This window comes from Hypanus sabinus, chromosome 23, assembly GCF_030144855.1.
Source record: "Hypanus sabinus isolate sHypSab1 chromosome 23, sHypSab1.hap1, whole genome shotgun sequence".
Classification (NCBI taxonomy): domain Eukaryota; kingdom Metazoa; phylum Chordata; class Chondrichthyes; order Myliobatiformes; family Dasyatidae; genus Hypanus; species Hypanus sabinus.
In genome coordinates, this window is record NC_082728.1 from 7,336,552 (window position 1) to 7,913,267 (window position 576,716).

General features: G+C 42.1%; 4 protein-coding genes and 1 long non-coding RNA gene across 5 annotated transcripts; 4 read left to right on the top strand and 1 right to left on the bottom strand.

Moving 5' to 3' along the window:
• Positions 1-4,249: 4,249 nt before the first annotated feature.
• LOC132379924 (protein kinase C alpha type) lies at positions 4,250-354,928 on the top strand. Its single transcript, XM_059948280.1, has 17 exons — positions 4,250-4,612; positions 4,922-4,953; positions 133,041-133,123; positions 194,744-194,855; positions 199,977-200,108; positions 248,963-249,119; positions 262,337-262,471; positions 263,901-263,991; positions 278,570-278,701; positions 279,362-279,535; positions 316,748-316,839; positions 318,078-318,140; positions 321,318-321,456; positions 335,021-335,101; positions 338,387-338,494; positions 340,997-341,137; positions 352,838-354,928. Exons 1-17 carry the CDS (start codon positions 4,446-4,448, stop codon positions 353,000-353,002), a joined length of 2,004 nt encoding a protein of 667 aa, XP_059804263.1. The 5' UTR covers positions 4,250-4,445; the 3' UTR covers positions 353,003-354,928.
• LOC132379925 (uncharacterized) lies at positions 262,383-269,751 on the bottom strand. Its single transcript, XR_009507572.1, has 3 exons — positions 269,559-269,751; positions 267,453-267,589; positions 262,383-262,518 (listed from the first exon to the last, which is right to left on the bottom strand). It is a non-coding gene; the product is annotated as an uncharacterized LOC132379925 (long non-coding RNA).
• A 57,577-nt stretch (positions 354,929-412,505) lies between the features above and the next one.
• On the top strand, positions 412,506-422,009 carry LOC132380288 (voltage-dependent calcium channel gamma-5 subunit). The gene is made up of 5 exons (XM_059949043.1): positions 412,506-412,713; positions 414,240-414,326; positions 416,089-416,229; positions 418,822-418,967; positions 421,752-422,009. The coding sequence occupies exons 1-5, from the start codon at positions 412,506-412,508 to the stop codon at positions 422,007-422,009; spliced, it is 840 nt and encodes a 279-aa protein (XP_059805026.1).
• A 64,956-nt stretch (positions 422,010-486,965) lies between these two features.
• LOC132379926 (voltage-dependent calcium channel gamma-4 subunit-like) lies at positions 486,966-508,670 on the top strand. The gene is made up of 4 exons (XM_059948281.1): positions 486,966-487,188; positions 503,413-503,496; positions 505,057-505,197; positions 507,161-508,670. The coding sequence occupies exons 1-4, from the start codon at positions 486,972-486,974 to the stop codon at positions 507,703-507,705; spliced, it is 987 nt and encodes a 328-aa protein (XP_059804264.1). The 5' UTR covers positions 486,966-486,971; the 3' UTR covers positions 507,706-508,670.
• A 7,614-nt stretch (positions 508,671-516,284) lies between these two features.
• On the top strand, positions 516,285-570,930 carry LOC132380289 (voltage-dependent calcium channel gamma-1 subunit-like). The gene is made up of 4 exons (XM_059949044.1): positions 516,285-516,525; positions 560,748-560,822; positions 568,976-569,113; positions 570,704-570,930. Exons 1-4 carry the CDS (start codon positions 516,285-516,287, stop codon positions 570,928-570,930), a joined length of 681 nt encoding a protein of 226 aa, XP_059805027.1.
• Positions 570,931-576,716: the final 5,786 nt, after the last annotated feature.

Here is a 576,716-nt window from a genome sequence, read left to right on the forward strand (position 1 = left end):
GGCCACACTAAACCTCAAGTCTGACAGGGTATCTATCTGGTGCTCCTGGTGCAGGCTCCTCTACCTCGAGGAGACCCAGCAGATTAGGGGCCACTTCATCAAGCACCTTTGCTCCTTCCACCACAAAATCGGGACTTACCAGTGACCACCCATTTTAATTCCACTTCCCATTCCTATTCCAACATATCAATCCATAGTCTCCTCTACAGTTACAATGAGGCAACACTCAGGTTGGAGGAGCAACACCTCATATTCCATCTGGGTAGCCTTCAACCTGACATTAACATTGAATTTTCTAACTCAGTGATTCCCAATGGGGGCAGTTACCATTAGGGGACGTTTGGGGAAATAGAAATCGTTGGGGTTGGTAAGCGGCACCCTAACTTGAGGCACGAAACCTGACCGACCGTGTTAACTTGCTACTGTCGTCAACATTCGATAGGCATTCCCAGTTTGTGTTCATTTTTCTTTTAATTTAGCCCTGCTAATAATGGATAAATACGTATGGCACGATCTCTATAAGTCTGAAGCCAGTGAAGTCTTGAATTCTAATCCTGCTAAGAAACAGAAACTACAGGAAGTGTGTCAATACAATGTTACATACCTGGAGTGTGATTTTATTCCATTCTCATCAGATCAGCAATGCCCATGTGTCTTATTTGTAATATTGTATTGCCTAATGAAGCCGTGAAACCATCAGGACTGATGGAACACTTCTGTAAAAGACACCCTGAAAAGGCTACTTACGGTATTACTCAGTTCCAGAAGATAAAAGAAGTATTTGAAAAGCGTTGCACTCTCGAGTATTTGCCTACAAAGCTAAAAATGACCTTTAAAATGGTTTTGTTGCTTCTTATAACATTTACAAAATGATTACAAAGTGTGGAAAATCTCATACAGTTAGTGAAAAATGAATAATGCTGGCTATATCAGAAGTGCTCACCACTGTTCTCAAAATGGATACCTGTGTTTTAAAATCAATTCCTTTGAGTAATAACTTTGTAGCTCATATTGATGAAATAAGTGAAGACAGTGAGCTATGCACAGAGCTACAAAAAAACAGATTTTGAGACACAACTGGATGAATCAACTGTGTGAGGCAACAAGGCATTGCTAATGGCATATGTAGGTTTTATCAAACATAGAAATGTTTATCAAGAGATTCTCTGCTGCAAAAAGTTAAAGACAAATGGCAATGGAGAAAGTATTCTGATTAGGAGCATGATTTCTTGTGCAACAGATAGAGCACCATATATATGACAGGTCACCATGCCGGTTTAGTGGCATTTATGAAAAAAGAAATTCCAAGTCTGTTTGTAATCCATTGAGTAATTCATTGTCAACATCACACACCCAAAAACTCAGCCAACGACTTTTTTCAAGCATGATTCTTGTAATATCTGCTATCAACAAAATTAAAGTTCATCCATTGAATGCAGAATATTTCACCAGTTATGCCAAGATAATGATGAAGAGTTTGAATGCTTGCTCCTTCGCACTGAAGCACATTGGCCTTCAAAAACCTGCTGCTAAAAGGGTTTCTTTGATCCTTTTCACACAGTGGTTGAATTTTTGCTCAAAGTTGACAACAGCTTGGGAAATAAGGTTGAACTTCTATGTGAAGATTTGGCATATCTAGCTGATCTGTATCACAAAATGAACATTCTAAATATGAAACCATAGGGTGAGAATTTCAATTTAATCCAGGCAAAAAGTGCAGTGCCCACTTTTGTCGGAAGATTGGAAATATATAAGCACAACATTGGGAGAATGATGTTCTCACAGTCCCCCTGCATGGAAATATGGCACTCTCTTTCATAGATGTGATTTGCAAAAGTACTGCTTATACCTGCAGTCACTGAAGAAAGATTTTCAGAATTGATTCAAGGATTTGAACAATCTGGATATTCTGGACTGGTTAATTAACCCATTTCTTTGCAAGGTGGAAGTACAGGAAGAAAGCTTGCAAGAAGAAATTATTGAAATTCAGAATGATGAAGAAGCAAAAATGCTTTTCTAGATTGTCAGCTTTTGTGGTATGTGGGTACACAGGCATATGAAGTTTCCTGATCTTTGGAGAAGAGCCAAACTGCTCTTCATTGCATTTCCATATAGAGGCTTCATATACTCACAAAAAACAGAAGCCAGTAGGACATGTTGTATGTGTGGACTTAAGGCTTTTGTTGTTACAACTTGAACCAAGTAACTCTTGCTAAAACCATTAAGCTCAAGGATCATAATGATATTGAAACTATTGTACAGTACACAGGTCCCGTGTAGGCTAGTTTTAAAGACAAATAAAAATTCAAAGCTGAATCATTTTTCTCTTAGACACTGGAAAGTAATTTGTGTCTAAGAGAGGTGTGTGAAATATGTAAGTCCTTTGGGGGGTGTTGGGCTAAAAAAAGGTTGGGAAACACTGCTCTCTCTCCTTCCCCTTCTCCCTTTTTCTCCTAATATCCCTTCTCTTCTCATCATCTGCCCATCACTTCTCTGTGGTTCCCCTCCTCCTTTCCTTTCTCCTATGGTCCACAGTGCTCTCCTTTCTGATGTCTTCTTCAGCTTTTTCATCTTCCACCAATCATCTCCCAGCTTCTCACTTCATCTCCCTCACCCACCCACTCACTTTCCCCCTCACCTGGCCCCACCAGCTCATATACTCTTTCACCTCCCCTTCTTCTACTTCTGTCTTCTTCTTCCCTCCTTTCTAGTTATGATGAAGGATCTTGTCTCTTCGTGGATACTGCCTGACCTGCTGAGTTCCTCCAGCATTAGTTGTTGTTGCTCATAGTCTGATTGTTGCTCCAATATACTTTATCTCTTTAATGAAATTAATCATTCATTAATCTTTCATTAAAGAGCTGAAATTAATCCCTTGTCAGAACATTGATCCACAACTCTGTCTTTCCATTTGATTTTCTGCTGTGAAGGAGTAGGCAAAGTATTTGTCAATGCTTCAACCATTCCAAAGTTCAAAGTAGATTTATTATCAAAGTACATATATGTCACCACATACAATGCTAAAATTCATTTTATTCGCAGTAAATACAAAGAAACACAATAGAATGTGCAAAAGACAATGAATTGTGCAAATACAAAAAGAAATTAAAATGTACAAAATAATAATAAATACATGAACAATATATATTGAGAACATAAGTTGAAGAGTCCTTGGAAGTGAGTCTATAGGCTATGGGAACAATTCCATGTTGGGGTGAGTGAAGTTATCTCCCCTGTTTCAAGAGCCTGATGGTTGAGGGGTAATAGCTATTCCTGAACCTTGTGGTGTGAGTCCTGAGACTCTTATATCTCCTTCCTGATGTTAGCAGAGAAGAAAGGATGACCTGAGGGTTGGGCAGGGGGTGGTCCTTGTTTTCATATAATAGCACTACTTGTAGAAGTACTCAACATTGGGGAGGGCTTTTCCTGTGATGGACTGGGCTGTACCCACTACTTTGAAGCACCTTTCTGTATACATGTGCTTGATGGCAGGTAGGGGGGGCAGCTTTGACTACCTGTTGTAGAGCCTACCTGTCCACTGTTGTGCAATTTCCATACAGTGATGTAGCTTGTTAGGAAGCTCTCTACTGCACATTTGTAGAATGATGTGAGTATGGATGTGCAAAGTCCTTCAGCCTCTACAGAAATTAGAGGCATTGGTGAGCTTCCCTGATTGTGCAGAAGGTGTTCTGGGACGATGAATGATGTGTGAAATGTGCACCCACAGGAGTTTGAAACTGCTCATAAAGGGTTGTCTAAGTGGTGCGAGCTTTTCTGAAGTTGGTAACCACTTCTTTTGTTGACATTGAGGACAAGGTTATTTGCCTTGCACCAGGCTTTGAACTCTTCCTCTCTCTCTCTCTGTGTGTAGGCCTTCTCATCATCATTGGTGAGCTGGCTTCATACCGGTGTCAGTGTGTGTTCCTGAGCATTCCAGTGGCTCAGCCAGGGAGCGGGTATGATGGAAGGTGCTGTGATGAAGAATAGTGAACCAGTCAAATCGGGGCCAAGACTCTGGTGTAGTTTGTTACCTGGGTAGGGGTAATGGCCATCTGTAGCACTGACTCCACGCTAAGGCCAGGGGGCGCTGCCGAGCCGCAGCTCTTTTTCCTTCGCGCTGGGGCTGGGGGCGGCGTGGAGCTGTAACTGTTTTCCTCCGTACAGGGACCAGGGGGCGCTGCTGATGCTACAGTTGTTCTACTCTGCGCAGGGGCCAGGGGGCGATGTCGAGCCGCTCGGCGTTGGGACCCCGGTTCTGACGCTTCTCGCTGCGGTGGTTCCCGGGCGGAGCTCTCAGTCAGCGATAAAGAGCGAAGGTTCAGCTCCGTGCTCCCCTCACTTAGCCTGGCAGCGTCCGTCCTGCTACATGGGCTCCTCTGCCACACAGTAGGCGGTTGGCTGGAGGGACGTGTGTGACTATTGCGCGCTGAGCTCGAGCTGGGATTATGGCTGATTCGGAGAGCGGCGAGAGCGGTGGCAGTGAGCCGGGCAACCGGTTCGCTCGGCAGGGTGCCCTGCGACAGAAGAACGTGTGCGAGGTTAAGAACCATAAGTTCATCGCTCGCTTCTTCAAGCAACCTACATTCTGCAGCCACTGCACCGACTTCATCTGGTGAGGGCGGCCGGAGGCAGGGAGGGAGGGGACGTCCCTCGCGCCCCGAGCACTTTCCTTCTTCTCTCCAAACTTTCCCCAAACTCTGTGAACTTCGTGCAAATTTCACCCCACCCCTCACCCCCCCCCCCACCCACTGGTCTTCGGTGATAACCTCCCCCTAACTCTTCTTTAGTTATATTTTATCCACGTTGTGCTTCCTTGTTTTTAGATTACTAACCCTTTGCGAATTTTTTTTGGTAAATATTACTCTGTTTTATTTCCTCTATTCCTCCCTCCCCCCTCTCATGTTTTTGTTTTGTTTTGCAGGGGCTTTGGGAAACAAGGATTCCAGTGTCAAGGTACGTGGCTGCTGGTCTGAGGTCAGTGGGGCGCGGGAGTTCTGGCTGAACAGCCGAGGATGTTTTTGCGAAAACTTTGTAAAACGTTGGCAGGGATTGTGATCCAGAAAGCGGGAAAGTAGAGGGTGTAACTTGCGACAGAAGAAAAAGAGGGAAGTCTTGCAGCTAGTGGAGAGCAGAGCCTGCCTGCTTAATTTCCGTTTTAACCTGAAAGTGATGGGCCGTATTCCTTCTCCGCGTTGCCTTTTGGTCAGAACTAGGAAGTCCGGGCGAAATGTTTTCATTACAAAGCTTTGCTGATAATTGCATATTGATTCTTACGATAGCCTGTGTGTAGATGTGTAATAATAACAGGGCAGTTGTTCTTCCTCTGTTTGCTGTTTGTCAGTTCGATTGTGATAGTACTTTAACCAGAGCATAATAACAATTAAAAAAAACAATTGCTCTAAGATGCGTTTAAAAGAGGAAATGAATTGAGTTTGTTTTGGTTGCATTAATTCTGGAGAACCCTCAAGTAAACTTTCATTGTTAGCGGTGCGTAATTGTCATAAACCCATCCTGTGGTTATAAATCATCTGTTGATGCTATTTTTTAAAAAAAAGTTTCCCACCTCCCCTCTTGCGGCTGCTGCTCTGAAGTCTGATGCATTCCTCCCCCACACCCTGTCTGTTTCTCAGTTTCTGATTCTCCAGCTAATTCTAAAAGTGCCAAGAATCAAAAGCTGGAGTGCTTCAAGAATTTTTTTTGCACCTCTGCTGTTGAATGGGAACGGCATTCTTTCAAAGAAATGCCAGCACTTTAATTCCTCATCTAAAATTACCTTGGAAATGTCTGAATGCATTTCTAAGGTTTTTATTTTAAAGATGGAAGTTCTTGGGTGAGTGCCCTGTTTGGTTCCTTCTGCAGCATGCTATTGATGACAACACTGTTTTCCATCACTGAATCATCTGACTAGTCTTGCAGTGAAGTTTGAGAACTCCAAAAATGTGGCTTTGCTGCAGATCTTCCTACAGTTTGAGGAATGCACTTGCAGGCAGAAATGGGAATTGTAATTTCTGGAGCTTGTGACTGTCAGCCTTGTGACCCATTCACCAGCTCTTGTAATTATATAATAATGCTGTGTGTGTGTGTGTGTGTGTGTGTGCACGATTGTTGCCTCGAGTTAAAAGTTGCAATTTTCTGTTGGTTTTTGTCCCTGGCTGCAATGTTGTTCAAAATCAACATTGACAGTGGAGTGTTGAGCCTATTCAGAAAGGTGGAGCTCTCTGCTGAACTGCAGAGCGAGGAGGGACCGAACTCCTGACGCTGCCTCAGGATGCTTAATCTGCCCTCTGCCTGATGTTGTGAACAGAGTGCATGGTAGCATAACGGATTGTATAATGCTTTACTGCACTAGCAATCAGGGTTCAATTCCCGCCACTGTCCTGTAAGGAGTTTGTACATTTTCTTCTCGGCCAGCTTCCTTCCGTGTCCCAAAGACGTACAGGTTAGGGTTAGTAGGTTGTGGGTGTGCTATGTTAGTGAAGCATGGCAGCCCTAGCAGGCTGCTTCCTGCACAGTGTTTGGACTGTGTTGGTCATTGACTCAAACAACACATTTCACTGTATGTTTTGATTTACAGGTCACAGATAAAACTAATCTATTCTCTGGTGTTCACCTGTACGCAGAGCTCTGTGGCACTGATATCCATCCAGAGTAGGATGGAGTGTGTTTGCTGAGCTAGTGTTAGATGTGGAACACCTTGACTAGATGTCTCCTGCCTCGAGCAAGTGTACAGTATATATCAGTTGGGGGTATAATATTCCCTGTTGGAGATCTCTTAGGAGCGCTGCTGGTTTGGTCAGTGCTGCAGGCTGGGTGGTATCAGACTGGTTTACAAAAACATTTAAACTGGTAAAATGGGAATGTTTTAAAAAGATAGGATGGATGGAATTCCTAGCAGGAACCTTTGGGAATTCTCTACCCAAAGGGATGTGAATGCTTGGTTGTAGAATGCTTCAAAGTCTAGGGTTGGTTTGATTTTAGACAGAGAAGGGAAGGACCAGACACGGGGACAGTCTGGATGGATTACACTTGGGCTGAATGGTCTTCTGATCCTGTTTCTGGAAGTACAGTGGGTTAGAGGGAAGGTGTGTTCACACTGTTGTGAGGTAGTGTCAGCCATTGCATTTAGATGCAGATCAGCCTGGGTACAGTTTCCAAACTCTGATCCAAGTCCTGATGAAGGGTCTCTGCCTGAAATACCGATTGTTTATTCCTCTCCATAGATGCTGTCTGGCCAGCCGAATTCCTCCAGCATTTTCTGAATTTCCCCATCTGCAGAATCTCTTGTGTTTCTAATCCAAGTCTTGAGTATGTTTCCCTTGCCTGACTTCACCATCGCTGTGGGTATGACGATTTCACACCTGCAATAGCAAAGCCAAAGACTGACTGAGGGAGAGAGGACAAACACAATAATACCAAGCAAATTATCAGGGCTTGGACCATGGTTGAGACTGTGCTGACTGGCCTGGCTGATCTGAACTCTAATTTTTTTTTTATCCAATATGGACTGACTGAATCCTGAAAAGGCGATCCTGCAGTTGCTGGGAATCTTGGGCAGATTCCCAAGTGGTGGAGGAAATCAGCAGGTCTGGCAGCATCTATGGAGGAGAATAAACAGTTGATTCTTTGGGCCAAGACCTTCATCTAGCCTGAAATATTGACTGTTTATTCCCCTCCATAGATGCCAACTACTTTGCTGAGTTCCTCCAGCATTTTGTGCATGTGACCCAATTGTAATTTGAGGCTAGAGGTAAAGTTACTTGGGGCTTTGATTGAGCCTACTGTTTAAATGCAATAATAAAGATTCCTTGCCTCTTTCTGGCTATGTTGAGGGGAATATTTAAGATACGGCATCCTTGTTTATGGCAGCAGTGGCGTCTCCTGTACAGTTAGGCCTTTATTTGCTGCCTTAACCCAAGGAGGAGCTTAATCCTGTTCTGCATGATAAGACTCCCCGCCCTTCAACCAGAATTGAGCGCTGACAGTCTGACCAATAGTCTGCCTTTATCTCCTAATATCTGATTCAGAACGTTGTGCCTCTCACTGTTGTTTTTGAACACTGCCTAAAACACTCATCTGTTCTTGGGTTCTGTGCAGGAACCTTGGTTCAGAATCAGGTTTATCATCGTTGACGCATGTCAAGAAATTTGTTTTGAGACAGCTGTATAGTGCAATATATAATTAAGATTACTATAAATTGCAATAAGAAATATAAAAGTAAATAAGTAGGGCAAAAATAGCAGAATAATAAGGAAGTACTAACAGTCCATTCATAAATCTGATGAGGTGAAGCTGTTCCTAAAATGCTGAGTGTGTGTCTTAAGGTTCGTCTACATCTTCCCTGATGGTAGTAATGAGAAGAGCGCATGTCCTGGGTTGAGGGTCCTTAATTATGGATGCTGCCTTCCTGAGGCTTTGATGCTGGAGAAGTCTAGTGTCCATGATGGAGCTGGTTGAGTTTATAACCCTCTGCAGCTTTTTTCTTATCCTGCCTGTTGTTGCCTCCACAGCAGATGGTGATCTGAATGCTCTCTATGGTACATCTGCAGGAATTGTGAGAGCTATTGGTGACAGGCCAAATGTCAAACTCCTGATGAGGTGCGGTCTCTGGAATTATTTGTTCACAATTGCAGAAATGTGTTGGGCCTGGGAACGACCTTCAGAGATGTTGACACCCAGGAGCGTGAAGCAGCTCACCCTTTCAGCCGTTGATCCCTTGATGAGGACTGGTGTCTTTTTTTTTTCTCTCCCTTCCTGAGGCCCACAATCAGTTCCTTGGTTTAGACCAGGGGTTCCCAATCTGTGGTCCACTGACTCCTTTGCTTAATGGTATTGGTCCATAGAATTAAAGAAAGGTTGGGAACCAATGGTTTAGGGTGACCTTGATTAGGGACCAACTTAGACCAAATTCTGTCCTGCTGGCTACCTGATTTTGCTTCCAGTATCACACTAGATGGTTCTGAAGCACAAGTTTCTTGATTTGATGTTTTAATATTTGCAGTCACTCACCTAACACTGAGGCAGATGTGTGGTTCTGTCGTTAGCGAAGTTACTTTCTGATTTGGTGAAGTAAACTGAGGAATGTACTGTGTATATTATTTGGGATATCTCCAGTGCCCTCCTCGGGATATTTCCTGATCTTTCATGCCCATCAAGTGATAAATGGCACCTTGGATTGAGGTTTTGTCTGACAGATGGTGGCTTTTACAACATTGTCCTCTTGGATGTGTGGCAGTAGATCTGGGAAAGGTCTTGAACCCACACTTGTTGATCACAAGTCTCTGGTTTAAAAGATGACAGCACTGTGCCAGTGTGTGTGACATCACACTGATTCTCACCCCCGGTGTGGGTCTCACTGGGAGAGGAAGTGGTGGAGGCAAAATCTCCAGTAGACTTGCAATGAAGAAGTTTTGACTTGTCGCCCTTGTGGTCATCTCCCCTGCTGGGGCAGAGGCTGCTGACAGCAGCTTGCCAGTGTCCTCCATCCTGGGCCAGTCTTTCAAGCTGTCCCCAGCTGTAGCCCATCTTCTTGGTATATCCTTCCTCTTCCAGGATGAGGTCTTTGGGCCTTTCGTTGGCTTTTCTGTAGGTCTGGGTTTTTACAGGATGGGGTTGCTAGCCCCATGCCCGGCCCCCCTCCCTTCTCAGCTGGGCTTGGGACCGTCTATGGCAGAGTTTTGACTTGTGAGTGGTTGAAATTGTTCATGATCCTGACAAGCTTTCGGGTTCCCCCAGTGCTGCCTGTGAAGTTCCTTTTCTAAGGATTGTATTGGAACAGTTTGTGATGCCCGCTTGTTTTGGAGGAGCATGCCTGCAGGAGAAAGCTCTGAGCTAACTGGCCCAGTTGTGGGCTTGTACTAATTCACCCCCTGCCAGCTTCTGAGAGCCAAGTGTGGATACAGTTGCATCTGCCTTTCTGAATCATCAGGTCCTGGGCCAAAGACCTGTGATGAGGGAGAATTTCTTTAGCCAAGGGGTCGTGAATCTGTGGAATTCATTACTGCAGGAAGCTGCAGAGGCCGAGACATTGGGTATACTTAAAGTGGAGGTTGATGGGTTCTAGATTAGAAGGCAGGAGAATCAGAATTATGTTTAATATCACTGGCATATGTCATGAATTTGTTAACGTAGCAGCAGTACAGTGAAATGCATAATATAGAAGAAAAAAATAAGTAAATGAATTACATTAAGTGTGTGTAATATTTAAATTAAAAATAGTGCAAAAACAGAAATGAAAAAAGTGAGGTAGTGTTCATGGGTTCAATGTCCATTTAGGAATTGGGTGGCAGAGGGCAAGAAGCTGTTCCTGAATCACTGAGTGTGTCTCTTCAGGCTTCTGTACCTCCTACCTGATGGTAACATTGAAAAGAGGGCATGCCCTGGGTAATCAGAGTCCTTAACGGTGGACACTGCCTTTCTGAGGCATGCCCTTTGATGGATGGGATGGGCTTGAGAGGGCCCATGAATCAGCCATGATGGAATGGTGGAGCAGATTTGATGGGCCAAAATGGCCTTATTCTGTTCCCATGACTTGTGGTCTTATTAATCCAGTTGAACAATCCATTGTAACACACTTCCAAGGAGCTGTCTTTTGGGATAAAAGGTACAATTGTAGCCCCAGTTTCCCCTTAATTGGAAGTTAAACATTTACAGTGACAGTTTTAGAAAGTCTCATTGGTACTTGGGGCTAGTATTGATATTCTTCATTTAAAAACAGTAGAGAATCAATTTTTTCAGTTGTTATCACATTGCTTGTTGGTGGGGTTATAAATTGTTCCAGGCAGTACATAAGTGACTACACTTGACAACAGCTTCATTGGCTGTAAAGTGTTTGGGAATATTCCGAAGTATTGGTACGGTACAAAGGCTGTTCGAACCATTGTGGAACTGTTTGCATTAGTGCTGAACTGAGGGCAGGAGGCTCTGTTTGATGTACCTCAAGGTAGTGGTTAGCATAACGCTTTACAGCACCAGCAACCCAGGTTCACTTCCTGTTGCTGACTGTAAGGAATCTGTATTGTCTCCCTGTGATCGTCTGGGTTTCCTCTGTCTGTTGAGGTTTTCCTCGTGTTGCAAAGATGCACAGTTAGGGCTTGTGAGATGTGGGCATGGTACGTTGGTGCTGCAGCCTGGTGACACTTGCGAGCTGTCTCCAGCACATCCCTGAACTGTGGTCACTGACGCAAACAACACATCTCACTCTATCAATGTCAGAATAACAACTTTTGTCTCCTTACCCACTGAATGCTGATGGAGGTGGAAATGGATGCGTATAAAAACTGAATTTACAGGCAAACCCAGTGACATTTAAACTCCCGTGGTTTCTTATGCCTGGTCTTCTTAAAATCTGTTTCCAGTCTGCATCACTGTGTGAAGATTGTATCAGTTTTCAAAGAGAATAATTTAAAGAAATTTTCTAAAGCCATTAAACCACTCAGTCCCCATGTACAAGCAACCTTTAAATAATCAACTGTCTCACTGTGTGCCTGTACAGATTTTAGGTTTTTAATACTGAGTGAAAGGCTCCTGTGATCAAATCCTTGTTCTCCTGGGTACAGTATGATTTATAATATGTAAAAACCCTCACTGGCCTCTTCTCTTGTCCCAGCCACAATACCTTGCCCACTCTCAGCTTGGATTTTTTGAGATTTCATCAGCAAGTCATTTTGCTTCCTTTTGGCAACATGTCAACTGTTAGCAAGGTTTCAAATAACTCATCCTGATTTGAAGCCTTTCAGATTGCTCCCACTCCGTCATGTTGAATCCCCGATCAGCTCATTTGCAAGCCGATGTTCCGATGTTTCTTGAGCTTCACCCGCGGGCCTGTCTGTTACCAAAGGCACTTCCATGTGGGATGCATCTCGTGTTTTCTCCCCCCACCCCCGAGACTTTTCTGTGCAGGGATGGGTTTGGGCTGTACTGGGTCAGAATTGCAAACCTGTGTCCTGTGATACAGCAGTAGCTGTGGCTGCTAATGGGCAATGCCAGGTCTCCTGTTGAAAGGTGCAGGCTCAACATCCCATTCACTTCAGCACTGACTTCTCTGAAACCTCTGGGGCCTGAAGGTATCCAACGTGTGAGCAACAGCTCCTATTCTGTCTGGCTAGTCTCCAACCCAATGGATTGAGCATCGACTTCTTTATCTTCTGGTAATCTTTTCCGCCTTCCCTTTTTTTCTGGTTCATCTCACCCCTTCTCATCTGCTCATTATATCCCCCTGGAACACCTCCTTGCATTTCATCCACGCCCACTGTCCTATCAGATTTCCACCTATGTCTTTTGAGCTTTTAGTTTAATTCCCCCTCAATGTTCTCACCTATCACCTGCCCCTCCCCCACCACCTTCTTATTCTGACTCTCCCCACCCCCACCATTCTTCCAGTCCTGATGAAGGGTCTCTGCCCAAGTCATTGACTATTTATTTTCTCCATGGATGCTGCCTGACCTGCTGAGTTCCTCCAGCATTTTACTCTGGACTTCCAGCATCTGCAGAGTCTCTTGCATTTATGCTTTACTGTGATCTGTTCCCTGAAGCATTGCTCGCATTTGCCCATCCCACGGAATTGCACTTTCCAGAGCTATTGTTATCAGTAATCAAATTCCTGGAGAGAGAGAGACACATTCCTTTAGGAAATTTTCAGCCTCTTCAGTACCTGTAGCTAGATCCTAGGAGACGGAACTCATGTTCCAGTGTGGGTTCTGGCAAGTGACTGAAACACTGGGCTTCAGAATTCATTCATTTTGTGCCATGTTGTATGACGTGTGCAATGGTTATCTTTCCATGACCGTGATTGTTTTTGGCAAATTTTTCTACAGAGGTGGTTTGCCATTGCCTTCTTCTGGGCAGTGTCTTTACAAGACAGTGACCCCAGCTATTATCAATCCTCTTCAGAGACTGTCTGCCTTGGTGTCAGTGGTTGCATAACCAGGACTTGTGATGTGCTCCAGCTGCTCATACGACCATCCACCACCTGCTCCCATGGCTTCATGTGACCCTGATCGGGGGTCTAAGCAGGTATTACACCTTGCCTAAGGTGACCTGAAAGTCATCGGAGGGAAGGAGCATCTCTGGTAGAGATGTCTCTCACTCCCCCCCACCACCCCCCACTAGATCAGTTCAATTATTTCTAAAGGGAGAGGAGACCTGTTAATGATTGGCCATGAAATGAAACCTGACAGTCCTTTAATCAGGACACCAGTCTCCCGCAACTGAAGTACCTTCATTCAAATCAAATGCCGTGTAAATATGCTGTACTGTATCTGTTCTATGATATACTGTGTTGCTTTGTAAAATAAGAATAATTAATAATAAAAATTTGAATTACAAAAAAAATGCACAGAATATACTGTTGATGCTGTAAATCTAAACTGATGGAAGGTTAGTTTTTGCTGAGGAGAAGAGAAGACCAAGATTACATTAACTCTTACAGTTGTGGGTCTTACCAAGGGCAGGAATAATAGTTTCTGCACTAGTTTTGCCCCCTAGCGAGCTATTTGCAATGGGGTTGCCTGCATTCTATCTCTGACATTGATGCTCCTTATCCCATTATTAATTGGGTGCTGGCACCAGGTACCTTGTGGCAAAACTTTGCTTTGATGCCGACTGTTGCAACTCTTGGAATAGTAGCTGGCACAGTGCCAAGGTCCTTGGGTTTCTCTGGCTGTGTGGTGACCGAAAAGGTTTGTCAGTAACTCAAGTCTGCTCTGCCATGCAATGTGATCGCAGTGAATCTCAGTCCCAGGGCCATCCAACTGCCTTGGTTCCATGTCCTTCCTTCTTTCTTTCCCCCCCCCCCCCCCCCCAGATGACAATCCCCTCTTTTCAAACAAAGAAAGCCTTGGTGGGGGTGTGTCTTGACTCTGCGCCTCTGAAGTAGTTCCCTCAGGATAGGGGCTTCTGAGGATTTGGAGGTGGCATTTCCAACAATCCTCTCCTCGTCCTTTGGCTTTCTCATGTGGCTCCCCTCCCTCCATAACTGAATTCAGACCAATGACCTTCCACCAATAACTGAGCCCTTGCTACAACCTGAAGATCAAAGCTTGGAGTGTAAGACATGAGAGCTGCAATAGGCCTTTCAGCTTAATAAGTCTTCTCTGCCATTCTATCATGGATGATTCATTATCCCTCTCAGCCCCACTCTACATAATAGAATTCAGCAGGTCATACACAATCTGTGGAAGTAAATAAGCGGTCAGTTTTTCGGACTGACACTCTTCATTCGGACAGGAAAGGAAGGGCGAAGAAGCCAGAATAATAAGGTGGGGGCAGGGAAAGGAGGACAAGCTAGAAGGTGATAGGTAAAGGAAATGAAGTAAGAACCTGGGAGGTGATGGGTAGAAAAGGTAAAGGGCTGATGAAGGAATTTGATAGGAGAGTGCACTGTGGGAAGAAGGAGGGGCCACCCGTGGGAGGTGATAGGCAGGTGAGGAGAAATGAAGAGGTAAGAGGGGAGCCAGAATGGGGAATGGAAGGCGGGGGGGGGGAAATTACCATATGTTTCGGAAATTGGTGTTCCAAGCCATTAAGTTGGAGGCTGCCCAAACAAAAAAAAAAGAGATGTTGCTCCTCTAACCTGGGTGTAACCTCATCGTGGCCATAGAAACCCCACTCTCCTTCCTTCTCTCTGTAACCTTTGATGTCCTTACTAATCAAGAACCTATCCATCTCTAAATGTATCTAAATATACCCAATGGCTTGGCCTCCACAGCCATCCGTGGCAGTGAATTGCACAGATTCACCACTCTCTAGCTAAACATCTCTGTTCCAAAGGAGCGTCTTTTTATTCTGAGGCTATGCCCACTGGTCCGAGACTCCCCCCGCTATAGGAAACATTCTCTCCACTTGCACTCTATCTAGGCCTTTTGAGGAGATCCCTATCCACACCAGCTGAGGGCAGCTGCAACAAGTCATCTTTGAATGGACTGTCTCCTGGTTGTGGCATTTGACCAGACGAGTGTTCTGACCTTATCTGCCTTTCAGCATCAGGCACCTGTTTGCTGTTCAACCCAACCCCTTGACTTTTTTCCTGTTTGTTGCCCTAACCTATATCCATTCAGTAATCTGTTTCTCTCTGCCAAATCTCACTTCTCCAAATTAAATTGCATCTGGTTGCAGCTTATGGTTTACACTTGATTTTGTGAATCACTGTTCAGTCACATTTGCAGATGTCAAATCCCTTAGACGTGCTCCCATCATGCAGATTGGTTTAATAAATGTTACATAAAGTATCCCAGCCCCAGGTCTGGATGCAGCCCAAAGACGTGTGTTCAGGCCATACACCCGTCGTGGCTGTGGTAATACTGACTTAGTGGTCAGACCATGATTTCAGAATCATGGTCAAGTTTGTTTTCACTGACATACTCTTATCATGGAAGTAGTTGTTCTGCGGCAGCAGTACAGTGCAATACATTAAAAATTACTTTATGTTGCAATAATATGAAAAATAAGTAGTGCAAAAAGAGACCAAAATTGGTGAGATAGTATTCATGGACTGTTCAGAAATCTGGTGGCAGAGAAATAAGCTGTTTCTAAAAGTTGTGTGTGTGTCTTTGGGTTTCCATATCTCCTCTCTGATAGTAACAATGAGTAAGGAGCATGTCCAGGGCGGTGAGGGTCCTTAATCATTGATTCTGCCTTTTTGAGGCATTGCCTCAATCAGTGTTACTGGAAGAAATTATTCAGATCATTGTCCCATCATGCTCAGGTTGGTTGTCAAGTTTGTCACATTACGGCACTCCTTTTTTAGAATTATTTCTGAAATTGCAACATTATCATTGTTGGTCTTCCACTTTAACAGAGGGACTGCATTGGTCGTGGGACACTTGGCGTCTCTTATTTAATCATGCTGTCTTTATTTAAAAACAAGGTATTTATTTCATTTTTCAATCTTTTTATTGATTTTCAAATAAAGAATATACAAATCAGAGCAGGAGCTTAGCAAACAGATAACATAAAAGACATAAACAGCAATAAAAAAACCAGAAAATATAGTGTCAAAATCATATAGGTAAAATGTTACGCTGTTATATATACAATGAGCAAAAAAAAAACTACAACTCCTCATAGCAATCATAAAAAGATTGGAAATTTTATTGGGCAGTCCAATTGAGGATAAAATTTTAAAAAAGAGAGGAAAAAAGACATCTTTCCAGTCATCTCTGAACCCTCATAGATAAGGATTTTTCTGGAAAAATTAAAGAAAAATAAATAAATACATAATAAATTAAATCATGTGAAAATATTGAATAAAGGGTCACCAGGCTTTTTCAAAATTAAAGGATGTATCAAATGTCCAGCTTCTAATTTTCTCCAAGCTTAGACATTACATAATGGAGGAGAGCCAATAAAAAACAGTAGGTGGGTTAGATCCTTTCCAGTGTAACAAAATAGCTCTCCTAGCCAGTAAAGTTGAAAAGGCTATCATATGTTGAGCGGAAGCAGACACTTTGCTTGCTTCCTCTGAAGTAATCCCAAAAATTGCTGTAAATGAATTAGGTTGAACATCCACATCTATAACTTTAGATAATATTTGAAACACATCCCTCCAAAAATGGTTTAAGCTTACACATGACTGAAACATATGAGAGTAGCCACTTTTGCATTACATCTGTCACAAATAGGGCTTATATTAGGAAAAATAAGCGCCAATTTATCTTTAGACATATAGGCCCTGTGTATTATCTTAAACTGAATTAAGATGTGGCGTGCGCAGATAGATGAATTATTGACTAGATAATAAAAACAAGATATTTAAAGTGCCTTCTATCTGCTCTAACTGTCCAATGAAATATACTTGCAATAGACAGAAGATGAGGCTTGTTTTGATGTTGAATATATCCAAAGCATTGCTTCTCACTGCATCTGCACAATGATAGTATAATTGATCATTGACTTGTTAACTTGAGAATCTTCAGTATGTTATTGGGTAATTTGCTAGTTATGCTAGTCCACTTGCTGCATTGTTACAGTGGGCCTGACCCTGAAGTGGAGTGATATGTTGATCGCAGTTTGTCGCTTCTGGCACTGCTCTGTGTGCGTGTGTGTGCACACCAAGTTCTGGGGCAAGAGGATGGAAGAAAGTAGGGCAAGTGAATGTTTGGTAATGGGTTTACTATACTTTCATGTGTCAAGTTGCAGTAGAAATCTTTGTTTTGCCTGCCATCCCTACAGATCATTCCCAAAAACACAAGCACAGAGGGAAAATCAATAACAACGCAGAAGACTGTCACAAAGGTATCAGTGCAGGGAGACGAATAAGGTGCAAGCACATGCTAAGGTTGATTGTGAGATCGAGGCCATTGTTATTGTACAAGAGATCCTTTTAAGAGTTGTACAGAATTTTGATGTTCATCAGTGTTACTTGCAACAGTGAAATCTAAAGACTTGCATTGCCTTAGTGCCTTTCACATTAAAGTACTTTTGCAGCTCTTGAAGAATGGTCTTGAATGTTCAAACTGATCATGTAAATGAATAGCACGACCTAGGAGGAACTCAGCAGTCAGGCAGCATTAATGGAGGGGAATAAGCCATTCCCTCCACCAACACCACCTTCCAGCTTCTGCTCTCTTCCTTTCCAGTCCTGACTATAAAAGTTTACTCTTTTCCATGGATGCTGCCTGACTGGTTGAGTTTATCCAACTTTTTGAGTGTATTGCTGGAGGTTTCTAGCATCTGCAGTCTTTGTGTCAAGGAAATGACCATTTTCTTCATTGCAGCTTTCATTAGTTTATCAATTTGAGCGCAACCCCCACACCACCCCTCAACTGAGTAATTGGCTACACAATGCCTGAGTGTGCAGTTTGCTTCTTGAGACAGTATGTATGTTTACTTAGCTGCCTGACCTGAATTTTGGTCAAAAGTTGAAGGTTATTTGTGTGATCTGGGCTAGCTACAAGGCTTTGACCTCCTTGTATGGAGATAAGGAGGTTCCATTTAGTTAGAGGTTGATGAATCTCTGGGATTCATTGCCACAGATGGCTGTGGAGAGCAAAGTCATTGAGTATATTTAAATTGGTTGATAGGTTTTTGATTAGTAAGGATATCAAAGGTTGTAGTGACAAGGCAGGAAAATGGCGTTGAGAGGGCTAAAAAAACTCAGCCATAATGGACTGAATGGTCTAATTCTGCTCCTATGTCTTACGGTATTTGTATAGCGCTTTTCTCATGCAGTGTATTCCTCTTTATCGAATTTCATCTTTTCTGCTTCAACTTAAAATGTTTTTAATACTTTTAAAGCAGCAAGATGTCAGCGAGCTGACTTTGTTCTGCACTGGACGCAATGGGCTTGGCAAGTCGACAGTAATGTAACAAACCGAGTGAATTTGGTTGTGTAACATTGTGTTAATCCATTCTCTTTTTCTACTTCTTGCATCTTGCCATAGGCTCACTGGTGTATTAATAATGGATCAAACATAGTTAAAGCAATATGCACTTGAAAGCTGCTGCCTATCAGTGTGTTACCCTCAGTCCCTCATGTTATGTGTCTCAACTGTTATCTTTCTCTTAAACTTTTTAGACCAGATTCTTCAACAGTCTGAGACTCTCTGTCGATGCTGGGGGTGGTGTCAGAGGTCCCACTCACTTTGTTTTGTCTGATTATGCAGTGGACACTTTATTCAATACATCTTGTTAATGCAAATATCTAATCGGCCAGTCATGTGGCACCAACTCATTACATTAAAGCACGCTGACGTAGTCAAGACCAATCATCAGAATGGGAAAGAAATGTGATCTAAGAGGGCTTGACCATGGAGTGATTGTTGGTGCCAGATAGGGTGGTTTGAATATCTCAGAAACTGTTGATCTCCTGGGATTTTCACACACAACAGTCTCGAGATTACAGAGAATGGTGCAAAAATTAAAAAAAAATCCTCTGTTTTGGCAGTTCTGTGGACAAAAACACCTTGTTAATGAGAGGGCCAGAGTGGTTCAAGCTGACAGGAAGGTGACAGTAAGTCAAATAACTACACGTTACACCAGTGGTGTGTAGGAGAGCAGCTCTGAACACACCTTGAAGTAGGTGGGCTCAAGTAGCAGGAGACCACAAACATACTCGGTGGCCACTTTATCTAATAAAGTGGAAACTGAGTGCATATCCTTGTGTCTGTGTTGGAGATGATCTGATAAGTGTGATTTGTTGTTTGGGAGGGTGAATGTCATGTCCTGAGGTTCTGGGCTGTGAGAAGCTGTTACTTTGGAGTAAAGGTTCTAAGAGGAATTTGACAATGTAGTGCCTGGGAAAATTGGGAGTGTTGAACAAAGGGTAAATACCACCCAGGCCACCATAAATGCTGGGGAGTAGAATGAGTCAGGGAGGTATTGGGTATGGATAGGTGGAAGAGATGAGAGTTCCTTCAGCACTTTGTGCAAGTTGCACAAGACTTCTAACGTCTACAGAATCTGTGTTTACCGCGAAATGATGATCTGGTCGTTATCGTGGAGTTTGCTGTGTCCAACTTGGCTGTTTCATGGCCTACATCAGAGCAGTGATATCACTTCAGAGATGCCTCCAGTTGGATTTGGGAGTTCCTTCAACAACGAAAGCCATTCTGTAATTACTAATGTGAAGTGAGGGAATAGCTACACAGTGGCTGGGGTCTGGGGTGCACAGCCAGGTCTAGTGTTGGAGATGGCTTCCTTCATAGCGTTCAGAAAGTGGTGAGCAAGCATCTGGGAGGAAGTTTTCAAGGCAGTGGGGAGAAGGTAGGGTATGGAAGCCAGATGAATTGCTCTGCTGATGAGCCATTATACACTTGATGGGCCTCTGGTGCAACTGTCGATGAATTCTGTGTAACTTTCCGTTGCCTTGTGACTGCCATGCCCTTTGTTTATTCTCCTTGCCTCTTCATTTTGCCTTGTGCTGAACTCCTAGGCAGCACAGGAAGAATCCAGCTAGAGTTCCCAATGCTTTGATCACATTTTCCCTTTCACTGTGATGGGAGCTTTCTGATCTATCTTGTCCCTCCTTTGAAAGGGAGATGCGCTGTCATCTTGAAACTGCCTCTCCTTGAAGACTGCTTATTCTCCCTCCTTCAGCGACGCACCCAGGATCAGAGTCCAGTTGATTGCCTGGTTTTGCAGCTTCTAAACTAGATCCCAAGGATTTCTAAGGCATTGAACATCCCCTTCCCCTCCAACTCTTCATACCCCCAAAACTCCACTTCTCCATGACAAAAGAAACACTTGGAAAATTAGCTCCCAAAAATAAAACCATCTTGTATGCTTGTTTACTCTGTAATTATACGTTTGTGTGGCTTCTGTGTTCTGGTTCTTTGTTTCACACATGTGCTGGGATATTGAAGCAGTATTTTAATATTTCAGCTATTCTTGTCCTACGGAAGGGGAGGGGGACCTTTCTGTGCTGCATCTACCTTTCAATGATGGCAGTAATTTGCTATGGATGTTTCTTGAATGGTGAAGCTGATTTTTGATGATCTCAGCAATCTCCCACCTTTGGCGATCATGATAAGGGACTGATTTTTTGCTTTCCATTGCATCTTCAGGTTTTATTGAAATATAGCACGGAATTGGCCCTTCAAGCTACACCACCCAGCAAACCCCAAGTTAATCCAACCCTAGTTATGAGACAATTTAAATGATCAATTAATCTACAACTGGTATATCATTGGAAGTGGTAGGAAACCAGAGCATCCAGAGGAAACATGTCCCTCCAGACAGTGGCAGGTCACAGCTTTGTTTTCTTGAGCCTGTTGTGGATGTGCATACTGTTTGATCTTTTGCCTCCTTCCAGGCAAGGTTTAACTATTTATCTTGGGGTATGTTTTAAACAAAGTGATTTGAAGGGTTAATGTAGAACTGTGCCAGGCAGACAACCTTCATGGATGTATGAATACAGACATTGTCTCTCTTTTTAAATGTGTGTCTAATTTGGATGATTTTCCTTTTGTATTCTACCTCTGGCTTGAGTATTCAAGTACACAGAACATAGAATATTTCAGCATAGAACAGGTCACAATGTTGTGCCAATATTTTAACCTACTCCAAAATCAATCTGATCCTTTTCTCCTACAAAGTCCTCCATTTTTCCATCATCAGTCTGCCTATCTAAGTAGTTAGTGTTGAATTTAATGATTACAAGATCATGCGGGATCCTTCTTGGGAAATGTGATACTAGTGGTTGAGTTAAGACGACCAGCCGCTCTGACCAGATGGGTGATGTGAAACTATTTTGCATATTTTCAATTTTAAAAAAAACCTCTGATGCACTTTCAGTTGTTTTCTGCAGAAAAGATGTTCAGTGGTGTGTATAGAATGTTGCTGCTTAGATGCTATTTTAAATTAATTGAATCACTTTGATCAAGGGGCAAATTGCAGATAAGTGAAGTTAATTAGATGGATTGTGCATCTGCACTCTGTGGTTAACACTGAGCTGCCAGCTCCAGTCCCTGAGGACAGTCGTCCATTAGTTGCCCAGGGAGTGCATAGGCCCGAGGGATTGTAGGCTACAAAGGGGGGTCTTGCATTCTGTTGATCTTGTTTTCCACTTTTATCCAAGTGGAATTGCTCAAATGTGCCATTTCTCTATTTATTAGCACATTTGGAGGTGGGGCAGGGAATAAAAGTTGAGTATTCGGGGCCAAGGACTGAAGGCCTAGTGGCGGTCTGTCCAGGGGTTGGAAGCCTGTCTGTGGGTGGGACGGCTGGGAAAGGGGCCTGTTTGGTTGTTGCTGCTTGTGTTGTTCTGTCAAGCATCGTGGCCATGCTGTATTGATGCCAGAATGTGTGGTGACACTTGCAGGCTGCCCCCAGCATGTCCTGGGTATGTGGGTTGTTAACACAAATGGCGCATTTCGCAGTATACTTTGATGTAGATGTGATAAATAAATCTGGTGAATGGTGGGTCTGCAGTGGTTTGGCATTCAAAAGCTGTGTTTAATAGAGTCAGTGTTGTCACAGGTACGGTTTCCGTGTTCCCAAAGATGTCCTGAGCACTGGCACGTGGGGACACCAGTTACACATGGTTCAGAAGCTGTGTTTATTACTAGTCAGTGCTGTCTTGGGTAGAGCTGGCATATTCAGAAGATATCCTGAGCATTGGCATTGGGATACTGATTACATATTTGGTCTGATGGTGTTAGCTTGACTGTGGGTAATGGCTGCTGTAGGTAGTTATAAGACTTAGGAGCAGAATTGGGCTATTTAGCCAATTAAACTTGCTCTGTCATTCAGTCTTTGCTAATTTATTTTACCTCTTGACCTCATTCTCTTGCTTTCTCATAAGTCCCTCATCTGTCTCAAATTCGCCCTTATCTTGAGACAGTGAGCCACAGTTGCATCTGACCGCTTACTTGTGTAAAATGTGCAACACACACAAAATGCTGGAGGAACTCAGCAGGTCGGGCAGTACCTAAGGTAAGGAATGGACAGACAAAGTTTTGGGTTGAGACCCTTCTTCGGGAGTGGAAAAGAAGAGGGAAGGGTAATACGGACTCTTTCCAATGCTTTGACTTGCATTGTGTCCCTGCACCCACAGCTGCTATACTCATAGGTTCCCTGTTCAAGGTTGCCTCTTAGTTCCCAGCGGAGCTGTTCTGTAACCTTCCCCTGTCCCTCTCACACTTGTCAGCTTGGTTTTCCTGCCTTTCTGCCACTGGTGGCTGTGGCTCTGAAACCCTCTCAATCACCCTGTTCCTGGTATGAGTTCCTTAGGTGAGCACTCATTGGTGAAAACATTCGAAGTAAATTTATTATCAGTGTGTCTGGGTCAAGTTCAGTTTATTGTCATTCAACTGTACACATATACCACCAAATGAAGCAACGTTCCTCCAGACCAAGGTACACAGCACAGTACATACAACTCACACTTAAAACATGAAGTATTATTACCTCGCTTAGAATAACAAGTAATAATATGCATGTATCATACAAGTTTTTAAAAAAGAAACAACTTTGTATGTGATAAGATGATTCGTACATAGTGGCAGAGAGTTCAGTAGTCATATAGTCTGGGGGAAGAAGCTGTTTCTCGTCCTCACAGTTCTTGTCCTAATGCCTACAGTACTTGGGGGTCAAAGAGATTGTTGGAGGGATGGGAGGGATCACTGACAATGCTAAGGGCCCCCACAGATGCAGCACCTCTATAAATATCTCCAAAGGGGAGTAAGAGTGACCCTCTCGGCAGTCCTCACAATCCTTCGTAGGGACTTGTGGTCATATGCTTTGCAATTTCTGTACCAGATGGTGATGTAGCTGGTCGAGGCTCTCTTGATGGTCAAGTCAAGTTTATTGTCATTTTGACTGTAAACTGCTGGTACAGTACACAGTAAAAATGAAACAATGTTCCTCCAGGACCCTGGTGCTACATGAAACAACACAAAACTACACTAGACTATGTGAGACAGCACAAGGCTACACTAGACTGCATAAAACAACAAAAACTGCTCTAGATTACAGACCTGCACAGGATTACATAAAGTGCACAAAACAGTGCAGGGCAGTACAATAATTAATAAACAAGACAATTGGCACAGTAGAGGACAAATTACAATATAATAATAAATGATGTAGATGTCAGTCTAGACTCTGGATATTGAGGAGTCTGATGGCTTGGGGGAAGAAACTGTTGCACAGTCTGGTCGTGAGAGCCCGAATGCTTCGGAACCTTTTGCCAGATGGCAGGAGGGAGAAGAGTTTGTATGAAGGGTCTGTGGGGTCCTTCACAATACTGTTAGCTTTGCGGGTGCAGCGTGTGGTGTAAATGTCTGTAATAGCGGGAAGAGAGACCCCGATGATCTTTTCAGCTGACCTCACTATCTGTTGCAGGGACTTGAGATCCGAGATGGTGCAATTCCCGAACTGGGCAGTGATGCAGCTGCTCAGGATGCTTTTGATACATCCTCTGTAGAATGTGGTGAGGATGGGGGTTGGGTGATGGACTTTCCTCAGACTTCGCAGAAAGTAGAGATGCTGCTGGGCTTTCTTGGCTATGGAGCTGGTGTTGAGGGACCAGGTGAGATTCTCTGGCAGGTGAACACCAAGAAATTTGGTGCTCTTAATGATCTCAGTGGAGGAGCCGTCAATGTTCAGTGGAGAGTGGTCCTGTTTAAATGGGTGAGTGTGGGGGAGAGCCTCATTTTCCTCAATCTCTTCAGGAAGTGGATTTTTTGACTGAAGAGGTAGTGTTGAGGGATCATATGAATTTGTCTAATGTGCACTCCCAGAAACTTGGTGCTCCTAACTGGCTTTATGGAGGAGCTGTAAGCAGAGGTCAGCACCTTTATAAAGTCCTCAACCATTTATTTGGTCTTCTCCACGTTGAGACAAAGTTGTCGTGCTTGCACCATTCTACAAGCTGTTCTGTCTCCTCTTTATACACTGTCTTGCTTTTAATGAAGCCAACCATTATTGTGTCATCAGGGAACTTGATTCGGTTTGAGCTGAATCTAGCAGTGCAGTCGTGCGTCAGCAGCGGGCTGAGCACACAGCCCTGGGGCGTGTCAGTGCTCAGCGTGATGGAGCTTGAGATGTTTCTGCCAAGACGGATCGACTGTGTCCTTTGTTAAGCAGACCAGGGCCCAGTTACAGAGAGGTGTTGCGACCCAATGAGAACAGTTTACCCACCAGCTTATGAGAGATGACCGTATTAAATGCCAAGCTGAAGTCAATAAGCAGCATCATGTTATATAAGGTGATATTTTCCAGTTTGGACAGGGTGGAGTGGATTGCAGAGACTGTAGCATCATCAATGGACTGATCTGAGTGATAAGCGAACTGGAAAATATATGGAGATTCATTTTCTTGTGGACATTTGGAGGAAAATAAAGAAATAAATAGAATTTATGGAAGAACTATACATAAAAACTGACTATTAATATGCAAAAGACAAAATGTGCTAGACAGATAAATTTACAGCCAGACAGAGAACATGAGTTGTTGAGTCTTTGAAAGTGAGTTTGTAAGTGTGGAATGAATTTGGAGTAGAGGTGAGTGAAGTTATCCACACCGGTTCAGGTTCCGAGTGGCTGAAGGGTAATAACTGTTCCTGAGCTTTGTGATGAGGGATCTAAGACTCCTGTATTCCTGTCCAGCAGTATTAGCGAGAAGAGAGCATGGCCTGGATGGTGGTGGTCCCTGGTGGATGCTGCTTTCTGTGACAGTGCTCCATGTAAATGTGCTCAATGGTGGGGAAGGCTTTGCCTGTCATAAATTGGGCTGTATCCACCACTTTCAGTAGATTTATCTATTCTTGGATTTTGGTGTTTGCATGCCAGGCTGTGATGCAACCAGTTACTGTGTACTTGTCTCCAATGCGTTGCTCCCAGCACCGTCACTGCTGGCCTTCTAGCCTGAGAAAGCAGCCCCTGGTGTTCTTGTCTGAGTGGATTTGCTCTGGGGGAGATGGTGGGGTGCAGAGGTTGGCAGGGGGATGGTTGGAAGAAATAATTGCCCTCGGATTGCACAGCAAGGTCTCCACATATTTATTGCTGCTTGTGCATTGGACAGTTAGATGTGTCGCACAGCAGCACAAGTACGTTGGACATCTGCTGCATTGCCTGATGTGAGAAGTAACAGATGGAAAATCCACAGGCTTTAAACTCCAGAGGTGAGCTTTCATTAAAGTGCCCTGTAGTTCAGACCTCTTGATTCTGTGCTGATATTTGAGGTAGAGCTACTGTTGAAAACTGTGTGATCTTGGGTTCTTTGAAAAATCTCATCTAATGAGCACAGACCAAAATAAAGATTAATTTGCCACACTTGCATTACAGTGAAATGCTTCGTTTTGCATCAACAACCAGTCTAAGCTTGTGCTGGGGAAAGCTCGCAAGTGTTGCCATGTTTCTGGAGCCATCGTGGCCTGCTCGCAACGTAATAACCCAAACCTGCATGTCTTTGCAATGTGGATGGAAACTGGAGCACTCGGAGGAAACCCATGCAGTCACGGGGAGAGCGTCCAAACTCCTTGTGCACGGTGGCAGGGACTGAACCCGGTTTGCTAGCACTGTAATGGCATTGTACTAACTGCTACACTACTGTTCCACTTCTGCCAATAGCAATTCATGGGCTTGTGTGTATTTGGAATGGCTTGGGGCCTGTGACTGATCTCCCCCTCCTAAGACCCTTGAAGGTCATTTGGGGGATGGGTACTAGAATCCAGTATTGTCCACGTCCCCAGTCTTTGCAGTGGCAGGCCTCTGGGTGAAGGGATGATTGTCCTTTGGACATTGCTGAGGTTTGTGTTGATAAAACAGAGGACCTCCACACAGTGGGCCAGGCTGAGAATTGTACTGAGCTATGTCATGCACAAAATGCTGGAGGAACTCAGCAGATCAGGTGGCATCGAAGGAGGGGAATAAACAATTGGATGTTTTTGCCTGAGACCCTTCATCCTATGAAGTGTCTGAGCCTGAACATTTTGTGTGTGTTACTCAAGATTTCCAGCATCTGCTGTATCTCGTTTTCACAGTTGGATGTGCACAGTTACCACTGTGGTTAGTTAACACCTCTCCACATTGTGCACCTGTTAGGGCAATTACCTTCTTCCTCCATCCCCAGCCCTTGACCTATGTGCTGGGCATTGTTTGTTTGGATGCGGTTACACACGTCACTGGGTATGACGTTGCATTGAGAACTGAGCAGGATGGCTCAGTTACTGATAACAGAGGTAGAGGCACTCAGGAAGTCTCACTGCCAGAAGGGAAGACAGTTATACTATCAACACTGGCAATAAACTAAAGTAACTGGGCACAGAACAAGCGTACTCTTACGACTTTTATTTACTTGTGCACAAGAGGAATGGCATGGGCCCCTGTCATCCACACTGTTCTGAAGTCTGAGCTGAAAACTATTTTTATACAGAATTGGCTTATCAGTTATGGATATCAATGATTGTAAATCTATCTATTTGAGTTCCTTGCAAGATCAATCACCATTTACAATAGAGGTGTTAAAGTCAATCGAAACGTCAAGCAGAGAATTGATATTATGAAGTTAGTTAAGACAATAGAGCGTTAGTTGGTGGGTATGTTTCACATCCTTCTGTTCTGGTCTGTCCCTGGCACCATCTATTGTGTAAAGGGATGCTACGTTTTAGCAAGACCTTTCTGTGAAAGTCTCACTGCAGAGGTATCTCTGGCAAGTCTCACTTCAAAGATCTGGCTTGACTACAAATGCCCCTAGCTATCTTTGGTTTGCTGCAACTCCCACAACAGGTGGTGGAGCTGCTTCCCCATGTTTCACTGGCTTGGGTTGGCAGTAAAGTTTCTCCGATGTTTGCCCGGTTTTTGGATGGGCAGCGTGGGAATCACTAGCAACAGGTGAGATGTTGGAAGGAGCTCTGGACAGGGATTTCAGTTTGAGACCTTTCGTCAGTGCAGATGAAGGGTCTTGACCTGAAACACCACTGTGCGTTTCTTTCCAGATTCCAGAATCTGCAGCCTCCTGTGTCCCAGAGTGAAAATCACTGGAAGCTCTCTCCTTCTCAGTTTGTAAGTATTTTGTGTTAAGGATGCTTCCTTTTTCAGGGAAGTTGGTCAATTCCAAGCCTGATGGCACTGGTCTAGACCTTGCATCAGATTGATTTACCAGCCTGAGCTTTAGTGGGATCTGTCATTGTGTTTTTCCACCAACTTCACCCAAATTTGGACGATGGCTACCCTTCATTGCTTGCTGATGTTCTGGAGCTGTGAATTTCTGCTGACGTTAGACTCATTTAACATGGGGTGCAGGTTCCATCTAAGGCAGCACAGACAAATGCTGAGGGTTTTGGCAAGTCAGGTGGCATCTGTGGAGGTGATTAAACAGTCAACATTTCTGGTCTGATAAAGGATCTCTGCCTGAAATGTTGACTGTTTATTCTTCTTAGAAACTGACCTGCTGAGTTCTCCCAGCACTTTTTTTGTTAGTTTTTCTGTTGATTGGGAAGAGAACAAATTGCTCCTTTGCGTGTTTTGCAGGGATCCACACTGTGACATCCAGCATCAGTTATTTATTAATCTGTCTGAATATAAGCCTGACTTTCCAGATCCTTTGAGTATAGAGTTGTGCTGCCAATGATTGCACTGTGTAAATGGACAAATCTCTCCTTTGTATTATCTACTAGGACTTCTGACCCAAGTCATTCAACCTTAGCCAGACATTCCATCCTTGGTGCCATCTTGGGAGTTGAGTTGGGGTTGAGCGTGTGTCCATCTCCTTCCCTTTGCATTGTCTGACTTTGCTCTCACCTCAGTTCACCTACTGAAATTTTCACCTGTGCCATTTGAAACCTTGGCCAGACTCTCTCTCGTTCTGGAAGTGTTTGGCAGCAGTGTTGGTTGGCTGTGTACTGTCAACTTCACCAGTAACCCCTTTGCTTGCGGAACAGTGTCTGTAGATGCCTCTATCCCCCAGTACTACCTGCTGTGTATCCCTCAGTACTACCTGCTGTGTATCCCTCTCACTCTAGCCTCTTGTGAATTACTGGCCTCTTACTGCACCATTTGGGAACCATACCTCTTTCAGCCTGCACCCTAACCTCGCTCTCTCCCTGGAAAGGAAGAGAGGAGAAACCAGAACAAGAAGGTGGGAGTCAGAATGGGGGAAAAAGAGAGGAGGGTCTTTCTGGTTACCCTCTGCTCCCCTCCCCCACCTCTCCTCACCTGTTCATCACTTCCTTCTGGTTCCCCTCCTTTTCCCTTCCAGTGTCCTCTCCTATTAAATTTCTCCTTCTGCTCTTCACCTTTTCCACCTATCACTTCCATCCTTTCAATTCATCCTCCTCCCTCAACCACCCATCTGCCCCCCCCCACCTGATCTCACTTATCCCCTGCCAGCTTCTACTCCTTCCCCCATCCCCCAACACCACCTTATTCTGGCTTCTGGGCCGTTCTTTTCCAATCCTCCTGAAGGGTCTCAGCCCGAAGTGTCAACTGTTTATTCCTCTCCACAGGTGATGCCTGACCTGTTGAGGCGTAGGGGTGTGTGTGTGTGTGTGTCGGACGATTTTCAGCATCAACAGAATCTCTTTTGTTAGTATTTCTGACCTACTACCTGCCTTGGAATGCTTAATAAAGAACCCCAGGCCTTGTTCTGTGTGTTTGCTATCAACATGGCATTGATTCCAGGAAACATTCCTGGAAGTGAGGAGCAAAGGCGTGGTTCGGTGATCTCAGTGTTTTCACTCGATTATATAAAGCTCAAATCTTTGGGGGAGGGGTGACCTCATGGTAAAATGTTTCAATCCACTGTAATTCTTTCAGACCCTAACCAATCCTGGTAAATGTTGAGCTTGGGTTTTTTGCTTTTTGGGAGTTTTATTGGGAGACACTGTAAGCTTGAACTTGACAGTGCTTGAATGTGAGTGTGTGCTGAAGTATTCGAGAACCCTTCTTTCTGGCACACTGTATTAGACTGTTTCCCTGCTGGAGGGGAAGGACCACGGGAAGTGTTTTTGAAAGAAGGTTGGTGTGTAGATGCCAGAAAGTGGCATTACAGATAGACAAGGTGGTGTAAGAGGCTTTTCGCTCACTGGCCTTCATCAGTCAGGACTCTCAGTGGAGAAGCCGCGATGTTATGTTGCAGCCATGAAGACGGTGAGCTTGCATTTGGAATAGTGTGCTCAGATTTGGTCACCCTGCAGAGGCGATTTACAAGGACGTTGTTTGGACTCAAGAAACTAAGTTATAGAAGAAAGATTGAGCAGGTTCAGACTGTTTTCATTGGAGCAGAAGAGAGTGAGGGATGATTTTAAGGGGTGTAAAGTTGAGAGGAACAGATAGGGTGAATGTGCAGCCTGTTTCCCAGGGTTGAGGAATTAAGAACTAGAGGCCATAGGTTTAAGATGATAAGGAGAGGTTTAATTTGGAACATATTCAGTATTACAGTTTGTCATCTCTTTTTGCATATTGATTGTTTGTCTTTGTATAGTTTTTTTGATAAATTCTATTTTCCCTGTAAATGACTGGAAGAAAATAATTCTTAAGATAGTAGTATATGGTAACATGCCTGTTGTTCCTCTTCACACCTTGTGGTACACCGGGCGGCAACCTTACCGTTTCTTTAGCATTTTGTCGGCTTTTATGGAGTTGAGTTGCTAGCTCATCACTCAACCCAGCACAGATGGAATGCGTGTAAGGAGCCAGTGGGATTTGAACGTGGGATCACTGCCCTCAAAGTCCATTGCTGATACTGCTACACCATTGGCTGGCAAAATGCATGTACTTTGATAATAAATTTACTTTGAATTCTGAAGAATAACTTTCCACACAGTACAGGGTGTATGGAATGAGCTGTCTGAGGGAGAAGTTGATTCAGGTACGTTAACAATATTTAAAAGGTACTCAAGTACGTGGACAGGAAACATTCAAAGGAAAATAGGGCAAACATGGACAAATGGGTCTACTTTAGATGGGAATCTTGGTTTGGCATTGACCAGTTAGTCTGAAGGGCCTGTTTCTATGATAGACAACTATGAATGTCTCATCTCTTGGGGACAGAATGCTGGAGTTCTTCCTACCCCTCCGGTCACAAAGCAGTGGAGTACTAGGTTATTAATTCAATTCTCAGCCTTTTGTGTTAGCTGTTCTCTTTGCCCAGTTTTAACGTCTGCTCCCATCCTTTGATCGGTTGCTTGGAATGGAGGGCAACTTCCAGGCTGATTCTGAGGAGACTGAAGCCATATTGGAATCCCAATGAGGCAGAAGGTGTCTGCAGGGATGGGTAGATGGTGCATTTCTTCCACTGCTCATGGAGGGCCTTTTCTGTACTTCTGCTTGGACTAGTGGTTTTCTGAATGTGGCTGCTCTGTCTGCTCATGGGTCAGGGGTACATGAGTATTTGAACACTTCTCGGAATCCGCACAGTAATATCATCCTGTAAACAAACTTGGAATGCGGTGTCCATTTACAGAAATGGCTGTGGGAGGCCATGTTGATCACGTCCAATGGAGTGTAAACGGGAACTTGGTGCAGGAAGTAGATGCTGATATAGGCTTGTTCTAGCAGTGAACTTAGAGGATTTTATGTGGCCACTGGTGACATTTTCCAATGCCCTGAGATGTAGTTCAGCTGAAAGAAGCATCCTGTCAAGTGTTGCCCAGCAGAACACATGTTCTGTGCCACGTCTGAGATCAAGACTTTGACAAACTTCTATAGTGGAGAGTATATTGACTGGCTGCATCACTGCCTAGTATGGAAACAACAATGCCCTTGAACTGAAAATCCAACAAAATCTAGTGGATACGGCTCAGTCCATCATGGGTAAAGCCCTCCCCACCATTGAGAATATCTGCATGGATCATTGAAGCAGGAAAGCAGCATCCGTCATCGGGTATGCGCACCATACAGGCCTTGCTCTCTTCTGGCTACTGCCATCAGGAAAAAGGTATAGGAGCCTTGAGACTCAACACCAGATTCAGCAACAGTTACTATCCCTCAACCATTCGATGTTTGTACCAAAGGGGATAATTTCACTTGCCTAATCACTGAAATGTTCCCAAAACCTATGGACTCACTTTCAATGTCTCTTCATCTCCTGTTCTCAATATTCATTGCTTATTTATTTATCTTTATAATTTCCTTTTGTATTTGCACAATTTGTTGTCTTTTAGACACTGGTTGAACGTTCAAGTTGTTGCAGACTTTTGTTGATTCTGTTATGGTTATTATTCTGTCATGGATTTATTGAGTATGCCCACATGAAAAAATTTTTTAGGGTTGTATGTGGTGACATATTTGTATGTTGACAATAAATTGATTGGTGTTAAGATTTTTCATCAGCTACCATGGTTTCTCATGATGCATATACGTGGCAGTTCTATTTTAGTCCCGCTCGCTGGACCTGGAGCATCTAGCAATCAAATGTTGTCCATTGTATCTACTGTTGGAGTTTTCAGCCACCAGTCACCAACTGAATTTTCAGTACATTCCACCTCAGGCTCATGTCAAACAGGCTCTAGTCAGGGGTTCCCAACTGGAGGTCCCTGGACCTCTCAGTTAATGGCATAAAAAAGGTTGAGAACCACTACTCTAGACTTTTCCTTCTGGTGAACAAATTCCCCACTCCATCCCCCTCTATTCCCCACTCCATCCCCCTCTATTCCCCACTCCATCCCCCTCTATTCCCCACTCCATCCCCCTCTATTCCCCACTCCATCCCCCTCTATTCCCCACTCCATCCCCCTCTATTCCCCACTCCATCCCCCTCTATTCCCCACTCCATCCCCCTCTATTCCCCACTCCATCCCCCTCTATTCCCCACTCCATCCCCCTCTATTCCCCACTCCATCCCCCTCTATTCCCCACTCCATCCCCCTCTATTCCCCACTCCATCCCCCTCTATTCCCCACTCCATCCCCCTCTATTCCCCACTCCATCCCCCTCTATTCCCCACTCCATCCCCCTCTATTCCCCACTCCATCCCCCTCTATTCCCCACTCCATCCCCCTCTATTCCCCACTCCATCCCCCTCTATTCCCCACTCCATCCCCCTCTATTCCCCACTCCATCCCCCTCTATTCCCCACTCCATCCTTTCACACCTTCTCACCGGCCTATTATTTCCCCTGCGTCTCTCCCCTACTCCTTTGCTTTCTCCCATTGTCCCCTCTCCTCTCCTATCAGATTTGTTCTTCTCTTACCCTTGACCTTTCCCACTTTGGCTTCACCTATCACCTTCCAACTAGCCTCTTTGCCTTCTTCCCTCTCCACCACCCCCCCCCCAATCTTTTTAAGGCATCTTCTCCCTGCCTTTCCGGTCCTGAAGAAGGGTATCAGCCCGAAACATTGGCTATTTAGTCTTTTCCATGGATTCTGCTGAGGTGTGTTTTATTTGGATTTTTAGCATCTGCAGTATCTCTTGTGTTTTAACTGAATTGTTTGCTACATTCATTGGTTTGTGGGCTTGCAGCCAGGTCTCTGTCCTGCATGGTTTACACTTACACTCCCAGTGGATCAGGTGGAGCTAAAGTATAGAGCCAGAGATTGGGGTGCAATTCCCACTGCTGTCTCTAGGGAGTTGTAATTTTTTTCTCATGACCACGTGGGTTTCCTCAGGTGCTCTGGTTTTCCTCTACATTCCAAAGACGTACTGGTTAGGGTTAGTAAGTTGTGGGTATGCTTGCTGGCACCGGAAGTCTGGTGACTCTTGTAGTGTTAACCACGAGCCCGTATTCAGGCTGATGGTCATTGAGGCAAATTGTGCATTTCACTGTTTGTTTCAATGCCTGTGTGACAAATAAAACTCCTCTTCCTTTCTCTTTGCCCTTGTTAAAACAGTGGCCCACTGGGTCGTGGACTGGTACTGGGCCACAAAACATGTGCTAGCATGTTGAGAGGAAACAATGTGATTTGGCGATATGAAACAATATGAGTCAGCTGCACCTTTCGTCATTCCCTGTCACGTCCACTGTTGAACTTGAACGCACGCGAAGTCATCGGTTGCCTAAAAGCAGTGATACCTTCGCGCCAGGGATCACAGGTTGGCTTTAGGTAACCGGCCATCTCGCGCAGCTGGCCAGAAGTGCCATTACTACTGGCCTGAAGTGCAGACAGATGGACGCCGCCTCTAAACCTGCTTAGCACACGGAATGTTCGTGGGGTGCTAAAATATTCACAGACGACCTATTAGATGACCTAATTTGGGCTCAGGGTTTCATCAGTAGCAGAGCAGCTCCCACACTGCGATCTACTGAAAGTCATCCCTCGAGACAAACTTTTCTCGGCTGATAGATCCTACATACCTACAAGGAGGGCGGGCGCATGCCCTGTCGCACTCCTCCTCACTCTCTCCGGACCTTACTTTGTCCTCTCACCCCACCCATGACCAGCTGCAATTGGCCAAGGCATCAGGTGGCCGGTGGGCGGAGGCTGGAGTTCGGGCCCAGAGGCTGTCTAATGAGGCAATGAAGCCCTCAAAACTGCTTGGGCACCTTGAGTCCAAGCACCCTGCACTTAAAGGCAAACCAGTTGAATTTTTTTGAGTGAAAAAACGTGAGCAAGTGGGACAGAAGCGAGTGCTGAGAGCCATGAAAACTAAATTGCGGAATAGACTGGACATAAGGAACCCCCTTCGAGTATCGCTGTCTTCCATCACCCCGCAATGGGACCATCTTGTTGCAGGAAAACGAGCCCAGGGCTCCACTGATTCAGTAATATTGGTGCGTTGCAATGATTCTGTATGTTCATACAAGGAAAATATGTACTGTGTGTTTAATATTAAATTTGTTAGATAAACCCTTTTAGAAATGAAATTGAGTGTATTAGCCACTTATAAGTGACTTGTATTCCGGTTGTGATTAACACACCCACTCTTCCCCCCCGTCCCCCCCCACACCCACCTCTTGTCGGTCGGTCCACAAGAATACTGTCAATATTAAATCGGTCCATGGTGCAGAAAAGGTTGGTGACCCCTGTGTTAAAGGCACTGAGGGACTAGATGGTCTTGATTTCATTTGTAAGCCTAAATTTTTCAGTGTACTGTGAGAGAAGTGGGCAGGGACAGAGCAAGTTGGGGCTAAGTGGAAGAATTGGGATGTAGTGAGAGTCAGAGAGCCTGTCATCCTCGTGAACAGGATGGACTGGAGGCTATTTCTTCCGCTGTCAATGACCTTCAATATTATGCTTCAAGCCCACTGTTGGGTTTCATTGAAAAGTGTGAAACCACCCAGAATATTGGATTCCTGACAGCATGTAGATGTGTTCCAAAACCCTCCAGCTGCTAAATGAGATGCATTTGTCAGAGTGGGGGAGTGCTGTTTCCTTTTGTGGTTTCAACTCCTTCCTCCCTAACAGTCAACACCAGATCTAAATTGTTCTCCACTCTGTCTCCTCCTCCACTGAGCTTGCCTGCTCACTCTTCCTGTTGGTCTGGAATGATAACCGTGGCTCCCAGGCATTGAGCCTGTGGCCCCACCTCTTTAGTTTTACAGGGAGATGGTTACAGTCAGTAGCCAGAAGGTGAGGATCGACTGGGATGAAGGACCTGGAGGTGACTGCTTGTCCCACTGTGCAGATTGGCAACATTTCATGTATTATCTATGCCTTGATCTTATTTGCCAGCTCTTGAACCACAGCTCTAAGTATGGGCTTTTCCAAATAGTCATTCTGGTGGAAGAATAATAAGATTCTTATTTTTGCTTCTCATTGAGTGAGTGAAGCCTTCATCAGCCAAGGTCAACCATGGATGTTGCATCCAAGCTGGCTATATATGCAAGCCTGGCCAGTACAATATGGAGAGCCAGCTGTTGCCCATGTAGCAGCCTCCCACTCTCCACACATCTGATAAACCCAAAGGAACAACAGAGCAAGATACAGTTTGGCACCAGTAGTATCATAGGAGTTGTCATCAGTATTGAACTCAATGTAAGACTGCCTTGGGGACTTCAGCTCCAGAATTTTCCCTCTGGGTTTACTTCTGAAGCCTTTACCAAGAGTGGGTATAGTCCCAAGGCAGCGGAGGTATGAAATCAGAGTTTTCCTTCTCCGAGTCGAGCTGCCAACCATGGTGGATGAGCTCCATCTGCCTGAAGTGACTGTCTTTAAGGTGCCATTAGTTTGCCCCTTCTCCTGTCAGTAGAAACAGTTCTGCTGGGCTTAGTAGCAAACCCCCATGTGAAGGTCAGAAGCTGGACTTGGTTGTGTTATGAATCCCATAACTGGAGAACTTACCAGCAAAGATAGAGAGGTCCGTTGAAGTCTGATGTCACTATTTTCAAACATTTTATTCATAAAGGGACACAAAAGTAGGGTTAATATATACATTCAGATAGTGCACATTGTCAACACTCAATCTAAAGCGCGGGTATATTAATAATCATCATTAAGAAGTGAGCTCTGCTGATGTCTAGGGGTTAATAGATTGTCCGTTGGAAATATAAAAGTCACTCAGAAGGCTGCAGGCCTCAGCCCTTTGAAAATCACTGGGTTTCACGTGGGGCGACCGAGAGAGAGAGATTGGGGGAGAAGAGAAAGAACTTGCCGAGTCTTGATGAATCTTCCGTGAAATCGGGGGAGCGTTGGTTCCCTCTCCCCGATTTTAGTTAAAAGCGGTTCTCTGTGATTCCAGCCACAAATTCCAATCCCAGAATCTAACACACGTGGCTTCCTTCAGAATGGCTTCCCGCTGCTGCGGGATCACTCTCTCTTGTCTTCTTGGTGCGTCTGAAGGGACTGTTCCCCTGAGACTCTCCTTTATACTTCCTCACAGGGTCGCAGGTGTCAATCAGGTTGGGATGATGCAATCTCTCTCTCAACCATCCCACCTTGCCCGAGGGCTCTTCACGTGGTCTCCATGAGACAATAGTCGCTGGCATCTTATTCTGTATCCCGGGTGGGACGTGCAATTTTGGCACGTCTCTCTCTCTCTCACTTCCTGGGTCTACTGACCCCCCCCCCCCCCCCCCAACGGGTGCTCTTGCGATTCTCACAAAGGAGGGGGCTGGGATCATAACAGTTGTCAGAGGTTATTTGAGATGCACACCACTGGGAACACTTAATGGGTATTGGCAGCTTGTCCTTCCTACTACTCCTGGTAATAGACAATAGGTGCAGAAGTAGACCATTCGGCCCTTCGAGCCTGCACCGCCATTTTGAGATCATGGCTGATCATCTACTATCAATACCCGGTTCCTGCCTTATCCCCATATCCCTTGATTCCTTCTTGAAAGCATCCAGAGAATTGGCCTCCACTGCCTTCTGAGGCAGTGCATTCCAGACCCCCACAACTCTCTGGGAGAAGAAGTTTTTCCTTAACTCTGTCCTAAATGACCTACCCCTTATTCTCAAACCATGCCCCTGGTACTGGACTCTCCCAGCATCTGGAACATATTTCCTGCCTCTATCTTGTCTAATCCCTTAATTCTAGCGTGTACAAGCCCAGTCTCTCTAACCTCCCTGCGTAAGACAGTCCTGACATCCCAGGGATTAACCTTGTGAATCTACGCTGCACTTCCTCTACAGCCAGGATGTCCTTCCTTAACCCTGGAGACCAAAACTGTACACAATACTCCAGGTGGTGGTCTCACCAGGGCCCTGTACAAATGCAAAAGGATTTCCTTGCTCTTGTACTCAATTCCCTTTGTAATAAAGGCCAACATTCCATTTGCCTTCTTCACTGCCTGCTGCACTTGCTCATTCACCTTCAGTGACTGATGAACAAGGACTCCTAGATCTCTTTGTATTTCTCCCTTACCTAACTTTACACCATTCAGATAATAATCTGCCTTCCTGTTCTTACTCCCAAAGTGGATAACCTTACACTTATTCACATTAACCATCATCTGCCAAGTATCTGCCCACTCACCCAGCCTATCCAAGTCACCTTGAATTCTTCTAACATCCTCATCACATGTCACACTGCCACCCAGCTTAGTATCATCAGCAAACTTGCTGATGTTATTCTCAATGCCTTCATCTAAATCGTTGACGTAAATCCAAAACAGCTGTGGTCCCGATACCGAGCCCTGTGGCACCCTTAATAACAACCTTAAGGAATCACTGAGTGAAAACTTTCTTTAATTCCTCTGCCAGCCAGTGCCTTCTTGATATTGACTTTCAAAGGAAAAATGTTTACTATATGCTCAGTCTAGACACCTCTTCATTTTATACACCAATAAGCTGGTCCATGTGTATCCTTCCAAAGGGTACAGGGGCAAGAGTAGGCCACACTGCTCTGCCATTCATGGTCTAACCCAGGTCCCTCTCCTATGCCAATTTCTTATAGACCTTAATTCCCTGATCTTTGGTGGGGGGGGGGTGGAATTGCTGTTTGATCTTTAAATATGACAGTGATTTAGCCTCCACAGTCCTCCTGGGGGTATAAAATTCCAGAGATTCACCCCCTCTACAAGAAGCCCAAACTGTTTCTCTTGTGATCTATGCTTTTCTAGTCTTTGCAATCTCTTGACAAAGAGCAGATTCCTGAGTGGCTTGGACTTTTCTAGCATCTTCTGATGTAACAAGGGCTTGTTTTTGACACTGATTAAAGGAGTGTTAGGTGGATGTAGGAAGCCTTTTTGTTTCTTGGAGAGTTTTCCTTCTCTGATGCCTCAATGTATCCCCTCTCCATCACCATCTTTCCTCATTGCTTTCCTACAGTGATGTGGGCTGCTCATATTTTGTGCTTTTGAAGGTGGGCTGGGATTGGAAATGGTGCTGGCACAGGCAGGGGGAAAGCTGTGCCATCATCAACCCATCGCACCATGTCCCAGTGCAAAGAGCACAAGCTGTGGGTGGTGGGGGGGGGGGGTAACCATTCTGGAATTGCCAAAACCCTGGTATCTGATCAGCTTGCTGGAATTTAAATTCTGCTAAGTGCCTTTGAGCAATCAGGGGTAATGATCCAGAGAAAGAAGTTCGAATCCCAGTGGGGAAATACAAATTTTGTTAAATAAGCATTGAGGGGAAAGTTGACAATTTTTGCCAGCCTTAAAATTCTGGTCTGTTTCATGAATCCTGGGGAGGAGAAAATCTGCTGGTTTTGCCTGGTCCAGCCTGTATATAACCAAATCCACAGCAGCCACTCACTAATTTAGTCTCAGACTTGTGCAGTTCCTCTGACCGACTTGTGAGTATTATGGGAACCCAGATGTCAATCCCTGCTGCCTGCCCTTGGGTGTTTGCCCAACCATTTTCTAAAGAGCTTAATTGGCCCTCAGTCATTCATTAGCCACAGCTATGGGGCATTAATGTCCCAAGGCAATTCATTATTCAGTCTTAATTCATTCTTGTCTGAAGTATTGCATGGAGCATTCTAACTTGTGTTGGCCCATGGCACATATTTGAATAACATGTTTCCAGTTACATTATCCACGTCTGCTGTCACTTACAATTGAGATGTCTCTAAACCTCTGTGAATCACTCAAAAGACAGGTGAAGCATTGTTGAAACCTTTCTGCCTGAAAAATGTGGGTCAGAGGGGCTAGCTCGGATAGGCAACTTGACATTAGTTTTAGTTGTCACACATGCATCGGAAATGTACAGTGAAATGAGTTGTTTTGGGTCAACGACAAACACTGTCTGATAACGTGCTGGGGGCAGCCCTTGGGTATCACCATGCTTCTGACACCAGTGCAAAATGCCCACATTTTACTAACCTGTGGTGGTATATTTTTGGAATTGAGAGGAAGCCAGAGGAAACCCATTAGGGAAGCATGCAAGGTGGTGAGAATGGGACTGTGATCGCTTCTTAGCCCCAGCCTTATGCTAACCACTGTGCTACCGGGCTTTGTCGGTTGACAAATCAGCTGAAGGGCTGCTGTGTGACTCTGACACTGCAATGGGACTGTTAGGAGATCCCTTGGGGGCAGGAGATTTAGCTGAACTCAGTACTCTTTGTGTCAGTTTTGTGGGTTTGGATTCAATCGAGAGATGAACAAAAACACTCTAGGCCTGGGGTTCCCAACCTTTTTCATACCATGGACCCCTATCATTTTCTGAAGGGTCTGTAGACTGGCTTTCCAGTGTGGGACAATGATAGTGATGAGATGCTAACTGTATCTCACTTGCAGAGGTCACTATATTGAGAAGGGTGGGAGAACTCTCCTTTAGTTACTAGCTCAGTATTAACACCATGGGAGGGGTGGCACCATGGTTAGTGTAATGTTTTACAGTGCCAGCAACCTGGGTGCTCCCATACTCCAAAGATGTACAGGTTTTGGGTGAATAAGTTGTGGGCATAGTATGTTAGTGCCGGAACCTGCAGGCTACCTTCAGCTCTGTTCCCCACATATTGGTAACCTGCCCTTGGTTTATTGTTGTGGGAGTCCTGGACACTGGTCCCTCTTTCTGTCCTCTCCCATGCTCTGTCTCTTGCCCCCTCATCCAATCGTTGTGTGGCTGTCAAGATCGGATTGCTCCCACAATTCGGCAGAATAATTTCTACAAATCAGCTCTGCAGTGAGATTGCAGTTTGTACGGATTATTTCCATCTTGGGACCCAGGCTTATGCTTTTGAATTACTGTTATCACGAGTAGGCCTGACCTTAGCCATTTGTTTTTGGTTGTCTGTTGAGCTGAGCCTTGCTGTGGACCTGGAAGTGCAGAACTGGAGGTTGCCTGTGTGATCTCTGGGGCCCCTTGAGTGGCTGGCCATGGGGTAGTCTGCAGCCTTGTATTGCGTTCCATTATACTGCACTGGGCTCCACCCCTGATGTGGAGCATTCTCGGAGCACTCTATCTATGATTGGCTCAGATTTGGTGTGCAGCATTCTTATGGGAAGAGATTTGCTTTTTTGTAAACACTAGCTACAGACACTAGAAGTCCAAAGCAACACACACACCCAATGCTGGAGGAACTCAGCAGGTCAGGCAGTGTTTATGGAAATAAACAGATAGTTGACATTCCAGACTGAGTCAGTTCATCAGGACTGAGAATGGGAAGGAGGAAGACACTAGAATAGAAAGGTGGGGGGGTGGGGAAAGGAAGAAAACTAGCTGGAAGGTGATGGGTGAAGCCAGGTGGGTGGGGAAGGTCAAGGGCTGGAGAAGAAGGAATCTGATAGGGGAGGAGAGGGGACCATATGAGAAAGGGAAGGAGGAGGGAACCTGGGGGAAGTTATAGGCAGTTGAGAAGAGCTAAAAGGTTAGTGGGAAATTGGGGGAGGGGTGTTGCTTACTGGAAGGAGAAATTGATGTTAATGCCTTTAGGTTGGTATAAAGTGTTGCTCCTCCATTCTGAGGGTGGCCTAATCTTGACATGAGGAGATCATGGACCAACATGGTGGAACACGAATTGGTATTAAAATGTCGAGCCAGCAGGAAGTCGTACTTGCGGTGGATGGAACAGAGCTACTTTGTCTTTTGTCTCTGCTTGTGGTGAAAGATGTTCTTGCCCTTGCATCTTGTAGGAAGTCTTGTGAATTCTCTACATTTACCATTTATTCATTTCCATAGATGCCTGACCTGCTGAGTACCTCCAGCATTTTGTGTGTGTGTGTTCCTTGAGTTCTGATATTGTTGTTTGATTCAGATAACGTGGGCAAGAAAGTTTAAAGTTATCATTTGACACGTCAGAGATGAGAATTAGGAGGCCATTTGGTCCTTTGAATCTGCTGCGCTCCCTAGGTTCATGACTTTTTCCTTGTCACTGGGTCCATGTTCCTCCCTGATCTCTACTCCCGCTGAATCCCTTCATATCCCAGAATCCCTTCCAGCTCAACAGCAGCCTCCTGGATAGAATGCTTCATAGACTCAATTAGGGTAACATTCTCTCCTTATTTGCTATAGTGTGCCAGCAGAGCTGAGAGTCAAGAAGGTATCGCTGCCCAGCCACAGAGAGTCAGAAACCCTCTCCTTGCTTTCAGTAAAGGACAATATCACCACTCTGACTGTGGCCTCAGAATTGTCTGACTGGTGATGGCTGACCCCCTTTGCCTCTCTCCATTAACATCCAGTGAGATCTTATTTATATTTCCAGTGGTTTCACTGAGTAAAATTGGGATTAAGGCTTGGCAACACAACTGTTTATGCAGTTAGATTTGTTTGATTAATGTTTCTGCCATTGCATGAGACCTAAGATGGAGTCTGTGGGTGATGGTGTTGCCCTGTTCATGTTCATTTCTGTACTGTTTTATCGACCTGCCCATCTTTTTTCCACCTTCCCTCTTCAAAGTGTTTGGCAACCTGCCCCAGGTTTCCTGTTTGCTGCTGAACCGTGATGGAGGTTGGACAAGTACTGAGCTGGGATGGATGGTGGACGATGGTTGTCGAAGAAAGGAAGGCACGTGGAGCAGTGAAGAAAGGGGCATGTTTGCAGCATCTTCCACATCCCATTCAGGGTGTCCCAAATCCTTCATAGGCAACAAAGATTCAAGATTGCTTAATGTCATTTGCAGTCCACAAGCATAAACGAGAACAAAATAATTGTTATTGCAGATCAAACGCAGCACAAACAACCAATATCATGGAGAACGCAATAAATATAAATACATAAAGTAGCTTATTTAGATTGTGTCCATAAAATGACACTAGACACAGGAGTGTCTGTACATACGGTGACTAACAGGAAATGATAAAGTAGTAGTGTTTGTGAGTGTGAAGGGGTGGGTTTGTGTCTGGAGGTGTTGATCACCCTTACTACTTGGGAAAAGTAACAGTCTTTGAGTCTACTGGTCCTGGCGTGGATGCTACATAGGCTCCTCCCTGATGGGAGTGGGACAAACTGTCCATGAACAGGATGGATGGGATCCTCCATGACGTTACTGGCCCTTTTCCACTGCCTTCCAGTGGACGTGTCCTTGATGGCAGGTAGGCTCATGTCAGTGATGCATTGGGGAGTTTTGACTACCTGTTGTGCGCCTTCCTGTCCATAGCAGTGCTTTTTTTAAAATCTCTGCAGCACATGCCATACCTCACTGCTGATCTCTCTGCCTCCTGCTTATTTCGCTTAGAATCCAATGTTCACAGTCTCCTCCCTGCGCCCTGGTGTTTAAGAGCAGCCTGGAATCCTCCTGACTTTTTTTTCCTCTCTCTCCTCTGAAGCTCATTGTCCTTTTGGCATAGGAGCTTCAGGAGCAGTTATTACCCTTCAACCATTAGGGTCACCTCAACACTGAACTGATTCCACAGCCTTTGTGACTTAGTTTCACAGACTCTACAACTCGTTCTCAGTATTATTTATTTATTATATTAGAATGCTTGTTTTCTGTACATTGATTGTTTGTCCATCTTTGTGTGTAGATTTTCATTGATTCTTCTGTGTTTCTTTGTATTCATTATGAATGCCTACAAGAAAACAAATCCAAAGATAATATATAATGATATTTACATACTTTGATAATAAATTTACTTGAACTTTGGCACGGTCTAATTTGATTATTTCCTTCATGTTGGTGTCCTCAGTAGATCTTGGATCTTCTCTTTGGTGCCGAGCCAGCTTGAGCCTGCAACTAGTATTAATAGAAGCAAGTTGAATATTTATCCCTTTTGTTTTTCCTGTTATGGTCGCTGCTGATGTGTTTGTAGATGGGCCGATGAAGCTTGCAGGGTAAGTGGAGAGTGCCAGAGTACAAAGCAGCGAGAGCAGTGTGCTGCATTGTTATAATTACCTGCGATGTGAGCTATCGGTGTATGAGGTCAGGATTCAAGGTGTGTGGGTGTTCTGAAGGACCTAGTGAATCTGATCTTGTCATCGACATTCAAGCCTCACAGGGGTTTCCTGTCAGGGGAAGCCCAGGCTCAGTTCACTGAGCTGGAAGGAAACCTTGCAGCGAGAGCACCTGGTGACATACGAGCCGTGCGGGAGATATCTGCTTATGTTTGTGGAGCAGGTTGTGTGCTGACAAATTGCCATATCTTGCAGATTTTGTGGCTTCCAACCCTTTTCGCTAAATTATGTTGCAGGAAGATTTTGATTAATCTGCCCTGATCCTGTGGTTTCCCCGACGTCAGACAGAGAAGCTTAATGGAGAATACTTGTAGTAAGCCCAGCCTGGCCTGTAAATACACTGACCAGGCTGCCAACAGTGCCATTAATTGATTTTGTTTAAAATATTGTTTCACCAGCAGTGTTCAATCCTGTGCCCTTGTCCTTTCCTGCGTTTAACGTTGCCTTCCTAGAGGCACTGTAGGGCTCTTGAGGCTGCTTTGGCCAGTAGCCCTGACCTTTGTGTTGGAGATATGGTGTGGTGCCAGGTGATGGGTAGGTCAGGGTACAAGTACTGATCGTGGCCCAGGAAGGCTTGCAAGTTATCATTTCTGCAACAACAGGGAAAACATTTTTCCGTTCCTGTCCCTCTTTTGGAAGGAGGTGTATCAGTTTTCCATAAGAAATGGGAGCAAAATTAGGCCACTTGGGCTATTGAGTGTTCTCTGCCATTCCATCATGGCTAATTTATTCACCCTCTCAATCCCATTCTCCTACTTTCCATAACCTTTGACACCCTTATCAAGAACCTAGCAACCTCTGCTGTAAATATACCCAATGACTTGGCCTCCACAACTGTCTGTGGCAATGAATTCCACAGAATCACCACTCTCTGGCTAAAGAAATTCCTCCTCATCACTGTTCCAAATGGATATCTCTATTTTGAGGCTGTGCCCTTTGGTCCTAGTCTCTCTCACTATAAGAAGTTTCCTCTCCATGTCCACTCTATCTAAGCCTTTCAATATTCAGCAGGTTTCAATTAGATCCCCCCCCCCCACCCATTCTACTTAACTCCAGTGGGTACTGGCCCAGAACCATCAAATGCTCCTCATACATTAACCTTTTATTCCTGGATCATTCTCATAAACCTCCTCTGAACCCTCTTCAAAGCCAGCACCAGTCTTCCACCCACCCTTCACCTGCTCTCTATTGCTTATTGTGGCAAGGTAGTGTAATGGTTAGCAACAGTGATCACCAATCTAGGCTCATTTTCCTCCATTGTCTGTAAGGAATTTGCACGTTCTCCCCGTGACTGCGAGTGTTTCCTTCCAGCAGCCACCTGTTAGAGTTAGTGAGTTGATGACATCAGAAGTGTGCTGACACTTGTGGGCTACCTTACTAATTTGATTTGATGCAAACAATGCAATGCCCACCTCAGTATTAATGATACAGAATACCTGGGACCTCCTGACATGCCACCAGAAATGCAAACATTATTTATGGGAAGCTAGTAAAGAGTCATTGCCTAGCCAGTAGCTCCCTGATAACTGCCCATGGCCACACTGACTCTGCTCCAGGCTGAGAGTACTTGAATCAAATCAGTGCAACAATTTGTCGTGAGTAGATTGAGGGATGAGGTCGTAGAGGTGCAGTAGCGATTAGTATGACGCTTCACAGCACCAGAGATAGGGGTTCAATTCCTGCTATTGCCTGTAAGGGGGTTTGGAAGTTCTCCCCATGACTGTGTGTTTTCTCTGGGTGCTTCAGTTTCCTTCCACATTCCAAAGATGTACGGGTTAGTAGCTTAATTGGTCATTGGTGTAACTGGGTGGTGTGGATCTTGCTGGGCTGGAAAGGGCATGTTACTATGCTGTATCTCTAAATTTTTAAAATGTCTTCAAGTGCAGTGGTCCTGGGGCATGAGTGACATCTGGCCCACATTGCTGGTATACTACAATGCCTGCCTATGAAAGAGACAAATTCAGATACACCCCCTGACTGAAGCAGGGAAGATTCCTCACGAGTGCAAAGTTTTGCTTTCCCTCTGTGCACTTCATTTCCCTGTTTGGGCCATCCTGGATTGCTTTATCACCAATGCAGGCACCACGGTTGTAAGGCAGGAAACAGAATTCAAATGTGCACAGCAAGATCCCCCAAGCAACTGCCCAACCTCCCCAGAACAGATAAAATGATGAAGACAGGCCCCCTTCTAAAAGACCATAAGGCGTAGGAGCAGTTAGGCAGTTCAGCCCATCAAATCTCTGCCATTCCATCGTGACTGATTTATTATCTACCTAACCCTTCCCATAATCACATTCTCGGCACAATAGTGCCTGTGTTGCATTTTTCTGGATTTGGGCTCGCTCAACAACTGACTAGTGCTATCAGCTAGGTGAGGCCGGTGAAGTAATTCTGCTCCACCTTGCTGGCAGTAATCAGTGGGTTAAAGTACAACTGATGCCTCCAGGGATTGGGGGAATCAATATTTGCTGCCTGAGCAGCAACCTGTTCTACCAGTCTTGTTTTCTTCCTGTAATTTCAAAGTTGAAAGTAAATTTATTAACAAAGCACAGAAAATGCATATCATTTTATAAAACCCGTGATTTATTTTCCTGTGGGTGTACTCAATAAATCCATAACAGAATAACAATAATAAAATCAGTGAAAGACCACACCAACTTGGGTTTTCAACCAGTGTGCAAAAAAAACAACAAACTGCAAATACAACAAGAAAGTAGTAATAATAAATAAGCAACAAATATAGTGAACATGAGAAGAATGTTGTGGGAAAATCTCAGCGATAGGGTAAGTGAAATTCTTCCTTTTGCTTCGGGTGACTGATGGTTGAGGGATAAGAACTGTTCCTGAACCTAGTGGTCTTTGTGTAGGTGTGCTTGATGCTGGGGAGGGCTTTACCCCTGGTGGACTGGGTTTCCATACCAGGTGTCAATATACTCTTCACTACACGTCAAAGTTTGTCAAAGTTCTGGAATTCATGCCAGATCTTTGCGAACTCCGAAGGAAGTAGAGGCACTGTCATGCTTCCTTGGTAATTGCTCTTGCTGTACATGCTGAGCCCAAGACAGGTTCTGAGATAATAACAGAGGAATTTAAAGTTGCCCATCATCTCCCATCTGTTAGAAAATTGATAATATCCAGTTTCATCTTGCATGTGATATTTTCTTCCAACAGCATTTCCATTTGGCCCAGTAAGAATTCAATATGCAAGGGGATTGGGAAAATCAGGTTGTTGTCGGAGTGCAAGTGTGGGAATTTGTAGAATGCCTACGAGATGTCATTTTTAGAGTAGCTTGAGCCTGCTCAGGGAAAGGCTATCTTAGATGGGTGTTGTGTAATAACCCAGATCTTATTAGGGAGCTTAACGTAAAGGATTCCTAAGGAGGCAGTGATTATAATATGATTAAATTTGTACTGTAATTTGAGAGGGTGAAGCATAAATCACATGTATCCATATCGCAGCGGAATAAAGGGCATTACAGAGGCATGAGAGGAGCTTGCCCAGGTGAATTGGAGGGGGTTACTGGTGGGGATGATGGCAGAACAGAGGTTGCTGAAGTTTCTGGGAATAGTTCAGAAGGCACAATACAGATTGTCCCACAGATGTTTTTCTCAAATAGCACGAGTAGGCAACCGTGGCTGACAAGGGAAGTTGAGGACTGCATAAAAGTGAAGGAAAGAGTATGTAGTGTGAAGTTGGATGATTGGAATGTTTTTAAAATTCAACAAAAGGCAACTAAAAAAGCTATAAGAAAAGAAATATGAGGGCAAACTAGCCAATAACATAAAGCAGAATACCGAAAGTTATTTTTCAGTTATATAACAAATAACGGAAGGTGAGAATTGATATTGGACCATTGAAAAATGATGCTGGTGAGATAGTAATGGGGGGCAAAGAAATGGCAGATGAACTTATCGAGTACTTGGCAGCAGTTTTCACTGTGGAAGACACCAGCAGAGTGTCAGAGGTCCATGAGTGTCTGGAAGCAGGTGTGAGTTCCATTCCTATTACAAAGCGAGTAAGTAGTAGGCAAACTCAAAGTTCTTAAGGTGGATAATTCACCTGGACCAGATGCACTACATACCAGAGTCTTCAGAGAGGTTGCTGAAGAGATAACGGATGCATTGGGCATGATCTTTTAAGAATCACTTGATTCTGTCATGGTCCTGGAATACTTCATTGTCTTATGGGCATCAAAGGATATGGCGAGAAGGCAGATGTATGGGGTTGGGTAGGATCTAGGATCAGCCATGATGGAATGGTAGAGTAGACTTTATGGGCTGTATAGTCTAATTCTGCTCTTATGTCTTATGGACTGGAAAATTGCAAATGTCATTTCACCCTTTAAGAAGGGAGGAAGGCAAAAGAAAGGAAATTATAGGCAAGTTAGCCTCACCTCAGTGGTTGGAAATGTGTTGGAAATAATAATGTCTATTATTCAGGATGAGGTTTCGAGGTACTTGGAGACTAATGATAAAATAAGTCAAAGTAGCATGGCTTCTGTAAGGGGAAATTTTGCCTGACAAATCTGTTGGCATTCTTCAAGGAAGTAACAAGCAGGATGGACAATGGAGAAGCAGTGGGTATCATTTACTTAGATTTTCAGAAGTAAGATCCTATGGTGTTAAAGGAAAGATCCTGGCCTGTCAGGTGTTCCTCTGTTCATGCAGGAAGCAGTGTGTGGGTATAAAGGGGGCCTTTCCTGGTTGGCTGTCAGGGCAGTATTGGGACCGCTACTTATCACATTGTTTGCCACAAAGTCATTAATTCCACTATCTAAATCATTGATGAAGTTTGTACATGATACAAAGATGGGTGGAGAGGTAGGCAGTGCTGAGGAAGCAATGTGATTGTGGCAGGACTTGGACAAATTGGTAGACTGGGCAAAAAAAAGTGGCAGATGGAATACAGCATTGGGAACCATATGATGCATTTTGGTAAAAGGAACAATAGTACAGACTGTTATCTAAATGGGAAGAAAATTCAAAATTCAGAGATGGAAAGGGACTTGGGAGTCCTTGTGCAAGACTCCAAAGGTCAATTCACAGGTTGAGTCTGTGGTAAAGAAGGCAAATGCAATGTTGGCATTTACTTTAAGGGAAATAGAATATAAAAATGGGGCAATAATGCTGACGCTTATAAGACAGTAGCTGTATTGCACTTGGAGTATTGTCAATCTTTTTGGGCCCCTTATCTCATTAAGGATGTATTATCATTGGGGAGAGGGCCCAGAGAGGTTCACGAGGATGATTCTGGGAATGAAGGAGTTAACATGAGAAGCGTTTGGCAGCTTTGGGCCTATGTTCACTGGAACTTGGAAGAAAGTGTGGAGATCTTAATGAAATCTAAATCAGGTTTCATTGAAAGGAGTAGATAAGGTGGATGTGGAGAGGATGTTTCCTCTTCTGGAAGTATCCAGAACTCGAGAGCACAGCCTCAGAATTGAGGGGTGACCTTTTTGAATAGAGGTAAGCAGGAATTTATTTAGCCATTTAGCCAAATTTATTTATTTATTTAGAGTGGTGAATTTGTGAAATGCTCTGCCACAGACTGCAGTTGAGGCCAAGTCCGTGGGTATATTTAAAGTGGAAATAGATAGATTCCTGATTGGTTGGGGCATTAAAGGGTATGGTGAGAGGGCAGGTGTATGAGGTTGAATGGGTCCGGGGTCAGCCATGAGTAAATGGCGGAGCGGACTTGATGGGCTGATTGACCTAATTCTGCTCCTATGTCTTATGATCTTATGGAGACTGTGCCAACAGTTGGACTATTCCCCTCAATTTTACCTGATGGGGAAGCTGTCTGTTTCCCACCCGTTGACCTGGACTGTGCTACAGATGTCTGTGTAGAGCAGTTTGATCCAATTCCGGATTCCCTCCCCAAATCCCATTTTGGAGAGTACATCCACCATGTACGTGTACGATGTCCGGTTGAAGGCTTTCTCCTGGTCCAAGCTGACCAGGCAGGCGTCCACACAGGCGCCTGCACGTAGGCGATGGTGTCCCTCAGCAGCGTGAGGCTGTCTGAGATCTTCCTGCCCGGTACAGCACAGGTTTGGTCCAGGTGGATCACCTGCTCCAGTGCAGACTTGACCCTGTTGGCGAAAGCCTTGGACAGGATCTTGTAGTCCACATTCAGGAATGAGATGGGCCTCCAATTTCTAATGTCTTCCCTTCCCCCTTCTGCTTGTAGATGAGGGTGATGATGCCCTTCTGCATGGATTCTGACGTGCTGCCTGCCAGGAGTGTAGCGTTGTACACTTCCAGCAGGTCGGGGCCCATCCGGTTCCACAGAGCCGAATACAACCCGACCGGTAAAGCGTCGCTTTCGGGAGTCTTACCCGACTCAAAGGAACGGGTGGAGCCAGTCAGCTCGTCCAGGGTCAGTGGCTGCTCCAGACTCTCCCGCTTGCCATTGTCTAAGACCTGCGTGATAGACGACAGGAAGTTGCGGGAGGCTGTGGAGTATGTGGCCTTTTCTCTTTACAGACCGGCATAGAAGGACCTGCAGATCCTCAGTATGTCTGTCTGCGGGGACGCGACTGAGCCGTCCTCTTCCTTAAGGTTGTGGATCACAGAGCTCCCCCTGTGCACCTTTTGGAAGAAGAATCGTGAGCACATCTTGTCCTGCTCCACGGTTTGGACCCTTGATCGGAAGATGATCTTGGAGGACTTGGCGGCAAAGTGCTGGGCCTGCCAGCCCTTCACCTCCCGCAGATTCTCCCTGACATCCACCCCCCTCGACTTTAGAAGGAGGAGTTGCTACAACTCTGTCTGGAGTTTATGCAGTTCCCTCTGCCCCTGCCTTACTCTCTGGATGCCCTTGCGGATGAAGAACCTCTTGATGTTCTCCTTGGTATCTTCCCACCAGTGAACTGGGGAATCAAAGCAGGCTTTCAAGTTTCTCCAACCTGTGTACTCCTTCTTTAGTTCCTCGATATTCTCTGGGGTCAGCAGCTTGACGTTCAGCTTCCACATCCCCCTCCCTGCCTTCCAGTCCTCCTGCAGGTGACAGGTGGCTCGCAGGAGGCAGTGGTCAGAGAAGAACACCAGTGTGACGTTGGTGGTTCTGACCATGAGGTCCTCTGACAGGAAGAGGAAGTCAATCCGGGAACAGGCTGAGCTGTCCGATCGTGTCCAGGTATTTTGCGGCTGAGCTCCACCTGTGGGGACACCAAAGGCGTCGCGCAGCTTGGCCGTCTTTACCGTATTCATCAGGAGTCTGGAGGTACTGTCCAGGCAGGGCTGCCCTCTCTCCCGTCTTGTTCGTGTGCTGCAAAGAACCCTTTGCCGAAGCCATCAGGAGGGATGAGGGCATAAGAGGGGTGACACTGTCAGGCAGTGGAGGGACCCAAGTCAAAACTTCCCTGTACATGGACGACGTCATGGTCTTCTGCTCTGATCCGAGGTCAGTTCGCAGGCTGATCAGCATCTGCAAACAGTTCAAGCAGGCGTCAGGCCAGGGTCAACCGCACGAAGAGCAAAGCCATGCTCTTTGGCAACTGGCCCGACAGAGCCAGCATCCCCTTCAGCATCAGGGCTGATCACGTGAAGGTGTTGGGGATCTGGTTCGGAGGGGCCAAGGCGTGCAACAAGAACTGGTGGGCCAAGGCCAAACAGAAACTGGGGCTGTGGGGAGGGCGCTCCCTATCGATAGCGGGCAAGAACCTGCTCATCAGATGTGAGGCTCTCAGGGCTGCTGTACTTGGCGCAGGTGTGGCCAGTCCCCTGCTCCTTCAGCTCGGAAATCACCCGAGCCGTCTTCAGATTTGTCTGGGGATCCAAGATGGAGCAGGTCAGATGGACCACCATGTACAAGTCCCTGGACAACGGTGGCAAAAATGTCTCCAATGTCACCCTCACCCTGATGGCCAGCTTTGTGTGTGGCTGCATCAGGTTGTGTGTGGATCCCAGGTACGTGGGCACCAAGTACCACTACGTGCCCAGGTTCTACCTGTCCCCCCGGCTACAAAGGATGGGTCTGGCCCCTTCCCCGCACAACACCCGTCAGCTGCTCGTTGCCGCCATACCTGTCCTTCGTAGAGAAGTTCTTTCAGGTCAACGCCTTTGACCACAGGGCCATCAGGCAGTGGTCAGCACGTAAGGTCCTGCAGGCACTACAGGAGAAGGACGTGATGGACACAGTGGGGTGGTTCCCTGAGCAGACCGTCCAGTTCATCTGGCAAAATGCCTCATCGCCAGACCTCACCAACAGGCACCAAGACCTTGCCTGGCTGGCTGTGAAAGGGGCCCTCCAAGTCTGGGCCCTCCAAGTTTGATCCCTCCACACCCCTCTGCCCACGGGAGGACTGCAGTGAGGAGGAGTCGGTGACCCACCTCTTTGCACACTGTGGGTTCGTGGAGAAGGTGTGGAGGAGGTTGGAAGGGGCAGTGTCGAGGTTCATCCCCAGCAGCTGCATAACAGAGGACTCTCTGATCTACGGGCTGTTCCCAGGGACGCACACCAAGACCAACATCTGGTGATGCTGGCAGATCATCAACTCGGTCAAAGACACTCTTTGGTCGGCCCGAAACTTGATGGTCAACCAGCACACAGAGATGTCCGTGGGGGAATGCTGCCGACTGGCATATTCTCGGCTGCAGGAGTACGTGCTGAGGGACGCACTCAAACTTAGTGCAGCCATCGCAAGGGCCCAGTGGGGAAGGTCCACAGTCTAGGGTTCTTCTCCCGTGGGAGTTGAGGGGTAGGGGGGTTGGGGGTATACCCCATTGAATGTAAATATGAAAGAACAGAGCACCACGTGGGTGGCAAAATTTTGAATTTTGAAAATGTTAAAACAGTAATGGTAATAACTGTAAAGAATTGAAAGTCATTGGTTGTATATAATTTTATTTTTGAATAAAGTATATTTTTTTAAATTAAAAATCCCCTCAATCTTACATCTTACTGCTTCAGTTAATTTCCTGTAACCCATTCTCCCTCGCAGCTTGGAGATGTGGGAGAATGAGATGGTGTTGGGGGGTGGGGGAGGAATCCATAGAATATGTAAGCTCCAGTCTGTCAAATGTGTAAGATTTCCTTGGCTCTATTTTGAATTGGAGCTGGGAGATGACATATCATTCTTTGAATTTCTTTCTTGTTTCTTGAGTCATCATTGGCTGATTATCCACTTGTTGCTTTTTGTGCGAGTTTGCTGTGCACAGGTTGACTGCCAACTTTGCTACGTTATGCACTTAGTTGTCACTTTAATGCATACCTCCTGTACCTAATAAAGTGGCCACTGAATGTATATACATTGTCTTCTGCTGCTGTAGCCCATCCGTTTTGAGGTGTGACATGTTGTGTATTCAGGAAGACTCTTCTGGGCACCACTGTTATGTTTTGTAACTTCAGCACATCGGACTAATTGAAGGTAAAAAGAAGGGAGCCCAGGAAAACTTACTTTTTTTCCACTTTAAGCAAGGCAAACATGTTTCATGTGGAAGACTCATGGCGTATGCTGTTTACATATAACCCACAATGCACTATGTAAACAACAAATTGCATAAACAATATATTTACAATATTACCCAAATATTACAGAAATATTAAATGCACAATGCTCCTCCCTTGTTAGTTGTAAACTCCCGCTCAATAGAGATAGCATCTCAACTATAAATAGGGTATACTATATACTAAAAATATTATGCAGCCATTGACAGCATAGTAATTTTTTAACTTGTCCCATTCAGGCTTAAAGATTTAATCTCTGAAGGATTTTTTACACTTGTGGCTTTTCTGACAAGGGAGGTCTCTCTGGCAGGTGAAACTTGTGGCTGTGAAAACAATCTCAGGTTCTATGTCTTCTTCTGTGGTTGTTATAGGACTTGATAGACTGACAGCTCTGGACACCTTTCTTCTATGTTCCTCAGCATTTCTCTCTGGATCTGCTTTGCTTCTCTCCGGTCTCGGCTCCTTCTCTCTTTATCCTGTTTTTTCTTTCTCATGTTCTTCTCCTCTTTCATACTTTTCTCTTTCTCATTCATATTCTTTCTATCTGTCTTCTCTCCTTTTCAACTTGTCTGTCTTTCTCACCTTCCTTTTTCTTCTAGTTTCTTATGAGTGTGCATCTCTGAATTTGCTATTTTCTCAAATGTAGGTCTGGTTTATCCTTTTCCATAACACTTGTGTCATCAAGTACCTTTCTAATTCACTTTCAGTCGACTCTCTTGCAGTGGATGTGGCATGCAAAGGGTGAATGGATCTCCAATTAAGTTGTAGTTGTCACAGCCAATTACACCCCCACTATGCTGGTCCTCCTGTTTTTAACCACATACAAGCCCAATATGGCTTGTCAGTTGTTCTATTTCACTGTTAGGAATGTGATACCCATAGGAGTTCTCCTTTCTCCAGTATAAGTTATTAGCTGGATATCTGCGGGCTACGGTTCAGTATCTTCAAAATGCCGTTCAAACTCATTTTGAGGAATGACTTAAACAGCAGAATCAGTGTCCAATTCCATTTTAATTAATTTGCCATTTATTTCTAGTGTGAGTTCTGGCAGGGATGACAGCAAAGCAATAATGGCATGCTAGGATAAAGATGGATTTATTTCAAAAACAAAGAAATACTCAAGTGGCAAAATGTACAACCATGGCTGACATGGGAAGGCAAAGCTAATGTAAAAGCAAAAGAAAAGGCATACAACAAAGCAAAAACTATTGGGAAGACAGAGAATTGGAAAGCTTTTAAAACCTTAGAGAGCAACTGAAAAAATCATTAGGTGGGAAAAGATAAAATATGAAGGCAAGCTAGAAAACAATATCAAAGTGGATAGTAAAGCTTTTTAAGTATATTTTAAAAAGTAAGAGGTGAAAGTAGATATAGGACTGCTAGAAAATGAGGCCAGAGCAATCATAATGGGGGCTAAGGAGATGACAAATGGACGAAATGAGTATTTTGCATCAGTCTTCCCTGTGGAAAACACTAGCAGTGTGCCAGATGTTGAAGGGTGTGAATGGAATTACTATTACAAGGGAGAAGGTGCTCAAAAAGCGGAAAGACCTAATGGTACATAATTTACCCAGCCCAGATGAACTACACCCAAGGGTTCTGAAGGAAGTGATAGAGATTATGGAGGCACTAGTATAATATTTCAAAAATCATTGGACTCTGGCATGGTGCCAGAGGACTAGAAAACTGCAAATGTCACTTCACTCCTCAAGAAAGGAAGGCAACAGAAAGGAAATTATAGACTACTTAGCCTGTCCTCAGTGGTTGGGGAGTCGGTTGTTGAGGATGAGGTTATGGAGTACTTGGTGACACAGGATAAGACAGGACATGGACGGGACAAAGTCAGCATGGTTTCCTTAAGGGAAAATCTTGCCTGACAAACCCATTGGAATTCTTTGAGGAGTTTGCACATAGGATGGATAAAGAGAATGCAGTGGATGTTGTATGTTTGAATTTCCAGAAAGTCTTTGGACCTTAGTGATTAGTGGTTGCTTACTAAGTTAGAGCCCCTGGCATTACATGAAGGTTACTGGCATGATTAGAGCATTGGCTGCTTGATAGAAGGCAATGAATGGGTTTAAAAGGATCCTTTTCTGGTTGGCTGCCAGTGACTAGTGGTGTTGGGAATGCTTCATTTTATGCTGTATATCAATGATGTAGATGATGGAATAGATGGCTTTGTTGCCAAGTTTGCAGATGATACAAAGATTAGTGGAGGGGCAGGTGGGCTGCAGAAGGACTTGGATTGATTCAGAGAATGGGCAAAAAAGTGGTCATGTACTCTGGTAGAAGAAATAAATGTGCAGACTATTTTCAAAATGGGGAGAAAATCCAAAAATTTGAGATGCAAAGGGACTTGGAAGTCAGTGGTGAAGAAGGCAAATGCAATGTTAGCATTAATTTCAAGAGGTGTAGAATATAAGAGCAGAGATGTGATACTGAAGGTTTATAAGCCACTGGTCAGGCCTTACTTTGTGTATTTTGAACAGTTTTGGGCTCCTTATCTAAGTAGAGATGAGCTGGCATTGACAAGGGTTCAGAGGAGGTTGACAAGGATGATTCCAGGAATGGAAAGGTTATCATGTGAGGAATGTTTGATGGCTCTGGATCTGTACTCACTGGAATTTAGAAGGATGAGTGGGAAATGTCATTGAAACCTTTTGAATGTTGAAAGGCTGAGACAGAGTAGATGTGGAAAGGATGTTTCCCATGGTGGGCGAGTCTAGGACAAAAGGGAGACAGTCTCAGAATAGAGGGGCATCCATTTAAAATGGAGATCTGGAGAAATTTCTTTAGCCAGAGGATGGTGAAATTGGGAAATTTATTACCATGGACAGCTGTGGAGGCCAGGTCGTTGAATGTACTAAGGAAGAGCTTGATAGGTTCTTGACTGGATATGGCATGAAAGGTTACGGGTAGAAGACTGGGGAATGGGGCTGAGGAGGATCAGCCATAATTGAATGACTGAGTAGACTCGATGGGCCAAATGGCCTAATTTCTGCTCTTGTACACTAAGTCTTATGGTCTAAGCAATATTGCTCATCTCTTGGTAGTTTTCACATTGTAAATCTCAAGGCTACTCAGTCCTTTGTCACTCTCATCATTATCAGATTTTTCATCAGCAGCATGTAGATTAGTCCTCTTTTTGCAACTGCAACTTTTTAAATATTTTTCTCTTCCCTGTGCCGTCCATTTATTTTTGTCATGCTCCTTGTATGTGTTGTACTTCATTTCATTTTCTACAAGTTTTACCTTTTAATTGCATTGGTCTGGTGTATGTGAGCCTTTCCTCAACTGTCACACAATTTGTTCAGCCAGGTAGGTTTCTGTTTAGGCGTTGTAATTTTGTTCATGTTGCTTATTCCTGACTGTAACTCAATGGTCTCTGTTTCCATTAATACAGTGATTTCAACTGTTCTTTTTAAATGTGAGGTGTACTTCAGTTACAAGCTGTTTTTGAATGTTTTCTTGTAAGATTCCACAAACTAAATGATCTGTGGATTGTTAAGCCCATTACTGAATTGACAATGCTCAGACAATCTGTTCAATTCAGTCACATATGCTGAAATGGATTCCCCCTTTTTGATTCTGCTTATGAAACCTAAAGCATTCTACAAATGATAATGGCTTTGGTTCTAAATGTTCCTGCATTACTTTCACAGTAGCAGCAAAGCATATTTCAGCTGGTTTGGTTGGAGCAGTTAAACTCCTAAGCAAACTGGGTGGAAAAGCATAAAATGTACTCAGCAGAACTAGTACTTGTTTCTCATTGGCTATTACATTTGTTTTAAAATACTGCTCAATCCATTCAGTAAATATATTCCAGTTATCTTTTGTGTACTCAAACATGTCAATCTTTCCAATGTAGTCTGCCATTTGTTTTTTTATATATGATTATTGTCACTCAGTAGTCACCGTCGATAAAACCGTATTCTTCCATTATCTGTCTTTTTGAAAAAAACTTGATTATCTCTGTCTCCTTTCTGAACAGACACATGCTGCACTGCTTTATATTACTCAACTCTTTCACTGCATTTAAAAAAAAACTCCAACTTCTTGCTGCACTTCATCAGGTAGGTAGTCATCTTGGGTTTGTTTTAAAACTTCCCCATTGCTATTGTTATGATCTGTATCTCTGGAACATGAAACTAATTGAAAGCAAAAAGATGGGAGCCCAGGAAAACTAGTCTTAGTTCATTTTTCTTTTTACTTTAAACAAGGCATACACATCATATGGTAGCATCATGATGCATGCTGTTTATGTACTTTTACAGAAAACCCACAATAATCAAGTTTTTAAAAAACGAATATATTTTCAAATATATTACTGAAAAATTAAATGCACAATACACACCACTGTTGCAAAGAAGAGTTATTTGAGTTGCTGTCTAGCCAATCACTTGACTTCTCTTATTAACAAGACATTTTTGCCCACAGAGCTGCTGCTCACAGGATGTTTTTTGTTTTTCACACCATTCTCTGAAAACTCTAGATAAGTGTTGTGTGTGAAAACCCCAGGAGATCAGCAGTTTCTGAGATACTCAAACCACCCCATCTGGCACCAACAATCATTCCACAGTCAAAGTCACTAAGATCACATTTCTTTCCCCATTCTGATGTTTGGTCTGAACAACAACTGAATCTCTTAACCATGTCTGCATGATTTTGTGCATTGATTTGCTGCCACTTAATTGGCTAATTAGATATTTGCTTTAATAAACAGGTGTGCCTAATAAAGTGGCCACTGCATCTATCTTGAATTAGAGCTGGGTGATTGCTTGCTGTTCTTTGTGGAATTATTGTATTTTCACTGAATCATTATTGGCTGTTTGTCTGCCTGTAGCTATTTGTGGGAGCATGTTGTGTGTAGGTTGACTGCCAAGTTTCCTACATCACAAATATGACTGGAATTCAAAGCTGTATCTTTGCAGGTAGAATGCTTTTTATCAACATGAAAGGACTAGAATGGTGCTTTTTATCAACATGAAAGGACTAGAATACTGTAGTTTGCAGTCCCGAGCTGTCTTCCAAGAAGTTACACCAAACCGGTCAGACCTTTTCAAAGAACTATTGCAGGAGATTTTTCTGGATGATATATGTAGGATCCTGTTCACTGAAAATTGGAAAGAGCTCCATAAACTACCGTGTGGGTGTATCTGATGAAATTGTAGTTACGTGTATGCTCCTGGCCAATCCAAGACTGATTGTGCATAATGTGCTGCATTTTATGTTCTCTTAGGACTAAGAAGACCAAATTAAGGTGTTGGCCATGACGCAAGTTTCATGTTTATAATTGACAGACCCAAAGACTTGCTAATGGTAATCTGTTGGTGTTAGACTGAGCTTGAGATATGAGCTCTGTTTTGTTGTTGGATATTTAACACATTCAATTCACACTTGCTCTCATCAAAATTGCTGCTATTGCTTCATAAAATTATCATATTTACTACAGAACATTTATATCACCATTATCAGTGTAAGTATTTTGCATGTGTGTCAGAAGTTTTTCTTTGTGTACATTCCTTGAGGAAATGGTCTTTTTTTTGACTGTACTTTTTTTCCATGGATGCTGCCTGGCCTGTTGAGTTCCTCCAGCATTGTGTGTGTTGTTGTTGCTCGGCTTTCCAGCATCTGCAGATTCTCTGTTGCCTCTCCCTTTTACATACTGGTTTGAACTCTGTACAACAGCTGGAGTGCCTGACCTCATTCAGCTTTGGGCTATTGCACCAAGGTCTATTGGCATTTCCAGACCTTGAAATGTGCCTATTTGCAACATTCAGTTAGGGACTGGAAGATGACTGTTTCAGAGTCCAAAATGTGGCATTCCACCAAGTTAGAACATAGAGCGTAGAACACAGTACAGTGTAGGCTCTTCAGCCCACGATGTTGTGCTGACCTTTTAACCTGCTCTAAGATCAATATAACCTTTCTCTCCTAATAGCCCTCCCATTTTTCCCATTCATGTGCCTATCGAAGAGTTTCTCAAATGCCTGTAATATATCTGCCTCTACCTCTATATCTGGAATGCCCTGGTAGGGCATTCCAGGCACCTATCACTCTGTGTGGAAAAACTTGCTTCTGACGTTCAATAATCCAATTTTAATATCAGAGAATGTGTACAATATACAACCTGAAATTCTTGTTCTTCGCAGATATCCACAAAAACAGAAACGTACCCCAAAGAATAAGTGGCAGTGAAAAATGTTATAAGCAAAAGCACCCTCCACACACGATCAGTAGTAAAGCATCAACCCTCCTCCTCCCCCACTTAATTCAGCAAAAAGCGTTAGCACCTTCTACCCATCAAGTAAGCAAACAGCAAAGCCCCCAAGAAAGACAACAAAAACTAATTGTTCACCTGTTAATTCAACATACCACAGGCACTCTCTCCCAAATAAAGGGGCAGAGAGGGATCATAAAGCGAGAAGGGAGACTGACAAGACAAAAAATTACACTTGCTGGTTTTTGATGTTCAGGTCTGCTGTGTCACTTTTATCCCCCTCTTGTGTGTTCTCCAACTTGACAGTCGGCAACGAACTCCCCCACCAATGAGAGAGAGATGGCAATTCGCCGAGTACAGAGACCTCTGATAGCTGATTCACTGTTAACGATATTCCTTTTTTTTAAAATCCCACAACGCTTCAGTCAGTGACACTGGCATAGAATCCTGGTTTTCTATGCCGCATTCTTGGGATATTGAGAAATGGCTGGTTGGTGAGCCCTGGGAGCCGGAACCATCGCTATAACGAACCAAAGTTTGAGTGTTAGCTGTACGTAAGGGGTTTTCACAGAACCCCATCCAACATGAAAAGGGAAAAAAAAACAGACGTTAAAGGTAGAAATTAAGCTGTTTCTTTAGATGAGCTCGAAGAAGTCGCTCTCTAGCACCATCGTATCTTCATCCACTACAACCATTGCTCCTATATGTTCCTCCAGTTGTCCTTGTATTATCTGTTTCTGCCCTGGGGAAAGCTCTCTGGCTATCCATTCAGTCTGTGCCTCTTATCTTATTATGCACCTCTACCAAGTCGTGACTCGTCCTCCTTTATTCCAAAGAGAAAAGCCATAGCTTCCTCACCCAATCTTCATAAGATATGTCCTCCAGTCCAAGTAGCATCCTTGTAAATCTGCACCCCTTCTAAAGCTTTCAATCCTTCCTATAATGAAATGGCCAGAACTGAACACAATACTGCACGTGTGGTCCAAGCAGGGTTTTATGGAGCTGCAACATTACCTTGCAGTTCCTGAACTCAATCCCTCCTCCATATATTTGAAATGCCCTGGCTAAGATTTCTACCGCTACAATGCTGTGGGGTATTTTACTTGGTAACTTTATGTAAAAGCAGGGTATCCTGCTAGTAGAATGGTTTGTCTTTGGCTAAAGATAAGGGGCTATGATGTTCAACTTGTGTCAGCCAATCAGGATGGTGGAATTGAGAAGGTTCTAGAAGAGCTAGGTGGAGAGAGACTTCTGACAGACACTGGTGGGGTTTGTGGTCTTTTTGGTGGGAGATGAGGAGAAAATCGGGAGAGACAGCTGTAGGATTCCATCCAACTAGAAGGCACGATCGCAAGGAGTGATTCAAGAGATGGAGTCCAAGATGAGAAACTCTACCAGTGATTGGTGATGAGAATTCAGCGGCATGAGTAACGGCCATACCTAGATTTTGGACAATACAAGCTCCAATGATGTGCACACTTAGACTGGTTTAACTGTAATGGACCCTTTGTTTTTTTTTCTTTTTCTTTCTTTTGTTTCTCAAATGTTTGTTAAAGCTGAAATTATTAAATGTCCTTTCTTTATAATTTTATGTGGTGTACATTGGGTTATTTCTTGCCAACTGATAACTGTGTATGGGCAATATTTACACAGCGTTCGCTCAAATCGGACTTCTGTTAACTAAAGCTCCTATTTGGTTGAATCCCAAATCATACTGACCCTAGATGCATATTGTTTAAGAAAGGTGAACTCACCACAGAGTCAGAGCTGGCTAACGAGCTAGGTTTGCATACGAGCCCAGTGAGGGGCAGCTGCCATTAACTATCAAAAAGTTGATAATTTTCCAGCAGAGTTTGCTGTTTGTCCCTTTTGTTCTCAGTGAATGCACATGGCGACAGAGCCCAGCATTACACACCTATTCAGGGTGAACCTCGGCCAAGACCCAGAGCATCTCCTTCCAAACCTCCTCGGTCAATACACATCCCAGGAGGAGTTTCTCCCAGCACAATGGTGGCACTGAGGTTTGAGGAAGGATCTGATGGGCTGGCTCTCTCGGCCAAGCACGGTGTTGGAGCCTGAATATTCTCATGATAAGAGATTCTACCAGGTTACTCCACCATTCCAAGAATAATCCAGGAACATTTGACGTCCCCTTCCTGGCTGGTACCAAAAGGAGACCAAAATAAAACCCCTTAAATTTTTGTGTGTAGAAGGAAACTGTTGTGGTTACGAGCTGCTATTTCTTCAATGATTTCACTGATGCAGAAAGTGTGGGTTTGGTGACTGGATTTTGCACATTCCTTTCTATCAGGAGCTGCCTCTGTAGCAGCAAGATGTCTTTGCCAGGCTATAAATAGGTCCTACCTTGTGAATGGCTGTGCTACTGCTGAAAGCTTCAGGCAAACCAGTAATTTTTATTTCCCTTTTATCTAAGTGCAACCTTTCTGTCATTGAGTGTTACTGAGTTATTATACCAACAGCGCTGCTGAGCAGCCCAGGGCAGGAGAATTCTGCAAGAAAACACAAAAGGCAGCTACGAATTTTAGTTATTTATTTTTTTAAAAGAAATTATTGCTGTCTGAGTTGTGGTCTGTGGATCTGACTTGTTCCCCTTCTGGCCTCTCCATACCGTCAGTACCGTGTCCCTTCTCAAAGACCTGGACACAGACTCAACACTGGTATTAGCTCAGCACCACTCTCACGATTGGCAGTAAAGGAGCCCAAGGCCACTCTGTGAAAGAGAAGAGGAACTTTCATTATCACCACAGTGGTAGGCAGCTGATGCCAGCCCCTGTGTTGTCGCTGAGAGAAAGCCTCGGAAGTGATGTGGTTTGGTGTAAAAACAATAGCTTCTGCAGATGTTGGAACTCCAGAGCAACACACCACAAAACAAAGGAACTTGGCAAATTAGGCAGCATCTACGGAGAGGAATAAACATCTAATGTTTTGGGCCAAGACCTTTTATCAGGTCTGCATTTACTTTGGCTGGAAAAGGTGCAAGTGTGTGTGGCTAGAAGGCCACTGCCTGTGCTAACCAAGTGAGTTGGTGAATGCTTTACCTTGGAACGTGTGCCGTCTCTGTCAACTTCAGATGAAAATATATCTACTTGAGGTCCCCTGGGGAAGGGGAGGTGTAGTCTGTTCTATGACTCTTTGCCTTCTTGACTCCAGATGTGTCTCTGGAGAGTAGCAGGATGTGGAGGGGGAGGTTAGAGGTGATGTGATGCTTTGGAGGGGTTTAACTAACCTCCCTAGTGCAGCTTTTTACTGAGAACCATGTTTGCTGAGTCTGAGCTGCTGTTGCTGCAGAGTACTTGCTGACACAATGGAATCAGAATGTGTGTTTCCTTGACAAACAGTACACAGTAAAATCTGCTGTGACAGGCAAAACATTGCCCAGCTCTTGATGTGAAAGATTTTTTTTTCACTCCACTATAAAGTTAGTAGTGGAAAAGCTGATTGAATCGCTGAGATGTTGTGCTTGGACTGCTTCGGAGCAGAAGGTCCCCCTACATACTTCAGACTTCACTTGCATGTTTTTCCCCAAAATGGGGTTACAAAGACTCAATGGCCCAATGAGGAACCAAGCATAGTCTCGCGGCAGGATGACTTCACCAGAATAAAGTGTGTGCTTGCTCAACGCTTCAAGTTTCATGCATTGCTTGTATACTCTGCATTTCAGCCGCTGTCTGCAAGGAGTTTGTAAGTTTTCCTGTGACTGCGTGGGTTTCCTCCAGGTGCTCCGGTTTCCTCCTGCAGTCCAAAGACATACTGGTTGATAGGAAATTGGTCATTGTAAATTGTCCTGTGATTAGGCTAAGGTTAAATCGGGGACTGCTGGGAAGCATGGGTGGAAGGGCCTATTCTACACTGTATCTCAATTTTTAAAACTCTCAGCTGTCCAGGGTGTGTAATTGGAGGAAATGTGTGCAAAGCCAGCTCCAGCCAACTCTGTTCCGGTGAATTGCATTCCCACACCCTGTTAGCCTGACCTGAGAGCCCAGTTGGAGCATGCAAAGGGTAGTGTCTCTGAGGGCGTGGCACTCTTTGTTGCTTTGGAGAGGTTGGTGTGGGCACCACCGTTAGATTCACTGATGGCTGGGACAGTGGGCGAAGCAGTAACATAGTGATTCGCATAATGCTTTGCAGTGCCAGTGGTCACCGTTCAGGGTTCCATTCCCACCACTGTCTGTAAGAAGTGTGTACGTTCTCATGACCATTTCCTCCAACGCTGAAACGTTGTACAGGTAAGTCGTGGGTAGCCACGTTTGTGCCAGAAGCATGGTGACACTTGTGGACTGCCCCCAGCATGTCCGCCAGCTGAGTTTGCTGTTGACATAAGCCGACTCATTTCTCTGTATGTTTCAATGTACATATGTTTCATTCTGAGCTTGAAGGCTGTGGGTTTAATCCCCTTCCAGGGATGAGTGCAGAATTCCATATCAGCATGGATGGAGTGCTGCACAGTTGCTGTTTGGGGTGGGTGGGCCAGAGGCTCTTGTGTGCTATTTTAAGGAGCAATGGATCTCCCCACTGAGCCCTGGCCAATTCTACCTTGTAATCAACATCATCAGAAATGAAGGCTAGCTGGACATTGCTTTCTGTTTCTGGAAGCTTGCTGTGCATAATTTAGATGTGTCATGCCTTTCAGACACTATAGGCAGGGAAGGTTACTATAGGAGTTTAAATATTCCTGCTTCTCCATCACAATAATTCCATGTAGTGCAGTAAACACTGAGGTTGAGTTCCAATTTCACTGTGTTCTACCTCTAATAATCTAAAATGTACCTGTTGCTGTGATCTTAAACTGAGCTCAAAACTCTAGTGGAACTAAAGGGTGGAGAGTTTTTTTCTTTCTAAGCAGCATTTGTTTAACTTGGCTTCCAGTTACAGGCACTGTCTCTGGAGTAGGCAGATAAATAAATGGGAGAATGTCAGACTGCAGTGGGAATGCAGATTAATCACTGGTAATAAATTAAAAACTTAAGAGCTGTGAGGTGTTATTCTAAATTGTAGCCTTTCAGAACACACTATTGTGAGCAGTTTGGGGCCCCTTATGGGAGAAAGGATGTGCTGGCATCGGATAGATGTCTGGAGGAGGTTCACGAAAATGATTCCAGGAATGAAAGGGTTATTATATGACAAGTGTTTGATGGCTCTGGGCCTGTACTTGCTGTAGTTTAGAGGAATTTGTGGGGTGGGGCGGTGGTTCCCATTGTAACCTATCGACTATTGAAAAACTTGGATAGAGTGCACATGGAGAGGATGTTTTTTTTATAGTGGAGTCTAGAATCACAGGGCTCAGCTTCAGAATAGATGGACATCCCTTTTGAACAGAGATGAGAAGGAATTTTTCTTCGCCAGAGGGTGGTGAATCTGTGGAATTTGCTGCCGCAGACCGCTGTGGAGCCCAAGTCATTTGGGTATATTAAAAGCAAAGGTTGATAGGTTTTTGATTAATCAGGACAACAGAGTTTACCAGGAGAATGCGGTGAGAAGAATAATCAGTCATGATGGAATGGTGGAGCAGACTTGATGGACCGAGTGGCCTAATTCTGTTAATGGTGATGGTTTTTTGACAGGTGCAAGCAGTGTACCAGAGACAATGTATGTTATCAAAGCAATGCTTTATTCTGAGTCAGGGGGACGTGACGTTGGGCTGGGGCGAGGGATGTGTGGGATGTTGACAGAGAGCAGTGTGGGGAATGTTTATGGGACAAATCCGAGAAGGGAATCTGTCGAGTGAGTGATGTTGCCCAGCAGACCTCTGCCCATCTGCATTACTCTTATTTTACAGGCACTGTCTTGATGTGGGTGAATGTGATTAATAGGTAAATTATGTTTGGAAAACATTTATATTAGGTCATTAAACTTGCACGGAACTAAATACAGTCATAAATCAGCAGAATGAGGTGAAATTACATGTAGTTTTGTTTGCTTTTCCTTATTAATGAAAAGTTATTTTTGTAAATGTTCATCAGGAGCACAATAGTGGGCATGGTAGCTCGGTGTTGCCTGATAGAAACTCGTCGGATGTGTACTTTATTTATTTAGAAATACAATGTGGAACAGGCCCTTCCAGTCCAACTATTCAACCCTCGCCTAATCACAGGACAACTTACAATGACTAATTACTTACTAATTGTTCTCTCTTTGGACTGTGGGAGGAAACTGGAGTACCAGGAGGAAACCCATGCACTCATAGAAAGACCACAAAATGTAGGAGCAGAATTAGGCCATTTGGCCCATTGAGTCTGCTCCACCATTCCATTATGGTTGATGTAATTTCCCCCTCAACACCAATCTCCTGCCTTCTCCCTGTATCCCTTCATGTCCTGAGTATTCAAGAATCTATCAACCTTAGCCTTAAATAGACCCAATGACATGGCCTCCACAGCTGCCTGTGACAGCAAATTCCACATTTTCACCACTCTGACTGAAGAAATTCCTCATCATCCCTGTTCTAAACAGGACACCCCTCTATTCTGAGGCTGAGCCCTCTGGTCTTGGCCTCCCCCACCATACGAATGTCTTTCAGATGGCAGCAGAATTTACCTTCGAACTGTGAGCTGTGATAGATCAAACTCTACTGAAGAACCATTGCTTTGGGGAGATTTCATTTATTTATCAAATGTACATCAAAACAATGAAATGTGTTGTTTGCATCAGCGTCCAGTACGATCCAAGGATGTGCAGGAGGCTGTCCGTGCATTCTGGTGCCAACATAGCATGTGGGTAGTGTTCAGTGGAATGACATAACCACAACAACAGAACAATGACGGTGAAAACAAAGCCCCCTTTCATTCCCTTCCCCACCCTGCACACAGGCAAGCCTCCAACCCCAGTACAGGCCACCTGGGCCCTGGATTCTCGGACTGGTTGACATTCTCGGATTAGGCTCAGACTTGTGGACATTGGGCTGGACGCACTGACCCAGATCGTCAAGCCTCTACTTTGATCTGCACCCTTTGGGTTTTGATCTCCAGTATCAACTTTCTGGCCGGTACCAATCCCGGTACTCACTGACCTGGAGAGGTCACCAGCCCTTGTCCAAGGAGACCGCTGACCTTGGTCATAAACCACGAGATCAGTGGTCTTGATCATTAGTGTCTGCAGACCCAACACCTGTCTACGAGGGTCACTGGCTCCTGGCCTCTAACAAAGGTTCAAAGATTTATTTATAAAAGTATGCATGCAGTATACAACTCCTGAGACTTGTCTTCTTCAGATAACCAAAAACAAAGAAGACCACAGAAGTTTTTCAAAAAAAAGCATCAAACCCACTCCCAGCACAATAAAAAGCTAATAAATTGCACCAACAAGAATGGGCAAAAACAAGAATATAAAAATCTTAAGACTGGAAGAAGTCTGTAGTCCAGTCCACAAATGCAGAGCATTGGTAACATCTTCTGACAGCATGGAGAGAGAGTGAGATACCACTCAAGTGCAGAGGCCTACCCTCCAACAACACCAAGCGATAGGCTGCCACACAACCAATCTCTGACAGTAGAGAGATCTGTCCCAGCAGTGATCAAAAGCAGGCAGTTAGCACTGAACCCTCCCTCAACTTCCACATTCGCCTCTGTTTCAATCTTCCTTGTTGTTTAATCAGTGAAATGGAGTCGACTATTGGCTCACACCGTTTCTCTAAGCTGCTTCTCAAGGCCACTTGAGCTCGTGCTCACTTCCTGGAATCTTCTCGGAGAGAACAAAATGCTGGGTAACTCAGTCGACCTCAAATTGCAAGCTCTAACAGTTCCAGAAATGTGTTTAAGATTAAAAGCAGATGTAAAAGAAGTGAAATAATCTCTCCTCTCCCATCCCTTACCCCCTAATGTGACCCCCAGTTCCCTGCACTGCTCCCAACACCATTCCTACAAACCTAAAAGGCAATTAAGTCTGCTCCATAACCTCATCAGATATCACTACCCTGCACCCTCTCGACTGAATGATCTGCCTGGTTCCTGCTGGTGTTTGGAGCAAGGTGTTATCCATCATCAGCTGTTGTAGACTGGGGCATTGTCAGATCAGGGTGACATGCTGAAACTGCCTACAGCTGCTTCTGTTAATCTGAAAGCCATGATTTAAAGCTGTTGTGCAATCAGTGTTAAAACCACAAACTATTCACTGAAGAGTTCTATGTAACTGATGCCATGCTAAGGATAATGCAATTGGAATAACATCTCTTCTGCTCAAAATGTCGGCAAGAATGTTCTAAAGTGCTATTTGAAAATTTCTGACGTTCTGAAATTAAGACCGGATTGGGAAAGCTCAGCAAGTCAGGCAGCATTTGTGGGGAGAAAAACTGAGATAATAACCCTTCTTTACATATGAATCTGTACACTGAGCTTGATTTCCAACAGCTGGGAATCTGGATTTAAGAAAATACATCTAGAGTATATAGTAATCACTACGAAACAAACAAATTGTAAAAACATCTGGTCTAGTATGTCTAATCATTCCTGGTCTGTGGAGAAATGTTGATGCTGCCAAATTTTGCATTGGTCCTTTTGCAGTAAAAGCACAATTCTCAAAATGTAGTTCAGAAGTGAAAGGGCATTTCTTAATCTGGCTGTAGGCCCTGCTCATTGTACAAACTGCTAACAGTCAGATACCTCAGTTGTCTGACTGGGAGCAAATTGGAAACTGGACCATCTGCGGTTTCTTTTCCAAAGTGAACAGCTTGCATTTGACACAGCTTGTGAGGGTGGACAGCGGGATGTCAAAGGCCTGGAAAGGGGTTTAAAAACGGAATGCCAGAGTTTAGTACCTGGGCAGATGGAGACACAGCCGCCAGTGATGGAGTGAGGGAAGCTGAGGCTCATGTGGACTTGCACTCCTGATGCGATGCAGATTCAGTGCTTGATGTTGTTGGAAGGATGACTTAAGGCTAAACTTAACAAGTATTTTCTGTCAGTTCTCACTGTAGAAGACACTAACAAAATTCCAGAAGTTCAAGAGTGTCAGGGGCAGAAATGAGTGAGTTACCATTAGTAGGGAGAAGGTGCTTGAGAAACTGAAAGGTCTGAAGGTAGATAAGTCACCTGAACCAGATGGTGTACACCCAGGGTTCTGAAAGATGTAGCTGAAACATAGAAACATAGAAAATAGGTGCAGGAGTAGGCCATTCAGCCCTTTGAGCCTGCACCGCCATTCAGTATGATCATGGCTAATCATCTAACTCAGAACCCTGTACCTGCTTTCTCTCCATACCCCCGATCCCTTTAGCCACAAGGGCCATATCTAACTGAAGAGATTGTGGAGGCATTAGTAATGATCTTTCAGTAATCACTAGATTCTGAAATGATCCTGGAGTACCAGAAAATTGCAAATGTCACTACTCCAAGAAGGGAGAGGTGCAGGATAAAGGAAATTATAGGCCATTTAGCTGGACTTAAGTGGTTGGGAAGATGTTGGAGTTGATTATTAAGGATGAGGTGTCAGGATACTTGGAGGCACATGGTAGGATAGGCCAAAGTCAGCATGGTTTCCTTGAGGGGAAATCTTGCTTAACAAATATGTTGGAATTCTTTGAGTAAATAATAGGCAGGATAGACAAAGGGAGAGTCTGTGATGTTGTGTACTTAGATTTTCAGAAGGCCTTTGACAATGTGCCACTCATGAGGCTTCTTGACAAACTGTGAGCCCATGGTTTTACAGGAAAGATACTAGCACAGATAGAAGATTTGCTGACTGGCAAGAAGCAAAGAATGGGAATAAAGGGGGCCCGTTCAGGTTGACTGCCACAGGGATTGGTGCTGGGACTGCTTTTCACTTGTGCGATCAATGATTTGGATGATAGATTTGATAGCTTTGCAGATGATATAAAGATAGGTGGAGGACCAGGTACTGTTGAGGAAGCAGGGAGTCAGTAGAAGGACTTGGACAGATTGTGAGAATGGGCAAAGAGGTGGCAGATGGAACACAGTTCAGAGAAGTGTATGGTTATGAGTATATTTAAAATTGAGTTTGATAGGTTCTTGATTAGACAGTGTGTCAAATGTTACAGGAAGAAGGCAGGAGAATAGGGTTGAGAGGGATAATAAATCAGCCATGATGGAATGGTGGAACAGACTAGATGGGCTGAGTGGCCTATTTCTGCTCCAATGTCTCATGGTCTTTAGTCAGAACCTTGTAGTCATCTGCTGGATGACATCTTTATTTCTCAGATATTTAAGGTCATAGAGCACTACAGCATAGAAACAGGTCTGTCAGCCCAGATAGTCTGTGCCAAACTGTTATTCTGTCTAGTCCCGTGGACATGCACCCGAACCATAGCATTCCATACTCCTTGCAACTGTGTACTTGTTCAAACTTCTCTTAAAGGCTGCAATCGAACCCACATCCAGCACAACTGGCAGCTCACACAGTCCTTTGAACGAAGTTGTTCTGCTTAAATATTTCGTTATCAGTAACAACAGAGCACAAATTGTGTCTATACTAGATCTCTGTATGACCCATCAATTGGCAGTTGTCTAATCAATCGACTTCTTCCCCCACCCACCTGATTCTCCCATGCGAGGAGCAATTTAAAGAAGGTGGTTTAAAATCTAAGAAGCCTCCCAGCTTTTAGGATGTTGGATGAAACTCAGTATCCAGAGGAAATGCATGGGGCCCTAGACAGAATGCAGACTGCCCTCAGATGGGTGACGGGCTTAGAACTGTACTTCGGTTGCTTGAGCTCCAGGGTGGGTGCACTAGCAGCTCCCTGAGAGCTGACGGGTTGTAATCCCTTCCCTGGGATTTGACCCATGGAAGCTGGCCACTCAATGCTTGACTGCAGAGGTGACTCCTTGAGCTGTGAGAGGTTGTGAGTCCATGATGAATCGTGGTAGTCTTTGGGGGAAGTTTGTTGGTATTGATTTATTATTGTTACAGTGAAAAACTTGTTCTCCTCACTGTTTATGCAGATCAAATCATTACACAGTGCATTGAGATTGTATGACATCATCTTTAGGTGCCATGTCATATGACGTGGGCGATTGTGGTCTTTCCATGACAATGATTGTTCTTGGCAAATTTTTCTACAGAAGTGGTTTGCCATTGCCTGCTTCTGGGCAGTGTCTTTACAAGATAGTCATTATCAAGACTCTTCAGAGACTGTCTGCCTGGCATCAGTGATTGCATAACCAGTACTTGTGATATGTACCAACGGCTCAGATGACCAGCCGTGATCCCATGGCTTCACGTGACCTGACTGGAGGGGCTGAGCATGTGCTACAGCCTTGCCCAAGGGTGACCCGTAAGCTAGCGGAGGGAAGGAGCGCCTTGCTCCACCTTTGGTAGAGATGTATCTTCACCCTGACACCCAGCATGGAGGTTGAACAAGGTAAAATTATATCAATGCAGAATGAAGTGTGAAAACTAGTGAAAAAGTCCAGGCAACACACACAAAATGCTGGTGGAACTTAGCTGGCAGGTAGCATCTATGGAAAAGAGTTTCAGGCTGAGACCCATTAACAGGTCCAGTGCAGGTAAAATGCAAGATTTTAATATACAAGAAGTCAAGAGTCTAATAAGTGTGAAAGAAGCTGTTCTTCAAAGTGCATGTATTATTAGAGTATATATACATTATACAACCTTGAGATTCGTCTCCTTACAGGAAGCCACAAAACAACATAATATTAAAAAAAACCCTACAAATGTCCTTTGTGCAGAGGGGAAAAAAACAAAAGTTGTGCAAAGAATAAAAGCAAGCAACAGCATTCCGAGTGAAAGTGAGTCCACAGACACAAAGCCTGGAGTAGCTGGAGCAGAGCCTGTGCCTCAGCCTTGAGCCTGATGGTACGTGATTTCACGCTTTTGTATTTTTTTGCCCAATGTGAGAGGAAGGAAGAGAAAATGGTCAGTTGTGCGGGGTCTTTAATTATGTTGGCTGCTTTACCGAGGTAGTGAGAATTGTAGACAGCCCACAGAGAAGGAGGCTAGTTCCTGTGATGTGCTGAACTGTGTCTGCAACTCTGCAGTTTCTTGGGTTACGTACAGAGCAAATGCACACCAAGCCATTGTGCCTTCAGACAGATTGCTTCCCCTGGTGTATTGAGTAAAAATTGGTAATGGTCAACAGGGATGTGCTGAGTTTCTTCAGCCTGCTGAGGAAGTAGAGGAATTGGGGAGCTTTCTTGACAGTGACATGAGGGTAATTGGACCAGGACAGGCTTTTGGTGATGTTCATACCGAAAAGCTTGAAGCTCCTTAAACCCTTCAACTTCAACACAGTTGATGTCGACAGGAACGTGTGTTCTGCCCCCATTTCTGAAGACACTGACCAGCTCTTTGTTGACATTGAGGGAAAGGTTGGTACAGTGACATCATGGCACTAAGCTCTCTATCTCCTTCCTGTAGTCTAACCTGTCTGAGATGCTGCCTTATTTGCACCCATGTGACCTGAGATGCTGGAGGAACCTGGTGCAGCTGGAGAAAGCCCACACAGTCACGGGGAGAATGTACAAACTCCTTACAGACAGCAGTGGGAATCGAACCCTGATCTGTGATCACTGGTGCTGTACAGTGTGCGAACCACAATGCTGCTGTACGCTCAATGCACTGGATTTTAAATGATATAAAGGAAGCTGTGTTCAGGGCAAAGTTTGAGGCAAGCAAGCAGGGAATCTGAAATTATAGCTGCAGATATCTCAATAGGACTGGAACTAGGGGTGTAGAGAGATTTGGGATGGTAATAGGCCAGAGGAGGATTCCGATAATGAGGAATTTGAATGCAGGTGTGAGAATTTTATAGCGAGGATGTTGTTTAAATTGCTGATTTATTCATGATGATGCTACTGGGGGAAGAGGAAGGTATGAGCTGGAATGTGAGTAGTTTATTGGAGAATAATCTGTTAAGTGATTAATTAGTAACCTGTTCTTCATAAAATTACAAGGTTGCTGGAAATACTCAGCAGCTCAGGCAGCATCCGTAGAGAAAGGAATAGGATTAACATTTTGGGTCACGTACTTTTCAATTAAGCAAACTGGATTTCTTTCAGACTGGACAGTCCCATATTCCCTCCCCTCTCCTGCTTTGTGCCCGTCCTGCACTCTCCCTCAGCCATTTCTCAGACGAATGCAAGGATGGGATTACGGGTAGGCAGAATAACAGTCTGGCATGGACTAGCTGGGCCAAAGTGCTGTAGCTGTCTGACATTGCTTTTGCTGTTTGAGCAGACTGAAGCAGGGCCTTCTCACTGCGTGTTTCATTTCTTTGCTCTGATTAAGACTTGCTGGTCCCATGCTGTGTAAAGCAGAGTTCTAGCTGTCAGCTGTAATGGTTTTGATGACCCTGTTAAGACTTTCCTCAGTTACCAAGGACACACGACCTAGTGTAAATCAGAATGTGAAATTGGCCAGCGCTGTGCTGGCAAACACCAGACTGTGTTGAGGAGCAATAGAGCTGCCTGCTGCCCTGTCAGTCAGTGTGAGGGTGTGACGCAGGGAGAAGGGGGAACCAGTTCAGATCCTGGTGTGAGAGATTGCAGGGTTTGCTAAACAGTAACTGGTTCCTCAGACCACTGAAGAGGGGAGGCAAGTTTTTGGGATGACAAGTTGTTTGACTTTTTAAAATGGAGCTGGTGATGAGAGTGATTGTTGGCATAATACACCAGAGCAAGTTCACCTTGGAAGAGGGAGATGAAGTAACAATGGAGCATCTGAAGATAAAGAGGAGCTTCGTTTGTCCCATGTACATTGAAACATACAGTGAAATGTTCATTTGCATCAGTGACCAGCACATCTCAAGGATTCTCTGGGGGCAGCCCGCAAATGTCACCGTGCTTCCAGTGCCAACATAGCATGCTCACAGCTTACTAACCTTAATGCTTTGGAATGTGGGAGGAAACCGTAGCGACCGGATGAAACATGGTCACGGAGAGTGTATGAACTCCATACAGATAGTAGTGGGAATTGATCCTTAATTGCTCGTACTGTAGAGTGCTATCCTACTGTGCTACCTGAAGACATTCAGTCATTCAAACCATGGAGGCTTTGCCAGCCTTTCCCTGGTATGCTCTGTCCTTCCTCTTCCCATCCAGATTCAACAAGTATATAGTACTATATCTTCAAGTGCAATTCAGCAACACTGCTTGAACAGTGCCTTAGGCAGAGAGCCCATGTAACACATAGTGTTCCCCATTAGCTGTTCGCAGTGTCTGTGTCCAAGGGCAATATCTTGTTGATTGTTGCCCAAGCCCGGCTTTGATCCTAGTTCAGGGGTTTCCAACCCTCAGTTAATGGTAGGGCGTCCATGGCATATAAAAGGTTGTGAACAACTCCCCTTGCTGCTTTGTGCTTCCTGCTTCACGCTTCCTGCTTCACACTGCCCATGCTGATGCCCTGTGGAACATGGTGGACTCTGGGCGGTGGCCTTTCGGCAGACTCACTGAGCCCTGCTTTGACCTGAGTTGCTCTCCGCTGACGCTGTGCTGAAATCCTGCACTGCTGGAGCCGTGAGGAGCTTACAACCCATTTAATCAAATGGATAATGTGATTTCTTAATGAGTGGTATTAACTAAAGCTTGCTACATGCTGGTGGAGGCGTGATGGTGTAAATTTAAAATGCCTACTCTGCCTGCAGGTACCTTATCCCTAATCTCTCTCCACTCAGTGATATATTTGGAAATCCATTTGACAAGAGATATGTCAGCTCCGAAGTGGATTGATTTGAAGATGACATTGTTCTCAATTTTTTTGATTCCACCTTTCTTTGTTTTCAGACTTGGCCATAGAACACTACAGCACAAAAAAGGTCCTTCAGCCCACCTAGTCTGTTGAACTGTAATTCTGACTAATCCCCTCCCATCCATGTACTCATCCAAACTTCTCTTAAATGTTGCAATAGAACTTGCTTCCACTGGCAGCCCATTCCACACTTGCACCGCCTTCTGAGTAAAGAAGTTAACCCTCAGGTTCCCCTCACATATTTCACCTTTCATCCTTGAGTAGGTCTAGTCTCACCCAACCTCAATGGAAGAAACTTGCTTACATGTGTATTTATTTATTTATTATTTTATTATCTATTTTATTTATTTGTTTGTATTTATTTATTTATTTATTTATTTTCCAGAACGAGGGGTCACAGTTTAAGGATAAAGGGGAAGCCTTTTAGGACCGAGATGAGGAAAAACTTCTTCACACAGAGTGTGAGAAGAATCTGTGGAATTCTCTGCCACAGGAAACACTTGAGGCCGGTTCATTGGCTATATTTAAGAGGAAGTTCGATATGGCCCTTGTGGCTAAAGGGACCAGAGGGTATGGAGAGAAAACAGGTACAGGGTTCTGAGTTGGATGATCAGCCATGATCATACTGAATGGCGGTGCAGGCTCAAAGGGCCAAATGGCCTACTCCTGCACCTATTTTCTATGTTTCTATGTTTATATTTTACATTTACCCTATCTGTACTCAATTTTGTATACCTCTTCTCTTGATCTCTTCTGTTGATCACTCCTCGCTGATGCCAACATGAGATCTTGGACTTCCCCTCCAGTGGTGTAGGAAATATTTAAATGGATGGATAGATGGGTGTTTGGAGATGAGGGGGCTGAGGTTCTTAGTTTTAGACTGCTGCTTGTTTTGGTGGCTTCCAATCCAAGAACACCATCGTTTCCATTAATTTAGCCTCTGATCTTCCTCAGCCTCTATTACCCTTTTTGAATCCTATGTTTCTCAAGTCACCATTCTTCCTAACAAACGGTGATTGATGTTGGGCACAGACTCTGGTTGAAGGGCCTTTTGGGGCAGCGGGGTAGGGTAGCGCTTAGCATAATGCCAATACAGCAACCCAGGTTCAATTCTGCTGCTCTCTGTAAGGAGTTTGTACATATTCCCCATGACTGTATGGGTGCTTCTCTAAGCCCCATCCTCACATTCCAAAGGCATATGAGTTGGTAGGTTAATTGGTCCCATGGGCTGTAATCGGGAGGTGAAGTGCCTGTATCTCTGAATGAATAAGCTAAGCAGCAATTGCCACGGTGACAAATGCCCTTGTCAAGTAGCGTGTATCAAACTGCAGCAAATAGGTTACTGATCCATTTCACTTTCGGACTAGATTGCTGAAACGTGGTAGCAGCTCCCTTGGCGAGGATCACAGGCACTGGTGGAGTCTGATCTTGTCCTTCACTCCCTGTATTGTGATTTAGTGCCTTTGCCTCCCCAGCTGGAACTGCTGCCTTCCTCTCCGACACTCAGCAGTGACTGGCCTGGCTTTGACTGTGAATGGTAGGGGAGGAGGAATGGGGCTTGTTTCACTGTTGCTGGTTTGTCACTGAACGTGCCCTGTTATTACTGTGTTCTGTGTTGTTATGGTGAACATGCTATGGTGTTGCTGGAATGTGCAGCGACACTTGTGGGCTACCCCCAGCACATCCTTGAACGCATTGGTTATTAACGCAGACAGCACATTTCTACTGTATGTGTCGATGTACGTGTGATCAGTGAATCTGAACCCCCCCCCCCCCACAGGATGGAGGCTGTTGATTGACGGGCATCCTGGAACTGAGAGCCATGCGTTGGTCTTTTTGCTACTTTCTCCTGTTTCTCGATTTGTATCCATTTCACACTCACTACAGCTTGCATTTACTCACACCCACTGTGACTGTATCTGTTAAAAGGGATTTCAGTTAATAGTCTTGCTGGTTGAAGGATTACCGTCTGTGTTGCTATATGAAGAATCCTTTGTGGAATTATTCCTGCCAGGAAGTCTGGATGTCGTTGCTATTGGATTTGGCAGGAAATGCAAAGGAAGCAATCAAGTTTAATAACCAGGGCGTGGGATTCTTAGAGGCAGGATATTTATTATCGGCCGGTGTTGCTTCAGAGACTTTTACTGCCCATCAGCTTCACAATTACATGGCAGGAGGTAACTGTAGTAATTCAAGTGTTGTAGAATCATGTTTGTACGGAGAAACTGGACCAGTACATCCATCCCAACTTCAGAATCAGAATTGAATGGGGTTTATTGGTACTGACCCATGTTGTGAAATTACTGCCCATCTACACTAATCCTACAAGGTTCATGTTCTTCTCTGCCTGCCAGGGGTGATAGCAGAGGCAGACACACTAGGTGCATCTAACAAACTCTTGGGTCGAACATGGATAATATAAAAATGGAGGGCTTTGTAGAAGGGAAGGGTTAGGCACAACATCGTAGGCCAAAGGGCCTGTACTGTGCAGTAACATTCTATGTTTGCCAACTGTATTGAAGTGATTTTTTAATAAATTATAAATATAGTTGACACAAACCTCAATTTTTCCTACTTCCAGTAATTTCCCCTCCCCTCCCTCTTTTTCTGGCTTCCCTTTTACCCCTTCCGTTCTACTTACCTGTCATCACCACCCTCATGTGTCCCTGCTCCTTCCCTTTCTCCCATGGTCCATCGTCCTCTCCGATACTGAGGCATCCCGTCCTTGTGTCCATTCTGTGTGTGGAGATGAGACCTCAGTGTCAATTATTTGTGGCCAAGCTGGAGCAGCTTCTCCCAACAATGGCAGCATCTCTTCCTGCTGAGGCTGTTCTTGATGCTGATAACACTGTAGGTAGGGAAGGAGGCTGTTCTTCCTCCCTTGGCTTTAGTGCCATTCAAAAAGACCACATCTCACCTCTGACCTACATTGCATTATGCACTCTTTCCAAGTCAAGTCAAGTCACTTTTTGTTGTTATTTCGACCATACAGTACACAGTAAAAACGAGACGTTTTTCAGGACCATGGTACTACATGAAACAGTACAAAAACTACATTGAACTATGTAAAAACAACACAGAAAAAAACTACACTAGACTACAGACCTACCCAGGACTGCATAAAGTCCACAAAACAGTGCAGGCATTACAATAAATAATAAACAAGACAATGGGCACAGTAGAGGGTGCAGTAAGCTGGTGTCAGTCCAGGCTCTGGGTATTGAGGAGTCTGATAGCTTGGGGGAAGAAACTGTTACATAATCTGGTCGAGAGAGCCCAAATGCTTCGGTGCCTTTCCCAGATGGCAGGACGGAGAAGAGTTTGTATGAGGGGTGCGTGGGGTCCTTCATAATGCTGTTTGCTCTGTGGATGCAGCGTGTAGTACAATGTCTATAATGGTGGGAAGAGAGACCCTGATGATCTTCTCAGCTGACCTCACTATCTACTGCAGGGTCTTGCGATCTGAGATGGTGCAATTTCCGAACCAGGTAGTGATGCAGCTGCTCAGGATGCTCTCAATACAACCCCTGTAGAAAGTGATGAGGATGGGGGGGGGGGGGGTAGGAGATGGACTTTGCTCAGCCTTCGCAGAAAGTAGAGACGCTGCTGGGCTTTCTTTGCTATGGAGCTGGTGTTGAAGGACCAAGTGAGATTCTCTGCTAGGTGAACACCAAGAAATTTGGTGCTCTTAATGATCTCTACCAAGAAGCCGTCGATGTTCTGCAGGGAGTGGTTACTCCGTGCCTTCCTGAAGTCAACAACCATCTCCTTTGATTTTTTCACATCCAGAGACAGGTTGTTGGCTCTGCACCAGTCTGTTAGCTGCTGCACCACCTCTCTGTCAGCTGACTCGTCGTTCTTGCTGATGAGACCCACCACGGTCATGTCATTGGCAAACTTGATGATATGGTTCGAGCTGTGTATTGCTGCACAGTCGTGGGTCAGCAGAGTGAACAGCAGTGGACTGAGCACGCAGCCCTGGGGGGGGGCCCCATGCTCGGTGTGATGGTGTTGGAGATGCTGCCTTCGATCTTGTCTGACTGAGGTCTCCCAGTCAGGAAGTCTAGAATCCAGTTGCAGAGGAAGGTGTTCAGGCCCAGTCGGCTCAGCTTTCCACTCAGTTTCTGAGGGATGATTGTGTTGAATGTTGAACTGCAGTCTATGAACAGCATTCGAATGTACGTGTCTTTTTTGTCCGGTGGGTTAGGGCCAGGTGGAGGGTGATGGCAATGGCATTGTCTGTTGAACGGTTGGGGTGGTATGCAAACTGCAGGGGGTCCAGTGAGGGGGGCAGCAGGGTCTTGATGTGCCTCATGACGAGCCTCTCAAAACACTTCATGATGGTGGATGTGAGTGCAACAGGATGGTAGTCATTGGTAGTCAGGACACTGAAGACTTCTTCAGCATGGGGACGATGGTTCCCCCTCTTCCTTTAATATATCTACTTATAAAAATCTCTTTGGCCTATAGATTGAGTGACCATTGACCTGACATTTGCCGCTATGGTGGAGAGTTCCCAATTAGCTTGTTTTTCTCCATGTTCTGTCACAGACTGGAATGTCACTCATGTCCTCAGACGTCACAACCCATCAGCCCAAACAAAGAACCATTGAAGGAACCATGATGGCTGGTTTGTCCACATTGAGTTCCCACAAACAGCAGTATTTAACCTCCTGGTGGGTATGTTGATCTGAGAAGCAACTTTTGGTCAAGTGACGTGGGTACCCCTCTGCCTGGGGCAGGGTTTAGTGGCAATACTCCTCTGCCCGGGTCAAGGTTCAGTGGCAATACCCCTCTGTCCCGGACAGGGCTGCACAACAGAGGAAACCCCTTTGTCTCTGATGCTCATGCTGGCCTTTTTGCTCATCACTAATCCCATTTACCCACATTAAATCTTTATTCTTTTAAGCTTTGCCAATTAAATTGCCTGTCTAAATGTTTCAAACACAGCATTTTATATCTGATTTTACAACCTTTGTCAGTGTGTTCTTGATATTCACCACTTGAAATCTCCTTTAAAACTCCTTCCTTAAACTGCATGACTTGCTGTTTTTGACACACTACCACTTGGAAAAAAAATTGTGTGACTGATTTGCATAGTAAATGGTGTCTGCAAGATTTCAACATGCTTCCCCCCCCCCCCCCCCCCACCCCGCAAGACGCTGCTGAGTATCCACGTTGCCACATAGTGCAGATCCGGAATTTTGTGAATGTTTCCCTATTGCTAAGACTTCTACAGAGCAGGTTCAGCTCCGAATCCTGTGGGGCGTGGCAGACCTGGCCCAGTCCTTGCCTTGGGTGAAGCACAGAGGGGGACGGCTGTGTGAGGAAGCTCACCCTAGCTCGGGCCAACAGAGCAAGCCAGACTGTGGAGCGTGAAGCTCGTCGTGTGCGTGTCTGTGTGTATAAGTACACACCCTTGACGATCAGAGAATCCTGGACTGTTTATTGTTAGAAGCATTATCTGCCTCACCTGGCACTGGTACTTCGTGGTACTTTCCAGGATATCAGCACAGCTCCAGTCAACACCTTGGCACAGAGCAATGTGTTCCATAGGTGCCTGACCAAGATTCTTGCCCTCTCTATCCAGCCACTATGAGCAATGCTACCATAATGCCACTGTCACCTCTACATGGAACCACCCAGGGCATGCTCTCTTTTTGCTGCTGCCATCCGAAAGAAGATACAGGAGCCTCAGAACTTACACCACCAGGTTCAGGAACAGTTATTATCCCTCAATCATCAGACTCTTGAAACAGTGGGGTAACTTCACTCAACTTCACTCACCCCATCACTGAACAGTTCTCACAACCTATGGACTCTCTTTCAAGGACTCTTCATCTCATGCACTTAATATTTACAGTTTGTTTATTTTTATCTTTTGTATTTGCAGTTTGTTGTCTTTTCCACGTTGGTTGTGTGTCTGGGACCACTGGTCAGTACAAATTAGAGGGAACATTGCCAGCAAGTCTCCCTCCATCTCAGGAACTGGATTGCAGGCCCTTCATCAGCAATGGGTTTAAATCAGGGGCTCCCACCTTGAGATCCATGGTCCCCTCAGTTAATGAATGGGTTCTATGGCATAAAAAAGGTTGGGAACTCCTGGTCTGAATCTTTGAAGTCAACCCCCAAGGTTTTTCCTACATTGGAGAACTTTGGCTGCCCCTTTTTCTATTCTGTCCCCTTTTCCCTCTCTCATCTTATCTCCTTGCCTGCCCATCACCTCTGGTGCTCCTCCCCCTTTTTCTTTCTTCCTGGCCTTCTGTCCTCTACTATTAGATTCCCCCTTCTCTAGTCTGCATCTCTTTCACCAATCAACTTCTCAACTCTACTCCATCCCCTCCTCTAACACTAACTCATCTTTCTTACCAATCCTACTGAAGGGTCTCTGCCTGAAATGTCATCTGTACTCTTTTCCATAGATGCTGCCTGGCCTACTGAGCTCCTCTGGCATTTAGTGTGTGTTACCTAGATTTGTTTCCCTTGGAGCAGAGGGATAACCTTGAAAAGGCATGCAAGATTATAAAAGGCTTAAGGAGATGGTCCAAACCTCCTGTCTGTGGTAGTAGTATCATGATCGAAAGGCTTAGACCATTACAATGCAGTACAGGCCCTTCAGCTCAAAATGTTGTGCCAACCTTTTAACCTACTCTAAGGTCAATCTAACCCTTCCCTCCTACACAACACTGCATTTTTATTTCTCTATCATCCATGTGCCTGTCAAAGAGCTTATTACATGCCTCTGATGTATTTGCCCTTTTCTAGGTTTAAGATGGGGATTTGAAAAACAAATTTTTTAATATGGTGCGTGATTTCTATCTGGAGCCCTCTGAGGAGGAGATGGAATCAGATAAAGTTACCATATGCGAGATACTTAAGTGGACAAGGCAGATAAGGTTCCAATTCTGCTGTGGGCAAATGAGATTAGTGGAAAAATGTCAGTGTGGAGATCCACCTCTGTTGTGTGGTCCTGGGGGGGGGGGGGGGGGGGCTGCAGGACTCTGTCACCACTAGCAGTAAATGCTGGCCTTGCCTGCGATGGCAGCCTTCCCAGAACGACAGAGAGAAATGACTGCTGCACTTCCCAGCTGAATCTTGCTGTCAAGCCAACTTTGTTAGGTTAGTGGTTTTATTTATAGAGATGCAGATGGTATATATGGGGAATGAGTGAATTCCTTACTCTTGTAAGGCCAGAACTGGAGCATCTGAGGTTCCATCTCTCACCTCAGCTGCTTCAAGGCACTGATCAGCAGCCATCGGATTGCTCTGTGGTTTATTTCCCCCTCATTTCCTCTAACCCCACTAGGTCTTTATCTTCTGGTCGTTTGTCTCCTATTTGTCTCCACGACCCATTTGCAGGAATGAGTCTGTAGCTCCGAAGACCCATCATCTCTGAGGGGTCGGGGTTCACGGCTGTGGGAATGGGAAGTCACCGAAAGATTGCAGAGAGAGAGAGGCAGTGATCAAGAGTCCATCCCAAAGGACTGTGCAGCAGTAGGTTTGGGTTGGATGTCCAACAGTAAGTAGCTCCCCAGTTTCTGGATCACTGTTCGCAAGCTCCAACTTTCCAATAGCCACCAATAGCTAGATCGGTGCCTCCCCACGCAGCCCCAACCAGGATGGATATACAGAGAGATGACTGAGTCTAGGCTGAGCGTGTGAGTGATTTTTTTTTTTGAGCAACTCTTTAGATTCAGATGAATTTACTTATCAGGATCAGGTTTAATATCTCCTGCATACGTCGTGACATTTGTTGACTTTGCGGCAGCAATACACTGCAATACATAATAATAGAAAAACTGAATTACTATAAGTGTGTGTATATATTGTGTAAAAATAAAGAAAAGTAGTAGGGTAGTGTTAATGGGTTCAGAAATCAGGTGGCAAAGGGGAAGAAGCTATTATCTGAATCGCTGAGTGTGTGCCTTCATGCTTCTGTATCTCATAGCTGATGATAGCACTGAGAAGAGGGCATGTTCTGGATGATAGGGGTTTTTAATGATGGATGCCTTTATGAGGCATTGCTCCTTGATGTTCTGGATACTAGAGGTAGTGCTCATGATGCAGCTGACTTAAGTTTACAATTCTCTGCAGCTTGCTTCGATCCTGTGCAGTAGCTTCCCCACCCCCATACCCAATGGTAATGCAGCCAGTTAGAATGCTCTCTCCTGTGTTTCAAGTGGTTTTGGTGATGTACCAAATTTTCTCAAACTTTTAATGAAAGGCTGCTGTCATGCCTTCTTTGTAGCTGTATCGATATGTGGGACCAGGTTAGATCTTCAGAAATAGATGCCTAGGAACTTGAAATTGCTCACTCTCTCCACTTCTGATCCCTCTGAGGATTGGTTTGTGTTCCCTCGTATTACCCTTCCTGAAGTCCACAATTGGTTCTTTGGTCTTACTGATGTTGAGTGCGAGGTTGTTGCTGAGATGCCACTTAACTAGCTGATTGATCTTGCTCCTGTACGCCCTCTTGTCACCATCTGAAATTTGAGCCAACAATGATTGTGTCATCAGCAAATTTATAGATGACGTTTGAGCTGTGTGGAGTTGCTTAGTCATGGCTGTAGAGAGAGTAGAGCAGTGGGCTAAGCACACATCCCTGAGGTGCACCAGTGTTGTCAGTGATCACATACATCAAAACATATAATGAAATGTGTTATTTGCATTAACAACCAACACAGTCCGAGGATGTGCTGGGGGCAGCCCACAGGTGTCGACCCACACTCCGGTACCAACATAGTATGTCCACAACGTTCAGCAGAACAGCACACACCATGATGACAACAAACAAGCCCCTTTCTTCTTCCATGCCCACCCACACACATGGGCCCAACCTCAGGATAGGCTGCCAGAAACCTTGGCCCCATACTCTCACTCACTCTGCATCAACCCTAATCTGAGTTTGGAAGGCTGATCTTCCTGGGATTAGTTCACTGGCTAGGCATCCTGGGTGGTGAGGCTTTGCTCTAGTGTGTTTCTCCTGGCTGTGTTCAGTGCTGGTATTTGAGCTTTGGCTTTGGGAATGTTGTGTCAATGCTGTTTCATCGGTTGGCTTCTGCTTCTCAGTGTCTAGGACAACACTCCCTCTGCAGCCTAGCTGTAGTCACTTTCAGCCTGTTTCCAAGTTGTTCCTGGGATATTCTCCCTTTAGGGAATATTAATATGGAAGCTTATTAACTCAAAAGCAGATTTGCCAATTGCATAACAATCCATATACAGTCTAATCCTCTCTCCCAGAGTGTTGTTGCCAAGTCATCGGGATCAGTAAATTGAATTGCAATTAAACATGTTGGTCCTGTGCTTATGCTCCTGTCAATTGCAAATGACTGGCTCAATTGTAGTTTTAACATAATCCTTTCCAATACGGATTACATTAGTGTTCTCGTACTCTGACCCTGTGTCAGTTTGATGTGATGCAGAGTGGGTGTGATTTCAGGGATGGGTCTGTTGCTTAAGGACACTCTGGAATATTTGCACCAGAACTGGAGTGTCACAGCACAGAAACAGGCCTTTTGGCCCATTTGTTCTATGCCAAACAGTTATTCTGCTTAGTCCTTGCAAGATTTCAAGATGAGAGTTGCTGATGGTTACTACTTTAAATTAACATATTTGCCTTGAGATCTGTGTTCATAGCTACAATGATCCTCCCTGTATTTGGAGAAATGCCATTGTATTTTACACAGGAAACCAGGTTATGTCTGAAAACATGAGAGAAAGATCCCCAAAATTAGAGGAAATCTGTTTTTCGCTTGCAGAATATTAACAAAACTTGTATTTCTCCAGCTGCTTTAAACTTCCTTTCAGTATATCTTGAGTCTTGGAGTCATTGGGCACTACAGCAGAGAAATAGGCCCTTCCAGCTAATCAATTGTATTCTGCGTAGTCCAATCGATTTGCTCCGGGACCATACCCCTCCCAACCATGTACTTGTCCAAACTTCCCTCAAGTATTGCAATCAAGCCCATGTCCACCACTTCCACTGGCTCATTCCACACTTGCACCATCCTCTGAGTGAAGAAATTTCCCTTCAAGTTCCCTGTCAGTATTTTACCATTCACCTTTAACCTATGACCTTTAGTTCTTGTCTCACCCAACCTCAGTGGAAAAAGCCTGCTTGTATTCACCCTATCTGTATCCCTCAATTTTCTATATACTTGTATCAAATCACCTCTCATTCTCCTTTACTTGGGAAAATAATGTCCCAATCTATTCAACCTTTTCCTACAACTCAGATCCACAAGTCTTGGCAATAGCCTTTTAAATTTCCTCTGCAAATTTACCATTTTGATCACTGCTCCCCGGGGGGAAATTGTACAATTGCTGGTTCATTGATGAAGGGAGCTTTTCATGAGGGAATTGTCCCATGAAGAGAGATTGAGGACTCTTGCTTCTGGTTCATTGGTTCAATGTTTCTAATAATTAGAGAATGTATCACTGTACAACATGAAATTCTTGCTTTTCACAGACATCCATGAAACAAAAAAAAACCGCAATGAATGGCAGAAACATTAAAACCTCAAAGCCCCCTCTCTCCCCACTTGCTCCAGCAAAAGAACAGACCCCTCCCCTCCATGCAAGTAATAGCAAAGTCCATGATCGAGAGTCCCACAAAAAAACTACGTTACAGGCATGTTCTCATTGGTACAAGATTTTGCAAAGGATTGAAGGGTTAATGTTAAGTAATCCTTGGGAATAAGGTGGTAGATCTGGTGTGTGATGCTCTCAGCCATTTGGAACTGAAATGGAGAGAAAGCAATTTACACTGAGGGATGTGAATCTTTCTTCTCTTTTCTAGACATTGTGGATGCTCAGGTGCAGGGTTTGTTGAAGTCTGAAGTTAGAGTTCTGGGTTGTAAAGGATGTGTGGTTGGAGTCAAGCTGGATGTTGATTGGAGGAGCAGGCCTGAACTGCGTGATTCCATTGGCCCTATTTCTAAGGGCTGAGGAATGTTTGCTCTATCTTGGTAGCCAAGGTCCCAGTCTGCATTTTTCTGAACAGTGATTGGACAGATCTCATCAGAAGGATCTTTGGTTATTGGATATCACTCATAACTTTCCTAGAGGAAGTGGTGGATATGGGTTCAATTGTAACATCCAAGTGAACTTTGGAGAAATAGATGGTTGTGGGGTAGTACTCCTATCCATCATGCTCCTGAACAAAAGGGGATAACTACACTCTTTGAGATGTTCCCACAGCCAATGATCTCACTTTAAGGACACTATCTTGTTAATTCATGTTCTGGTTATTTATTGCTATTTATTTATATTTTCATTTGCACAGTGTACTGTCTTCTACACTCTGGTTGATCCTGTTACAGTTACTATTCTATGGACTTACTGCGTATGCCCCCAGGCAAATGAATCTCGGTTATATATGGTGACGTGTATGCACTCTGATAATAACATTTCCTTTGAGTTTTAAGGAGGGCTATGGTCTGGGTACGAGTTGGTGGGACAAAGCAGACTAGGTAGGTTGAAGGGTCGGTTTCTGTGCTGAGGGACTTTAATCTCTCCTCCTTCCTCCAAAAGCCAATCCAGGAGGGTGAACAGGTCATGATCCTGTGATGAGAGAGTCCAAGGTGAGTGAAGAACAGGCTCTGCTGGATTAAGGGGCCACCTGCTCTATAGGCATTATAGATCTGCAATGCTGGTGGAGCTTGAGGATCATAAGGAATGGCTCGTTATAACACCAAATACTGACAGTACTTGTGATACTTGGGCAGCATCTGTGGGGGGGGGGGGGGGGGGCGGGAATCAACATTTTTGAGCTGATGACCTCTTATCAGAACCAGAGTGAAGCTTATTTCTCAGTGCTTCAGAGGATGAATATTCAAGGCTAGAAACTTGTGGACACTTTACCAGATTAAAAATAATGCCATTGTTTGATTAACTTGCCAGTCTCCATTCGAAATGCCAGTTTCCAAATATATGCATGAGATTGCCGCAATGAAAGCCCGCAATATAATGACACTATCTTGGCTTCATTTTCTTCCCTTGACTGGCTTGTGCACGTTAATTATGTGCTGTTTATTTCAGAGACATGTCTGCGCAGTGACAGCTCAATGGTGGCCCTTCACTGGGGTTCAGCAGTGTTTACACAGCCTGGTGTCTCGAGGTGAAAGCTTGTCCAAGGATGAAACAGATTAATCATGAAAGACTTCAGAGATAAAAATAACAGTTCCTAAATCTTGTGCAAAACTCACATCTGTAGAGATTTGCAAGCTGCAGTCTCTGTCATTTGAACTGTGTATACAACAGAGCAACATGGGCAGTTTGATACTCTTCATATTACCAATTGCGGGTGTATCTATGTGTGTATATATATATATAAAATTCTACCATCTTTTCTATTATGTATTATTAAGAAAACAAAACTTGAAGCATTGAACATGGATTTAAAGGCCAGTGTGGAAGTTCTGGCTGATAATCAGTCACATCATGAAAGAAAAAAGGTCCAGTGGTGCAAAGGGAGTCGGTGAGACCTCTACAGACACAGGGAGGGATGCGCATAATCAGATGAAGCTACAAAGCTTTTTAAAGTTTATATTATATTTTAGAATGTGTATAAAGATTAGCTTTGTAACATGCACATCAAAACGTACAGTGAAATGTGTCATTCGCAACAACGGCCAACACAAGCTGAGAATGTGCTTGGGGCGGCCCACAAGTGCCACAGTGCTTCCGGTGCCAGCATGGTGTGCTCACAATTTACTGTGCTTTTGGAATGTGTGCAGAAACTGGAGCACCAGCGTGTTCGTGTGGAGAACATACAAACTCCTAACAGACGTTGGAGGAATTTGAAACCCGATTGTTGGCACTGTGAAGCATTATGCCACCTGCTACAGTACTGTGCCACCGACACTGTGCGGAATTAATCTGCCCATAGTGAGGGACTGTGCTGGCTTGATTTACTTTGAGGCATCAAGGAAGATTCTTCCGTTTGGTTGCATGGTTCACACCAGGTTGAGAATTGCTGATAGTGATGTCGATTATCAGTTTGAATTACCGTATCTGCCTTGAGATCCATATTCATAGCTTCAAGAATTCATCCTGTACTTGGTGCATTTTACACAGGACACTAGATTATGTCCAAAAATGTGAGGGAAAGATCCCAACAATTGGTGGAAATCTGTTTTCACCTGAAAACAATCAATAAAACTTGCATTTCTCCAGATGCTTTAATTTCTCTTTCAGAATATCTTGATTACAGAGTCATGTGCTCTACAGCGCAGAAACAGGCCATTTGGCCCACCTAATCTGCGCTTAGTCATTCTGGCTGACAGTTATTCTTCCATTTATTAACAAAATATGTATGCTATATACAACCTTGAGATTTGCCTCCTTACAGGCAGCCACAAAACAAAAAAACCTAATAGAACCCATTTTATAAAGAAAAACTATCAAATACCCAATATACAGGGGGAAAAAACCAGAGTGCAAACAATAAAAATAAGCAAATGACATTTATAACTGAAGTTCATGGCATTGAGTCTACAACCAATCCAGGAGCCTGTAAGTTGCAGGCCCCAGCTTCAGTTCAATGCAGAGATGAGTAAACCTTATGGATCAGCGAGCTGAACACTAGCTGGTCTCTCACCTCGGACCCTGATACCCTGTCTGTTTCAGTCTGGTGCCTGACTCAGCCAAACCTCGGATCGTTTCTCTCTCTTGGACCTGGGGCTTGTCGCTTTGACGCTGCCTCTCCTCTGCCTGCCTTGCTGTGGTTCTGCCACATTGAATTGCCTGCAACACTGATCTAGCAATGGCTAGACATTGGCTCATCCCCTGTTCTTGGGCCTGGGCCCTGTTGCCTTGATTCAGCCTGTACCTGTCATGATGCAACTGTCCTGTACCTTTGAGACCACTGTTAACACCACAAAAATGTAAGCTTATGCAGATGGTTCAACAGCTCAAAAACTCCAAAATGGAAGTTTAGGTTATTGATTGTAGTAATCGTATCTGAGAAAAAGTATGACTTGCACAGTAATTTTATAGTTTGTTTGCAGCCAGCAGGCCATTGCTGTGCTTTACCAGCCCCATCTTAAACTGGACATTTAGCTGTGGGAAACGAGCTGGTAAGTTGGTGCATGCAATCTTCCATAAGGGACAAATCTAGTTAAGTGGAGTTATTGAAGGATAACAGTCGGCCAGAAGGCCACTTTAATAGAACCTTTTGCCACAAAGGCAAAAATCTGCGTATGTTGGAAGATACACACTTAACATTTTAGGGACAGCTTCTTCCCCTCCACCATTAGATTTTTGAATGGCCCATGAACAGTACCTCATTATTTTGCTTTTTTTTTGTAACATGTAGTCATTTATAAACTACACTGTCCTGTACTGAGCTGCAAAGCAAATTTCACTACATGTCATCGATAATAAATCTGATTCGAATTGGAAATACCCAGCACCCTGTGTTAATTGATGAAAGGTCATCAACCTGTAACACAAACTCAGTTTCTCTCTCCACAGACACCGCCTGAGCTGCTGAGTACATGAAGCATTTTCTCTGCCCTTTGAGAGGGTGGTGCCTCAGACACTCCTGCACTTCCTCAGTACTGCATGCATCGGACAGGAGCATTATGTGGATTTTATAAGGGCAGTGGGAACACAGTTAATATATTCAGTTGCTTTAAGCTAATCTATTTTGTACGTATTTGCCTATTTGACAGTAAAGGGGCCCCCCGTTGTTTTGCGCTCCATGCCACTGGACCCCGATCTATGAAGGACCATGTGGTGGCCGCCCATGAATTAGCCACTGTATGTTAAACAAAGTCACGCACATATGTTCTCAGTTATTTTCCTGAGGAATTGAGGGAATCCATCCTAACATCCCAGATTACAGCTACTTGAGGGCCCACCAGTAATCAGCCCCTTATATTCAACTCGAGTGATCGCACTACCACTATTCACACCAAGATCCTTGTGAAGCTCTTTGTCTTAAAAGTTCAAAGACTGGCAGCTTCAGAGAAGTGAATGTCAGTGAGCAGGCAATTGGAAAGTGTGTGCAGTTTGGGGTCGGGTTTTGGTTGACCTTCTAGGTCATGCTCAATAAAACCCGGACACTGTCTCCATTGATTGTGTTCCTGTTTCCTCCTTTGTATCACGTGTACTTTGAAACAAGAGATAGCAAACAACTGGTGAGCTGCCAGATCCCACAAGATACCTTTTCCAGTATTACAACTGTGGCTGGACTTGAGTCCTTCAGTTGTGAAGCCCCCAAAACTTTCAGCGGTGTCGCCTGTTCCAGCCTTCGATCTTGTACCGGGAAATGCCCATTTGGTCTTTTGCTTGCACCACCTATCAGTGGGTGACAGCTCACACACTGGTCTGGGTTTTGTAGACTGTAACCAGCACAGGAGATTTTCCTGAATTTGCATAGGCTTCTATTGAAGTCTGTTGCCGTTTGTGCCTAATAAATGCTGCTGGATTTCATTGAGATGCTGATCTCTGCAGATCCTGTTTCTTTGACCTTTTAGCTCTGTCAGAGGGGCAACAGTTTATCGTCTCACCCAGACTGGAACACTGTCCCGGGACAAGGCTGCAGGCATTTCACCCAGCCTCCTGGAGAAGAAGGGAGGGATCAAGGGACAATTGGGAACCAACCTGAAGAACAGACCGTGGTTAAAATGGGTCAAGAGAGGTCGTGTCAGTGTTTGGTGGAATGACCTATGCCCCTGGCACTTTGTCTATAAAATGTAGGAGTAGAATTCTGCTCTGCTCTGCCATAATTAATAAATCATGGCTGATTTATTTTCTCACTCAACCCCATTCTCTTGCCTCCCCTCTGTAACCTTTGATGCCCTTACTAATTAAGAACCTATCGATCACCGCTTTAAAGCTACTCAAAGACTTGATCTACACAGCTGTCTTTCGCCGTGAGTTCTGGAGATTCACCCTCTGCAGAAAGAAATTTCTCCTCATTTCTGTTCTAAAGAGACATCCTTGTATTCAAAGGCCATGCCATCTGGTGCTAGACTCCCCCACTGGAAATGTCCTCCTGATGTCCACTCTATCCTGACCTTTCAATGAGATCTTCAACCCCACCACCATTCTTCTGAACTCCAGTGAGCATAGGCCCAGAGCCATCAAACATTGGCTGTTGATATTCTTTTCTGTTGGTGTATGTTTAAACAACTCTGCCTGCAAACAAGCTCTCTAGCACTCTGATTTCTGCATTATTTACCCCTCTTATTACTTTTAGGAAGACCTGTACTGACTGAGATATTCGAAGGAAGCCACGGCCTTGCATTATTCTAACAGCTTCCCACATGCATTATAGGCCCCTGGCTATTTCACTTAAGATTAACGAGGCTCTGTGTTTACTGAGTTCTGGTGTCTGTATCTGCCATATCCCTTTCAACCATCTCCTGTATCTTGCAGAAGCAGTGAGTGAATAATATTGATTTCTTCACTCCCAATGCATGAATAATTCACGTACAATCAGCTTAATGCCAGATAGGGCATAACTTGTAAATCACAAATGGAGATGAATCAGCAGAGATGAATTTGAGGTGGGAGGATGTTACTTGCTGGAGATTGCTGAGTTGTAACCATGTCTGACCTAGTGCAGGACATAGAAAACTATTGGCAGAGTAGGAGGTGGAGATGGGGCGTGGCGGTTTATGGAGGCGTCAGTAAAACCCCTTGTAGCTGGCACACACCATAGTGCTTTTGAAATCCAATGGAGTTTCTCCATGCAGGTGTGAGCTCTGCATAGGTGGGTTTATATTTACCTGAACTGTTACACTGAAGAGATTAAGCTGAAAAGCATCAGCTTTTAAGATGTGATGAGGTGGCTGGCTGAGTGATTAAGGCGATGATCTGTTAATCCACTGCTTTGCATTCTTGCCAAATGGGGTAATTTCAATTGGGATATAGGGCAGCATGGTAATGTAATGGTTAGCATAACGTTGTTGCTGTCTGTAAGGAGTTTGTACGTTCCTTCTGATACCATGTGGGCTTCCTTTGGGTGCTCTGTTTCCCTGCCACATTCCAAAGACAAGGATTAGTAGATTAATTGACCACTTGGGTCTAATTGTTCATCGTGAGCTCATTGAGACAGACAGACCTGTTACTGTGCTGTATCCATAAATTAATCAATAAGAAAAATAATAATGCAGACTTAGAAACTGGCAGACTAAACAAATGCTGAAAATATTCAGGTGGTCAAGCAGTATCTGTGAAGGGGAAAGCAGTTGATGTTGACCCTATGTTAGGACTCGATGATGCCTGACAGGAGAACTGGAAGAGCAGCAGGAATATTCACTGGGTTCAGAGTAATTAGCTGGGGTGTTGTACAAGAAAACCAGGAACAGGGTTGGAGATGCGGAGTGGGAGTGGGGTGCGGAGTAGTGGGTGAGGTTGGGACGGAGGGGAGGACTACAGCAACATTAAAGCTGCAGCAGTGGTGGCTGAATGGACACAATTGTGATTCAGGGACTTGAGCCAAACATTATTCAATGGTAGTGGGGTTAGGGTAAAGTGCTGAGTGCAGATTTGACTGGAGACTGTTCCCTACCCTGTACCATAGTGAGGCAGCAGTGTAGCCCTCCTCGATTGGCAGCTGCGTTCACTGCAGGGAGCCTGGGAACGCAGAGTAGCAGCTTGGCTCAAGTTGCCTGCCTGACGGTCCCTGGAGCCAGAGAATGGAAGCCAGAAGGGTTTTAATTTCAGCTGAGGTGATCTTCCTGCTGCCTGGAGCAGAATCTCATCTTCAGCTGACAGAAGCTTCCAAGTAGCTCCATATTCACAGGAGTTCATGTCTTCAGAATTGTTTTTTTTTTATAGCTCAGCCTTGTTATTTTTGTTTGTAAGTATGGTTTTGGGGCAGCATGGGGAGTTAGAGGACAGGTTGGGGTTTAGTGACAGGGATGAAGAGAATCGGAGGCCGGAACTGAAGAGACAGGTGCAGGAGCCGGTGGTGGCTGGATCAGAGGACTCCACCGAGCAATCCATAAGTGCGAGTCTGAGCCAGGGACTGCCAATTGGAGGTCCAGTGTCCAAGAGCCTGGGGCTTAGGACTGGAGGTGGCGTGTCCTGGGGTAGGAGGCCTGATGTGTGAGAGCTGGGAGGGAAAGGGTGTGTTATGCTGTTGTCATTGTTGTTGCTGCTTGTATTGTACTGAATACTGTGGACATGCTATGATGGCACCAGAATGCATGCTGACACTTGCAGCTGCCCCACATCCTTGGGTTGGGTTGATCGTTAACACAACCAACACATTTTGCTGTATGTTTGATGTACTTGTGATAAATAGATGAATCTCGATCTGAGTTTGGCTGGGATCAAACTGACCACATGTGTGATGCAACTGAAGACTTTGCCAACAGTAGGATATTCCTCACGTACAGCAGGGATTTGTAGGCCAGCTGCAGAGCATTTCCATTGTTTCTTGTACTCTCTATCCCAGTGGGTTTGGTAGAACATCACTGGATATGGAACCCGAGTGATAAGATAATTAGAGACTGTACATCAGGAGTTCCCAACCTGTGGTCCATGGACCCCTTGCTTAATGGTAGTGGTGCATGGCACAAAAAAGGTTTGGAATCCCGCACTATAGATGCTGGAATTTAGAACAACAACCAACCTGCTTGGAGGAACTCAGTGGGTCAGAAAGCATTTGTGGGAGGAAAGGAATTGGTCATAGAAAAGTACAGCACAGAAACGGGCCCTTTGGCCCATCTTGTCCACTTAAGCAGCCTACTCCCATCAAACTGCACTGAGACCATAGCTCTCCATAACCCTACCATCCATGTACCTATCCAAACTTTTCTTCAATGTTGAAATTGAGCTCGTATGCACCACTTATGCTGGCAGCTCGTTCCACACTTTCACAACCCTGAGTGAATGTTTCTTTTCATATTCTCAAACATTTTGCCTTTCACCCTTAACCCATGACCTGTAGTTCTAGTCCTACCCAATCTCAATGGAAAAGCCTGTTTGCATTTATACCCTTCAGAATTTTGTATACCTCTGTCAAATCTCCTCTCATTTCCTACATTCCAAGGAAGAAAGTCCTAATCTATTCAATCTTTCCTTATAATTCAGGTCCTCCCGACCTGGCAACATCCTTGAAAATTTTATCTGCACTCTTTCAACCTAATTTTCAACCAAAACTACACACATTACTCCAAATTAGGCCTCACCAATTATACAACTTCAACATAATATCCCATCTTCTGTACTCAAAACTTTGATATGAAGGCCAGTGTGCCAAAAGCTTTCCTTATGACCCTGTCAAACTGTGACACAGCTGTCAACACATTATGGACTTGTATTTCCAGATCCCTTTGTTTTACAGCACTCCTCAGTGCCCTACTGTTCACTGTGTAAGACCTATGCCAGTTGGTCCTACCAACATGCAACATCTCACACTTGACTGCATTAAATTCCACCTGCCATTTGTCAGCCCAGTTTTACAGCTGATCCAGATCCCACTGCAAGCTTTGACAGTCTTCCTCGCTGTCCACTACACCCTCAATCCTGGGTGTCATCTACAAATTTGCTGGTCTAGTTAACACATTGACATCTGTATCAACAATCTAGATGATTAACAATCGACCCAACACTGATCCCTATGGCATACCACTAGTCACAGGCCTTCAGTCAAAGAAGTAATCATCAACTACCACTCTCTGGCTTCTCCCACAAAGCCAATGTCTAATCCAATTTGCTACCTCATCTTGAATGCTGAGCGACTGAACCTTCTTGACCCATTTCCCTTGTCAAATGGTTTGCTAAGGTCCATGTAGACAGCATCCACCACCTTGCCTTCATTCACTTTCCTAATAACTTCCTTGAAAATCTGATTGGTTAGACAGGACCTACCATGCATGAAGCCATGCTGACTATCCTTAATCAGTCTGTGTCTATCCAAATACTCATATATCCTTTCCCTTATGATGCATTCCAATATCTTTCCCAGAACTGATTTCAGACTGACTGGCCTATAATTTCCTGGTTTATGTTTAGATCCTTTCTTAAACAGTGGAACAACATAGGCTATCCTCCAATCCAATGCTACCTCCCCTACAACAAAGGAGGATTTAAAAATCTGAGAGCCCCCAGTCAATTTCTGCACTTGCCTCTCACAGGGTCCAAGGGAACACCTTGTCAGGCCCTAGGGATTTATCCACTATAATCTGCTTCAAGACAGTAAGCACCTCCTTCTCTGTTATCTATGTAGGATCCTGAGTAGGCCCAAAAGTTAAATTAAGATCTCTCCCATCTGTTTCGGCTCGATGTATGAATTACCATTCTGATATTCCAGAGAACCAAATTTGTCCCTTGCTCTTAACATAAGTGTAGCATCCACTAGGTTTCTCGTTCATCTTGTCAGCTAAGGCAACTTCATGCCTTCTTTTAGCCATTCTGATTTCTTAATTGCTTTCTTGCATTTGTTGTGCTCCACAAGCACCTCATTTGTTCCTACCTGCCTAAACCTGCAATGCACCTTCCCCCCCCCCCCCCCCTTAACCAGGGTCTCAATATCTCTTGAAAACCAAGGTTCCTTTCTCCTCTTATCTTTACCTTTTATTCTGATAGGCACATACAAGCATTGAAATCTCAATTACATTTCTGAAGGCCTCCTACTTACCAAGTACAACAGCCTGTCCCAATCCACATTTGCCAGATCATTTCTGATACCTTCAAAGTTGGCCTTTCTCCAATTTTCACAACCTGTGGACCTAATCTATCTTTTTGCATATTTACTTTGAAACTAATGGCATTGTGCTCGCTAGATGCAAAGTGTTCGCCTACACAAACTTCTGTCACCTGCCGTTTCATTCCCTAATAGAGATTTAGTGTAACTCTCTCTCTCATTGGAATTTGTATGTACTGGTTGAGAAAATTTTCCTGGACACATTTGACAAACTTTATCTCATCTAGTCCTCTTACATTATAGAAGTCCCAGTCAATATGCAGAAATTTAAAATCACCTACTCTAACAACCTTGCAACAGTCTGCAACCTCTGCAGATTTGTTCTGCTAAATCCCTCAGACTGTTGGATAGTCTGTAATATAGCCCCACTGACATGGTCATACCTTTCTTACTTCTCAGTTCCAGCTGTAACACCTCACTAGAAGAGTTCTCCAGTCTGTCCAGATTGAGCACTGCTGTGACATTTTCCCTGTCTTTAATCCCTTTAATCCCTCCTGCTCTATCACCATCTCCTTTAATCCCTTCTGCTCTATCATGTCTAAAACAATGGACTCCAGAATATTAAGTTGCCAGTCCTGCGCCTCATGCAAGCAAGTCTCACTAATGGCAACAATATCATAATTCCAGGTGTTATCTATGCCCTGAGCTGATCTCTTGCACTTGCATTGAAATATTCACAACTCAGGGCATTCTGCTGCACTCTGCTCCACCTTTGATTGCTGACTTTGTAAATTTAACAACATCTTCCTCCAGAACCACGTCACTATCTGATCTGGCACTCTAGTTCCCATCTCCCTGCAACTCTAGTTTAAACCCCCATCCTGCCCCATGCAGCACTAGCAAACCTTCCTGCTGGGATATTAGTCCCCTTACAGTTCAGTACAGATCATTCCTTTTGCATAGATTATTCTGTACAGACCTTGAGCTTGTCCAACAGGTCTGAGATTCTTGCTCCCTTTGTGGATGAGAGTGGGGGCAGTAGGAAGGATGAGCAACCTCACTGTGGTTCAGTGAGCCATTCAAGAGGGAGGAGAGAAATCTAGTGGTAATTAGGGATAGCATAGACAAGGGGGTAGACAAAGTTCTCTGTTGCAGTGGTAAAGCGTCCCGAAGGCTGTGTTGCCTGCCTGGTGCCCGGGTTCAGGATATCTTATCTGACCTGCAGAGGAATTTGCAGCGGGAGGGGAAAGATCCAGTTGTCGTGGTCCATGTGGGTATCAAGGATGTAGGTAGAACAAGGAAAGAGGTTCTATCGAGGGAATTTGAGCAGCTAGGGACTAAATTAAAAAGCAGAACCAAAAAGGTGGTAAACTCTGGATTACTGCCTGAGCCATGTGCAAATTGGCACAAGATCAAGAAGATTAGAGAGTTAAATGTGTGGCTCAAGGAGTGGTGTGAATCCATGGGAAACTGGCGCCAGAATTGGGGAAGGGAGGAGCTGTACCATTGGGACAGGCTCTACCTGAGCCATAATGGGACGTGGATCCTGATGAATTGCATAGCTGGGGCAATGGAGAAGGCTTTAAACTAAATAGCTGGGGGGAGTGCGGTGGGTTCAACAGATTGGAGAGAGATGGATAAAGTAAAAGAGAGAAGTGTGGATAAAGTAAAAGAGAAGTGTGGATAAAGATAAAGTAAAATCAAAAGTTTCAAAAAAACGAGAAGTAAGGGTGGAGTACAGAAAACAAAAGTGCTTAAGGGCCAAAGATTAGTAGATTTTAGAGGCACAATGAGTGTAAAGACACTTTATCTGAATGTCTGTAGTATTCATAACAAGGTCAGTGAACTTCTGGCGCAACTCACTATAAAGGGGTATGATTTAGTAGCCATTACAGAAACATGGTTGCAGGGTGGAGAGGATTGGGAATTAAATATTCAAAGGTATCGGGTAATACGGAAGGATAGGCAGGAAGGTAAGGGAGGTGGAGTAGCACTCTAAGAATGAGATCGGGGTGATAGTGAGAAACTATCAAAGGAGCAGACTGTTGAATCCATCTGGGTAGAGATTGGAATAGTAAGGGGGGAAAAATCACTGGTGGGAGTTGTTTATTGGCTACGGAATAATAACATTACAGTGACACAGTCAATAAACTGGGAAATATCTGAGGCATGTGGCAATGGAACAGCAGTTATCGTGGGGGACTTCAACTTGACATAAATTGGGTCAATCAAGTTGGTCAAGACAGTCTTGAGGAGGACTTCATAGAATGCATACATGATAGCTTTCTTGAACAGCATGTTACTGAACCTGAAAGGGAACATGCTTTTTTGGATCTGGCCCTGTGCGATGAAAGAAATAAAATTAGCAATCTTGTAGCTAGGGAGCCTTTTGGATAGAGTGATCACAGTTTAATTGAGTTTCTCATGCAAATGGAGGATGCAGTAGTTCGATGTAAAATCAGTGTATTATGCCTAAATAATGGAGACTACAACAGGATGAGGGAGAAGTTGGATAGGGTAGACTGGGAACACAGGTAATATGGTGAGACAGTTGAGGAATAGTGGAAGACTTTCAAAGAGTTTTTTCACAGTGCTCAACAAAAGTATATTCCAGTTGACCACAAGGACAGTAAGGCTGGCGAGAACCAGCCATGAATAACTAAGGAAATAAAGGAAGGAATCAAAGTGCTTACGAAGTTGCCAAGAGTATTGGGAAAACTTAAAAAAGCAACAAAGAACCAAGCAAGCAAACAATAAAGAAAGGGAAGATAGATTGTGAAAATAAACTAGCACAAAATATAAAACCAGATGATAAAATATTTTACAATTATATAAAGTGGAAAGGGTGGCTAGAGTGAACATGGGTCCCTTGGAGGACAAGAAGGGGAAATTGATATTGGGTAATGAGGAAATGGCCGAGACTTTGAATGACTATTTTGTGTCGGTCTTCATGGTGGAGGACACATCTAAAATGCAGAAGAGAGATGTAATGGATGCGATGGGAGGTGAGGATCTTGATACAAAAGAGGTAGTACTGAGCAAACTTGTGGGCAGTTGGACACCCCAAGTATTTAAAAGGAGCTTTGAAAATGCAAGAATTTTTACTTACTCTCCTTTCCAGTACCACCCTTATGTTAAATTGTGATAGCTAGAATTCTCACTCCCAGAGGGACAAGGGTGTTAAAGTGGACCAATGGATCTCTTTGACTTAACAAGAGAACAGTACAGGTCCTTTGACCATGATGTTGTGCTGACCTTTTAGCCCAACCCTTCCCATCCACATGGCCCTCGATTTTTCTACCATCCTTGTGCCTGTCCGAGAGTCTCTTGAATGTACCTAAATAATCTGTTTCTATCACTACCTCTGCTAGGGTATTCCACATACCCACCACTCTCTGTAAGAAAAAAAACACACTTGCCTCTGATAGTCTTCCCCCGCCCCCATATTTTCCTCCAGTCAACTTAAAAGTCTGTCCCTTGTATTAGTTTATTGGGGATTATTTGAGAAGATGGTAATGATTGCCCATCTTTGCCTCATTTCCTCCACCCTGGTCCCATTCACCCAGTATGCACAGAGTTCACCCAGAGGCTTCCCCTGTCTTGTTCTGGTTCCATCTCCTCTAATAGCTTGCATTTTCATCTCCTTTACACATCGGGATCCAGCTGTCTAGTAACTGGCTGCAACATTCACACTACTCCCTTCCCCCGCCATCTCACTCCATCTGTGTCTCATTCTTTTTTCTGTCTTACTCTATCAGTCAGCTTCCTCCCTCTCCCAACTCCACCTCTCCCCCCTACCTGACTCTGTGATGTACTCTTACATTCTTTCTCCTACCACCAATCACCTCAGACTCCTATCTCATTACTCTTCACCCGCTCCCCCTTATTTATTTGGAGATAGTGTGGAGCAGGCCCTTCCAGCCCGATGAGCTGTACCACCCAGCAACCCACCTACTTATCCCGAGCCTAATCACAAGACAATTGGTGACCAGTTGACCTACTAACTGAACTTTGGACTGTGGGAGGAAGCCAGAGCACCCAGAGGAAACCCACATGGTCAGCAGGAGAATATGCAAGCTTCTTACAGACGGCACCGGAATTGAACACCTAACTCTGACTCTTTGAACAGTAATCACGTTGCGCTAAACACTACACTGTTGCAGCACCCCATACACTACTGCGGCACTCCATTTATGCTTGTTATCTCGCCTCTGCACTCTCCGTTCAACCCAAAACCTCAACAGTTCTTTCCTTCCACAGACGCTGTCTGGCTTGCAGAGTGACTTCAGCACGTGTGGATGGCAGTATGCCAGCGTAGCATTTAGCCCAACACTTTACAGCGCCAATGATCTGAGTTCAATTCCCAATGCTGCCTGTATGGAGTTCATACATTCTCTCCATGACTGCATGGGTTTCCTCCCACATTCCAAAGTTTGGGTTAGTATGTTGGTGCTGGAACATACTGGCTGTATTGATGCAAATGACACATTTTCACTGTGTGTTTTGATGTGTACGTGATAAACACAGCTAATCTCTGATCTCTTAATCTCTGATTATTTGTTGCTGCAGCTTCCACTATCTACAATCTCTGAGGTACAAATGCTGGTGAAACTGCAACTGGAATATTGTGTTCAGATTTGATCACCCTGCTGTAGGAAGCATGCAGTTAAACTGGAGAGAGTTGCTGGCACTCGAGGAACTGAGTTATAGGGAGAGGTTGAGCAGATTGGGACTGTTTTCATTTGAGCCTAGGAGAATGATGAGTCCTCTTATGAGGCATTAAAAAATTCATGAGAGGCACTCATTAAATAGTCTTTTTCCCATCATTGGGGAATTGAGAATTAGAGCACACATGTTTAAGGTGACATGGGAGAATTTTAATAGAAATGTGAAGGGTAAACTCTTCCACACCAAAGGTGGCCTGTCTATGGAACAAGCTGCCAGAGGAGGTGGCTGAGTATTTTGACAGGTAGATGGATTAGAGAAGTTTATGAATATGGGCCAAGCACAGTCAATAGAATGAGCATAGCTGGGATCTTGGCCATTTGGGTTGGGAGGTGGGGAGTGAGCTGCAATCTCACTCTTAGGGACTCCCCGGGTTGGCAATGCTAGGCTCTTCTGGGATCAGAGCAGAAAGTGGATATGTATGAGGGCATTATACGTGTATGTTATATATGTATATTGGGCCACATGTGGGTAATCGGTGATGGGCAGTCCTATGTGCACTCTGATTGTTGTCTGTGGGTATGAAACATCATAAATCTGCCCTCTAACCCAAGCGTTCATCTCTCTTTACACACCCCAGCCATGCCATCAAACAGCCCTGTTGCCTACCATTCAGGAGCATGAGAGTGAGACAACAGCAACCAGACATGACACTGTTAATGTGGTCAAGAGTTGAGGGTGTTCCACATGGTGCTCAGACACAACACTGCAGAGAATGTTGAGCTGTTTGACTCTGCTTTGCATACTTTCACTTGGAGGCTGTTCGAGCCTGGATTGCATGGAGTCTGTGAGATCCTCTACGGACTGTACCCTGTGCTACGTGGTTAACTCTCAGTTGGTTTAGTTGAACGAGATGAGGTAATTGATGTCAAATGCAGCTTGGCATTGTGTATGGTTTACTGGCCGTGGGGGAATTGTGCTGACAGGCTGTCGGCCCTTCAGTTTAGCCAGCATCCTGGCTGTCGGGGTCAGAGCAGCTTCTTATTCAGCCTCCTGCGAAGGTGAAGCCTATTGCTTGCTCCTCTGTTCCCTGTTGGTTTCTGTCCTTGCATCAAGGTTGTAGGCAGAACTCTGCTGGCAATGAGTAAAAATCAGTGCTTGTCCTTGTCAGCCTGAATATTTCTGTGGAACAGTCGGAGAGATGAATCCTCCCTGTGGATGATGCTTCTGTTTGACTGGGATGTAGAAATTGGAGAAAGTTATTTAGCACCTTTAGACTTGCTCTGCACTGGAGTGACACACAAAATGCCGGGGGGTGGGGGGATTCTCAGCAAGTGAGGCAGCATTTAAGGAGGGGAGTAAATAGTCAATGTTTCAGGCTGAGACCTTTCATCGTGACTAGAATGGAAGGGGGAAGAAGCCAGAGTAAGATGGTCACTGGAGGGGGAGCAGTACAATCTGACAGGCGGTAGGTGGGGGGGGGGGGGTAATTAAGTAATAAGCTTGAAGATGATTGGTGGAAGAGGTCAAGGGCTGAAAAAGGAGAAATCTGATAGGACAAGACAGTGGAAGAAAGGGAAGGAGGAAGACACGAGGGAGATGATGGGCAGGAGAGGAGAAGAGAAGGTGAGAAGAGAAGAGATGCAAGTTTGTACCTAGATTCTGTGGAATTACTTTGTTAGTCCAACGCTTACAAGATGTTGAAAAGGATGTGCTTGGAGTCTTGTGAATAATTTTGGTCTCCTTTTTATATGAAGGACATCATTAAACTAGAGAGAGTACAGAAGGTTTTTACAAGGATGCTGTCAGGATTCAAGGGACTGAACTCTAGGGAGAGGTTAGGCAAACTCAGACTCATTCCTTGGTATGTGGGGGCAGAGGGGTGACCTGATAGAGGGGTATAAAATCATGAGGCACATGGTTAAGATGAACACACTGTCCTTTTTTCCACCAGGGAAGGGCAACGGCAAACTAGAGGGTGTAGGTGCAAGGGAGAGGTTTAAAGGGCCTGAGTGGCAACTACTTCATCCAGAGGGTGTTGTGTATATGGAATAATCTGCCAGAAGAATATAACTGTTTGTATATTTACTTATTAAGATGGAGCGCAGAATAGGCCCTTCTGGTCCTTGAGCCCAGCAATCCCCGATTTAACCCTAGCTGAATCACAGGGCAATTTACAATGACCAATCAACCCACCAACCAGCATCTTTGGACTGTCGGGGGTGGGGGGAGCCCATGTATTCATGGGGAGAACATACAAACTCCTTAAAGGCAGCGGTGGGAATTGAACCCGGGTCGCCTGTATCGTAAAATGTTGTGCTAGCCACTGGGCTACCATGCCTTGCTGAAACAGTTACATGGGAATATTTAAAAGGTACTTGGGTTACATGGAGGGATTTGGGCCAAATGCAGGCAAACAAATGGTCAGCATGAGCAAGTTGGGCTGAATGGCCTGTTTCCATGCTGTACTGCTCTATGATTTAACCTTCTTACCTGATAAAACCTGTCTGATATTTGCCTCAACTGCTCAAGTTGGTGTGATCTTTCATTGATTCTGTGTTTATTATTCTACAGATTTACTGTGCATGCCCATAAGAAAATGGATCTCAGGGTTGTATATGGTGACATATATGTACTTTGAAATCCAGTCACTGATAGTAGTTCAAAGTAAATTTATTATTAAAGTCAAAGGAGATTTATTATCTAAGTATGTAAGTGTTACCATAAACCCTGAAATTCATTTTCTTATAGGCACTTACAGGAAAATAAAGGAATACAATAGTATTTATGAAGAACTGGACATAACAAAGACTGCCGAGCAATGTGCCAGAGAAAATTGTGCAAATAAAAAATCTATATTGCTAACATGAGTTACAGAGTCTGTAGGTTATGGAGTCACCTCAGAGTTGTGATTGAGGTTAGCTAGTTTGGTTCAGGAGCTGATGGTTCTTTCTTTATTCCTCTCCGTGCCTTGTGGCACATCAGGCAGCAACCTTGTCGTTTCTTTAGCATTTTTTTTTGTCTGTTTGCTGGGTACCTGGAGCTGATTGTTGAAGGGTAACAACCGTTCCTGAACCTGGTGGTGTGGGATTCAAGGCTCCTGTACCTCCTGCCACATGGCAGTGGTGAGAAGAGAGTATGGCCTGGGTGGTGCATTTCACTTCCATTTTGTGTTTCCTGGGGATGTGTTAGGTGTGGTTGTCCACTCCCAGGTGCCCATGAGAAGGTATTGGTGAGAATTGCAGGAGCTCTCCTGGTGTAGGGACTTGGGTAGTGCTGTGGGATTGGGGGGGGGGGGGGTGAAATTTTAGGTTTTACATCAAACAGTGCTGAAGGGTCAGGGTGCATTTGTGTTAATGCAGTGTGTGTGTGTGAGATTGGAGGGACCAGAATGGTGGGGGGTTGTCACAGACCCTTCCCCCTGATGGTGGAGATTGTCAATTTGGAAAGTGATGTGGGCCCAAGCCAAGGTGACCAACTGCAGTGGCACTGTAGCATATCGCTTTACGGTGCCAGTGTCAATGATCACCGATTGCAGTTCAATTCCTGCCAGATCCGCTGTCTATGAGGAATCTGTACGTTCTCCAGATTCTCCCCTCACTCCAAAAACATCTGGGTTAAGGGTAGTGAATTGTAGGTATGCTATGTTAGCACAGGAAGCATGGCCACACTTGTGGGCTGCCCAACACAATCCTTGCTGATTTGATTTGACACAAATGATGCATTACACTGCATGTTTTGATGCACATGAAATAAATAAAGCTAATCTTTATCTTTTGGGTCCAGATTGCAGCCATGGTATGCCACTGCAGGAATTTTTCAGGGAGTGTTTTGGGTGCCTGTAAGCCTGGTTGTTTTGTTCTGATGATCAAGTTTCTTTGTTGAAAATATTTACTTTGGCAAACGGAGATCGTGTCCTGCAGATCGTGAAAATGCTTGAGAAATTGAGTCAGGAGTTGCACACTAAATCCTCGGAATCACTTAGCCTGGAGAGTTGGGCTGTCACTTCACTGAATTTGCTCGAGGCCAAGGTTTGACCTGGCTGAGGACTGAGTGGGAAGGTGGTGATGTCAGGATTGGAGAAGCCGTGAAGTCGTTGAATGGTGGGGCATTCTAGGGCTGTCTGGTTTACTGCTGCTTCTCCTGCTCATGTTCCTGTGTAAGTTGGCCCCCTCCCCACCCAAGGCTGTTTGTATTTGACTATGATCTGCTTTCAGACCACTCTCACACCATAGTTTGGAGCTGGTCTTTGAATTATTGCACAAAATGGTTGGGACATCATTGGTGGGACACCACAACAGTGTAAGCAGTGACATTTGTGGGCTGGTTTCCAACACATCCTGAGACTGTGTTGGTCACTGATGCAAACGATGCATTTCACTGTGTGTTTCAATGTACATGTGACAAATAAATCAAATCTTTATTTTGTAGAAGTATTTATAAGTTGGGAACTGCTTTGGGGGCCTTGTGGCTTTGTTAGTCTGCTTTGCTTGGCAGGAGCTGGACCGAAGGAAGGACGCAGTAGGAAGTAAGAAGTGAGTTGGTTTTGACCTCCCTGTCACATCCACCTTTCCAAACTGAGGCAATGTTTGGCCTTGGGTCACCTAGTCAGAACACAGCTAAATCCAGACTCAAAGGGGGGAAGTGACCAGAGATTAAAACTAAATTTGCTGAAGGAACTTTGGTGGGTTAGGCAGCATTTATGGAGGGAAATGGACAGTGGACATTTTGGATTAAAACTCCTCTTCTCGGTGTGGAGTTCAATTGGAGGTGTCACAGAACTCTGGCTTGTGTTTGTTGGCTGGAGACGACGATCATTCCAAGATTCCTCAGTACCTATGACCCCATGTGATGTCCTCTCCTCTGGGCGTTAGCAAATTCTCAATTCGATGCAGTATTCTTGTATTCTAACTTTGGATGAAAAGACATTGATAAAGCAACTGAGAGACTTTCAAACAGAGTTCAGTTCAAACAGCCCATGTCACCCATCATGCCCAACCAGCTGGTCCCAATTTCCTGCATGAGACCCATATCCCTCTAAACCCCAAACGTCCAAGAGCTGCTTGAATAGTTTTCTTGTATCCTGCACACTGCTGTGTTGAACCACTTGTGATGCACTTGCTCTGTGAACAGCCTCTTATTTATATTCAGAGCTTACTGGTGTCAGGAGCAGGCAGAATGTGTTGGGTGTTCAAAGCCAGGGAGTGCTGGCAGTATTCAGAATGTTTCTTCTGCCTTCTCTGAATTTAATCTCGTCCATTATTGTTTCGTGTTTGCTTTGATCATGAAAACTGGGTTCCTTTGTTTGGACTGAATCGTTTAAACATCAGCCCTGTTTCAATTTGCAGCTTGGCAAAGATCTTGCTGAAGTCAGTTGGATCATTCGTTGTTTTCTTCCTCATCCAGCACTGCTATTGTTTAAGAAGTTTGGGGTTTAGACGGATACGGGCCTCGTGCAGGAAGTTGGGACGAGCTGGTTGGGCACTATGGTGACATGGGCAATTAGAACTGAAGGATCCTATATGACTCTGGGTCAGTCAGCTGTTTCATCAATGTCTTTTAGTCCAAGGTTAGAAGCAAGGGAGTTAATTGATTGAATCAGAATCAGGTTTATTATCACTGATGTATGACATGAAATGTGTTGTTTTATGGCAGCAGTACAATGCACTGCATATAAGTTATTATAAATTATGATTAGAATATATTTAAAAAATAAAGAGAGCAAAATAGTGAGGTAGTGTTCATGGACCGTTCAGAAATCTGATGGCAGAGGGGAAGAAGTTGTTCTGAAAACATTAAGTGTGTATCTTCAGCCTCCTGTATCACCTTATTGATGGTTGTAATGAGAAGAGCACACAACCTGGATGGTGAGGGCTTTCCTGCTGGACACTGCCTCCTTGAGGCATTGCCTTTTGAAGATGTCTTCGATACTGGCGAGGATAGTCCCCATGATGGAGCTGGCTGAGTTTACAACTTAAGTTTAACCTTCCTAAGTTCCCCCTTATATGTTCAGGGAATAAAAGTTTCCTCCCAACTTGTATTCCAATCATAAATTGCCCAGTAGTAAATTAAATCCAAGAAATTAGATGCTAGAAATCTTAAATAAAATACAGAAGATGTCAGAAACTCTGGGTGTGTTGAGGCAGCATCTGTGGAGAGAGATAGTTAATGGTCCACAGACCGTTCATTGGAATAGGAAAGAGGCACAAGTTGGTTCCAGTTTGTGGAGGAGGTGATGGGAGGGATGGATAGTTCTAAGGTGAAGTAGTGAAGGCAAATGTGTCAAGGTGTGCTCTGGGTAGTTTGAGAGTGATAATAAAATCAGTAATTTTTGTCATATGTAACAAGGTGCGATGGAAAAACTTTGTGTACCACCCATGCATCTCATTTCATCACATCGGTGGACAAGGATGATGGAAAATAGTAACAGTGCAGAATAAAGCTACACATAAAGAGCAAGTGCAGGGCATGCGGACAGCAAGCACAAAGCCAGAATGAAATAAATTGTGAGGTCAAGAGTCGATCTTGTATACTAGTTGGCACTTCTAGACTTAACACAGCAGGATAGGAGCTGTCCTTGAGCCCAGGAGAATGTGCTTTTGGGCTTTTGTCTTTTCTGCCTGAATGATGTCAGGTAATAAATTTTAAAAAAAGATGAGGTGGCCAAGAAGTTAAGGCGATGAAATGCTAATCCATTGTGCTTTACACATGGGGCTTAAATCCCATCCTTGTCATAATCTGTTGGTTTGGGTAACAGTGTTGTTAACACTTTGGGGGTAGCATGATAGTATAATGGTGAATGGTAACAACTGGGTTCAATTCCTACCACTGTCTGTAAGGAGTTTGTACATTCTCCCTGTGATCGAGTGGGTTTTCTTCACATGCTCCCGTTTTCTCCCACGAATTTCAAAGTTCAAAGTAAATTTATTATGAAAATATGTGTATGTTACATTCTTGTTACATAGCCTGCAAGTTACCCTTCGGCAAGGTGTGGTACCTGCTTTGCACCCCCCCCCCCCCCCGATCAGGGTCACATGAAGCTATGGGCACGGGTGATGGATGGTCGGATGAGCAGCTGGGACGTATCACAAGTCCTGATTATGCGACTACTGAGCCTGGCAGGCAATCTCTGAAGAGTATCAATAACTGGGGGAGGTATCACCCGTCTTCTAAGGACACTGGCAATGGCAAACCACTTCTGCAGAAAAATTTGCGAAGAACAGTCATGGTTGAGACCATTATCGCCCACGTCATAGGACACGGTACATGATAATGTACATATTACCATGTATTACCTTGAGATTCATTTCCGTGCAGATGTTTACAGGAAAATAGAAAATACATTAGAATTAATGGAAGACTATACATAAGCAAAGACTGACAATCAACCAATGTGCAAAAGACAAATTGCACAAATAAAAATTAATAAATAAATAATATTGAGAACTGGAGTTCAAGGGTCTAATGTCAGATAAATGTATACAATATACATCCTGAAATGCTTTTTCTTCGCAAACATCCACGAAAACAGAAGTGCCCCAAAGAATGAATGACAGTTAAACGTGAGAACCCCAAAGACTTCTCCATCTCCCCCACCACATGTAAGAGGCAGTGAGCAATGATCCCCTCCCCCCCCCCCCCCCCCAGCACCTGCTACTGATCATAAGTGTGAGCAAGGCGATAGCAAAGACACAGACCTTGCAACTACCCCAAAGACTATCGCATTTCATCCGGCATTTGACAAACCACAGGTTCTTTCTCTCCCTAATAAGGGAGAGGGAGGTGCTTTCTCTCCCCCCCCCCCCCACATTTTCACAGCAAGCAGGAGACATAACAACCGGTGGTTTAAGATGTTAAAAATCCATTTTGTTGCTTTTTACAAGCTCTGTGCCTGAAGATCGCAAAGATCTCAAGTTGTAGAGTCCTTGAAAGTAGTTCTATAGGTTGTGGAATCAGTTCTGTGCTCAGGTGAGTGAAATTATCCACACTGGTTTAAGAGCCTGATGGATCCAAAAACGAGCAGGTTTGTAGGTTAATTGGTCATGTGTGTAATTGGGTGGTGTGGGGTCGTTGGGCAGGAAGGACCCTGTTACTCTGCAGGATCTCTAAAGAAAAGAAGAGGACGGGGTGTAAGATGGCGTAAAGCACACTATTGTAGTTCATGCACAGCAAGTCAAAGGTCCATGGGGCATGGTATTAAAGGTTAGATTTGGAGGTGCGCTGATGGGCATGGCACTGCCTGCTGTTTTGAAGCCGTCTGCTTTAGTTGGCCAGAACCCTGTAGCATATGCTGTTCTTTTTGGGGACAGGAGGAGCAAATCTGGCTGGGAATTGGGAGCCAAGCATAGGTTGATATTGTGAGACTCGAGCTCAGACCTTCCTATATTGGGAAGGGAGAAAATGTGGAAATTCTGCTGTCCGATAGCAGATGATGATCAGGAGGCAAAAACACATTTTGCAGGGATCCAATGACTTGAAAGCAGCAGCTAGGTTACTAAAAGTATTGACAGGAGCATCGACAGTGATCATATCAGGAGAGGTTGGGGCAGGTAAACGAAACCTTGGCGGCAATGTAGGTCTGGAGGAGAAAGGGAGGGAGAGAGCAGATCTGGTATTTGGGAGTAGATTCCAGAACTTGCGGAATAAGGTCTTGCCAATTTAAAGACAGGTGAAGGATTGTAGGTTGAAAGGACAGAGGGGTAGCTCTGAGTGACCCAGTCACCTGGAAGTGTTGGTGGAGTTTGGTAAGTATAACCAGCGGATGTGGTGATCAGTGTATTGGGGGACAAGATGGGGGATAATAGTTAGTGCCTATTCCTTATTCTGCAGAATTACTTGGTCAAGGCTGAGCTCAAGCCCCTCCTACCACCATGTCTTTGGGAGTCACCATTGATGGTCAGTTTGTGGAGCCATATTTAATTATAACTCTTCCCCCCTTCCCCCCCCCCCCAGCATTGCTCCCATTCCATTTTCTTGAGGAAAGAGTGGGCTTCTGTTATCACTAAATGTGCTTACAGATTGGTGGATTTTAGAATGGAGGAGCGATGGCCCTTGATAAGATGGAGGCCACTTCTATCTAAGAAGTATCATAAGAATTGTTAAACATTGGAGCAGAATTAAGCCATTCAGTACATTGAGTTTGCTCTGTCAATCAATCCTAGCTGTTTTGTTTTCCCTCTCAACCCCATTCTCCTGCCTTCTCCCATAAGTATTAAAGCCCTTACTAATCCAGAACCTTTCTAACTCTGCTTTAACTATACCCTATGACTTGGCATCCACATGGCATCTGTGGCAATGATTCCAGATCACCAGCCTCTGGATAAAGAAATTCTTTTTTAGAAATGGTTTTAGAGAAGCAGCACAGGTAACAGGCCCTTCCAGGCTGATGAGCCAGCAGTGCCCATTTACACACGTGATCAATCAACCTATTAACCTGCAAGATTTGGATTGTGGGAGGGAACTGGAGCACCTAGAAGAAACCCACACAGCCTTGGGGAGAAGGACGAACTCCTTACAGACAATGGCAGAAATTCCTCCTCATTTCTGTTCTATTCTGACGCTGTTCTCTGGTCCTAGACTCTCCCACTGTTGGAGACATCCTCTCCACATCCATAAGATATAGGAGCAGAAGTAGGCCATTCAGCCCATCGAGTCTGCTCTGCCATTCAATCATGGGCTGATCGAATTCTTCCCGGCATCCCCACTACTCTGTCTTCTCCCCATACCCTTTGATGCCCTGGCTATTCAAGAACCTATCTATCTCTGCCTTAAATACACCCAATAACTTGGCCTCCACAGCCACTTGTTGCAACAAATTCCACAGGTTTAGCACCCTCTGACTAAAGTAATTTCTCCGCATCTCTGTTCTAAATGGATGTCCTTCAATCCTGAAGTCCTGCCCTCTTGTCCTAGACTCCCCTACCATGGGAAATAACTTTGCCATGTCTAATCTGTTTGGGCCTTTTAATATTTGGAATGTTTCTATGAGATCCCCCCCCCCCCCCACTTATTCTTCTGAACTCCAGGGAATACAGCCCAAGAGCTGCCAGACGATTATCATATGGTAGCCCTTTCATTCCCGGAATCATTCTTGTGTATCTTCTCTGAACCCTCTCCAATGTCAGTATATCCTTTGTAAAATAAGGAACCCAAAACTGCATACAGTACTCTGTGTGGTCTCACGAATTCCTTATAGAGCCTCAACATCACAGCCCTGCTTTTATTGAATGCTAATATTGCATTAGCCTTCCAAATAACCAACTCTACCTGCAAGTTAACCTCCTAAGTCCTTTGCACTTCCAGTTGCTGAAGTCTGTCAAGAAGAAAGGTCTCTGCCTGAAACGTCGACAGTTTACTCTTTTTCATGGCTGCTGCCAAGCTTGCTGAGTTCCTTCAGCAGTGTGTTGGCAATGTATTCCCACAACCTGGAATGTGCCAGTCGGCAGCAGTTGTCTGTAGACGGCTCGAGGTGCTGGGAGACCAACACATTTCGGGCAGATCAAAGGGCATCTTTTACCAAGCTGATCTTTAAGTAGCACCTGATGCCTTTCTCTTGGTGAGCAGGGAGTCCCTCATTCAGCTGTTCAGGATGAACTATGACACCCTCATCGCTGTGAAGTTGAACTATCTTGCCATCTTTTCCCAAAGGCAGCAGGAGCAGACAGGAGTCCAGGCCACAGTCCCACCCCCTTCACCAGCATCCCCTCTCCCTCAAGTTGGCAGTGGATTAGAATAAACCCTTGGGACTTCCCATCCAGCCTGAGCAGAGCTGACACAAATTCCATCGGTGTGCCTGAAAATAACTTTGATGCTAAGAGGCTTGTTGACTGTAAGCAGGATAATAAAACAGCTGTGTTTCCTTACTAAGTGGCCAATCAAGGGAAGGAATTGTATTTGTAAATGGTTTAGCTCTGTGTAACATGGTGCGACCGTGTTTGCTGAGCCTTGTTTGATCTAGAAACATGAATGTTCCCAGACATCGGCCAGCTGCTTGGCTGCACCCAGGACCTGCCCTCGCAGTACATTCAAATTCATGTACTTATCACGTATACATCAAAACTGTGAAATACATTGCTGCATTCACAACCAAGGCAACCTAAGAATGTGCTGGGGGCAGCCCTTAAGTGTTGCCACACATTCCAGCACCAGCTTAGCCTGCCCACAATATTCAGCAAAACAAGACCCTTTCCTCCCTTCCATCCACCCACTTGCCCTGATAGTCCTCCAGACTCCAGGGCTTCAGCCATCAGGCCTCAACTTGTGATCAACCTTTGGGCCTCGATCTTCAGTATCGACCACAGGATTCACCGATGATGGGGGCTCTGTACTCCTGGCCTCAAACTCAGGTCTTATCTATGACTGGACAACTAACTCCAAGCCTCAAACTTCAGGCTTGCTGATGACAGGACCTTGAACTCCAGACTCGCCAACTCGTATACATAGGAGGTCCCAGGTCCTCACACCTCCTGCCTGCACAGAACTCTAATTTCAGTACTTGCTCACCTAGGGGGCCACCAGCCCTCATTTCCTCTGATCTTTATCTACAACCCTCTCCCCAGTGACCTTTGCTGCTTGGATTTCGGTCGTTCATAAGTTGGAGAGAGTGGGTTTAAACCATCTTTACGTCTTGGAGGTTATTCTGCTATTTGAGTGCTCTCTCCAAAAGCTGCTGTCTGCCCTGATCTTGGAGCAGATATGTCATTACTTCCTGTACAGCCAGGAGCCTCTCCACTGTGAGTTTGCCTTGGGATGCAGAAGCTTGCTGGCCAAGCTGAATAATTCAATGCCTATCACTTCCCAAGGCCTGGTGTGATGAGGTGATTAGAAACTTTGGATGCTGGAGATTGTGAGGTCTCTGGTTCCTGGATGTTCACCAGCAGCTTTTCCAGTTTCAGTCCTTTCTGCTGCACCAGGCTTAAGTTGCCAAATCAGATTTATCACCGGCATACTGTTGGTGGTAAAATTTGTTATTTTGCAGCAATATTACAGTGCAATGTATTCTCACCACTGTCTGAAATGAGTTTGTACATCTTCCCTGTCACTGCATGGGTTTCCTCTGGGTGCTCCCATGTTCCAAACACAATGGGTGTAATTGGGTGATGTGGGCTTGTAGAGCTGGAACAACCTGTTACTATGCTGTATCTCTAAATAAAATAACTAACACAAAGACTTAAGTAAACAAATGAATAGTGCAGAAAAGAGCAAAATAGTGAGGTAGTGTTCCCTTCCCTTACTCAGTACAAGAGGTCCCTCACTGATGCCAGAGTCTAAGCACCAGTCCATATCATTCATTGCCACAGATGGCCATAGAAGTCAAGTAATTGCTATGTTTATAGTGGAGGTTATAGGTTCTTAATTAATAAGGGTGACAAAGGGTACGGTGTGAAAGCCAAAGAATGGGACTGAGGGGAAAGCGTGATGGTTAGAGGGTTTGGGAGTTCAATTCCAGTACTGTCTTGTACATTCCTCCCTATGAATGTGTCGGTTTCCTCTCCCATTCCAAAGACTTACCGGTTAGTGGGTTAATTGGTCAGTGTAAATTGTCCTGTGATTAGGATGGGGTTTAATAGGTGAGTTGCTGGGCAGTGCAGTTCGTTAGGACAGAAGGGCCTGTTCCACCCTATGCCTCGAAAGGTAAATGGGAAAAAATAAAATCAGTCTTGATGGAGTGAATGGTGGAGCAGGCGCAATGGGCTGAATGGTTAGGTTCTGCTCCTATGTCTTGTCAAATCCCAGCCCCCTTCCCACTTGAGGCAGCAAGTACCTGAGGTTCCCACACAGACCCAACCCTGGCAGCCGGCTACACAGTGCTGAGGCTGAGGGATGTTCTGTGGAATGAAAAGCCTCTGGAAAGCCAAGTGTGTGAGTGTGTGTCTTTTTTTATTTATAATGGTTTTTAAATTAATATTTTTTCAAATCGAATCCTGTAAATTTGATTCATTACATCTCATTGATCTTGGTGTTTGCATAAATCTTGCTCTGCGTCATTACATTAGTGTCTGGGTCTTCCACCCCTCCCCCATCACTCGAGCATGTTTACAGCCAAATTTTAAAAGTTCCCTTGCCCTGAAGGCTGTGAGTCAGGGGTCTGCGGGTGTTGAAGCTTGGCTCCGTGCGTGTTCTTGGTTGGGTGGGAGGGAGGCTGTGCCTGGTCTGCTCACAGCCTGCTCGTAATACATCATTAAAAGCCTGCTGCTAAATGCAGTCTCTGTTCCTTTGAATTGTATTCCTGTTCCATTTTGGCTTTTCCTGAAATTAATATGAAATTCAGACCAGTTAATTTATCATCTGAATAATTTAAGAGCAGGAATCTGGTTTCCTCTGCATGGACTGGGACACCAGTCTGAAGTGTTACGCTATTAATATAAAGAATGGCTTTAATATGTCCAAGCTCCATGGATTATTGGCTGTGTGTGAAATTTGCCACAGAGTAATTCTGGCAGGTTCTGCCTCCTAGGTGCATGTGCTGCTTATTGTTGGGATGAGGAAACCCTGTTTGCCACCATGGAGAGGGTTGGTATGTTCCAGGGGGCAGTGTTATTGCCTTTCTGGGCATCAGAAATGCTAATCAGTGTGGCTACATGGTTCTTTTCACGAGCAAGAGAAAATCTGCAGATGCTGGAAATCCAAACCAACACACAAAATTCTGGAGGAATGCTGTAGGCTAGGCAGTATTTATGGAAAAGAGAAGACATTAAATGTTTTGGGCTGAGATCACTTCTTCAGGACTTGTGCCCAGGATTCAAGGCAAAAGGTTCTGGTCTCACACCGTAGGTGCTATACCTTGGCAGTCATAAGTAGAATGTGCAAACTCCACACGTTCTGGAAGTTGGGTTGGGCCCCAGGGTGCAGGAACTGTGAGGCAGCACCTCTGCTCTGTGTTTCAGAGAGTGTAGCGTTGGAAACTGAGTCCTGCAGTGTGCTATCTTGGCAAGTTTCCAGAATGCTGGGTATTTAACATGTGTGGAGCTTTGCCCACTGCTGACGGTGCTGTCTGTGTAATGTTGCATGAGCTGTGAGCTGTGACCTGGCCTGTGATTGCCGACTGTCTGGCATTTGTCTTGGCCTGCAATGGGAGGCGGTGAGTGGGATTTTAACATGAAAAATCGGTCCCTGCTCCAACCTTTTGCTTCAGTGTGTGCCCCGTTAAATTCAGAAACATACTATAAGATCTAGGAGCAGAATTAGGCCATTCAGCCCATTGTGTCTGCTCTGCCATTCCATTATGGCTAATTCATTACCCCCTCAACCTAATTCTCATGGCTTCTCCCTGTAACCTCTGACACCCTGACTAATCAAGAACCTGTCAACCACTGCCTTAAATATACCCAATGACTTGGCCCACACAGAATTCTGTAGCAAAGAATTCCACAGATTCACCATCCCCTGGCTAAATAATACTTTTTTTCATCTGTTCTAAACGGACATACTTCAATTTTAAAGCTCTGCCCTCTGATCCCAGACTCTCACGCTATAGGAAATATCCTCTCCACATTCACTCAATCCAGACCTTTCAACATTTGAAATAAGGGTCTCTGGCTATAAATAGCCATCAATTTTAGTTCCCATTCAGGCAACAAGTAACAGTAAGAATCAACTGGGGAAATGAGAACCTGGTGTCCTACTGCCAGAGTCAGCCTCCGGGCAAGTATTTCTTTCCTGTGTGTGGTGGTGTGCAATCCAGGTCTCCTCTTCCACTGCCCATCACATGTGATGCTTGTTACAGTGTCTTCTCCCAGGCAGTAATATACAATATGCGTCTCTGGAGCAACATGCACAAAGCACTGGAGAAATGCAGATGGGCAGCATAAATGGAGAGGAGTAAAGAGCTGACACTTCGGGCCAAGATGCCTCATCAGGAACTCACTGTCTTAGAACGTAGAGGAATCGGGTGCAATGACCATAGATTCCTAGACTTGTATGAGCAGGAAACACTCCTTTTACCTTAGCTCTTCCTTATTTATTTGCTCCCCATTTAGGGCAGCAATGAAAATCCTCCACCTCTGTCCATACAGTCGCGCACAGATATAGAAGGATCCTACAGTGTTGTTCCCGTGACATTTTTTTTAAAACCAGTTAGGGTTGTTAGCTCTGAGCTGAACCCCCAAATCTGGAGGACTGGTGGACTACTCTAAATCTGCCCTCTACCCTTTGACCTGTTTGGTATGGATGACCCTACCAGGAGTGGTCCTCTTGGGAGGTTAGCTCTTCCATGCTGATCATTCTGCGCTCATCCCATTTATCTGCATTTGGCTTGTATCCCTCTTCCCTTTCCTTATTCTTGTCCAAACGCTGCAATTTTTATTTGTTCCTGCCTCTACCACTTCTGGCAGCTTGTTGCATATACTCACCATTCTCTTTTGTAGAGAACCTCTGCCCTCAGGTCCTCTTTAAAAAATCTTTCCTCTTCTACCTTAAATCTGCCCCACCCCCAGTTTTAGACCACCCTATCTTGAGGGGTAGGAGCAGAGTGGAGCTATATCCCTACCAAAGGAAGTGTAAGCTGCTCCTTCACTCTACTAGTCTGCACATCTGCCTTATGCGAGGTGTAGCACCTGCTTAGCCCCTTGATCAGGGTCAGGTGAAATCATGGAAATGGGTGGTGGATGGTCGTATGAGCAGCTGGTGCATATCACAAATCCTGGTTATTCAACCACTGATGCCAGGCAGACAGTCTCTGAAGAGTAGTGATAATGGCTGGGGTTACCCATCTTGTAAAGACACTGCCCAGAAGAAGGTGATGGCAAACCACTTCTGTAGAGAAACTTGTCACAAACAATGTAAGCCAGAGACAAATTGTAAAAGAGTTTGAGAACACAGATCTGGGTGTGAATTTGTACATTAGCTGAGTTAGCAGATCTGGTTGAGAAATTGGTGAATGAAAATCTTGCCAGGTCCTTGGCTGTACAGCGAAATGGCACAGTCAATGTTCACCGGCACTGGTGAGCCGCAACTTCTGTTCCTTTGCTGTTGAGACCGTTGTTCAAAATTCATTAACAAATAATCTCATGTTAGTTTTGTGTCGCTGAGATTGCAAACTCCTCAGCTGATGGAGATGGCCTTGGTGTGAGAGCTGGTATTGGAAAACTGAGCATTTTGTGGACCTTGTTAATTACAGAGTTGTGCATAATTACACAGGAGTTTCATGAGCTGGCGACATAGGAGGCACTTCCCACAAGGTGACTAGAGTGACTGATTTGGGCAAGCGCCTTGCTCAAGCTGTAATAATTCTGAAAGGCAAACACGATTATTTCTGAAAAGTTCAGACTTTACACCCAGTGACATAATGCTCAGTGCAGTGGCTTTACAATGCCAGTGATGGGGGTTCAATTCCCACCACTGTACATAGGGAGTTTGTATATTCCTGTGACTACGTGGCTTCTCCCCCCCCCCCCCCACACACATTCCAAGGACGTATCGTTAGGGTTAGTGAGTTGTGGCTGTGCTACATTGGTACTGGGAGCACAGTGGCACTTATAGGTTGCCTCCAACACATCCTCACACTGTGTTGGTCTTTGACACAATATGATGCATTTCACTGTTTTGATGTATCTGGGGAGCACATAAAGTGCAGGTGCATTCAAAAGTAATGAAATGAAAAGTTTCTAAATATCAATAAAACTATAAAGAGTAGTAAACAGTTTAAAAACAAAATCAAATTAATATTTGGTGTGATCACTGTTTGCTTTTAAAACTGCATCAATTCTCTTAGGTGCGTTGTCGTGCAGTTTCATTCGAAAATTGGCTGATATGTTGTTCCAATTATCTTGGAGAACCTGCCACAGTTTTTCTGCAGACGTTGGCTGTCTCACTTGTTTCTGTTTCTCCAGAGAATTCCAGACAAACTCAGTGTTGAGATAAAGGCTCTGTGGAGGACATACCATTTGAAACAATGTTTTAAAAAAAAAATTAAATCCAGGCTACCTAAAACTTCTGCACTGTACTGTACATGTGACAAATACAGCTAATCTCTTTAATCTCTACCCTTCTCAAAGAGCAGGTGATGTGTGAATGGTGTTCATATGTGAGGTGTTGAATGCAACTGTCTTCAAAAGGAGCCAGAGCATCAATGAGAGAACTCCCAGTCTCTGGAATCACTATGAGCTCTTTCCTTACCCTTACCCTAGACTCTATCTGGAGCTGATTGGCTGCACTGGTGTCCTCTGACCTGTACCTGGAGCTACTATAAACCTCTGAATGGTACTCTGGGAAATGTTGCCTCAAGTCCAAGTTTATTGTCATCTGTGTACATATAACTGTATACAACCAAACGAAACAGGGTTCTGCCTGTCCACAATGCACCCACAATACATATAATCATACAGAGCACATAAACCAAAATCTTACTGCAAATAAGTTGATAAAATTATTAACACTCTTCAGTGGGGTCAGTGGTCGCATAACCAGGGCCTGTGATGTTCATCAGCTGCTCATATGACCTTCCACCACCTGCTCCCATGGCTTCACATGACCATGATTGGGGGCTAAGCAGGTGTTACACCTTGCCCAAGGGTTACCTACAGGCTAGCAGAGGGAAGGAGCATCTTACACCTTTGGTAGAGATGTATCTCCACCCCACCACCCAAGGAGAATGAGTGGAGATCTTACAGAGCTAAACAAGATCAATAGCTGGACAGCTTTCATGTGGAGTGCTTTCTGACACTGCACGTGAACACCTGGTTCCCATGTAAATCTCCTAATTTAGTTTCTCCAAAATCTGACACAACTGCACTACCAAGTTCTTCATAGATTCATTAGACGAGACAGCGATCTTGGCTTCTCCAGGACTGAACTTCATAATTGAATTATTATTGACGTATCTTTCTGGGGAGATGTGTTGGGTAGAATGTTGAAACTGAATATTTGGTCATAGCAGCTAGAAGCTTTCTTCAGATACTTGAATCATTTTGTTGTTTGGGATCTCTGGTGACTGTTTTATTAATTGCAACAAATGTGTTTGTGAAGAGGAGGTGGTGATGTCAGCAAAGTGCAGAGCCTTTTCAATTGACGACTTGTGGTTAATGAAGGCAATGTTCAGAAATTTAACGAGTTGTGTATACATTCTCTAAGCCCTGCGTATTTCAGTCATGTTTTACAGAGAGGGAATCATCATTACATGTCATCATCTCTTTCACCAGTTTAAACTGATCAGCTGCTGGATTAGCTGGCTGCTTTGAAGCAGATACAGAGGCTAATTTAAAACTCAGAAATTCAGCAGGCATCTCACTTCCTAATGCTGTAATTTGTGCCTTAAAGCAGCCTAATCTTATTTCAGCCTCTGATTCATACATTAGATCCAATTAGTGGGATGTGAGATCGGCAGAGGTTTGATATCGAAGGTGCTAAGCCTCACTGTTAATCCTCCTTGCTGAGGATTTGTGGCAGGGCAGGGTGACTGCAATTAAATGGCTTCTTTTTGAGGGGTAGATGTTATTCAGAGATTAAAATTGATTGTTCATTATAAACATCACGCTGGAGATGTGTGTGAGCTCCGTTTCCTTCAAGGACTTTGGGCTAAATAGTCAAAGGTGTACAGCGTGCAGACAGCCCCTTAAACCCACCATGACCATATGGTCGATGTCACGTACCTATCAAACTAATCCCATTTTCCAGCACTCAGCCTGTAGTGGTTAAATCTGTTGTGTCTCAGGTGCTTATGTTGTGAGGGTGCACGATCAGGAAATGCTTTCTAGATTTCAAATACGTTCTCCAATCATCTCTAAAGGTCCTGCAACGTATTCTTAAACCTATGGTCATGGGCTAAAGGTGAAGATTGAAATGCTTAAGAGGAACATGAGGTAGAACTTCTTTACTCAGAAGGGTGGTGAGAGTGTGGAACGAGCTGCCAGCAGAAGTGGAGGATGTGGGTTTGATTTTAACATTTAAGAGAAATTTGGATAAGTAAATGGATGGGAGGGGTATGGAGTGCTATAGTCCAGGTGCAGGTTGATGGGTCTAGGGAGATTAATGGTTCCGCATGGACTAGATGGACTGATGGGCCTGTTTCTGTGCTGTATGTACTCTCTGTCTCGAACTTCTAATTTTAGACTGTCTCTGCACACGGGGAAGAAGTTTCTCATCATCTATCCTATTCATACTCCTCATACTTATGTGTATCTCAATTAGGTCACACCTCGCCCTCCTCTGCCAGTCCAGCTTCAATGAACTCAGCAGGTCAGGTAGTATACATCAAGGAGAATAAATAGTCAACATTTCAGTCCAGCCTAAAATGCAAGCTGTTTACTCTCTGTCTGACCTGCTGAGTTCCTCCAGAACTTTGAATTGAATTGACTTTATTTTTTACATCCTTCACATACATGAGGAGTAAAAATCTTTACATTACATCTCTGTCTAAATGTGCAAATTATAGTAATTTCTAATAAATAGTATGTACAGTAAGATGTACAACAAACCAGTCAATGTAGCTTAGAAATACAATTGTTTCAACGTGAATTGTTCAGTCTGATGGCCTGGTGGAAGAAGCTGTCCCAGAGCCTGTTGGTCCTGGCTTTGATGCTGCAGTACTGTTTCCTGGATGGTAGCAGCTGGAACAGTTCATGGTTGGGGTGATTCGGGTCCCCAATGATCCTTTGGGCCCCTTTTACGCACCTGTTGCTGTAAATGTCCTGGATGGTGGGAAGTTCACATCCACAGATGCGCTGGGCTGTCCGCTCCACTTTCTGAAGAGTCCTGCGATTGAGAGAAGTACAGATCTCATACCAGGCAGTGATAAAGCATGTCAGGATGTTCTCAATTGTGCCCCTGTAGAAAGTCCTGAGGATTTGAGGATTATGCTGAACTACTTCAATTGTCTGAGGTGAAAGAGGCGCTGTGTGTATCCTTCAACACTTCCAGCATCTGCAGAATCTTTCGTCCATTAACTCTCCTGTATTCCTCCATAGATTACATAATAAAGGAAATTTACAGTGGTTTATTAACCCACCAACCTATACTTGATTGGCATGTGGGAGGAAATCAGAGTACCTGAGTGAAATACCACACTGTCACAGGAATTAAGTGCAAACTCCACACAGACAGCACCTGACATCAGGATTGAACCTGCATCTCTAGTGCTTTGAGGCAGTGACCCTACCGGCTGCACCACTCTACCGCCACAGTCTTCATTGATGCCTCAGGCAAGGGTAATTAGTTGGGTGAGCGAGTCCGTAAAAGTATATTTGGAAGGTTAATTATGTCGGAAGTTTTAAGTGGTCTATTCCTCTGATTCAGTTCAGGAGTGTGAAATGGCTGTGCCGTGTGGGATCTTACAAATTGCCTCTTCTGAATAGAGACAAGGAGGAATTTCTTTAGCTGTAGGGTAGTGAATCTGTGGAATTCATTGCCATAGACAGTTCTGGAGGCTAGGTCATTGGGTACATTTAAAGTGGAGGTTGATAAGTTCTTGGTTGCAAGAACAGGAAAACAGATTATTATCTGAACGGTGGCCGATTAGGAAAATGGGAGATGCAACGAGACCTGGGTGTCATTGTACACCAGTCATTGAAGGTGGGCATGCAGGTACAGCAGGTGGTGAAAAAGGCAAATGGTATGTTGGCATTCATAGCAAAAGGATTTGAGTACAGGAGCAGGGAGGTTCTACTGCAGTTGTACAAGGCTTGGTGAGACCGCACTGGAATATTGTGTGCAGTTTTGGTCCCCTAATCTGAGGAAAGACATTCTTGCCATCGAGGGAGTACAGAGAAGGTTCACCACATTGATTCCTGGAATGGCAGGACTTTCATATGAAGAAAGACTGGATCGACTAGACTTATACTCACTGGAATTTAGAAGATTGAGGGGGGGAACTTATTGAAACGTATAAAATTCTAAAGGGATTGGACAGGCTAGATGCAGGAAGATTGTTTCCGATGTTGGGGAAGTCCAGACTGAGGGGTCACAGTTTAAGGATAAAGGGGAAGCCTTCTAGGACCGAGATGAGGAAAACCTTCTTCACACAGAGAGTGGTGAATCTGTGGAATTCTCTGCCACAGGAAACAGTTGAGGCCAGTTCATTGGCTATATTTAAGAGGAAGTTCAATATGGCCCTTGTGGCTAAAGGGATCAGGGGGTTTGGAGAGAAAGCAGTTACAGGGTTCTGAGTTGGATGATCAGCCATGATCATACTGAATGGTGGTGCAGGCTCGAAGGGCCAAATGGCCTACTCCTGCACCTATTTTCTCTGTTTCTATGTTGATTAGTAAGTGTGTCAAAGATTATGTGGAGAAGGCAAGAGAATGGGGTTGATAAATCAGCCATTATCAAATGGCAGAGTTGACTTAATGACCCAAATGGCCCAATTCTGCTTCGTTATCTTATGGTTGTAATTTCTGGGGGTCTGGGTTAGTAAAAATCAATTTTCCTAATGTTCTGTGATGATTGCCCACATGACAGCAGTTTCCAGGAATATTGAGCATGGTCTTGAATTAAGACTGGCCATTTCTTCTCGCATAGGGTATTGAATCTTGGCAATTCTCTGCCCCAGAGAACAGTGCAGATTGGATCAAAAGAAATTTTTATAGATGAGGTCAACAAAATTTTTGACAGATTGGGCAAATGAGGGTTGGGATCTGGCGCAGAGGAGGAACTGAGGCTTGGGGTACATCAGGCTTGAGGGGACGAGTGGCCTACTCATGCTTCAGCTTTGTGTTCTGCTGGAATGGTGTAAATTAACCCCTTGCAGGAACTGGTATTGTCCAGCATATGCTGGACCTGGCAATTGAACAGGCAGAGAGAGAGGTGGTAAATGGGTGACAAAAAAATGAAAGAAAAATAACTTAGTTTTACTCGTCACCTCAACATGAAGGCAAGCAGCATAGTTTTGTGTCAACGACCAACATAATCCAAGGATGTGCTATGGCAGCCCACAAGTTTCACCAAAATTCACAAGCTCACAACTTCCTAATCCTAACGTAGGAGGAAACCCACGCTGTCACGGGAAGAATCAACAAACTCCTTCCGACAGAATGAGAATCAGAATCAGGTTTAACATGACCAGTGCGTGACGTGAAATTTGTTGTCTTTGTGGCAGCAGTACATTACAATACGTAATAATAGAAAGAAAGGTGAATTGCAGCAATATGTACAGTATGTTAAGTAGTTAAATAAGTAGTGCAAAAAATAAAAATAACAAAGCAGTGAGACAGTGTTCATGGGTTTAATGTCCATTCAGAAATCAGATGGCAGAGGTTAAGAAGCTGTTTCTGAATCACTGAGTGTGAGCCTTCAGGCTTCTATACCTCCTTCCTGAGGGTAACAATGAGAGCAAGGCATGACCTGGATGACAGGGGTCCTTAATGATGGACACTGCCTTTTTCAGGCATCGCTCCTTGAAGATGTCCTAAATGCCACAGAGGCTAGTGCCCAAGATGGAGCTGATTAAGATTACAGCTCTCCGCAGTTTACTGCGGTCCTGTGTATATACCATCTGGGTATTCTCCAATCCCTTGGTATGAACATCGAATTCTCCAACTTCCGGTAATTCCCTCCCTCTCCCTTCCCCCATCCCACTTTCACTCTGTCTCCTCTTCTAGCTGCCTATCACCTCCCTCATGACTCTGCCTTCTTCTACTACCCATAGTGCTTTTCCCTTAGAATCCTTCTTCACCTCTCCTGCCTATCCCCTCCCTGCTTCCCTTCCCCCACCCCTTGATTTTTCCTCTGATTGGTTTTTCACCCTCCCTGCACCTTCTTTATGGGGTGTCTGCAGTCCTGACAAAGGGTCTTGGCCCGAAACGTTAATTGCTCATTTCAACGGATGCTGCCCGACCTGCTGAGCTCATCCAGCTTGTTTGTACGTGCGATCATGTGCAATACTCCCTCACCCCCCACACCAGACTGTGATGCAGCCAGTTAAAATGTAGAAATTTGTGAAACATCAGTCGCTGGCACGGTAAAATGTCATGCTAACCACTGTGCTGTCATGTGACCCAGAAAAGGTTTTAGGGAGTTTCATACAGTAAAATTAATTTTCAATTGGGTAATGTTGAACAAACGTGTTTGAGTTTCTAGGAGTAGGCCTCATCTGGGCTTGGTTCAGCCTTCCAGGGAGTAGGCTGGCAATGAGGAAGAGCCTCTGTTACTGTAGGACCCTCCCACCTCTGTGGGGTTAGACTGGAGGCGTCTCTGCTGGCCAAGTTCTGGGCCCAGATTTTGAAAGCCATTGCATAAAAACCTATCAGTCAGGGACTGACAGAATGATGAGTTTGATTGGGATGTTTAATCCTTCAGTTTGTGAATATCTGTGCGCTTCAAGCTCTTTCTTTTTCCTCTCCCTAACATGCAAATTAAATCCACAATGCCTGCAGGGCAGCAGGTTTTGTGATTTGTCTCTGGCATTTAGTTGTTATTACAAAGATTATATCTTATCTTTTTGGGTTTTGAAACCTAGGCAAGATCATTCAGCAGTGAGTGACAATGATAGAAGGCGTAATAATATGTTTATTGTAATTAAATTTACAGCAGTTCCTTGTGCAGTGAAAATTAATTCTTTTCTCTACAAGCCAGAGTCTTTTCCTTGAGGTGAGGTGAGGTGGTTTAGGACCAACCACAACTGCCTGCATTTATATAAAACTGTTTGGCCGAACGTGTTGAGGTAGTTTATGTGTCTGTTATGAAACAGAAGTTGGCTTGGTCACAGGGGTCATAAATGTGAGATTCTGCAGATGCTGGAAATCCAGAACAATGCTGGAGGAACTCAGCAGGTTAGACAGCTTGTATTGGCAGGGAATAAACATTTGATGTTTGGAGCCGAGACTCTTGGTCCTCATAAAGGTTCTCAGCCTGAAGTGTCAACTGCTTATTCATCTCCATAGATGCTGATGTTGCCTCACATGCTGAGTTCCTCCAGCATTTTGTATGTGTTGCTCTTGGTCATGGGGGATCACATGAGCAAAAGCTTGGTCATCCTGTGAGGGTTTAAAGAGGGAATGTCACAGCTCGGAGCCCAGACATGGAAACTGGCGATGGAGAGGATAAAGACAGTAACTCCACCTCTGCTGGATGGCTGGGGCTTGGGAGGGTGCAGGCAAGGCTGAATGGTGGAAATCTGACATAAAATCCGAATGCTGAAACTGAGACCCACAGCAAGTAGTGCAGCAGCTTTGAAGAGGAGCAAAAGATGAGCCTTACTTGTCACATGTCCATTGAGCATACAGTGGCTTGCATCAACTGTTAACACAATCGAAACATTGTGCTGGGGCAGCCCGCAAGTGCCATCTCACTTTCGTTGCCACCGTAACATTCGTGCAATGTGCTAACCCATACGTTTTTGGAATGTGGGAATAAACTGGAGCATCCAGGGATAACCCATGCTGTCCTGGGGAGAACGTACAAACTTCTTTCAGGCAGTGGCGGGAATTGCACTCGGTTTACAGGCACTGGAAAGTGTTGCGCTAGCCGCTACGTTACCATGCCACCCCCCTGTGGTTCAAGTGAACGTTTTTTTATGCTCATTGATCTTGGCCGTGAATATTCTTGAAATGCCGGTGGGCATACCTGAGTACTTGTAGAGCAGGGCATGGCAGTTGGCTTATTATTATTGTTGCATGCGCGGAGATTTGTTAACGTGCTGCCCAGATTGATCATTGCATATATCAGTGCATTGAGGCAGTTCCAAAGGAAAACAATAACAGAACACAGAATATAGCATTACAGAGAAAGTACAATGCAGATTGTCAGATGTGGTGCGAGAACTACAGGAAAGTAGACTCTGAGATCAATTTCATTTTTATCGTATAAGATGTTCGTTCAAGATTCTTGCACCAACAAGATATGAGCTATGTAGGTGTGTGTTGTCAAGCTGCTGTTTCTTTGCCCAGTGGTGAGGGGAGTAGAGAATTAACTGGGTTGGGAGGGGTCTTTGATTATTTATTTGTTGCTTTTTTATTGAGATACAGCATGGAACAGGCCCTTTAGGCCCTTTGAACTGTGCTGCCCAGCAACCCCCGATTTAATCCTAGCCTAATCACAGGATAATTTACAATGACCAATTAACCTACCAACTGGTACGTCTTTTGGACTGTGGGAGGAAATCCACACAGTCACAGGGAGAAGGTACAAACTCATTACTGGCAGTGGTGGGATTTGAACCCATGTTGCCTGTACTGGAAAGCGTTGTGTTAACCGCCACACTGCCGTGACCACCGTTCAAATATGGAGTGCCATGGTTGTGTAGGGTTAGTGTGATGTTATATCTGCAGCAAACCAGATTCAATATCTGCCGCTGTCTGTAAGGAGTTTGTATGTTCTCCCATGACCGTGTGGGTTTCCTCCAGGTGCTCCTGTTTCCTCCTGCGTTCCAAAGACGTACTGGTTCAGAAGGGTCTCGGCCCGAAACGTCGACAGTGCTTCTCCTTATAGATGCTGCCTGGCCTGCTGTGTTCCACCAGCATTTTATGTGTGTTGTTTGAATTTCCAGCATCTGCAGATTTCCTCATGTTGGTTCAGTTAGTTAATTAGTCACGTGGGAGTATTTGGGTGGTGTGGGCTTGTTACTGTGCTGGATCTCTAAATAAAAATAGAAAATAATTTTTGGCTGCTTTCCTGAGGCAGCAGGAAATGTTGACAGTCGGTGGAGGGGACGCTAGTTTTTGTGACGGAGTGTGCTGCGTTTCTGGTGGACTAGGACAGCATTGGTTCTTTGAGTTTGTTATAGTCATTGGGAATAAGCTGCCACAATCTATTAAGTACTCCCAATGATGTTTGTCTCAACTAGCCTCTGACAATCAAGTCCAGCTCCTGGCCTTCATGTGTTGTTTAGCTACCAAGCCCAGCGGAACTATTTCTACTGACAGGAAAGGGGGCAAAGGCAGGTTACTGGTGCCTAAAAACCAGTTGCTTTGGACAGAGGGGGCTCATCAGCCATGGTTGGCAGCTCATCTGGGAGAAGGAAAACTCCGATCTCAAACCTTCACTGCCATACAGCTCTACCTACACATGGGGAAGGCTTTGGGAGTAAACCCTGAGGGAAAAATCTGGAGCTGGCATCCCTAATCCCCAAGGTTGGCTTCCCTATGTTATGTTCAATCCTGTGACCCCCTGGTGCCAGACTGTGTCAGTCTCTGATGGTCGTTTGGATTCATCAGCTGAGTGGAGGCGGGGAGCCTGCTACATGGGCAACAGTTGGCTCTCCATATTGTACTGCCCTGGCTTGCACATCACGAAGACTGCTAGGACACAACATCCATGGTTGCTCCCAACTAACGGAGGGCCTCAGGACAGCAGTGGCCACGCCAGACCCTGGGTTGCAGGAGCCCATTTTTCTGCTGCTCAACTCTTGACTCGGAAGAAATCTCCCAACATCTCTGTTCAAAATGGCTGGTCTTTTTTCAGTCTGTGCTCCTGTTTTTGGGCTGTCCTGGGAATGCCATTTTCACCCCCGCTGTTTGGAAAGCTTAAGGGTGAGAGGCGGGAGCTGGGCCGCAACTTGCTGCATCCAGTCAGTTGTAAGTGCACTGGCAAGGTGTCCCGGACATCCCTGGGCCCAGTCCTGGCTCTTGTTTCACCACAATCTTGCCCATCATAGTATTGGGGGGGGAGTGGGTGTCAGAACATAGAATAGTACAGCACATTACAGGCCCTTTGGCCCACAAAGTTGTGCCAACCCTCAAACCCTGCCTCCCATATAACTTCCTACCTTAAAGAACTCCATATACCTGTCTAGTAGTCTCTTAAACTTCACTAGTGTTAACTGCCTCCACCACTGACTCAGGCAGTGCATTCCACGCACCAACCACTCTCTGAGTAAAAAACCTTCCTCTAATATCCCCCTTGAACTTCCCACCCCTTACCTTAAAGCCATGTCCTCTTGTACTGAGCAGTGGTGCCCTGGAGAAGAGGCGCTGGCAGTCCACTTTGTCTATTCCTCTTAATATCTTGTACACCTCTATCATGTCTCCTGTCAACCTCCTCCTCTCCAAAGACTAAAACCCTAGCTCCCTTGATCTCTGATCATAATCCATACTCTCTAAACCAGACAGCATCCTGGTAAATCTCCTCTGTACCCTTTCCAATGCTTCCACATCCTTCCTATGCTGAGGCAACCAGAACTGGACACAGTACTCCAAGTGTGGCTTAACTAGAGTTTTATAGAGCTGCATCATTACATCGCATCTTTTAAACTCTATCCCTCGAACTTATGAAAGCTAACACCCCATAAGCTTTCTTAACTACCCTATCTACCTGTGAGGCAACTTTCAGGGATCTGTGGACATGTACCCCCAGATCCCTCTGCTCCTCCACACTACCAAGTATCCTGCCATTTACTTTGTACCCTGCCTTGGAGTTTGACCTTCCAAAGTGTACCACCTCACACCTTTCCAGGTTGAACTCCATCTGCCACTTCTCAGCCCACTTCTGCATCCTATCAATGTCTCTTTGCAATCTTCGACAATCCTCTACACTATCTACAACACCACCAACCTTTGTGTTGTCTGCAAACTTGCCAACCCACCCTTCTACCCCCACATCCAGGTCATTAATAAAAATCACAAAAAGGAGGGGTCCCAGAACCGATCCTTGTGGGACTCCACTAGTCACAACCCTCCACTCTGAATGTACTCCCTCCACTTCGACCCTCTGCCTTCTACAGGCAAGCCAATTCTGAATCCACCAGGCCAAACTTCCCTGGATCCTATGCCTTCTGACTTTCTGAATAAGCCCACCGTGTGGAACCTTGTCAAATGCCTTACTAAAATCCATGTAGATCACATCCACTGCCCTACCCTCATCTATATGCCTGGTCACCTCCTCAAAGAACTCTATCAAGCTTGTTAGGCACGATCTGCCCTTCACAAAGCCACGCTGACTGTCCCTGATCAGACCGTGATTCTCTAAATGCCCATAGATCCTATCTCTAAGAATCTTTTCCAACAGCTTTCTCACCACAGCCATAAGGCTCACTGGTCTATAATTACCTGGACTCTCCCTACTACCTTTTTTGAACAAGGGGACAACATTCGCCTCCCTCCAATCTTCTGGTACCATTCTCGTGGAAAACGAGGACATAAAGATCCTAACCAGAGGTTCAGTAATCTCTTCCCTTGCCTCATGGAGCAGCCTGGGGAATATTGCCTCAGGCCCCGGGGACTTATCCATCCTATTGTATTTTAACAACTCCAACACCTCCTCTCCCTTAATATCAACATGCTCCAGAACATCAACCTCACTCATATTGTCCTCACCATCATCAAGTTCCCTCTCAGTGGTGAATACCAAAGAGAAGTATTCATTGGGGACCTCACTCACTTCCGCAGCCTCCAGGCACATCTTCCCACTTTTATCTCTAATCGGTCCTACCTTCATTCCTGTCATCCTTTTGTTCTTCACATAATTGAAGAATGCCTTGGGGTTTTCCTTTACCCTACTCGCCAAGGCCTTCTCATGCCCCCTTCTTGCTCTTCTCAGCCCCTTCTTAAGCTCCTTTCTTGCTACCCTATATTCCTCAATAGACCCATCTGATCCTTGCTTCCTAAACCTCATGTATGCTGCCTTCTTCCACCTGACTAGATTTTCCACTTCACTTGTCACCCATGGTTCCTTCACCCTACCATTCTTTATCTTCTTCACCGGGACAAATTTATCCCTAACATCCTGCAAGATATCCCTAAACATCGACCACATGTCCATAGTACATTTCCCTGCAAAAACATCACCCCAATTCACACCTGCAAGTTCTAGCCTTGTAGCCTCATAATTTGCCCTTCCCCAATTAAAAATTTTCCTGGCCTCTGATTCTATCCTTTTCCATGATAATGCTAAAGGTCAGGGAGCAGTGATCACTGTCCCCAAAATCTGCCTCCCAATCTTCTGCTCTTCGGTATCTCTGCTGCTACGAGGGGGCCTATAGAATACCCCCAGGAGTAACTGCTCCCTTCCTGTTCCTGACTTCCACCCATACTGACTCAAAAGAGGATCCTGCTACATTACCCACCCTTTCTGCAGCTGTAATAGTATCCCTGACCAGTAATGCCACCCCTCCTCCCCTTGCCCCGCTCCCACTCTATCCCTTTTACAACCATATAACAATCACAGCACAGAAACAGGACATCTTGGCCCTCCTAGTCCGTGCCGAACTCTTAATCTCACCTAGTCCCACCTACCCGCACTCAGCCCATAACCCTCCACTCCTTTCCTGTCCATATACCTATCCAATTTTACCTTAAATGACACAACTGAACTCTACTACTTCTACAGGAAGCTCATTCCACACAGCTATCACACTCTGAGTAAAGAAATACCCCCTTGTGTTTCCCTTAAACTTCTGCCCCCTAACTCTCAAATCATGTCCTCTCGTTTGAATCTCCCCTACTCTCAATGGAAACAGCCTATTCATGTCAACTCTTACCTATCCCTCTCAAAATTTTAAATACCTCTATCAAATCCCCCCTCAACCTTCTACGCTCCAATGAATAGAGACCTAACTTGTTCAACCTTTCTCTGTAACTTACGTGCTGAAACCCAGGTAACATCCTAGTAAATCATCTCTGCACTCCCTCTAATTTATTGATATCTTTCCTATAATTCGGTGACCAGAACTGTACACAATATTCCAAATTTGGCCTTACCAATGCCTATGTACAATTTTAACATTACATCCTAACTTCTGTACTCAGTGTTTTGATTTATAAAGGCCAGCGTTCCAAAAGCCTTCTTCACCACCCTATCTACATGAGACTCCACCTTCAGGGAACTATGCACTGTTATTCCTAGATCTCTCTGTTCCACTGCATTCCTCAATGCCCTACCATTTACCCTGTACGTTCTATTTGGATTATTCCTGCCAAAATGTAGAACCTCACACTTCTCAGCATTAAACTCCATCTGCCAACGTTCAGCCCATTCTTCTAACCGGCATAAATCTCCCTGCAAGCTTTGAAAACCCACCTCATTATCCACAACACCTCCTACCTTAGTATCATTGGCATACTTACTAATCCAATTTACCACCCCAACATCCAGATCATTTATGTATATTACAAACAACATTGGGCCCAAAACAGATCCCTGAGGCACCCCGCTAGTCACCGGCCTCCATCCCGATAAACAATTATCCACCACTACTCTCTGGCATCTCCCATCTAGCCACTGTTGAATCCATGTTATTACTCCAGCATTAATACCTAACGACTGAACCTTCTTAACTAACCTTCCATGTGGAACTTTGTCAAAGGCTTTGTTGAAGTCCATATAGACTACATCCACTGCCTTACCCTCGTCAACATTCCTCGTAACTTCTTCAAAAAATTCAATAAGGTCATGTCAAACATGAGCTTCCACGCACAAATCCATGCTGGCTACTCCTAATCAGATCCTGTCTATCCAGATAATTATTAATACTATCTCTAAGAATACTTTCCATTAATTTACCCACCACTGATGTCAAACTGACAGGCCTATAATTGCTAGGCTTACTTCTAGAACCCTTTTTAAACAATGGAACCACATGAGCAATACGCCAATCCTCCGGCACAATCCCCGTTTCTAATGACATCTTAAAGATCTCGGTCAGAGCTCCTGCTATTTCTACACAAACTTCCCTCAAGGTCCTGGGGAATATCCTGTCAGGACCTGGAGATTTATCCACTTTTAAATTTCTTAAAAGCGCCAGTACTTCCACCTCTTTAATTGTCATAGGTTCCATAACTTTCTTACTTGTTTCCCACACCTTACACAATTCAATATCCTTCTCCTTTGTGAATACCGAAGAGAAGAAATCGTTTAAAATCTCTCCCATCTCCCTCAGCTCCACACATAGCTGACCACTCTGATTCTCTAAGGGGCCAATTTTATCTCTCACTATCCTCTTGCTTTTAATATAACTGTAGAAACCTTTCGGATTTACTTTCACCTTATTTGCCAAACCAACCTCGTATCTTCTTTTAGTTTTTCTAATGTCTTTCTTAAGATTCCTTTTACATTCTTTATATTCCTCGAGCAATTCCTTTACTCCATGCTGCCTATATCTATTGTAGACATCCCTCTTTTTCCGAACCAAATTTCTAATATCCCTTGAAAACCATGGTGCTTTCAAACCTTTAACCTTTCCTTTCAACCTAACAGGAACATAAAGATTCTGTACCCTCATAATTTCACCCTTAAATGACCTCCATTTCTCTATTACATCCTTCCCATAAAACAACTTGACCTAATCCACTCTCTCTAAATCCCTTCGCATCTCCTCAAAGTTAGCCTTTCTCCAATCAAAAATCTCAACTCTAGGTCCTGTCCTGTTCTTCTCCATAATTATATTGAAGCTAATGCTATTGTGATCACTGGACCCGAAGTGCTCCCCAACACATACATCTGTCAGCTGACCTATCGCATTCCCTAACAGGAGATCCAACACTGCCCCATCTCTAGTCGGTACTTCTATGTATTGTTGCAAAAAACTATCCTGCACACATTTCACAAACTCTAAACCATCCAGCCTTTTTACAGAATGAACTTCCCAGTCTACGTGTGGAAAATTAAAATCTCCCACAATCACCACCTTGTGTTTACTACAATATCTGCTATCTCCCTACACATTTGCTCTTCCAACTCACGCTCCCCATTAGGTGGCCTATAATACATTCCTATCAGTGTTACTACACCTTTCCCATTCCTCAATTCCACCCAAATAGTCTCCCTAGAGGAGCTCTCTAATCTATCCTTCCAAAGCACCGCCATAAGATTTTCTCGGACAAGCAATGCAACACCTCCTCCTCTGGCCCCTCCTACTCTATTACACCTGAAGCAACTAAATCCAGGAATATTTAGTTGCCAATCACACCCTTCCTGCAACCATGTTTCACTAATAGCTACAACATCATAATTCCAGGTATCAATCCACACTTTAAGCTCATCCACCTTTCTTACAATGCTCCTAGCATTAAAATAGATACATTTAAGATACTCTCCACCTCCTCCTCTCTTTTCATCCCTAACAATGCATTCAAATTTATTATCCTTTTCTTTCTTCTCCCCTACATCTTCGGGCTGAGCGCATCCCTTCTCCATCACCTGCCTTTCTCCCTCACAGACTATCTATTTACTTGCTCTACTGGTGAACTAGCCTCCTCTCCCATAGTTTCCTCAAATTAATTCCTGTTTCCCCCCCCCCCATCTTACTAGTTTAAAGTCTGTCCTGTAGCCCTAGCAAACCTCCCCGCTAGGATATTGGTCCCCCCACGATTCAAGTGTAACCCGTCCTTCTTGAACAGGTCACGCCTGCCCCAGAAGAGGTCCCAATGATCCAGAAACTTGAATCCCTGCCCCTGCTCCAATCCCACAGCCACTCATTCATCCTCCACCTAATTCCATTCCTACTCTCACTGTCGCGTGGCACAGGCAGTAACCCCGAGATTACTACCTTTGCGGTCCTTCTTCTTAACTGCCTTTTAAAGCACTGAAATCCAGGAATATTGAGAATCCATTCCTGCCCTGGTGCCAGCCAAGTCTCTGTAATGGTCACTATATCATAATTCCATGTATGTATCCAAGCTCTCAGTTCATCACTTTTGTCTCTGATGCTTCTTGCATTGAAGTACACACACTTTAGCTCTTCTACCTTACTACCTTTATACCCTTTATTCTGCTGCTCTTTCCTCAAAGCCTCTCTATATGTTAGATCTGGTTTTACTCCATGCACTTCTTTCACTGCTCTATCACTCTGGGTCCCATTTCCCTTGCAAATTAGTTTAATCCCTCCTGAACCATGCTAACAGAGTCCAGGTCTGAGCTGGTGCTAGTCTGCTGTGTTGGGACATCAGGGAGATAAAGATTAGCTTTATTTGTCACATGTACAGCAAAATATCAAAACATAACTGTGAAATATATGATTAGAATCGATGACCAGCACACTCTGAGGATTGTGCTGGGGACAGCCCAGAATTTTCACCACGTTTCTGATTGCCAATGCAGCATGCCCCCAATTCACTAACCCCAGCCACTACATCTCAGAGTGCAGGAGGAAACCAGAGCACCCGGAGGAATCCACACTGTCTTACGAAGAACGAACAAACTCCTTACAGGCAGCGGCAGGAACTGAAGCCTGATTGCTGTATGGTGTTAGGCTAACTACTGCACTACCGTGCCATTCTAGCTATGCCAACCAGCCCAGCAGATCAGCAGCGATTAATGTGAACGGGGTAATGGTGAGCAGTGGGAGTTTGATACGGTCTGCTGCTGGTGGGTTGAGCCAGAGCTGATGGTTTAACGCTGAGAAGAGGCAGTCCAGCAGAGCTGATTATCAGATGGTGGCTGTGAGCCTTTGATGCACCATCAATAACTCTCTCTGAGACGTAAAGGCGAGATACCGACTTTTATCGACTGGAAGAAGGAACAAGCAGTGGTTGACCACCATACCACATCCTGGAGACAGAGGCTGGGCTCAGACCTCAATCGCCTTTATACAGGGGTCTGTGGGAGGAGCCACAGGAGCAGTCAGCAGGGGGGTGTGTCCAGACAGGTATATGTAGTTCACCACGGCCTTTGACTGAATTGGTGGGAAACAGTGACCTGTGAATTAGACGCTGAAAATCTGAAACAAAAAGCGACAAAGCTGGAAGAGCTAAGCAGGTCGGGCAGCGTCTGTGGGAGGAAAAACAGTGAATGTTTCAGGTCATCGAGCTGCGACTTGCTTTCAGCTTGCCGCCCTCCCACATCTTAAAAACTTGGAGTTACGGTAATTAGACCCCCTTGTGTAGGTGAGAGGTTGAATGTTGGGGGTTAATGAGTTAGGGTTATTGTAGGATTTGTGTTGCTGGTTACCTGATGTTTGGTACAGACGGGATGGCCACAGAGCTTATTTTGTGATGTTTGAATCAATGTCTCTTAAAAACACTTGAGAAGGCATGATGGCAACACAGTTGATATGACGTCTACAGTAAGGTTGAAAAATGGCAAAAGGTCAGAAAAGGGTTTCTAAAAGCAGCCAACTTGACTCAACAATGTAAAATGTCCTCGCTCCCCCCCCCCCCCCCATTGTTTCCTGACTCACTGAATTTTCTCCAGAGTACTGGTAGTTGCAGGCCACGCTCCAGAGCCAGTTCAGCACTGAAGTAACTTGATCAAATCGCACAAATAATTTTAATAAAAAATAAACAAAAACACATGGAGCATGAACTGAGTTTTTTCACACAGAGTGGTGGATGCCAGAAATGCTCTGCTAGAGGTGGTGTTACAGGCCGATGCATTAGGGACGTTTAAGAAACTCTTAGCACATGGATGAAAGTCAAATGGAGGGTTATGTGGGAGGGAAGCATTAGATTGAACTTGGAGCAGGTTAAAAGGTCAGCACAAGATCAGTGTTGTGAAGGGTCTGTCTGCACTGTGCTGTACTGTTCTATGTCGTCCGGCAGAGAGCAGTTCATGATTGTTTTAACCACCATCTCTCTTTGTTTCTCTCCTGTTCAGTTTGCTGCTTCGTGGTACACAAGAGGTGTCATGAGTTTGTTACCTTCTCCTGCCCTGGAGCAGACAAAGGACCTGATACTGATGTGAGTATGAGGCTTTTATGGTCAGGACCTGATCACTCGTGATCCGTGGGTACTGTGTGGTTGGGAGTGTCCTGTTGGCTCGCACACTGGGGTTAATGTTGAAGTCTTCTCTGGCGAATGTTGGTGTGTCATGGGTTCTCCACTTGAAGTTTGCTGATGATGGGACGCCATGTATATGCCAGCCTGGAGACAGGGCTGTACTGCTGACTTACATTTATTCACAACCTTGCGGTTCCCTCCTCTTGAAGATCTGTAAGGCAGCATTCCTCAGCTTCTCGAGAGTCAAGTTTACTGCCATTTTCTCAAATGTAATGAAAAACTTTCAGCAGCATCACGGGCGCCAAACCTCTACATTGAATCGGAAACAGATTTATTATCTATTTATTTAAATGGAAACACAGCGTGGAGTAGGCCCTTCCAGCCCATCGAGCCTCGCTGCACCACAACCACTGACAAGCCCAATTTAACCCTAACCTGATCATGGGACAATGTACAGTGACCAGTTAACCTACCCAGTACATCAGTTAGGGGAGGGGTGTTTGATGGTGAGGGTCAGGGGAGGGTTGCTGATTGGGGCATGAGTTTGGGTCAGGTAAGTCAGGGTAGATGCATCGACTTCTGGGCAGCTCTGGGAAAGCAGTTTGAGTTGCTCTGCATTTATTATCTCTGATGAAGGCAAGCATTCTAATGATGATCTTTAACAACGTATAGAACGTTTTTTATGCCATAAACTTCACAGGATAGTAATCTAAGTTGCTTGTAAATCTAAATGTCTGCACCTTTGTTCTTCCTCCAACACACACCTAGCTTCCAAAACATCAGCTGCAAATACATCAGTATCCAGTTGCTGTTCATATTTGGCACAAGATTCATCTTCACTGAGCAAGTTCAGGGAGGCAGCTTGGTCAGAATGGACTGGTTGGACTGAACAGCCTGTTTCCATGCCATATAACTCTATGACTGTATTTCACCATACCCTCCCACCTAAGGGTAACTTGGCTTTGTCCAGTTTGCCTGTGTTTGGTCAGTGTCCCCCTAAACTAGGGGTTCCCAATCTGAGTCAGACAGACCCCGCAGTTAACGGTGAAACTCCATGCATAAAAAAAGTTAAGAGCTGCTGCTCTAAATCTTTCCTATCCATGTACTTGTCCAAATCTCCTTTAAACGCTGGGATTGTGGCCACCTCTACAGCTTCCCCAGTAGCTTGTTACATATAGCCCCCAACCTCCATGTGGGGGGAAACATTACCTCTGAGGTTCTTTTTAATTTTCTTCCCCTCTCACCTCTGTCCTCTAGTAGTCAATGCCCCTACCTTGGGGAAAGAGGCTGAGACCACTCATCTTATCTGGCTTGTGGAGATTTTGTATTCTGATTATAAGACAAACTCTCAGCCTCCTAGTTTACTAGCTTACTCCTAGCTTATTAAAAATAAGCCCCAGCATTTCTATACAACTCAAGCCCTCCATTCCTGGCAACTTCAGCACCGTTTCAAACTTAAAGGCATCCTTCTATAGCTGGGCAATAGAACTGCACACCAGACTCCAAGTGTAGTGTCACCAATAGCTTGTACAATTGTTACACAACACCCAATCCCTGTTTACATTTTCCTTCAGTTGGCTTCAGGAGTCCTCATAACCAGTGAGGTAAGTGGCTGTCCCAGGCCTGATCTGGTACTAGTGGGTATCTCTTGGAACAGGCCAAATAAGAGTCTTGTCCACATATCTTCAGTCTTGCCCACATATCTTCAGTCTTGCCCCCCTCTCACATCCACCCCCTCATACCCCCTCTTCCTTCTTCCTCCCCCCTCCTCCTCTCCCCCCTCCACCTCTCCCCCCTCCCCCCTCCTCCTCTCCCCCCTCCTCCTCTCCCCCCTCCACCTCTCCCCCCTCCACCTCTCCCCCCTCCCCCCTCCTCCTCTCCCCCCTCCACCTCTCCCCCCTCCCCCCTCCACCTCTCCCCCCTCCACCTCTCCCCCCTCCACCTCTCCCCCCTCCACCTCTCCCCCCTCCACCTCTCCCCCCTCCACCTCTCCCCCCTCCACCTCTCCCCCCTCCACCTCTCCCCCCTCCACCTCTCCCCCCTCCACCTCTCCCCCCTCCACCTCTCCCCCTCCACCTCTCCCCCCTCCACCTCTCCCCCTCCTCCTCTCCCCCTCCTCCTCTCCCCCCCCTCCTCTCCCTCCCCCCCTCCTCCTCTCCCCCCCTCCTCCTCTCCCCCCCTCCTCCTCTCCCCCCCCTCCTCCTCTCCCCCCCCTCCTCCTCTCCCCCCCCTCCTCCTCTCCCCCCTCCTCCTCCTCTCCCCCCCCTCCTCCTCTCCCCCCCTCCTCCTCCTCCTCCTCTCCCCCCCTCTTCTCTTCCCCCCCCCCCCGTCTCTCGTACAGGTACAGCAGACATTCCCAGTGTCTTTCCAGAGTGCTCCCAGGTCGAGGGTTGGCGTATGAGGAGACTTGATAGGCCAAGTGGCCTAATGCTTTTCCTGTGTCTTCTGGGTTATGTCATATGGTTGATGCGCAGAAGCTGCTTTGCTGTGCAAACCATAAATCAGAGAAGTGATTTGAGTTGTACAATTGCCACTGGAGGTGACCGCTGTGCCCTCATGGTTTGTCTGTCGTTGAAAGTGTGTTTCTGATGCTAAAATTTCAAATGGACGGCTGGCAATGAGATAGAATGTGCAGGGGAGTTTTGTTACTTGTAAGCCCTGGGCAATGACTGAAACTTCGAAACTTTCCACGACGCAGGATGTGTTTTCTATACTGGAGTCATTTTTAAGATTCCACATATTGTGTTAGTTCCTGTTTATCCACATCTAATCCAAAAAAAATTCCAACTTAGTAACTTGCTTCACTGATTTTAGAGGCTCTCCATGCACACCGGCAGAATTTGTACTGATTAGAATTTAGTTTTTGTTCTGTTTTGAATGTGCTGTGAGCTCTGCCTGAGCACCAGATAGAACTCCTTTCCAACTGGTTTATCCTATGCAGGGCAAATGGATTTTAATTGTGCATTTGCAAGTTTTGTAGAATAATTAAATACTGTGATTTGGTGGCTGTATATCATTTAACCCCTGAATAGATCTGATTAAATACCTGATGATACCTGACTAATTCACTAATGGAACAGAAGTATGCTCCCATCTTCCATTCTGGGCAGTAAGCGACATCAGACCAATAGCTGAGGCTGACAATTAACTCAGAGTTTAAAGTAAATTTGTTATCAAAGTACATACAATACTGTGCAAAACTCTTAGGCTGGGGTGACTAAGACTTTTGCCCAGTACTGCTGTAATTTTATGTATTGCACTGGACTGCTGCTGCAATAGAAAACAAATTTCATGACATTTGTGAGTGATGATAAACCTGATTCTGATACGGATTTCTATAATGGACTGAGAGTGGGAAGGGGGCAGGGAGAGGGGAGTCATGTTTGGGAAAAGGGGAAAGGAGTGGGGATGGAGCAGGAAGAACCAGAGAGACATTCTGATCAATAACTAGTTGTTTGGAAGCAGATGAATTCGCCTGGCAGCTCAGAGCTGGATGTAACTGCACCAGCGCCACCCCCTGCCCCGCCACCCCTTTTCTGCCATGTCCCACACCTTCCCATGGCAATCTACCCTCCCCATTCCCAACATCCTTTGCTAAAGCCAGATTTACAAACTCGCTCTCAGCTTCACATTGACAAATGCAGTACTGTGTAAAAGTCTTGGGCACCCTAACTGTATATACGTGCCTGAGACTTTTGCGCAGTACTGTAGATGTCACCATATACTACCCTGAAATTCATTTTCTTACAGACACTTACAGGAAAATAAAGAAATTAAATCTAGTTTATGAACAACTATACATAACAAAGACTGACAAACACCAAATGTGCAAAAGAGGATAAATTGTGCCAATAAAACTGAGAACGTGAGTTGTAGAGCCCTTGAAAGTGAGTCTGTAGGTTGTGTAGTCAGTGTAATGTTGAGATGAGTGAGAGTGAAGTTATCCACTCTGGTTCAGGACCCTGATGGTTGAGAGGTAATAACTATTCCTGAAGCTGGTGGTGTGCGACCTAAGGCTCCTGTATCTCCTGCCCAGTGGCAGCTGGAAGAAGTGAGCATGACCTGGATGGTGGTCTTTGACGGTGAATGTGGCAGCTCTCCTTGTAATTGCCTCCAAGAATCAGAGGTATTACAGCTGCTGAGTTTCTGCCAACAATTACACACCATTCAAACCACACAGCACTTGCCCTGTTTGTAAATGTAGCTGTTTTGCACTCTCTGCGATTGTTACAGTGTGAAGTAGGTCAGGAATTTTCACTTAAAAGCTGCCATATGATGACAAATTGTTGTTGAATACTAGCACCTGATGAGTTAGAAGCGCTCAATGGAGCGGAGGCCAAGCACCTCCAAGCAAAGCTCAATAAATAGGACTGCAGTAGCTTTGCTTGATAGAGATGTACTAGATGACAAGGACGTAGATACAACAGCCAGAGATGTTTCCCCAGGACGGGAATGGCTAATACCAGGGGCCATAACTTTAAGCTGTTTGGAAGAAAGTTTGAGGGCAGGATGTCAGAGGTAAGTTTTTTACACAGAGAGTGGTGGAGGCGAGAAACACACTGCCAGGAGTGGTGGTAGAGGCAGAGACATTAGGGACACCTGGGAGACTCTTGGGCACATGGATGTTAGGAAAATGGAGGGCCACATGGGAGGGAAGGGTTAGACTGACCTTGGCACAACATTGTGGACTGACAGGTCTGTACTTCGGAGTTCTGTTCTGTGTTCTTGTGTCTGAGCTCTGAGCTAATGGCTGACTCCTCCAATCCTACCACAGCACTTTGAAGATTTAAAGTTGGCAAGTGAAATGAATTCATGATTTAAATGCTGTTTTCATTAACGGTGACCAACTAATGCAGTGTGTTCTTGATGAAGCCCATCTGTTGCTCTAATGATAGTTGGAACACCTGCCACATTGGCTTGTGTGTGACTCTAGACTTAGAAATCTAATTGACTCTCAGCTGCTCCTAAAATCAGAGAGAATTTAGAATAACGAACAAATGTTTTCATTGTTTGCACTTTTCAGTCTTAAGCTGGACAATGGAGTAGTCATTATCTGCACCAGACTTCAAGGCGAGTGATCCCGGGTTCGAATCCGGCCAGCTCCTTACACACATCCCATTCTTGTTGGGTTGAGCGTCAAGCTAGCAACTTAGCCTCAAAAAAAAGGGCAAATGCTAAAGAAGGCAAGGTTGACACCCAATGTGCCACAATGAACAACTCTTCAGTATTGAGACAAGCAAGTAAAGGATGCAAGATTTTCGGTGTCTCTCTCCATGGCTTTGTGTCACAGACATGGAAGGTCTTTTGTATATTTTCCCATTATTGCTCAGACTGAATGCAAGTTACGGGTGCTCTCAGGACTGTCACCTGTAATGAAGCACAGATAATAACTGCCTGAGATTACAGGCTTCTCAAGGCACAATGAGTAATGATTACTGGTTTTCAGACATTCTAATGACAAAGGCCTCTTCCAAATATGGTTATCAAAGTGAACATTAAAATTCATTAGCCACACTTCCAGTTCTTGCATCTTTGTTGACAGATGAGTGACTCAATAACCAAATCCAGGTGAAGGATGTTGAGATCAATGTTTCTTTTCATTGTTTTTCCTTCAAGAGGGGGGAATGTTTAGTTAATTTTCTCTAAGCTTGCTGAGTATGCCCATAAGGAAATGAAACTCATAGCTGTATATGGTGACATATATGTACTTTGATAATAAAATTATTTTGAAATTGGAACTTTGAAATGTAACTCTTCCTAATTCATTCCTGGGATATAGGCAAATCAAGTTCAAGTTCAGTTCAGGTTTATTACCATATACACATGTATACTGCCGGTTGAAACAATGTCCCTGCAGGCCAAGGTGTACAACACAGTACATATAACTCACATACAGCATATAAAGTGAGATTACAAATAAACTTCTGTTAATCACAGTTTAGTTCAGTTCAATCTAGTGCTGTGACATTCATTGACTGCGGGTAGCAGAGCCAGTCTGCTCCGATCAAAATTGCACTAACTAGAAATAACGAAAAAAGGAGAAACCAGAAACACATCATATCATGAACTACACCAGGTCACACACTCTGTTCCAAACCTCACTGAACTCCCTCGGAGACAGCAAAATGCCAGATAACTCAATCAACCTGAAAACACACTATCAAAATGTAAATCACAGGTTCCAAACACGCAGCTAAGTAGTGGAATCATATTTGAAAGAAATAGTTTTGTGAACTGTCTGAAGAAACAGAGAGATATGGGGTCTATGTCAGTGGTTGCTGTATGTTGGTTAAGAAGGCATTTGGTTATTGGTTTTCAATACTCAGGGAACTGAGTTCAATATTGCAGCTCTATAAAACTGGTTATAGTGTTTACTTGGAGTATTGTGTTTAGTTCTGGTCACCTCATTATAGGAAGGGTGCGGAAGCTATAGAGAGGGTGCAGAGGGTGCCTGAATTAGAGAGCATGCCTTATGAGAAAGTTTAAGCAAGCTAGGGGCTTACCCTTTGAAGCGAAGGACAATGAGAGGTGACTTGATAAAGTTATATGAGATAAGAGGCATAGATTGGATGGACAGCCAGACTTTTTCCCCAGGGTGAAAATGACTGATACAAGGATTCATATCTTTAATGTGAAAAAGGATTTAGTGTTTTCTCGTTGTATATGATGAATAGACTCTTCTCAGGCTTTGAGTGATAGGTGAGTGGAACGCATGGCCAGGGTGGTAGTAGAGGCAGATTTATTAGGGATACTTAAAACACTATTAGATAGGTATATGAATGAACGAATGAAAAATGGAGGACTATCTGGAGGGAAGGGTCAGATTGTTCTTAGAGTAGCTTAGAGTGCTGTTATGTTGTGTGTTCTAACTCTAGAGTGACTTCCTGAAAATTGTCTACTCCTCCCCTTTAAGACTGCACTAACACCTACCTTTTCAAAGTAATCATTGATCTGAAACCTCATTCACACGAGGAGTTTTCAATGTGAGCTATCCACGTGTCAACTACCTCCTGTAACTTGCCACTTTCTGAACCTGCCGCTTCCTACACGCTGAGGACCAAGTCCAACACGGTTATCAAAACTGCTGACAAGAAAAGTCTTGGAGTTTAGTCAGTGTCCCTCTCTGGTACGGGAGGAGTGAGAGTTGTGCCATATGAAACTGGAAACAGTCACGTTCTGTCTGAGGCCAGGAAGCAGCAATAGGTCAGTTGTAAATGTGGCAGCAGAGGCTGTGTAGGATGGAAACTGTTAACCCTTTCCTCCATCAACTAACTTCATGAGTTACAGGGAAGGGTTGAATAGGTAAGGACTTTATTTCCTGGAGTGAAGTTGGAGGTATATAGTATTGAGTGGTATAGAGAGAGTAAATGCAAGCAGCTCTTACCACTGAGGCTGGGTGAGATTAGAACTAAAGCTCATTGGTTAAGGGTGAAAGGTGAAATATTTAAGGGGAACCTGAAGGGGAAGTGAATGGGAGAGTTTGGAACGAGATACCAGCAGAAGTGGTGGATGCAGGATGGATTGCAATATTTAAGAGAAGTTTAGATATGTACATGGATGGGAAGGGTGTAGAGGGCTATTGTTCGGGTGTGGATTAATAGGATTAGGCAGAATAAAAGTTCGACATTGAGGTGGACCAAATGACCTGTTTCTGTGCTGTGGTATTCTGACTCTCTAAAACTCGGCGTTTATTGTATCAACATTAATGTTCTGTGTAAGCTTTTAGAACTGACCCCTGGCAAATGACCTAGGCTCATTTTCCTTATGTACTAACACTCACCTTGCCCCTCGCTCTAACTCCTCCAACCTGTAACATCGAAATGGAGGATCTGCTGTTGGCCAGTGGATCGATCTCCCACCCTGCCCCTGGCACATAGAACTTACTTGCCATCCTTAGTCTATAGAATTCTACCTCGTTATACATGTGAAATCCTTCAATTTCTATTTCTTCAGAATTAGGTTCAATATCACTGGTGTATGTTATGAAATCTGTTTTATAACAGCAATACATTAAAAAAACTATAAATTAGTTAAAAAATATATATGAATAATTAAATTAAGTAGTGCAAAAAGAGGGAAAAAACTGAGGTGTTATTCGTGAGTTCAATGTTCATTTAGAAATCTGATGGCAGAGGGGAATAAGCTGTCCTGAAATGTTGAGTGTGTTCTTTTAGGTTCCTGTACCACCTCCTTGAAGGTAGCAATGAGAAGAGGGCATGTCCAAGGTGATGGGGGTCCTTAATGATGAACCCACCTTCTTGAAGCATTGCTCCTTGAAGATGCCCTGGGTACTATGGATGATAGTGCTCATGATAGAGCTGACTAAGTCTACAACTCTCTGCAGCTTACTTCGACCCTGTACAGTAGCCACTGTCATGTCTTCCTTGTAACTGTATCAATATGTTAGACCCAGGATAGATCTTTAGAGATGTTGACACCCAGAAGCTTGACGTTACTCACCATTTCAACTGCTGATCCCTTGATGAGGACAGGTGTGTGTTCCCTGGACTTCCCCTTCCTGAAATCCTCAATCAACTCCTTGGTCTTACTGACATTGAGTGCAAGTTTGTTGTTGTGACACCACTCAACTGACTGATTTATCTTGTACCTATATGCCTTCTCGTCAGATAAACAGAAGCACTCTTCCACATATCCTTGTCTCAGTCTTAGTCTGGCTGCCTCCCTGAATTGTTTTCAGGGTACATTGAAGGTACTTGTATGAAACTAGACAATTTCACGAACTCTGCTGCTGGTTCCCACCCTGCTCTTTTCACAAAAGCCATCTGACCTCTCCTTTCTCTTGCCCAATTGGACTGTTTCCATCTCATGGATCCCTTCCACCAGGAATTCTTTCCATTCCCACACTTACTTCAGATCTGTATCTGGTCCGAGAACAGGCTTTCCTGCCAGAGATTCTAAAATAAACTTCTTTTTCTTTCATCATGGTCTACCCTGTAGTGTCGCTGACAGAGCTGTCATTCATTTCCCACACTTCTGCTCTCTCCCAGAATGTGACATGGTTCACCTGCCTTTGTTCCATATTCATGTCCAACAAGTCACCATTTATAATTTTTCTTACCTTCAACAAGATGCCACCTCTGAACATGCAAGTGTTCTATAAAGAGATCAGCTTTACTTGTCACCTCTACAGTGAAATGCATCATTTGCATCAAGTTGAATTAGTGAGGATTGTGCTGGGCAGCCCACTAGTATCACTTCACTTCCAGAGCCAACGTAATGTACCCATTACTCATTAACTCTAACCCGCACATCTTTGGAATGTGAGAGGAAACCTGGGTGGTCACAGGAAGAACATATAGACTCCTTGCAGATAGTGGTGGACATTGAACCCTAATCTTACAGCTATTCCCCCAATATCTCTGTGGATCTCTCTTCCATCCCCACCAATCACTGCCCTCCTCAACTGCCTTCCTAGGTAAACACAGTAGGTGCAGCACCTGTCCTTTATTTTTAACTTGATACATTGAGCCAAGCAGATCTTCCAGATATAGCAGCACTTCATTACCGCTTAAAAATTACCAGTTTATCTGGTCCATTCTACTTTGAAGAAGCCAAACATAGATTGATAGCCTTTGTCACGTACCCCGTGACCGGGTTAAGAACCAGCAGAAATGGAAAACACTTTGGAGTCTGGTATTACCGTAAACTAATAGTGTTTATTAGTAAATTAAGCAATACAGTACAATAAAATGCAACTATATGTAACAGGTTAGCAATGATATATACAGAAGTGTGGAAATAAGAACCAAAACCAGGCTCTTTCAGAGCTAGGGGTAAATGGATACAGTCTTACAATATGATGCAGAGTTCAGGTCAAGGTAATTGTTTGAAGAGAGAGATAGAGAGAGAGAGATATTGCCGTTGATCTTCCTCTTGTGGTCATCAACTATGATCATACCACGTGTGACCATTCTTCGGTGGTGGACCTGTCACCCAGGCGAGAGTGGACACACAAACAGTTCCCCACTGGTCACACCTTTATACATGGTGAGCCACTGATCGATTTCCCTGAATTGATCCTCCAAAAACCCCACCTTCACATGGGTGCACAAAGCTCGTTCAGTGTCCCATGGTGTGTCTGTCTGTGTCTTAGCAGACCTGCTTTTTATCTCCACATGCTGGTCACTGGCTGTCCATCAACCGGCTCCTCCCTGCTGTCTCTGCAGGAATCTTAACAAGCAGGCAAAGTGTCCTTGGAGAAAAGATAAATAATCAGCAAAGGAACCATAACATTAAATATTCATTCTCTCTCTCCTCCCCCCTCCCTCATTTGTGCTGGACGCCTCCCCCTCCCTTTCTCAGTAGCAGCACAACCAGTATCCAAACTCATTCTCCTGACATTTTGAAGTGATTGCCCACAGAAAATATGAACCATAGGGGTACATAACACCTTCTACATGTCTTCTCCATTTTACTGCCAGCCTGACCAGTGACTTTTCCCTCCTATGCTGTTCCACCAAAGCCTTAAGTACAACATCTCACCTTCGACCCAGCATTCTTGCATCCCTTGGGATTTGATATTGAATTCAGTAATTTCAGATAACCAGCATTTCCTGTTTGTGCTAGAGCTGAGCAGTTCTCATGCGAGAAGTCTTTGATTTGTAACTTGAGGCCTAGATCTCAGCCTCCACAGATGCATCCTGACCTGATGAGTATTTTTGTTTCAGATATTTTGCATTTTACAGTTGTAGCACTGTGTTTGACCTTCTCTGCAACTTCCTCATTACTCTCTCCACAAAGATTAATGGTGGTGAGGAGGCATGTGCTGCACCAACATCATAATATGTACAGTATTGAGTTTAGTTGGTCTTTGTCTCATTGCTTACCTTCCCTTCTCCTTGTTCTTCCCTCACTTTCTCTGCAATGTAAGCTATACCTGTCTACTCATTGCCCCCTTTGATCAAAAGCCATTGACCTGAAGCATGAATTTGACACCTGCAGTTGTTTTAGAATATAGAACAGTACAGTACAGTATTTTCCACCGTCCCTTACTTTCTGCCAGTCACCTTAAATTAGCCCCTTTGTATTAGCCATTTCCAAACTGGGGAGAAGGTTAGCTGTGCCTTTTATCATCTTGTACACCAGATTTTCTGTTGAATTTTGGATTTCCAGCATCTATAGGTTTTCTCCCCGCAGACCTTTTTTTAGTTTGTTAGGACTGGTCTTGCAGTTAGTTTTACACATTTTTACCTGCAGTGCTTTCTCTTCACCTCCATCTCCCTTGGAGCCCTGACTCTTCATTTTGGGCTCATCTTTCTGAGATACGGCACAACAGTTGGCACTGAAGCCTTGGGGACTGTCTGTGTGGAGTTTGCATGTTCTCTCTCAGGTTTTCTGTGCTTGACTTTCTTTCCACGTGCTAGGGAATTCTGGGTTAATATACTGACTACTCCTGTTGTAGGTGAGTGACAGGAGAATGTTGGGGTAAGGGGGAAGGTGAGTGAGTGAGGATGCATTGGGAACATTGGAATTGATGCAGGATTCTTGCAAATAGGTGCTTTATGGTTGGTGTGGGATCTGAAGGGCCATTTTCCAGCTTTAACTCTCTAGTCCTTCAGTTCATATTGGCAAAGGCTTTGGAGCATTGCAAGGCTTGGACATCAGGCTTTGTCTGAGATCTCTCTGGGAGATGTGCAAACCAAAAGACATAGGAGCAGAATTAGGCCATTCAGCCCATCGAGTCTGCATCATTATTTAATCATGGCTTGTTTATTATTCCCTCATATCCTTTACCCCCTTACTGATCAATAACCCATGAACCTCTGCTTTAAATATAGCCAATTACTTGACCTCTGCAGCCACCTATGCCAAAGAATTCCAGAGATTCACCATCCGTTGGCTAAAGAAACTCCTCCTCATCTCTTTACTAAAGGGACATCTTTTTATTCTAAAGCTGTACCCTCTGGTCCTATACTCTCCTACTAATAAAAATATCTTTTCCTTGTCCATGCTCTCCAGGCCTTTCACTATTCAGTAGATCTTAATGAGACCCACCTCATCCTTCTAAACTCCAGCAAGTACAAGCCCAGAACCATCAAATGCTCCTCATACATTCACCCTTTTGTTCCCTGGATCATTCAGACCAGTGCTTTATAAATACTCAACATTACATCCTTGCTTTTATGGTCTAGCCCTTACGGAATGAGTGCCGATGTTGTATTTGCCTTCCTCACTACCAGCTCAACCTGCAAGTTAACCTTTAAGAAATCTTGCATGAGGATCCCAAGTTCCTTTGCATCTCTGATTTCTGAATTCTTTCTTGTTTATCCCTTCTAGCAAAGTGCATGGCAAGGTCCCAGTGTATCTGGGGACGAGGATTCTGATCTTTTCAGATTCTTGAGCATTGAGTCAACATTGGAAATACTTTGACGTTTATATCAACACGCAAAAGGCTCAGATTTATTTTCATAATTCATTTTGACATTACTGAGTGATTTTCAGGACTGCGGAATAAAGATAGACTTTCACTTCTACAACATCAGCGTGACCTCAATGTCTCAAACTTCAGAGCCAATGAGTTGTGAAATGTGGCCAGACTTGAAGGAGTTAAAGCAACAAATTCCCACAGAAGCAGTAAGACTGTAACCAAATAACTTGCTTTAGGTGATTTTGTTTGTGACATTTACAAGGACCGCTGTCGGAAAGTAGCATCCATCATCAGAGACTCTCACCATCCAGGTCATGCTCTCTTGTCACAGCTTCTGTCAGGAAGGAGGTGTCGGGGCCTCAGGATCCACACCACTAACTTCAGGAGCAGTTAGTACCCTTCAACCATCAAGCTCCATCAGCTGAGTGAAGTAATCCAGAGCTGGTAACTTCACTCAACTAGTACTGTGAACTGATTCCACAACCTACAGACTTGCATTCAAAGACTCTATGACACATGTTCTCTATTATTTATTTATTGGAAATTTACAGTATGTCTTTTTTTTTTGCATATTTGTTGTTTGTCAGTCTTAGTTTTTTAAAGTTGATTCTATTGTTTCTTTGTTCTACTGCAAGGAAATGAACCTCTGGGTTATATATTGTGACATATATGTACTTTGATACTAAATTTACTTTGAAAAGGTTTTAGTGAAAATCCTGATCTTTTGATAATGCAGGAGGATCTTTTCTCATTATTTTGAGATTTTCTTGGGACAGAAGAAGAGGCCACTTGGTGCTTTGAACCTTTGCCCACAGAGCAATCTCATCCACTTCCCCACCTCTTGCCCAGTAACCCTGTCTCCCATTAACATGTCCCCAATTCCCCTCCAACTTACTGAACAAGGGACAATTGACAGTGACCGACAACAATAACTATGACACAGCTGCATTACCAGGAGTCTTGCTGTGCTGCCTATTTTTGCCTACAGCAAGACATTTTGGGCTGAGACGTCGACTGTACTTCCTATAGATGCTACCTGGCCTGCAGTATTCCACTAGCATTTTGTGTGTGTTTCAAGGATGTAATGCTGAGACTTTATAAGGCATTGGTGAAATCATATTTGGAGTATTGTGAGCAACTTTGAGCCCCTCATCTAAGAAAGGATGTGGTGGAATTGGAGAAGGTCCTGAGGTTCATTTGAATGATCCCAGAAATGAAAGGGTTAACATATGTGGAGCATTTGACACTCTGGACCAGCACTCACTGAAGTTTAGAAGACTGATGGGGATTTCACTGAAACCTACTGAATACTGGAAGGCCTAGATCGAGTGGATGTGGAGAGGATGTTTCCAATAGTGGGAGAGTCTAGGAGCAGAGAACAAAACTTCAGAATACCAGGGTGTTCTTTACCAGAGATGAAGAGGAATTTCTTTCATCAGAACATGATGATTCTGTGGAATTTATTGTTACAGACAGCTGTGGAGGACAAGTTGTTGGTATATTTGAAAAAGATAGGTTCTTGATAGTAGGGGCATCAAAGGTTAAGGGGAGGAGGCAGAAGAACAGTTGAGAAGGGAAATAATTCAGCCATGATTGAATAGCAGAACAGACTCTGGACCAAGTGAACTAAACTTGCTCCTATATCTAGTGAAGAAGTGGCCAGAGAATCCAAGCGACTGGGCACACCACAGGACTGAGGGAATGCTGCACTGTCAGAGTGCCATATTTTAAGTGACTCATTAAATCAATACTTTGACTATATTTACAGGAGGGCATTGCAGATGCCCAGTACCCTGGCACATATTTGTCTCGCGGTTAGCTTCATTAATAATAATTCTACCCATGCTTCATTGTGTTGTATTTTGTGGTCTCTCCTGTGCTTATGTTGGCAGCTGTGTTTCCACAATGCCACTGTGTGTCTACTGCACTGCTGATAGAACCCTCTGGGCTTGCTCGGGTCATGAAAGATCATGGCAGGTGTTATGCTCCTGAGGAAAATCGAACATCTTGGAAGGGTAACCTTTGGAAATTTCTATTTTATTCATTTTGGGAAACTGGATGTCCATGGCACAGTTAGCATTTATTGCCCATCCATGTTTTCCTTCAAGAAGTGTTGGTGAGCTGCCTTCTTGAATCCGTAGGCCTTCTATTGAAGATGCTGTCAGCGGATGGTGCCCTAGTCATGGGAACTCAAATAAGTGATGCTGCAGATTGTAACATTGAAACAATCTCCCCTTCAGCTGTGGGAGCAATAACCCTCTCTCCCTCGTTACTGAGAAAGAGGGCCTGTTGGGATGGATAGCAGTTTTTAACCTTTAATCTTTTTGATGGACTCTAGATTAAGGTCTCTGGGGTCTTGCTATTGCTGGCTTGGGGGGGGGGTGGGGTTTGATGCTTTTGTGGAATTCTTTGCCACAGGCAGCTGTGGAGGCAAGTCTTTATGTATATTTAATGTAGAGGTAAATAGATTCTTGATTGGTCAGGGCATGAAGAGATATGGGGAGAAGGCAGGATATTAGGGCTGAGAGGAAAATTGGATCAGCCGTGATGAAACAGCGGAGTAGACTCAATCGGTCAAATGGCCAAATTCTGCTCCTATGTTTTATGGTCGTGTGTGTGTGTGTGTGTGTGTGTGCGTGCGCGCGCTTTGGAGTTCTAATGTTTTTCTGTCATTTGTACTTTTTTTTTCTCTGTTTCGTAGATGTCTGAGAAGGGTAAGGATTTCAGGTTGTATACTGCATACATTCTCTGATATTAAATTAAACCATTGAACCATGAACTGTGGCTGCAGATTCCAAGATTTTGATACAGCAGTGATTGAGAGAGTAGCAATATATACTCAAGTCAAAATTGCAGAAAAAATTTACAAAGATATTGCAGGGAAATATTGACTAGTTAGGACTTTATGCCTAGCAGTGTAGGAGGGATTTAATGAAGGGGTATAAATAGGATAAATGCAAGCAGAATTTTTCCACTGAAGTTCAGTGAAAATAGAACTAGAGGTTATATGTTAAGGGTGAAAAGTGAAATATTTAAGGGGAGCCTTCTGGGGAAAGTCTTCACTCAGAGGGTGGTGAGAGTGTGGAATGAGCTGCCAACGAAGTGGAGGATGCAGGTTCAATTCAACATTTAATTTGGATAGGTACATGGATGGGAGAGTTTGAAGTGCTATGATCCAGGTGCAGGTCAATGGGGCTAGACAGAGTAACAGTTCAGCATGGACTAGATGGGTCGAAGGGCTTGCATCTGTACTTTACTGCTCAATGACTTTGTGACTGTATATCATGTGCTTGGAGACAAAGCTTGAGGTGGTTGTGTACCCACAAGTCTGCTGTCCGTGAACTCATGTTGGCAGGTTTGGATGTTAACTGCCAGGTGTTCAGTAGATACTACGCACTGCAGCCATTGTGTTCAGGGATTGAATGTGTTGCACATTCGGTGGAAGGGCAGTCGTAGTTGTATCGAGATGCTGTAGAGTTTTTGGAGCTGTACTTGTTGAGGATAGTTTTACTGTTACTTGCTAATAATCCTTTGCTGCAGTTACTGTGCTTCTTTGTTCTTGGGAACAGGCAGTGACAGAGTAAAATTGACCTTGGTTTGGCAGCCTATGAGGAGACAGAAGTTTGCCAGCAGCAATTTCCTGTAGTTTCCAGCTTCCTCAGAGTGAGTCTAACAGCTAAATGTTTATTGGTTTTCAGAGAAGTTGACCAGAGAATTTTCGTGCTGGTGAGACAAAGACATGGCAGCAGTCTTTCCTAGCACAGTGAGGGGCTGGGGCTGCTTCTCCCTTGCTTCACAATCGGTGGAATGGGAAAGAGTGGTAGAACGTTTTTCCAGAGTTCCTTGTAGAACAGCCCAGTGTGTGCGCTGCCAAGTTTTCCTGCTGTAACACACAAAATGCTGAAGTAGCTTAGCAGATCAGGCAGTATCTATGAAATGAATAAACATCTGCCATTTTGGGCCAAGGCCCTTCATCTTGATAGGAAAGGAAGGGGGTAGAAACCTGAATAAGAAGGTGGTAGAACAGGAAGGAGTGCAAACTGGTAGGTAATAGGTGAGGACAAAGATTGGGGGAGGGGTAGGTGATGTAAGAAGGTAGGAGGTGATAGGTGGAAGAGGTAAGGGACTGAAGAAGGGAACTGATGAGAGATGAGAGTGGACCATGGGAGAAAGAAGGGGGGGGCACTAGAGGGCAGTGATGAAGAGAAGGAAAGGGGTGAGAGGTGAGCCAAAGCCAAAGGAGGAACTCAGTAGGTCAGGTTAAATGTTTTCAGGATGCCTTGTTTCTACCAACATGACTTATCCAAAGTTCAATGTAAATTTATTTATCATCAAAGTACATAATACTGTACATCACCATATCCAACCCAGAGATTCATTTTCTTGCGGACATACTTAATAAATCTATGGAATAATACCCATATTAACCAGAGTGTGGAAGACAACATACTGTGCAGTACACAAAGAAAGAAATAACAATAATAAATAAATAAACAATGAACATCAAGAACCTGAAATAAGCTCTTGAAAGTGAGTCCATTGGTTGTGGGAACATTTCAAAAATGGGGCAAGTGAATTATGGTATTATATCCATTAGAGAGACTTGGTTGCTGGAGGGGCTGGACTGGCAGCTTAATATTCCGGGGTTCTGTTGTTTTAGATGCAACAGAGCAGGAAAGATTCCAGGAGGAGGGATGGCTTTACTAATCAATGAAAATAACACTGCAGTGCTCAGTCAGGATAGACTTGTCTAGTGAAGTGTTACAGGTGGAATTGGGTAATAAGAAAGATATGACCATGTTAATGGTTACAGACCACCTAACAGTCCAAGGGATTTAGAGGAACAAATTTCTAGAGGTCTCAGACTGTTGAAAGAAGCATAAGATTGTTGAAGTTGGTGATTTTAACCATAGAACCATAGAACACTACAGCACAGTACAGGCCCTTCAGCCCTCCATGTTGTGCTGACCCATATAATCCTTTTTTTAAAAAAGTACTAAACCCACGCTACCCCATAACCCTCCATTCTTCTTTCATCCACGTGCCTGTCCAAGAGACTCTTAAATACCCTTAATGTTTTAGCCTCCACCACCATCCCTGGCACGTCATTCCAGGCACTCACAACCCTCTATGTAAAAAATAAAAATAAAAAATTAAAAAAAAAACTTACCCCTGATGTCTTCCCTAAACTTCCCTCCCTTAATTTTGTACATATGCCCTCTGGTGTTTGCTATTGGTGCCCTGGGAAACAGGTATTGACTATCCTCCCTACCTATGACTCTCATAATCTTGTAGACCTCTGTAAAGTCCCCTCTCATTCTTCTACACTCCAAAGAGAAAAGTCCCAACTCTGCTAACCTTGCTTCATATGACTTGCTCTCCAAACCAGGCAACATCCTGGTAACTCTCCTTTGCACCCTCTCCATAGCTTCCATATCCTTCCTATAATGAGATGACCGGAATTGAACACTATTCTAAGTGCTGTCTCACCAGAGATTTGTAGAGTTGCAACATGACCTCTGTACTCTTGAACTCAATCCACCTGTTAATGAAACCTAGCATCCCATAGGCCTTCTTAACTACCCTATCAATCTGTGCAGTGACCTTAAGGGATATATGGACTTGAACCCCAAGGTCCCTTTGTTCATCCACACTCTTAAGTAACTGACCATTAATCCTGTACTCAGTCTTCTGGTTTGTCCTTCCAAAATGCATCACCTCACACATGTCTGGATTGAACTCCATCTGCCATTTTTCTGCCCAAGTCTGCAGCCTGTCTATATCCTCTTGTAACCTTCGACAACCTACAGCTCCATCCACAGCTCCTCCAATCTTCATGTCATCCGCAAACTTACTCACCCATCCTTCCGCCTCTACATCCAGGTCATTTATAAAAGTCACAAATAGCAGGGGTCCCAGGACAGATCCCTGCGACACTCCACTAGTCACCAACCTCCAGGCAGAATACTTTCCTTCCACAATCTGTTTCTAATTTACTCTCACTAGTTCCTGCCTCATCCCTTCAAAGTTAGCCCTTCCCCAGTTAAGCAATTTACCATTTTGTCTGATTTTATCCCTTTCCATAGCTATGCTGAAGCTAATGGAGTTGTAGCCATTCCACATATTTACTGGGACTCCCATACTGTAAAAGGACTGGATGGGATGTTATGTTGAAGTTATACAAGACATTAGTGAGCCCTAATTCGGAGTATTATGTGCGGTTCTGGTCACCTACCTACAGGAAAGATTTAAGTAAGGTTGAAAAAGTACAGAGAAAATTTACAAGGATGTTGCTGGGTCTGGAGGACCTGAGTTATATAGAAAGATTGAACAGGTTGGGACTTTATTTCTTGGAATTGAGAGGAGATTTGATAGATATATACAAAATTATGAGGGGTATATCTAGGGTAAATGTAAACAGGCTTTTTCCACTGAGATTGCATGGGATTACCACAAGAGGTCATTGATTAAGGGTGAAAGGTGAAAAGTTTAAGGGGAATATGAGGAGAAACTTCTTCACTCAGAGTCATGTGAGTGTGGAACGAACTGTCAGCACAAGTGGTGCATATGAGCTCGATTTCAACATTTAAGTGAAGTTTGGGTAGGTACATGGAGGGTAGGGGATTGTAGGGTTGTGCAATCCTGGTGCGGGTTATTGGTAGAAGACAGACTTGATGGGCCAAAGGGCCTTTTACTTGCTGTATTTTCTATGACTGTCTGAAGTTGAGTGAAATTATCCCCTTTGGTTCAAGAGCCTGATGGTTGAGGGATAATAACTATTCCAGAACCTGGTGTGTTGAGCCCTGAGGCCCCTGTACCTTCTTCCTGATGGCAACAGTGAGAAAAGAGGATGTCCAGAGTGGTGGGGTCCCTGATGAAGAATGCTGCTTTCCTGTGAAAACATTTCACTTCGATGTGCTCGATTGTGGGGAGTGCTTTACCTGTGAATGACCGGGCTGTATCCACTGCATTTTGTAGGATTTTCCATTCAAGGGAATTAATCTTTCCATACCAGGTTGTGATACAGCCGGTCAATATACTCTCCATTACGTATCTATAGAAGTTAATCAAACTTTTGGATGTCAAGCCAAATCTCCACAAGATCCTAATGAAGTAGAGGTGCTGTCATGCTTTCTTCGTAATTGCACTGATGTTCAAGGCCCAGGACAGGTCCTCCAAAATAATAACACCAAGGAATTTAAATTTGCTGACCCTCTCCACTTCTGACCCTCCAATGAGGACTGATTCGTGGACCTCTGGTTTCCTTCTCCTGAAATCAATAATCAGCTGCTTAGTCTTGCTGGCATTGAATGAGGGGGTTTTCTCTCCACTGCTATTAAGGGAAATATGTTTAAATTATACTCAAAATAAACAGGTTATTTTCTCTGCATATCTAAGACTGTGGTTTATCCAAAAAAGTACATTGTGTTCATAACCCCAATCAAATGCTTCAGAGCTGAATTAGCACTCTCTGCATGTGAGTTTTGCTCAGATAACTTTCAAACAGAGACAAGGATCTTCCACAATCTGTTGAAGTCATAAAGTTGAAATGATGCATGTCATTTTGAAGTATGAATTTGTTGTAATAAGGTTGAAAATGTGACAGTCAGTGGTACACTGGCCTGGGCTCAACTATTCTGAGCTAAGCTGTCCATAGTTACACTGATCTCTGTGATGTTACCCTGAGTTTGTACGTTTTCCCTGTGACCATCTGGGTCTCTGGGTGCTCCGGAGAAGAGGCTAACAACCCGCCAAGATAACAACCTCTCCCTCAAAGTCCAAAAAACAAATGAGCTGATCATAGATTACAGGATGAACAGAGACAGGCTCACCCCAATCAACATCAATGGGACAGCAGCTGAGAGGGCGAGTAACTTCAAGTTCCTTGGTGTACACGTCATTGAAGATCTCACCTGGACTGTACACACTGGCTGTGTGGCAAAAGCTGCACAACAGCGTCTATTCAACCTCAGGGGAGTGAAGAAGTTCAGCATGAGCTCCCAAATCTTCCCTGACTGGCTGTTTCACCGCCTGGTACGGAAACCGCACCAACCTTGACGGCTGGGCTCTGCAGAGAGTGGTATGGACAGCCCAGCACATCTGTGGATGTGATCTTCCCTCCATTGAGGACATTTACAGCAGCAGGTGAGAAAGAAGGCCTGGAAGATCATCAGGGACACCAGTCACCCCAACCATAACCTGTTTCAGCTGTGTCCGTCTGGCAAATGGTACTGCAGCATTAAAGCCAGGACCAACAGGCTACAGGACAGATTTTTTTCTACAAGCCATTAGACTTATAAATTCACATGTCTGTACATTGTGACAGAGTCATAACACAAAGATTTTTACTCCCTCACGTTCTGGGATGGATGTAAGATTTAAATAAATTCAAATTCCATCTGCATTCCAAAGGTGTATGATTCGGCTCAGTAAATTATGGACAGCCTGTTGCCAGCAGAAGCATGGTGACACTTACGGGATGTTCCCGGCGTGATATGATGTGACACAAGCAATGCATTTCACTGTGTTTTGATGTACATACGTCTGATGAATAAAGCTTTACTTGTTTCTCTGTAATGTTACCCTGAGCCACGCTGTTCACAGTTATACTGGTAAATAAAGCACTGCTCTTTGTCACACTGCCTTGAGTTGACCTGTAGTATTTTGCCACTCTCCCTCTGTAGCCTGGCAGCGAATTTAACAACTGAATTTGATTTGTTGTCAAGTTGTCCCCAAAAATGTTCAGGGAGTGTGTTCATTGAAATGTGTTGTAGTCTCCCATTCAATGATGGGGCATGTTTTGTAGAGGGCAGGTTAGTAGAGTGGAATGCAAAATCTCCATCTCTTGGTTGAGCCCGTAACTGAAAAAGTGCTACATTATCTCTCAGATGAGCTAATCCAAGGCCCGACCAGCTTCCTCAGCTGGATGTAAATCATTCCATTCCATACTGTGCTCTGCCCAACATCCTTCGGTCAATGCATTTAAAAACAGATTGTCTCTTTATTATCACATTACGGTTTATGAGATCTTGCTGAGGACAAATTGGCTTCAAAAATCCTTCATTGGTTGCAAAATGTTTTAGATGGTCTTGAAGGGGATATAGAAAAGCATTATAGAAATACGAATCTAAAAAGTCTGTGTTTAATCTGTCATTGTTAAGGACTGATCTCACTTGCCAAGCACATGTTTAATTAATGCTTGATGTGATGTTTTCGGCAGCATGTGTGAACATTAAAAATAACATTCTGAGATGTAAGTGCTTTCCACTCTAATGTGTACATAGCTACTTGAGACTATCCAGCTCTCTGCAGGCTGAAAAAGCCCAGTCCATCACCGTCAAAGCCCTCCCCACTACTGAGCGCATTTACATGGAGTGCTGCCACAGGAAAAGCACCATTCATCATCAAAACCCCCCACCATCAAGGCCATGCTCCCTTCTCACTACTACAGGATCCTTGAGTTCCACACCACCAGGTTCAGGAATAGTTGTTACTCTACAGGCATCAGAGTAGCAACATCTAACCAATGTGGATAGCTTTACTTGCCACACTCTGAACTGATTCTATGACCTACAGACTTTTTAGGGAATCTAGGGAATATTTTAGGGAATCTTTACAATTTGTGTTCTCAATAGATTTTTTTTTTATTTGCTTAGTTTGTCTTTTGCCTGGCAGTGAATTTCACAGCTCAAAGGCACTCCTTCCCTCTGCTAGCCTGCAGGTCACCCTTGGGCAAGGTGTGATAGGAGTCACATGAAGCCATGAGAGCAGGTGGTGGATATCACATGTCCTGGTTATGTGACAACTAATGCCAGGCAGACAATCTCTGAAGAAAATTGATAGTGACTGGGGTCACCTGACTTGTAAAGACACTGCCCTGAAGAAGACAATAATGGTAAACCATTACTGTAGAAAAAAATTGCCAAGAACAATCATGGTCAAAGACCATGATCACCTATGTCATACGACATGGCACATGATAATGATGGTGATTTCTTCTGCACATTGGTTGTTTGTCCATCTTTGTTTACAAACGTTTTGTTATATATAACCATATAACAACTAACCCCGTTTCTAATGACATTTGAAATATTTCTGTCAGAGCCCTTGCTATTTCTACACTAACATCCCTCAAGGTCCCAGGGAATATCCTGTCAGGACCCGGAGATTTATCCACTTTTATATTCCTTAAAAGTGCCAGTACTTCCTCCTCTTTAATCATCATAGTTTCCATAACTTCCCTATTTGTTTCCCTTACCTTACACAATTCAATATCCTTCTTGGTAAATACAGAAGAAAATAAATTGTTCAAAATCTCCTCCATCTCTTTCAGCTCCACACATAGCTGTCCATTCTGATTCTCCAAAGGACCAATTTTATCCCTCACTATCCTTTTGCTATTAATATAACTGTATAAACCCTTTGGATTTATTTTCACCTTACTTGCCAAAGCAACCTCGTATCTTCTTTTAGCTTTTCTAATTTCTTAAGATTCTCCTTACATTCTTTATATTCCTCGAGCACCTCATTTACTCCAAGCTGCCTATATTTATTGTAGATATCTGTCTTTTTCCTAATCGTTTCCAATATCCCTTGAAAACCATGGCTCTCTCAAACTTTTAACCTTTCAACCTAACAGTAACATAAAGATTCTGTACCCTCAAAATTTCACCTTTAAATGACTGCCATTTCTCTATTACATCCTTCCCAGAAAACAAATTGTCCCAATCCACTCCTTCTAAATCCTTTCACATCGCCTGAAAGTTAGCCTTTCTCCAATCAAAAATCTCAACCCTGGGTCTAGTCCTATCCTTCTCCATAATTATATTGAAACTAATGGCATTGTGATCACTGGACCTGAAGTGCTCCCCAACACTGCCCCTTCTCTAGTTGGTATCTCTATGTATTACTGCAAAAAACTATCTTGCACACATTTTACAAACTCCAAACCATCCATCCCTTTTACAGTATGGGCTTCCCAGTCTATGTGTGGAAAATTAAAATCTCCCACAATCACAACCCTGTGCTTACTACAAATATCTGCTATCTCCTTGTAAATTTGCTGCTCCAATTCTTGCTCCCCATTAGGTGGTTTATAATACACCCCTGTAAGTGTTACTACACCTTTCCCATTCCTCAATTCCACCCAAATAGCCTCCCGAGATGAATCCTCTAATCTATCCTGCCAGAGCACCGCTGTAATATTTTCTCTGACAAGCAATGCATCACCTCCCCCTCTTGTCCCTTCGATTCTATCACACCTGAAGCAACAAGATCCAGGAATATTTAGTTGCCAATCACACACCTCCTGTAACCATGTTTCACTAATAGCTACAACATCATATTTCCAGGTATCAATCCATGCTCTAAGCTCATCCACCTTTCTTACAATGCTCCTAGCATTAAAATAAGTATATTTAAGAAATTCTGCACATCTTCCTCTGTTTATCTCTAACAGTATAAAGAACTGTACTGACTTTCTTCCTTCTCCCATACATTCTGGTTCCCTTTCTCCCCCCCCCCCCCCATATCTAAGTTAAATCTACTGGAGGCCCTCTAGCAAACCTACCTGCAAGAATATTTGTCCCCCTCCAGTTCAGATGTAAACCGTCCCGCCAGAACAGGTCCCACCTTCCCTGGAAAGCTGCCCAATTATCTATAAATCTGAAGCCCTCTGTCCTGCACCATGTGTTCAGCCATGTGTTGATATGCACTATCTTACTATTTCTAAACCCACCTGCACATGGCACTGGTAGCAGTCCTGAGATTGCTATCCTGGAGGCCCTGTCCTTTAACTTGGCACCTAGCTCCCTAAGCTCACCTTTCAGGACCTCCTCACTCTACCTACCCATGTCATTGGTCCCTACATAGACCATGACATCCGGCTACTCACCCTCCCTCTTGAGAATACTGAGAACTCGATCCAAGATATCGCAGACCCTGGCACCAGGGAGGCAACAGACCATCCGGGATTCTTGATCTCTTCCAGAGAACCTCATAACTACCTAACTATCGAATCTTCTATCACTACTGCTGCCCTCTTTTCCCTCCTTGCCTTCTGAGCTGAGGGTCTAGTCTCGGTGCCAGAGATGCAACTACTGCAACTTGTCCTTGGTAGGTCGTCCCCACCAACAGTATCCAAAACTCTATACTTATGTTTTCATAAATTCTATAGTATTTCTTTATTTTCCCATGAATGCCTGCAAGAAGATGAATCTCAAGGTAATAGATGGTATTTAATAATATATTTAATTTGAACTTTGAACTGTGGCACCAGAGGTCTTGGTGTTACTTTTATGACTGAGCACCTCAAGTGCCAGCTGTGGCTCCACAGGTCACACCGTTCCCTCTAGATGGAAAGCAATGGGTTCAAAGCTGGTTCCTGAGGCACCGGCTTGGAATCTGGAGCTGTGGCAGGGCTGCTGTGTGTAGTGGGACATTAAATTGGGACCCTCAGTCAGAATATATGAAAATACTTCCAACCGCTTCAGTGGAGAGTGGAGAGAATCCAGCTTTGCTAAGTATCCCTCTGGTAATACAACAAACAGACTACCTGGACATACAGCACAGTAGCATTATGGTTAGCCTAATGCTTTACAGCACTAGTGGTTGGTGTTCATTTCCTGCTGCTGTCTGTAAGGAGTTTGTACATTCTCTCCACAACAGTTTAGGTCTCTTATGTTTTCCTTCCACATTTCAGGTTGGTAAGTTTTAGGTACGCTTATGTGGCCACCAGAATGTGTGGCAACACTTGCAGGCTGCCCCCAGCACATGTTGTGTTGTTTGTGGTGCAAACAGCATATGTTTCAGTGTACAGGTGATGAAGCTGCTCAAGTTCATGTTTATTATCTTCTGGCTGTACATGTACACAACCAAATGAAACACTGTTCGTCTGGACCACGGTGCACCCACACAACATACAGTACATCACACAGCAATTAAATCAAAATATTACCACAAATAAGGTAATGCAGCACAAGTGAAGAGTTCAGAAAGCAGCTTGCTGTCTTAGTGATGAGACCTCAATGGTGGCAGGGTATTCATTAGTCTCACAGCCTGAGGGAAGAAGCTGTACCCAGTCTGGCAGTGATAGTCCTGATGCTCCTGTATCTCCTTCCTGATGATAGTGGTCAAAGAGATTGAGGGATGGTGGTAGGGATCCTCGACAATGCTTCACATAGTACGCTCCCAGTAAATGTCACAAATAGGAGGGAAGGAGACCCCAGTGATCCCCTCAGTGGGTTTTACTGTACTCTGTAGCATCTTTCAGTCTGATGCCTTGCAGTTTCCATACCACACAATGATGCAGCCAGACAGGATGAATTCAATGGTGTTCCTGTAGAAAGCTATTAGAATGGGGCGGGGAGCCTTCCATGCTTAATCTCCTCAAAGTGTAGACACTGCTGTGGTTTCTTGCCTAATGAGGAGGCATTGTGGGTCCAGGTTAGATTGTCAGTTATGTGTGCATCAACAAACTTAGTGCTCTTCACTGTCTCCATAGTATAGCCATTGATACGCAATGGAGAGTGATCGACCTGCACCTTCCTGAAGTCCACAATTATCAATTTTATCTTGTCCACTTTGAAACCAAAGTTGTTGTTCTCACACTGTTTGATATGCCTCTTTATCTCCTCTTTGTATGCCAAATCATCATGGTTGCCAATAAGACCAACTACTGTTGCAGCATCAGTGCACAATCGCTGTTAGACTGCACACCTTCGCACACCAACTCCTCTGCCGTAGACAGCAGCATGATTCACAGCAAGTCCAACACCTTCAGATTCTCCATCAACAAGCAACTTGCTAATGGGTAGACCTGCAGTACTTTATGTTTTTAATGTCCAGCAGAGTCTTTGGATCATTAAAAAATAGATTAAAAAATAAGACAGTAACACCTTTGGCTGACCTGTAGAAGCTACTGCATCTGAACGTGCTGCCATCTTACCAGAATCATTCTGTGTCTATTACACCACAAAATGGTGACTATATATCCTGAGCCACCTCATTGAAGGCATGCATAGATCATGACATTCACCATCACTTTAACTTTGCTGAGACCTTCTGGGTTCCTTCAGCATCTTGAATGTGTTACTTTTAGCTTGCTGATGGATTTAGATTTATTTATCACATATACATTAAACCACACAGTGAACAGTGTGATTTGCGTTAACAATGAGCACAAACTAACAACATGCTGGGGGAAGCCACATTCTGACGCCAACATATCATACCCCCCACAGTGTATTGCAGAACAATACAAGCAGGGAAACATTCCCACCCACCCAGCCATTCACACATACAGACAGGCTGCCTTCAGGCCTCCTGTTGTTGGCCCCAAGCTCACAGCCATTGTCCCTGTCCTGGTACAACCTCTGGTTGCCTGGGGATAATAGACAATAGACAATAGGTGCAGAAGTAGACCATTCGGCCCCTCCAGTCTGCACCGCCATTCTGAGATCATGGCTGATCATTCACTATCAATACCCAGTCCCTGCCTTGTCCCCATATCCCTTGATTCCCCTATCCATCAGATATCTATCCAGCTCCTTCTTGAAAGCATCCAGAGAATTGGCCTCCACCGTCTTCCGAGGCAGTGCATTCCACACCTCCACAACTCTCTGGGAGAAGAAGCTCTTCCTCAACTCTGTTTTAAATAACTGACCTCTTATTCTCAATCCATGCCCTCTGGTACTGGACTCTCCCAACATCTGGAACATATTTCCTGCCTCAATCCTATCAAATCCTTTAATTATCTTAAACGTTTCAATCAGATCCCCTCTCAATCTCCTCAATTCCAGCGTGTACAAGCCCAATCTCTCCAATCTCTCTGCGTAAGACAGCCCTGCCATCCCAGGAATCAACCTAGTGAATCTACGCTGCACTTCCTCAATTGCCAGAATGTCCTTCCTTAAACCTGGAGACCAAAACTGTACACAATATTCCAGGTGTGGTCTCACCAGGGCCCTGTACAAATGCAAAAGAACCTCCTTGCTCTTGTATTCAATTCCCCTTGTAATAAAGGCCAACATTCCATTTGCCCTCTTCACTGCCTGTTGCACTTGCTCATTCACCTTCATTGACTGGTGAACTAGGACTCCTAGGTCTCTTTGCATTTCTCCCTTACCTAACTCTACACAGTTCAGACAATACTCTGCCCTCTTGTTCCTGCTTCCAAAGTGGATAACTTCACATTTATTCACATTGAATGACATCTGCCAAGTATCTGCCCACTCACTCAGCCTATCCAAGTCTCCCTGTATTCTCCTAACGTCCTCTTCGCATGTCACACTGCCACCCAGTTTAGTATCGTCAGCAAACTTGCTGATATAGTTTTCAATGCCCTCATCTAAATCATTGACATAAATCGTAAAGAGCTGTGGTCCCAATACAGAGCCCTGTGGTACCCCACTAGTCACCTCCAGCCAGTCTGAGAAACACCCATTCACTGCTACCGTTTGCTTTCTATCTGCCAACCAGTTTTCTATCCATGTTGAAACCCTGCCCCCAATGCCATGAGCTCTGATTTTACTCACCAATCTCCTATGTGGCACCTTATCGAATGCCTTCTGAAAATCTAGGTACACAACATCTACTGGCTTGCCCTCGTCTAACATCCTTGTTACACACTCAAAAAAACTCCAACAGATTAGTCAAGCATGATTTGCCCTTGGTAAATCCATGCTGGCTCGGCCTAATCCTATTTCTGCCATCTAGATGTGCCACTATTTCGTCCTTAATAATGGACTCAAGCATCTTCCCCACGACTGACGTGTGTCGGATGGTAAATGTTGAACATGGGGCATCCATATCCTGCCCTGCGGTGGACTCTGTTCCTCGTGTTGAGACGGTGTAAACTCCTCAAAAGCTCTTCACAGATGTTAATTGCCTGAGGAATCCTGTGGCTTCTCAACAGAAAGAGAGAATTTAATTCCACCTAGAGGCATTGTGGTGTAGGAATTGGTATATCTCTGTATTGGGAGGAGAGATGCTGGTTAGGTTGGCAGGTGTTACCATTTTTAATGAAACTCCAGATCTATTCACAGAAACTGTAATTATGTGGAGTAAAATTCCACAACATGACTGTAATTTTAACTCTTTGCACAGTGTCATGAGTTGAGGGGTCTGTAAATAGGAAATGAATCACTGAAAATGACTGCACTTTCATTTAGCTGGCTTCAGCAGGCCGACTATACAGCAATTGTGCAGTTATTGTGCTAGTGATCAACCTGTTACACAGCTGTAGATCCTTTTAAAGATTTGTCGAGATAGAGCGTGGAGTTTGTCTGTCCAGCCCTTCAAGCCAGCCTGCCCAGCAATCCCCTAATTTAATCTGAGCCTAATTATGGGACAATTTACAATGACCAATTAACCTACCAACCAGTAGGTCTCTGCTCTGTGGGTAGAAACTGGAACACCCGGAGGACACCCACAGGGAGAGCGTACAGATTTCTTACAGGCAGCGGCAGGAATTGAACCTGGATCGCCTGTACTCTAAAGTGTCGTGCTAACCTCAGCGCTACCATGGCACTGTAGAGATGGATGCTACAATGAAGAATGAATTTAAGGGAGAATGTGACCAGGTGGGGAAGACAAAATAAAAGAAAGGTGATGTGCTGTCAACTGTACCATTGTGCATTGCCTGTGCTCCTGCAGTCTGGCTGTTGCATGCCTGTGTTTCTGCAGTCTGATTGTTGCATTACCTGTAACACAAGATTCAAAATTCACGTACATCAGAACAAGCAGTGAAGTGCATTGTTGGCGTTAACAACATACCCACCCAATGATGTGCTGCAGGTAGCCAATGAGGCTCGCCACACATTCCAGCGCCAGCAGGACAAAACTACCACAGTAAAACAAGCCCTATTCCTTCCTCCCACCCACACACCTACACAGTTCTCTAACACCAGGCCATCTTCAGTGGCCATTTAGCACATATACACAGCCCAGGCATATGGACTATCCGTTGAGTTCTGAGTGCCTCTGGCTCAAACTTCCTACAGCAAAGGTTGTGATGGCTGCTTCGTAGGAGGCAAGTTTCCAATGAGGAGTAGGTGACCTTTAACCATATGACATTTCCTCTTAATGTCTGTGCTTTGTGGGAGGAATTGCTTTTCGGTGACACTGGTGGCTGTGGGTTTTTTTTAGGAGCAGAGTGGAGTGGAGCTGTGTGACAGCCATGTACTGCAGGCCTGGGAGAATGGAACACTGTTTCATTTGCTCCAGGCTCTGGAGTTGCTTGCTGTTTGTCTAATTGTGCTCAAGAAAGCCATCCAGAATAATAATTTCACTTCTCCCTCACTCCCCCCGAGGGGCAGTCTGACAGAATCTCTGCACAGGCTGCTTTCTTTGGAAGAAAGGAGGCAAGAATAGTTGAAATAATTATTAAATGCATTTAAATAAATAAGCTTTGGCAAGCCCAGCTACTGTGCCCTTTAATATCAAATCCGAGTGTGGAGCACCAAGGGAAGCTGTCTGGCCCACTTCTTGAAGTGCAGTTATCAGTCCTTCTAAAGTTCAAAGTAAATTCTATTGTCAAAGTACATATATGTCACCGTATACAACTCCGAGATTCATTTTCCTGCGGGCACACTGAGCAAACCTATAGAATAGTAACTATAACAGAATCACTGAAAGTTCAGAGTGCAGAAGACAACAAATTGTGCAAATATAAATAAATAACAAGAACATGAGATAACAAGATAAAGAGAGATCATTGGTTGTGGGAGCATGTCAATAGATGGGCGAGTGAATATAGTTATCCCCTTTTTGTTCAAGAGTTTGATGGTTGAGGAGTAGTAACTGTTTAACCCACCCACCATGTAACATCGTTTCCCTCTATTCGCGCTGGAAGCGTGGTGACATTTGTGAGCTCCCCACCTTCGCTCATCCTCGGACTGTGTTGGCCATTGACTCAAGCGATGCATTTCACTGGATGTTTTGAATGTATGGTACATGTGACAAATAAAGCTAATCTTTAATTATTATTTAATTATTTAGTTAATTATTTAGTTATTTAGTTGTTTTAATTGTTTAGTTGTTGTAAGTGAGTTGTGCATATGTTGCATTATGAAGCGTTTGCTCAGACTGCTGTGTGACACATGACGAGAGGGAATTGAAGATATTTGGCAAGTGGCAGATGGAGAACAGCCATCCTCTATGGGCCGTGTTCTCAGAAACATCGGTTCAGTCAAAGTTAACCCTCGGCAGCAGGCCTGTGAGAAACTGAGGATAAAATTCTCAAATCTTCCTCTCCAAGTGGTGAACATCAAGATGTGAAAAGAACAACAAGGTCACAGCAGTGTTCAGGGAAAGACAGCCACAGCAGACTTCGAATAAATGATTCATCATCAGTCAAATCAGTCCATGGGTGGACAGATCTTGCTGTGTGATGGGACTTGTGCTGCAGATGAACTCTGGTGCGCAGGATGGCAGGCTGGCTGATTCTGGGGGGCAGGTGGGTGAGAAATCTTGGATGAAAGGATCAGCTAGGGTACAGTCTTAAGCAGGTTGAAAGCAGGTGATGTTTGAATGGGAACTGGCTGAGGGCCGAGGCTTCAGTCAGACTGGTTCAATGTGAGACAACACCATCCAGCCCATACACTCTCCTCACTACTGCCTTCGGGCAAGAGGTATAGGAGAGGTACAGGTCCAACGCCCACAGGTTCAGAAACAGTTATTACCTTACAACCGTCAGGCTCCTGAACAAACGTGGATAACTTTACTCATCTCTACACTGAACTGATTCCACAATCCACAGACTCACTTTCAAGGAATCTGCAATTCATGCTCTCAGTATTATTTACCTATTGATAGTTTTTATTTAATGTTTTTACTTGTACAATTTGTCTTCTTTTGCACATTAGTTGTTTGTCAGGTCTTTATGTATCGTTTTTCATAAATTCTATTGTATTTCTTTATTTTCCTGTAAATGCCTGCAAGAAAACAAATCTCAACGTAGTATATGGTAACAAAGTAATAGAATTTGATAATAAACTTACTTGGACGTGGACTTTTGATTTGTAGAGGGGAATCAAATGATTGGTAAGGCTGAGGGGTTGTGTTAGGGAGAAAGGTTTCCTTCTGCGCAGAGAGAGGAAATTGCAGCTTATCTGTGAGGCAGTATGATGCTGACTGACTGAGTCATAAAACAACTCACTGCCCTGATAACTGAATGTGTGCCTAATCGATATAAAATTACCTTCACCTACAGAAGCAATGAAAGCTGAAAGTTCCAGAGCTGGTATACAGAAGAAAACCCTGGAATCGGGGATGTGAAGCAGTATGGAAGGGGACAGTCTCTCACTCTCTGAAATCACGCTCCTAAACCTCACTCTGCAGTTAAATTCATATTGTTTTCCATGCAGTTAGACTTTGGTTTGCCAATTCTTTTTTATTTTATTGATGAACTAATTCAGCACTCGTGTAGCAGGACTAGAGGAAGCAGCCGCCAACTTTCACATCCAGGGATTATGAGCAAAAACTTTGCCAGATAAGTCAAAGCTGATCAAGCTGCAAAGTAAATTTAACATCAAAGGACATATATGTCATCATATACTAGCCCGAGATTTGTTTTCTTGCAGGTATTTGCAGGAAAATAAAGAATACAATTGAATTTACATAAAACTACATAAGCAAAACTCCCAAGCAACCAATGTGCAAAAGTAGACAAACGGTCCAAATAAGAAAAATTAATACTGAAAACTTGAGCTGCAAAGAGACTTGAAAGTGAGTCTATAGGTCATAAAGCCAATTCAGAGTTGTTAGTGAACCTATCCACACTGGTTCAGAAACCCGATGGTTGCAGGATAATGACTGTTCTTGAATCTAGTGGTGTGGCTTCTGTGCCGAGGGTAGTAAAGAGAAGACAGCATAGTCTGATAGTGGAGGTGTTTGATGATGGATGTGACAGCACTCCTTGTAAATGTGCTCTTTGGTGGGGAGGGCTGAGCTGTATCCACCACTTTCTGTAGACTTGACCATTCCTGGGCATTGGTGTTTCCATGCCAGGATGTGATGCAACCAGTCAGGACACTCTCCATTGTGCACCCTCAGAAGTTTGTCGTGACAACTGAATCTGCACTAGCTTTTAACAAACTAGAAGTGCTGTTGTGACATTATTGTGATTGCAATTATGTTCTAGTACTGGGACAGATCCTCTGATTTGATAATGCCAAGAGATTTAAAACTACTAACCCACTCCACCTCTGATTCCCTAATAGACTCATGGACATCACAACATCATCTACCTCAGTGCCATTTTCCAGTGTTATCCTCACAAAGTATTTACATGGTGCCTTCAATATGGAGAAACATCATAGAGGGACTAATGGGAGGATAGTAAGCCAGTCCTCATCGGTGGATCAGAGGTGGAGAGGGTCAGCATCTTGAAATTCCTTGGTGTTATCATTTTTGAGAATCTGTTCTGGGCCCAGCACATACGTGCCTTTATGCAGAAAACTTGACAGCACCTTTACTTCCTTAGAAGTTTGTGAAGGTTCAGCATGACATCTACAACTTTGACAAACTTATATAGATTGGTGGTGGAAAGTATATTGACTGGTTGTACCATGGCCTGGTACGGAAACAGCAATGCCCTTGAACAGAAAAGCCTACAAAAGTAGTGGTTATGACCCACAGGTAAAGCCTCCCCACCACTGAGCACATCTACACGGAGTACTACCACAAGAAAACAGCATACATCATCAGGACATGCTCTCTTCTTGCTTCTGTCATCAGGAAGGAAGTACAGGAGCTTCAGGAATAGTTATTACCCCTTAACCATCAGGCTCTTGAACCAAAGGGAATAACTTCACTCACCCCATCTCTGAACTGTTCCCACACCCTGTGCACTCACTTTCCAGGACTCTTCATTTCATGTTCTCAACATTTATTACTTTTTTTTCTTTTGTATTTGCACAGTTTGGTGTCTTGCACATTGGTTGTTTGTCCATCCTGTAGGGTGTGGCCCTTCATTGATACAACTGTGTTTCTTGGAATTTACTGTGTATGCACTCAAGAAAATGAATCTCAGGGTGATGTATCAAAGAGGTAGGCTCTATGCTGTGTTGTGAAGAGTGAATTGGAGGGAGCTGCAGAGTTTTGAGCTCGCAGTTCACAGCTCAATGCATGGATTTCCAACAGGCTTCAGCTATTGGCTTGATCTTAATAATGTGTGTTTCCCATAGGCCCGACAACAGCCACTGACATAAGGGAGTCAACCACTGAAGGATGGTTTCTTGGTTTCAATTAGAGGCCCTGGAGAAGATGGGAGACACTGGGGGGTAAGAATAGACTGGTTACAGACTGTGACTATGTTGAGTTACTGCAACTTAATGAGTCTTTAGCTGAGCACAGAACAATTTAAGCACATCATCTGTTAAAGCCCTCAGGAGAGAGCAGCAGATGGGCACCGTCAACAATGTGCACCCTTGCCCTCACTGCCATTCTCTCTGTGTTATAGCCACACCACTGATGTGTTGAGAGAAGCTTTAACAACAGAGTGGAGCCTGGCCAAACCCCTGAGACCTTGAGGTGCTCAACACACAGGACTAAGGATGGTCCACGTTGAGAGCTACCATAGACCAGTCCACTGCCAATGTTAGTGTGGAAGAGGCGTTTGGTGAGCAGGTGGCCAATATGGAGTATAGGTTTCAGCATAGACCATTTGGGTTGAGTACCTTGTCCCTGCATTGCAAAATTGACTTGAGCTACACTGATCACAGCTCAGCAGAAGGTGGTGCAAGTGAGGTGCTGCAACTAATCACACTGAACTTGGCAGTGCTCAGCCCCAGGGCAATGCTTCCAGCTGCTGATGGATTTTGGTGAGTTTCGTCCAGCTACCCGTCTGATCCTTGTCTCTTGCTTTTAAGATTTTTACATTCTTAGCAAACGACAGCTGTCTGTTGATTAAAGTGGACGGCTTTCAAGCCCATGGCATGGTTTACTCAGTGTCAAGAAGCGTAGGAGGAGGAAGCTGATTTGTAGAGCTGTCCAATTAGTCCCAATTCCCAACTCCTTCACCAGATTCCTGCACTTACTTTCCCCATCAAGAGTGAATTGAGTTTCCAAGTGAAGGTCCAGACTGATCCTGGGAATGACAGGGTTAATGTATATCAAGAGCTTGATGGCTATGGGCCTGTACTCACTGGAGTTTAAAAGAATGAGGGAGGATTTCATTCAAATATTGAAAGGCCTAGACAGAGTGGATACAAGGGATGTCTCTTAATACAGAGATGAGGAGAAATTTCTTTAATCAGAGGGTGGTGAATCTGTAGAATTCATTGACACAGATGGCTGTGGAAGACATGTCATTGGGTATTTTTAAAGTGGAGGTTGACAGGTTCTTGATTAGTAACGGTGTCAAAGGTTACCGGGAGAAAGCAGGAGAATGGAGTTGAGAGGGATAGTAAATCAGCCATGAAGGAATGGCCAAGCATACTCTGTAGGCCAAATGGCCTAATTCTGCTCCTAGGTCTCATGCTCAGTTGGTCTAAATTTACTTGCCTATTCAAGTGCTCCATTCCTTCAGTTACAGCAGGTCATTTCCCTTTTTTCTTGCCCTTGGAGTCTAGTACTGGGTAATGGTGGGGGGGGGGGGGGGGTAATTAATGATCTGGTAGTTAAGAGGAAGTGATCATTATATCACAACATTTTACAGAGAAATAGTGTGTCTCTTCATTCTGGATCGAACACCTTAATTAACTCTGATTAAAGCAGAGATGGATTTGACGTAACATTTACAAGGATATTGCCAAGACGACAGGGCCTGAGCTAGCATTAGAGCTTGACCTAGCTTGATCTTTAAACTTTGGCAGGGTAGCATAGCGAATTAGCACAATGCCAATACAGCGCCAACAATCCATATTCAATTCCCACTGCTGTCTGTAAGGAGTTCGCACGTTCTGCCTTTAACCGTGTGCATTTCCTCTAGGTGCTCTGTTTCCTCTCTCATTCCAAAGATGTACAGGCTAGTAAGTTAGAACATCGTGTGTGTAGTTGAGCAGTGTGGGCTTGTTGGGCTGGCAGGGCCTGTTACAATATTGTATCTCTAAGTAAATAACATTTAAAAATAAATAACATGGGAGAATGGGGGCAAATATTTACAATTATGAGAGTCATAAATAAGGTGGTTTTTAGCAGTCTTTTGACAAGGAAGGGTGCCCAAAATTAGAGGGTACAGATTAAGGGCAAGAGGGGAATGATTTAAAAGGGAACCAAGGGGAAGGTTTTTCATGCTGAGGTTCATGAGTATATCGAACGAGCTGCCAAAGGAAGTCATTGAGGCAGGTACAACACTATCATTTAGGTAGGTTCATGAGAACTGTAGTGTTCTTGCACAGGTGTAAAAGAACTCTGAACTAAACACCAAGCATAAACCAGTCAATGGGGCGGTCCCAGTAAGATTAACCGTTTACTGATCACTCTTCCATATTAACGTATGGTGAAGACTGTTGATAAAACAATACAAATTATATACAGTATTTGTTTCCTTCTTGACATCACATTTATATCATAAATACTTGCAAAAGTAAAACTACAACAACTATATTACATTAAAGTGCAACATACAGTCAGAATCTACCTACGCCATCGACTGGCTTTATATACACTTCAACACAAACTATCTGCAACTCTTTAAATAACAAAAAACATAAACTTTATCAATCATCATTACTTTTAACAGAATCAGCATTAACATTTTAAATTCAACATATCGATTATCTCATGAACTTAACGGTGTTGCTTCACTGATGTTTCTAGTGCGTAGAAAGAAAACTTTTCTCGCGCTGATCCCGCACACACATAAGCCCCCTCCTTCCCGTTTCTCCAAACCGGTATTTTCCCACAAGACGCGGCGTAACCGGGTGTGACGTCATCGCATGCCGTGATATATCACAGACAATGAACTTACTTTAAACAACCTTAACTTTAACTAGAAAACGATAACAAACGAATTACTAAAGCGAAAATATAATAAACTAAACAAATGCCTTAAAGGCAACACAAGAACACTTTAATGGTATTGGTTCATGACATAAAAAAAGTTGGGAACCTGTGGCTTGGGATATGGGGCTAACACAGGAAATGTAACCACACACAACACGCTGGAGGAACTCAGTGGGTTGGGCAGCATCCATGGAAACGAACAGTCAACGTTTCGTCAGGACTGAAGAGGGCGGGTGCAGGAGCCCTATAAAGAAGGTGGGGGGAGGGTGAGAAGGAAAAGGCTGGTAGGTGCCAGGTGAAAAACCAATAAGGGGAAAGATCAAGGGGAAGCAGAGAGGGGATAGGCAGGATAGATGAAGAAGGAATGTAAGGGGAAATCACTATGAGTAGTAGAAGGAGATGGAATCATGAGGGAGGTGATAGGCAGCTGGAGGAGGAGGCAGAATGAAACTGGGATGGGGGAAGGGAATTACCGGAAGTTGGAGAATTCAGTGTTCATGCCAAGGGGCTGGACACTACCCAGGCGGTTATATGAGGAGTTGCTCCTCCAACCTGAGTTTGGCCTCATCATGGCAGTAGAGGAGGCCATGTATGGACATATCCGAATGGGAATGTGAAGCAAAGTTGAAGTGCGTGGCAACTGGGAGATCCTGTCAGTTGTGGAGGTGCTCGACGAAGTGGTCCCCCAATCTGCGTCGGGTCTTGCCGATGTAGAGGAGGCCACACTGAGAGCACCGGATGCAATAGACGACACCAACAGACTCACAGGTGAAATATTGCCTCACCTGGAAGGACTGTTTTGGGCCCTGAATGGTGGTAAGAGAGGAGGTATAGGGGCAGGTGTAGCACTTATGCTTGCAGGGATAAGTACCAGGTGGGTGATCCATGGGGAGGGACGTGTGGACCAGGGAGTTGCAGAGAGAACGATCCCTGCAGAAAGTCAAAAGGGGTAGAGAGGGAAAGATGTACTTAGTGGTGGGGTCCTGTTGAAGGTTACGGAAGTTGTAGAGGATAATGTGCTAGATCCGGAGACTGGTGGGTTGTTAGGTGAGGACAAGGGGAACTCTGTCCCTGTTGTGGACAGAGTTTAACCAGAATGTAACCAGCTGTTTGACCATCATGATTGGTATGTTCTGGTTAGGACAAAGACCCTTTATCTGTGCCGTGTTCTCTCTGACTCAAGATTGGAAGATTATATTAAAAGATGACGATAAATGAGCAGTTACTGATTACTTCTAGTCCTGCATGTTCCAATCTTGAACAATTTTGCCCGGAAGAGAATAAAGCCAGGGTCACTTTGTTTTCATGACTTTGTTCAGGACCAGTCTTTTAGTTCATCATTTTGACCCTAATCCCTGGACTCTCTTAATAATCAAGAATTTAATTAGCTCTGTATTGAGGATACAACTGAGCCATCACAGTCTTTGGGGAGAGGGGAAGGGATTGCAGATGCTCTCTCAATACAGAAGTGCCTTGCCACCTTTCTCCTAGTGGGCAGACCTCATTGTGGGATTCAAAGGTCAAATTTAATGTCACAGAAATGTATATGTAACGTTCTCCTTCGGGTGTAACGAAACGCCGAATTTAACGTCCGGATAAACCACAGCCAATGCAAACCAGATCGCAGTAAGATTAACCATTTACTGTTCACTCTTCACATTAACATATGGTGAAAACTGTTGATAAAACAATACAAGATTGATACAGTATTTGTTCCTTCCTTAATATCACATTTCAAGTGTAAATACTTGCAAAGGTGACTATAACTACATTACACTAAGGTGCAGTATACAGGGAGAGTTTACCTGCTCCATTGACTACTTTAAATACACTTCCATGCAAACTATCCGCGACTCTTTAACTAACGAAAGCATAAACATTATCTACCGTCGTTACCTCTAACAGGATCAGCATTAACATCTTAGTTCAATATATCGATTATCTATTAACTTACAGCGTTGCTCTCACTGTGATTTCTCATGCCTGCAAAACTGCTTGTGCTCAGGTGAGCCTCGTGGAAAGCCCCCACCCTCGTGCTAATTTCAAACCGGTGTTTTCCCACAAGACGCGGCGAAACCGGATGTGACGTCATCGCATGCCGATATATTTTACATGCAATGAATACACTTTAAACACTTCTAATTCTAACTAGAAAATACTATTGAATGAATTACTAAGCGAAAATATTATAAACTAAATAACTGTCGTAAAGACAGCACAGTATACAATACACATCCTGAAGTGCTTTTTCTTTGCAAACATCTGCGAAAACAGAGAGGTGCCCCAAAGGATGAATGACAGTTAAATGTAAGAACCCCAGAGTCCCCCACCCCCAGCTCCCCTTGTGACAGCAAACAACAATCACCCCTCCTCCCACCGAGCACTCAAGCATGAGCACAGCAATAGCAAAGAAACAGACTTGCAGTTATCCTAAAGACTTTGCTTTTCACCTGGCGTTTGACATACCACAGGTTCTCTCTGTCCCTAGTAAGAGAGAAGGAGGGGTCTCCAATTTCCCAGCGAGTGGGAAGATACACCAAACAACTCGCTGGTTTACTATGTTAAAAGTCTGATCGTGTCGCTGTTTCCGAGCTCTGTTCCCAAAGATCGAAAAGGTTTCGGGTCTCTGGGCACACAGCAGTAGATTTTCCGACTCCCCTGACGACACACGGGTCTCCTGCCATAACACCGACCTTCGATCCGCCCATCTCCAGAACCATGATATCTTAGGCTTCCAAATCTGAGCCGGACTCTCAGGTAGAACCCTTGGCATGCAGAACAACAGTCAGGCCTGTAACCCCAAGAACGGGTCTCATTCCCACAAAGAACCAAAGTCAGTGTGTAACTCCAGATCAGGGTCTTCAAAAGAACCCTGAAAAGGAAAAATAAAGATATTAAAGATGGAAATAGAGCTGTTTCCGAAGATGCAAGCAAATGAGTAGCCATTTAGCGCCTTTTTAACTTTGCTGTGCCTCCTCAAGATGATGTATAAACTGAATGAACAAACCAGAGACTTCTTCCCAGGGCAGAAGTGGCTGAAATGAGAGGGAGATAATTAAGGTGATTGGTGGTATATACACGAGGAGACGTCAGAGGTAGTTATTTTTTACACAGTGAGTGATGGGTGTGTAGAACATAGTGCCAGGGGATCTGGTAATGGCAGATACATTAGGAATGTTTAATAGATTTGTAGATGGGAGGGGTGTTAGATTGATTTTGGAGTAGATTAAAGGATCTGCACAACATCATGGGCAAAGGGCCTGTACTGCACTGTTGTGTTCTTTGTTCTATGACATTGTAGGTTCCAGCAAGAGCAAAGAGAAGACCCACCCTGTCTATCTGTCATAATTTGCGCATTTCAATTAAAAAAAAACAATATTTCTCCTGAATTCAAGAGAATTTGGCCCACGCTGTATTATCCTTGTCTGATAACAGTCATATCCCAGGGAGCAATCTGATGAAGCCTCACCTGTATTTCCATATCATGATGACGTACATCCCTCCGTAGGTGGGAGGACCAGACCTCAGTAGCTTAGGTATAATCCCACCAGGACTTTGTACAGTTAGAACTTGACATCTGTATCCTTTGTCATCTTGTACTCAGATTCCTCCTGATGTAACTTGGTGCCAGCGTTGTGCATTGATAACAAGCAGCGAGTGATGTAGGTACTGGGTAAAGCTTCTTTCTCTTCTGAGCAAAGTTAAGCAGGTTGTGAAAACCCTGACAATAATGGAAAAAAAAAGGTCTACAGCTTCTCATTAATAGGATTCAGAGTCCTGTCATGTATTATTCAGATTATTAATCTCATAACTTTTGACTGCAAGGCTTGAGTGTCAGTCTGTTTCATGGCATTGGAAGTTATGGTGGAGCAGTCGGTGATGAGTTGATCACTGAGCAGTCTTTCAGCCAGTTTTGGTAGGGCCATCCTCCCACTCAACTACCTGATGTTTCACACAGATTGTTCCTCCAAGTGCTTATCCAACTCCCTTGTGAAGCTTGCTGTCTAGTCCACTTCCGTTCCTCTTTTGAGCTGTGCGGTTTGGTTTCTCACTGCACGAAGGTACCTCTCCTCTGATTCCTTTACCAGTTATCATAAATCCATGTTGTCTGGTTACTAACCTATTTGTGGAAACAGGTTCTCCTTCGTTATCAAAGCCTTCATAATCCTAAACCTTTATTCAATTTCTTTGCAACACACACAAAATGCTGAAGGAACTCAGCAGGTCAGGCAGCATCTATAGAAATGAACAAGTAGTCAAAAGTTTCGGACTGAGCCTCTTCACGAGACTAGATGAAGGGTCCCGGTCCAAAATGTCAACTGTTTATTCATTTCCATAGATGTTGCCTGACCTGCTGAATTCTTCCAGCATTTTGTGTGTGTTGCTTTGGATTTCCAGCATCTGCAGAATCTTTGATGTTTATCATTCTCTTAGCCTTCCCTATTTAAGTGGTCTGGTTTTTCCTCAAAACTAAAATCACATCTCCCTGAGTTCATTGTAGAAATTTCTTTGCCCCCCCCCCCAAATTTTCTGAAGTGTGATTTATCTATACTGGGCAGGTTCTAAACAGTTAGTTTCTGAGGATGTTACAAGACGAAGATACATAATAACTTCAAATGTTGCGGAGAAGTAAATGACTGTAAAGTCAGCATTTCAGAGGTTACAGGGAGAAGGCAGGAGAATGGGGTTGAGAGGGATACCCAATCAGCCATGATTGAATGTCAGAGCAGACTCAGTGAGCTGGTCAGGATTATAAGCCAGAGGTCCGGAGTTGTATTGAGACTCAGGAGTTTAATTACTCCACGCTTGGGTAGGGTGTTTCATGCACCCATTCTACCTCTGTGTAAATAACTTACCTCTCACACCCCTTCCATACTTTCCTCCAAGTATGTTAAATTTATGGCCCCATGTATTAGCCATTTCTGCTCAGGGATAAAGTTTCTGATGGTCCACACGCGATGTGCCTTTTATCAACTTGTACACCTCTATCATGTCTCCTCTATTTCTCCTTCGTTCTAAAGAGAGAACCCTAGCTTGTTTAACATTTCCTCATAAGACATGCTCTCTAATCCAGACAGCATCCTGGTACATCTCCTCTGCATCCCTCCTAGAGTTTACACATCCTTCCTCTAATGAGGTGACCAGAACTGGCCCAAGTGTGGTCTGTATCTGGAGAAAAATTTGCATAATGTGTGACAGAAATGTGTTAGTGAGCACCAGAAGGGACGCCTGAATGGTGACATGTAAACGACACCTCGGCTGAAGTGGACGGGGCTTGTGCTGTCGAAGATTATCAGAGCATTCTGTCCTGCGGAAGGGTTTCAGTCCGAAACGTCGATTGTACTCTTTTCCATTGCTGCCTGACCTGCCTAGTTCCTCTAGTATTTTGTGTGTTTTGCTTGGACTTCTAGCCTCTGCAGATTTTCTCTTGATTCTGAGGCACTCTTGCTGCCGAGGGCCTGCTCTGTTTTGCCGGATCTCAGCAGGGTGTGGAACTTTCCAGTGCTGTGTCTGGGTTGTGGGTCCCGAGCCCAGGTTGTGGACTTCACTGTCGGTGAAGCAGGTGAGCAGGAGAGTGCGGGCAGGAAATTTGCAGAGGTGAACACCGGCACAGTTTGCGAGCTGTCGTTTCTGTTTGGGGAGTGGAGAGATAATTCAGGGAGAGGATTCCAGAGTGGTGAGGAGTAACGGCTGTCAGATTGCGAGCTAATACTGTCAGACACTGAAGTGACAGGCAGTGAGAAAGAGTCAGGTACGTGCACTCTTTCTGCTCTGAATTATTCAGTAGTGTTGGTTGCTGGTTCATTAGTTTTAAATAATTCACAGGCACATTACAAAAGACCAGTTGTTAAACAGTAAATTACTTTTGTACTGTTATTAAACCAAGGCAAGGGTCCAACACCTTGTCCAAACATGTTTGACTGATAATCAGCAGACCCCTAATAATAACAATCTGCAAATAATAGAACAGTACAGTGCACGAACAGGCAGCCCATGATAAACTCATCAGAATCAGTTTTATTATTGCTGACGTATCGTGAACTTGTTGTTTTTCACAGCAGTGCAGTGAAATACTTCAAATATACTAAAAATCACAATAAGGAGTAGAGCAGGCGACTGAGAATGCAACCTTGCGGAGGGACAGTGTTCAGAATAACCATGGCGGTGGTGTTGCCGTGTATCCTTACTGATTGCGGGCTGTTGGTCAGAAAGTCAATGATCCAGTTGCAGACGGAGACGTTGACTCCCAGGATCCAGATGTTTTGGCGATGTTTACTTGGAATAATAGTATTCAAGGCAGATCTGCAGTAAATAAACAATAGTCTGATGCAGTTATCTTTGCCAATAAACACAAAATGCTGGGGGAACCCCGCAGGCCAGGCAGCTTTTATGGAAAGGAATAAACAGTTGACGTTTTGGGTCAAGACCCTTCTTCAGGTCTGGAAAGGGAGGGGGAAGACACCAGAATAAAAAGGTGTGGGGAGGGGAATGGGGACTAGCAATCCAGTAGTAGTATTCAGCTACAGTCTGGATAACCACTATCTAGTTACTAAATAGTTGTTATCTTTACCATCCAGATGTTCCAGGGATGGGTTTAGGGCCAGGGAGATGGCATCCACAGTAGACTGTTTCTGCATCCCAGCTGTCGGGAAAGCTGGAGTTAGTGCGTGCCATGACCAGCCTCTCAAAGCACTTCATGATAGTGGATGTTAGAACCACTGGGCGGTAGTCATCAAGGCGCATTATCTTGTTTTTCTTGGGTACTGAGATGACTGTGGTCTTCTTGAAACATGAAAGAATTGCAGCTGAAGCAGGGAGACATTAAAAATGACTGCAAATATCCCTGCCAACTGATCTGCACAGGATCTAACAATATGGCCAGGGACACCATCCAGACCAGATGCCTTCCATGGTAAATTTAAATAAATCTGAAAGAAAAGCAATTTTGTAATGATGAACATGAAACCACCAGGTTGCCGTCATTATCCCTGTCGTTCATTAATACTCTTCACAGAAGGGAATGTAACCAGTCTGACTAAAGACTTATCAACGTGGCTGACTCTTCCCTGCCCTGTGAAATGCTGGTTTGGATGAAACTCTAGATAGGAGGGTACAAAGTACTGAAGGAACTTGGTCAATCAAGCAGCATCTGTGAATTATCCTGATGAGGAGTATTGGCATGAAATGTTGACTCTTTATTCCCTTTTCCAACTACATCCACATACCACCACTGTCAGAAACACACTGAGTCTCAGCAATTTGCAGAACGGTAAACTTTATTTTTCGAGTCTGCAGAGTCGGACCCAACCAGCTCCTGCTAGATTGAGTGCCGAATTACACTTTGCACAGTTTTTTATACCCTACATTCTTCTTTAATCTCATTACAAAATTACAAATGTGATTACCCCTTTGGCCCACTTATCAGCCTCAGCGCATTAACACCGTTATTGTTCAACCGTTAAGCATGTCTTCCCGTTACCCGTATCGCTTCTTTAATCAGCAAGCTATTGTTTCATCCTGATTTTGCAAATTGGTTTATACGTTGCCCTGCAAGTTGCTTTGCACGTTCTTTCTGTGTCAGCACATTCTAAATGGACTCCTTAAGAATCATTTCTCTCAACCACCAAATAAGAAAGAAGTAAAATGCCTATTGCCGAGTCTCTAATCCACATGTAGAGTTGTTACTGACCCACTGATAACACTTGAACTCTCTAACTTCTGGCATGAGATCACAGAAGAAAGAAAGATGACCTTATTCTGGAGTGATAGCAGGAGGTTCACAAAGAGGAGAGCAAAAATCTGTTGAGGCCGGAGTTTAATTGGAAGTGTAAAAGCTGAAATTGATAGAACTTTCTATGATCTCAGTAGAAAGAGGATCCAAAGTGCAGTCGGCTGTGATCAGTCCTCAATGGGCTGAATGGCCTACTCAGACTTAGCAAAAGAGATGGCATCAAATGAAGCTGCATGGCCCTCCTTGCCCAGGCTGACTAAATGAAGAGCAATCCAAACTAATTCCTTTTCCTGGCTTCTCAACAGTATTTCTGTCACGCTTAAAAATACACTCCATCATCCTCTTGGGCTGAATTCCATTCCCAACACCCAATCTCTTTCAGTCCGTTCTGCCAGTTTCCTCAAGTCTGTGTCCCTTACTTGAGTACTAGTTCCTTCAGAAGGTTCCTAACCTGATGGACTCCGCAAGTTCAACTCTGGCTAATCAACATCAGTTATATTTTCTGCCTTTTGGCTTCTGATGTGAAGGCCTTCATGAAATTGTTCTCATGATTACAGCTACACTTAGCTGCACTCGATACTTCAGGCCATGTGTAAGGAGGCTAGACATTGTCCACCTCTTGACTATTTAACAACAGGCGAGTCACAAGCCAATCATCTCCTCACTAAAGTTCTACACGTTCTTTGACTGTGAGGGGGTCAGGACTCTTGAGGAACTGCTTAGTTCCTGCTTAGTCTTAGTTGATGCATCTCTCCCATCAGTTTCTAGCAACACAGACAAAATACTGGAGGAACTCAGCAAGTCAGGCAACATCTATGGAGGGGAATAAAGAGTCAATGTTTCAGGCTAAGACCCTTCAGGATAGTCCATAGATGCTGCTTCACTTGCTGAGTTCCTCCAGTATTTTGTGTTTGTTCCTTACTATCTAGTGTTCTGAGGCTGAATGTGGGGCCCAACACTGACCCCAAACCACACCTGCAGGACAATTCCATTTCACTGATGAAACTTATGGAGTTTGGCAGTTTGATATGAGCTGCAGCTTAATAGTTTGAGTCTTTACAGAAATCCACAGTGTAAGCTACAGCGATGACGTTGGTTCACAACAACTTATAAACTATCTCCTGTCCATCTGTGGATTGTGTGATCATGTGAAACGATCCAGAGCATGGGAATTAGCAGTAATTCCACCAGCAGTGTTTCTTCAATGTTCGTTTACTTTTCCATGTCTCCAGATCCCGCTGTAATGGTAGATTGAATCCCAGGACTGATCACACTCCTGGAGTCTCTACACATGAAGCCACTGACCATGCAAATTTGAAGCTTAGTTCGGAATGACACATCGTACATTCATTGTCAGCTCAGGTTTTGATCAGCTCAGAAACCTTGAGGCACTGGAAAAAATAGACGATATAGGACCTCTGCTGCCCCAGCCAGTGAGGTGTGTACAAGTGAACGTGAGACAAACCCAGCCATCTAAGCTTACACGGTGAACTCAGTTTGGATCAAATCCAACAAATCCTGGAAGCCACAATGTGACAAGATTTTAAGACCGTAAGACATAGGGAATAGAATTAGCCTATTCGGATCATGGAGTCTGCTCCGCCATTTTATCATGGCTGATCCATTCACTTTCATACCCATTCTCCTGCCTTTTCACATTAACCTATCACACCCCAACTAATTAAGAGTCTGTCAACCTCCGCCTCCACATCGACCTGTAGCAAAGAATTCTACAGTTTCACTACCTTCTGGCTAAAGAAATTCCTCCTCACCTCCGTATTAAATGGATGTCCCTCTGTTCTAAGTATGTATCTTCTGGTCCTAGGAAACATCCTCTCCATATCCACTCTATTTAGGCCTTTCACCATTTGATAGGTTTCAATGAGATTCCCCTCAAATTTTTCTGAATTCTAGCGAGTAAAGGACCAGGGGCGTCAATTGCTTATCATGCGCACCTCAACCTTTCATTCCTGAAATCATTCTCGTGAACTTCCTCTGAACCCTCTCCAACATCAGCACATCTTTTCTTAAAAGAAGTTCAGGCCCAAAACTGTTCACAGTACTCCCCAGTGAGGCCTCGGCAGTACCTTACAAAGCCTCAGAATTACATCCTTGCTTTTTTATTCTAGCCCTCTCATTGTTCTAAATTTCAACAAGTACAAATGGTCTTCATGTGTTAACCCTTTCATTCCCAGAATCACTCTTGTGAAACTTCACTATATCCTCTTCAACGCCAGCACATCCTTTCTTAGATATGAAGCCCAGATCAGCTCATAGTACTCCAAATGTGGTCTGGCCAATGCTTTAAGCATGTTCTATCATGCAGATTTTTAGAACAGGAGCAGCTAGGTAGGAACTTGGAGTATGGAAAAGTGCTGTGCATAAATTGATGGAAGTTCTGCAATCTTGAGCAATAATGGAGGTGCTGAAGGACAGTTAGCTTCAGATCATTGACCCTGCTGCTTTGTGGCCAGTGGCTATTGAACAGAGGTTCCCAACCTGGGATCCACGGATTCCTTGGTTAATGGTAGGGGTCCATGGCATAAAAAACATTGGGAACTCTTGCTGTAGAAGCTGAAGCTAGTGTGATGGGGTGGGGGGGGGGGAAGCAATTTAAATGTGAAGGCATCATGACACTATTACTGCTGCAGTCTCTCACCCCACCCCCACCCCACTCTCAGACTGTCAATGAGAGCTCCCTTATACCATTTGTTAGATCTAACTCATCACACAACCTGCAAAGCTCCCTGCATAACACAAAGAGCTGCACTTTGTAAGTGCAATTCTTTGTGATCACCACACAGGGTGTCCAACTGTGAAATGACCCTCAAGGCAATCGATCCCAGTCACTTGATTGGCACGGGAGACATTTTAAGATGAGATCCAATGCAAGGAGGGCGGTCAGTTTTTGCAGTCTGCTGCATCGCATTGAACTAGTATTTGACTAATCTGTTCCTTAAACTCCATCTCTGTCATTGAAAATCTATCAATCTGTCTTGAAAGCATGTACACAGTTAGCAGTTCATAAACATTACTTTGAACATTTAAACTTGGATGCAGTGACCTCAAGGTGAAACTCAGGAGGGAGCAGCACCTATCAGATATGGTTAGTGCAGACATTAGAAGTGACTGGCCCAGGAAGCTTGTGCGAGTAATAACTGTTCTGACACTTCAGCAATCTGTGACAATGAGGTGTGAAATGTCTACTTAAACAGTGAAGAGCATTGTGTAGAACTGAAATGGATGGGACAAGAGTATGTTGGTGAAATGGTAACATTGCTGGACCAGTAAAGAAGAGAATTAGGTTAATGAATTCAAATATCACCAGTCCTTCATCACAGCTGGTTAAAAACCTGGAACTTCCTAACCTATGAGGAAAGATTGAGCAATCTAGGGCTTTTCTGTTTGGAGTGGTGACTATACAGGTGTAAAAAATAACAGGGGCAAGAGTGGATATCTAGAGACTTTTTTTCCCAGGGTGGAAATGGCTAATATGAGGGGGCATAATTTCAAGCTGATTGGAAGCAAGTATGGGGAGGGGGGGATGTCAGTGTTCGCTTTTTTTTATACAGATGGTGGGTGTGTGGAACACAACACCGGGGTAGGGGTAAAGGTAGATGCATTAGGGACATTTAAGAAGACTCTTAGATAGGCACATGGATGGAAGGAAAATAGAGAGCTGTGTGAGAAGGAAGCATTAACTTGATCTTGTGCAACACACAAAATGCTGGGAGAATTCAGCAGGCCTGGCAGCATCAATGGAAAGGCAGGCATAGCTGGGGCCTGTACGGGTTTGGAGAAAGAGGGAAGAGCTGATGAGAAATTGTTGAGGGTGAAGACCAGTTCTGTTAGACGGGGGAGGGTGGTGGTGGAGGGGAATTGGTTGGGTCTTCTGTTGAGAAAGAAGTGAAGAGATTTATGGGCTTCTTGATGAGGGACAGAAGTGTTTAGGGACTGGACTTCAGGGTGAATATATGGCAGTCAGGGGCAGGGAATTGAAAGTTGTTTAGGAGATTGAGAACATGAATTGTGTTGTGGTTATAGGTGGGAAAGAACTGAATCAAGTGGGGGGTTGAATGGAGTTGAGGTATGAGAACACTAGTTCAGTGGGGCAGGAGCAGGCAAAGACAGTGAGCCTACCCAGACAGTCAGGTTTGTGGATCTTGGGTAGGAGGTAGAAATGAGCAGTGTGGGGTCAGGGAACTAATGAGCTTGGTGGTAGGGAATTCTCCAGAGATGATGAGATTGGTGATGCCAGGGGAGACAGTGGCCTGATAGTCCAGAGTTGGGTTCTTTTCAAGGGGTAAGTAAGAAGTATCTGAGAGTTGCCACCTGGCCTCAGCAAGGTAAAGGTCAGTCTGCCAGACTACTACAGCATCCGTCTTTTCTGCCGGTTTGACAGTAAGTTTGTTGTGGTGAGAGTGGAGGGCCGTGCATTCAGAAGGGATAGGGTTTCAGCAAGAAAGAGGAGTGCTGAAGTTACATTACTTCGTCGGTTGATGTTACATTACAATTAGAGATGAGAAAATCCTGAGCAGGGAGAGATCAAGAGCGGGGCGTTCACGAAGAGGAGAAGGGTTGGAGATGGGAGAAGGTGTTTTTGGTGCAGGCTGGGGAAAGGTGAAGACATGGGAAGGGATAGAGCCAGGATCAGAGGGGGGAGCAGTTGGTGGTGACAGAGGAGGGGAGAGGCTTGGAGCATTCAGGGAAGGTAGGGCATGAAGAAGATGGAGGCTTCAAGGGCCCAAGAGGTGATGGAGGGCCTGAGAGACCCAGTCATTGGAACCAGAGTTAGGGACGGTGGGATCTGTGTTCTGGGGCCACCCGGGGTCATTGGAACCAGAGTTAGGGACGGTGGGACCTGTGTTCTGGGGCCACCCGTGGTCATTGGAACCAGAGTTAGGGACGGCGGGACCTGTGTTCTGGGGCTACCCGGGGTCATTGGAACGAGAGTTAGGGACGGCGGGACCTGTGTTCTGGGGCCACCCGGGATCATTGGAACGAGAGTTAGGGATGGTGGGACCTGTGTTCTGGGGCCACCCGGGGTCATTGGAACCAGAGTTATGGATGGTGGGATCTGAGTTCTGGGGCCACCCGGGGTCATTGGAACCAGTTAGGGACGGTGGGACCTGTGTTCTGGGGCCACCCGGGGTCATTGGAACGAGAGTTAGGGACGGTGGGATCTGTGTTCTGGGGCCACCCGGGGTCATTGGAACGAGAGTTAGGGACGGTGGGATCTGTGTTCTGGGGCCACCCGGGGTCATTGGAACGAGAGTTAGGGACGGTGGGACCTGTGTTCTGGGGCCACCCGGGGTCATTGGAACGAGAGTTAGGGACGGTGGGATCTGTAACCTGGGGCCACCCGGGATCATTGGAACCAGAGTTATGGATGGTGGGATCTGAGTTCTGGGGCCACCCGGGGTCATTGGAACCAGTTAGGGACGGTGGGACCTGTGTTCTGGGGCCACCCGGGGTCATTGGAACGAGAGTTAGGGACGGTGGGATCTGTGTTCTGGGGCCACCCGGGGTCATTGGAACGAGAGTTAGGGACGGTGGGATCTGTGTTCTGGGGCCACCCGGGGTCATTGGAACGAGAGTTAGGGACGGTGGGACCTGTGTTCTGGGGCCACCCGGGGTCATTGGAACGAGAGTTAGGGACGGTGGGATCTGTAACCTGGGGCCACCCGGGATCATTGGAACCAGAGTTAGGGACGGTGGGACCTGTGTTCTGGGGCCACCCGGGGTCATTGGAACGAGAGTTAGGGACGGTGGGATCTGTGTTCTGGGGCCACCCGGGGTCATTGGAACCAGAGTTAGGGACGGTGGGACCTGTGTTCTGGGGCCACCCGGGGTCATTGGAACCAGAGTTAGGGACGGTGGGATCTGTGTTCTGGGGCCACCCGGGGTCATTGGAACCAGAGTTAGGGACGGTGGGACCTGTGTTCTGGGGCCACCCGGGGTCATTGGAACCAGAGTTAGGGACAGCGGGACCTGTGTTCTGGGGCCACCCGTGGTCATTGTAACCAGAGTAAGGGATGGCGGGATCCGTGTTCTGGGGTCACCTGGGGTCATTGGAACCAGAGTTAGGGACGGTGGGACCTGTGTTCTGGGGCCACCCGGGGTCATTGGAACAAGAGTTAGGGATGGTGGGATCTGTGTTCTGGGGCCACCCGGGGTCATTGGAACCAGAGTTAGGGTTGGTGGGGTCTGTGTTCTGGGGCCACCCGGGGTCATTGGAACCAGAGTTAGGGACGGTGGGACCTGTGTTCTGGGGCCACCCGTGGTCATTGGAACCAGAGTTAGGGACGGTGGGACCTGTGTTCTGGGGTCACCCGGGGTCGTTGAAGTCAGAGTTGGTGACGCTGGAATCTGTGGTCTGGAGACAGGCAAACTTCCAGTCCTTCCTCAACATAAGGCAGGTAAAAATGATGGTAGAAATTGTAGAATTGGTGGAGGACGAAATTTCAGGGAAGTCAATGGCAGTTGGGGCAGAGAGAGAGGCCTGAAGCTGTGGCAGAGACTGAAACAGGTCCCTTGAGTATATCCACATAGTGGAGAGGGAGGCACATAGAATTTGGAGAGAGAAATGGTGATAGAAGCAGTCACTTGAATGCAGTATCTGTGATCCTTGTTGGGTTCATATGGGGAGGCCTGAAAATGGAGGTGAAAGCCATGTGGAACAAGCTGGAGGCAAAGACATTTTCCCAGGAAGGATATGTGGCTGTGGTAGTGAGTCTGGGTGATCACATGGGTGAAGAGTTGGAGGACTGCAGAGATTGTAGTGGAAGCATCACTGAACTATCAAAGAGAAGATTTAATTTTCTTCGGGTATACCTCGAATACACTTTGCAGTGGAGCAGCAAATCATAAACATGACATGCAGTTGCTGAATCTCTTGATCTTATCGTAGGTTAAAGGCTAGTACAAGATCATAGACCTGTTCTCTTCTGTAGTGTTCTATGTTCATTTCAAAAAGAGTACCTTCACTGAGACTCCAACTATTCAAAAACCAGCTTGCACTACTCCTCAAGCAGTTAGGAATAGGTAATAAATTCCTAAGTAATTAAGAATTTGGCAATGATCAGAACCCAAGATGTAAATGTTTAAAAACCCTCCCAGGTAGGCGGTGAACTGAAATTCAGTTAATTACGTCATCAGGAATAAAAAGATGGTGGCTGTGAACCAATCAGAGGGACACCAGGAAAAGAAACCTGATGTCATTATTCTGTCTGTAACTCCATACAGCGAGCAATGCGATGTACTGACGTTCAGTGTAAGAACATTCAATAATACATAAATTAAACACTTTCCTTCCAGCAGCCCATAATTATAAATGACTAATGTAACACTCAGATGAGTGAACACAGCAGTGAGAAATACGGTGGGCTAAATCTTGCCGGGAAAGGTGCACAGGAAGCTGTCTCCATTCACCCTGACAGGTACCAGCACCTTGAGGGAGTTCCTTGTTGGCTCATGTTTGCTGATGATTCTGTGCCAGTGCTCCATTGCTTGATGCTGCATGCAATAGAGCACAGACTTGTTGAAATTCCACAGCATTTACACTGGAGATTTTTTGTTTTTCGATCCTGCACCAAGCATGATCGTGTACAGGTTTCCAGCCATTTCAACAAATAAGAAGATGGAAAGAATCTATAACACTTTAACCATTTATTTGTTTAGGTGTTTTCGTTAAACTGGTGAGTTTTTAAATGCATTTTTGCATGGTAAAATAGCAAGGTAGTAGTTGTAGTAACTCTTTACAGCACCAGCTATCTGGGTTCATTTTCTGCCGCTGTCTGTAAGGAATGTGTATGTTCTTCCCATGACTGTGGGTTTCCTCCAGGTGCTCCAGTTTCCTCCCACATTCCAAAGATGTACAGGTTAGGGTTAGTAAGCTGTGGGCATGCTAAGTTGGTGCCGGAATCATGGTGACACCTGGACTGCCCCCAGCACATCCTTGGACTGTGTTGGTTATTAAATCAATGTTATATTTCACTGTAATGTGAGAAATAAAGCTAATCTGTTCTTTAAAATCTTCTATTTAAAATTTAGATTTTAAAGCAATTTAAGTAACTTTGATATTTAGTAGTTTGTGAATGCTTTTGAATGTAGAGAACTTTAACCAAATCGGAGCAGCTTTGTGTCCAGGAAAGGGGAGCATCATTGGCCCTATGAAGAGCAGCTTTTGTTCTGGTGCAGATGTAGATTTTGGGACTTCCTTGGGAAAGGATGAACTGATAACACCTTAAAAACTTGAGAACATCTTCAAATGATTTCTCCACTTACAGAAGTAAACTCTAGAATGACCGAGTATCTGACTCTGGCTACAGTATTGAGGTAGAATGTTGTAACCCAGGCAGCAGTACTTAATTTCTATAAAAAGAGCTGGCATGATAGCGTAGTGGCTAGCAGAACACTTTACAGTACCATTAACCTGGGTTCAATTCCCACTGCTGCCTGTAAGGAGTTCGTATGTTTTCCCCCTGACACTGTGGGTTTCCTCTGGGTGCTCTGGTTTCCTCTCACAGTCCAAAGATATCCTGCTTGGTAGGTTAATTGGTCATTGTAAATTGTCCTGTGATTAGGCTAGGATTAAATTGGGGGATTGCTGGGGAGTCCATGTTGAGGGGCTATACCTCAATCAATCAATAAATAAACCTCCCTGCTTGATGGTGCCAGAGAAACTCAGGAGCACAGAAGGACTATACCAGTTTGATAGTCAGGAAGACCATGTTAACCGTTTGTCAAACGTTCCCTTGGCTTTTCTTTGGACAGGACTTGCTCTGGGCTTGAACACCACATGTTGTTCCATGACAACCTACTGCCACTTGGTCGTATTTAGCTGTGGAGGCTTTGATCTTTTAAGTTCTTCAGCAGTGCATGTGAGGAAGATTTAAGAGAAACGTGCATCATAATGGCAAGTGCAGACAGAGAGGGAGGAAATGGCCTGCAGCTCAGGCTGTGTCAATGGAAAGAGGAAAACTGAGTCGGTATTACAGATAACCTACAGCAAAACTGGCCAGTTACTTTAGAAGCAGAAAGGAAGTTAACTAAAATTGTCCTAATTCAACTAGCCTATCTGTGGCCTGCAGTCCTATTCTAATGAGACCCAATGAAAACTTCAGGAAGAACAACTTTCCTACCGTCTGAGTATGTGCTGTAGCTTTCTCAACTCAATATCGAATTTTAAGAAACGCTATAGTTGCTGCCTGACTTGAGTTTTCCCAGCATTTTCTGATGTTGATGGATGTTCAGCTTTTGAACATCAGGGGTAGGTAATGGGATTGCCTCGTGGAGACAGTCAGAATCAGGCACCTTTGCAAATAGATGTTCTTTGCCATTTATGAGTTAATTTTTATTTAGTTAGTTACTTACTAAGAGATGCAGTGTAGTAACCAGTGAGCTCATGCTGTCCACTTATTCCTGTGTGACCAATTAATCTACTAACTTGTACATCTTTGGAATGTTGGAGGAAACCGAGGCACCCAGAGGAAATCCATGCAGTCTCGGGGAGAGCATACAAACTCTTTCCAGACAGCGGCAGAATTGACCTGGGTCACTGGTGCTGTAATAGCGTCACATGGGCCACTGTGCTAAAAATGCGCCTAATAGCTTAATGTTGCAAAAATCTTGCTGCATTTGAGTGTGCAGAGTTTCATTTGCCAGTTGGTCGTGTGTAGAACTGAACATTGTTCAGTCACCAGCAGACATCCTCGCTCCTGACTTAGTGATGGAAGGGAGATATTTAAGTGAAGCACATGACTCCGAAGAAATCCTGGTGTGATGTCCCAGGACTGACTCCAAACCTCGCTATGTTTCCCCATTCGCTTGAGGGTTGTCACATCACATCAGTCTGGTTTGATGCAGCATTCTCTCACAAAATATGAAAACTACAGCAAACTGTCAAGTCAGCAGAAAAGGTCATTGGGTACAGTCTGCTACCATTGCAGGACCTGTATTTGTCCACGACAAAGAAGCAAGCAGGAAAAATCATTGCAGACGCTACCCACCCTGCAAACCGCCTTTTACCAAAAGCTCTCTTCTGTAAAGCACTATATCTATTGAAACAAAAATCTAACGCCTCCTTAAAAATTCTTCCCCCAAGCAGTTAATCTGATAACCATTCCAGTTAGCTCCCCCACCTCATCTAATATCCCTGCCACTGCACTGCACGCTAAACACTTTAACCCACATTTATAATGCTGTTTACATTGTAGATATGTGTTGGTATTTATGTATTTATGCACATTTTATTCCATATCTGTCCTTTATATAATCCTTTATTCTCGATCATTGTTAAATGTTTTTTTGTTGCCTGTCATGCCTCAATTCTTAATACACTTATATGCATATGGTGAATAAAGTTGATCCTTGCTATCTGGGCGCTTTAAGCCATGTTCAGACAGATGTCACTCTCAGCTCATCTCCAGAGCACAGCTCTGGAACTCAAACTTGGCATTGGGAGGCAAGTCTCGGATGAAAAGTTTCCCTGAGTATTGAGAGTAGACTGAACACTGATTCAGCCATAAATAGCGGGGTTAGATTTGCTCTGCTTTTTATAAACTAGATGTGTATTGGAATTTTCCATGTTGTTCAGTGGGTATCACTCAGTGACACTACTGCAAAACCTGTCCCCAGGGCACAGTTAGTTCTGGAGCACAGAATTTCAGAACTACAGCTAGACCATGGTTGTTTTCAAACTCTCATTCAAGCTTCCCTGAATTCTGACCCAAACTATTAACAATGGTAACTTGTACATCATACTGTGAGCTATGTTCCGTCTAAGCTGTGTGCACATATGCACACACACACACATTTTTCAACCAGTGCACAAAGGTAATTAATGTGCGCACAAAAGGTTAGTTACCTAAAATAATGTAGTAATTAATAATTATACTTATTGAAAATAATCTTTTAGCTAAATGTTTCTGTTAGCTAGTTAGTCAGTTTTTCAAATACAGGTACCACAATGTACGTCACTAATTTACGTCACCTCACCTTTCCTGTTCTGGTTTGTACAGCTGCATCACAGCGGTGGCCATCTTTGGCGGACAGTGTTCATATTGTAAAGTTTACAAAGATCTATTTCAAATCCTGTAGATAGCTTACTAAATTTTTATTGAAAAAAGTATTGATTCACTATGTCGAATTCAAAAGAAGCGAAGGGCGTGAAGCGCAAAAGAACTGCAAATTTGTTTAAAGTTGAATGGCTTAACAAAATAGAAGAAACTGCTACACCAAAAGCTCATGAGGTCATGAACGTTCAGCCACGAGAAATATTTATGTATGATTTGGAAACTGGAGTTATTTGTTTGTATTGTTGTGGTGCGGAAGTTGCTGGAGAATTTGCTAGTGGAAAGAAGTGGGATGATATTTGGAAACTTTTTGAACTGTCATTTGGCAAAGAAATTGCATTTGGACAGTGTACAAAAGCTCAGGCAACAGAACCCATCATTACCCGTTACAGGAGTGCTATGCATGTTACGTTTGAGTGCGGATGAGCAAGATCGAAAACGATCAAACCCAGAGGAGATCAAAGTCATGATTTTCTAGCTGAAAATACTGTAATAGTTAGACAGTTTAATGATTTCAAATTTTCCGTGCAAGAAAAAATTAAATCCAAACTGATTTCAAACTTTGCTCAAATGGTGGCATTTGGAAAGACCAGGCCCCCAGTCCTCGGGGTTGCGTTGCCGATGGCTGTTGGTGGGGGCGTCTTGATACGCTCGGCAGAGGATGGTGCTCGGAGAAGCTGTGCCGGAGAAGATGGTCGTCGGCTCAGAGGTTTGACGGACTCGAAGTCCTTTCGACGGACTCAGGTGGCTTTCGGTGTGTGCTGCGTCTGCGAGGCTGGTTTCAGCGGAGCTTCCATTGTGTGCTGTGTCTGCGAGGCTGAATCAGGCGGCGCCTTGGAAGTCCATTGCGGGGTTACTCCCTTCTGCCACCGGCGTGAGATGGCGAGTCTGTCGGGACCCTGGGGACTTGTGGAAACTGTGGTGATTTCTTTTGAACTTACGGTCCTTTAACATCTTGGACTATTTTTACTGTGCCCACAGTCTGTTTTTTTTTATCAATTATGCTATTGTTTGCACTGTTGTAGCTATATGTTGTAATTATGCGGTTTTGTGCAGCTTTTTGTGTTAGCTTTAGTTTTTGGTCTTGTTTTTGTCTGGTGGTTTTGGAGCACCTTTCCGGGGAACGCGCTAGACAGTAGCACAATATTAATATGCAGCAGCCTCTCTGGACTCTGGATTGGGAATTGCCAAGCGTTACGTGGATTTTCTGGTGTGGTCTGTTTTGTCATGTGCTTTTGTGATATCATTCTGGGGGAACGTTGTCTCATTTTTTAACTGCATTGCATTTGTGGTTTCTAAATGACAATAAACTGAATCTGATTTGTACTTCAAAATGAACAGCTTTGTGACCTTGCACAGTTGGTAGACATTGGGGGAACCTTTCTTGCCTCTAGTGCGGACTGTGAGCAAGGTTTTAGCCTAATGAATCAACTCAAAAACAAGCTGAGAAACCATTTCGGTGAATGTCATTTGGAGATGTTAATGAGAATCAAAAGCTATCAATTGGATAGAAACACAAGGAAATCTGCAGATGCTGGAAATTCAAGCAACACACACAAAATGCTGGTGGAACACAGCAGGCAAGGCAGAATCTATAGGAAGAAGTACAGTCGATGTTTCGGGCTGAGACCCTTCGTGAGGACAAAGTTCTATTGGATGGAAGTTCTATTAATCTAGATAGAGTTTACAAAGAATGGGTAAATGCCAAAGACTAGAGAGAGAAAAAATAACTGAGTGACTTAATGTATGTCTGTTATTTTGTTGTTATTCTGTGCAGTTTTATGTCAAATATTTTGTAAACCTACATAAACTATGCCATGTGTGCATTCAGTGCGCACATACTTCTGTCACAGGAAAAAAAATTTGCACAACATAAGATTTTTGCACACACTGACTACTAAAAATTAGAGGGAACATTGACTGTGAGTGTCACAAAACATCAAAAGCTGACCTGGAACGGTGGTTGACAGGCAAAGTGATTGGTACATTGATTAGGGAGAGCCTTTAAGAGGGTCTAAAGGGAGGAGAGGTGGCAAGGTTCTGGAAGGATTTTCAGGTGCACAGCGCTAGGCAGGGCTGGTTAAATTTCAGGCCTTTTGCAACGTTCTTGGATAAAACTTGTCATTGTTTTTGCTGTTGATTGGCCATTTGTCCCACAGCTGAGTTTGTAGCTGATTGTTATACTGTCTTCCACTGGCAGGGTCTTGGTTTACAATCATGAGAAAAGATCGAGGTGTTACCATGGCAATATGTCCTCATTTAGTTTATGCTAGTTTGCTACCATCAGCAGCTCCACTGATGTGTCATGTAGTTGTTCTGATAGGTGTGTGTGTCAAGACTGTTGCCATGGCGAATATGACCAGGGCGATGGGATTGTGTAAGGCTCCTTCTCACAGGTCATCACACTATTTGACAGGTTATCGTGTGATAAATCATACCGCTGGATTGTATCACTTCTCGCTATCTCCTCTTGTATACTGCTGCAGGCAGTTCCTAGATCATCTTGCTTTGAGCAAAGAACATCCCTCATCTTGCTCTGTCCTTAAGATCAGCCGTAACTCCTGCTTTCCTGTCGCCATTTTTATCTCAACCATTTCCCATATCTAATCCTCTCACTCTCAACTGCTCTGAGAAGACTTTCCACAAGAAATGGATGTGTAGAAAAGGAAAGACCTCTTGCTGGTTTTGCAGACCACTCAGAACTTCCTGTCCAGTATCGTGATCATCTTAAGAGTAGAGCCAGACCATTTAGGTGTGGGATCAGATGAGGTAGCATAGTGGTTACACCTCAGAGTTCAGTCCCAGTATCCTCTGATGCGCCCTATGGAAAACATGGTAAAAATCTGGATCGCTCTTGCCAAATACTGAAAGATCAGAGGATTAATTTACATTTTTTTTAAAACTGCTTGATAAATTTTCTTCGGGAAAGAGTTGAGATACACACAGTAAGGAAGATTCAAACGGCTGAACAGTCTGTCTAGAACTGCTCGTGAACAGGGGAGCTTATGGGTCAGTGCACATTAGGTGGGCAGATTCTGCTATTCTTGGCCATTCTGATGTCCTGCAGAATCCCAGGAACGGGGAATCCTTGAATCCCACTCTCAGGTGGGGGGAAGCTTCCCCTATCTGCCTCATTCCAACCCTTGGCCAAGATTGGAAAATTTCAGTGATTATTGCGATAGTGGATTTGTGACAGATCAGTCACATCATGGACTTTGAAGAGACAGATTGTAACCTTACAAATTTGTAGGGCTTGTGTGCTACTTCCAAAAACATTTTAATTATCACTCCGTGGTGGACAGGGTTATAGGAACTCTTTAAACCCCAGAATAGGATGAGAAAGATGGGAGAATTGCCCAAGAGTTTTTTTGCTGCTCAGTAAACAGTCTCGCCTGTTAGACTTTCATCGTGACATCACAGAAAATAATGGAACCCTAAATGCGGAAGAAAATAAGGAGCAAGCAGAGACAGTAAATCACTTTGGCCTCTGTTCCAAAAGCAAATCTGTAAAATCTTCAAAATTCTCAGCATCAGGTGCAAGAACGGAATTTTAGACTGTATTGTTATGTTAATATTTTCATTTAATTTGCCATCGCACCAGCAGAATAATGAGGGAATTAACACACTGACAGCTCAAGTTTTTTTTATCAATAACAGGTTGTAACCATGGCAACTCAGTGACAGGGTAAAAGGTATGTAAGACAAAGCACAACTCCAAAGCAGGGCCCAATTACTTTCTTCGCACAGCTTTATCACAATCTGGAGCACATTTTGATGCTGTATAAGACACTCATGGGTTATGTGATAGAGCTTAATGTGATTTGTAGAAATTGTGGTGTTAGTGCATGGCCATTAACTGATTTAAAGCCCCAGCATCTCAGCATAAGCCTCAGGATAGTGTTGTCCTTTTTAAGGAAATCGGAAACATAATTACATGTGATTTCCCCTTTTAACTTGCTGTTGAGCTGTTGGCCAGGAAACTAACTCAGCAGTAGCCAGTCTCTGCTTTCAGCCTGATCAGACATAGATCAAAGATAAAAACCTGTAGATGTCTTACTGACAGCAAAACGACCATCTTTAACTATTTGTAACATGTTGGGAGCGAAATTGCACTCAAAGCCAGGAAAGGTGATGCGGCCAAGGCAATGGTTATCACACGGGGCAAAGTGAAGGTTTATTCTCCTCTGGAACACACCAAATACTAAACCGCAATGATAGCAACACAGTGCACCATGTGATAAACAATGTAACAATTAAAGAGTTAAAGATTTATTAGCTTTATTTATTACACGTACATCAAGCACACAGTGAATTGTGACATTTGTGTTAACGACCAACACTGTCCAAGGATTGTGCTGGGGGCAGCCCGCAAGTGTTGCCATGCTTTCAGCACCAACAACTTACTTACCCGTACGTGAGAAGAAGCCAGAGCCCTTTGGAAGAAACTCACACAATGACCAGGAGAATGTACAAACTCCTTACAGACAATGGCGGGAATTGAACCCTGATCACTGGTGCTGGTGCTAACCACTACACCTCTGTGCTGCCCAACTATACAAAACATTACAGCCATCTACAAGGACTACTCTGTTTGATAGGAATTGTATGCAGTCCAATTGAACAGTGTATTTGGATAAACAAATTTGGAGGTACTAGGCAAATCAGGCAGCATCTGTGGAGGGAAAAGGCAAGTGGATGCTGCGGGTCAACTCGTCCTCTGGAGTGAAGAAGGGGAGTAACTGGTAAAACAAAGAGTGACGAGAATGAGTGGAGCAAGAGCTGTCTGGTGATAGGTGGATCCAGGTGAGGACAGGTGACGAGAGAGAGAGAAAGTGGTGACAGAAGCTGGGAAATGAGAGGTGGAGAGGGCAAAGAGCTGAAGATGATAGAACCTGATAGGAGACGAAGGTGAGGATCTCCCCTCTAGCTTACACCCTTGACCCAAAATATTGACTGTCCATTTCCCTCTACCTGCAAAGTTTCTCCAGCATCTCATCTTTTTTTTTGCTTCAGATTCCAGCATCTGCAGTTTTTTGTGCCACCAGAATATTTGCACCAACTAGGGAGCCTATCCAGACCAATAGGAGAGCACCAGAATGATTCGTGGAATAGGAGGACTGCCATATTTGAGAAATTAAGTTGACTATTTACAGATTCACAGGAGTTTAGAAGAGTAAGAAGAGGCCTTAAGTTCTGTCAAGGTAGGGCAAACTGATGTGGAAAGCATGTTTCTCCTGACTGTGGTATCTATAAAGGAAGGTTGCAGTCTCAGGTTAATGGGCAAGAGACTGTAGAACTGAGATGAGAAGAAACGTCTTCAAGATGGCGATGAACCATTGGAATTCACTACCACAGTTCTGTCGCAACTATCTTCATGATAGGAGCTGGATTTCTAGACCCACAAAGTATTAAGGGCTGTGGGGAAAGAGTAGGAATTTGGTCATTTGGAGAACCAGCCATGATTGTATTAAATTGAGGAGCAGGCTCAAAGAGCCTGTTTCTGATCCAGTTTTTATTTTTCAGTGGACAGGGATTTGATTTTTGAGTTACTAAAAGTAGGCTTGAGCACATGAAGGTTGTCTGGATGAAAAAGCTTCCCACTGAGACATTTGTGATGTCATTACAGCAAAGAGTTAACAACTTTGTAGTGATATGCAGAAAATACAATGGCACATGAATTGGAAGGGGCAAGGTTTGCAGTCAACAGTGTCATTTGGGTCTTGGAGATTGACTCTACTGCCTCCTACGCTGTAGGGTAGAAGAATGGGTTAAATGGGATAATAAATCAGGTATGCTGGAATGTCAGAGTGGACTTGATGGGCTGAATGGCTCAATTCTGCTCACATCCCTTATGATATTACATGACCTCTCTACTAACAATGTGTTGCTTTGTGATCTTGGATTGTGGTGGTAACATCAATGAACAATTTATTTTTATAACAGTATAAGTTCTTAATTTAATTCCAGCAATTTTACATTTTGAACAGTTTCATGCCAACTGATCATGTAAATGAGGTAACGATTTGACTCGGTCGGGGACAGATGGTATTTTTAATGAAGATCTGTTCATTCCTACAGATATTTATTCCAAAACTTCATCATTTAGTTTTTGTGGTATCTCTGATTATCCTGATACCTGTGCCGTTTATTTATTAGATGTTCCTCTTTTTGATGTATTCCATTCAGAAGCATTGAATCTTTGGGCTGTGTTGGTTGTTGGTGCAAACAACACATTTCACGGTATGTTTTGATGTACATGCGACAAATAAAACTAATCTCTATCTTCTTGAAGAAGGGTGTTGGCCTGAAACATCGACTATTCATTTCCATACATGCTGCCTGACCTGCTGAGTTCCTCCAGCATTTTGTGTGTGTTGTTCTGGATTTTCAGCATCTGCAGACTTTCTCATGTTAAATTTTTATCTTTGCTTTTTTTCTAGGATCCAAGGAGCAAACACAAATTTAAAATCCACACTTATGGAAGTCCCACATTCTGTGATCACTGCGGCTCTCTGTTATACGGCCTCATCCACCAAGGGATGAAATGTGACAGTAAGTTTTCTAGTGATGTTTGTAGAAGTCCTTGAGGAAAACTGAGTTGTCTGGTATTTAAAGCCGGGGCTTATTGGCAGGAAAATCAAAATCTAAATAACTTAAGTGTTTGTTGGTTCTGGTTCTGAGCCTGCACTTGCTGGAGTTAGAAGAATGAGGGGGATCTTATTGAAAACTGTTGAATATTGAAAGGTCTAGAGTGGATGTGAAATGTGAGAGTTTAGGACCAGAAGACAGTGTCTCAGAATAGAAGGGCGTTTCTTTAGAACAGAGATGAGGAGGAATTTCTTTAGCCAGAGGGTGGTGAATATGTGGAATTCATTGCCACAAACAGCTGTGGAGGCCAAGTGATTTGGTTTATTTAAAGTAGTAGTCAGTGAGTTTAAGAGGAAAAATAAATCAACCATGATAGAATGGCAGAGCAGAATCAATGTGTCAAATGGCCTAATTCTGTTCCTTTGTTGTATGCTCTTATATTTGAACATAAGTTAGACACATACAGAACGCTAGAGGAACTCAGCAAGTCAGGCAGCAGCTACAGAAAAGGATAAACAGCACTGCTTTTGGCTGACACCCTGCTTCAGGACTGAGAAGGAAGGGGGAAGATGCCAGAAGAAAATGGAGGGGGGAAGGGGAAAGAGGTTAGCTGGAAGGTGGTAGGTGAAGCCAGGTGGTTGGGAAAAGTCAAGGGCTGGAAGAAAGAAGAAATATCTGATAGGAGAGAGAAGGAGCAGGGTATCCAAACAGAATATAAGGTGTGCCTCATCTTGGCACAAGAGGAGGCCCTGGACAGGTATGTCAGAATGGGAACTGGAATTTAAATGTTTGGCTGCCGGGAAGTCCCACTTGTGGCGGATGGTGCAGAGTTGCTCAACAAAGCAGTCCCCCAATTTGCAATGGATCTCACCAATGTAGAGGAGGCCACATCGGGAGCACCAGACACAACAGATAACCCCAGCAGTGTTGCCTCACCTGGAAAGACTGTTTGGGGCCTTGAATGGAGCTGAGGGAGGGGTGTATGGGCAGGTGTAGCACTCAGGCCACTTGCAGGGATAAGTGTCTGGAGGGAGATTAGTGGGAAGGGTCGAATAGACTAGGGAATCACGAAGGGAGCAATCACTGTGGGAGGCGGGGAGGGGAAGGGAAAGATCTGTTTAGAGTTAGGATCACTTTGGAGACGGCAGAGCTGTGGAGGATAACGTGTTGGATGTGGAGGCTGATGGGGTGGTAGGTAGGGAAAAAGGGACTATCACCATTGAGGTGGTGGGAAGATGGGGTGAATGAAGATATATGGTTGTATATTGCAACGGAGATGTAACAAAAAGATTTTTACTCCCTTGCATATGACAAATAAAATAAGTACAACACAATACGGAAATGGTGAAGATGCAGGTGAGCGCGGTATCAATTGTAGAGGGAGGGGAACCCGTCCTTTAAAGAAGGATGTCCTGGAACAGAAAGCCACGTCCTGGAAACAGATGCGGAGGAGCAAAGAAACTGAGAGAAGGGAACAGCATTTTTAAAGGAGACGGTGGGAAGAGGTATAGTTGAAATAATCATAGGAATCAGGTTTATAAAAGATGTCGATTGACAGTTTGTCTCCAGAGATGGAGACAGAGAGTTTGAGAAAGGGGAAAGAGATGTCAGAGATGGATGAAGTGAATTTAAGAGCAGTGTGGAGTTGGAGGCAAAGTTGATGAAATAAACAAACTTGGCATGGGTGCATGAAGCAGGCCAGTGCAATCCTCACTGTAGTTCAGGAACAGGTGGTGAGTATAACTGGGGAAGGCTTCGAACATGTACCATTCCATGTAGCCAATGAAGAAGCAAGTATAGCTGGGGCCCATGCCACTGCCCACGGCTACCCCTCTAATTTGGAGAAAATGGGAGGAAGTGAAGGAAAACTTTTTCAAGGTGAGGACCAGTTCTGCCAGATGGAGAAGGGTAGTGGGAGAGCCTTGATGCCTTCCTGATGGGGGAATAGAAATGTATCAGAACTGAACAACCGTGGTGAAGATAGGCGGTGAGGCCCAGGGAATTGAAAGTTACTGAGATCCAGGGCATGAAAAGTGTCACGGATATAGGTGGGAAGGGACTGAACCAAGGGGGATAGAATGGAATCAAGATACGAGGGCACGAGTTCAGTGGGGCAGGAGCAAGCGGAGATGATAGGCCTACCCCGGATGGTCTAGTTTGTGGATCTTGGGCAGGAGTAGAAGCGAGCAGTGTGGGGTAAGGGAACTATGAGTTTGGTGGCAGTGGGTGGGAGTTCTCTGGAGCGGATGAGGTCAGTGATAGTGTCATAGACAGTTTTCTGATGGTGTGGAGTGAGGTCCTCCTCGAAGGGTAGATATGAGGAGGTGCCTGAGAGTTGTAGCCTGGCCTCAGCAGGGTAGAGGTCAGTGTGCCACACTACAACAGCACCTCCTTTGCGGGTTTAATAAGCTGGGATTGGTATGGAAAGTGTGGAGGGCTGTGCATTCAGAAGCGGTAAGTTTGGAGGATGAGAAAGGATTCCTGGAGTTGAGATGATTAATATCTCTTCGGCAATTCAAGATGAAAAGATCCAGAGCAGGCATAGAACCAGAGTGGGGTGTCCAAGAGGAGGAGGTTGAAGACAGGAGAAGGGGTCATCAGCGTGGGGTGTGGAATCCTTGTCAAAGCAGTGGGTTTGGAGACAGAGGCGATGGTAGAAGAGCTCGACGTCGAGGCAGCCGCAGAACTCACTGAGGTGCGAGTGAATGGGGACAAGGATGAGACCTTACTGAGGACAGAATGTTCTGCTTCAGAGAGAAGATTGAAGGTAATTGTGAAGACACGGAAAGAATTAGAGCTGGGATCAGTGGGGGGAACCAACTAAGGCACCGGTGACCCCTGTTTCCATCCAAGGGGTCAGTGTGGACATGGTGGAGGATTACAGATATCTGGGGATACGAATGGACAATAAACTGGACTGGTCAAAGAACACTGAGGCTGTCTACAAGAAGGGTCAGAGCCATCTCTATTTCCTGAGGAGACTGAGGTCCTTTAACATCTGCCAGACGATGCTGAGGATGTTCTACGAGTCTGTAGTGGCCAGTGCTATCATGTTTGCTGTTGTGTGTTGGGGCAGCAGGCTGAGGGTAGCAGACACCAACAGAATCAACAAACTCATTCGTAAGGCCATTGATGTTGTGGGGGTGGAACTGGACTCTCTGATGGTGGTGTCTGAAAAGAGGATGCTGTCCAAGTTGCATGCCATCTTGGACAATGACTCCCATCCACTCCATACTGTACTGGTTAGGCACCGGAGTACATTCAGCCAGAGACTCATTCCACCGAGATGTAACACTGAGCGTCATAGGAAGTCATTCCTACCTGTGGCCATCAAACTTTACAACTCCTCCCTTGGAGTGTCAGACACCCTGAGCCAAAAGGCTGGTCCTGGACTTATTTTTCCACTTGGCATGATTAACTTATTATTTAATTATTTATGGTTTTATATTGCTATTTTTCTTCACTATTCTTGGTGGTGCGGCTGTAATGAAACCCAATTTCCCTCAGGATCAATAAAGTATGTCTGTCTGTCTGTCTGGGAAGAGATGTCGGAGAAGAGAGAAGGGTTGGGATGTTCAGGGAAGGTGGGTGGGAGGAAGTCGGAGGCTCCGACGACCCAAGAGCTGATGGTGGGGCCTGAGAGACACTGGGTTGCAGTGGTGGTGAGAAAAGGCTTAAAGTCTCAGCTTGGAAGTGCTGGCGGTCAAGGTCCAGGCTAGAGCTAGAGGTTGTGCAATTAGCAGTCTGAAGGTGTCCGAGGTTGTAGGAACCGGCATTGACGGTGGTGAAATCCCGGTTCTGCATCTGCTCAGGGTCGTTGGAACCGGTGTTGGCAATAATAATGTCTCTGGTTCAGAAGTGCCCAGAGCGGTCGGGGCTGGATAGGAGTCAGAGAGATCCTTAATTCAGAGACACACATGCAGATGTATTCACAAACATGGACACAGACACACGCAAGCACAAAAGAATTGAAGGAAATGAGAGAAAAATGCATTGCAGGCGTTTCTGTGTTAAGCTAACCCTCACGTTGATCTTCATGATGCACAACCTTAGAAAATTAAATTCACTATCAGGCAATGCTTTTGCAGGAATGTAATTTGAGGCTTGGTTCACATAAACCTATTAAAAGGATATATATAGATGAAAGGATATATGTGATTATAAATCTCCAGATAAGCTGCTTATTATTTCTGCTGAGAGTCAGCAGTTCTGTGATTCAGATTTCTCATTTGTGAACTTCACTTGTGGTATAAAATATTGGAACATTACAGCACGGTAGAGGCCCTTCAGCCCATGATATTGTACTGACCTTTTAACCTACTCTAAACCAACCTTCTGTCCCAAATAACCCTCCATTTTTCTTTCATCCATCTGCCAATTTAGGAATCTCTTAAATGTCCATAATGCAACTGCCTCTACCATCAACCCAGACAGTGTGTTCTGCGTGCCCACCACTCTCTGTGGGGGAAAAAGAAACTATCTCTGACATCCCACCCCCATACTTTCCTCCAATCACCTTCAAATTATGTTCTTTCATATTAAATATTGCCACACTGGAAAAAAAAGGTACTGACTGTCAACTCCTACTATCTCTCTTATCTTCTTGTATACCTCTTTTGTGTCGTCTCATCTCTCCTTTATTTCAAAGAACAGTGCTTTCTAATCCAGACAGCAGCCTGGTAAACTTCCTCTGCATCCTCTCTAAAGTTTCCACATCCTTCCTATAATGAGGCAACCAGAACTGAACACAGTATTCCAAGTGTGGTCTAACTAGAGTTTTATAGAGCTGTAACATTACATTGACATGGTGCATTTCAGAATCCGAATCAGGTTTATCATCACTGGCATATGTTGTGAAATTTGTGCATTCCCAGTTAGATGAATTTTCTTTCCCCTTCCTCTCTTTATTCCCCACGAATGGGGCAGATTGTTTTTCTGAAGACCCCCTCTATTATTTTGGTATAAAAAGCATTGTGGAACCATACAGCACAGAAAGGGCCTTTCAGCCCATCATGTCAAACTAACCCCTGAGCTGTATTATTGTAATGACAACTTTTTAATGTGTGTACCTTTACCACTCCACAGCCTGCGACTTGAACGTACACAAGAAGTGCGTCATAAATGTACCCAGCATGTGTGGGACTGACCACACAGAGAGGAGAGGCAGGATTTACCTGAAAGTGGAGGTTGCCGATGACAGCGTGCTCCGTGTCACAGGTAAGCAGCCAATGTCATTAGTAGTAGGCACATAACATTGAAAAGTGGGAGTTGCAGATCATCCCTCAGTACTGTTCTGTTGTTCAGTGTTATCATGCCAGATCTTTTAAGTCACTATCACTTTCCCACACACCCAATTCACAAAGTATCCAAAAGTCTATTGGTCAGTAATTAACTTTGTATGGTACCTTGATCAATACATTACAAAGATCACCAGTGAAAATGTTTGTTCTCAACCCTTATTCTAGCAGTATGGACATTGTTCTGCATATTTCAGCCAAGCGAACCTTTAACTCAACATAGACTCCAAAACGGCCTTTCAGAATTTTGTTTATTTTGTTTCATAATTTCTCCCTTTTTAATGGCCTGGTTCTGGTTTTAAGATTATACCTTCTTGATCTGGAGATTTTATTATATCTACCCTGAGAATTATTCCAAGATCTTAAATATCAAACCACTTTCACTTTCTCCAAGGAAAATGGGATTTATCCAGATAAACTAAGTCCCCAGCTTCATAGTGTTCTGTAAATCTGTGTCACACTCCTGGGCAGCTTGTACCACACACTAAGAATTTACAGCTCTTCTAAAGCCAAAATGAGCTAGACAGTCTCCTCATGACCCACTGACATCAAGTAGAACTACTTCCTCTCCTGCCCTGTGTGTGCTCTCCACTGTTTTGTCTTTTTGATGACCCACTTTATTGACATGATAAATGCTGCAGCAGTGACTGGAGCTGGCTCGTTTACATGTGGAGAGCATGACCTGTGATGGAACCCTGTGTCTATCTGCATATATTAGCAATCATCTCAAGGCTTGTGATCCATGCTGCTAAAACATTCAAACCAAAAGCCAGCCATTCAATGGAATCACATTATATCCCAAAACTGAGCTTCTCAAGCCTAAATTTGATAAATATCAAGAAGAGGCAGTTTGACAGCACTGCTTAAGGCCAAAACTTATGAGAATATGATTATAGATTAATTGATATCTGGAACACTGAGCCATAAAACCCTATGCTTCATCCTCCTGGGTTTCAGTGCCTGCTATTCAGAAAGGCTGCCTATTGTTGAGGTGTAATGTGGATTTTGGAGGTAAAGGTGGTTTACGGCCAAACTTCAGGTGATGTGTATCAGACAGTATCGGTCAGATATGTAACTTATGGCCACACTTAACTTGGCAGGGGACAGAAACAAACAGAGTGTGCAGACAGGTAGGATCTGGGGTGGTTCAGAAGTAGGCTCAGCGAATGGCCTACTTCCATTGGTAAGTTCTACAGGATTACCAGGACCAAGCAGCCCACTTGCTCAACCAGCCCATTTCAGCCATTCCAGCTTCAGATCCAAGTCTCTGTTAAGAAGATCTGAGCTTCAGTCTTTCGTTCATGAGTCTTCTGCAGTTTGGTGGGTTGTGACACCCTTCTACTTGAAGCTCAATGGCAGAAATCATTGGATGCATGACAACTCTGACAGGGTCTGCAAGACATTACTTCTGCAAAGGGAAACCGAATAGCATGAATGGCAGTGATGCTTCACTACCAAATGAACTCAACGCCTTCTATGCACGTTTTGAAAGGGAAAACACAACTACAGCTGTGAAGATCCCTATTGCACCTGATGACCCTGTGATCTCCATCTCAGAAGCCGATGTTAGGTTGACTTTAAAGTGAGTGAACCCTCACAAGGGGGAAGGTTCCAATGGAGTACCTGGTAAGGCTCTGAAACCCTGTGCCAACCAACTAGTGGGAGTATTCAAAGACATTCTCAACCTCTGCTACAGGCAGAAGTTCCCACTTACTTCAAAAAGGCAGCAGTGCCTGAGAAGAATAATGTGGGCTACCTTCATGACTATCGCCTGATAGCACTCACATCTATAGTGATGAAATGCTTTGAGAGGTTGGTAATGACTAGACTGAACTCCTGCATCAGCAAGGACCTGGACCCATTGCAATTTGCCTATTGCCACAATAGGTCAACAGCAGATGCAATCTCAGTGGCTCTCCACATGGTTTTAGACCACCTGCCCAACACAAACACCTACGTCTAGATGCTATTTATCGACTATAGCTCGGCATTTAATACCATCGTTCTCACAATCCTGATTGAGAAGTTGCAGAGAAGAGGGCGTCTGTAACTCCCTCTGCAATTGGATCCTCGACTTCCTAATCATAAGACCACAATCTGTGTGGATTGGTGATAACATATCCTCTCACTGACAATCAACACTGGTGCCCTTCAGGGGTGTGTGCTTAGCCCACTGCTCTACTCTCTATACCCATGACTGTATGGCTAGGCATAGCTCAAATACCATCTATAAATTTGCTGACTTATACTTTACTTTATTGTCACCGAACTATTGATACTAGAGCGTACAATCATCACAGTGATATTTGTTCCTGCGCTTCGCGCTCCCTGAAGTACAAATTGAAGTAAATATAATAAAAATTTAAATTATAAATCATAATTAGAAAATAGAAAAGGGGAAGTAAGGTAGTGCAAGTCAGGTCCAGATATTTGGAAGGTATGACCCAGATCGGCCCAGACGATACAACCATTGTTGGTAGAATCTCAGGTGGTGACGAGAGAGCATGCAGGAGTGAGGTATGCCAACTACTGGAGTGGTACCACAGTAACAACCTGGTGCTCAATGTCAGTAAGATGAAAGAGCTGGTTGTGGACTTCAGGGAGGGTAAGGTGAAGGAACACGTACCAATCCTCATAGAGGGATCAGAAGTGGAGAGAGTGAGCAGTTTCAAGTTCCTGAAGTTCCTGGTGTCAAGGTATCTGAGGATCTAACTTGGTCCCAACATATCAATGTAGTTATAAAGGAGGCAAGACAGTGGCTATACTTCATTAGGAGTTTGAAGAGATTTGGCATGTCAACAAATACACTCAAATGTTTCTATAGTTGTACCATGGAGAGCATTCTGACAGGCTGCATCACTGTCTGGTATGGAGGTGCTACTGCACAGGATCAAAAGAAGCTGCAGAAGGTTGTAAATCTAGTCAGCTCCATCTTGGGCACTAGCCTACAAAGTACCCAGGACATCTTTAGGGAGCAGTATCTCAGAAAGGCAGCGTTCATTATTAAGGAACTTCAGCAATCAGGGTATATCCTTTCCTCACTGTTACCATCAGGTAGGAGGTACAGAAGCTTGAAGGCACACACTCAGTGATTCAGGAACAGCTTCTTCCCCTCTGCCATCCGATTCCTAAATGGACATTGAATCTTTGGATACTACCTCAATCTTTTTAATATACAGTATTTCTGTTTTTTCACTTTTTTTATCTATTCAATATACACAATTGTTCATTATTCATTATTGTTCATTATTTTTTTTAATTTTATTTACTTTTTTCCTCCACTAGATTATGTATTGCATTGAACTGCTGCTAAGTTAACAAATTTTACATTACATGTGGGTGATAATAAACCTGATTCTGATTCATTTCAGAGGTGTTTGGGAAACTGAATCCAGCCTCGGGACCAGAATGGGAAAGAGGAGTTCATGTTTGGGTTGGGAGGCAGTAACCAGTGGCTGGAGGTTGGGAGGGGATGGGGTTCTGTGGTCAGTGCTGATACCCCATCTGTCATGATCCTTAATGACAATAGTGTTGAGAGTCTTCGGAGAAACATAGTTGGGCTAAATGAATGGGGAAGGATGGAATAAAATGCTGAACAAAAGTGAATAAGATCATCCACTTTGGCCAAAAAAATGTTTTGAAGTGAAGAGACAGTACAAAGAGTCAGTGTTCAGAGGAATGTGAAAGAGAATATGCACAAGCCACAAGCAGTTAGGAAGCCAATTGGAGCTGCTGGAGTAAAGACTCCTCACTACATTACATAGGTCCCTCGTGAGACTGCACCGTGAATATTATGCACAGTCTCCCTTTCCCTAAGTGGATCGGATTGATTTGTGTAGCAATGGTTTGCTAGATTACTGCCTGAAATGAGAGGTGGGAAGTTTGTTGGGAGGTGGGGGGGGGGGGGGGGGGGGGAGGAAATGCAAGGAGCCATTTTCCATCAAACTGAAGTGTAGAAGTGGTATTCCAAACAACTTAGTGAGATGGAGTATTTTTTAACTAGGCACGGGAAGGGATGAGGAATGAGAAAGGCAGTTTTCTCTCTGGAAAAGAGGTTAGGATGACTGTTTTCTGCTTGGAACCTGGGCAGGAAGAAAAGGGTTCTGTTTTAAGTGTAGAGCTGTGGAAGGGTAGGGAACTGAGTTGAAAAGAGGGAAGAAAGCTTTCTGAGAACTTCCACAATACCCGGTCTACCACTCAACTAATTGCAAAGAAATTGAAGAATTCACAGTGTCTCAGTTTGCAGAGGCTTGTTATGGAGCACTGCAGAATAAGAACAGGCCCTATTGTCCATTGAGTCTGTACCAAACTGTTAGTCTGCACCCAGTTTCCTCCAACGCTAAAGCTGAAAGGCTTTAATCTTCAAATTGTTGAGTAAATTTCTTCTGGATACTGCAGCAGTGCACCATGCAGCCTTTCTTGTCTCTCGGTGTTTGACCACTTATATTTCCTTTTTGTCACATGTGAATCGAAACATCCCCTTAATAAAGGGTGTTCGGATAATGTGAGCAATCAGAATAAGTCCTCACTGATGGGGAGGCTGCAAGAAATGAAAATTGATTGTCCCTTGGACAAGTATGGATTAAAGCCGCTATGGAATTGTTCAAAGGAAATGGTGTTTTGATTAATTTGATTATTCTGATAACAGAGGATTGATGAAGGTAGTGAATATTGTATGCATGAGGTTTCCACAGGGGCTGATGAAGCACCTAATTAACAAAATTGAGGTCCATTAATTAAGAGATGTGGCAAAACAAATACTCCATATGCCAGGCAGGATGTTGGAATGCTCCTCTTGCAGGATGTGGGAACGTATCCCTGTCAGGAGGTATCCCTGACAACGATACCTGCAAGAAGTGCATCCAGCTGCAGCTCCTAACAGACCAAGTTAGGGAGCTGGAGCTGGATGACCTCTGGATCATTTGGGAGATTGAGCAGTTTATAGATTGTAGCTTCTGGGAGGTAGTTACCCCTAAGGAACAGGGCGAGGGAAGGGGAAAGGACAGGTAGTGCAGGGTTCCCCTGTGGCCATTCCCCTCCAAAACAGATATACCGATTTGGATACCATTGGGGGGGGGGGGGGGGTGGTGGCCTGCCTGGGACAACCTGCAGCAGCCGGATCTCTGGCACTGAGTCTGGTTCTGCAGTGCAGAAGGGAGGGAGGAAGAAGAGGAGAGCGGTAGTGATAGGGGACTCAATAGTCAGGGGTACAGACAGGAGATTCTGTGGTCGTGACAGAGACTCCCGGATGGTTTGTTGCCTCCCGGGTACCAGGGTCAGGGATGTCTCTGATTGCGTGCACAGCATTCTGAAGTGGGAGGGTGATCAGTCAGATGTCATGGTACACATTGGTACCAATGACATAGGTAGAAAGAATCAGGAGGTCCTGAAGAGTGAGTACAGAGAGCTTGGTAGGAAGTTGAAAAACAGGACCTCGAGGGTAGTAATCTCCGGATTGCTGTCTGTGCCACGTGCCAGTGAGGGTAAGAGTAGGATGCCCTGGCAGATGAACACGTGGCTGAAAAACTAGTGTAGGGGGCAGGCTTTCAGATTTCTAGATCATTGGGTTCTCTTCTGGGGCAAGTGGGACCTGTACAAGAGAAACAGGTTACACCTGAACTACAAGGGGACCAATATACTTGCATGGAGGTTTGCTAGTGTTATTGGGGAGGGTTTAAACTAGATTTGCAGGGGGATGGGAACCAGAGTGCCAGAGTAGATAGTGGAACGGGGGTAAAAATAAATGATGTTAGTAGTTCATGCAAAGTCACAAATAGTAAGGTTGTGTGTGGTGGTAATAATCTTCTGAGGTGTGTATATTTCAGTGCGAGGAGTATTGTGGGAAAGACAGGCGGGCTGAGGGCCTGGATTGACACATGGAATTATGACATCATAGCCATTACTGAAACTCGGCTACAGGAGGGGCAGGACTGGTAGCTCAGCGTTCCAGGGTTCCAATGTTTCAGACGTGATAGAGGCAGAGGGATGAAGGGTGGGGGGGGAAGTGGCTTTGCTAATCAGGGAAAATATTACAGCAGTGCTTTGGCAGGACAGATTAGAGGGCTTGTCTACTGAGGCCATATGGGTGGAGCTGAAAAACAGGAAAGGTATGACCACATTAATAGGGTTGTATCATAGACCACCCAATAGTCAGTGAGAATTGGAGGAGCAAATCTGCAGAGAGATAACAGGCAACTTCAGGAGATAGAAAGTTGTGATTGTAGGAGATTTTAATTTTCCACACGTTGATTGGGAATCCCATACTGTTAAAAGTCTAGCTGGGTTAGAGTTTGTAAAATGTGTTCAGGAAAGTTTTCTAAGTCAATATATAAATGTACCAACTAGGGAGGATGCAATATTAGATCTCCTATTAGGAAATGAGTTAGGGCAGGTGACGTAAGTGTGTGTAGGGGAACACTTTGGTTCCAGTGATCATAATGCCATTAGTTTCAACTTGATCATGGATAAAGATAGATCTGGTCCTCAGGTTGAAGTTCTAAACTGGAAAAAGGCCAAATTTGAAGAAATGAGAAAGGATCGAAAAAGCGTAGATTGGGACAGGTTGTTCTCTGGCAAGGATGTGATTGGTAAGTGGGAGGCCTTCAAAGGAGAAATTTTGAGAGTGCAGAGTTTGTATGTTCCTGTAAGAGTTAAAGGCAAAATGAATAAGAATAAGGAACCTTGGTTTTCGAGGGATATTGGAAATCTGATGAAGTAGAGAGAGATGTATAACATGTATAGGCAACAGGGAGGAAATAAGATGCTTGAGGAGTATAAAGAGTAAGAAAATACTTAAGAAAGAAATCAGGAGGGCTAAAAGAAGACATGAGGTTCTTTGGCAGTCAGGGTGAAGGATAATCCTAAGAGCTGCTACAGGTATGTTAAGAGCAAGAGGGTAGTAAGGGATAAAATTGGTCCTCTTGAAGATCAGAGTGGTCGGCTATGTTTGGAACCAAAAGAAATGAGAGAGATATTAAATGGGTTTTTTGTATTTGTATTTACTAAGGAAACTGGAATGGAGTCTATGGAAACAGGCAAACAAGTAGGGAGGTCATGGAACTTATAAAGATTAAAGAGGAGAAGGTGCTTACTGTCTTGAGGCAAATCAGAGTAGATAAATCCCCAGGACCTGACAGGGTATTCCCTCGGACTTTAAAGGAGACTAGTATTGAAATTGCATGGGCTCTGGCAGAAATCTTTAAAGTGTTGATATCCATGGGTCAGGTGCCGGAGGATTGGACGATAGCTCATGTAGTTCCGTTGTTTAAAAAAGGCTCGAAAAGTAAACTGGGGAATTATAGGCCGGTGAGTTTAACATCGGTAATAGGTAAATTATTGGAAGGAATACTAAGAGATAGGATCTACAGGTATTTGGATAGACAGGGACTTATTAGAAAAAGTCACCATGGCTTTGTGCGTGGTAGGTCATGTTTAACCAATCTATTAGAGTTTTTCAAGGAAGTTACCAGGAAAGTGGATGAAGGGAAGGCAATGGATGTTGTATATATGGACTTCAGTAAGGCCTTCGACAAGATCCCACATGGGAGGTTAGTTAGGAAGATTCGATGGCTAGGTATACATAGAGAGGTAGTAAATTGGATTAGACATTGGCTCAATGGAAGAAACCAAAGAGTGGTAGTGGAGGATTGCTACTCTGAGTGGAGGCCTGTGACTAGTGGTGTGCCACAGGGATCAGTGCTGGGTCCATTGTTATTTGTCATCTATGTAACTCCCTGGGTCGCCTCAGGCTCGCTCAGCTCATTTCGTCTAGGGGGAGCAGCCTTCGGCCCCGCCAAACTGGGTAATCAGCTGGTGTGGATGCTGTGTGATGTCCCCGCCTCACCCAAAAACAGACAGTACACCATATGCGATTAAATGAGTACAATTTATAAAGGTTACTATAACTAAGTGATTAATAACGATACAGTATATATGAAGAGAAAATTAAAGAAAAGGCGTCAAACTTATCAAAGTCCAAACCACTTCGTGCACAGCCGTTGGAGCTCAATTTCTGAAGTCTTCTGGCCACCATTCGATCCCCTCCGAACTCCTCGACTCGCAGCTCAGGACCCTCCGAACTCCTCGGACTCTCCAAACAGCTCAGGACCCTCCGAGTGGTCAACCAAGCACATCTAGCTTCATCACCCCCCCCCCCCAGAGAATCTCCCGGCCTCGGACCCCCCTTTGGGGTCCGATCCTCGCCCAGCTTAGAGCATTGCGTCCTCTCTCTCAACCCCCTCGCGCCGATCTGCCCAAAAGCCCGTCAACAAAAGCTTACAGACTCAGAAGAAAGAACATTAATCCCCATTTGGTTTACAAAGGAATACCATTCTCGTTATCAGTAAATTAGCATTCCTGCTAGTTAACAAAAAAGAAGAAACCCTCTTTACACTCTCCCTCCACCAAATAAAAGTCATGTCCTCATGATGACTACTAAATAACTCGCCACCTTTCCTGCCAACACACCGTAACCCAAGCACAAACAGTGACATCTCCTCCCCACACAGTAACCCTCACGCCCTGTTCCTCAGGCGCTACTTAGGCCAACTATCTGGGAGTTCCCTAACCCTTCTGAGGCCTCCGTACCCCCTCACCTAAACCCTTCAGGCTGGGACACAACTGGGGATACCTTGGGCCCACTACCAACTCCTCTCTCAACCTCTCACTCATGCCCCACACTGCACACAGCTAACCCTCCCCGCTACACCTGACTCAATGGGAGAAGGGCCAAAGGTCTCTTCCTCAATCGAGGGAAAGTCAGCAAAAGGCAGCATGTACCACACATCCAGCACATCATCCATCGAATCTGTATTCTTCCTCATTCCTTTGATCGGTAGCTGCTGTTTGATCTTCTCCAAACGGAAACACGTGGCCTGCACTGCTCCCGCAGTCTCTTCAGCCTCCTGTTCAGTATTCACTGCACTTCTCTCCAGCTTTTTCTTCCTCATGACTTCTTCCAGATCAACTTTCAGGTTTTGCACTTCATTTGAACTGTCGATGGTCATCTTCAGGTTCCCTTCAAGCTTCCGCTTCTCTCTTCTGAGATTCGTCTGTAATTTCTTCACCTCTGCAAACTCCCCTCTCCGGGTTCTCAGTTTGCTATTACCCTCAGTCAGACAACTTTCTTCATTCTCTCCAACTTGTAAGTCTTCCGAATGGTTCCAGATCACTTTCTCCAGTCTCTCCGTCTTCATTTCAAACTTGATTCCGTAGAGACAGTCACTCACGAGCTGCGACCTTCGCCAGCCCTGGCACGTGTCCCGAAAACACTTTAACTCGGTAGTTCTCAGCTGCTCCTGCAACGACCTCACTTCATATTCTCCTGAGGCAAATCCAAACACCAAGAGATCATCCACATACACCAAAACTCCAAACGCCTCCACATCCCCTATGGTCTTCCACCTGCCCAGCAGGAAGGTTGCAAGGGCTCCAGATATGCCCTGTGGCATCTTTTCGGACCCGAAGACTCCTAGGGAATTTATAACGGCCGTCTTCTCCTTGTCGACCCCACTCATCGGGATCTGGCAACATCCACTCCTCCGATCCAGCACCTTAAACCACATCGCACCACTCAGACAGGCCATCGCCTCTTCGGCCCTCAGGGCCATATTCTGGTCACTGACAGAGTGCCTCTTCAACGCAATATAATCCACACACACGCTGCCTACGTCTTCCACGACTGTAGGGGCCAGTCGCCGCAACCTCTCTCTCTCCGAGGTGTCTTCAGCAGTCAACTCCTTTCCCTCGTGGTATTTCGCAGCGTCCACGAAGAGGGTCTCACCCTCAGATACTTCCCCCAGGCCGTACCACCACTGGCTCTTGTTTGAATTCGGTATCGGCCCAATGCTGCTACACACATCCGCACAAGCAGCTCGAAACCCTGGGTGCATCGACAATGCCTCCAAACAGCGCTCACCCACCTCCTCCGAGTAGGCCCCCAAGCTCACCAGCAGGATATTGGTTCTTTCTCGAAACGCTGCCCGTCTCAACAGGGTCCGGACACATCAGCATTAACGATTCATGAACCTCAGTCTCCTCCACATTTGCCTCTAAGAACTCCATTTTCACTAACCAACAACCGTTGTCTGGATAATCACCGGCACTGGTACCCCGAATCTCCAGTGTCCTCAATGTTATCAAGGGTAAATGCTTCCAATAACGGTTATGAAACAAACTGTACAGCAACTTCACTGGCGCCCCGGTGCCGAGGATGGCTTTAACTTGACTTCCATCCATCCGTAACAACACCTGTGCGCATGGCCCCTCTAAGCCTTCAGGAATAGGGTCTATTCCTTTCGGGAGTTCCTTGGTACATTGCTGGGAACGTGCTCCCCCAGAGACCCCAAGCCGTTCCCCCACTGGGCCTCCTCTAAGTTTCCCGACATCTCTCGAATCAACGGAACAACTGATCCCCTTGACAGATCCCCTTTGCACCACAAGCAATTTATCTGCCCCCCTAGGCAAAAAGGGATACCCTAAAAACTTCCCACCAATCTCCTGCCACGGATATGATAAGCCCCCCAGCTGCGGCATTTGACTTCCAGTCAAACCACACGCATTTTCCCACACTTTCCCAGAACTGGCAGCGGTCACTTCGAGGTAATTGCGCCCGATAGTTCTAACAAAGTCACCAGCCCGCCTACTCAAACTTTCAACCCGTCCCTGTCGCTTTTCCTCAGCCAAGCACTGCCACTCACCCAACAACTGAGAGGTCCGCTCCGCCCACGCCTCCGCCCCTTTAGGGCTGGACATTATTCCAATAACCGGGCGGAGCTCACCACTGCTGAAACATCCCAACCTGTCACTCCTCACTCTCCAAACAGTACGGACAGCCCATGGTCCCATCACCATTTCGTCAGCACTAGTTGGAACTCGAACAACGACCTCGAGGCTAACAACAGCAGTCACCCCACCCAACACTCACGCAGCGATAACCAGCAATCACACACCCACAAAGGCACACCAGCTCTTCGCCGCAGACACAATTTAAAGAGGGTGATCACGCAGCTTCCACAGAAATCAATCCCGGACGAGCACCCCACAATGTAACCCCCTGGGTCGCCTCAGGCTCGCTCAGCTCGTTCTTGTCTAGGGGGAGCAGCCTTCGGCCCCGCCAAACTGGGTAATCAGCTGGTGTGGATGCTGTGTGATGTCCCCGCCTCGCCCAAAACCAGACAGTACACCATATGCGATTAAATGAGTACAATTTATAAAGGTTACTATAACTAAGTGATTAATAACGATACAGTATATATGAAGAGAAAATTAAAGAAAAGGCGCCAAACTTATCAAAGTCCAAACCACTTCGTGCACAGCCGTTGGAGCTCAATTTCTGAAGTCTTCTGGCCACCATTCGATCCCCTCCGAACTCCTCAACTCGCAGCTCAGGACCCTCCGAACTCCTCGGACTCTCCAAACAGCTCAGGACCCTCCGAGTGGTCAACCAAGCACATCTAGCTTCATCCCCCCCCCCCTCCTCGGAGAATCTCCCGGCCTCAGACCCCCCTTTGGGGTCCGATCCTCGCCCAGCTTAGAGCATTGCATCCTCTCTCTCGACCCCCTCGCGCCGATCTGCCCAAAAGCCTGTCAACAAAAGCTTACAGACTCAGAAGAAAGAACATTAATCCCCATTTGGTTTACAAAGGAATACCATTCTCGTTATCAGTAAATTAGCATTCCTGCTAGTTAACAAAAAAGAAGAAACCCTCTTTACATCTATATCAATGATCTGAATGATAATGTGGCAAATTGGATCAGAAAATTTGCTGATGATACAAAGATTGGAGGTATAGTGGACAGTGAGGAAAGTTTTCAAAGCATGCAGAGGGATTTGGACCAGTTGGAGGAATGGGCTGAAAAATGGCAGATGGAGTTTAATGTGGACAAGTGTGAGGTATTGCACTTCGAAAGGTCAAACCAAGGTAGAATATACAAGGTAAATGGTAGGACACTGAAGAGTGCAGTAGAACAGAGGGATCTGGGAGTACAGATACATAATTCCCTAAAAGTGGCATCACAAGTAGATAGGGTTATAAAGAGAGCTTTTGGTACATTGTCCTTTATAAATCAAAGTATTGAGTATAAGAGTTGGAATGTAATGGTGAGGTTGTATAAGACATTGGTGAGACCAAATTTGGAGTATTGTGTGCGGTTTTGGTCACCTAATTACCGGAAGGCTATTAATAAGGTTGAAAGAGTGCAGAGAAGGTTTACAAGGATGTTGCCGGGACTTGAGAAACGTGAGTTACAGAGAAAGGTTGAACAGGTTAGGACTTTATTCCCTGGAGCATAGGAGAATGAGGGGTGATTTGATAGAGGTGTATAAAATTATGATGGGTATAGCAGGCCTTTTCCACTGAGGCTAGGGGAGAAAAAAACCCAGAGGTCATAGGTTAAGGGTGAAGGGGGAAAAGTTCAAAGGGAACATTGGGGGGGGGCTTTTTCATGCAGAGAATGGTGGGAGTGTGGAATGAGCTGCCAGATGAAGTGGTGAATGTGGGCTCACTTTTGACATTTAAGAAAAACTTGGACAGGTATATGGATGAGAGGGGTTTGGAGGGATTTGGCCCAGGTGCAGGTCAGTGGGACTAGGCAGAAAAATGGTTCGGCATTGCCAAGAATAGCCAAAAGGCCTCTATGCTGTAATGTTCTATGGTTCTATCTCCCAACTTGTGTGCCATTAAGGATTACTGCATAATCGCTGCAAAACTTTCTATACCGTCCCCACCTCCATCCTAGTCAGAGGTTCAGGTTCCTTCTTCTAGCTTTCCCTACCCTGACTGCAATTAGTTCAAATCACAACGTGACCCCAGCCTGATCCCACAGCCTCTGGCTCAGTATTACCAACTGAGTGAGGAGAAAATTGAAGGTTTTTTTTTACTGTATACCAGAAGAGGAGGCTGAAATTGAGGTTCTTAACTGGAAGTAACTGTGTGAGGATTATAGTGCTAAAACGCAGTCAGAGAAAGCTGGAAAGATTGGACAAACTTGCATCATTTTCACTGGAGTGCAGTCTGAGTGGTGCCTTGACAGAAGTTTCTGGAATTGTGAGAATCCTAGGTAGGGTAGGTAGTCTTTTTCCCAGGGTAGCAATGTCAAATGCTAGAGTTTGGTTTAAAGGAGATCTACAGTGTAAATTGTTTTTACACACAACGTGGAACATATCTGGATGGAAAATCAAATATGATAACATTCAAGAGGTGTTTAGACAGGAAGTGGAGGGATGGAGGCCTCAAGCAGGCAGTTGTGCAGTTTAAATTGGGATCAAGATCATGGGCCGAAGGGTATGTCCTTGTGCTGAACTGCTCTCTGTTCAGAAACAGGACAGCAAGATCGGGACATCAGAAGGTATATCAGTGGACTTGAGAAAGCACAAATTGGATGCTGACTACGTCCTCTGGAGAAGAGGCTAGTTGTACTCACCAGCGCTTGGACTCCTGCCTTTTTGTCAAATGATTGTGTACTGACCAATCTATTGCCTCTTGTGCATTGCTGGGTAATGAGCGTGAAAGCATTTGTATAGTCCCTGTCTTAACTCCGGATACTCCTAAGGATCAATAAACTATTGTCCACAGCATTTGGGAACTAATTTGTGCACTGTAAATAATAACACGTTGGAGGTCAGATAATTCTAATGAGATTGGTTCAAAGGTAAATGTTCATGAGAATACTGGGCAGAACTTTCATGATCTCCTTTGATGCAGTTGCAATGGATCTTGTGCATCCACCTGGCAGCACAGGCAGGGAATCAAATTAATGGCTGTAAAGGACAAATCAAAATAGAATCAGGTTTGTTATCACCGGCATATGATGTGAAATTTGTTAACTTAGCAGCAGCAGTTCAATGCAATACATAATCTAGCAGAGAGAGAAAATAATAATAAACAAACAAGTAAATCAATTGCGTATATTGAATAGATTTTTTAAAGTGCAAAAACATAAATACTGTATATTTTAAAAAAGTGAGGTAGTGTTCAAGGGTTCAATGTCCATTTAATTGTATGGCAAAGGAGAAGAAACTGTTCCTGAATCGTTGAGTGTGTGCCTTCAGGGTTCTGTACCTCCTACCTCATGGTAACAGTGACAAAAGGGCATGCCCTGGGTGCTGGAGGTCCTTAATAATGGATGTGGCCTTTCTGAGATACTGCTCCCTGAAGGAGTCCTCGGTGCTTTGAAGGCTAGTACCCAAGATGGAGCTGACTAGATTTACAACCCAACAAATGTCCCAGCAGTGTGGCTGGGCCAGCCTGGATGATGAAGTTTCAACATCATGAAGTCGGATTTGAACCTATGACCTGACAGTAAACAGTGCTACCCAGAGCTAAGGCTTGTCCTTCATCAAGAGAAATCTGCAGGACTCACCCACTCCACCCCACTGCATCACAAGCTGATCGCCATTTTCCTTCCACTTGAAACCATCTTTATTTGTATCCAATATCTAAATAAAGAAGAAATCCAAATAGTCAGGACCAAGGCAGCTTGGTTTCACGCTCAGTATGGATTGCATCAGAATTACTTAACAACATACCTTTTAACACCCTTGGCATATGCACAGCCCAAAGGAGTGAGTTCCAGAGATAAAGTGCCAATGATTGGTCTTGACAGCAAGAAAGCATTTAATCAATCAAGTGTGGCTGCAAGAGGTTATAGAATGAACTGAAGTCAAATGGGAGTCAGAGGAACAATCCCTGCTGGCTGGCATCAGAACTTGTCCAGAGAAAGAAAGATTTTAAATTAATTGTTAGATGTCACTCAGTGATCATCATGGTTTTAGACTCAACCAGCATCTTCAGATGCTTTATCAATGAACTTCCTTCCATTGTGAGATAAGATCTGTGTTTTATCACTGCTTATCAGGCAACTAGCCCCAGATTCAAGTGTAAGTGATAAGCAACTTTTTAATCTCTCAAATGCCAGGCAATACCACCTCCAACAAACGAAAGGGTAGCTACCTCACTTTGACATTTAATAGCAATCACTTTGCCATGCCCTTGTAACCAACACCTTGAGGATCACCAGATTATCAAAAGCATAACTGCCAGACACACAGGTACTGTAGCAACAAGAATGGGTCACGGTGTGGGTACCCTGCAGCGTGCTCCATCTGAGAATGAGATGGAAAACTCTCCGTTTTCCTGGATGACTGCAGTTTCAGCAGCACATGCTATGAATGTGATGCCTTTCAGATGACTGGTGGTGTAGTGGCATGTTCACTGGACTTCGAGATGAATGGTGCTGCAGGAATTCCCTCTCTGCTTCCTTAAAACAGCCCTTGATAAAACTGCAAGAACAGCTCTTGTGCCATGAAGTTACTCTTGGATTAGACTCCAATATTAGTGACACTGGATAATCCAATTTGTTTGATCTATCCTTAAATGTTGAAGTCTGGGTGTTGGGAAAAGGTATTGTGAGAGGCTGTTTCGTGTGTTCCTGAATTTGCACATGACAGAATTCATTGAGTGGGAGAGCTTCATGCTGTAAGTATGGACATCAGAGATGAAAACAGATTGTGAAGCCTGTACCTGTTTTAAATCTTAATAAGGCTTCTTTGACAGTATAATGATAACACAGGGCTATGTTAATACACTAACTTTAACATGGCACACCATTAAACGATTGCTTTGAGTTTTTGAAAAAAAAATTGGCGCATGTAAAAAGACAATTGCCCTTGTTTCAAGATCTAAGTCCAGTTTTTATAGATAAGGTAATAAAATAAACTTGCTCTGTTAAAGGTCTCTGGCAAACATCAAAGCAACAATATCCTTTTATCCTTTCTGTCACCATTTTCAGTGCAATTTTATTCCAGTGCACTCAGACTCTTCGTGAACGAACCATTGTCTCACAGATAGAGCTTAACGTAGATTATATGAAGCTGCTCAGATGGTTTGGTACATAAAAAAAGGGGCCGCTATTGGCAATGAGCAGCACAGGACCAGAAAGTGCCAGCTTCACTCCTGCATTCCCTGTCTGAGAACAGCCAGATGTTTAGTTATGGATTCAGGACATGAAATGATATGGAGAAAGGACAACAAAAGCAGTGTCCATGGCAGCAGCTTTTAGAATGTAAGAAATTCAGTGGTAGGTCATGTTGTCTCTCAAGCCTGCTTTGGCATTCAGAGAGACTATGGCTGATTGCCTTAACCCACTCTCATATGCACCAATTCCTTTAATTCATCTAATCCTTGAATATACTCAATGACCTTCACAGAGAAGGAGAATTCCAGTGGTTTTACAATTCCTTGCTTTTCCGTTTCTCCTCATTTCAGTTCTAGCTCACTGAGCACTTGCCCTAATGTAAACACTCTGAGGTTCCCAACTCTCCAACCTGACAGTGCATGTCAATGTCTCCCTCAGAGAGGACTTGCCTTAATTCCAGCCATTCTCTGTAAGGAGTTTGTACATTCTCCCCGTTACCACATGAGCTTCCTCCCGAGTGCACTGGTTTCTTCCCACCTTCCAAAGATGTACGGTTTAGTAGATTAATTGGTCACATAAGTGTAATTGGGTGGTGCTGTCTCTTTGGGCCAGATGGGCCTGTTACTGGGCTGTACCTCTAATAAAGTACAGCTTACCCTCAGTATCAAGGTAGATTTTGTGTTTTTCTGGAGTGGTACTTGAGCCTTGTGAGTTTGCTGTAAATCTAATGACATCCTTGTTCCATTTGTACGGTTGACACCTTGATGCCCTTGAGTTTTGCTACCAGCTTTATGTGTACAGTAATTGCTTTTCAGTTCTTTCGGGAATTAACTCCTGTGCTCTTGAGGAATTGTGTCTCTGAGTAATGCAGGCTGTGACAATGTCAAGGATCTATTATGTTGAATCAGAATAATTTGAATCAGGTTTATTATCACTGACAGTTGTCATGGAATTTGTTGTTCTGCAGCAGCAGTACAATGCAAGACATAAAAATTAGAATATTACAGTAAGACTTATTCATTCTTTGTTATGTGCCATGTTGTTATGATGTGGGCGACCATGGTCTTTTCATGACCAGGATAGCTCTTGGTAAATTTTTCCACAGAAGTAGTTTGCTATTGCCTTCTTCTGGGCAGTGTCTTTACCAAATGGGTGACCCCAGCTGTTATCAATATTCTTCAGAGATTGTCTACCTCACATCAGAGGTCACATAACCAGGACTTAAGGCATGCACCAGCTGCTCACTTGACCATCCACCACCTGATTGGGGTGGGGGTCAAAGCAGGTGCTACCCCTTGCCCAGAGGTGACCTGGAGACTAGTGGAGGGAAGGAATGCCTTAAACCTCCTTTGGTGGAGAGGTACCTTTACCCCGCCATCCTATAAAGTAAATCATGCAAAAGAGAGCAAAATAGTGAGGTAGTGTTTATTGATTCATGAAGCATTAAGAAATCTATGGTGGAGGGATGAAGCTGTTCCTAAATCATTGAATGTTCATATTCAGACGCCTGTACCTCTTTTCCGATGGTAGTAACAGGAAGAGGGCATGTCCCAGATGGTGAGGGTACTTCATGATAGATGCCACCTTCTTGAGGCATTTCCTTTTGAAGATGTCTGTGGTGATGGGGAGGGTAGGGTGCCCATGAAGGAGCTGGCTGAATCTACAACTCTGTGGCACCTCCATACTAGACAATGACCTCAGAATGCTTTCCACAGTACTTATGTGGAAATTTGCTCTAATCTTTGGTGACATATAACGTTGTACTACTGATTTGGCTCATTTAGAGCCACACTAACATCTGAAGGTTATGGGTTTGAGTACCTCTTGAGATTTGAGTGCACTGTCTTTGCTGTCTGGGCAATATTGGAGATTAGTTGGGTTAGGACTTGCCTGGCTCCATTGTGAATAAATCAAGCCTAGCATGAGAGATGTCTCCAAAAGTTGCAAGCTGAAATAGAAACCACCTCTATCAAATATACTTGGCTCAATCTTAATTTAAGTTAATGTTGTTGTACCTATAAACACAAGAGATTCTGCAGATGCTGGCAGTCCAAAGCAAAACATGCAAAATGCTGGAGAAACTCAGCAGTCAGGCAGCATCTGTGGAAAGGAATGAACAGTCAATGTTTCAGGCTGAGACCCTTCATCAAGGCTCGTTGCAGCCAGCTTGTCTCCACAACATTTGGCATCTAGTTCTGGATCAGCAACAATTCCTTCCAGCTCAATATTGAGAAGACAGAGGCTTTTGTCTTCAGCCTATGCCACAGGCACGGTTCCGTCACAGCGGAATTCACTTTTATCCTTGAACACTGATTGAATCCAAGCTGACCTCGTATATAATCTTTGTATTTTATTAGGCACTGACTTCAAACCCTGTCCTTTTAAGAAGCTGTCAAACTTCTTCAACCATTGCAAATGTTCGGCATGAGTGGTAATTTCAGCAGCATCCTCCATCTCAACATATCTGCTGCTGAACTTTTCCAATGGTCTCCTGGCTGCTCCTCCGGAATTTTGTTTTCTGCTTTGAAGACCACTTTATGCTACATCTGGGAGGCTGGAGTTGATTTCTAAACAGAGGAGCTGAGTGATCACTTTCTTACTGGATTCATTTCCTTCTTCATGACATACCCTCAACCATCTTCTCATATTCTCCATTTCTCACAACTCCTTCAAGATGTTTTTTGAAATATCTCTTTTTGATGCTCCTAAATGAGTGTGATGGTGTTTGCTGACGTTCTGGTGGAGCATAATCGGGGTTTTACAACGTGTAAATGAACTGTATAAATTCCAGTTAGTGTCAGTACACTTAAAACATTGGTTATGATGAAAGCAAGACTCTGTCAACGCAGTTTTAATTCTGTTTTGTAATTTTGTAAAGTTCTGTTAATGAGTGTTTATACTAAGCAGAAACTCCACAATTGTTCTTGAATCGTGACCAATTGCTGAATTAGTCCTTGGATGTAACAAATGAACACCATAAAACTATAAATGTATTCACCTAGAGTTTGAGAATGATTGTATATGTTGATTAGATTAAGTTTGATACACTCCTGATATTAACTGCAGGATCCATCTAAATCATAAACACAAAGTACACTGCAGATGCTGTGGTCAAATCAACACGTACAAACAAGCTGGATGAACTCAGCAGGTTGGGCAGCATCTGTTGAAAGGAGCAGTCAACGTTTAGGGCCGAGACCCTTCGTCAGGACTGAAGAAGGAGGGGGCAGGGGCCCTATAAAGGTGGTGGGGGGAGGGTGGAAAACCAATCAGAGGAAAGATGAAGGGGTGGGGGAGGGAAAGCAGGGAGGGGATAGGCTGGAGAGGTGAAGAAGGAATGTAAGGGGAAAGCACTATGACAAAGTACTATGACTAGACAAAGGCAGAATCATGAGAGAGGTGATAGGCAGCTAGAAGAGACAGAATGAAGGTGGGATGGGGGAAGGGAGAGGGAGGGAATTACCAGAGGTTGGAGAATTCGATGTTCATACCAAGGGGCTGGAGACTACCCCTTACTCTCTTGTTTCCCTTAATGTTGAGAAATCTACCACCCTCTTCCTCAGATATACTCAGCAGTTTAGCTTCCATAGTCCTCTTGGGCTGAGAATCCTAAATGTTCAGTACCCTCTGGGCAGTTCCTTCTCTGAGATTGTGGACACTGGGTGTAGACATCCCAATCATGGAAAATGTTCTCCTTGAATCTACTCTGACTTCCAAACGCTTAAGAACATAGACCGAATCTCCTAATTAGCACAATCTCCTCATTATGGGAATCAATCTCCCTCAGTGGGAGGCCTTCCAAAAGCTCAAATATGACTCTTCCATTGGCTTGCCCCCATTTTTCTGCTAATTACATTCTCAAATATCAGTATGATTTCATTCTGCCCAATTCTGATATATTTTATGCAGCCACTTACCAAATGCTCAAGAATAGATTCTAGTATTTTCCCTAGAACTGCTGATTAATCCCTAGAATAGTATCAGAGGACTGCAGGGAAGATTCCCCTTGTGACGTAGCCAGTATTGATCACTTAATCAATATCACTGAAAACAGATTATGTGGTCATCATCTTACAGCTGTGTGTTAGTTCTTATTGTGTAGCATTTGCCATGTTTTGCACCTTAAAGCAGTGATGACTGTATCATAGGTATCTCATTGAGTGTGAAGTGCTTTGGGACATCCTGAAATTGACGTGGAAGACATATTATTAATGCCAGTCTTTTGTTCTAGCTGTAACCAAATAAAGGATCTATTTTAAGCACAGCATCTCCTACAAACGACAATAAATAATTCTATTTTTAGTCAGTTGAGGAATAATTATTGTTCAGTTCTTTGAGTTAATTTCAACTGCTGTGATTTAAGTTGATGTTAGTGGATGCTTGCATCCACCAGAACATGCAATATTTAATCATACTCAGAATCAGGTTTAATTTCACTGGCATATGTGATGAAATTCATTGTTATACAGCAGCAGTACATTACAATACATAATAATAAAAACTGCAAATTACAGTAAATGTTATATATATGTTTAAAATTAAATAGGTAGTGCAAAATGTAACGATGTTGTGTTCATCAGTTCATTGTACATTCAGAAATCAGATGGCGGAGAGGAAGAAGCTGTTTCTGAATCATTGAGTGTGTGTTTTCAGGCTTCTGTATCTCCTTCCTGATGGTAGCAAGGAGAAGAGGGCAGGTCCGGGGAGATGAGGATCCTTAATGATAGACGCCACCTTTTTGAGGCATCACTCCTTTAAAATGCCCATGTGCTACAGAGGCAAGTGCCCATGATGGAGCTGACTGAGTTTACAACTTTCAAAGACTTCTTAATTTCCACAATGCTTTTTATAGTGTTTAAACATTCTGGGACAATGAATTGCCACTGCTCGAGAATGTCGATGTGCAAAATTTACAATAGGGAAGTGGAATGAGAGGGAGAATATCTGGAGTCATATGTCAAATGAGAGGAGATCATTTGGCTGTCAGTGGATCCTTAATCTATGTTTCATAAATAAAGATAACTTACTTACTGTCCATTACACTGCTGGTGTTTAGGGCAGCAGTGAAGGTTCTCCATCTCAGTTTGTATAGAAGGATTACTGCTTCTATATCAATTGTATTTTGACCCTTCAGGATTGTTAGCCCTGAGCTGAATCCCTGAACCTGGAGGACTTTTAGTCTGGTCTCTACCCTTTGACCTTTTTGGCATTGGTGATCCTACCAAGAGCCGAAGCATAAAACCCTGACTCCAGCCAACATAGCTCTCTGGGTCATTGAGGTACACAAGCCTCCAAACACTATGACAAGGTTATGGTCCTCTTGGAAGAAATTAAGGTCAAGATTAGTTTTATTTGTCACATGTACATCAAAACATATAGTAAAATGACCAACGCAGTCCGAGATTTGCTGGGGACAGCCACAAATATTGCCATGCTTCCAGCACCGACATAGCATGCCTGCAACTTAATAACCCATATGTCTTTGGAATGTGGGAGGACACCCAAGTACCCAGAGGCAACCCACGCAATCACGGGTGAACATACAAACTCCTTATAGATAGCAGTGTGAATTGGAACCTTATCTTACACTAGCCACTATACTACCGAGCTGTCCACAGTTGGGCCCCTCAAGTCAGAAAAGACCACACCTATAGTGAATGGCCAACTAAGAAAGTCAGCCACTTACTTGCTTTCCCAGAATGAGCATTGGTTGCTTGGGACAGTGGGATGGGAGGAGGTGAATGGACAGATATTACATAACCTGCACTTGTAGGCATTGATGATCAGGAAACAGCAAAGACAAGGGAGTGAAGTAACTGGAGAATGGAGGGGTAGGGTCATTTGAATGCAGAATCATTGTATAAGAGTTAACTATTGGTTTCCTTCTGTGAAAGCTGAAGATTGGTTGTGACAGGCCAGTTATTTCCTCTGAGCACCAAGGACTGCTTTAAGCCATTTTACAGTGAGCAAGGCAACAAGGAATAAAATTTGTTGAATTAAGGACTGTGAACGGCAAGTGTACTCTGGGCATCCTTCCCTGCTTCCTCCGAGCTGTAATCGGCATTGATAATCTCTGGCTGGGCGAGAAATGTTGTCGGCAGAGAGAAACAGAATGTCACAGACTGGTATGAACTCCACCATGTACATAAACAAATCCACCCCACACTGTTGATCATTACTCTGACCTCCGTCCTCCCTCACTCTCCACTCCCATGCGGGCTAACAGTGTCATCATCTCTGCCATTCAGCATTCCCTTGACAACACCCCTGGCAACTAACAGCTAATCTAGTGACAGCAAATGTATGTGCATGTTAGAAGGTGCAAGACAAAACACAGTAATGTGAAGACCAGATTTATTTCACAGAATAGAATAGGGAGAGAAAGAAAAATCTTTTAACACAGTGAGGTATTGAGTTTGCAATACAGTGCTAAGGGCAAGAGCTCAAGCAGATTTAATTGGTGTTGGTTTATTATTGTCACATGTACCAAGATACAATGAAACGCTTGCTTGCATACTGTTCATATAGATCAAATCATTTCACAGTGAAATAATAAAGACCAAAAGAAGCTGTAGAGGTTTGTACATATAGTCAGCTCCATCCTGGGTACTAGTTATCAAGGGCATCTTCAGGGAGCAGTGTCTCAGATAGGCAGCGTCCATTATTAAGAACCTCCAGCACCCAGGGCATGCCCTTTTCTCATTGTTACCATCAGGTAGGAGGTACAGAAGCCTGAAGGCACACACTCAGTGATTCAGGAACAGCTTCTTCCCCTCTGCCATCCAATTCCTAAATGGACATTGAAACCTTGGACACTACCTCACTTTTTTTTAATATACAGTATTTCATATTTTTGCACATTTTTAAAACTATTCAATATAAGTATACTGCAATTTATTTATTTATTATTTTCTCTTCGATATTATGTTTTGCATTGAACTGCTGCTACTAAGTTAACAAATTTCACATCACATTCCAGTAATAAGGGATCGCAGGACCCTGCAGCGGGTAGTGAGGTCAGCTGAGAAGATCAAGAGACAATAGACAATAGGTGCAGAAGTAGACCATTCGGCCCTTCGAGCCTGCACCGCCATTCTGAGATGATGGCTGATCAACTACTATCAATACCCGGTTCCTGCCTTGTCCCCATATCCCTTGATTCCCCTATCCATAAGATACCTATCTAGCTCCTTCTTGAAAGCATGCAGAGAATTGGCCTCCACTGCCTTCTGAGGCAGTGCATTCCACACCCCCACAACTCTCTGGGAGAAGAAGTTTTTCCTTAACTCTGTCCTAAATGACCTACCCCTTATTCTTAAACCATGCCCTCTGGTACTGGACTCTCCCAGCATCTGGAACATATTTCCTGTCTCTATCTTGTCCAATCCCTTAATAATCTTATATGTTTCAATCAGATCCCCTCTCAATCTCCTTAATTCCAGCGTGTACAAGCCCAGTCTCTCTAACCTCTCTGCGTAAGACAGTCCGGACATCCCAGGAATTAACCTCGTGAATCTATGCTGCACTTCCTCTACAGCCAGGATGTCCTTCCTTAACCCTGGAGACCAAAACTGTACACAATACTCCAGGTGTGGTCTCACCAGGGCCCTGTACAAATGCAAAAGGATTTCCTTGCTCTTGTACTCAATTCCCTTTGTAATAAAGGCCAACATTCCATTAGCCTTCTTCACTGCCTGCTGCACTTGCTCATTCACCTTCGGTGATTGATGAACAAGGACTCCTAGATCTCTTTGTATTTTTCCCTTACCTAACTCTACACCGTTCAGATAATAATCTGCCTTCCTGTTCTTACTCCCAAAGTGGATAACCTCACACTTATTCACATTAACCATCATCTGCCAAGTATCTGCCCACTCACCCAGCCTAACCAAGTCGCCCTGAATTCTCCTAACATCCTCATCACATGTCACACTGCCACCAGCTTAGTATCATCAGCAAACTTGCTGATGTTATTCTCAATGCCTTCATCTAAATCGTTGATGTAAATCGTAAACAGCTGTGGTCCCAATACCAAGCCCTGTGGCACCCCACTAGTCACCACCTGCCATTCCAAGAAACACCCATTCACCGCTACCCTTTGCTTTCTACCTGCCAACCAGTTTTCTATCCATGTCAATGTCTTCCCCCCAATGCCATGAGCTCTGATTTTACCCACCAATCTCCTACGGGACACCAATCAATACGGGACCTTATCAAATGCCTTCTGAAAATTGAGGTACACTACATCCACTGGATCTCCCTTGTCTAACTTCCTGGTTACATCCTCGAAAAACTCCAATAGATTAGTCAAGCATGATTTGCCCTTGGTAAATCCATGCTGGCTCGGCCCAATCCTATCACTGCTATCTAGATATTCCACTATTTCATCTTTAATAATGGACTCTAGCATCTTCCCCACTACTGATATTAGGCTGACAAGATGATAGTTCTCTGTTTTCTCCCTCCCTCCTTTCTTAAAAAGTGGGATAACATTAGCCATTCTCCAATCCTTAGGAACTGATCCTGAATCTAAGGAACATTGGAAAATGATTACCAATGCATCCGCAATTCCCAGAGCCACCTCCTTTAGTACCCGAGGATGCAGACCATCTGGACCTGGGGATTTGTTAGCCTTCAGTCCCATCAGTCTACTCATCACCATTTCCTTCCTAATGTCAATCTGTTTCATTTCCTCTGTTACCCTATGTCCTTGGCCCATCCATACATCTGGGAGATTGCTTGTGTCTTCCTGAGTGAAGACAGATCTAAAGTACTTATTAAATTCTTCTGCCATTTCTCTGTTTCCCATAAAAATTTCACCCAATTCATTCTTCAAGAATGCCCAACATTGTTCTTAACTGTCTTCTTTCTCTTCACGTACCTAAAAAAGCTTTTGCTATCCTCCTTTATATTCCTGGCTAGCTTGCATTCATACCTCATTTTTTCTCCCCGTATTGCCTTTTTAGTTAAGTTCTGTTGTTCCTTAAAAATTTCCCAATCATCTGTCTTCCCACTCACCTTAGCTCTGTCATACTTTTTTTTAATGCTATGCAATCTCTGATCTCCTTTGTCAACCACTGTGGCCCCTTTCCCCCCTTTGAATCCTTCCTTCTCCGGGGGATGAACTGATCTTGCACCTTGTGCATTATTCCCAAGAATACCTGCCATTGCTGTTCCACTGTCTTTTCTGCTAGGATATCCGTCCATTTAACTTTGGCCAGCTCCTCCCTCATGGCTCCATAGTCTCCTTTGTTCAACTGCAACACTGACACCTCCGATCTGCCCTTATCCTTCTCAAATTGCAGATAAAAACTTATCATATTATGATCACTACCTCCCAATGGCTCCTTTACTTCAAGATCGCTTATCAAATCCTGTTCATTACACAACACTAAATCCAGAATAGCCTTGTCCCTGGTCGGCTCTTGTACAAGCTGTTCCAAGAATGCATCCCGTAGGCACTCTACAAACTCCCTATCCTGGGGTTCAGCAGCAACCTGATTCTCCCAGTTCACCTGCATGTTGAAATCCCCCATAACTACTGCAACATTACCTTTGCCACATGCCAATGTTAACTCCCTATTCAACTTGCACCCAATATCCATGCTACTGTTTGGGGGCCTGTAGACCACACCCATTTGGGTATTTTTGCCCTCACTGTTCCTCATTCTATCCACACAGACTCTACTTCTCCTGACTCTATGTCCCCTCTTGCAAAGGACTGAATCTCATTCCTCACCAACAGGGCCACCCCACCCCCTCTGCCCACATTTCTGTCCCTACGATAGCATGTATACCCTTGTACATTCATTTCCCAGGTCTGATCTCCCATGTCTCCGTTATCCCAACAACATCATATTACCCATTCGCACCTGAGCATCAAGCTCATCCGCCTTATTTCTGACACTTAGTGCATTCAGATATAGAATTTTTAGCCCATTTCTCCTCTCTCTGTTTGAATCGCTGCCTATTGTGCTGAACCCAGCTCCCTGAACTCCCATCGGGCTATATGCCCCTTGAATTTTGTTGTCCTTCCTAAATTTACTTATTCTTTCTGCACACTTAACTCCATGTTCCGTCAGACCATCCCTCTGTACTTGTGTCCTCCTTATCACTTGTTTCGTCTTACCTTTCTCTACTACACACTTAATATTCCGGAACCGTGTAGTCCCCACCTGTCCTTTATTCTTCATCTTGCTATCCTTTCTCACATTCTGGATCCCTGCCCCCTGCAAATTTAGTTTAAACCCCCCCCCCCCCCCCCGAGCAGCACTAGCAAACTTTCCTGCAAGAATGTTAGTACCGCTCCAGTTCAGGTGTAAACCGTCCCGTCAGAACAGATCCCACCTTCCCTGGAACAAAGCCCAATTATCTAAAAACCTGTAGCCCTCCCTCCTGCACCATCCTCTCAGCCACGTATTAATCTGTATAATCCTTCTGTTCCTTGCCTCACTTGCACGTGGCACAGGTAGCAATCCTGAGATTGTTACCTTGGAGCCCTTCAGCTTCGCACCTAACTCCCTGAACTCACTACGCAGGACCCCCTCACTCATCCTACCCACGTCGTTGGTCCCTACATGGACCACGACATCTGGGTTCTTGCCCTCCCTCTCGAGAATAACCTGCACCTGATCTGAGATGTCCCGGACCCTGGCACCAGGGAGGCAACATTCCATCCAAGACTCCCGATCTTCCCCACAAAATCTCCAATCTGCCCCCCTGACTGTAGAATCCCCTATCACTACCGCTCTCTTCTCTTCCCTCCTCCCCTTCCTAGTCAAGGGTCCAACCTCAGTGCCAGAGACAGGACCATTGCAACTTGTTCCTGGTAGGTCATCCTCACCAACAGTATCCAAAACGGTGTACTTATTGTTGATGGGAACGGCCACAGGGGTGCTCTGCTCTCTCTGTCTGCTCCCCCTGCCTCTTGACTGTCACCCATTTGCCTACCTCCTGTCTTTTCGGTGTGACTACCTCCCGATAACTCTTACCTATCTCTGTCTCTGCCTCCCAAATGATCCGTAGTTCATCCAGCTCCTGCTCCAATTTCGTAACTCGGTCTGATAGGAGCTGCAGCTAGATGCACCTTTTACAGGTGTCATCAGGGACAACTGTGGTGACTCTGACCTCCCACATACTGCATATGGAGCACACCACTGCTCTAACTGTCTCCCCCATTACCTGATCCCAGATTAGAATAAATGAAAAAAGTACCTACCAACCTTTCCTTTTTTACCTCAGCAAGCACGTACTCAGGCTTACTGATTTCCTCCCACCGAAATCCCCTTGTGCTGAAGCCCACTGAGCCAAAGCCCAGCACTCCACTCCTGCTCCACTGCCCGCACCGACGGTGATCATCGGGGTCTTTCTTCCCGCCATCACGGACATTTACACTACACGCTGCATCTGCAAAGCAAACAGCATTATGAAGGACCCCATGCACCCCTCATACAATCTCTTCTCCCTCCTGCCATCTGGGAAAAGGCTCCGAAACGGCTCCGAAACATTCGGGCTCTCACGACCAGACTATGTAACAGTTTCTTCCCCCAAGCTATCAGACTCCTCAATACCCGAAGCCTGGACTGACACCTTACCGCCCTACTGTCCTGTTTACTATTTATTGTAAATGCCTGCACTCTTTTTGTGCACTTTATGCAGTCCTGTGTAGGTCTGTAGTCTAGTGTAGCTTTCTCTGTTTTTTTTTATTACGTGGTTCAGTCTAGTTTTTGTACTGTGTCATGTAAACCATGGTCCTGAAAAATGTTGTCTCATTTTTACTATGTACTGTACCAGCAGTTATGGTCAAAATGACAATAAAAGTGACTTGATTTGATAATAAACCTGATTCTGAGGTAAAACAATAACCATGCAGAATAAAGTGTAAAAGCTATTGAAAAAGTGCAGTGTACGGGCAAGCAATGAAGTGCAAGATCATAACGAAGTAGATTGTGAAACCAAGAGTCCATCTTATTGTACTAGGTCCTTCCAAGAGCTGATAACAGTGTGATAGAATCTGTCCTTGACCCTAGGGGTATGTGCTTTCAGGCTTTTGTATCTTCTGCCTGATAGGAGAGAGGAGAAGAGGGAATCTGGGTGGGTGGTGTCTTTGACTATCCTGGGTTCTTTACTTAGACAGCAAGAAGTATAGACAGATTCTTGTGATGTGTCCAGAACTCTGCAACTTTTTTGTGGTCACAAACAAAACAGATGCCATACCAAGCTTTTATGCATAAGAACAGAACAGTTTTCTATGGTGCATCTCACCTGGATCCACCCAACACCCACCAGCTTTTGCTCCACCCCTTCCCTTCATCTCTTTATTCTTTCCAGTCCTGATAAAAGACCTTGACCTTAATCTCTTCCTTCCACTGATGCTACCAAACCTATTGAGCTCCCCCAGTTTTTTGCTTGTTGCTTCAGATTTTCAGCAGCTGCAGCCTCTCCTTTGAATGCACTGGTAAACGTCAGTAATTAAGTTTTGGTGAGGTGGGTTAGTTGTGTGAAAAGGTAGTTAGGTGTATGTAGTAAGCAGTGTTTAAATAGCTCTGGTGGTTAAAGTTTATTTATGGAGATGTGATCCTGGAGTGTATAGTCCTTTAGTTTCCAAGCATTAGCTTTGATGGGCAGTTTAATGATAATTTGAAGCATAATTGTATTTAAAACAATTATTGGATATCAAAACAACATCTCTGTGAGGAGCCCGAACTGCAGACAACCTTTCTGTGGCCAGGGGGAAGCAAATGCATACTGCACTGGCGATGAATGCTGCATGTTCTTCCTGCCCCATCACACTACAAATATACTGTTATGCTTTTTTCTTTGCAAGCAATGTAGCAGGAAGATAATTGCTAATTGCATGGCGAGGAATGTGCACAGGCGGTTTCTGTATTGCTGGCTTGTTGCAGCTCGCTGCGGGATTGGAAAACAAAAGCATTACCAGTGACGGTCTTCTGCCAAAAATTCAGCCCACATGCGAGACTGCACCCTTTCAAATGTTGTTTCTATTTTGGTACGAGAGTTGAATTTTGTGTCCTCCCTGCATCTGGAGGATTGCTCCTGGTCCTAGCCATTTACAAGAGCCAAGATGCACACGCTTTTGAAGCACATGGACATATTAAAGGAAGTTTATTCTTCCTTTGCCAAATGAATGAATGAAGCTGTGTAAGAAATGAAACTGCTATCTATAGCATCTTGCATGACCTCAGAACATCTCCAAGGGGTTTGTGACTATGAATTACTTTGAGTTCAGTGTTGTTGAACAGGTTTCCAGTGTTACATGGCAAGATCCCACAAAGAGAAATGTGAGAAGAACCAGACTGTGTTTTTGTGATGCTGATCAAGGGTTAAAACACTGGCTCAGGGTGCTGATGGAACCTTTGCTTTTTATGGGACCTTCTACACCATTTCAAAGAGTAGGTGTGGCATCTCTTTCAGCTATGACAGTGGAACAGCCTTTTAGTTATGTGGGTGGGGGTTTTTATTCTGAAATGGTAAAGAGTGGCAGGCATGATGTGATGAAGAGGAAAGACATGTCAAACCTGATACTCTGGCTGGTACTGAACAAAGGCAGCAGGGGAAGTGGGACAGGCTCATTTAGTGAAAAAAGGTGAACAGTGAGAGGAGGAGAGTGGGTCCTATAGAAAGCCTCCAAAAAGCCTCTGAGGTGGTCTGCTTGCTCTTCCAGTTCTGTTGTGATGTAGCAATCAGCTTCACTACAGTTTGAAGAGGGAGGAGGAAGCAGCCATATGTCTTGGTACATATTGATACCAATGACATAGGAAGGAAAAGCAGAGAGATCCTGATCAAAGAATTTAGAGAGCTAGGTGAAAAGCTGAAAAGCAGGATCTCCAGGGTAGTAATTTCTGGATCGCTGCCGGTGCCACATACCAGTGAGGGTAGAAATATGATGATTTGGCAAATTAATGCATGGCTGAGAAGCTGGAGCAGGGGGCAGGGGTTCAGGTTCTTGGACCATTGGGATCACTTCTGGGGGAGGTATGACCTGTTCAAAAGTGAGGGGTTGCACCTGAACCCAAGGGGAACCAATCTTCTCGCGGGCAGATTTGTTAGGGTGTTGGAGAGGGTTTAAACTACTCTGGCAGGGGGGTGGGGACCAGAGTGAACGTACTCAGGATAGGATAGAGGGGTAAAAAAGCAAAGATAGCGTTCAGTCAGTTGGGAAGGGCAGGCAGATGATAGGACATAATTGCAGCCAGAAGGGTGGAGTATCAGTGTATTAGGGATGCGGAATCAAAAAGGTTTGCAAATATAGTAGTACTCGAAGTGTTATATCCTAATGCACAGAGAATAAGAAATAAGATGGAAAGTATTGTTGCACTGTTACAGATTGTCAGGTAAGATGTTGTAGCCATCACTGAATTGTAGCTGAAGGATGGTTGTAGTCGGAAAATGAATGTCCAAGGTTACATGTTGTACCAGAGGGATAGGAAGGTAGGTACAGGGAGTGGCTTTGCTGGTGAAGAATAGCATCAAATCAGTGGAAAGATGTGACATAAGATCAGAAGATGTCGAATCCTTGTGCATTAAGTTCTGAAACTGCAAGGAAAAAAGGACCCTGATAGCAGTTATATACAGGCCTCCCAAAAATAGCTGGGATGTGGACTACAGATTATAACAGGAAACAGAAAAGGCATGTCAAAAAGGCAATGTTATGATAGTAATGGGAGATTTCAACATGCAAGTTGATTGGGAAAATCAGGTTGATAATGGATCTCAAAAGAGTGAATTTGTTGAATGTATATGAGTTGGCTTTTTAGAGCAGTTTGTTGTTGAGCCTACTCGGAGATCAGCTGTACTGGATTGGGTGTTATGTAATGAACCAGAGGCGATTAGGGAGCTTGAGGTAAAAGAACCCTTAAGCAGCAGTGATCACAATATGATTGCGCTCAACTTGACATTTGACGGAGAGAAAGTGAAGTCTGACGTAGCTGTATTTCTGTCGAGTAAAGGAAATTACAGTGGTATGAGAGATGAGTTGGCCAAAGTAAATTGAGAAGAGATGCTGGCAGGAATGACAGCAGAGCAGCAATGGTGTGAGTTTCTGGGGAAAATGAGGAAGGTGTGGAATAAATGCATTCCAAAAGCAAAGAAATAACTCAAATGGCAAAATAGCACAACCGTGGCTGACAAGGGAAGTCAAAGCTAATGTAAAATCAAATGAAAGAGCATACAATTAAGCAAAAATTAGTGGGAAGACAGAGATTGGGAAGCTTTTAAAACCCTACAGAGAGCAACTAAAAGAGTCATTAGGAGGGAAAAGATGAAATATGAAAGCAAGTTAGCAAACAATATCAAAGTGGGTAGTAAAAGCTTTTTCAAGTATGTAAAAAATAAAAAGAGAGATGAGAGTGGATATAGGACTACTAGAAAATGAGGCCAGAGAAATAATAATGGGGGCCAAGGAGATGGCAAATTAACTAAATAAGTATTTTGCATCAGTCTTCACTGTGGAAAACACTAGCAGTGTGCCAGATGTTGAAGGACGTGAAGGAAGAGAAGTGAGTGCAGTTACTATTACAGGGGAAAAGGTGCTCAAAAAGCTGAAAGACCTAAGGGTACATAAGTCACCCGGACCAGATAAACTGCACCCTAGGGTTCTGAAAGAAGTTGAGGTAGAGATTGTGGAGGTATTAGTAATGATCCTTGGTCTCTGGCATGGTGCCAGAGGACTGGAAAATTGCAAATGTCACTCCACTCTTTAAGAAAAGAAGAAAGCAGCAGAAAGGAAATTATAGATCAGTTAGCCTGACTTCATTGTTTGGGAAGATGTTGGAGTCAATTGTTGAGGCTGAGGTTATGGAGTACTTGGAGACAGGGGATAAGATAGGACAAAGTCAGCATGGTTTCCTTAAGGGAAAATCTTGCGTGACAAACCTGTTGGAATTATTTGAGGGGATTACACATAGGATAGATAAAGGGAATGCAGTGGATGTTGTATATTTTGACTTCCAGAAGGCCTGTGACAAAGTGCCACACATGAGGCTGATAACCAAGTTAACAGCCCATGGTATTACAGGAAAGCTACTAACATGGTTGGAGCATTGGCTGATTGGTAGGAGGCAGTGAGTGGGAATAAAAGAATCCTTTCTGGTTGGCTGCCAGTAAGTATTGGTGTTCTGCAGCGGGTTGATTTTGGGACCACTTCGTTTAATGCTGTATATCAGTGATTTAGATGATGGAATAGATGGCTTTGTTGCCAGGTTTGCAGATGATATGAAGTTTGGTGGAGGGGCAGATACTGTGGAGGAAACAGATAGGCTGCAGAAGGACTTAGATTAGGAAAATGGGCAAGCGATTGACAAATGAAATACAATGTTGGAAAATGCATGTTCATGCACTTTAGTAGTAGAAATAAATGTGCAGATTATTTTCTAAACGGGGAGAAAATCAAAATATCTGAGTTGCAAAGGGGCTCGAGAGTCCTTGTGTGGAACAGTCTAAAGGTTAATTTTCAGGTAGATTCAGTGGTGAGGAAGACAAATACAATGTTAGCATTCATTTCAAGAGGTCTAGAAAGCAAGAGCAGGGATGCGATGCTGAGGCTTTATAAAGCACTCATGTTGAGTATTGTGAACAGTTTTGGGCTCATCTGAGAAAAGATGTGCTGTCATTGGAGAGGGTTCAGAGGAGGTTCACAAGGATGAAAATGAACAGCTGTAAAGTTATGCGAGGTAAAGCTGATTTTGGCAGGTAAATCTTCCTATTGTGACTGCAAAATGATACTTTTCCCTTCGGCTCCTATTTAGGTCGGGGGCATCGAAGTTGGTGTTCATCTGAAATCCACTGGGATCAACTCGAAAACAAAAACAAATTTCTGGAGGCTCTCTGCAGGTCAAGCAGTGTCCATGAGGAAAGAAACAGTCAGGTCAGGGACTCTTTCACAGAACAGGAAATAATTAAAAGAAGCACATTGAGTTAATAGGTGGAGACAACAGAGAAAATGCCTGTAATAGTTCTGCACCCTGAGTTGTCAAGGTAACAATTACTTTAAATACTAACAGTCAGAGACAGAGAGGAAGAAAAAAATAAACTTTTAAAAAAGGTGTGGCCACATGTGGAGAAAAGTGGTAGTTACCAAAACCCTTTATTTATCTCTACACAGATGTGGCCTAACCTTTCTATTTTAATTTATTTTTTTCCTCTCGTTTCGATAAACTGTTCTTGACCTAAAATGTCAACTATTTCTTCCTCCACAATTGCTGTTTGACCTGCTGAGTGCTTCTACTACTTTCTGTATTTTTTCTGACATCATCTGTAATCTTTTGCTGCAATTAAAACCTAAGATAATTCAGCAATGCTATAGAGGTGTCTTGATCTGTCTGATATGATTTTCATGAAACTGGAAAATCCCATGGACCATGTTGAAGAAGAGCAGAGGAATTCTGGTTCACAGCCAATATTTATCCCTCAAAATTCTGAAATTAATCATTGAGTCATTATCAGAATGCTGTTGATGGAAACTGGTTGTCTGTGAATTAGCAAATGGGTTTCCTGCAGTGTGGTGACATGAGGCTGCAGATACTGGAATGTGGAGCAAAAGGCGAGCTGCTGGAGGAACTCAGCGGGTTAGACAACATCTGCAGAAGGAAATGGACAGTCAGCATGTCAGGTTGAGAGCCTTTATCCCAGAAATATTGACTTGTGGCGACCCACTTCCTAGCACACTCGAACCGGCTCACAAATAGCCAGCGTGCAGGTACAAAGGCCAGGTCCGCAATAAAGGGAGAAAAGCCTGCAGGGGTTTGTGAGTACGTGTCTCTTGGAGCATCCACGCCCGGGGAGGGCGGGATGAGGGAGGCTTTAAACCAAGGCTGTGAAGTTCGAATAAAATTATCTTTGACTGCAGTTTACCGACTCCGTGTCGTTATTTTAGCGCTGCGTGTAGCACACTGCTACAGACTGTCCATTTTCCTCCACAGATGCAGCTTATTTTTTGCTCCATCTTCCCTGCAGAACTTCTTGGAACAATTGGAATTGTTTTTTTTTTCTTGTCAGATGTGCCAAGATAACAATGAAAAGCTTGTCTTGCAAGCTATATACAGATCAAATCATTACATATAGGTGAATAGAATACAGAAAGTTTTAAAGTGTAAAAGCTTCAGAGAAAATGAAATGTAGGTAACTGATTAAAGTGCAAGATCATAACAAAGTAGATTCTGAGACCATGAATCCATCATATCATACAAGAGATCCATTCAAGAGTCTGATAACAGTGGACAGAAATTGCCCTTAAACCTGGTTGCATGTGCTTTTAGGCTTTTGTATCTTCTGCCCAATGGGAAAGGGGAGAAGAGAGAAAGTCCAAGCAGAGTGGAATCATTGATTATGCTGGTTACTTTACTGAGGCAGTGAAAAGTACAGACAGAGTCCATAGAAGAGACTTCATAAATGACCATTTCATGATTAAGTGACCTTAGTTAACCTAAGTATGAACAAAGTGTACTTGCTGGCAGGTCCAGAGGATGCTTCGGATAATAGTGAGTGAGATTGGCTTTTGATTAAATTTTCACCTTATAGCTCAGGCAAGCAACACCAAATCCCATGTAGCAGCTGTTTTCTATCTGACAGAAGCCCATTACTCTGGGGGAAAAAAGTTTGATAACAATGTAAATCGCAGCAGCTCATTGTGTCACTACCACTTGATGTCAAGGTCGTCTAGCTGCTTCTTTCCCAAAGAACGACCAGAATTATTCACAAATCCTCTCAAATTTCTCTTCAATTTCCATTTTCATTCTGAGGACATTATTTTTACAGACAGCAGCAATCAAAATCAGGTTTATTGTCACTGTATTATGTAATGTGAAATGTGTTGTTTTGTGGTAACACTACAGTACAAAGGCATAAAATAATTTTTAAAAACTATAACATAATGCAGGAAAAAGTAATAATGAGATAGTGTTCATGGATTGTTCAGAAATCTGAATCATTAAGTATGGGCCTTCAGGTTTCTTATCGTCCTCGCTGATGGTATTAATGAGAAGAGGGCAAGTCCTGGACGGTGAAGGTCTTTAATCATGAATGCCATCTTTTTGTATTACAGTCTAATCACTGCTTAAGGACGTCCTCAATGGTGGGCGTTGGGGATTGTGCCAGTTATGATACTGGCTGAATCCACAATGCTCTGCAGCTGGTACCAATCCTGTGCATCGATGTCTCCATACCAGTTGGTGATTCAACCCATCAGAATGCTCTACACAGTACATAAATAGAAATTTGCAAAAGTTTTTGGTGACATAGAGCATAGAATAGTGCAGGCCCTTCAATCCATGGTATTGTGCTGACCTTTTAACCTACTCTAAGAGCAATCTCACACTCCCTCCCACATAACCCTCTATTTTTCTTTCATCCCATGAGCCTGTCTAAGAGTTTTTTAAATGTCCTTAATGTATCTGCCACTATCACCATCCTTGTGAGTGTGTTTTATGCACTTGCCACTTTGTGTAAAGTAACACCGCCCCCTTATGCTTTCCTCGAATCACCTTAAAATTATTCCTTCTCATGTTAGCCATTTACACTCAAGGAAAAAGGCACTAGCTGTCTACTCTAGCTATGCTTCTCATCATCTTATACACCTCTCTACTTCCTTTGCTCCAGAGAAAAGCCCCAGCTTGTTCAGCCTTTTCTCATAAGACATTCTCCCTAATCTAGGCAGCATCCTGGTGAATCTCCTCTGCACCCTCTCTAATCCAGGCAGCATCCTCATGAATCTGCTCTGCACCCTTTCTAAACCAGGCAGCATCCTGGTAAATCTCCTCTGCATCCTCTCTAAACCAGGCAGCATCCTTGTAAATCTCCTCTGCATCCTCTCTAAACCAGGCAGCATCATGGCAAATCTCCTCTGCACCCTCTCTAATCCAGGCAGCATCCTCATGAATCTGCTCTGCACCCTTTCTAAACCAGGCAGCATCCTGGTAAATCTCCTCTGCATCCTCTCTAAACCAGGCAGCATCCTTGTAAATCTCCTCTGCATCCTCTCTAAACCAGGCAGCATCATGGCAAATCTCCTCTGCACCCTCTATGATCCAGGCAGCATCCTCGTGAATCTCCTCTGCACCCTCTCTAATCCAGACAGTATCCTCGTGAATCTCCTCTGCACCCTCTCTAATCCAGGCAGCATCCTGGTAAATCTCCTCGGCACCCTTTTTAAGTTTCCACATCCTTCGTATAAAAACATGAGCAGATCTACACACAATACTCCAAGTGTGAGCTAACCAAAGTTTTGTAGAGCTGCAACTTCCCAGCTCGTGAACTTGAACTCATTCCAAATCTTCTCAAACTCTTAGCAAAGTAGTGCCACTGATATGCCTTCTTCAGGATTGTGTTAATGTGTTGGTCCCAAGGACAGATCCTCTGAGATGTTGACACCCAGGAACCTGAAGCTGCTCTCCCTTTCCACCACTAACCATTCAGTAAGGACTGGTGTGTGTTCTCCCAGCTTCCCCTTCCCAAAGTCCACAATCAATTCCTTGGTCTTGCTGACATTAAGTGCAAGGTTGTAATTGCAACACCACTTAACCAGCCAATCTGGCTTCTGTACACTTCCTCATAGCCATCCTGAGATTCTGCCTGCACTGGTGTCATTAGTAAATTCATGGATGCCTCTCAATCTGTGCCTAGTTACAGTCATGAGTGTAGAGAGAGTAGACCTGTGGGCTAAGATCACATCTTTGAGGTATGTCAATGTTGACTGTCAGCAAGGAAGAGATGTTATTGCTGATCCATACTGACTATGGCTTCCTATGAGGATTTCAAGGATCCAGTTGCGGAGGGATGTACAGAGGTCCAGGTTAGAAGCTTGATGATCAACACTGAGGGTATGATGCAGTTGAACACTGAGCTTTAATCGATAAGTAGCAGCCTGATGAATCTTTCAACAAATAGTGTTACCCACAACTAATCAGATGAAGCCCCAACTGAGCCCTAAGCTGAATTTTCAAATGGAAATCGAATGGCTAATTAATGCAGAGTGAGAAAGCTGAAGGGTATATTCATTTGCAACTGATCTTCCTGTTATAATAGAGCATTATTTCATCAGGATATTGATCTCTTCCCATGTATCCTGGCCTCTGTATACATTTTTCTGGATTCATCACTGGAGGGCTGGTTCATATAGTCTTGCAATTCTACAGGGCCTTTAATGACCAAAGAATATTCCAAAGCTCACTACAGCCATTGAGATATTTATGAACCAGAGTCAGTGTGAAATGTATAAACACAAGAGATTCTGCAGATGCTGTAGACCTTGAGCGACACCCATAAAGTGTTGTCAGCAAGTCAGGCAGCATCTATAAGCAGTTGGAGTTTCAGGCCAAGGCCCTTCATCAGCACTGGAAGGGAAAGGGGTAGAAGACAGAAAAAGAAACTGGGGTGGGGGAGGAGTATAAGCTGGCAAGTGATAGGTGAGATCAGGTGAGGGGGAAGGTGGGTGGGTGGGGGAGGGGGAGATGAAGTGAGAAGCTGGGAGGGGATAGATGTAAGAGGAAAAGGGCTATAGAAGAAGGAATCTAATAGAAGTGGACAGTGGAGCATGGGAGAAAGGGAGGCAGGAGAGGAACCAGAGGTAGGTGTTGGGCAGGTGAAAGAGTGAGAAGGTAACCAGAAGGAGAGAGGGGTAGGAGTTACCAGAAGTTAGAGAAATCAGTGTTTATGCCCTCCAGCTCACTGTGATGTTGGATGTTGAAGATATCCAACACTGAACACTTACGACGCTTTGTCTGCCACAAAAAAGCAGGATCTTCCATTGGCTATCCATTTCAATTCAACTTCCCATTTCCATTCAGACATGGCCTCCTCTACTGCCATGATGAGGCGAGGCTCAACTCAGGTTGGAGGAGCATATTCCATCTGGATAGCCTCCATCTGGAATGCCTGCCTATTCCTGCTATCCAGTTTCCATCTCTGGGAGAGCCAGTCTGCAGAAGCAACTTGATCTAAGATTTGGGGGAGTGGGTCAGGGTTTGGATTGGTAGGTCTCACTAAAATATGTTATAAGGATCCATGATATAGCCTATTCTACAATTCAGCAGCAAAGTGGGAGTTAGTTTTGGTCTTTTGATCATCCTTAGACTTAAGTCACTCCACTGCTAGAGTACAAAAATCCCCAACAGAAGGTGTTCGTTAAAACTTACCTTTCCAACCAAGCTTTTTCTTATCTGGCCTAATTTCAAATTTTGTTTGACACTTCTCTTGTAAAGCACCTCAGGATCTTTTTGTACATCAAAGAAGTAGCTGGTGTTGCTAGTGAAGAGATGTTAGTGAGGATTGTTAATACCCCAGGGGTTGAATAACTGACTTCTTTTCTCTGATGGTGAATTACTTCACACGAGCTACATTTTCCAGTTCCACAAAATGACTCGTTGCTTTTTAATGTGCCGACAAAGATCAGATCCTTTATGAAAACTTTCTAGCACACATATCTCCACCTGGTGGAGTCAGGCTTCTTTCCCTGCATTACCACAGTGATGTCCAGGCACAGATTTCAAATCCATTAGTGTCGCAGCACAGTAATCCTTTGATTGTGTCCCACCATTATGTGTGCCTTCAGTTTGAGGTGTTATGAAGTATGTCTGTAATGGTTCATGGTGTAGATATTTATTGCAAGTGACAATTTCACTAACTTATCATTAACACATTTTTAAGATTAGTTGTATTTAATGAATGTTATAATATGAACTAATGCAGCCAGGTTAAAGTGTATGTGTGATCATTGGTGGAAATTTTTGTCAGATAGATGCAGAATTAAACTATTTGGTCGCTATTCAGTCAGGGCTGATTTATTCTTCCTCTCAATCCCCCACTCCCCTGCCTTCCCCCATAATCTTGGTCGCCCTTATTAATGAAGAACCTATCAACCTTTGTTTTAAATATACCCAATTACTTGAGTCATCTGTGACAGATTTACTCCCTTCTGGCTGAGGAAATTCCTCCTCATCTCTGTTCTAAAGGGACATCCTTGTATTTTGAGGTTGGCCCTCTAGTCCTAGACTCTCCCACTATAGGAAGCATCCTCTCCACATGTACTCTATCTAGGCTTTCAATATCCAGTAGGTTTTTTAATGAATCCCACCCTCCCCCAATTCTTCTAAATTCCAGCTTATACAGACCCGGAGCAATAAAACTCTCCTCACGTGTTAATCCTTTCATTCCCAGAATCATTCCCATTAAATCTCCTCTGGACCCTCTCCAATGCCAGCACACCCTTCCTTAGATAAGGGGCCCATAACTGCTCATAACACTCCAAATTTTTCATATACAGTGGATTCCAGTTAATTGGGCTGCCACTTATTTGGGATAACTTTTAAAGAACAAAAATTAATCAAGAAAATTGTCAGGATTCTCTTTGTTTATTTGGGATACTATGCTACTTAATTGGGAGGGGAGACTGTTGTCAAATAGTTTTAACCTAGCATCAGGCATGTGCACTTGTGTGGCTGATTACGCACGACACTGTACTTAGAGCAAACAGCTTTTAAAAAGCTTCAGTTGTGTGTGCTTGTATTCAAAAGGCAGTGATTTTTGTCACTGATAGTTGGCTAGAAATAAGCAGTAAGACAATTTGGAAATGTTTTGGTCACTGTGGTTTCAAGCAATCAGGCTTGAAACCACTGGTCAGAAATGGCCAGTGAAAAAGAAGCTATTTCACCACTTCAACAAGTTAGGAACTATGAAGAGTTTGACACTATCAGTCATTTTGCATGCTACAATGAAGATGAAGATTTGGAGAATGCAGTCGTCAAAGCATTGTATGAAGGCACTCCATTATCTGCACTAGGTGTCTGTGCAGATTTTGCTCATTTACAGTCAATCAAAAGAACATAGTATCATACAATGGATGACTCCTCAGTCAATAATAGTTAGGAACTAATACACAGTTTTATAGTATTGTAGTTGTAGTGGTAGTGTTCTAATTTGTTCTGTATTTCATTTAAATAAATTATTTGTTGCTTAATTTAATGGTAAGTTTGTCTTTTTATTTATTTTTTAAAACTATTTCTAAAAAACTTCGCCTAATTGGGGCAGCTGCTTAATTCACCCAAAATGTACTGATCCCAATGTGTCCCAATTAATCCCAACCTTGCCTCTGTGTGTGTGTGTGTGTGTATTTATATTTCTTACTGTAGTATATAGTTAGTTTTTATTGTGTACTACACTGTACTGCTGCTGCGAAACAACAAATTTCACAAGATACGCCAGTAATATTTAACTGATTCTTATTATGACCAGTGCCTTATAAAGCCTCACATTATATCCTTGCTTTTGTATTCTAGTCCTCTCAAAATAAATGCTAACATTGCATTTGCTGTCTATGAATTGCATTTGCTTTCCTTACTACCAAATCAACCTGCAAGTTAACCTTTAGGGAATTCTGCAAGTCTACTTGCGCCTCTGATTTCTAAATTGCCTCCACCTTTATTCCTTCTACCAATGTGCATGACCATACACTTCCCTGCACAAGAATCAGAATCAAGATTTAATATCACTGGCATTTAGTATGTCAGGAAATGAGTTGTTTTATGGCAGTGGTATATTAGAATACATAATTTTGAAATCTATAAATTATAATAAATACAATACTGTACAAAAGTCTGAAGCACCCTAAATTTTAACATAAATTGTTTTAGATGTTTATTTTCTGTCTTCTGCATTAATGTGTCAGTATAAAAGAGCAAATTTTAGATTTCCAAACATACATTTTCCAAAAAATTAAACGTTATAGAGAATTTTTTGTATTTTTGTTAAAGAAGGGAACATAGTAGGTAACAGACCACTTTTCAAAGAAAAGCTTGATTATTTTGTAGGTATATAGACCAGTGCTTGATTAAACAAAGATAACAGACAGGGCACTAATGATCAATGATGTAATGAGTCGAATGAACTGAACTGATTTACTGGAACAGAAACAAGTACAGAAGGAATCAAACTGGCCAAAGGACAAACAAGCTAAAAGGTGTGAGCACAGCAGATGTGACAGTTTAACGTTCAAATCATTAATTCTCACACCATGGCAAGAGTGAGCATAGTAACAAGACACAAGGTGGTCATCCTGCATCAGCAAGATCATTCCCAAACAGGAACCTCGTGGCAGACGGGAGTTTCAAGATGTGATGTCCAAGCTCTTCTGAAGAAGCACAAAGAAATGGCAAGATTGAGGGCCAGAAATTCAGTGACCGGCCATGGAAACTCAGTGCAGTAGATAAAAGATCCATCAAGTGAATGTCCCTTCTAAGTTGATAGAAGCCCAGCACTGCTATCAGCTCTGAACTCACAGAAACCACTGGAACCCAAATACACACCACTGCAGTCTGCAGAAGGCATGTCAGAAGTGGTCTTCATGGAAGAGTTGCTGCCAAAAAGCCATTCCTCTGAAGTGGAAACAATGCCAAGTGACTGACCTACACGCTGAAACATGAGGACTGAAGTGCTGAACAATGGCAGCGAGTGCTTTAGACTAATGAGTCAAAGTTCGAAATTTTTGGCTCAAACAGGAGACAGTTTGTCCATAGAAGAGGTGGAAGCACTACACAGATGTGTCAACAGCCAACAGTGAAGCAAAGCAGAGGTTCCTTGGAGGTTTGGGTCTGGCTTTCTGCAAAAGGAGTTGGTGATTTGGTCAGAGTTAATGGAATCCTTAATGCCGTGAAGTACAAACAGATGCTCATCCATCACATGATACCATCTGAGAGGTATCTGATCGGTCCCAACTTCATTCTGCAGTAGGATAATGACCCCAAGCACGCAGCCAAGATCACTTAGAGTTATTTTCAGTGAAAGGAACAAGGAGTCCCAGAACAGATGGTATGACCTCCATGGAGCCCTGATCCCAACATCATCGAGACTGCCAGGGATCACCTGGAGAGACAAGCAAACGAGGCAGTCAAAGTCTGCAGAAGAACTGTAGTAGGTTTGCCAAGATGCTTGCAGCAACCTATCAGCTGACTTTACTATAAAAACTGCACAACAGTATACTTAAGAGAATTGGATCATATAATTGCAAAACTACAGTATTTTTACACATGCTTAAGACTTTTGCTCAGTACTGTACTCTTTTCAAAAACTGAAGTAAATAATTAGTGCAAAATGAGATCAAAATAAAAAGAAAAAAATATGAGGGATTGTCCATGGGATCATTATCCATTCAGAAATCTGATGGCAGAGGGAAAGAAGCTGTTCCCAAGTTGTGTGTACCCTCCTTGATGGCGGCAGTGAGGAAAGGACATGTCCTGGTGATGGGGGTCCTTTTGAGGCATCACCTTTTGAAGATATCCTGGATGCCTGTGATGGAGCTGACCGAGTTTACAGCTTTCTGCAGCTGTTAATGAGACTGTGCAGTGGCCCCTCCACACCAAAAGGTGATGCAACAAGTTAGAATCCTCTCCATGGTACCTCTGTGGAAATCTGCTAGAGTCTTTGGTGACATACCAATTCTCCTCAAGCTCCTAATGAAATAAGCCACTGTCATGCCTTCTTTATAGCTGTATCAGTTTATTGGGCTCAGGATGGATTTCAGCAATGTTGACATCCAGGAACTTGAAACTGCTCACCCTTTCCACTGCTGATCCCTCAATGAGGACAGGCATGTGCTCCCTTGACTTTCACTTCCTATAGTCCTTGGTCTGACTGATGCATAGTTGTTGCGACTCTACCCAAACAGCTGATCAATCTCAATCCTTTACGCCTCCTCGTCACCATCTGAAATTCTGCCAACAATTGTTGTGTCATCAACAAATTAATAGAAGGTGTTTGCGTTGTACCTAGCCACTCAGTCGTGAGTGCAGTGAGAGAAGAGCAGTGGGATATGCATGCATCATTGAAGTGTACAGTGTTGATTGTCAGCGTGGAGACAATCAACACTGCCACTTCTTAGTGCATTCTTCTAATCTGCCTAAGCCCTTCTGCAGACTCCCTGCTTTCTCAATACTACCTACTCCTGTCTCTATCTCTGTATCATTTGCAAACTTGGCCACAAAGCCATCAATTCTGTCAACCAGATCATTAAAGTAGCGGTCCCAACCCCAGCCACTGGGGAACACCACTAATCAACTGGTCTATTGCTTCAGTCAACCAATCTTCTGTCCATGTTTGATTAAGTTTTGATTGTTTTGTGCACACTGGGAGATAATTTTGAAAGTTTATTTTGAAGTTTGGTTCTTTAAATTTCCATTTAAGATTTTTTGAACCTATTTAAAAACTCACAAACTGCTTTTAGTCGGACATCAATGTGTTGTACTGATTTGCCAAGTTCTCCAGTTTTCCAATGTGCTCTGGTATCGACAGCATACTCTTGAATTCAACCTGAAACACTGTCAGCTCCTCTTTGCTTTACACCAATATAAATTCAGATCAATACTCTCCCCGTCCTCTTATTGATCTTCTGCCCAGCCTTCCTTGGCAGAAAAGCCTTCCTTTTCCTCCCCACTTCTTCCTTGTTTCCAATGTTACAACAGTAACAGCACTTTAAATCTGAGGCACTCTTTGAAGAAGGTGACGTGTAAATGGAGTTCCTGTTTTACACTCTAGATGATATGGGTCTAAGCTTTTTGTGCATGTTTCTTACATAAGTGATGTTTAAAATCAGTGTGCAACATAATCAATGCTCTGGATGTTACAAACGAAGGATTTCAATGGGGCTCCCTGAGCTAAGAATCTCAAGGTATGACAAAGTCAATGAACCACATTTAATATCTGGGATTGGCTCCTGCTGCCGCTGTGAGATGTTGAGACATTTCTTAGAGATGCAGGTTGAAGGGTAAAGTGTTGGCCAGGGTGCTGGTGAAGGCAGCTGGTTCAATATAGTGAAATAGATCTTTTGCTTTCATCTGAAGGGAGAGATGGGTCAAAATCAGAATACTTGGATCAATTTTGAAGAGGTTAACTGTTCTTGTTGTATATCGTGGGTGCTGCTTAATTGGATAAAGCAGCACCCACACTCTAAAAAAGAACAGAGTATTTTCTGTTTTTTGTTTTGGAGCAGGGGATCCCAACCTGGAGTCCAATGACCCCTCAGTTAATAAGGCTCCATGGAAGAAAAAGTTTAGGACCCCCTGTTTTAGAGTATCCTCAGATGAAGGACAGGAGAGTATTCCCTTTGTTTTGCACAAGAGCATCCTTGCAGATAGTGCTGTTCAACCCTCTGGAGTGGGGCTTGAACCTTAAGGTTTCTGGCAGTCTGAATCCAAAACTGGCATCAAGCTGGTTTACTTAAAAACAGTAGGGCATAGGTCTAAGGTGAAAGTAAGGAATTCTAAAGGGGAACTATGAGAAAGTTGTTTGTAATAGAGAGATCTGGAATGCGTTGACTGGAGAGGTGGTGAAATTACGTACAGTCACTATTTAAGAGGTGCTTAAACAGGCTATGTCATGCCCATTCAAGTGAATTAAAATAAGAAACACATGGTAATTGTGTCTTCTACTGTACAGTAGTCACAAAACAACAAACTTCACAATGTATGTCAGCGATAATAAATTCACTAGGTCTCTAAAGATAGGAAGTCCCTTTCTTAAACTCCAGCCATGTCTCTCTCCCACATAACTGCTCTCTTGTGCTTATTCCTTTGATCCAGCATTGGGCTTTTGATTCCAATATCTTCTTCTAGGCCAAGTGCCAGTTTTGATTTGACACTGCTCTGTGGTACCACAAGATGCTTTCTCAAGGCAAAGCTTCCAGACAAATCCAGGTTGCTGTGGGCAAGGATGAGGAACTTGGGGCTGTTTCACACGGGAGGGCCAACAGTGAAAGAGTGCTGACATATCAATAACAACAAAAGCACAGTTCAGAGTTATTGCAAGAAAATGAAAGTTTCTGGAAGGAACAATTAGAGGACTTGGTTTCAAATGACATTTACCTAAATTATAATCTCCTTAACTAGCTCACTGTAATTATCTGTAATTTTTGTTTCTATGTACATTTGTGAGTTAATTTCTGTATGGAATTGATGGTTTAACCAACAGAAGCACATGTGGTGACAGCTAATCTTTCTTTCCTGGTCCCTATGTTATTCTCCACAAATTCTTGGCAGGTGATGTTCATAGATTGCTGACCCTTGCTCATGACTAGCTCCAGGAAAACAAGAAACACGTGGGGTACCCCCTAACCGAAAATCATGCGTTCACTTACTCAACTCCTGTGGAAAGAGAAGTAGAGTTAACAAACTGTTGGAATTGGATGATGAAATATTATTGTCTGAAGTGTTGATCTTCTAGAATAGATGCTGTCTGTGCAGAGTATTTCCAATATTTTCTTTTCCTGCAGTATTTGCTTTTATGTAAGTGTGAAGATTTAATTATTGACACAAAACTTAATCTGTGCTAAGACCAGCTACGGCACAACCCATCTTTGAAAATGTCAAACCATCTGTGTTCCGTCTTTACAGAATTATCATTGAGAACCTTGTTTTGCAGAAACTGTGCACTCTGAGATATTAGAGTGGTCCCTCAGCTCCCCCTCATGGACATAATTTGTATTACTTATTGATTGCAATAACTTGTTACATCCACTCCTAGTCTCCTGATTTAAACTGTGTTACATCTCTGTAAGTGCTGGCGAGCCTACTGTCATTTACCTCTGATGTATTCTGCACTTTGCAGCTTCTTTGCTCCACCCTAACAGATCTGATGACTTTGATTTCTTCCCCTCTCTGCTCTTGTCCCTCACTTTAAATCAGTCATTTTTCAATCTTGTCTTTAATTATTTTAGATAGTACCTATTTATTTCTGTATGAGTAATACATTCACTTACCTTTTTACAAATGCTCTGTCCATTTTGATAAAGATCCTCAATTTTGTCTAGACCAGCAGCAGCTCAAATTGGAGGTACATGTTGTCTCCCAACAGTGTGCCAGGAACCTGTATGTCACACATATGCTGCTGTATCACTTCTCTTTTCTGTAACTTCTTCAATTTCTCTTCACCAGAACCTTTCCCATTCCATTCCCCCCACCCACCTCCCTCGGTACACCACATACACTCGGTGTATTGACGATCTGCAGCTCCATTTATTCAACTGTCTGGATAGTCATAATACAGTTCATGTGGAGTCCTTCCAAATGAACAGCTCCTTCCTTCCCCAATATTGCTGTTAGAGTCCAAAGAAATGGACTCTGCAGGTCTTTGAGGCGACATTTAGTTTGTGATCTTAATTAGCCTTTTCCAGTTTACACATGGCTTGGGTGGTTATCCAAAGAGTATCATTTTTGGATTTGGATGCAGGTTGCTAATATCCTGTGAAAAAAAAAACCATCTCCTTTGTTCCTAATTAGATTTCTCCCTTCTCATACCAACTTCCTGCCCAATCCTTAATCCCGGCACTTGACAGGCAACACTGTTTTTTGATGTACAAAAAGGCTGGATGAACTCAGCAGGTCGGGCAGCATCCATTGAAAGAAGCAGTCAACATTTTGGGCCGAGACCCTTTGTCCTAATGAAGGGTCTTGACCCGAAACTTTGACTGCTTTTTTCAACGGATGCTGCCCGACCTGCTGAGTTTATCCAGCCTTTTTGTACATCTTGATTTGATCACAGCATCTGTAGTGTGCTTTGTGAGCACTGTTTTTGGGACTTACACTTATGTCTGTGCTGACTATGAAGTAACTATCCTTACTAATCCCGTTTTCCACATGCTGCAGACAACAGCAGTTGTCTGACAGCAGAGGGACAAGGATAACCATGTAGATTATCCTTGATTATTCTTCACCTTTTCAGGTATAAAGTAATTGCCACTTCCCCCTAAATGAGCTCTACTCTCTCCTGAGTTAGCCTGTTGTAGATTTGCTCCTGCTGTTTGTAATTTCAGTTGTTTTCCACAAAGACTACAAGAGTCCTATATCTATTGGACAAGTGAAAAGGCCGAGGGTCTTTCAGTCTCCATGCCTGTCTCACTCAGTCATATCGTCCTGGCCCCAATGACTGGTCAATTCTACAGTTCTAAGGGTTGTGACCTCTCCTGGATAACTTTCCTTCTCTCTGATGCATCATAGTGTCGAAATCTTGGACTCCAACACATCACCTGATCTGCAGATACTTACTGCATATTTGTAGCCATGGATCCATCCACCAATAGTTTCCATCAACTCCCACCAAGTACTGGTGCAGTACCTCACCTCCCCAAACATGCACGTCTTAAACCTATTTATTTATTTAAATTAGTTTATTTAATTAAGTCATATCACAGTTAATCTCACAGAAGCTACTTACCTTACTGAGCAATGCATACAATGTGCTGGTGAAGCTCAACAGGTCAGGCAGCATCTATGGACGGGAATAGACAGTTGGTGTTTTATCCCTACCCATGGATGCTGCCTGACCTGCTGAACTGCTCCAGTTCATTGTGTGTATTCTCTAGATTTCCAGCATCTGCATTACCTCTTGTGTCACCTGTCTTACTGAAGTCCTGCAGAAACAGTGCACTCAGAAAGTGCTGTGCTGCAGACATACTGGGGGATGGCAACCTCAAAGGGGAAGAGAGCAGTGCTTCAAATACAAATTGGAGTGAAGTCAGGGAAGCATGGTGGCTTTTTACAAGTGTAGCAGAAAAAAAATATCAGGGGAGACTGAAATGGGTCTTGCAGATGCAGTGAATGTGGATGGAGTTAGAAATACATCTAGAGACACCATTGGTCAGTAGAAGCAGGGAGAAGGGTGAAAGGTTTACTTAGTAGGAAAAGGGGATGGAACATAAGCAAGTGAAATGAATAATCACAAATTAACTAAGTCTAAAAATGATAGTGAAAGGGACTGAGTAAAGGAGGCTGTTAAGAAGAATAACGAAACCAAGCTTATCTTTGTTCTTTGGTATTGTTTGAAAGTATTGTGTGATTTTGGCAGGTGAGTAAAGATCTATAGCTTTAAGATAGTTGATCATCTAATGATAGGTAAACTAGTTGAGCGACAGATACACATATCTTGAACTCACGACTTAATCAAATATTTATCTGATTCCTTCTTAAATAACTGTTCTAGATTTCACTTTTATTTATGTTACAGGGTCATAAGCAATGGCCAAAGAACCCTTTGTGTAAAATAACTTTTCCTTGGCTCTCAGTTTGTTGATGATCTTGCATTTACTCCACTGTAGATGAAATGTCATCTGCCAAATGAAATTCAACAGAGAAAAATGCAGGGTCACATTTCAGTAGTAAGACTGAGGAGAGGTGATATGAACTGTAGGACGCCGTTGTAAGAAGGGCACAGGAACACTTGGAGTATTGTGTGCAGTTTTGGGCTCCTTATTTTAGAAAGGATATACTGACATTGGAGAGGGTTCAGAGAAGATTCATGAGAATGATTCCAAGAGTGAGAGGATTACCGTATGAGGAACATCTGGCAGCTCGTGGGCTATATTCCCTGGAGTTCAGGAGAATGAGGAGGGATTGCATAGAAACATTCCAATTGTTAAAAGGCCTGAACAGATTAGACATGGCAAAGTTATTTCCCATGATAGGGGATTCATGGTAGGATGAGAGGGCACGACTTTAGGATTGAAGGACGTCCTTTTCAAACTGAGATGCGGAGAAATTACACTCAGAGGGTGGTAAATCTGTGGGATTTGTTGCCATGAGCGGCTGTGGTGGCCAAGTTATTGGGTGTATGTAAGGCAGAGGTAGATAAGTTGATTAGCCAGGGCATCAAAGGGTATGGTGTGAAAACAGGGGAGTAGGGATGACTGGATGAAATAGATCAGCCCATGATTGAATGGCGGAGCAGACTCGACAGGCCGAATGGCCTACTTCTGCTCCTAAATCTTAAGGCTTTATGGTCTTATAGAACAGAGAAATCTGGAGCATAAACATAAACACCCCTGCTCTTTCAGCTTTTTAAACACAAGTTTGTTTTTCTGCTTTACAGTGAGAGATGCTAAAAATCTAATCCCCATGGATCCAAATGGCCTTTCCGATCCCTATGTTAAACTCAAACTCATCCCTGATCCCAAAAGTGAAAGCAAACAGAAGACAAAGACCATCCGATCAACACTCAACCCCACCTGGAATGAATCGTTCTCTTTGTGAGTATGGTATTATTCCTAATTTATAAACATAACTTTATGATTTTTTTCCTTCAAGTATGAACATCTTGAAGGTGAAAGTGCAGTACCATGCAAAAGTCTAGAGAGAGAGAGAGAGAGAGAGTGAGTGAGTTAGGGTGTCTCAGACTTCTGCACAGTATTCTAGTAATTTTATGTATTGCTCTGTACTACTGCTGTTACAAAAAAAAACTACTTGACATATATGAGTGAAGGTAAGCTTGATTCTGATATGGGTCTCTATTATGGACTGAGAGTAGAAAAGGGTCAGGGAGAGGGGAATCATGGTTGAGAAAAGGAGAAGGGAGAGGGGAGGGAAGCACCAGAGGGATATTCTGTAATGATCAGTAAACTGATTGTTTGGAATCAAATAACCTTGCATGGTGTCTCCGGGCTGGGTGTGTCCACATCTCACCACCCCTGCTCCTGACACTCTTTCTCTGCCACTTGCCTCACACCCCTCCCACAATGTTCCACTTTCACTGTTCTCAAAATCTTTTACTCTAGCCAGATTTACAAATTTGCTCTCCATTCTACATTGACAAATAAAGTACTGTGCATAAGTCTTAGGCACCCTACCTTTAGAAATGTGCCTAAGATTTTTGTGCCATTACTGTATGTCTGGTCAGTTCTGCTAAATGTGACCTACTGTAGCAATGGCATAACGTACCCCACTTCCAAAACTGACGACCCAGTAACACTGAGCAAGTACCTTCAGTGCCATAACATTTCACAGTGAATATGCAACAGTCATTTCTACTTTCTCTTCTTAGTCTGTCCCTCCAGGTTGAGGATGACTTGTTTCTATTATAATCCTGGTGTTATTTACAAAATGCCCGACTACAACTTACTTAAATAATTTAGTCTAGCATTTAATCTGCTAATGTCTGACCAGCTGCTCTGTATTTTGTTTTTCCTCAGGTTACACTTCCTGCTTTCCCATCTAAGGTTGCCATTTTAAACTATGGAAATTAAGAAGACAGTAATGAGTGTCTTCTTCATCGCTGTAGCCACCTTTCAAAACCATGAAATGCACGTCATTGGGGCCTGGTGACTTATGAATGTCCACTTCTACCAATTTCTCCAATTACATTTTTTCACTCATTACAGACCATTGTTCTTTACCATGCCTTGAGAGTTTTCTGAGTGGTATTTCAAAAAGATACAGAGCTTTTGTTTGATCACATCGCACATCTGCTCTCACCCCATCCTCCTGCCACCACACTAGGGATAGGGTTCACCTTGTCCTCACCTACCACCCCACCAGCCTCCGGGTCCAACATATAATGCTCCATAACTTCCACCACCTCCAACGGGATCCCACCACCAAGCACGACTTTCCCTCCCCACTTTCTGCTTCCCGCAGGGATCGCTCCCTACACGGCTCCCTTGTCCATTTGCCCCCCCCCTTCCCTTCTCACTGATCTTCCTCCCAGCACTTATCCTTGTAAACGGAACAAGTGCTACACCTGCCCTTACACTTCTACCCTCACCACCATTCAGGGTCCCAGACCATCCTTCCAGATGAGGCAACACTTCACCTATGAGTCTGCTGGTGTGTTATACTGTGTCCAGTGCTCCTGGTGCAGCCTTCTATATACTGGTGAGACCCGATGCAGACTGGGAGACCGTTTCACTGAACACCTATGTTCTGTCCGCCAGAGAAAGCAGGATCTCCCAGTGGCCACATTTTAATTCCACGTCCCATTCCCATTCTGATATGTCTATCCATGGCCTCCTCTACTGTCAAGATGAAGCCACAGTCAGGTTGAAGGAACAACATCGTATATACTGGCTGGGTAGCCTCCAACCTGATGGTGTGAACATCGATTTCTCTAACTTCTGTTAATGCCCCTCCTCTCCTTCTTACTCCCTCCCTTTATTTATCTGTTTATCTATCTATTTATTTTCCCCCTTTTTCTCTCTCTGTCCCTCTCACAATCACTCCTTGCCTGCTCTCCATCTTCCTCTGGTGCTCCCCTCCCCCTTTCACCCTAGGCCTCCCGTCCCATGAGCCTTTCCCTTCTCCAGCTGTGTATCCCTTTTGCCAATCACCTTTCCAGCTCTTAGCTTCATCCCTCCCCCTCCTGTCTTCTATCATTTCAGATCTCCCGCTCCCCCTCCCACTTTCAAATCTCTTACTATCTCTTCTTTCAGTTAGTCTTGACGAAGGGTCTCAGCCCGAAACGTCGACTGTACTTCGTCCTATAGAAGCTGCCTGGCCTGCTGCATTCCACCAGCATTTTGTGTGTGTTGCTTTTGTTTGATTTATCTGGCGTGTCTCTTATCCTTGACTAACTCTGTGAGGGACCCACATTAGTTGCTGTTTATCTTGTCTATCATATTTATAGTCTGTTGTGTTTCCCTTATATTTAACTTTTTCTTTCTTAATCAGGTTTTGCTTTACTTAGAACTCTGACTTTTTCTCAATTCTCTTGACCAACATTATAATATTTTTCTTTGATCTAATAATAATTTTGATTATTCTTCTTAGCCAAACCTAGGCCAGTTTTTCTGTTGGGATTTTGTCTTAAAGAGATGTGTGTTTGTCCTAAGCAATCTAATAATTTTTCCATAACTCTTTCAGTGTTAGATAATGCTCATTTACCGCAGTATCTTTATTGTGGTTTCCCAGTTGACCATAGGAAACTTGTGCATCACACCTCTGTAGTTGGTTTTGTTTAAATGTACGATACAGATTTCAGGTTGAAGTAAAACACTTTCAATCTTTATATCAAATTCCAGCATGTGATCCCTCCTTCCTAACAACTAAAGCTTACTAATTCTCATTACACCACATTATATCTAATATAGCTTCTTCCCTTGTTGATTCTGGCAAAGCAGCTTGTATACACATGATGAATTTGTTTCCCAGCTGTTCTTGCTAATTTAGTTTACCCAGGCTGTACGTATATTAAATTCTGCATGATTATTATTATAATTACTCTTGTTATATGCCTCTCTAGTTTCCTAAATTATTCTGTTGTCTATATTACCACTGCTTTTAAAAAACCTACAGACAACTCCCCAATGTTTTCTGTACCTTGCTGTTTCTTAACTCCAGCCAAACTGTTTCTTCCCCTTGATTTTCTAAGCTAAGACATTTTCTTACTGTAGAAAAAATAATATCATAATCTTTTATTATCAGGGCAATTATCACTCTTTTGCATTCACCTATAATTTCTAAGAATTAATTATTGTGGATTATTTAAATCCTAACCTTGGTCCCTTTGCACCATAACTCAGCAATGGATTTTACATCATACTCATTTATTTCTATTTGCTATCATTCATCTTTATTGTTAATGAGTGCTGATAAACTTTACCATTTTCCCTGCTGTGACTCCAGTTGGAGTTATAAGTTTTTTCTTTGAATGCTCTGTCACTGCCCACGAGTTCCAGGCATTTACTGCAGGTTTGGTCACGGCTGGAGTGATACATGTCCCACCCCCACCCACAGGCTGTGCATGTCACATGTCCCCCCCCCCCAAAAAAAAAAAGCCGATGGGCCACGTGTGGTGTGCATCCCCCCAAAGTCCACTGGCAATGTGTGGCACGTGACCCTTCTCCCCCCCCCCTTCCCCAGAGCCCATGGGCCATGCATGGTGCATATTCCCTCCCTCATCTGAGCATGATGGGACTTAATCCAATCATTCTGCCACCTCAAAGTGTAACAGCAGCAGGAACAAGAATGAGTCAGCATCTGCAATGGTTACACACATATCAATTGTCTGATTACTGTTCTTTTATTGTTTGAGAAACATATTTCCATGCAATAAGCCTGGGAAAATAGTTTCATCTTACACAGTGCAGTGGGTCAAAGCAACTCTAGACCACCTTCAGAGCAGTCAGGGGTGTGCATTAAATACCATGCTAGTGACACCATGCTTCATTTATAAAAATAGTTTAGGTCTTCTCCTCATCACCAGTCCTCATCCGAGTGTCAGAGGTGGAAAGGATCAACAACTTTAAATTCCTCAGTGTTATTATTTTGTAGGTTCTATTCTGGGCCAAGCACATCAGTGCAATTACAAAGAAAGGGTGGCAGTGCTTCTGCTTCCTTTAGGAGTTTGCTAAAATTTGACATGACATCTAAATCTTTGACAAACTTCAATAGATGTGTAGTGAAGAGTATATTGACTGGCTGGATCACAGCCTGGTAAGGAAACACCAATGTCTTTGAATGGAAAATCCTACAAAAATTAGTGGATATGGTTCAGTCCATTATGGATAAAGCCCTCCCTATCATTGAGCACATCTACAGTGGCATGCAAATCTTCGGGCACCCCTGGTCAAAATTTCTGTTACTGTGAATAGCTAAGTGAGTAAAAGATGACTTGATTTCCAGAAGGCATAAAGTTAAAGATGACACATTTCTTTAATATTTTAAGCAAGATCACTTCTTTTATTTCCATCTTTTACAGTTTCAAAATAACAAAAAAGGAAAAGCAAAATTTGGGCACCCTGCATGGTCAGTACTTAGTAACACCCCCTTTGGCAAGTATCACAGCTTGTAAACACTTTTTGTAGCCAGCTAAGTCTTTCAGTTCTTGTTTGGGGGATTTTCGTCCATTCTTCCTTGCAAAAGGCTTCTAGTTCTGTGAGATTCTTGGGCTGTCTTGCATGCACTGCTCCTTTGAGGTCTATCCACAGATTTTTGATGATGTTTAGGTCAGGGGACTTTGAGGGCCATGGCAAAACCTTCAGCGGTTCAGCTGGAGACGCTCATGGAGTGAGTACTGTTTTGGATTCGCTCCATAACCTTTACTTTTTTTAACCTTTGATCACCCTTATTCAGCTTATTTTTACCTATACCGAAAGTTTCTTTATTCATTTTTTTTTTGGATTTACTGCCAAGAGTTTGTTGTGAACTTTTGAAGATATGCAAACTGAAATGTCTCTCAGGTCTAAGGGATGGGATCCCGGACGTAATCCGAACGGTAACGGAAAAAAGCAGGCTCCGACACAACAAACTCAATTAACTTTTGAATTGTTTATGGAGGTTTTGGATAAAAAATTTGCTGAACTACAACAATTTTTTAAAGAAGATATAAAGACTTTTCAAGAGTACATGGTTAAGACGGATTTAGTAATTAAACAGCAACAAGCTCTTATTGCGTCTCTGCAAGAAGATGCTCGGAAGCGAGATTTGACTATTGGAAAACTGCAACAGGATTTAATTTCTACCATTAAGCTGATGGAAGCCCTTAAAGCCAAGAGTGACGATTTTGAGAATCGGTCCAGAAGACAGAACTTACGTATACTTGGTCTTCCAGACGGCATAGAAAAAGATGACCCTTTGAAATATTTTGCTCAACTTTTAAAAGAAGCGTTTCCGACGATTTTCCCGAATAACCCCCCTTTATTGGATCGGGCACATAGAATTCGGCGTCGATCACCGAGTGTTACAGACAAACCTTCGGTGGTAATTGTCCGGTTCCATTATGTACATGACAAAGAACAACTTATACGAGCAGCTCGTCGAGCAGGAATGATTAAATTCAAAGATTTTTGCTTCCGCCTGATCGAAGATTTTAGTCCAGACCTTTTAAAAAGAAGGCTTCTTTTTAAACCGTTGATGGCTGAATATTATGAGAAAAATCTGAAACCTGCACTTCTATACCCTGCGAAGCTTCGAATATCTCCGTCGAATGCTCCACGGCAGGTTTTCATTTCAACTTCAGAAGCGAGAAAATATCTGGAGGAGAACTTCCCTACTGCTACAGACACCAGTGTAAAGAGGGTTTCTTCTTTTTGTTAACTAGCAGGAATGCTAATTTACTGATAACGAGAATGGTATTCCTTTGTAAACCAAATGGGGATTAATTTTCTTTCTTCTGAGTCTGTAAGCTTTTGTTGACGGGCTTTTGGGCAGATCGGCGCGAGGGGGTCGAGAGAGAGGACGCAATGCTCTAAGCTGGGCGAGGATCGGACCCCAAAGGGGGGTCCGAGGCCGGGAGATTCTCCGAGGAGGGGGGGGGGGTTGAAGCTAGATGTGCTTGGTTGACCACTCGGAGGGTCCTGAGCTGTTTGGAGAGTCGAGGAGTTCGGAGGGTCCTGAGCTGTTTGGAGAGTCGAGGAGTTCGGAGGGTCCTGAGCTGCGAGTCGAGGAGTTCGGAGGGGATCGAATGGTGGCCAGAAGACTTCAGTAATTGAGCTCCAACGGCTGTGCACGAAGTGGTTTGGACTTTGATAAGTTTGGCGCCTTTTCTTTAATTTTCTCTTCATATATACTGTATCGTTATTAATCACTTAGTTATAGTAACCTTTATAAATTGTACTCATTTAATCGCATATGGTGTGCTGTCTGTTCTTTGGTGAGGCGGGGACATCACACAGCATCCACACCAGCTGATTACCCAGTTTGGCGGGGCCGAAGGCTGCTCCCCCTAGACGGGAACGAGCTGAGCGAGCCTGAGGCGACCCAGGGAGTTACACCAGTCTCTAATAAATGAACGACTCTGATCGTGTAAGATGGTTCTCGATCTCTTAAACCAGAATTAAAATCTGGTTATTGGTGTAGGTTCATCCTATACCTTATACTTAAGTTAAAGTGTGTTTGCGTCATATTAATTGTTTTGCCTTATACACTTTAATCATTTAACTACATATTTGTCTATTAACTTTGTTCCTTCGAAGGTATATTTTTAATTCTTTGAAGGTGAATTTTTCCTTGATTAAGATGGTGGCTTTTTGGAAAAGATTTTTGGTTTTGCTTAAGATGGCGTTATGTTTATGTTTTTCGCGTTTCTTCCGTACAATGCATCGCTTATCTTAGCTTAAATATTTTTTGTTTTGTCTGGGCCAGAGCCCGATTTATAAGTTTTTTTTTAGTGATTATATTTTTATTCTTTTTACAACTAACTATACTTAGAAATATGGTTTTTATTATAGCGATTTTAATTTTTAAAGTTGGGGTGATTCTTTTATATATATCCTTTTTATATGGAGTGTTCTTCAGCTGACATGGGGGTAGGATTAGTCTTACTTTTTCTCTTTTTAAGTCATATTTTGGCTTTTTCTCTTTTTCTCGGGGGGTGGGGGGATGGTCTGTTTTCTAATTCTATTTTTTTTGTACCAGTTTGTGTTAGTTTTTTTATTTGGGCTGTTTTTGAACTTCAAATATGTCTGTGTTGTCGTCACTTCCGGGTCTTCTCACTACTTTTGTTCCTCTTCCGGGTGCATGAGTTTATAAGTTGGTTAACCCTTTTTATACCAAAGGGTTGATTATAGAATTATGGCTCAGACCATTAATTTTGTGTCTTGGAATACTAATGGTTTAAATCATCCAATTAAACGAAAGAAGATTTTCAAAGTATTCCAAAGACTTAATGCTCATATCATTTTTGTACAAGAAACTCATGTGAGGAGGGAGGACGAATTTCGTTTTTTTAGATTTTGGCGGGGTCAACAGTATCACGCAAATTCGAATGCTAAAGTAAAAGGAGTTTCAATTTTTATTGATTCCTCTATTTCATTTGTTCAACATGAAATTTTTTCGGATCCGAATGGCAGATTTTTGTTAATTACGGGTTTACTTTGTAATAAAAAGGTTGCTTTGTTTAATGTTTATGCTCCAAATGTGGATTGTCCTGACTTTTTTAAGTCTTTATTTACTTCTTTACCCAATCTAAACGAATATAAGTTAATAATGGGTGGTGACTTTAATTGTTGTTTAAATCCTCTGATGGATAAATCTTTATCTATTCAGACTTTACCTAATAAGTCGGCCACTTGTATTAACTCTTTTTTGACTGACAATGGAGTTTTTGATATTTGGAGATTCCGGTATCCTAATGACAAAGAGTTTTCTTTTTTCTCACATGTTTATCACTCTTATTCAAGAATTGATTATTTTTTTGTAGACTCTTGTTTTATTCCATTGGTAATCGGTTGTAACTATGATATTATAGCTATCTCTGATCATGCTCTGTTATTACTTTCTATGAAATTTACGGATACAGCTTCTAATGCTAGACAATGGCAATTCGACTCTACCTTGTTGCAAGACTCTGAGTTTATAAAATTTATGGAGGAGCAGATCGACTTCTTCTCAACTAATTCTACAGATGATATTTCCTGCGGAACACTTTGGGACACTTTTAAAGCTTATATACGTGGACAGATTATTTCTTATTCTGTTGGTTTGAGGAAACGTATCAAGATGGAAACTCTTTTATTGGTTGATAAAATTAAAGAGATTGATAAGAAATATTCGATTGCTCCTAGTAAGGAGCTTTACAAACAAAGGGTTGAACTTCAAATGGAACATAGTTTATTACTTACATCCTCGATTGAAAATCAATTAATGAAAACTAAATCTGATTTTTATATACATAGTGATAAATCTGGTAAACTGTTAGCTAGTCAATTGAAGAATGCTTTGGTTAAACGTCAAATCACTAAGATTGGTCAGCAGAATGGGAATTTGACAGTTAATCATGATGAGATAAATAAGGCATTTCAAGATTTCTATACCTCCCTGTATCAATCTGAATTTCCTCAAGATTATAATACCATGTCTGATTTTCTTGGAAAATTAAATTTTCCAAGGTTATCATCTGATGATCTTTTGATATTGGATACTCCTATTACGGATGTAGAAATTAAAGGGGCTATTTCCTCAATGAATTCTGGGAAAGCACCGGGTCCAGATGGTTATACAATTGAATTTTTAAAATTTTTTTCCGCTACTCTTTCCCCTTGGTTAGGTAAGGTTTTTGAGGAAGCCATTAGATTAGGGAATTTGCCACAATCTTTTTATAGAGCTTCCATTTCTTTAATATTGAAGAAAGATAAAGACCCTACTAACTGTGCTTCTTATAGACCTATATCTTTATTGAATGTAGACTCCAAGATTTTTTCCAAGTTACTGGCATCTAGATTGGAGAAGGTATTACCCAAAATTATTTCAGATGATCAAACTGGCTTTATTAAAAATCGTTATTTTTTTTAACATTAGGAGATTGTTGAATATTGTTTATACTCCCTCACATGATACTTCAGAATGCGTGATTTCATTAGATGCGGAGAAAGCATTTGACAGAGTTGAATGGCCTTACTTATTTAATGTGTTGGAGTAGCTTAATTTTAGTCCGATATTTATATCATGGATTAAATTGATTTATCATACTCCAGTAGCCTCAGTGTTTACCAATAATCAAAGATCTCCCTTTTTTCGCCTATTTCGGGGCACTAGACAGGGATGTCCTCTTAGTCCATTACTATTTAACATTGCCTTAGAACCTTTGGCAATTGCCATCAGACAATCACAGGATATTTTGGGTATTAATCGTGGGACAGATATCCATAAGTTATCTTTGTATGCAGATGATTTATTACTATTCATTTCTAACCCGGAGAAATCCATTCCAGCAGTTTTATCATTATTGGCTCAATTTAGTGAGTTTTCTGGGTATAAGTTAAATCTTAATAAAAGTGAATTGTTTCCATTGAATAAACGGGTCCCAATTTATGGAAATTTACCCTTTAAATTAATTAATGACTCTTTTACTTATTTAGGGATCAAAATCACAAAAAACCATAAAGATTTATTTAGATTTAATTTTTTACCCTTAATTGATCAAATTAAAGGTTTGTTTACTAGGTGGTCACCTTTGTCTTTATCCCTAATAGGTAGGATTAATGCTATTAAGATGGTTATTTTACCGAAGTTTTTATATATTTTTCAAGCGATACCAATTTTTATCCCGAAATCTTTTTTTACTAATATTGACTCCAAAATTTCTTCATATATATGGCAGAATAAAAATCCCAGGTTAGGTAAAACATATTTACAGAAGACAAAAAAGGAAGGTGGGTTAGCATTACCTAATTTCAGATTTTACTATTGGGCAGTTAATATTAGATAATTGTTATGTTGGTTGAAAGATGGGGGTGGATCTTTTGGCCCTTGTTGGGTGAGTTTAGAAACTAAATCTGTATCAGTTTATGCTCTGGGTTCTATTTTAGGGACTTCTCTCCCTTTTGCTCTTTCTAAATTGCCGAAACGAATTGACAACCCGATAGTTAAACATACTTTGCGTATATGGTTTCAATTTCGGAGATTTTTTGGGTTGACTCAATTCGTTTTAAATAGTCCTATTGTATCTAATTGTTTTTTTCACCCTTCCATTATAGATCAAGCTTATTTGGCTTGGAAAACTAAGGGATTACTAAGATTTTCTGATTTATTTTTAGATAATTGTTTCATGTCTTTTGAGCAATTATCCAACAAATATAACTTGCCGAGATTTCATTTTTTTAGATATTTACAGACTAGACATTTTTTAAGTTCTGTACTCTCTACATTTCCAAATTTTGTGCCTTCAGATACTTTGGAGAGTTTATTTGAATTAGACCCTTTTCAAAAAGGGCTTATTTCAAAACTTTATAATATAATTATGAAGATACGTTCAGAGCCTCTTTGTAAGACTAAAAAGGATTGGGAAAGAGAGCTTAGTTTTAGTATTTCTAGTGAGAATTGGGATAGAATTCTTCAATTAGTTAATACATCATCGTTATGTGCCAAACATTCACTAATACAATTTAAGGTCGTACATAGGGCCCATATGTCCAAGGATAAATTAGCTCGTTTTTACTCTCATATAAGTCCTATTTGTGATAGATGTCATTCTGAAATTGCGTCTTTAACTCATATGTTTTGGTCTTGTTCATTTTTGGAGAAATATTGGAAAGATATTTTTGATATTATTTCTGCGGTTTTGAATATCGATTTACAACCTCATCCTATTACCGCAATTTTTGGTTTACCAATGTTAGACTCACTGCATTTATCTTCTTCTGCCCGTCGAATGATTGCATTTCTAACTCTGATGGCTAGAAGATCTATATTGTTGAATTGGAAAGAAATTGATCCTCCCACTGTAATTAATTGGTTCTCTCAAACTATGTTATGTTTAAATTTAGAAAAAATTAGAAGTGGTACTTTTGAGACTTCTATTAAATTTGAAAAGTTATGGAGACCATTTATTCAACAGTTTCATAGGATGTAATATGACCCTGTGCCAAGTTCATTTGATTTCCCAGCTTTTAGCTTATGTATTTTGAGAGGACCGGAAGTGACGGCATTGATGAATACTTATTTTTGTGAGATATTATAAACAGCCCCCCCTTTTTTTTTCCTTCTCTTTTTTTTGTTTCTTTTTTTTATTACTTATTAGTTATAGTTATTAGATTAGCTAGTTTTGCATTATTAAATTTTTTTTGTTTTTTTTCCTTTCCTTTTTCTGTTTTCTTTATATTATACATTATGAAATATTTAGATTTACTATGTCCATACATATATCTTATGGCTTAGGTCTTGGTAAACCCATATATATTGTAACTATTATGTATGTTTTTTTTTCATATGTAATGGAATGTGTGTGTTGGTAATTTCTTTATCAATATATCATTTGTATTCTGTCCATATTACTAATACTAATAAAAAGATTTAGAAAGAAAGAAAAAGAAAACCTTCAGCTTGTGCCTCTTGAGGTAGTCCATTGTGGATTTTGAGGTGTGTTCAGGTGCTCATCGGGGCCAAAAAGTTCTATTTTAACCTCATCAGTCCACAGGCTTGTTTAGATGTTTCTTTGCAAACTTCTGACGCTGAATTTTGGCCGTAATGAGCAAAGGTATGTTTGGAGAAAAAAGGGTGTAGAATTTAATGAAAAGAATACCTCTCCAACTGTTAAGCACGGGGTTGGGTCGATCATGCTTTGGGCTTGTGTTGCAGCCAGTGGCACCGGGAACATTTCACTGGTAGAGGGAAGAATGAATTCAATTAAATACCAGCAAATTCTGGAAGCAAACATCACACCGTCTGTAAGAAAGCTGAAGATGAAAAGAGGATGGCTTCTACAACAGGACAATGATCCTAAACACACCTCAAAATCCACAATGGACTACCTCAAGAGGTGCAAGCTGAAGGTTTTGCCATGGTCCTCACAGTCCCCCAACCTAAACATCATTGAAAATCTGTGGCCAGACCTCAAAAGAGCAGTGCATGCAGGACAGCCCAAGAATAACAGAAGTTTTGACCAGAGGTGCCCAAACTTTTGCATGCCACTGTATATGGAGTGTTGTTGCAAGAAAGCAGCATCCATCATCAGAAACCCCTACCACCCAGGTCATGCTTTCTTTTCACTGCTGCCATCACAAAGAAGGTACAGGAGCCTTGAGATTCACCCCACCAGGTTCAGGAACAGTTATCACCCCTCAACCTCAGGCTCTTGAACCAGAGGGTATACTGCACTCAACTCCACTAGCCCCATCACTGACATGTTCTCACAACCTATGGACTCACTTTCAATGATTTTTCATCTCAATATTCTCGATATTTATTGTTTATTTATTATTTATATTTTGTTTCATTATCTCTTATGCATCCGTTGTCCGCCCTGTTAGGGGCAGTCTTTTATTGATTCAATTATTGTTATTGGATCTATTGAGTATTGAAAATGAATCTCAGAGTTGTATATGATAACATGCGTGTACTTTGATAATGAATCTACATTAACTTTGACTGCAAGTAACTTGTGATATTTGAAACTCTGGTTTTGTTTTCTCTTACCCTGCTCATGACTTCAAAAACTAAAGCAGAATTAGATGGATTCCTTTATTCTGATGTGAACTTGTAGCTGTATGGTATATTTCTCTGACCTAACCCCACTCTAGAACAATAATATAAGCAGTATTGGAGATGCCTTCCTCTGAATGAAAAGTTAATTTGCCATCTGTTCTATTGGTATTAGTAATCTTTTTAAAATGATGTCCTGGCCATCATTTCCCATCAGTGAATCAGGTAACAAGTTGCACCATTCACCATGCTGCTATTTGCTAGCTCTTGTACAATGATTTGCTGAAGTAGTACTTCTTGTTGCTTGGAGGCTGCTTCCATCTTGCTTGCAGATATTGCAAAAGTAATTCCTGCCTTTGTGATGCAATCACCAGCCCACTTTCATGCTGGGACTTTGTCAATGTTGCCATGAATCTATGGAACCTCCTGAAATCTCAGTGATATTACATCATCTGTTCTTTAACACTCTCGGTGAGGACATCACAGTGTCGATATATTAATCAGATATAGAACATTCAGCTTGTCACTGGTTGCATAATTTAACATTATTGCTGGGTTTTTATTGGTGTAAAATGATGGTAACTTTTACCCCATCTCTCTTTTATACATCCTCCAGTAAACTGAAGAATAGTGACAAAGATCGACGACTTTCAGTAGAAATCTGGGACTGGGATCGCACCACCAGAAATGACTTCATGGGTGCCTTGTCCTTTGGTGTATCTGAGCTGATGAAGTCCGGAGCATCTGGTTGGTACGTGTTCCCCGAGGCCTTGGTGAATAAAAACCTTTTCCCTAGAGCTGATAAAGGGAGACTATTAACTCTTTTGGAACAGACCTGAACAAGGACACATAGACTTATAACCAGATCCCACCCTGGTTCAGGGGTGAAGTTAGGAAACTCATCAGAAAGTAAGAATCTCAGATTGGTTCACTCCAGAAAGCTCTTATAGCTGGAGGTCAATTCATTTCAAAACTCAGACTGTAGGTTTTGTTGGATAAGAAGTCATGATCATTGAACCAAACAAGGTAGAGGGAATCAACATATGTTGTGATTAAGATGAGGTGAAAGGTTTGAGTGGCTGACTCCTATTGCTACGTTTAAAAAATTAAACAAGGTGCTTGGAATGGGCAGCTGGTGACAGTTGTGGAGGCAGATATGATAGGGTCTTTTAAGAGACTCCTGGACAGGTGCATGGAGCTCAAAAAAATAGAGGGCTATGGGTAACCCTAGTAGTTTCTCAGGTAAGGATATGTTCGGCACAGCTTTGTGGGCCAAAGGGCCTGTATTGTGCTGTAGGTTTGCTATGTTTCTAAGATGGCACTTTAATTCAAGTTGAGTTTATTGTCGTGCACATGTACGATGAGGTACAGATGCAACTTGCAGCAGCATCACAGGCATGTAGATTTAAACAACACACAATATCATTTATACATAAATTATATAAAATAATGAAAAAAGTGTGCACACACACTATTTAAAGAGAAGTCCAAGAGATGGTCTGTAGTGTTCTTAATTTCCGCTGGACACGTGAGATCACTGCGCTCACCTGGGTCTCCCAAGACTACTTTTTAAGTATGCAATTCATTGCTCCAAATTCTGCTGCCCTCCATCTTGTCATATTGATTCCCAGTGCACCACTTCTGTTCTCTGCCTCATTTAAGTCCCACCCCACCCTGCTAGATAAACACTAGACTGATGGAATGCAATTGATTGCCTCAGGTTTGGTGTGGGCCAGATGCACTTAGCCTGAGTAACATTGACAGGGTAGGGCTGACAGTTACAAGTGGTCAGGAGATCGCTGGGAGTACACAACATTTCCTGCTTCCCAAGCCATAACTTCATTGCAAGGCCTGGGTTATCTAAACTGGAACTGTTGGGTTAGGTGGGGTCAACCATAGAAAAAAAGTTAATGTCCTTGAGATCAGTTTAAGTTTAAGTTGACTGTGGTCAGTCTGGATTTGAGTTGGGATTTAATTTTATATCCAATCAGGTATCTACTCCACCCCACTGTCCACTCACTTTTATCTTGGCAGCATTCACTTTCTCTGACAGTTTATGTTAGCCAGTGCTTCCATGTCATTGTTGTAACTCCATAATTCGATCAGATGATTCTCAGCCCACCAGTCTCCTCATATTTTAGCTGTCAGCAGTAACATTACCCGTTCTGTCACTTCCACAGGTTCAAGCTGCTAAGCCAAGAAGAAGGAGAGTACTACAATGTTCCCATCATGGAGGATAATGGGGATTCTGAGCTACATCAGAAATTTGAGGTGAGAACTTCCAAGTGTAGATTCCTTTCCCTCGCAAATTCCCTCCAGCATTTTGTGTGTTACTCTGGATTTCCAGCAGCTCTTGTATTAAAAACTGCCTGTGTCTGATTTGCAAACAATTTCATCTGTAATTTCTGAGGTTGGAACACATGCTGATGACTCCAGCTTCTGATTCCATGTTAGAGTGATCAGGACAGTCTTGAGATGTTGCTGATCCCAAAGTAGCCCTTGAAAGACCTCGCAATTTCTTTTTCAATTTGACTTTTCAGGAATGGTGTTCAGAGATCTCACAGTGACAAGTGTTATTCAAACAATTGGACACTAGACACATCACAATTTAATCTCAAACACAAAGTACACTGCAGATGCGGAGGGTCAAAGCAACACGCACAACATGCTGGAGGAACTCAGCAGATCGAGCAGCATCCGTGGAAATGAGCAGTCAACGCATCAGGCCGAGAACCTTCGTCAGGACTGAAGAGGGAAGGGGCAGGGGCCCTATAAAGAAGGTGGGGGGAGGGTGGGAAGGAGAAGGCTGGTAGGTGCCAGGTGAAAAACTAGTAAGAGAGTAATTTAATTTCATACATTGAGGAAAGATGAAAGGAGTGGAAGGGAGAGTGGGTGTGGGAGGGGGTGCAAGGAAGAATCAATGAACCATAATATACATGCCTGAACCCATACAAGTATTTGTGAATGTTTGTGCACATGCATAGTTCAGCATATCTATGTTAATGTTAATGAGTAGAGCCTGATCTCCAGTCAGTTTGGACTCCTTGCCACTTGGACCAAGATTTCACTCTGTCCAGACTGTACAGGAATTGTTGTCCAATTGTTAAGCAAAATCATGCTCAAGCTTTTTCATTCTCTATAGAAACACCAGTCTGTTATCATAACAGAGGATGCTAAAAGCTCTGACATTGATTGATGTGATGATAAGAGAGAGCCAGCTTAATGAACAAGACCTTCTTCTGGAAGTGCACATCTAAACAGGAATGCAGTCGTCATTGATTGGCTTTCACCCTCAATAAGCTGAGTCGGTCTTTCAAGGGCTACTTTGGGATCAGCAACATCTCAAGACTGTCCTGATCACTCTAACATGGAATCAGAAGCTGCAGTCATCAGCATGTGTTCCAACCTCAGAAATTACAGATGAAATTGTTTGCAACTCGGACACAGGCAGTTTTTAATACAAGAGATTCTTCACATGCTGGAAATCCAGAGCAACACACAAAATACTGGAGGAACTCAGCAGGTCAGGCAGCATCTCTGGAGAGGAATAAATAGTCAACATTTCAGGTCGAGACCTGACGAAGGGTCTTGGCCCGAAATGTCAACTGTTTATGCCTGACCTGTTGAATTCCTCCAAAAAAGACTTCATACCCATAACATTTTTCATGTTTAGTAAGATTCCTATCCCAATGTGGTTGTCTTGGATAGAAGGGGAATAGGAGAGGCCCCAAAACTTGGATGAGGCTCTCCCTGTTCTCAGCTGAAAAGATTGAAGTTATATATGTATCACTCAAAACACTACGATCATTGCCCTTGCAAGTGCAGTGAGAGTGATGGTCACATCATTGCTAGGAGTGAGCTGGAGAGGTCATTGATAAATACTGCACTCTACAGGTGTAATGCTAAAGGTATGCTAATTTGCTGCCTGTTCACAAGGTAGATGAATTGTAGATGTTGATGAATTACAAATGTTGGAATTAGTCAGGCATTATCTGTGCAGGAAGAAACAGTTGACGTTTTGAGTTGATTAACCTTTCATCAAAAATTAAAGCTGATTGACCTAAAACATTAGCTCGATTCATTCTCCATAGATGCTACTCTACCTGTTAAGCAACTCCAGGACTTCTAGTGTTTATCTCAGATGTCCAATGTGGTTTTTTTTGGTTTACTGTTTATGTGCATCCATCCATCAAACTTAATTTTTTTCATCCAATAATGCCCCTCAAGAGGCAGTGCCAGACAACTTCAGTTTTTGGATAGATACAACTGATTAGGCATTGGTGCTCAGTGTAGATGACACAAAACTGGTGAAATAATCATCGTGAATGGTAGTTATAGATTGTAAAGGGGTAGGGATAAGGCTGGTAAAATAGGCAGACAAGTAACTGATGAAATTTAATGCAGAAGAACATGAAATTGTACAGTATGGTGGAAAGGGTAAAGATCTCAAAAAAAAGTGACTAAACATGAAAAGGGAGTGTAGGACAGAGGGATCTGGATGTACATGCAGGTAAAACTTTGGAAGTGTCACAATATATTACGGGAGTAGATAGCAAAGCTCAGGACACTGTAATTCATAACTGAAGGCACAGAGTATAAATGTAGAGGTTATCACTCTAATTCAGACAGCATTAAACAACAGTGAAATTGTGAGACCCAGGAGCTGTCCTAATTAACTTCCTTGATGTGTCACTGCTTTAAAATGTACATGTTGGAATGTTTACTTTGCCACCTTCTGAGCTGCAATTAAGTTTACTTTGGCCACTGTCCCAATGTTTTAGCACATTTGCACTTTATCCATGACTTTATGATTATTTATGGTAGGATTTTAAAAAATAAGGTGAGGCAGACAGGAAACAATTCTTAAGTTCCTTGGTTAAACAGTGATGATGAATATCAAAACACCTCAAAAATTCACAGTAAAAAAAACATTTGCTCCTAGCAAAATTTAATTAGATTCAGATTCATTCAGCAGGTTATGAAAAACTGAGATTGAATTAAGAAGAAGAATCTTAAAAACAAGGTCCAGATGAAGAATTGGAAAGAGGGGGAGGTCTGAGAGCTGGGGCAGATTCCTATTTTCTGCCAATCCACTAGCTGCTTGCCTATTTCTTTGTGTTTGCTTCATGTGATCACCAGAGCAATCTTCAGCTGGGTCCCTGGCTTGTGCCCTATTACTTGGCCCAGAACATGATGGGGTTGTCTATTTGATGACTGTCCTTTCAAAGGAAAGGATTAAAATCAAGTTGACCTTATGATTTTGCACATGGTTACACAGGATTTACAGGTCATTTGGCCCAAAAAGTACACGTGAGTATTTATGTTCAACATGAGCTTCCTCCTATCAGCAATTTAAATATTTTCTTTGTGCGTGTCCTTATCTAACTTTGCCTTAGATGTTGTTTGAATCAACCACTCAATGAAAGAAATTTTTTTTAACTCTAAACACCATCTAGGTTAAGAACCTTGTAAAGTTTCTGTTAAATCAATTGCTATCCTTTATTTAAATATGTACTCTTATTTTCATCCCGTTCACAAGTGGAAATAAATTCTCTAATCTGCCTATCAACTATTTCCATAATATTTATGATCTCTGTTCCCTCAGCCCTCTTCTCTCTAGAATAGGCTGTTTAATACTTACAAATACTGACCCTACAATGCAGCCCTGCTTAACTAGCACAATTGTTATTAGACAGTGCTATATGTTAGGTGTGAGATTTTCAGCAAGTTACCTTACACATTGGTCAGTCATAAAAGTTCTGGAAGCCACACAAGGGCATCTTCTATTTGAGCTTCCAGACTTTTTTCAAGCCATTGATACACATTGCCAATGTCTGAAGAGGATCAGAGTTTTCTAAATTCCTGTTTCCTGGCAACAAAATGAAAAGAGTTTTGAATCAATTGTCTGTCAGAATCAGATGGTTATAAAATAAAGGTAGCTGGTTCAAAGCTTTTCTAAGGAACTCCATAAGCCCACTCTATCACCATTCTGTCAGCTGTCTGAATAATTAAAACTTACACTGGCCGCTCATTCCACACTCTCACCACCCTCAGAGTAAAGTAGTTCCCCCTTAGTTTTCTCCTAAATATTTCTCCTAAATATTCCAAACCTATGATCTCTAGTTCTAGTTTCACCTGGGCTCAGGGGTAAAAGCTTGCTTATATTTACCCTATCTACTGTATATCCCTCATAATTATATGTGTTTCTATAAGATCTCTTCTCATTCTCCCACGCTCCAGGGAATAAAGTCCTAACCTACTCAACCTTTCCCTAAAATGCAAGTCCTCCAGTTCCGGCAACATCCCTGTAAATTTTCTCTGCACTCTTTGTTGTAGGTAGGTGACTGAAACAGAAACTGCACACAGTACTCAAAATTCAGCCTCACTATTCCTATACAATTTCAACGTAAAATCCCAACTCCCGTATGATGCTCAATGCTCTGATTTATGAAGACAATGATATATGAAGATGATATTTTGGAGCGTTCAATCTATTGCCCACTCTTGCAACTTTTCATCATCAGCTGTTACAACCTATCCTTGGTCAGGCTGAATTTCTTGAGTATACGATAAATTTCCATGCAAGTAGAAAGTATTCCATTAATCAAAATTTACCACAACACTCTGCTTGGTCTCTTTATAAACACACATACAGCAACCTTAGCAAAAAAATTAAGTTCAATAGCTGAAAATCTGAGATAAAAGCATAAAATAATGGAAACATGGATCAGGTCAGGAAGTGTCTGTGAAAAGCGATATTGTTAATGTTACTAGTCAAAGTTCCTTTATTAGAATACTGGTTTTGACATTGCTTTATTTTTGTCAGATGTACAATGATACAGTGAAAATCTGTCTTGCATATCATTTAATATAGATCAAATCAATACATAGTACATTGAGCTACAGCTAGGTAAAACAATAACCACACAGAATAAAGTGTTAAAGCTTCCAACAAATGTACAGTGCTGGTAAACAATAAAGTGCAAGATCATAACAGGGTAGATTGTGAGGCCAAGAGTTCATCTTATTGTACAAGAGGCCCATTCAAGAGTCTGATAACAGTGGGATAGAAGCTGTCCTTGAGCCTGGTGACAGGTTTTTGCAACTTCTGCCCGATTGGAGGGGAGAGAAGAATGTCTGTGGTGGGTGGGGTCTTTGACTGCTTTATGTAGTTTCCAACCTGAATCAACATCTATGAAAATTATAAATTATAAATGTTTAATAAGTTTATATATTAAGGAACTTAGAGTGGAAGATCAGAGCATAAGACCACTGCACATGGGAGTAGAATCAGGCCATTTGGCACATCTGTCTGCTCCACCATTTCATCATGGCTGATTTATTATCTTTTTCAACCCTCTTCTCTAGCCTTCCCCCCGTAACCTTTGACACCCTACCTAAACAAGAACCTATCAACCCCTGCTTTAAATATAGCCAATGATTTGGCCTCCACTGCTATCCGTGGCAATAAATTCCACAGATTCACCACCCTCTGGCTAAAGAAATTCCCCCTCATTTTTGTTCTAAAGGAACGTCCTTGGATTATGAGTCTATGCCCACTGGTCCTAGACTCACCCACAATCGGTAACATACTCCCCACTCCATTCTATCTTAGCCTTTCAGCACTCAATAGGTTTCAATGTGTCGTTTCCCGCCTCCCCCCCCCCCCCCCACCATTCTTCTAAACTTCAGTGAGTACAGAGCTGGAGCCATCAAACTCATCAAACTCTCCTTGTGCATTAACCCTTTCATTCCTGGAATCATTCTCATGCACCTCCCTAGACCCCCTCCAATGCCAGCATATCTTTTCATAGATAAGGGGCCAAAAAACTACTCACAATACTCCAAGTGCAGTCTGACCGATGCCTTATAAAGCCTCAGCACTACATCCTTGCTTTTATATCCCATTCGTCTCAAAATGAATGCTAACATTGCATTTGCTTTCCTTACCATTGATTCAGCCTGCAAGTTAATCTTTAAGCGATCTTGCATGAGGATTCCCAAACAACGGAACAATGATTTACAACAATGATTTTTTAAATTCTCTGTTTATGCCTTTATTCCTTCTAGCAAAGTGAATGACCATACAGTATATTCCATCTGTCACTTCTTTGTCCATTCTCCTAATCTGTTTAAGTCCCTTTGCAGACTCCCTGCATCCTCAACACTACCTGCCCCTCCATCTGTCTTTGTATTATCCACAAACTTGGTCACAAAGCCCTCAATTCCATCATCCAAATGATTGACATGCAACAGGAAAAGAAGCAGAACACCACTAGTCACTGCAGCCAACCAGAAAAGGTCCCCTTTATTTGTCTCCTGCCAGACAGCCAATCTTCTGCCCTTGCTAGTATCTTTCCTGTAATGCTATGGGCTCTTACCTTGTTAAGCAGCCTCATGTGCAGTGCCTTGTCAAAGGCCTTCCCAAAATACAGGTTAGTGACATCCACCAACTCTCCTTTGTCTATCCTACCTATTATTTCCTCAAATAATTTAACAGACTTTCCCTTAAGGAAACCATGCTCACTTTGTCTTATTTTATCATGTGCCTCTCTATACCCTGAAACCTCATCCTTGATAATGCACTTCAGCGTCTTTCCAACTACTGAAGTCAGGCTTACACACTTATAATTTCTTTTCTTCTGTCTCCCTCCCTTCTTAGAATGGAGTGATATTTGCACTTTCCAGTCCTCCAGAAACATTCCGAAATCTAGTGATTCTTGAAAGGTCACTACTAATGCCTCTACAATCTCTTCAGCCATCTTTCAGAACCCTAGAGTGTAGTCCATCTGGTCCAGGTGACTTATTTACCTTCAGACCTTTCAGTTTCCCAAGCTCCTTTTCCTTAGTAATAGCAACTACATTCATTTCTGTCCCGGTACTCGAATTTCTGGCATACTGCTAGTGTCTTCCACAGTGAAGACTGATGCAAAATACTTACTAAGTGCATCCACCATTTCTTTGTCTCCCATTACTGCCTCTCCAGCATCAATTTCCAGCAGTCCAATGTCCACTCTCACCTTTCTTTTACTCTTTATATATCTGAAATTTTTTTTTATCCTCTTTTACACTGTTGACTAGCTTACCTTCATATTTCATCTCTTCTCTCCTTTTGTTTTTTTTTAGTTGCCTGCTGTTGTTTTTAAAAAGCTTCCCAATCCTTTGAATTTCCCACTAATTTTTGCTTTCTTAAATGCCTTCTCTTTTAATAAACTTCTTGATAAATTGAAAGTTTGGCTTCTCTTGTAAAATCAGAATTAACATTCCTAGGTGTCATCCTTGATTCAGATTTGAATTTTAAATCCCTCATAAAGAAAATGACCAGAGCAGAATTTCTGACTTAAGAAATATTGCAGTGGTAAGTCAGTTTCTGTCACGTAATGATGTTGAAAAATTAATTCATGCCATTTTACTGAATAGATTACTGCAACGCCCTTTTTACTGGCCTTCCAAAGTAATCTATTGACAAACTTCAGCTCATTCAGAATGCTACTGCTAGACCTTTAGCTAAAAGCAGAGTGAGGGAGCATATCACTTCTGTCCTAGCTAATCTGTATTGGCTTCCTTATCTTTTAGAATTGTTTTTAAAGCTGTCAATTGTCTGGGACTGGAGTACATCACGGACTAGAAGGGCCGAGATGGCCTGTTTCCATGCTGTAATTGTTCTATGTTATATCACACAATTGCTTTCATTTGCTTGAGCTCTCAGGTCTTTTTCTAGTCTCTAAAATTTAAACAATTTCTCTCAAAAGATAATTTGCCAGTCAGCTTTTTTAAACCATGCTGCTAAACTGTGAAACTCAATATGTAAAACTATAAGGGATGCAGATTTAGCTGAAAATTTTAAACAATTGCCTAAAAGCTATTTATTTAACCTTGGTTTTTACTAACATCTATTTGTTTTTTATTTTTATATTTGCACTTTATCCCTTTGTAAATCATTTTGAACTACATGACTATGAAAAGTGCTCTATAAATAAGTTACTATTATGCTTTTGTGATGCATTTGACTTCCCCTGTCAGCCACGGTTGCATCATCATCCCTTTAGTATATTTCTTCTTTTGGATGTATCTATCCTGCACCTTCCAAATTGCTCTTGGAAACTCCAGCCATTGCTGTTCTACCATCATCCCTGCTGGTGTCCCCTTCCAGTCAACTCTGGCCAGTTCCTCTCTCATGCCTCTGTAATCCCCTTTACTTCACTATAATACTGATATGTCTGACTTTAGTTTCTCCCCCTCAAACTGCAGGGTGAATTCTATCATATTATGATCACTGCTTCCTCAGGTTTCCTTTACCTTAAGCTTCTGGCCAATCCACCTCTTTCCAAGGATTTGATTTCATTTTTATAATAGAACCAACTCACCTCCTTTGCCTACCTGCCTGTCCTTTCAAAACAAGGTGAATGCTTGGATGTTAAACTAAGGATGTTAAACCAAGGATGTTAAGATACTGTCTTATAAATGTCTGCAAAAAACTGAATCTCAAAGTAATAGATGGTGACATGCATGTTTTGATAATAAATTTACTTTGAATATGAGATATTGTGTACTTTTCACTGTGGCCAAAATGAAAATCAACAGAACTGCAGATACTGGGAGAATCGGCAGTTTTTAAAAAATTTTCAGTAACTTTTTGAACTCATTGCCATTTCTCCAGGAATGCCTAACTTTAAGGAACTCCGCTCTTCGATCAAAATTCTGTCCCTCTTGCCCTGTTCACGTTGGGGGTTGTTGTTTTCCTGCTTGTCTTTGATAAGGTGTTCACCAAATCCACTTTCACAGCCACATCTCTTTCTTTCTCGCCAGCACTTACAAAAATCTAGGCTCAAATTACAATAGCTACATGAAGGGTTAATACAATACTTACAATACCATTTGCAGGAGTCTTGAACCTACTGTAGACCCACAGTCTTCCTGTTCTCCATGCCTTTAAACCTGTCAGCACTCAGAGTGAAAATAAACAACATGGATATTATTATCCCCAACCACATCCTCAATAATCAAAGTACTTCACAGCCACTAAATTTCTTCTGACACGCAATTACTTCTGTTATGTAGACAATCATGGTAATAAATCTCATCCCATCGAGGTCTTGTAAACAGAAGAGCAGACAATTAAACTGTTTCTCAGTTGAGGAATTGAGGTGGACAAGGACAATGGTATTATTTGCTGTTGCAATATGCTGTCACTAGTTCTCGAGTGAACAGGCAAATATGTTTAGTTCAATATCTTCCCAAAGACCCAGACCTCTGTCAACTTGCATTAATAAAGTGTCCTCAATATAGTGAAATGTCCCAGGATACTTCACAAGTGGGAACATTGAACAAAGCTTGACAACTTGCCACATAGAAGATAGATATAGACAGCATCTTAAAGAAGGGGAGAGACACAAAGATTTCAGGAGAGAATTCCACCAAGTGGAAACTTAGCAAAGTAATGTAAGCTCACGCTGAAGTGGGGAAAATGTACTTACTTATTTGGGCCCTTAGCTCCCAGTGGAGCATAGACTCCAGATGACCTCCCATCTCCATTGTCCTCTGAAGTCAATAGGTACATTTAGTGTCAGAGAAATGTATACATTATTTTTTTTCTTTGCAAACATCCACGAAAACAGAGGAGTTCCTCAAAGAATGAATGACAGTTAAATGTTAGAACCCCAACCCCTATTCCCCCACCCTCCAGTTGGAGTTCATTCATGTTTCTGTAATATGTTGTATTTACTGTACAAGGGATTGGGTTACACAGCTTCACCAGAGCCTGTCGGCCAGCCTTACCCATTTCCACCTCTCACAATGGGGATGTATGGTTGGACTTTGAGAGGCAATTAAGGAAAAAGTGCGCACAAAGTCTGAGGCTGAAGAAGTGAAGCCATCTCAGAGAACTTCCGAACTGGTACACTGATGTGCCAGTTAGACTGAACCTTAACCTTAAGAATATAGAGGCAAGAAACTGATTCAAAGTGGTGGCGCTGTTATTGGAATTATTTGACACTGCACTATGCCAGGGTTTAATTTTGACCTCTTAGATTGAGTTAAGGAGCATTGTGCATCTGTAATAAAACACATACTGAAGGTGGCATTGCAGTCTAACCACTCTGTGTTGTCCTTGCAATTGTCTGATATTTCATGAACTTCTCCCGAGCATAATCTACCAATGTCATGTGGCATCTGTGCCCTTCAGCTAACTACAGGTGATGACAATCCACATGACAGTAGTCTACCACCAGAGGGCAGCGTGGGAACACAAGATAAATGGCAAACTGAATTTCTAAAATTCAGGAATGATAATAGAATGTTTGTATTATATCCTTGAATAAAAATTAGTTAATATAGGAAAATAATCAATTCAAATAGGTTTGTCTGTACCAAGACCTTTACATTAATAGCACACAGTGAATCACAACTTGTCCTATTGATGTTCAAATACAGCAAGGCATCAAGAAGCCAAACTGTAGCTGGCCTTTCTTGTATGGGAACCTCTAAGCAAAACAGCAAAAATGTCTTATTGTAATTAGAACCCTGGTGAGAACGCACTTGCAATACTGTACTGCTGTATTGTGTATCTGCTCTGGTCTTCCTACCCAAGGAAGCAGATGGGTGAGATAAAGGGAACGGAGCAAACATTCACCAGATTAATTCTCAGAATTAGGAGATTGCTCAATGAAGATAAATGGGTCAAATCTGAGCACAATAGGTCTCTTGTATTTAGAAGGATGACAGATGATTTAATTAAACATAACGAAATCCAATGGGGATTGGCAGAGTAGAAGTAAGTTAATTGAGATGTAATGATAACTCATTTTCTCCCTCCACAGATGATGACTGACTTACTGAGTATTTCCAACACTTTATTTTTATTTGAGATCAGGATGATGTTTTCCTTTGCTGGGGTATTTAAAAATGAGGGCCACCATCTCAGAACAAGAGTTGGCTATTCAGGATGAGAATTTTTTGTTAGGAATTCCCTACTCAAGAGGACTGAGAATGTTTGATCACTGGGTATATTCAGGACAGGTCTGATGGATTTTGGATATGAAAGGCTTTGAAAGATATGTGAGGTAATAGATTAGTTCTGATTGAGAAGCCCCAAGGTCTGTTCCTGCTGCTGTCTATTATGTGCTTTTGATGCATTGCTTCTGCAGCTGCCAACCTGCGCGTGATACTCCCTAACCATACCTCTATCTTCAGGTTGGAGAATAGAGTTTAGTTCTTCATTATTACGTCTGTTGAATATGTCCTACCAAGTCCTGTTCACTTCAACCAAAGTGTGCACATCTTTGGGAACTTGCTGGAACACAAGGTCAACATTGCTAACTCTGCAGCTGTGTGATTTAACAGCCCACTTTCCAAAACACTTGAAATGTTAGCAGTTCCTCACTGCACTCTTGATAGCTGGCTGCTCTGGACAAAAAGATTCACATTCTACACACCCTTCCACTGGCATGTCAATGGTTGGAAAATAAGTGTTACCTCAAATTCCTCCTCCTCTGACCACTCCAAACTAATCTAATAACTTAACCTTTTGTGATATGTCTGAGACCACTAATTCAGTGTCCTCTGCTATTAAATTTTTCCTTCACATGCATGATGTCTATACCACAATGACCGTGTACAGGAATTGAGAACATGATAGTTCAGAAGCAGAGCTTGTAAAGTTGCAAACATTCTGGTTTCTGAAGAACCTTGGTTGGAAGCTCTTTGACCTTATGCTCTAGCTGCAGCATATCTATCTTCTGGTTTTGCATCAACATTTAAAACAAAAGTCACTGTTCTAGTGCACTCTTTGGTAATTTCAAAAGGTGGCAGATTGAATGAGAAGTTCATTGCAACACAAGGGAATTTGTTGTAGATATGACACATTGCTCAGACTAGAATTTAAATATTAGACATTCAGAACGATCGTCTGGCAGCTATAGAATTTGAATTGACATAGGAACTGCTATTTTTCGTTAACCCAGTTGAGCTCTGAGATCTGTCAGACTATAAATTCTATTGTTACAGTGGAGAGCCATTGAATCTCTTGTTCGTGGACCCTCTGCTGCGTTGTATTCTTCTATTTTGGAAAGTGCATCATCTGAGACCGACACTGTATGTCAGGGCTTAGTGGAATTTGATGGACATCAGGGTCTCAGGTTGTGTCATCAGGGTAAGTAAGAGACTGAAAAACTTTCAGATATGACTTAAAGAAGGAACATTAGGGTTAGAAGCAGTGTTTAGAAACCGAAGATCAGGACATTGTCAGGGTAGGTAAGTAGCTAGTTTGGGAAGGAAGGATCAGCCTTAAGGAGATTTAGGGCCTGGGATTTAGAGTGATGATCGTATAAGTTGGATGCAATTTAGAGTGGGATCTTCATCACTGCTGGTCGAATGATCTTGTTTGTGAGGCGGTTAGGAGAAATCAATTGCAAGAATGGAAGTGCCATAGAGTCACGGAGTAATACAGCACAGAAGAAGGCCCTTCAGCCCTACTGGTCTATATCAATCACAGCATCTCCCTGCTAGTTGCAGTTGCCCGTTTTCAGCCCATAACCCTCCAAGACCTTCCCCTCCATGTACCTATCCAAGTGCCTCTTAAACACTGCCTCAACCACTTCCTGTGGTAGTTCACTCCAGGCATTCCTACCTGTTGTGTAAAAAAGTGACCTTTTACGTCTCTCTTAAACAATACAATACCATAACAGACAACACACTAGCAAGCAGCAATTTACAAGATAACAGTGCAAAACATCCATGAGCAATCAGTAATTAGCAGAATGGTCACATGTGTAAACGTCAATAATCAAACTTAAATAAATGTGAACATATGAATAGAACAAGGAGAGTAGGAAAGACCATTTAATGTTGTGCAGGGGCAGTTGGAGTATTACATCAAAAATAAGTACACCGTTTTGGATACTGTTGGTGGGGATGACCTACCAGGAACAAGCTGCAGCGGTCCTGTCTCTGGCACTGAGGTTGGACTCTCGACCAGGAAGGGGAGGAGGGAAGAGAAGAGAGCAGTATTGATAGGGGATTCTATAGTCAGGGGGGCGGATAGGAGAATTTGTGGGGAACATCGGGAGATTTGGATGGCATGTTGCTTCCCCAGTGCTGGGGTCCGAGACATCTCAGATTGGGTGCAGGTTATTCTCGAGAGGAAGGGCAAGAATCCAGATGTCGTGGTCCATGTAGGGACCAATGACGTGGGTAGGATGAGTGAGGGGGTCCTGAATAGGGAATTCAGGGAGTTAGGTGCGAAGCTGAAGGGCAGGACCTCCAAGGTAACAATCTTGGGATTGCTACCTGTGCCACGTGCGAGTGAGGCAAGGAACAGAAGGATTATACAGATTAATACATGGCTGAGAGGATGGTGCAGGAGGGAGGGCTTCAGGTTTTTAGATAATTGGGTTGTGTTCCAGGGAAGGTGGGATCTGTTCTGATGGGACTGTTTACACCTGAACTGGAGCGGTACTAACATTCTTGCAGGAAAGTTTGCTAGTTTTGGAGGTTATTCTTTTTCAATGACAGGGTCTGACCTCGACCCAGTTTGTGTTGTAAACACTGAAACCTTCATTCCGGGCTAAAGGAAACTTTGATTTTAAAGGGTATTTAAATATCATTTTATAAAATGTTTTTTTTCTTGCAGTTAATTTAAACCTTGTAATTACATTAATATACTGTTCTTTCAAACACATAATAAACAATTTAAACTGATTAAAACTCATAAGCTCAGCACTCCTACTTTTTAGATATTATTAGAGCAGCATTATACGACATCCTAACAGTCTACTGTAACACCCTAAAGTCACATAAAGATTGAATTTTTTTCAAAAATTGCATGGTTTTACTGTGTATGCGGTTGTTTTGATCTGCACAATCACGCAGCAACCAACACTTAGCTGTGCAGCTGTGACCTTGCAGAATACAAGCAATACTGTTCTAGTTCCAAAAGAACGTTTCTGCTTCATGAACAACTTATAGCTTCTTTCAGACTATGAGACATCAAAATAACTATCATTTATGAAGATCAGAACTATACTTTTACAGTGAATATTGGGCATTGTATTATTGTTAATGGCATTTTGTAGAGTTTTATGCAATAACTATGTTTCTTATATGACAAAAATCCTGCCGGAAAGTCAGTAATTGTATCTCTTGTTGGGCACTAAAACCTGAAAAAGGATGTAGTATTGCTCTGCTGTAGATTCAACCTGTTTTCAACTGCACAAGATTGGGTTTTCTCTGTGATGTGAGAGGAACCTCCAGTTCAAGTGTTTGAAGAAATATTAATCTGTGTCTCATAAGCTGTGCAGATCAACATTCAGGTCTGTGATGATAAGTTGATCTCCAGCTAACACTGCAGTACTTCCTCCAGAATTGGCTTCAACATCCCGTGTTTCAAATGTGGGGAAGCACGCAGGGTTCCTGCTGCCCATCTGTTTTTACTAACCTCCACATTCCAAGTATCTCCATGGTACTAACAAAAGGCAGGTTCAGGCTCAGCAGTGATGGTCTCTAAAGTACAGCAGCCTATTGATCTGATCTTTTGGGCTCATGTACTTAAAGGTATTGTAGAGCCTTATATCTTGCATTTTCAGCACAGTTTGGAGCTTTCAGTATTACTGGGAAAGAAGCCATCAAACGAAAGAAAACAGGTATCACAATGACATCCTACTTGATCTTTTAGCTATTCTGTACAACAATACCCCGGGAGAAGGTAGGGTTCCATGTGCAGTGTGGTGATATATGAACCCATTGCTTGAATTGTCAGAATCCATTCATGTATTTACTTCAGTGCAAGGACTACGAATAGTATTTGACCAGCCAGCGATATTAAAGCTATATTTTTCCTTTATGTTCCCAATAGAAAGCCAAACTTGGACCAGCTGGTAAAAAGGTGATTGAAAAGAAAGCAAGTTCGCCATCAAATAATTTGGACCATGTGAATATATCAGACTTCCACTTCTTAATGGTGTTGGGCAAAGGAAGTTTCGGCAAGGTTTGTAAAAACGCATCGGGGAAAATCATTTCAGAGGGGATGATACTGGTTTCTGAGGATATTAAGGGGAAGAATTTTAGCCCACAATGGAAGTCTTACCAGGTCCTTGAGGAAGTTGCCGCGCTTAGTATATTTTACATTTGTTACGATATTAACAGAGTAAGAAGGTTCAACATTTTGCAGGAATAACATCAGAAAAAACTTAGGATCAAGCATGGAGGAAGGTTTTAATGACTTGGAGAGAGGTTCAGAGTTTAGGGTCTAGCCAATATGTATTTAATGGAATATGATGGAATTATTTCCCTATGAATATACATTAGCAAGGTGCCTAAGCATCTAATCGACTCAGTAAAAGCTCAGAAGAACTGTTGGCTGGTTAAAGCTAAAGACTGATTGTATCACCTAGAACATTGGTACTTCCTTGAGCGATTTCCATTTGGCCTTATAGAAATATTTGAGACAGGGACAATGAAAGTGCACTTTTTATTGTGCCTATACTTGATCTGGAAGAACAAAATATTAGGTGCCAAAACCCTTAACTACTTTTGTCTCAAAGTGCACACCCTCCCTCCCCACTATTAGCAAAATTAAAAGGATAGCCAAGATCAGTGGCCTTTGTATGGTTCACAGTTCCTTAAGGCATTCAATTATCTTCTACAGGTCATGCTGTCAGAGAGGAAGGGAACAAATGAGCTTTACGCCATCAAGATTTTAAAGAAAGATGTGGTCATTCAGGATGATGATGTTGAATGTACCATGATTGAAAAGAGAGTCCTTGCCCTGATGGAGAAGCCCCATTTCCTAACACAGCTCCACTCTTGTTTTCAAACTATGGTAAGTCTGTAGTTCCAGAAAGTAATCATCACAAAAGGTGGTCACCAAGACATGTTGTTTAATCACTTCATGCTTGTAATTAAAATCTTTGAAAAATATTACACTAGTTCCTGTTTATAAGTTTTTGTTTTAAATGGCTGTTGGTGTGTTTACATTGTTTCAAAATTATGAGGATAGTTTTATTTTCTTAATTTCCTTGTGCCCATGATGTTGAGCTTTGAGTTTCCCTTTTTAGACTTCTGAACATTTGCTCACATGTGAAGCGGTGGTGATAACAGGTAAGGTGCAATGTCCAGATGTTTCTTCCGATTGATTCATGGTTCCTATGGTTCCTAGTTGTTATTTCAGTGTGTCATCAGATAGCTTCTTCGCACCTGATAGAACTGATTTTGTTATTAGAAATGAGGCAGAAAGCAACAGTTCAGGCAAGCCTGAACAGAAACATATTTTATAACTAGAATGAATCTGTGTCAGAAAGTAAGACTTTAAAGTAGGTCAGCCTAAGTGAGTAAAGACATTTGACATTATGTTTTATAGACAGTCTAAAATCAGCCATCAGTGATTTGGATCAACATGCTGATATTTTTAATTTCTTTAATTCCTAACGTGCATCCTTCACATATCTAAAATCTTTAGCAGATTTTTTTGATTCATTCTGTTGCACGTGCTGATTTGATTTCCTCTTAAGTAGATCTCTGCTTTATACTTCCATGTTTCTACATGTAAATATTCCCTTCTAGATTTATCGGTGAATGTTTTCTCTTTAATAATTTAACACTGCACTCCCCACACGAGTGGAAACTGCACTTTTATGACTGTGCTTTCAAGCCCTTTTATAATTTTAACAACACTTAGTAAGGTGGCCAGTGATGTTCCATATAACATGTAACAGATCAGCGTCTCTCTCTCAATCGGAGCATGCCATCCTTGATCTAAAGAGACTACTAAAGGAGATGATTTATAAATGATAGAAAACAGCATATCTAGAACAGGAACATGTGGAAGCAAATCTGTCAACTGGCTTAGATATATTCCATTTTTATGTCCTAGATATGAGATGCAGTATGTTAGGATAATGGTAAAATGTGCATAGTTTAAAAGGATGCTCTGTTCCTATGCATTTGTTCAATTTAAGATCATTGTTAATATAAAGCAAAGGTTATGTACTGAAGATAAGACCCTTATAGTCTGTAGATGTGACGTCCACATAGCATCAGCTATGGGCCAGTGGGTAGTGTTGTTGCTATGCCCAGACTGAAGCTGGCAGTTCAGTATTACTCTGGATTTGATTGTGACTGAAGTTTTTGTATTCTAGCATTGAATGAAAATCTGGCCAAAGTGGTGTCACATTTCCAGCATTACAAGAATAATTAGACTTTAAAGTTACAGTGAGGCATGGGTCTCACTCTAAGATTAAAGGCCTGGATACAAGTAAAAGAAAGTAAACTTTATGGCTGGCTTCAGAGCATTGCAGAGAGTACAAAAAGTGTTACAGCACTTATTGACAATCCTCAGAACATTATCACTTTAAATACAATCCTGACAATTGGTTTTGAAAAGGTAACTTTGATCTTGGAGATCATGTAGAGAAAAACTTATCTGAGGTGGCTTCAAACTGATGTGAAAATTGAAAACTTTATCCTTCTTAAGCTCTATATCACCACTTGTTTCTAACACTTGATATACTGTAGCGATACATACAGAGCTAGAAACGACGACACGCAGTCGGTAAGTCGTTTCGAGACTAGTTTATTCAAACTTGGCGGCGCTGGCTTTTAATCTTTAGTTCCCGCCCTCTCCAGGCGGAAATGACGTCAGAGCTGCATTACCAAAGTCTCTCCCCGCGCAAGGGCTATTTGTGAGCCGGTTCACCGGCAAAGAAAGAAATGCCACATAACCACCCCCCCCCCCCCCCCAGAACTGGCGATACGCCCCCCCAATGTCCACAGTCTGGAACAGTCTCTGTTTGGCCGTCTGCCTCTGCACCGTGGTGCCTGAACCTCGACCAGCTGCACCAAGTCCACATGGGCTGGTTTGAGTCGGTCCACCGTGAAAACCTCCTCTTTCACCCCAATGTCCAGAATGTACGTGGACCCATTGTTCCTGATCACCTTGAATGGCCCCTCATACGGCCGCTGTAGCGGTGCCTGGTGTGCACCCCTTCGTACAAATGCAAACTTACAGTTCTGCAGGTCTTTGGGCACGTAGGTCAGGGTCTGTCCATGCTGTGAAGTCGGTATGGAGGCCAGGTTGCCGAGCCTTTTGCGTAGTCTGTCTAAGACTGCTGCAGGTTCTTCCTCTTGCCCCCTTGGGGCTGGTATGAACTCTCCTGGGATGACCAGGGGTGCGCCGTACACCAACTTGGCTGACGAAGTTTGCAGATCCTCTTTGGCCGTTGTGCGCAGTCCAAGCAGGTCCCAGGGAAGCTCGTCCACCCAGTTAGGTTCTCTCAGGCGGGCCATGAGAGCCGGCTTCAAGTGACGGTGGAAGCGTTCCACTAGTCCATTCGACTGTGGGTGGTAGGCAGTTGCGTGGTGTACCTGCGTTCCCAACAGGCTGGCCACAGCCGACCACAGGGTGGAGGTGAACTGGGCGCCTCTGTCGGAGGTAATGTGGGCTCGTACCCTGAAGCATGCTACCCAGGTTGCAATCAGCACTTGGGCGCAGAAATCGGCAGATGTGTTGGTGAGCGGGACTGCCTCTGGCCACCTCGTGAACCAGTCTACCATAGTTAGGAGGTACTGCGCTCCTCGTGACACTGGTAGGGGCCCCACGATATCCACATGAATGTGGTCGAACCTCCAGCAAGTGGGTTCGAACTGCTGCGGCGGGGCTTTAGAATGCCGCTGCACTTGGCTGCTTGGCACTGCGTGCACATTCTGGCCCATTTGCTGACCTGTTTGCGAAGTCCATGCTACGTGAACTTGCTGGAGACCAGCCGGATGGTTGTCCTGATAGATGGGTGCGCCAAACCGTGTATGGAGTTGAAAACTCGATGCCGCCAGGCTGCCGGGACAATAGGGCGAGGTTGGCCGGTAGCCGCGTCGCACAGGAGGGTCTTCTCACCTGGGCCTACGAGGAAGTCCTGCAGCTGCAAACCCGAGACTGTGGTCCTGTAGCTGGGCATCTTGTCGTCTGCCTGCTGCGCCTCCGCCAGTGCTATATTGTCTACCCCCAGGGACAGGGCCTGGACAGCTGGTCTGGAGAGTGCATCCGCCATGATGTTGTCCTTTCCCGAGACATGCTGGATGTCTGTCGTGTACTCGGAGATGTAGGACAGATGTCGCTGCTGGCGAGCCGACCAGGGATCAGACACCTTCGTGAACGCGAAGGTCAGCGGTTTGTGGTTCGTGAACATGGTGAACGGCCTGCCTTCTAAGAAGAACCTGAAATGCCGGATCGCCAGATACAGTGCCAACAGCTCCCAGTTCCCAGGCACTGTACTTGACTTCGGGTGGTAGTAGGTGCTTGCTGAAGAATGCCAGGGGTTGTCAGCGCCCCTCGATTAGCTGCTCCAGCACCCCACTGACTGCAGTGTCGGATGCATCCACCGATGGTGCAGTCGGAACGTTGGTTCTGGGGTGCACCAGCATCGCAGCATCTGCCAAGGCTTCCTTGGCTTTAACGAAAGTGGCCGTAGCCTCATCGCCCCAAGTAATGTCCTTGCCTTTACCTGACATCAGGGTGTACAAAGGGCGCATGACTCGGGCTGCTGAGGGGAGGAAACAGTGGTAGAAGTTCACCATGCCAACGAACTCCTGCAGGCCTTTGACTGTGTTGAGCCTGGCAAAGTGGCGGATCACGTCTACCTTGGCGGGCAGAGGTGTTGCCCCGTCTTTGGTAATCCTGTGGCCCAGGAAGTCGATGGTATTGAGACCAAACTGGCATTTGGCTGGGTTGATCGTGAGGCCGAAATCATTCAGGCGGGAGTAGAGCTGGTGGAGGTGGGACAGATGCTCCTGACGACTACTGCTGGCTATGAGGATGTCGTCCAAATAGATGAACGCAAAGTCCAGGTCACGTCCTACCGCATCCATTAGCCGCTGGAACGTCTGTGTGGCATTCTTCAGGCCGAATGGCATTCGGAGGAATTCGAACAGGCTGAAAGGGGTTTTGAGTGCTGTTTTGGGGATGTCTTCAGGGTGCACTGAGATTTGATGGTACCCCTGGACGAGGTCTACTTTGGAAAAGATTCTTGCCCCGTGAAGGTTTGCTGCAATGTCTTGTATGTGCGGCACGGGGTAGCGGTCTAGAGTTGTAGCCTCGTTCAGTCTGCGGTAGTCGCCGCATGATCTCCAGCCCCCGGCTGCTTTGGGCAACATGAGCAGGGGGGAGGCCCATGGGCTGTTGGACCTCCATACGATCCCCAATTCCTCCATCCTCTTGAACTCCTCCTTCGCCAGGTGGAGCTTTTCCGGCGGGAACCTTCGTGCGCGGGTGTGGAGGGGTGGTCCCTGGGTCGGGATGTGGTGCTGTACTCAGTGTCTGGGCATGGCTGCCATGAATCGCGGTGCCAGAATCGATGGAAAGTCTGCCAGGATTCTGGTGAATTCGTTGTCAGACAGTGTGATGGAGTCCAGGTATGGGGCTGGCAACTTGGCTTCACCCAGGGAGAAGTCTGGAAAGTCTCGGCATATACCAGTCTTTTCCCTTGCAAGTTGACCAGCAGGCTGTGAGCTCACAAGAAGTCTGCCCCCAGGAGTGGTTGGGCTACGGCGGCCAGTGTGAAGTCCCACGTGAACCGGCTGGCGCTTAACTGCAGGTGCACTGTGCGGGTGCCCTAGGTTCGTATCGTGCTGCCGTTTGCGGCCCTCAGGATGGGTCCTGGCTTCCTGTTGCGGTGTCGTACCCCATCGGGGGTAAGACGCTGATTGCCGCTCTGGTGCCAACCAAGAAGCGGCGTCCCGACTGTTTGTCCCAGACGTAGAAGAGGCTGTCCTGGTGGCCAGCCGCCATAGCCAGTGGCAGCTGGCCCTGGCCCTTGCAGGGCGGGCGACAATGGCAGGCTTCTGTGCCCCACCGCTGGTGGTAGAAACACCACTGTTCACTGGCCTCCTCATTCCTGCCTCTGTGTTGTGTGCGCCCCCTTGCTGGGCCAGGTGTGGTCTGCTGTGGGGCACGTGGCTCGGTAATCTAATCTTGGTAAGCTCTCCCTCAGCTTTCCACAGCACGTCTGCCCAGGCCGCCATCTTCTGGGGGTCACTGAAATCTGCGTCGGCCAGCAGCAGATGTATGTCCTCGGGCAGTTGCACCAGGAACGCTTGTTCAAACATGAGGCAGGGCTTGTGTCCGTCAGCCAGGGCCAGCATCTCGTTCATTAATGCTGATGGCGGCCTGTCTCCCAAACCGTCCAGGTGCAGCAGGCGGGCACCTCGCTCACGCCGTGAGAGACCAAAGGTGCCAATGAGCAGCGCTTTGAACGTTTCACATTTGCCTTCTTCCGGGGGTGACTATGAAATCCTCAACCTGGGCGGCTGTCTCCTGGTCAAGGGAGCTCACCACGTAATAGTAACGCTTGGAATCAGAAGATATCTGCTGAATCTGGAACTGGGCTTCTGCTTGGCTAAACCACACGCGTGGTTGCAGCATCCAAAAAGTCGGCAGTTTTAGCGAAACTGCGTGAACAGATGAAGAGTCTTTAGTCCAAATCCCATTTGGACCGTCGGGGTCACCAATGTAGCAATGTACTACGTACAGAGCTAGAAACAACGAAATGCAGTTGGTAAGTCGTTTCGAGACTAGTTTATTCAAACTTCACAGTGCTGGCTTTTAATCCCTAGTTCCCGTGGAAATGACATCAGAGGTGCATTACCAAAGTCTCTGCCTGCGCGTGGGCTATTTGTGAGCCAGTTCACCTGCGCTGAAAGTGGGTCGCCACAATACGAAGAAAAAATAAACACAAGGGACAAACCTTTAATGTGCTTGGGGAGAGTGCAAACCAAAGGAAAGATTTTCAAACCAAACTCGGCACCATATTTTAAAATAAAATCAGAATAAGGTTTAATATCACTGGCATATGTTGTGAAATTTTTGCTGTGTGGCAGCAGTACATTGCAATACATAATAAAAACTGTAAATTATGGTTAGAAGTGTTTATACATATATTTATTTTTAAAGTTAAATTTAATGAGATGTGCAAAAAGAGAAAATAAGTGAGGTTGTGTTCAATGTCCATTCAAAAATCTGATGGTGGAGGGCAAGAAGTTGTTCCAGAATCATTGAGTGTGTGTCTTCAGAGTCTTGTACCTCTTCCCTACTGGTAGCATGAGAAGAGGGCATGTCCTGGATGACAGGGGTCTTTAATCATGAATGTCACCTTTAAGGGGCATCACTCCTTGGATATCCTGGATGCTGGGGAGGCTAGTGCCCATGATGGAGATGACCAAGTGTACAGCTTTCTGCAGCTTACTTCAATCCTGTGCAGTGCCCCCCCTCCATACCAGACGGTGATGCAATCAGTTAGAAAGCTCTCCACAGTACACCTGTAGACATTTTCAAGTATCTTTGATAACATACCAAATCTTGTCAAGCTCCTAATGAAATATATCAGCTTTTGTGCCTTCTTTGTAACTGCATCAGTATGTTGGGCCCAGGATAAATCCTCAGAGATGTTAACACCCAGGAACATGAAATTCCTTTTCACTTCTGATCTGCCAATGAGGACCCTGTCTTACCCTTTCCAAAGTCCACAGTCAATTCTTTGGTCTTACTGACATTGAGTACAAGGTTGTTGCTGCAACACCACTTAACCAGCTGACCTCTCTCCCTCCTGTATGCCTTCTAGTCATCATCTGAAATTCTGCCAACAATAGTTGCGTAGTCAACAAATTAATAGCTGGCATTTGAGCTGTACCTAGCCACATGGTTGTGGATGTAGAGAGAGTAGAACAGTGGGCTAAGCACACATTTTTGAGGTGCACCAGTGTTCATTGTCAATGAACTGGAGATGTTATTTCCAATCTGCACAGAACATAGTCTTCCAGTGAGGAAAGTTTGGGAAATCTGACAATGGGACTAACAAATTGCACTTTACAGTGTGGCCTTTTGCAGTCATTGCAGCCCTTAAGACATTTTTGTAGCAAAAACAAATGCTGGAAAGACTTGCCCAGATAAACAGCATCTATTAAAAGATAAAACAATGAATGTTTCAAGCCAGCAACTCTTCCTTCAGAATTGAGAGTCCCTGACTGGCTGAGTTCTTCCAGCATTTCTGCTTTTGGTTCATTTTCCATTTTCTGCAGTTTAATTTGTTTTCCACTATTGCAGAATTGCCAATATTGTAATAGAGGAGAACAAAGCAGCCAGTCTGTGCATAGCATGCTGCCTTATTCAACAATGTGACAGCAACCGGGCGATCTGTCTTCTGATGTAGGATAAGTGATGACCAGGTCATTATGGTTAAACCCACTGCTTTTGTCATTTACCTGAGATGACAGTCTTGAATTACAATGCTTTACAGCAGTGGTTCCCAACGTGGGGTGTACGCCCCACAGGGGGGTAATTTGATTTTTAAGGGGGGGCAATTCGAGAATGAGTTATTAACAGTGAATTTTTTCTAGTAAGTCTGTGTGAGTATGAGTGTGTGTGCGAGTTAATACATATGTGTATATACAGTATACATACATAAAAATACTTGTGTGTATGTACATGTGTAATTGCGGATGTACTGTATATATAGTGTATCACCATCATTACAACCATCAAATGGCTTTCATAATTAAATTAATGTATTGACTGATGTAGGAAGGAACGAATGAACAAGTCCAAATGCGTAAGAAACTCATACGAGGTCGCGCCAAAGCTGCTTTTTGCAGTAGCTTTCGGTTCTTGGTGGTGTGAAGGTGTGCACATTGCGTCATCTCTTTTAAACGGTGTATCTGTCTTTGTATGCTGTAGAAACGAATTGGCATTGTTTTATTTATTTATTATTATTACTATTTTAATATCACTTAATGTTCTTTTTTTTTACAATTTCTTAGTAATTTCTTCCTCAGAACTTTAACAGTCCTTTGGTTCTTTTATTTTTCTCTTTCATGAATGCCATGTTCTTTGGAAGCTTGTTTAAACCAAGTTAATGGTCTTTTAGGCTTCCTCCAGGTGAATAGGAGTTCACTTTTTGAATAATAAGAATTATATATCACCACAGGGGGCATCAGGATTTTAGAGGTGATTAGGTGGGGCATGGCCAAAAGAAGGTTGGGAACCACTGCTTTACAGCAAGTTGTCCCTGAGGTGAACACTAATATTACATACAGGAAGACAAGTTTTTAAGCTTCTAATAGTTGCAGAGGTAGATTTTTTTCCCTATCCTGTTAAATCCAGGGCTGTTTAGAGAAGCAAGATTTATAATTTTGATGTCTGTAGTGGGCAAAGGCACGCAGGGAAAAGCATCCTTTCTCTTCTGGCAGAATAACACGTCTCCAAGAAAATAATTGCATGCTGGCAGCAGACAGAGTAATTTGGTCTCAATTAAAATCTGAAGAAGCCTCACAACAGGAATGCCAGTTTGTTCCTCCTGTTTAACACGTCTTTCTTCAGTTCAAAACTAGTGAATTAAGTTAATTCACAGTCAAAGGCATTATTACTAATAATACTATTGCTTGTTTTTGCCTGTGTAATCACAATCTCATCCCCCTCTGTACGTTAGCTTGAAACATTTTCAATACAGAAGTACATAAAAAACAATTGAGTTAAATAAAATTATGAAAGGCAGAAGGGTAGATAGTAAGGATTTTTTCCCACAAACAATGGACTCACTTTCAGGAACTCTTCAATTATTATCTTCTGTGTATTTGCAGTTTGTCTTGTGTGCATTTTTCATTGGTCCTATTGTGTTTCTTTGTATCAGAATCAGAATCAGACTTTAATTGCCAAGGACCTGTGCACATACAAGGAATTTACTTCCGGCAGATGTTGTCTCTCTGCTCATAACAATAATAATGATAAATATAAATGAAAATATAGATTATACATACAGGTAGTGCAATCCAAGTAATAGTTAGCCGGCAGTTAACTGTTCAGCAAAGTGACCGCAGTAGGGAAAAACTGTGAATACCCAGAAGAAAATGAATCTCAGGGCTGTATATGGAGACATGTATATATTTTGATAATTAACTTTTGATAAATAACTTTGAAAGCATCTAAGCTTAGAAAGCTGAGTAAAAATTCATCAGAATATGCCCTTAGTGTGGCCTCACCAATATAGCTGCAACATTCTAAGCTGACACTTAGAAGGAATCTGAGGAAGAACTTTTTCACTCAGAGGATAGTTGGAAACTGAAATGCACTGATTGAGGGGAAGGTCGAGGCAAAGACACACACAACACTTAGGTAGTATTCAATTGAGCACTTGCACTGCCATGACAAAGTAAGGCTTTAGATAAAGTGCTGTTAAATGGATCAGAATAATTAGCTACTTGATGGTCAGTACAATTTCGTCTTTGGCTGCTGCAGACTCTGGAACCTGGCATGCTGAAACTTTGGCTCACTCTTTACCAGCTGAGCTTCATAGCCCAGCATTGACATCAGGGTTTCATCAATATGTGCAATTAGCAAGTTTATTGATGACACAAAAAGTGCTACTGGTGTTGATAATCAAAGGATTGTCTTCGGTTGACGAACAAAAACTGGCCAGCTGTAAAGTTTGCTAGAGTGAAGGCAGATGAAACTTAATCTTGATAAGGGCAAGTTATGCATTTTGTATGGCCCAATAAGGATATATCATCCATGGCAGGGCCTTTGGGAGTAGTGAGGGAATTTGATATATGACTCCATAGATTCTCATGTAGGTAAGGTAGTAAAGAAGGCAGGTAAGTTGTTGGTCTTCATTTACTGGGGTATAGAATAAAACAATATGAATATAAAACAATATAAAACTTTGTTTAGACCATAGCTAGCCATTTGTGTGCAGTTTTAATTACCACTTTACCAAATGGATGTGAATGAACTGGGGAGATATGGAGGAGATTTACCAGGATGTTGCCCAGGATGGAAAGTTCAAATTTTGTGGGGAGACCAAATGAGCTGAATTTGAAGACAGGATAAATGATAGCATCTTCAGTTCTGCATGTAATGACACCAAACTTAAATATTTTAAATAGTGAGATGTACGAGAAATGTACTAAACCAATCTACGTTTGTATCACGAATCACAATCCAGCAAAGACTTGTTTCAGGAGTACATAAAATACTAAACCCTTTATTAGTTTAAGCAAAGTCTTGAGGAGCATGCTTCACGAAGTGGGAACAGTTCACTGACAGAACAAGTGAGTGTAGTTGTCTACTTTTATTCAAGAGCTGAATGGTTGAGGGGTAGAAACTGTTCTTGAACCTGGTGGTGTGAGTCCTGAGGCTCTTGTACCTTCTACCTGATGGCAGCAATGAGAAGAGAGCATGACCTGGGTGGTGGGGATCTCTGATGACACACGTCTGCTCTCCCTCATCCTCCTGCCACCCTCCCTGGGATAGGGTTCCTCTTGTCCTCACCTACCACCCCACCAGCCTCCACATCCAGCACATAATTCTCCAAAACTTCCACCATCTCCAATGGGATGCCACCACTAAGCAGCACATCTTTCCCTCCCCACTTTCTGCTTTCCACAGGGATTTCTCCCTACTTGACTCCCTTGTCCATTTGTCTTCCTGGCACTTATCCTTGCAAGCAGAACATGTACTACACATGCCCCTATACCTCTTTCCTCACTACCATTCAGGGCCCCAAACAGTCCTTCCAGGTGAGACAACTTCACCTGTGAGTCTGTTGGGGTCATATACTGTGTCCAGTGCTTCCCATGTGGCCTCCTGTGTATATTGGTGAGACCGCTATGCTGAGCATCTATGCTCCATCTGCCAGAAGAAGCAGGATCTCCCAGTGGCTGCCCATTTTAATTCCACTTCCCATTCCCATTGCAATATGTCAATCCATGGCTTGCTCTACTGTCGCGATGAGACCACACTCAGGTTGAGGGAACACCACCATCTGGGTAGCCTTCAACTTGATGGCATGAGCATCAATTTCTCGAATTTCCAATGATCCTCCTCCCCCCAGCATTATCCATCCCCTTTTCCCTCTCACCTTATCTTACCTGCCCATTGCCACCCGCTGGTGCTCTCCCCCCCCCCCCCCTTTCTTTCCTCCATGGCCTTCTGTCTTCTCATATTATGTTTCCCTCTTCTCCAGCCCTGTAGCTCTTTCACCAATTAACTTCCCAGCTCTTTACTTCACCCGTTCCTCCTCCCAGTTTCACTTATCATCTTGTGTTTCTCCCTCCCCTTCCCCCAGCCCACACCTTTTAAATCTACTCATCGTTTTTCCTCCAGACCTGCTGAAGGGCAGGATCCAAAATGTTGCTCTTATCCATAGATGCTGCCTGCTTGCTGAGTTCCTCCAGCATTTTGTGTGTGTTGCTTGGATTTCTAGCATCTGCAGATTTTCTTTGTTTCTGATGATGGATGCTGCTTTCCTACAAAAGTGTTTCACATAGATGTGCTCAATGATTAGGAGAGCTTTACCCATGATGTACTGGGCCGAATCCACTACCTTTTGTAGGATTTTCTGTTCAAAGGCATTGGTGTTTCCATACCAGGCCAGTACATAAAAATTACTATATATTACAATTAGCATTTAGAAAACCATGATCTAATTAGGGAATTAGCGTGGCTTAGTGCAGGACAAGTAACATCTTACTAATTTGTTTGAATTTCTTTAAGGAAATGATGAAGGTGAGTGATGGAGGGTAGAGCTGTGCTTGTTGTTTACATGGATCTTAGGCATTTGAGAAGATCCTTCATGGGAGGCTCATTCAGATTAAAATGCAGGGATCACGGTAAAGTGGCTTGCCCAAAGAGACAGAGGGTAGTGGCCAGTGTAACTTATTCTGGCTAGAGGTGTGAGACTAGAGATGATTTGCAGCAATCCACTCTGGAGCCTCTGCTGTCTTGTCGTAATATATAAATGACTTGGATGAAATTGTAGCTGGGTAAATTAGTAAGTTTACAGAAGATAGGAAGATTGGATGAGTTGTGGATAGTGTAGAAGACTGAGAAAGGAGTCAGTAGGATATCAGTTGCAAATATGGCATAGAAATGGTAGAAGAAGAAGAATAGCCCTCAACTCGGCAGAGAAGTTATCAGGGCATGACGGTGTTTACATAGCAAGCTATTCCTGTTTTTACGAGGCCGAGTTGCTAGTTCAACACTCAGCCCGACTTGGATTCAAACTCAGGAACCTTTGCTATGGAGTCCGGCCATCAAGCGGGACATAGATATGGTAGGTGGAGTTTAATGTGGCTCAGTGTGAAGTGTTACACCTTGGGAGATCAAATGTAGAGAGACAATATACTGTTAATGGCAATACCCTTTACCGTGTTGATAGGCAGAGGGAGCTTGGAGTCTATCGTTCCCTGAAAGTGGCTACGCAAGTTGATAAGGCATATGGAACACTTGCCTTTATTTGTCAGGGAATTGAGTTCAAGAGTCAGCAAGTTATATTGCAGCTTATAAAACTCTAGTTAGGTCACAAATGGAGTATTGTATTCATTTCTGGTAACTCCATTATAGGAAAGCCAACTGGTGATGTAGAGACATTTGCACCAGACTTCAAGTGAGTGGTCTGGGGTTCAAATCCAACTGGCTTCTTGCCTGCTTTCTGTCTGTGCTGGGTTGAGCACCAAGCTAGCAATTTGGCCTCATAAAAAACAGGCAAATACTAAAACAAAAATGGCAAGGTTACCACCCAATGCACTACTAGGCTCAGAGAAGAACAACAGCAACATTATAGGAAAGATGCTGAGGCTTTGGGGTGAGTGCAGATGTTTACCAGGATGATACACAAAAAACCCACAGCACAATACAGGCCCTTCAGCCCACAAAGCTGTGCTGAACATGTTCTTACCTTAGAAATTACCTAGGGTTACCTATAACCCTCATTCTGAGCTCCACGTACCTGTCCAGGAGTCCCTTAAAAGACGCTATCGTATCCGTCTCCACCACAGTCGCTGGCTGGATTAGAAGACATGTTAAAGGAGAGGTTCAACAAACTTGGGTTGCTTTCCCTGGAGCAGCAAAGGTGGGTGGTTTACATTTTTACAATAGGCATCGATAGAGTAGACAGCCATTACCTTTCTTCCAAGGTTAAAATGTCTAATGACAGAGGCATGTATTTAAGGTGAGAGGGTGTAAGTTTAAAGATGATGAGTAGGCCAAGTTTTTTTTAATGCAGGGAATGATGGACATTGTCAGAAATAGTGGTGAAGGCCAATACAATAGATGCGTCCAAGAGACTCTTGAAATGCCTTATTTATCTCATCATGATTAACTGTCAAATTCCCATTCTGCTGACAAATCTTAGTGATTTGACGTTTAACCAAAGCATTCTTCAATTGACTAGCTAACAGTTTACCAGATTTATCACTATGTATATAAAAATCAGATTTAGTTTTCATTAATTGATTTTCAATCGAGGATGTAAGTAATAAACTATGTTCCATTTGAAGTTCAACCCTTTGTTTTTAAAGCTCCTTACTAGGAGCAATCGAATATTTCTTATCAGTCTCTTTAATTTTATCAACCAATAAAAGAGTTTCCATCTTAGTACGTTTTCTCAAACCAACAGAATAAGAAATAATCTGTCCACGTATATACGCTTTAAAAGTGTCCCAAAGTGTTCCGCAGGCGATATCATCTGCAGAATTAGTTGAAAAGAAGAAGTCGATCTGCTCCTTCATAAATTTTATAAAGTCCGAGTCTTGCAATAAGGTAGAGTCAAATCGCCATTGTCTGGCATTATAAGCTGTATCCGTAAATTTCATAGAAAGTAATAATGGAGCATGATCAGAGATAGCTATAATATCATAGTTACAACCGATTACCAATGGAATAAAACAAGAGTCTACAAAAAAATAATCAATTCTCGAATAAGAGTGATAAACATGTGAGAAAAAAGAAAACTCTGTCATTAGGATGCCGAAATCTCCAAGCATCAAAAACTCCAGTGTCAGTCAAAAAAGAGTTAATACAAGTGGCCGACTTATTAGGTAAAGTCTGAATAGATAAAGATTTATCGATCAAAGGATTTAAACAGCAATTAAAGTCACCACCCATTATTAACTTATATTCATTTAGATTGGGTAAAGAGGTAAATAAGGACTTAAAAAAGTCAGGACAATCCACATTTGGAGCATAAACATTAACCAAAGCAACCTTTTTATTACAAAGTAAACCCATAATTAACAAAAATCTACCATTCGGATCCAAAAAAATATCATGTTGAAAAGAGACTCTTAGATAGGTACATGAACATACAAGGAATGGAAGGATATGAATATTGTACAGGGAGAAGGAATGAGTTTAGTTGGGCGTTTAATGACTAATTATTTCATCTTAATATTATGGGCCATTGGTCCCCTGTTCCTGTGCTGTACTGTTCTATGTTTTTATGTTTAATTTTTAGAATTGTTCTTACCTTAAAATTTGTTAGGAAATTCCAGTTTCTACTTTAACCTCATGTTTTCCTAATTATTTTTACATTTTTTTTCTGTAACTTACTTCTGTGCTTAGAACTGACACTTCCAACAACAGCTCTGAAGCAACCTGAATCAAATTAATTCCAGTTGTAATACCTAATATTCCTTTAAATATTAAGGAACCACAAGGTTTTGAGTTTGGACTTTCTCAAACTAGCTGATCCTTGCGATGCAGATGAACGCTTTGTAAGCATGAAATGTAATTATGAATCCCCCTCTCCAAACCCCTTCAACTCCAAATCCAGTTTCAGTCCATTTGTAACCTTAATTTATTGCTTTATTTTATTAATAGGCATTAATTTATTCCTGAGTGCTTGATTCTCTTACATATTTTCATGCTACTTCTCCTGCATATACATTCAAGTTTAGTGCAGAAAAGTCCTTCATTAAATCTCTACTTCAAAATGAAAATTTTGTCATTCGCAGTTTAATCTGAACCCTCAAAGTCTTTCACAAGTCTTTTTGGCCTTGTTTTGTACCTTTTCTACTTCACTCTTAACTCCTGTCACAGCCCAACAATATTTTGTGGTTTTTGGATTAATTTTCATTGTACTGTCTTTTTTTAATTTCACATGTAGTTCTGGCTGACAAAACTATATTCTTAAAGAGAAATATTGAACTATCGTAGAATCTTAATAGAAGTGGATAATTCCAAATAGCATTGGAGTTTAACAAGGAACTTTGTTTAAAAAGAGCATAATCTTCCATCTCTTGCTAATTCAAGTTCAAGTTTATCATTTGAATGTACATGCATATAACCAAAAACGTTTCTCCAGAACACAATGCACCCATAATACATGTATCACACACAGCACATTAAACAAAATATTACCACAATGTACTTAACAAAATATAATTCAAACTGCATGTAGTGCACAGCACAGGTAAACAGTAAACAGCTCACTGTCCTAGTGATGAGACATTGGTGGTGGCAGGGTATTCGTTACTCTCACAGCCTGGAGGGAAAAAACTGTTACCCATTCTGGCAGCCCTGTTCCTGATGCTACGTACTTCCTTCTTGACTGTAGTGAGTGTGTCAAAAAGATTATGGGATGGGTGGGAGGGATCCTAAACAATGAATCAGGCCCTTCACATATAACACAGAACATAGAATAGTACAGCACAGTACAGGCCCTTAGGACCACAATGTTGTGCCGACCCTTAAACCCTGCCTCCCATATAACCCCCCCCCCCCCCACCTTAAGTTCCTCCATATACCTATCTAGTAGTCTCTTAAATTTCACTAGTATATCTGCCTCCATCACCAACTCAGGCAGTGCATTCCACGCACCAACCACTCTCTGAGTAAAAAACCTTCCTCTAATATCCCCCTTGAACTTCCTAGCCCTTACCTTAAAGCCATGTCCTCTTGTATTGAGCAGTGGTGCCCTAGCGAAGAAATGCTGGCTGTCCACTCTATCTATTCCTCTTAATATCTTACATACCTCTATCATGTCTCCTCTCATCCCCCTTCTCTCCAAAGAGTAAAGCCTTAGCTCCCTTAAACTCTGATCATAACGCATACTCTCTAAACCAGGCAGTATCCTGGTAAATCTCCTCCGTGTAGCAGTGTGCTACACGCAGCGCTGAAATAAGACACGGAGTCGGTAAACTGCAGTTACAAAAAGATTTTATTCGAACTTCGCAGCCTCGCTTTAAAGCCTTCCTGATCCCGCCCTCCCCGGGCGCAGATGCTGTAGGGGGCACGTATTCACAGTCCTGTCCCGCTCGCGGGCTTTTCCCCTTGCTGGTGAAGCAGACTTGGCGCCCTTTTGGGACTGGCCTTTATGCCGGCATGCTGGCTATTTGTTAGCCGGTTCGAGTGCGCTAGGAAGTACCCTTTTCAATGCTTCCACATCCTTCCTATAGTGAGGCGACCAGAACTGGACACAGTATTCCAAGTGCGGCCTAACCAGAGTTTTATAGAGCTGCATCATTACCTCGCGACTCTTAAACTCTATCCCTCGATTTATGTGTTCCCAGTAAATGTCACAGATAGTGGAGAAGGAGACATGTCATCCTTTCAGCAGTTTCTTATTGTGCTCTGTAAGGTCTTGCAGTCCAATGCTTTGTAGCTTCTATTCCACACAATGATGTAGCCAGACAGGATACTCTTGATTGTGCTCCTTTAGTAAGTTATTAGAATTGGGGCAGAGAGCTTTGTACACCTTAATCTTGTCAGGAAGTGCAGACATTGCTGTGCCTTCTTGACTAATGAGGAGGATTTGTGGGTCCAGGTTAGATCAGTCATTATGTACACACCAAGGAACTTTGTGCTCTTCATTCTCTCCACGTTAGAGTCATTGATGTGCAATGGAGAGTGGCTGACCTGTGCCTTCCTGAAGTCCCCAATCATCTCTTTTGTCTTGTCCACGTTGAGACTCGGGTTGTTGTTCTCACACTATGTGACAAGCCTGTCTGCCTCCTCTCTGTATGCCGACTCATCGTTGTTGATGATGAAGCCAATTACTGTGGTATCTCAGCGAACTTGATGTCATTTGAGCTGGATCTGGCAGTGCAGCCGTGAGTGAGCAGTGGGCTGAGCACACAACCCTGGGGAACATCAGTGCTCAGCACGATGGAGCTTGAGATGTTGCTGCTAACTTGATTGGATTGGGATCAAGTAGTCCAAGATCCAGTTACAGAGAGGGGTGTTAAATCCTAACGAGGATAGTTTACCCACCAGCCTCTGAGGAATGACCATGTTAAATGTCGAGCTGAGGTCGATGAACAATAATCTGGCCTATGAGGCATTGTTTTCTAGGTGGGACAGGACGGAGTGGAGTGCTGAGGCACCTGTTTGAATCATAAGCAAACTGGAAAATGTCCAGTATAGCTGGCAGGTGGGATTTTATACGATCCATTACCAAGCACTCAGAGGTCAGTGCCCCTGGATGGTAATTGTTTAGGCTGGTTACCGTACTCTCTTGGGCAACAGAATGATGGTGGCTGCCTTGAAGCCTGTAGGTACAGTGAACTGTTGCAAAGAGATATTAAGCCTATTCGTTAAGACCTCTGTTAGCTGGGCTGCACAATCCCTCAACACCCAACTGGGGGATGTTGTCCAGCCCTGCAGTTTTGTGTTGATTTATCCTGGCTAGGATCCTCCTCACTTTGGCTGTGGTCAGACAGGGTGCCTGTTCCTCAGGGGAAGAGGGGGATTTCCTTGATGTTGCATCACTCATTGTGTCAGGTTATGCTTAGAGGGTATTCAGCCTATCACGAAGGGAGGTGTCGCTTGTAATGTGTTATGGTTTGTATACCTTTTCACATGTACCATATAGCTTTGCTGTCACTAAGGTTTCTGTTAAGCAGTTCTATGTTGACATTAAATATTAATGTTAAACAGTGCATGTTTGAAGCCAGTGTCAGCAAAGAAATGTTCAAAAGATAATGTACAAGAAGTAGACATGTTTATTTAAAAGGTATTAGCATACAGCTGGTCAATTAAAGCATGCAGTTTTATTAATCAGTTACATAATTTGAAAGATCTGAAGAAGTTTCTAATCAACCCCCCCCCCCCCCGTTACATCGTAAGTACACCTACTTTTATCTCCCTGTGGACTACTTTCCACTCCTAATGTACATGTCCTCTCTCAATAACTTAACTTCTAGGACTTCATTAGTTTCCTTCCTTGTCTCTAACCTCATCCTTTGATGAAGCCTGTTGGCCCACACTCTTTATTTAGCTCAATCAACACTGAAAAAAATTACTCACATACTTTCATATAATTCCTCTCATTCTCTTTCTTTCTTACTAAATCTTTTTATTATTATTAGTAATATGGACAGAATACAAATGATATATTGATAAAGAAATTACCAACATACAAATTCCATTACATATGAAAAAAACATACATAATAATTACAATATAAATGAGTTTACCAAGACATAAGCCATAAAATATATGTATGAACATGGTAAGTCTAAATATTTCATAATATATGATATATAAAAAAAACAGAAAAAAGAAAGAAAAAAATATATATATAATGCAAAACTAGCTAATCTAATCTAATAACTAATATAGAAGAAAAAAAAGCAAAAAAAAGAGAGAAAAAAAAGGGCTGTTTATAATATCTCACAAAAATAAGTATTCATCAATGCCGTCACTTCCGGTCCTCTCAACATACATAAGCTAAAAGCTGGGAAATCAATTGAACTTGGCACAGGGTCATATTACATCATATGAAAATGTTGAATAAATGGTCTCCATAACTTTTCAAATTTAATAGAAGTTTCAAAAGTAAAACATAATTTAAACATAACATAGTTTGAGGGAACCAATTAAATACAGTGGGAGGATTAATTTCCTTCCAATTCAACAATATAGATCTTCTAGCCATCAGAGTTAAAAATGCAATCATTCGACGGGCAGAAGAAGATAAATGCAGTGAGTCTAACATTGGTAAACCAAAAATTGCGGTAATAGGATGAGGTTATAAATCGATATTCAAAACCGCAGAAATAATATCAAAAATATCTTTCCAATATTTCTCCAAAAATGAACAAGACCAAAACATATGAGTTAAAGACGCAATTTCAGATTGACATCTATCGCAAATAGGACTAATATGAGAGTAAAAATGAGCTAATTTATCCTTGGACATATGGGCCTTATGTACGACCTTTAATTCTATTAATGAATGTTTGGCACATATCGATGATGTATTAACTAATTGAAGAACTCTATCCCAATTCTCACTAGAAATAATAAGGCTAAGCTCTGTTTCCCAATCCTTTTTAGTCTTATAAAGAGGCTCTGAACATATCTTCATAATTATATTATAAAGTTTTGAAATAATCCCTTTTTGAAAAGGGTCTAATTCAAATAAACTCTCCAAAATATCTGAAGGCACAAAATTTGGAAACTTAGGGAGTACAGAACTTAAAAAATGTCTAATCTGTAAATATCTAAAAAAATGAAATCTAGGCAAGTTATATTTGTTGGATAATTGCTCAAAAGACATGAAACAATTATCTAAAAATAAATCAGAAAATCTTAGTAATCCCTTAGTTTTCCAAGCCAAATAAGCTTGATCTATAATGGAAGGGTGAAAAAAACAATTAGATACAATAGGACTATTTAAAACGAATTGAGTCAACCCAAAAAATCTCCGAAATTGAAACCATATACGCAAAGTATGTTTAACTATCGGGTTGTCAATTCGTTTCGGCAATTTAGAAAGAGCAAAAGGGAGAGAAGTCCCTAAAATAGAACCCAGAGCATAAACTGATACAGATTTAGTTTCTAAACTCACCCAACAAGGGCCGAAAGATCCACCCCCATCTTTCAACCAACATAACAAATATCTAATATTAACTGCCCAATAGTAAAATCTGAAATTAGGTAATGCTAACCCGCCTTCCTTTTTTGTCTTCTGTAAATATATTTTACCTAACCTGGGATTTTTATTCTGCCATATATATGAAGAAATTTTAGAGTCAACATTAGTAAAAAAAGATTTCGGGATAAAAATTGGTATCGCTTGAAAAATATATAAAAGCTTAGGTAAAATAACCATCTTAATAGCATTAATCCTACCTATTAGGGATAAAGATAAAGGTGACCACTTAGTAAACAAACCTTTAATCTGATCAAATAAGGGTAAAAAATTAAATCTAAATAAATCTTTATGGTTTTTTGTGATTTTGATCCCTAAATAAGTAAAAGAATCATTAACTAATTTAAAAGGTAAATTTTCATAAATTGGGACCCGTATATTCAAAGGAAACAATTCACTTTTATTAAGATTTAACTTATACCCAGAAAACTCACTAAATTGAGCCAATAATGATAAAACTGCTGGGATGGATTTCTCCGGGTTAGAAATGAATAGTAATAAATCATCTGCATACAAAGATAACATGAATGTCTGTCCCACGATTAATACCCAAAATATCCTGTGATTGTCTGATGGCAATTGCCAAAGGTTCTAAGGCAATGTTAAATAGTAATGGACTAAGAGGACATCCTTGTCTAGTGCCCGGAAATAGGCGAAAAAAGGGAGATCTTTGATTATTGGTAAACACTGAGGTTACTGGAGTATGATAAATCAATTTAATCCATGATATAAATATCGGACTAAAATTAAACTTCTCCAACACATTAAATAAGTAAGGCCATTCAACTCTATCAAATGCTTTCTCCGCATCTAATGAAATCACGCATTCTGAAGTGTCATGTGAGGGAGTATAAACAATATTCAACAGTCTCCTAATGTTAAAAAAAGAATAACGATTTTTAATAAAACCGGTTTGATCATCTGAAATAATTTTGGGTAATACCTTCTCCAATCTAGATGCTAGTAACTTGGAAAAAATCTTGGAGTCTACATTCAATAAAGATATAGGTCTATAGGAAGCACAGTTAGTAGGGTCTTTATCTTTCTTCAATATTAGAGAAATGGAAGCTCTATAAAAAGATTGTGGCAAATTCCCCAATCTAATAGCTTCCTCAAAAACCTTACCTAACCAAGGGGAAAGAGTAGCGGAAAAAAATTTAAAAAATTCAACTGTATAACCATCTGGACCTGGTGCTTTCCCAGAATTCATTGAGGAAATAGCCCCTTTAATTTCTATATCTGTAATAGGAGTATCCAATATCAAAAGATCATCAGATGATAATCTTGGAAAATTTAATTTCCCAAGAAAATCAAACATGGTATTATGATCTTGAGGAAATTCAGATTGATACAGGGACGTATAGAAGTCTTGAAATGCCTTATTTATCTCATCATGATTAACTGTCAGATTCCCATTCTGCTGACCAATCTTAGTGATTTTTCGTTTAACCAAAGCATTCTTCAATTGACTAGCTAACAGTTTACCAGATTTATCACTATGTATATAAAAATCAGATTTAGTTTTCATTAATTGATTTTCAATCGAGGATGTAAGTAATAAACTATGTTCCATTTGAAGTTCAACCCTTTGTTTGTAAAGCTCCTTACTATGAGCAATCGAATATTTCTTATCAATCTCTTTAATTTTATCAACCAATAAAAGAGTTTACATTTTAATACGTTTCCTCAAACCAACAGAATAAAAAATAATCTGTCCACGTATATACACTTTAAAAGTGTCCCAAAGTGTTCCGCAGGAGATATCATCTGTAGAATTAGTTGAAAAGAAGAAGTCGATCTGCTCCTCCATAAATTTTATAAAGTCAGAGTCTTGTAACAAGGTAGAGTCAAAACGCCATTGTCTGGCATTAGAAGCTGTATCCGTAAATTTCATAGAAAGTTATAATGGAGCATGATCAGAGATAGCTATAATATCATAGTTACAACCAATTACCAATGGAATAAAACAAGAGTCTACAAAAAAATAATCAATTCTCGAATAAGAGTGATAAACATGTGAGAGAAAAAAAGAAAACTCTTTGTCTTTAGGGTGCCGGAATCTCCAAATATCAAAAACTCCATTGTCAGTGAAAAAAGAGTTGATACAAGTGGCCGACTTATTAGGTAAAGTCTGAATAGATAAAGATTTATCCATCAGAGGGTTTAAACAACAATTAAAGTCACCACCCATTATTAACTTATATTCGTTTAAATTGGGTAAAGAGGTAAATAAGGACTTAAAAAAGTGACAATCCACATTTGGAGCATAAACATTAACCAAAGCAACCTTTTTATTACAAAGTAAACCCATAATTAACAAAAATCTACCATTCGGATCCGAAAAAATATCATGTTGAACAAATGGAATAGAGGAATCAATAAAAATTGAAATTCCTTTTACTTTAGCATTCGAATTTGCATGATACTGTTGACCCGCCAAAATCTAAAAAAACGAAATTTGTCCTCCTTCCTCACATGAGTTTCTTGTACAAAAATGATATGAGCATTAAGTCTTTGGAATACTTTGAAAATCTTCTTTCGATTAATTGGATGATTTAAACCATTAGTATTCCAAGACACAAAATTAATGGTCTGAGCCATAATTCTAAATCAACCCTTTGGTGTAGAAAGGGTTAACCAACTTATAAACTCATGCACCCGGAAGAGGAACAAAAGTAATGAGAAGACCCGGAAGTGACGACAACACAGACATATTTGAAGTTTAAAAACAGCCCAAATAAAAAAAACTAACACAAACTGGTACAAAAAAAATAGAATTAGAAAACAGACCATCCCCCCCCCCACCCCCCAAGAAAAAGAGAAAAAGCCAAAATATGACTTAAAAAGGGAAAAAGTAAGACTAATCCTACCCCCATGTCAGCTGAAGAACACTCCATATATGAAGGATATATATAAAAGAATCACCCCAACTTTAAAAATTAAAATTGCTATAATAAAAACCATATTTCTAAGTATAGTTAGTTGTAAAAAAAATAAAAATATAATCACTAAAAAAAAATTATAAATCGGGCTCTAGCCCAGACAAAACAAAAAATATTTAAGCTATGATAAGCGATGCATTGTAGGAAGAAGACGAAAGAAAGAAGAAAAATAACACCATCTTAAGCAAAGCCAAAAATCTTTTTCAAAAAACCACCATCTTAATCAAAGAAAAATTCACCTTCAAAGAATTAAAAATATACCTTCGAAGGAACAAAGTTAATGGACAAGTATCTAGTATAATGGTTAAAGTGTATAAGGCAGAACAATTAATATGACGAAAGCACACTTTAACTTAAGTATAAAGTATAGGATGAACCTACACCAATAACCAGATTTTAATTCTGGTTTCAGAGATCGAGAACCATCTTACACGGTCAGAATTGTTCATTTATTAGAGACCGGTGTCTGTAGCAGCAGGGAAGTTCTTCTCCAGATATTTTTTCGCTTCTGAAGTTGAAAGGAAAACCTGTCGTGGAGCATTCGACGGAGATATTCGAAGCTTCGCAGGGTATAGGAGCGCAGGTTTCAGATTTTTCTCATAATATTCAGCCATCAACGGTTTAAAAAGAAGCCTTCTTTTTAAAAAGTCAGGGCTAAAGTCTTCGACCAGGCGGAAGCAGAATTCTTTGAATTTAATCATCCCTGCCCGACGAGCTGCTCGTATAAGTTGTTCTTTGTCATGTACATAATGGAACCGGACAATTACCACCGAAGGTTTGTCTGTAACACTCGGTGATCGACGCCGAATTCTATGTGCCCTATCCAATAAAGGGGGGTTATTCGGGAAAATCGTCGGAAACGCTTCTTTTAAAAGTTGAGCAAAATATTTCGAAGGGTCATCTTTTTCTATGCCGTCTGGAAGACCAAGTATACGTAAGTTCTGTCTTCTGGACCGATTCTCAAAATCGTCACTCTTGGCTTTAAGGGCTTCCATCAGCTTAATGGTCGAAATTAAATCCTGTTGCAGTTTTTCAATAGTCAAATCTCGCTTCCGAGCATCTTCTTGCAGAGACGCAATAAGAGCTTGTTGCTGTTTAATTACTGAATCCGTCTTAACCATGTACTCTTGAAAAGCCTTTATATCTTCTTTAAAAAATTGTTGTAGTTCAGCAAATTTTTTATCCAAAACCTCCATAAACAATTCAAAAGTTAATTGAGTTTGTTGTGGCAGAGCCTGCTTCTTTCCATTACCGTTCTGATTGCGTCCGGGATCCCTTAGCCCTGAGAGACATTTCTGTTTGCATATCTTCAAAAGTTCACAACAAACTCTTGGCAGTAAATTCAAAAAAAAAATTAACAAAGAAACTTTCGGTATAGGTAAAAATAAGCTGAATAAGGGTGATCAAAGGTTAAAAAAAAAGTAAAGGTTATGGAGTGAATCCAAAACAGTACTCACTCCATGAGCGTCTCCAGCTGACCTCCCCTCTCATTCTCAGTTATTTCAGGATTCCCGTCCTCTCTAATATCCTGCTCCTAGCAAAAATCAAACAGGAAATAATAAAGGGAATAATTGTCATAGATCATTAGTGTTGCTATTCAACGGACTTCACCCCTGTGATTCCATTTGTTTTTTTTCTACTTGCATGTTTATAAAATAATGATCCTTTCATAGTGTTCTCCAGTTTCTCATCTTGTCTATAGCCATTTCTTATTTAGAATGTTATTCTTACAAACTTAATAGCCCTCTTCCATTTCTCAGTAAGTGTTCAGTAATACCATCCTTTCAATGACATAATGAAACTGGAGCAATTGGCTTTTTTTAAAAAGATATTACAACAAATTCAATCTCCTAGCTTCTGCCCCTTCAGTGCTACATGATTGAAATGAACTTCCAGGAAAGAACTGCAGTAATGAGAATTATAGGATCAGTAGATGTTAAAGAGGAAATTTGACCGATTCCCCAAATCACAAGCAACCTCCAACAATTGTTCTCTTTCCACAGCCTCAGTGACTTTGCAGGGCTTATATCAGAGGCCCAGACATCCAGCTGATTGCTGCCTCTGAGACCCCAATCTAGACACTCCAGGCTTTGATTCATCTAATTACCCTTGAATTATCATGGCCCCAATCCCCTCAGTCCTTCCCTAGGTCTCCTTCTCCGCAACCTGACCCCAAGTCCTAATCCTCAGCCTATGGTTGTGAAAGCATTGGATGCTTCTAAAATTTACAGTAAGGGATCCACAACCAAAGCAGTTTTAAAGCCAAGTATGCATTTTCCTTTTGGAAATCTCCCATTTTTATTCCTTTATCTCTTGTACTAAATTTAGCTTGATCCTGGAGTTCATGAAATCTCCAAATATCCCAACTTGTCTTCTTATTTTACTGCTTGCCACTACCAGGGTCTTTACCCACATTTAATTCATCTAATTAACATGGTTAGTTTTAACCAGAACAGCTTACATCTCTGTCCTGCAGGGCTCAAAATATTCAGCCAAGGAAGGAGTGTGCTGTACATTTCAGGATTCAGTTTTCCTTTCTCCAAGCACTCCCTCTGTGGCTGAATCAAAGTGGAAAGTTAAGATCAATTCTGTAATTGCTAATTATTTCCCATCTGATTATTGATTCCATCTTCTATTGCCTCTTCATAATTTAAAAATTTGTAATACACCCTGATTAATCTAATTCTTCTAACATGTTAGCATGGTGGTTAGCGCAACCCTTTTATAGCTTGGGGCATCAGAGTTCAGAATTCAATCCCAGTGTCCTCTGTAACGAGTTTCTGTCTGTCCTCCAAGTGGAATGCGTGGATTTTTTTCCGGGTCCTCCGGTTTCTTCCCACAGTCCAAAGGCATACCAGGTAGGTTAACTGGTCATTGTAAATCGTCCCGCGATTAGGTTAAGGTTAAATCAGGGCTGTCGGCGGTTGCTGGACGGTGTGGCTGGAAGGGCCTATTCTGCACTATATCTCTAAGTAAAAATAAATACTGTGAGGTAATCTTTACAATTGAAAATAGGATTTGGGATTTAGTTAATTTTATCAACATGACAAGTTGCTTTGTAAGATAAACATAATAGTTGCATTTCTGTCATTCATACTTCCATGACAAAGGCCAAATAAAGCTTTGCAGTGAATATGTTCAGCAGTACAGAAGTATCAACCACAGATTAAAATATGGAGAAAACTGGACACTTGCAAACTGGGTGGTAAACGTAAAGACAGGTTTGATCATTTGGTACTGGAAACTTGAGCACATAGTCAGTTGAGTCACTGTTGTAATACTTGCCCACTGAAATAACAGTGTGGTTGTAGATAGAGCATATTCTACCTAGAAGACTGTGGCTAGTGGTGTTCTGTAGGGATCTGTTCTGGGCCCCTGCTCTTCATGCTTTTTAAAACTGACAGATGAAGTAAAAGGGTGTTTTAGTGAGAATGCAGTTCACACAAAAGGTTGATAGTGTGTTGTGGATAGTGTAGTAAGTTATCATTGGTCACAGTGGGACACTGATAGGATGCAGAGCTGGGTTGAGAAGTGGCAAATGGAAAAGTGTAGTGATTCACTTTGGTAAATCAAATTTGATGGCAAAGTTAATCGCAGGAACAAAGAGATCTTGGGGTCCAAGTCCACAGGTTTCTTAGAGTTGCAACTCAAATTGATAAGGTGGGTACATTGTGCTGGCCTTCGTAAGTGGGGGTGGAATTGAATTCAAGAGCTGCAAGATAATGTTATAGCTCTATAAAACTCTGGTTAGAGGACACTATGCTCAGTTCTTGTCACCTCATTATAGGAAGGTTGTGGAGGTTTTGGAGATGCTGCTGAGGTGGTTTATCAGGATTAGATAACATGTCTTATGAGGAAAGGTTGAAGCTAAGGTTTTTCTCTTTGAAGTGAAGGAGGATGAGAGGAGAGTTGATGGAGGTGTATAAGATGATGAAAGATGTTGATCGAGTGAAGAGCCAGCATTCTTCCCCCAGGGTGGCAATAGCTAATACCTTTGGGGGCCTGAGTCACCCCTACCACAAACTGTTCCAGCTGCTACCATCCGGGAAACAGTATCGCAGCATTATGGGGTTTCAGTATGATCAACCTGGTACCACTGTCTTTACGTTTGGCCAGTGCATATTGAAATAATCACATTTGCCTTGTCCCAATGTTTAACAGATACAGTACCTTTATGCAGGTATTTGTGGAGAGATCAAGCACTGTCTTGTCAGTCTCCAAATCACATCTTTTCAGCTCCCAGCATCGACAAGCATTTGTTTGTGCTGCCAACCATATAACTTTGAGACCTATTACTGTATGACCATCACATTTGGAAGTGGTAAGCTAGTTCTTGCTTATATTAATAATTACTTACTTCATACCCTCTGACTACAATTCCCTATTTTCTAACAGTCACAAAGACTTGGAAAGTAACATCTACTTTGAAGGAACAGCTATCCAAACAAGTATAGCAATTTTTGTGCCAAGCTAATCATTGAAATCTTAATAAAAATGATACCATTTACACTCATGTGTAAGCATTTTTCCAACATGGCTAATTGCTGCCCATCTCAATGTCAGGGTTTGGGCAATCACTTCAAATCACACTAAGAATGTATGAACTACAGCTACTTTAATCATTTTCTCCCCATGGTATTATTGGATACCCATTGGCTATTATTATTCTCCCTCTGCACAATCTGCCTTATCCACAAGTATCACAGGCAGCTCTTCTGGGGCTACCCTCATCAACCATTTAAGCAGAAGTCTTTATCTGTTTGGTTCCTCAACTCCTTAGGATCCCCAATTTCCACTGTCCCCAACATCAGCAGACATGCTTTCTATAGCAAAATCTCAAACCCTCTGCCTACATCTTCTCTTTCAGTGTGCACCTTAGAATTAGCTTCTAGTCAGGCCTCTTTGGGTGTCTATATTAATATGAGTTTAACAGTACTCCTGTGCAGTATTATTGAGCTACATAAATGTAAGGTTACTATACAGCTGTGTTGATCACTGGATAAATTCAATATTCAGTTTTAGGGTATTGCTCTTGTAAATGATCCACCCTGGCTGCCAGTGAAAGCTGTACTATCTCCATAGCAACTCTTAACATTTTAATTTTAAGGCAGTCTCCTAACTTGTGCTAGAAGCAATACATCTTTTTGATTATAATAAGGTACCCTGTTTGCTGTGTAATAATCATAGAATGACATTCTCCTGTGCAAGTGGTGGGTGTCAGCTTACTTTACGACATGGGTTCATATCTTATAATGTTATCATATAATCTGTTATGTTAATTGTGTTATTTTTTATATAACACATTGTATATCAAAATTCACATGGGGCATGAAAATTATTATTGTTGGCTTCTGCAACAGTAGGTTTCTGCTTTTGTACATTAAAAGGTAAATATATTGCTAGAACAATAAAACAGAGAAATAACTCTATTTTTACATCCACCAGTGCAGGCTGGAAGTATCTCAAAAAATAAGTGATGCTGTAGTTGCCATTTTGTGGGTGAATTCCAGTTTATATGCAGCAAGCTCTCACATATAGGTACAGAGTCAAATCATCAGGCTGGCCTAGTTTCTGTTTGAGGTGAAGATAACAAAGCCCTGAGTAAACAGCAGGAGGAGTGAGCCACAGAGTCATAGAGAAATATAGCACAGAAACAGACCCTTCGGTCCATCTAGCCTATGCCAAAACCACTTAATTTGCTTATTCCCAACAACCTGCACTGGGACTATACTCGTACATACCCCTACTATCCAAACTTCTCTAACTGTTGAGATCTACTTCCCATGCACCACTTGTGCTGGCAGGTCATTCCACACTCTCACAACCCTCTGCGTGAGGAAGTTTCCCAGTAAAGTTTTCACCTTTCACCCTTAACCCCTGGTTGTAGCCCCACCCAACCTCAGTGGGAAAAGCCAGCTTGCATTTACCCTGTGGCATAGCCTGTCAAGGGCCTACAGTGGTAAAATCTGTGGTTTCACCACCTTATAATTGATAGCTATTTATCCTCAGCCCATAGGGACTGCCTTAATAGGAGGAGGCCGATAGTAAAATTCACCATAATACCATTTATTAACAATGGGATATATTGTAAAGCAATTTGTTTTTTTTTACTCATTCATGTTTAATAGATTAGAGGTAGGAGCTGTATGATGTCACAACCTAGTTGTCCAAAAAAAACAGCATTGAGATGAATCACAGAATATTGCAGAAAAGATATGGTCATCTAGTCCTAGGGTTTAAGAGATACACCATGTGTCGTAAATCTCCCCAACCTGCTAGTTGATTTGCATCATTTGCATTGCTACCCAGTAATTGGTACTTTGCTCTCACCCAACTTGTGGAATTTCTATTTCAAATGCTGCAAGAAGTTAACGTCAAAAGGTAGTGCAAGTATATTTAACAGGATTATTGCAAGTGTAATAGCAATCGACTCAGAAGTGGGTCAGTTTAAATAATTCATTCTTACTCCTGCAGATAGCCAGTTTCTGGAAAATAAATCAATATTGTACAATGGATCTATAGGAAGAAGCACCGTCAACGTTTCGGGCTGAGACTCTTCGTCAGGACGAAGGGTCTCAGCCCAAAATGTCAACAGTGCTTCTCCCTATAGATGCTGCCTGGCCTGCTGCGTTCCACCAGCATTTTGTGTGTGTGTTGCTTGAATTTCCAGCATCTGCAGATTTCCTCGTGTTTGCAATATTGTACAATTTTCACTTTTTCTCTTATTCTGTTCTTACCCTGTATTTTTATTTCTATACATCATCTGACTCAAGTTACTCATCTCTGTGGTTCCTCTTGTTCTTTCTCAGCCCTTTACATATGTCACAGTTATTTTACTACAGCATTATTATTTTACTTGCCTTAATTTGTGACTAACTAATTCAAACTGAAAAGTGCCAGATAGAACCCAGTACATAATGGGATGCCCAGATTATATTAGGAGGTATTAAATGAAAGTAGACATTGTGAAATCATTGGCTTTTTCTAAAAAGTGACATGAATAATCTTGAAGAAAAAAAGAGGGGGGGAATCTGGAAATATATAAGATTACTGGCTTCTATAAAAGTGCTTGCCTCCAAGTATTTGGATGTATACAACATAGCACATTCGATCGATGGTGCAATATTGTGCATTATCTTCCTACTTCGTGCTCATGCAGTGTCCCACAGAATCAAAAACAAATAATTGAAGTATGGTAGCCAGCTTTAAAAAATCTGGAAAATTTCTTTCTGATGCCACTAGAATCAGGTTAATTACAAGAGACACAGGCTGCCCAATGACTCCTCATAAGAGAACAAAATAGCCCCTTACTCTTGGATTTGGGGTGTTCTTTTTCTTAGGCATTTATACTCTCTCTGAGATCACAGCTTCAACACAAGTTCACATCAATACCACACCCATTTGTATTTACAACACATCAACAAAATACTGACTTGGAATCAGGGTCTGCAAAGGTTCAGAACTTCTATTTATTAATAGTAAAACTGGATGGAAATAGGATATACCTTTGAAAGTTGTGCATAGTCCTAAGCCCGCCCTTGGTAACCTTGCAGACCCCACTGCAGTCTCCAGGTGGTTTGGAACGCACTCTTGCACTAACCCTAGCAATCAATAGGGTGACAGACGTCACAGCCAGATCACTGTCACATCACAGCAGTGGTTAGTGTATGTAATGCTTTACAGCACCAGCGATCAGAAGATCAGGGTTCAATTCCCACCACTGTCTGTAAAGAATTTGTACACTCTCCCTGTGACTGTGCGGGTTTTCAGTTTCCTCCGAGTGCTCCAGTTTCCTCCCACAAATTAGAATTAGTAACTTGCTGGAATGTTATGTTGGCGACACTTGCGGGCTTCCACCAGCACATCCTCAGACTGTGTTGGTCATTGAAACAAACAACACACTTCACGGTATGTGTCAAGGTGCATATGACAAATACAGCTAATCTTTAACCTTGCACCATCTTCCATCAAACGAAGGGAAATAATAGCAAGTCGGGGCCTCTGTACTGTCCTGGTCTGCATCTGGACAGCACTGCTTTTCCCCAAACCTTCTGTCATAATTTTACAAAGTTAGAGAAGCTAAAAAATGAATCAGTTTTGTAGTCATTATGTATTGGCTACTTAAAGACAGCCATGTTTTTATCTGCAAAGATCAAATGACAGTTCTTCACGTACACATGGCTGAACTGCAGAACAGTGTTCAAAAATTGGTCTCAGAGCAGAAATTCAGGAGGCATAGCTCTTTCACAAAACATCCAATTAAAAACACAGTCTGTTCAATTCAGTGATACTTTGACAAGATATATTGTTACTTACAGGTAATTGGTAATAAAGCTCCCTATGCTTAGTCCTTCTGCTACACAGGCTGAAGATGGTTAGTCACAATTTAAGAAAGTGGTTAAGTAGTTAGCACAAATATAATACTCAGCATTAATGTTGTGTTTCGTATATATTGAGGAGAATCACCCCATCATCCTTCAACAGATCTCCATGTACCAAGCATGACATCACTCAAGATGACATATATTGACATCAAAGGGTTAGGTGCAAGGGTTAGCCACCTCCACCTTAGCCAGCAATACACTGAACAAAAATCTAAAGGAATTCAAGTGATGCTTCTATAATTGAAAACCACATCTCAATCTATCCAAAGTAGTAACTGCTGTGGTATGTGTAAATGTATGACATAAATGTGTGACGCATACAGACGTGCCAGTTAGACAAGCAAGTTTCACACGTTCCGGCAGCTCTCCACAGCTCCCTGTGTTTCTCCTATTGTCTGTATTATAGTGAGGATTGACAGCATACATTACACACTGGCAACGACTTGACAGGATGAATCTTAAAGTTATGCAATTACTTGTTTCCATTTTGATCTTGCACAAAGATTAGGTTGAAGACCTACCAAATGCTGCATTGTCAGAAACAACAGAAATAGGATAACATGCATGCAAGCAGTGCCATGATGTGTAATAGTGCGCCAGGAGAAACAGGAAGAACAGGATCAGGATAAAATAGCCATCCAACTCAGACTAATCATTTTGGAAGCCTTAGTCATCCAATTGGGTATGTTATTCTTTCAATTCATGCACAGATGACTGAAAATAATTTTCTATCAAATAATTATATATTATTAGCTCAGTGTTCAGGAAAGAGACATTAATAGAATCAGCACTAAAGGGGTAAATTTGTATACAGAATGGGTTGCTGAAAGCACCACTGTGCTGAGAATCTCACGTGAAACTCTGCTCTCTGTTGGTGTTCTCATACTAAAGACAGACAGGAATTGCTTATATAATGTAACAGAAGCTATTCCTCCATTACACCAATGCTAATTAAAATGGCAAATATTTAACCCTTAGTAGCAAATCAAAGCTTCTCTGATCATCTAATTTCTACACCAAAGTCTAGTTTCACAACAAATAACTACTGTAAGAAATATACATGAGAAAATTGTTAAATGATTGAGTGTAATCCAGAAGTTGATGTAATGGAGGTGATAGAATAAATGACATGAGGCTTACTTAATCGAGTCAAAGGTAGATGCAGCATCAACAATGCAAATTCCCTGTGATAATCAGCATAGCTTGGTAAACCTGTAAATAGTTTAGGTCCTGTAGATGACTTGACTGTCTGAATTCCTCCTTCCAAAATGAGAATAGTGAAAAGTATGTAAATATATGGCACTAATTGGTGATATATGCACAATGCAGTTACAGAGTTAAATAAACCCTGCCCAGCATTGACTGCATTTACAAGGAGCCCTGCCACAAGAAAGCAGCATCCATCACAGACCCCCACCATCACTACTCCTGTCGAGCAGGAGGTACAGAGACTTGGGTCCCGTGCCACCAGGTTCGGGAATGGTTACTAATCTACAACCCACAGGCTGCTGAACCAGTGTGAATAACTTCAATTACCACCACTGTGCTGTGACTTTGCCACCTATGAACTCACTTCCAAGCATTCTTCACAACTCATGTTCTCAGTATTATTCTTATTTGCACAATTTGTCTTCTTTGGCACAGTGGATGGTTGTCGGTCTTTGTCCGTATACGAACAGTTTTTTTTGTAAAATTCTATTACATTTCTTTTTTCCTGTAAATGCCTACAAGAAAATGAATGTTAGGGTAGCATATGGTAATATATACATACTGTGATCATAAATTTACTTTGAACATTGATCTACATGGTTCAAAGAACCATGGTTTTATAATGCTGCATCACAGAAAATGGATGGACCATCACCAAAGATGCTGAATATGCAACTAAACAGGGTGTACATATTGCAGAACAGTGAAAGTCAACAACATTGCCTAGTTCCTGACACTTATGAACATCACATCCTGAGACTTTAGTTGAACCCATTGCCCTCTTCACCAGTTGCACTTCTGGTACTTCGTTAAGACCAATTTTTAACAAGATGGAAGACATGCCAAGAATAAAGCTGAACTTAAGACAAATGCCATTGGAAAGAGCTCCGTTGATGTACCTCCTTCATCAAGATACATGGATGTTTCTTGTTTAATGCAAAGATCAATGATCTTAACGTAACAACATTTTTTGTGAAGACCTCTATCACTGTTCCAATAGAACCAATGCCAACACATTGGCAGCCCTAACCCAGGTGTAAAGGACCAAGATTTATCTATCTATCTATCTATTTATTTTTACACACCACCAATGGGAATTGAAATCAATTTGTATCTGCACAACAGAAGTCAAATGAGGGAGCACATCAACTTTTCCCATGGCCTGCGCTGACTTCATGCCACCAGATGCCATAAACTCTCCCTAAAATTGTGGTTATTGCACATGATAGTAAGTGACACTGTCCAGGCTGGAGGATTCATATTGTGTAATCAAGCTAGAGCCCATATGCATGTTACAAGGCAATAAGATATAGGAGTGGAATTGGGCTATTTGGCCCATCATCTGCTCTGCTGTTCCATCATGGGTGATCCATTTTTCCTCTCAGCCCCAGACTCCTGCCTTCTCCACATATCCCTTCATGACCAATCAAAAATCTATCAACCTCTGCCTTAAATATACCCAATGACTTGGCCTCCACAGCCGCCTATGGCAACAAATTCCACAGATACACTCTCAATAATTTCTCCTTCAGCTCAAACCCATTTCCTTCAATGTAGCCATTGGTACACACATGGGTCCAGCTATGCCTGCCTTTTTGTCATTTACGTGGAACAGTCTATACAGGCAGTCCCTGGGTTACGAGCGAGTTCCATTCCTGAGTCCGTCTTTAAGACGGATTTGTACGCAAGTCAGAACAGGTACATCCGGTATTATTTACCATCAGTCAAACGTTTGTCTTAGTATATATTCTACCTTTCTATGCATATTAAACATTAAAGAAACATATGTATTTCAATAATTAAACCACTGCGTTGCTTAGTAATAATTGTAGCTTTAATCGGGGCGGGGCCTTTCACGTGCTCCATTATTCTCACTTTATCCTTTAAAGTTGTTCCGATCGTTGACTGACTGTAGCCTAACGATTTTCCAATGACTGATGGTGTTTCACCTCTTTGAAACGCTTTATTATTTCCACTTTGTTTTCAATCACGATCGTTCTCCATCAACGGAACGGAAAACTGCGGATTTTATATTCTATCGTTGAGCAGCAGTGAACTGTCTGATTGGCCTATCAGAGTTCTCTTTAGGAACTAGTTGACTTGATCAGCATTTCTGATCTGGCTATTGTTCATGATCGCACTTAATAAAAAAATACAGCAGCAGCCGCGGGCAGCAGGTCTTGTACTGCTCCGGGTCCTAAAGTCCATCTGCACTGAGACAGGTTAAATGGGACAAGTGGGGGCGGTGCTGACTGGAAAAAGAGGTGGGTCAGGGTGAATCTTGCTAAGAACTATTTAAGCCAAATACAAAGTTACACACTCAACACAGTGTTAACGGCAACAACTTAAAATGGTGGACAGCGTTCTCCTCTCTCCGTTCATAAGTACGAGTTGTTCATAAGGCAGACGTTCATAAGTCGGGGACTGCCTGAATTCCAAGCCTACATTGGTGTCACTCCCCAACTTTTCCGGCGCTACATCAACAACTACATTGGTGCTGCTTCCTAGGCCAAGCAGAACTTGTCGAGCTCATCAAATTTGCCTCCAACTTCTGCCCTGCCCTCGAATTTACTTGGTCCATTTACCTCCTCCTTCCCCTTCTCAATCTCTTTCTGTCTCTATCTCTTGAGATAGCCTATCTACTGATGTCTCTGACTCTCAATGCCATCCCCCTTCTCTCAATTCTTCCATCTCTGCTGCATCTGCTCTCAGGATGAGGATTTCATTCCAAAACAAAGGAGGTGTCCTCCTTTTTCATAAAAAGGGGCTTCCCTTTCTCCATCATCAACGCTGCCCTCAACCACATCATTTCCATTTCACACACTTCTGCCCTCACCCCATCCTCCTGCCACCCCACCAGGGATAGGGTTCCTCTTGTCCTCACCTACCATCCTACCAGCCCCTGCATCCAGCACATAAATCTCTGTAACTTACACCATCTCCAATGGGATCCCACCACCAAGCACATCTCTCCTTCCCCTGTTTTCTGCTTTCTGCCAGGATCACTCCCTCTGCGACTTGTCCATTCATCCCTCCCTGCTAATCTCCCTTCTGGCACTTAACTTCTCAAGCAGAACAAGTGCTTCAACTGCCCCTACACCACCTCCCTCATTAACATTCAGGGCCTCAAACAGCCCTTCCAAGTCTGTTGGAGTCATCTACTATATCCGGTGTATATCAGTATGGCTTTCTGTATATTGGTGAGACCCGACGTAGATTGGGAGACCACTTTGCCAAGCACCTATGCTCTATCCACCAGAAAAAGCGGGATATCCCAGAGCCTACCCATTTTAATTCGACTTCCCATTCCCATGTCAGTCCATGGCCTTCTCTACTGTCACAATGAGGTCACACTCAGGTTGGAGGAGCCTTATATTCTGTCTAGGTAGCTTCCAAACTGATGCCATAAACAATGATTTCTTGAACTTCCAGTAATGCCCCCCCCTTTCACCATTCCCCATTTCCTTTTCCCCCCCTCACCTTATCTCCTTACTTGAGCATCACCTCCCTCTGGTGCTCCTCCTCCTTTTCTTTATTCCATGGCCTTCTGTCCTCTCCTTTCAGATTCCCACTTCTCCATCCCTATATTTCTTTCACCAATCAACTTTCCAGCTCTTTATTTTACCCTACCCCCACACAGTTTCACCTATCACTTTGTGTTTCTCCTTCCACTCCCCCCCCCCCCCAACCTTGTAACTCTGACTGGTCATCTTTTTTTCCTCCAGTCCTGATGAAGGGTCTCAGTACAAAATGTCAACTATACTCTTTTTCCATGGATGCTGCCTGGCCTGCTGAGTTCCTCCGGCATATTGTGTGTGTTCCACAGAGTCAACATTCTGGCTAAAGAAATTCTTCGTCTCTGTTCTAAAATGACACTTGTCTATTCTGAAGTTGTGTCTTTTGGTCCTAGACTCTTCCATCACAGGAAACATCCTCTCCACATCCACTCTATCAAGGCTTTCACCATTCGATAGGTTTCAATTAGCTCACCCCTCATTCTTCTGCATTCTAGTGAATACAGGCCCAGAGTCATCAAACACTCTTCTAAAAGTACTATCAATGCCTACTAATGTTCTTTTCAATCACAAATTATTCTATTTTCAATCCTTGAAACTGTTCAACTCCAAGATAATGTTTGCTATCTATAAATATACTTTCATTAATTAATTAGATCGACTGCCTCTGAATTCTGAGGTTTATATTTGCACTCTGTCATCATAGCTACTCAATTTGGCACAAGATTAGTTATGTTCAGTTACTTATTCATTTATTATCTATGTTTCCTCACCATTATCCATCATTTCACTATTATCTACTGTTGCACAGACCTGGGGTGTTTGCTCTGATGTCAATAATTTTTTTTGACCAGATTCAGTCTACTCTTCCCTTGTAAATTTTAAGTAGTGCTTCACTTCCAGCTATGTTTTTTTTAATCTCTAAAGATCTGTTTTTCCTGTTTTGGGGGTCAAGAGGATAATTCCAAAGAAACAATCATTAAAATAGATCATATTCCTCTAATAGAAACAACCCTCCAAAAGTTTATTATTGCAAACACTGAAAAGCTTTTAAATGTGAATCCCAAGTCCTTATGTGTATATAAGCAGAGGTTGATAGATACTTGATTGATCAGGGCATGAAGAGATACAGGGAGAAGGAAGGAGACTGGAGCTGAAAGGAAAAATGGATTAGCCATGGTGAAATGGTGGAGCAAATTTGATGGGCCAAATGGCCTAATTCTGTTCCTATATCTTACAGTCTTAATAAAAACAATTCCTCCTCCTCTCATAGCTGTCTCCTTTTGTTTCAGGATCGTCTTTATTTTGTCATGGAATATGTGAATGGTGGTGATCTCATGTACCACATTCAGCAAGTTGGGAAATTTAAGGAACCCCAAGCAGTGTAAGTGTTGATGCATTTTAACCAGAGAGTAAGGATGAGCAAATGAGATTAATGGCAACCCAGAAAAATTTTGAGTTAGAATTTAACTGGATCTAGCGCTTTCCTGGTGTATATGACGCACAAGCTCTTTTCAGGACCACTGCGCGAGACCTTCGTCTTTGTTAAAATTCTTTTTCTCCAGTTTTATTTCAATAGCTTCCTTTACCAGGCTGTCTCAGATCCCACTGGCACAGCACTGTAGTTTTGTGCTGTCAAAGTCAATCCTATGGCCATTGCAAATGCAGTGTTCTGCTACTGCCAATTTCTCCAGCTAACCCAAACAGATACATAAAGACCTTGCCCTAAGTAAGAACTGGAATTTGATTGTAAGCAAGGTGGGGCAGCAGAAATCTGATTGCGGACTAACCAAACAGGAGCTGATGGACAATATATACCACTGGACTAAGCATGCCCAGGCATCATCCCTGATGGAGATGGCATAATTTGTCATCAAAACATCGGTTAAAATCAATATGTTTACCTGGCTGAAAGCCCAAGAAGTGTTTATTTGTAGAATTTATCTCATCACTATACTAATGATTTAGATGATGCATTAGAAAACCTAATTACTTAGGATTCTGATGAGGTAATGGGAGACATTTTAATTAGTATAGATAGTGGTGTTAAATTACAAAGAATAGATATATTAAGCTAAATTATGAAACATCTCAGTGTTGGCAAATGGATTTAAATGTTAGTAATTAGGAGGTCCAATACTAGATAGGTCCAGGTAATTGTTAATTTATTTTAAATAGGAAACAGAAGGTTTAGGGACCTGGAGTTCAGGTATTGGGTTCCCTCTAATTTTCTTAAACTATTAAAAATTAGAGGGAATATTAACCAAGTCTAATGAAATGCTGACCTTTATTTCTGGCAGACAATACTACAAATTTAACAGACATGCAAGTCATTAGTTAAATCATACAGAGGTAATACAAGTTGTAGAAATGCACCTTGAATTTCAAGGGTTAAATTGCCAAGAACGATATGAAAAATAACTATAGCTGTATTCCCTGGAATTTAGAAAGTTATATGAGTATACCATTATGGTTTAAAAAAAAACAGACGGAACTGATAACTTAAATCTAAAAACAATCTGCAAGGTATAACCATATCACGTCAGTTGAGAGATTTGAAATTTACTGTTTTGATCATGTGTCCATTGCAGTTTACTTTAATATTGCTCTCTGTCATTTTAGTTTTTATGCAGCAGAGATTGCAGTCGGGCTATTCTTCTTGCATCAGAAAGGAATAATTTACAGGTAAGAGACTTAATGCTGAATAGAAGATGATGATGATAAGAAAACTGCAGATGCTATAAATCTAAGATCGAAAGAGCAATTGACTAGGTAGCATCTGCAAGGAGAGAAATAACTCTTAAGGCCACTGCCTTTTCATTTGTATTAAGAAATCAAATGTGTTTTAAATAGCACGAAGGAGGGTAGAAAGAACAAAGATAATGAGCAAGAGAGAATGATGACTTGTTAATCATAACTGATTTTTCTTAAAGGATTATTAACAGAAAACAATGAATAAAGGCAACAGGGAGAAAGAGAATAAGTCAGGAACTGTATTACAGAAAAGTTGTAAATCTGAAATAAAACAGAGTTCTGGAATTGCCCAGGTCAACCAGCATCTGTGGAAAGAGAAAACTTGAGTTGATGTCAGTCACCTTCCATCAGGTTCTGACAGAAACTAGAAAGCCTGGTTTTCTGAAGTTGTTGACTTCAGTGTTGAGAACTTAGGTTGCAATGTGCCTAGTCAGAAAGTGAATTACTGCTTTTTAATGCAAGAGGCCAAAGTGAGAGCGAAATGGAGAATTAAAGTGACAGGTAACTGGAACCTCAAGTTCTCCTTTACAGATCAATTTCTCCCTATATAGAGACGACCAAATGAGGTACTAAATTGTAACTAATACTGTAGGAGCTCCATTTCATTCTCACGTTTTCCAGCTCCACTGTACCTGTTCAGATAATAACTCTCTCCACATGAATTTTCCAAGATGCCTTCCTATTTTGTTAACTATGCTATCCCTTTTACCATAGTTGACAAGGCACTTGACAGCATCTGTTCCACGTTGACATTTGATGCTCACAATGTAGTTTCCTTTTGAAAGATCATTTCCATTCAGTCTGCTGGTTTGATCCTGAATGTCATATTGCTTGTCTCTTTAGTTCTCCACCCCATTCCCACTCTGATATCTCTGTTCTTATTCCAACACAGGCAAACAAAATGGAAGACAAAATACAGCCCCACCAAACCTGATACTAAATTTAACAATTTCAGATAACTTTTCTATTCCACAATGCCGATGAAAGGTCATCATTTTATAACATGAATTCAGTTTTATTCCCTCTCCTGACAGGGCCTGCTGGCTATTTGCAAAATATAACTTCATTTTAGATTTTTAAGCCACCGCAGTGTTTTGTATCTCAATTCTGGCAGGAGGTTTTCTTTCCCCTTTGTTCCTTCCCTTCCAGATAGATCAGCCTCCGTTACCTATTACGTTGTTCGGTCTATACTCTCATACCATAGTCATTCCCATTCTCCACTCTGTATCCAAACCTCACAATTAAAAACATGTTCATTTTCTAAACACACAGTTCTAATGGAAGATCATTGACTTCATCATTAGCAGTTTCTCTCTTCACATATGCTACTTGACCTGCTGAATATTCCCAGCAATTTGTTTTCATAATGTTTATATGTCTTCATTATTCCAACATGCATACAAATAAATAGGGCATCAAATAATACAATTCGTTCCTTTTAAAATTAGGGTCATCAGTGCCTATCTGTTGTCATCTGTGGATTGATTTTTTAGTGAAATGATTGCAACAAAAATATCAGATGTCTGTATAAAAGCATGGCATTTGTGTTAAGAGGAACAGTATATTCTTCACTCAGAATTTTTCCTGGATATCTATGATCAGTGCAGGATAAAGAGTAAAAGATTCGTAGTAATATTTTACGGCTTTTTAATTGCACGGTAACTCCCACCGGTGGCTGAAGCAGATGTTAATGGGATCTGCTGTCCAATAAAGTAGAGTCTATTACAGTGGCTCCCCCTCTGAGACTTACATTCAAAAAGAACAGGAAGCAATGAGGAAAATGTGGAAAAGAACCTTAGTAAATAATGGGCCAGATATTCCCTTTTACCTGTTGTAAGCACTTAGCCAAGCAGAACAACGTCTAAATTGCAGCATTCCACTGTAATTCAGTTCACTGACACCCTTGCTGTGCTGGAATCACAGAGTAATATAGCAAGGAAGCAAGCCTTCAGCTCAACTGATTGATGCCATCCTTAGCATTCTCCATGCTAGTCCCAGCTGCCTACATTCCGCCTATCAACCTCCAAATCTATCTGAGTGCCTCTTAAATGCTGCAGTCAGACTTCTCTCAACCATTTCCTCTGGCAGCTCATTACCCTCTGAATAAAGACATTACCTCTCAGATATCTTTTAAAACTATTGTCTCTTGTACCTGTGCCCTCAAGTTTCAGACTCCTGGGGGGGGGGGGGGGGAGACTATGACCATCCACTTTATCCCTATTCCTCATGAATTTATAAACTTCCGTGAGGTCACCTCTCATTCCCCTGCATTTCCGGGAATAAAGATTACCCAAGTCAACTTCGCTCTATAACTCAGGCCCTCTATTCCTGACTGTATCCTCATAAAGCTCTTCTGCATCAGCTTGACAGTTTCCTTCTTATAACAGGGTGATCATAACTGTACACAATACTTCCAAGTGTGGCCTCACCAACAGTTTGCATAACTGCAGCATAAAGACCCTACTTCTAAACTGAATGCACTGACTGAAGGCCAGTGTGTAAGTGCCTTCTTCACCACCCTGTCTATTTGTGCAGCCACTTTCAGCAAGCTATGCACTTATAATCACAGATCACAATTGTTCCACAACAATTGTACGTTAAATGACAAGTCCTATACTGATTGATTGTCCAAAATGTTGAGCACCTTACTTTATACATCTCCATATCTAAGGCCCACTGAACCCAGCCCAGATTAGATCTGGAACCATCTGGAATCAGGAGGTCAGGGAACAAATGACTGTTCGAAAATTTAAGTGTATTTTATATTCAGCAAGCTTAAATGTATTTAATATCTTAAATGTGTATGTGCCCATTAAAAAGTCTTTTTGTATTTTTTAAATAATGTCTGTATCTCTTCGAATGAGAAAACATTGATAAGCATTCTACTCCACTAACAACTATCAGTAACAGATGTTATTTGATGTGTTTCCAGTATTATTTCAGTCTTTTATTTCAGTTTTCCAGCATCTGCAGTTTCTTATATATACTTCAACTGCTATTCCTTGTTTCATAAGGGACAATTCAATTCAGTAATACGTGTAATCTACTTTCAAAATGATATCTAAAGTGAATATTTTCTTACTTAATGTGCAACTAAATTCTTTGCAGGGACTTGAAACTGGATAATGTGATGCTGGATGCAGAGGGACACATCAAAATTGCTGATTTTGGCATGTGCAAAGAAAACATATTTGACAGTGTAACAACTCGAACTTTCTGTGGGACCCCAGACTACATAGCACCAGAGGTGAGGCCAGGTACCAGGTAACAGCTCATTAACAGATGGGAATATTAAATATCATCAAACAAGAGAGGGAGCATGAAAGATCCAGTGGTTTAACTGTAACTTTAATGCAAGGAGTCTCACAAGTAGGTTAGATGCATTGAGAGCATGGATCAAATGATACATTTATAATCTCAGAAATATGGTTGATGGCAGGGCAGGACTGACAACTCTGAGCAAAGTAATAACTTTGGAGTGAAAGGGGAGGGTTAATTGCACTGCTGAGAACATTATGGCAGTACTCAGGAAGAATGTCCTGGAGGGATTAACTAATGACGCTATACTAGTAGGCAAAGGAATAAGAGAGGGGCAGTCCTTTGATGGGGTTATTCGACAGGCCTCCCAATAGTCAGTGAATGTGGAGGTCACAGAAGAGAATTACCAGGATGCTGCCTGAATTAGAGACTCTGAGTTAGTAGGAATGATTAGATAAATAATGGTTTCCTCTGGGTCATCAGAGGCTGAGAGAGACCTGGTAAAAGTTTATAAAATTATGAGAGGCATAGATAGGGTTTACAGTCAATATTTTTCCCAGGTTAGAAATGTCAAATACTGGAGGACATGTATTTATTGGGAGAGGGGAAAGTTTAAAGGTGATGTGTGGGCAAGATTCTTTTTACCCCAACAGTGATAGGAACCTGGAACGGACTGCCCAGGGATAGTAGTTAAGACAGATACAGTATTGGCATTTAAGAGGCCTTTAGACAAACCATGCAGGAAATGAAAAGATATGGATTGTGTGCAAACAAAAGAGATTTACTTTAATCTGGCATCATAGACTGAAGGGTCTGTTCCTTTGCTATACTGTTCTGTGTTCAAAATGAAGGCATTATTGATGTGGCTACCCTTTCAACAATTCCTAACATTTTGTATGTATGCATGTTTTAGTTTGAAAAGTAAAACAATGATACAGATGAAGGGCCATCTTCCCTCTATGTAGATATTAGTAAAAAATTGCATCTCAGTTTATTTTTGCTATATTTTATATGGTGCTTTGAGCAACTTAATCTAAAGAAACATTAATTACTATCAGTGGTTCATGTTTACAATTATCAGTTCATATCATAAAAATCCTAGTAAACAGTTTAAGACATGTAATGAGCATTCCACTTCTTCCAAATACCATTCTTTGTTTTTCTACTCACTCATGAAGGTGCTAATTTATATAGGATGTATTTGAACTCGTCTACAAATTTCACCCAAGCGAATATGGACAGTAAATGTAACAGGCTAGTTGACTTTCAGACCAAATCTTGCTTACCAAGGAAACAGTGCTTGTCTTGTTTAGCACTGAATAGCATTTAGGAATGAGATGGGATGCCAAGATGCACATTTCCTTTCTTCTAATCCCAAGAGCACTAATAGATCAACTAATTCAATATTTCTCCATACAGCTTCATTTACCAGCTGATTTACTTGCCTTAAGATATGGGATAACCCAAGCTAATATATTACTATTTTTTTAAAAAACTATAATTTTGTGAACACGTACAAACAAGCTGGATGAACTCAGCAGGTCAGGCAGCATCCATTGAAAATTTATGAAACTATGTTTCGGTATGTGATAGCCTCGATGTTCCTCCTTAAACTGGCCTCAGCTACACTTTTAAATACAATTGGCAACATTTAAGCAAAGATATGTATCCTAAGATGACCCTGAGTCACTGCAACAAAGCAGATGTGCAGCTACATTGTATGTGCATTCAGCATTCCTCTCCCTGATGAATTACAAGTTCCATCAGAAATGCAAACACACATCCTTTTACTAACTTATTGAAATGAAGGCCTGTTGAGAAATGAACCGCATCTCCCAAAAACTGTAGTAATGTTTGAAGAAATAAATGCCATTTTTATACATAAATCGACAAATTGGATATAGTATTTGACCAATTGGCAACCTTGAGAATGTTCAGATTCCTTATTTGCACAAACAATCATCAATCATATACAATACTACAGGTATTAATAGCCAATAGAATCACCCTTATAGGCCAATAATAGCTGTCCAGCAAATTTCATCCTTGAACTCTTGTTTCCATGCTTATTTTTTCTCAATATACCAAATGGCTCCAGTCCCATACTGTGTAAAGAGGAGCTATGCTCCCAGGGGCATTTCTCAGTTTAGCAAGACTGCACATTAAAAACTATCCTTGCCTTGCCTCAGTCTCCACAGCAGCTCTCTGAATAGAGAATTCCAAACATTTATGACTTCTCCTGTCCTTCTAAAAAAAATGGATTACTTTTTTGAAGCAATGTCTTCTATAAAGTTGCAACAAACCTCCCTCACTTTCATACTGTACTGTATATCCTTTGAAATAAATTGCATCATTCATTAGCCTTCATGATTATTTGCTGTACCTGAATGATAACTCGTTTCAAAAACAGTATGGAACTTGAAGATCACCACAATAAATGAACCTGGTTAGTTTCTAATCTAAATTTACCTCATGTCAGCTGACATCCTCATTGTAATTGTTGTAATAAGATCTGAACATGATCCCCAAGACCATTACCTTTAGAACCCCTGAAAGTGGTTTCAGCAGCAGGATTTACTAATGTTTCTTAAATTATAGGTGTTAATTACCACGTGAACAGTTAGCAACCTATAGCATTGTAAAATTCTATTAATAAGTGTAATTCTATTAATAAAAGTTCTATTAAAAAGTTTGCATTTTTGTGTTTTGTTTGGAATAAAACATTATAAAGAACTACTAGGGTTCCATGTGAAACTCCTGATAGCTAAGAGAATCACTTGTGTCTCCCTTATGGGTGTTATAAGTCAAGACCTCAAAATTGCCAGAACTTTGATTAATCATCCTGTGATAGGAACAATTAATCAACTTAAAAATTAGAAAATGGTATAATCTAACTGGGATTTAATACTTTATGACTATATGACGCACATCCAACCAGTGGAGATATTCCCTACTTTTATCCTCAATTCAAATCATCTTTCAATGAATGTTTCTAAATTTGCCACAGTTCATATTATGCTGTGTTAAAAATAGTGTGAAAGATTATTTATGATACATTGATTACTCATGGACTTCCACAGGAAATGTAATCGAATCTCTTTGCAGTTGTGCTTTACTCTATGTGATACCTTTGGCTCAATTTAGAGTTTTATTTTGGAAGTAGTACTGGTACATCAGTATCTGAGCCTTACAGGCGGACAATGGTTTTCTAACAGTTTAATAGCATTTTACAGATACATAAAAAGCATAAATTGAGTAAATCATCCTATATTAAAAATTATGAGGGCCGTAGGAAAAAACAGAATTTTGAAGGCTACAGAGGGTAAATGCAAACAGGCTTTTTCCACTGAGGTTGGGCGAGACTACAACTAGAGGTCATGGGTGACAGGTGAAACACTTAAGTGGAATATAAGGAGGAATTTCTTCACTTAGAGAGTGTGGAACAAGCTGTGAGCAGAAGTGCTGGATGCGGGTTTGATTTGAACATTTCTGAGAAATTTGGTTAGATGCAGGTTGATGGGACTAGGCAAAATAATAACTCAGCATGGACTAAATGGGCCAAAGGGCTTGTTTCTATGCTATAGTTTTGTTTGACTATATTAGGTTAGGTGGGGAAATCTGTACTTTACACAAATTGGCTGCTGTCAAATCAACTGTACTATGATACTTGATCGGAGGGTATTTGCACCAGTTCATAAAGAAATCCCCATAAATAAAAACAAAATAATGCGCCGCTATATGGCACAGGACCCCATAACTACAGTGGAGATGGTATCTTCGTGATTGTGCTTTGAAGTTTGAATCTGAACAAATATAAAATGATTCAAATGAATCTAAAGCTATAATATTTTCCAATTCTTCAATCTTTGAATGTTTCACCAATTGCATCTTGATCATAACATTGTCCATACTGCAGACCCATGTTTCCCCACACCTGAATCATTTCAATAGCTTTTCCCGTTGTCCCACTATGAACCACAGTATACGGATGGAGGTTCAAGTATCCTGCTCCTATTTCATATGCTCATAGGTAGAAATACAATAATGTCATTGGAATAATCCAGAGAAGCCATAAATAATACTCTTGCAACCTCAAATTATTTCATTTAAGTTAAATATTCAGCAGTTAAATATAAAGGCAGGGTGGGATAACCAAAATAAATTGTTGACCTAGAATTGCTTTAGTTAGGATGATCAGTTTGTAAAAATAACTAAAAAGAACATGATTAATTTAGGGAAAGGAAGAAACAAGTTAAAAGAGAAATGCTACTTTGATTAACTGCCATACAGCATGGTACTTTTTGTTTTGTAGTAGGTTACAGGCAGGATTACTAATATATTTCTACCACCCATTATTTCTAAGGTTTTGCAATCTTGCATCAATATGGCAGAATTTGAGAAACACACTAATGGTTGATTTTGAAAGCAGAAAAATTTGAGACCAATGTCAAGAAACAAGATTAATGGGTTTATAGTTAGTAATATAAGGTTGGCATTTAATTCCTCTAAGCTTTCACCTACCACCCCTGATGGCATTAATTTCCTTAGCATGTTATGGATCAACAGGTGGACACTAATTCATGTGAAAGCCGGGATAGTGAATAGTAGCATATCAGAGTAGAGGGATGTCACAGTAGAACTCTGTATTGACATCATGCACTTCAACTCAAAATGTAGGGTGAAGTGTCTAGAAAGCTGTTGAGGTCAGAAGTCTCGTTGGCATTCCCTTCTTCAGTAAATCCTGGTGCCTCTTGTGCTTCTGAAATAAAATGCTTATAAAAGCTGTGATACTCCATAGCTCCAAGGAGAGGTGTTATGATATCTAAACCTCAGGGAACCTATGATTGGCATCCCACCTTCACTTAATGTTTGCTCAATACAGATCTTAATTAGATTGACACAGAATTTATTAATTATCCTTGTAATGATATGACTAAGAACAGTGGAAGAACCAAAACATTTTTGTATTTTTTGTACTGAAATTACCAGCAACGTGGCTAGGTAAAAAAATAATCAAAATAGCTAATGGAATGCTATTTTTATCTCAAGGGTTTTAAAATTCAAAAAGGTGAAAGAGGTACTGTGGTTGAATGAAATCTTACCAATGTAGAATTCAATATTGAGGTTCAGACATTGAACCTCAATAAAGCAAGCCTTAAGAATGTACAGTGCAAATTGTCTGGAGTACTACAATGTTTTCAAAGGCTAGTTGGCATAATATTAAAATTAGGACTAGCCCATTCAGGATTGAGTTTGGACAGAATTTTTCATGCAAAAGATAATGGAAATTTCAGACTCATTCAAGGGGCTATAACAGTCAACTAAGTTTATCAAAACAGACTATTAGACCTGTTATGCAAAGCTGTAGGTTAAATACAGATGAATATAATTAAGATGCAGTTGAAAAATAATCTAAGTAATTAGCCTGTGGGATTAAATAGCCCACTCTTTTTGATGTACTTAAAGTACTCTAAGCCTAGGTAAAGGTGCAAATAAGAAACAGAATATAAATGCTTATTTTTCTGAAAGTGACATTACAAGTAGAAAGGGCAGTGAAGACAATGTTTGGCACACTGGCATTCATTAATTAGGGCACCAAGTATAGGAGATGGGAAGTTATGTTGCAGTTATAATCTAGATGTTGGTGAAGCCCTATAGAGTATTGTGTAAGTTTTGGTTACCCTGCTATAAGATATTACTAAACTAGAAAGATGCACAGAATATTTACTAGGAAGTTGGTTGGACTCGGGTGCCTGAATTACAAGGAAAGGTTGTGTTGACTGGGACTTTACTGGAGCACAGGAAATTGAAGGGTAAACTGATAGCAGTATATACGATCATGAGGGGCATAGACAGGGTGAAGCTCAAAGGGTTCAGATCTATACATTTTTCAGTTGTTCTTTATAGTACACTCCATTATTATTAGAAAATATTAGAAAATGCTTGTACATTCACAAATTAAGGGACCAAAACATCACTTTAGATGAGGTATGATCAACACAATTGTATCTGAGCTCCAATTTGCTAAGATGGGCAAGAAAGCAGTTGCAAAGAACACCACCATAAGCAAGTTCCCTTTAACTCATCACAACTTTAAATATATGACTTCTGTTTAAATATATGATATACTGTGTGTATATCCTGGAATTCTTTTCTCAATGACAGTCTGAAAAGTACCTTGACCAGGTGAACTTGTAGCAGTTCAAGGAGGCAGCTCACTATTACCTATTCATGGTAGCTAAGGATGGGAAATATATGCTGCTCTACTCTGTAAATAAATACATTTTCAAACAGTTAGGCCTTGTAATTTTTCATAAATTATCAACTTTAAAAGTGGACCACAGTCTTTAATTTAAATCTCTTACAGTGGAACACAATTTATTACATATATTATAATTTTCATTTAAAACGTGCTTACTAGGCAGTCTCTAACTGATTTGGAAGTTTTACTTTCAGTATCAGGTGTAAGATGGGACTGGACACCATCCTATCTAACCTCACCCTCCATTAAGAATGAATATCTCATACATGACACCATAATCATTAGAACCATTAGTGAGGATTACTTGGCTAGCTTCAGTCGCCCACTCCCCAAACTGACATAGACAATGGTGCTTCTTCAATCAAATCTCACAACTTTTACCTCTTGTATGCATGACAAATGTTGCAGCATCAAATGTTCATTTTATCCTGACTGATCTCACAAACTTTATCCACAGCCTTCACATGTAAGCACTTCATGAGAATGAAGGACCAAAATAGCTCACCATTGCCCACAAGCAATTGTTTCCCATGTCTTTCATATAGCACATAAAATCTTTCTTGCATTACCAGCCAGCTCAATAAAAGTAAATGCTTCTCCACCCCAAAGGGCAGCCTAGGGAAAAAAAAACACTGAACTAAGTGGCAGAATTTCTGTAGGAATTTTATCAACCCAATTCTGATCTGATCTTAAAAAGCTTGTTCAGTGAAACAGATTGGTGCTAAAGAAAGAAAAAAACAATTGGTGAGTGATTGTACATCTTGCACTAGAAGCATTGTCTCTATTTATAGGAAGGTGGCAGAGAATGATTAATCTTCTAGCAAACATTCTGCCACCTATCTTTTAGTCTAAAGTCTGAAAATAGAATTCTGCAACATGGTAGCATAAATATTAAGCAAACCTCAAGGTACGTTTGTAATGGAGGAGTACAGCCGGCAGCACATGCAATTTTCTTTTTACCAGTGGCACTACAGATAATAGAAGGATGTGATTTTTTTTTTAAATGCCAACCGGAGGGGCTTCGGTTTCTATGTTAAGATTAAATGAGGTAACAAGGCCAGAGTCTTTAGAAAATTAGAACGTGAAATATAGTAAAAAAAAAACTTGCATTTTAGTTGTACCTTTGATACTTTGTTCCTTAAAATGCTTTGCAGCTACTCTTTGAGGTATATTAGTTTAAGCAGATAAGATTTATGTACAATTGGTTCACAAATGAAAGATAACCTTTATTTGTCACATGTACATTAAAACATACAGGGAAATGTGTCCTTTATGTCAACAACTAACACAGCCCAAGGATGCTAGGGGCAGCCCACAAAGTGTTGCCTAAGTTCCAGTGTCACCATAGTATGCCCTCAATTAACCCTAACCCACCAGGGAGAACCCCACACAGTCACAAGAAGACAATTTACAGACAGCAGCGAGAACTGAACCCTGATCTTCCAGTCGCCGGTGCTGTAGAGCATTATGCTAACCACTATGTTACTGTGCCGCACAAAATGTTAGCAAACTGACAAACTTGCATCTGCCAGGATACAGATGCTGTGAAATTGAATCCATTTGTGCCTGTTTTATTCACATTTTGTACTATTTTCACTCAAGTCCCACGGTTAAGTATTGACAGCTGTACAAAGGGCTTGGACAATTTTCAGAAATGATCCATGTTGAAGATAAATACACTAATCATTTAACCTTCAGCATTTCACCAGTTAATCCTGTGAAAGACAAATTTTACTTCCATTTTTAGTTTGGAACTCTGAATTTTTTTTGTGACTACCAGTAGCATGGTTGGCATTTGCTGCCCCTAGCTACCAAAACTGAGTAATTTAGTCAGAGTAGCCAGGCAAGGGTGGCAGATAATACTGAACCAACAATCCAATAATTTCATGGCCACCATTGTTATTACTGGCTTCTGAACTGAAATTCAGTTCTCCCACAAGTTATGGTAATTTCAAACTTCAGTCTACAGTCCTGACTTCAGGAATTAATGCAATAACCACCACTGTAATACCATACCTTGATGGAGCTTTGTGCTTTTACCCCTACTACATAATACTAATTCTATTTTCTCTTGTAGTTTTGATCCACATATCATTAAGGTGCTACTCTCTTCTGTTTTGTCACCTAAATGAAATCCAGCTTGACCTTGAATGAAATGAAAGCAGAAAATACTGGAAATACTGAGCAGCTGTGGAGAGAGGCCCATGACCCCTCAGCAGGACTGAGAAACTTAGAAATGAAACATTTTAAATTGAAGTGAAGTGGGTGAGCTACCTCCTATACCTAATAAAGTGGCCACTGAGTGTATGGTTGTGATCCTCTGCTGTAGCCCACCCACTTTAGGGTTCAACATGTTGTGCATTCAGGGATGCTCTTCTGCACACCTCTGTTGTAATATGGGGTTACCTGAGTTCCTGTCACCTTCCTGTCAGTTTGAACCAGTCTGGCCATTCTCCTCTAACCGCTCTCATTAACAAGGCATTTTCGCCAACAGAACTGCCACTCAATGGATGCTTTTCATTTAATGCACCATTTTCCGTAAAAACACTAGAGCCTGTTGTGTGTGAAAATCCCAGGAAGGCAGCAGTTTTTGCCATACTCAAGCCACTCGTCTGGCATCAACAATTATTCCATGGTCAAAGTCACATAAGTCACATTTCTTCCCAATCAGATACTCGATCCAAACTGCAACTGAGCCTCTTGACCATGTCTGCATGTTTTTTAGTATTGACTTGCTGCCACATGATTGGCTGATTAGATAAACATATTAACAAATAGGTGTACAGGTAAACATAATAAAGTGGCTTCTGAGTGTATATCATAAGGTAGAAACCAATAGAGCAAGTAAGAAATGGCTTTGTAATCACAAATGATCTATGAGGAACTGTACAAAACTAAAATGTTGGAACCATACACAGCTATGGAACAATAACACTAATAATGTTGGGAATTTCAACAAAAAACAGAATTTTGGAAGTGGTAAGAATCCAGCATGCAAATTATGAATATTTGGCAGATAACGGTGATATAATTGTAATATTAATGGTGGACTGCAAAACAAAACAAAAAAAAACACATGCCTATCAGAAATCAACCTGAAGGAAAGATTATTGATACAAAGCGTTAATGCCTAGAGATTCATCTCTTGTCAATGCAGCCCATTACATTCCATTTACAATTATTTTTAATTGCTTAGGAACAGAATTTCGGAAGCAAAGTAGAACAAACTGCTTCTTCTATGTGAAGCAGTACTACCCATGGATGAATTTCTAGACAGAAATGTTTCTTCCTTGCCCAATGCTGCCTACTCAAATTAATATTTACAGCATTTTCTGTTTTACCAAACTTTCAATCATCCTTACAAAATGGTCATATTGCCTGTAGAAACTCAAACCTTATGTAAATGTACTTTTCTCGTTTCTCAGCAAATTATAAATTGTATTGCTCGTAGCAGGAATTGCACTTTAAGACTATGGCTACCATAAGATTTGTAAATGTAGCTGGACTTCTGACATATGCAGTGGGAGTTCGTTGAACAAATGTGCTACATTATGGCTGATCTTGCTGACTCTAGGGATAGGAATTATAATTCAGCCTCTCACTCCTGCAGTCAGAGATTCCAACAGGCTTTAAAAAGGCATCAAAGGTGCCCAAGAAGAGCAAAGTGAACCGACTCAACAACTATCATCCTGTAGCATTCACATCTACTGTAAAGTGCTTTGAGAGGTAGATCATGGCTCAGATTAAAGCCTGGACCCACTGCCATTTGCCCACCACCACAACAGCCCTACAGTGGATGCAGTCTCATTGGCTTTTCACTTGGCTTTGGAGCACCCAGACAACAGCAAGGCTGCTGTGTATCGACTACTGCACAGTGTTCAATACCATCTTCCCCTCAGTACTAATTAAAAAGCCTCAATACCTTGGCCTCTGTACTTTCCTCTGCAACTAGATTGTCGACTTTCTTATTGGGAGACCAGGAGACCATATTCAGTATGAATCAGTAATAACATCCTTGCTTACAGTCAACATTAGTGCACCTCAGGATGTGTGATTAGCCCACTGCTCTACGCTTTCTACACTCATGACTGTGTGGTTAGGAATGACTTAATCACCATCAAGAAATTTGCCAATGACACCACTCAGATGGCCCTGAAGAGGCATACAGCAGTGAGATAGATCAGCTGGTTGAGTGGTGTCAAACAACTTTGCACTCACTGTCAGCAAGGTCAAGGAATTGTGCAGTTAAGGAAGGACAAGTTGGGAAAACCTACACCAGTCCCCACTAAAGGGACAGCAGTGGAAAGGGCAAGCAGCTTCAAGTTCCTGGGAACACACATACAGTGCTGGTGGAACACAACAGGCTAGGCAGCATCTAGAGGAAGAAGCAATGTTGACATTTCGGGCTAAGACCCTTCGTCAGGACTAACTGAAATAAAAGATAGTAAGAGATTTGAAAATAGGAGGGGGAGGGGGAGATCCAAAATGATAGGAGAAGACCGCAGGGGGTGGGGTGAAGCCAAGAGCTGGAAAGGTGATTGGCAAAAGGTAAGACAGAGCTGGAGAAGGGAAAGGATCATGGGACTGGAGGCCTAGGGAGAAAGAAAGGGGGAGGGGTGCACCAGAGGGATATGGAGAACAGGCAGAGTGATGGAGAGAGAGAAAAAAAAAACTAAATATATCAGGAATGGGGTAAGAAGGGGAGGGGCATTAACGGAAGTTAGAGAAGTCAACGTTCATGCCATCAAGTTGGAGGCTACCCAAACCGTATATAAGGTGTTGTTCCTCCAACTTGAGTGTGGCTTCAACTTGACTCCTCTACTGTCAAGATGAAGCCACACTCAGGTTGGAGGAACAACACCTTATATACCATCTGAGTAGCCACCAACCTGATGGCATGAACATTGACTTCTCTAACTTCTGTTAATGTCCCTCCTCCCCTTCTTACCCCATCCCTGATTTATTTATTCCCCCCTTTTTATCTTCTCTCTCTGCCTATCATTCTTTGCCTGTTCTCCATCTCCCTCTGGGGCACCCCTTCTCCCTCAGCCTCCCGTCCCATGATCCTTTCCCTTCTCCAGCTCTGTCTTACCTTTTGCCAATCACCTTTCCAGCTCTTGGCTTCACCCCACCCCCTCCAGTCTTCTCCTATCATTTCGGATTTCCCCCTCCCCCTCCCCCTCCTACTTTCAACTCTTGTACTATCTTTCCTTTCAGTTAGTCCTGATGAAGGCTCTTTGCCCGAAACATCAACATTGCTTCTTCCTATATATGCTGCCTGGCCTGCTGCATTCCACCAGCATCTTATGTGCGTTGCTTGAATTTCCAGAATCTGCAGATTTCCTCAAGTTCCTGGGCATCAGTATCTCAGATGATGATGAATATTGATTCACCATGAAGACAACTCACCAATAGCTGTACTTCATTAAGACTTTGAGGAGATTGAGTAGTCTTATGTCACTAAAAACTCTTAACAATTTTCTATAGATGTACATAGAAATATAGCAAACCTACAGCACAATACAGGCCCTTCAGTCCACAAAGCTGTGCCGAACATGTCCCTACCTTAGAAATTACTAGGGTTACCCATAGCCCTCTATTTTTCTGAGTTCCATGTACCTGTCCCAGAGTCTCTTAAAAGACCCTATCATATCCGCCTCCATCAGTGTTACTGGCAGCCCATTCCACACACTCACCACTCTCTACGTAAAAAAACTTACCCCTGACATCTCCTCTGGACCTACTTCCAAGCACCTTAAAATTGTGTCCTCTTGTGCTAGCCATTTCAGCCCTGGGAAAAAGCCTCTGACTATCCACACAATCAGAATCAGACTTTAATCGCCAAGTACCTGTGCACATACAAGGAATTTACTTCCGGCAGATGTTGTCTCTCTGCTCATAACAATAATAATGATAAATATAAATGAAAATATAGATTATACATACAGGTAGTGCAATCCAAGCAATAGTTAGCCATATGCACCTATGGTAGTGAGTATTCTGGCTGGTTGCCTGATTTAGGAGCTCCAATGTGCAGGATCAAAAGATGCTGCAAGGGATGTAAACACAGTCAGTTCCATCACAGGCATAACCCTCCCCACCAGAAGATATCTTCAAACAGCAGTGCCTCAAGAAAGTAGCATCCATTATTAAGGACCCTCACCATCTGAGACATGCCATTTTCTCATCATGGAGTCTGCTCCCCACAGCTTCTTTCCCTCTGACATTAGATTTCGGAACAATCCCTGATTCTGATTCTGACAAGTAATCAGTGATTTTTATCTGATAAAATTTAATTTTTTTTTTTATACACTCTTAGGTAGCTTGTCACTCCCAGGTACCCTGGCATTATTTTTATGCAGAAGGGAATGAATGCTGCATCTTCTTTACTTTTTGTACTACAGATGTTGAAAATACGAGATATTGTCAATAAGTCATAAGGCAGTAATTTAATCAATCAACCTTATTGTCATACATATGGAGGAAAAAGAAACCAGTGAATTGAAGGCACATGGAGCAAATATATTTCAGCATGATCTAACCAAATGGTGGAACAGATTCAAGAAACTGTTTCTCTAACATTTGATTTAATTAGTTTAATCTTGCTGCAGTTATTTATAAAAATAGATTATGTCAAGTCTTTTTTTTAAATAATCCTTATGCAGCAGTTCCTCTGCGTACTACAGTGATATCCTGAATAAGTGTTAAGAAAACATTTATGGATAGGAGGAAGTAGCGGGCGTATATTGTGAAAACTGGCACTGTTTGAATCCAATTTTAGGATTCTGTATGTTACATAATGGTGGTTCCCACGTTGGCCTCATTAGTCACTTTAGAACTGGCATGCCAAAGGTATTATCATTACATATGGAAAGTTGCAGTAAGGATCGAGTGATGCAATTCATGGATTAGTTCCAGTATTTTTTGTAACTTACATTAAAACAAATTTAAAGCAATTGTGCTTTATGGTACTGATGGAAAGCAAATTTTAAACAGGAGCCACTGGATTAGCCTTTCTAATGTTCCTAATTCTGTGTCCCTTCAACAAAGAGAGTTGAGAATAGTAACCATTACCATCTGTGTGTGGGAGCACATACTGCCCATAAATGGCTCAGGTGATACCATGACCAGAAAAGGTACATTTTGGAAATATAATCAAGCTCATTAAGTATCTTGCTTAATGTTTTGGCAGGGACTGAGATGGCAAAATGGTCTCACTTCTTAGAAACACTTATAATCCTTATAAAAGTATTTAAGGTGTACAGTAATTGTGTCAATTTCCTCTTTTTAGATTATTGCTTATCAGCCATATGGAAAATCTGTGGACTGGTGGGCCTATGGAGTATTGCTTTATGAAATGCTGGCTGGTCAGGTAAGAAACTAGGTCAAATATTTTTTCTTAAATGAAAATGCTTTCAAGCTTTTTTTTACAAAATAATTATGTAAGTTGGTATCTGAATGATATAAAAGGTTGGATGTTGATTTTTTTCCTCTTCTGCTTATTCATTCAAAAATATGATTATGTAGTAAAATGATTGGAATATCACAAACAAGAGAAAATCCGCAGACGCTGGAAATCCAAGCAACACGCGCAAAATACTGGAGCAACTCAGCAGGCCAGGCAGTATCAATGGAAAAGGGTGTTGCTTACGTTTCAGGCCAAGACCCTTCAGCGGGACTGGAGATAAAAAGATGCGGAGTCAGGATTAGAGGGTGGAGGGAGGGGAGGAAGACACACAAGGTCATGGGTGAAAATGGGAAGGCGTTTTGGTCCAGTCCTGATGAAGGGTCTCGGCCTGAAACATCGACTATACTCTTTCCCATAGATGCTAGCTTTTGCACTTGTCCGTATAAGCATGGGCACGTACAAGACTCTGGTACACCTGCCTGGAAAGGAGTTTGAGATGCCTCTTTTACACAAGGAGCTCAGAGGCAAAGCAAAGTGCTTTGCAGCCTTCTAAAATTGACTGTTGTTAACTTGCAATAAACTGCACACAAGAATATATACTGAAAGGAAATCAACACTGTAATTGACAAATGAGCCAACTGTGAAACTGTAGAGTTAAATTCAGAGGTTGCTGTCAAATTTCGTCTCACCAGGCCATCGAGTAAACAGTAAACATCAGTTGCTAAGCTGACAAATGCAGAAGTGCAGAAAAGCCATGGCAAGAGAGAGAACATTGCTTCTTGTAGTGATACCCTGCGACATATTAAGTTACATATTCTTAGCAATATTTTGTCTTTGCAAATTTTCAACCCTTATCTGAATCACTGATACAGCAATTGTAGAATATCTTAAGTCCAGATTTTCCAAAAGAAAATTGTTTTGCAAGGTAGATTTAGAACATGGTTTAAAAAAAACTTTCAGGTTCCTCGATATTAATAGAGCAAGGAAGTCATGAAAATAACCACAAAGTACAAACCGCCCTTAAAATACATTCATTAGGTATGTATTTTTGGCTTGTACTATTAATAATGATAAAAGGAAAATCAGGCCACTCTTCAAACAGATGTTGTGGCAGATTCTGGAGAAAAAGTGATTTCAAATGCAGCAAATATTTATTGCTGCAGCAGCACCCTTTAATTATTCACTCACTATTACTTTCTGCAAGATGCTTATTCCAACTTATATGGTTTATAGCAAGAAAGGATTGTGGTGATATCTCATCTTTATCCTCCCAATGCAACAAGGCAACAGGATTATCAGCCCTGCTTCATGACTAATTTTTTGTTCATGACTAATGAAAGCTGTGCACTAGCAATTTGGAAATGCTGGTCCTCTGATTCCATCCATTGCTAAACCCTATAGAATTTTACCCAAAGCCTCTGTACTTGTAACATTCCTGAGATGAAAACAACGTTCATTTGGAATAAGAATCAATACTGCACTGTTGTAGGGCATCAGTAGAAGGCCTCAAGCAAAAACCCATGGAAACAAAATCAGACATTTCATCACCCACTACTTCTTGCACATACTTATGGGTTATCCATGACTTTTGGAGCAGGTCACCAACCCATCACCTAGGTTATGGAGTCATAGAGTTATAGATCAAAGAAACAGATCTGTTGGGGCGACTCATATATGCCCACCAAGATATCTTCTGGAGATCATCTATTTCCTATTTTTGTTTCATATCCCACTAAACTTTTTCTATACATGAATCTGTCCAAATGTCCACTTAGCGTTGTAATTGTACCCAGATCTATCACTTCCTCTGGCAGTTCATTCAATAAATCCACCATCCTTTCCAAGTTCTTGTCTATGCCATCAAAATTAACCTTCCCCAATTTAGGACTTTAACTTGTGGACCTGACCACCATTTTTCCTTAACTATTGTACAATTAATAGAATTACAGTCACTGGTTCTGACATGCTCCACCAAAGCACTTCAGCCACTTTCCCAGCTTTGATTTTCCAAGAGAAGGTACGATATTTCCCTTCTCTGGACTTGTAGATAGGGCCATCTACAACTTGCTTGAGAATGCTTTCCTGGCCACAAATTCAGCCCCTTCTAATGTCCCAGCTCTATGACAGTCCTGGTCAATAGATGCAAAGTTAAAACTACAACAATATAATTCCTACAGTTGCCTAAAATCTCCCTACATATTTGGTCTTATAATACCTACTAACTATTGGGGAGCCTTTAGTACAATCCCAAAGTGATTACCTTGATCTTATTTCTAAGTTCTACATATAGAGTCTTACTGAACATTCCCCCAGGAATATCCTCTCAATGCACTGCCATGATATTCGCCCTAATTAAAAATACAACTCCCGCTCTTCCTTCCACCTCTGTCACACCTATAACTCAGAACGTTCAAGTGTCGGGTCCGCCCATCCCTCAATTATGCTTTTATAATGATTATAATATCACAACTCATGGGCCCGCCCATGCCCTAACCTCATCTGCCATTGATATCAAGACTTTTTTTGCATTAAATGTAGTTCAGACTTCCTTGCTCCCTCTCCTGTACCCCTGCCCTGTCAAATGGACTAGCTCACTTTAATTTCTATATTTGCCTTTCCCATTGGCCACACCACTACTCTGGGTCCCAACTCTGTCAGAATAGATTACCACCCCTCTCCCACAGCTAAATGTACCTGGCAAGATATTGATCCCCCACAAGTTCAGATTTAACCCACCGCTCCTCTACAGTTCATCTCTGTCCCATAAGAGATCTAACTGGTTCATAAACCTGAATTCCTCCCTCCTGCAGCAGCTCCTCAGCTTTCATCTGCCCTCTCCTCTTTTCCCTACTATTAATAGTGTGTGGCACCAGGCATAATCCAGAAGATGACAAATTTTGAGATCCTGTTTTTTTAGCTCTTTTAACATAGCACATTCGGGAGGCAGTACAGAAAATTAAGTATACACAACATTTTCCTATTGTTGGTATCAATTCCAAATTAGTCTTAAGTAGAAAACTTAAAAAGCACTAAAATAAATCAAAGTAACACCTCATAAAAACTTGAGCATAGGTTAGTCCATGACGTCTTTAAAGGAAAACAAAAGCTGAACTGTCGAATATAAATTAGACGAACTTTAAAACAACACAAACCTGTTTGTGTTTAGAGGTTATTTAATGCTTTCTTATCTTGGCAGTTTTATGGGTGTTTTAACCAAAGATTTTTTTTTTGCTTTATACATTCTGACAGCCTCCATTTGATGGGGAAGATGAGGATGAGCTCTTCCAATCTATCATGGAACATAATGTATCTTATCCTAAATCCCTGTCAAAGGAAGCCGTTTTGATCTGCAAAGGGGTAAGACATCAATCTGGTAGCATGACAACACAAATAGTATCATCACATTTCATATTGCATGTTAATAATTGCTTCTCTGCAATGTGATAGACCAATGCGATAAAAACTCTTAAGATCATTGACAATTATGGCAATGGTGCCTACTCACCAGTTCTTGTGCAGGCCAACCAAATAAGAAAGAGGCACCCAGCATTTTCCAGCTCTCAGTTTCTAATTAGCATATTCTAGCACTATTTTTAAATGGGATGAGGGTATCTGCCTTTCCCATCCTTTCAAGCATAAAGCTCTTGACCCCACCACCCTCTGGATCAAATATTTTCCCTCAACTTCTTTCTGAACCATCGAAGATTACTATAATCTTATTTCCTCCAGGTCATTCACCTCTGAGCTGGGAGAAATAGGTCCTTCCTTTCTATCTGTAGATTTCTCGTTATTTCTATATGTCTTAATTAAAATTCTTCAGTTCATGCATTATCCTCAAATATCTTGTGATCTTCCTTCTCTTATATTCTTGGTGAAAATGTATCAAAATACCTTCATAATTACTTTTTCTTTTATTTTTTGTTACCTTTAGGGATTTGTGGACATGAACTCTATGGTCTGTATGTTCCTACTCTTCTCAGTATTCCACAGGCTTAAGTTATACAGCCCACAACCAGGTCTTTGGCCTACTTTATCCATTTGACCATTGATTAATAATAGTAACTCTCACATTCGCATTCAAAGCATAACTGCAACAAACAGAAAGAGCCAGGTAATATGCCATGAGGTAGAGGATAAAAACAAGACATTTTAATGGGACCATATTTGGCACCACTGAGACCAAACCTAGAGTACTTTTAACACACACAAAATGCTGGTGGAACACAGCAGGCCAGGTAGCATCTACAGGAAGAAGTACAGTCGACATTTCGGGCCAAGACCCTTCATCAGGACTAACTGAAAGAAAAGAGTACTTGTGTAGTTTAGGTCAGCATTCGTAAAGATGAATGTAGGTTAGGTTCACCAGATTGATTCTTGCAATAACAGTGTTGACATGTGAAGAAAAGTAGGTTGCAGGTTGGGCCTATGCCAAATAGAGTAGAGACAAAGAATTAGTGTCCTGATTGAAACATAAGATTTTGAAGGGGATTAACAAGGTGGACAATGAGAAGGTGTTTCCATCCAAATGGTATAGAAGACTAGTAGGGGCAGTTTCCAAATAGAGGTTCACTCATTTCAGATGATGAGGAGGTGGAGGAATTTATTTTGTCATAGCTTTTGGAATTTTCCTTGCCAGGCAGCAATAGAAATAGTCACTGACTGTACTCGATGCAGAGACTGAGAAACACAAACTATAGGAAGGTGAGATCTATGTGGAGAGAGCAGGAGAGTAATGTTAAGGCCATGACTGGATCAGCAAATATTTTACTGAATGACACGGTAATTTTTTATGTCCTTTTAAGAACATCTTGTTAATAAATAAAGTAGATTCCATTTAAATTGGATCATCAGTTAATCAGGGCAGCACTAAAAGAACAAAAACTAATCAAAAAAGTAACGAGGATTCCCATATTTATTTGGGACACTGTACTGTTGCCAAACAGTTTCTAACTAGCATCAGTCATGTGTACTTCAGTGGTCATTAGGTACTACACCATGCTGAGAGTGAACAGTTTTTGAATAAAGCCAGTTGCACATGTGTGCATTATGTTATCGATTTGGGCTGATGGACACGAATTCAAAAAGCAGTGATTTTTTTTATCATTTTGGGTTTTTTTTGTTTTGACTTTTAAAAATTCAGAGCCTTGCCAAGACATCACACCTATCTACATTAGGTATCTGCTCTGATTTTGTTCATTTACAGTCAATCAAAAGAACATGGCAGTATACACTGGATGAACTCCTCTGTCAATAACTATTAGGAACTAATAGTTTCATAGTATTGCAGTAGTATTGGTAGTGCTCTAATTAATTTGTATTTCATTTAAATACATAATTTGTTACTCAGTTAAATGGTAATTTGTCTTTTTTTAAAAAATATACCTTTTTAACTATTTCCATGAAACTTCAGCTAATTGGGGCAGTCACTTAATTGGGCCAAAATGTACTGGTCCCAATGTGTCCCAATTAACCAGAATCCACTGTACATGCTGAATTTGCAAACACATTTATTTATATGTTCTATATCTTACAGTTAACGAACTGCTGGAAAATAACACATGCAGTTATTTCTGCTATTGTTGAACCATCAAAAAAGTAACGAAAACTAGAAAATTTCTTCCAACTGTGTAGTATTTTCACAATAAAGGCAAGGATAATATGACACACTTTATAAAAGTGGTTTTTACTAAATGTTTTACAAAATAGTAGCAATAGAAATTTCCATTTAAGTGGGGCTTGTGGCTTTATTTTTGAACCGTTTGATTCCAAGAAACAACTCTCACTACTCAAAGTCGCTCTTAAGTGTAAGACATATGATGTTGTAATCTCAAAGTTGCTTTTAATATTTTCCTTTGCCAGTTGATGACTAAGCATCCAGCAAAACGTCTTGGATGTGGACCTGAGGGAGAAAGGGACATTCGGGATCATGCTTTCTTCCGAAGAATTGACTGGGAGAAACTGGAACAAAGGGAGATACAGCCTCCATTCAAACCAAAAGTGGTGAGTGCGCCAAAGTACAAATACCATTGGTCTACGTTGTGTGCACCTATAGTAACTGCTGAGTTCCAATTTACAGCACACTTTATGAAATAGATGGGCTGATAGCATTAGGAAATTAAACAATGAATTGGTTACTATTTGAAGTGTGAAGTTTTAAGCCTGTATTTCCAGTGTGAGGTTTTCTCAGTGATTGAACCTTATCTGTCCAGTCATTTTTTTTTAAATCTTCCAGTGTTGAGCAAAACCAGAGGAATAAGCAAGCATGAAATTTTGCTGATCACTGAATCACATTGTGTGCAGGACTGATAATCATATGTGCATCTAGAGTGTGACAAATGTTGTGGTGAATATTATTGGCACTTGAAAAAAAATCAGTTAAAGGAATAAAACAAGCTAAGCTCACTGAAAAGCAGCTCAAGTTAATGTCTTAAACTGTTTTCAGATTAATTCTGCAGTGGAAAACTATTCTTCTACCAGTTTAAAAATGTGGATTGTAGGATAGCATCCACAGAAGCTGTATGCTCTTTTGCTCAGGTTTCAACAAAACGTTGATGATTCAATTTCCAAGAGAACCTACCGTTGTGCCATTTCTTTACATTTATAGTCTACAAGAGAAGAACGTTCATTTTCAAGTTTGTTGCACTACACCTTGCAATGCCACATAAAGAAAGAGTAGATAGTGGGATTGCTGAGCTGGTACAGATTACTGTGGCATAAGTTAAGGTAAAAACTGCACTCTCCTGCCAAGAGGTAAATAGAAACAAAACAGCAGATCAACTGCCTCATCTAAGAAAGTAGTGGCATTAGTAGTGACCAAGGAACACATATAGATCTTGTCATTTTACTGAAAGATCAGTAGGTGACACATACTCTGCAAAAGTCTTAGCCACATATACATATACAACTAGGGTGCACAACACTGTATTTGTCAGCATGTAAACAGGAGCAAAGGATGTTGGGAATAGCGAGCATTGGAGTGCCACAGGAGGGGTGCAGGACCGGTGGCAGGAAGGGAGTGCCGGCAGCAGTGAAAGGGGGGAGGGTGGCATGGGTGCAGACACACCCAGCCCTGAGACACCAGGTGATGCATCATCAATAACTCTGAGTGACCACCATACTACACCAGGCAAAGTCATTTCATTCCAAGCAATTGTTTTATTGCTTACAGAATGTCACTCTGGAGCTTCCCACTCCCTTCCCCCCTTTCACAACAATGATTCCCCTCTCCCTGACCCCTTCCCACTCTCAGTCCACAATAGAGTCTCATATCAGAATCAGGTCTCTCATCACTTGCATGTGTCATGAAATTTGGTTTATTTTTGGCAGCAGTAATGTGCAATGCATGAAATTATTACAGTACTGAGCAAATTTCTGAGGCACACTAGCTATATATGTATGTAAGACTTTAGCACAGTACTATAAATATGAAATAACAAAAAGCCTTCATTTACCTTCCAGTGTCCAATCTCACACATAGCTCCATAGCCTTGCAATATTATAATGCAACAGCCAATATTTTTTGATAATACACAGATATTTCACAAAGCGAACAAAATGGTAGAAGAATGTATTCAGTAACTAGTGTTGAAATGTGTAGAGATAAAATTGAAAGAAGCTATGTAAATTTATCCTTGAATCTCTCTAAAAACCAACAGCAAGTTGAATACAAGTCAGTGTGGTATGGCCAGCTGTCAAAACATGATGTGTGTACAGATTATGTTTTGTGCAGGGGATAGGCTGCTGGGGAATTTGGCAAATCTGAACCGAAATTTGTTTAGTAATGGGAGGACAGAAGGTGATCACAGAGTTATGTTTTTGAGATTGGAAGCTAATGATCAGTGGTGTTAAGCGGGGATCAATCCCAGTGGCTGGTCAACAGTTCCCATAACCCAGGTTCAATGCTAGCATTCAGCGGTATCAACTCCAGAATCAACTATAGTAATTTGGAACTCTAAGGACTAATGTTAGAGGACTAACAGAATTTCTGTTGTCTATTTCACATGCTATACACTTCTGTTACTTTTTATGATTCTACAAAATGGAATAATAAATATTCCAGAGAACCTGGTGGGTTTAAAAGGTACACAGAGAAAAGGGGCCCCAATAAGCCAGATAATACACCATCAGTACGTCAGAGTAACAGGATAGTGATATTTATTAATTTAAATATTGCTTGCTTTACTGGATATAACATATTCCATTATATGAAACAGGAATGGATTGCACAAATAGCTATTATGCCCTTTCATTCTCAAAAATCTGATAGTAATTTAAATACATTAAAACATAGGCTATTGGTGTAATGCAGGTTAAATGCCAGGATTTAAGGATTCAACAAAAAGTAAGAGAAAGTGTTATCTGTAATCCACTACCAACTTCATCTGATCATTCTGTGAAAGAGTTTCATTCTCTGGAACTTTCTTTTTGATTAGCATTGTACATCTTAGGGCTTCAAACATTAACATAAAGAGGCGAGATAAGTTTTTAAAATCAAGAATCATGTTAAAAATGGGAAAATGTGACCTGATTTGAAAGATACTATAATGTAAAATAAAGCGGTAGAAAATATTCTTATGGAACAACAATTACAAGTATTAATATTAATACATTAAGCATTCTAATAAATTATATGACTAAAACAATGTAATCTAACAACAGAGATGTCCCACATTTGATCTGGGCTACACTAATGCAAGCCAGACTTCAATCTCCTGATTGTTATTTATTGACCTCTGCTAGAAATTATGTATCTGTGAATATGATATGAAGACTGAAAATATTATTTATGTATAAATCAATATGAAGGAGTGTTTGACTGATACGTTCCAAGGTCACAGAACAGCAGACTGTTGAGAGAAGTAAATATTTTGGCATATTGATACAGTGAGTCACACAGATTGATGCCAAATATATATTTGCACTATTTCTCATCTGCAGCAGTTCTAGTGATAGTCTGACTGGCAACAAAGGGAACTGGCATTAGGGTCCCATGGTATACAGGGTTCAGAAGGGAAAGGCCTTGCATTTACATTGTCTTCCATGCTTGGGCTTAGTATATCCAGTAAAGTAATTTTTTAAAGCGCTGTAGTATTAAATATGGTAGCCATCTTCTGTAAATGAGATATTAATAAAGGCCAGATAAGGGGCAAATTCTAATATCCACTTTTATACTGGGACATGCCCAGGTATTCCAACAAAAGCGAAAGGCAAAACAAACAGAAAATATTGAAAATGCTCAGCAGGTTTGGCATAATTTGTGGAGAAAGAAGTGTTATTAACATTTCAGGTTGATGACTTTTCATCTGGTGAAAGACCACTCACCTGAAATGTCAGTTGAAATGTTTGAGAATGTCAAGGTCAGAATCAGGGCTTTAATCATCAGTAAGATGTACATTATTGAGTACAGCAGGCTCAGTGCACCGAGATAGCGCCTACAATGAACTACTCCTCACCACAGTGCCAAGACTACACCCTGGTATACAGGATTATGATCAGGGTGGGGTAGGGCAGGTATCACAATTTAGAGGCAGCAGCAGACTGTCCAAATAGATAATGGTTAACAGATCAAATATTAACCAGGACCTCCATGAAATAGTTCCCTTTTTTTGACCTCCACCTAAGACAGGAACTTTGTTTAATTTCTTATCCAAAAGCAGAATTTCCAACAGTGCAGAAGTATTAAACTGTAAAGCTTATATTCAAATCTCTGGATTGGGGTGCAAATCCTGAATTATCTACCTAGGAGGAAAGGGTTCTACTTCCTCACCAATCACTGAAAGAAGATACTGAACCCCACGTGAAGACATTTCAAAACAATCTGGGCTTCCAATCTGGTTCCCTGTATTATTTCTTGTAGTATCTCTAAATTAACTTGGGGGTGTAAGAACACTTTCCAATTGTAATCATTGTGTATGCAAGACAATTAGTAATTAATGAGCAGTCAACAATTTAACAAAACAAAGCTGCTATGTGTCCATAGTAATTTTTTTTTAAAGATCATAAATTAGTTTTCATTTTACAGAGTGCCACATACAAGGCAGATTTCACAAGTGTAAGTTCTATCTCTTTTCCTTTAAGAAGCACTGCAAAGGTTTTGTTTCATTAACTCTTTCAGAGTGGTTACAGTGTTTTGGCAACAATGTGATCTTGTTTCAGATCACAAAACAATTGTGTGTGCGGCTTTGGTTTCTCCATTCTAATGTTTAGCAGAATTTGAGCTCTGGGTTTATACTATAGCATGTTTGTGTGTGTGCTTGTGTTCAAATTGCAATAAATATGTGTACTCAGGGAACAGGACTAAGTATTTTAATTCTAAAGAATCACAAGCTTTATCCTTTTCTGAATCCTTTAATCTCCCTCCAAGTACACTATGAAGAAAAGTATTTTAAGATTTCCCACAATGTAAATGAAACAAAGCATTTCAACTTGCACCAAAGGTGCTGTAACACTAACCCTTCTTTACTTTCCATTTCCAGAGGATTAAGTCACATGTTATCTTCTGTCGTTCCTAATATTTAAAAAAAAACCCTTATCTCAACAACAAAATCATAACCCGATACCCACAACTTATTTCCTTTAGTATTACTATGCAGTCATTACCTTCCCTTTCCCCCTAATATGATGTCATAGGAAAAATGAAAGAGACTTTAACAGAAGCAAACCAGCTCATATTTGCTAGACTCTCAAAGTTCAGAACAAGTTATCTTTTGAAAATAGATTAAAATTCTTTAAAACTATAGAATGGAGTGACCTTTTCAAAATTGCCAAAAGGTCTGTTTCCATGCTGTATAACTCTATAAATCCATAAATGAACATTTATGCTCAAATTACAGAATAAAGAGATTTGCTGCAATTCATTGGTGTGTGCATGATACTCTAATAGAATTGATAGGCAAAAGGTTTGCAAGCACAATTACACCTTCAATCTACATTCTTTTGTCAACGTGCATGGGGGTAAAGCACTGTCCCACAGGAAGGCGTGTAGTTAGTCAACTCAGGCATCTGACAGCAGTCAAATGGAGTGGTGCAGAAGAGAAGCAGATTCACTGCCTATGTCAAAGATAAATATTATAAAAGCAGAAACGCTGAAATTAAACTGAAACCGCTGGAAGTATTCAGCACATCAAACAACATCTATGAAGGGATGGAGTTAACATATTATATCAATAACCTTTCATTTGAACTTCCTGCAGTCTTAGAAGACCATGTAATGCAGTAGGAAAAATGTGTACAAATTGAAGATTTTTACATAACTGGTCGTGTCTGGATCAATACCAAATTTGATATGTGATAACAACAAACATATCTTCATGAAGTAGTTCCAATTTTAACTTTTTTTTAAAACCCAAAGAAAATTACATGTGGGTGAATTAACAAATTTCATGCTAATTGAAGGTGTTTGAATTTTACCATGCACTCATGCTACTGCTTTGCTATAATACTAATTTAAATATGATGTGCAGTGAACTGTTGCAGCTAACCATTTCAAAATTGGCCAACTTTGCGCTGAATTGGCACATTTATTTTTGTTGGAAAGAATATATATAAAATATAACTATTTTGTTAACTTTATCATTTAGCTTTACTTGTATTAACAAAAACTCATTCTATTAAATATTAATATTAAGGGTTGAAATTTCTTGATTCAATTTTAAGGTGAGCCTAATGGCCAACAAATTATGGTATCAGACATGACGACAGCAAATGGGAGGACCTTCTGTGTGCAAAGATGGATGGAGTGGTTACAATATTGGAGAAAATATAAAAATAAAAACAATGAGTCAAATAGTAATAAAAAGGAAAAAAGTAGAGTACAATACATTTAGATTTATTTTAAAAGATGGCAGGAGTTTCTATAGATATTTTAAAAATTGATTTATAAAAGTTAATTTGGAGTATTATTGAAAAACAAAGGGATGATAGATGAATAAGTCTTTTACATTGGTATTCTCTAACAAAATACATATAACAGCCCAGAAATAGATAACAATTAGGAAATGGAAGAAAAATTTTCAGGAAAATTACAAATCTCCCTGCAAGTGATGGACATGGCAGGCCTGACTAAGCATTAGCCTAAAGTTTTAAAAGTTTGGGTGTATAATGCAATTCATACATAGATTTTAAATTTCTGCATTTCCCTAGATTCCCCTAAGGTTTCATTAAATTTCTAAATAGCAAATGTAACTGCTTTATTCTGAAAGGTGGGGGGGGGGGGGGAAGAGAGAGCCTAAAACAGGAAACACCAGGCCAGTTAGCTTCAACATCTGTCAGAGGGAGAAGGTAAGATCCGATTACTGTGGATAGTACAATAACTGTGCAGGGGTTTGCATTCCTAGAAAATGATCTGTGAGTTTCTGTTACATAAAGCTGCATCATCTACAATTGCGCCAAGAAAAGCAAGTGAAAAAAAATGTACATTTTGTTCACTTTATTTCCACATAAATTGTGCAAGAATAAATTTTATTCTGTCCTTTTTTGCTGAATTATTAATTTCCCAAGTGCAAATTTTCATTTCCCAAATAACCAGGGGTGCCTGTAGTGGCTTTGCACTAAGGAAAATTCAAGGTAATCAGCCAGAATCAACATAGTTTTGTGAAAGAGAAATCATGTTTGATCCACTTATTGGAATTTTTTGGAAACATAATATATGTTGTGGATAATAAAAAATACAACAGATATACTATTCAGGAAGGTATTTGATAAGAAGGGACTATCAAGGGTTATTATGAAAACAGGAACTCATGATGTGAAAGATGTGGATAGAAGACTGCCTGGCTAATGAGAAAAATCAGTAGACATAAATGGGTCTCTCCTGCTTGACAGATGCTAAATGATTTAAATGAAATGCTGAAAGTTGCAATGGTACAAAAACAGAGGGGTAAAGTAACTTGTGAAGGGGGCAAGGAGAAGACAAAGGAATATATAGATAGGCTAACTGAGTTGAGAACAATCTGGCAAGTAGAGCATAATGTGGGAAAACAAAAATCAACGTTATCTAAGTTGAGTGGTATATGCATGATTCACAAACAACTAACATGCGGATGCAGAAATTATTTAAGAAAGATAACAATGTTATTGTTCATTGCTAAGGGAATTGAGAACAAATTAAGGAGATTCTTTTTAGCTTTATAAGCTATGGGTGAAACCACATCTGGAGTATGGATTGACTTATGAAGAAAGTTTGAACAGGCTAAACTTAGCTGAAGTTTAGGAAAGTGAAAAGGGTCTTGGTTTCTGAAGGGTCTTGACAGGATAGATATGAAAATAGTATCTTCTCCTGTGGGTGAATTTACAACTGAGTCATCACTTAAAAATGAGGGATTGTCTATTACCAGGAAAGGCATGAAGCATGGACTTTCTACACAGCCAACAAAGAAGCAGTTATAGCTGGGCCAATGTGGCTGCCCAAGGCTACCCCTAGAGTCTGGAGAAAGCAGGAGGAGACAAAGGAAAAATTGTTGAGGGTGAGGACCAGTTTTACCTGATGGTGCTGGAGGAGAACCAGTTGGTTCTGCTATTCAGAAAGGAGCAGAGAGCTTTAAGGCCTTCCTAATGGGGGATAGAAGTCTATAGGGGCTGGACATCCATGATGAAAATCAGACAGTCAGGGCTTAGGGAATTGACAGCTAGTGAGGAAATTGAGAGCATGAGAAGTGTCGCAGAGGTAGGTGGGAATGGACTGAACCAAGGGGGATATAATGGAGCTGGGGTATGCGCACAGAGTTCAGTGGGGCAGGAGCAGGAAAACATAGTGGACCTGCCTGAACAGTCAGGTTTGTGAATCTTGGGCAGAAGGTAAAAGTGAGCAGCACTGTGTAAGTTTGGTGGAAGTGGATGTGAGTTCTTTAGAGTTGATGAGCTCAGTGAAGATGTTAGAGTCGGTTTTCTGATGGTCTGGAGTGGGGCCCTCTTCAAGGGGTAGGTGCATCCTTCTATTCTCACAACTGTATCCACCCTCCAAACACTTTGTCTTTTTATGTTGAAAATTACCAAATGCATTCTGCACATCCATAATCTAACCCACATTTCTTATCAACTTCTCCATAAATCCAACTAATTTATTTAGACATAAATTAACCTTGACAAGTCCGTGATAGCTTTCAAGCCACTGCCAATTGGCTCAAAATTTCCCTGACTGAGGCAAATTTGCCTGTATGATTTCCTGAGTAATTCTTGCTTTTAGACTACAAAGTCTTTATTAAATGCTACTTTAATTGTTCCTTATAGCAGATGAAGTACAAGAATTAGATGAGTATACATTTAGAACAACACAACGATTAAGTAAATGCGTGATTTTACTGTAACACGCTGACCCAAGGACTGTTGTCAAAGTACTTGCGACTGTCCTCTGAAGTCCCTGCATAAAAGTGAGCTGGACACACATGTTGTTCCGATTGTCTATGGTTGTTTAGTACTGACATATTGCACACAAAGCTATACCACAATTTCAGACTTTAGACTTTGAAGATAACACACTGGCATTTCTAGGTCTGTGCTGTGCTCCTTCAGCAACTCAGACTTCAGAAAACATCTTCACCCAGTAATGATGCTTGCCAATAGGAACAACTGAGCAAGGTAGCAAATATCCAGGGAAGAACATTTCTTTCTCTTGTCAAAAATTCTCATAAATTAAATAATGTCAACGCAAATCCAAGCAGACAAGAGATCACACCACTAAATTTAACATTATCACTCAGTGCACAAACCATAGGCTTTTCCAGTGACTCGTTTCTAAATTTGAGAAACCAATCCTTTTTCTTATCTTGCACTGTGGTTGCCAAGTGTAATAAAACATTTTAATTTCCTCTTGACATACCATATTTCAATGAAATAGTAAAAATCTAAAAATAATTTTGGATAAAAACTGAAAAGACATTAGAGCTGCACTGTGAGGATTTTGATACTGATTAATCTATTACGGCAGCTAATATTATCACATGCTGTAGCATAAAACCAAAATTATTTCTCTATTTGCAATCTTCTCTCAGTTTGATAAAGGTTTCACTTTAAAAAAAGATAACACTATTTAAATGAAAAGGTGTGTCTACCTATTGTAATTTCTTTCCCTCAACTATGAACCAACTGCAAAACACACCAAATTTATCCACTTCGTACTGCCATTTCCTTTTCACTGTACTTTTTCATTGAAGTGTGTTGAATGAACTACAAACAGATTAAGAGATAAATCACAAAAATGCCTTCCTTTTGCCTTTCTGCACAAAACAGGTTTTTACCACAGCAGGCCATTGTTCACCTCAGGCTATCTCCAGGATATTATTATAGCACCAACCAGCTGTGCAGTTCACTACTTTTGGAAGGCTCTTTTCATGGATAATAACAGAAGACTTGCAACCTCTTAACATCTCAAGCACTTGGAAACAATAAAATTTATAAGATTGCTCTGGTGAAACTTAACAGCAACTTTTGAATTTGTACATTTACGCCAAATGTGTTGACCGTTTCATATCACAATGTAATAACAGCAAATTTGCTGTCATGAAATTGCAAAAACTAGGTCAATATCCTACCAAATTGCATGATGACCTTCAAAATATTACAGTCTACACATTAACCACATCCCACTTGCAATAAACTATAATTCCTACCCTTTAATGCAATAATGGATGTGCCAGTTGTATAAAGACTTGATAAATAGATCTGATAGGTTCTTCTTGAATTATAAAATTGAGTAAGCTGGGGCTTTTTGTCTCTGGAAAGTGACTGGAAAGAAAGATGATAGCTTTTACAATAGGTGCAAGGATGCTCTCAACATCTGCAAGTACGTCTAAAACTGAGGCAGAAATATAAGTCGTTAACAGAGAAGATAAAGAATGAGTTATTTCTTTACACAGTAGCTATAAGACCACTGCAGCTACATGGAGTAACTGAAATGGGTAGTGCTGCTGATCAAATAAAAATCACACTGCAAATATGAGGATTGGGGTAATTAAAATTGGAGGATGCTCATCTTACGCACAGATTAGTCTGGCTATTTGGATTATCGATTATATTTAATTATTCACCCCATAGCAATCTGATGTGGAGCTTGTTGCCATTTGGCCAAAGAAACAAACCAGTTATTTACTGCATTCAGAAGAGCATATCTACTTATACATAGCAAGAGAACTCCTATGCTTGTCAAAGATTACCTCCCAACAGGAAAGCCTTGGGCAGTATTATGGCAGGAAATCTAAGTTCTACATTGGAGATGTATTAGCAAAAATTTTAAAGTGCAACATTATAAAATTCAGTGTCTCTTTCTAAAAGTTCCATTATCAGGTCTTCAATAATTAAAAGGCAACACTGCACTGAGAAATATGCTTCAATTTGCTTTAACTTGGTCAGTTCAATGTATTCAGTACATCTAACTAATCAGAAAGTATGGAATAAATTGTCAAGTAGGTCTAATGCATTACTGAAAAAAGTACTGACAGTCATCTTATTTGACAATTGTACCATCTGGGCAAAAGTTTCTGATGGGGTGTAGGGAGGAGACAAAAAGACTTACTGTTACGTATCCCGTAACTGGATAACTTACCAGCAAAGATAGAGAGGTCCGTTGAAGTCTGATGTCACTATTTTCAAACATTTTTATTTATAAAGGGGCACAAAAGTAAGGTTAATACAAACATTCAGATAATGCACGTCACCAATATTCAATCTAAAGCGCGGGTATAGTAATAATCATCATTAAGAAGTAATCTCGACTGTTGTCTAGGGGATAATATTTTTGTCCATTGTAAATATAAAAAGTCATTCAGAAGTCTGCAGACTTTAGCCTTTCAGGGAATCGCTGGGTTTCACGTGTTTTAGAGGGATCGGTGAAAACGAAGAGAAAACTTGCCCGGGTCTTTATGAAGCCACTCCGTTAAATCAGGGGAGCGTTGTTTTCCCCGTTGTTAGTTCGAAGTCCTTCTCGGTATTATCAGCCACCCGCTCCCTAGGCCAAAGGAGTTAGGAGCGCACGTGGCGTTGAGTGGCTTCCAGCTCTCACGGGAGCATTGAGCGAGTGAGTTCTTCTGGTGCGTCACTGGGGTACCACCTCCTGCAGTCCGCTTTTATCTTTACTTGCAGAGTTGTAGATGTCCATCAAAGTAGGGTGATGCAATCTCCACCCCCACATTGCCCGAGGGTGTCCATGTCCATGGTAGCTGTCACGTAGCCGGGACATGCACGTCACACAGGCGCCTCTAAGAACAATGGCCAGAACCGTTGCATTGTCTCTCACTTCCGAGACCCGAATTAATAGTGATCTTGGGATTCTCCGGAAGGAGGGGGCTGCTCCCGCTCCTTCGGCCCCTCAGAGCTGTGGTACCTTCATAACATTACATACTGAAAACTATTTCAGTAATTCTCTATAATCTGCTTCATGGCCTGTATCATTGCTTAAGTCATTTGGATTCACTGTATTGTTTGTATATCCTGTGCTCTGATTAGCCAGCTGTGAAGTTCATAAAACAGCATTGTTGGAGCAACTAATGACTGCACTAATATTCATACTGAAAATCTAGAATTAGTATTATTTCAGCCATTGGCTCACATAAAATATCAATTTTGTCATTCACTATTTCCTAAGATCAGGTGTTAATTTACGTTAGATAAAAGTTTACTACTACTGAACTTTCAACAAGTAGTTGCTTATCTTCTCTCAACAAATACCCTAATATATCTTTCTCTCTCTCTCTCTCTCTCCCTCTACAGTGTGGCAGAAGTGCTGAAAACTTCGACAAGTTTTTCACAAGAGGCCAGCCAGTGTTGACACCACCTGACCAGTTGGTCATTGCTAATATTGACCAGGCAGAGTTTGAAGGATTCTCATTTGTAAACCAAGATTTCATTCATCCCAGTTTAACCAATGTTATATGAAGAGGACAAGCAAATACAGCAAGAAACCCTTTGTTTAAAATGACTATAATCAATCGACCATTAACTTTACAAGATTAATAATGTTCAGAAAAGGTTAAGGAACATGCACTTTTAACTTTTAGAGAAAACATTAATATACTTTATTAAGATTTACTGACAAAATTTTGAAGTCCAACTTTAAATTGTCTAATATAATTGTGAACTGATTTTTAGTAAGTCATTCTCCTCTGCTGAATTTTAGCATTTTTTTTAAAAAAAGATGTTGAGGTACAAATTGCAATATACATTTGGCCCCCAAGGGACCAGTTCTTTTCCCTTTGTCTTCCCAATTTTAGGTTGGTTCTATAGCCTTTTCATCAAAGAACAAATGGGAAACAGATTTGTTTCTCCAAAATATAATGGTTGAAATATGTTCAAGTAAATCAAAAATATTATGAAATTCTCATTCTACAACTTGCACTAATATGTACAATTTATTTCCTTCTGGATAAATGAACAATAAAGCTTTGTTGAGGACAGAATTAATTGAAAAGAATAAAACAAAATGATCAAGTTATTTTCGCATTTCAACAAGTTCTCGAGATCTTTCATCCAAAGTAAGAAAGGATGTTAAACAGATTTTCTCGTGAAATACTCAGTTTAACACATTCCCTTTTTTAAGGTACAACTTAATCTAGTGCACAATTCAAATATTCAGAACAGATGACCATTCTGATTGTATATGAAACAATAAAAATAAGAAAATCAGTTGTCTAGTTCATATTACATTACAATTTATTGAATAGAATGACTGATAGTTATTTCCGACAAACAATCAATGATGTTTTGCTATACCATCATTCAATATGTAAAGGGGGCACACCATATTACCACATTTGTCAAGATTTCAATTTTTGTCAGATATGTTACATATAATAAACTGAATCACAGAAGTAACAGCCATCACTCGCACATGCCATTCAGGAAAATGATATGACATTTCTTGCTCGGGGCCCCTTTCATGGCACTAAGTGCAGGGTTCTGAGTGTATACCACACCAAGACACAAAGTCATTTTCTTAAGTTGCTTCTTACTACTGATGTAGATCAACTTTTTAAAGCAAGTACATATATATAAAAAAAAGATACATTGTTTGGTTCACATGCCTGGCTTAACTCTTTTTTTTAAATCAAACTTGTCATTTTCCTTAAGCTTAAATGGTAAATGCTAATTCTTAAAGAGTGATAGTAAGTCCATTTGGGCATCTTAATTAATTTTTGAAATGAGAGCCAGTTGTGAATATTTTTGCCTTGATTTTGGAAATCTTAATTTAGTTATTCAATATTCTGCCTTTGCAAATTGCACGTCAGAATACAATTAGCATGCTGTCGATAGGTGTTGCATGTAACAAGGCCTAAATTTTGAAAGCACGTATGTTTGGTAATTGGTCTAAGTAGTGTTTGTCATTTCCAAGTTGAAAAATTGCTCCTTTTAGAAATAAAATTTAAATTGAAAATGTCAAGTTTTTAAAAAATCATATCCTTGTTACATTTCTCTACACTATTTTTCCCATTTCACAAGTCAGTCACATGGTTGACTCTTAAATTATGAGATACAGTCAATGTACATATACATTCAGCCCATTGTTAGTCAAAACATTAATATTGAAAACCAGCACTGATTGATGTTACAAACAAATATTTTAGATGAATGATGCAAATAGTTAATTTATAATGCCTAATATAGTTAAGCACTATCCTACTCAGTTTAAAGTAATCTTGTGGACCAAAATTTTTATTAAGTGAGTTTGCTTAACCAGCTTGAATACAAATATTTAATTAATCAGAGGTCGGAGGGAAGCAAAGAACATGCATGTAAGTTAAATGCTAAAATATGGACATTTTTGTGATGGTTTAAAATTGGAAATAAAGTTCAAGGTTGATCAGGTGTGTGAAATCTATTGGTTATTTAACATTTCAAGATTATTTCAAAAGGCAGTCCCTGCAAAATGATTGATATGATTATTGATTGGAGATAGAGGGAAAAGACGAAGGAGGGGGTGGAGACAGGAGGTGGTCACTCAGTCTTCGGTCTCAGTCTGTAAACTTAAGAAGCAAAGTAGTTGCTTGTTATATCTCCTTATGTATCAGATACAATACCCATTCCTATATCTTCCTAAAAGTCATGATTATTTTAGTTCAATTTAATAACAAACAATAGAGAATTTTAAAAAGAGAACTTCTCTTTTGTAATGGCTGAATTTTGAAAAGAACACTGACAATGAGGCTGCTTCTTTAAATATATTTTGGGATTATACTGTAAAAAAGAAGCCTTATATCACTGTACAGAATTTTAATCAGGCTACATTGACTAATGATTTACAGTATTGTTAAAAACTATGTTGCTAGGATTTGCCCATCAGTTCAAAGCCACTCAAGTCAAGCCACTTTTTATTGTCATTTCAACCATAACTGCTGATACAATACACATTAAAAACAAGATGACATTTTTCAGGACCGTGGTGCTACATGAACAATACAAAAACAACACTGAACTACGTAAACCAACACAAAAACTACACTAGTACCAACTCACAGGTATTTATGCAATCATTCCAATCACCACAAAATTATTTTGTTTTCTTTTGAATTAAATTAGGTTGTATTTAAAGAATGTCAGATGAATTTCAACGTGATAATTCAGCCAAGTAGCTCCAGACATTTTTAATAATAGCTGTCTTTTCAGTTTAATTTCCCAAAGCCATTTCTGTTCAACTTCTACTTTGAAATTCTCCTTTCAGGGTAGCCAAGTCCTGCAACTCACATTTTCCCCAATTTCCTCCTCTCGTATTTTCAGATTTAAATTGTTGTTTCCTATGTTTACTTCTTTGAAATATACATTTTGTTAGTCACTAGCCATTACCAATCCTTTCAGACAGTGGCACCAACTCCACTGTAACATTCAATCTCACCTAGTTTTAAAAATATAAGAAATAGGAGCAGAAATCTTCTTGATGTCCTTCAAGCCTACTCCTCCATTCATCTAGATCATGGCTGATCTTTTACCTCATCATCCTTTTCTAGCACTACCACAACCCCATCCCTTGATTCCCTTAATGTCCAAAAATTACTTAATGTTTGGAACTGTTGAGCCTTCATAACTGTGGGTTAGAGAATTCCAAACTTCACCACCCTTTCAGTGAAAAACAATTCTTCTAATCTCAGTGTAAATGCTTTATCACTTATTCTGAATTTGTACTCCAAAGTTGTAGACTCCTGAGCCAGGACAAACATTCTCCCTACATCCAGTCTGTCAAGTCTATGGATTTTGAAACTTTGTTCTCCTCTCAAACAGCGAATCTGCCATTTCTGTCAGAACCAGCCAGGTGAATTTTCATTGCATTCCATCCATGAAAAATATATTGCTTCTTTGGGAAGGAGACCAAAATTGTGCAATATACTTCAGAATTCAGGTGTTCCCAACTTTTTTTGTGCCATAGACACATAAGATTAACCAAGGGGTCAGCGGACCCCAGACTGGGAACCCCTCCCTGCTCTAGATGCAGTTTCATAAAGGTGCTACTCAGTATAAGACTTTCTTGCTCTTGTTTTGCAACAGTCTCATTTGACTTCCCAATTGCTTGTGCACTTGGCTGGGAGGACCATATGTCACATATTCAAGTTTGCTGACAATACTAAACTAGTGGGATTGTCCCTTTGAATATCCATACTACACAATCTTTAACTTGCTAGAAAATGCCCGCAGTTTTGGCATGAGGACCAAGGTGGATGACCACACATTTTCCATATTCTATCCTTCACCCATATTCTCACCACTTAGTCACTCTTTTATAGCCAGCAACATTGACTACAAGATGTTTGGTCCTCCCAGCCAAATCACTCATTTGGACTGCGAATAGTGAAGCCCAAACAATGCTCCCAGCAATACATTCATCCTGCCAAGCTGTGAATTTTACTTCTGCTTTTTGCCTTCTGTCTGCTAATGAATTCTCAATCTACATCAGTATGTTTCCCCAGTTTGATGTGCCCCAAAATGTTGACCAACCTTCCAAATGGAAGACCTTATCAAGACCTGGGTCCATGCACTGGTTCTCCTTTGTCTGCTTGGTACATCCTCAAAGAACTCCAGCAGAGAAGTAAAACATGGTTTTCCCTTAATAAAGGAAAATTGACTCTGCTCAGTCTTATTACTCTTCCAAGTGTTCTGTTATCATATGCTTCATTGAGCATTCTAGCCTTTTTCCCCAATAACTGGTATTAGGCTGACAGATTGGTAGCTCACAAAGAGTAGGGCCCCATTTCATAAAAATTAGATCTCTATTCTGTCTTTATAAAGTTCCCCACTTCATCTGCATTATTTCTAATTTTACCCTGTAATGATTAAATATCATGTTAACCCTGTTCTAGCATTTTCTCTGCAATGCTTTTGTCAGCACATATATCTAGCATCTGCAGTATTTTGTTTTTGCAAGCAGTGTAACCATAGCTGTGTACATAGAATTGCTGCAATGGAGCCACCATAACCAGGTCAGTGAAAAGTGCTGTATGTTTTATACCAGTCCTCCATTCAGGATGGTTCAAATTACAGGCAGCAGTTCCTTTTAAAACAACAGGTGGGGGGGGGGGGGGTATTTTTGAAAATGCAGAAAGATCTTAAGTTTGTATTTTGGTCTAGCTCTTCTTAAAAAGTGGAGATTCTGCATGTTGAGACGATTGATTTTCTATTCAAAAGAGGTTTTCTAATACAAGTTTCATACAATATATTGTAGACATCTTTATTCAGTAGCAAAAGTACTTGATTTTTCACTTTCACAGTACAGGCTGAATATCCATCTAATGTTTAAAACTCGATCTATTCTCTCTAAAGTATGAATAGTACGAAAAGCATGCCATTAAAATTGTTAAACACTCACATCTTCACAACCAAGAATATTGCAGAGATCTATTAGGGAGATAACACTTTCAAGGATGGACATAAAACCAAAATTATTCATGCCTCTAGAATTTTCTGGGTACATCAGAAGACACAAATCCAGAAGCACAATTATATAGTAACATTTAAGCAGCTGTAATCATTCAGCCGGTAGAAAATCTTGCATATTGTGTAACATAAGCAGTCACAACATCAATTTACTGTATCTCTTGTTTTAGGCATTTAAAAAAATGCAAAGATAGGGATGCAATTCCATCTCAAGATTATCACTGTTTACAGATGCAAGGTATGAGGCAAATAGTTTGCCAAAGATAAAAATGGCATTTCAAACCTTTGAACTTGCGGCTGCAAATTGCTGATTTGTAATGCCAGGTCATTTCTGTTCCGTATTTGGAGGCAATACCATTTACTTGAACGTTTTAAAAACTTTGCAACAGTAGCAACTCCACAGCAGGTAGAAAAGCCACATTAAATAATCTTCAATCAACTTCTAATCAAACATAAAACTTTTTTATCATATAATAAGGAACTTCCCTCAAATTGTTTTGCATGGTATTGTTTGTCATGTGTTAATTGTGGTATGACAGTATCAAAAAATAAAGAAAATCATATCCAGCAACCAAGTTTTCTGCAATGCTTCTGTCAAACCTTTTCTCCTAAAGTTACTGAATGTTGCCAACCACACAAACCTGTCAAGAAACAGGTTTCTGTGTGCAGCTTTACAATTTGAGTGTAGAGCTCATCAAAGGCAAATTAGATAAGGTAGTGTGGGGAAGTGATGAGATCAAGAAGAAAGTCAAGATTATTAACTTTATTTATTTGTTTATTTACTGAGATACAGAGTAGAATAGGCCCTTCTGGCCCTTTAAACCATGCTGCCCAGCAACCATAAACCATACCCTAATAATGGGACAATTATACAATGAGCAATTAACCTATCAACTGGTACATCTTTGGACTGTGGGAGGAAACTGGAGCACAGAGTCACAAGAAGAACGTACAAACTCCTTACAGACAGCAGTGGGGTCATTTAGACATCATAACTGATAGAAATACCCAATGGTGTATTCAAGTGAAGAGCAAACTAGCATGCTATGGTTTTATGATGGATGCAGCTCAAAATCAATGGCCACATACAAACAGTATAATAGATAATAAATATGGATTTGCATCATTGTGATTCCATAAGCAAAAAGTTATGGACAAATTAACAATAAGAATAATCCCAATGATTTTTTTTTAAACTATATTGTTTGTTTAATTTTTAAATGTATTCAAGCCATTTTTAAATTAATCTAGTAATGGACAGTGAAATACTCTTTCCTCTATAAATTCCCACTAATGAACAACCACTATTAGTTTAGCATGTTTCAGTGGACTGCCTCCACAACAGGACTCTACCCACAGTTCCAAAAGACCATCTTCTTGTCCATTTTCCACACCAATTTGAGTGACAGTAAACAGCCATATTAAAATAGTAATATCATTTACATCAGCATCTCCATATTGGTGTCACAGAGCACAGAAGTGTTGCTTGTTCTTCTTTTGTGAAATGCAGTAGAAGGGAAACAGATGGCAAGCTGCAAGTCTACCTAACAAGCCATGAAATAAGCATGACATGATAAACAAATAAAAACTAAAACTAGCAGGGTTGAAAACACAACTATTTATACTACAAAAATCCACAAACTCTTAAAGGGAGCATCATTGTTCAGTAGCAGGTGTTAATATGGATAATATGGTAAAATAACATGAATCATCTTGTCACTGGAATCTGATGAATTGTAATTGGTCTAAATTGCCTTCACGTTGCACCTTTAATGTAACTACACTACTTTATAATAGGAACCCAAATCATTTAATCACCTTAACCCCATTACTCCCAAAGAGCAAACTATAAATTTGCAATGTCATGGTGGATGGGGTATTAGGTAATCAAGACTAACAATTCTGGAATTGCCTTTGACATTAAGATATCTTGATAGTAAACATCTGAATATGAATGAGAAGTATGCTATGTCTGGTAAGTGGTAAAGCAGGTCTCCCCATACCGAATGATGAGAGAATTGTGTTCTATTGTCAGTACACTTTAAAGTACTTTCTAATGGACACATTCCTATGTTCTTTCTGGATCTCACAAAGTAGGAGTTCCTGTCAAAGTTAAAATTTATTGTTATTCAACCGATAACATGTATACCACCAAACGAAATAACATTCTTCCAGACCATGGTGCACAACTCATTATGTAAAACTCACACACAACACAAATGTATATTACCACAAATAAATTAACAAGTAGTAAAATATCTCCTATAAGATTGACACTTAGCTATAAATGATTCCCAAGACCAGCACTGTAGCAATATCAAATATTTTAATATGTAAACTTACAGTAGGCCTTCCACAATTGCATAAGTTTAAATGCAATGTCCTTTTATTTGTTAAAAACCACTATCTTCTTACTTGCTATTTACATGTTGCATTTCAAATATCAAAAAAGGGTAAATAACACTTTCATGAAGAGGCAAAGTTTGAAAGTTAGGAAGAAGATGAAAGAAAAACAGTGTCCAAGACTATAATATTTAATAATAGTGACAGAAGTTAATATTTTCACTTCCTCCTTTTGTTATTAAATTTAACTGAAAAGATTATTCTTATTTAAGTGGTTATCCACCAGCTTAGTGGAAATACCCAAACAAAATCCACATAAGAAATAGAAGGATTACCTCTTGCGATCATTCAACAAGATCACAGCTGCTATACTCTCAATCTCAAATCCATTATCCTGACTGTTCCCCTTCATGCTCAAGCACCCTTCAGATCAAACTATGGGCATCCAAGCCTTAAATAATTTTATTGACTCAGCTCCAAAACTCTTTAAGGTACAAAATTCAAAAGAATATTACCCTCCATCTCCATCTTAAACAAGTGACAACTTATTCTGAAGCAATACCCTCAGTCTTGATGAAATATCTTCATCAAAGCAGGGATTCCCAACCTGAGGCCCATGGCATAAAAAAGGTTGGGGACCCCTGATCCAAAACATCAACTGCCCATTTATTTCCATTAGTGCTGCCTGATCTAGAGTTCCTCCAGCTTTTTGAGGCATTGCAATAGACTTCCTGCATTTGCAGTCATTCTTTTGTCTCTCTCGGATGTCTACTGTTGCTTTCCCTCAGAATCTTATATTTCAATAAGATTGCCTCTCAATTTATTGCCAAGTTCAACATACATCATACAGCATATATACAGCATATATATACCCCTCTTTAAAAAAGGAGACCGAAAATACATCTAGTACTTTAGGTGTGGTTCCACAAATGCCCTGCACAATATAGCAAGATTTCAATTCTACAACTGTTATGTGCCCACAGGTTTCGTTTACTGTGAGTGTCACTTTAAGAGACGGCTGGATGAGGCGGGACTATGATATCAGTATAACGAGCTGCGACGGACTGCTGGGACTTTCAGTGGTAAGAAAAAAGAGAGAAAGAGTGGAAGGACGTTGGACTACAAGCTACCAGCAGGAAAAATGGGTAAAATCTGATACTTCCCCATGCCCAAAGGATTCGGTTGATCAACAGCACACCGTGCACATTGAATGTGTGGCTGTCACTTTGATGGTCCACATGTGGATTTTGTTGAATTATCCTGTGGAACCACTTTCGTTAACCCTTACCTGGAATCGGGTGTGTTCTGTAGTTACCACTTGGTAGAAGGGATGTTCCATAACTGTCACCTTGTGATATTTCTACGTGGATTTCGGAATGACTCAACGGATAAGATCTTTGGTGACTGTTACTTTGTTTACCCGGTGTGGAGTTTGTGGAATTCCATGTGATCTCCTTCTCTCTACACTTTTAACATGGATTTACAAATCTCTTCCATCATTTATCTCCATGAATTACTGAACCTTTTCTACTTTACCGTCGGAATCTTAAGACTTTAAGAACTGTTCCTAAGCTTGACTGTTTGGGACACACACACACACAACACTGTTAACTTCTGTTTATTTTGTTTAATTTCTTATATTTCGAGTAGATACTGTTATGTACCCCGTAACAGGTTAAAAAGAACCAGCAGAAATGGACACACCCGGAGTCTGAGTCTTCCATTATAAACCCTATTTTATTAGTAACTACATGAATAAAGTAATATAAAATGAGAAAAGGTAAACAGATTAGCAGAGTATATGCATATATAAGTGAGTAATAAAGTTCCCAAGCTTCCCAGCTCAGGTGGTATAGGTGACACAGCCTTACGGTGGTATAGTAAGTAATCAGTTCAGTTCTGGAATTTGATTGGGGGGAGGGAGAGAGGGGGGAGGGAGAGAGGGGGGAGGGAGAGAGGGGGGAGGGAGAGAGGGGGGAGGGAGAGAGGGGGGAGGGAGAGAGGGGGGAGGGAGATGGTTTGTCTTCCCAATGCCGATCCTCCACGTCGATCTCCTGCTCCTGAAACTTATTTAAAGTCACCACTTGTGACCACAGGAAGGGGACCGTTTCCATGGTAACACTATCAACCCAGGCCAGGGTTAAACACACCGATAGCACTCCACTGGTCACTCCTTCGTCCACACTGTGAGCAAAAACCCCACCCTTGTCGTGGGCACACAAAGCTCACCAGAGTCCTCCTTGCCTCTGGCGTGTCATGTGTCTCTTGTGTGTCTAATTAAAAAGTCAACTGACCTTGTATATATCTCATAAGTGCAGAACACAAACTGTCCATCATATAACTCACCTTTCAGTTTCCAAGGCAACTCAGACTTTCTCTCTCTCTCTCTCTGCTGCTGAATTAGCACACAAGCTGTTCGCTCCCTCTCTCTTGCTAAAGGAACAGTCCACTTTAGAATAATCCTTTAGATCTCGCCACAATACTAATAAGGATAATGGTTTTTAAACCAGACTCCATTTGTGATCTATTGCTGTTGGTACATAACAAAATTCCTTTCCAAAAAAAAGACCAAAATATTATTTGGCTTTCTGAATAGTTACTAAATCTTCATGCTAACTTTGTGTTTCGTGTACAAAGACAGACAAATTCCTCAGTAGCATATTTTGTTTGCTCTCTTAAATTACATTATCCTATTCATCATAATTTGGATAAGCATATTTTTCCCCATTACAAGCTCATTACATATAACTCTGTAAATTCAGTACCTTCTCAAAGTTTGCTTTCCTATCCATCTTTGCATCATGTTCCATCTACTAATTTTCATGTCAATTATTTTAATGTTTAGCTCTCTAACTGTGCTATAACATAAGAACATAAGAAATAGGAACAGGAGTAGGACATCTGGCTCATTGAGCCTGCTCCACCATTCAGTAAGATCATGGCTAATCTGACCATGGACTCATCTCCACCTACCTGCCTTTTCCCCATAATTCTTAATTCCCCTACTCTGCAAAAATCTATCCAACCTTGTCTTAAATATATTTACTGAGGTAGCCTCCACTGCTTCTAACCTTTAGTGGACATATTCTTTTGTTTTGCTATTACTCATAGGGATGAAAACTTCATGGTTTCATTCTTGAAGTATGCATAAAGAAGGCAATTTAAATTATCTCACATGTTTTAATAATGGTTATCCATCCAGCCACCCTATAAACAAACAGAAAAGCCAATTTACAAAAACAAACCCTATCTAGCATTGCTATTCATCCAGCAGAACAACCCAGCATTTAGAACAGCTACAAACCAAAAGCTGTGGGTTACCATCAACATGCATCATGGATTCATCCTGAAGTTCCCCAATGGGGCAAGGTTTCTAACTTAAGAAACATTGCAAATACTTTTAATAATACAATAAACTGCATGCACACACTAATAATTTTCTTAAGTATTTATTAAGAAAATTATTTTACAAAAATCTGGGTAATGTTTTTGTAGTTGTCTTCCTAACAGAATGTACTAATCATCAGACCAGACCCTAAGCACCTTGGTCTTGATGATAGTTATCTACTATAAGCCTATAGACTCTCACAGCTACCTGGACTATTCCTCTTCCCACCCAGTCTCTTGCAAAAATGCTATCCCCTTCTCCCAATTCATCCGTCTCTGCCGCATCTGCTCTCAGGATGAAACTTTTCATTCCAGGATGAAGGAGATGACTTCCTTTTTTAAACAAAGGGGCTTCCTTTCTTCCACCATCAACTCTGCTCTCAAACGCATCTCTCCCATTTCCCGCACATCTGCCCTCACCCCATCCACCCGCCACCCCACCTGGGATGGAGTTCCCCTTGTCCTCACCTACCACCCCTCCAGCCTCCAGGTCCAAGGTATAATTCTCCATAACCTGCCACCTCCAACAGAATCCCACTACCAAACACATCTTTCCCTCTCCCCCTTCTGCTTTTCGCAGGGATCGCTCCCTACGCGACTCCCTTGTCCACTTGTCCCCCCCATCCCTTCCCACTGATCTCCCTCCTGGCACTGATCCTTGTAAGTGGAACAAGTGCTACACCTGCCCTAACACTTCCTCCCTCACCACCATTCAGGGCCCCAGACAGTCCTTCCAGGTGAGGCGACACTTCACCTGTGAGTTGGCTGGTGTGGTATACTGTGGTGCTCCCAGTGTGGCCTTTTATATATTGGTGAGACCCGACACACTGAACACCTACGCTCGGTCCGCCAGAGAAAGCAGGATCTCCCAGTGGCCACACATTTTAATTCCACGTCCCATTCCCATTCTATCCATCATTCTGCCAAAATGAATCCAAACTCAGGTTGGAGGAACAACACCTTATATACTAGCCTCCAACCTGATGGCATGAACATTGACTTCTCTAACTTCCGTTAATGCCCCTCCTCCCCTTCTTACCCCATCCCTGACATATTTAGTTGTTTGTTTTTTTTTCCTCTCTCTCTGCCCATCACTCTGCCTGTTCTCCATCTCTCTCTGGTGCTTCCCCCCCCCCCCTTTCTTTCTCCCGAGGCCTCCTGTCCCATGATCCTTTCCCTTCTCCAGCTCTGTATCACTTTTGCCAATCACCTTTCCAGCTCTTAGCTTCATCCCACCCCCTCGGGTCTTCTCCTATCATTTCGCATTTCCCCCTCCCCCCACTACTTTCAAATCTTACTATCTTTCCTTTCAGTTAGTCCTGACGAAGGGTCTCGGCCTGAAACGTCGACAGTACTTCTCCTTCTAGATGCTGCCTGGCCTGCTGTGTTCCACCAGCATTTTATGTGTGTTGTTTGAATTTCCAGCATCTGCAGATTTCCTCATGTTTGGTCTTGATGAATGTTATTTCATTTGGTGGCGTACATGTATACAACTGTGGAGAGCCTACTATAACCGCATTCTATTTACATATTAAAATAAACTTTTATTTAATATTGCTACAGTGCTGGTCATGGGAATTATTGATGGCCAAGTGTCAATCTTCAGGAATATATGGTATTATTTATTTGTGGTAATCTCACCTTCTGTGTTGTGTGTGAATTATATATACTGTGTTGTGCACCTTGGTCCAGAAGAATGTTATTTCATGTAGTGGAATACATGTATATGGTTGAATAACAATAAATTTGAACTTGAAGTAGACTGGCTTTGAAGATGCTTGTTGTGGTTCTACTTTGAGAGATCCATAAAGAACATAGCAATGTTTCTTTATGAAAATATTTACTCTGTTTCATTTTTAAAATTCTGATAATTCCAGGCCTCCTGTCTTTTCCCTAGCCACTGCCTAAATTTTACAATTTCCATCCTTGATTTTAAATTCCTTCATGGCCTTAATCCTACAATCCACTAGGTACAGTATCTATACTTCTCTAATCCAAGCATGACTTGGAGAAATTCAGTAGGTTGGGCAAAATCCATAGAGGAAAATAACAGATGTTTTGGGCCAAGAAGAAAAGGGGCAGAAGCCAGAATAACTCCAGCATTGCCAGCTATTTCTAACCATCCCCCACCACCAACACCTTCCTACCTATCTTCAATCTACTGTAACTCCTTTGTTCCTTTCAAGATGCTCTTTGACAGGGGTCACCAACCTTTTTTTTTGTACCGCGAACTGGTTTAATATTGACAATATTCTTGCGGACCGACCGAGGTGGTGGGGAGGAGGGGGCAGTGTGAGTGTTAATATCATCCGGAATATAGGTGATAAGTCAACTATAAGTCACTTATAAATGGCTAACACACTCAATTTCGTGTCTAAAAGGGTTTACCTAACGAATTTAATATTAAACACACAGCGCATATTTTCCTTGCATGAACACAGTGATAAGTCAATAGCATCATAACATTTTAAGTAACGTTTGGATATTAAACACACAGTGCATATTTTCCTCGTATGAACATATAAAATCATTGCAACACACTACTGAGAGTACAAAGTAAGGGCCGGAGAGAGCGACCAACCGAGTGAGGAGTGCGGGTCCTTGTAGGATCTATCGGCCCACAAAAGTTTGTTTCAGTAGATCACAGCGCGGTAGCTGCTCTGTTACTTACGAAACCCTGAACCCGAATTAGGTCGTCTGCGAATATTTTAGCACCGGGTTCCCCACGAACATTCGGTGTGCGAGAGGTTCAGAGGCGGCGCCCATCTGTCCGCGCTCCAGGCCGGTAGCAACGGCACTTCCCGCCGGCCCAGTGCTCCCTGGCGCGAGGCGGCTGATGACCTCGCGTGAGTTCAACAGTGGGCTTGACAAGAAAGGTGCAACCGGCTCATAGCGTTTCCTCGCGGCCCGGTGGTTGGGGACCACTGCTCTTTGAGACCTAATTTACATAGCTCTTTGCCGAACACAAAGCTATTTGATAATATTCCTGTGAACCGGCTTAGCATGCTGTCATTAAATTAGCAGACTCTGCTGTTAGCAGATCAAAGGAGTTCCCGTGGTTATATGAGAACAGGAAACTTTCCCCACATCCTGTAGAAAAGTGTGAGATCAAAAAGTGCCTCTTCTCACCTGCCCATCACCTGACTCTGGTGCTGCTCCTCCTTTACTGTTCCCCATGGTCAACTGTCTGCTCCTATCAGATTTTTTCTTCTTCAGCACTGCCTATCATCTCCCAGCTTCTGAATTTACCCCGCCAGTCCACCGACCTACCTTGCCCCTCAGCTGATCTCATCCATCTGTTGCCGGCTTGTACTCCTTCTCCCACTTTCTGCTCCCTTTCTTACCAGTCCTAATGAAGACTCTTGGCCCAAAACGTCTGTTATTTCCCTCTCCAGATGTTGCCTGATCTTCTGAGTTCCTCCAGAATTTTGTTGCTCAACGTTTCCAGGGTCTGCAGAATCTCTTTGACAACAGTTTTATAACAATGGGGTAAACTCAAAAGAGCAAAGTAGGCACAAAGTGAGGTACAAAAAATAATAACAGCCTTCTAATTAACTTTGTGGCATAACAACTAGCCAGGACATGCAATTATTGCAGATGATAATGACAGATTCAAAATTACAATAAGGTGGACTCTTAACCTCACAATCTACCTTGTTATTACAACACACCTTATTCTCTACCCTCTTTGCATTTTCTCTGTAAGAATTTATTCTGCATTCTGTTATTTTCTCTTGTACTACCTCAATGTACTGTTGTACTGAATTGATCTGTATGGCTGGCACGCAAAACAATATTTTTCACTGTACCCAGTATATTTGACAAAAAATAAACCAATTTTCTAAGTTGTTCCAAGGTTTCATCCATTTTTCAGCTCTTCAATCCTCCGAGAACTCTGCTTTCCTCTAACTTTGGACTTGCCTTTATCCCTCCAATAGTAGCCATGCATTCAAGTGTTTAGATTTCAATACATACTCTCCCTAAACCTCTTGAAAAATGTCTTTTTCCTTGTACGCACTCCTTAAAACCTCGCAAGCTTCAGGTTATAGAATCCTTGAGCATGGCTGCAAAGAAATGGGCCCTTTGGCCCATTTAGTTCATGCCAACCTGTTATTCTCATTCATCCCATCGACCTGCATCTGGATCACAGCCCTCCATATCCTTCCCATCCATGTACCTATCCAAATTTCTCTTCAATGTTGAAAATGAACCCATATCTACCACCTCTGTTGGCAGCTCATCCATATTCTCACCAGCCTCTTTGTGTAGAATATCCCTCACTTCAAGGTTCAAAGTGTTACGCATTCACACCATCTTTATAGCACCTATCTTTCACCCCTAACCTCTGATCTGTGGTGTAATAGAGTCATAGGTTATATTTGTGGGGATAAATTGCAGACCAATTACTCTTTTATGAAGTTCATTGGGAAGTTTCCTGTGGTAAAGCAACAGTGTAGTGAGAATGATTGCATTTCAGAAGGGTACATATTTTCAAATGCAAACAAATAACAAATACAATACAATCTGATAATTCAAAACCCTCAGGACTTATTGAATTGACTTTATTTCTTACATCCTTCACATACATGAGGAGTAAAAATCCTTATGTTACATCTCCATCTAAGTGTGCCATGTGCAATCATAGTAATTTATAATAAATAGAACAGTCGATGTAATATAGAGTACACTCAAATCAGCATGAGTTCATCAGTCTGATGGGCTGGTGGAAGAAGCTGTCCTGGAGCCCATTGGTCCTGGCTTTTATGCAGTGGGACTGTTTTCCAGATGGTAGCAGGTGGAATAGATAGTGGTTGGGGTGGTTTGGATCCGCAGTGATCCTACGGTCCCTTTTTACACACCTCACATTGTAAAGGTCCTGAACTACAGATGCACTAGACTGTCTGCACCACTCTCTGCAGAGTCCTGTGATTAAGGGAGATACAGGTCCCATACCAGGCAATGATACAGCAAGTCAGGATGCTCTCAAGTGTACCCCTGTAGAAAGTTCTTAGGATTTTGGGGCCCATACCAAACTTACTCAACTGTCTGAGGTGAAAGAGGTACTGTTCTGTTCGGTGATGTGGATGCAGAGGGACTTAAAGCTGTTTACTCTCTCAATCCCAGACCCATTGATGTCAATAGGAGTTCTTCATCTCCATTCTTCCTATAATCCACAATCAGCTCCTTTGTTTTTGCGACATTGAGGGAGAGGCTGTTTTCTTGACACCACTGTGCCAGAGAGATGACTTCTTCCCTGTAGGCCACCTCGTTATTGTTTGAGATAAGGCCAATCAATGTAGAGTCGTCGGCAGATTTAATAAGCAGATTGGAGCTGTGGGTGGCGATACAGTCATGAGTACTAAGCCGCCAGATTTCCTAGATTATTGGTTGTTATGTACACTAATGGCCAAATGCACTTTTTCATCTTTTTTTTTAATATATTGCACAGCAGGAGAATAAATTTTCCAGTGATCCTGGCCTCTGGAAGAGAGAAATGTACTGGCATTCCAGAACCGGCCTCATCATTAAACCAGCCTGTGTGGCGACATGTGGTGCTGTGAACCCCAACATTGCCTCCAGCTGCAAACCAAACCCACATTCCACATTTCAGGCCCCTGGTTCTGTACACACATGCTGTTTACACTTTAAATCCTGGCTCAAAAGAGGTGGAGCTACACTCAGTGGCCACTTTATTAGGTACACATGTACACCTGTTCATGAATCAAATATCAAATCAGTTAATCATGTGAGAACAACTCAATGCATAAAAGCAGGCAGACACAGTCAAGAGATTCAGTTGTTGCTCAGACCAAACATCAGAATGAGGAAGAAATATGATCTAAGTGACTTTGACTGTGGTATGATTGGTGCCAGACAGAATAGTTTGAGTATCTCAGACACCGCTGATCTCCTGGGATTTTCACACACAAAAGTCTCTGGAATTTATAGAGAAAGGTGTGAGAAATAGAGCAGCAGTTCCTCGGGCGAAAACACCTAGTTAATGTGAGAGGCCAGAGGAGAATGGTCAGACAGGTTCAGGCTGACAAGAAGGTGACAGTAACTCAAATAGCCACATGTTTAAAAAGGTGGTGTGCAGAAGAGCATCTCTGAATGCCCAATACATTGAACCTTGAAGTGGATGAGTGACAGCAGCTGGTGACACCGTAATCCATTCCTGTATCTAATAAAGTGGCTACTGTGGGTCAATTCCAGACCCTGTATTTTCAAAAATCAGATGACAGATTATCAGAGTTTTACTATATACCTGTGAATAAATTCTCAGCATATTGAGAAACAATGCAGTGTAATGCTGTCCTGATAATGTTCTTGTGTTAATTATTTATAGACGTTTTTATCAGTGGCCTTGATATGTTTTTGTTAACACAATCTATTTTCAAAGGACCAGAAAAAGGGTATCGGTTAAATCAGAGCACAAAAAGTTGACCAATTTTATATCAGGAACTGTAAAATATGGACATAGCTATGATTTTATTTATAGAGTAATAGAAAGAACAACACAGAAACAGGTCCTTCAGCCCATCTACTCCATGCCGAACCATTTAAACAGCCAACTCCCATCAACCTGTACCAGGACCATAGCCCTCCATACCTCTACCATCCATATACCTATCCAAATTTAACATAAACATTGAAATCAAGCTTGCATGCACCACTTGTGCTGACAGCTCATTCTACACGCTATTTCCCCTCATGTTCCCCTTAAAATTTTCACCTTTCACCCTTAACCTATGACCTCTAGTTGTAGTCCCACTCAACCTCAGTGGAAAATGCCTACTTGCATTTATCCTATCTATACCCCTCATAATTTTGAATACCTCTATCAAATCTTTAAACTTCTACGTTCCCAGGAATAAAATCCTAACCTATTCAATCTCAGGACCTCCTGACATGGCAACATGTTTGTAAACTTTCTCTGTACTCCTTTAACATTATTTAAATCTTTCTTGTGGATCAGTGACCAAACTGCACAAAATACACCAAATCAAGCCTCATTAATGTCTCATACAACTTCATATAACATCCCATCTCCTGTACTCCTGTGTTGATACACAGTAGATGACAAACAAGACCCAGCACCTATCCCTGCAGCACTCCACTAGTCACAAGTTTTCAGTCAGAGAGGCAACCCTCTACTACCACTCGCTGGCTTCTCCCACAAATCCAACGTGTAATCCAATCCAATTTACTACCTGATCTTGAATGTCCAGTGACTGAACCTTCATAACCAATCCTCCAATGCAGGATCTTGTCAAACGCCTTGCTAAAGTCCATGTAGACAACATGCATTTTCTTGCCTTCATCAACTCCCAGGTAACTTCCTCAAAAAACTCTATAAGATTGTTTAGAGAGGACCTACCATGCATGAAGCCATGCTGACTATTCTAAATTGGTCCATGTTTATCCAAATCTCATATAACTAGTCCCTTAGAATATCTTCCAATAACTTTCATACTACTGATGTCAAGCTCACTGGCCTATAATTTCCTGGTTTATTCTTAGAGCCCTTCTTAAACAGCGGAACATCATTAGCTATCCTCCAATTCTCTGGTACCTCACCCGTCGCTAAGGATGATTTAAATATCTCTGCCAAGGGCCCGGTAATTTCTGCACTTGCCTCCTGTAGGGTCTGAGGGAATGCCTTGTCAGGTTCTAGGGATTTCTCCACCCTGATTTGCCTCAAAACAGCAAACACCTTGTCTTCTGTAATCTGTATAGAGTTCATAAGTTTAAAGCTGTTTTGCCTCACTTTCCCTGTCCATCTCCTGAGTAAATAGAGATGCAAAAGATCTCCCCCATCTCTTCTGGCGCCATGCATGAATTACCAATCTGATCTCCCAGAAGACCAATTTTGCCCCGTGTTGTTCTTTACCTTCTTTGCACCTTGTCCGCTAAGGCAACCTCATGCCTTCTTGCACCTCATGCACTCCTGATGAAGTGTTTTGGCCCGAAACATCGTCACTACCTCCTCCCATAGATGCTGTCTGGCCTGCTGAGTTCTGCCAGCATTTTGTGTTTTTACTCATGCCTTCTTTTATCCCTCCTGATTTCTTCCTTAAATATTAATTTGTATTTCTTAAGCTCCGTAAGCACCTCATTGTTCCTACCTACCTATACCTGTAATGCACCTCCTTTTCTTCTTAACCAGGGCCTCTTAAAAACCAAGGTTCCTTACACCAGTTTATTGTTAACTTTTATTCTGACAGGTGCATACAAGCTTTATACTCTCAAGATTTCATCTTTGAAGGCCTGCCACTTACCAAGGACACCTTTGCCAGAAAACAGCCTCTCCCATCCACACTTGCCAGATCCTTTCTGATACCATCAAAATTGGCCTTTCTCCAATTTAGAATCTCAACCCACAGACTATCTTCTTGTAAATTTACTTTGAAACTAATAGCATTTTGATCACTAGATGCAAAGTGTTCCCCTACACTAATTTTTGTCACCTGCTTTGTCTCATTCCTTAATAGCAGATCAAGAATAGCACAGTCTCTCATCGGGACTTCTATGTACTGATTAAGGAAACTTTCCTGAACACATTTGATAATCTCTATCCCCTCAAGTCCTTTTACAGTATGGTGGTCCCAATCAATATGTGGAATGCTAAAATCACCTACAATAACAACCTTATGGTTCTGCAATCACTCTAGAATTTTTTCCCTCTAAACCACTTGAAATGTTTTTTTTAATTATTTATTGTTTGATTGAAACATACAGTGTGGACTACACCTTTACAGCCATGCTGCCCCAGCAACCCCAATTAATCCTAACCTAATCAAGGGACAATTTACAATGAGCAATTATCCTACGCGGTATTTCTTTGGACTGTGGGAGGAAACCAGAGCACCTGGGAGAAACCACACATTCCATAAGGAGGACATAAAGAGACTCCTTATAGATGGCACCAGAACTGTACTCTGAACTCTAACGACCTGTGGTGCAATAGCATTGCAGTAACCGCTAAACTACCGTGGTGCCCAATGTGATGTTACATCACCTTCTCTGACCCTTTGAGCTGAGACTTTCACTTTGAAAATTATTTGTCATCGTTTCTACTTTGATCACAGTGTGTGAAATTAAAATTGGAAGATGAATCACAACCAATACGTTTTGAAATATCAATAGTAAATTCTCTCTGGACTTTAAGTACCTAGGATATATTTTTAAATGTGTTTATTGAATACATCTCACAATTAAATATTTACCAGATGGAAGCTATTACCTTCATTTTCACATATTCTGTTCCTAGGTCACCAGATCCATTGGTCTCTATGTTTGAAAACTAGTACCATATATTCAGAGGATGAGAGGTGATTTGATAGAGGTTTAGAGGTTTACAAGATGATTTGAGGCATAGATTGAGTAGACGCCAAAAACATTTTCCTTGGGAGAAATCATTTTAAGGTATTTGGAGGAATGTTAGAGGTAAATTTTTGACAGAAAATGGTGAGTGCATGGAATACCCTGCCAAATGTAGTGGTAGAGTCAGATATACAGTATTAGAGGCATTTAAGAAACTCTTAGATAGGCACATGGACATAAGGAAAGGATGTCTATGTAGGAGGGAAGAGTTCAATTGATCTTAGAGTAGGTGATAAGATTGTGGGCAGAAGAGCCTGTACTGTGCTGTAATGTTCTATATTCTATGTTCATATTAATTCTGAGCTGAAAATTAAAGCTGTTTCAAATTTCCCCATGAAGAGCATCATATTAAACTCCGTCACTACTAAATACTCTATATATGCCTGGACCATTTGGCTGTTACGTCTCATTACTCAATACTGTTATCTATTCTGAAATTGATTAAAGTATATACCCATATTGGTTCTTCATCTTATTTGAGTATACTAGCCTTGTACCTTCCCTATATTTCATTTATACCTTACAAGCCACTCCTGAGCTATGCCTCAGAAATGCTGAATACCCTCCCAATTTGAATTAATTGAGCCTTTTGCACCCTGTAGATTTTATTGATAAATAATTTACTGGAGTCACATTCAAACGTGTTATTGTCTAAATTGCTCTGCTGCTTTACTTTATTACTGTATGCTGATTTATTTACTTTATTAAACTTTCATTTTATAACTATTTAGTGTTTTGTCTTTGCCATCATCCCAAACTTATTTATTCTACCATTGCCTTCAACTACCAAGGCCCCAGGCACAGGAATTCTCCCCTCAAACCTCTCTACAATTGTTTTCTCCTTTAAAATCACTAAACATTTTTGTCATCTGCCCTCATATGTGAACAAGAACATAGAACATTATAGTATAGGAACAGGCAATTCAACTCACTAATCCCATCTCCCTGTACATGGTCCATTTCTCTCCAGTCCCGACATGTTCATGTTCCTGTCTAATGGCTCCTAAATACCTCTATTGTTATCTGCATCCATTACTTCTCCTGGTAACATCGTCCAGGGATGCAGCACTTCCTGTTAAAAAAAACTTGCCCTGCAGGTCTCCATTAAACTTCCCTTTTCTCACCTTAAAGCTATGTCTATTAATAGACATTTATATCCTGGGAAAAAAGGCTATTTGTGGGTGGCAGGGTGGAGATACATCTCTACCAAAGGAGGTGTAAGGCACTCCTTCCCTCTGCTAGCTTGCAGGTCACCCTTGGGCAAGGTGTAATACCTGCATAGCTGCCCAATCACAGTCACGTGAATCCATGGGACCAGGAGGCAGATGATCATATGAGCAACTGGTTCATATCGCAAGTCTTGGTTATGCAATCACTGACACCAGGTAGACAATCTATGAAGAGTACTGGTAATGGCTGGGGTCACCCATCTTGTAAAGACACTGCCCAGAAGAAGACAATGGCAAACCACTTCTGTAGCAAAAATTTGCCAAGAACAATCATGCTCATGAGACCATAATCACCCATGTCATATGACATGGCACATAACAATGATGATGATCACTACTATCAGAAAGTGATCATAAAGTTTTGTTTGTTAATGCCAAATTAAAATAGGGTTATTTTTCAGGAACCATTATATTAGAACAGATTGAAAAATATTCAGATGATAATTCTTCAACCACAAATGTTAACTATAAATAGAAGAGATTCTGAACATGCTGGAAATCCAAAATAGCACACCAAAATGCTGGGGAACTCAACAGGTCAGGCAGCATCTGGGGAGGTGAATAAACAGTCAATGTTTTGGAGTGAGACCCTACATCAGGACTGGAAAGGAAGGGGGAAGAAGCCAATGTAAGAAGGTGGGAGGTGGTGGGGAGAAGGAGATCACAGAACTGGCAAGTCTGGTTGAACACATAGCCAAAGACTCTGAGGGCAGTAGGGATTACAGTGAGGGAGCAGTGATGTTATCTGCTTCTCTTTCCACATACACAGTCTGTACATTTCTAGTGTTTTCTGATTTCAAGAAGACAAGAAAATAGGAGCAGGAGTAGAGCATTCAGCCTGTCAAACCTGCCCCACCCCATTCAGTATGATCATGGCTGGTCTATGCTGGCCTCAAATCCCCAACTGTGCTTTTCTCTACATCTCACCATTCCTCCATTTTTCCTGTGTTTATTGCATTTGGTTGGCTTACAAATGATTTTGCTTGTACTGTCCATGGGGACATAATTCCATGGATTTATCATCCTCTTACGGGATCAATTCCTAGCACCTTAGTTTTATGTAAACATCTCTTTATTTGGCGGCCTTCGTTCCCATTTCCAACACCTGCTTTTGCTTATTGTTCTTGCAGGTAGATATTAAATCAAATCAGCAAAAAGCTTTGTCAAAAAGCCAGGTTTTAAGGGATGATTTAAAGAAAGAAAAAAAAGGGTTTGAGGGAGGGAATTCCGGTGTTTGATAATTAATCATTTGAATGCAAGATGTCTGCGTTGAAGAGATTTGATGTTACTCATTAGCAGACGTTCACACACCTTAATGATACACTTCGGAGTTATACTGACAATCATTTTTACATCCAACAATTAAAACTTGTTCTGAAACAATTTCCAACGGCAGCAGAAATTGAAGTTGGTTCCACAGAAGAAGCCGCAACTGATGCCCTTGAAGGAATTTCTATCAAAAGTGTACCTGCTTTGATGTTTTCTTAAATGGTTTCAGCTAATAAATACAAGTTGATTTTATTAACTGGATCCGTTCAATGTTTGTTTTTTAATCAAAATAAGCAACCCATTGTACAGTTTATGGTAATAATAAATTTCTCGCAGTTAATTAAAAACATATTTCATCTACGAAATTACATCTGCGTTGGGAGATTCCGACATTTACCAGCGCCTTCAACTATTCGCTGGTGGTCGACATGAAAATGAACGAGAAATGGTGACAGAAGAGCGGAGCCCTTGGCAGATTGTCAATTATATCTAATAATCAGTATCAATATACTGCATGAGCATTGAAAACCAGAAAATGATTTTATTTTTCACATTTAAAGTACGGATCCTGCTACTTGAGGATTCCTTCTTGTTCGCATCTTCTAGTTTATTAGCTGGCGAAAGTGGAGTTTGGCGTTTGTCCCGGGTCTGGGTTTCCCATCCAGTGATGCAGGCGACCTTTCACGTCATTGTGGGTATTTATGAAATATGTTACTCAGCCCTTAAAAATAGATCCCGCGATTCTCGTGCATTTAGACTTCATTAACACTTATCTATGTATCCACATTCCTTTCGAGCTAAACTCCCACATAATCCTTACGTAGACCCCCAATTTTCCCGGGACTCCCGTGGCATCAGCCTTGGGTTAAAATCACGCACATATCCTATTCTGTGTTCTGGTCTCTTGCAGGCAAGAGCCCAGTTGTGTGTAAGTGTCCTACTGTCTCCTCCATCTGTCCTCTCCGGTGTCGGAATCGTCAGATCGCAGAACACGTGTGCGGCGGTGGCGTGATTCCCTCCTCCTCCTTAATCCCACTTCTCCCTCCCGTCACCTCGCTCGACAGAATCACTTTGTTCCCATTCACTTTGCTTCGAGCAGGCAAACTCCTCAGGCATCTGCTGCCCCGCGTCCCGAGGAGAAGCGACCAAACCCAAGCGCAGGCTGGGGTTTGAAGCAAATTGTTTTATCCCCCCAACCGCACCCTCGGCTTCTCTCCGCTGCGTGTTGTCTGCGGGTAGCAGTCGCTAAACGCTGACCCACACCCAATTGCCGCTTCAGAGGGCGAACAAGACCGTGCGGTAACTTCATTGGCGAAGTCGTTTTGTGATCTCGAACAAGGTAAAGACTGGATTACATGTGCGGTAAGATTTGGTACTGTTTTAGTGTATTTTCACACACACGTGTTTCCTCCTGTCAGCATTAACCGGGTCCCTTTTACAATGAGTGGGCTATTATGAGAGGGATTAATGATTTTTTTTGTTAAATAGTGAATTTCCCCGGGTCTCCCTGGTAAACTCCCAGTTATTCGCCCTGACCCGAACCAGTGTCCAACATCAGGCCAACAACCTTCGTCAAGCGGTCGGTATCCCGTTAAGGTGTGGAAATTCTACCCAACCAGTCAACATTTCATCGGTAATCTGCCATATGTTTTACATTACGTCTTCCTTAAATCGAATTTAAAAGATCTGCAAAAATGCGGATTCCTTGCCAACAGCAAATACGATAAAATCGATTACATCCTTTAATTGATACAACAAAATTTTGCAGATTCATTGTCTGAAGTGTGCATTGTTAAATTTAATCAATCAAAGTATGCTTAATTTATAAAAGAAAACCTTTTTATGTAACTATATTAGGAGCCCTGTATGGAATTTTGAAATGATTAGGGTGATGCGGCGAATATTTAGGTTATTACAGTCACCAACAGATCGGCGATCGAGTGCTCTGGGAATAACCACATGTTTAGTTCTCTGGAGAGATTTCGAGCGACCCATTTAACTAATCTCACGTTTCAATGGAACCACTGGGCAAAGGAGAAGCGTTCTGGTCGTTCAACGTTGGCATTTATGTCTGTACGCCTTCTATTCGTTGCAATGCAAAGATTGCACTGATGAGTGTTTAAAAGCCTCTATAAATTAACAGCCCACCCCCATTCCCAGCCCTCCTTCGCTTTACTTTTCCAAACCCTCTGAAGCGCAACCGAATTATCGATAGATGTCGCGACTATCTAACCACCGCGACGCTAATTCGATTCCACTCCTACATTCGTCCCATCAACTCCCGACCAGTAATTCCAACGCGGTTGCCGGCGTTACAGGGACCTTACTGGATTACTGAGGCACCATTTCTGGGGACGATTTGTTGCCGGTGTCTGGCCGTGGAGAGAGGTAATTGTTCTGGAATACAGCAAAGAAATCTTTGCCGAAACACGAAAGAGTACCTATAAGACATAAAACGACCAATTAGAAACTGAGATTTATTAAATTTTTATCAGTCAGTAGTCACCTCCAGGAGGGTGAAGGCAGATTAAATGATAAAAATTTATCGATAAAATTTATGATAAAAACGTTGTACCGCTGCTACTGTAAGTTAACAAAATTCTGGACACATGCCGGTGATAATAAACTTGATTCTGAATCTGAAAGAAAATCGGACAAATACTTGAAAGGTACCAATTTCCAGAGCAGTGGAAAAGGAAGAGTTACCAGATTACTTTTAAAGAGCAAGCACCAGAACAATGGGCCAAAACAACTGTTTCTGTGCTGTTGTAACTTCCCATGGCTCCAACAAACGGAAGCCAGAAAGGGAAACAAAGGGTTAAGGTAAAGGCTGGATGGGAGTTGTCTGCCATACAGGATTTCTCACATTTTGATTTTCTCACTTTAAAACAAAACACATTGCTTGAGAGAGAAGACAAGATGTTGCTACCATTTGTGAATTGTTTGCCAATATAAATACTTTTTTTAAAAAGCGAGCTTTGCAAAATGCTACAAACTCCCCCTTTGTACGCAGTGTGGTCTGGAGACTGGCTGGAAGGCTGAGACCCAGCTGTAGAGAATAAGTGAGTCCCTCATGTTGGAGGTAGAGTCCCTCTGGTATTGAAAGCAGTTCTCGGCCTGTGGGCCCTACTCAGCTTTCATAGATTATTCATTGTGATGCCCTCCCAGAGGGTGCATTATGTTTCAGTCCAAACCCAGGTAATTTGTGTGCAGCTGTGACAAATGTAATTCTAGCAAAAATCCCACAAAGCAGATTACAACATACGCAAAATGCTAGAGGAACTCAGCAGGTCAGACAGCATCCATGGAAATGAGTAAATCAATGTTTTGGGCTGAGACCCTTCATTAGGGTTGCTGATATAAACTTGCTTCATTGGTTAGGGCACCAAGTATAAAAGCTGACAGATCATGTTGCAATTGTATAAAACTTTAGTTATGTCACATTTGGAGTATGTGAGCAATTCTAGTCATCGTATTACAAGTAGGATGTAGAAGATTTGAAGAATGCAGAAGAGGTTCGCTAGGATGTTGTCCAGAGTCTGGACTGAAGAGTATTAGCTAAAAGGAGAGGTTGGATAAACTTGGATTGTTTTCACTTGAGTGCGGGAGGCTGCAGGCAACCTTATAGAAAGCTGTAAAATTATGACAGGCGTAAATAGGGTAGATGGTCAGAGTTTTTCCCCTTAGGGTAGAAATGTCAGATACTAGAGGCTACGGGATTAAGGTGAGGGGTGAGAAATTTAAAGGAGATTTGTGAGGCAAGTTTTTTTTACACAGGAAGTGGTAGATACCTCGAACCTGCTACAGGGCAAGAGGCATAAACAGATAGAGTAATGCTATTTAATAAGCAGTTTTACACATTTTTACCTGCAGGGAATTGAGAGATATGAATCTTGTGTAGGCAGTTGTGATTAATTTAGATTAGCATTTTGGTTAACACAAGCACTGTGGACTGAAGGACTTGTTTCTATTTTGTATACTGATAGAGTAATCTATATTGCTACTGTAATATCACCTTAAACTTATAGCTGCCAAGTGCAAATAGTAATCTTTATTGTGTTATATTATCTTAGCCTTGAACAGACATTGCTGCTATCAAGATGTTTCATTATGAATTGCTTTAATTTTGTTTTGGCATTCCATTATTTTCTGGTATATTAAAATAATTTCCTACCAGAATTTTTCCCACGAGTCCATCACATATTTCATGACATCCTTGGGATTGATGGAAAGGGCTTCCAGATTTGCTGATGAGTAACACCTGGTGATAAAATTGTGAATAAAAATTGTTCTACTGACCACGATATATCATATCCTATTTTAAAAAGTAATAGTTTAATATGGATGAGAGAAAGTTAGATGATGTTGCAGAGCTGTGGGAGTGGAGGAGTGGTGTTCACAAGGCAATAAGAGCACCAAATTAAGCCAATAGGACTTTATAAATATTTAACGATAATGTTACAGGCTGCAACACTGGAATGTATTTCCTTGTTTAATGATTCAATCAGAATTAAATATCAAGAATATGGTTTAGATACCCTATCAAAGAATAAGGGGATTTAGGAATAGACCACAGCGAAACAGAACTAAATTAAGTGTTGACAAATTGTTTGGGAATGAATGGCCAGTCTGCATGTTGAACTTTCTTGAAATATTGGGATTTATAGAATTATTTTAAAAAGTTGATATGGATCAGATTCAGACTTGCTTGTCACATGTATATTGAAATTTACAGTGAAAAGCATCGTTTGTGTTAACAAGCAACACAACGTAATGCTGTTGCCAATGTAGAACATTATTCTGCTCACAGTGCTCGGAAGAACAACACAAAACACAATAGGGAGACTTTTGTTAATAGTAATTTTTGTTTAGATTTGTTATAATATTGGTGTTACTATAAATCTAAAATTTCAAACATCTGTAATAGTATGTGGATAAATAGCTAATTTTTTAAACATTATTGTCTTTGATCATTATTGTTACATAAATCTGTTTACTAGAGTTGTACATCAGACAAGATTATCTCCGTAGAATTGGCATCTTCTAGCTTTCATTATAAAGGAAGCTACTCATTACACTCAGAACATTTGTGAAAAGATTCAGCTAACTAACTTAATTTAAAGTATAGATAGGATATTGGACCATCTTGAACTTTACAGTTCCACAACATACCAGTCAATGTAATAAGTAATCTCATCAGAAGGATCACAGAGTGATTTATGTGGGAAATACAGACACACTAAAAGCTGCTTTTTCTGGTTGAATATAATAGTGGAGAAGGAGAGAGAATTGAACTTCTGTTTCATTAACCTTCAGGGTATGTGATGCTGACAATGGATGACTAAAGTGAGACAATGTCTCACTTTGCCATAAGTGACAAATGTCATCTCATCTGTAGAAAGCATCAGAAACAGAAATGTAGCATTTCAGTATCAGCCTTAAGCCAGCTAGCCACCAAAACCTGACCCAGATCCAAGTTCATTGGCTTTAATTTCCTCATTCATCTGGAGCCCATTTTACAGAGTTTTCCATTCTGTGCTGCTCCTCTGATTCCGCAGGTGACATTTTGATGGTAATTTCCACTAGTTCAAAAGCAAGTGTGGGGTATTTGACTCTGAGCTTGTTTTATCAAAATACTGGCTGTTCTTAGGTTACAAGATATGGAAGTAGAATTTAGGACATTTGGCCTATTGAACCTGCTCTGCTATTCGATCGTGGATGATTTATTTTCACTCTCAACCCCATTCTCATGCCTTCTCACCATCACATTTGACACCCTTAAATATACCCAATGACTTGGCCTCCACAGCTGTCCAGGACGATGAATTCCACAGGTTCACCAAAAAAATTTCCCTCCTGACCTCTGTTCTCTTCTCCCTCCACACATCTTCCTGCATTATCCCATATTCCCTGAATGTAGAAGTTTATCAATCTGTTTTCAACTCATTGACAGAGCCTTCACAGTTCTTGAGTGCAAACAATTCCAAAAGATGTATCTCATTCTGCATGAAGAAATCCCTCCTCATCTACATCCAAAATGGCCACATTGTATTCAAGTGTATTTTATATGTTAAAAGACAACCTATACACTAGTATGGTCCTATATAATTGAAGTACGGCTGACATGCTATTTGCAACCTGCATGTTGCCTTTTAGTGACTAGTGACAAAGATATCTAGTTCCCTTCTAACATAAGCATCACCCAATCTTTCACCATTTGAAAAACAATTTGTTTTTCTGTATTGGGCACCAGGCTGAACAACTTTATATTATAAAATCTTGTATCTGTCATGATTCTACCCATCTTGTAAAGCAGGGGATCATAACTTTTTTTTAAGCTTTGGACCTCTTTGGTAGTCCAGTGAAGCCTATGGACTCCTCTGGACATATTTATATGATATTTAAATATATATATTTTTTAAAAAGCTGTGATTTCTATTGGTAACAAAGTCACAGTATGGCTAGTACTGCTGTGGTTTGTTGCCTACATTCATAATTGAAGGAAATGCTAAATTTCAGTTAGAAGTTAGTGAATATAAAGATGTAAATTTTTTCCCATCCGAGTTCACAGACTCCCAGGAATCTATCCATGGACACCTGGTCAAGAGCCCCTGCACTAAACTCTCTTTACATTCTCATCCTTTTTCTTTTTCTTTTTCAATCATTTTATTGAGTTTCATATAAATATAAAAAAAACATAACATAATAATGACTAGGTTATGAATACAATAGACTTAAGATTACATTAATAATAGGATAATGATATCCTATTAAACATCAACAACAAAAAAGTACATTAATCAATCAAGTCTATATAATTATATATGAAAAAAAAACAAAACTAATCATCAAAAGAAAAAGAAAAAAAAATTAGAGATGTGTGAAAGAAAATATATATATGAAACAAACACTAAACTAAAACTAACATGGGCAATAATAACAGTTTATAAGTATATGATAGTGTCAAAGAACTCTGGAACTCCATACCTGAACAAGAATAAACAGAGAGAAGGTCTGGGAAAGGCCAAATTAATTCATATGAAAATGTTGGATGAACGGTCCCCAAGTTTCTTCAAATTTAATTGACGAGTCAAAAATAGTGCTTCTAATTTTTTCCAAACTCAGATAAGAAATAGTTTGAAAAAGCCACTGAGACGTGGTAGGAGGGTTTACTTCTTTCCAATTTTGTAATATAGACCTTCTGGCCATTAATGTTACAAAAGCAATCATTCGTCTGATTGAAGGAGAAAACTGATTACCATCCTCATTTGGTATACCAAAGATTGCAGTAATAAAGTTAGGTTGTAAATCGATGTTCCAAATTGAGGAAATGGTAACGAATATGTCCTTCCAATAATTATGTAAAGTGGGACATGACCAAAACATGTGGGTCAGTGAAGCCACTTCTAAATGACATCTATCACATTGAGGGTACATTCTCATCCTATGGACAATCCTAGCAGTTTTGTACCATCGTCAAATTTCAATATTTGGCCACTTGACCAAATTGTCTAGGATTTAATAATGGCTGGAAAGAAATGTTCCCATTCGACCATTTTCTTCTCATGCTGGTGGATTCCTAATGCCAAAACAAGCACTTCCATTCCACAGTTAGTGGATAAAGTAATTGGTGTCCATTGTTTTATTCTCTCTATTGTTCTGCTCTTCTCCATTCTCCATCTATGACAGAACATGCCCTGATCAAGACAAACCTATTCTCGAGAAAGTGGTAGAATTTTTGAACCAAAGTAGAATAAAACATTCACTACTACTCATTGTTTCCTGTTATTTAGCCAAATTTCTGTTCATGCTGTGACAGACCATTTTTGTTCCCTGGCTTTCTATCTTGCTGAGAAACCTATTATGTGGGACCGTATCATTTCCAATTACATCAGCTGCAATTCCCTTATCGACCCTCCACATTACATCATTAAATAACTGTATCAAGTTAGTAAGACACAATTTTCCTTAATTGTCAGGTGCTTAGAAATGCTTTACAGATTTGAAATCTATATTGCTTGAGTTAATTATCACAAGTACATCAAAATGTGACATTTCCGTTAACAACCAACACAACCAGGATGTGCCGGGGGCAGCCCGCAAGTGTTGCCACACAATCCAACACCAACATAACATGCCCACAACGCTGGGCAGAATGACACAGAAGACAAGAAGCAAAAACAGCAAAATAAATCCTGTTTCACACTCCTTCCCTATGTCCTTATGCAGCCCTCTAACCCCAGGACGGACCGCAGCCGGACGAACCACTCAGCTAGGCAATCTATTTCACTCTTGCATGCCTCCTTGTTGCCATCTAAGATTATGCCAGCAACAGTGGTGCCATTGGCAAATTTATAGATGGTGTTTGAATTGTAATTAGCCACACAGTCATGATTGTAGAGAGAATAGACCACTGGGTTAAGCATGCTGCCTTGAGGTGTGCCAGTGCTGATTGTCAGCAAGGAACAAATGAGAAAATCTGCAGATGCTGGAAATCCAAGCAACACACACAGAAGTCCTGCCAAAGGGTTTTGGTCCAAAACGTCGACTGTACTTTTTTTCCATAGATGCTGCCTGGCCTGTTGAGTTCCTCCAGCATTTTAGCTTGTCAGCAAGGAACAGATGTTATTGCTGATCCACATTGGCTGTGGTCTCCAAATGAGGAAGTTAGGGATCCAGTTGCAGAGGGAGGTACAACGGCCCAGGTTTTGAAACTTGTTTATTCATATTGAGGGGATAATAATGTTGAATGCTGAGCTGTAATCAATAAACAACAAGCTGCTGTATTTCGTGTGGCTCCAGAGCTGATGGGAGGAGGGGCCTAAATGCTAATTGCTGCTGCTTGTGCAAAGGGAGAGGGCAGGGCAGGGCTTCGGGCCTTGATGCTTCTATTGTTCTATGGGGTTTCTTTGTTTCATGGATGTCTGTGAAGAGGACGAATTTCAGGCTGTGTACTGGATACATACTCTCTGAGATTAAATGTACTTTAAAACCTTCAAAACCTTGAATAGAGAGCCAGTGAGATTGCAACCACTGTAGATCTGTTGTGGCAGGAGGCAAATTACAGCAGGTCCAGGTCCTTACTCGTGCAGGAGTTAAATCAAGCCATGACCAACCTTGCAAAGCCCTTCATCACAGTAGCTGAGAGTGATACAGGGTGATAGACCTTGAAGCAGTTCACCCTGCTCTTCTTGCGCTCCAGTATGATTGAAACCCTTATGAAGCAGGTGGGACAGACAGACAGACATACTTTATTGATCCCGAGGGAAATTGGGTTTCGTTACAGCCGCACCAACCAAGAATAGTGAAGAAATATAGCAATATAAAACCACAAATTATTAAATAATAGTAAGTTAATCATGCCCAGTGGAAATAAGTCCAGGACCAGCCTATTGGCTCAGGATGTCTGACACTCCGAGGGAGGAGTTGTAAAGTTTGATGGCCACAGGTAGGAATGACTTCCTATGACGCCAGTGTTGCATCTCGGTGGAATGAGTCTCTGGCTGAATGTACTCCTGTGCCTAACCAGTACATTATGGAGTGGATGGGAGTCATTGTCCAAGATGGCATGCAACTTGGACGGCATCCTCTTTTCAGACACCACTGTCAGAGAGCCCAGTTCCACCCCCACAACATCACTGGCCTTATGATAAGTTTGTTGATTCTGTTGGTGTCTGCTACCCTCAGCCTGCTGCCCCAGCACACAACAGCAAACATGATAGCACTGGCCACCACAGACTCGTAGAACATTCTCAGCATCGTCCGGTAGATGTTAAAGGACCTCAGTCTCCTCAGGAAATAGAGATGGCTCTGACCCTTCTTGTAGACAGCCTCAGTGTTCTTTGACCAGTCCAGTTTATTGTCCATTTGTATCCCCAGGTATTTGTAATCCTCCACTATGTCCACACTGACCCCTTGGATGTAAACAGGGGTCACCGACTCCTGTTCTGACGGCAGTGGTGAGAGGTTGAGGATGTCCTTGAACACTCCAGGTACGCCATCACAGTGTTTAAACGGTGTCCTGACAATGGGCTCTGAGACAGAGGTCACAGGGCCACCCAGTGATGTGGGGATTCGTGCAGGTGTAGTGTTATTCTCCCCATCAATACGTGCAGTAAAGGCATTGAGCTCATCAGGAAGTGAGTCATCACTGCCATTTCTGCTGTTAGGTTTCGCCTTGTAGGACATAATGGTATGTAAACCCTCCCACAGCTGTCGTGCATCTGATTGTGTCTCTAACTTCTCGTGGAATTGACTTTTCACTCTCAGTGAAAAGTTCTATGGGTGATACCTGGATTACTTATGGAGTTTTAGATCACCAGTCTTGAATAGCACAGATCTAGCCCTCAGCAAAATGTGGACCTCCTGGTTCTTTCAAGACTTTTGGTTTAGACAGACACAGTATGTCCTCAAAGGTGCACACTGATCTGCACGGGTCTTGATGAAGTCGATGATGGTAATGGCATTTTCATTCAGATCCGAGGATGTATTCCTGAATATGGTCCAGTCCACTGTTTGAAAGCAGTACTATGAATGTTCATCTGCCTCCCTTGACCATACCTTCATGGTCTTCATCGCTGGTGCTGTTAACCTCAGTGTCTGCCTGTATGCCGGGGTTAATAGTGCAGGGCTGGTATGAAACAGTAAGCATTCCTGATGGTGGTGCAACAGTGGTAAAGTGTGTTGGCTCCCCTGATTCCACAGGTGACATTTTGATGGTAATTAGTCAGAGACTTCTTAATGTTGGTCTGGTTGAAGTCCCTCACAATGATCAGAAAATCATCAGGGTGTGTTGTCTTGGGATTGTTGATCACGGTGGTCAGTTCTTCCCTGTCAGCCTGATATTGGCCAGTGTTGGAAGGTAGACTGCAACCCGGATGATAGTGGAAAACTCCCTTGGCAGTTAGAAGAGACAGCACCTACTGCCAAATGTTTCAGGTCAGGGAAAGCGACGAGGATCATCACATGCATGCGCCATGATGAGTTAAGCATGAAGTTGTCATTGCAGCCTCTGCCTTTACCTGAATCTGCCTCATGGTGGGTGGTGAAACCCTTGGGCTAGAGTGCTGTGCCTGGAATGCTGGAAGTGAGCTACATCTCTGTGAAGCAAAGTACACAGCAGTCCCGGATTGTACTGCTGCCTTGATCTGAGGTCTTCAGTTTTATTTTCCAGAGGCTGTGCACATTAACCAGGAGGTTAGGTGGAGCATGGGTGGGGGATGGTGGGTGTGTGTTTCAGTTATACCTGGGCAGCCCACTTTCCTGAAACAACCTTTGCCTTGTATTTGCAGGATTATCATTGATCTGGTCACAGCCTTTGAGGAAGTTCATAGGTGGGTTTGTGGAGGTGTCATAAAATGCAGAGTAGATAATTTATTGCTTTTCTATTTGTCTGGTGTTTTCTTTAATTCATTGAAAAGACTAATTCAGTACTAATGCAGTGCAATTAAACATGACCTTCAGAGACTGAATAATGGCTCCTCTAAATAAATTACTGTATCTTAATAATTTTTCTCTAAGAGTTTAGTGCTCCAAGCAGTCAGAAGCCATCATGTCAAAATCAATTATCTTTGTTATTCCTCTGTGCACCCTTTTTCAAAATGCATTTGTGACCTTTTTGAGTACACAGGGGTCAGAACTGGATGCTTTATTCTAGGCCTAATCTCACTGGTATTTCTGACAGTTAAAGTAGAAGGTGGCTTTATTCTAACATTTTCCTTAATGCATGGAGTGATAACTCATGGGGCTTTTTAAGCAGAGAGTCTGTTCCATTCAATGCTTAAAGCAGAAAAGTTCTTCAAGCAGATGAGGTTTATGAGAATTATCCCGGGAATGAAATGAAGTACTGTATTTGATGGCTCTGAGTCTGTAGTTGCTGTAATTTAGAAGAGGGTGTATCTCATTGAAGCCTATCAAATATTGAAAGGCCTAGATTGAGTGGACATGGAAAGGAAGTTGCCAGCAATGGGGGAGTCCAGGACCAGAGGGCAAAACCTCAGAATTCAAGGACATCCCTTTTGAGGAGGAATTTCTGTAAGCAGAGGGTGGTAAATCTGTTGAATTCATGACCACAGGTGACTGTGGGGGTCAGGTCATTGGGTATATTTAAAGCAGAGGTAGATTCTTTGTTAGTAAGTTAGTAAGGACATCAAAGGTTATGAGGAGAAGGTAGGAGAATGTGGCTGAGAGGATTAATAAATCAGCAATGATGGAGTGTCAGAGCAGACTCAACGGGCGGGAAAAGTTTATAAAGAAGACCGCCATATTCAGCGGGCAGCGGAATGAGAGGTAGCAGAGTGATAGGGTTTTGGATCAACGGGCTTAGGCAGTAAATAGGCAAGGTAGATTTACCTGTGTTAATTGCAGAAAGGAAGTATGTGTGTGAGGCCAGTGTTCTGTGCTCAGTGTCAGATGTGGGAGGTCCTGGAGTCTCCCAGCCTCCCAGACGGCCACATCTGCACCTGGTGTGTCAAGCTGCAGCTCCTAAGGGACCATGTTAAGGAACTGGAGTTGCAGCTCGATGACCTTCGACTGGTCAGGGAGAGCGAGGAGGTGATAGAAAGGAGTTATAGGCAGGTGGTCACACCGGGCTTATAGGAGACAGACAAGTGGGTAACAGTCGGGAGATGGAAACGGAAGAGTCAGGTACTAGAGAGTACCCCTGTGGCTGTACCCCTTGACAATAAGTACTCCTGTTTGAGTACTGTTGGGGGGATGGCCTATCTGGGGGAAGCAACAGTGGCCATGCCTCTGGCACAGAGTCTGGCTTTCTGGCTCAGACTCTGTAGGGAAAGGAAGAGGAAGGCAGTAGTGATAAGGGATTCAATAGTTAGGGGGTCAGACAGGCGATTCTGTGGATGCAGGAAAGAAACATGGAAGGTAATTTGCCTCCCAGATGTCAGGGTCTGGGATGTTTCAGATCGCGTCCACGATATCCTGCAGTGGGAGGGAGAACAACTAGAGGTCATGGTACATATTGGTACCAATGACATAGGTAGGAAAAGGGAAGAGGTCCTGAAAAAAGACTACAGGGAGTTAGGAAGGAAGTTGAGAAGCAGGACTGCAAAGGTAGTAATCTCGGGATTACTGCGTGTGCCATGTGACAGTGAGAATAGGAATAGAATGAAGTGGAGGATAAATGCGTGGCTGAAGGATTGGAGCAGGGGGCAGGGATTCAGATTTCTGGATTATTGGGACCTCTTTTGGGGCAGGTGTGACCTGTACAAAAAGGATGGGTTGCACTTGAATCCCATGGGGAGCCAATATCCTGGCGGGGAGGTTTGCTCAGGTTACTGGGGAGAGTTTAAACTAGAATTGTTGGGGGGGTGGTGGAAACTGAACTGAAGAGACTGGGGAAGAGGTGGTTGGCTCACAAATAAAGAAAGCTTGGAGATAGTGTGTGAGGGAGGATAGGCAGGTGATAGAGAAAGGATGTGCTCAGATGGATGTTTGAGATGTGTCTATTTTAATGCAAGGAGTTTTGTGAAGAAAGTGGATGAGCTTGGAGTGTGGATCAGTACTTGGAGCTATAATGTGGTGGCCATTACAGAGACTTGGATGGCTCAGTGACAGAATTGGTTACTTCAAGTGCCAGGTTTTAGATGTTTCAGAAAAGACAGGGAAGGAGGCAAAAGAGGTGGGAGCATAGCACTGTTGATCAGAGATAGTGTCACAGCTGCAGAGAAGGTGGACGTCATGGAGGGATTGTCTACAGAGTCTCTGTGGGTGGAGGTTAGGGACAGGAAGGGGTCAATAACTTTACTGGGTGTTTTTTATAGGCCGCCCAATAGTAACAGGGACATCAAGGAGCAGATAGGGAAACAGATCTAGGAAAGGTGTAATAATAACAGAGTTGTTGTGTTGGGAGATTTTAATTTCCCAGAAATTGATAGGCATCTCCCTAGAGCAAAGGTTTTAGATGGGGTGGAGTTTATTAGGTGTGTTCAGGAAGTTTTCTTGACACAATATGTAGATAAGAGGAGAGACTGTACTTGATTTGGTATTGGGAATTGAACCTGGTCAGGTGTCAGATCTCTCAGTGGGAGAGTATTTTGGAGATAGTGATCATAATTCCATTTCCTTTACAATAGCGTTGGAGAGAGATAGGAACAGACAAGTTAGAAAAGTGTTTAGTTGGAGTAGGGGGAACTATGAGGCTATCAGGCAGGAAATTGGAAGCTTAAATTGGGAATAGATATTCTCAGGGAAAAGTACGGAAGAAATGTGGCAAATGTTCAGGGGATATTTGTGTGCAGTTCTGCATAGGTATGTTCCAATGAGATAGGGAAGTTATGGTAGGGTACAGGAATCGTGGTGTACAAAGGCTGTAATAAATCTAGTCAAGAAGAAAAGAAAAGCTTACAAATGGTTCACAGAGTTAGGTAATGTCAGAAATCTAGAGATGATAAGGCTAACAGGAAGGGGCTTAAGAAGGAAATTAGGAGAGCCAGAAGGGGCCATGATAAGGCCTTGGCAGGCAGGATTAAGGAAAACCCCAAGGCATTCTACAAGTATGTGAAGAGCAAGAGGATAAGTCGTAAAAGAATAGGACCTATCAAGTGTGACAGTGGGAAAGTGTGTATGGAACCGGAGAAAACAGCAGAGGTACTTAACGAATACTTTACTTCAGTATTCACTATGGAAATGGATCTTAGTGATTGTAGTGATGGCTTGCAGCAGACTGAAAAGCTTGAGCATATAGATATTAAGAAAAAGGATGTGCTGGAGCTTTTAGAAAGCATCAAGTTGGATAAGTTGCCAGGACCAGATGAGATGAACCCCAGGCTACCGTGGGAGACGAGGGAGGAGATTGTTGAGCCTCTGGCATCATCTTTGCATCATCAACAGGGACGGGAGAGGTTCCGGAGGATTGGAGAGTTGCGGGTATTGTTCCTTTATTCAAGAATGGGAGTAGAGATAGCCCAGGAAGTTATAGGCCAGTGAGTCTTACTTCAGTGGTTGGTAAGTTGATGGAGAAGATCCTGAGAGGCAGGATTTATGAACACTTGGAGAGGTATAATATGATTAGGAACAGTCAGCATGGCTTTGTCAAAGGCAGGTCGTGCCTTACAAGCCTGATTGAATTTTTTGAGGATGTGACTAAACACATTGATGAAGGAAGAACAGTAGATGCAGTGTATATGGATTTCAGCAAGGCATTTGATAAGGTACCCCATTCAAGGCTTATCAAGAAAGTACAGAGGCATAGGTTCCAAGGGGACATTGCTCTGTGGATCCAGAATTGGCTTGCCCACAGAAGGCAAAGAGTGGTTGTAGATGGGTCATATTCTGCACGGAGTTCGGTGACTAGTGGTGTGCCTCAGGGATCTGTTCTGGGACCTTTACTCTTCATCATCTTTATAAACGACCTGGATGAGGAAGTGGAGGGATGGGTTAGTAAGTTTGCTGATGACACAAAGGTTGGAGGTGTCGTGGATAGTGTGGAGGGCTGTCAGAGGTTACAGCGGGACATTGATAGGATGCAAAACTGAGGCAGAGATGTGGCAGAAAGAGTTCAACCCAGGTAAGTGTGAAGTGGTTAATTTTGGTAGGTCAAATATGATAGCAGAATATAGTATTAATGGTAAGACTCTTGGCAGTGTAGAGGATCAGAGGGATCTTGGGGTCCGAGTCCATAGGACGCTTAAAGCAGCTACACAGGCTGACTGTGTGGTTAAGAAGGCATACAGTGTATTGACCTTCATCAATCGTGGAATTGAATTTAGGAGCCGAGAGGTAATATTGCAGCTATATAGGACCCTGGTCAGATCCCACTTGGAATACTGTGCTCAGTTCTGGTCACCTCACTACAGGAAGGATGTGGTGCAGAGGAAATCTACAAGGACTGGGGAGCATGCCTTATGAGAATAGGTTGAGTGAACTCGACCTTTTCTCCGTGGAGCGATGGAGGATAAGAGGTGACCTGACAGAAGTGTATAAGATGATGAGAGGCATTGATTGTGTGGATAGTCAGAGGCTTTTTCCTAGGGCTGAAGTGGTTGCCACAAGAGGACACAGATTTAGGGTGCTGGGGAGTAGGTACAGAGGAGGTGTCAGGGGTAAGTTTTTTACGCAGAGAGTGGTGAGTGCATGGAATGGGCTGCCAGCAATGGTGGTGGAGACGGATACGATAGGGTCTTTTAAGAGACTTTTGGATAGGTACATGGAGCTTAGAAAAATAGAGGGCTATTGGTAAGCCTAGTGTTTTCTAAGACAGGGACATGTTCAGCACAATTTTGTGGGCCGAAGGGCCTGTATTGTGCTGTAGGTTCTCTATGTTTCGAAATGGTTTAATGCTGTTCCTATGTCTATAGCCTTGTGGTCTAAGTAAACATTCAGTTTTGATGTTGATGAGTAGACGTAAGGAAAACAGTTCTGGTTAGACTGTATCTGTACAACTTGTCTGCTCTATTAAAGTAAAACATTCCACAAGTACTCAGCAGGTCAGGTAGCAAGTGTGGAAAGAGAAAGAGCCATCATCAGATCTGCCTGATGCATCTAGTTGCATGAAGGTTAGATCACCCCTAAACGCAAGAAAACTTTTCTTGTAAGATCAAAAGCTTGAACAACTGCATGTCTCTGATTAGACGTCTAGAAAGATTAACTTGATTTATCACGTGTACATAGAAACATACAGTAAAATGTATTCATTTGCATCAAATCAGTGAAGATGTGCTGGGGGCAGCCAGCAAGTGTTACCATGTTTTTGGCACCAACATAGCATGTCTACAACTCACTACGAGTTTGGAATGTGGGAGAAAACTGAGGAATCCAGAGGAGGCCTATGTGGTGATGGGGAGAATGTACAAACTCCTTACAGACAGTGGTGGGAATTGAACCCTGATTTTACAGCCAGCACCGTAAAGTATTGTACTAACTGCTATGCCACCATGCCACCCTCTCAGCATATTTATCTTTAATATTCATTTCATATTAGTTTAACCAGGTTTCCACCTTGGTGCAATAATGAAACAGCTCGTATTGAAGTCACTAATGATGCCCTGTGCAAGTTATCACCTCTGTGCTCACTCAGTGTATCAGCAGCTTTGACACGTTTTATCACACCACCTCCTCCAGCCCCACTTTATCATCATACAGAGCGGTGGGCCCACAGTCAGCTAAGCTCTATTCTAAAACTTCCGGTCACAGCCAGAGCATCACTAGAGAGTTTCTTTCCTGTGCCTCAATGTCACCCCCATTGTCCCTTAATGATCTATGGCCCACTTCCATTTCTCATTTATATGCTGCTCCCCATCAACATAATCACAAAGAAGGCCATACAGAATTCTGAAACCTAGGCACCAAATTCCATTTATCCATCAACGTTTTGTTGAGTGTCTTGTGTTGGCTTGCCATTTAAAAAAAATCTTTTGTTTAAATTCTCATCCCTGTTCTCAGTTGCCTCATTCTATATAATCCAAATACAGTCTGTTGTCCATTTTTAGTTTATTCATTCCACTGTCCATGCTCTCAAGTGCTAAGGTCATCAGCTCTGGAATTCCCTCCCGAAACCTCTCTACCTTTCTTTTCTTTTAAATCTCTGTTTAAGTCTTTAAATGAGGCATGGGATCCAGGGAAACTTGGATGTGTGGGTTCAGAATTGGCTTACTTGCAGAAGTAGTAGATGAAGCGTATTCTGCCTGGAGGTCAGTGACCTATAGTGTTCTGCAGGGAGCTGTTCTGGGACTTCTGCTTGTGCGACTTTTATAAATAACTTAAATCAGCGGCCCGGTGGTTGGGGACTACTGACTTAAACGATGACGTAGAAGGGTGGGTTAGTAAGTTTGTAGGTGACATGAAGATTGGTCAAGTCAAGTTTATTGTCACTTACCTATATACATGTATATTGTTAAATGAGACGTTTCTCCAGACTAGGGTGTAAAGCATAGTAGTACACATAAAACATAATAACTTATGAAAATAAGGATTAAATCTACAGATAGATTACTCATAAATAACCAAACTAAAGTACATAAATTAAATACTGCAAAGTACAGAACGGATTAACCAGTGACACTTTGAATGTGATGCAGCAGGGAGTTCAGAAGACTAAAGGCTTGAGGGAAGAAATTGTTTCTCATCCTGACCATTCTTGTTTTTTGGCATCAGAGTCTCCTACCTGATGGTAGAAAGTCAAAGAGGATGCTGGATGGATGGGTGGCATCCTTAATAATACTAAGGGCCTTGTGTATGAAGCGCTCCTGATAAATGTCATCGATGGATGGTGGGGGGCTCCTATGATTCTCACAGTCCTTTGTAGTGACTTCCGATCCAATGCTTGGCTGCTCCTGTAACAGATGGAGATGCAACTTGTCAGGATGCTCTCAACTGTTAATAGTGTAGGAAGTTGTCATAGATTACATCGGGATATTAATAGGATACAGAGCTGGGCTGAGAAGTGCCAGATGGAGTTCAATCCGGAAAAGTGTGAAGTGATTCACTTTGGAAGTTAAATCTGAAGGCAGAGTGCAGGGTTAACTGCAGGATTCTTAGCTGTGTGGAGGAACAGAGGGATCTTGGAGGAATGTCGATATGTCAGTGGTCCCCAACCACCGGGCCGCAAAGCATGTGCTACTGGGCCATGAGGAAACAACATGATTTGGTGGTATGAAGCAATATGAGTCAGCTATAGATAGCATTTGGATGAAAGAAAAATGGAGGGCTATGTAGGGGGGTAGAGTTAGATTGACCTTGAAGTAGGTTCAAAGGTCAGCACAACATCATGGGCTGAAAGGCCTGAACAGAGCAATACTGTCGTATGGTCTTGATTTAAAACTGATCTGTTTGCAGTCTGATTCCACAATTTAAAGAGATTACTTTGAACTGTTCTAATGTAGGATAGTGTCAAGTCCCTCTGAATTCCTCTGGATAATTCTTCCCTTCCCCATCATTTATCACCAGCTGAGCTGCTGCTTACAGCCTGGTATTTAACAAACTCTAGTATGAAAGGAAATGATTCATCTTACTGAACTCAACTAGTCACTTTAAGGATTGTCCCAATTATGTTCACTCTTCTCCCCTCAAAGACAAAATAAATTTGTCAAGGTCATTAATACAGTCTGAGCAGTGGCCAAGGTACTTGTCGATATTTAGTTCTATTGCTTCCAATAATAGACAGCCTGTCCAATACTGATTATTTTACTCAACCATCTAAGATGAAATTCTATACTTATATTTGCAGGAAATTGATTATTTTTCACGCGTGAAGCAGAGCATTAGACGCCGACAAGAAATGTAACCTGACAGGAGAAATGATGATGGATTCTACATGCACACACCCACATGTCCACACACACACCCACATACACACACGTTCCATGTAAGTACACTCGTGCTCTATGTAAGTACATGCATGTTACACCAAGAGTTACAGATTCATATAGCATAGAAACATGCCATTTGGCCCAACACTTCCATGTTGATTATTGGGCACCCTTGTGTATTCAACCCGTTGCCCATTGTTTGGTCCACTACCCTCTATGCCTAAGTGATTCAAATGTTTACATGGACACTCCATTAATGGTGCCGGTGACCCACCTTGCATTCCAGATACCTACCACTGTCTGAGCGAAGAAGGCGCCCCTTGTATCACCTCTGGATCTCTTCCTCCTTATCCTAAATCTACGTCCTCTAGTTTTACCTACCTCTGATACAATGAAAAGTTTCCTGCCATCCACCCTGTCTGTATACTTCATAATTTTTTACATCACCTGTAAATTTTGTCTTGTCCTTCACAGGGAAATCAGCATTATGATGATTTTTCAAAAACATACTTAGAGGTTCCTATTACAGCAGAGATATTGGCAGAAGGGAGAGGACAGTCCTGTTGAAGGGTCTCAGTCCAAAAACTTACTTACTGCCCATTACACCACTAGTGTTTAGGCCAGCAATGAAGATCCTCCATCTCTGTCTGTCTATGCAGTCACACACAGATGAGGAAGGATTGTTCAATGCTGTTTCCATAACAATTTTTTTTACCAGTCAGCATTGTTAGCCCTGAGCTGGACCCCCAACTACTCTTAGTCTGACTTCTACCCTTTGACTTGTTTAGCGTGGTGACCCTACCAAGAGCCAAAGCACAAGGCCCAGACAACATAGCTCTCCAGGTTATTGAGGCACGAAAGCCTCCAAAATCTATGACAAAGTTGTGGTCTTCTTGAAGGTCAGCTCAAAAAGTCCACTGTTTATTCCCATCCATAGATGCTGCTTGATCTGCTGAGTTCATCCAGTATTTTATGTGTGTTACCCAAGGTTTCCTGCAACTGCAGAATCTCTTGTGTTGAGGACTACTTTCACATGTGGATAAAGGGGAAAAAAACAAATAAACTGAATCTTCACATTTCTACTAAGGGTAGGTTCTCTTTTTAGGGTATTTAGACCACTTCCTTTTGTCCCATGTAACACATGTTCAATGGTGTCAAAGTGCCTCCTCACCTTTATCTGAAGTTAGCTGTGGTCATGCACATGAGGGACCATATAGTCCAATTGTATTTTGAAACCTTGGTGTCTGCTTCAGATGTCTTGTGGTTTTACATTTAGTTCAACCTCTATATTGTTACTCTACACTGCCAGCAATCAGCGTTAAATTCCTGCATTTGTTTGTAAGGAGTTTCTACTTTCTCACTATAACCATTTGTGTTTCCTCTGAGTGCTCTGGCTTCCTGTCACATCCCAAATCCATACAAGTTAGGGTTAATAAATTGTGGACATGCTGTGTTGGCACCGGAAGCTTGGTGGCACTTGCAGGCTGCCCCCAGCACATCTTTGGTCGGTGTTGGTTATTTACGCAAACAACGCATTTCACTGAACGCTTTGATGTTTCATTGTACATGTGACAAATAAAGCTAATCTTATCTCAACCTGTCTTCTGTGCAAGATCCCCATTATGCTCAATTCCTGGATGCCTATCTCCACCTTAAATATGTTTAGTAATCTGGCCTCCACTACTCTTGGTGGAAGAGAATTCCAGAGATATTTTTTTCCTTTAGCACTATTTATTTAATTTAACTTTTTTATATACTGCTATTTACAGATTTTATTAAGTATGACAATGTACTGCTGTCCCATAACAACAAATTTCTTGACATACTGTGTGCCAGTGATAGTAAACCTGATTCTGATTCCCCATCTTTTGAGACAAGAAATTCCTATGCTCCTCAGTTTTAAATGACTGGTCCCTTTGTCTGTAGTTGTGTCCTTTTGTTCATGACTCACCCATAAGTGAGAAAGTTTCAACATCTAACATTTCAACCTCTCTTTGCATCTTATAGGATCGAATATGTCCACCACTCATACTTATAAACTCTAAGAAATGAAGACTCAAACTGTTTAGCTCCTTCTAGGACAACTCTCTCATCCCAGGCATTAATCTGGTAAATCTTCTCTGGGCTACTTTCAGACCTATTCTTTTATAGGCAAGGTGACCAAAACTGTGCCCAGTATTCCAGCCTCACCAATACCCTGTATATCTGTAACAAAATTTCCATATTCTTAAACTCCATCTGCTCCCTATAAAGGCCAACATGCCATTTGCCTTCTTCACTACCTATTGGACCGACCTACTAACTTTTTGTGATTACTGTACTAGAACTCCTGGATCCCTATGAATGTTCATTCATTTGCAGTTTCTCTTTATTTAGATAATAATCCACCTTTTGATTCCTCTTACTGAAGCACATGACCTCACACTTCACCACGTTAAACTTGGTTCACCAGCTTTTCACCCACTCACTTAATCCATTTGTATCTCATTGCAGAGTAGCAATAACCTTATCACAATATGCTCTCCCACATTGCATTCCATTCCCTCAATCAGGTTATTAATATAAATAGGAAATAATTGAGGCCAAGAGTTAATCTCTGGGATACTCCATAATTTATATTTTTCCTGCTTGAAAACATTTCTATGTTACAGCCAGGCTTTCTAGCCATGCTAACATTTCGTCCAATACCTTGTACTTTTCATTAATACGACAGCATCTTCTGAGTCCGCTTAATCCCGTATCACCAATTGAAAAGCATAAATCGCATGGAGCAAGCCAAAGATTAAAGATTGACTTTATTTTCACATGTACATGGAAACAGACAGTGAAAGGGGTTGTTTGCATCAAATCAAATCAGCGAGGTTTGCGCTAGCACAGTCCTCAAGTATCACCATGCTTCCGGCGCCAATGTAGCATGCCCTGAACTCACTCACCCTAACCCCAACCCACACAGCTTTTGAAATGTGGGAGGAAACTGGAGATCCCAGAGGAAACCCATGCCGTCACAGGGAGAACATACAAATTCCTTACAGGCAGCGGCTGGAACTAAACAGCTGGTGTTGTAAAGTGTTATGCCAACTGCCTCGCTAATATGACATTCATTCAGGGTTATAACTTTGCTATTATAGTGATAAAAGAATTTAAATTCACATATTTAAATAAATATAATAATAAATCTGGATTTTAAAATAGCATTTTGTGTTTGTTACTCTGGATTTCCAGTGTCTGCAGAATTTCGATGTGTTTATGTTTTCGATAACTGCGTAGGTCTGAGGGATTGATTGGCCTACTGCTCTGTGATTTTCTTGTGTTTTTTGTGACACACAATCACAATGTACAATAAGGATTTTGCAAAGTACCTCAAGCACGTTCAGTTCCCACATAAAGGAGAGCAATCATTTAGATGCCTACATTTCAGTTATTACTGCTTAACCTTCCAGGAGAGGCACGGTAGCACAGGGGCTAGTGTACAGCACTGGTGATCAGGGTACAATTCCTGCCACTGTCTGTAAGGAGTTTATATTTGCTCGCTGTGACCATGTGGGTTTCCTCCCTCATTCCCCCAAGTTGTATGAGTTAGTAAGCTGAGCATGCTCTCTTGGTGCCAGAAGCGTGGCAACACTTACTTGTTGTCTCCAGCTCATCCCTGGACTGCAGGTGCAAACAATGCACTTCAGTGTATGTTTCATAATCTCTATGTACATGTGACAAATAAAGCTAATTTCAAAAGTCAATGGCTGAAAATTGAAAACGAGACCTTTTTATGAACTCTTTACAAATACAATGGAGCATATGAAACAGAAATACCCATTTTTAAGGGGAGAAGTGTTAATCCCTCCTTCACCATCAGCTCACTCCCTTATCTGCCACATAGAAGCTATCAGAACAACCAACCCTTGGCAAGCTTTGAGAGTTGGGGATCATGAGCTTGGGCCACTGTGTCCAAAAAAAGCCTACCAGTATCTAGGTGCAAAGTTACTCCTCTTCAGATAACCAATACCACCATCTCCCAGTGAAGTATTAGTGCTCCAGCTTTGTGATAAAGCACACTTCAGTGCTTTCTCCAATCTGTAACAGTCACATCTACATTTCATGTACCAGGCTGAATGTCTAATTACAGGACAGAAATCCCGAAGGAAACTTGTGAACAAGAATTTTATCAATCTGAAGGACAGTGATTAAGGCTTCCAAGATAAAGTGGAATCTCAGTTTGAAACAAAGGGACAAATAATAAAACAGGAAAAGCTCCTTTCCCTTCATTGTCAGATTTCTTCACAGCCCATGAACCATTGAACAAGACCTCATATTCCTTTTCTTTTCATTATTTATTTTGTAATTTATAGTAATTGTATCTCTTTGCATTGTATTGGGGCTGAAAAACAACTAATTTCACATCATATTAGATGGTGGTAACCAATCTGATTCTGATTGTGCACTCAATGGGCCGAGCAGCCTTTGTAGGAGGAAAGGAACTGTTGACAATTTGGGTTGAAACTCTGCAGGGGACAGATGCTTTTGATTTGATCAAAACTAAAGGAACAGCATGGCCAAGACTAAACAATGGCTCAAAGCTGGCAAGTAGTTCAGTATTTAAAACAAGAAAGTGGCAAAAAAAAGGCACAGATGCTGCTCCACCTGCTGAGTTCTTCCAGCAGAGTGTTTATTCCTCCACATTCCAGTATCTGCAGTTTCTGTGTCTCCAATTAATAAAAGGATGGATTTTTAATAGATGAGATTCTGAATTAAAATGCAAGTTACATTATTCACAGCAGAGGTGATAATGCAAGCATTAAATAACAAGTTTACATCTTGCCAATTAAAACTAAAGCATTTTGTTATTTAATTTACATGCCAGGACTCTAGTCTGCCCCAGTAGTTTTGTTGGAAGTTCAAGGAAGAATTTCTCCTCCTGGAAGTGCATCCAAAAGGCCGCAAGTCATTTACTGTTCTTCAGTAACAGTGTGTTGCAAAGGATGGGCCCTGTTTCAAAAAAAAAATTTGAGTAACCATTCAAACTACACTAATCTCAAATAATAACGAGGCAACCTACAGAGAAGAAATCATCTCTCTGACACAGTGATGTCGAGAAAACAACCTCTCCCTCAATGTCGCAAAAACAAAGGAGTTGGTTGTGGACTACAGGAGGAATAGATACAGGCTAACTCCTATTGACATCAATGGATCTGGGGTTGAGAGGGTGAACAGCTTCCAGTTCCTCGACATACACATCACTGAGGATCTCACATGGTCTGTACATATTGGCTGTGTGGTGAAAAAGGCACAACTGCGCCTCTTTCACCTCAGATGGTTGAGGAAGTTTGGTATGGGCCCCCAAATCCTAAGAACTTTCTACAGGGGCACAATTGAGAGCGTTCTGACGGGCTGCATTGCTGCCTGGTATGGGAACTGTACTTCCCTCAATCACAGGACTCTGCAGAGAGTGGTGAGGACAGCCCAGAGCATCTGTAGTTGTGAACTTCCCATGATTTAGGACATTTACAAAGACAGGTGTGTAAAGAGGGCCTGTAGGATCATTGAGGACCCAAGCCATTCCAATCACAATCTATTCCAGCTGCTACCATCGGGAAATGGTACCGCAGCATAAAAGCCAGGACCAACAGGCTCCAGGACAGCTTCTTCCAGCAGGCTATCAGACTGATTAATTCATGCTGACACTATTGTATTTCTATGTTATATTGACTGTCCTATTGTACATACTATTTACTACCAATTACTAGAAATTGCACACTTAGACAGAGATGTACTGTAAAGATTTTTACTCCTCATGTATGTGAAGGATAGGAGAAATAAAGTCAATTCAATTCTTGATGGTTAATACATACTGTTGAAATATTTGACTGTGGACACCGTCACCAGGGAGCCTCCTTTACTCCACGGAGAACAGCCCAGCCTATTCAGTTTCTCCTTATAACTCAAGCTCTCCAGTCCCATCACATCTTTATGAATCTTTTCTGAGTATAACTTTTTCCCCCCATCCCTTTCATTCTTCTGTACGTATATAATGGAACATGGGCTTGCGCAAAAGAGAGGCTAGAAGTGGAGATGACCTGATAATGTCCGGGGATTTAGCCAACCACAATAATAAACTCACATCATGGCCTTTTAACTTATCTAGAGGTACAGCACATAATTGGCTGTCCAGCCCAACGAACCACACTACTTAGCAACCTACACTAGCATAATCACAGGACAATTTAAAGTGACCAATTAAACTACTAACCCGTACGTCTTTGGACAGTGGGAGGAAACCAGAGCACCCAGAGGAACTCCACGCACACATGGGAAGAAGAAGAATAGCCCTTAACTCGTCAGTGGAGTTATTGGGGCACTGTCATGACGGTCTTTCCATAGCAAGCTATTCTTGTTTTTACAAGGTTGTGTTGCTAGCTTGACGCTCAACCAGACTTGGATTTGAACTCAGAAACCTTCACTCTGGAGTCCGGTGCTGATGTTATTGTGCCACCAAGCGGGACACACACACATGGGAGAACATACAGACTCCTTACAGACGGCAGCAGAATTGATCTCCGAACTCCAACATCCTACTGTAATAACATTGCACAAACTATGGTGCCTTAAAGTTATCACAACTCAGGATTTCCGGAATTTTTTGCAACAGTGCAATGTTTTGTAATTCAATTTTGAAGGAAGTTTGTCCTAATCATTGGGTTGTGGCTATTTCATTAAACATGAGTTAGATCTAACTGGAAGGCTGTAGATCCTTCTCACAAAAGACTTTTTTTTTTCCACTTCCTTTTTTTAAATACAAAACTACTTAACCAAGTTTGAGCCATTGTTTAGTATTGGCCATGCTGTTCCTTTAGTTTTGATCAAATCAAAACCCAAGTAGGTAAATCAAATGTTAACCCCTGCAGGCTCTCACACAAATCTAAAATTTAATGTGCTTTAACTTCAATAACAAAAAGCAGTGCAGTGGAATAACTCAGTGGGTCAGACATAATCTGTGGATGCAGAGGGTGGAAGTGGATGTTTTGTGCCCAGACCCTGCATGAGGACTTGTTCCTGATTCCAACATCTGTAGATTTTTTTCCTCTGTGTGTTTTTGCTTGCAACAAAGAGAATAATGGAGATTTTGTAATGAGGCAAAGCACAGACACCAAGTCCTGTGTAACATTTGTAGTGTTGCATATTCATGACATCTTTCAGAGATGTCTCTGTGCATTTTTAAAAATCAATCTCGGAAGTTTGGATTTTAATTCACCTCATCACGATAAAGGGCCATAATGCACACATTTTAAGAATATGAAGTAGACCAAGGAAGTGTTTAATGTGGTGGCAAGGGTTTAAATGTTTCAAACCACATAGTATGATGGCTTCTCCTGCTGAGCAGAGAGTTTCATCGTCTCTCCGGAGCAATGGGTGAAACTGCACTCCCTGAAGCTGCTGCGTGATTATTTAATGATGTATCTCACTTCACAGCTTGGACTGTCGGCAATGAAAGGACTTGGGAATACCGCCAGCCTCATTAAGCTATTTCAGTATGAAGCGGATAGTCCACTGCCGCCTGCTGTTCAAACAACAGCAGGATTCAGTGAAAGGAAACGGCAGCAGATAGATGTAAAGCTGCTCTGATGTGGTCACAACTGACTGGACGGGAGCCAACACTTCTGTACCACAGTTTTACTCTTCTGGAGACGTTCTCTTTTGACACGTTTCTCTGGAGACTCTAACAATATTAGCATTGTATTAAAAAAAGCCAAATTGCTGGGGCAACTCAGTGTGTCAGGTGGCATCTGTGGAGGCAAATTCCCCCCTTCATCTTCCTGTCATTCCTCCTCAGCAGGATCCACCTTTGGCTGGTCAGCACATGTTCCACACCTCACCTCACCTATTTATATCTTATCTCTCCCCTCCACTCTTTCAGTCCAGGTGAAGTGTCTTGCCAGAAACATCGAATGTCCCTTTTCCCACACAGATGCTGCCTGACTTGCCAAGTTCTTCCAGCTGTTTTCTTTTTACTCCAGATTCCAGCATCTACAGTCTCCTGCTCCATTAGCACATAGCTCCAGGGCTTAAGCGACTCAAGGCCAGCTTCTACCCCACTCTTATAAGACAATTGAAAGGTCCCCTAGTACAATAAAATGGTCTCTTAACCTTAAAATCCTTTTCAACACAGACCCACCTGGTGTCTGCCTGCAGTGCACTTTCTCTGTAACTGTAACACTTTTCTTTATATTCTGTTACTGATTTCTCCCCTGCACCACCCCAATGTACTAGTGTGATGAAATAATCTGTATGTATGACATGCAAAATAAAGTTTTTCACTGTGTCTCAGTGCATGTAACAGAAACAGGAAAACAAAGATAATCCTGGAAACTACAGACCAGTGAGTCTCACGTCAGTGGAAGGGAAGTTACTGGAGAGAATTCTTGGGAAAAGGATTTATGAACATTTTGAAAATCCTGGCCTAATTAGGGAGAGCCATCATGGCTTTGCATAGGGAAGTCATGTCTTACCAACTTGATTGAGTTTTTGTTTTTACGAGGTGATGAGGGTAACTAATGAAACTAGAGCTATGGATGTTGTCTACATGGATTTTAGTAAGGTGTTTGACAAGGTCCCTCACAGGAGTCTTATCCAGAATATGAAGATGCATAGGATCAATGGTAAATCAGCCATTGATTTGCCTTTAGAAGACAGAGGGCAGTGGTTGACCGGACGTGTTCTAGTTGGAGGTCTGTGATTAGTGGTGCTCCACAGGGATCTGTACTGACACCTCTGATGCTTGCAATGTATATAAATGACCTGAATGAAAATGTAGATGGGTGGGTTGGTAAATTTCCAGATGATATGAAGATTGGTGGTGTTGTGGATTGCGCGGAAGACCGGCAAATAATACTCTGGGATATATTGTAGATCAGTTGCAGATATGGGTGGAAAAATGTCTTAGGAGTTAGTCCCAGACAAATATGAAGTGAAATGTGATGTAGGTCAAATTTAAAGAGACAGTACATTGTTAAGGGCAAGACCTTTAACAGTGTTAAGGGACAAAGGGATCTTAGGGTCCATGTACATAGCTCCTTGAAGATGGTTAAGAAAGCATGCTCACCATTATTAGTCTAGACATTGAGTTCAAAACCCCTGAAGTTATGTTGCAGCTTTATAAAACGCGAGTTAGACTGCATCTGGAGTACTGCATACTGGTTGCCCAATTACAGAAAGGATGTCGAGGTTATGGGGAGAGTGCTGAAGAGGTGTACCAGGATGCTGCCTGGATTAGAGGGCATGTGCTGTAATAAGAGGTTGAACAAACTTGGGTTGTTTTCTTTGTAGCAGCGGAGGCTGAGAAGAGATCTGATAGAAGTTGATAAGTTTATGACAGGATGAGAGGTGTAGATAGAGTAGACAGATAGTAACTTTTTTCCCAGGGTTCAGGCAGGAACCTGGAAGCATAAATTAGAAACAGGTGTTCTCATGGAAACGTATGGAAGAAATGTGGCAAATGTTCAGGGGATATTTGCATGGGGTTCTGTGTAGATATCCAATGAGACAGGTAGGGTACAGGAACCGTGGTGTACAAAGGCTGCTGTAAATCTAATCAAGAAGAAAAGAAGAGCTTATGAAAGGTTCAAAAAACTAGGTAATGATAGAGATTGTAAGGCTAGCAGGAAGGAGCTTAAGAATGAAATTAGGAGAGCCAGAAGGGGCCATGAGAAGGCCTTGGCGGACAGGATTAAGGAAAACCCCAAGGCATTTTACAAGTATATGAAGAGCAAGAGGATAAGACATGAGAGAATAGGACCAATCAAGTGTGACAGTGGAAAAGTGTGTATGGAACCAGAGGAGATGGCAGAGGTACATAATGAATACTTTGCTTCGGTATTCACTATGGAAAAGCATCTTGACAATTGTTGGGATGAATTGCACCAGACTGAAAAGCTTGAGCATGTAAATATTAAGAAAGAGCTTGTGCTGGAGCTTTGGGAAAGCATCAAGTAGATAAGTCACCGGGACCAGATGAGATGTACCCCAGGCTACTGTGGGAGGCAAGAGAGGGGATTGCTGAGCCTCTGGCAATGATGCTTGTATCATCAATGGGAACAGTAGAGGTTCCGGAGGATTGGAGGGCTGCGGATGTTGTTCCCTTATTCAAGAAAGGGCGTTGAGATAGCCCAGGAAATTATAGACCAGTGAATCTTACTTCAGTGGTTGGTAAATTGATGAAGAAGATCCTGAGAGGCAGGATTTATGAACATTTGGAGAGGTATAATATGATTAGGAATAGTCAGCATAGCTTTGTCAAGTGCAGGTTGTGCCTTATGAGCCTGATTGAATTTTTTGAGGAGATAGAGCCGTAGATGTAGTGTATATGGATTTTAGCAAGGCATTTGATAAGGTACCCCATGGAAGGCTTTTTGAGAAAGTAAGGAGGTATGTGATCCATGGGGACATTGCTTTGTGGATCCAGAATTGGCTTGCCCACGAAAGACAAAGAGTGGTTGCAGATGGGTCATATTCTGCATGGAGGTTGGTGACCAGTGGAGTGCCTCAGGGATCTGTTCTGGGACCCCTACTCTTTGTGATTCCTATAAATGACCTGGATGAGGAAGTGGGAAGGATGGGTTAGTAAATCTGCTGATGACACAGGTGTTGTGGATAGCGTGGAAGGCTGTCGAAGGTTACAGTGGGACGTTGATAGGATGCAAAACTGGGCTGAGAAGTGGCAGATGGCGTTCAACCCAGATAAGTGTGAGTTGGTTTATTTTGGTAGGTCAAATATTATGGCAGAATATAGCATTAATGGCAAGACTCTTGGCAGTGTGGAGGATCAGAGGGATCTTGGGGTACAAGTCCATAGGACACTCAAAACTGCTATGCAGGTTAACTCTGTGGTTAAGAAGGCATATGGTGCATTGTCCTTCATCAATCGAGGGATTGAGTTTAAGAAACGAGAGGTAATGTTGCAGCTATATAGAACCCTGGTCAGACCCCACTTGGAGTACTGTGCTCAGTTCTGGTCGCCTCTCTACAGAAAGGATGTGGAAATCATAGAAAGGGTGCAGAGGAGATTTACAAGGGTGATGCCTGGATTGGTGAACATGCCTTATGAGAATAGGTTGAGTGAACTCGGCCTTTTCTCCTTGGAGTGACAGAGGATGAGAGGTGACCTGATCGAGGTGTACAAGATAATGAGAGCATTGATCACGTGGATAGTCAGAGGCTTTTTCCCAGGGCTGAAATGACTAACATGAGAGGGCATAGTTTTAAGGTGCTTGGAAGTAGGTACAGTTGTCGGGTAAGTTTTTTACACAGAGTGGGGAGTGCATGGAATGGGCTGCTGGCGGTGGTGATGGAGGTGATACAATAGGGTCTTTTAAGAGACTCCTGGATGGATACATGGAGCTTAGAAAAATATAGGGCTATGGGTAAGCCTAGGTACAGTAGTTCTAAGGTAAGGACATGTTCAGCATCGCTTTGTAGGCTGAAGGGCCTGTATTGTGCTGTAGATTTTCTGTGTTTCTATGAAATGTCTAATACCAGAGGGCATACATTGAGAGGGAGTAATTTCAAAGAAAATGTGAGGGCCAAGTTTTTTAAGCAGAGTCATGGGTGCCTGGAATGCGCTGGTGGAGTGGTGGTAAAGGTAGATACAGTACTGTACAAAAGTCTTAGGCATGTATATATAGCTAGGGTGCCTAAGGCTTTAACAGAGAACTGTAATAATTTTAAGTATTGTACTGCACTGCTGCTGCAAAAAAAAATCATGAGATATGCGAATGATGATAAACCTGATTCTGATATGAGTCTCTGTTGTGGACTGAGAGTAGGAAGGGGGCAGGGAGAGGGGTGTGGTGAACTACATATAACTGTCTGGACACGCCCCCCCTGCTGACTGCTCCTGTGGCTCCTCCCACTGACTGTGGCTCCTCCCACAGACCCTGGTATAAAGGCAATTGGAGCCTGAGCCCTGCCCTCAGTCTCCAGGATGTAGTGTGGTGGTCAATTGCTGCTCGTTCTTTCTTCCAGCCAATAAAAGCTATATCTCGCCTCACATCTCGGAGAGTTATTGATGGTCCATCAAGGGGAATCATGGTTGGGAAAAGGGGAAGAAAGAGGGGAGGGAGCAGGAAGAACCAGAGAGACATTCTGTAATTGTAATGAATGGATCTATTTCTTTTAGAGCGATGCCCCCCTTAGCACTAAGTATTGACCTGTCGTCTGTGCATATGCATTGCTCTCTCTTGTTGCAATGTGAATACACTGGTTAAAGCTATCTCCCACATGCATGCTTTTACTAAATTGATATGTAGTTGTGCACAGACACAACAAATTGGCGATGAGTATGAACCTGAATGACAGAGAATATCATGAACTGCACAGACAGTTACGGGTTGAAACGGAGAGAAATAAACAGCATGAGAAAACTGAAGGACGTGTGGGTAATAGTGAAAGACGTGGTGAATTTAAAGTGAAAATGACATGGCAATGGCTTCAGTCAGGAAAGTTGATGAATTTGATAATGAAGGCTGGGAATTGTATATCGAGAGGGTGGAACTGTATTGTAACGTGAACAATGTGGAGGAGCAAAAGATAGCCCCTTTACTTCTTAGCTTAATGGGTGCAAGGATATACAGTCTGTTATGCAAACTAGTAACCCCTGCAAAGCCACTAAGCAAGATGTTCAACAAAGTTGTTACAATTTTACAAAATCACTGGAGCTCTAAACCGCTGGCAGTAGCTGAGAGATTTAGATTTTACAAAAGGAATCAGTCAAAAGATGAAAGCCTTTCTGAATATATTGCAGACTGCACAAACTTTCCCAGTACTGTGACTTTAGAAATGGACTTCCTGATACATTAAGGAATAGGCTTGTATGTAATATGCATAGTCAAAGCACTCAAACAAAGCTAATGGCGGAAAGAGACCTAACCTGAGAACGGGTATTGACCATTCCAATATCATTAGAGGCTGCAGCAGAACTACAGAAAGGGAGAGTAGAATGTGAAATGCACAAAATGCCACTGGGTGGTGCAAAAAGCGAAAAATATGATTGATATGGCAAATCCTCCCATGATGCATGTTATGAACCCCAGTTTCAACACCTGGGACGTATGTGATGTACTGGAAACCTGTGTAACCACAAAGTATACTGCAGATGCTGTGGTCAAATCAATACATACAAACAAGCTGGATGAACTCAGCAGGTCAGGCAGCATCTGTTGAAATGAGCTGTCAATGTTTTGGGCCGAGTCCCTTCATCAGGACTAAAGAAGGAGGGGGCAGGGGCCCCATAAAGAAGGTAGGGGGAGGGTGGAAAACCAATCAGAGGAAAGATCAAGGGGTGGGGGAGGGGAAGCAGGGAGGGGATAGGCAGGAGAGGTAAAGAAGGAATGTAAGGGGAAAGCACTATGGGTAGTAGAAGGCAGAATCATGAGAGAGGTGATAGGCAGCTAGAAGAGGAGACAGAGTGAAAGTGGGATGGGGGAAGGGAGAGGGAGGGAATTACCAGAAGTTGGAGAATTCGATGTTCATACCAAGGGGCTGGAGACTACCCAAATGGTATATGAGGTGTTGCTCCTCCAACCTGAGTTTGGCCTCATCATGGCAGTAGAGGAGGCCAGGTATGGACATATCCAAATGGGAACGTGAATCAGAGTTGAAGTGGGTGGCAACCGGGAGATCCTGTCTGTTGTTGCGGATGGAGTGGAGGTGCTCGACGAAACGGTCCTCCAATCTGCGTCCGGGTCTCATCGATGTAGAGGAAGCTGCACCGGGAGCACCGGATGCAATAGATTACCCGAACAGACTCACAAGTGAAGTGTTGCTTCACCTGGAAGGACTGTTTGGGGCCCTGAATAGTGGTAAGCGAGGAGGTGTTGGGACAGATGTAGCACTTGCGTTTACTGGGATAAGTACCAGGTGGGAGATCTGTGGGGAGGGACATGTGGACCAAGCAATCATGGAGGGAACGATCCCTGCGAAAAGCACAGAGGGGTAGAGAGGGAAAGATGTCCTTAGTGGTGGGGTCCTGTTGAAGGTGGTGGAAGTTGCGGAGGATAATATGCTGGATCTGGAGGCTGGTGGGGTGGTAAGTGAGGTCAAGGGGAACACAGTCCCTGTTGTGGTGATGGGAGGATGGGGTGAGGGCTGAAGTGCGGGAAATGGAGGAGATGCGGGTGAGGGCATCGTTGATGATGGCAAAAGGGAAACCACGATTCTTAAAGAATTTTTTTAAGAGTTTTTCAAGAATGAAATCTCATATTTTGGACATATCCTTGACAAGCATGGCTTACATAAGTCACGAAAGAAAACTGAAGTAGCGCTACAGGCACCCAAACCGGAAAACATATCACAACTTGGGCCTTGTAAACTACTACCGCTGGTTTCTCCCAAACATTGTTATGGTGCTGTATCCATTGAACACACTGTTACAGACAGGAGCAAAGTGGGAATGGTCAGAAAGATGTGAAAAAGCATTCAAGGAACCAGAGCCTATAACATCCGATGAACTGCTCACCCCCATCACTCCCTGCCCATCAGACTAGCATGCAATGTGTCCCCTTATGGCATTGGTGCTATTTTGTCACACACTATGACAGATGGATCTGACCGCCCAATTGCATTAGCTTCAAGATCACTGATGAGCGCAGAATGCAAATAGGCACAGATTGACCGAGAGGCCCTTAGTCTAGTATGGAGAATAAAGAAGTTCCACCACCATGATCTCTACGGACGAAAGCTTACACTAGTGCACATCACCAGCCCCTTGTGACGTTCAATCCCAGGAAGGGTATTCCAGTGACGACTGCTACCTGGTTACAATATTGGGCACCTTTTCAAGGAGCCCACTCTTATGACATACAGAGTTCAAGGGTACCAAATAACACAGCAATGCTGATGACTTGTCACATCTTCCACTGTTGGGAACTGAAGAAGAAAGGTATGCATACTGAGACCCAGCAGAAGTGTTCCACACAGCATTAGTGAATCAGTTGCCGGTAACAAATTCTGAAATACAAAGGGAAACATTGTCAAAAGTCTATGAAATGTCTATACAAGGTTGGCCAGCTCATGGTAACCCTATGTATCCAGAGTTCTCAGTGAGATGAGAGCAACTTTTAGTATGTCAAAAAATACTCGTGTTATGGTTCTCTCTAAACTGTGCACCAGTATGTTAGAAAATCTACGTAAAGGATCCCTGGGTACAGTAAAGATGAAAATCCTCACCCGGAGCTACATGTGGTGGCTGGGAATAGACAAATGGATTGTAAACTTGGCCAAAAGCTGTTTGGGATGGTTCAAAATGCACCCCTGCAGGCATTGTTACACTCACAAGAGTGATTATTTCACCATGACAAAGAGTATATATTGACTTTACTGGACCACTCATGGACTTCATGTTCCTGATTGGTGTGGGTGCTCATTCGAATTGACTGGAGGTTATATCAATAAAGTCAACCACCTCAGCAAAGATTGTCTCTGCTCTGAGGACTATCTTCACCAGAAATGGCTTACCAAGACAAATCATAAGTGACAATGGACCACAATAAATGTCAGAAGAATTGCAACTGTTCATGAAGAAAAATGGCATCAGACATTTCAAGTCACCCAGCAACAAATGGGTTAGCTGAAAAGTCTAACTAAACCTTCAAGAAGTTTATTAAAATGGTGGACAAGGAGAACATTTCTCTACAGCACAAGTTGGACATCTTCCTTTTTGTGTATCAGACCTCTATTCATGCAACAACAAATCAAACACCTGGAATGCTGTTCATGAGCAGGAATCTGAGATCTCGCATAGACCTCCTGAAACCAGATCTATGGAGGAAAGTACAGAATCAACAGTTCAGTCAGTTGCAAAGTGAAGTAGTAAGGAGCTATGAGATTGGACAGGAAGTCCAAGAAAACAAGTGGACACCCGGAAGGATTGCTACAAGAACTGGACCACTGATGTATGCAGTGGATGTTGGAGATCACACATGGAGACGTCATGTAGACTGAATGCTCAACTGAAGAACACACCTGAGTTGATTGCATCCAAAAAGATGGACACATTACAGCCACCAGACTTACCTCTCAGTGATGATGTCACAGACAGCAGCATGACATTGGAAACCGAGAACGTTATCACTGACAAGACACCTTCCAAGCCCAGTGACACTCAACAGGTGCAGAGATGCTATCCTGAAAGAAACAGAGCGCCACCAAAAGACTGAATCTTTAGAACTGTGTAGGTATGGACTGTTATTGTGAAAGCATTGTTCTCTCTCTTACGCCTTGCAATGTGAATACTTCATTAAAGCCTTCTCCACATTGACAAATACAGTACTGTGCAAAGTCTTAGGCACCCAAGGGACTTTAAGATACATTTGGACAGGCATGTGAATGTGACGAAACTGAGAGGATATGGACATTGTGTTGGCAGAGGGGATTAGTTTAGGTGGCCATTTCATTGCTACTTTAATTGGTTCAGTACAACATTGTTGGCCTAAGGGTTGTTTCCTGTCATGTACTGTTCTATGCACTAATAAATCAAAATACCAGTTTAAAAAAGTAAAACACAGACACCGTTGTGCCGTCCATTGATGAAATTTAGGTTTAACTTTAACCCCTCTGCTCCAGGAATATACAATAGAGGAAGTCTCAGTTTAATGTCAGGTCCAAAAGACATCACAGTGTTGTCGGCCTCTAGGACTAGGTAATGATTTGTACTCTCTGCGACTGTAACCTACTGACATACTGTAGAAATGAGATTACATCACAATGAGCCATGGCTGGCATAATTTTATAAAAACTGCAAATACTTTAATAGACAATAGACAGTAGGTGCAGGAGTAGGCCATTCAGCCCTTCTAGCCAGCACCGCCTTTCACTGTGATCATGGCGGATCATACACAATCAGTACCCCGTTCCTGCTCTCTCTCCATATCCCTTGACCCCACTATCTATAAGATAGCCATTATATTTCTTATTGATTTTATTTCTTTTTTGGGGGGACAGAGGGAGTCAAGTGTGGGACTTGTCTCATTTAGCTTGTGATCTCACTCACTTAAGACCTTAAGACATAGCAGAAATTAGACCACCTGGCCCATCGAGTCCAATCATGGCCGATCCAATTTTTTCCCTCCTGGGCCCCACTCCCTTTGATGCCAGGTCCAATCAAGAACCTACCAAGCTCTGCCTTAAATACACCCAACGACCTGGCCTCCACAGCTGCCTGTGGTAAAAAAATTCCACAATTTCAACACCCTCTGGGTTAAGAAATTTCTCCACATCTCTGTTTTAAATTATCATCCCTCTTATTCAGAGGCTGTGCCCTCTTGTCCTGGACTCCCCCATCATAGGAAACATCCTTACCATGTCTACTCTGTCTAGGCCTTTCAACATTCGAAAGGTTTCAATGAGATCCCCCCTCAACCAACTGAATTCCAGTGAGTACAGACCCAGAGCCATCAAACGTTCCTCGTATGATAACCCTCACAGTCCCAGAATCATCCTTGTGAACCTCCTCTGAAACCTCTCCAATACCAGCACATCTCTTCTTAGATGAGGAGCCCAAAACTGTTCACAGTACTCTGCTCCTGTGTTGTATGGTCTTATAGTCTAAATGATTTTGCTTGATTGATTTGTATGCTCTGTCCTGTTCAGTTTCTACATTCATTTCAGATGTTGTGCGGTAAGACATCGTGCGGCAGGAAAGCACTGACACTTCTGAGCAGTGTGTTTGCCGTGTGTGGCCTGGGCCTCCTTGGGGTTGCCGTTAGCACAGACTACTGGTTATACCTTGAGGAAGGAGTCATTTCCCCCCAAAACATGACAACAGAAGTCAAGATGTCTCTGCACTCTGGCCTGTGGAGAGTCTGCTTTCTAGCAGGTACATTATTGTCCCAGTTTTGATTTTGTTGTTTAAGAATTAAAACTGATTGATAAAGGGGAAAATATGTGAGTTGTTCTACTCAGAACTGGTTTATTTTTGGCTTTTCAGGTATTGAATATCCTGTGAATTTCTGACATTTTGTTTTCATTTCATGTCTGTTTACAAAAGTGCTGAGAGAATGGTCTAGGCTACATAACCTGTCCTTGTGTGGGTTAAGAGGCATGATTACTGATTGAAGTCAGTCCTGGTGCCTCTCTACAGGCAACAGACTTGTGCAAAGGCTAGAATGCTGGGTTGTTTGCCTCGTCAACATCGATGAAGTATGTCACGGGAGAGGAGAATTAAAGAAGAAAAAGAATTACATTTAGTACCATTCACACTATATTATCATGTAGTCAACAAAATACTTCTGAAAGGTAATCAATTAGAGCCAACTGTGAATGATCATAGGGTAACTGTGTCCCACTTCTCCTGGTGGACATAGAGTTTATGGTCACACATTATAGATGGAGGTCCTTTGGCCCAGAAAGACCATGCTAACCATGGTGCACATCCACCTAGCTTGTGCATAATTGTCCATTGGACCTCCTTGAGCATAGTTGATCCATAAATTACATATTTAAGAGGGCCAGTGCCTGGAGACACCTGTAAAAGGGCTGCCTCAATATTTAAAAATGTGACCTCAATCATGCAGCTTGGTAGAAAGCTTGTACTGCTAAAATACTGGTTACCCTCAGCACCTTTGCACTCCAAAGTAGCTGAAGTGGAAGGTCATCATTCCAAGATTGGACGATGATCTCCTTACAATAAAAGGGTGTAAAAATTGGGCCATTCAGTATTCAAGCCTCTGCTTCCATTTGGTAATATCATGGCTGACAATTGACAGCAGCTGTACTTCTCTCCTCCCCCGTCTCCACATCCTTCAAATCTCACTAGGCAGCTGTTTGGATTCTGGTTTTTCATGACTGGACTCAAAAGGATTAGCTCAGTATATGTTTTACTGCAGAAATTATTGCCGCAAATACAATTTGCTTTTTCACTATATGCCGTGTCATATGACATGGCATGATTGTTTTTGGCAAATTTTTCTACAAAAGTGGTTTGCCATTGCCTGGCATCTGTGGTTGCGTAATTTGTGATTTGTACCAGTTATTCACATGACCATCCATTACCTGCTTCCATGGCTTAACGTGGCCCTGATTTTGAAGGGGTGAGGGCTAGGCAGGTGCTACACCTTGCCCTAAGGTGACCTGCAGGCTAGCAGAAGGAAGGAGCACCTTACATCTCCTTTGATAGAAATGTATCTCCACCCCACCAATACACTTACCTTACATTATTGTTTACTCTGCAGTGACACCAAGCTATTGAGCTATTAATGATACTCTGATATAACCCACTGTCTAAGGTGACAGTGCTGCTGGGGCTTCTATTTGAAAGGTTTCCCTAGTTGTCTTTGATGCAGGCTTTCCTCCTGCTGTATAATCGATTACAGCTTTTTAACAGCCTTCTGTTTGTATCTTCAGGAAAGGAGCGCGGTCACTGCTTTACCATCGAGTACGTGATGCCGATGAATGTGGAGCTGACCTCAGAATCTACCATCAGTATTCTCAGTTAGTATCCATTCTGCCTCCAATTGGAATGAATTTAAAAAAAAAAGTCTAGTCTTTGTCCCAGCAGATCATTCATGGAGGTGTTCGTACCCTGTGGTCCTGCCCTACCCCTCTCTGATGGCCTTATTAAGGGCACCAAAAGTTTCATGGAGAGGGCAGGAGAATGGGTTGGAGAGGGATAATAAATCATCCATGATGAAATGGGGAGCAGGTTCAATGGGCCAAATGGCCCAATTAATGCTCCTTTTTCTTTTGGTCTTATGACTCCTCTGAACATTGAACTAAGTTACAAGTCCTTCAGCCTGTAATGTGATGCTGACTTTTTAAAAGAGGGTGGGGTACCAGTTAGTGCGATGCAGTTACAGCTCAGGATGTTCAAGAGATCACAGTTCAATTCTGGCACCATTGATAAGGCATCTCTATGCCCTCCCCATAGATTTTCTCCAGTGCCTCCAGTTTCCTCCCACAGTCCAAAGACATACAGGGTAGGTTAATTGGACATTGTAATTGTCCCATGATTAGATCAGGGTATATTGGGGATGCCAGGGTGTTGCAGCCAGAAGAGCCTACTCTGTGCTGTATCACTAAATAAAATAAATCAATCTAACCCTTCCCTCCTACATAACCCTCCATGTTTCTTTCATCCGTGTGCCTATCTAAGAGTTTCTTAAACGTCCCTAATTGTAGCTGCCTGTATCACTAGCCCTGGCAGTACATTCCACATATCCATCACTGTTTGTGTAGAACATTTACCTGTGACATTGCCCCTGCCTATCAGGATGCTGGAGCAGGGATCCAATGCTGTGTACACAGTGATATTAATTGAATATCCTGAGGTGCAAACAAAGTTGGCATCAAAATTCAGGCTGAAATCAATACATCTAGAGAAATCCAAAAACCAGAATCAGGAAACAGGCAGAGTCGATATTCAGACAGAGTACAGATACAAATGCTGAAAATGCTCAGGAAAATTCACCAGCACAATCTGGCAAGAAACAGGTGAAAACACATTGAGCAATAAACAGAGAGGCAGATGATAGGTGGAGCACAATGAGGCAAAAGTGGCAGAAAAATAGGTAATAATGAGAAACAGGTGAGAGATGGAGTACTCAGTAATACAGGGGCCGGGCCAGAGTAGAGCAGGGATGGGGACGGGAGCGGGAGCACTTGCGGAATTAAAATAAACAAACAAGAGCACAAGGCAATACAAAACCACAGACTGACGGCTAGGGGGAAAACACACAAAAGACTAAGTTCAACTGGAATTACTGACACCGCCCCCATACATTCCTCCAACCACCTTAAAGTTACAGTATATGTCCTCTCGATTTAGTCATTTCTGTCCTGGGAAAAAGGCTCTGGCTGTCCATTTGATCTATTCCTCTTGTCATATTGTACACCTCTGTCAAGTCACTTCTGGTGTACCCTGCTTCCTCTTTCCTCACATGTGTTTAACCAAGGCACACTTAATAAAGGGGTTCCTCGATGGGGGTCCATGGCATCAAAAAGGTTGGGAACCTTAATGTATCCATGCTATTTGCCTCTGGTACTTCAGATGGTAGAAGATTTAATACCCCTCTCTGAAATGTTTCAAAGCTTCATAACAACTGCTTTGAAATTTAATAATTGATAGTAGGCAAGAAGGCAGCCATTTTATATGGGTGAAAGATGGAAGGAAAGATTAGATTAATGAATATGTGGTAGAGATGGATTTCTTTCACTCTAGTGCTTATTGACACCTCAGATCTTTCTCTTTCCACAGAAATGATTCGGTCATCCACCCCTTTCCCACTGGTCAGCCTGTTTTTCATGTTTATTGGCTTTGTAATGAATAACATTGGACATATCAGACCTCACAGGACGATCTTGGCATTTGTATCAGGAATCTTCTTTATCCTTTCAGGTAATGGTCAAAAACAAAAAAAAACAATAAATCTGAAGAACTGCATCACATTTTTAGTCACTATCCCTCTAGTTTTGCTTGGTCACTTTTGGAAGCTGAGTCATTCTAGGTCCTTGGAAAAGAGGAAGCAAGTAGGAGAATGGATGTAGCAGTGATTCTGAGTTCTTTATTGCTTTTCACATACCCTCCGGAACAGCAGCAACCAGCAACCCGGAACATAGTAGAGGTTGTAGCCTTGAAAGGGTACTAAAGGAGGCAGCCCTGGAAATTGCGGATGCATTGGTAATCATTTTCCAATGTTCCTTAGATTCAGGATCAGTTCCTGAGGATTGGAGAATGGCTAATGTTATCCCACTTTTTAAAAAAGGAGGGAGGGAGAAAACAGAGAACTATCAACCTGTCAGCCTGACATCGGTGGTGGGAAAGATGCTAGAGTCCATTATTTAGGATGAAATTGTTGCATATCTAGAAAGCAGTGATAGGATTGGGCCAAGCCAGCATGGATTTACCAAGGGTAAATCATGCTTGACTAATCTGTTGGAGTTCTTCAAGGATGTAACCAGGAAGTTAGACAAGGGAGATCCAGTGGATGTAGTGTACCTCAATTTTCAGAAGGCATTTGATAAGGTCCCACATAGAAGATTGGTGGGTAAAATCAAAGCTCGGCATCAGGGGGAGGCATTGACAATGGATAGAAAACTGGTTGGCAGATAGAAAGCAAAGGGTAGCAGTGAATGGGTGTTTTTCGGAATGGCAGGTGGTGACTAGTGGGGTGCCACAGGGCTCGGTATTGGGACCACAGCTGTTTACCATTTACGTTAATGATTTGGATGAAGGCATAACAAATAACATCAGCAAATTTGCTGATGATACTAAGCTGGGTGGCAGTGTGACATGTGATGAGGATGTTAGGAGAATTCAGGGTGACTTGGATAGGCTGGGTGAGTGGTCAGATACTTGACAGATGGCATTTAATGTGAATAAGTGTGAGGTTATCCACTTTGGGAGTAAGAACAGGAAGGCAGATTATTATCTGAACGGTGTAGAGTTGGCTAAGGGAGAAATACAAAGAGATCTCGGAGTCCTTGTTCATCAGTCACTGAAGGTGAATGAGCAAGTGCAGCAGGCAGTGAAGAAGGCTAATGGAATGTTGGCCTTTATTACAAAGGGAATTGAGTACAAGAGCAAGGAAATCCTCTTGCATTTGTACAGAGACCTGGTGAGACCACACCTGGAGTATTGTGTACAGCTTTGGTCTCCAGGGTTAAGGAAGGACATCCTGGCTGTAGAGGAAGTGCAGCGTAGATTCACGAGGTTAATTCCTGGGATGTCTGGACTGTCTTACGCAGAAAGGTTAGAGAGACTGGGCTTGTACACACTGGAATTAAGGAGATTGAGAGGGGATCTGATTGAAACATATAAGATTATTAAGGGATTGGACAAGATAGAGGCAGGAAATATGTTCCAGATGCTGGGAGAGTCCAGTACCAGAGGGCATGGTTTGAGAATAAGGGGTAGGTCATTTACGACGGAGTTAAGGAAGAACTTCTTCTCTCAGAGAGTTGTGGGGGTATGGAATGCACTGCCTTGGAAGGTAGTGGAGGCCAATTCTCTGGATGCTTTCAAGAAGGAGCTAGATAGGTATCTTATGGATAGGGAATCAAGGGATATGGGGATAAGGCAGGAACCGGGTATTGATAGTAATTGATCAGCCATGATCTCAAAATGGCAGTGCAGGCTCAAAGGGCTGAATGGTCTACTTCTGCACCTACTGTCTATTGAAAGTGATGTATCTGGTTGGAGCCAAACATGGAAAATTTCACACTCTCATTTTCCAGCGAACTGCTTGAATGCCACATATCTATATAGCCCTCTCCTGGATGTGCCACTCTGCTCAGGAATATATACAAACACGCCATGCTACTGCGCAATCATACTTCCTGGCTAAGTTTTAGGAGTTTTTAGAAGTTTTAGAACAGGATAGCAAAAAACAGGCCCTTCAGCCGAAGATGTGCTGACTTTTTAACCTACTCCAGATTGATCTGACCCTTAGCTATCCAGTTTTCTTAAATATCCCTAATATAGCTGCCTCTTCCAACACCCCTGTCAGCACCCACAATGATCTATGTTTAAAAAAAATACCCCTCTGTCCTTTCCTCTGATCACCTTACAATTATGCCCTCTTTTCCACCCTGGGAAAAAAGTAAAAACACTTCACTTTGTTGTTTGTTCTTCTTGGCAAGACTGTCATTTAGAGTTTACCCCCTTGAACCAAGGAGGTAATTAATAAGTCACATCGGAGTAACAAACATGGTAACACAGCAAATTGCCACTGCCTACATTAGTGAAGCAAGCATGATTTTTACTGTAGTCCAACAGAACAGTCACCATTATTTATTTTAAATGTGTTTAATTGTTTGTATTGAAGTTCCCCTGCCTGTTTAGGATCAATACTCCAGGCCCCCAGATAATAACCCAGTAACAACCACTAATGCATATTTTGATGTGCTTTAACCTACATCACGTTAGAATAATGATCTTAATTACGCTTTGGCAATGTTTGTGTAACACCTGTGTTTTACTAAATTACAGGTCTGTCGCTGGTTGTTGGACTCGTTTTGTACATATCCAACATCAATGATGAGATGTTGAACAGAACTCCGGACTCAGAAACCTACTTCCACTACAAGTACGGATGGTCCTTTGCCTTCTCAGCAATATCATTCCTGCTGACTGAGGTAATTCTCATCCTTCTGCCAAAGTCTGCTCTGTATCTGGCTCAGATAATCAGATCTAAAGCAAGATCAACAAAGTAATGCTTTAGCTTATGGAGAATCAGCATGACCCAACTGGACAGAGTCAATTAAAAACACAAGAGATTCTGGCAATCCAGAGGGCAGCTCACATAAAATTCTGGAGGAACTCAGCAGGTCAGGCAGCATCTATGGAAATGAATAAACAGTTGACGTTTCAGGCTGAGACCCTTCATCAGGACTGGAAAGGAAGGGGAAAGCCAACAGAATAAAAAGATGGGGTGAGGGGGAGAGGGATAGCTAGAAGGTGACTGGTGAAGCCAGATGGGTGATAAAGGTAAAGGGCTGGAGAGGAAGGAATCTGATAGGAGAATAGAATGGATCAAAGGAGAATGGGAAGGAAGAAGAGGCCAAGGGGAGATGACAGGCAGTTTGTGAACAGGTAAGGGGCCAGACTTGTGAATAGAAGAGGGGAGGCAGAGGGAAATTTTTTTTAAACCGGAAAAATAAATCAATATTCATGCCATCAGGCATGAATAAACAAAATATAAGGTGTTGCTCCTACATCCTGAGGGTGGCCTCATCATGGCACAAGAGGAAGTCATGAACCGACATGTTGGAACAGGAATGGGAGTAAATAAATCTGAAAATGAAGCAGTTTATGTTTCAGGTCTGGGATCTTTCACCAGAGCCCACAAATCTTCATCCCTTCCTTCCCTCATCCAACATTTTACATTTCTACATCCATCCTTCAAATACTTAGTGAATGCTAGGTGCACTTTCTGGGCAAGGTATGGTGAAGAAGACTGCTTCTAATTCACTGGACTGCAAATCTAGATTGCATTGTCTGGTTAACTTTAAATTAATTAAATATTTTGAAACAGTGCAATAGTCATTGACAAAGAGGAAGTATTTGTCATATTTGATTTTTAGTTGAAGGTGATTAAGGTTTGAGGTTTAAAGTAAATTTATTATCAAAGTACATATATGTCACCATATACAACCCTGAGATTTATTTTCTTGCAGGCATACTCAGTAAATCCATAATAGAATGATAACCATAATAGAAAAAGTGGAAGATCTCACCAACCTGGGCATTCAACCAGTGTGCAAAAGACAACAAACTGTGCAAATACGAAAAGAAAGAAACAATAATAATAAATATAGAAAGAATAAATAATGAGAACATGAGAAGAAGAGTCCTTGAAAGTAAGTCCGTAGGTTGTGGAAACATTTCAATAATGGGGCAAGTGAAGTTGAATGAAGTTATCGCCTTTTGTTCAAGAGCTCAGTGGTTAAGGAGTTGTTCCTGAAACTGGTGGTGTGAGTCCTAAAGCTCCTGTATCTTTTACCTGCTGGCAGCAGGAAGAAGAGAGCATGACCAGGATGGTAGGGTCCTTGATGACAGATGCTGCTTTCCTACTGTGACAGTGCTTCAGGTAGATGTGCTCAATTTTAGGGAGGGCTTTACCCATGATGGTATCTATTACTTTTCGTAAGATTTTCAGTTCAAGGGCATTAGTGTTTCCATACCAGTCTGTGATGCAGCCAATCAATATACTCTCCACTACACAACTATAGAAGTTTGTCAAAGTTTTAGATGTCATGCCGAATCTTTGCAAACTCCTGAGGAAGTAAAGGCACTGCCGTGCTCTCTTTGTAATTGCTCTTATGTGCGGGGCTCAGGACAGGTCCTCTGAAATCATTACACCAAGAAATTTGAAGTTGCTGACTCTGTCCACCTCTGATCCTCCAAACAGGACAGGAACTCCATTTCATTGGCATTTTAATGCAGTTCATGAAAGGAAGCCACTGGGAAGTTGATTGGAGTAATAGTTTGGAATTCTATATAGCCCCAAGGCATCAGATCAAATCCAAGCTGGGCAGAGGTTACATGATAAGGCATGAAGCTGGAATATTGCACACTAACACTGCTAACACTAACTAATCTAACACCACTGTAAAAAGTGTCAAGGAGGACCCTGGGTTCGAATGCCCATTTCCACAGCATTTGGTCTATTGTGCCTATTTGTCCCACACTCTGCTTTAGGTTCACAGTTTTCAAATATCCATATCCCTTTAGAAAATTACTAATATATTCTAGTGCATGTTACATACTTACTTACTGCCTGTTACACCTCTGGCTTTTAGGGCAACAATAGAAATTCTCCATTCTTTGGCTATCCATACAGTCGCACACAGAAATAGAAGGATTCTTCATTGCTGTTTCCATAGCATTTTTTTGACCAATCAAGGTTGTCAGCCTTGAGCTGAACACTGAACCTGGAGGACGGGTCTTAGTCTGGCCTCTACCCTTTGACCTGTTTGGCACTGGTGACCCATCAAGAGTCAAAGCACAAGGCCCTGATTCCAGTCAACATAGCTCTCCGGTTCATTGAGGCACACAGGCCTCCAAACCCTACGATAAGGTTGTGGTCCTTCTTGGAGGGCACATTACATGACTGCCCCTAATTCAACACCATGTTGACAATTTTATGTCAAAGGGACATGAATTCTGTGGAAAAAGGTATTTTTGCATGGCTATGCAACAGCCACATGACAACTGTCTACTCTCAGCTCGTGTTCCCAGGTAAAAAAAAACAAGGTCTAATTCATCAATTTGTCAGATTGTCAAATGGGACTGAGCTGGACCATGGGGCAGAGTGAAGCAATAAAATATTGTCGATGTGGGGAGGGAAAGGGTTCAATTTCTCAATGTGCAGGCTGCAAGCAGGTAGACATTCACAATACACATTGGTATTCTTACAGAGTGCTGGAGTAATGTCAGTCTACCTTTTCATGAAGAGATACACTGCTGAAGAGATTTACAGACCTCACCCAAGCTTCTACAGACCAAGACTGAGTAACTGCTCGGACTACTCAGGCCAGTTCCTTCACCCAGACGGCTGGCCTCGCGGGCGCAGCCCCTCTGACATTTCCAGCGAAGCCTCCTTGCAGATGAACGCCAGCTACCCAGCACTTCTCAAGTGCCCGGATTATGACCAGATGTCCTCTTCACCCTGCTGAGATCCTGGGCCCACCACAGCGGTTTGCCACCAAGCTGCTAAGATGCCCTTGATCCCTTCCGTCATTTCCTTTATTGTGAGTGTGAACTGCTCCATCCAGGACTACCTTAACACAAAATGTCAGCTGTGGCCTGGGGTTCGGAGCTTGCACATTTGCAAAGTATGGACTACCAGCTGACTGGGTTGGGGTGAACCGGACACAATTAAAGACATCATGTTGTATTATTTTGTAATAATGTGTAATTTTGTAATGTTTTCAACCACTTAAATTTGGTGGACTATAGATTACAAAGGATCATCGTAAAGTGTTACTTATACAATGCATAATAATTTAAATGCATTCATTTTCTGAAAAGAAATGTGATGCAGTTAATAATGCAATGTTTTTATATGGTACCATTTGACAATTTGACGTGATCTTCAAAAGTGATTGACTTGCTGGTATGTACTTGGCACAGAGCCAATGGGGACATACTCTGAAGATTATAAAGCTCTGTGAATGGGGAATGACGTCCTGAAGTAACTCTTTACTACAATGTGTCATGGAGATGTGGGACTTGTTTCCCTTCAAAACCTGTGGGGATCACTGAAAATTTAGATAGGGACATGAATGTGAGGGAAATGGAAAGATAAGTACATTGTGTAGTAATTTAGTTGGCTATTTGGTTACTAATTGGTTTGGCACAACATTGTGGGCTGAAGGGCCTGATCCTGTGCTTTACTGTTCTATGTTCTATTTTCAACCTGAAGGCTGATAGATTTTTATTAGGCAAGGGGTTTAATGATTATAGAACCAAGATGGGAAAGTAGATATACTGTAAGCTACAGATCAGCCATGATCTCATTAAATATGGTACGGCCTAAAGGGCCTAGATGGCCTACTTCTACTCCCATCTGATTTATGCTTCAGTTTTAAAATTGATTACTAATTCTATGCAAATTGGCATAAATATTGTGTGGAGATAGTTGCTAGGATAAACTTGGTCACCTAGAGCTAGTTGCTAGGATTGATTTTTGCCAATGTAGTTGGTTGCTAGGATATATATTACCTAGAAACATTCTAGCAAATGCTCAGAGTGGAGAGCTGCAGCATCCTGTTTCAGATCTTATCCAAATATCCAGGAGGTAGTGATATTTTGTTCCTATATTAAATCTTCGCACATTTTTAATGTGGCATGTTTCTGAACTAACAAAACAGCTTCAATGTTGTGTTGTTTTTAAGTGCAACAGTGACTTTTTAACTTGGATGTTGGAATAATTTTAAAACTGTCATGTTCATACCGTCAACTTGATAATAAAATTGATTGTGCATTGACAAGATAATCAATTGCTCTGTCACCTCACGTGGTATTTAAAAAAAAAATAAGATGTGAAGCTTGTAATTTCCTCCCAAGACATTTCAGCACTGCACCTCAGTTCTATTTCTTTGTTTCCTTGTTCACTGGCTTAAATCACTGGTGGGCACAATGGTATTGGTTTATATGGTGAACGGCAATAACAGTATTGATGGCCAGAACGACTCCCAGGATGTGATGCTGAGGCTCCCACTGTCACTATTGAGAAAGCTCCTCATAAACTCTGCTAACCAAGCCCTATGCTCGTCTCTCAATGTCTCCTCCTTTGCCTGATTACATTTCTGTGAAGAGCGTAGGACAGATTATAATGGAAAGGATCAAGACACAAAGAATGCTAAACTGCAGACGATGGAAGTCCAAGGCAAGGACGCTGATGCTGGGTGGTTCCTAGGTCAGCCTCTGTCTTCCGTTCTGGTCACAATGGAGACATTTAACACACAGATGCTTGGAAGTGAGGGTGCTTTCAGAAGAGGTTAGAGCCAGTGAGTCTTTACAGTTCTGGAGAGCAGAAAATGAGGAGCGGTCTTACAGAAAAGTCAAATGATATGGAAAAGAATAAATTAAATTAGACCAGGGCAATAAGGCAGGAACATGAACTCAAAGACTGAAACCATGAAAAATTCTTTCCATGAGTGGGAATTTGGGGAAGCCAGAGACAAAAATCCTGCAATCAGGAATCCTGATAGATTTTCTAATTTGCAAGATATGGATATCATTGTGAGTCTTTAATCACTAAATTGATTGGGTAAGATGACCTAAGTACCCAATCATGTATTTGTCTTTTGATCATATGAAACTTACCACAATAGGCAGAACAAATCATTACCAGTTCTGGTCATTATCAATTGTTGCCAAAAAAACAGATAAATGATTACTGTTAAGAGAGATGAGAAATGAGTTCATCAGTCAGGTCAGCAGGTTTATATGATCTTGCAGGTGAAAGGTAGCGGCAAGTTGCCTCTCCCTTTGTTACAAATATCCACCCATTTCACAATTAATTGTCTGGCTGTAAAACATCCTGAGTTTGTGAAAGTCATTCTGTGAATGTAAAATCTCTTCTATGCAAGAGTGAATAAACCATGTGAGCATAAACACCACTTAAGATGATTATTCTGTTGACATGTCAGTGGGGGATATGTTTTCATGATTATTCATAACCTGCAGCCAAGTTCTAATGTCCACAAATGGGAAGAGATGTGTGATACAGTAGTACTTTAAAAAGCAGTATCATTGCATTGGATTCAGGTTAACATTTCCGTTTCTTGAGCAAAGCTGCCTGCAAAGAGCATTGGACTCTGGATAGTGGCTGTATCCTAGCTTTCTCATACCTCACTCAGCCCAAATAAACATAAATGGGTGTTTGTTCTTCTGCAGGGCTTCAAGTAATTCATTATAATTCAATCAACAATTCAATTATCACAGTGCAAGTAGATGCATAGATGTGCTGCGATTTCCACATCAATATTTATTCAGCATTCAACTAAACTGTTTTTCCTCAATGTAGACTGAATATCTCCTGACTGGATTCCAGCAGTTTCCAGTCTCCTGTCTCCTTTCAGTTCAAAGAGACTTTGAGTTTATAATCCTTTTTCAGTCATCCTTAGCCTCCAGGCTTTCATGATTCAGTCTGCTCCCTCTTACTGTGAGCACTGAATTAATCAGATGGTCAAAGAGCAAACAGTAAATGTAGTATAATTGTTACTGTCACACTATCCATTGATCAATGCATTAATACCAAAGTCAATAATTTAAAAAAAGAGAAAAAGACTGGAACAACATCAAAATGTTTTTCTCCAAAAATGCTAGATCCGATGTTATGCCCAACACCTAGAGACACAGCATGGTAACAAACACTTCAGGCCCAATGAGTCCGCATGACCGATTAACCTATTAACCGTCCCAGGAAACCCACAGGATCATGGGGAGAACATACAAATTCCTTACGGACAGCAGCGGAATTGAACCTCGGTCACTGGCATTATAACAGTGTGTGCTAACCGCTACACTACTGTGCTGCCTGGTAGGGTAAATAAGGTATTTATTGTCCAAGTGCACATGAGATGCCAGTGGGGAGCCACCCTCTTGAACTAATATGATAACAAAGATAGCACCAATCCCTTGGAATTCCCAATGATGTCCATTGGGGTTGGAGGATCTACAGGTGGTAGAGCAGCCTGATTCTGGATTCAGCAGTGGGTACCTTTATGAGAACTGCACAGTTGTAGATGCAGTGGCTAAAAGACTTCTATGTCCCTATGTGGATGTCCAACAACCATCACATTTCTGCCTCCTGGTTTCAGAGTACTGTCCCCATCATCGGTACTCCATCCCACAAGGCGTCAGGGTCTTCATGTTGAGCAAGGAGTTGCTGGAGAGGTACACTTATTTTGATGACCAAGTTGGGTGGCAAGGAGGGCCAGGTCAAGTGAGGCCACTTTCTCTTGATAGCCTTTTCTTCCCCTCTTCACAACCACTGGGTCTATAGTTTTTCTCATCTGCTCTGCCACTGAGGACTTTAAGTATTATTCTTTGTCTGGAACTTCCCTCTTGACCTTACAGCCATAGAAGGCTCTACAAGCTTAGACAGCAGCACTCTTGGAATCAATGGAACACCTAACTGTGCCCACAGTATGACAACAGTTGTTGGAAAGGACCACAGTAACAAACTAAGTGAACTGTCAGACTGGTTCAGAAGGCAGTTATGAGCAGATCCAATGCTGGGAATCCAATGCAGCACACTCAAAATGCTGGAGGAACTCAGCAGGCCAGGAGGCCGCGTCTACTGTAAGAGTAAACAGTCGAGATTTTGGGCCCAGACCCTTCATCGGGACTGGAAATAAAGATGAGGATTTAGAATAAGAAGGTGGTGGGGGAGGAAGACATACAAGGTGGTAGGTGATAGGTGAAACTGGAAGAGGGGGAGGGGTGAAGTAAAGAGCTGGGAAGTTGAATGGTGAAGGAGATAAAGGGCTGAAGGAGGGGGAATCTGATAGGAGAGGGTAGAAGACCATGTACTTCTTCCCCTCCCCCCACCTTCATATTCTGACTTCTCATCATTTTCCAGTCCTGTTGAATGGTCTCGGCCTGAAACATCAACTGCTTGTTCCTTTTCATAGACGCTGCCTGACCTGCTGAGTTCCTCCCGCGACTTGCGTGTGTGTTGCTCTGGATTTCCGGCATCTGTAGATTTTCTTGTCTTGATGTTGCTGTGGATCTGGTTCCACACACGGTCCAGTGAACTTCCTTCCGTGAGGACATTAATAAACCAGAAGGATTTCTACAGTGAACTGGCAATTTCAGGCATTGTTACTGAGTGAGATTAGTGTATTTTTTTTTAATTGCAGATTGTTTAATTACCTGAATTTTCAATTTCACAAGTTACTGCAGTTTTGAAGGTTTTGAAGCCACATCTCCAGGCATCAGATCAACAGTACTGTACCCTGACTTTACTGGATCCAGGCTAGTGGAAATGATATTGATTGCTTCTGGAAATGAAAAGAATAAATTTATTAGACTAGGTAATTAGCAATTTGAATAGATTTATTTCTTAAATCAAGCTTCATTTAGATATGATGCATTGGAAAGCTTCTAATAAAGCTTATCTTATTATGTGCTGTCCCTAATACTTAAAGCACAACAAACTGTGCTTGCATTTTTGGATTCCTGACTTTTGATAGATATTTAATTAATAGTTTTACAAGAAATATATGAATCACCAGCTCCTGTGGTGACTGCTGTGCAGTGTGATTATGACAATGTCATCGCTGCTTTCTACCACTGCTCATCAACACATTTCACTGTTTGTCAGGTACTGGCAAGTTGCAACTGAAAGAGCGAATTACTGCCAGAGGCATCAGGCCACTTTGAATATTTACCATAATATTTAATCTTCTGATTATCTTCAGGTTAAGGTCACTCTTTCAAGCATTACAAGCATGCATTTTGTTGAATTCACTCCTAATGACTTATCTCCTGGGGACTAGAGCTGTGATTTACTTCTCCAGAAACCAGACTCCTCACCCATAAACTGATTGGTGTTCCATTATATCATAGAGTAAAAGAGCAAGGAAACTGGCCCTTTGGCCCAACTTGTATTTACCTGTTAGGAGCATTTTACTACAACCCTATCGCATACTTAACAAACAATGTAAAAAAATGGGAGCAGGAGCGGGCCACTCCTAACTCACAGTTCAATATGATCATGGCTGATCTGCACCAAGTATCAGCTATACCTGTTGCCTAAAGCCCTCCATTCTCTGATCTTTTTATTATTATTTAAATGGTAAAAAAAAATTGCAACATGCTGCTGTGCAGAGGGTCTTGGGAGTGCTTGTGCATGAATAACAAAAGTTTGGTTTGCAGGAGCAGCAGACTATCTAAAAAGAAAATGGGATGTTAGCCTTCATTGCTAGAGGGATTGAATTTAAGAGCAGGGAGGTTATGCTGCAACTGTACAGGTACTGGTGAGGCCGCACCTGGAGTATGCTGTGCAGTTCTGGTCTCCTTACAACACTTGTGGAAAGATATACTGGCTTTGGAGATGGTGCAGAGGAGGTTCACCAGGTTGATTCCAGAGATAAGGGGGTTAGACTATGAGGAGAGATTGAGTCACCTGGGACCATACTTGGTGCAATTCAGAAGAATGAGAGGAGATCTTATAGAAACGTAAAATTATGGAAGAGATAGATAAGATAGAGGCAGGAAAGTTGCTTTCACTGGTAGGTGAGACAAGAACTAGGGGACATAGCCTCAAGATGCGGGGGAATAGATTTAGGATGGAGATGAGGAGGAACTACTTTTCCAAAAGAGTGGTGAATCTGTAGAATTCTCTGCCCAATGAAGCAGTGGAGACTACCTCTATAAATACATTTAAGACAAGGTTGGATAGATTGCATAGTAGGGGAATTAAGGGTTATGGGGAAAAGGCATGTAGGTGAAGATGAATCCATGGCCAGATCAGCCATAATCTTATTGAATGGTGGGGCAGGCTTGACGGACCAGATGACCGACTCCTGCTCCTATTTCTTAAGTTCTTACATTCTTCTAAAGTATCTCTGAGATCTACCCCCCACAACATATTGATGCAATTATGAAAAAGGCACACAAGTAGCAATATTTCATTAGGAGTTTGAGGATATTTGTCATGTCACCAAAGATTCTAACAATTTTCTAGATATACATACTATGGAGAGCATTCTGACTGATAGCATTATAGTCTGGTATGGAGGAACCAATGCACAGGATTGAAAAATCTGCAGATGGTTGCAAACTTAGCTCCCTACCATCGAGGACATCTTCAAAAGGACATGCCTCAAGAAGGCAGCATCCATCATTAATGACCCTCACCACCCTGGACATGCCCTTTTCTCATTAATACCACCATGGAAGTACAGGAGCCTGAAGACACACACTCAATTTTTTAGGAACAGCTACCGTACTTTCCTTCCACCATAAGATTTCTGTATGGGTTAGGGTTTGTTAAGTTGTGGGCATGAAATGCTAGCACTCGAAGCATGGCAGTACCTGTGGGCTGCCCCCACCACATCCTTGGACTGTGTTAGTCATTGATGCAAATGATGCACTTTACTGCATGTACATGTGACAAATAAATCTAATCTTTGTAAATCTTTTTAACTCCCTCTGAAGACTCTAGACATCATTTTGCTCTTTGGCAGTTACTCCACCTTCTGGAACAGTTGGAATGAGATTTAGTTGTGGTCCTTATATTTTTGCAGTGATTTTGGACTTGCTGGAAAGACTGGGTTTTTTGTTCCACTTCTTTCCACCAAGGTCCCTGCAGCACACTCTTTTCCATGTGTTTCCTTGGTCAAATTTACTTCTTGCACAACTGCAACTGATTGTTTCAGCCTGGCAGCATTTCCTTTTCTGAAGATTCCAGTTCCTTTCAGCAGTGCCATCCACTCATTGTTGCTAATGTGGTTATGATTAAGATTCATATTATCCTGAAAACAATGGGAACTGGTGATTCATAACACTGGCCCTTCCTCCAACATAAATATTCACATACTGCAAATTTGATTTTGTAAGTTACAGGTATTAAATGTCTGAAAACAAGAGCACTAATTATCGCAATGTCTTGCCACATAACTCATCCATACGTAGCACCAGGCAGATTGGTAAATAGTAGCTTCACACATGGCCGGGCAGTGCATCACAAAACAGCCTTGTTAGCATCTCATTTCCATTTTCTCTCATAACTAGTTGATGCAATACAATGTAATGTGAATAAATGTGGCAGCAAGGGTTTAAATCACTTTGTGTGCATTGCTCAAGATTTCCAGTGTCTGCAGAACCTCTTGTATCAATGGAAGGGAAATGGAATCACTATTTCAGTAAGGACCCTTTATTACAAGTGATAAAATAAAAGTTAGTTCCAATTAATGGCCCTTGTCTTGGAATATTGACTCTCTTTTCTTCCTCCATGATGCTGCTTGACTCGCTGACCATGTCACTATGTCCAGGATCTGTGTGGTTTTTTTTGTTTTACATTACATTTGGGTTTTGTTTTAAGGCTGTACATGAAAGTGAAAGCAAATCAGAATGTGGTGAATGCTAAAATGATAAGAAAGTGGCTGATAAAATCAGTACAAATGGGTTAATTGAACATTTTACTGATGTGATAGTACCAGTAAGAAGTTGAAGTTACTTTTAACTCTGACCGCATGGTGACGGGCTTAGTGCTAGTCAGGGCTGCCATCAGGAGAGCCAAATTGTGCTGGAACACTGTGCATTTCCAGCAACCAGAACCGAGGCTGAAGAGGTCAGAATTCACCTATTGAGGACTGGCACAAACAGAAGTAAAGAATGACAGTGGTTTCGTCAGAGAGGAGGTGGCTCACAGGCACATTTGAAAAAGGTGGAAGATGATAACCAAAAGAAATTCTGCAGCTGCTGGAGATCTTGAGCAATGCACACAAAGTGCTGGAGGTCAGGCAGCTTCAATGGAGGGGGAATAACAGTCAACATTTTGGGCTGAGACTTTCATCAAGAACAGAAAGTAAAGGGAAAGTAGCCAGAATAATAAAGTAAGTCACAAGATATAGGAGCAGAATTAGGCCATTTGGCCCATCAAGTCTGCTGCACCATTTCATCATGGCTGATCAAATTTTTCTCTCAGCCTGAATTTCCTGCCTCCTCCCTGTATCTCTTCATGCCCTGACTAATCAAGAATCTATCAACCTCTGCCTTAAATATACATAAAGATTTGGCCTCCACAGCTGCCAGTGGCAAAGAATTCCACAGATTTGCCTCAATCTGGAGAAAGAAATTCCACATCTCCATTATAAAAGGATGCTCCGCTGTTCTGAGGCTGTGTCCTCTGGTCTTAGACTCTCCCACCATAGGAAACATCCATTCCACACCCACCCTATCAAGGCCTTTCACCATTCAATAGGTTTCAATGAGGTCACCCCTCATTTTTCTGAATTCCAGCAAATACAGTCCCAGAGCCATCAAATGCTCTTCATATGGCAAGTCATTCATAACCTGAATCCTTTTTGTGAATCTCCTTTGAACGCTCTCCAGTTCCAGCACATCCTTTCTAAGATAAGGGGCCCAAAACTGTTCACAATAGTCCAAATGAGGCCTCACCAGTGCATTATAAAGTCTCAACTTTACATCAGTATTTTTATATTCTTGTCTTCTGGAAATGAATGCTAACATCACATTTATCTTCCTCATCACAGACTCAACCTGCAAAATAACCTTTAGGAATCCTGTTCAAGGACTCTCAAGTACCTTTTGTGCATCAGTTTTTTGTATTTTCTCTCCATTTAGAAAATAGTCAAGCTTTTCATTTCTTCTACCGAAGTGTATGACTATACACTTCCCGATACCGTATTCCATCTGCCAGAGTGGAAGGAGGGGAAGCTGCCAGACAAGAGGTGAAACCAGGTATGGGGGAAGGTGCTTGCTTGGGGAAGGGAAAAAGTAAGAAGCTGGGAGGTGATAGGTGGAAGAGGCAATTGACTGAAGAAGAAGGAATCTGATTGGAGGTGACAGTGGATCATGGTAGAAAGGGAAGATGGGGGGGCACCAGAGGCAAGTGATGGGCAGGTGTGGAGAAGAGAAGGGATCAAGAGGGGACACAGAATGGGGAATGGTAAAAGGGAGCAGAGGGAGGGGTTGAGAAATTACCCGAAGTTAAAGAAATCGATGTTCATGCCATCAGGATGGAGGCTACCAAGATGGAATATGAGGAGTTGCTCCTCCAAGCTGAGTGTGGCCTCATTGTACCTTAAGAGGAATCCGTGAACTGACATGTCAGAATGGGAATGGGGAATCAAATTGAAGTGGACGGTCTCTGGAAACTCTCAGCTTTTGTTGCAGATGGCATGAAGGTGCTTGACTAAACAGTTCCCCCAATCTCCACTGGGTCACACTGATGTAGAAGAGGTGAAAGATGAGCTGTGAATGAACCTAATGGGTGCAGAGGATAATCAACCAGAAACAAACACAACAGGCAAGAAAGGCTGGAGGGTTGGATTCCTCCCTTGTGCTGATGGTTCCAGCCAAGGTATCAATAGACTCATTAAAACTCATATAGCTCAGTTTATCCAAACTACTGAGAATAAAATGAATTAGAGTTACATCCCCTAACTGTTTCCCTACAGGGAACATAATCCTGTATCAGTTTGCCAGTGATTTACTCACTGCTAAAGCATTTGCAACTTTGGCCTCCAGAGGTCCCCACCATCAAAGAAGCCAGTCTTCCATAACCAGGAATACTAAAAGTACCAGATACAGCACAGTCTGTCTTTTACCTGGACACATTCAGAGTCTGGGAAGTGATCGAATCAGAGGGTCCCTCACAGTCAGAGGGCTCCTCATAGGCAGAGAAGGTACTTTAGCTGCTAAAGCAGCTGGACAAAGGGATGGACCAGATGATGGAGGAGTGACAAATCATAAACACAAGATGTTCTGCAGATGTTGGAAATCCAGGGTAACACATACAAAATTCTGGGGGAGGTCAGCAGATCAGGGAACATCTATGCAGAGGCATAAACAGTAAGTGTTTCAGGGCAAGCCGTTTCATCAGGTATCTTATGGATAGGGGAATCAAGGGATATGGGGACAAGGCAGGAACCGGGTATTGATAGTAGATGATCAGCCATGATCTCAGAATGGCGGTGCAGGCTCGAAGGGCCGAATGGTCTACTTCTGCACCTATTGTCTATTGTATCAAGGACTAATGAGGATTCCCAATTAAGGGTCTCAGCCCGAAACATCGACTGTTTATTCCTCTCCATTGATGCTGCTTGACTTGCTGAGTTCCTCTTGCATTTTGACAGAGGAACAAGCCGGTGGCTGAAGCCACTAGCCGTCCCAGTCAACAGGGTTCACAAGCATTACCGATCCTGACTAGGCTGACCCCTGTTTAACTCGAATTGTTCTTTGGAGCCATTTCATGGAGCATACAATCCAGTTCCTCACTCTCATCTGCCTCTTGGACACACTGTGATGGCCCATTCTGCTGTGCAACAGTGAGGAGGGTCTCAGTGGAAGTTTCTCTGTATAGGAGTACTGAACTTTTATGCCATAGACGGTGGGGCGGCGGGGGGGGGGGGGGAAGGAAGGGATAGTGTCGCACATATTACTCACATAATTTATTAGTCATTCTCCAGTGTTTTAAAAAGTGATATAGATAGAGGGGGTCAGTGATCTTAGAGGATAAAGGAGAGAGGTAAATTGGAGGGAAAATAAAGAGTTGTACACAATGAAAAAGCAAATACTTGTAAATTTTCATGAGCACTAACATATCAAAATTAATTTGAATGTTGTCCCCAATTTCAAGCAGTGGGAAACATCACTATTTGGAAAGAACTTGGGATGACTTAAGTTCATGAAAAGTCTCTCTTTTTAAATGTATCTCCCTCACCCATTGGCACATGTTATGGCCTGTTCTCTTGGAGTGTCTGTATTCATTGTCAGACAGTGGAGGGCAGGATAACACTACATGACTTGTGTGCATTTATGGTCCAAACTGAAATAAGTGTTTGGCTTTGCCTTTGGATATATGGAACTGCAATCTGCCTATCGCCACAATAGATCTACAGAAGATACAATCAGACTGGCTCTCTACTTGGCCTTGGTTCACCTGGACAATAGCAATACCTTTGTCAGGGTGCTCTTTAGTGATTACAACTCAGTGTTCAACACTATCATGCCCTCAGTACTAATTAATAAGCTCTAAAACCCGGGCCTCTGTACCTCCTTCTGCAATTGGATCCTTGACTTTCTCATCAGGAGACCACAGTCAATGCAGATCTGAAATAACATTTCCTCCTCACTGACAAACAACACTCATGCACCTCAAGTATATGTGTTTTTCCCACTGTTCCACTCTCATTACATCAATGAATGTGTGGCTAGGCACAGCTCAAATACCATCTTTAAATTTGCCAATGTCACAGCTATTGTTGGCAGAACTTCATAAGGTGACAAAGTGGCATACAGGAGCGAGTTAGATCAGCTGCTTGTATGATGTAGTAGCAACAACTTTGCACTCATGTCCGTAAGACCAAGGAACTGATTGTAGACTTCACGAAAGGAGTCAAGGGAACTTACACCAGTCTTCATCATGGGATCAGCAATGGAAAGGTGATTAGCTACTAGTTCCTGGGTGTGAAGATCTCTGAAGATCTATCCTAGGCCCAACATATTGATGCAAATACAAAGAAGGCACAACAGCAAATATACTTTATAAGGAGTCTGAGGACATTTTGTATGTGACCAAAGACTCTTGCAAACTTCTACAGATATACTATGGAGAGCATCCTAACTGGTTGTATAACCATCTGGTATGGAGGGGCCATTACATAGTATTGGAAAAAGCTGCAGGAAGTTGTAAACTCTGTTAACTCCATCATGGGCACTAGCCTCCCCAGCATCGACAACTTCTTCAAAAAAAGGATCTAGTGCTTGACCAGTGTATATAACAAATAAACTCTTCTCAGGCTTCCTGTCAGGTATAGGTATCAATTTTAATCAATGTTACAATGTCAAACTCTGCTATCTTTATCAGGGATGATGTCTGGGCATGTCTAGTCCAGTGGCATTTATACTCCTGTCGTCCTTCCTGATTGGTTAGTCCTCATCTAATCAAGTTTCCACTATCTTACCTTGTTTACAATCAAATTCTAGTTCTTACTTAGGATCAGACCTTCTTCTTTGGTAAAATTCTTTTCATCTAGTTTTATTTCAATGGCTTCATTCACCAGATGGTCCCAAAAGCCTTTGGCACTGCACAGTAGTTTTGTGCTGTCAAAGTCAATCCTCTGGCCATTGCAAATGCAGTGTTCTGCTACCACTGATTTCTCCGGGAACCAAATGAATACACTTCCTGTTCTCCTTGATGCAGGTTTCCACAATGCATCCCATTTGGCAGATATATGCTGCTCCACATTCACAGAGAATCCTGTAAACACCAGTTGTCCTGAGTCCCAGGTCATCTTTGGCCCACATAAACTTTGATTTGAGATTCCTTATGAGTTTGTGAATGGTATTAATCTGGTATTTCTAATGGATCCTGGTGATCCTTCTAGAAACAATGGAAATATAGGGAAGACAGGCGGTAGTGACAGGCTCCTCTTCATTGTTAGGCTTCCTGGTTTTTCTGTCGGCCCTTTTAATGGCTCTATTGATTTCCTTCACCTTGTAGCCATTTGTCCTATTGTGCATAATCATCTTATTTCTAATACAACAGAAACCGAATGGCAGCCTCAGACACGGCATCTATTGGAAACCCAGTCACATTGACTTATACTTCAACAATCACAGTCACATCATGCCTCCCAATGCAGAGCAGTTCTTTCTACTTTGATTAACCGTGCAAAATCTTTTTTGGACCTGGAGAGTCTCCATGAGGAAATAAGACAATTACACATGACACATGACATTCCTACAGAAAGGCTACAAAGTGAAGGAAATCAATCGGGCCCTTAAAAGGGCCAACGGAAAAACCTGGAAACCTAACAACAAGGAGGAACTTGCTGCTACCGCCTGGTATAATGGTATAAATACCGATTAATACCATCCACAATCCCGTAAGGAAGCTCAAATGTTTATGCGGGTCAAAGGTGACCTGGGAGTCAGATGGCTGGTGTTCACAGGATTTCTTGTGAATGTAGAGCAGCGCATATTGGGCAGACGAGATGCACAGTGGAAACCCTCATCAAGGAGCACAGGAGGTGTATCGCTTGGATTACCCGGAGAAATCGGCGGTAGCAGAACATTGCACTCACAAAACTATTGTGCCATGCCATTGGTTTTTGGGACTGGCTGGTGAAGTAAGCCATTGAAATAAAATTAGGTGAAAAGAATTTTAACAAAGAAGGAGGTCTTGCTCTAAGTAAGAACTGGAATTCGATTGTAAACAAGGTGGGACAACAGAAACCTGATTAGATGAGGACTAACCAATCAGGAGAGAAAGACAATGGAGGTATAAATACCACTAGACTAGACATGCCCAGCTTTCATCCCTGATAATGCTGACAGAGCTTGTCATCGAAACATTGGTTAAAATCGATAGCTATATCCGGCTGGAAGCCTGAGAAGAGCTTATTCAACATGCTCAAAAGTTGGTGCCTCAAAAAGGAGGCATCTATCATTAAGGACTCCTTCACCCAGTACATGTCCTCCTCTTATTGCTGCCATCAAGGAGGAGGTACAGGAGCCTGAAGACACAAACTCAATGTTTTAGGAAATGGTTCTCCCCTTCTGCCATCAGATTTCTGAATGGACAATGAACTCCAGTATACTACCTCACTATTTTCTTTTGTTTTTTTGTTCTCTTTTTGCACTACTGGTTTAATTTAATGTATATGCAGCTGAAATCTATGAATTACAATAAGGATTACATATATATTTCTATTTATTATTGTAATTTAGTCTTTTTAACGTAATGTAATGTACTGCTACTGCAAAACAACAAATTTCACAACATATGCCTGTGATTTTAAATCTGATTCTGATTCTAAGCATGTCACTTACTCAGAAATTACAATTTTTTTTATTTCGAGGAGGGAGTTACTTTTAGCTGCCTAACTGCAGAGAAGATAGTGGGTTGATGTCTCCTCCTGCAATCAGAACAACAGAAAACAGACATGGTTTCAAAAGGATAATGTTGTATGAAGAGGTACCATACTGCTGGAGATGTCAATTTTGGACATAATGACAGTAAAAGATCCATGGTGCTCTGTTGTAGACTGGGGATGGTTGATTCCAATGATGTTTACCCATCATTCAATGTCAATAAATCAGTTTATTCTAGTCATTATCACTTACTGTATGTAGGAACTTGCTGGAAACAAATTGGCTGATATGTTTCCCACATCACAACAGTAATCAATTTTTCAAAGCATTTTATCAGCTATGAATCCTCCATGAAACACACACACAAAGTACTGAAGGAACTCAGCAGGTCAGCCAGCATCTATGAAGGGGAATAAACAGTCGATGTTTCAGACTGATGCCCTTCATCAGCGCTAGCGCCTGTCCTGTTGAGTTCCACCAGCATCTTGTGCATGTTATTCCGGATTTCCAGCATCTGTGGAATCTCCAGTGCCCTAAATTTCACCGCTATATCAACTCAAATCTATTTTTCGGAGCATGAGAAAGATGCAGGGGAATAAAGATGCCATGAATACAGCTTGCATTCTCACGGTTGTTTGGATATTACTGAGCAGATTTTGTTGCCATGGGAACAGGGCAGGCAGTTTCATTTGCAATTAATCAGAGTGTTCAGGTTATTTAATGGTTACTATGGTGGTGCTGCCTCAAGTCAACGGCAATGTCACTTTGCAACAGCATCAGTTCCTTTAGCATGAAACATCTTTGTCCCACTGTCACAGTCTCTTAAGCATTAGGGGCGAGGAGACAGACGAGAAAAGGCTGGCAAGCTCAGTGGATCTCATGCTGTTACACACCATAAACCCTACACCATCCTTCCAGTGATGTTAACCCTTTGTTGAAGGGAGATGTTGACAAATAGCAGGAGGGGGCAAAGCTCTTAGGTGGGTGGGTGGGAAAGGGATTTGTTTTGCTGCCGTTATTTTGTTTTGTTGTTTTTATTGTGGCTTATGTTGTTCTGCTGAACAATGTGGGTATCCTATGTTGGTGCCAGAACATGTGACAACACTTGGAAGCTGCCCCCAGCACATCCTTGTGTGTGTTGGTTGTTAATGCAAACAACGCATTTCACTGTATGTTTTGATGTACTTGCAATAAATAAATCAAAATGAAAGTGAGGCCACTTTCAGAAATGAATGACTATAGCAGAATCCCTTTAAGACCAAGAAAATCGTGATAAACTGCAATTAACTGCAAATCATTTATTATACACTGTCTTTCCCTTTCCCCTCCTCCAGGACACACATATTAACACCTTGCATGGATTTAGATTATACCAACTCCAGTGCTCTCAGATAAACATTCACTGTGTGGGAGTTTGCACTGTCAAGGAAAAATACAGTTGGACTGCCTAAATTACAAGTGCAGTCTGTGGCACGCTTGGATTCAGAAGACCCTGGGCCTGATCACCATCCATGCTGTCACCTGACTGTGATTAGGATGTTATTGGGGAGTTAACATGAGCAACGCTGGTGATGGAGGTGGAGGTGAGGCATTATTCATTTTTATTTTATTTAGAGATACAGCACGATAGTAGGCCTTCCAGCCCAATGAGCAATGTGGGCATCACACCCATGTGGCCACTTAACTTACTCAACTGTATGTTTTTGGAAAGTGGGAGGAAACCAGAACTGCAGCAGGAAACCCATGTGGTGGTGGGGATAACGTACAAACTCCTTATAGACAGCGGTGGAAGTGAACTCAGATTGTTGGTGCTGTAGCATTCTACATTTCCTCTCAGAAATGCATTTACCCCACCATGTAGACCATCTACATTACAATTACTCACTCAGGCTGCTCCAGATCTACAATTTCACCCACCTAGAGAAGTGATGGCAGTCTTCACTGCAAACATAACCATTTGCAGTTCCTCTCCAAGCCGTACACCACACTTACTTGTAACTTAATTCTCACTCCTTTCCTGTGACCAGCCTGAAATTTTGGAACACCCTTCCCAACAACACTGTATGACTACCTTCACCTGAAGAACTGCAATGTTTTAAGAAAATGGCCTGGGAACACCTCTTGAACTGTTAAGGATGAGCAGTAAAAGCTGCTCCATGCATCAGTGGTCCAAAAAAAATCAATGGTTCCAGGATACAGTAAGGTAAAAAGATAGATTGGATTTCATCTTCTTCATTGGTCTAAGGTATTTTGTGTGTGTGTGTGTATATATATATATACACAAGAGCATGTACAAGGTTGGGGTACAGTGAGGTAGCTGAGGGGCTAAATGCAAAGCAATAAGAATGCAGGTCAACAGAGAACATAGGACTCTGCCATAGATGGCCCCAAGCCCGGCTGTGAATGCAGGAGGGTTGGGCATGGAACTAGCAACTCTGTTGCGTAAAAACTTGGAGCTACAGAAATGCCAACAGAGGCTCCAAGGATTCCATCCCAGGAAGAGGAAAGGTCTGTCAGTGGTCTATGTCCAAGTGGAGATGATGGGCTTAAGGAGAAGAGCATCGAATATAGAACAGTACAGCACAGTACAGATCCTTTTGCCCATGATGTTATGCCCACTTTTTAACCTACTCTGAGACCAGCCCTCCTACACAACCCTCCAGTTTTTAAATCATCGATGTGCCTACCTTAGAGTTTCTTAAATGTACCTCATGTATCTGCCTCTACCCTTGTTTCACGGAATCCCTTCTACACCTGATGCAACTATTCAGATCGACAGGTTTACTATAAACTGTCAGGATAAATCAGTAGAGCCTCTCAAAAGCAGAGGTAGAGGAGTATGCCTCATGATCAATTCTTCTTGGTGCACAAGTCTTTCAGTGCTGTCCCAATTCTGCTCACCAGACCTGGAATATCTAGCAGTTAAATGCCGTCCTTTTTACCTATCATAAGAGTTCTCTGGGGTCATTTTGGTAGCAGTATACATTCCACTTCAGGCCAATGTCAGTCACACTTTAGATGATCTGAGCAATGGGATCAACATGCACAAAACAGTGCATCCTAATGCCTTCACCATCGTTCTGGGAGATTTTAACCAAGCCAGTCTGAAAAAAATTACTAAGCAATTACCATCAACAGATCACTTGCAATACCAGAGGAATTAACACACTGGACCATTGCTACACCACCATCAAAAATGCCTATTAAACTATCCCACACCCTCACTTCAGGAAGTCTGATCACCTGGCTGTACTTCTACTCCCTGAGTACAGGCAGAGACTGAAGACTGCAGCACCAGTAGTGAGGAATCAAAAAGGTATGAACAAGGGAAGCACAGGAGCGCCTACAGGAATGCTTTGAATCGGTGGACTCGACTGTATTCAGCGATTCTTCTTTGAACCTGGATGAGTATGCTGCAGTTGTTACCGACTTCATTAAACCTGTGTGGATGAGTGTGTGCCTACAAAGACTTGCTGTACATTCCCAAACCAAAAGCCGTGGATGAACCAGGAGATACGTCATCTGCTGGAGGCTAGATCTGGGCATTCAAGTCTGGAGACCCAGGCCTGTGCCAGAAAACGAGGTATGATATGCGGAAGGCTATATCAAGAGTAAAGAGAAAATTTTGAACGAGTTTGGAGGCGACTTCGGATGCACAACAACTCTGGCAGAGTTTGCAAGACTTCCTACAAGGCGAAACCCAATAGCATGAATGGCAGCAATACTTCACCATCAGATGAACTCAACGCCTTCTATGCCTGCTTTGAAAGGGACAATACAACTACAGCTGTGAAGATCCCTGCTGCACCTGATGATGCTGTGATCTCTGCCTCAGAGGTTGATGTTAGGCTGTCTTTTAAAGAGTGAACCCTCACAAGGTGGAAGATCCCAAAGGAGCACCTTATCAGGTAAAAACCTGTGCCAACCAAGTGGCAGGAGTATTCAAGGACATTTTCAACTTCTCTCTGCTATGGGCAGAAGTTTCCACTTACTTCAAACAGGCAACAATTGCACCAGTGCCTAAGAAGAATAATGTGAGCTGCCTTAATGACTATCACCTGGTAGCACTCACATCTACAGTGATGAACTGCTTTGAAAGGTTGGTCATGACTAGATTGAACTCCTCCCTCAGCAAGGACCAGGACCCATTGCAATTTGCCTATTGCCACAATAGGTCAACGCCAGATGCAATCTCAGTGGCTCTTCACACGGCCTTAGACCACCTGGACAAGACAAGCACCTATATCAGGATGCTGTTTATTGACTATAGCTCAGCATTTAACACCATCAGTCCCACAATCCTGATTGAGAAGTTGCAGAACCTGGGCCTCTGTACCTCCCTCTGCAATTAGATCCTCCACTTCCTAACCGGAAGACCACAATCTGTGCTGATTGCTGATAACATCTCCTCCTCACTGACGATCAATGCTAGTGCACCTCAATTGTGTGCTTAGCCCACTGCTCAATTCTCTATATACCCATGACTGCGTGGCTAGGCACAAATACCATCTATAAGTTTGCTGACAATACAACCATCATTGCTAGAATCTCAGGTGGTGACGAGAGGGCATACCTGAGTGAGATATGCCAACTAATGGAGTGGTGCTGCGGCAACAACCTGGCACTCAATGTCATTATGACGAAAAAGCTGATTGTGGACTTCCGGAAGGGTAAGATGAAGGAAAACATACCAATCCTCAGAGAGAGATCAGAAGTGGAGAGAGTGAGCAGTTTCAAGTTCCTGGGTGTCAAGATCCCTGAGGATTTAACCTGGACCCAACATACTGATGTAGTTATAAAGAAGTCAAGACAGCGGCTATACTTCATTAGGAGTTTGAAGAGATTTGGTCTGTCAGCAAATACACTCAAAAACTTCTATAGATTTACCATGGAGAGCATTCTGACAGGCTGCATCACTGTCTGGTATGGGGCGGAGAGGCTACTGCACAGGACTTGAAGAAGCTGTACAGAATTGTAAATTTAGTTGGCTCCATCTTGGGTACTAACCTACAAAGTACCTAGGACATCTTCAAGGAGTGGTGTCTCAGAAAGTCAGTGGTTCATTATTAAGGATCTCCAGCACGCAGGACATGCCCTTTTCTCACTGTTACCATCAGGTAGGAGGTACAGAAGCCTGAAGGCTCATGCTCAGCGATTCAGGAACAGCTTTTTCCCATCTGCCATCTGATTCCTAAATGGACATTGAACCCTAGGACACTACCTCACTTTTTTAATACTGTATACTAGAATTGAAAATACATGTGGACTAAGACATTATCTGTCCTGTGCTATCATCAGTGTAGTATTTCTGTATTTTTCCACAATTTTTTATCTACTCAATATATGTATACTGTAATTGATTTAGTTATTTATTTATTAATTTTTTCTATATTATGTATTGCAGTGAACTGCTACTAAGTTAACAAATTTCATGTCACATGCCAGTGATAATTAACCTGATTCTGATAACCAGCACCCCACCACTCTCCATGTAAAGAAGTTAACTCTGACATACCTTCCCCCCTTTCCTCCATCATCTAAAATTATGCAATGGAATCATATATCCTGTGCAGGGTTTGCATAGCTGCTTCTCTCCAAAAACCAACAAGTTTGTAAACTTATGAGCTTCCCTGTGACTCTGCCTTGTACTTCCCTTCCTGTCTATGCAGAGATGTGTTGTAAGTAGGATCACCAGAAACCTATGATGAGAGGCATTGATCATGTGGATAGTCATGTGGATAGTGGATAGCCCTGGCTTTTTCCCAGGGCTGAAATGGTTGCCACAAGAGGACATAGGTTTAAGGTGCTGGGGAGTAGGTATAGAGGAGATGTCAGGGGTAAGCTTTTTACTCAGAGAGTGGTGAGTGTGTGGAATGGGCTGCCGGCAACAGTGGTGGAGGCGGATACGATAGAGTCTTTTAAGAGACTCTTGGATAGGTGCATGGAACTTAGAAATATAGAGGGCTATAGGTAAGCCTAGTAATTTCTAAGGTAGGGACATGTTTGGCACAACTTTGTGGGCTGAAGGGCCTGTATTATGCTGTAGGTTTTCATTGTTTCTAAACTGAATAACCATTCAATGTGTAACATGAGGAAATAGACTTCTGTGCTAGTGATTGACCCATGAGGAAACATTGCAAAGACGAGGCTCTGCAGATGCTGGAAATCCAAAACCGCACACACAAGATGCTGGAGGAACACAGCAAGCCAGGCAGTATCTATGGAGAGGAATGAAGAGTCAATACTTCAGGTTGAGATTCTTCATCAGGTCATGATGAAGGACCTCAGTCTGACATGCCTACTCTTCACTCCTCTCCACAGATGCTGCCTGACTTATTAAGTTCTTCCAGCATTTTGTGTGTGAAAATATCTTGTAGTCTTTGACCAAGGGTAGTACAGTGGTACAACTACTAAAGCTACTCTCTTACAGCTCCAGTGACCTGGGTTCAATCGTGATCCATGGTTCTGCAGTAAGAGTTAATGCCTTCACCCTGTGACCACTTGGGTTTCTTCTAGGTTCTATGATAATTATCCATTATAACTAGACCCCAGTGTATAGCTGAGCAGCAGGATCTGTGAGGATAATAGGATTAGTCTAAACGAGTGTTTGATGGTTGGCATGGATTCAGAGAAAGGAAGAGCTTGTTTCCATATCCTATGCTCAGGATTCATTTCAGAACCAGACCCCAGTTTCTGTCCTCAAATACCAATCTGAAACATACATTATACCCTCTTTGTTTTTCAATAGCCTATGTTACATCAATGTACACTGCATTTATTTACTATATTAACTAGAGTGCAGAAGAATGAGGGGAGGAGGGGAGATGTTGCAGAGGTATACAAAATTATGAGGGGTATAGAATGGATGAATGCTTTTACCCTTTAAATTTGCTGAGACTAGAACCAGAGATCATAAGGTGAAAGATGAAATACTTAAAGAGAATCTGGGAGAATTTTCCTCATTCAGAGGGTGATGTGAGTGTGGAATGAACTGCCTGTGGAAGTGGTGGATGCAAGGTCAATTGTAGCATTTAAGAGAGGTATGGATGAGAGGAGAATGGAGGTCCAGGTGCAGTTGATGACCAAGCTGGCATAGACTAGATCAGCCAAAGGGCTTGTTTAGATTCTGTAGTGCTCTATGCCTTTGTAAATAACATTTTTCAAAGCCAACCCTGTAAAAAGCAATTTGGGCCTGTGTGGGACACTGGACAGCACTGGGCTCTGAGGTTTTTCAAGCACCTGAATTGGTTAATAGGTGTTTAACAAGAGTCATTAATCATTTAGAGTTCCTTGTCTTTTTCTTGAGCGACTTGCTCGTTATAATGCAGTCTCCTGATGCTTTCTGTTCAAACTTGTTAAGTTTATTTTGATAGGCTTGGGGATTCTGTGTTACTTGGGTTATTTAAGCGAACTCCCAATGAGTGGGGTCCTATTTTTGATAACTTTACTTCTTGCAGTATCACTCAGCCATATAATACATAACATCCCAACTTCTGTACTCAATACATTGATTTATGAAGGCAAATGTACCAAAAGCTTTCTTTATGACCCTATCTACTTGCAACACCAGTTTAAATGAATTATTGACCTGAATTCCCAGATCCCTCTGTTCTACCACATTCTTCAGTGCCCTACCGTTCACTGTGTAAGACCTATCCTGGTTGGTCCTACTGAAGTGTAAAACCTCACACTTGCCTGTATTAATTTCCATCTTCCATTTTTCAGCCCATTTTTTCAGCTGATGTAGATCCCGCTGCAAGGAATGATAGCCTTCCTGACTATCCATTACACCCCAGTCTTGGTGTCATCTGCAGATTTGCTGATCCAGTTAAACACACTATCATCCAGATCATGAATATAGATAACAAACAACAAAGGACCCAGCACCAATTCCAGTGGCCTCCAGTCTACCTCATCCTGCCTGCAGAGTGACTGAAACTTCTTGACCAGCCTTCCACGTGTGACCTTGTCAAATATAACCATATAACAATTACAGCACGGAAACAGGCCATCTCGGCCCTTCTAGTCCATGCCGAACACTTACTCTCACCTAGTCCCATCGACCTGCTCTCAGCCCATAACCCTCCATTCCTTTCCTGTCCATATACCTATCCAATTTTACCTTAAATGACAATATCAAACCTACCTTTACCACTTCTACTGGAAGCTCGTTCCACATAGCTAACACTCTCTGAGTAAGGAAATTCCCCCTCGTGTTATCCCTAAACTTTTGCCCCTTAACTCTCAACTCATGCCTTCTTGTTTGAATCTCCCCTACTCTCAATGGAAAAAGCCTATCCACGTCAACTCTATCTATCCCCCTCATAATTTTAAATACCTCTATCAAGTCCCCCTCAACCTTCTACGCTCCAAAGAATAAAGACCTAACTTGTTCAAACTTTCTCTGTAACTCAGGTGCTGAAACCCAGGTAAAATTCTAGTAAATCTTCTCTGTATTTTCTCTATTTTGTTGACATCTTTCCTATAATTTGGTGACCAGAACTGTACACAATACACCAAATTTGGCTTCACCAATGCCTTGTACAATTTTAACATTACATCCCAACTCCTATACTCAATGCTCTGATTTATAAAGGCCAGCGTACCAAAAGCTTTCTTCACCACCCTATCCACATGAGATTCCACCTTCAGGGACTATGCACCATTATTCCTAGATCACTCTGTTTTACTGCATTCCTCAATGCTCTACCATTTACCATGTATGTCCTATTTTGATTATTCCTACCAAAATGTAGCACCTCACTCTTATCAGCATTAAACTCCATCTGCCATCTTTCAGTCCACTCTTCTAACTGGCCTAAATCGCTCTGCAAGCTTTGAAAACCTACTTCATTATCCACAATGCCACCTATCTTAGTATCATCTGCATACTTACTAATCCAATTTGCCACCCCACCATCCAGATCATTAATGTATATGACAATCAACATTGGACCCAGTACAGATCCCAGAGGCACACCACTGGTCACCGGCCTCCAACCTGACAAACAGTTATCCACCACTACTCCCTGGCATCTCCCATCCAGCCACTGTTGAATCCATTTTACTACTTCAATATTAATATCTATTAATATTAATACCATTAAGTTTTATTGTGATAGACACAAATCAGACCGGGCACCATGACCCAGAGAATGAACCCAACCAGTCTCACACAAATGACTTACTTAAGTCCATGTACTTCTGCCCTGACACTCTCAAACTTCCAGCTTACTGCTAGTGCCTTCCACAGTGAAGACCAATGCAAAATATCTATTCAGTTCAATCGTCATTTCCTTGTCCCCCTTTTCTCCTCTACCTCTGCAATTAGTCCGGGGCTAAATAAGTGGTTTGCTTGGCAGCACCTTGTTGGGCTAGAATGGCCTATTCTGCACCGTATGGCTAAATAAAATAACTAAATAAAACTATTCACTATATATTCCATTCTCCAGCTGCTCTGGATTTCTTCTACATTCCAAAGACATATGTGTTAATAGGTTAATTGGTCACATGGGTGAATTGGGTGGTGTGGACTTGTCAAGCTGGAGGGACCTGTTACCTTGCTGCATCTCTAAATAAATATAAATTTATACAACCACCAGATTGTCATAAAAAATAAATTACTTCAGTAATGTCCTTGAAGGAAAGTTGTTTGCTATTCTTACAGATTTGGCCTATATCTGACGGCAGACCTAGACAGAAATATGGTTAATTCTTAACTGTCCTCTGACAGCAAGCTTCTCAGATCCAGGGCAATTAGGGATGATGATTACCTGCCAGCCTTGCAGCAAACTCCTAATGAATTGAAACAATTATTTATTAATATCAATAGCCCATGAGGAGCTCATTTTGGTGCATTATAATTCAAATCACATATTATTAGGAATGTATTGGGAATTTACTGTGGTGTTACATACAACAAAAATACCAGTCAAAAGTTGTAAAGAATGAAGAATTACATAAAAACAAGTTAAAGCATGAATATGGAATAAATTGTGTATAAATACATAAAGACCAGCAAACTAGAAAGAACCACTTGCTGAGCCCCACCTACTCACTATCTGAACATCATTTACCAGGTTTCTGGTGTTTATTTTTCTTATGGAGTCTTTTAATATGCAATAAATATCTTCCTGCTTTCAAGGGAACCTGGGTAAATATTATTTGTAAATCACAGGGATATTCTTATTTACAATTGGTATGGCTCACTTGCACTTTCATCTAAAGCAGTTCTTCTTGAACAAAGCTTAGCTCTGAAGCTTCAATTAGGGCATTGCTAGGCAGAGTGAAATAGACATTGCAATCAATCTGATGCTGAAACAGTTATCTACTTCATTAACCTACGCTTGGTTCTGGTCCCTTAAAATCTTAAAACTAAAGATTCTGTGCAGATCCCAAGCTCTGGAATTTGCTTATACCCTATACCCATTCCTTCTACCCTCCATCCAGCAGTCTGGAATCTGCCCTCGAAATTTCCATGAGACATTGGAGCAGAACTAGGCCATTCAGCCCATTGAGTCTTCTTTGCCATTCCATGTTAGCTGATTATCTCTGTCAACTCCAGTCTCCTGTCTTCTTCCCGTAACTAATCAAAACGTTATCAACCTCCCTCCACAAAACTCTCTCTTTTCCTTTAAGAATTTTTGAATGTTACCTCTTTTGTACAAATTGCCATGTTAGTCACTATGTAAATACAAGTTGTTGGTGTCTAAATGTTGATTGTTGCTTCTTCTAGGTAGTTGAAGAAGGAAAGGTCAAATAATCTTTCTTGTCAGTTACATTGCAATGTGAACTGGCTTTTTCTTCTCGATCCACTGAAACACATTATCAACAAAGTAAGATTCTGCGTTGTTGGTGTAATTAGTTCAGAGAAAGTGAGGGCGGCTGGCAGACGTCATGCAGCTCTCTGTAGTGAGTCAGTAGCAGCAGGAACAGACATGGTGCCAACTCAACAATAGCACCCTGCACTTCTACAGCATCGGAAATGTGGTAACATGTCACAAAGAGCCTCTCAGCAGTGATATCAGACAAAGTAGTGGCGTCCCGAGTCTTTTCTAGAACCTTCACTGTGGAATAATCCAAAGAAAGACGGACACATTACCCCTCACTGCCCTGTCTATAGCAAGAAGCACCCAATGAGCCTGAAATAAAACACTATTTTCCTGACCTCTAACACCTTCACTTTGAGGTTCAAAGTCAAATCATTGACTGAACATTTATTTAAAGAGATTCACTGTAAATTAGAAATTATGTGAATAAAGGGAAAAACAAGGCCACAGTTACGGCTGAGATAGCTTCAGTGACATGAGTTGGAGGTAATTTATTCAGTTCTCTTCAATCAGTATAAAGACTGGTTTGTGTTGCAAACAGGGAGTTGTGATGTGCGTTACAAATGGAGGTGCCATCAACACACAGCTTCCTTATCCAAAGCAAACTGTGTCTTCCCTTGTGAATTTCTCAAACTGAGCATTACCACAGCAGGAGAGGAGAAGAAAAAACAATCACTTGTCACTTTCAAAATGCTCCCATAGTAACTACTGCAAAAAGAAATGCCTTAATAATATTACAAGTAAAAGGCCCATCCACAGTGAGGAAGCCTCACCTTTCCTCAGTGGTCAGTGCAGGCTGGCTGGTCACAGTGTCACTCTTCCTATTGCTAGCAGTCACAATGATAGTGTGGCAAAAGTGTGGGAATGTAAAGACTAATGGAAACATTTGTAAAGGACTGAGAGTCATGGAATGGTTTATTGTACCTAATTTTATTTTTGAATAAAGTATATTTTGATTAAAAAATAAGCAGTCACAATGATCCAGGGAGGAGGGACATGTAGGGCACCATGGTAGCATAGCGGTGAGCATGATGCTATTGGAGAGTTCAGAGTTCATTTCTGCCATCTTCTGTAAGGAAGTTTGTACCTTCTTCCTGTGAGCATGTGCTTTCCTCCCACAGTCCAATCACGTAACAGTTAGTAAGGTTAATTGGTCACTGTAAATCGTCCTGTGATTAGGCTGGGGTTAAATAGGCAGGTTGCTGGGTGCATCTTGTTGGGCTGGAAGGGCCTGCTCCACACTGTATCTGTAAGTAAATAAAAGTTAAAAATTCCAGCCAGCTAGGTTCCTGCTTGCTCACTGTCATCTTCGAGGGACTCAAGCAAGGAGATATGTCCAAATAAATTAAACATGTCAGAGTGCATTCAGCATAGTCTGATGTTTTACACTACAAACAAAATAAATAGAGCATGAAAAGAGTGGAATAGGCTGGCACTCCAGTGCAATGCTGAGTATCAGTAGGGACATAACTTTTTTTGGCAACCTGCATCTTCAGCAGCAAGTCTTTGGACACAAGCAGGAATTCTGCCATGTTTTTAGTGTGTCAACAGATAAAATTGTTACGTCTGAGTCAGAATGGTGTGGGTTCCAATCCTACATGCAAACTACGCAGTATATTTTGACCGATGCTCCAGTTCAATAGTGAGGGAGTATTGTAATGTTAATAAGACATAATCTTTTGAATCAGCCAGTGATAGATAGTTGGAACAAATCTGGTGACACTAGTTGAAGAAGAGGAGGGAAATTATCCCAGTGTGGTGGCCAATTGTTTCCCCTCAACTAACATCACTAAGTAAATAGGTGAAATCGTCATTATCATTAGTCATTGCTTGTGGGAGCTGCTGCAGTGAAACTGGCTGTTACTTCAGAAACATAATTGCATGTCAGAAGCACTTTATTGACCAGAGCACTTTGGGATTATCTGATGTTATAAGCAACATAATAAAATTGTAAGTCCTTTTTATCTTCTGGAGTCCCCAGGACATATTGGACATTGTCAGCACACCCTACCACATGACTTTGTTCAGCTAACTTAACACAGGGGTGACAATGGGAGCTGGGATCATAGTAGTCAGAATGGCTCTGTATCTAAAACCACTTCAGGAAATTTGGTAAAATTGATTCTTTCTCGGTGGCCATTATAATTTGTCTTTAAATCATTAAAATTATCCTGAATACACAATAATATGGTCTTCCTATGCTTTTTGCCAAATTGGTTAAAGCAAATACAGTAACTTCAGTTTGGTGTCCACACATTAATGAAAGATAGGTGTCAATCAACAGTCAGATTTTTCAGTCAATTGTAAAGGAGTTTACTCACAAATCAGAACCAGAATTAAAATCATAGTCATAATCATACAGCACATACTCAGACCCTTCAGCCCATCAAGACCATGCCAACATCATATATACTAATTCTATTAAAATCAAAATCAGGTTTATTGTCACATACAGTATTGTGCAAAAGTCTTAGGATTTTTATATAAATTTTGCTTTCAAATGTTCATTTTCTGTCTTCTGAATTAGTGGCAGTGGAAAAGAGCAATTTTCTGATTTCCAAACATTCATTTCCCAAAAAATTGGAAATATTACAGAGAATATTTTGTACATCAAAGAAAGTAATATATTAAGTAATAGACAATTCTTCAAATAAAAACTTGATTATTTTGTAGGTATATAACCCAGTGCATGATTAAACAAAGATAACAAACAGGATGCTAATGACATAATGAGTTGAATGAGCTAAACTGATTCACTGGAACAGAAACAGGTGCAGAAGGAATCAAACTGGGTGAAAGACAACCAAATTAAAAGTTGTGGGTATCGCAGATGTGACAGTTTAACCTTCTTACACTGTGGCAAGAATGAGCATAGTAACAAGATACAAGGTGGTCGTCCTGCAACAGCAAGGTCACTCTCAAGCAGAAATTTTGTGACAGACAGTAGTTCCAAGCTGTGCTATTCAAGCTCTTCTGAAGAAGCACAAAGAAACAGGCAAGGTTGAGGACCAGAAGCACAGTGGTCAGCCACAGAAATTGAATGCAGCAGTTAAGAAATACATTAAACTGACATCCCTTCTAAATCAGAAGTGGGTCCAGCTCTGCTATCAGCTCTGAATTCACAGAAACCACTGAATCCCAAATACACACCGCTACAGTCCAGATAAGTCTTGTCAAAAGTGGTCTTCATGGAAGAGTTATCACCAAAATGCTGTTCCTCCAAAGTGGAAGAAAAGACTCAACTACACCCAAAACTACAAGGACAGGGGTGCTGAGCAATGGCAGCAAGTGCTCTGGACTGATGGGACAAAATTGAAATTTTTGGCTCAAACAGGAGGCAGTTTGTCCATAGTGCCCTTTGTTGAAGAGTGCACATGATGAGTGTCTGTAGCCAATAGTGAAACACAGCAGAGGTTTCCTGCAGATTTGGAAAATCAATATGACACCAAAGATATTCCCAAATTTCTACAGATGTACCACGGAGAGCATTCTAACTGGTTGCATCACAGTCTGGTATGGAGGGGACACTGCATAAGATTAGAAAAAGCTGCCAAAATTTGTAAACTCAGCCAGCTCCGTCATGGGCACTAGTCTCCCCAGTATTCAGGACGCATTCAAAAGCTGAAATACATCAATAAGAACCCCCATTACCCAGGACATGCCTTCTTCTCATTGCTACCATCAAGGAGGAAGTACAGGAGCCTGAAGACACACACTCAATGATTCAGGAACAGCTTCTTCCCCTTCACCATCATTCCGAATGGATGATTAACTCATGAACCCATTATTTTCCTCTTTTTTGCACTATTTATTTAATTTATACAATATATACACTTATTATTGTAATTAATAGATTTTTATTATTATGCAAATTTATTGTTTGCCGCCGCAAAATAATAAATTTCACGACATATGCCAGTGATATTAAACCTGATTCAGTTTCTGATTCTGATTCTGACAATTCAAATGTCCATCTACATACTTTTCAATTGTTGCGATGATACTTGTGTCTTCATACAGTGTTTAGCAAATTCCAATCACCTTCTCGATGGGGAGAAAAACTGCTCCTCAGATCCTCTTTAAACTTCTTACCCCTTACTTTAAACAATAAGCTCTGGATATCAACAGATGAAGGAGCCATGTACCTATTTTCTATCTGTCTGTATTGTATTTTGTGTTGTGCATTTAATATGGGTAATTTGTCACGTGGGTCGGGGTTAGTAGAGCTGAAGAGTATAGTTACATATTATGCTTTGCCTTTAGTTCAGTTTTTAGTCTGGTTAGAGTTAGTGGCAGCTGGTTGATTTTTTTGTGTTTATTGTTTAAACATGTTTAAGAATGCTTGGCTTTAAGTACATTTGAATTTGTTTAGACTGTTTATTTTGTTATATGGTTAGTTTGGTTTCATTAGTTTTTTTTTGTTACAAGATAATTCACCTTTGCTGCTTTCTCAATAAAGGATCAAATGTAATTTCATCAACTTTGAACTTTGTTATTTGTGGAGAACGTATCACACAGTGTCAAACCCTCATGCTTAGTCTCTGAGCGGTTTTGGTTTGTTCAAAAGTAGCTGCTACAACATATTTGGGGTTACATTTATGATATTATGTCCTACAGACAGAAAATATGCAAAGAGAAAAGCTCATCATCAGTAAGTATTTTTTTGAAAATCAGTTATTTTAAACACAGCAGAAAGCAGCATGGCTTTGCTTTCGAAGTTTGCCCAGTTTACATTACAGTATAGTCAGAGTAATCTATATCGCTACACAAATGTCACTGGCAGAAAGCCTGTGGGATTAGATTTCTGGTGAGACATCGGAGGCTGAGTTTAGAGAATTCTATTCTCCCAACTCCACCTCCATCTCCTTTGTATTTGCTCTGATGACAAGATTTCTGTACAGGTGCCTTCGGGGTATCTCCTTTTTTTTCAGACTTGTGGCTTCCCCTCTACCATTAGTAACATGATTCTTGACATAAGCTCATCTATAACCTGTCCTCTGTGCTCATTCCCTTTCTTCCAGGACACAATAGGGATCCTGTTACTCTTGCAAATACAAGGGATTCCTCAGACGCTATAAATCCAGAGCAAACACAAATTGCTGGAACAACTCAGCAGGTCAGGCAACATATAGAAAACAAATAAAAAATTAATGTTTTGAGCGAAGACCTTTAATCAGGTCTGAAATTCCAGCACATCTTCCCTTCTTCTCCCCTAGCCAGAGAATGGTGAATCTATGGAATTCATTGTCACAGAAGGCTGTGGAGGCCAAATCATTGAGTAAAGCAGAGACTGATAGGTTCTTGAATAGTAAGGGTGCCAAAGGTTATGAGAAGGCAGGAGAATGGGGTTAAGAGCGATAATAAATCAGCTATGATCAAATGGTGGAGCACACTGGATGGGCTGAATGGTCTAATTCTGTTCCTATGCCTTATGGTCCCTTATTTTCTGTTTTTGTTCTACCAAATGTAGACTTGTGCAGCAAGTATTCACCAACTCTTGCTGTGTACAATGGGAATCAGCTGAGGTGTGGGAGAAGAGATGGATCTTTCATCAGAGTAAGTCTTTAACCTTTAAGAAAAGTGTGAAAAAGCTGAATTAATACTTTACGTCTCTTTCCTAGTTAAAGAAAGTGTAGCAAATCTGTGTTTATCCAGTACATATTAAGCAGATTCCTAAATGAAAGCTTTGAATAGAGATACTAGTGGGATGTTGAGGCATTAGAAGTGGTTACTGAGCTTTCAAGGAATAAGGGAGCTTTACTTAAAGTCTGGAGCATCAGTTCAGGGCTGGATGTGGCAAGAAATGGTACTGAGAAGTCAGTTAAAGTCTTGAGTCTAACACCTCTCTCTGTTACAATAGCTTTAATGCCCTGTGTAAACTCTCCAGGAGGAGGAGTGTTTTTGCATTATTTAATTGCCTGGGTCTAGACAGATATTTGATCTTGTGTCTTCTCTGAAGTGGGACTGTAGGCTGCAGCCCTCTATTTGAGCACATGGTGGCACAAGTGGTTTGAAACAGCAACAGAAGAGCTAGACAGTGAATTTATATCTAAGACTGACCACCCAATCCAAGCCCAGTGGTCCTGTTCCTGAGTTAGGTTTGGGCTGGATGTGTATTAAGAATATTTGGATTCAGGTCAGGATGTTAACCAGGGCAGCACTTCATCCAAAATAATTTGCTTAAAAGATGAACTTTACTAGGATTAGCTTTATTTGCAAAACATACTGGCCGGTCATGTAGTGGCATCCACACCGGACTTCGAGGTGAATGGTTCTGGGTTTGAATCTGACTGGCTCCTTGCACACATTCCATTCATGCTGGTTTGAGTGTTGAGCTAACAATTTGGCCTCATTAAAAAAAAGACAATTGCTAAAGAAACAGCAAGATTGTCACCCAGTGCGCAGAGAGTATCAACAACATCCAAACAGTGAAATGTGTCACTTTACATCAATAATCAACACAGTCCGAGGACCACTATATACTCTATAAGTTACAGTACATATTCTGTTCTTGATTAATAGCAACCGATATCTGGCATTCTAAGTTTCTTTTTGCTGTTCTGTGAAATCTGTATCTGCACAGGTCAGTATTCAAAACATTATTAAGATCTTCATCTTGGCTGGAGTTTGGATTGGCTGAGGTCAGGTCAGGTTTGGATTGGTTGTATTTGGCTGGGATTAAATTGCCCACCATTGGATTGGTTGTGTTCTGGTTGGGCTTGAAGTGTCTGTGGTTGGGTCAAGTTTGGATAAGTTATTGTGAAACTGGGGTGTGGATTGACTTTGGATTGATTCTGGGTCTGGGCTGGATTGGATTTGGATTCAGTGAAGTCATGTTCAGTTGGGATTGGTTGTAGTCAGATCAAGATAAAGAATAGCTTTATTTGTCACCTACCAACAGAGACTGAATATGTGCCAGGGGGCAGCATGCAAGTGTTGCTATGTTTCTGGTGCAAACATAGCACTTCCACGACTTATTAACCATAGGTCTTTGGAATATGGGAGGAAACTGGAGCACCCGGAGGAAACCCATATAGTCATGGGGAGAATGTAGAAGCTCCTTACAGACAGCAGTGGGAAATGCACCCTGATAGTTGATGCTGTAAAGTATTACTATAGCCACTACTGGCAATTGTCTGGTCTGGTTGAATTGCCTTTGCTCTGATTGGGTTTTCCTGGCCAGTGCTTGGGTCAGGTTTGATATGGTTGTGGTTGGGAGGGACTCATATTGGCTGTACTCAGATAGAATTTGCATAGACCATGGTTAGGTTGAGTTTGAATTGGGTGTGATCAAACTGGAGTTAGGATTTTTTGTGGTTTGGATGAACTTGGATTAACCAGTCAGGAGGAGCTGGTATTGCCTGTGGTCGGTTGGTATTTGGATAAGTTACAGCTATGCAAAACTTGCATTGGCTGTCATTGGATGTCATCTTGAGTGATTGTGCATGAGATGCTTTTGGATTGCTCATGGCCAGGAAAGGATTGGATTAATTGTGGTTGGGTTGGGTTGGGTTTGAACTGAGTGGGGTCAGGTTGATCTTATATTGACCATGATTGGGTGTAGTTTGGAGTGGCTGTGGTTGGCTTTGGATTAGATTTAGGGTTGGGTTTAGGATGTGGTCCAGTTGGGTTTCTATTGGTTATTATCAGGTTGGAATTGAACTGGATATGCTTGGGTTGGGTTTGGAATCAGTGAGGTCAGGCTGAGTTTGAATTGGCTATGCTTTGGTCTTGTTTGGATTGGCTGGACCCAGGCTAAGTTGTGATTGGCCACAGTTGGCTGTAGTTTGGATTACTGTGGTTGGTTTTATAACTAGCAGATCACCAGCCTGTTGGAACTCAATTAATTTGACATAAGCAAAAAAGTGAACTGACATCATAACATGAATAACAAGCAAAAACCACTGAAAAGCTTAAGTGCTTCAACAGTGCCAGACTTGGGAGACAGTAACTATGGAACTAAATATTAAAGATAAGATTTATGATTCTGAAATTGTATTAGTTCTGATGCTCCCTGCTGACTGCACACTTGAGGACAATGAAGTTCAAGATGTACTAACCAAGAATTCTCTTATAGATACCAGTTGACAATCTTTAGGGGTAAACTGCCTGCTATCAAAATCTTACATCAAAGAACTTCATTACTGAACATGTACTGAGTTGCTCAGATGGGGTGATGCCTCAGGATGAACCATAACCCATTGCTATATCTATACTGAGATGCACATATACCATGCTGGTGATTCACATGCAAGCCTTGAAGCAAACTTGTAGAGAACCAGCAAGCCAAGAGGCTGGTAGTATAACAAAGACGTGCAAAGGATGTTTCTAATATTGGGAGGGTCTAGTACCAGAGGGCACAGCCTCAGAATAGAAGAATGTCCCTTTAGAACAGAGACAAGGAGGTATTTCTTCAGCCAGAGGGTGGTGAATCTATGGAGTTCATTGCCACAGGTGGCTGTGGAGGCTTAATCTTTAGGATATATTTAAAGCGTAAATTGATTTGTTCTTGGTTAGTAGGGATTATGGGGAGGAGGTAGGAGGAAAGGGATGAGAGGGAAAATAAATCAACCATGATCGAATTGTGAAGTGGACTCAATGGGCCAAGTGGCCTAATTCTGCTCCTATTCTTATGGTCTTATATATTGCCTGGCTAATACAATTTCAGAATCATAAATCTTATCTTTAATATGTATTGAACTAATTCCTGACTTCAAAGACAGCTCAGAATAAAATTCTAGCATCCTCTGTGGTGATCACTTCCCATTTACCAATGTTCTCTTAAAGGGCACCAGATTGTTTGTGTCTAGAACTGTGATATCATCAAGCTGCCTAAGCATTATTGACATGAAAAGAACTCCCATATCAAACCAGACAATTATTTTGGAATGTCAAGGAGTTGCTGAAGAATTAGCATATAGTTGGCTTAACTGACAATCAAACTTGTCAAAGGCTGTCAACAATTATAAATGTTCAGATCTTATGTCTATTCAAATGTTATTCTTGATATTCATGAAGACATCTGAAAATGGTGCAGCCCCTGTAGGAAGGCTGGATTATTGGTAGGTACAATAGTGTCATTTAAGAAACATATGGATAGGTGCATAAAGGGGTTTAGAGGAATATGGGCTGAATATGGGAAAATGAGACTAGCTGGGTGGCACCATGGTCAGCATGGGCTCATTGGGCTGAAGGGCCTGTAGCCATGCTGTATTGTTCTATGACTCTCTATCCTTTGGGATATCCACACCACTAATTGGTCTCAAATCTTCTTGAACCTCCTTACCATTTGAGCAAGATTTCTCTCTATGAAGATCCTGTGGCAGCCAGTGTGCAGTTCAAAGACCTCACCCTCAGACTCTGAGTTTAAAGTAAGTCATTCTTGACCCTGAAGGACTTCCTATAAGGGAGAGGTATAATTATGCTTTCAAAGTTCAAAGTAAATTTATTATCAAAGTATATATATGTCACCTTATACTACCCTGAAATTCAGTTTCCTGTGGGTATCCACAGTAAATACAAAGAAACTCAACAGAACCTCACACAATTAGATAGCCAAACAACCAATATGTAAAAGACAACAAACTGTGCACAACCAAAATCATCATATAAATAAATAAATAAATAAATAGATAGATAGATAGATAGATAAATAAGCAAGCAAGCAAGCAAGCAAGCAAGCAATAAATATTGAGAACATGAGATGAAGAGTCCTTGAAAGGGAGTCCATGGGTTGTGGAATCAATTCAGTGTTGGGATGATTTAAGTTATCCCCAGTGATTCAGGAGCCCGATGGTTGAGAAGCAATAACTTTTCCTAAACCTGGTGGTGCGGGTCCTGAGGCTCCTGTAACTCTTTCCTGATGGCAACAGTGAGAAGAGGGCATGGCCTGGATGGTGGGCATTCTTGATGATGGATGTTGATTTCCTGCGACAGCGCTCCTTGTAGATGTGCTCAATGCTTTTGGCTGAGTAAAGGTTTTCAGTCCAGGTATCTGCACAGAGTAAGTAGGAGAGTATGGCAGGGAGAGGCCAGGGTGTGCCTTTTGCAAAGTCTTGGTGGCAGAACCTTATCATTCCCATGTCTCATTACTTTCTGAACGAGCCTTGCATTGGGGAACCTTATCAAATGCCTTAATGAAATCCATATACACTACATCCACTGCTCTACGTTCCTCAAAGAATTCAATCAGGCTCGTAAGGCACAACCTGCCCTTGACGAAGCCTTGCTGACTATTCCTAATCAGACTATATCTCTCCAAATGTTCATAAATCCTGCCTCTTAGGATCTTCTCTACAACTTGCCAATGCTGAAGTAAGACTCACTGGTCTATAATTTCCTGGGTTATCTCTACTCCCTTTCCTGAAAAAGGGAACAAAATTTGCAACCCTCCAATACTCTGGCACTTCTCCTGTCCCTATTGATGATGCAAAGATCATCACCAGAGGCTCAGCAATCTCCTCCCTCACTTCCCATGGTAGCCTGGAGTATATCTCATATATCTCATATGGTCCCAGTGACTTAACTAACTTATTGCTTTTCAAAAGCTCCAGCACGTCCTCCTTGTTAATGTCTATATGCGCAAGCATTTCAGTCAACTATAAGTCATCCCCACAATTGCCAAGGTCTTTTTCCTGGATGAATACTGAAGCAAAGTATTCATTAATTACCTCCACTACCTCCTCCTCCGACTCCATGCACACTTTTCCACTATCGTGCCTGATTGGTCCTATACTAACATGGCTCATCCTCTGGCTCTTCACATACCTATAGAATGTCTTGGGGTTTCCTTAATCCTGCTCACCAAGGCCTTCTCATGGCCCCTCTGGCTCTCCTATTTTCATTCTTAAACTCCTTCCTGGTACCCTTGTAATTTTCTAGAGCTCTTACAGTACCTAGTTTCTTGAACCTTTCATAAGCTTTTCTTTTCTTCTTAACTAGAAAAGAAAACACATCCTTTGTACACCATGGTTCTTTTACCCTACCATCCTTTCCCTGCCTCAATGGAACATATCTAGGAAGAACACCATGCAAATGCTCCCTGAACATTTGCTCCCAATTTCCTGCCTAATAGCATCATATTTCCTCCTACTCCAATTAAACGTTCTCCCAAATTCTGCTCCTATCTCCCTCCAGCACTTTGGTAAAGGAAATAGAATTGTGATCACTACCTCCAAAATGCTCTCCCACCGAGAGATCTGACATCTGACCAGGTTCATTTCCTAATACCAGATCAAGTACAGCCTCTCCTCTAGTTGGCTTATCTACATATTGCGTCTGGAAACCTTTCTGAACACGCCTGACAAATCCTGCCCTATCTAAACCCCTTGCTCTAAGGAGATGCCAATCAATATTAGGAAAGTTGAAATCTCCCATCACAACAACCCTACTATTATTGCACCATTCCAGAATCTGCCTCCCTACCTGCTCCTCAATATCTCTGTTACTATTGTGGGTGCGGGGGGAGGGTCTATAAAAACACCCATAAGATACTTGAATATTTTATTTAAAAGATACTTAATAGCCTCCAAAGTTCAAAGTACATTTATTATCATAGTATGTATACTATACACAATCTTGAAATCCATCTTCTTACAGGCCACTACAAAAACAAAGAAGCATAATGAGCTAATTAAAAAAGACCATTAAACACCCAATGTGAAAAAAAGAACAAATCATGAGAGCAATGAAAAGTAAACTGAAATTCACAAAAGTGAGTCCACAGCCATGAAGCCATTTCATCACTCCAGCTGGTCCAGGAGCCACAGTTCAGCACTAAGATGAGTAAAGCTTACCTTTTCAGGCTGTGTGATTCTCTGCTCTTTACTGAATAGCCTTTAGAATCACAGCTCTTGTCGTTATGTATCTAAGTATCATGTTGTGCTTAGAAGGTGCTAGAGATATTGATGTGTTTGTGTCAGGTGATGGGAGAAAAACACCCTCTGACAAAAGGTATTTGTCTGTTTCCTGAGTTATATATGCTTTTATTAGCAGGTTGGACAGGAGTGATTTTCTAGGAAGTGTTGGGAATAATAGTTCTTTTCCCTGAAAAACAACAGGAAAGAATTATCTGTGCCTTACCTGGGGAAATGAAATATTGACACCTCGGGCTATTGGAATACTGTATAGTATAGGCATATGCTACAGCTCGTGTCCACAACTTCTAGGCTAGAATATCCTCTGATTTCACAACTTAAGATATACATTAAGGCAAGTCTCACTACTACATTAACTCATGAGAATGCCTTTCTTAATTTAATTGATCTGGGAAGTGCAATGTAGTTCTTGCCCAAAGCAAACAGGGATGATTATGTCTCTGTCATTTGATCAATAGTCCAGGGAATATTTGATATCCGTGCACAAAGTGGATGAGGAAAAGGTCAAGGTTGGCTGGAATTCCTCTAACATTTCACCAACCTATTAACAACACTCTGGACAAGAAAGAGAACCCCACCCACCCATCCCACTTCCAACACCTGTATTTAAGAAGGAATCATCATCACCTTGGGGACCATACTGCCAGATATAATAGCATGAGTCAGAGTTTGGAATAGATTTACAAGGATGCTGCCAGGGCAGGAGAACTATAGTTTTGAGAAGAGATGGGTAAGCTGGAATGGTTTTCTTTGAAGAAGGTGAAAGGAGGATGTAAATGAAGAGTATTAAATGAGCAACTAGGGTCGCCCATTGCTGACAGTGGTCAAAAACTGGTGGACATGGATTTACATTCATTGATAGATGGACTAGAGGAGAGATGAGGCAGAAAAAAAGTTCAGCTGAAGAGCAATAAACTATTCTGCCTGAAAGGGTGGTCATCACACTTAAGATGTGCCTGCAAGAGCACCAAAAGTATCAAAAACAGAAACTTCTGGAAAATACTCAACAGGTCGGACAGTATTTGTGGACAATCTTTCAGCTGAACCAGAAGAAGAATGATTCAAATTGCAGAGGGAGGGTGAGGCAAAGCAAACCGAGTCACTGTTTTTGATAAAGTGGAGGAAAGGTTGACCAGATGACACAGTATTTTTGGTGGCACTTAGCTAGTCAATGAATGAGAGCAGCTAAAGACTGTTAGATATAAAAACAAATGGTACTCTAGAAATTTGAAATACAACAGAATGTTGGAATCAGAACCCATGACCACATGGAGTTTCCTCCAGGTGCTTGGGTTTCCTCCCAAATTCCTGAGCTATATGGGTTAGGATTAGTAAGTTGTGGGCATGATATACTGGTGCTGGAAGCATGGTGCCACTTGCAGGGTACTCCCAGCACATCCTCAGACTGTATTCTACTATATGTTTCAAAGTACATGTGATAAATAAAACTAACCTTTAATCTTTTCCTTCCCCCCAAATTCCATAAGCAAGTTAATATTATCAGTTCTATTATTATAATCTGGTTTTCCCGAAGAACTGAAGTTTTTTAACATCACTCAATACATTTTCCCGTTATTCTATGGCTCTATAATTAACCATTAACTCTTCCTTTGTAACACTTTCATTGTCTAGAGTCTGACCGTCTCCTTTTCATCAACATGAACTCTGGTATCTTTGTATCTGGTTTCTGGTTACTCCTTTTTTAATGGCTATTTTGTGCAATTTTGATTGGGGCAGACTGTCTTTACAGCCTGCAGCCAACGAATGATAGAACACTAAATTGAAATGAACTGAACTGAACATTCCGAGACTGTTTCAAGGACCCTGTGGTTTGTTGTTTTATATTCTGTGTGTATTTTCACTCATTTTTTGCCATTTGTGCGATTTGTTCTTTTTTTGTGCATTGGGTGTTTGCTGTTTTCTTTGAATGGGTTCCATGGTGTTGCTTTGAGTCGTGGCTGTCTGTGGGAAGACAATTCTCAGGGTTGTGTACTGCATACATACTTTGATAATAAATGTACTTTGAATCTTCATCACGGGCAGCCACACCTTCTACATCTCCATAGGACACCCTTCTGCTTCTTCCATCAACAGAGGTCCAACAAGTCTCTGTGCATATCAAACCTCCCCCGTATGATCAACAGAACAGAATTTTCCTCAATTTCATTTACCTCCTCCTCATAAAAGGAGTTGTGAACATGAATGACAGAGATTCTAACCGTTGCTTTTTATGGGACAGATAGAATATTCTTTGTTTCAGTTTTATTCAACAAACTAAAATTATCCTCATCTCAGTCGACCTTCAGAAGTTTTCCTTGCAAACATCTAGGGGCTAGTCTAAATTAGGAGAGTTATCTAGTCAGGCAAAAACCAGATGTAATGATTCACACATAATCACACCTTATAATGTGCCGGACTGTTCCATCAAAATCCCTAGACATGCCATTTCCCATCAGCAGCAGAGACACGTCTAAGATGGAAGTACAGCAATATACAGGCAGGAGGGAGCAGCCTCTGGACTCTTCAATATGCTTCTGCACTTCTTGTTGTTTCAGTAAAGCAGTCAACATAACGATCCCACCCACCCAAAACATTCATTCTTCTACCACTAGGCAGAAGATACAGAAGCCTGAAAGCATATATCATGAAGCTCAAGGACAACTTCTTTCCTGGTGTTAAAAGACTATTGAATGGTCCCATAGTACTGTACAATAAGATGGACTCTGGACATCACAATCCACCTCCTTATGGCCTTGCACATTATTGACTGCCTGCACTGCACATTCTCTGTAACTCTAAACTTTATTTTGAATTCTGTCAATATTTTCACTAATAAAACCTCAATGAACTGATGTGACTAAATAATCCATATGACATGTGAAAGAGTTTTTCACTGTACCATGGTACATGTGACAATAATAATTTGATTTACCAATTTTAACTCCAAATCTCACAAAATCTTATGAGATAACTTTAAGAAAAACCCCTGATCATCACCTATAGCTGGTAGTGACCGAGCCAACATAAGGCATAGACACAGAAAGGTCTGGCAACTCAAAACTAGATACCTTGGTGCATTGGGACTATCAACAGCACAACCACAGTCTATTACCTCTTGACCCATTGTATTATTTGCTCCTCTGTTATAGTTAAGCCAAGGAAACAAAGCTGGTTCCTTGTGGAGTATAGCTGGATACACCATGAAAAATCTGCTGCCACTGCAGCAGAAGAAGCTGTTGCTAAAGCATTGAGTGTGCATAGTCAAGCTATTATACCTTCTCCCTGATGGTAGTAATGAGAAGAGAGCACACCTTAATGCCAAGGGTCCTTAATGATGGATGTACGCCAGACAAGCTTTTCACTGTGTTTTGGTACATGTGACAATAATAACCCAATACAACTAGAAGGCAAATCCAATTTATTTATTTACTACCCAATTAGTTTGCTCTCAATAGTTGCAAGGTAGTGCAAATTGTTGTTAATAGAGCTATCAAGCAGCACTTACTCATCAATAACTTCTAGGCCTAAGTGTGCAGGTACAAAGGTTGACCAACATTGAATTCCAGCATTGAGGTGAGAGTCCTTGGACTTTACACCAAGATAACACCTGACTGAGTTTGGTATCAAGGAAAAAACACAATGATTGCCATCATAACATGGATGAAGGAAGGTTGCTTTGATTGTTGATGGTGAATCATTCTAACCTCTATTAGGAATTCCTTAATAAGAGTGCCCTAGGTCCTCCATCTTAAACTGCCTCATTAGTGATCAGTAGTGGTAATCCTACTCAATAATAATCTGCTGTAGAAACTCAGTGGATCAAACAGCAGCTGTGGGTGGAAGGGAATAGCTGATGGACCTAAAACTCAGTAATTCCTGTCTTCTCACTAATCATGCTAAACCTGTGGAGTTCCTTCAGCAGATGTTTATTGTTACTTCAGCTTCAGGCAGCTGTAGTCTCTCATGTCTGATTGTCAAAGACAGATTGCTACTCTCTCTCTCTAGATGGTCAATGCCTGGTATATAAATCATAAATAACTTTGTACCACAGTGTCTTTTGTTGTACAAAGTTATTTGTGATTTATAAGCCTGCATCCAAATGTAATCTAGGTAAGCAGAACATACTTTCTGCAAAAGGACAACTGCACTGTGTGATAGAATATTCTCTACTAAATTGGAAGAGTGCAGCTTTAACAACAGTCAAGAGGCTTTGTATTATCCAGAGCATACTGGCCCATTGCACCCCATCACCACCCTAAATATTCATTTCTTCGATCACCAATGCATCATGATTGTACCATCTACAAGACACTCTGTGGATGGTTACCAACCAAGTCTGTGACTCCAGCTATTAAGAAAGTCAGAAGCAGCAGGGTCATAGGAACATTACTGCCTACAGGTTCCCCAAGTCACTAATCTGATTTGGACATACATTGCCATTCCTTAGTTGTTATTGGGTCTAAATCCTGCAGATCTCTAGCTAATAGTATGATAGAAGTATATTCAATAGAAGGACTGCTGTGGCCCAAGGCGATCTCTCAGTGACACTTGCTCAAGGATAATTTAGGGATGGGCATAAAATGAGGCCTATATCCTAAAAAATAATGAAAGAACTAAACTGCATCACTTCTACCATCATATTGACCATTAACTTTGTTAATGGTCTAGAAAATTTCATCTACTTTACTTCAAGTTTCCATTTTTTTCCTGAGCTTCACTTGATCGATTTCCAGCTTGTTCCTTTGTCAGTTTCTTCATTTCTGTTCCTAATGATAGACCATTGACTAATATTCATAAAAATCCATTAAGTTCCCTAGCAAACTCCTTGCTTCTTGCTGGGACTCTTCATTGTTTTCTCAATGTTTCCATCTCTGTCACTTCTGTTCTCATGATGGTCCTCTTCTACACTAGTATTTTCAATATATTTCCTTTATCCACAATTGAAGGTGCGCTTGGTCTAATGACCTGATCAGAGCACACCACATTCATGAAAATAAATCTCAAGCTACTACGTTGTGACATATGCATAATTTGATAATAAATTTACCTTGAACTTTCAACACTTCTAATCTTTCCTTTCCCCCCTCATGACCTGAAGCACAATAGATTTCACCTTCTATGCCACTGATGCCCACATTCAAGGATCACGCAACAGCATTTGCCACCTTCTCCACTCCTTCCTCTCAACATTCCCAAGGGATTGTTTCCTCTATGACATGCAGGTGTTTTCCTCCTTTTCTCCTCTCTCCAAATTCATCCACAATTCTGTTACTTTAGTGTTGTGTATTTGGGGCTGCCAATACAATGAGGAGACCAGTAATTTAGATTCAGATCCAGATTTATTTATTATACATGTGTGGAATGCATTGTTGTGTTAACAACTTACACAACCTTAGGATGTGGTGGGGGCAGCACACAAGTGTGGCCATCCATTCTGATGCCAACATAGCATGCCCACAATGGTAGGCAGAATAACAAATCACTTTTTTTATTCAAGTCAAGTCACTTTTTATTGTCATTTTGACCATAACTGCTGGTACAGTACATAGTAAAAATGAGACAACATTTTTCAGGACCATAGTGTTACATGACACAGTACAAAACCTAGACTGAACTACGTAAAAAAAAACAACACAGAGAAAGCTACACTAGACTACAGACCTACACAGGACTGCATAAAGTGCACAAAAACAGTGCAGGCATTACAGTAAATAATAAACAGGACAATAGGGCAAGGTGTCAGTCCAGGCTTCGGGTATTGAGGAGTCTGATAGCTTGGGGGAAGAAACTGTTACATTGTCTGGTCGTGAGAGCCCGAATGCTTCGGAGCCTTTTCCCAGACAGCAGGAGGGAGAAGAGATTGTATGAGGGGTGCATGGGGTCCTTCATAAGGCTGTTTCCTTTGCGGATGCAGTGTGTAGTGTAAATGTCCGTGATGGCGGGAAGAGAGACCCCTATGATCTTCTCAGCTGACCTCACTATCCGCTACAGGGTCTTGTGATCCGAGATGGTGCAATTTCCGAACCAGGCAGTGATGCAGCTGTTCAGGATGCTCTCAATACAACTCCTGTAGAACATGATGAGGATGGGGGGTGGGAGATGGACTTCCCTCAGCCTTCACAAAAAGTAGAGACGCTGCTGGGCTTTCTTTGCTATGGAGCTGGCGTTGAGGGACCAGGTGAAATTCTCCATCAGATGAACACCAAGAACTTTGGTGTTCAACACAGAACCCAATAAGCAACAAAACAACAACAACAAAACAAGCACCTTGCCTCTCGTCTCCAGATTTTGGCCATTGGGCTTCCATTCAGACTTCAGGCTTCAATCTTTGGTATTAATCTTCAGACTAGCCACAATCCAAGCTCAAAGTCCTGGCTCACTGACTGACCAGCCCTAGTTTCTCTTGCTCATACCTGTGGACATCTGATCCTGGGACAGCCCGTCATCCATGGATGTCCTTCATCACCTATCCATGTCACTGGTCTTTGAGCGTTGCAGAGGCCTGGGTTCCAGATGGAATAGTGACCACCTTGTTGTTCAGTATCAAAGCATGAACTTGAGATTGCAGTCCTTGTTACTTCAATGTTCCACCCTACTCTGTCCTCACCTTTCTGTACAATTCCAATGAATCTCAACAGCAGTTTGAAAAAGGACACCGTATCTTCTGACTTGGCACATCCCAGTCTTCCAGAGTTCAATAATTTCCCTTTATAGATTCAGTCATTTCCATTTACACCTACTCAAAATGTATCTTTTGTTTTTCACTGTCCCATTACCTCCTCTTTCTGCTTTGCACCATTATTTAATTTTTCATCCTGTCACAGATTATCTTTTGTGTTCTCCTCCCACTCCTTCCTTGGCTGATTCTGTACCTTCAAACCTATTAATCGCTACTTCCTGCACTGATGAAAGGTCATTGACCTGAAACGTTTACTGCTTATCCATCTGCAGAGTTTCTCTTTTTTTACTCCAATAGTGTAATTGAGAACAATGAGTGCAACAGAAATCTTTCATTTCCTCGAATAGTTTTCAGTTAAAATTAATAATCTATATACTGTTCCATTAACCAGATTTGTACTGGACGGTTTGCAGGAGGATCCTGAAGTAAATGAAGTGGGGGTGTCTGTAGGGAGTGCCTTCCACTTGGCTACAAATGTTTTATTATTGCTTGTCTGTTGAAAAGTGAATGTAATTCACCTCAAATGAAGCATTAAATCATCCTTCCTACTGATATGTACCCATTCTCCCACTCTCAAACATCCACATGTATCCAGGCACATACATACACACACACACAGCACACAGAGTCCCAAGAGGAGGGAAATGATAGGACCTATGTACCTTAATTCCATGATCACTGCATAATCTATCTGCTGAGTACAGTGGAAGTTTCTAAACTGCATGGAAGCACTTCAGGTGATTCTGTTCACTCCCTCTAATTTTTGAAGATAGGCCTGTCTGTGACAAACAAACTGCTGAAGGCACTCAGCAAGCCGTGCAGCATCTTTGGAAGGAAAGGAATTGTAGATGTTTCAGGTCAGGACTCAGTCCTGATACAAGTTTCAATTCCTTACTCCCCCACTCCCCACCCACAGATGCTGCTCGACCCATTGAGTTCATCCAGTGGTTAGTTTTTGACTTCTGCATCCGCAGTCTTTTCAGCCTCTATATTTTGAAAGTTCTAGCCTGCTACTGCCGTAGGAAATTGTAGAGGAGGTGATGGCAGGGTGTCGGTGACAGTAGGATGAAATCTTAATTTCTGACACCAACATCAACCCTGAACACACAACAGACAGTCCATTCAGATGAACAGTGAAGATATCCCCAGAAAAGAGACAAACTAAAGGAAGAATGTCATTGCATTGGACAGGGTGCAGAGCAGATCTACCTGAACTGGAAAGTTATAGCTGGACATCTGAATTGATTGGAGAAAGGTATAGGCAATATTGGAGATGTTTTTATTTTACACAGAGAATGGTGGGTGCATGGAACATACAGAATTGCTAGGTTGGTGGTAGAGATCAATACAAAGGGGAGGGAGATTTAGACAGACACATGATGAAAGATAAATGGAGGGCTATGTGAGAGGGAAGGGTAGTAGGTTATCTTGGAGTAGGTTAAAAGATTAGCACACTATTTTGGACCAAAGGGCTTGAATAGTGCTGAACTGTATATTCTATGTTCATTCTGAATGCCAAGTAACCTAACCTTCTGGACCAGCCTCCAATGCAAGACATTGTCAAAGGCCTTGCTAGACTAGTTAGACCTAACCTACTATGCACAAAGCCATGCTGACTGTTCCTAATCAGACTCTGTCTATCCAAATACTTATTCATTCAGTGGCCTCTTTATTACACCTGCTTTGTACACCTGCTACTGCAAGCCGATCATGTGGCAGCATGAATGTCAGAATGCATAAAAGCATGCTGACATGGTCAAGAGGTTCATCCAGTTCTGGTCCCGCGTCCATCCCAGGAGTCCAGTGTCCTGCCTTCACGTCCAGTCCTGTTGCCTTGCCATGTCCTGTCCTCGCCTAGATCCGGAGTCCGAACCCGAGTCAAGACCCAGGTTCCGGGTCCCTGTCCAGTCTCTGGCTCGGAGTCCTTGTCCAGGTTCCAAGTTCCTTGTTCCTCATCCAGGTCCCACTTTCCTAGTCTACTCCTAGCCCAGGCCCTGTATCCTAGTCTCGTCCAGGGCCTGTGTCTTGTCCAGTGTAATTTCTTCCTCATTTCCCTTGCTTTCTTGACACACTAGTCCTGTTCCTAGTACTTCAGTGTCTGTGTTTTGCATTTGGATCCGCTCTCAATGCCCACCTTATGACATCTAGTTAATCTGAATTTTCTTCTCACTTTATACTTCAACTGTTTGAGTCCAGCATTCAGAAACCTACTGAGACAAAAAAAAAAATCAGCAGCAGGTGAAAGATCTTCAAAATAATGGTTTGTTCAGTCAAGTTTTTTTCCCTTTGTTACGCCTCCATAAACCTTTCCTGCTTAGCTGTAAGCAATTATTCTAGCTGGCAAGTTATTCAGTCACTGAAGAGCAGTGAAGAAACCTCAATCATGGTCAACTGAGATCTCAGGTGGACAGTCTGGGTTCCAAATGTTGGTCACAGCAACCCTGGACAGAAATCAGGAAGGAAGCTTTAGTTTCTAAGGTGCACAGATGCAAAGCTATACCAGCTATTCAGAGTCCCTCCTCAAAACGACTTTACTCATTATATTCTCTGCACTATTATTTTGTCCAAAAATCCAGTGAGTTACTATCAACACAACAGCAAGCATGGAAAATTTTTTCTGAGTGCTCTTGGGCGCAAGAGAAACCTGACATATGGCAACAATCATTATCATCTCTCTCTTCTCCTAACTCTGTCCATTACAACTCCCCCTTCTCAATGCTCCCCTCTTGCCACCATCTTTTCCGATCCCCCTAACTCCCTTTATTGGACCCCCCTCCTCTTTGGGTTCCTCCTTTTGTACCCACTGCTCCTCCCTCTCCAGTGGTCTGTTCTTGTTAATGTCTTTAACTGCTTTCCCTCCTGGTCGCCATACAGAGATGGGCTGAACCCCATTTTCTTTTCTGAAATATATATTGAGGGAAGATGGAGAAAGAATGGCACAATGATTCTGCTGCACATTTGCTCTGATGAGGAGTCACTGACTCAACACATTATATTTACTGATCTCTCCATAGATGCTGGCTGGCCTGCAGAGTATTTCCAGTATTTTTTGTGCTTCTTTAATTTCATATTGATCATGAAGCAGCACTCTTTTGAAATTTATAGCAGGGCTCCTTTGGTGCAATGTTATCAGATTAGTGTCTGATAAAAACAACAGTGTCAGGTATTTCATAAGGGATTATAGTCCTCTCCCACCTATACCAGGGAGACTTGGACAGAAAACAAATAACGATTAGATATTAAATCCTACAGTAAATGGTTCCATAAACACTTGGATGAAAATTATATTTGCGGTTAGGAGAAAGGATTGGATTATTTAAATAATCCAAGTTTGTGCTGTTGTGGAGAGGTTTACATGGAGGGAAAATTTATTAATTGCATAAAGCGACAGATCAGGACTGAATAGTTCAGGCTTGAGAATGGATAAACATCCTGAAGTTTTGTTCTAACCGCTGAAACTCAAACAGAATATTCCCAAGGGAGATGCGTCGCGTACTGTCATAGCCAGAAGAGGGTGTAATTGACGTAACCCCGTGCAAGCGATGGGTTTGAAGCCCTATATATTTTTTAGAAGACAAAAGAAACGACAGGTGCTGGAGTCTAGATTAAAACAAAACAACGCTGGGTTGGGCGGCATCAGTGGGAGGTAAAAGGTGCTTCGGGTCGAAACCCTGCGCCAGGGCTATCCCTGTAGCATCCACGGCTATTGTTTAACCCGCTAAATTCTTCCAATGTTCTGTCACTTTTAGACTGCCGTTTTCTTATGCGTCTTTCATATACAGCGAGCTACCAATAGTTTGTGAAGGCTTTATTTACCAGTCATTCATTATATTCAGCAGCAAATAATCTGTAAAAGGAGATGTGGGGTGACAGAAACGAAGTATAATGAAACTGACATCGATGAAAATTATCAATCTGTCTCAAGCCAAACCTCGGAAGAACATCCATTTGTATCTCTGAGATAATTTTTCATCCTAGTCCAGATCCCCTGGGACCTCTCTGAATGAAACTGCCATCTTCGTGTCAATCAGTGCTGAATTATGCTTAGTTTTGTGGTCTGGGCTTATGCCCGGTAGGAATTTGGGTGAAGGCAGTTCAAAACCACTTCCTGTGGGATCCTTACAGGAACTGACTGAGAGAAGTCTTTCAGCCGCTAGTCTGGCATGGACTCAAGCTCCAGCTCCAGAAGTGAAAAGCGCAGTGTTCAGACTAACATCGCCGCCCAACACCTGGACAAGAAATTCTTGTGAAGAGGCAGAATACAGACCCTAACTTGAACCAGAAGAGGGTTGGGTTTAAAATTCTTCACAGGAAATGTATATAGTTTTACAATAGCGAAAAGCCTTTGAGTGAGTTCTTAACTATTTTTTTCAAGGGCAGTTATTGAGATGATGTCTCGCATTCCGGATCTGGCCGGATAGTTATTGTAAAATGCATCTTCAAAGTGTGATAGAGTCACTACGGTTACCCCATTTGCTATACCTAGAGGGCTATTGATGGGAGAAAATGGAAACTTCAATATTAAAAGTGGGGGAGAGGTGGGTATTGATGCTTTCCTGCTGCTTGTACGTGGGAGGGGCAAGGGGGCTTTGAGGTTCTAACGTTTTTCTGTCATTCATACTTTGGGCGTTTCTTCTGTTTCGTGGATGTTTGCGAAGAGTAAGAATTTCAGGTTGTATATCGTACACATTCTTCGATATTAAATGGAGCCATTGAACCATTAAACTGAAACAAGAAGTCGATCACTGTTTTACCTCCGTAAACAGAAGGACGCAAACTTCATATCAATTATGATCTATGCCTGAAACGGAGGCGTCTGATTATCGAGAAATGGGGTGTGGACATCAGGAAATAAGGGTGTAGATATGGGCATGTTGGGGTTGCGGCTGGACGGGGTTCAGAGGAGATTATTGAGAATGATATTGGGAAGGGAAGGATTAATGCGCGAGGGTCATTTAACATAGAAACATAGAAAACATACAGCACAATACAGGCCCTTCGGCCCACAAAGCTGTGCCGAACATGTCCCTACCTTAGAACTACCTAGGCTTTATCTATAGCCTATCTATCTATTTTTCTAAGCTCCATGTCGCCATCCAGGAGTCTCTTAAAAGACCCTATCGTTTCCGCCTCCACCACCGCCGCCGGCAGCCCATTCCACGCACTCACCACTCTCTGCGTAAAAAAAACTTCTCTTTTGATGGCTCTGGGCCTGTAGCCGTTTGAATTTGTAAGAATATGGAGGGATCTCATTGAAACCTGTGGAATATTGAAAGGCCTTGATAGAATGGACATGGGACATGGATAAGATATTTCATACAGTGGGGACATCTAGGACCAGAGGACACAGCCTCAGCGTCCCTTTAGAACAGAGATGAGGAGGAATATCTTTACCAACAGCGTGGTGAATCTGTGGAATTCATGCCACAGATGGCTGTGGAAGCCAAGTCATTGAGTATACTTAAAGCGAAGGTTGATAGGTTCTTTAGTGTTAAGAGCGCCAAGGGTTACAGGGTGAAGGCAAGAGAATGGCGATGAGAGGGATAATAAATCAGCCATGAGCGAAGAGCGGAGCAGGCTCGATAAACCGAATGGCCCAATTCTGCTCCAATGTCTTATGGATGTTGACATCGGGACGTCTGTGTTGAGATGGGGGTGAGATGGTTATTGGGCAGAATGGGTTCATCAGGGATGCATTTGGAGGACGCGCAGGCGCTCAAAAAGATGCAAGTGCGTGAAAATCTTGGCTTGCAGTTGGCATTGACGGTGGTTCGAGAAGAAGTAAGATTAATACGTTGGGGAGACCAGGCCGAGACCCGCTTTCCGTTGAAGCGAAACAAGGCTGCTTGAGGCGGAGAACGTGGACTGAGTCTGCGCGGTGAAGAACGAGACCACGGTGAGGCACGTAGACACGGACTTCGTTAAATTAGTAGGGATTAGCATGATTCTGTGTAAATGATTGAGATCGGCGAGGAGGGACCTTGGCAGCAATAAGTGGAGGGAAGAGAGCGCGGAGAGCAGAGGATTGAGTTTTGCTGTCCGTTCGCCTGGTTCAGCGACGCGAGACAACCATTCTTATCTGAGACGTTGTGTGTGAAGTGTGTCAACATTTGTCAGATACATGAAGCGCTTTTCTATTTCCTATTCTGACCTTTTCAATATAGAAGCAGTCTTGTGTCTCGTGAGATCAATGGAAAGAACCTGAAATAAATCTGCGCATGTGTATGTGTGTACACGTGTTTGTCAACAAATCTGTATATTCATTCGTGCGTGCCCATGTACACATTTGTGTGTTCTTTGAGCGTCTGTATTTGCATTAGTATAGCTTTAGAAGCATCTGTCAGTGTCGTCATTCAGGTAAAGATACTGACAGAAGCATTTAAAGATATATTCTGATATAGATCTATCAGTCCATTTCTATTTCGTAGTCGCTGAGACTGAGGGAAACAATATTTTGATGTTCACGCACATCTACGCCTGTCTGTGTGCGTGCATGTTATTATCTGACAACTTGACTGTGTGTTTTGGGTTTTTTGTGTCAAATGCAGATTTTTTTAAATTCTCGTTATTAAAAATTTACAGACTTTCGGACATTAAAAAACAGATTATTAGGCAGAATGATGTTCGTACAGCATTCGGATATTGTAAAATACACGTAGTACAGATGGAATATGAAGGAGGCAATTTATTATTTACTAATGAGCAAGGCGATATTAACTTTTAATACCGGGGAAATCATCAGAAAGTCAGACCTGCCGAAACAAATCCGTAGATGCTGGAAAAAATGAAATCAAAAAAAGAAAATACTGAAAATACTCAGCATCTCTTCTGAGGGAGAGGAGATGAGAGTTTCGCATTGCGATTACTTTTCTAGTAGCTACTAGGGGGTTGCGTAGTCAAACTCAAACTCGTCCCATCCGATAAATATCACGCCTTTTTGTCAAATGGGGGTTTTGTTCGGAAACATACGGATTTAACAATAAGCGAATTCCCCGAATATTTAATGAAAGTCAAAAATCCCAAAGATGCCGGGAATCTGAAATAAATTCTTAGCACGGATGCAAATCAAACCGCAGTACAACACGTGTCATTTCACCTCTTCCCACAGCGCAGGGACCCAAAGATTGAGCGGTTCACTTGCATTTCTTCCTACCCCTCGCCAAACGTGACTGTTATCACTGGAGGAACCGATGATTCCAGTATTGCTTTGTTCGGGGTCCAAGGCTCCCTTAGACGCCCCCATTTGAACAACTTAACTCAAAGGCCAGAAGAATACACTCTAAGTGTTCCGGGTTCGTACTTAAGCAGCCGCGTACCTTGCAGTGCAGGTAATTCCACTCCAGGTCTGTTCTTAAGCAGTCACTTGGCATCCAGTCCAGGGGGCTCCACTTCAGGTCTTTCAGGACCGACCAGACTCAGCCACATATCCCGGAAACGGGGCAGGCTGTAGATGCAGCTGAAACAGCGTAGATTCAAGACTCCCGACTTCCCCAGTACACTGCCGACCAATGTCTCGATCAATAAGAACAAAGTTGATGAGCTAAGGGCAAGACTGAACAGCCAATGAGAATCGAAGGGCTGCTGTGCACGATTCACAGAAACATGGCTTACATCTGCATCACGTTACAACGTGAGGTTTCTCAGTTCACCGGATGGACTCAATCATCAGAGATGCAGAGGGACTTAGAAGTCCTCGTGCAACACTACCAGCAGGTTAATTTTCAGGTTGAGACTGTGGTAAAGAAGGCAAATGCAATGTTGTTGGCAATTATTTCAAAGGGAATAGAATACAAAAACAAGGAGATAATGCTGAGGCTTTATAAGACACTAGATGGGCCGCACTTGGAGCATTGTCAACAGCATTGAGCCCGTATCTTAGAGAGTCCAGAGAAGGTTTACAGGGATGATTCTGGGAATGAAGGAGTTAACATATAAGGAGCGTCTGGCAGCTCTGGGCCTGTACTCACTGGAATTTAGAAGAATGTGTGTGTGTGTTGGGGGGTGGTGATCTCATTGAAACCTACCGAATATCTAAAGGACTAGATAGGGTGGATGTGGAGAGGATGTTTCTTGGTGGAGGTATCCAGAACTAGGGGGCACAGCCTCAAAACTGAGGGCAACCTTTTAGAACAGAATTAAGGAGAATTTTTTTTTAGCCAGAGTAGTGAATCTGTGGAATGCTCTTCCACAGACTGCAGTGGAGGCCAAGTCCGTGGGTATATTGAAGGCGGAAGTTGATAGTTTCCGGATTGGTCAGGGCATCAAAGGATATGGTAAGAAGGCAGGTGTATTGGGTTGAGTGGAATTTAGGATCAGACATGATGGAATGGCGGAACAGACTCGATGGGCTGAATGGCCTAATTCGGCTCCTATGTTTTATGATCTTATGGACTGTACAGCGTACTAGAGCTAAACTAAACTAGAAGCTCCATCAACGCCTCATGGGTGCTCGATACTGACCGACTGCTCTGGTGAGCACTTGTTCACCCAGCTTGGAATATCTAACGGTGAAGTGTCACCCGTACTACCAGCCACGGGAGTTCATGTCAGCCACCCTGACTGCACTCGACAAGACACTCCAAGCAGAAATTAGGCGTGCACTCAATTCGCTGCACTTTGTGATCAACTGGCTTGAAACAAGATATCCTAATGTCCTCTTACATCATTGCTGATGACTTTAACCAGGGCAACTTCAAACAAAATACTACCAGTCCCACCAGGGGCCAAAACTCTTTTGATCATTTCCATTCAACCATCAAAATTGTCTACCGTGCCACCACCCCAATACATACAATTTCTATCAGACCACCAGACTGTACTCTTTCTCCCTGCATACAAACTGAAAAGGGAGGCTCAAGTAAAGAAAGTCGTAAGTGCTGGTCTGAGGAAGTAGATAAGCTTCTACGCGTCTACTTTGAGTTGGTGGACTGGTCCACGTTCAAGGAGTCAGCTGCCAGCCGAGGTGAATATGTCACCGCTACGAACTTCATCAGTAAGTGTTTTGAGGACTATGTACCAAAGAAAACGATCTGTGTGTTACCAAACCGGAAATCATCGATGAACTGAGTGCACTACTGCCTGTTAACATCTAGCACTGCAACATTCAAATCAGGTGATCCTGACCTTTACAAGAATTAAGATACGATCCTTATGAAGGTACAAAAGATGCAAGAGGCAATTCCAGTCCAAAATGGAGTTCCACAGCAACCGTCATTTCTTGCCGGTCTTGTATAACAGGTTACAAAACGAAGTCGGGCAGCATAGCCGAAAATGGCACATCCCTGCCTGATTCTACGCACGTTTTCATCAGAAGGGAAAGTCACCAGTAACACCGGCAGCCTGCACTGCACCTTAACCTACAGTCACCGTGGCGAACGAAATACACTTCTGAAGAGTGAACTCGCGGACAGCGTCTGGACCGGTTCCCTGGCCATATTATTAAATGCTGTGCAGATCAACTGGCAAAGATATTTGCTGACATTTTAACCTCTCCCTTCATTGATCCGATGTTTCCAACAGCTTTAAGAACATCACTATCATCCGGGCACCTAAGAAAATTAAGGTAAACTGTCTCGATAAGCATCACCTAGCGGGTCAGACATCCACCTGAATGAAGTGCTTCGAAAGTTTGATGGTCCAGCTTCCCAGACAACCTTCACCCACAGTAATTCACTTACTGTTAAAACTGGTTTATGGCGGACTTCATCCCGTCATCTCCCTAGCCCTACACTCATCTCTGGAGCATCTGGACGGTAAAGATGCTTACCATAGACTACTCTTCATTGACTACAGCTCTGCCTTCTATATTATAATTCAACGCAAACTCATCATCAAACTCTGAGACCTAGGAGTCAACACCTTCCTCTACAAAGGAATTACATAATCTAGCTTGCCAAGATCTTGCACCATATCGTCTACTGCATCTCTCTGTAGTTGTTACCGTTAACCTTTATTCTGCACTTTGTTATTGTTTTACTTTGGACTGCCTTAATGCACAGTGTAACGAATTAATCTGTGTAAACAGTAATGAAAGAGCACTAGTAATCAGTCCGCAGGAGAAGTCTCACGTTTGTTGTCTGACACTTTAATTATTCATTCTCCATACCCCCCCTCCTCAAAAAAAACCAAAAAGACAACTCCTGTACTCTTTCAGCGAGGTCCAACAAGAGTTCACCTTCTCCCCAGGTACATTGCAATTTTCCAGACTCAAAACTCAATTATCCATCTTTAGGCAAACCACCTTTCCCCGACACGTATCAGTACTGGTTATTCCTGCCAGTCATCTAGCTATGATTGTGTCTCTTTATTAGTACATCCTGCCCTGTTGGGCATGTCTCACTGCCCTATTAGTAATACACAAGTGCGATTACGAAGAAAGTACAAGGCAGTACCTTTACTTCCTTAGGGGTTTGGAAGTTTCAGCGTGACATCTAAAATTTTGACGAACTTCTATAGACGTATAGTGGAGAGTATATCGACTGGTTGCATTATAGACTGGTATGGAAACACCAATGCCGTTGAACTGAAAATCTTACAAAAATCCTACAGTCCATTACCAGTACAGCCCTTCTTACCACGGAGCACATCTGCACAAAACGCTGAAGTAGGAAAGCAGCATCCATCATCAGGGACCCCGATTACCCAGCTCATGACCCCTTCTCGCTGCTGCCACCAGGAAGGAGGCACAGGAGCGTCAGGGCCCACACCATTAAGTTCAGCAATAGTTATTACCCCTCAACCATTAGGCTCTTGAACCAAAGGGGATAACTTCACTTGCTCCATCACAGAAATGGTCTCACAACTTATGGACTTACTTTCAAGGACTTTCCCCACTATCGGTGTATCTAATGCAACATCTGTCATCAAAGATCTTCATTACCTAGGCCATGCCAGTTTCTCGAAGCCAGCACGGGGCAGGAGATTCAGACACCGGAAGTTCCACCTAACCAGGTTCATGAACACCTAGTTCTCCTCAACCATTAGTTCTTGAACCAACCTGTACAACCCTAACCACTATCTCAGTATAATAACACAACTACAATGGATTTGTTCTTTTATTCTGTCCTTTCTTGTAAAGACTGTGTGTAATTTGTTTTCTCTTCTTGTGAATGCTATGTATCCGATTCTATATATCAGTGACTGTTGCAAGTTAAGTTCTTTATTTCACCTGCGCATATATTTGCTTCCACGTATGACCATAAGCTCGATTTAGAGCATTCAATGTTCTTAGACCTCAAACATTGACTAATTTATTTTCCACGATGCCTGAAAATTTAACCAAGTTGCAAAATCCAGTGCGAACAAGAGATACTTGAATATCTTTTGCGCCTGCGACCCGAATCCATGGAATGTGCTCCAGGAATGAGAAGTCTGAAATCTCGACCGCAAAGGAGCCAGGGTTTGAGACAAAGTACAAACATTCCAGGGCGACGGCACACAAACTCGCGAGCCTCCCATTTTCTTTATAACATTGGCTGTTTGAAAAAAAATCAGTGCACGCGATCACTGCTACAAAATGGCAACCAAGAGCACAAACCGAGTAAGTGACACCGTTTTTCATTTCCACGGTGGGTTGAGGAGAGCGCCGAATGAAATGGTTCATGGCCCAATATTGTCACTTACCCAAATACCATACATATTGGCCAATCTCAAATCCACTGCAAAGTGTTAAATTTAAATTACCAAACTACTTGAAGTGTAAGTGGCAATTTTCGTTTCTGCTCTTCGATTTTATTGAGTCTATTTGCAGGCACTGATTTCAAAATTGCATTATTCGAATCTATCCTATATTTGTGGACAACAATTTGTCTGAAACGCTGCCTTTGAAAGAAAAAATAAGTTTCCGATTCAGGATAAAGGAGTACTTTGTCTACTTTGATTATTTTGTGTTTTTTTAAAGTGAGCTCTCTGCTGCGGTTGAGTGTGTAAAAGAGCGCGACAGATAGTTGTGTGTTATTAAGGATCGCAAACCAGCGTTCAAGACCCCGCACGTGACTGAATTGTTAAACGTGGCCTTTAGCAGTGAGCCGAGTTATCGTGGCATAGTTTGTGCATTCTTCCACAACGGTCTTCAATCATATCTCTGAAAACGCTAATAAACAATAGCCAACCCCTTTCACATCAATAAAACATTCGAACATAAAAGTATCTTCTGTCTACTTCTCAAACCACAGTGACACTTCCTGATGCTGATTAAAAATATTTCACAAATGCAGCTTTCCTTCATTGTATCTCCAAACTGGTCGGAGGCTTTTGAAATAAACACGGTCTCTGCTATATGAACAAGCACCATAGCCCACCCCCCTCCAGAAACAACCCTTTAACCTAAGTGAACAGTCGCTGTAGATTGGAGCTGAACATTCTGAAGTAAAAATGCAAATCAATAGTTACAGCTGTCTCGTTAATACGGATTCAAGGCCAAGGTTGAGAAAGCATCTTTGGCAGTTCCGTCATGCATCCATTGACCCGCTTAGTGGAAAGAGCTACGGTTCGTTTATATAAGAGTGTGTGTTTATAAAGTGCCTTTAATTTTGTAAATCATCATAAGAAGCTCCATTAGACTGCAATCAGACCAACACTGACACCATCTGAAGAAATAATAGTTATGGAAAACAATATGGTGAAAATCTGAAATAATACTGTCTGTTAAAAGAGTAACAGGGCTAATGTTTTTGGTACATACATTTACAAAGCAGGCATGTTTTACACTGTAGAAAATAGACAGGATTGGAATGAACAAAGGAGTGCCCCATGGGGTGGAAACCAAGAGACCAGGAATGACGGCTATGTGAGACTGCTGAAGGATTTTTTTTTGGCAACTAGATTGGCTGGTGAAGGTGTAAAAGGCCGGAAACTGATGGAGTGAATAGTTGCTCTGTCGGGGATTTATGTTTCAGCAATGTATGTCATTTTTAAGATCACATTCTGAGTACAGTAGAGTACTGGCATCCTCATTAAAGGACGTAATGCATCAGAAAGTTCAGATAAAGTATATTGGATTTAATGCTTGCAATGGGTGTATTATGAGAAAATGCTAAACTTATAGCAACTGGAGTTTAGGTAAGAAACAAAAGACTTAATCTAAATTTCTAGGATCTTGAGGGGTCTTGAATGGTGAAAGTGTAGATAGTATTTTCTCTTGAAGAAGAGTTTAGAACTAGAAAACATTGTAAATATAAGAAATACTGACCTAAATCAGAAATGAGACTGAATCTGTGCCCTCAGAAGGTTCCCTGTCTTTGGAACATTCTTCCCCTAAACACTGTGGATGCAGAATCTTTGAATATTTTTAAATCAGAGATGGATAGATTCCTGATAAATAAGAGCTAAAAGGTTGCCATACGTAGACAGGAAAAAAAGGGTTGAAGTTATAATTTATTATAACTTTATAATTTTATTAAATGCCAGAGTAGTTTCAAGAGGCTGACTTGCCAATTCCTGCTCCAAGCTTATATGACAGTGTGATTAGGCTATGAAATAAAAGAAAGCACAAAGAAAACACAACAGGTCAGGCAACATCTGTGGACAGAACAAAAATAGCTTCATCAGAATAGGCCAAAGACAATAAAGCAAACAACTGTTAATGTTGGAAATCTGAAACAAAACCAGAAAATTACAAAAATAATCAAGAGGGCAGACCAGGCATTATTCGTGTAGGGAGACTCATGATTAATTTCCTAAGCCAACAACTCTCTCACCATGAGTGGCCTCTGAACCAAAACTCTTAGATGCACGCTGTAGACCTGACTTGCCAATTATTCCCTGCATTCTCCAATGTTAGGGTTTCTTAAGGTTGTTATAGCTGGAGATGATAATGAGGACAAACTCCCACATCTATTAAATGTTTCCAATGCTGTGCACCTAAAATACCCTCTGACGACCAAGTCCAGCTCCTGGCTTTCACATGTGGCTTAACTACTAAGCCCGGTGGAACTGTTTCTACTGACAAAGGCAAAGGCAAATTATTAATGCTTTAAAACTAGGTGCTTTGGGCAACAGTAGTTGGCAGCTCATCTATGAGAAGAAAACTCTTATCTCAAACCTCCATTGCCTTCTGGGTATACCCACTCATAGGGAAGGCTTCGTGGGTAAACCCCAAGGAAAAAATTCAGAGCTGGAGTCCCTAAGGCAATCCTATGTTGAGTTCAACTTTGACAGGCAACTGCTGCAATGCTGCTGGTACCAAACTGTATCGGTCTTAGCCATTCCTTTGGGTTCATCAGATGCATGGAGCAGGGGAGGTGGCTACATAGGCAACAGCTTTCTCTCCATATCGTACTGCTCAGGCGTGTGTATCTAGACAGCTAACATGCAACATCCATGGTTGACCCTGACCAATAGAGGCCTCACTCACTCAAACCCCTGTCTTACAGCAGAACTGCCCTGTCTCACACACACTGAAAAGACTAGTTATCTGAATTCCACTCTGAGCCTTGAGGTTGCAGTATGCCAAGGGTAGAAGAGACATGTTACTCTTCAAACTCACACTGAACTTCCTTGGAACGATGAAGGGCAACAGAGAGATAAGAAACATAGAAAACCTAGAGCACAATACAGACCCCGTGGCCCACAAAGCTGTGCTGAACATGTACTTAACTTAGAAATTACCATGGGTTGCCTATTTTTCTAAGCTCCATGTATCTATCCAGGAGTCTCTTAAAAGACCCTATCATATCCAGCTCCACCACCAGCGCCGGCAGCCGATTTCGCTCACTCACCACTCTCTGCGTAAACAACTTACCCTTGACATCCCTTCTGTACCTACTCCCAAGCACCTTAAAACTGTGCCCTCTCATTCTAGCCATTTCAGCCCTGGGAAAAAGCCTCTGACTACCCACACGATCAATGCCTCTCAGGTTCCAAGGTTGTCAAGCCAAGGAGTGGTATTGGGGACAAGTTCCCACTACCTAAAAAAGCTCCTTATGGTATGCACATCAAATAACAACCAAGTCCAACTCCTGGCCTTCTCATGTGACTTAGCCTCTAAGCCCAGCGGAACTTTTTCTACTGACAGGAGAAGGGGCAAAGGTGGGTCCTGGAACCTTAAAACCAGTGCTTTGGGTAAATGAAGCTCATCAGCCTGGGAAGGCAGTCAACCTAAGAAAGGGAAAACTCTGATTTCAAACCTCCGCTGACTTGCGGCCATACCCACTCATGGGAAAGGCTTCAGGAGTAAACCCTGAGGACAAATCCAGAGCTGGAATCCCTAAGGCAGTCCAATGTTGCCTTCAGCCTCGTTCTGGCAACTCCTGCAACAACACTGGTGCCAAGCTGTATCGACCCTTGCCCTTCCCTTGAACAACATTGGTGTCATGGAAAGGGGAGACTTGCTGCATGGGCAACTGCTGGTCTTCCATACAACCTTGCCCAGGCCTGCACCCTGGAAACCATTCCAGGCGCAGATCCATGGTCTCATGAGACTAATGGATGCCACCAATGCCTCTTGTCATCTGACACACCTCTGTCAGGTCACCTCTCATCCTCCGTCACTCCAAGGAGAAAAGGCCAAGTTCACTCAACCTATTCTCATAAGGCATGCTCCCCAATCCAGGCAACATCCTTGTAAATCTCCTCTGCACCCTAGGTGAGGCAACCAGTACTCCAAGTGGGGTCTGACCTGGGTCTTATATAGCTGCAACATTACCTCTCAGCTCCTAAACTGAATCCCACAATTGATGAAGGCCAATGCACCATATGCTTTATTAACCACAGAGTCACGTGCACAACAGCTTTGAGTGTCCTATGGACTCAGACCCCAAGATCCCTCTGATCCTCCACACAGCCACTAGTCTTACCATTAATAACACTATATTTTGCCATCATAGTTGATCTACCAAAATGAATCGCCTCACACTTATTGAACTCCAGCTGCCACTTCTCAGTTTTGCATCTTATCAATGTCCCGCTGTAACCTCTGTCAGCCCTTCACACTATCCACAACACCCCCAACCTTTGTGCCAAGAGTGAGAGTGGAATGGAGAAGTAAAATGACACGTGTTATCACCCTTGTGTACCAGAGTCCTGCAAAATAGTCATAATCTGTGTTTGTTTTCCATATCATCAGCATTATATGCAAACACTATATTTGGAAGATGTGCTGCTTCACTTGGAGGATGACAGGTGAACTGCTGCTACACCTGGAGAGTCCTTAAATGCTGGGAGAGAAAGAGGTAAAAGGACCAGTGTTACACCTGTGGCTGCAGGGAAAGGTGATGTGAGAAGGGGAATGGGTGTGGTGGAAATGGAAAAGTAAACCAGGGAGTCATAGAACAGGCATGTTCTTTGGATTACTGAAATTTGAGGGAGAAGATGTACCCGAGAGGTGCCATCTCCTTAAAGGTGATGGAAATGACATTACATGTGGAGGATGGTGAGCTGAGTACAAGAGGAACTTTACCCTCGTGCAAGTGATGTGATAGGGGTTGGAGGTGAGAACAGACATGTGACAAATAGACCCCAATGAAAACCCTATCAACTAAAGGCTATAATCGAGGAAGAAGGAAGACAACTCTGTCAGAGTATGCAATGTCTTGTTATCAGGTCAGAAGCAATGAAGCCAGAGAAAATGGAGAATGGCATGGAGTCTGAGTACAAGGAGGTTTTATAAGAGAGCGATGGGAGTCTGTGGACTTGCAATGGAGACTTGCATCCTGCAATGGAGATGCTGCCTGGCCTGCTGAGTTCCTCTGGATTTCCTGCATCTGCAGAATCTCTTGAGTTTATATTTGCAATGGAGACTAGTCACTCAGTCTATCCTCTAAAATGAAGATAGAGGTCAAGAAAGGTTAAGAAAAAGTCAGATACATACCATATGAAAGCAAAAAAAGGACAGAAATTGGGAGCAAAGGTGGTGAAACATTTGAGTTTTTTTTAAACAAGAGCAGGAAGAAGCTTTTTGTAGAATTAAGTGGTAGAGGGGGAAGAGAGGGTTGATGATTTGCAGCTGCTTGTGCAGGGGAGGGGGAGAAGGGGATTTGGGGTTCTAACATTTTGACTGTTAATCATTCTTCAGGGCACTCTTCTGTTTTTCATGAATGTTTGAGAAGAGCAAGAATTTCAGGTTGTATACGTATACATTCTCCAATATTAAATGGAACCATTTAAACCAATACAATCAATGTACTGCAAAAAAAATGTTCAGGGAAGAGGCCAATGAAATCCATAATTTTTTTATAAGTACATAAAGAACAATATGATAAGGAAGGAGCAAAGGCTGGCAGAAACTGAAAAGGTCACCTGCTACAAAACCTATGTTGGGATAAACAAATTTGGAAAAGAAAGGTATTTAACATTTAGATTTATGTTATGGATAAAATAATCCCAGTTGTTACAAGAAACAAGTGAGAAAATTGCACAGGCTCTGACAATTTTTCCAGTGTTCCTTGGTTACACAAGTGGTTGTGGAGGTAGGAGGATACTAATAATATGGTGCTGCTGTTTAAAAAGGAATGAAAGGATAAACAGACACATATCAGGGTTGTTAATTTAGCTTAACTGGTGGGCAAGTTATTGGAATAAATTCTGATACCATCATTAAAATTCAACAGATATTTAGCATGGATTTGCCGAGGTAAGTTTATCTCTGATGACACTGATTGAATTATTTGAGCAGGTAGCAAACATGGTCAATGAAGGTGGCACATTTGATATGGTTTAGATGAACTTAACCAATACTTTTCACATGGACCCACATGGCAGGCTGTCCAGAACAGTATTGATACATGAGATTCAAAGGGAAGTGGCAAGCTGAATCCAATAGAAGGCAGAGTCTAATAATTGACAAGTGTTTTTTTTTTCTGACTGGAAGCCTGTTACTTTTGGTTGTGTATACTAATGCATTAAACATTTAAAAAAATTTCAGGACCTGAGCCAGCATTTATTGCCGCTACCCAATTCCCCATGATAAAGTTGTAGAGAGCCAGGTTGTTGAAGAACTTAATCCATTCATAATTTAAGATCAACTTTTTGAAAGACTAGCAATATACTTCCAAGAGTGGAGTGCAACTTGGAGAGGAATTGCCATAAGTATCTTATGCCCTTGTCCTTCTTGGTGGTAGAGACTTCAGGTTCTTGGTTTTTTTTTAAAAGAGTAGTTTGGACAAATAAATGCAATACATTTTTCAGATGTAATTTATTGCAATCCTTTTTGAGTCAGTGATAAGGTGGGGGGAAATGTTTAGAGTTGCGGATGGGATACCAATTAAGCAGGTTGCTAAGATCTGGATGCTGTCAAATATCTTGATAGTTAGTGGAGGTATTCCATTAGGCTTTTGACTTGGGTGTTTCAAATAATATAAGGTGGTGAAATATTCATAATATACATAGCCTCTGACATGGTCTTATTTACATGGCTGGTCCAGTGAAGTTGTCTTTGATGACTCCAGGGATACTGATGTATCAGAATTAGTGATGGTAACGCCATACGATGGCATGAATAATACTTGTCTTAGAGTTGGTAATTGTTAGCATTTTTACAATGCAAATGTTACATGCCAGTTACTAGCCCATGTGTGAATGTCATCTTGGGCTTGCTGCATGAGACACAAGCTGAACCGTTTGATGAGGAGCTGAAAATGAATTTGAACATTGTACAATCACCCCCACTTCTGACTTAACAATGGAAGAAAGGTCAGGGATAAAACAACTGCAGGTTGCTGTGCCTAGGACACTGTCCTGAGGAGGTCCTGCAGTGATATCCCAGGGTTCTGATGTTTGACTGACAACCAAAATAATATTCCTTTTTGCAAGGAATTCACTCATTCAACTCACATCCCCTTGATGCCCATCAACATAAGCTCCAGCAGGTATGTTGATGCCACATTCATTCAAATACTTCCTCAATATCATGATCAGATATTCTCACCTCACTTCTGAAAGAAGCTGTAAAGAGGCTAGATCTACATGGTCCTGGTGAAGCTCCCACTGGACATTGAAAAATAAGTTATTGGTGAGTAAGCGGCACTTAATAGCACTGTTAGCAACAGCTTCTATTACTTATGATTAAGAGTAGACCATCCAGATGATATTTAGCTGGATTTGATAGCTCCCTATTTTGTAAAGGGGTCATACCTGGGCAACTTTTCACAGTGTAGGATAGATGGCCATGTTGTTATTCTGCTGGAGCAGCTTAACAAAAGGAGTATCTGATCCAGAGTATTGATCTTCATTGGTACAGTTGGGATGTTGTCTGGTCCCATAGCCTTTGTTGTATCTAGTCTTCTCAGCCTTTTCTTAATGTCACATGGAGTGAATCAAATTGGTTGATGGTGTATATGGTAATAGGTTTATAATTGTCACAAGTACAGTAAAAAGCTTTTGCTAGAATGGTAAAGTATTTGGAAAGGCAATAACTGGCAGATTTTCAAGAAGTGTGAATGAACAGAGGGAACTTGTAATTTATGTCCATAAATCTATTAGGATTCGAACAATGATCAAATGCCTATCAAGTGTGTTCCTTTATTAGGCGAAGTACAAAATACAAGACCAGGGAGCTTATCCAGAATTTTGTGCAACACCTGTTAGGTCACAGTTTGAATATTATTATTGTTACTGCACCAGGGAAGCTGTAGAGGAGATGATACAAATATTCCTAAGAAAGATTGGATAAGCCAGGGTTGTTTTCTTTGCAAATGAGGAAGTCCATGGGGTCTTGAAACAGTAACTCAGAAGAGTCCTTTCCCTTCGTTATGTGGTCAAAAACAACGTGTAATAGATTTAAATTACTCAACACAAGGATGGGAAAATAGAGGAAGCAATTTTTTCTCATCCACATGCAGAGTCTAGAACTCAGTACTTGAAAAGATGACAGAGGCAGAAATCCTTATTGCACTTAATATGTATTAAATCTGCAGGGCTCCAGTACTACAGCATGAAAACAGGACACAGACAGATAGCTCCTTTACATTGCGGACCTCCTTTGTTATAAATGTTCTATACTTCTGATGCAGAGATGTCAAGGCAACAGTGAGAAAGAGAAAGCTCAGGCATCTATGAGAACTGAATGGAGTTATTCTACAAAGTCTGCATTCGGATTCCCTAATGATAGGAAGATGATATGGTGAGTACAATAAACCGAGGTAACAAGAGGTTAATCTGAAAAGAGTCCCAAAAGGATGAAGGGTGAAAGGGCAGGGTTACCCAATGAATTAAAGGTAGGAACATGTAGATGGAAATATCAGCCTTCCTCCCATAATCCTGCACATGCTCTTGAGCTGAGACCGGGGATCTCTCCCAGTCATCAGATTCTACCCAATGCCATGATGTCCACTTGGTACCTGAACAGGGCTCTTTTGATTTGTTCTCTCAATGCCGTCAAGCTTTCAGGGAATCGCTGAAATGACAGCAAAACATTTTCAATCAAACGGTAACAGACCATTCGGTCATCATGTCTGTGTCGGCTCTTGTAAAGATATCCAATTATTCCGTGCAACTCCTCTTTCCTCATTGGTCTTTGTGCCTTTTCCTGATCCAATCAAACAAGAGCAAACTCAACGTGAACAGAAGTGCCACCAAAAGCCAACCGAATCTTCCCATCGCAGTGACAATGTTCTCAGTGTTTAACACACTTCACTCCCCGCGATGCCCACTTCGTTGTGAAAATGTTGTTTTCATTGCACCAGGCACGGGATGATTAGACACCGCGTGAGATTCGGAAATGTCAGACACATCTAGACAACTCCCCGAATACCCACCAGACTTTCGCTCAGTAACCGGACAGCCTGCCTCCTGGATGTGGGGCTCCCTCAGGCGCTGAGCATTTCCAAGAGATTTTCAGTTCGAGCATACAGGCGGAACCGGGTCACGTACCAGAATCCAGTGACGAGTGAATCAGGAGGAAGTGGCTAACGCTGCCTCTCTTCGTCGGTTCGCCCTTGTTTCGATTCTCCCAGCAGCGCAGGAGGAGAAGGGCAGACGAGGGGAGGCTGTAAGCCATCCTGAACAAAGCTTCGGCAGACTGAATTGTGAAGTTGCCCGGCTCCGTTGCAAACAGTGGTTTTATCTTCCTGGGGGTTGAAGCTGGCCCCGCTGGAGGGAGGAAAAGCAAGAGCCAGGCAGATGGAAGTTGGGGAAAAGCAGCATGTTCCCTGGGAAAGCTCGCTCCTGCCGTAGGCAGCGCTGGCCTCAGGTACAGCCTTCCCCTGTCTCCGCTCGCTGGCCGGATTATGATGCACCATGGGCTGGTGCGACCCCGGAGTACAGATGCTCTTCACCATGATGGGCGCTTTCGCAGCTTTCAGTCTGATGAGCATCGCCATCGGCACCGACTACTGGCTGCACTCACGGGCTTATATCTGCAACGGCACGAACAGTACCACCGAGGAAAACCAAGTGAAAAAGGAGAAAGGGGCCATGATCCACTCGGGTCTCTGGAGAGTCTGTTGTGTGGAAGGTAACGTTTCCTCGTTAAATGTACACCGCCTGCAAACTGGTCAAGACAACGCCAGGGTCGGGGCTTGGCGATGGAAGGGTTTTGTGTTTCACCATTAATCCTTTAAATGGTATTCTGGGTTTAAGCGAGTGTGGATTTCACACACCTGCCTGCTCTACCAGCGGTGGAAGACGGCACGGTTTAAAATAAACAGCGTGTATAGTGTTGGAAGGTATACCGTGTTAGCAAACAAACCGAGGAAGCAGACGATTCCTCTTCCAAGTTTAATCCCACCGAGAGACACAAAGGGTAGGTTTAGTGTGAGTTTTATTTTCAGTGTGGGGATCTTTGACAATCACAGCCTGTGAAGCCTGTGGTGCTTTCAAAAGGAGCGGGGTTTGGTGGTGGGGCTGGGGAATGTTCACGGCTTCCAGTATCCTCCCGAGTTTATTCGGTTATCGGCGGCGATTATCTCAAACCGCGGGTTAATGCTTTCTAAGATACCATTTCTGTTTCTCGGCTTCACTGCATCTCATCCGCAGCCGAATTCAGATAGTACACAGGAGGACACGTGTACCTCACTGTGGTATCTCCCTCCAGTGTTAATATCTCTGCCGAGAGTCACATCAACTGTTCCTGAATGCTCGGTTTTGATGCTTGTTATGAAATCAGTTTATGTAAGCTCCACGGAAAGAGGTATTATTTTTATATAACAAATATTCATCTTGTCACAAACAGACTGGCTTTTGGAGAGACCAAATAAGTAGTTTCGGTCTTCCTGCCTAAATAAATATAACCCCGTTTTTTTTTGGGGGGGGGGGAGATTACAGTGGTGATTCACGAGACTGATTCCTGGGATCTGAAAATTTTTGGGGCGAGATGATCCTACGAGGTGATGTTGAGCAGAGAGTACGGACGTGCCCCAGAGTTTAGAAGAACGTGAACTCTAATAGATATAAAATTATTATCTGATTGCTTGCAAGGTTCTGATATTTGGAGCCTGAACCGGAATCAGTGTCTCAGAAAAGGGTTTGGCCAGAAAGGAGTGATTTGTTCCCCGCCCCCCCCCCCCCCGCCGGAAAGCTGTAAATCTTTGAAATCTTCTTCAGATGGCCCCGGTGGTCAATTGTTGAGGTTCCCTCAAGGCTGAGATCGACATTGTGATCACTAAAGGATATGGCGTGGCACGGTTAGGGGCGTCCTTTCACTGAACGGCACTGCAGTCCCGAAAAGGGTCAACAGCCTCTATCTGTTCTTATCTCTTAAGTTCTTAAACGGAGTATAAAACATTGCTCCCCGTAGTACTGGTACCAAAACACCAGTTATAAAGAGTGCAGAATTTACGGTCCAAATGGACATTACCAGATTATGTCCCAGATGTCTCTCCCCACCTTCTTCACTTGGACCTTTCAGCACTTCACTTTGTACTTTGCTTCCCCATTTTTATCTGGTTTTATATCAAACGTATCTCCTGATAGCGACTTCACAATCGAGCCACTCTGACTGAACTAGTTTCCCTTACTGTGTCGTACTTGTTATTACTCATCTTTCGGACAAGTCAACGAGAATGACGTAAAATAAAACTTAATACATTGAAGCAGACACGGCTGAAGGAGACAGCCAGCAAACTATTGGGCGTGAAACCTTCGAAAGACCTTCGTGCAGGTTTCCACCATAGAATTTCAGTCTATACGCTCCCTGCCTTTCTCACCCTCTTCACAATCTGAACTATTTCCCCAACATCGTTTGCTCCGACTGTAGAATTAAAGATCTTGGAGGTCTTATCTGTTGGGCTATTCTGCTGAATTTCATAGTGATTAGAAACCAGGAGGTTGATTTGTGCGACGTGATAAAATAAACATTTCATTCATTTCGCTATTTTAATCTCTTGGGAGTTCACATTTCTGGTATGAGACTTCTAAAGAAGGAGCAATGATTTGCTTTTATAGTATTTACTAGAACACTCAAAGTTAGACGGTCAGGCAGATGCAAAAATACCACAGGCATTTTCTCTCTCCATCTTTCTCTCTAAAACAAGTGAAAAATATGCAGATGCTGGAAATCCAAGCAACACACACAAATTGGTGGAGGAAGGATGTGTTAGAAACCTGAAAGTCAGTTCAGGGCCAATTTTAGTATGGATGCAGTGGTAAAGATCCTTCCAATGAAGTACTCGCTGTGTGAATAACACTATACAGTGAGCGGAAGGGAAGGGAGGGATGTGATGGAATCACATTTTATACATGTCAACAGGAACTCTAGACAGTGAGGTCAAATGGCAACTTTGGTCAATTTCCCTGTTCCTAACCTGGAATTTAGGCACAGTGATAAAGCTGTAACTGGTAGTGTACACCCTTTTTTATTCTGTTGGCAAATACATCAGTAGTAGATGCCAGATATTTGCAGCATTTATACTGAAGGCTTATGAGATACTTCCCAGGGCAGCTTATGTTACATCTTCAGGTAACATTGGGAAGGCTACAGCTAGAGAACCATGCACATTTCTAATCACCATGCAACAAGAAGGTCATGATTTCACTGGAGAGAGGGCGGAAAAATGTCACAATAATGTTTCTAGGACTTAGTATTTCAGTTATGACTGAATGGGGAGAAACAGAGGAAACTGAGCCAGGAGTATGCCAAATTCTAAATTGGGGAGATAGTAGGAAGTGTTTTGCCATTGCAAAATGGGTGAAGATAGAAGGCACGGATTTGGAGTGAGGAGTAAAGAGGATCTGAAGAAAACCCTTTTCCCCCAAAGTGTGGTTGGAACCAGGAATGCACCACCTCAGGGTTGGAGGCAAGTATTCTCATAACACAAGGTGTATCCAGAAATGGCAAGGCGCGTAAGGCTATAGACGAAGTGGGCTGGTAAATGGAAATAATACTAGTTCTTGATGGCCAGCGTGGACAAGGTCAGCTGAAAGCCCTGTTCCTGTGCAGTAGATTCCATGATACATGCCAACACGAGCTAAGGAATGGAATGTTGTCCTATAATTTTCCCTTACTGGGATTAACTAGAAACCCATTTCCAATGTATTAATAAACAACATAATTTTCACAACTAATTCTCCAGAAAATGAGGTTTATATTAGAAAGGATTTTTTTAATCCCTAGTGTCCACTCTCCAATTCTGTTTTCAGAAGCTAAATTTACTCCTGTGATCTGTCATTGCTGCTAAGTATGAATCAAAGTTAGATTTCCACAGAACTGATCTGCTGGATATTAATATAGCAAGCAGAGCCAAAGGGGAGATGAGAAGAATGTTTTTAAAGTAGAGAGTTGTGAACTGGAATGCATAAAGTTGACAAGGCAGTGGAAACGGAACCAATAATATCCTTCAAAAGGAAATTAGATAAATACCTGAAAAAGATACAAATGCAGGACTGGAGAACAAAAACTGGATTTTGATACCAATTGAGTTGCTCCTTCAGTACAAAGGGCCAAATGATTACCCTCTATAAGATTTGTTATCCCTACACAAGGCAATGTAGAGCTCAGTTCCTGTTAAACTTTTACTGTGCCTCCTGCAGATGCTACAGCCAACATCAAATCTTTATCATCCTGTATCCAAGATGTGCTGCTCTATGATTAAAAGATTCAAAGTATATTTATTATCAAATAATGTATAAATTATACAAAATGAGATTTGTCATAAGTAAGAAACCTGAAAGAACCCATTAAAAAAAGTAAAGACCAATACCACAGAGAAAGAGGGAAAAACAACACAAATCATGCAAGACAACAGAAATGAGCAATAGCATTCAGAACCAAATTGAGTCCTGAGACCTGAATCCCAGGAACAGCCCAGAAAAGGCCCAAGTCTCTATTTCAGTTCATCATATTAGTGAGGCAAATCACTGAAGCTCGCAGACACAAAACACAGCAGCCAGGACAGTCTCACAGCCTCAGTGTTGTGAAGGGAAGCATGAACATCGCAGGAGAGCAAGCAAAATTTGGACCAACTTTTGCCTCTGGTCCTGACACCTTGCCTTTCCAGTCTATCTGGGCCGGAGTTTAAATTGTCTATGACTCTAGAATATTGCCTGTTATATTTGAAGGATAAACGCTGTGGTATTGATTCATCAGCAACACAAGTGGTAAGAGTTTTTAAAAAATATTTTCTTTCATTAATTCAGTTTAGAGGATGACACAACTCCTAATTGCTCTTAAAAGATAGTTTTAGGCCATACTTTAGCAGTATTTCTGGAGAAGCTGCTCCCATAATACAGCTTATTACAGTGTTACAGGATTTTGACTCAACGATATTGAAAGAATTTGTCAGGAATACTTGGAGTTGATAAATCAAACAAACAAAAGTGTTGATGAGAGTCATTGAATATTTGAATTTACACAAAGTAATTAATACCATTGTTGAGAACATTAATAACCCTGGGTTACAAAGACAGAGCGAGTAGAAGATTGGCTGAGGCTCAAAAATCAGCAAGCACAAGAGAGGTTGATTTTTTTTAAGAACACCAGATGCATAGCAGTGCCCCCAAAGTTAGCAGTTTTGGTTTTAATATACACTCAGTGGCCACTTTATTAACTACAGGAGTGTACCCAACAAAATGGCCATAGGAGTAGAATCCGGTGTGGTCTTCCGCTACTGTAGCCCATCCAATTCAAGATTCAAGATGTTGTGTATTCAGAGATGCTCTTCTGCGCACCGCTGTTGTAACGTGTGGTTATTTGAGTTACTGTTGCCTTCTTGTCAGCTTGAACCAGTCTGGCCATTCTCCTCTGACCTCTCTCATTAACAAGCCATTTACGCCCACAGAACTGGGACTCACTAAACGTTTTTTTGCTTTGTGCACCATTCTTTGTAAACTCTAGAGACTGTTGTGCGTGAAAATCTCAGGAGATCAGCAGTTTCTGAGATACTCAAACTGCCTAATCTGAATCTAAAAATTATTCCCTGGTCAAAGTGACTTAGATCGTATTTCTTCCTTATTCTGACATTTCGGCTGAACAACTCAACCTTTTGACCATTGCTGCATGGTTTTATGCATTGAGTTACTGCCACATGATTGGCTGATTAGATATTTGCATTAATGAACGGTGGTATAGCTATACCTAATAAAATGGCCACTGTGTGTATATTGATCTAAACTGGGTGATAGAGGACAGCATTCCCAAATTCAGCAATGTCACCTAACTGAGTAAACCATAAACAACAAAATACAGCAGACAGAGTGATAGAATAGGAAGAACATGACAGGTAAATTTTAACTTAGAGATGTGGAAAGAGCAACACACACAAAATGCTAGAGGAATGCAGCAGGCCAGACAGCATCTACGGAAAAGAGTAAACAGTCGATGTTTCGGATCGAGACCCTTTGTCAGGACTGGAGTAAAAAGATGAGGAGTCAGAGCAAGATGGTGGGGGGAGGAACAAATATAAGGTACAGTAGTGGGTGATAGGTAAAATAGGGAGAGTGGGAGGGGTGAAGTAAAGAGCTGGGAAATTGATTGGTGAAACAGCTGGAGAAAGGGAATCTGATAGCAGAGAACAGAAGGCTTTTATAGAAGACTGGGAAGGGGAGGAGCATTAGAGGAAGGTAATGGCAGGTAAGAAGATGAGGTGAGAGGGGGAATGGTGAAGGGGGGGGCATTAACAGAAGTTCAGAAATCGATGTCCATGCCATCAGTTTGGAAGCTACCCAGACGGAATACAAGGTGTTGTTCCTCCATCCCGGGTATGGCCTCATTGTGGCTGTAGAGGAGGCCATGGACTGACATGTCAGAATGAGAATGGGAAGTAAAATTAAAATGGGTGCCACTGGGCCATCCTGCTTTTTCTGGCAGTAGCAGCGTAGGTGTTCGGTGAAGGGGTTTCATCGAAATACAGGAGGCCACACCGGGAGCACCTGATACAGTAGGTGACCCCAACAAAATCTCAGATGAAGTGTCACCTCACCTGGAAGAATTGTTTGGAGCCCTGAATGGTAGTGATGGAGATGGTGTAGAGGAAGCTGTAGCACTTGTTCCGCTTGCAAGGATAAGTGTCAGGAGGGAGATCAATGGGGAGGGATGAATGGACAAGGGAGTCACGTAAGGAGCGAACACTGCGGAAAGCAGAAAGTGAGAGGGAGGGAAAGATACTCTTGGTGATGGGATCCCATTGAAGATGGCAGAAGGTGCAAAGAATTATGTGCTGGGCGTGGAGGCTGGTGGGGAAGTAGGTAGGGACAAAAGGAACCCTATCCTTGGTGGGGTGGCAGGAGGATGGAGTGAGGGCAGACATGTGCAAAATGGAAGAGATGCAGGTAAGGGCAGCATTGATGGTGGAGGAAGGGAAGCTCCTTTCTTTGAAGAAAAGGGACATCTCCTTCATTCAGGAATGAAAAGGCTTGTCCTGAGAGCAGATGCGGCAGAGACAGAGGAATTGAGAAAAGGGAATGACATTTATACAAGTAACTGGGTGGGAAGAGGTAAAGACCAGGCAGCTGTGAGAATCAATGGGTTTATGAAAGACATCAGTAGTTAAGCTGTCTCCAGAGACAAAAACAGAGAGATTGAAGAGGGGAGAGAGGTGTCGGAAGTGGACCAGGTAATTTTGAGAGCAGGGTGGAAATTGGAGGCAAAGTTGATGAAGTCGACAAGCTCCGCATGGATGCAGGAAGCAGCACTGATGCAGTTGTCGATGTAGCAGAGGAAAAGTTTGCGAGTGATACCAGTGTAGGCTCGTAACATAGACTGTTCCACGTACCCGACAAAAAGGGAGGCATAACTGGGACCCATGAGAGTGCCCATGGCTACACCTTTTGTTTGAAGGAAGTGGGAGGAGCTGAAGGAGAAATTATTGAGGACCAGTTTTGCCAAATGGGGGAAGAGTGGTGGTGGAGGAGAACAGGTTGGGTCTGCTGTCCAGAGAGAAATGGAGAACTTTGAGGCCTTCCTGATGGGAGGATATCAGTGTTTAGGGACTGGATATCCATAGTAAGAATCTGATTGGGGACAGGGAACTTAATCATTGAAAAGATCAAGAGCATGTGGAGTGTTATGGATGTGGGTACGAAGGGACTGAGCAACACACACAAACTACTGGGGGAACTGGGAAGGCCAGGCAGCATCTATGGAAAAGATCTCAGCCTGAAACGTCAACTGTACTCTTTTCCATAGTTGTTGCCTGGCCTGCTGAGTTCCTCCAGCATTTTGTGTGTGTTGCTTGGATTTCGAGCATCTGCAGACTTCCTCTTGTTTGAGGAAGGGACTGAACCAGGGCAGATAAAACTGAGTCGAGGTAAGTAGGTACATGTTCAGTGGGGCAGGAACAAGCAGAAACAATGAATCTACCTGGACAGGACAGAAAGTGATACATTTTGAAAAGAAGATATAGGGGAGGCAGAATTAGGTAAATAGATGCAAGAACCGACATACCTGGGCATCTGAAACTGAGAGATCTTGAGGCAGTGGTACATAAGAGAAAGCTGTAAAATATGTAATTCTTAATTTAATTAGAGGCAGAACTGACTAGAGAAGCAAAGAAGGTATACTAAACCACACAAAAAAGATAATTCTTAGGACATAGCTAGAGAAATGTGTACAGTTGTCAGTACCTCAATTTAGGAAGAATGTCAAAGCTTCTGAGAGAGTCCATTCATTCACTGGATTTGAGGTATGATAACTAGTGAAGAGACTGGAAGAGATTTGCCTGTTAAGCCAAGATAAAAAAAGTTAATTTGCATTGACCAAGGCATTTAAAATCAGGAATGATTTAGTAAAATAACATGGAAGTTTTCCTATTGACTGAAGACTACATATCTCAAAGACAAAGGACTAAAGTTATTGACTAAAAGAACTCGGGCCATGTGAGGGTCTTAGTTTCCAAACATGTTCAGCTGCTTCATTTATGATGTTCCTTCAGTCATAAGGTCTGAGGTGGTGATGTTTGCTGATGATTTCACAATGATTAATTCCATTCAAAAGTGCTGAGCAAGTACAGTAAGATCAATGCCAATTCAGGCATGGACTATAACCAGTTGTTAAGATTTGCACCACAGAAGTTCTAGGCAATCATCATTTCCAACTAGAAAGAATTTAACTTAGACCTCATGATATTATCACCACAAAGTCTCCCATCATTAACATCTGAACCAGCCATATAAATATGGTGATTACAAGGGCAGATAAGAAGTTGGGTATGCTGTAGTGAGAGTGCAGCTTTATGAACACTGGACGTACAACACTCTCAAAAGCAAAGTAGCCAGTTTGACCCCATCCACCTAAACACTGATTTCCTCTATCACTGGCAAAGGATGGGCCTTGTGTCACTTTAAAGTGCACAGCAGTCACTTGAAAGATTCAAAGTCAAAGTCAATTTTATCGTCATAGGCATAAGATTCCTGTATTCAAGGATCCAAAGTGCATTTATTATCAAAGTGAATGTGCAGCACGCAACCCTGAGTTTCATCTTCCTATAGGCAGCTGCAAAACAAAGGAACGCTATGGAACCCCTTCAAAGAAAACATCAAACACCCAATGCAAAAAAAAGAACAAATTGCACAAATGGCAAAAAACAGGTGAATAACACACAGAATATTAAACATCAAACCTCAGAGACTTTGAAACAGTCTAGGATTGTTCAGTTTAGTTCAGTTCAATTTGCAGATTAGTAGTAGAGGCCTATTCACAATTGCAAAAACCACATTCCCAAATTTACAATCCCTACCATGAAGACAGCAGGTACAGGCAATACCACCACCTGTATGTTGCCCTCCTAGTCATGCATCATCTTGACGTGGAGATACTTTGCCAGTCTTTCATCACTACTGTACCTACTTGCTGTAAATTCTTTAACAGCATTGTGATAGTAGTTTCACTAAGATACTGTGGTTTACAAATATCACCCACCACCAACTTCTCAGCGGCAACATGGGATGGTTGATGGATTCAGCCTTCAGCCAAGGGATTTCTACGGATGTACCATTGAAAGCGTTTTAACTGGTTGCTTCACCATCTGGTATGGAAGGGCCACTGTACAGGATCAGAAAAAGCTGTAGAAAGTTGTAAACTCAGCCAGCTGCTTCATGGGCACTAGACTCCCTAGCACTGAGAACATCTTCAAAATGCAGTGCCTCAAAAAGATGGAATCCATCATTAAGGATCCCCATCACCTAGGACGTGCCCTCTTCTCATTGCTACCATCAAGGTGGTGGTACAGGAGCCTGAAGACACACACTCAACATTTCAGGAACAGCTTCTACCCTTCCACCATCAGGTTTGTGAATGAACATTGAACCCACGAACACAACCTTACTATTGTTTGCTATTTTTTGCTCTCTTTTTGCACTACTTAATTTTTATAAACATTTCTAATTGTAATTTATATTTTTATTACTGTGTATTGCAGTTTACTATTGTCACAAAACAACAAATTTCATGACATATGCTAGTGATAATGAACCTGATTCTGACTCTGTGTTTTATTTGACCCAAGTGAAATGGCCTTCAACCATTGATGAGTTCACTGAATAAAGATCAGGATTATCCTCAGAAAAAAATGGTTCACAAAAAGAAAAAGATGGATGTGACATTGTGCACACTGGTGGTGGGGGTAGGGGATTGTGTGAGAGAGAGAGAGACAGAGAGAATCCAGAGTTCAAATAATCCACTAGAAAATATTTGAAATGGTGGCATTTAAACAAGTTACTCGTGGCTGCAGTCACCCCATGCAAAGAGACAGGGACATCAAAGCCAGTTAATACACCGCCTTGACTCCTGGCACAGAGCTTGGTCTGATGCTGTTGCTGGGACTGAATGTAAAATCAACTTGTCCTGAATTCCCTGGGTTCTCCTGTTACAAACTGTAATAACTCTTTATCCTTCATTACAGCAGGGGGCTGACTGTGCTTCTGTTTGCTGTGTTCACTATAGAATACTTTTGTGAAGATGCGTTGCTTGACCCCATTCAGAATCAGGACAATGCCTGGAGCAGTTTATTCTCAGTCTCCTCACTTGCTCCTGAAATGCAGCATGCTGAAATACAGCATTTTCTCTCTGTAACGGCAAATTATTTCAATTGTACACACAGAAATGCACAACTCCCATCCACTTCTGTCCTAAGGAAGGGACACGGCAGCTCAGCCAGATAACTCTCTGCTGTAAAATGACATAACTTTGCCCCAGCTTTCAGTCCCTCTTCTTCTGTGGCAGCAGAAGCCCCCATTCCATGCCAGGATTGTTTCCTTGCTAAATTCTCCATTTATGGTCCATATAACTGTAAATATTCATTTCTAAAATAAAATCACAGATCCCACATTTCCACAGCAATTTTGATGTTTTGAAATGACTCCATAAGACCATAGGAGCAGAATTAGGCTATTCAGTCTACTTAGTCTGTTCTGCCATTCCAACATGGCTGATTTGTTATCCCCCTCAACCCCCTTTTCCTGCCTCCTTCCTATAACCTTTGACACCCTCACTAATCAAGAACCTCTGTTTTAAATATACTATACCCAGTAACCTGGCCTCCACAACTGCCTGTGGCTTGAAGCTTGTTCAAGCTAAGTGAACAACATTATAACCACAAATCACATGGAACAAGCAAAAAATAAGTTTTGCACAGCAAACTCCTACCCAAAGCAGAAGGTAAATTCCTAGATAAATACACTTTCATGAAACAAACTCAGATGCTGGAAGTGTGAAAGTACTCAGCAGATCAGAGTGCACCTGTGACCTTTCATCACTGGTTCTGATGCAACTCCATGACGTCCCACTCCACTGGTGCCACATTTGCCTAACAGATATTTGCAGAATTTTCTTTTTTAATGCTGGTTGGTTGAGGGATAATTATTCAGCAGGGAGCCTCCCCTTCTTCTCCTTTGAGGAAAGGACCTTAAAAATCCTTTAGAGAGAACAGACAGATTTTCTTTCTTAGTTTAACATTTATTATCACAGATGGCACCTCAGACAGTGCAACATCCCCACTGTACTACACTGGAGTTTCAGACTAGAAACTTGCCTTCCATTTGCAATGAACTTATGAAATAGCATACAAATGCTATCACAGTGCCAGCGACCCAGGTTCAGTTATGCCACTGTCTTACATTCTTCCCATAACCATGTGGGTTTCCTCTGAGTGTTCCTGTTTCCTTCCACAAAAATATACAGGTTAGGGTTAGTAAATTGTGGGCATGCTATGTTGGTGCCGGAAGCATGGTGACAGTTGCAACCGTCCCCAGCACATCCTTGGACTGTTGGTCAACGACACAAAATGACACATTTCACTATATGTTTCAATGTATATGTGACAAATAAAGCTAATCTTTATTTTTAAATGCATCCTGTCCACAGCTTTTGCCTATCAATCTTCCTATTTCTTTCCTGGTTGGTTTAAAATAACTTATTTCTGATTACTAGCTCATTAAATTAATACTCTTCAAAAACACTCTAAACTTCTGTGCCCCTCACAAATTCACTCCTATTGCCACTTTATGTTTTGTATAATGGTATCTATCACACTTTATAGCCTCAGGTTGTCCAAGGAGCTTTCTGGTCATTGTTATACTCTGGAAATGTAATCACTGTTGCAACACAGGAAGGCTGGCAACCCCTTTGCAGGCTCCAAAATACTTAAATGTTCCAATGTCCAGCTAAATTTCACTAGTGTTAATTAAGAGGCAAAAGTATGATCCCACAAGATCAAGGACAACTACGATTTTCTTCAAAAGGAAATAAGAAATCATATACAAGTACCTGACAAGTCAGCGAGGGTCTTGGTTTAATATCTCAGACAAAGAAAAACAGACGCACTCTAGAGATTTCAGCACTCTCACACCGTGATACTGAAAATTTCACATAATCCATCCTCAGTTATTTACAGTAACACTTTAATGAGATCATTTGGATTAACAACTGCATCCCACTGCAGCTCTTGAATGCTCAAACACAACATCTACACCTGGCACTACAAATGCTAAGTGAAACAAAAAACACTGCAGAAGGGTGGAAATCCAAAATAGTCTTTGTGACTGGTCATCAATCTAAATCAAGCAAACTCCTCTGGTGAACTATATATACCTGTCTGGACGCACCCCCTGCTGACTGCTCCTGTGGCTCCTCCCACAGACCCCTGTATAAAGGCGATTGAGGCAGGAGCCCGGCTTCTCTGTCTCCAGGATGTAGTATGGTGGTCACTCACTGCTTGTTCCTTCTTCCAGTCAATAAAAGCCGATATCTCACCTTATGTCTCAGAGTGAGTTATTGATGGTGCATCAACTCCATTTTTCTTTCTCCACAGATCCTGCCTACACCATTATTTGCAGCATTTTCTGTTATTTCTGGTACAAAGCGTTTTAAACTCAATTATCTGTTCAGTGTAATGATTTTAGCAAATGCTTTCAATGATCACATTGCTTATTGATTTTTATTAAGTAGAAAAGTATTAATTTAGTTTTCAGTAAAATGTTAACTCTCTCAAACTCTAAAGAGGTCTTTAGACAATGAGTGGGATAAAAGAGCGAAGTTACTGAACAGATCAAGATTTGGATCCAGGGATTCTCAACCTGGGGACCATGGACCCCTCGGTTAATGGTAGGGGTCCATTGAATAAAACAGTTGGGAAGCCCTGTTTGGATCCAAGTCTGATAACGGATACTTAGTTTATTTATGTGGTTAACATTTTTGATATCTGAAAATATTGGTAAAATGTCGAATATTCCTGAAATTATTTTCTTCAATAAGATCCTTCCCATAAGTACACTTATAATAAAAAAGTTATGTATCCAACATGACATTTTCCTTTGACATATACAGTAGATATATTACTCTGGAGATATAAATTTAACACTGACTAAATGATAGGATTGAGGAATGTAGAATGGAAGCAAAAGCCACATAGGCATTGCTTTTTTTTGTACCAAGCACATTGTCTGCTGTGATTAACTCACACAATGACTCCTCAACCTATTAAATTTACAATTCTAAGATGCTGTTTTGTAATAACTCCCACTTAACCTTCCTCTTAACTACCTGTCTCACCACACTTGCCAATGTAAGGGTCTCAACCTATTAATCTACCTCCCCTCCACCACCACATACATATCAGCCCCTCAGCAAACTTCATCCCCCCCCCCCCATGTACTGCCCTATATGCTTACACTCTGTACGTCACACCTACACTGACACAGTCACTGTCCCACTGTGTTTTCATATGTCTGGCTGCTACCTAGAAGAGTTCCTCTTGCCAAGGGTCACATTAACATAATCATTTCCTGTCAGTGTCACCTTAAGTACATTCATTAAATCTTTGTGCATGAACTAACCTTACACAGGAGATCTTAGTGGAGGAAGCAGGAAATGGGAGAGATGCACTATATTGGATGAGACACGGGCACAGCTGGTAGAGTTAATACCCACAGTGCCAAAAACCAGGTTCAGTCCTCAGCTTGGGTGCTTTCAGTGTGGCGTTTTTACATTCTCCCTCTTTTGGGTGTTTCAATTTCCTCCCACATCCCAAAGATTTGCCTTTTTTAATGTTAACTGGCTATTTGAAATTGTCCCACTGTGTACATGAGTGATAACATCTGGGCATAGTTAATGAGACTATGGGGAAATATATTTAAAAAGGAACACAGGATTAGTGTTAAGGAGCAGCTGATGGTCAGCATGGATTCAGAGGGCAAAGGGGCCTATACCCATGTTGTATCTCTGTACGAATATGACTTCATATATACATGGCAGTTGGATGCATGACTCCCCTAGACACTTGCTCAGAAGGCAGTGAGTAAAAAAATTTAGCCCTGGAGTTAATCACCAGAGACCTAGATGCTGTATTTCAAGGAATTCAATGAAATAACATGAACAGAAAAGGTCAGTGACTGTACATTGAAATGCCATATCCTAGAAGTTATACCTCACTTTCAGGCATATAATGCTCTCCTAATTATATACTATTCCATTCAGCAGTCATCTAGCTGGTCCACCTACTGGGTGGAAAGAGGTGTATAAAAAATATGTATATAATCAGATCTTACTGTTAATTTCAGGCAGACCTCTGTGACCCCAGCATTTTAAACTCTCACACCATAATCCCTTTCATTTGATGCTTGTAAATAAGAGGTCCTTCGTCCAAATAATTTTCTTGAAAGTTCATTTCATACTCTGAACATTTCTGGGCATAGGAAAATATCTTGTTATCTCTTCTAAATTAGTTTACTGCTATCTTAAATTAGCCTCTTTTAGTCTTAAAGTAAGCTGAAACAGATTTACCTTTCTACACAAATCCTATTCAAGAACCTTCAATTCTTTCTCAGCAGAATCAGAATCAGCTTTTTATCACCAGTAGTGTTATGAAATTTGTTAACTTAGCAGCTTGTTAACTTAGTGAGATAGTGTTCATTGGTTCAATGTCCATTTAGGAATCATATGGCAGAGGGGAAGAAGCTGTTCCTGAATCACTGAGTGTGTGCCTTCAGAATTCTGTACCTCCTTCCAGACAGTAACAATGAGAAAAAGGCACTTCCTGGGTGATGGGAGCCACCTTTCCAAGGTACCGCTCCTTGAAGATGGCTTGGGTACTACGGAGGCAAGTACCCAAGATGGTGCTGACTAATTTTACAACTTTCTGTAGCTTCCTTCAGTCCTGTTCATTAGCCACCCCCACCATACAAAACAGTGATGCAGCCTGTCAGAATGCTCTCCACAGTACATCTATAGAAGTTTCAGTGCTTTAGTTGACAAATCAAATCTCTTCAAATTCCAAATGAAATATAGCTGCTGTCTTGCCTTCTTTATTGTTTCATCAGTATGTTGGGTCCAGGTTAGATCCTCACAGATCTTGACACCAAGGAACATGAAATTGCTCACTCTTTCCGCTTCTGATCCCTCTATGAGGATTGGTATATGTTTCCTCATCTTACCCTTCCTGAAGTCCGCAATCAACTCTTTCATCTTACTGATGTTAGTGCAAGGTTCTTGCTGTGACACCAATAAAACTAGTTGGCATATCTCACTCCTGTACACCCTTTCATATCCATCTGAGATTCTACCAACAATGGTTGTTTCATCAGCAAATTTATAGATGGTATTTGAGCTATGCCTAGCCACACAGTCATGGGTGTAGAGAGAGTAGAGCCATGGGCTAAGCACACACCCCTGATGTGTGCCAATATTGATCGTCAAGGAGGATGAGATATTATCACCAATCTGCATAGATTATGGTCTTCCAGTTAGGAGGTGAAGGGAGGTACAGAGACCTGGGTTCTGTAACTTATCAATTAGGATTATGGGAATGATGGTGTTAAATGCTGAGTTAAATGGGTGACCACTGGGAGATCCTGCATTTTCTGGCAGATGGAGTGTAGATGCTTGGTGAAGTGGTCTCTCAATCTACATCAGGTCTCTCTGATATACAGGAGGCCACACCAGGGACACCAGACATAGCAGATGAGCCTCCTGTATTTTGGTGAGATACCATTCAGAGACCCCAAACAGTCCTTCTAGGTGAGCCAACACTTCACCTGTGAGTCTGTTAGGATCATGGATTGTATCCTAGCACCTACACTCCATCCACCAGAAAAAGCAGGATCTCCCAGTGGCTATCCATTTTAATTATACTTCTTATTCCCATTCCGACATACCAGTCCATGGCCTCCTCTACTGTCGTGATGAGGCCACACTCAGGTTGGAGGAACAACACCTTATATTCTGTCTGGGTAGCCTCAAATCTGATGGCACAAACATCAATTTTTCAAACTTCTGGTACTGCCCCCCCCCCCCACAACTATTCCCATTTCTCTCTCGCACCTTATATCCTTACCTGCCCATCACCTCCCTCTGGTGCTCCTTCCCTTCCCTCTCATCCACGACCTTCTGTCCTCTCCTATCAGATTCCCCCTTCTCCAGCCCTTTATCTCTTTCACCATGAACTTCATGAACTTCCCGGCTCTTTATTTCACCCCTCCCATTTTCACCTAGCATCTCCTACTTTGTATTTCTTCCTCCCTTCTTGCCACCGTCTTACTCTGACTTCTCACCTATTTTTCTCCAGTTCTGAAGAAGGGTCTTTGCTTGAAGCATTGACTGTTTACTGTTTTCCATAGATGCTGCCTGACCTGCTGAGTTCCTCCAGCATTTTGTGTGTGTTGCTTAAACATATGTATAACAATGTTTTAACAACCATTAATCATAATTCTAAACCCGGTAATGAATGTTTCTCTACCTAGCAGGTATCAGGCAGTTTATTTTGATAAGATGATCAGGATTCAAATACTGGTTACTTTCTGTTTTCCATTGTTCTAGGTTTTCAAAAAGGAAATTGCTTCAGAATCAATTATTTCCCTGAAGATGATGATTATGACCAGGAGGGTTCAGAATATCTTTTACGTAAGTAATTAAAGAGTTTAATGTTCCATATGTGGAGACACGCAGTCATTATTTTTTTAATCTAGAATATTTTAGAATGTGCTTTGTTAACTGAATAATTACACATTCACCCTGCCCTCTGATAGTGATTAGCACTGATTCACATACATCAATGATGAAAGTTTCAATAGCAGCATTCAAATGAGAATTAGATACAAGAATGAGGAAAGCAATTGACACAAGAGGAAGGAGGTGGATTATTTGGGCAGATCCACCAATTTGATAGCAAGGGTACCACTTGCCAAATGGTCTCCGTTGAAACACACACAAAATGCTGGAGGAACTCAGCAGGCCAGGCAGCATCTATGGAAAAGAGTAAACAGTGAACATTTCAGACTGAGACCCTTCTTCAGTCCAGGGTATGGTCTCCACTGTGTTCATTCACCAGTCCATCGTTCAAATTAACTCTGACAGAACCTGCGTTTGCCTTTCTTATTTCTTAAGACTTCTGCAACAATGGTGTAAATAACTTTAAATGGTAACAGGCTGCACACTATGATCCAATTATCCCTACCTGAGCTTAAGACAGTGTGAGCTTGACTCTACAGAAACAAAATAATCTTTTTGCTTCCCAATTTTCTCATTCTGCTTGAAAGGTGCTTCCACAGGTATACCTACATTCTGACACCTCATGTAGATCATGCTTTCCATGTAATCTAAACAGAGAGATAGTGTCCATACCAACAGCCATGCAAGTTTATTGTCTGGTAAGGATACAGGATAGGGATGGGGTGGAGCCCCGGATGATTTACAAACAACTACTTCCTTCTGAATCCAGGAATCTCAAAGTCAATTGGACCCAATTGCTTAAATTTACTTGGCAAGGACTGATGATCTAACCTGAATTCTTCCTATTGATTTTGATATATTACCATATTCTCTTAAGTCTATTAAAGTTAGGCCTGTGAAATTTCAAATAGAGATACTTTAGTTTTGTTCCATGTATATAGCTAGAATGCCTAAGACTTTTGTAAAATACTGTAGTAATTTTATGTATTGCACTGTATTGCTGCTAGAAAAAAATAAACAAAATTCATGACATCTGTGAATGATGACAAACCTGATTCTGATATGGGTCTCTGTTGTGGACTGAGAGCGGGAATGGGAGGCAGGGAGAGGGGAGTCAAAGTTGGGAAAAGGGGAAGGGAGAGGGGAGGGAGTAGGAAGCACCAGAGAGACATTCTGTAATGATCAATAAACTGATTGTTTGGAATCAAATGACCTTGCCTGGTGTCTCAGGGCTGGGTGTGTCTGCACCTGCACTACTCCCCACCCCTGCACTCCTACTCTGCCACCTGCCTCTCACCCCTCATGTGACACTCCACCCTCACCATTCCCAACATCCTTTGCTCCTGCCAGATTTATAAATTCGCTATCATCTCCACATTTGCAAAGACAGTCTTAGGCACATTTATTTATTTGGCCCTTGTATGCGTAAGTTTACCAATTCATCACTATGTTTTATAGATCTAACTGAATAATCAATCTGAACAATGATAAAGCAAGTTTTTTTTTGTCTAGGCATTGTCCGTGCTTCCAGCCTATTTCCCATCCTGAGTGCCATACTCCTGCTCCTGGCAGGGCTGTGTGTTGGAGTTGGCAAACTGTACAACAGCAAGACCAACATTATCCTTAGTGCTGGCATCTTATTTGTAGCAGCAGGTGAGTACCGACCTCCATTCCACTTCATTGCCTTTCTATTTGCACAAGACATATACTCATTCTCTCTCTCACACACAGCGTCCCTCTCACAAATGCTCAATTCTTTCTCATAAACCTGGTCCTTACCCAGGTACATTTGCTCCTCATACACATATCCACCCCACACATCCACACATGCATTCCTCCTGCTTCCACAGTCATTCGCACACATTCTACGCCTCACCCTCACACATGGTAACTACTCCCGTTCTGATTCATCCCTGGTCCCTCAATGCACTCACTGGTCATTCATTCATTTCTCACTATTTCAGACACACTCACTATCCCCAAACACACCAAGTACTCACTTTGCTGACCAACAGATAATGCTGCTGATTCATAATTATTCACAAGTATAAAGTTGATTGTAACACACATACTTATTCCAGATTTGTACTCTCTCTCCCTTTCTCTCTCACAAACTATTCATCAACTCTCAGATTATTCATATAATATCCTACTCTAAAACCAAACACACTTGACCACATTGGTTAAGCACACATGAAGAGGACAGCCTTTATCACATTCAGTGCCTCACAGATGTATACTGAAATATTTAGTGATGGATGTAATTTTTTTTAAAGCACGAAATTATGCACAGATGATTCACCTGTACCATATCTGGTCAATTACAAGAATGTGGTGATCAATGAATCAATCAGCCCTCCTATGCACAGGAAGCACTCTCTCCTTTGGTCTTGGGTGTTCGAGTGTGCATGCTTTCATCTCTGTGGTCTGGGTTTGTGCTCCCACATTGTAAGCTGCACAGTGTGAACTGATGTGATTCAGTAAAAGTTTAACCATACGACCCCATTGTAGCTTTTGCTCCGCACAAACAAAACATCACTTTATACTGGTGAAAATATAGTGATTCTGCTTTTCTTAATGAGGCTGGTAAGGTGTACCTAGCCATTGGGACTCTGGAAAGTTTATTGACAGTAAAATCTGTTGGCTAAGTACAGTTTACTTAAATGTAATCTTCACCAGCCCAACAAACAGAACTCAAGGAGATACAAGTGTTTGCACCTGTTGGAGCAATACAGAAAAGTGGAGACACAAAGCCTGTTACAAAAAATAAACTTTTGGAAGAACCTAGCAAATTAGGCAGCATCGGTGGAGGCAAAGAGATGACTGACAGTATCTTGACCTGAAACCTCAGCTACCTTCAGCCTCTACAGACACTGTTTGGGCTGCTGTGTCCTTCTCATAGTTTATTTTTTGCAAAAAGAACTCAAGAACTGACAGAGCAACATCTTCCTATAATACGTGGAGTCCAAATCCAGTATGGCCCACAATAGCCACGTTAGTCCTTATTGCCCACTATTCATGGCCAGAGGGAGCAACATTGGTATAAAATTACTGTAAATACTCAAGCTGGAATGAAAAACAGAAAATTTTGGAAATATTGTACATAGTCAGGCAGGGAGCACTCATAGAAAAAGAAACACATTTATCATTTGAGTTCTAAAAACTTTCATCAGCTTCCTACAGATGCTACTTAACCAGTTAAGTGTTTTCAGCATTTTCTGTTATTTCAGATTTCCAGCATCTGAAATGTTTTGTATTTCTACTTTGTGGGCAGACTGGCTCTGTGCACCTTTTTGAATGATGATTTGTTCCTTTACACAAAATACTCTGCAGATGCTGGGGTCAAAGCAATATGTACAACACGCTAGAGAAGCTCAGCAGGTCAGGCAGCACCCGTGGAAACGAACAGTCAATGTTTCGGGCCTGACGAAGGGTCTTGGCCCAAAACATTGACTGTTCGTTTCCACGGATGCTGCCCAACCTGCTGAGTTCCTCAAGCATGGTGCAGGTTGTTCCTTTAGTTAGTTAGTAGGCAGACTGGCTTTGCTTATTTAGTTCAGTAGGCAGATAGGCTCTGTGCATCTCTGTGACTGATGGCTTGTCCCTTTTGCTCTAGGACTGAGTAACATAATTGGGATCATTGTGTACATATCGAGCAACACTGGCAACCCATGGGATAAGGATGATGATGACAAGAAGAACCTGTATTCCTACGGGTGGTCTTTCTATTTCGGGGCTTTATCCTTCATCGTAGCAGAAATGGCAGGCGTCTTAGCTGTGAGCATCTACATTGACAAGAATAAGGTTGCAAGGAGCAGATCACACCGAGAATATCTGAAGACCTCATCCTCACCCTATTCCAGGATGTCCAACTACAGATACAGACAGAGGAGGCGATCCAGATCTGGCTCCAGGTCCGAGGAACCATCCCCAGCTCGGGAAATCTGTGCTGCCGGTAACATGAAGATGGTGAGTACTGTGGTGCCACTGAGTGAGATCTCCATGTACACTCTTTCAAGAGAAGCCAGCAAGCCGCCAGTTGGAGCCACCTACCTCCCGGAACAAGAGGAGAGTTTCCTCCAGGTACACAACTGCTTCCAAAAGGAATCCAAGGAGGGATTTGGCATGAACACGATGAACAGGCGAACAACACCAGTCTGAGGCACCAGGTTTACACCCCATCCCCTCACCACTCTGACTCATTTCACTTTCCCTGCCCTGTTGAAAGTACAGACCAGCAGAAAGGTCTACAGATCAGGAGCAGGGTGTCCCACCAGCCTGGCCTCTCTCTCTGTCAACAGGTCTTAGAATAGCCATGGTGAAAAATGGAAGAGATACGAGGACAAAGATTAACTGAACTGTGCAGAATGGGCAGCGGATGAAGTCCTTGTTATCTGTTTAAAATTCCCACACAGGAAATACTGAGAACATGAGATGCACCCGTCCTGTGTAATTGGTGAGAAACTTAACTGTTAACACGGAATTAACATTTTAAGCATTAATGTTTGCTTTTACATTTCATTCAACTGGAATACCAAGGTCAATGACTTGTTTTAATGTAAGCAGAAATTCTCAGTTTTAACCTTTAAATGACGGGAAGGTCTGATTAAATCGCTACTGCCAGTGAATTTTTGTTTTTGTTGTTCACCTGTCAGACACTGGGATCTGCACACAGCCCAGGGCATGGCCGAAGGATGAAATCCATTGTGGCTAGTCGACGGGTGCCTTACTCCGCCAATAACTTGCACCAACATTTTCTTCATTTTAGCCACTCTCCCGTTAAAAGAAATTAACCAGGATGTGTGTGCAGTGGAATTGACCATGTATATTTTACAACAATTCAGAAGATGAATTTTAGTGACATCATTTAGTGGCTTGGAGATGTTCAAAACCCAGAACAACTACAGGCTTGGATCAGCAAGTTGATTAACGTACTGGACAAAACCTCAATGTCTTCTTTGGTTGTGTTTCTTGTGGTTTTCCCTCCTCCAAAATTTGTCACTGTAAAGATGTTAAAAGGTAGCTGTATGTACAATCGTAAACCTGATCGCTAATCAGATTATTGTGAAACTAGGAGAGGAGAGAGCGACCCTTGTCTATCTGGCTCTTGTAAAGTATTTGTGATAATAAACTAGTTTCTGGACATGCTGGGAATCTCTAATTGTGCAAAGAAAGAGTGTTGTCCCAAAAATAGAGGTTCCTTAGAAACTCTCTGTCCGAACTTGGAAGGAAATTTCTTTCTGGAAAGAGAAGTGGTCAAGTGTATCAGGTTTCAGTAGCAGAATATGTAGGAGATAATGATCATAACATAAACTTTCCGTTAGCTACAGGATAGGAGGTGGAATCCAAAATAAATACAATTAATTGGAGGAAGACGTACTTCTCCAATCTGACCCAGGTAAACTGAAACTAGAAGCTGAACAGACAAAACCATAACATGACAAATGGGCTGCCTTTAAAGAAAAGATAGTTTGGGTACAGTTGAGCCACCTCTCATCAGAGACAAAGGAATATCAAATACAAAACTATCTATGAGATATAGAGGACAACAATCAAAGCTGTTTATGTCAAATGTAGGCTGGTAAATACCGTTTAAAAAATAACAAAAGATCTGAGGTATTGAAAATTATCAAAGAGAACGTATACAAAAATAAAAACAGCCAATAGTAGTAAAAGGGGAATTTGTGGACTAATGGTGCATGTTGGAGACAAAAGAGGCAACTTGCACATAGATACTGAGGATACAGTTAAAATACTAAGTGAATACTTTGCATCTGTCTTAAACAGGGGAAGGGGGTGTTATGAGAATAATGGTGAAGGAAGAGGTAGTTGAGACACTGGATACATTTAAAATTGACAGAAGAGGTATTAGAAAAGTTAGCAATTTGTAATAGGCAAGTCTTCTGGCATATACCCTATGATTTTAAGGGAATTACAAAATGAAGACTACAGAATACTGATTATGAGTTGCTCTTTGCTCTTTAGGTACAGGGCAGGTGCCAGAGGACTGAAGAATAGCAAAAATCTTCCTGTTGTTCAAAGAAACAGAGTAATAAAAAAATGCCAGTCCTTTTAAATCAGCTTTCAGAAATATTGATCTGGGACAAGATGAAGTCACCTGAGTATTGCTGAATAATTAAAGCAGGCCAGTGGGGATTTGTTAACAACAAACCGTGTTTAATCAATTTGATAGCAATTTCAGGGGGTAACAGATGCCATATTATGATGATAACATAATTAATGTGGTAAATGTGAACTTCCAGAAGATTGTGATAAGGTGTCAAATTCTAGGCTCATCAAAGAAAATGAAACAAATGGTATAAGGGTATTAATATCATGGTTACAAGAAAATCTGCAGATGCTGGAAATCCAAAGCAACACATACAAAATGTTGGAGGAAATCAGCAGGCCTGATGAAGGGTTTCAACACAAAATGTCAACTGCTTGCTCTTTCCCATTGATGCTGTCTGGCCTGCTGAGTTCCTCCAGTATTCTGTGTTCATCAATATCACAGATATGGGTGACTAAATAACAGTCCTACAGTCAGAAGGGTAAATTGTGGGGGTCCCCAATGTTAGGTGTTGGGACCATTGCTTTCTTTTTGATCCATTTTAGTGACCTGGAGTGACACAAAACTTGCGAATTGTAAAGAAGATAGTAATAGTTTGTAGCTGGGTGAAACAGCCTGGTGGAATAGATAGATACGTAGCATATGAAGATTTGATAGAAGTACATAAAACTGTAACAAAACAAATGGCCTGTTGCTAAGGAGGAGATGCTTTGGGTCTTAATAGAGTGGATAATGTGAGGCTGTTTCTTTTGTTGGTGAGATCAAAGACTGAGGTTCCAGCTATAAACTAAAGGGAAAGGGGAATGAGACGATAATAGGTGGAAAATATTTTTACACAATATGAAGCTGGAACTAATCCACAGATGTGGTAGAGACAGATTCCACTGAGGCCCAAAAGAAAGAACTGGATAAATATATAGTGGAGTAAAAATTAGCAAAGCCATGGAGAAAAGGCTTATGTTTCAGACTGTAGAATTGACCTTGTTGGTAATTAAGTAGAAACATGATGAGATGATTTGCCTCTTTCTGAGCTGTAAACATTCTCTGATTCCAAGAAATGATAAAGCTCATAATGGTGCCAGTTATCTGTAACTTAAATGAGATAGCAGAAGAATGTGGCCTCTCACCTGAAGAGGATTCTGTGATTAACACCAGTTGAACCAGAATCACACAATGGATCCCACTGAATTTTTCCTTTGGATTCTGCAGGGTAATCAGGAACAATGTCACACTCCATTAAAAGTTTTCTTAGGTTAAAGATTAGCATTAGATTCAAATTTAGAACTGTCTCCCATTTAAAATTAGATCTGTCTGTGATTGAGAAATTGAAATCCAAGTGCAGCGAGGCATTTTGCACATAGAATCTTTCAGCACAGGAACAGGCCCTTTGGCCCATTGCACTGTACCGAACCCATCAAGCTAATGATATCCAATGAAACTTAATCCTTTCTGTGTGCACACAGTGCACATTCCTCCATTCTCTGTGCCTATTCAAGAGCCTCTTAAATGCCTCTATCATATCTGCTTCTATAACTACTCCTGAGACAGCATTCCAAGCACCCATCACTCTCTGTCCTGCAAGTACAGTGCCTATAAAAAATATTCACATCCCTTGGAAGTTTTCGTGTTTTATTGCTTTACAGCATTGAATCACAATGGATTTAATTTGGATTTTTTGATAGAACAAGAGAAAAAGACTTTTGTGTCAAAGTGAAAAAGAATCTCTACAAAGTGATTTAAATTAATTACAGATATAAAGCACAAAATAATTGATTGCATAAGTATTCACCCTCTTTACTATGACACACCAGATCACCACTGGTGCAGCCAATTGGTTTTAGAAATCACATAATTAGTTAAATGGAGATCACCTGTGTGCAGTCAAGGTATTTCAATTTATTGTAGTAAAAATACACCTGTATCTGGAAGGTCCAGTTGTTGGTGAGTCTGTATCTTGGCAAAAACTACACTGTGAAGACAAATGAACACTCCAAACAACTCTGTGAAAAGGTTATTGAAAAGTGCAAGTCAGGAGATGGATACAAGAAAATTTCCAAGTCACTGAATATCCCCCAGAGTACAGTTAAGTCAATCATCAAGAAATGGAAATAATATGACACAGCTGTAAATCTGCCTAGAGCAGGCTGTACTCAAAAACTGAGTGGCTGTGCAAGAAGGGAACTAGTGAGGGAGGCCACTAAGAGACCTATGACAACTCTGGAGGAGTCACAAGCTTCAATGGCTGAGATGGGAGAGACTGCACATACAACTGTTGCCTGGGTGCTTCACCAATCGCAGCTTTATGGGAAACTGGCAAAGAGTTAATATGGAATTAACATTTTAAGCATTAATGTTCACTCTTGCATCTCATTCAACTGTTGGTGGGGGAAGCTCACATGAAATCTTGGCTAGAGTTTGCCAGAAGGCATATGAGAGGGGCTGAAGTCAGCTGGAAGGAATTTCTATGGTCTAATTAAACCAAAACTGTGTTTTTTAGGCATCAATTGAAACGCTATGTTTGGCATAAGCTGTTGCTACCATGAAGTATGGTGGTGGCTGCATAATGCTGTGGGGATGCTTCACTGCAGCAAGCCCTGGATGGCTTGTGACGGTAGAGGGTAAAATGAATGCAGCAAAATAGAGGGAAATCCTGGAGGAAAACTTAATGCAGTCTGCAAGAGAACTGTGACTTGGGAGATGATTTGTTTTCCAGTAAGACAATGAGCCAAGCATAAAGCCAAAGCTATGGCTTAAAAACATTGATGTCCTGAAGTGGCCAAGTCAAAAGAGAATCTATGGCTGAACTTGAAAAGGGCTGCTCACTCACAATCCCATGCAAACTGATAGAGGCCTATCCACACAGACTCAAGGTTGTAATTGCTACCAAAGGCGCATCTACTAAATACTGACTTGAAGGGGGTGAATACTTATGCAATCAATTATTTTGTGTTTTATATTTGTAATTAATTTACACCTTGTAGATCACTGAAAAATTCTGTTTACACATTGACATGGAAGAGTCTTTTCCTGTTTATATTTTAAAAAAAGCCAAATTAAATCCACTATGATTCAATGTTGTAAAACAATAAAACATGAAAACTTCTGGGGGGGGGGTGAATACTTTTTATAAGCATTGTACCCTTTGGACTTTATCCCTTTTATCTTAAATGCATGCACTCTAGTACAGTATTAGACATTTCAATCCTTATAAAAAAAATACCAGGTTGTCTATTTATTGCCCTGCAGTTCTCTAAAAAAACAACCCTAGTTTGTCAAATCTCTCCTTATAGCACAAGCCCTTTAATCCAGGCAGCATCCTGGCACCCTTTCCAAAGCTTCCACATCCTTCCTATAATGGGGCAACTAGATATTAATGCAACAACACAAGAGAACATTAAACAATATGGCACTTGCAAGAAGTTCCTCTGCAGTGTAATAAACATCTTCAGAATCTATCTCTTCATTTTTGATCAACTATCCAAGTATCTTTCTTTGGCAATGATGTCAAGCTTTGACTTATTATGCCCCTGCTTCCTTGTAATTTATGAAGTTTGAAGTGCTGTTCAAAAGGCCTTTGTTGCTAAACTTCATAGATTGCCCCTCAGTGTCAAAGAATATTTACTTTCACTCTGGTTCTGAGCTGGCTGATTCCTCCAGAGATTGGGCAGGAATGCCTGATTTTGGGGTGTGAGGAGGGAAAGGAGAGGTGGTTTGGGTGGTTAGTCCTCCCTATGCTATTTATCTTAGTTTCTGCTTTGTCCTGATGTACAGATTCAATGTTTTCAAGTCATCATGAATTACTTTCTACAGCAGAGATTCCAAAGATTCAATAGAGAAGCTGAGCTTTTCAAAGAAGTTTTAAGAACATCCTTGAATCCTTTCTAATATCTATTTAGGGATCTTTTCTCTGACAAAATTTTCAGGAGTTTATTGCGCAGTATGTGGATAATGAAGCTAACCAGTGCTTCCAACCTCGTGAAACTCTGGCCTCTGTGCTAGAGATGTTTACCTGGGACATGATGCTAATATTGGTTCATTGAACCTAGCAGTGAACATGGAGGATTTTGAAAAGATAGTGCTGAGGAAATCTGAAAGAAACCTATAGGAGGACAGGGATGGCAGCTATCTAGGAGACTGAGTTTTCTGGCAAGTTTGTCTTGATTTTCAAACACTTGTCCCCTCAGTCAGTAAAAGCTGTGCTGGTGCACTGAAAGTAATGGTGAACTTTCATCAATGTTAGACTTTTCTATAATGTGGTTACTAGATATTGAAAATGGTCAACCTTGTGCATTGATCCTTTCCTGATTGCAAATACAGGAGGCACCTTATAAAATGGCCACTGAGCATCTGGACCAATATTCAGTTCTAAACATGGTGGAGTCCAGTAGCCAATGGACATGGCAACTCAGCACACAATTCAACCTAAATAGATTCACAGCTATTACCTCACTCTTGACATTGATCCTAACCATTAAAACCAAAATGTTTAATAGGCAAACTGATCTTAGCCAGAACTAAGACCTTTAAATTGGTCTCATTATCCAAGAAGGAATTCAACTTTCAAAGTTTTTGATTACCTCTCTGAAGGCAAATAGTAGAAAAGCACATAATTCTGCTTCCCCCACTTTAATAGGCAGAGTTGAGTGTTCCTACAACTAGAACATAGCTCTAGTGATTGTTTGGTAGATTGATCCAGTTATACATATGAGTGTGCAGTTGGCTTAAAAAATAATTCTACCTGTGGATTTTGAAAGTTGCAGATTGGAAGAAGGCAACTATGACCATCAAATTCATATTGGCCTTATGCAAGAACATTCCAACTAATCCTGCTCCCCATCCCAGGAAATCATTTCCTTTCACATATTTATCCAGTTTCCTTCTGCAAATTACAATTGTATCTGCCTCCTTTTCTCTCTGCTGGAAGTGCAGTCCCACTTTCTGGGTAAAATCCATTTTTACTCATGACAATTTAATAATTTTGGAAATCACTTTCATTTTATGATTGTTAATTCTTGATCCATCTACCAATTATAACAGTTTATCTCCTATTCTGGTTGGATCCTTCATGATCTTGAATCTCAATTCCTAGGATGATATCCTCAGCTTTGCTGGTCTATCCACTTAACTAAAGCCCCTCATCCTTGAATAATTTTGCACTCAAATAAAGAGCTATTTCAGCCTAAGGCTATCATCCAAACGATCAATAACACCACCACTTTTTGTGTCATTTGCAAAGTTACTAAACATACCTTCTGCTTTAATATCACTACTGTCTATGACAAATGGTTAGACTCCAGGCACTGATCCCTGTGGGTAAAGCAGTGGCACAGGCTTCCAACAAAAACAAGTCTCCGTAATCACTCTCTGTCAAATATTAGCAAGCTAATTTTGAAAACAATTTGCCAAGGTTCCTTGGATCTCATGGCCTTAACCTTCTGGACCAGTTTCCCTTGTAGTCTTGTGCTGCTTTTCTCCCTGCTTGCCTGAATAAGTTCAACTCCAACAACATCCAGGAAGCTCCGATGATCCAGGACAATGCAGCCTGTTTGTTACCCAAACATTTTCCCTCCACACACTGCCATCTACAAAATGAATGGCAGAACTACCCAAACATTATTTGGCAAAATAAGAGACCTCTGCCCCTAAGAACAAGGAGGGTACGAAGAAGGTGGAAGCACCTTTATTTGTAGGCTGCCATTCTTAACACACATAACCCACCTTGGAAATACATTACTAATTCTTCATTGTTACTAAATTTAAATCCTGGAACTCCTACCCAACAGCACAATGGGAGTACCATCAGCAAAAGGCCCAGAGGTTCAAGAAGATGGTTCACCACCACCCCTCTTGGGGCTAATTAGGGTTGAACAATGAATATGGGTTTAGTCTGCAAAGCCAAATCCCTCCCAAAAGAATCAAAAATAGATAAGGCACCCTGACATACAGTCCAAATACAGTCCAGAGTTTATTACTACACTATTTGGTGTAACTGCCAGGGAATCTTCATCTGTGAGGTTGTCCCCCAATTTCCATCTCAGAGTTCCAGTAACTTCCTCCTCTCATACCACAAAAACAGACTTACAGCAGAGCCATAAATCCAAACTCCATTCTGTCAGAATTAATGGGATGCCAAAAGTCATTGGAAGGATTCCATCTTTGGGAGGTGATTAGTGGCGAGGCACTCAAACAGCCAACAAGGGCAGAGATCCAGTTATAGAGCGGCATTTAGAAACTTCATACCTTTATAGAACATAGAACACTACAGCTTAGGTACCGACCCTTCGGCCCACAATGCTGTGCCAAACCAAATAAATTAGTAATCAAATGGCCAACTAAACTAAACCCTTATACCTACACAATATCCATATCCTTCCATTTCAGCACCTTCATATGCCTATCTAAACGTCCCTTAAGAGTCCCTAATGTTTCTGCCTCTATCACCAACCTAGGCAGCGCATTCCAGGCACCCACCACTCCCTGTGTAAAAAAAAATGCCCCTCCCATCTCCGTTGAAGTTACCTTAAGTGCACGTCTGGTATTATACTCTGGCATTCGCTGAGGCTCTCGCTACCATCAGCCTGACGCGCATCAAACCGGGGGGTGGGGTCAGAGCGTCAATTCAGCAAGGAGCAGAATAGAGACGATTTCTGCTGGGGTCTTCAGCGGCAGAATGGAGGAGGATAAAGGGTGGAAGATTAAACTTACGTCCTGCTTCGTGGCCGTTGGAGTAATTTTAGCGGTGGTCGCGGTCAGCACCGATCACTGGGCTGTGCTCAGCCCCAGACTCGAAGTGTCCAATGCCACCTGTGAGGAGGCATATTTTGGGCTTTGGAGACTTTGCACCAAGCGTGCCTTCCTGATCATGGTAGATCCCGACGCCGAGGGCTGTGGGACCACAACTCTTCCCGGAGGTAAGGGCAGCTGAATTGAACTTTGTGTGGTTGAACCGATTTGGGAATTAGCATGGGAAATAGTGCGAACCGAATAATTCCGAATGGGAATTCAGCTACTGATGTTATGGACTTCACAAATAGGCTGGCCAGAAATATAACTTGAGGAAAGAATTTCACAGAAGATCTGCTTCACGAACACTGGGACACGGATGGAGGTCAAGCGAGGTTGTTGGCGGGTTTCGCTGTGTACATTTTTAATATGGTGCTTTGGCTGCTTAAGAAGTTGGGACACTTGGCGGGTCCGAATTATCCAAAGAAGATAGTCTTAAATTTGTTTCAATTTCCAAAATCTTAATTACATTCTAATCGACAGGTTGAAAGACCCATGTAACATTGGTCAGTATTGCATTTCAAGTTGACAGTTTAATGAACATTAACAGGAGGCGGGGCCATTCCTCTACTGGGCCGCCTTGCCGATGATCCAACAGGTGCAGGAGTAGGATTACACCGAGTTTGTTTGGAGTTAAATATACAACCTTACCCTTAACTTTAATATTTCAAGTTCTGCTTTGGTCCAACAGCTGTTTATTACAGGGTCTCTGCTGTTGCAACATTGCTGTGTCTCTCGAGTGTCTTTATTTACAAAGCATTTGAACAAAATCCCACTTTATTTCATTCATGCAGATGACGAGATAACCCTTAATTTCAGCAACTGTTTCTTGAAATGATCCCCGAAGTCTTACTTTGGGGTTATATCGGAAAGTTTAGTCCGAGTGTCAATGACTGGAACCTGCTGGCACCAGTCCCTAACTTTTACTAGTTCAACTAATTTATTGACTGTGTTTATTGCAGTTCTAGACTTCTTGTTCTTGCTCAATCTCAAGTTCTCCAAACAAACATTCCTCCAAATTAGCGTAGCTGAACTTAGATTCCCATGCATCAATTGTGGCTTGGAAATAACACAGATCCCAAGGCCATACATTCAAATCCCTTTCCAGAGACCCAGGTGCATAACTGCGTGATACCTGTGCTAATGCTACAAAGCCAAATGCCCTGTCCTTTGGATGAGATATTAACATTTGTCCTCCCTTGTGGATAAAAGGAGAGTTTATTGTATTGCTCCATAACTATCCTTTAACAATATTAGATCAGACTATATGTGCATTCTCACACTGTTATAAATGGAAATTTGCAGTGACTTTCTCCACATTTCAACTGAAAATCTAATTCAAAAAACGTTTCATTATTTGCAAATTGTAGAAAAAAACCGTTAATCAGGTTTGCTCAGGGCTTTGGTAGCGCAGGATTAGCAGATTTTCTAGACCAATGGACATCATGCATCAACAGACTTTTATTTTACTTTTTAAAACACAGTGGGATCATGTATTTATGTACAAACCTGGTGGAAGCCAAGAGGCGGTTTTAGGAACTGCCCCCCCCCCCCCCCCACCATGTGTTAAAGGGAACACAGGAACCAGGATCGCAGTGCGATAAAAGGAATGCAGATACCAGCATCCAATGAGCCAAATGTCAAACCTATTGAGGTTTCTAATAATCGGATAACAGATTATCAGAAATTTGCCATTGCAAATACGCAGTTCTGGACCCAGCATTACAAGAAGCTTTGAAGAGAATATAGACGCGCTTGACCAGGATGTTTTAGTCATAAACTCAAGATTGTTTTCTCTGGAGCTTCGGAGTCTGAGAGGCGATCTGACAGAAGTAAATAAAATTATGAAAAGCTTAGATTGTACCGTGAAGAGCATTGTAAGTGGTTGCATCAGTCTGGTATGGAGGAGCTACTGCACAGGATCAGCAAAAAGTTGCGGAAAATTGCAAACTCAGCCAGCTCCATAACGGGGACTGGCCTCCCTAGCATCGAGGATATCTTCTAAGGGCAATGCCTCAAAAAGTGCCCATCTATCATTAAGGGCTCCCATCACCCAAGACATGCCCTCTGCCATCAAGGAGGTACAGGAACCTGAAGACACGCGCTCAACATTTTAGTAACAGCTCCTTCCTCTCCACCATCAGATTTCTGAATGGACAATGAACCCATGTAAATTAGTTCACTATTTTTGCTTTTTTTTTACCACTTATTTAATTTATACATATAGTATTGTAATGTATAGTTTCTTTATTTTGTATTGCACTGTTCTGGAGTGGAAAAATATAAATTTCACAATACATGTGATATTGATAGGCTAGACTGAATCTTTATGCAGGAAGGAAATGTCTAGATTGCACAGTTTTAAGGTGAGGAGGGAGAGTTTCAAAGAGATTTATGAGGCAAACTTTTATATATATATATATATATATATATATATATATATATAGAGCTGCCAGGGAAATTGATGGAAGCAGATATTAATAGCACTGTTTTAGAGGCAATTTAACAGGTTCATGAATAGACAGGGAATGGAGGGATCTAGACTATATATAGGCAGATAAGAATGGTTTAGAATGATACAGACAATGAGGGTGGGAGGGTCTGCTTTTGCACTGTACTGTTTTATGTTCTATACATAATTCCTGAAATACCAAAGTATTTTGTATTTTCTATCTCTGTATGGTTTCTCACCATTCCCAAGTTGTCTAGAAATGTTGAATTTTAATAGGAAACTTTTATTCCAATGAATATTTGAAGTCAAAATGCACAATATCCGTAGAACCAAAAGCAATCAATTTGTTTGTCACTTTCTTAAAGAATCTGAAATGTTTATCAGGTAGAATATTCTTGAACATTTTGACTAATATTCATTAAAGAATTGCATTTAATGCCTTTTTCATGACCTGTTGTAAAGTCCATAGTCCAGACTAAACTGAAGTGTATAGAATTATGAGAACCTACCCTGTACAGTAGTTTTAAAATTTTGTGAATAGCATCAGGATAACTGGTAGGAGAATTAAAGGGGAGATAGTCTGCAACTCTTGCCAATCAGGTAGTGCACTATGGAAATATAATCAAACATGCTTGCAGAGTATTAGTTGAGGAGATCCATTGGGTGCTGATTGCCTCACTGTCCTGCAGAAGCTTTCAATTCCTTTACTCTCTTATAACAGTGCCAAATATATCCATATTTGTCAGTGAATTACTGGACCTCCTGTGCCCTTTTCAGCCACTTCCATGAATCAGATAGGTTCTTCCCAATAATCTGGTAGTGTTTTAGAATCATCAGTAAGTAAGTAAGTTTTTATTCCACAGTTTTATTATTTCAGTTAAATAAATGTTATCATTGTGAGTTTCAAATTTGTGTTTCCTGACTTTTACTTTAAAAGATTTTTGCTGGACTTTGGCTTGTAGGTCTATTTTCTACTCCTTGAGATGTGTTTGGTGCTTTGAATGCATGAGGTCACCTTTCATCTATAATTTATCAGCTGCTGGATCTCTTGACTTGATCTCATCAAATCAGTCTTGATGTTCTGTGGTAGAGAAACCATGAGTCTCTGAGGTGTTAATTATTATGAACTTATTATGGTCCAGACATTTAAAGGTACACTTTGCAGCTTGTTTGTTGGAAGTGATCAATTGGTCTTGAGGTACTATTGAGTGGAACCTTCAGTGTCCCAGAGTCTTTGATCACTTTGACATTGAGTTTCCTGTGGTAGCATTTCTGCCACCATTGCCATTTATTGGAATCAGGTTTATACATTTTAATTTTATACATTATTTTATATTTTATACATTTTTATACAATTTTATACATCACAAGTACATCTTTTCTACAGTCTCCCCTTTTCAAAAGTAAATAATCCTAGTCAATGAATTTTTTCTTTTTAGCTACAACAATCCTAGCAAATAAAACCTTCCTTTCTTGGTTATGATTTTGCAATCCTGGCAACATGCTCATAAATAAATCTATGCACTCAATCCAGGGCAATCATATTTTTCCTGAAATTTGGTGGCTAAGTACTCACCCTGTGGCCCAACTCATGCAGTATACAGTTCTGTCATAACCCAATTTACCTTATTTTTATGCCTTGGATAAACATTCTCATTTACCTTGGTTACCTGTCCTGCCATCTTCAAAAGTCTGTGGACATAGAATTCAATGTTCCACACCACTCAATATCCTCCCATTTACTGTGTATTGTCTTATATCTGCTCAAATGTATTACCTCACATTTCTCTGTATTCAAATCCATTGGCCTCTTCTCTGTCCATCTGAATAGACCATTTATAGTTTATCCTCCTTAAATGGTAAAAACAGCATGAGCTGTTAGACAGAGCTAAACATTATCACAATCAATGGATCAGATCAAAGTTCTGCAGTTCTACCATGTGCAGCCATGGATAGTGGTGGACAATTACATGAGATGAGACTCTCGTAATATCCCCATCTTCAACGATGTCAGGGCCCAGCAAGTGAGTTTTAAAGAAAAGGCTGAAGCATTTCCATATTCAGCCCGAAGTTCCAGACAATCGTTCTCAATTTATTCCTAAGAGCCCCATCACTAAAGATGCCATTCTCCAGCTAATTTGACTCACTTTGCCACCAGGCATCATCTTAGCTGTATACTGAAAACCTATGTTCTAGAACCTCTAGCTCTAGTTATCTCAGTACTATTACCAAACCGATAAGTCAAGTCACTTTTTATTGTCATTTCGACCATAACTGCAGATATCGTACATAGTAAAAACGAAACAATGTTTTTCAGTACCATGGTGTTACTTGACATAGTACAAAAACTAGACTGAACTACGTAAAAAAACAAAACAGAAAAAAGCTACACTAGACTACAGACCTACCCAGTACTGCATAAAGTACACAAAACAGTGCAGGCATTACAATAAATAATAAACAAGACAATAGGGTAGTAAGGTGTCAGTCCAGGCTTCGGGTATTGAGGAGTCTGATAGCTTGGGGGAAGAAACTATTACATAGTCTGGTCATGAGAGCCTGAATGCTTCGGTGCCTTTTCCCAGACGGCAGGAGGGAGAAGAGTTTGTATGAGGTGTGCAAGGGATTCTTCATAATGCTGTTTGCTCTGCAGATGCAGTGTGTAGTGTAAATGTCCGTGATGGCGGGAAGAGAGACCCCGGTGATCTTCTCAGCTGACCTCACTATCCGCTGCAGGGTCTTGCGATCTGAGATGGTGCAATTTCTGAACCAGGCAGTGATGCAGCTGCTCAGGATGCTCTCAATACAACCCCAGTAGAATGTGATGAGGATGTTGGGGGGGGGGGGGGTAGGAGATGGACTTTCCTTAGCCTTCGCAGAAAGTAGAGACGCTGCTGGGCTTTCTTTGCTATGGAGCTGGTGTTGAGGGACCAGGTGAGATTCTCTGCTAGGTGAACACCAAGAAATTTGGTGCTCTTAGCAATCACTACCAAGGAGCTGTCGGTGTTCAGCGGGGAGTGGTCGCACCGTGCCCTCCTGAAGTCAACAACCATCTCTTTTGTTCAGATTCAGAGACAGGTTGTTGGCTCTGCACCAGTCCGTTAGCCACTGCACCTCCTTTTTGTAAGCTAACTCATCGTTCTTGCTGATGAGACCCACCACGGTCGTGTCATTGGCGAACTTGACGATGTGGTTCGAGCTGTGTGTTGAAGCACAGTCGTGGGTCAGCAGAGTGAACAGCAGTGGACTGAGCACACAGCCCTGAGCGGCCCCCGTGCTCAGTGTGATGGTGTTGGAGATGCTGCCTCCGATCCAGACTGACTGAGGTCTCCCATTCAGGAAGTCTAGAATCCAGCTGCAGAGGGAGGTGTTCAGGCCCAGTTGGCTCAGCTTTCCAATCAGTTTCTGAGGGATGATTGTGTTGAATGCTGAACTGAAGTCTATGAAAAGCATTCGAATGTACGTGTCTTTTTTGTCCAGGTGAGTTAGAGCCAGGTAGAGGGTGATAGCAATGACGTTGTCTGTTGAGCGGTTGGGATGGTACGCAAACTACAGGGGGTCCAGTGAGGGGGGCAGCAGGGTCTTGATGTGCCTCTTGACAAGCCTCTCCAAACGTTTCATGATGATGGATGTGAGTGCAACGGGATGGTAGTCATTTAGGCAGGACACTGAAGACTTCTTCGACCTGGGGACGATGGTGGCGGGCTCGAAGCACGTTGGAACGGTGGCGCTGCTCAGGGAGATGTTGAAGATGTCAGTGAGAACATTGGCCAGCTGGTCTGCACATCCTCTGAACACTCTACCAGGAATGTTGTCTGGTCCAGTGCCTGGGTTGACCCTGCACAGGGTTCTTCTCACATCGGCCGTGGTGAGACACAGCACCTGGTCATTTGTGGGAGGGGTGGACTTCCTCGCCGACATGTCATTTTCTGCCTCAAAACGAGCATAGAAGTTATTCAGCGCATCTGGGAGGGAGGCATAACCTGCATAGTCAGGTGATGTTGTCCTGTAATTGGTGATGTCCTGGATGCCCTTCCACATGCGCCGCTGTCCTGGAAGTGGATGTGGATTTGCTGGGTGTGTACACGCTTTGCCTCTCTGATGGCCCGGGACAGTTTGGCCCTTGCTGTTGTTAGGGCTGCATTGTCGCCTGCTCTGAAGGCGGAGTCACGGGTCCTCAGCTGCACACGCACCTCCATGGTTATCCATGGCTTCTGGTTTTTAAAAATTAAACAAAATATTTTATTCAAAAATAAAGTTATGTACAATAAAACATTCAATGACTCTCAATGTTTTACAAATGTTTCCATTATGGTCTTTACATTTCCACACTTTTTGCCACCCAGGTGGCACTCTGTTATTTCATATTTACATACCCTTGTTGAGGGGTATACACCCTGCCCCCTACCCCTCAACTCACGTGGGAGAAGCACCCTAATCTGTGGTCCTTCCCCACCGGGCCCTTGCGGTGGCTGCACCAAATTTTAGAGTGTCCCTCAGCACGCACTCCTGCAGCCCAGAATGTGCCAGTTGGAAGCATGGCTTCTGGTTAGCACGCGTAGTGATGGTCTTGGACAGAGTAACGTCATCAATGCACTTGCTGATGTAGCTAGTCACTGATGCTGTGTACTCCTCTAAGTTGGTAGAATTGCCATTGGTTGCAGCCTCCCTGAACATGTGCCAGTCAGTGTGCTCAAAATAGTCTTGAAGAGCTGAGATAGCTCCTGCTGGCCAGGTTTTCACCTGCTTCAGAACTGGTGTGGAGTGCCCGACAAGCGGTCTGTATGCTGGGATTAGCATAACAGAGATGTGGTCTGAGAAAGTGAAGTGGAGGCGATGCTCTGTCCAGTACGCATCAGGAATGTTTGTGTAAACCAGGTCCAACATGTTCTCCCCCCTTGTTGCAAAGGCCACATATGGATGGAATTTAGGGAGCATTGACTTAAGGTATGCGTGGTTAAAATCTCCGGTGACAATAAACAGTCCATCAGTGTGTGCGTTCTGCAGTTCGCTAATAGCCCCATACAGTTCACAGAGTGCCTGCTTAGCATTAACACTGGGGGGGTGGGGAATGTAGACACTGACCATAAGGACAATGGTGAATTCCCGTGGTAAATAAAATGGTCTGCATCAAGCAGCCACAAACTCCACTAGCGATGAGCAGTGTCTGGAAACCAGCACAGAGTTCTTGCACCATTCCGTATTGATGTAAACACACAAGCCACCACCGCGAGTCTTACCAGAGAGAGCTGCATCCCTGTCCACTTGAAACAAGTACCCAGAAATGTGGAAATTTACAAAAAAAAAGCATGATTAATCCAAACCGGTCAGTAATCACCCAATCGGTCTACTCTCAGTCCATGCCTGCATGCAGCAAGGTTTGGACAACATTCATGCAATGGCCAGTCAGTGCAAGTAATGTTCCTGCCAAAGAAATATCAGGCAATGATCATCTCCAAAAGAAAGAAGCTAGACCCAGCCTTGTAATTCAATAGGCATTACTATCACTGAGGCCCTCATCATCAATATTCTCCTTTATTGCCATCAGCCAGAAATCCATAACCACATATATACCATAGCTACATGTTTAGATCAATGCTTGGGAAAAATGTAGCAATTGACATCTCCTGCATCTCAAATATTTTCCATCAAAGCTCAAGAACATGCTGGAACACTCTCCACTTGCTTGGAATTCAATTTAACAACATTTAATAAACTCAACACATTCCAAAAGAAAGTAGCTTGTTTGATTAACATCTCACTCACCACCCTAAACATTCATACTTTCCACCCCTAAAGTTCAAAGTACATATATGTCATCATATACAAGCCTGAGATTCATTTTCTTGTGGACATACTCAATAAGTCTACAGAATAATAACTATAACAGAATTAATGAAAGACTGCCCAACCAGGGCATTCAACCAGAGCGTAAAAGACAACAAACTGCGCAAATACAAAAAGAAAGAAATAATAATAATAAATATATAAATAATGAGAACATGAGAAGAAGAAAGTCCTTGAAAGTGAGTCAGTTGGTTGTGGGAACATTTCAATGATGGAGTAAGTGAAGCTGAGTGAAGTTATCCCTTTTGATTCAAGAGCCTGATGGTTGAGGGGTAAGAAATGTTCCTGAACCTGGTGATGTGAATCCTGAGGCCCTTGTACCTTCCTCCTGATGGCTGCAGTGAGAAGAGACCATGTCCTGGGTGGTGGGGGTCCCTGATGATGGATGCCGCTTTCCTGTGATAGCATTTCATGTAGATGTGCTCTATTTTAGGGAGAATTTTGCCCATGATGGACTGGGACATATCCATTACTTTCTGCAGGAGTGTCAATAACAAAATGCACTTCCCTTGCTTCCCAATACCACTCTAATAGCACTTACCAAAGTCACCCACCACTAAGGAGGACCAGAACAGCAGATTCATGAAAACACCCCAACTGGGGGGTTTCCTACAGATGCAGCCAGCCCTGAGAGACCATTCAAGGTCATTTGATTCCAAACTACTGGTTTATTGATCATTACTGAAAGTCTCTCTGGGGTGCTTCCTGCTCCCTTCCCTCTCCCCCTTTCTCAATCATGATTCCCCTCTCCCTGTCCCCTTCCCACTCTCAGTCCACAATAAAGTCCCATTTCAGAATTAGGTTGATCATCACCCACATATGTCATAACTTTTGATTTTTTTTGTGGTAGAAAAACAGCACCCTAGCTAAATACATATCGCCTAAGACTTTTGCACAGTACTGTACCTTCACTGGAAGGACTGAAGTGGTTCATGAAAATGGCTCACTACCATTTTTGCAAAGGCAACAAATACCAGTGATGCCCAGATCCTGAAAAGGAAAACAAAAATGCTAAATTCTTTCCTCATTTTTGCCAGTCTCTGGCTGGCTATTTGTACTACGTATGTGAAGTGATGCAGCATGGAAAGGCATACACAGTGAATTATAGGACCCTGCAGATTTCTGAGGAATAAGAAGTTGGCATGTAAGTTCATGGATCCCTAAAGGGGGAAGTACAGAGAGATAAAATACTGAAGAAGATGCACAGGATACTACCTTTCATTAGCTGGGTCCTTGTGTATAAGAGCAAGAAGGTATGGTACAGTATTATAAAATATTGTTTAGGCTGCAAATGAAGTTTACATGCATTTCTGATCACCACAGTTTAGGAAGCACATAATTGCACTGAAGAAGTTAAAGATGTCACCTTAATGGAGAGATTGGGCTTGTTTTCTTTTAAGTGGAAAAGGCTGAGATGGACATGAGTTGGGTATACAAAATTATGTGAGGCATTGTGAGGAAAGAGTTAAAAGTGATTCCTACTTGGAATATGCTCAGATAAAATGATAGTTTGAAAGACAAAATGGTTTCAGCTTGGAGTGTGATCATGGTCAATAAGGAGGAAAACTTGGCCAATGCTTTGTCTCTATTTTGAATGCACCTGGTTAAGATTAGATACTGGTGGAGAATGTTTGCCTCCTTACATATCTGCCATCTCTATTTTTAAGTTATGTGTGTCTAGGCTGAAGGGGTTGCAAGAGATAGGGACTCCAGTCTGGATGAATGGTGCCACAACAACCTCTCACTGAATGTCTGCTCAATCAAAGAGCTGATTATTGACTACAGGAGGAGGAAACTGGAAGTCCATGAGCCAGTCCTCATTAGGGGACCAGAGGTGGAGAGGGTCAGCAACTTTAAATTCCCCAGTGTTAACATTTCAGATGATCTGTCCTGGTTCCAGCACGTAAGTGCCATTACAAAGAAGGCGTAACAGCACTTCTACTTTCTTAGGAGTTAGTGCAGATTCAGCATGTCATCTAAGATGTCATCAGACTTCCATAGATGTGCAGTGGAGAGTATACTGATAGTTTGCATCATGGTCTGGTATAGGACACCAATGCCCTTGAACAGAAAGGCCAACAAAAAGTAGTGAATGCAGCCCGGTCCATCACAGGTAAAGTCATTCACAACACTGAGCGCATTTACAAGGAATGTTGCCACTGCCAAGAAAGCAGATTTCATCTTCAAAGACCCCTGCCATCCAGGCTATGCTCTCTTTGCACTGCTGTCATCAGGAAGGAGTTACAGGAGCCTCAAGTTGCACACCACCAGGTTGAGAAACAGCTATTACCCCTCAACCAACAGGCTGTTGAATCAGAGGTGATAACTACACTCACCCCAATACTGTACAGCCTATGGATAACCTATGAACCCACTTTTAAGGATTCTATAACCCATGTTCTTGATATTTATTGCTTCTTTGTTTATTATTATTACTACTTTTCACTCTTTTTTGTATTTGCAGTTTGTTGTCTTTTGCACATGGGTAGTTTGTCCATATTTATTATGTGTGTTTTCTTTGATTCAATTGTGTTTTCTTTTGTATTTACTGTGAATACCAACAAGAAAATGAATCTCAGGGTAGTATATGGTGACATTTACGTACCTTGACAATACACTTACTTTGAAGCTCTGACAAGGGGGGGGAGGGTTGTTTGGGGAGGGGGGGAGAGGAGAGAGAGATTGCCTAATAAAGTGATTTCTTGTGACCTTCGTCCTTTGTTTGAAAATACTTTGTCCTGCTGAATCAGAAAAGAATGCAATAAAGATTTTAAAATATTTTCATTACATGAAATAGGGTAGATACCAGTACACTTTTCCTTATCACACAGATGTTAAATATTAGAGGACAGATGTTCACAGGGCATTGCAGAAGGCAAGACTTGTAGAGTGATTGGAATCTGGAATGCATTGCACGTATGATGAAAGCAGGTACTCTCACATTTCAGAAGTTTCTAGAAGAACACTTGAATAGTCAAAGCATAGAAAGTGTGAACCAATGACTGGTAAATGGGATTGTTACAGAAGAGTAACTGATGCTCAGCATGGATATGGTGGACTTTAGGATCCTGCCATATTTAACAACCCTGTTATGGGGACAGTTTTCTACTACATACTATTGCATGCCTCATTCCTGTGGTCAAAGGTGATTTTAAAAATGGACAGAGCCTGTGCAATTCAAAGGTATCCATGAAACAAGAACCCCATAGAATGAATGTAAGAAACATCAAAGACCCCTTCCATTCCCAGTGTTTCCTCTAATATGTTAGCATACACATTAATCGGCCTCTTTATTAAGTAAATGTACATCTGCTCATTAATGCAAATATCTAATCAGCCAATAACTCAATGGCCATAACTCAATGTATAAATGCATGCAGACATAAACAAGAGGTTCAATCCTTGTTCAAATCAAATATTGTAATGGGGAAGAAATGTGATCTAAGTGACTTTGACTGGAATGATAACACATACAAAATGCTGGTAGAACACAGCAGGCCAGGCAGAATCTGTAGGGAAAAGTGCTGTCGACGTTTTGGGCCAAGACCCTTCGTCAGGGTCTCAGCCCGAAACGTCGACAGCACTTTTCCCTACAGATTCTGCCTGGCCTGCTGTGTTCTACCAGCATTTTGTGTGTGTTGTTGTTTGAATTTCCAGCATCTGCAGATTTCCTCGTGTTTGATTGGAATGATTGTTGTTTCCAGATAGGGTGGTTTGTGTAGCTCAGAAGCTTAAAAGTTCAAAGTACATTTGTTCTCAAAGTACTAATGTCACCATAAACTACCCAAGATTAATTTTCTTGTGGGCGTTCACAGCAAATACAAAAACACACAATAGAATCAATGAAAAACCACACAGAACAAAAATGGACAAACAACCAATATGCAAAAGACAACAAACTGTGACAATTTAAACAAATCGAAAACATTAATAAATATTAATAACATGAGATTGTAGAGATCTTGAAGGGGAGTCTATAGGTTGTGGAATCCATTCAGTGTTGGGGTGAGTGGTGCTAAGTGAAGTTATCTCCTCTGATTCAAGAGCCTGATGGCTGAAAGGTAATAACTGGTTATCTCCTGGGATTTTCACACACAACAGTCTCTGGAGTTTACAGAGAATGGTGTGGAAAAACAAAAAAAAGCATCCAATTAGTGGCTGATCTGCGAGCAAAAACGCCTTGTTGTTCAGAGAAGTCAGAGGAAAATGGCCAGACTGGTCAAGCTGACAGGAAGGTGACAGTAACTCAAATAACCAAATGTTACAACAGCGGTGTGCAAAAGAGCATTTCTGAATGCACAACACATTGATCCTTGAAATGGATGGGCTACAGCAGCAGAAGACTTGAATGTACACTCAGTACCTAATAAAGTGTCCACTGGGCATATTTTGTTTGGATCTGTTGACTTAGCCATTTTCAAAATTATAGCCATTTTCAAAATTATAACCATTATAATACCATATCAAGAGATTGTTTCACATTCTTTCCCTGTAAAAATAACTTTGGCATCACTCACCTCTCTTGTGAAACCAGCTGCGAGCTTAGCACAGAAAATTTGTATATTGATGCAAATTTGCAGTACATTGACTGTTATCTATTACTGCTTCCCAACAAGCTCTGTATCCTTCTAATAAACGTTCATGAATCTCAGACAATGCCTCAAATATAAAGTTAATGGCTTCCTTGCATCGGTATGGTTCCATAGCCCAATCATTATATTACTGGCCCAGTGATGCTTTGGATTCATAAGATTAAATCCTACTCTGATGTTGGGAAATTGCAAAAAAAAATTTAAAAATCCTGTCAATGTTGGAAATCTGAAACAAAAACAAGAGTTTGCTGGAAATGCCAGCAAAATAAACACTCCTGCACTCCACTCAGTTATGGTGTGCTCACTGTCACACCACTTCTGCATTCTCTTTCCCTGCAATTTAAATCTTAGTCTATTTCTAAATTCTAAAGCTCATCAATCTGAACCATTAATGGTATCCTTCTTCATGGATCCGGCCTGACCTATCAAGTATTTCAAACTTGCATTTTCTTCTTTTTTTCTGACCTCCTCTACCGTTGTGATGAGGCCACCCTCAGGTTGGAGGAACACCACCTTGCATTCCGTCTGTGCAGCCTCTGGCTTGATAGCATGAACATTGATTTCTCAAACCTCTGGTAACGCCCCATCCCCTTCGTCATTTCTATCTCTCCTTATCACCTCCCTCTGGTGCTCCACTCCCTTAACTTTCTTCCAAAGCTTTCTGTTCTCTCCTATCAGATTCCACCTTCTCTAGCCCTGTTTCTCTTTTACCAATCAACTTCCCAGCTCCTTATTCTGCCCCCCCCCCCACCGGGTTTCTCTATCACCTTGTGACTCTTACTCCCCTCCCCCACTTTCTTACTCTGACATCTTTTTTTCCTGTCCTGATGAAGGGTCTCGGCCTGAAACATTGACGATACTCTTTATAGACCATAGTTGCTCCTGGCCTGCTGAATTCCCCCAGCATTTTGGGTGTGTAGCTTGGATTTTCCAGCATCTGCAGATTTTCCTTTGTTTCTGAGGAAACTCTTGGCATTTTTAAATCCAAATGTGGTCTCAAAACTATGTGTTTCACTTTAAACAGCTTTCCGAATATTGATGAAACAACCCTCCATTGTGTCATTCTAATCCCTGTGTTCAAAAAGATGTCTTCTGTTCTTGGCCACTGGTTATTATGAGTCCCCTAAAATCCTCTAATTTTGTGCATCTTTATATACATTGTTATTTTGTTTTAGTATAATAAAATATGTTTATAAGTACTTTAACATCAAAGGTGAAGTATGAATGTCTGTACCAAACACAGACAGAAGCATAGTCAAGAGCACTAAGGATAAATCAAAATCTTCATCCCTCAGTTCTATTCCATATTTAGATTCGAAAGTGAAATGTTAATGTGCTCACTTGCCTTTGAGTTCATTTATGCTTGCAAAATATATTCATGTTCCAAGTGGGAATCCCAGAATCTCAGAAGAAAAGAACAACATTATTTTTATAATCACTCTTTTTATTAATGTCTTCCCTAAAGGATTTGAGTTTACCAGGAACTGACACTTGCACAAATGGCTTTGCCAAATGGGTATTCTTAGCAAAATGGTCTCACCTTTCACCTGCCAGCTTGTACTCCTTCCCCTCCCCCACCTTCCTACTCTGGCTTCTGCTCCCCGACTTTCCAATCCTGATGAAGGGTCTTAAATGTTGACTGTTTATTCCCATCCATATCTGCTGCCTGATTTGCTGAGTTCCTCTAGTATTTTGCATGTGTGTTAATCACCCACCTACATGTTTATCCAAATCATTTACAAATGTACTTATATATGATATATATCTCATAAAGAACAGAGATCCTGTATTGATCTCTGCATAACATCATTGATAACTGGCCTGCAGTCAGAGTAACACAACTCCATCACTACCCTCAGTCTTCTATGGTTAATCCAAGTTTTGAATTCAAACTACCAAGTCTCTGTGTATCCCATGTACTTTAATCTTATAGGTCAGCCTACTATGATTAACATTGTCAAATGCTATACTGAAGGTCATGTAGCTAACATCCACTGCTTACCATTGTCAATTATCTTTGCCATCCCTTCAAAAACACTCGCACAAGGAAAAGAAACAGTTGACATACACAAAAAACTGGAGGAGCTCAGCAGGCCAGGCAGCATCTATGGAAAAGAGTAAACATTTGACATTTTGGGCCGAAACCCTTCATTGGGATGGTGACTTCTGTTGCTTCCTTTTGACTTTCAAGATCTAATTACTTCCCACAGAGACAATTATTTCTACATTAGCTCTAAACTAGAGCTTAAATGTCCAAAAACAAAAGCAATTATTGGCCCAGCAACTGATAAACTAGTTTTGATGGGGTTGAGCATCTACAAGAACAATCATGTGACTTCCTTCATATCCAATGAATCCAGCATAACAATGGGATTCACCAGAGGGAGAGACTGCTGAATTCTGGTAGAGTCGCCAAAATTTCACCAGGCATTGACATTGCTGCTGGTACACTCAGGAAGCCAGCAAGTAGCAAGATGGATGAAGACCTCTACAACCCTTCAGCCTTGGCTCTTGTACCTGAGCAAGTAAAGATGAAAATGCATGTGTTCCTTGTCCTTGCCTAGTTTTTCATTATCTTTCTTGCCTTGATAATAATGATATAGCAGAACTTATAGGCTGTGGGAAACCAGATGAATTGTTGGTGGAACACAGCAGGCCAGGCAGCATCTATAAGGAGAAGCACTGTCGACGTTTCGGGCCCAGTCTGCGTCACAGGTGTGAGTCGGCTGGTGTGGTATACTGTGTCCGATGCTCCTGGTGTGGCCTTTTATATATTGGTGAGACCCGATGCAGACTGGGAGACCATTTCACTGAACACCTACACTCGGTCCGCCAGAGAAAGCAGGATCTCCCAGCGGCCGCACATTTTAATTCCACATCCCATTCCCATTCTGATATGTCTATCCATGGCCTCCTCTACTGTCAAAATGAATCCAAATTCAGGTTGGAGGAACAACACCTTATTTACCGACTGGGTAGCCTCCAACCTGATGGCATGAACATTGACTTCTCTAACTTCTGTAAATGCCCCTCCTCCCCTTCTTACCCCATCCCTGACATATTTAGTTGTTTTTTTTTTCTCTCTCTCTGCCCATCACTCTGCCTGTTCTCCATCTCCCTCTGGTGCTCCCCCCTCCCCCTTTCTTTCTGCCAAGGCCTCCCATCCCATAATCCTTTCCCTTCTCCAGCTCTGTATCACTTTCGCCAACCACCTTTCCAGATCTTAGCTTCATCCCACCCCCTCCGGTCTTATCCTATCATTTCGCATTTCCCCCTCCCCCCCACTTTCAAATCTCTTACTATCTTTCCTTTCAGTTAGTCCTGACGAAGGGTCTCGGCCCGAAACATTGACAGTGCTTCTCCTTATAGATGCTGCCTGGCCTGCTGTGTTCCACCAGCATTTTGTGTGTGTTGTTTGAATTTCCAGCATCTGCAGATTTCCTCGTGTTGGTTTTCACACTGGCTATCAGGATTGATAGCTCACCTTTGCTGCTTCTGCAACAGCTTTTTAACCAAATGAATCAATTTTGGTTTCCTAGATAATGATCAGGATAGGGATGGATTTCCTCCTATGAATTATAAGTACTATGTTAATTAATTACCAAAGATCCAACATGGTAACTTTATCTACATAGGAAGGGATTTTGGCCACTTAAACCCCCTCACCCTCTGCCAAATGTTCTGCCATTTGCTTGGATAGTTATGAATCCTTCTATTCTGCTCCAAATCTCTTGACGTGTTCAACCAACCACATTTCTTAATCTCAGATTTTAAGATTTTAGTTGCCCCAATGCAAACAGTCTTTTTAAGTGTGGGGGTGTGGGTGATGGAGATTTCAAACAATCCTCTTACGTGAACAAATGTTTCCTGCTTTCATTTTAATCTTGGCTCTAATTTTATTATACCCCATATTCCGGAATCCCCTAGGGCCGAAAAGAGTTTCCTATACTTATCCAATTAAATCCTCTAGCTATGTAAAATATTTCTCTTCAGTTTTTGATTTTCCCTTCGTGTAGCCAAGCTGCTAATTTTCTTTACTCAGTTTGTTTCAAGCTGCCTGTTTCAAGCCAACAATAGTGTTGACTTTTTTAAATTCTGTGCTGAATTTCAAGAACATATCTGTCAAAAAGACTGTCTAACTTTATAATATAATCTACCTTAATGCATCTTCTACTAAAGCATTACCAGAACCATTACTTTTAAAGCACTCTTCTCTTCATTAACTAATTCACTTAAATTTTGATTGTCTATATTTTACATCATGCATAGCTCCACATTTTACAAATTTATGTTGAAAAGTTTGGGAACTAATAGTAATTTAGAAATTTCCTTTAAAAAAAAATCCTTCAATGTTTCATTTGGGTTGTGGAGTGGAGATTTTTCTCTACCAAAGGAGGCTTCACTCCTGTAGCCTGAAGGTCACCCTTGGGCAAGGTGTAGCATCTCCCCCCACCCCCCCAAATCAGGATCACATGGGAGCAGGTGGTGGGTGGTTGTTTGAGCAGATAATGTATATCAGAAGTTCTGGTTATGTGACCACTGATGTCAGACAGACAATATCTATGGAATATTGATAATGGTTGGGGTCACCCATCTTATAAAGACACTGCTCAGAAGAAGGCAAGAGCAAACTGCTTCTGTAGAAACATTTGCCAAGCACAATCAAGGTCATGACAAATGACACGGCACTTGATGATGATGATGTTTCATTGCTTACAACTTAGAATCACCTCAAGCCCTAAAACTGCTTGACTGCTTTATTGCACCTCTCTCCCAATTAATAGTGGCATGTAGAAAAGCAGACTGGCATTCAGATCAATTGAAACTGAAGCTTAATGTAATTTATGATTTGATTGGTTAAACTTAATAAAGACAAGAAGCAATGAATAAAACTACGGAATATTCTGTAACAAGTTTCTGAGAGTTAACAGTAACGTTTAGATGATGTTATCTTATTACCTGTCCAACTGGAACATGCTGAACAGTTTAAATACAGGTGGTTCAGCTATAGTACAACAACTGCATAATAGAAAATCACATTATAAAGACACACACAAAATGCTGGAGGAACTCAGCATGTCAGGCAGTATCTACGGAGAGGAATAGTCAACGTTTCAGGCTGGGACCTTTCACAGGACTGGAAAGGTAGGAGAACAAGCCCAATAAAGAAAATGTGAGGAGGGGAGGAAGTACAAGCTGGCAAGTGACAGGTGAGACCCGGTGTGGAGGGTGGAGGGGAATGTGGGGGAGATGAGTATCCGGAGGATCTTAGCCTTTTCAGGAGGAACTAGTGTTACTCAAAATTTCCATCGTCTGCAGAATCTCTTATGTTCACATTATAAAAAGATGCATAGATGGGGAAAAATTAAGTTGGAGCTTATGAGTTTCAAACATGCAATAACAAAGTTATTTTTCCCATAGGATGTTTAAAAATGAGGGTGTTTATAATAGCTGCATGCATTTTGTTATTACAAGCTAGAGAAGCTAAAGACTGTATATTACATTGTTTAATAAAACATGTTTGCAGAAGGGTCAATGGAAGCAATTGTATGCCAATTTCCAATAGCCTCCTGTAGTGAAACACAATGGTGTCTGATTACTGCAGGGATGTTATATGGAAACAGTATTTTCCACTCCCAAGGCTGTTCTTTTTCCTTGAAGACAGGTTTTTCTATTGTTTGTCGATTTCCAAAGTAACTCTCCAGTAGTTCTTTATATTCAGATCAAAATTGTGTTACATGCAATTGAGCCTTCCCTACTAGTATCCCTCTAGGCATTTAACCCTGTAAGTGGCTTAAGTGCTATGTACAACAACCTCCTTCACCTGCATTCAGGGCCCCAAACCGTCCATCCAGGGGAGGCAACACTTCACCTGCGAATCTGCCGGTGTCATCTATTGTGCCTGGTGCTCCCGATGTAGTCTCCTCTACGTTGGTGGGACCTGTCGTAAATAGGGGGAACCGCTTCACCTAACACCTCCACACATCCGCCACAAGCTACACTTCCTGGTGGACAAACATTTTAATTAGATTCCCATTCCCATTCCAATGTGTCAATCAGTGCCCTTCTCTTATGCCAAGATGAGGCCACCCTCAGGATGGAGGAATAACACCTTATATTCTACCCGGGTACCCTCCAACCTAATGATATGAATATCAATTTCTCCTTCCGGTGAACAAAATTAAACCCCCCCCCCCCCACCGCCCAAGCTCCACTTTGACCTTTTACTATTTCTCACCTGCTAATTACCTCCCTCTGGGTCCCCTCCTCTTTCCCTTTCTCCTATTGTCCACTCTCTTCTCCTATCAGATTTTTGTTCTCCAGCCCTTGACCTTTCCCACCTACCTGGCTTCACCTATCACCTTCCAGCTAGCTTCTTTCCGCTCCTCCCCATCATTCAAGTCAGACATTTCCCCCCTTCCCTCTCAGTCCTGAAGAAGGGTCTAGGTCCAAAGCATCAACTGTTTGCTTTTTTCCATAGATGCTGTCTGACCTGCTGAGTTCCTCCAGCATCTTAGTGTGTTGCTCAATACAAAAAATGTTGCCCAATAATCTACTGAATCAGATCCAATTCAAGTTATACAAACACATGTTACAGCAGGAAACAAATGAAACAACAAAAAAAAGAGGAATAGCACTTACAGATGGTAAGACCTGATGCCAAACAGAAAGAGCAAGTTATTTGAAAATGGAAAAATCAACATGGAATCTTGCAGTCTATATTTTGACCAGACAAAAAAATGAGGAGATCGTTGAGCTTACATTGGACTCATAATAGTGCAGGAAAATACAAATTCTATTTACTGTAGTTGTATTCATTTTATGCATAGAAATCACTAAAACAATGGACATTTACTCCAAGGGCTTTGCAACTATTTATTAGTCTTGGGTCAGATTCATCTTTTACCGGTAGATTTTGCTAACATATTTGCAGAAGAATGGGAGCAGTGTTTAAATTCTGGTGTGGGGGCTGTATGGAATGGGTGAAGGTAAGGTTGAAAGTTATGCGGGGTGAGTGACAGAATAATGAGCTGATTGGGGCTTTCAAGTGTGTAAGCAGAAAGGTTGTGAGGGTGCACAAATAATAAATTACGCACTTGGCTGAGATTTGAAGCTTGTGGGTCTGAAATTCTAAGGTCAAGAGTAGATGTCAGGGAGGGTGAAGGAATTTAGAAAGAACATTTTAAATAATTGAATTAGATGAATCCGTACATTTCTCAATTAAAAAATACATTTTATTGCATCTTCCTTCACAGCGTAACATTCTTATCTTTTGTTTGTCTGTGATCAGTGTGATTTGTGCCTCTATTATTTCCAAGATACAATACAATCCTTCATTCTATTTTTTGTATACTTGAGTCATTAAGCACTTTGACACTTGTCTACGAGACCCAGTTCTTTCTCTTCCATTAGTCCTGTGTGTGTTTACCTCCACTGCATCTGCTCCTAGAATGAGGCTTTCTTTCCCAGCACATCAGAGGTGTCCTCCTTCCCTTCCTTCACCATTTATGCTGTCTTTACCTGCATCTCCTCCATTTCCCAGACATCTGTGCGCTCACCCCACCTTAACAATGATAGAGTTCCTCTTGTCCCTACAGTAAGATATAGGAGCAGAATTAGGCCATTTGGCCCATCAAGCATGCTCTGCCATTTCATCATGGCTGATTCATTTTTCCACGCAGCTCTAATTTCCTGCTTCCCCCACCCCCAATACCCCTTCATGCCCTGACCAATCAAGAATCTATCAACCTCTGCCTTAAATATACGAAAAGACTTGGCCTCCACAACTGTGTGTGGTAACGAATTCCACAAATTCACCACTTTAGCTGAAGAAATTCCTTCTTATCTTTGTTCTGAAATGATGCCCTTCCATTCTGAGGCCGTGTCCTCTGATCCTAACTACTCCCACCACAGGAAACATTCTCTCTACATCCACTCTTTTGAGGCCATTCAACATTCGATAGGTTTCAATTATTCCCCTCATTCTTCTGAATTCCAGTGAGTACAGGCCCAAAGCCATCAAACATTCTTCTTGTGACAAGCAGTTCAATCCTAGAATCATTTTCGTGAATTTACTTTGAACCCTCTCCTTTCTAAGATAATGGCTCATAACTGCTCACAATACTCCAACTGAGGCCTCATCAGAGTTGTATAAAGCCTCAGCAATACATCCTTGCATTTATATTCTAGTCCTCTTGAAATGAATGCTAACATCGCATTTTCCTTCTTCACTACCGACTCAACCTGCAAATTAACCTTCAAGGAATCCTACACGAGGATTCCCAAGTCCCTTGGTGCTTCAGAGTTTTGAATTTTCTCTTCCTTTAGAAAATAGATTACCCTTTTCTTTCTTCTACCAAAGTGCATGACCATACATTTCCCAACATTCTATTCCATCTACCATTTCTTTGCCCATTCTCCTAATCTAAGACCTTCTGTAGCTCCTTTACTTCCACAAAACTACAGCCCTCCACCTATCATCGTATCATCAGCAAACTTTACAACAAAGCCATCAATTCCATCATTCTAAACAATGAGATGTAAAGTAAAAAGAAGCGGTCCCAAAACAGATCCCTGTGGAACACCACTAGTCATGAGCAGCTAACCAGAAAAGGCTCTCTTTATTCTCACTCTTTGCCTCCAATCAATTAGCTACTGCTTTATCCTTGTAAGTACCTTTCTGGTAATGCCATAGCTCGTAATTTGTTATGCAGTCTCATGTGTGCACCTTATCAAAGGCCTTCTGAAAATCCAAGTACAAAAATTCCACTGATTCTCCTTTGTCTATCCCAATTGTTAATTCTTCAAAGAATTCCAACAGATTTGTCAGGGAAGATTTTCCCTTGAGGAAACCATGCAGACTATGGTCTATTTCATCAAGTGCCTCCAAGTATCCCTAATCTACATCCTTAACAATCGAGTCCGCTATCATCCCAACCACTGATATCAGACTAACTGGCCTATAATTTCCTTTCTGTCTCTCTCCTTTCTTGAAGAATGGAGTAATATTTGCATTTTCCAGTCTTATGGAACTATTCCAAAATCTAGTGATTCTTGAAATATTATTAATGCTTCCACAAGCAGCCACCTCCTTCAGAATCCTGGGATGCACACCATCTGGTCCAATTGATTTACCTACCTTTCAATTTCTCAAGAGGCTTCTCTTTGGCAATGGTAATGTCACACACCTCATGACCACTGATACCTGGAACTTCCACCAAACTGCTAGTGTCATCCACAGTGAAGACTGATGCAAAATACTTATTCAGTTCATCTGCCATTTCCTTGTCCCCCAATTCTACCTCTCCAGCATTGTTTTCCAGTGGTCCAAAATCCACTCTCGTCTCTGAAGAAACTTTTGATATCCTCTTTAATATTATTGGCTAGCTTATTTTCATATTCCATGTTTAACTTCTTAATGACCTTTTTTAGTTGACTTCTTTTGTTTTTTAAGCTTCCCAATCCTCTAACTTCCCAGTAATTTTTCCTTCAATATATGCTTTCTCATTGGCTTTTATACTTGCTTTGACTTTTCTTGTTAGCCACAGTTAAGTCATCTTGTCTTTAGAATACGTCTTCCTCTTTGGGGTGTATATATCCTGTGCCCTCTGAATTGCTCCCAGAAATTCCAGCCATTGCTGCTTTGCTGTCATCCCAACTAGTGTTGTGTTTTTTTCAATCAATTCTGGCCAACTCCTCTCTCATGCCTCTGTAATTACCTTTACTCCACTATAATCCTGAATTTCTCCTTCTTAAATTGCAATGTGAATGTGATCATATTAAGATCACTTTTCACTAAAGTTATTTTACTTTAAGCAGTCTAATCAATTCTGGTTCATTGCTCAATACCCAATCCAGATTAACTGGTCCCCTAACCACAAGCTGGTTTAAAAAGCCATCTCATAGGCATTCTAAAGATTCCCCCTCTTGGGATCCAACACCAATCTGATTTTTCCAATCAACCTTTAAATTGAAATCCCCCAAGCCTATAGTAATGTTGCCCTTTCGGCAAGAATTTTCCATTATGTCATAATTTGTAGTCCACACCCTTACTACTGTTTGGGTGTCTTATATAACTCCCCTCAGGGTCTTTTTACCCTTGCAGTTCCTTAGCTCTACCCATAATTCAACAATATCCAACCCTATGTCACCTTATTTCTAAAGATTGATTTAACTTTTTTCCCAACAGAGCCATGCCATCCCGTCTGACTATGTGCCTGTCCAGTCAATAGAACATGTATCCTTGGATGTTAAGCTTTCAGCTATAATCTTCTTTCAGCCATGATTCAGTGATGCCCACAACATCATACATGCCAATCTATAACTCTGCTACACATTCATTCTACCTTATTTTGTATACTGTATACCTTGTGACTCATCCTGGTGAGTTCAATTTTGCTTTATTATCAGCCTCTCCTTGTCAGGAGTCTCACTACACACTGCCTTTGTTTATAAACAAATTACCTCATTTTCAGCACTATCCTTCCAGATCCCATCCCCCTGCCAAATTAGTAAAAACCCTCCCAAACAACTCTAGCAAACCTGCCTGCAAGGACATTGGTCCCCCTTGGGTTCCACTGTAATCTGTTCCTTTTCTACGGCTCGTGTCTTCCCCAGAAGAGATCCCAATGATCCATAAATCAGAACTCTTGCTCCTTACACCAGATCCTCAGTCACACATTTGCCTGCCAAATCATCCTAATCTTACCTTCACTGGCATATTGGCACAGTCAGTAACCTAGAGATTACTATCATGGAGGTCCTGTTTTTCAGTTTTGACCTAGCTCCTTATATCTCTTCAGGACATCCTCAACTTGTCTACCTATGTCATTTGTGCTAATATGTTTCAAGAATTCTGGCTGCTTGCCTTCTCCCTTGAGAATGCCATGGACCTGATCCAAGACATCTCTGACCCTAAGAGGCAACCCATGACCCTCCACATCAAGCCCATCATTCTTTGTTGCTTCTGGTATTTCCAAAGGAATTCTACCACTGAACTCATCTTTACACAGCCCCCCCTACCCATTCTCCACTTTCTGCAGGGATTCCCTTGTCCATACATTATTCACCATCAATCTCCCTCCCAACACTTAACCCTGCAAGCGGCCAAACTGCTACACCTGCTCATTCATCTCAGCCCCAAGCAGTCCTTCCAGGTAAGGCAACATTTCACCTGCCAATCTGCTGAGATTGTCTATTGTATCCAGTGCTCTCGATGTGGTCCCCCCTACATTGGTGAGACTCATTGTAAATTGGGGGACTTCTTAGTCAAGTATCTCCACTCCATCCACCAAAAGAGAAACTACCTGACATTTTAATTCTGACATGTTGGTTGATGGCCTCCTCTTTTGCCATGATGAGGTGACACACAGGGTGGAGGAGCAATACTTCATATTCCATCTAGGTAGCCTCCAACCTGATGGCATGAAAATTGATTTCTCCTTATGGTAATTTTTTCCATTCCCCATTCCCTCTATTTTTTTATTCCCCACTCTGGCCTGTTGCCTCTTCTTCACCTGCCTATCACCTCCCTCTGGTGCCCCTCCTTCCCTTTCCCCCATGGTCCACTCTCCTCTCCTATCAGATTCCTTCTTCTCCAGCCCTTTTCATTTGGCAACCACCTGGCTTCACCTATCACCTTCTAACTATCCTTCTTACCCTCCCTCCACCTTTTTATTCTGGAATCTACCCCCTTCCTTTCCATTCCCAAAAAAAGGCCTCAGCCTGAAATGTCACCTGTTTGTTCATTTCCATGGATGCTGCCTGACCTGAGTTCCTTCAACATTTTGTTTATGTTGCTTGTTTACTCATACTGGCTTCGGGTTCATTAATTTCTTAGCTTTAAGCATTCAATCCTTGTTATCGACTTCCTCCAAGACCTCAACCCTCCTTCTTAATCTCCAAACACACAGGCAATTCTGGTCTTTTGACAATTACTCACTTAATCACTCTGCCAATAGCAGATGTGCCTTCAGCTGCCAGGGCCCCAGACCCTTTCTTAAACTTCTATTCTATCTTTTTTGACGATACTCCTTAAAACCTGCCTCTGATAAGCTTCTGGACATCTGTACTAATCCTTCAAATTCTATTTTGTAACATTGCAGCAAGTGTTTTGGGATGTTCACTGTGTTGTAGCTGTTATATAAGCAAGTTTCTGTTTCTGACGAGATAGTCCAGCAATTGTAATTTTCATCCCTGCATAAGAAGTTGAGAATAAGTGTTGGGAAAGAGGAGGGAGGCTTTCATAATCCACTCTTAATAACTGCAGGGACAGCTGGACTATACAGCCAACCAGCTCTGTAGGATGGTATGTTTTAGGAATCTAATTCATTTTTGTTAACTTAACTCCCTCATTATGTATTGATACTGGCACTGCTAAATGCAGCACTCTTGGAATGACTCCCATCTTATTCTGCTTTGCGTAGTGTTAGTTGATCTCCCTTTGGATAGCATTTGTAATCCCCAAGTACTAACGTGGTCAGATCTGTTAAGCTTCTCAATTAAATGGAATTGTAAAGAAGCAAAGGCAAAATACTGAAAATTTGAAATATTAACAGAATTGGAAGATGGTACCAGGGAACAACGCTACCAATGACATCGTCCTGTGGACATTTCAAAAAACTACTTCTTTCAAATATGATTCTACTAAGTTCCATGTGATTGAAACCTGTGATTTACATTTTGATGATGTGTTTTGGGGCTGACTGAGTGATATGGTGCTTTGCTGTCTTTGAGGGAATTTGAATAGGTCTGCAGTGGAGTGGTGCAGCCTTGAAATGGGGCTCAAGCCCATGATTGACTCCCGTTTCTCTCCATTTGAGGCATCAAGCAAGGTTGAAGTTGTCGAGGATGAGAACAGAGGACAATGGGTGATTGGCACCATCTGCCTGCATTTAAGACCATAAGATATAAGAGCAGAACTGGGCTATTTGGCCCATCAAGTCTGCTCCACCATTTCATCATGGCTAATCCAGTTTTCCTCTCAGCCCCAGTCTCCTGCCTTCTCCCCATATCCCTTCATGCCTTAACCAATCAAGGTCCTAACCAGTCTTCCTTTTCCTCTTGCTAGCTGCTGTTGGAGGAAAGTGCAGGATTGATCAGTGAGGCTGTGGGCTTGTTTTGGGGGACTTTGAGGTTAATGTTGCATGTGTTCCTGAATTCTGGTTACTTCTTTTTTGAGCAGTTTGATTGTGGTGATTGATGTGGACTGGGGCACTTTGGCAAAGAGTGACGTGCACTGAACTAAACTGTATATTACTAGTTTATTTGATATTCTATGTGTTGTTTGCTTGCCTTTTTTGTGTGTTGGGTGGGGTGTTTGATGTTTTCTTGAACAGGATCCATGGTATTTCTTTGGTTTGTGGCTAGCTGGCTGTGGGAGGAAGAATCTCAGAGTTGTATTCTGTATACATACTTTAATAATAAATGTACTTTGAAATACAGGAAATGTTTAGCAGCTCAGGCAGTCTCTATGGAGGGAGAACTGTTGCTGGTTCTCTTTCATTGCCTAAAAATAATAACTGGGGCTTTTTCCATATTTATCTCCTGAATTGCAGGGCATTTTCAGAAATTTCTATTTAATTATCATTTAATGATCCTAGCTAAAAATGTGTCCTAAGGACCCTGAACCAATGAGATCTTGGAAAGCTGATTCAGTTTGAGTGATTATTCTGAGATGGCATAAATATAACACCAAGGAGGATGTGAAGATTAGAAAATATATCATTGCATTTCCAAAAAGCCAGTTGGATTGGCAAAGACAAACAGCAGAGAGTACTTGATCAGTGCAACTTTTTCAAAGGCAAAAGACAAGGAAAAATAAAAAGGATTTCAAAGCCGCTTAAAAAAAACATGTGAAATTACAAAATCACATAGTGCAGAAGCATGGTGGTTATGTTGTCAAGAGATCTCACCAACAAATTGGAGATGCGTTTATGTCCCACCGTAACAGCAACAAAAGCTAGTTTCAGTAATGGTGACCATGAACAGTACAGATTACTCATTTAAACCTATATTCTTCAGGAAAGAAAATCTACAATGCTTAGCAAATCCAGCTTCAATAATACTCCAGACCAAGAGCAACATATTGATTCTTAACTCTTAGAAATGACACTCCAAACCTCTTGGTTCCAGAACAAATTGGAATGTAAATGACTTGCCCATTACTTACCAAGAGTAAGTAATACTGCAGATCTGCATGATTAGTTGAAAGCTAAGACTTGGTAGGGAGCTCTTTACCTTAAGATTTGTAAAGTTGTGATATCACAATCCCACTTTGGAGATTTGAACACATTAAATAGTAGACTTATTCAAATCTATCCCACAACAATATTGGAGAGCAGTGGGGCTAATCCTGGTACTCTGATTAATGTTCGTCTCTGAATCAAACCATTAAAGTAGTAGATTATCTGATCATTATCACGTTATTTGTAGAGCCTTGCTATTTACAAATTTTCTCCCATATTTCCCATTTTACAATAATGACTACAATTCAAAAAGATCTTGCTCACTGGAGGACATTCTGAGACACCTCTTCAGATTTTTCTCTTATTTGTAAGTCTCCTTAAGGTGTATACTCCAAAGGACAGTATTCAACGTGCCTGAATGGTATGAACCTGATAACTAAATCACAGGATGAAATCATTGTGCACATATAATGTTTATTATGCAGCCAAACTATGATTTATAGGCTTCAAAAGTAATTCAATGCATGGATGTGCATTACGCAGGAATTCTCTGAAGCTATTTACAAATTGACACTTAAAATTCTTCTGCAATAAATATAGATTGTATCAAGTTACATTCACTCTGACAATACTAGATATAAAAGCAGAAGAATTTGTGGGAAGATTTTATGAAAATAATCTAGAATGAAATTTTAGACTTCTGGCTCAATTCTAAAGAATCAGGGCAATAATTCAGGTCAAAAAACAAGCAATCATGTAATCAGATCCAAACCATTTTATATCACCCAGGTGTCGGATTATTTGTCATACTCCAGATTGTATGTTTTGTAAAATCATTTTGAGTTCAAAGTTTTCAACTTGTGATGAGGCAAATAACCTCTCTGTAGAAAAAAAAGTAATGATCAATTCCCTCAAGCATTCCTAAACTATACTGAAGTACAAACAAGCATTAACCATGGGTCAGTAATAGCGCTCTCTCCCATGAGAATTAGGGTATGGTTTCTAGACCCACTCCGAAGACTGAGCACAAGATCCAGACTAATTGAGGAATACTGTACTATAAGAGATATTCTGAGGACATGCTACACTGTCAGAGAAATACTGTGGGCTGCATTGTCACGAATACTGACCATTGCACTGGATGAACTGTGTAAGTGCTGCAATATCAATAACGGTGCAAAGAATTAACATCCTGGAATCTTCTAAGTTTCAATCCATCTAATTTTTCTTTACTGGCTCAAGCTGTTTAGTCTTTCCTTAAAATACAAAGTCTTTATTCCACAAGTTGATCTAATCAATTTCTAAATACCTTTGATAAAAGCATATCTGTCATTAAACAATTGATTTGGCTGGTTTGCAGTATTCCAGGTGTGGTTTCACAAACACAATGCATAATAGTGACAACATTTCCCTATATATTCCACTGAAGATTCTGCACCTACTTCATAATTCACTTCTGCAACTCACTGTATCATTTATAAATTTGGCTAAAACACATTCCATCTGAGTCATTATTAAAGATTGCAAGTAGTTGAGCTGCCATCATAGATCCCTCAAATCAACATATTAGTTACAGTTTCAAACCTGAAAGTGACCTATTTACCCCATTCATACATTGTCTGTTAATTTACCAATTCCATTGGCCATTCTATTACTCCCAATGCCATGAGGTCCTACCTTGTACAATAAGTTTTTAAGCAGCACCTTATCAAATGCTTAACGAACATAGATATTATCATAGCAGGATCAGCAGGATCTGTAGAGAGAGAAAAAAACTGTCAACCTTTCAGGTTAATGACAGCTTGTCAGACTGCATTCAAACTTCCAGCTAAATTCAGATAATTTGAGCAGCTAAACTTTTTAACTTTCTTCAATGCATTTCCTTTGAGTACTTTTTAGTAATCAAATGCGTTAATCCAACAGTTCCCTTAAGCCAACCCATATTCACAATGACTTAGTAAGTATATCAAACATTACTTTCCTTTGACATTTCATTCTGATTCTACTTTAAAATTATAATTTTGCTAAATGGTTTTCCACTTCTGCTTTAATAAGGGATTCCAGCATTTTCCCCAAGGACAGATGCTATAATTAATCTATTGTTTCTTAAAATCTCACTTTTTTTCTTGAACTTGAAATTCATATTACAATGTATTGCAACTTCCCGATCCATTGAAACCTTCCTAGGATATCAATAACTTTGGAAGGCTTTTACTAACATACCCACCATCTCTGCATCATTTCTTAAGCACAACACTATTGCCTTCAAGTGCAAACTTTTTTTTTCCAAGTCTATTCACTTCCTTCTCAGCTTTACCCTTTAAAGCACATGGGATTAGTCTGCCATGCAAATAAATTGTTCTGCGTCTGGTCTAATGCAAATATGCATAGTTTATCAGCTGAGCTTTCCATGAAATTTTTAGCATACCTCCCCAACAGAGTGTAGAGGTGCAACTTTGAAGCATCAATGCTGAAAAAATTCTTCCTATTCATTGTTGAACATCTAAGCTGCAGCTGTATTTGAACGCTGTGGATTGTCTATGAAAGTGTTATATTCTTTGAGAAGCAAGAACATCAATTAGGACCTATCCAGTACCATCACAATGTAAAAACACATACAGATGCAAGGAAGATAGTGTGTGCTGTGTATTAAACATTGAACTTAATGAAGCATAGGTCAGCACCACACTTGCTGGAACACAGCCAAACTGGAGGAAACCATTGTCAATCCAGTGAGCACAACATGAGGGCATTCTTCATTATCGTCAGTCTAAAGGTCCTCTCAACTGATTTATTATATATTTAATTCAGTACACATATTATAATAACTCCTTATGGCTACAGTATTATCCCTAAAGGAAGTGACTGTAACACACCCAGATTTTGCAAGTTTTGTCTGGAGATCCACATTTCTCGGTGTAATTTTCTGTGGACACAGAATTTCTGCATGAATACAGAAGTTCTGACTATGTTCACTCATGATTTTATGGCTGTGCTCCACTATAGACCTTCACAGAGAAACAAGGGCCTGCTGAAGGTTCAGTAAATATATTTAAGACAAGGTTGGATAGATTTTTGCAAAGTTGAGTAATTAAGGGTTATGGGGAAAAGGCATGTAGGTGGAGATGAGTCCATGGCTAGATCAGCCATGATGTTATTCAATGTTGGAGGAAGCTGGACAGTCAGATGGCCTACTCCTGCTCCTATTTCTTATGTTCTTATATTCACTGCTGGGGAATCTGCTCCTGTACCATGAACCAGATTAAACCGACAACGTTTGCTGTTTAATTATTTTAAAGGAGACTGATTTTACATCTGTGTTAAGTAATCATTTTGATTATTTTGGTGTATTAAGCAATTATTAACTTTTAAATGTTTACATCATTTAAAAATGTTGTTATAATCCATTTATTGTGGATATTCAGAAGCATAAATAAAACTTAATATTTTTAAGAGCTGACAGAGCCGGGGGGAAACAGACCGTTAGCTGAACATTTTTCAGTTGTTACTACATGGGAGGGTTTACTCTGAATGAAGATTATTCAGTTTATTACAGTTTAGAGCTTTCAGTCTTGGGGTTTTAATAAAGTTAGATTAGATTTGATTGCTTTCTAAACTGCATACAATATGTCCTGCAGCATTTTAAGAGCAGGCAGAGCCTGGGGAAACAGTTTTGCCATCAGTTGAGCATTTTTCGGTAGTTACAGTATATGGGAGGATTTACTCTGAATTGTTTGCATGACCCAATTATATCACACAAGATCCCAGTGCACTGTGTCCTAAGTCAGTCCTGACCAAGAAGATTGGCTGTCGAATATGGACAGGGTAAGTGTGCAATGTCTGCATATTTCAATCGTATTTGGAGGGAGGGGGAGTGTGGAGAGGACGGTGCAATTCTGGCCATTGTTCTATAAAACAAATATCACTGCTGAACTTTGCTTATTCGTACCACCTGGTTACCATAACTCATCCTAATGTTTTCTGGACTCCAGATTCCTCTCCCATTCACATTTCCCTCATACCCACATAAACTAGTGTGAACCAAAGAAAATATCCAGAAGTTTTCATCTTTCACAAGAACATGTACTTATTAACTTCTTCAAATATTCATTGGCTTCAGAAATAATAATACTCTGATGTGAGAACTTCAGAAGCCAATAAATGGGCATGGCTTTTCACAACGTCGAAGCTTTTTAAGCTGGTTTATGGGCACTTGTTGATATGGACACCCAATTTACTCATTCCATTCCCAGCAAGTGCCAGGCTAGTTTTTCAGTCTCTTTATGTAGGCTCCACCACAGCCTTACATTTCTGAAGCACTTTTTGCATTCCTCTCAGGACACCATAGCATTATTGAAGAGAAGTTACTGCTCAATGTAGAAAATACTGTAATCAAGTTGTGCTCTACAAGTTCCAATAAATGATGGTCAGATAGTGATTTTGCCCTGGTTTAGTACAGAATGTGGTGTCATATTGTAATATAATTTATTATGTGTGGCGCAAACACCAGGAAGAAGCTCCGAAAAACCAGGCAAGAAGATTCAGATTCATTTATTTATCATATGTACACTGAAACACACAGTGAAATATGTCATTTGTGTTAACAACCAGCACAATCTAAGCAAATGCTGGGTGTACCCACAGGTATTGCCAACATTCCAGTGCCAACATAGTATGCCCACGATACTCGACAGAACACATAACACAATAAAACAGAATACAACAAGCAACAACAACAAAACAAACTCCTTTCTTCCTTCCCACCCTCCCACACAGATAGTCCTCCAACCCCAAAGCAGTCCTCTCAGTCTCCAGCTGACTCACAGACAATGGGCCTCCGACTTCCCCAGTGCACTTCAGACTTGTATACCCATGACCCAAAGCTTGCCACATCTCCCACACGGTAAAAAGACTCTATGTGGTATCACACACAAAATACTCTGCAGATGCTGTGGTCAAAGCAACACGTACAACAGGCTGGAGGAACTCAGCAGGTCGGGCAGCATCCGTGGAAACGAGCAGTCAACGTTTTGGGCTGAGTCCCTTCATCAGGACTAGCACAAAACATTGACTGCTTGTTTCCACAGATGCTGCCCGACCTACTGAGTTCCTCCAGTGTGTTCTACGTGGTATCACCCTGGGTTTAACATAAGCCCAACTTGTAGATAGCCCGTATCAGTGGGATGGATGGGGATGGATGAGGTAGCAGCTATGTGTCTGCTTGTGTCTTCTACTGAATGAGAATGGGGCAATTCTGTATGTCTTCTCTTCCCATTTGTGCACTACGTCCCCCTCCATACAAAAAAAATTCATCCATAACTGGTGGCACAGAGCAGACTCACTCAGTGACTGACTCAGTCAGTCCAGCTGACATTGGCTCTTCCCATCATATCTGTTTCTGTGATCCTCTACCACTCATGATCAGTCCTTAGAGTGGTATCAGTCATGACCTAGAACTGCCTGTATCTACAAGGTCATGCGTATATGTGATACCAGTGATAAAGGTGTAACAGCAAAGAACTGAACTTGACCAAAATAACAATAATTGAATACTGGAGAAATAAAGGGTCACCTATAAATCATGTAAAGAGCAAGAAAGCAGTGCTATGTCAGATGGAAATTTATGTTAATTCATTATAATTTAAAGTGAAATTTAATCTAATTACGAAAAGACTACGAGGGGTGATTGATAAATTTGTGGCCTAAGGTAGAAGGAGTCAGTTTTAGAAAACCTAGCACATTTATTTTTCATCCTCCCCTAGTGTTGCCACCATGTTCTCATGGACCTCCTTGGGTGATAAGTCCTTGAGACCAAGGTAGCAGGTGACTGCACGAAGGTCGATGTTGTCCATTTTCTCAGACAGTGCTTACTTGCAATTTTCAATTACTGTATCTGAAACAGAAATACCACAGAAGTTATTAACTTCAAACCTTCTGCATAATCACTCAAAGAGTCGAACTGCACATGCATGTAATGAGAGCTGTATAACTGATCTTCTTCTACCTTAGGCCACAAACTTATCAATCACTCCCCCTGTGGACTTCCTGGAGGTCCAAGACGTTGACTTCTACAAAGAAGGGATCCGTATGCTCCACAACCGCTGGACTAAGTGTGTAAATGTAGGAGGGGACTATATTGAAAAATAAATGTGCTAGGTTTTCTAAAACTGACTCCTTCTACCTTAGGCCACAAATTTATCAATCACCTTTCGTACATTTAATGTTTTAACCTGTGTATAAAATTACTATATAATTGAACTTGACTTCCAAAAATAACAAATGATAGTGGTAATGCTGCAAATAAGCAAAAGATAGGAGAATTTGCTGTCCAGGTAATGAAGATTATCCAGTTTATTACAGTTTAGAGCTTTCAATCTTGAGGTTTTAATAGATTTGATTGTTTTCTAAACTGCACACAATATAAACTACAGCATTCAGTTAAGAAAGGCAACAAAATTGCAATTTGGAGACAGATTCTTCAACATCACTGTTAAGTAGTCTTGCCTGACATTTGGTTTCCCGTCCTGTATAAAAAATGGCACATAGTCTTCTTGTGTAAGGCTACACCAAGATTACAAATCAGATTAACAGAAGTCAAGTGCACTCTCAATATAAGAACATTGATAACAGAAATCAGACAGAGGATGTTGACCTACACAGTTTAGACAGTAGATACAGTGGTATGCAAAAGCTTGGGCACCCCTGGTCAAAATTCCTGTTACTGTGAATGGCTAAGCGAGTAAAAGATGACCTGATTTCCAAAAGGCAAAAAGTTAAAGATGACTTATTTCCTTCATATATTAAGCAAGATTACTTTTTTATTTCCTTCTTATACAGTTTAAAAAATAACAAAAAAAGGAAAAGGACCCAAAGCAAAAGTTTGGGCACCCTGCATAGTCAGTACTTGGTAACACCCCCTTTGGCAAGTATCGCAGCTTATAAACGCTTTCTGTAGCCAGCTAAAGGTCTTTCAATTCCTGTTTGGGGGATTTTCGCCCATTCTTCCTTGCAAAAGCCTTCTATTTCTGGGAGATTCTTGGGCCATCTTGCATGCACTGCTCTTTTGAGGTCTATCCACAGATTCTCAATCATGTTTAGGTTGGGGGACTGTGAGGGCCATGGCAAAACCTTCAGCTTGCGCCTCTTGAGGTAGTCCATTGTGGATTTTGAGCTGTGTTTAGGATCATTATCCTGTTGTAGAAGCCATCCTCTTTTCATCTTCAGCTTTTTTACAGATGGTGTGATGTTTGCTTCCAGAATTTGATGGTATTTAATTGAATTCATTCTTCCCTCTACCAGTGAAATGTTCCCCATGCCACTGGCTGCAACACAAGCCCAAAGCATGATCGATCCACCTCCGTGCTGAACAGTCGGAGGGGTATTGTTTCATTAAATTCTGCACCCATTTTTCTCCAAACATACCTTTGCTCATTGCGGCTAAGAAGTTCTATTTTAACTTCATCAGTCCACAGGACTTGCTTCCAAAATGCATTAGGCTTGTTTAGATGTTCCTTTGCAAACTTCTGACACTGAATTTTGTAGTGAGGACGCAGGAAAGGTTTTCTTCTGATGACTCTTCCATGAAGGTCATATTTGTGCAGGTGTCGCTGCACAGTAGAACAGTGCACCACCACTCCAGAGTCTGCTAAATCTTCCTGAAGGTCTTTTGCAGTCAAACGGGGGTTTTGATTTGCCTTTCTAGCAATCCTACGAGCAGTTTTTTCGGAATGCTATCTTGGTCTTCCAGACCTCAACTTGACCTCCATCATTCCTGTTAACTGCCATTTCTTAATTACATTACGAACTGAGGAAACGGCTACCTGAAAACGCTTTGCTATCTTCTTATAGCCTTCTCCTGCATCACTTACTTTAATTTTCAGAGTGCTAGGCAGCTGTTTAGAGGAGCCTATGGCTGCTGATTGTTGGGACAAGGTTTGAGGAGTCAGGGTATTTATAAAGTTTTGAAATTTGCATCAGCCTGACCTTTCCTAATGATGACTGTGAACAAGCCACAGCCCTAACAAGCTAATTTAGGTCTGAGAGCTTGGTAAAAATTATCTGTGAGCTCAAATCTCTTAGGGTGCCCAAACTTTTGCATGGTGCTCCTTTCCTTTTTTTTTACACTTTAAAATTGTTTTAAAAAGTTTTGCATGCCACTGTATGATAGTGGCAATAGTGGAAAACCGAATAATGTAAAATTAAAATGAAAATTAATCACTAGCATATCAATAAGAACATCAGTACAGCCACTGACTCCTCAATTCTGGGTATAGTCGTGTTCAAGTTATTTAGCAAAGTATCATTAACATGCTGAATCTGAAAACATAACTTTGAAAAACTGAAAATCCAACATTAAATGTGATGTGCAATTTCTTATAATGGTTATTAAAATGAAGCTAGCAATCATTTTAGTGGAGTGTGTAAACAAAGCAATGCTATCAGGAAATGATGGGCTTGAAAAATTAAAGGGAAATTGGAAGTCTTACATGTGAACGTTTGGGAAATCATCTACATAAGATAGTATAACAATTTGTAAACATGTACTGTATATACACCAGAAGCACAAAATCCACATATATCAAGTCTTAATCTAGATTCTTCAATATAGGAGAAATTAATTCCACTGTCAAATCACTTAACCTGAAAACTTCTGAACTTTATTTTTAAAGTTGTCTCCTTTATTCCTTCATTAATTATAAAGTAACATTTAAATGTGTGTTACATTTGTCTTCTCTTTGTGATTGGCAGAATAAAGTCAGGACTGCAGCAGTCCATAGGTTCATTGTCATAGTTGCTGCCTGACCTGTTGAGTTCCTTCAGCATTTTCTATGTTTCCAGCATCTGTAGAATCTCTTGTGTTTGGGCTTTGTATAATGAACTATGTATAATGAACTATGGCATCTGTGGTCTTTATAATGTTGTACCTGATTCAATTATTCATGGACAAAAACACTTAATGTTATCTAACAATCAGCACTCAGTTATTTAACCACAATAACTACTACTGAAGTCATTACCCAAAATATTCTAGAGAACCAGGGACAAGTTATTAAACGAACAGAAACAGGTTCATTATAAATGACATGAAAAAATTACTAAGGTACAAAAATAAATGAATAAACAACTTGAAAAACAAATAGCGAAGTTGTGTTCATGGACTTTTCAGGAATGGCAGAGGGGAAAGCTGACCACGGATCTTCACGCCCCTGTACCTCCTCCCTAATGTTAGTAACAGGAAGAGGGTGTGTCCCAGGTGGTGAGTGTCCTTATAATGATGCCTTCATGAGGCACCGCTTTTTTTGAAGATGTTCTAGATGGTAGGGAGGCTTATGCCTATGATAGAGTGGGCTGAGTATACTACACTCTGCACCCTCTGTTGATTGGAGATTCCCATGTGGTGATGCAACCATTCAAAATTTTCTCACAGTACATCTGTAAGAATGTGCTAGTTTTTGTTGATATACTTAATCTCCTCAAGCTACTCTTGAAGTAGATTCTGGCATGCTTTTTTGATCAATATATTACATCAATATGTTGGGCACAGGATAGATCCTATAGGACCATAAGATTCAGAAGCAGAATTAAGCCACTTGTCCATAAAGGCTGCTCTGTCATTTCATCATGGCTAGTCCATTTCCCTAATCAAGACCAGTCAAGAATCTATCAACCTCTGCCTTCAAAATATCCAATGGCTTGGCCTCTATAGCTGCCTGTGGCAATGAATTCCACAAATTCATTATTCTTTGGCTAACAAAATTCCTCCTCTTCTCTGTTCTAAATGAACATTCCTCTGTTCTAAGTCTCAGACTCCCCCACCATATATGACATTGGTAAGAAAGGTGAGGAGATACTGAAGAGAAATTTTAGGGAGCTAGGTAGAAAGCTGAAAAAACAGGACCTCCAAGGTAGTAATGTCTGGATTGCTGCAAATGCCATGCACCAGTGAGGATAAGAATAGGATGATTTGGCAGATGAATACTTGGCTGAGGAACTTGTGCAGGGGGCAAGGGTTCAGATTAATGTATCATTGAGATCTCTTCTAAGGAAGAGATGACCTGAACAAAAGGGACACATTACACCTGAATTCGAGGGGGACCAATATTCTTATAGGCAGGTTTCCTAGAGCTGTTTAGGAAGGTTTAAACTAATTTGGCAAAGTGATGGGAATCACAGTGATAGTGCTGAGGATGAAGTAGATACTCTACAAACAGAAGCAGTGTGTAGTAAGACTCCTACCAAGGAGAAGCTGAGAATAGAGCATAATTGCAGTCATCTGGTTACAATGTAAAGGGGAACAAAATCAAAAAGGGTGAATACAGGACTGGTGTTATATTTAAATGCATGCAGTATATGGAATAAGGCAGATGAACTTGTAGCACAGTTACAGATTGGCATGTATGATGTGGGCATCACTGGATCATGACTAAAAGAAGATTACAGCTGGGAGCTTAACTTCCAAGGGTACACATTGTACCAAAAGGATAGACAGGTAGGCAGAGAAGGTGGTGTGGCTCTATTGGTAAAAAATTAAATCAAATCATGAGAAAGAAGTGACATAGGATTGGAAGATATAGAATCGTTGTGGGTAGAGCTAAGGAAATGCAAGGGTAAAAAGGCCCTGATGAAAGTTAAGTAGTACTAAACTACCAAATAGTATCAAACAGTATTAAAGATGTGGACTACAAATTACAACAGGAGATAGAAAATGCATGCCAAGAGGACAATGTTACAATAGTCACGGGGGATTTTGATATGCAGGTAGATTGGGAAAATTAGGTTCATACTGAATCCCAAGAGGGAGAATTCCTAGAATCCCTATGAGATGGCTTTTTAGAGCAGCTCACAGTTGATCCCGCTAGGGGATCAGCTATTTTGGATGAGATGTTGTGCAGTGAACTAGAATTGAATAGAGAGCTTAAGGTAAGTGAATGTAATATGATAGAATTCACCCTGCAGTTTGAGAAGGAGCGGCTAAAGTCAGATGCAGCAGTATTACAGTGGAGTAAAGGAGATTACCGAAGCATGAGAGGGGAGCTAGCCAAAATTGATTGGAAAGGAATACTAGCACTGATGATGGCCGAGCAGCAATGGCTGGAATTTCTGGGAGCAATTCAGAAGGCACAGGATAGATACATCCCAAAGAGGATGAAGTGTCTATTCTATAGGGAGGATGACACAACTGTGCATTGACAAGAGAAATCAAAGTCAGAGAGTGCATATAATAGAACAAAAATTTGTGGGAAGTTGGTGAATTGGGAAGCTTTTAAAAAGCAGCAGAAGGCAACTTAAAAAAAGTCATAAAGAAGGAAAAGATGGAATATGAAGGGAACTAGCCAATAGTATTAAATTACCAAAAGTTCCTTCAGGTACACAAAGTGTAAGAGAGAGGCAAGAGTAGATATTGGACTGCTGATAAGTAATACTGGAGAAGCAGTAATGGGGGACAAAGAAATGGCGGACAAACTGAATAAGTATTTTGCATCTGTCTTTACTGTGGAAGATACCAGAGGTTTGGTGCAAGTTCTAGGTGTCAAGGGTCATGAAATGTGTGAAGTTACCATTACTAGAGAGAAGGTTTATGGGAAACTGAAAGTTCTGAAGGTAAATAAGTCACCTGGATCAGATGGTGTGCACCACAGGGTTCTGAAAGAGGTGGCTGAAGAGACTGTAGAATCATTAGTAATGATCTTTCAAGAATCAATGGATTCTGGAAAGGTCCTGAAAGATAGGAAAATTGTAAATGTCACTCCAGTCTTCAAGAAGGGAGAGGAGCAGAAGAAAGTAAATTATTGGCCAGTTAGTCTGATACCAGTGGTTGGGAAGATATTGAAGTTGATTGCTAGGGATGTGGTTCCGGGGTACTTGGAGGCACATGATAAAATAGGCCATAATCAGCATAATTTCCTCAGGGGAAAATCATGCCTGACAAATCTGTTGGAATTCTCTGAAGAAATAACAAGTGGGATTGACAAAGGAGAATTGGGATGTTGTGTGCTTGGATTTTCAGAAGGCCTTTGATAAGATGCCACACATGAGGCTGCTTATCAAGCTGCAAACCCATGGTATTACAGGAAAGATACTGGCATGGATAGAGTATTGGCTGATTGACAAGAGATAGTAAGTGGGAATAAAGGGAGCATATTCTTGTTGGCTGCTGGTGATTAGTGATGTTCCACAGCTGTCTATGTTAGGACCATTCCTTTTTAATTTATATGCCAATGACTTGGATGATGGCTTTATGGCTAAGTTTGTGGATGATATGAAGATAAATGGAGGGGCAGGTATTTTGTGTAAGTAGAGCGGCTGCAGAAGGACTTGGACAAATTAGGAGAATGGGCAAATGAGAGGCAGATGGAATACAGTGTCGAGAAGTATATGGCTATGCACTTTGGTAGAAGAAATAAAAGTGTAGACTATTTTCTAAATGGAGAGAAAATTCAAAAATCTGAAGTGCAAAGGGACTTGGGAGAATTGTGTAGGATTCCCTGAAGGTTACTTTATAGGCTGAGTCAGTGGTGAAGAAGGCCAATGTGATGTTAGCATTCATTTTGAGTGGACGAGAATATAAAAGCAATGATATAATATTGAGACTTTATAAAGCACTGGGGAGGCCTCACTTGGAGCAGTTTTGGGCCCCTAATCTAAGAAAGGAGGTGCTGATGTTGGAGAGGGTTCAAAGGTTCACAAAAATGATTCCGGGATTGAAAGACTTGTCATACGAGAAGTATTTGATGGATCCGGCCTCTACTCACTGGAATTCATAAGAATGGAAGGTGTCCTCATTGAAACCTATCGAATTTTGAAAGACCCCAATATAGTGGATGTGGAGCGGAAGTTTCTAATAGTGGGAGAGTCAAAGTCCAGATGACACAGCTTCAGAATAGAGAGGAATCCTTTTAGAATGGAGATGAGGAGGAATTTCTTTAGCCAGAGAGTGGTGAGTCTGTGGAAGCCAAGTCATTGGGTCTATTGAAGGCAGAGATTGATAAGATTCTTGATTAGTTGGGGCATGAAAGGGATATGGAGAAAAGGCAGGAGATTGGGGCTGAGAGGGAAAATGGATCAGCATAATGAATTGGTGGAACAGACTCAATGAGCCAAAGGGTCTAATTCTGCTCTTGTATCTTGTGGTCTTGCCATTCTTTAACAGTTTATATATCTGAAGAAATTTTTGGTATCCTCTTTCATATTATTGTCTATTATATCTTTGTATTCCATTTTTTCCTTTATGACATTTTTAGTTGCCTTCTGTTGTTTTTTAAAAGCTGTCCAATTTTCTAACCTCCCACTAATTTTTGCTCTTTTATATGCCCTCTCTTTGGCTTTTAGGTTAGCTTTGACTTCTCTTGTCAGCCACGTTGCATCACCCTGCCTTTAGAATATTACTTCTTCCTATCTTGCACTTTCTGAATAGCTCCCAGAAACTCCAACCATTGCTGCTCTACTGTCATTCCTGCTAGTGTTTCCTTCCAATCTCTCATCAGGACCTCCTCACCTTTCCTATATATGTCATTAGTGCCAATATGTACCAAGACTTTTGGCTGCGCATCCTCCCCTTTTACAATGCTATGGATCTGCTCTGACACTTCCCTGACCTTGGCACCGGCGAGGCAACGTACCATCGGGGTGTTTCTTTTGCATCCACAGGATCTCATCTGTTCCTCTAACTACCACTACTTAAAGTTCAAATTAAATTTATTATCAGAGTACATACATGTCACCTCATACAACCCTGAGATTCATTTTCTGCAGGTATACTTAGCAAATTTATAGAACAGTAACTGTAAACAGGATCAAGGGATAACAAACTGTGGAAATGCAAATATAAGTAAATAGCAATGAATAATGAACATGAAGTAACAAGATAAAGAGTCCTTAAAGAGCCTGCACTGCTCCCTGTTACTATTGATGGTGATGACGTGGATGTGGTGAGGACCTACAAGTACTTGGGGGTGCACCTGGATGATAGGCTTGAGTGGAACACCAACATAGAGGCTGTGTACAGGAAGGGCCATTGTCGCCTCTACTTCCTGAGGAGACTAGGTCCTTTGGAGTATGCAGGCCTCTCCTTCCCAGGATCTACCAGTCTAGTGTTGCCAATACAATCTGCTTGTGGTGATGTCCTGGAGCAATGGCATCAACACGGGTGATGCCAATATGTTCAAGAAACTGATTAGAAAGGCTAGCTCTGTTATTGGAGTCAAACTGGACACACTGGAGGCTGTGGTAGAACAAAGGACCCTGGTAATCCTGGACAATGTCTCTCACCCTCTCCATGACACATTACCTGAACAGATGAACACTTTTAGTGTAAACTAAGACAAACACACTGCCCCAAAGAGTGCCATTAAGCTCTGAGTCAACTTATAGTTGGGGAAGTGATGACCCCCTCCTGTTAGACTGTTTGAGGTAACTTATATATCTGTGCACTTGTAATGCTACTGTGACATCATTATTTCCTTTGGGATCAATAAAGTATCTATCTAAAGTGAGACCATTGGTTGTGGGAACACCAGAAATAGAATGAGTGTAGTCATCCACATTTGTTCAAGAACCTGATGGCTGAGTGGTAGTACCTGTTCTTGAACCTGGTAGTGCGAGTCCTGAGGCACTTGTACCTTCTCCCTGATGGCAGCACTGAAAAGAGAGCATGGCCTGGGTGGTGAGGATCTTTGATGATGGATGCAGCTTTTTTGTGGCAATGTTTCATATAGATGTACTCAATGGGTGGGAGGATTTTATGCACTGGGCTGAATTTTACGGGATTATACATGCAAAGGCATTGGTGTTCCTATACCAAACTGTAATGCAGCCAGTCAGCACACATTCCACTACACGGCTATAGAAGTCTGCCAAGGTTTTTGATGACATGCTGAATCTCTGCAGACTTCTGAGAAAGCTCTGTTGTTCTTTTATATGATGGGTCCAGGACAGGTCCTCTGAGATAGTGACCCTGTCCACCTCTGATCCTCTGATTATTACTGGCTCATGGACCTCTGGTTTTCCTCTCCTGAAATTTACAATCAGTTCCTTGGTCTTATTGACATTGAGTGAGAAGTTCTCTGGTGCACTACTGCAGTCCTCTTCGCCTCTCTTCTCTTCTGAACTAGAGCACCAGACTCAGTGCCAGAAATACAGTCACTGTGGCTGAGCCCGGTAGCTCATCGCCCTCAACAATATCCAAAGTTGAATACTTATTATTGAGGGTAACTGCCACATGGGTACTCTGCACTGGCTACCTATTTCCCTTCCTTCTCCTGACAGTCACCCAGTTACCTGCCCCCTGCAACCTCAGGGTGAATGCCTCCCTTTAGCTGTTATCTATCACTTCCTCAGTCTCCCGTCTGAGCCAAAAGTCACCTGGTGTAGATGTGGTGATCTTGGTGATCAGAATTCCCACTTCTCACATACAGAACAAAACACAGCCCTGGGACCATTTTCATTATGCTAACTGTGCCCTAACAGATGAGCAATGAAATATAAAGAAGATGAAAAAGAAGCTTACCAGATAATTACTTCGCCCAAGCCTGATGAACCAAAGCTACTCATACAATGGCTGTTCTGCTTGCCCCTGCCTTTTTCTTCGTCCTTTCCAATGAGTCCTGTTCACTGATTTGGTGCCGTCCAACTCCAAAAACTGCTGCAAAGTGCTGCTTTTTAAAAAAATCTTCAGGTGTGTACCTTTGTGAAATTGCCATTTCTTCTTGTGCTCTCCTTACCGAATTGAGCGCTGTTTAACTCCTACTGAGATGCTGATGCCCAGAGTTTGAAAGCATTCATGCAATATTCAACAGGTTAGACAGAAACAAAGATGGTATCTGATCTAGTGTGATCTTACACCATTTTTGGCCCAAATCAATCAACCCTACATTGACAGCCTCAGGAGTTCAGCACTGGGCCTTACTGATGTCTTAATACAATTGTTATCTAATATCAAGTACTGAAACCAAACTCCACAGTAAATTATTTTAAAAATTGCAGTATGAGCTGCTGGTACAAACACATAGAATGGAATGTGCATCTTGTCTAAAGGATAGCTTTCCTGTTATAGCATTAGTTAGTAAATTAATGCAGAAGAATCCAGTATTAAATCAAGCACTTTGGATGTCTGAACTAATTTAGATACAGAGTTGGGTAAGTATGGGAGCCATTCTCCACAACTCAGGGCCACATCAAATGGGACCACACAGTACTTGTACCCAAAGAACAAAGAGGAATGTAGGAAGTTAACTAGGATCATTTAGGCATTGTATGTAGTAGGTTGTAGCGTTATCATAGACGAGGATCTGGAAGAGCCGGTCAGTACATGCATGGTTGGCTACAGCTGCAAATCACAGACCGACGAGAAAATCAAATGTATAAGTGGTTTGTAAGGACAGTCCAGCATGTCTGAATGGACTACTGTGAGAAAGGTACAGCTTCCTAGTGACAAGGAAAGCTGAAGTTCTGAGGTAAAGCATTAAGCTCATTCACCACAACTGTGTGTGTGTGAGTGAGTGTGAGTGAGTGTGTGTGTGTGTGTGTGTGTGTGTGTGTGTGTGTGTGTGTGTGTGTGTGTGTGTGTGTGTGTGTGTGTGTGTGTGTGTGTGTGTATAAAATGGGGAATTGAACTCCATTTTCAGGATCTTTAATTATTGTACTGCTGCTGCTAAACAACAAATTTCATTTCATATAAGACAGAAATAATAAACCTGATTTTAATTTGAGCAAATTGCACCTGTGACTCCCCTAATGAAATTTGAACATCTTGTGAAATGAATCACTTCATATCCCTTTATCATCTAGCCTCACTTGGACACTTTGAGGCATCAGTACATTCAGTAAAAAAGGAACTAAAGCAGCAAGTCGTGGAAAGCAGATGGGGTGTTACTACAATTCACCAATTCACAAATTTCCCTTTGCAATAGACCAGCTCTATATCCATGACAGGATACACACTTGCAGAGATGCACAGAGGACTGAGAAAATGTCCCAGTCCGGTTCAACCCATTCAAGAGAAGAGAAGGTGGAAGAAAGGAAATTGATATACAGATTCAAAGTATTAGTGTGTTTTTGAACATTTGTAGAAGTTAGGAATCATTTTAATTAGAATGTTGTCTTCTGAAAATTGAGTCAGTTGATTAGATTCCATGACAGAGAGGGAAAAAAAACTGTATTCCAAAAAGGAGTGAAATGAACAGATTAGATTGTGCTGTCTCAAATAAACTGATCCAGAATAATGTCTGAATGCTCACTCTCTTTCTCTTTTTTTGTTCTTTTATATTTGTTTATAGACTATAACTGCACATATTTCAAGCACTTCACATCAGGAGAAAATGCAGAGCAGTTCCAAATTACCACTCAGAAAGGTAAGTGATGAACATGCTGAGTTTTGTGTAGGCCATGAGTTTAATTCAGACAATTGTCCTGCTAACATTTTTATTTTTGCCAAAGAGAAGCCAAAAATGTAACACACATTTAAATGTTACTTTAAAATTAATGAAGGGATAAAGGAGACACATTTAAAAACAAAGTTCAGACGGTTTCAGGTTAAGTGATTTGACAGTGGAATTGATTTCTCCCATATTGAAGAACCTAGAATAAGGAGGTATGGTTGGAAAGTTCAAGCTGTGGTTCTTGGGATAAATCTGAAAACATAAATGCACAGAAGATAGTAGAAATCTGGAACTCTCTTTTGAAATTAACATACAATATAAATCTAAGATTAATTTCTGACATTCAAAGCTAGTAAGAGCAAAAGTTGGACTCATGATATTATAACATATGACCATAAGATAAAGGAGTAGAATTAGGCTGTTAGATCCATCGAGTCTGCTCTGCCATTCAATCATGGCTGATCCTTTTTTTTCCTGTTCCTCAACCCCATTTCCCAGCCTTCTCCCCATAACTTTAGATGCCATGTCCAATCAAGAACCTATCAATCTCTGCCTTAAATACACCCAACGACCTGGCCTCTACAGCTGCACATGGCAACAAATTCCACAAATTCACCACCCTCTGGTTAAAGAAATTTCTTGGCATCTCTATTTTGACTGGATTCCCGTCTATACTGAGGCTGTGCCCTCTTGTCCCAAACTTTCCCATCATGGAAAACATCCTTTCCACATCTATTCTGTCTAGGCCTGTTAATATTTGAAAGGTTTCAGTGAGAACACCCCACCACCCCATCCTTCTAAATTCCAGCGAGTACAGACCCAGAGCCATCAAATGTTCCTTGTATGATAACCCTTACATTCCTGGAATCATTCTTGTGGACCTCCTCTGGACCCTTTCCAATGCCAGCACATCTCTTCTAAGATGAGGAGACTGAAACTGTACATAATACTCAAGGTAAGTGTACAGTTGTGTACAGTTCTGGTCACCGAATTATAGGAAAGATATCAATAAATTAGAGAGAGTGCAGAGACGATTTATTAGGATGTTACCTGGGTTTCAGCACTTAAGTTACAGAGAAAGGTTGAACAAGTTAGGTCTCTATTCATTGGAGCGTAGAAGGCTGAGGGGGGATTTGATCGAGGTATTTAAAATTTTGAGAGGGATAGATAGAGTTGACGTGAATAGGCTGTTTCCATTGAGAGTAGGGGAGATTCAAACGAGAGGACATGATTTGAGAGTTAGGGGGCAGAAGCTTAAGGGAAACACGAGGGGGTATTTCTTTACTCAGAGAGTGATAGCTGTGTGGAATGAGCTTCCTGTAGAAGTAGTAGAGGCCAGTTCAGTTGTGTCATTTAAGGTAAAATTGGATAGGTATATGGACAGGAAAGGAGTGGAAGGTTATGGGCTGAGTGCGGGTAGGTGGGACTAGGTGAGATTAAGAGTTCGGCACGGACTGGGAGGGCCGAGATGGCCTGTTTCCGTGCTGTGATTGTTATATGGTTATATGGTAAGGCCTCACCAGTGCCTTATAAAGCCACAGCATCACATCCCTGCTCTTGTATTCCAGACCTCTTGAAATGAATGCTAACTTTGTACTTGCCTTCCTCACCACTGACTCTTCCTGCAAATTAACCTTTAGGGTGTTCTGCACAAGGACTCCCAAGTCCCTTTGCATCTCAGATTTTTGGATTTTCTCCCCGTTTAGAGAATAGTCTGCACATTTATTTCTCCTACCAAAGTGCATTTTCCAACATTGTACTTCATTTGCCACTTTCTTGCCCATTCTCCTAATTTGTCTAAGTCCTTCTGCATCCTACCTCTTTCCTCAACACTACATGCCCCTCTACCAATCTTCGTATCATCTGCAAACTTGGCAACAAAACCATCTATTTCATCATCTCAATCATTTATTTACAGCATAAAATGAAGTGCTTCCAACAACAATCCATGTAGAACACCACTAGTCACTGGCAGCCAACCAGACAAAGATCCTTTTATTCTCACTCACTACTCCTTCCAATCAGCCAATGCTCTAACCACGTTAGTAACTTTCTTGTAATACCATGGGCTCATAACTTGGCACCTTTACTTTTCCTCTCCTGAAGCCTACAGTCATTTCCTTGGTCCTACTGACACTGAGAGGTTGTCATTATGACACCACTCAGCCGTATTTTCAGTTTCCCTCCTGTATGCTGATTCATCATCACCTTTGATTCAGTCCAGAACAGTGGTGTTATCAGCAAACTTGAATATGGAATAAGAGCTGTGCTTAGCCACACAGTCATAGATGTAAAGCAAGTAGAGCAGGAGGCTAAGCACACAGCCCTGCGGTGCACCTGTGCTGTTGGAGACATAGAGTAACACATCATGGATAAAGGTCCTTCGGCCCAACAAGTCCATGCCAACCACAGTGCCCATGCAGCTAGCCCAATTTTGGGCATTTAGTCCATATCTCTCCAGGCTTCTCCTCCCCTCCCCCACCTCATGTACCTACCAAAGTTCCTCTGGCAACTTATTCCACATATTCACTGCCTTCTGCATGAAAAATCTGCCCCTCCAATCCCTTTTAAATCCTACACCCCTCACACCAAACAGATGCCCCCGGTTCTGTACAAACCTACCCTGTAAACAAGATTATTACTGTCCACCTTATCTATGCCTCTCATAATTTTAGACACTTCTATAAGATTGCCCCTCATTCTCCTACATTCCAAGGAATAAATAAAGACCTAACCAGGCCAACCTCTCCTTATAATTCAGGTTTGGCAACATCCTCGTCGACCAAAACTGTGCACAGTACCCTAAGTGTGGCCTCACCAACTTAATGTTCCAACTCCTATATCTAGTGCCCCGATTTATGAATTTCTTTGAGCCAAACAACTTTTTCACTTCTGCCTGGAATAGCATTTTTACACTTCCCAGAGACCTACTGTTCATAGGACAAAATCTTCATTTGATTTTCCAAAATGCATCATCTCACACTTATCTGTATTGAATCTGATTGACCTCTCTTTGACCCACTTCTCTAACTGATCAAGAGACCTGTATAATCAATAATAACCTTCTTCACTATCTAAACCTCCTAATTTTGTGTCATCTGAAAATTTGCCGATAAAGCCTTGTGCAGCATCTAAGTTATTTATATAAATAACTGAAAACAAGGGTCCCAAAAGCAACCCTTGTGGCATACCACTATTCGTCGATCTCTATTCTGAGAAATAACTTGGAACCACCACTCTCGCTTCTTAGCTCTCAGCTAATCTTAAATCCACCTAATGAGCTATCCATAGGTTCCATGAGTCCTAACCTTCTACACCAGCCAGCCATGTGGGAACTTGGTGAAGGCCTTGCTGAAGTCCAAACAGGCAACATCTATTCCCTAGACTTGTTAACCTTCACACTGCCCATTCTGTTAGGATGGATCTCACAATCAAAACTGATTTCATGTTACGCTGATATCTAGCGTACTTTCCCAGTTTGCTTATTGGCTATAGTTCATTAGCCTTCAGCAAGAGTTCAAAATATTTGGGTGAGGTCATGCACAAATCAAAAGTAAAACCCACAGATTATTTGGTCTCGATGTAAGCTAAATGCAACATGCCACTTGGATTTGAAAATAAACCTAATACCTTTACATTCTGAGCTTTGCAGTGAAAACTATTTTCCCAGAGCTCTATCATTTTATTCTGCAGCATCAGTATAGTTCAGTTGGTGGAATTACACCTTGAAGTTCGATTGCTCTAGGTACAAAATAGATTCCAGAGGCATGAACACAAAAACCTCTGCATTCCTATTCAGTCTTTCCAATAAGACATTAAATGAGGCCTATTTCCTCTCAGAAAGTGCACAGAAAAGGTCCTACAGTATTGCATTAATTCAATGGGGAGTCAGAATCCAGATATTTAGACCATAAGATTTAGGAACAGAAGTAGGCCATTTGGCCCATTGAGTGTGCTCCACCATGCAATCATGGGCTGATCCACTTCATCCAGTCATCCCCAATCCCAGGCTTTCACTCCATGCCCTTTGATACCCTGACTAATCAAGAACCGATCTATCTCTGCCTTAAGTACATCCAATGACTTGGCCTCCACAGCTGCTCATGGCAACAAATCCACAGGTTTACCACCCTCTGACAAAAGTCATTTCTCCACATCTCAGTTCTAAAAGGACATCCTTCAATCCTGAAGTCGTACCCTCTTGTTCTAGAATCCCTACCGTGGGAAATAAATTTGCCATATCTAATCTGTTCAGGCCTTTTAACATTTGGAATGTTTCTATGAGATTCCCTCTCATTCTCATGAACTCCAGGGAATACAGCTCAAGAGCTGCTGGGTATGGGACCTGGAGCAATAGAGTAGTGGAAGAAGTGCATGGAGTAAAGCCAGGTCTAACATATAGAGAGGCTTTGAGGAAAGAGAAGCAGAATAAAGGGTATAAAGGTAGTAAGGTAGAAGGGCTAAAGTTTGTGTACTTCAATGCAAGAAGCATCAGGAACAAAGGTGATGAACTGAGAGCTTGGATACATACATGGAATTATGATGTAGTGGCCATTACAGAGACTTGGCTGGCATCAGGGCAGAAATGGATTCTCAATATTCCTGGATTTCAGTGCTTTAAAAGGGATAGAGAGGGGGGAAAGGGGAGGAGGGGTGGCATTACTGTTCAGGGATACTATTACAGCTACAGAAAGAGTGGATAAAGTAGCAGGATCCTCTTTTGAGTCAGTATGGGTGGAAGTCAGGAACAGGAAGGGAGCAGTTACTCTATTGGGAGTATTCTATAGGACCCCTGGTGGCAGCAGAGATACCGAAGAGCAGATTGGGAGGCAGATTTTGGAAAGGTGCAAAAATAACAGGGTTGTTATCATGGGTGACTTTAACTTTCCTAATATTGATTGGCACCTGATTAGTTCCAATGGTTTAGACAGGGCAGAGTTTGTTAAGTGTGTCACAGTACAAAATGTTGACAGGCTGACTAGGGGGAATGCCATACTAGATCTAGCATTAGGTAATGAACCGGGTCAGGTTACGGATCTCTCAATGGGTGAGCATCTGTGGGTCAGTGACCACTGCTCCCTGGCCTTTAGCATTATCATGGAAAAGGAAAGATTCAGAGAGGACAGTTAAACTTCTAACTGGGGAAGAGCAAATTATGAGGCTATAAGGCTAGAACTTGCGGGTGTGATTGGGATGATGTTTTTGCAGGGAAATGTACTAGGGACATGTAGTCGATGTTTAGGGATCTCTTGCAGGATGTTAGGGATAAACTTGTCCCGGTGAGGAAGATAAAGAATGGTAGGGTGAAGGAACCATGGTGACAAGTGAGGTGAAAAATGTAGTCAGGTGGAAGAAGGCAGCATACATGAGGTTTAGGAAGCAAGGATTATATGGGTCTACAGAGGAATATAGGGTAGCAAGAAAGGAACTTAAGAAGGGGCTGAGGAGAGCAAGAAAGGGGCATGAGGCGGCCTTGGCAAGTAGGGTAAAGGAAAACCCCAAGGCATTCTTCAGTTATGTGAAGAACAAAAGGATGACAGGAATGAAGGTAGGACCGATTAGAGATAAAGGTGGGAAGATGTGCCTGGAGGCTGTGGAAGTGAGCGAGGTCCTCAATGAATACTTCTCTTTGGTATTCACCAATGAGAGGGAACTTGATGACAGTGAGGACAATATGAGCGAAGTTGATGTTCCTGAACATGTTGATATTAAGGGAGAGGAGGTGTTGGAGTTGTTAAAATACATTAGGACGGATAAGTCCCCGAGGCCTGACGGAATATTCCCCAGGCTGCTCCACGAGGTAAGGGAAGAGATTGCTAAGCCTCTGGCTATGATCTTTATGTCCTCGTTGTCCATGGAAATGGTACTGGAGGATTGGATGGAGGCAAATGTTGTCCCCTTGTTCAAAAAAAGTAGTAGGGATAGTCCGGGTAATTATAGACCAGTGAGCCTTACGTCTGAGGTGGGAAAGCTGTTGGACAAGATTCTTAGAGATAGGATCTGTGGGCATTTAGAGAATCATGGTCTGATCAAGGACAGTCAGCCTGGCTTTTTGAAGGGCAGATTGTGTCTAACAAGCCTGATAGAGGCATATAGATGAGGGTAGTGCAGTGGATGTGATCTACATGGTTTAAGACATTGTGGGCCGAAGGGCCTGTACTGTGTTGTACTATTCTATGTTCTATGTTCCTCATATGGTAACCCTCTCACTCCTGGAATCATTCTCATGAATCTTCTCTGAACCCTCTCTAACGTCAGTATATCCTTTCTAAAATAAGGAGCCCAAAACTGCACACAATACTCCAAGTGTGGTCTCACGAGTGCCTTATATAGTCTCAACATCACATCCTGGCTCTTATATTCTATTCCTCTAGAAATGAATGCCAACATTGCATTCGCCTTCTTCACAACCCACTCAACCTGCAGGTTAACCTTTAGGATATTTATTTTTAATTGATCAACTTTCTAAAACAAAAAGATGTAATTTTTGAATATTGCTTTGCATGAATTATAATTGAAGATTGTTTAATGTCATTTTCTGTGTACATATTTAAGGACAACAAAATAATTGTTATTCCTGATCCAATGCAGCACAAAAGATAAAGAACACAATAATAATAATAATAACTATAATAACTTTCTGTATATTTTAATACTGGATAAACAAGCAAAAACAACTTATTTAATAGATATAGCCATTGCAAACACATAATTTACAGAAATAATTAAGTGAAAAACATTAGTCATGTGCTGAATTAAAAGCAGAAATTGCAAAACTTTGGAACGTGGACAAGGTATATATTGTCCTGATAGTAATATCAACAATGTGACATCCCAAATGCACCACACAATAGCATTAAACAATTAGGACTACAATGTAATATCTATGTAAATCTTCAGAAAGCCACAATACTAAACACCATTAGAATAGTCTGAAAACTCCTAGCACTTGACAAATCAACGAGCTTGGTTTTACCGGCTTTAGTTGAGAAAAAATGAATAATAATGATAATAATAAAACACACAAATATAAATACATAAGATAACTTATAGACATTGATTATATGACAATAAAGAGATACTAGGCTGTACATAAGGTGACTGACAGGAAATAAAGTAGTGATGGAGTTAATTGGTGGAGGGGTTGATCAGTCTATTGTTTAAGGAAAGTAACTGTTTTTAGTCTGGTGGGCCTGGCATCTTTCATGGTGTTACTGGCCCTTTTCTAGCACTTTTCTGTATGTGTGTCCTTGATGTTGAGTAGGCTGGTGCCAGTTTGACTACCCGTTGTAGAGCCTTCCGGTCTGCCAAAGCGCATTTTCCAAAGCAAGCAGTGATGCAGTTTGTAGGATGTTCTCTACAGTGCCTTTGTAGAATGATGGAATATAGATGCGCAAAGTCCAGCTCTCTTCAGCCTCCTCAAAAAGTAGAGGTGTTAGTGAGCTTTTTTTGACTGTGTAGGATATGTTCTAGGACCACGTTTGCAATTTCCATTGCTGTGCAGGCAATGTAAATAGGGGTGAGTGGTGTTTTACTGAAGTGGATGTTGATATTAAGGAAGAGGTTATTTACATGGCACCAGGCCTCCAGCTCTTCCACTTCCTCTCTGTAGGCCATCTTATCATTGTTAGTGATGACCCCATCGGCAAACTTGTTAATGTGATTACACAGGTATTTGGCCCTGCAGTTATGTGTGAGCAGAGTGTTACTGATGGGAAGGAGGAGAGGGTACACATCCTGACTATCTATCCGACATCTGTTCATTAGAAAGTCCAACACCCAATTGCACAGTGGTATATTTAGACTGAGGAGGAGTTTGTTCACCAAGGTCTGTGGGATGAAGTGTTGTTAGCCATCGTAGTTCTTTTTTCTCCTAGAGTAACCACAGATTATAAAAGAGAAACAGCTTTCTTATGTGAGAGGCAAATCAAATTTTGATTTGTGCAAAGAAACATGTAAGGACAGGATTACAGTTCAGACCACTGCTGGTACTTTGCATTTTGACAGGCATCCCAGTATCAATCTCTCGGGAACCACAGACTAGGAATTTAACAGAGTGTGTGAACCACCCAGCATACTTTATTTGAAATAACCCACACCTCTCCTGCCTATTGCTCTTTCCACAGAATACAGCATATCAGCAGCAGCCATTGCCATCATCAGTGTGGGGTTTATGATGCTGGGCACATTCTGCACGCTCCTATCCTTCAGCAAGAGACTAGATTATTTCTTGAAACCAGCTGGCATGTTCTTCATCTTCTCAGGTGTGTTCCTCTTTGAGGTGTAATCAGGGAGTTAACAGCAACATCTCCTCTTTTGGGCAATTTATTTTTATTGAAATATATTGTCCATTAAAAGTAATATTCGGATGAAGTGCATGTTGCATAACTGTTCTGAAACAAGGTGGAAAAATTACTTCCAATTGAAAGGAATGGGAAAATCTTAATGTGTCAGAATTTGCTCTAAACCCCATGGGTGAACACCAGTCACAAATATGATCAAGCCAACAGCAGCTTTGGTGAGAAATAAGAGTATTCTGTGAATTGCAAATGGCTGTTAGTTGCTTTCTGTTGCTAAAGCTGTGAAAAGGACATATCACCCTTAATGTCCTGTTGTATTTTGATGAAATTGCTGCAGATGCACATTAAACATTGATAAAGTCTGCCAATTAGCAGCATTAATACTCCTTTTCTGTCAATGGTAATTGTTAATAACACCAATCAACGGCTCTGCCTCCAATGTGAACAGTTAGAAGAATGAAGTCTCTTTTCTTTAGCTAATTAATTATTTGTGTACTATCAAAAATTGCCAAGCCTTGTATTTACTTTTTTAAACTTTTAACCCTGTGTCTGATATTCTAGCCTTTGTGCACCTGATTTAACTTGCTACCCCCAAACTCCTCAACAGTTACTCTATCTTCCAGTACTTAAACTCAAGTTATGCAGGTTGTGTATAGTTTAGCTATAATTATCCTGCTGTTCCCTTTTGGACCATTAACACCAGGAATCTACAAGGCATTCCTAAATGTGTACAAACAAGCTGGAGGAACTCAGCAGGTCAGGCAGCATCTGTTGAAATGAGCAGTCAATGTTTTGGGCCGAGACCCTTTGTCAGGACACAATCTCAGCCGAAACGTTGACTGCTTGTTTCAACGGAGGCTGCCTGACCTGCTGAGTTCCTCCAATTTGTTTGAACGTGTTGATTTGACCACAGCATCTGCAGTGTACTTATTTCTAAATGTGCATGGATAAGTCTATCTTCTCCCCACAGGATGTCCTGCCATACTAAGATCCATTCTGGGGAAAATATGCTAGTCACTGGGATGTATTTCCTCACCCATTGGATGAAAACTACTTGCATGCACCATTTGTATCACTTACTGCCATTGACTTGGATGGATAATTTCACTGACCTGTTATAAATTGAACACTGAATCAGGGGGTATGGATCACATGATTTATTTGAATCCTGCTTATGGCCATGACCCACTCTACCTTTCACTATTCATTTATCAAGGCATGTGTGAAAGGTGGGCATGTTAACAGCTTTCCCTCAAGCAGGGAACAAATGAACTGATCTCAGATTGGATTGTAAATAATATTCACTTGACAACAGAGGGGGAGGGGACACAGTAACAATTCCCTGTCCTTAAGCAGCAGAATATATTACAATGAAACACCTCTCATGTGTCATTGCTTTAAAGAATAATCACTGGGTCGAACTGGCTGTCTAATCAAACTCTTTTTCAGTGAGTGTTGGGGTGGTAATTAAGGCCAAGCTTCCTCTCTGAATGTGAAATTCACTGATTGTTGTTGCATCTTGCTCTTGACTCTCTCTGTCTTGCTTTATTTCAGGTCTATGCATTATAATTTCTGCAGAAGTAATGCGGCAGTCAGTGAAACGGATGATAGACAGCAAGGAGACCATTTGGACCCAATATGAGTATTCTTGGTCCTTTGCCTGTGCTTGCACTTCCTTTATCATTCTCTTCCTTGGTGGGATCATCCTCCTCCTGATCTCCCTACCACGCATGCCCCAAAACCCATGGGAGACATGCATGGATGCGCCTCCAGAGCATTGAACAAGCACAGGAACTTCAATACTTCATTTCAACAGGTTTATAAGCAGGGATAGGTACCCAAATTCTGAAGAAGATTGTGATGGGGCTTTAAAGGGATATTTGGTATCAGAGTTTATTTCTAAAAATAAATAACATATATATATTTGATTAGCAGTCTATATATCTATTTAAATAAAAATGAGCAGAGGAAACTGAAGCCTAAAGGTATTCAAGCCAGTCAGCCAATCTGACTTGCTGAATTTTTCCAGCATTTTCTATACATATTTTTAATTTCAGTTTTCTATTATCTGCAGTAGTTTGCTTTGTAAAATGAAAATTAGTATTTATTGAATCCAAAATAAAATCAGATGTTAATTGTTGGGAGATTAATTTGCCAGTTGGTCAAACCTTAAACCTTTCAGATGGCTGATGCAAGTTTTCAGTTTTACTTAGTCAATGCTTTTCTTTATCAGTGGTAGACCAGGAAGGTTGTTCTCCAAATGTGAACACTAATGAACACACACATTTGGTGATGAACCTTCAGAGGGTGGAAGGTGCGATAGATATTTGCGGTGACTGTACTGTTTGGCAGAGGATTGCTTCCAGTTCTCAGTACTTGATTCACTTGGATGTCATTGTCTAATTCAGAACAGTGAAGGGAAGAAAGGGTCACTTAGGGAGAACTCCTTGTTAGATTCTTATAATTGCAGACCACCTGATTAGCTTAAAGGTCAAGAAATTCAGACTTGCATATCTCATATATCCCTCCAGATTAATGGTTCCTATAAAACCTACTTATTGAAACTGTTAATGCAGGTTTTGTTTAATGAGCATAACTACCCATACCTGTGTTTTCAAAACATATTTTAGCAAAACAGCATTCTACTATAAAACTTCAATCTGCTCAGTGTAATGTGTTGATATTTGTAACTGACTAATTTGGGAAATTAACTGCACAAAGCAAAACATAAATTTTTATAAAACATGTATTGGACCTGTGATAATCACCAAGTAAGTGGACTATTTGATCTTGTAACACCACTTTAACACAAGAATTGATAGCTGGAAGTTATCTTTCACTTCCATTGTTACAATGTTTTATTTCTCTGTCCTTTTGGGTTGTTCTATTTTCACAACACGACACTCTTTGCCTAAATATGCATAAACATACTGAATGATGTACCTCCTACTCAGGCAGGTAAATGGTACAGATCTCATCTGATCCAATTAGAATGATAGAAAAAGATATTTAGAAACATTAAAATTAAATTTAGAATGAAACAGCAATTAAAAGAAATTGTTTGGGCCTGGTCATAATGCAAGAATTATTTAATCTCTGATAATAACATAATTAGAGCAATAACAAAATTTTAAAATAAAATCATTAAAGAAGGTTCATTTTTAGCTATGCTACAAAGAGTGTTTAACAACTAAAACAAGAATATTTCAGCTGAATTCTTCCCCATCAAATATGCAGACTTTTCTAGTGGCCTGTTGATATTTTGCCCAATAGTCCTTCATATCTAAAGTCTGGACTAAGGAGATGAAAGGTGACAACCGATTACTGAACCTGCTCACATCTGCTGACTAACAAAATACGAGCTACTGAAAGTACAATTCATTGAATTATACCACACTGAAGCTGATCTTAACCACCTGTTAATGATGCCTATCTATGTTACTCCCAAAGGCATTAAGCCCATATTTCTCTAATTGTGTATCCCTCTTCTTTACTGCGGAAAATCACATAAAGCTTTGGTGAGGTCATATCTACAGCACCTTTGGCTTTGGCTTTGGCATCGGCATCCTTAGTTAAGAAGATGGACTAGCAATGAAGGTAGCTCAAGGAATTAATTCAATTAATTACTGGAAAGGAGAAGATTTTCCTATCTAAGGAGTTACAGAAGTTTGATACACATTCACTGAAATGTAATTGAATGAGGAAAGATGGTACTGAAGCATAAAAGATCTTAAATGGCAGGAAAAAGCTTGAGACATTATCAGTGACTGGGGGAATCTTTAAGGGGGGCAGTGACTTAAAACAGAGGTGCCTAGGAACAACTTTGTAGAGGATTTTGATTGAGTGAAATTCAGGTGTCAAATAGTTGTGGGGGCTTAGATCACTAGTGGTGATTTAATGAGCAGGTATATACACCTTTGAAAGATCTGTCCAACTAGCATAAAAGAGGAAATTGAAGCCTCAGATAGTGGATTGTACTGAGTGGTAGGCAGGCTTGAGGGCCTCAGAGGCTTACTCCTGCTCCCAGTTAGCTGGTTTCTTATGAAGCCCTTTCGACCATTGGTTGTGTTAACAACCAACCTGTACCCAGTGCCAAATGAAGGTGGAATCTAGGCATTTCCTCATCTACATGACTTGCAACCAAATCAAGTGATACCATTTCCTGTTAGTGTCACTTGCACGCTGGGCAGGGGCCAACTGGGTGTAATGCTTAGTACAAAGTCTAGAAGCGGTTGTTAAGATTGTATCATTATAATTATTGCCTCACTCATATTCCAGCTAAATATGAAGGTGGTATGTAAATTAACCACATGCCATTGCCAGAAGTGTCGACATAATGCATGTATTAAAATATGTGTGATGATTGTATTATACAGTAACTGACAAGAGTGGTCTCTATATTCCCTACTCTTTGACCGTCCTTCAAAGTCTTAACAAATGATCATTTCATTTTATCTTCCATAATACTTGTACAAAGTTATCTGGGGGAAAATGATATTTTGTTATGTTGTTTCTTCAATTAAACGTAAATAAATAACAAAAATATACCAAAAAAAATTAAGAACAGTGAATCTTTACACTGGTTTTGCTATGAACATGACCGCCCCCCCACCCCCACATCGTCTGGCACAGCCGCAGTGCCGAGGGGGCTGGGTTGTCCAGGACCAGCCTGGATTCGGATGCCTGCCTGGCTGCAGCCAAGGGGCAATGACAGGAGTCGAGGGCTCCGGCACCATCACCACCACCTGGGCGGAATCGTTTAAAAGTAATTTGAGTGAAAACAACATTGACAGAATAATGATCAACAGAAAGTGCAGAAGTACTGACTTTTTCCTCACAGGATCCACAAACCGGCTCACTTGGTGGAATTGCGAGTGCCGGTGCGAAGCGGACAACCGCACGTGCTCGTTTCCCGCCTCGACTGCACATGAGCGCGCTGTGTGTGTGTGTGTGTGTGTGTGTGTGTGTGTGTGTGTGAGTGTGTGTGTGTGTGTGGGTGGGTGTGTGGGTGGGTGGGTGGGTGGGTGGGTGTGTGTGTGTGTGTGTGTGTGTGTGTGTGTGTGTGTGTGTGTGTGTGTGTGTGTGTGTGTGTGTGTGTGTGTGTGTGTGTATGTTCGTCTCTGTGTGTGTATGTTCGTGTTCGTTCGTTCCTGCAGTCTTTGCTATTTCAGTTGTCATCCGGCGTTTCATTAATAAATATTGAAACAGATTCTTCACAAAACAAAGATCATGTTAAGATGACACTCGCCAATATATTGAGAAATAACAGGAGCCAACTATCCAGTACTTCCAGCTTGTTTTGCCATTCATTGAGATCACGGCATTTAGATCTAGCGGCATCTTCGCAGCACTATTGACGTGACACAGGAAAACCTGTCAAGTCCTGTTTTTAATGAGCACTGTGAATGAGCCTCCATAGTCATTCAGTTTGCAAAAGTTCACATGAAGAAACTTCTCATGTCAGTTCCAAAACGCCATACATCCTACTCCAGAAATGCAACCCTGTTCTTAGACTCCACACCCAAGAGACATTTCCCAGTAAACCTTTTAAGAAATTTTATGTTTCCTATGTTTATAATTCCTTAATTATGTTTATAATTCCTTCTGAATTCAGCAAGACGCAAAACGATGTTATTTGGTGGCCTTGGAGGATCAGGGCCACCTTTGTTTCAAGAAAATCACCTATGAATGCAGTTTATGGAAACAAAAAGATGACCAGTTTGATCAGGGATGTATGTAGCTAATTTGGTGGAAATTAAATAATAGTCGTGCAATCTATTTTCCCTCAAGCACTCAATTAAAAACTCCAACTCAGTTTCCATTAGGCCTTCAGTACAAGAAGTAAATTTTAAATTTGTTGCTGCTTTGTTTAAATAAAAGGTTTGTCTTCACATCTTCCAAACTCTTCCCTTATCATTTTAAATCTCTGTGCCTGGTCTTTGATTGGAACACCTCTTATTAATAATAACAATATAAGTTATGATCTTGCAAACCACTATAAAATCTCAGTGCTCTCTGCTACCTAAACTCAACTTGTGGGTTCACCTGAAAAACAAAATACCCACAGCTGCTGGAAATGAAAAATACAACCAGAAAATGCTGAAGTACCCAAAAGGTAAGACCACCATTGTGGGAAGAAAAACAGTGCTAATGTTTCAATTCAAAGGTCCTTTGCCAAAACTGGGAAGGCAAAAAAGCCAGTTAGGATTCAAGGATTATGAAAGGGGTGTGTCTAACAGAGCAAACAGAGGCTATCATGGGGAAAAACTATAAACAAGGTTATCTGGTCAATAAGACCACAGGAAATAGGAGCAGAATTAGGCCATTTCACCCATTGAATCTGCTCCACCATTTCAATACGGCTGATCCAACTTTCCTCTCAGCCCAGTTTCCTGCCTTCTCCCCATATCCCTTCATGCCCTGACCAATCAAGAATCTATTCACTTCTGACTTAAATATACATAAATAATTGACCTCCATAACTACCCGTGATAAAGAATCCCACATATTCTCCACTCTTATGGTGAAAGAAATTACTCACCTCCATTCTAAAATAATGCCTCTCTATTCTAAGGCTCCCACCATATGAAACATTCTTTCCACATCCACTCTTTCAAGGCCTTTCATTATTTAATGGGTTTCAATGAGGTCATCCCTCATTCTTCTGAATTCCAGTGAATACAGTCCCGGAGCCATCAAACACCCTTCATATGACAAGCCATTCAATCCTGGAATCATTTTCTTGAACCTCCTTTGAACACTCTCCAGTTTCAGTACATCTTTTCTAAGGGGCCCATACCTGCTCACAATACTCCAAGTGAGGCTTCACCAGTGCTTTATAAAGTATCTTTACATCCTTGCTTTTATATTCTAGTCCTCTTGAAATGAATGCTAATGTCAAATTTGGCTTCCTCACCACAGACTGAATCTGCAAATTAACCTTTAGGGAATATTTCCCAAGTCTCTTTGCGCCTCAATTTTATGTATTTTCCCTCCATTTAGAAAATAGTCCACCCTTTCATTTCTTCTACCAAAGTGCATGGCCATACACTTCCTAACACTGTATTCCATCCACCATTTCTTTGACCATTCCCTGAATCTGCTTGCCCTTCTGTAGGCTCTCTACTTCCTCAAAACTATCTGCCCCTCCATCCATCTTCATATCATCTTTTTTAAAAAAAAGCCATCAATTCTGTCATCACTGACATAACATAAAAAGAATCATTCCCAACACAGAACCCCTGTGGAACACCACTAGTCATCGGTAGCCAACCAGAAAATGCTCCCTTTACTCCCTCTCTTTGCTTCTTGCTTTATCCATGTTGGAACTTTTCCTGTAATACCATGGGCTCACAGCTTGTTATGTAGCTTCATTTGTGGCACCTTATCAAAGCCTTATGAAAATCCAAGTACACAACATCAATCGATTCTCCTTTCTCTATCTTGTTATTTCTTCAAAGAATTCCAACAGATTTGTCAGGCTGAGGAAATCATGCTAACTACAGCCTATTCTGTCATGAGACCTCATCCTTAGAAATCAACTCCAACACCTTCCCAACCACTGAGG

Bases quoted from the DNA above. Each gene is read 5' to 3' on its own strand.
- LOC132379926 (XM_059948281.1), top strand. From the start codon at position 486,972: ATGGGCTGGTGCGACCCCGGAGTACAGATGCTCTTCACCATGATGGGC. The intron at 503,497-505,056 runs GTAAGTAATTAA...TTTTTTGTCTAG, and splicing joins GGGTTCAGAATATCTTTTAC to GCATTGTCCGTGCTTCCAGC. The intron at 505,198-507,160 runs GTGAGTACCGAC...CTTTTGCTCTAG, and splicing joins CATCTTATTTGTAGCAGCAG to GACTGAGTAACATAATTGGG.
- LOC132380288 (XM_059949043.1), top strand. From the start codon at position 412,506: ATGTTGTGCGGTAAGACATCGTGCGGCAGGAAAGCACTGACACTTCTG. The intron at 412,714-414,239 runs GTACATTATTGT...TTGTATCTTCAG, and splicing joins GAGAGTCTGCTTTCTAGCAG to GAAAGGAGCGCGGTCACTGC. The intron at 418,968-421,751 runs GTAATTCTCATC...GTATTCTTACAG, and splicing joins TATCATTCCTGCTGACTGAG to AGTGCTGGAGTAATGTCAGT.
- LOC132380289 (XM_059949044.1), top strand. From the start codon at position 516,285: ATGGAGGAGGATAAAGGGTGGAAGATTAAACTTACGTCCTGCTTCGTG. The intron at 516,526-560,747 runs GTAAGGGCAGCT...ATTTGTTTATAG, and splicing joins GACCACAACTCTTCCCGGAG to ACTATAACTGCACATATTTC. The intron at 560,823-568,975 runs GTAAGTGATGAA...CTCTTTCCACAG, and splicing joins CCAAATTACCACTCAGAAAG to AATACAGCATATCAGCAGCA.
- LOC132379924 (XM_059948280.1), top strand. From the start codon at position 4,446: ATGGCTGATTCGGAGAGCGGCGAGAGCGGTGGCAGTGAGCCGGGCAAC. The intron at 249,120-262,336 runs GTGAGTATGGTA...TACATCCTCCAG, and splicing joins TGGAATGAATCGTTCTCTTT to TAAACTGAAGAATAGTGACA. The intron at 263,992-278,569 runs GTGAGAACTTCC...TGTTCCCAATAG, and splicing joins AGCTACATCAGAAATTTGAG to AAAGCCAAACTTGGACCAGC.